At 42.0% G+C, this 576,716-nt stretch overlaps 16 protein-coding genes, 2 long non-coding RNA genes and 6 other non-coding genes across 63 annotated transcripts; 16 read left to right on the top strand and 8 right to left on the bottom strand.

The window, feature by feature from the left end:
* Positions 1-29,657: 29,657 nt before the first annotated feature.
* LOC114786312 (uncharacterized) lies at positions 29,658-33,641 on the bottom strand. Its single transcript, XR_003749192.1, has 2 exons — positions 33,470-33,641; positions 29,658-31,590 (listed from the first exon to the last, which is right to left on the bottom strand). It is a non-coding gene; the product is annotated as an uncharacterized LOC114786312 (long non-coding RNA).
* On the top strand, positions 31,905-108,458 carry fibcd1b (fibrinogen C domain containing 1b). Of its 5 annotated transcripts, none has more exons than XM_028973322.1 (9): positions 31,905-32,113; positions 32,221-32,667; positions 50,662-50,745; positions 54,968-55,447; positions 60,419-60,578; positions 61,306-61,442; positions 79,747-79,843; positions 98,124-98,303; positions 104,606-108,458. In XM_028973322.1, exons 2-9 carry the CDS (start codon positions 32,596-32,598, stop codon positions 104,866-104,868), a joined length of 1,473 nt encoding a protein of 490 aa, XP_028829155.1. In that variant the 5' UTR covers positions 31,905-32,113; positions 32,221-32,595; the 3' UTR covers positions 104,869-108,458. The 5 variants fall into 5 exon arrangements, with proteins under 5 accessions (XP_028829155.1, XP_028829154.1, XP_028829153.1 ...); XM_028973321.1 differs by having other exon boundaries at positions 31,905-32,132; XM_028973320.1 differs by having other exon boundaries at positions 31,905-32,667.
* Positions 108,459-159,290: 50,832 nt separating this feature from the next.
* On the top strand, positions 159,291-167,232 carry LOC114786408 (protein CutA homolog). Of its 2 annotated transcripts, XM_028973520.1 has the most exons (7): positions 159,307-159,435; positions 159,466-159,631; positions 160,200-160,348; positions 164,814-164,873; positions 165,173-165,218; positions 165,302-165,351; positions 165,555-167,232. In XM_028973520.1, exons 2-7 carry the CDS (start codon positions 159,527-159,529, stop codon positions 165,670-165,672), a joined length of 528 nt encoding a protein of 175 aa, XP_028829353.1. In that variant the 5' UTR covers positions 159,307-159,435; positions 159,466-159,526; the 3' UTR covers positions 165,673-167,232. The 2 variants fall into 2 exon arrangements, with proteins under 2 accessions (XP_028829352.1, XP_028829353.1); XM_028973519.1 differs by having other exon boundaries at positions 159,291-159,631.
* A 2,706-nt stretch (positions 167,233-169,938) lies between these two features.
* Positions 169,939-323,844, top strand: dab2ipb (DAB2 interacting protein b). 10 transcript variants are annotated; one of them, XM_028971470.1, is made up of 19 exons: positions 169,939-170,040; positions 188,684-188,805; positions 192,409-192,447; positions 195,138-195,264; positions 254,328-254,437; positions 258,757-258,875; positions 285,910-286,063; positions 286,216-286,314; positions 288,043-288,597; positions 299,806-299,950; positions 301,940-302,084; positions 302,289-302,525; positions 302,634-302,835; positions 304,624-304,802; positions 306,319-307,195; positions 313,357-313,485; positions 317,866-318,068; positions 318,964-319,051; positions 320,842-323,844. In XM_028971470.1, exons 1-19 carry the CDS (start codon positions 169,980-169,982, stop codon positions 321,007-321,009), a joined length of 3,759 nt encoding a protein of 1,252 aa, XP_028827303.1. In that variant the 5' UTR covers positions 169,939-169,979; the 3' UTR covers positions 321,010-323,844. The 10 variants fall into 10 exon arrangements, with proteins under 10 accessions (XP_028827303.1, XP_028827306.1, XP_028827304.1 ...); XM_028971471.1 differs by lacking the exon at positions 169,939-170,040 and adding an exon at positions 180,790-180,863 and having other exon boundaries at positions 320,842-321,009; XM_028971473.1 differs by lacking the exon at positions 313,357-313,485.
* Positions 248,189-248,261, bottom strand: trnav-aac (transfer RNA valine (anticodon AAC)). The gene has a single exon. It is a non-coding gene; the product is annotated as a tRNA-Val (tRNA).
* A 2,314-nt stretch (positions 323,845-326,158) lies between the features above and the next one.
* Positions 326,159-348,313, bottom strand: ttll11 (tubulin tyrosine ligase-like family, member 11). Of its 2 annotated transcripts, none has more exons than XM_028974825.1 (9): positions 347,267-348,313; positions 343,784-343,883; positions 341,670-341,803; positions 337,863-338,441; positions 337,568-337,663; positions 337,317-337,432; positions 330,809-331,021; positions 330,477-330,598; positions 326,159-327,292 (listed from the first exon to the last, which is right to left on the bottom strand). In XM_028974825.1, the coding sequence occupies exons 1-9, from the start codon at positions 347,807-347,809 to the stop codon at positions 326,991-326,993; spliced, it is 2,205 nt and encodes a 734-aa protein (XP_028830658.1). In that variant the 5' UTR covers positions 347,810-348,313; the 3' UTR covers positions 326,159-326,990. The 2 variants fall into 2 exon arrangements, with proteins under 2 accessions (XP_028830658.1, XP_028830659.1); XM_028974826.1 differs by having other exon boundaries at positions 330,492-330,598.
* Positions 348,314-351,826: 3,513 nt separating this feature from the next.
* LOC114786565 (carboxyl-terminal PDZ ligand of neuronal nitric oxide synthase protein) lies at positions 351,827-397,476 on the top strand. Of its 3 annotated transcripts, none has more exons than XM_028973774.1 (12): positions 351,827-352,553; positions 352,760-352,831; positions 374,174-374,266; positions 374,355-374,413; positions 375,487-375,595; positions 375,922-376,087; positions 376,899-377,041; positions 385,334-385,495; positions 386,713-386,878; positions 387,640-387,838; positions 391,982-391,987; positions 394,488-397,476. In XM_028973774.1, the coding sequence occupies exons 1-12, from the start codon at positions 352,449-352,451 to the stop codon at positions 395,017-395,019; spliced, it is 1,812 nt and encodes a 603-aa protein (XP_028829607.1). In that variant the 5' UTR covers positions 351,827-352,448; the 3' UTR covers positions 395,020-397,476. The 3 variants fall into 3 exon arrangements, with proteins under 3 accessions (XP_028829607.1, XP_028829605.1, XP_028829606.1); XM_028973772.1 differs by having other exon boundaries at positions 351,829-352,553; positions 387,544-387,838; XM_028973773.1 differs by lacking the exon at positions 391,982-391,987 and having other exon boundaries at positions 351,831-352,553; positions 387,544-387,838.
* Positions 397,477-423,363: 25,887 nt separating this feature from the next.
* garnl3 (GTPase activating Rap/RanGAP domain like 3) lies at positions 423,364-477,652 on the top strand. 6 transcript variants are annotated; one of them, XM_028972719.1, is made up of 31 exons: positions 423,365-423,909; positions 440,071-440,140; positions 453,109-453,183; positions 454,775-454,874; positions 457,088-457,206; positions 458,983-459,047; positions 459,558-459,621; positions 459,804-459,830; positions 459,920-459,995; positions 460,353-460,451; positions 460,866-460,969; positions 462,183-462,291; positions 462,388-462,433; positions 462,727-462,833; positions 463,295-463,410; positions 463,723-463,827; positions 464,406-464,480; positions 464,601-464,715; positions 464,938-464,964; positions 465,184-465,288; positions 466,063-466,179; positions 466,687-466,862; positions 467,076-467,234; positions 469,694-469,760; positions 469,833-469,940; positions 470,404-470,522; positions 470,639-470,774; positions 471,160-471,219; positions 473,621-473,839; positions 474,472-474,598; positions 474,811-477,652. In XM_028972719.1, exons 1-31 carry the CDS (start codon positions 423,809-423,811, stop codon positions 474,959-474,961), a joined length of 3,144 nt encoding a protein of 1,047 aa, XP_028828552.1. In that variant the 5' UTR covers positions 423,365-423,808; the 3' UTR covers positions 474,962-477,652. The 6 variants fall into 6 exon arrangements, with proteins under 6 accessions (XP_028828557.1, XP_028828554.1, XP_028828552.1 ...); XM_028972718.1 differs by having other exon boundaries at positions 423,366-423,909; positions 463,705-463,827; XM_028972720.1 differs by lacking the exon at positions 423,365-423,909 and adding an exon at positions 438,633-439,201 and having other exon boundaries at positions 463,705-463,827.
* Positions 477,653-484,220: 6,568 nt separating this feature from the next.
* ptges (prostaglandin E synthase) lies at positions 484,221-488,351 on the bottom strand. Its single transcript, XM_028973826.1, has 3 exons — positions 488,196-488,351; positions 487,714-487,796; positions 484,221-485,649 (listed from the first exon to the last, which is right to left on the bottom strand). Exons 1-3 carry the CDS (start codon positions 488,301-488,303, stop codon positions 485,400-485,402), a joined length of 441 nt encoding a protein of 146 aa, XP_028829659.1. The 5' UTR covers positions 488,304-488,351; the 3' UTR covers positions 484,221-485,399.
* A 1,168-nt stretch (positions 488,352-489,519) lies between these two features.
* Positions 489,520-492,401, bottom strand: LOC114786846 (uncharacterized). The gene is made up of 3 exons (XR_003749257.1): positions 492,165-492,401; positions 491,993-492,067; positions 489,520-491,175 (listed from the first exon to the last, which is right to left on the bottom strand). It is a non-coding gene; the product is annotated as an uncharacterized LOC114786846 (long non-coding RNA).
* A 1,619-nt stretch (positions 492,402-494,020) lies between these two features.
* usp20 (ubiquitin specific peptidase 20) lies at positions 494,021-508,626 on the bottom strand. Of its 4 annotated transcripts, none has more exons than XR_003749298.1 (26): positions 508,045-508,626; positions 507,621-507,723; positions 506,827-506,880; positions 506,439-506,501; positions 505,818-505,952; positions 505,627-505,726; positions 505,354-505,423; positions 504,545-504,658; positions 504,283-504,361; positions 503,703-504,168; positions 503,462-503,611; positions 503,083-503,195; positions 502,820-502,992; positions 502,627-502,721; positions 502,375-502,408; positions 502,230-502,275; positions 501,824-502,004; positions 499,821-499,947; positions 498,610-498,779; positions 498,216-498,297; positions 496,469-496,577; positions 495,876-495,978; positions 495,670-495,738; positions 495,370-495,526; positions 494,956-495,004; positions 494,021-494,415 (listed from the first exon to the last, which is right to left on the bottom strand). XR_003749298.1 is itself a non-coding variant. In XM_028974865.1 (26 exons), exons 2-25 carry the CDS (start codon positions 507,699-507,701, stop codon positions 495,372-495,374), a joined length of 2,685 nt encoding a protein of 894 aa, XP_028830698.1. In that variant the 5' UTR covers positions 507,702-507,723; positions 508,045-508,625; the 3' UTR covers positions 494,021-495,004; positions 495,370-495,371. The 4 variants fall into 4 exon arrangements, 3 of the variants coding, with proteins under 3 accessions (XP_028830698.1, XP_028830696.1, XP_028830697.1); XM_028974865.1 differs by having other exon boundaries at positions 494,021-495,004; positions 503,703-503,993; positions 504,078-504,168; positions 508,045-508,625; XM_028974863.1 differs by having other exon boundaries at positions 494,021-495,004.
* Positions 508,627-508,641: 15 nt separating this feature from the next.
* c3h9orf78 (chromosome 3 C9orf78 homolog) lies at positions 508,642-512,206 on the top strand. Its single transcript, XM_028974866.1, has 9 exons — positions 508,642-508,834; positions 509,984-510,043; positions 510,118-510,169; positions 510,378-510,448; positions 510,533-510,604; positions 510,722-510,919; positions 511,023-511,159; positions 511,268-511,366; positions 511,609-512,206. Exons 1-9 carry the CDS (start codon positions 508,752-508,754, stop codon positions 511,698-511,700), a joined length of 864 nt encoding a protein of 287 aa, XP_028830699.1. The 5' UTR covers positions 508,642-508,751; the 3' UTR covers positions 511,701-512,206.
* med22 (mediator complex subunit 22) lies at positions 512,207-516,149 on the bottom strand. Of its 5 annotated transcripts, XR_003749300.1 has the most exons (6): positions 516,074-516,149; positions 515,727-515,882; positions 515,561-515,641; positions 515,240-515,448; positions 514,219-514,317; positions 512,845-512,975 (listed from the first exon to the last, which is right to left on the bottom strand). XR_003749300.1 is itself a non-coding variant. In XM_028974867.1 (5 exons), exons 2-5 carry the CDS (start codon positions 515,847-515,849, stop codon positions 512,789-512,791), a joined length of 600 nt encoding a protein of 199 aa, XP_028830700.1. In that variant the 5' UTR covers positions 515,850-515,882; positions 516,074-516,149; the 3' UTR covers positions 512,207-512,788. The 5 variants fall into 5 exon arrangements, 3 of the variants coding, with proteins under 3 accessions (XP_028830700.1, XP_028830703.1, XP_028830701.1); XM_028974867.1 differs by lacking the exon at positions 514,219-514,317 and having other exon boundaries at positions 512,207-512,975; XR_003749299.1 differs by having other exon boundaries at positions 514,219-515,448.
* Positions 516,150-516,169: 20 nt separating this feature from the next.
* rpl7a (ribosomal protein L7a) lies at positions 516,170-518,927 on the top strand. Its single transcript, XM_028974862.1, has 8 exons — positions 516,170-516,207; positions 516,979-517,099; positions 517,339-517,488; positions 517,709-517,849; positions 517,934-518,013; positions 518,220-518,350; positions 518,449-518,518; positions 518,773-518,927. The coding sequence occupies exons 1-8, from the start codon at positions 516,205-516,207 to the stop codon at positions 518,875-518,877; spliced, it is 801 nt and encodes a 266-aa protein (XP_028830695.1). The 5' UTR covers positions 516,170-516,204; the 3' UTR covers positions 518,878-518,927.
* LOC114787232 (small nucleolar RNA SNORD36) lies at positions 516,825-516,899 on the top strand. Its single transcript, XR_003749363.1, has one exon. It is a non-coding gene; the product is annotated as a small nucleolar RNA SNORD36 (small nucleolar RNA).
* Positions 517,166-517,237, top strand: LOC114787235 (small nucleolar RNA SNORD24). Its single transcript, XR_003749365.1, has one exon. It is a non-coding gene; the product is annotated as a small nucleolar RNA SNORD24 (small nucleolar RNA).
* Positions 517,560-517,632, top strand: LOC114787233 (small nucleolar RNA SNORD24). Its single transcript, XR_003749364.1, has one exon. It is a non-coding gene; the product is annotated as a small nucleolar RNA SNORD24 (small nucleolar RNA).
* Positions 518,065-518,141, top strand: LOC114787231 (small nucleolar RNA SNORD36). The gene has a single exon (XR_003749362.1). It is a non-coding gene; the product is annotated as a small nucleolar RNA SNORD36 (small nucleolar RNA).
* Positions 518,624-518,700, top strand: LOC114787230 (small nucleolar RNA SNORD36). Its single transcript, XR_003749361.1, has one exon. It is a non-coding gene; the product is annotated as a small nucleolar RNA SNORD36 (small nucleolar RNA).
* Positions 518,928-519,525: 598 nt separating the features above from the next.
* On the bottom strand, positions 519,526-522,348 carry surf1 (SURF1 cytochrome c oxidase assembly factor). The gene is made up of 8 exons (XM_028974860.1): positions 522,119-522,348; positions 521,920-522,047; positions 520,661-520,743; positions 520,340-520,531; positions 520,185-520,257; positions 519,851-520,013; positions 519,685-519,766; positions 519,526-519,612 (listed from the first exon to the last, which is right to left on the bottom strand). Exons 1-8 carry the CDS (start codon positions 522,261-522,263, stop codon positions 519,546-519,548), a joined length of 933 nt encoding a protein of 310 aa, XP_028830693.1. The 5' UTR covers positions 522,264-522,348; the 3' UTR covers positions 519,526-519,545.
* Positions 522,329-524,264, top strand: surf6 (surfeit 6). The gene is made up of 4 exons (XM_028974859.1): positions 522,329-522,643; positions 522,964-523,155; positions 523,263-523,333; positions 523,464-524,264. The coding sequence occupies exons 1-4, from the start codon at positions 522,550-522,552 to the stop codon at positions 524,160-524,162; spliced, it is 1,056 nt and encodes a 351-aa protein (XP_028830692.1). The 5' UTR covers positions 522,329-522,549; the 3' UTR covers positions 524,163-524,264.
* Positions 524,265-524,428: 164 nt separating this feature from the next.
* Positions 524,429-527,825, top strand: kyat1 (kynurenine aminotransferase 1). 8 transcript variants are annotated; one of them, XM_028972891.1, is made up of 14 exons: positions 524,430-524,701; positions 524,808-524,880; positions 524,961-525,019; positions 525,111-525,258; positions 525,352-525,501; positions 525,582-525,668; positions 525,818-525,943; positions 526,046-526,166; positions 526,244-526,320; positions 526,394-526,483; positions 526,813-526,999; positions 527,119-527,195; positions 527,288-527,374; positions 527,472-527,825. In XM_028972891.1, the coding sequence occupies exons 2-14, from the start codon at positions 524,821-524,823 to the stop codon at positions 527,535-527,537; spliced, it is 1,335 nt and encodes a 444-aa protein (XP_028828724.1). In that variant the 5' UTR covers positions 524,430-524,701; positions 524,808-524,820; the 3' UTR covers positions 527,538-527,825. The 8 variants fall into 8 exon arrangements, with proteins under 8 accessions (XP_028828728.1, XP_028828726.1, XP_028828724.1 ...); XM_028972892.1 differs by having other exon boundaries at positions 524,549-524,597; XM_028972895.1 differs by lacking the exon at positions 524,808-524,880 and having other exon boundaries at positions 524,429-524,593.
* Positions 527,826-528,939: 1,114 nt separating this feature from the next.
* prkaa1 (protein kinase, AMP-activated, alpha 1 catalytic subunit) lies at positions 528,940-538,070 on the top strand. Its single transcript, XM_028974695.1, has 9 exons — positions 528,940-528,975; positions 531,678-531,771; positions 531,897-532,041; positions 532,874-532,961; positions 533,396-533,620; positions 533,703-533,852; positions 534,172-534,520; positions 535,885-536,011; positions 536,195-538,070. Exons 2-9 carry the CDS (start codon positions 531,712-531,714, stop codon positions 536,485-536,487), a joined length of 1,437 nt encoding a protein of 478 aa, XP_028830528.1. The 5' UTR covers positions 528,940-528,975; positions 531,678-531,711; the 3' UTR covers positions 536,488-538,070.
* Positions 538,071-541,417: 3,347 nt separating this feature from the next.
* Positions 541,418-575,002, top strand: mbd2 (methyl-CpG binding domain protein 2). Of its 4 annotated transcripts, none has more exons than XM_028973696.1 (8): positions 541,418-541,699; positions 541,811-541,984; positions 550,109-550,268; positions 558,359-558,496; positions 564,461-564,551; positions 564,916-565,093; positions 568,157-568,265; positions 568,656-568,784. In XM_028973696.1, the coding sequence occupies exons 2-7, from the start codon at positions 541,869-541,871 to the stop codon at positions 568,227-568,229; spliced, it is 756 nt and encodes a 251-aa protein (XP_028829529.1). In that variant the 5' UTR covers positions 541,418-541,699; positions 541,811-541,868; the 3' UTR covers positions 568,230-568,265; positions 568,656-568,784. The 4 variants fall into 4 exon arrangements, with proteins under 4 accessions (XP_028829529.1, XP_028829527.1, XP_028829528.1 ...); XM_028973694.1 differs by lacking the exon at positions 568,157-568,265 and adding an exon at positions 574,499-575,002 and having other exon boundaries at positions 541,419-541,699; XM_028973695.1 differs by lacking the exon at positions 568,157-568,265 and adding an exon at positions 574,499-575,002 and having other exon boundaries at positions 541,419-541,706.
* Positions 575,003-576,716: the final 1,714 nt, after the last annotated feature.

Here is a 576,716-nt window from a genome sequence, read left to right as displayed (position 1 = left end):
TACCCAGTCGCTCGACTAATTATTCCTGACAAAAGGACGTCCACTCATCTTTAACCGGGTGACCTTGGCTTTTTGCTTCCGCTCTCCCAAATTTCTATCACAACCCGCCCTGAAGACTTGTGTGCAAAAATAAAGTATCCATTTTAACTTCAAAGCATTAAGTTTTTTTTTTTTTCCTCTGGATACTTGACACCCAGCGTAGAAGGCGTATCCAGGGCGGGTAAAAATAAAGTTGTTTTTGTTGTTGTTCCCGGTGAAATTTGCTGCGCGCTGCTTTCTGTGCCCCTGCCAGTTTATTAGCTAGTTCGGGATCTCGGGGGTTTAGTGTCAGTCTGAAGCTTCCTCAAGAGAGCCATGCCACCAGAGTGATGGCTTCTGTCAAGATTCTTTATAGTGTGTGTGTGTGTGTGTGTGCGGGCGGGCCTCTGTGTTTGAATGGCCGAGTGTACTGTACACGTGCTCTCTGTAGAAAACACACTATGGTGGGTGTTACGGATTTTCTTTGGGATTAAAAAATGGATTACCCACCAGCCTTTCATCTCGTACCCAGTGCATTCTGGGCAAAGAGCAAGGTTGTGTGTTTGTGAAAGAGAGAGAGCACGCATGACTTTCAGATGTCAATTTCAAGATTTCCATTCCCGCTGTCATGCCATAACAGCGTCTCATTTTCCTCCTTGTTTGGTGTGCTTGTTCCCTCTTGTGCAGTAGCTGTGTTGATTTTGTACCGTTTGTACCGTCATCAAGGTGCATCCATGCATCTGTAGGGATCATCTTGACCTATGTGCTGCCTTGAACATATAATATCTGATCTTTGATCTTTTATCAGGATTGCCTGGTTTATTAAGGTTTTATTTTTTTGTGTATGCTCTCTCCATGACGAGAAGAAAAAAACAGCTTTTTATGCCACAGAAGAGATGTTTGACAGCACAGTGTGTTGCTGCCCTTGACTGTAGTGTGCACACAGGGATGTGCACCTAGCAGCCATAATTGTTAATCTGTTCATGTATCTGTTTGTAAATCCCAGTGTATGCTTCCAGATTACGCCACCTTAAATCAGAAAGGCAGTTGGATGGGGGCTGCACCTCAGAGGTCGAGCAGATTGGTTTTGCCACCTCCAGTAATGACCAGGACAGCTGCCCTGGCAAAGGGATGAGAGCAAGAGAGAGAGCAAGAGCAAGTGAGCAAGAGCAAGAAAACTAAGAAAACTCAGGCTCCATGCTGATTAAATGACAAACACCAGAGCAAATATGACCTTTATATGAACTATGCAATCTTTTGAGTAGAGGACATGGAGAAAAAAAGCTTAAATAAAAAAAAACCACATAGTTTTACCAGGATTTTAACACATTTGTAATTATTTTTAACATACAAAGCATATTTAACTACAGATTGGGCTCAGGCAGACACAACCCTAATTAGGATTAAGTGCTTATGGATAGTGAGTGTGAGTGAGATGTAAATTAAATATAATAAATTTAATTAGAAGCATTGAAGATAATTTTCCATAATCTTTTGACCCATATTAAATATATATGTAATGCTGGTTAGTATAAGAGAGCATGGTTTCTATTTTTCTCTCATTACTTTTTGCACATGTGACTCTCAGTTCATTGACTGCAGTGAGTTTTTGCTCTGATTCTATAGAAAAAAAATAATAATATATGTTTGACCTTATTTATTTGGTAGACAACCTGACTGACAGTGCTGACAGTGCTAGTGGTTGGATGGCAGCACATTAAATAATAACTGATGAAGGAGCACATTTCTGAATTCCTATGTGTGAGCAGAAAAGAACGTGTAATAGCTCATGTGAGCATCAGTTCACTTCCCCCCTTCACATGTCTGTTATCTTTTAATGAGATAGGCTTAGGGTTATGCACAATGTCTGCACAACAAATTGGACCAGATCAGCACTATAGACAATTCCATCTTCCTTTAAACAAAACATGCAATGATGTTTTCAACACAGCATGGAATACCACCAATTTAGCCTCTTTTTGAAAAGAAATGGTAGCATTCGAAAACCACTAGTTATTTACCAGGATCACAGTAGCTGGTGATTTCAACCAGTTTGCTTAATAATGTTTTATACTTACAAGCAGTAGACCAGGTTAAAAGTTATGAAACTGTTTTTTAAAAACAATGCTATGTATCGTTAAATCTCTCTCTCTCTCTCTCTCTCTCTCTCTCTCTCTCTCTCTCTCTCTCTCTCTCTCTGTATGTGAGAGAGTATCGTTGATATGTTGCCATTTTCCTTCATTCTGAACAACTTTCCCCGCATACATTTTTTCTTAGTTTCCAACTGTTAATCATACCCAGACTATGTGTGGGGCCGAACGATGAGATACTCATCTCTCAGCTCATCCTTGGACACTTGGTCTAATTACTCCACACTTTCTCCCTCTATTTCTCATCCCTCCCTCTCCCTTCTCTCAGGCCCTGAGGCCTTATTGGTGTTAACATTAGCAGCATCTGTTAGATTCTGTAATCCATCCAGATTTGAGTCCTGCAAGCATCTGCTACATTCTCCGGAGTGGATGCGGTATAGAGGAGAGAGAGAGGGAAAGGGAGAGAGAGGGATGAGGGTTGGGAAAAGAGAGAACGCTCTGGGGGGAAAGGCAAGCCCAAGGAGAGAAAAAGATATTATAACATGAGAGACTGTTGAAGACCACCAGAGTGAGAAAAACCGGCTACACCGATTAACTCAACTAATGGGGGGATACAACAGTTCTGTGGGTGAAACTGAGGTAGATTAGAGGTAGAGAACTCCACTTGCCCAACCACCCACCTCTTCTATCATTATGTTGTTCAGGTACAGCATGAACCATACATGAATGGTAACACAAGCTAGTATTGTGTTGTGTTTGCAGCCTGGAACAATGGGATGTCATTTGTGTGCGTCATCACAGAGCTCTGAGATCAGTCCGTGCTGAAAGGACACAACACCCGGAGTCACACGTTTGGGCATGCGGCAGAACCTGTGAGGCATTAGCTCCTTATTCATCCAGCTATTCAGCAAAGCGAAATATCAATCACTGAGACATCAACCAATCTGGACCGTCCATTGACAGAAATGGATACACCCACACCCCGGTTGCATTCAGAGCAGAGCTGAATAAGTGGCCCACTCTTTCTCTTACTTTGCAGGAGAAAATTGTATTCCTCACCAGCAGTGGAAATGACAGACACAGAAAGTGTTATACAGAATAAATTGGTGTCATAATTACATGCTGTTGTAAATCTGGCATTAGGGCGCAAATAGATAGTGACAGATTCTAATCATTTTTAAATGGTTTGTTTTGTTGTGCTGTGTGTCTGACATGGTCTGATTTATTCCCCAACACATACACACATTGCTGCGTGTGTATGTGTGTCTGTGTCTTTTCTATATACTGTTTGAGGGTCTAGGTGTGTCTGTTCACCCCATATGTTTATGTGTGTGTCTATGAGACCCCAGTATGGAACTCATGTCAACTTTTAGCTGCTCTTCTACTGCAACATTCTCAATAAAATAGATGGAAGGTATGTTTAAGTGTATGGCAATGGTTAGGTCCACTCTCATCACTGCAGGTTAGTGGAAACTCCAGACTTTTGGGGAATGGTTTATTCCCTCAGTCACATGACGCTTTTCTCCAAAGCGACTTACAGGAGGAAGACACCAGCAATTCTCGTTCGATTTCTATAGATTTTAAGTTTTAAAAACTAAGATCCCTGATAAGGCCTAATTTGTCAGTAAAGAGCATGCTCGGAGATTGTTGAGTGCTAGATGAAGAAAAAATTATAATATATATATGTTGTATTATTTTGTGCAGTGTGTACTCATGTGTGTGTAAGTGTTAGATTTGTCTGAAATACTTTTTGAATAGGAGGGTTTTCGCCTAGTCGAATGGAGGAGGGCAAGTTGTTCCACCAGCCAGGGACAACAACGGAGAACAGAGTTGATTGGAATCAGAGACCCCGTGAAGAAGGAATTTTCAGTCTAATTTCATTTGCCGATCTGAGAGAACATGCAGGAGTGTAGCTAGGTAGTATTGTATTGATATAGGAGGGTGCAGTTCCATTTACATCCCTGTAGGCAAGCATCAAGGATTTGAACTCAATGTGAGCAGCTACCGGGAGAGAGGTGAGAAGAGGTGTAACATGGGTGTATTTTGGCTGATTTAAGATGAGATGGGCTGCCATATTTTGGATCCTCTGGAGTGGTTTTATGGTGACTGCAGAGGCTCCAGCCAGGAGAGAGTTACAATAGTCGAGTTTCAAGACCATTGCCTGCACAAGGAGCTGCGTAGCCTGTTGTGAAAGAAAAGGCCTAATCTTGCGAATGACCTTCAGGATCTGGAGATTGCAGCAACTCAGTTTGTCGTCAATTTAAGACCTCAAATTGAGATCATTCAACCTCCAATAGAATTTGCAAGAAAATCAATGAATTCACCTGTTGTTGCATTAATAAACTGAATATCATCTAATCATATGTTGCATAGTTATTACTTTACAAAGTTTAAGTAACAAAGTTGTGTGTGTCAGACTCCGACCCAGTGGAGCAGCCTTGTGGACAGAATGAGGAGGTAGGGATTACATTTTTTTTTTTATAATGTTAGCTGGAGCAAGCGAGGATCTCCTCGGAGACCATACCTGATTAGTTCATTTGAGCATCTGTCCCCATGGCAACGTCAGGGATGCCGCCTCGGCTTTCTGACTCTCAGATCCGCATGGCGATAAACATCTATTATGCATGTGCGATACATTATACAGCTCCATGCGACTGTCCTGCCGGTGTCTGAGACTGAGAGCTTTACAGAGAAAACGTGTATAGATTTGTACTCTCTTAAATAGAATCCTTTGTAGTGGTCAGACAAATATTTCTGAGTAAACAAAATTCAATATAAATTTCCATGCCAGTAAACTGCTGGGCACCAGAACTACAAACTACATTGAGAACAGAATGTCTCCACCACTTCCTCTGAGCGGACAAGGACACAACCACGGATTGAAAGGGACATTACATAACTGTTTTGGTTTCATTCAGGCACACATATAAAAGGCACAGGTCCACTGGAAATGCCATGCCCAGGGACTCATGCTAGATGATTGCGAGAGAGGGCTCAACACAGGTGAATGAGCCCCATATCAGATATTTTATCTTACAAATGTAAAAAAAAACAAAACACAAGTAGACTGCAACGAATAGGACATTTTGTAATAAGAGTTTCATTTCAACTTAAAGGGATATTGGTCAGTGTCGTATATGCCCCTTTTTCATGACCTCTTCTGTCTGTTTACACCACACAGCGTTGCATCAAAAAGCCCGCAACTATGAAATTTATCAGCTTCACCCCTGCCTTCAGTCCTCTGATAGTGGGTCTTGTGTAATCTTTTTGGCTGTCGAAATGCACAGATGTTCTGTCTCCCATTCCTCTCTGTTCTGTTGTATTCTAATGGCTGTTTGTGTGTGTTCACCACCAGCACATACTATTTACTGCAGCACATAATTCCAACTCCACAACACACTGCAGGGTGCGTTATAGCGCCTGATGAAGACATTAATGTCAGAAAGAACCCAATATTTTTTACACGAGCACACGCTCACACACACACAGACTTGTTTAAGTTGTCTGAGAAACCTCTCCAGAGGTTTCCTTAGAAGCCGTGATGCAAAGAGTACACACTGTGTGTTAATGTGTGTTTTCCAGATCTTCTTTAAAAGGCTAATTAGATGCTTAACTGGTTAAATCAGGGCTGCTCACATGTAGAAAAGAGAATTTTATATCTCTGATCTCAAGCTTGTGAAGTGGGACTGTGATTACTTTAGGATCCCTATTCAACATGAGCAGTGTCATGAACTATCTGTCTGCATGAAAGTGTGTGTTTATGTGTGTTGGCATGAGAGAGGCATCTCTCCTCAGTTTCCAGGACTGTTTCTCTCTGTTTCTTTCTCTCTCCTTCCTTTTAATTCTGGACCTTTCCTTCCATTCTGCCGCTCAACATAATTATTGTTCACCTCTCACGTAAGTGGAAGAAACAGGAAATCAATATGTTTACTTCCTCTGTCCCCCGCTTCTACACCATAACCGAGAAACAGCAGTGAGTCAACATGGCAGCATAACCGCATGAAAAAAAAAAAAAACTAAAACTGTCCACCACCGCAAGAGCCAAAAACAGTGCATGAGAACCATGATGACCTCACCTCACCAGTTACAGCATAACAAAATCTGGTGTTCACCTCAGGGTGACCAGGGCTTCAACATTACTCCTGGTCTTATACAGTCTAGACCTCAATGGGTCATTTGTTGGTGTGGCAGGGATGAAAGCAAATGTTAGCAGGTAGTTTTAACGTTTTGGTGTCAGATGGGTGGTGGCTACAGCATTCTTTTGGGTCCTCAGGACTCTGTAGGTTTTGCAGTCTGGGTGTCATATTTCAGTGGTAAAGGAGGTGCAAGTATACAAGTGCACCCAGGAACCAGCATGATGCTTCAATGGCTAGAAGATTAATCACAGTGAAATTAATTCAAAACACGAGAAGGTGGCAAGTATGAAGGACAAATGGGCGTGGTCACATCCCTCATGTCACCCATTTTGATGCATTTCGAACTATTCATATGCATTTTAAGCATGCATAGCCTGGCAAAAAATTAATAAATAAACAACCTCATCAATGTTTTGAACCTAGTAGTCATGGCTACATGTAAATTATATACCCAGATTAAAAAAATGCACACATGAAACATGCATATAATATATGGCCGAGCCGGCGATACAAATCCGATTATGCCTTATACGATAGACTGTTTATTTGCGTCTGTGTTTATTACTGCCATACATCAAGACAAATGCAAAGCGCATGAGATTTATGAGACGGGAGAGGGTGGGCGCTAATTCCTCTCTGCCTAGAGGAAGCCAGAGAGCAGAGAGCGGGGAATTGGTCCATCCGAGCCTCAGGAAGATGATCTATACTGTAATTAAGATCAGAAATGCTGGGCTTTGGACTTTTTTTTGGTGTGAGAGGAAAAGGGCATAGAGCTAGAAGCAGGGATGCAAATAGAAGCAGACTGGAGATGAAGTATTGGTAGAGCACAGACTACAAGGGGAATTGGACAGTGATCTGATGAGGTGGGGATTGGTGTGGAGTTAATGGACATTCATACATGTGGTACAGATTGTGTCAATTACTTTTTTAAGGAGTGAAAAAAACAGGTTAATAGAGAGCTTAATTTATTGTCTCTTCCTCTAGTTATGCATCACCTTAAACAATTTTTTTCCAGGAACTATTTTTTACACCAGCACTCCACATTGTGCATATCACACATGATGGTGATGTTGTCACGTTTCCCTTGCATCTTCCTGGAAGACAGCATTCCCACCTATTTTTATTTCTTTAGTTAGTTTGTTTGTATGTTTTTTTAAATCTGGAGACATTGGTGTCTGCCAGGTGGTGTTCCCACCCTTTATTGTGGTGGATCTTTTTCTTGTTCCATCTTTAGCAATCATACTAAGGTGGTTCAGTTTACTTTACATCTACAGCTTTCCACAGCTTTTGCACACACAGATGTGCACATGTCAGCATGTTAGACTGGTGGGAACTACGGCACCCAGAGGTGTGATGATCCCTGACAGGATGCTGCCTTCCACAGCTAGTGTTCTGTGAATACTGCTCAGAACGACTCCCCATTGTCCCTTGCTTCACTTCCCTCTCATTTCCACCAGTCATGTCTCAGCCTTGTTAGTCTTGAGTCATTAAGGCCACTGGTATTATTTATTTTATTCCTTTCCTTTTTTGTCAAGAGTCAATCAAATCCAACAATCACCAAATCTTTATTTCCCTTTTTTATGTTTCTTACATTTCAAACCATGAACACACCCATATCAGGGAAAGGAAAGAATAAGAAAAAGCACAGATGAATGAAATAGATAAATAAAGCATTTGGGGCAAAGGGCAGATTATGAAATGAGATCGAGCCGAATTGGCAGATCCGGAGCAAAGCAGGGGTGCAGACAGGGCCCGGAATTAAGAGGATCAGCCGTATCTACAGCCCCCCCAGCAATAACCCACATTTCGTGGTATTTAGTTCACGTCTGATAAAAGATTTTTTTTTTTTCATATTGCTCACCATTTTACTTGTCATTGTCATCAAGTCTGGAAATGTCAGCTGTCCAATCAGACCTTCCTACAACCTTATATATGCATGGCCATATAGAACGTCTCTAAGCTCTAAGACCAGACAGAGATTAGCAGAAGCAGATAGAAAGGGGCTCATGCAAAATCTTGGAGAGGTTAGAGAATCCACCCACCCCACCCCCATCAGAATCATCAATCATTCACATAACATGAGTTGGGGGACTGTTTTATTGTTTATAATAATAAAATAATAAAATATTTCTGTGAAATATCCCAACACACAAAACAAAGCCAAGTAAAATATGACTAACCAATGCATATACATGACCCTTTTTGTCCATAGCTTCATCTAAACATTGAGGTTGAAGAGATAAATCCCTTGGCATCCTTAGGACTGATCTCTCTGTCCTTGTAATTTGTGTGTAAACAAAACGAGGTTACAAAATACAAAGAGGAACAGTTAGAGGTGAGGATTATTGATGATTTAAGGGTTTAACAGATCCATGATGTTCAATGGTTTTAAAAAGTCCTTAGCACTCATAAATCCAAATGTTCCTTGTAAACGAACATAAATAAAGCAGCTGTGGGTTAGCAGAATCGTGTTAAATAACAAAGCAGCAAATTATGGCAGACAGATGTTATATTTGCATAAAATCCTTGTGTGAGTCACTTACAAACAGGAGCACTTCAGTGGATTTATCATGCCTGTTTCATCTCGTCTGCACATCTAGCTGCTCTGTGAGCATACAAGGAAAAAAGACACAAGAAGGGAGGTTCAGCCACATATGTCTTCCTCATTCATCTAACATGGCCACTAAGAGCTGGATTTAGAGGGCTGTTGGTCAACAGCTCTGGAACGAAATCAAAGGCCGACACTAACAATGACAAAAGGGGAGCTGTTTCCCCCATTATCCACGCTTCTGCCCCTGAGTTGCTCTAATAATTTTATTATAAAATCAAGCTGTGTGTTCATGTGTGTATGTTTCTGTGTGTGTGTGTGTGTGTGTGTGTAAAGGATGTTAATGGTCACATACCTCAGTTTTTTTTCTCACTATCAGGCACCCACATCTCATTGACCAGTAACGACAGATGCAGTACCTTATAAATGAGACATAATAAGTTGTGATTGTGGCGGTGATGCATTACACCCTTGTGCTTAGTGCAACATGCCAGCCTTGTGTTTGTAAATGCTGCCATTAATTCACCAAGCCTAATTAATTCGTTGGTGATGTAACAGACTATGCCAGACTCGTGGATCTTAATCGGAGTGTAGTCTAAGGGGAGTGGCTGTGAACAGTTTCTGAGAGACGGTAGCCTTGATATTCAGTTAATGAGCACTATACATTACAGCACCGTAACTCAGCCCGTCCCACTGGGGAGGAATGATAAGCGTTTGGAGGCAGAGAGCGATTTGAAAATTCCAGACTGTAAGGCACGACACAAAATCACTCAGCTACAGTCTATCATGTGGTAAAGGCGAGAGTTCTTTCTGCCACTGGTGGTTGAAGTGCATGATGTCATTAAATTGCACCTCTTCATTTAGCATATGTTCTAATTAAGAGCGGCTTGATTATTGCAATAATTACAGTCAATTAGGACAGTACCCCACAGGAATAAGATAGAATGTTATGGATGCATTGAAAATGCTATGTCAAATGTTTTATATTCATCTAATGAATCTTCTAAAATGACCATGCGTTGGTCATTCTAAAAACAGATGTTTCTTTTTAATTGAATACTGTTATTTTAACAGATGTGAAATTTTGCACCAGTCTCCGTCTTTTTGTCCACATGCTGAACTCTTCTTTACAAATACAGCCCCTTGTGTCCGTCATTTGTTTTGTTTCCACACAGTATAGGTTAGATAGTGCGTATTGTATTACATTAATTTATTTATGTAAAATTTCCAGCTTTACACGTTTGAACTTTGGGGGTGAAACAGTATTTCAGTATGCTGTGGTTTGGTATAAGCTTGTATAAATTCCCAGGCTTGTCTTGAAATATGTGTTCACAGAACAAGGTGATGGATTGATGAACTTACAGAAACGTATCATGGTTGTCACATACAAAAATTACATAATTTCACATTTATAAGTGTGAAGATTATCAGAGAAGAAAAGGTGCACTGACTGTATGTGGTGTCCAGGTAAGCCATGGGGATTGATAAGAAGAACCGATCGAGAAAATGTGGTCTCCACTGAGAGAGCTGAGAGAACCTTCTGAGAACAGTGCATCTGGTACATCACTGAGTATTTTAAGAGGGAGCCTTTCTGATTTACCCAGATCTAAATTCTGTTCTGTGGTGCTCTTCCCTGCTCTTTCTACCAAAAGAGAGAGGCAGTAGGTGCATCTGAGCAGACACTGTTCTAATCTCTATTCATTTCCCGCTGAAGGTATTCCAGGAGAAGGAGTCCTAGCACCGTTGAAAAGAACTTCAGACTTTGGCCATACATCATAATCACGGACTCGTTGGCTATGACTAACACATGCAGATAAACTGTCTCCTCAATCAGCTATTCCAAAGGGATATGTATGTATGATGGGATACCATTGGTTATAGCTTCCCATAATCATTTGGCAGGGCCAGGCTCTCAACGCAAAATGTTTCTGAATCAGCAATGGTATGTTTATTTTGCACTCAGATGAAGAAGTGCATGCATTAGCATTTCATTATTGGGATTAGCGAGGAATTAAATTATGCCATTTAATGATCCAAACATGCTATCTATCCATCTCCATTACTACAAGTGAGCAGTGTGAGTGAGCCTGTGAGATGTGTGTGGTGTGCGCAAGTGTGCATGTACAGTGAGTGTCGGCCCATCTGCTGTCACGATGTGTGCGTGAGTGTTGTTTAGTCTTGAACATTTTTATGATTACAGTGTTTGCGTTTGCCCATCTGTCTTAATGTGTGGCTGTGTGTGTCTGTGTGCAGCCAAGAAAGCGAGCGAGAGAGAGAGAGATGCAGCGGTGCAGTGTGTGGCTCACACTGTCACATTACTCTTGAGGTTTGTCAGCCACCTGCCCACACCACTAGATTTGCGCTGACAGAAATCATACCCCAGGAGATGCCAGTAGGGCCTCCAGTTAAAATGCTTTATGTCCAATCATTTATTTCACAATGAAGTAATTATGCAGTCTGTCTTGGGGAGTGCTACCCTGGGGTGATCTGGAGGCTTCAGTGCAGAGCCAGTCTTCAGCGGGTGGGGAGATTTTGCTTAAGATTCATGTAGGTAAGGGACTAAGCCTAGGTAATGACAGGTTAGCTCTGACATTGGCTTTTTAAGATCTTGATAAAAATTAAACACAAAATCAATTCAGCACCATGGACAGCACTTTTGCACAATCTTCCACACCACAGAGAGCCCTTTAAACCCGATTTCAAATCATATTTAACCAATAATGCATGAATGGGACATTTATGCTGTTATATTGGCTCAATGATTACAGCTCCACTGTGGAAGCTGCTAAGGTGCCACTGAGTTCCCATTGAGCAAGGTTCCATCTCCACACACTACTCCCAGGCACCTTTCATGGCTGCACACTGCTGACTATGGGTGATGGGTTTAATGCAGGGTACAAATTTTGTTGTGTGTCAAAATGACAAAAACAATCACTGCATTTCAACCCCGACACACCAAGTTCACAAGGTCAGCTGCCAATAAGACAGTTAGATCAATCAAATCTCACCAAATGAGGAAATAGACTTTTTTTTTTTACAGTTGAACACTTTTATTGTTGTATGATTTAGTAGTGGGAATGACCTTGTTAAACTAGCTGTTTAGTATTAGTGTAATGTTATGTGTGTCACATTGTTAGCGATACTGGATTAAAACGTGTTTGTCACATGGAATGTCAATATAATATAATCCGCATTTACTTTGTGCAAAGTAACATTAAATTCTGTAAAAATACATACATGAGTAAAGAAGAGAATGTCACTGTGTTCTGTTAATATTTCCAGAGCTTTATATGTTATGTAAGGCAAAGCTGATTAATGTGTTCAAATTCAGTTCACATGTCTCTTTATAGTATCTGTGAGTGTGTTTTCTGCTCAGGGCACCCTCTTTTTTACCCTCCTACACCACTGTGGTTTGGTTCCTGCCTCCCTCCTGCCGAGAGCAGCCCTCCTGTCCGATCCATGTGTTCCAGACTCTTTTGCATTTAGCCATGGGCACGGCAGTGTCATTGCAGGAGAGCTTCCAGCACCCTCCTCTCCAACTTCCGTCCAATTACTGCGATGTACGGAGTGTTGAGCATGCGGCGTGGGACTCAAGGCCAGCGTGTGCTACATTCCAGACACTAGCAAAGGCAAACAAAGGTGCATTATTTAACAATGAGGCAGCCGGTGAGATGCAGTCCTTTGAAATGGTGCCAAGTCAGCAGCAGTTTGAGGTAAGGTAAAGTAAGCACTGTCTTGTGTTTCCAGAGGAACTGGGTTCCTCAATGGTTCACCATGTGTTTTCCTGTCTTCTGGAATAGCCCATAATAATCACTGAGATTGAAGCTTGTAGTTTGCTATCAGGTGCTTTACACGTGGCCGTCTCGTGGTTCAGGGCCCTGAATGATGTCTAACCTTGACCCAGATGCTTACTTTGACCATATTTAATGTAATTTTATCAACAGGCTGAAAATCATCCACAGGGAGCCACATCCATTCCACCTGAGATGCTTTAAATAAATGATCACAGTTACATAACCCTGGATAACCGTGTTTTAGAATAAACGAAAGGGATGACACCGTTTATGCATATGAAGCCTGGATCTGAAGCTTTAGATGCAGGACATTAGTACAAATCTCATGTTTAATCAATGTTTAATCAATCAATATTTTCTATGTTTTAATGTTTCATACATGTTACACTGACTATTGTCAATTGCATTAGGTTTCGGGGATTTTAACACTTCCTTGAATATCTTTACTCGCAGTGCAATAACATTGACCATGTTCCTGTATACCTGTCGCTGTGTGGTGTTTAATATTCGGATAGGTTCCCCAGATATTCCTTTCATTTAAATCCATTGCATTTGTAATGTATTAATATTGCAGGGCTTTCTGTCTAACTTACTGACGTTATCAGACTAGTAGCAGAATAATAAACACAACAAACTTGCTGAACTTCTATTCTGTCCATTGTACAATAGCAGTGTTTTTCTTGACCTTGAGTAGAGTCCAGTGCTGTGTTATGACCGATATTTCCCACTTGTTTGGGAGACAAGAATTCTCCTGTACTGGTATTGCCATGTTGTATACCATTTTTTCCATCACTTAAATCCAGTATCCAATTGTATTTGGACTTTAAGCATTGAGGTTATTTTAGAATAGAAAGCACTTTGGTACTCTCTGTTTTGCTTTGATTCTCTCTAACCCCCACTTCCCACCACATCTGCCTGGTAGAGCATTTATGTTTACGAGATTCCGTTATCCATAGTTCTTACAGTCTCTCTCTCTCTTTTTTTTTTTTGTCGCTTTCTTGTCATTTCTCTTCAAGGAATTGAATTCAGCTCGTCCACAGTTTCTACCATTTGACCTTTATCATTTTGCGAATTCCATGGTGACATTCTTTCAAGTGAAAAAAAGTGCTGCAATTGATTTACATATAACATGAGTCAGACAAGTGAGTTCAAGATGGAGGTCAACTGGTTCATTTGAAAGGACATAATGTCAAAACATGCAAATAATTGCTTATTTTAGGTCATTTTTGTGACCTGCAAGCATGGTGTTCCTGCTGGGTGTCTTCCATTCCCACACACATATTCAGCAGTACACACTAACATGCACTTCAAATTAGGACAATTTGTCATTCCTGCTTGAAAACCTGACTTCATCTGAACTTGTACTTCTGGGTCATCACAGCCATTGTGCTGGTCTGAAAGTGTAGTGAGGTGAGACAGTCCCATCCAGCTTCACACACCGCTTCACACTTACTCGGCTAAATCTGAACAGGCCAGAACCCTGCAGAAACTGTCACTGTTTCAATTCCATTATATTTAAGAGGCACCAAACAAGGGAACAAATGCTGTGAAGACTCCCTTTGCCAGTGGCTTCTGTGTTTAGTGATCACCCATTCCCATGTATTACACCTGCCCTTGTTTCATCTCTTTCATCATGAAACAGGTCTCTTGCTTCTCTCTCAGTAGACTCATGGTTTGGAACGTGATGTGCTTCCTGTGTGTGTTGACGACTGGACTGCCTGCATCTCTGTGCTCCTGTCCCCCAATAAAATGCCTTTGCCCTAGATTCCTGTTTGAGCATATATGCTTCTCACCTCCATTGTGAAACTTAACACTTCTAGACACGCACAGCATGTTCCACGTAGTTTAACAAAATGTACTTCCTGATTAATGAAAAGCTGCATCTAGGTACTGATTACTGTGGTGATTCATCTACAAATTGGAGACGGAACAATTTCTTAAGCAGCATATTTATTACAGTTAAAGAAAGGTTAGAAACTCATATACAAACCCAGCAAAAAAAAAAAAACATTCTGAATGTGCAGTGATTCTGATACACTGCAGCACAGCACATGGTGCACACAATGAAATGCGTTCTCTTCTTTTAGCATTATGTGGGGACGGTGCTTTTACTCAGTGGCACCTTGGCGGCTGGGGATTCAAACCCACAATCACTAAGTGCTTGTAATGTTGTAAAGAACATTTTAAATTGGTTTGGGAAGTAATTTCATCTGTCTTGGCAACATTTTTAATGCTATTATCTTTGACAACCAATGCAGGGACAATGCAAAATAATACAATACTCAACAAAAGTGCAACCCAGCAACTGTCTCACTCTCATAATGAATGTGTCCCATGCAATTGTATCATACATTTTAAATAATTAACAAATGCATAAACTGCAGGGAAAGGACAACTCTGTAGTCACCCAGTGCCACAGGCCGATGATTGATTAAATGTGAGGTCTGAGCTTCTCTAAAAGATTAAGGGGATTTTGTTTATTCAGATATTGAATAAATGATTCTTATTGCCCATAGGTAATTATGCAGTGCATTTTAACAACTTTCATTTTCTAAATGTAAAGTGTGTGTATGTATGTGTGTGCAGTCTACCCGCAATAGGATTCTGAGAATTATTGGCAGTAGCTCAAAGTTATCCTACAATTTTTAGCCTAGTTAAAATCCTAATACCAACAACACATTACCACACAGAGTCCCCCACACAGCATACAGTTAAGCAGAGCTGTCCCAACTTATGAGTGTACAGACACACTCACACAGTTCTTTTGCCAAACACTTAATCTCCCCTCACATTACCAGCCCGCGCTAAAGAGAGACATCAGACTGCTCTTATCAGAAAGACGCAGCTGAAGCATTTTCTACCCTCGCCAGATTCCAGGCTAATCGATTCTCCTCGTTCCACAGAGTCCTAATTCACTCCAGCTAACTGCTCTTGTTGCTGATATTTATTTAATTATTTGCACGTCACACTTCACTCCGCTGACAAGTTCTATGCCAGGAAAGGCTGTCCGTGTGTGGGCACCCCGGGTTCCAGCAATGCTCCTCTGCCCCTTTGCATGTGTGAGCACTCACACACACACACACACACACACACACACACAGAGAGACACTTACTCTGCCAGCCAACACCTCTCATACTAAGACCACGAATAGAAGTTGACATTCTTATTTTGTTCTACCATTAAACCTTTGTTCACACTTCAAAAACATTTGGAGAACAAGAACAACTTTCTAAGTGTTCATCACATTATGAATACCGTTGCCTTGAAGGACTGTTAAAATATAAGGAGCATGCAGATAGTGTGATTCGATGACATTAAGCCTTGGTTTGTTGTGTGGCTGTGTCGGGAAAACAGAGGCATGGTCTCATTTCACTGTCTATTTTAGCTGTCTGTGGCAAGTCTGCCTTGCATCTCCAGCATTCAGCATTTCTTTGGTCTCTTTTAGGTAGTCAGAAATTTGGGGTAAAAATGTCAAAAGCCGCTTCTTTTGTTGTTCATGTGTTGTATAGAGAAAAACTGAGAGGGACGTGCAAGAAGCACAATACTGTTATCACTAAACGTGCTATGAATAAAGTGCAAATTAACTTTTCACATTTCTGAGTAAATACAACTGAATTAACATTTTGTATTTAGTGATAAACCTATTAAAATATACTATTTGGGGCAGTGGTCCCATAGCTGGAATCAGAGCCGTTAATTGGAAGGTTGCTGGTTCGAATCCTGAGCTGCCAAGGTGCCACAGAGGTGCCACTGAGGATGCCACAGTCCCCACACTCTGCTCCGTGGGTGCTTAAAAAGGTGAAATAACTGAAAACATGTTTTATATCCTAGTTTCTTCAAAATAGCCGCCCCTTTGCTCTGATAACTTCTTTGCACACTATTGGCATTCTCTCGATGAGCTTCAAGAGGTCGTCACCTGAAATGGTTTTCCAACAGTCTTGGTGTTGGCCCCTTTGCCTTCACACTGCGGTCCAGCTCACCCCAAACCTTCTCGATTGGGTTCAGGTCTGGTGACTGTGTAGGCCAGGTCTCCACTTTTTGTTAGTTTTGATGCCTTCAGTGAGAATCTATATCTCATTTCCTATCAATCAAATTACAATAGAAATTTGACAAAACTATTTTAATTTAATTTGTGTTAACATTTAATTAAATTACAATCAAATTGTATTAACATTTAGAGTCTTAGTCATTCAGAAGCCCTATAGCCATCTTTCCAGTTTGCAACACTGCAAAATTTGGAGTTATTTGTAAAGGACCAATGATGAAGAAAATATCAATACAATGCTACATGTCAATGAAAATATCTCAATTGCAATATATCACTTAAACATATCTGATGCTATAGCTATGAACTCACTTTCTTTTTCAACCATGAACCACAACTGCCTGAACTTAGACAATGGAAACAAGACGGACAAAGAGGGAACAGTCAGATCCTGAGTTTGTGTAGCGTAGCTGAAAGGCTATGTGTGTGAGAATGAAAGCACATCCTTGGAATGAACTATGCTTTTTTTTAAATCAAGCTGAGCGACATAATTGTAGCTAAAACGCATTCACTCCTCAAGGCCCATTTGATCACTAGTACATACAGTGCTCTGTATACAGTGGTAGCACATTTAAAAAATATATGCTAAACGACCTTCAGGAACTAAAAGAGCTAAAAACAACTGATTTAGAGCAATAATTGGAGTGAACTTTTCCTTTAAACCTTTCATTTTCTTTATTGTTCTCTTCAAATGTTTTTTGATTCGAATTTTTCTCTCTTTCACCAGAGCATTGAGTTTCTCAAGTCCCAAATCCCCCGCACCACCAACACTCACACACAAAGGCAGACACAAACAGACTTAGGGTGATCCATATCCTGGGGAGGCAGAATTGATTTTCAGGCCACAGTCATGACTTGAATGAAATACACATTTACACAACGGGACACACTCACCTGATGTGCATTTGTGCATGCAAAGAATTTTGTACAATAATTCATAATCAATCTGTTCCGTGAACATAAAATTTTGAAGCATGTTATTTTTAAGAATCTGGTGCAAATGTACAATTTATGAAATCATGTGACATCAAAGAGAAGATGTTGAGGCCATAACCCGTTTTCAGGAATTCGTCATTCTTAAAATCCTTGTGAAACAAAATGTTTCAGAAACATTATAATATGGATTATGGCATTATTGGTTATTGTCCGAGCAAGTGCCAATTTATTTAACATTATATTTTTGTATTGTGTAATTATTAACCTAAAAAATATATATAATATGATTCTAACAAAACTGTGGAAAAAAATATGTGGAAAACCTAATAAAATCTTCTGAGATATCTGAAACATCGACAAATGACAATGCAATATTGTCAGCTGTATTAATGGCAGTTTTTTTACAGCAAAACAAGTTTTGTGTCACAACCATGATGGCATGATGAGGCAGGTGAACGGAGACGATAGGTGTCGAGGAGAATAGGTGTCGAGGAAGAAGGACGCATTTGCATGACGTCACGAAACCGGGTTTTAATGGGTGAAGGACAGGACAGGGGAGACATCCGGCAACAGGTGAACAGGTGACCGGAGTAACCCCTTTCAGACCGGATCATGACAGTTTGCACTGGAAGTAGTGGACAATCTGACAATCACAGTGTGTCTGTGTGTCTGTGTGTCTGTGATCTTCTGGTGCCACATGTCTTCTGACGTAACATAACTCACTCATCATCAAGGACCCCAGTGTGACTTCAGACGAGCTCAGAATGACTTCATTCAATATGTCAATAGGCTCCCACATGATGGAATCTTATAAAGCAAAGCAAACAAAATCATGTCCGACCAATCACTCTTCTAAAATGTTAAGGCGCTCAATCCAGATGGGTGTCTCCTAGGCAACAGAATTTCTGTCGCCCTCAACCACCAACTGTTCTACGTTTTCATCCTGCACTCGAGCTGCTTGTCCGAGTCATGCGTGATTAAACCCCTGAGTGTGGCACGAGCCTGGAGTAACTGAATTGGCCATCACAGCTCCAGAAAACCAGTGGCACCTCATCAGAGCAGCCACGCCGCCACATACATCCCCTGCTTTTAGACCGTGCAGAAGCAGGAAGGAGCTGGAGGCTGCTCGGTTAGATGTGTTGAATGGGAAATGATGGCGCTTTCAAGTTGTTAGGGCGGAGTGAATCAACTCTGCTGTTTAATGGACCCTTCAGAAAACATCCTGCAGCAATCAGCAGCTGCTGTTCTCAAGTGTTTTCAGCCGGACGCCAGCAAGAAGCATTAACATAAAATCAACTGTGTAAATGTGTGTGATTTGCCTGCGTTCAGGATTATGGTTAAAATATACTCATTTCCTATGTCTGTATATCTTTTCTAAGTGGCTATATGAGGATGGCATAGTCCAGGGTGGGCTCTACGTGTGCGACCCGTGACGTATACTTATAAAGACGCATATATGTATAGTTAAGCATCTCAGAACTTTCTAATGTATTATTAATGAGCTACGAAGTTGACCATAATATGTGTTTTGACATGATTAATTTCACTGAGCAGCATGGATTTTATAGTTGAGTGCAGCTTTTTTTTTATTGCACTCTCTTGGCTTTAATTATGAGAGTTTTTCCAGAAGCTTGTGCAGACAGGGTCTGATGAAGAGGCCGGGAGAGGCTTTGAGTGGGCTCCTTAGCTTTAATAATGCTGTATTCCCCCCCCACCCCGCCCTCTAACCCCAGTCTTGAAGTTTAGGGTTTAAGGAACGAAAGCAGCAGGATCGAATGATACACTTCTGAAGCAAGATCTGCGTGTAGGAAGGGGGACTTTTTAACATCTAAATGAATATCGCTCAGACCAGCCATGAGATTAGAAATAAGCTAAAACCCACAACACACGCATTTGTAAAAAAAAAATCAGGACCTATCCTTTTCTTTGTTGCATATCTGCATAGTCCCATTGAAGCTCATATGCATTATGGAAGCTGGTATGCATAATGATTATGATTATTATTGTTAGAATGAAGGTTAGCAGTAGTGTGAAAATTTGGCTGGATGAGCTAGAAACACCACAAATCTTACAACCAGGCTCTAGGGAAGCCTGCATGTAATTACAGACCATTCAGCAGATTCACCCAGTCAGTAAAACGCATCCAGCCACAGGGGCAAACACAATGCCTCAGTCATAAAACATAAAAGCATCCCGTCTGAAGGGAGACACAAAAGGCTGCTTGAACCACATGCTTTGCAGACCCAGGCCTTCACAAGAAAGTTCACCTCAATCAGGCGCCAGAGACACAGTGAATCACTTTGCTAACCTCTCAACAGAAAAGGCAAAAAGCACTTGAGTAAGAGAAGACGCAGGAGAGAAAGGACCATGCCTGAATCATCAGCCAGCTAGACAGAGAGATTGGCTTGCAAGAACCACAGAACATTACCAGGCAATCCATTTCAAAAGTAATGTCTGAGTGCTCAGTTTACTCATCTTTCTTTCATAGCAATGGAAAAAGAAGAAAAATTATTTTAAGAATGGAAGGAACCATGTGCTTTATTTCAATGCAGCTTTAACAAAGAAAGATTTAAGGAATCCTATGAGATGCACTTTTATCCTAAGAGGTCAGGTGGAAGTGCTTCTTGTTCAATGCTCAAGGTAGTTCATTGCTTGTTGACAGCTAGTCTCCAATGCCAACAATTAATCAGATAAAAGTATCGCCAGGGATACACCACGCCATGATTTGACACGTGCATAACTAGGAGTATCTATGCCACTAGTTCAGTGAAAGTGTCCTTTTTCAGCCAACTGTGCTGGTCTGTTGTAGTCTGATTTATTGCATGCCTTATAATTGGACCATTTTAAAGGCTGCCCATGTCAATCTGTATAAAAATTTTACCATCAGATAATGACTTTTTTTTCATGACCATCAGATAATGATTTTATCAACATTTCATCTCATCACTAAATTTATTTTTCATCCACAAACTGTGTCAAGTCGATTTTTGGTGGGCAATTGGTTCCTTAAAATTAGACTTTTCTGAAATTCCCAAGATATTTCTTTTATCCTCAGATCCTTTGAACAAACAGTACTGCCCTTGGTGGAGGCAACACATCCCAACTCATGGCAGCAACAGCAGACCTGACACAGCTGCTGTGTTTAACCCTGTTGAGGTCTGGCATGCAGGTGCTGCATTTAGCCCCCTTGGGCACATCTGGTTATGCCCTGGATCATAACATTACCCTCTGGCTTCCATTGGCCAGTGACTTTGTCAGGCCCATCTGCTGGAATGGGATGGCATCCCACAACCGATTCCAGGGCTCATTGGCTCTGGATGGCACAATAATGAAACAGAAGTTGTGGTCTGAAAAACAACAGTCATAAAATTTTACAGTTATTATTATGCTGGTGCTATTGGAATGAAAAGCTGGTCTCGTCCATCCATTTATGCTGTATTTCATTTTACCACGAGTGCACTTATTAATTGACTTAAAATGTTAACTTTGTATTTTTTTATCCTGCATAAGCATAAGTATAAGATGAAGATACTGATTGCTGTGTGATCTGTATGCTGGCCAGAGATTTGGGATTAGTGGATAAGGGTTGTTAAATCACCCCAGATCATTGAATGACTAGCCGGCAATCTAATTTAATGATACAGTATGACTTGGGGTGTTCCTTGTTCATTGTTCACTTGATTGGCCGCTCACAATGACAGAATCAACAGAATCAAAAATGACAAAATCCAAAGGGTCAAATAGATTTTCTTTTCACTGAATATCTGTTTATTTCATGGAAATGTCATAAATTTCATCAAACAAAATATGAAAACATTTAACAGGTTCTCTCATTCACCAAATAATAAGAGGTTGTTCATGTTATGTTCAAGGCAGACCTCTTCATCCTATTTAATTGTGTTGGCCACAGTCATCCTCCTCGACACTCTACATTTTCACTGTGATAATTATGGCAAGCCTTATCACCTTGGCGACAATTACTGGCATGGTTTCATTTTATCTATGGTCTCCTAATTACCTCAATTAGTGAATGTCACCTCGAAGCTCTCATGCCACCCTGTTTGCTGATAGATTCCAGCTGTAGCATTGGACCCCAGGGAGGCAGAAAGTAAAAGATGTTCAAAGATTCCACTCTAAGTTGTTAAAATCATCCGTTCTGGTTTTAGTTTTAGTTTTTGGCTTGTTTCCTCAAATCTTATGATGGGGGGTTACCCAAATTCATCAAATTGAAAACAAATTGGACTAATGATTACAGAGGCATTTGAACCAGTTGGCCAAGGGATTTATTCCTTTCTTAATGCCATCTGAATTAAATCCAAGTTGTAACCTAGCTAAGACAATATTCCAAACAAGAAAGCAAATTGTTTTCCTTAAAAGCTTTACCTTAATTACCACTAGATTATAAAATCAAGGGAATGAAGGGGGAGACTTGGGGTGTAGAGCACCGTGTCAGGAACAGACTGTGTTGGGAAAAGTGAAGATGTACAAAGGACAGCACAACAAGAGAGGGGGAAGGTGACACCGACAAGGAGGGGAAGGTGACACCGACAAGGAGGGGAAGTTGACAGACGGTCAACAGAAGTTTTTTTATCTGCTTAGATGTTAAAGTGATTGTCTTTCGTCATTGTGCTACACAGCACGTGGTGCAAGCGACGTAATGTGTCCTCTGCATTTAACCATTTACATTTACATTTACATTTACAGCATTTATCAGACGCCCTTATCCAGAGCGACTTACAATCAGTATTACAGGGACAGTCTCCCTGGAGCAATTTAGGGTTAAGTGTCTTGCTCAGGGACACAATGGTAGTAAGTGGGATTCGAACCTGGGTCTTCTGGTTCATAGGCGAGTGTGTTACCCACTAGGCTACTACCACCACATCTCACCACATAACCCATCTCTCTTATCATGAAAGGCACCCGGGTACCAGTGTGTGGGGACAGTGCCTTGCTCAAATCAGTGGCATAATATTCAGCAGCTTGAAAATGCTCAAAAAGTAAAGGGAACACTTAAACAACACAATGTAACTCCAAGTCAATCACACTTTTGTGAAATCAAACTCTGCACTTGGGAAGCAACAGTGATTGAAGATGAATTTCACATGCTGTTGGGCAAATGGAATAGACAACAGGTGGACATTACAGCCGATTATCAAGACGTCCCGAACAAAGGCGTGGTTCTGTAGGTGGTGACCACAGACCACTTCTCAGTTCCTATGGTTTCCGGCTGATGTTTTGGTCACTTTTGAATGCTGGAGGTGCTTTCACTCTAGTGGTAGCATGAGACGTGGCTCAGGTAGTGCAGCTCATCCAGGATGGACCATCAATGCGAGCTGTTGCAAATAGGCTTGCTGTGTCTATCACCGTAGTGTCCAGTGCATGGAGGCGCTACCAGGAGATACGCCAGTACATCAGGAGATGTGGAGGAGGCCGTAGCAGGGCAACAGAATTGCTACCTCTGCCTTTGTGCAAGGAGGAACAGGAGGAGACACCATGGAGAACGTTCTGCTGCCTGCAACATCCTCCAGAATGACCAGTTTGTAACAAAAATCACAAAATAATTACAAATAAATGCAACACCATTCACAAATGCATTTCTTGACTCTTGAATAATGTATGTAATGCACAAATCAGTGCAGTTACATTTATTTGTGGATTTTTGAAACTTCTCTGATGGCGCTTTTTTTTCCACAATTTAATTTTTTTTCTAAGCCAAATCAACTGTTTCCAAGGTTTACAGGCAAGCTCATCAGCTGGCGTCCGAGAGTTTGATTCACTGTGCTACTTTCAAGCTGTGCTACTTTCAAGCACCTTTGTTTCTTGGAAAGAATTGTGAAACACAAGTTTCATAAAATGAATAAGGACAAAATTCATAAAAATCCTCTAGTGTTTTGTTGTGGTAGTAACTGTGTTTCTCTTAATTTAAATGAAAGTTTCCCCACTCATTCGTGTCCAGACTGCCTGGTGTCTAGACATACATGTATACAAGAATACGATCTGAAATTCTCTGAACAGGTTAACAGCAAAATCCTTACAACCTAATGAAAAGTGCTGCCTTTTGCACCATTTTAGGAACATTGTTTAAGAAACAGTGTTAATAAAAAATGTTTCATTTTATTTGATCATCCAGCGCTTCATCTCTGACTTGGGAGTAATGTCTGATATACTTTGAGTATTTTCGTTTGTTTAGTTGAACATAGTCGTACGTTTGAAATGTTTGTCAGGACAATTATCATCCAGGTCCAGTGGTTACGGATTAACTGGTGACCTGCTCCTGCACGTGTTTGTGTTTCCTGCAGATGTGTCCAGATGTTCCTGACTGGGACAAAATGTCGGGGGAAATAAAAAAAAAAGTAACAAACAAGATTCCACTGGGGATTCGAGACATGGTCTAAAACGCAGCAGCACTCGGGAAGCTGCAACTTATCACGATGGGCCACAGTCGGCGTAATGTGGGTGATTCCTGCTGCACGTATACGCCTGCTGGTTGTGGTCTGTTGGGACACGACCATGTTAACTTGTGTTGGTTTACATTTAAATCTGGTCACCCTACAGATGCAAATATGCGCAATATAAAATGGTCTGGTGGTTGACAGCTGCACTTGAACTGTCTTTTCATTTTGCTGTTAACCTGTTCAGAGAATTTCTGCTCGTATTCTTGTATCCAGGGTGTGTCCACACACCAGGCTGTGTGTGGTGATGTGACCTACACATCTTGACATGCGCAAACAAGGTAACTTTTATTTAAACTCAGCAGAAACGCAGTTACTACCACAACAAAACACCAGAAGATTTGCATTACATTTATGACTTTTGTACCGAGTCATTTTATGAAACTTGTGTTTTCGCAATTCCTTCCAAGAGACCAGAACAATGCGCAAAAGTTAGTTCGTTCAAAGTGAAGTGATTGTCACATGTGATACACAGCAGCACAGCACACGGTGCACACAGTGAAATTTGTCCTCTGCATTTAACCCATCACCCTTAGTGAGCATTAAATTAAACTGTCAAACATACGTTTCTGTGATTGGCTACTGTCATGACCACGGGCTGACGGGGGAAGGGAAAATGGCACAAGGGCCATTAACGTAAACGTATCCACACTAAACAGGGCTCCAAACACGTATGCCTAATCAACCAAACACATCCATGACTGGAGACCTGCTGTCAAGCTGCACCCAGCCGTCACAGCTACCTTTTGAAAAAAACACATTTGTAAATCGAGTGGAAAAGTTAAAAAAATCCACAAATAAATGTAAGGGTGTTTGCATATACAAACGGTGGTTTGTAAATGCAGGTTTATCGGTTTGTGAATAAATGTAACTGCACTGACATTTGTATATCACGTACATTTTATTTATTTTTTTTTTAGTTTAGAAATGCATTTGTGAACAGTGTTAAATTTATTTGTAAGTCATAAATTATGTTTTGTGAGTCTTATTACATTTATGCTGAATCAAGAAATATTCATAACAAACTTAGTGGATGTCATTCATATGTTGTTTGTATCACTTTAGATATCTTTAGGATAGGGAAGCAATTGTATTGGAGCGATAGACACACCAATTTTTTTCCATGTAATGGTCTCATTGTGTACAGGTGTGCCTTATATTGGTGCCAAGAAACAACCTTTTTCAATGTGGCATCAATTTCAACACTCTGTGGGTATAAAAAGCTGGTTTTGTCAGTAAGTCATTCCAAATTCATCATTCAAACAGCCAAACACAACGTCACTTAACAGACCACCAGTGTCACCTAGCCGAGGCGTGTTTTCGGGTCGGTGGCAGGCAGTCAGATGCTTGTGAACTTGTTGTGTGTCAAAGTGTCATCAGCAGACTTGCATCAAGATACAGAACTACTGGCAGAGTTCATGACAGACCCTGGAATGGAGCCTCGCGAGTGACAGACCGCAATGATGACCAGTAGCTAAGGACATATGCACTCAGACATCATTATGCAACTGCCACACAGCTGCAGGCCTGTTTACGAGATGCGAGGGGTACTAGGGTTTCCAGACAAACCATTCGCAACCGACTCCACTGCTTTGGCTTGAATGCCAGACGGCCGTTGCAGGTGACTACTGACACCAAGACACCACCGTGAATGTTTGCAGTGGGCAAGACCATGTGACCTGGACAATGCAGCAGTTGTCTACCATCCTGTGATGAGTGTCTCACATTGCCTCAGAACAACATCATGAGGCTAGTGACGAGCATGAGACATTGCTGTCAAACTGTCATTGTGGCAAATGGTGGAAACACTCGCTACTGACATACTCAATTTTTATTATTTGGGGCTATACCTGTTATTTTTGGGGTAATAAATATTAAACTAATGAAAATGGTGTTTCTTCTCATACATTATTAGTAATAGCAAAGGGAACTTTTACTTATTTCATTAAAATTCAGAGCAAAGATGAAAAGCACTCATGTAAATAACAATATCCCTAACCTATTGTGAGAAGTGTATTTGTGAATGGTGTGATATTTATTTGTGAATTTTGAAACTAAATCTCGCTCCATGTTGCACCACAGACTGTCCAGGAGTTTACATTTACATTTGTTGGGTGAAAACAGTCACCGTGCAGCGCCAGAGCAAGAAGTAGACAGGAGAACCATGTGCCATTCTTTACTCGGCCGAGGAGAAATAAGGCCCCACCGAAGTGCTGACCGATTTCTGCCTAAGCCAAGCTTGCAGTCTTTATTTATACACAGAATTGTGACCCCGAACAGGTGAGTCACGGAAAAAACATAGGAATGCAGACAGAACAGAAATAAAACAACTCCATACATGGTTGGAGACTAAAGGGAGACTAAAGCCTAAAATAACACCTTCTACACCTTCTAACAACATTTACATTTACAGCATTTATCAGACGCCCTTATCCAGAGCGACTTACAATCAGTAGTTACAGGGACAGTCTCCCTGGAGCAACTTAGGGTTAAGTGTCTTGCTCAGGGACACAATGGTAGTAAGGGGGATTCGAACCCGGGTCTTCTGGTTCATAGGCAAGTGTGTTACCCACTAGGCTACTACCACCCATTGGTGGAGGCTTTAGTCCAGGTCTGGGAGAAGATCCCCCAGGAGATCCATCTGCCAGCTCATCAGGAGCAGGTCCAGGCGTTGTAGGGAGGTCATACAGGCACATGGAGGCCACACACACTACTGAGCTTCATTTTGACTTGTTTTAAGTCGGATCAGTCTGTAGTGTGTTTTTCCACTTTCATTTTGAGTGTGACTCCAAATCCAGACCTCCATGGGTTGATCAATTTCTCAAAATAGTTTTTTTCTGTCATTTTGTTGCAAAAAAATTCAACAATGTAAAGATTTTCATTTATTCAGCTCTAGGATGTCTTGTTTTTGTGTTCCATTTTATTTTTTGAGCAGTGTATGAAACAAAATGCACCTGATTGTTCTGCAACTCTTCAGTTCACTGATTCTAATTAGCAACCAAATTTCTGAAAGGGTTCAGTTTCCATGCATCTCATCTGCAGATATGTCATGTTCCTAAATCTAGGGGTCTAAGAAACGCGACAAGGGTGTGGAGAGGAGCACCTGTTACACACACAACCAAACAAAGCATACAAACAGTGCTTTTATTTACAGTGAGCTAACAGGTACAATAAAACAGCACAGCTAACCAACATCATTTCAGCCTAAAGGAAGGGATGGTCCAACGGGGATAACTCAAACACGCACAAAGGTTAACAAAAAGGGCACATAAAGCAGCCTAACACAATTGCGTTACTCTCAGACCCATGGTGCATACAAGTAACATTAAATACAAACAGTAACATTAAATACAACAATAACATTAAATACAAGGGTATAAAAATAGGCAAAATATATAAAAACACAAATATACAAATAAGGGCACGTGGTGGAGAGTGCAAACCACGTAAACAATGTGAACAATGTAGTGCAACAGAGCTTGTAAAGTGTAAAAAGCGTCAGAGCAGTCTTGAATCTGACTGAGTAGTGTGAGGTAGAAACGTTTGTGGGGCAGAAGAGGGGAGTGGGGGCAGAGCCAGGAGGGAGTTGAGTTTCCTGACAGCCTGATGGGTGAAGCTGTCCTTCAGTCTGCTGGTCCTGGCCTGGAGACTCCGCAGTCTCCTCCCTGATGGCAGCAGGCTGAAGAAGGTTTGCATTGGGTGGGTGGGATCGGCTGCTATGCAGAGGGCTTTTTTTGTGAGACGTGTGCTGTAGATGTCTTGGAGAGAGGGGAGAGGGACACCGATGATTCTCTCAGCTGCTCTGACTATACGTTGGAGATCCCCAACAGAACTATTTGCAGATCCCCGTGGACACTGGGGACCTCCCAAAAGAGTAAGGGCCTAGCAGACCCTGGGGACCCCCCGAACACCATCCGAAGTCTCTTTATATAGGTGGAGGTGACCAATAGGCAGATGGTAGGTGGAGTTGGTAGGCTTCAACTCCTGCCACGAAGTCAACCTGAAAGCGACAAGACACAAAAACACAGCCAGACACACAGAACACGTGGGAGCATACGTCCAGGAACGTAACAAAATGTCATGACTTTTCAGCAGACATTGGACTCTTCACACTGAGTGGTCACTGGCAACACCTTTCACTAGACTGAATCTAGCAGAAAATGCATCATTTGTTGTATGCAAGTACATGGGTCAAAATTGAAGTATAAGCCTTTCTAATTTTCTGATTATCGGATACAGACAAGCATGTCTCATCAGGGAGGTAGAGTGTGGGAATAACTTTCTGGAAAGTTGCAAAAAGTACTTACAATTAAGCAATAATATGTGCATAGCCATATCATTTTAGAAATGAGAAGAAATGGTGGAACTAGAGAGATGAAAAGTCGCACTAAAGAGGAGACAGGACTTAAACAAGTACCCTGGGACCTCGCAGCATTAGGTTTTCCTAATTAGCACAACATTTCAGCCACGATGTGGAACTAATTGTCAAAATCAACCTGGCTGTGTGCAGCCAGGCAGCAGAAGAACTTCTACTTCCTGGACAGTTACTATTCCCCTGTGCTGCTGTGAAATGATCAGCAATAGCTAATGGGCATATGAGTTACCACGGAAAGAACAACATCCCTATTGTCAGCCATATTCTCATGACTATGACTATGTACTGAATGTCCATTACAGAGTCATTTGAATCCTGGTTATGTTACGAAGCACCTCTAGGAAGTAGATTTATTTGACATTTGGAAAGCAAAGGGGACTCCCTGACGATGGTCCCCTTGGACACTTTCATAGAGATAAAGAACACAGTTGTAGGATATTGCGCCCCATAAGGGAAATAAATAACAAACACCTTGGCTGATTGTTAACACTCATAATAACGTGAAATTATTTTTATTGCTGCTATCATTTTGCGACCGGCAACGTGCATGCACCCGACACTATTGAACTCGAACTGCAGGCTGAGCTTCACACAGGACTGGGCTGAGAAAGCATGAGCGTCCTCCATTGATTTTGTCTCTCTTTCTCGGGCCATTTCCTCCTCAGCCATCCATCGTGGCTGTAACCTTGGGGAATATGCTCCCAGGGTGTCACCGCACGAAAGACCCATAGCAATCCAGTTCTCCTGCAGGCCCTTCTGTCACTCTTTTTCAAAAAATGGCTGCCTCTCACTCTCTGTCCACTTCTTGCCCTCCCTTTGAGTAGAGGGTGAGGAGAGATCATCATTATATATTAATAGCTGTGGACTCATCGCTGCAGCTTCTCTGTATCCCAGTGCCCTCTATTGATTTTTTGGCATCCATTGTTTGAGTAGTGGGGGCGCCAGATTTTTTGATTACGTTGTTGCTAGACGTCCATTTGCTCCCAGGACTCTCAAAGCCAAAGCTTTGTTTGCATACTAGGCAGTAAGTCAAGCCTGCCCACAGTTGGGGTCAGACTCCCATTCATTTACAGCATTTATCAGACGCCCTTATCCAGAGCGACTTACAATCAGTAGGTACAGGGACAGTCCCCCCTGGAGCAACTTAGGGTTAAGTGTCTTGCTCAGGGACACAATGGTAGTGAGTGGGATTTGAATCTGGGTCTTCTGGTTCATAGGCGAGTGTGATACCCACTAGGCTACTACCACCCTACCATTCTGTCTCATTTGGTTCATATTAATTCTTTCAGGTAAACGAGGACGTACGCTTCAGTCTCTTTTGCTCCGTGACCTGCACTACAGTGGTTTCTACATGATAGATGAACCCACGGGACCTGTCCCAGAGAAAGATGGCAAGTCCACTCCAGCTGCCTGGAGAGCAAGTGAAGTGGTGTAACTGTCTCAGGGTCTGGGCGCATGCACGTGGGGGGGGTATCGTGAGATTGAACTGCAGATAAGTGCAGTGGCTGTAGTAATGAAGCTGTTGCATCGAGTGGTGGTGCTGTTAAAGAGCAGCTGAGCTGTGGGGCAAAGCTTGTGAGCTCTGGCAAGTGACCAAAAGAAACACACTCACACACACACACATGGTTGTTGTGCCAGTGTCTGCTAACTGTAGATGCCATCAGCCAATAAAAGGGGTTGTTTCTAAAGATACAATGAACTATAAAGCGGCTCTTTTTTCTGTTATCTCTTCCTGAATACGCTTTTGACCTTACACTTTCGAACAAGCCCCTTGCTTAGGGCACTATTTTCAGATTGGCACTATGCACTATGTTCGTGGTGTTGTATTCTTATATGGGATATTAGGACCTGCTTTTAAATTGAAATCTGTGAAACTTGCCTTCTGCACCACCACTGCTTCTAGGTTCGAATGGGGTTGCTCTAAAAACTAATAACAGCACAGTGCAAAACAATGATGTCATTTAGCATATTTACTTAAAATATTGTCACACATCATTTTTTCTGCCCAGCAGTCAGGTTCATCAACAGATCACTGTTGCTTAGCGACCTGTCAGAATAAGCAACATAAAACACTAACTACAGAAACCTATCAGCCAAAGCTACATTAAACACTTAATACAGAATTCCAACGAAATCGATGGCAGTTGCATCCACTCTACCACCGCTGTGAACAATGCACAGCCTCTTACAATATTATAATATTATAATAATGACCACTAATTTGAACAATTAATGTCTTACTGTATGATACTCGTGCCCTGTTGTCGTTTCTCAGGGCCGGTTAATGTGCTTGCTGTCGTTTCCTCAAATACCATGTTTCTATATTGCTTTCCTCCCTCCCCTGCCTTCTCTCTCTCTTTTTTTTTTTAAACACACAATCGTTTTACAAATTGCAGCCCTGGCATTTGAGGAAGGGCACCGCAGTCAGGCCGGCTTTTCACAGATTTCTGCTTCTGTCCTGATGCTTGGCAGAGCGTGAAACCTCAAAACACCGCCAATGAAATGAAAAACACTCCACGCACACACACACACACACACACACATTTCCTGTGAAGGGATGAACTACTTTCCCTTCCAACAGGAGACTCTTCTCTTTCTCTTTTTTTCCCATATACCTCCCTCGCCTTCCCCTTTCAGCTGCAGCCGACTGTAATCCGGAACATTTTGACATCGGCAGTCTGACTGAAACGTAGTCTGTGAAGAGAATCCTCAGAAAAGCCCCCCTTCTCTGCTCTTTCTCAAGTCTCTCTTCCACATTATAGCGATTCTGTGGGTCGCTGTGTTTGTGCACACTGCATATTGTGTTTAAGTGTGTGTGTGTGTGTGTGTGTGTGTGTGCATTACGGAGTCACTCGGTACAGCTGCAGTGAGCAGCAGGTCCCGCTGTTCGCTTTCTCGGTGCGTTGCAGGTAGGAGATTCGAGGAGCCTTCACCCGCCCTGTCCTATTTTCTCTACACCACAGACAATAGGGAACCCCCTGACTGGGCCACGTCTGGCCTCCCTCGCCTGCTCTAGGCCCCCGGGGCAACAGGGAAGGGGAGACACCCCACTCACGGTGACACCCCAAACCGTTAGTTGCTTGCTTATGGATCGATTTGTTGATTGAATACTTACGTGGGATTTCAAGAAGCCCTCCGTGGTCAAGACAATTGCGTAAACCTGTTTCATTTTTTTTTTTCAGAGCAAAGATTCGTCTAGAAAGAAAAAAGAGGAACACAAGCATTTTTCTGCGATTATTGATGACAGAAGGGGAAAAACTCCAGAATGCTAAAGCCATGGCATTTATTAAAAAAATAAAAAATAAAAAAAAAACATTTAAAATATCGGCAAATTTATTATAAGCGATTATAAGCAGTGGGTCGATTTTGAATGAAATGCGCCCGAGAAGCCATTTCTGCACCTAGTCGAGAGAGGGAGGGGGAGAGAGAGAGAGAGAGAGAGAGAGAGAGAGAGAGTCCGGTTGGGAGCCCGGTGCCCCCCCCACTCCGGTATTAACCCTCCAACACCGACATCCGCGCCGGTAAACTGGGGCGGGAGACGGAGACCCAGAGACCGCGGAGAACTGCGGCGCTCCTCTCCTCCTCCTCCTCCTCCTCCTCCTCCTCCACTCCGCGACTCGGAGGAATTCGACACAACTTTTCTTTCTTTCTCTCTTTTAAAAGCAAAGACCGAGATTTTCTTCGGTCCGTGACGGATTCGACGTCCTCAAGGGCGAACGTGTGTTTTCTTGCCTCCGGTTGGATTACATTCGCTCTTATCATTATAATTTTTTTTTTTTTTAATCAGTCGACTGATGCTTTTTGTCCTTTTTCTTTTTATTCCAGTGCAATTTCGCTTGCGGTCGCAGTTTAGCGTTCGAGGCTCCGAGGACCCGCGCTTTAAAAACGGGGATCCCAGCGGGGGTCCCGGGGAGGGCTACACGTCCCTGAAGAAAAAGTTTCCATTTTCTCCCCTTTTCGCATATTTCCCCACTCGGGTGGCCGCGCGGTGCTTCTAGTTGAGCAGAGCCGCTGTGGTCCAGAAGAACCAGAATCCGCCTCCCTCCCTCCCTCCCTCCATCCCTCCATCCCTCGTTCGCGCCGGCGACCACCTTCCCGTTATCTGTGGAGTAACTCCGCGCGAAAACCAAATCGAATCAAACCCACGAAACGGGACACTTCTCCCCGCAGCGGCCGCCTGCTTTTGGTTCTTGCCGTGGGATGGTCGATGGCCGATGGGGAGCCATGAACAGCTCGTCGGAACTCGAGGATGGACCGCGCCACAAGAACCAGGTACGAGCCCCGCCGATCGGGTCGGTTTCGGAATGTATTCGACTTCTTGGCGGGATGCGAGTGTGTCGGGTTGCCAGTGACGCCGGTTTTTTTATTTTTTATCTTTAATAAATCACGTCGATCAGAACGACATGCTGCGAACGGTGGCGCGAATGCCACAAACGTGTCGCTTTGGCTTTGAATGAAACGCCGCGCAGCTTGGCGGCATTTTTGCGTTTCTGTCACGTACAAACCTCGGGTCATTTCTGTCGCGCTGCTCTCTGCGTTTTTTTTTTTTTTTTTTTTTACATTTCGAACCTTTTCGCCGTTCGCACCCACTGTCCCGGTGGCCAGGTCGCCTGACGGGAGGGCGAGGCGACAGAGTGGGACCGACCGTCCACAGAGGGCAGAGGGAGGTGTCAAGTAATAAAAAAAAAAAAAGAAGAATATTCTATAAATCAATTTGGGTATACAAATCAGAAGGTTGCCGGTTCGAACCCCGAGCCGCCAAGCTGCCACTGGTGTGCCTGCACACTGCTAGCTAAGGGTGATTGTGTGCACCGTGCGCTGTGCTGCAGTGTTTCACAATGAAAGTCACTTCACTTTCACTCACACACATATGCTGTTTACATCTATGGCTTAAAGATGTTTGTGACAAGAAAAAAACAAAAAACCAAAAAGCCCTTTTTGCCCCCCATGGGGGACCAGCAGAAGTTCCCCACTTTCTACCGCTGCTGTCGTTCGGCGGAGCACCGCTGGTTGCTGTCAGTCAGGTTTTGAACCGAGAGACGACGCACCCGTGGGAGCAACCCTTCATATTTACCTGCACACCGTAGCTGTTCTTCTCACATCTGTGTTGGACGCCGGAGCTACCTGCAGTTCCCCCGGCACCCTGGGGAGAGCATCGGGAACGCACGGTCAACGCCACAATTTAAATGTCCAATGACGTACAGCCGTGAGATGATGACACTGTTGTTAAGCGGGTAGATGGTTCTTATATTTGGAGCGGATCTCTGGTCGTTGGCACCGTTGGTGGCACCGTTCATGCGTCACATGACACAGACACACTCAGCAAGAGATTAAGAGAGACGTTTCTGTCCCAGCTAAGGACTGGCCTCCATTCTTAAGCAGCAGCAGCTGTTGAAACGCCCCTGCTTTTGTGTGTCTGTGTGTGTATGATGCGGTTGCGGGATTTACCCTTGGGAGCACGATGCTGGCTGAGTGTGTGTGTGTGTGTTTATATGTGAGTTGTGCTATGATCTGGTTGTGGCTTGAACCGTGGGTAACCTTGTCTAGTTAATGAACCTACAGCCTTCAGGAGCAGAGACTGCCTGCTTCATCAGACCTCTGATTTCCCCGATGGCCGCTCGTCTGGTGTCCACTCCCACTGCACACACACACACACACATATACACACGCTTACAGCTCCCTGTTTTTATTCCCATTCTCCTCCGTTTGTTAACAACGGCGTGAACGAGGAGAAGCACGGGGAGGGTTAATCGGCAGCCACAGGATATCAGAGCGTAGGGTCAGCAGTCTTGTGACCCTGTCACATTGCGAGATGTTGATTAATTGTTATCTGACACACACACACACACACACACACACACACACACACACACACACACACACACACACACACACACTATTTCTGCCCACCTTAACTTTAAAATGAATTTAGAATATTCCAATAATTCACTGCATTAAATTGTGATATCAGTCTTACAAAACTCACACCAGAAATTTGTTTGACTTTGCTGGCTGCTGCCATACGGGACCACCATGACAAGGGGCAGTGGTGACCTAGCGGTTAAGGAAGCGGCCCTGTAATCTGAATGGTTGCCGGTTCGAATCCCGGTCCGCCAAGGTGCCACTCAGGTGCCACTGAGCAAAAGCACCGTCCCCACACGCTGCTCCCTGGGCGCCTGTCATGGCTGCCCACTGCTCACCAAGGGTGATGGGTTAAATGCGGAGGACAAATTTCACTGTGTGCACCGTGTGCTGTGCTGCTGTGTATCACATATGACGAATCACGTCACTCACTTACAATAATGGGTAAGCTTGAACCGTTTAGCGGTGTTAATTACGCTGAAAGTGTGTCCTTGGTGGCAGGTGTGACTTCAGGTAATGATGCCAATTACATCAGAAGCTCAACGACCGCAAGGAGTTTTACTTTTACGCTGCACTTTACTGACTTTCAGGTGGCAAAAAAATGGTTGTTTCAGTAGACCAATGACTGGCTGCATGTGTAAAACCTTTCGGATGAGGCCTACGGGGGGGTGAGCGATTGTTTGCTGGGTCTCCTTAAATGTACTTTTAGCCGCCATTATCCCTTGGTGGTACTCCACATTTAGTCACCGTTTATTGAATTCTGCTGGCTGCTGAACACCAGCCTGTATTGGGTTAGCAGGTCTGGATAACCCAACTTTGCCAATAAGCGTGGCTTGATTTGCATCTACACAGAACATTTGTTGGATTTTCCGCTAAATGTTTTCGTGACGGTGCCCTTCTAAAAGAGGCCAGTTGCAAAGGAGCGTCTCTATTAATCAATTCCAATGTAATTACCCAGATAACACCTGGTATCTCCGTCTTAACCCGACGTGAAAAATGTACGCCGGTAATCCGATCAACTGTTCACGCCGGTTAATGGTTTTCGCATGGAGTCCCGTTGTAAGTCATTTCATTAACATGGAAGGGCTCGTGAGTTCCCGTCTCTTCGCATAGAAATGGAGTTTGACAGGTGGGGGACCATGTGTGTGGCTGGGAAGCACAGAGCTAATTATCGTTGCGAAACCTGGAAAGTGCTGATCCAGAGGCGGTAATTGGGTAAAAAATAAAGCACGAAATAAAGGCTGAGCAACAAGGGTTGAAACTGGCCTGCAAATGGATGAATTATTTATTTGATTCGGATGTGTTGTTATTGTTCAGAATGCATGAAAGCCTTTGGCTTTTTGTTTTTTTCTTCCATGCAGTCCAATATTCCAAATATGCATATTCCAACCAATAAGTGACCTGAACCATCGGCCTTGCAGATGGTGGAGCACTGGCATGTATGGGCATGACTGCTTGAGTGTTAGCACTTTTAGATTGCTTTTAAATACCTTTTTTTATTCCTTTAGATTTTTTGGATGAATTCAGTTTAATGCTCCATGAATCATCACCATCAGCTCTGCTATATTATTCATTCATTACATTTTATTAAAACTGAAACTACAGAGAATAAGTGAATGGGTTAAGGAGTTCAGTGGGGGTGGAGCCGTAGCTCTCGCAATGTTCTGCTTTTGACAGACTAATTTGGCTAATTGCCTTACAACTCCAGGTACTATCTGATCTCAGAATTCTCTTTAAGAGGGTTCATTGGTTTCCGCTTAGGCTTGAGCTGGGTTTTACTAATAGTCCCGTCCAGTAATGTAATCCATTAATTAAATGTTGCCTCAAAATATATATAGATTGTTCTAAATATACATAAAGAGTGACTGAGACCATTGGTTAGGCTACTCTTATTGTAAGGATAAGGATTCCACACAGCAGAGAGGGACATGACTGGCAACTGCCAGGTCAGATCTTTGCCACGCGCAGCTCACACATCTGAGCAGGCATTATAATCATCAATCAATCAATCAATAAATTTGTTATTTGTGTAGCACAATATAAATTGGCACAAAGCACCTTAAACTTAGAAAGACCCCCCTAGAGAGCAAGCCAAAGGTGACAGTGGCAAGGAAAATCTCCCTGAGAAAAATTTGGAAGAACCCTTGACAGGAACTAAGGCTCAGAAGGGGGAACCCATCTGTGATAAAGTGAAGTGATTGTCAATGTGAGACACTGCAGCACAGCACGTGGTGCACACAATGAAACGTGTCCTCTGCTTTTACCCCATTGCCCTTGGCGAGCACTGGGCAGCCATGACAGGCGCCCGGGGAGCAGTGTGTGGGGACAGTGCTTTGCTCAGTGGCACCTCAGTGGCACCTTGGCGGATTGGGATTCGAACCGGCAACCTTCGGATGACGGGGCCGCTTCCTTAACTGCTAGGCCACCACTGCCCCACTAAAGAGCAGTTGTCAGCACTGGCACCCTGGGTTGTTCATGTCAGACCACAGACAATCCAGGGATTGCAGGGAAGGTGTGTAAAAGTAAAATCTGTGTTAATGTGGTCACACTGTGTTGCATCGGTTACTATCAAAGATGCTTTTTCCTTCAACACCTGTAATTGGCTGATCACTTATGCTGGGGTAATTAGTACAGGGAGCTGGCCTTTAAAGATCCATCAGAGACCCTCTTACTCAACTCTAAACTGCGTTGAAGTGTGCATGTGGACAGGTTGTGTGTGTACAGACTAGTAAAAATGACAGTAAGAGTGGGATGTCATGGTGCTCTGTAATGCTGGATACTTTAGTCATTCATCAGACAGAAACAAGTCGAGGAACATTCGCACATTGCATCAGCACATCTATGTATTTTACCTTGGTGAAACAGGTACAAACGATATTGATTTGGCTACCCAATAGTTGGAAGGCGGGTACAAACCACACGTATTTTAGACAATGTAGACGAAATGGGCATATTAGAAATATTTTATTTTACGTTATATTACTCTTGTGTGTTTCGTGTCTCTCTGTCCTTGTGTGTCACGTCAGTCATTACATAAAGATATTCAGAGTCAAATGCAGACGGAGCAATCATTTTGGAGATGATTAGCACTGTGTGATGCATGGAACACTGCAGTTTGTTAGCATTACTAGAACAGAATTGCTAAATGACTCTTTCCAACTAAACATAATTGTCCTTGAATAGTTAAATATATAAATAAACATTTCCCCCCTTATTTTGGCCTTAGTTAATGAATCATTGCAAATGCACAGTATGTAATTAATTGTTGGAGTTCACACATTAACACAATCAGTGTGCTGCATGCAAAGCACAAGTGTGGTTCTCTGATAGTCACTTGATTGAGAACGACAGCAAACTGTTCTCACCATAGAGCTATTAATGAAAGAATTAATTAAAACTGCAAAATGAATGAATCAGTTATAAACAACGCACAGGTTTCATCTACCAGCAAGAGGACCAGAGACAGAGAGGGAGGAAAAGAGAGGGCGAGAGAGAGAGAGGGAGGGAGAGACCCTTTCCTCCTCCCTTCATTCGTGGTCTCTAGTACCATTTTCTGCTCAATTTTGCAAAAGGCAGCATTTGGAGATACATTTTTTCTTTCTTTATTGTAAAACAGAGGCACATCATTTGATATCATTTGAATTAAATGAACTGTCTGCATATAGATCAAATCTGGTATCTCACTCCCTCAAAAAAGGGAGCAGTTTTGCTACCACTTCATCCTATAATTTGCTTTAACATAGTAGATTAAATTTCCACTGTAAGAATTTGTAAGCGCTAGTAGGAGAGGTGATAAAAGATGGTTCGATGTAGGGCAGGCGCTTATACCATGTGCTCTCTTAAAACTTGTGGCATATATATATTAGCCACGATTTCCTGCAGATAAATAATTTACGTGGCATGAAAGGCCAATCTGGCCATGGAAGAAGGGGAGAATGATTCCTCAGCATCACACGGCTGAGAGGAGGAGGGGCGGAAGGGAGCTGGAGGGTGAGAGGCAGACCTGGAATGGAGATGGAAAGCAGGGGCGGGGGCTTTGACTGATTGAACAGTTTAAAGGGTTAGTTCACAATCTTGCCCTGAATCATGAAAATGTCAAATCAGACAAAAAAAGAAGAAAAGAAAAATAGATGCTAAATTGTCCCCCATCTGAATTGAGCTGCAGGAGGGGATAAACTGCCATACAAGAGAATGGATAGTTGGGGAAAGTAAATTAGTTGAGAGAAACAGTGTGTGTGTGTGTGTGCGTGTGTGTGTGTGTGTATAGAGAGCTATATAGGGTGCGGTTTGCACGGACATGATTTTGCAACCACATGTGTTTCAGGGGGGCCAACGTTAGCGGATATTTTAGGATGTGCTGGCGCTCTCCCGTGGGTTTGTGGAAGGCACCGTCTTTGTAAAATGGAACGGAGCCAGCGATTTGCCAACACGGACAATCAATCAGAGACGGGGAAAAATATACTGACTCGCCACAAAATGCATGAAAAAACGGGAGGACAGGAGACAGAACAGGGTTTTACCCTTGTCCCACGTTCCCAGGCCGCATTAGCAGCAGACCGACCAGAGTGGCTCGGAGTGTGTGTGGATACCATGCCGGGGCTATGTTTACATGGCCTGTGCCACGACTGACCTTGAGGTGACAGAGCGGTCACGGAGACAGCCGTCAAATGTCTGCCTGATGAAAAATGAATGTGCGATACAGCCTGTAGCGCACTGCATTTTTTCGTTTGCAGCTGCCATGTTCCGGTTTAGGGTCAGGGGCACGAACAAATAATGGTGAGGCATTGCCAGAAAAATACAAAGTGGAGAGGAGTACGGTTTCGTATGTACACGGCTGACTATTCAGTGGATGCCTTGTCTAGGTGCCAGCAAACAGGCTACTCAATGTGGTTCACGCAAGAAACGCGTATTAGGTCCGTGTCGTATTCTATACCAACCTTAAGATTGTGAGGGGCGGGGCCCACCTCTGTTATCCACACAGACCCAAGCCTGACATTATTGCCTGCCAACATGTTTCGCGCACGAGTCATTTATACATATTTAATGTAATTTTTCATGATCAAAAGTTTTTTTTTTTTTTTCTACACCTCAGACTTTGCTTTTGTCCATTTCACTGACCCTGCTTTGATTTAAGTGCCACTCAAAATGCATCAGCTGACCGCCGGAGTCCGAGCCGAGTAAAGTGATAGAAATTAAACGCTGGAAAAGCATCTATAAAACACATTACATGCAGTGATAAATGTTCTGGCCCAGTGTTCCCTCTCCCCGCTGCCTTTCAGCAACAGGCAGCAGCAAACAGCTCATCATGCCGAGATCACAATCAAGTTCAAGCCCTTATAGTACTTTTATTTTAAATTCTCTTTTCATTTCACTTCAAGCTTTCCTGAACAACTGTGCTTCGATTAAAGAACTTCCTGTTAACCAGATTGGTATTTAATCATCTACACATCAATATTGCGATTTAAAATGGAGGAAAAGTGAATCTGTAAAACGGCGCTATTAACTGTGGTGCCATCAAAAATTTGGTGCACCCAACTTTTATGCCAGTGTACGTAAGAGATCCCTATATATCAGAGAATCTCATTTCCCCAAGAACTTCCTCTAGCTCCAATTTACTGTCTTAACCCCTGTGAAGTCTTTCTGAGGTCTTTGTCATGGAAAGTGAGCCACACTTTTCCTGTGGTTGCTTGGTAAACATGTGAACGTCAGAATGAGGGGCCATAGGTCTGTCTTGCGTCCCAGCTTGCTCTTTGACCTCATAAACCCGCATGTCTGCTTGGTCTGTAGAACCGTGTTTGTTTCTCAAACTCACTGCTGACTATGAAAACCCTCTGAACCCGGAACCAGCACTTCAGGCCCATTCCTTTATCAACAAAAAAACAGCATGACTGCTCTAACGTGGAACAAAACCACACATTTCCCTGAGCCCCACTACACCTTCATGTCCTGCCAGCTTCACAAGGTGAGCCTGGCAACTTACAGCCCTCAAGTGTGCAAAAATTGAACTGGCAAATTACAGCCTCCTTTCCACTTTATATGAGAGCGTATCAAGGAAGGTTACATTGCCGTATCCAAGAAAATGCTTTTTCAATATTTGGCATTCTTAAGGAGGCAGTCAAAGGTTGCACCTTCTAGAACGTCATGTCCGCATGGCATCAGACCCAGCTTGTAAATTGGTATTCCACAGCAGCCCAACAAGATTCATTTGATCTTCTCATCCTAGTAACGTGAAGGATTTAGACTCCCTTTGTCTCAGTTGTCTCCCGGTTGGTTCGTTTTTCTGAGGGCATTGTGGAACTGTCCCGTTCAGCTCCTCGCAGTGCTTCTTCAAACACAAGTCTGGGTTTCAAAGTACTTGCTGAGAATCTCGTGTGTCTTGTTCCTCCTTTTATCAAGTCCAAGAACCAGACTACACAATGAAAAGTGAAGCAATTTGCTGGTCCCCCACAAGCTTATATTACATTTCATGGATTGTATATAGAGCTATTAGATTGTCCCATATAGTCCTTTAGGACCACCACGAGGCTTGTCTTTTATCTTTTATCTTCCATTTGCACTTGTAACCCCCCACCCCCCCGCATCCTTTGTTACAAAGATTTGTTCCTTGTTCCTACACAGAGAGTTAATCACTGTATTAATCGCACTGGATTCACTTACAATGCACACGGATTGTAAAGAATGTGACAAAACGTCCCCATAGATGCCTAATTCTCATTTGCTTTAGTTTTACATGCATGTGCCTCAAACAAACGACGATAAATCTGGCAAGAAAAGCTGCTTTCTCCTTACGTCTTAAATCAACATGACCCTTTTGCACATGACCTGCTGGGACCTGACGTCACCTCTGTGTTAATAGGGCTAAAGATGTTCAATTGCAATTCTATTACTATGGCGACCACTGACCTGTCTAACCCCTGGCATTTTCATCAGTGTCTGCTTTTTTTGTCTTAAAAAACATGGTATTGTGGTTTCAAACTGGTTCCAAACGTTTTTTCTTTTGCTTTAGTCCTAAAGACAGTATATTACATGGGAAGTATATTATAGCCATTTTTCCAGCTAATTCTCCAATTGCCTAGCTCTGCACAGTAAATGAAAAAGCCCTGCCAGGGTGCCATTGTTTAACTTAAAATAACTACATTCAGTCTCAGCAGGAAAAATTGGGTTTTGAGAAATATAATAATAAATCAATCATGCTGACAAGCTACACAGGAGGTCTAAAATTAGTTATAGCCGGACTCATTAGTATTAGTTCCGGATGAAATGTTAACAAAGTATTAACGAAATGTTATTTGTGTAGCGCAGAAACCTGGTGAAGGCAGACAGGGTGCCAAAACATTTTGAAACTTCATTGTGTTTCTGTCAGACTAAATATAATGTCCCCCACATAAGCGCAGTCGATGGTGGCCTAATTGGGACGTGGGGACCATTTCTTTTTCTTCCTGCAATTGTGAAATAATGCAAGGCTCGACCAGAGAAACGCACAGTCTTCTTGTAGCACCTCGAGTCATTATAAGTTTTATCTGACGTTCATCTTTAGACGTTCTGCTTAACTGAATTTCAGGAACACCCATGCACAAATCCATGCACAATGTCAAAAACTACATCTTATTTATTGTATGTGAGTGCAATCTTCATGTATGTGTTCAATATAGTTAATAGAGTGTAGTTGCTGAATATTAAAGAGGAGCTGTTTGTGGATTCCAGCGATGTTTCAGGGTTAAGGTGCGGGGTAGACAGTACATTGTTTCTGTACTGAATATGAGGAGGTAATTATCCGAATGCGTGAACTGCCTTCTGTGAAGGTACATTTACTGGTGGGCATTGAAAGCTTTTGCTGCAATGCCCATCAGGCTACTCTGTCTGTCCACTTAATAAGCCACCCATAGCTTGTAGTCCACAGAGTTCAGGGTTCTCGCTGCCCTGGTGCTGCCCTCACTCCAATGTTCATACCCTACCTTCTGTACGTCTCAAAAAAGGGTAAATGTCAGCAGATTAAACATCTTTGTGAAGTCAATGGAAATATGGAATGAACTATGTCCTTCGTCTATTTGGTTTATTTTCTTATTGCGTCTGGTTATGCTTTTTTGTTATTGATGAGGCTTTATGTTTCCCGATGGAGAGACACAATTATTAATATAATTGTTCCTAACAGGAGTGCTCGATGCAGCTGTGAGCGTGACTTCATACGAAGTGACACTCCCTGGTGCAGAGCTGTTGGGGAGGGCTTGTTGTGTACTTACCGCTGATCTGTTAATGTGAACGCAGTGGGTGGACACACGGGTAAAACAAGGCCTGTGGCTATTTAGTACAGCAGAGTAGAAGAGATGCTAATGATTATTTTGTTAAAAATAGTCTTCCTTTCATTGAAAGTTTGTTAAAATGAATAGAATAATTACCAAAGGAGGACATGTTGATCGTTCACCTTGAATTTTACTTGACCTAAAATGATAATGAATCAACACTGAAAACATGAAACTGAGAAGATTGTGTCATTAATAATACTCCAAATGAGTATTTGAATCACACGATTGACATCTTGTTATGAATTGCACCCAAAGGGCATTACGGCTTTCAGTCAGACTAAAGGCCACCATCTGAAGCCGATCTCAGTGAATAATCATCCTGCCACGCCGTCTGATTTCATACTGTTTTACAAGTCACAAAATAAAACAGGTAGACAGAAAGATAAAATATTTCTCTAACCCTAACAACCATGCAGGGATTTTTATGTTTCTGTGTTTGTGTGGCAGAGAGACCCCAAAAGACCAAAAGGCCTTTTATCTCGTCAAATGCCACTTCTCACCCACACTGCTCAGGAAAGCAGTGTCAAGAGATTTCACCCCATGGCCTGTCAGCGAAGGCAAGGAAAAAGCAGGAAAGGGTTTAGAACACTTTCACAAATTCTGAAAAATTAGATTCTGTAAAATGTAATTCTGAAAAAGCACTCACGTTGCATGAAAGCACAGAGGTTATACGTGGCGTTCACCTTGTTTGTGGATAGCCCTGGACAAGCCACTTAGTCGTCCCAAAGACCAATTAAATGACAGTGTCACCCGTCACCATGGAGAGACTTCATGGGCCCTCTGGTACTCTGGCTTAAATTAACATGTTCACCAAAACCTAATTATTACCTCTGAAGTCTTCATTTCCATCACTAATGACGAGTCTGCATCTCACTCTCGTATACGTCCTTTCTGTGTACATTTTGTGTTTCTAATCAGTGGCAAAGTAATTGAATCAGTTTGAATGGCGCACGTTTGTAGAAGGAAAGGGCGAGGGGATGAAGTGATTTTTTTTTTTAAATCTTGAGAATGTTTGAAGCATGGATGGCCTTCTTTATTTATTAACGTGGGCTCTGGGTGAGTGCATGTCTGCTCTCTCTGTCTCCCCCCATTTCAATGGAGGTATTGACAGCACTGACACGGGGACTGGTCATTCAAAGGATGTGTTCATCCTGTGGCCTTGGGTCGGAATTGCAAAGAGCCTGCCGAACGTGCCTTTGTAAAATTGTGTTCTCGCAGGCGGCTTTTTTGAACTAGAGCGAGTAGCTGGGTTAGTCACTGGTTACCTAACCTCATCAAAGCCCATCATGAAAGCTTGATGTAATATCATATTACAGACACCCACCATCCTCTGCTATTTGTAGATATTGCTGTCACTTTGTTCAAATCCGTTCTAAATTTCTTTTCCCTTTTTCTTTACATTGCAGACATGCACATTTACTTGTGCCATGTTAATAAGAGATATTTTCGTATTCATCTTTTTTTTTCATTTGAGTGTGTGTGTATGTGTGTGTGTGTGTATATAATCATATCATTCATATTTTCAAGGAGATTGAATGGAAAAAACTGAAATTTGGAAACACCTGAGATGGAAAATGCTGGTATGTAACAGAGCAAACATCTCTTTGCTCAGAAAAAAGCCTGTTAGTGCCTTCATTAGAGAGACCACTAACATATAACTCATACCTGATGAGCAGCAATCAAGAAATACATAGATAAAAGGAGAAGTGGGAGTAGGAGGAAAAGAGTCCCGATGAGAGAGCGGGTGTGGGTATGTTTTTCATGTTTTCCGTGCTGAATTAACGGAACGTGGTGGATGAGGATCAGTTTATGAGAAGTGGGTGATAATTCAGCCCTCCTGCGCGAGGGAAAATATTGTAGAATGAGAACGAGCACCTCTTCATTGCTGCCGTTTTTCTTTTCAGTGCTAATTACCGCGGTAAATGCTCGTTGAAGGCAGTGGAGGCATCATCACCAGGTGGGCCAGCTTTATTTAGCTACACTAATGCAACACGGCTCACGCAGCTTGCGAGCTCACACAAACAAAGGTTTCCACAGTTACCCATTCAGAGATATGCCATAATGAGCACTTCAAGCAGTCAGTTTTATTGTTTGAGGATAATCTGTTCCTGATTTTTGTGGATTTGCTTGCTAAATGCTTTTTTGTATAAGCACTACTTGTTGGTTAGCCATACCTTGAAGATAACTTTGAAACTTTGAGAAACTACATACCTACACATGCCCTCGTTGTCTCATGTGGAGTATTGACAGGAGTTGGTTTAAATTCTCTAGAATATGCAACTAGGGTTGGTGAATCATCACTACAGGTTACCATTTCCAATTTTAAACTTTTTTTATGTGTTTGTCTTCTAGGTGTCAAAAATAATGCCGCAAACACAAAATGTCTATGTAGTTTATTTCTCCAAGATACAGATAAATAGCAAATAGATGTTTTTATTTCTCTAAACACAAATGTGTGAATCCCCATACTGTGTTCAATATTTGGGAATGGGCTCCAGAAGCCATGACCTGCCTTAGGCATCTCTAGACTGTGGACATGACCAGGCCACTCTCAAAGATGATCAGTATATCCAAATGGGTAAACTGATGAATGTGACATTACTGAATATTATGACTTACCCATGCTTTTTTTCCATCTCTGAATCTTCCTGATCAGGGTTGCGGCCTCCAGACCCCATCCCATGACATTGGGTGCAGGGCAGGGAACCAACCCTGCCAAGGCACAAAAAAAACTACCCATTCGTATCTATGGCTAATTTAGTGTCATGCCTAGTCTGCATGCCTTTGAACAGCAGGAGGAAACAGGAGAACCTTGTGGAAACCCACATCAACTCAGGGAGATCATGCAAACTCCACACACACCAAGCCGAGACTAGGATTCAAACTGACAACCTTGAGGTCGAGCACTTATTTTACAGTGCTAAACGAGGTGTAATTAAGACAACACAATCTGGCCATAATTACGTCTAATTTTTGAATGCAAATGTTGCATTTCTCTTTAATTAAATTTAATTTAAAGTGCAGGAAGATGTGAGACATTGTTAAAGCCAGATGGCAACTTGGAACTGGTTTGAAGACAAGGATTTGCTGCTTAGTGATTCATGACAGATCTTTAGTTTAATTAATTGTTTTTTATAGAAAATGGCAGGATAGTGGTTATGCTTGATAGGCATGGGATTAATAGCTAACATGAAGGGCTCCATTTCCTCCAAACCTCTAAATCCTGTGTGTCCCGAACACTGACTCTGATCCCTGGTCGTGGATGCCACGGAGCTGTGAGGGCAGGGCAGGTCTTCTCTTCAGGAGCCTCTCTGGGCTCCCACTAACACTGGGCACTTAACACCCGATATCAGTGGCAATCTTAGCCTGTGTTAGCTCCAAAGAGGGAAAAGACAAACACAAAAAAAAATACAACCAGATGAATGCCTACTTGCTACAATACTTGCACTTACAGTACAGTGCCAAACAAAAAATATCAAATAAATCTCAAATGCAGCAGTCTTATTGTGTGTGTGTTTGTGTGTGTGTGTGTGGAGGGGGAAGTTTCAGGTTTAGGCTTGAAAAAGTCTTGTTACAAAGAGGTAGTTACTCATTTATACTGCATATTGGGGACACACATATGGGGCACGGGAACTTCAATGTAACCCCAAAACAGAAGCAACATGGCGTGGATGGCGGTGGCTTGGCTACATAATATAGTCTGTATGAATAAATACTGCTGGCTCTGCAACAATAAGTAGCACAAATGCAGCATGGTCAATGCAAACTGTGTGCATTAAATTGTGTTAAATGCATGTTTTACAAAGCAAAGAAGTGTAGAAAACTGGGCTAACCAGCATAGTATGGCCACCAAAACCAGATAGAAAGCTGGGTTGAGCATTAACACAAGTATTTCTCCAATTCCCGGGTTTATCCGCTACGTTTGCCTGTTCGATTGGGGGTAGTAGCCGGATGTAAGACTAACAAACACACCCATTTGCTACCAAAACTGCTAAAAAACAGGCTACGAACTGAGGTCTGCGTTTGGAGAGGAGGCCCTCTGGGGGCCTGTGAAATTGAACCACCTCCCAAAGGACCATATGTTGGTCAGTGTTGGTCCAGCGGATGGGGGAAGATCATTGACAAAATCCATGGAAACATGTTACCATGGCTAATGGGGAATCGGCAGGGGCAGGGACAGGCTTAAGGCACGCTTACCAGACCTTTGTAGATGATTGAAGGACACCTTCACTCCTACGGAAGGTGTTAAAGAAGTCTCCTCTCCACTGTACCATCTGCGCCAGGGCTCCTCGTCAGTCAGCAAATTCTCAGTGAATTTCTGGACCCTGGCTGCCAAGTCCCAATGGATCCCCACTCCCACCGGACCAAGGTCTGGCTCCTCGGATCTGCAGCGAGATGGTGAACCATGAAGCTTCAACACCCTGGTTCAACTCACGCTGCGGATCTACTGCCATTTGCAGTACGACACCACCAGTGCTCCACAACCCTCCAGGACCTGGAAGCCACACCACCACTGCTCCATGGCCCTCCAGGATGCTGCCTTCACCACTTCAATCCGTTGTCACGCATCCAGACTGGGCTGGATCGCCCTCACGGCTGATGATCACAGAATGTATACTGGATTCAGGTCGCCAGGGTCATGGAGTTCAGTACCTTGTCCACTGGGCCGGCTATGGGCCCGAGGAGCGGTCCTGGATTCCTAGCCGCTTCATCACAGTGTACCGTCAGCACACCGTCACCAGCACTCAATGCCACTCACGTGCTCCAGGAACATTGAAACTAGTGATCTGATCATATATGTAATTGGCTGCACACCTTTGGTCGGTGCTCTGTCATTGTTTGGAATTTACAGATCTGTAACCAGCCTCGACTCAGCTCCCCTAGAAATCCAGTAAGACTGATTCATACCTCGTTGTTTCTTTCTGTCCAACCCTGTTTCTTCCTCTCCTCTGTGTTTGTTAATGCCATCTGTGGCTGTGGCAGCTACATCTGACTCACGTTCACAGAACTGGGTTTTTCATTTCCTCCAACACTCGCTCTTCATCTCTGTTTCCTCATCTTGCATGTGTGTGACACAAAGTCATGCGGTTCAGCTCCAGGAAAGGAGTCTAAGGTGCAATCATATGGCGGGGCCAGCGTGGTGGCTTGGTCCTTGCTGAAGACCTTGGCCAGGTCACAGTACGCGAGGGAGAAATCAGGGCTGGTCAGAGCTGGTGGCTGAGAGTTCTATGGTGGCGCCTCTAACAGTGATGCTTTGGTAGTCTCTGGGACATTGAGATGGGTGTGAGAGTGGGGCCAGTGAGGATGCATGTGGCCTGTTCCAGGACCATGAGCTTCTCTGAAGCCACCTGTTGGCTGGAATCTGCATGAAACATGCATAGTATGGTAGGCGTGTTGAAATTAATGCATCGATTATACAAAGCAGTGCTTGGTACAGTGCCACTCTGGGTGATGAGTTTCATGCTGTGTGGAGCTGCACTCATCAGCCTTGTTCTCATACCATTCAACATTGAAATTTGTTGAACTTTGACCGCTGTGCACAGTGACGTATTTTCGCATGATCAATAGATTCAAAGCAGTCTAGTGTTCTTTCTGCCACTTCGAAACACACACACACACACACACACACACAAAGGAGGAAAAGCTGATCCTAACAGTCTCTGAGTGTCCAGAGATCAACAATGTGACATTATCTTACTGGGATTTTAGAAAATCCTGCATAGTTCTTGTTCTGAGCTTCACGGTGAGCGCAGTAGTCTGAAAGCATTTAGTCTCTAATGAGCAGACAAAACGGTCTGTGTTCAGTCCATGCTCACCTGACCATATGGACATTTGAACCAGGCATTTCTCTGGCATGGACTTGTAGGTGAGCACGGCCATTGTAGCAAATCAAATCGTCCACACAGGTGTACAAGACTTGTACAAAACTCTTGTATTTGAAAACATCACGTGACAATGTAGAAACACCTCTATTGTATGGCCACCCCTAACCCCAGAGGGGATCCTCCAGCAGTGCTGTTGCCCAATCCTGGGTTTGACCTGTCGTATGGTTTGTAATGAAAGCTACTAGAGGTTCCTCATCTGGGAAGTGGCTTGCCTGGAGGAGAAGAATCAGCTGGCATTGAGCCTGAGTGCAGGGGCAAATGTGAGCCTGTTCCTGATGGTAAGGTGATAAAGAGGACAGACAGAAAATATGGTCAAAGCAGTCAGGGTGCACCAGAGAGTCAGATAGAGCTGAAACGTCAGGCAGAGGGAGAAGACAAGCAGGCAGGGGTCAAACTGGGAATCAGCATCAGTTCAGTCCAGTGGTAATCCAAACAGCAGCAGACAAACAAGCAGGGGTCATATGGTGAACCAGTGTCAGTCCTGGGTTATCCAAAAAGCAGTTGTCAGGGGCAATCTGGGTCAATGATACAGTCATCCGTCAGAAGAAACACCAAGAGAACATAGGGGAAATGTAACTATAAATGAGCGAGTATCAAAAGTTGGCTATAGTGTTGGTCTTCTTTGATGGTGACTGGGGTACGGGGTTCCTTTGGGGGCATCGACACCCCCTCTGCTGGGGCGGAGGAGCAGTCGAGACCATGACACCACCACATTACTGCTGAGTGATTATTCAGTGTCCTTAATATTTAGTATTGAATTATGTACTAAAATGTTGTACTAGAATTTAGTATCGATACTTAAAATAAAGCTTTGTATCTGCCGGTTCATGGTCCTAACTTTTCAGGCCTGATTACATCTCTAATTACAAACACACACACACACACACACACACACACACACACACACACACACACACGTGTATATACATATATATGTTGTTTTTTCTTAAATATTATAAAAACATTCTTTATGTATTAAAAAATTATTACAAACTTGTGTTTGTTTTCTCTTCCTGTAGTACTGAAAATCTGTACAGAGTGTCATATCATCCTTAGTATCGGTATCGAGTTTGAAATTTCAGTATGTAGAGAATATACTGTTAAGAATGTGCCCCAATTCTTAATATATATTTTTAGTCTCTCTTTTCTACTACTCTATAATCCAGGAGAGTACTGCTCCCCAGGCGCCTTTTATGGCTGCCCACTGCTCACCAAGGGTGATGGGTTACATTGTGTGCACTGTGTGCTGTGCTGCAGTGGTTTACAATGACAATCACTTTACTTTCACAGACGGATAAACGCATTTTATTTGCCTTCAGTGAACACTGAACAGACATGTTTTAGCTTTTTTTGCTGAGCACATTTACAGTCTTCATGTTACTGGTCATGTGAAATCAGTGCAGAAAGTCCCATTCCTTAGTGACTGTGGTTGTTTGAATTAGAAACTAATCAAAGCGTGGAAAAATGCAGTGAGAGTTTCTGACTCTTAAGGCAATCAATTCCAATGGCAAAATCAGTCAATTAAGAGCTAATGCACAAACAGGCCAGTCTGCTGCGGCTCCACAGAAATTAGACTGGTGACCCCTGCTCTTACTCCAAATTAATCAACAACTCGAGGAGCCAAAGTCATTTTGATGTTTAGATCAAGCTGGAATCAAGTTCAGAGGACGTCTGATCTTGTGTGGTACAGACACACAGCACTGTACAGCTCCTTCCATGTCAGCTTGCAGCACATGTCCGCATTTTAAAGGATGTCGCTATTTAATGATCTTACATTAAAAAAAATGAATTCCTTGATTACAGCAGTCAGACATTATGGTAATTAGGATTAGACTGTCTCACATTCAACAAAAAAGTGGTATCTATCTATCTATTCAAGACGTGGTTACAACAGAATCTCAAATCATTTTCTCTGCCACTTTTGTTGATCCAATAGCAGAAGCGAGTGAAAAATTGTGTGACCCTCTTCCCCCCCAGAAGACTTGATGGCAAATCAGAAAAGTTGTGTAGCTTGAACCGAACAGCGATCTTTCCACTTTGAAAATCATCCAGTCTGAGCTTAGCCTTGGTCAGTATGTTACACAATTGTTTGACATTTTAAAATATTGATAGCATTTAGGTGGTGAAGTGACTGACATGAATGTTTGAATTGAGAGAGAGAGACAGAGAGAGAGAGAAAGCATTCTGAATGCAACGGTTTTTCTTTCTTGATGCAGACATTCTGTGAGTGTGTGCCCAGCTCTTCTCAGCTCAAACACCGATGGTCAGACTCAGACACAGTCAATCAGACCCCACCCAAGGTAAGGGTCCCTTTCATACACACACACACACACATGCACACAATCAATGTAGTCAATGAAGGAACTCTGCCTCCAAAGTAATAGACATGAATCCCACCGCTAGTTCTACATCTACTATTGAGTCCATGATCAACATGTTGATCTAGAGAGGCTGAACCTGAGTCGTATACATTGCATCAAAAAAATGTTTTCTCTTAATCTCTCATGTAAATGATTGTTCTCACCAATATTACAGAGCCTTATAAGAGGTTCATTCACTTGCCGTAAAGAAGTCTTCAGCAACATATCACATATCCATAATATACAATGCATTCATTTAAAGGATTTCTTGAAGGTCTGCAGCAAGTATTGGTTGTATGCGACTGTTACCTTAGAGCCTAGACAACTGTCTCCAGACAATGCTGATTGTAGAGACCCAGTATAATTAGTATAGTGCAGTATTATCTCTGTGGTTATGTGAAGTCTGTGTGGCTTTGTAGAGATGGCTTGGATTGAGAGTATATTCATTTTTATTAGGGATGCTTTGATTCCCTTTTTCTTATATTGAGTTTGTGTCTTGAGAACACACCATTAGCTTTAACAAATAGTTATAATAAAAGTGTTGATGGACAGTTTCTTGCATTTTGTTTCCACCTGCTTCTTGATTCACATTTTTTTCAATTGTTACATGACTACTTTGTATATTCTGTAACTCATTGTCTCTTGTGTTTCTGAATAACTTCTTGATAAGGGGGAATATTCAGAATTCCAATCTTTCATCATCAGCAATCTTGGATTCACATGAAATATACTGCACATATACTTTAGACCTGTGTTCCAGATGTAGATGAAATAATGTACCATTACAGTTCAACATGGTGACTTGTTTGAATGAACAAAGGTCTTAATTCAAACAGTTATATGTAATTTTGTATTTAATGTTGCATTTAATGTTATATCTATTTAACTTTTCGTCTTAATCACAACATTGCTTCTATCTAAATCAAATTAAACCCTTTGTGGGCCAAACCATCACTTCTTTTTCATGCTGAAAACAAAGGGCATTGGCTGTGTTTTTGGGCTCATTGTCCTACTGCAGTATAAATTATAGGCAATTAACTTTGCCTACCTGATGGTATTGCATGAATGAATAGTATCTGTCCGTATGTTCCAGCATTAAGGATACAATTATCCTGGCCAAATAACTATTTGTGGAATTGCAGCCCCAAATTCAGAAAGAACCTCCAGCCTGCTTCACTGTTGCTTGCACATGCTCATTATTGTACCGCTCTACAGGGCACCTGCTGCCATTTTTCTGCACATCATGCATAGTTGAGTCACTTGTCATGTTTCCTGCCACTTCTTGCCAGTCTTCTACAGAAAGTAGATGGGTCTACCTGTGTCCTACTGGTTTGTGCCAGGTTTGTGCACTGGACATCTTCTAATTTTGAAAGGAAACAAGCTTAGTGTGTTTTTTTTCCTTTGCTGACCACTGCATTTACAATCCTCAACCATACCCATTTCTTTGTGCTTCTTCAGAAGAGCTTGAACAGCACATCTTGACACCACAGTCTGCTTTGAAATCTTTGTCTGTGAAAGATCTTGCTGATGCAGTATAACTACCTTGTGTCATGAAGGCATCTTCCACAACTTCACTTTGGTAGCAGAGTTTGCTATTCCCCATCAAGCCTCACACAGCTGTTTCTATTTCAGTAAATTATTGATTATGATTAGAACCTGGTTAAATTGACTTATCATGCCCCTGAAAATAATCCTAACCCATCCATTAGGGACTCATGTGACCATGCGTTTCTTGTTCCTGGTCCCATGTCCCAAGTAAATGGGGAAGGTTGCGTCAGGAAGGACATCAGCCATACAATTTTTGCTTGCTGTAGCGACCCCTGACATAAATATTGAAATGTAGAAAATTTCTAAATGTAGGAATGATGCTGATTTTGAAGGTTTAAAAGAAATCATTTTTATTTTTGAAAGCATTTTTAGTTTACCACATGCATACCAAATTCACACCTTATTTTATCACATTGTTCCACACCTGCCTAAAATTTCCACAGTAGTGTATATTCTTCAAAATTAACCTCATGACATCTCATTTAAAGTAAAGTGAAACCTGTAATATCAAATAACTAGATAAAAAACGGTTCATGTTTTTGCCCCATCTATGGGTATCATGGGTTCACTTTCACCATTAATATTACGCGGTAGAGTTACATTTCTGTCTTTTCTGTATTCTATGATCCTGATTTTCTGTGTGTGCTACATATCATACATTAATTCACATTACTAATAACACTGCGAGGGTGACTCCCATCATCTCTATCAAATTGAAGAATCCGATATAAAAATAGATGTAAGGTTTCCGAGACACAGCTGGAGAGCAAGACAGAAACCGCAGAGCCACTGCAGGCAGTCATGCCTCCCCCATAAGCTTTCCGGATCTTTCTTCTGGAGCTGTGGTTCACACATGATGCCATTAGTCCTGCCGCTTGTCTCCAAGCGTGAAGTGGTTGTTTGGAGCACAACAGCCCATTGGGAACATTTATCTGTGACAATAACTATATATTTGTCTGTCTTTTACATCAAGCAGGAATGAATTTACTGCATGGTCATGTGAGAGGAACTGGGATGGTGTTTTTAATGCACACACACAATAACCACCTCCACATGAGCTTATGGCTTAAATGCTCTCATCTGCTTTCCCCATCTGTATGTGTACAAACACAGTAGATTTAAGTGCTTCCTGGAACCTGTCTGTCTTTTTCCAGAACCCACACCAATCGTAAAAGCCGCTCATAATCCAGGTCATTAACTGTCCAATAGTGTGGACCACTGTCCTGACAGATCCAGTTCCTGGATTTCTTTTTAATTTGCACACTCATTAATGGAGAGCAACATGTACCTGTCGTGTGCACTCAAGGGCTATTGAGGCACCATCCAAGAGCATGAAACTGCTACACAAACACACATACACAACCACACACAGATGAATAATTATCATTGCAATCCAGGATGTCTGTAACTATATAAATCCTGTCACACACTCACACACACACAAATAGAGACACACAGATGGATTATAATGCCTTGGTGCTGGGTCCATTAACTGAAATAGCTGGAATAAAGTGCAGTTTAATTGTGTATAACATGTAATGGAGTGAAGCAGTGTTGCACCTTTGGCAGTTCTTTTCTCAAACATCGCAGACAATAAACTGTCACCCCTCCCTTTTTTTTTCTCTGTAAAACAGCAATCCATCTTCATATACATGCTGAATATGCACACAGGGAAAAATCTTATTTTCAGATCTTGTAGAAATAATTGTGAAAGGGTTAGAATTTAGCGACATTGTCGCTGTATGTGTAACATAAGGCAGATTTTTGGCATCAGTGTATGGATAGATGACTATAACCTCTGATCAGGTTTTCTGATGTCTGCACCATGAGCAAGCAGTATTTCTCCAACACAAGCCCATTCTTTGACTGATTTGGTGCTTGAACAAATCAGATATCTGGCAACGTTGGTTGCACTTAACTGACATATTGACAGAACCAGGTTAAAAATGTCCAGATGAGGATCTGGAGTGCATGAGAGGTCTCAGTCATTCTTATTGGCATTAAAAACATCATTAAATTTTGTCTTCTGGGTGCTAGAAATAATTACACTGAAACACTGAAACAAAAATATTGATTTATTAAAGGTTTTCATATTTGTACATGCGTAGTTCAATACCACCCTCCACAAATTAATATGATAATAAAATTAATAATGTAATAGATTTGTATTGATGACTATCAGTTATTTATTCCGTCCCTCTATACTTTCCTCACTGTAATGAAAGTGTACTATTCTTACTGATGATGATGATATGTCAGTGTTCTGTATATGATGTATACTTTCCAGCTGTTGTCTAGGGTCTAATGTAGTGCCAGGTTGTACTCTGTGGAAGCCACCATGGAACATTAATTTCTCTTGGACTCATGCACAGACGCTGTTCAGTCCTTGGTCAGATCCTCCTGCACTCTATTCAAAGAACATTCTGTGCTGCTCAGTCTGAAAGAATAAAATGAGTTTGCAGCATGGTCACATTGTGCACTTTCTATGTGTCAATGTCTAATGCATTGCATGGAAATTTCATAGTTTACCCATCTTTCCCTTGCAAAGAGCAGAATCATTTCTTTATGTAATCTCTCTCTCCCTCTGTGTGTGTCTCTCTCTCTTTTTCTGTAGCGGATGAGCTGCAGCTACCTCCTCTGCACCATCCTCCTTTTTGTGGCTGTGCTTCTCGCTGTCACAGTAACTGGGACCATCCTCTTCATGAACCACTACCAGGCTCCACCTCTGTCCGATGGCCCACCTCACATCAGCACCAATCAAGATGAGGCCAATGCCTTAGTAACGGTCGAGAGGGGTGATGGCTCACGCATCAACATCTTCATTGATCCAAACTGCCCCGACTACAACAGCAATTTCTTGCGGCTTGAAGGCGTGCAAACTTCATTGCTGCACTCACTGACCGACCATGATTCCGACCTGAAATCTGTTAAGGGCCAGGATCGCGCATTGCTGGTCAACCTGGCCGAGGAAGTGGCCAAGCTGTCGGCCCATGCCGGGCAGTTGAAGATGGACTACGAATCTCTGAGGAGAGGACAGAACAACCTGGGGCAGGAACTGAACACCCTTCAGGGTGAGCAGGGCCGGCTGATACAGGTACATATCACTTCATTCTACACACACACGTTAATACTGTATATATGTAATTGCATATAAATTGCATATATTTTGAGTGACAGATACAATTACACTCAAGGTAAAATGGTGACTAGTTTCTTGTCTCCAAGATGCAGATAACATGTTATCAATTAGATATTATAGCATAATATATATTGGTAATAATAATATTATTATTTATGGTAATAATTACATCGTTTATAAAGTACATTTTGTGTACCTGAATGCTGCTCAAAGTGCAAATAACTAATATACAATAAATAAACAATGAAAAAAATAGTCACTACTTCTAATAAAAATAAAAAATAATAGAAATCCAAACAAATAAAGACGAACAGTAAGAGAAACGGATTAAAATTGGGAAATTAGCCAATAATACACATCTGGACAGGTGAACAAGATTAAGACAATGATCGAAACCGGCCGGATCTGCATCACAGTAATGACTAACAAACTTCCATCGTTTCAGTGCACACTGCTTGTCATTTCTGGATGAAACCACCCAGGGCATCATCATTCCCTGCACTCTTTTCACGGATGATTAGGGCTGCTGCATTAATAACGAGGAGCGGTCCGTGTTGCTGACTGCTGGAGTGCTGAGGAGTTAAAGAAACGCTCCGCATCCACAAAGCTCACACTTTGCCATGATGGTCAAAGGACTGAAGGCTTCCTTCCGATCAGACCCCCTCTCATTGTTATGCAGCGGACAGTTTACGCAGAAACATGGCCACGTTGATTTTTTTCTCCAGCGGCTCTGAACCTGTGAGTCACTCTGAGAATGTGGTGAAAATGGGTAGAATGGACTGCTTTGCAATTTTCGATAATGTCAGACTGCGCTCTCAGGTGATGTCACTCTGTTTGCCATTAATGGCTGATGAGTGATGTTCTCCTGCGTGTGCACGGTCTGTAATTAGGCTGTTAATGAGATGGAACTGGTTCTCCTCACTAAGTGAATTAAACCCAAATTAAAGGTGAATTAAGCTTTAAATAAATCTGAATTAAAAGTGATTGACACGAACATACACATTCAAAAGAGAGTTATTTATCATCTGGATACCTCTGAGCTGAAAATGAAGCAGAAATCCAAGCCATCCCAGGACAGTAATCCTGTGTTATTTTCCTCCTTTCATACATCATGTGCATGACCATTAATGTGTGTGAGGAATGTGTGAGCAGTAAACAGTTCCTCCTCGGTATATATAACCTGGGTCCCTTATAAAAAAAAAAATGTCTGTGTGTCTATATATGTGTGAGTGTGTGCCAGTGTACGTTTTTTCTTCAGCACTCACTTTAATTACACTACACGAGTTCCTGGTTAATGCTGGCCCTCTCAGCACCATGCACTCCATTAATGCTTCCTGATCTAAACAATCTCCACAGCTCCCATTGCTCAAGAACCGCAGCCATTCTGAGAGATTAAATCTCACCCAACTCAAAAAGCAGCAGGCCAATTCCCAACTGACTGCAATAGAAAGCGTGGTCAGGGGGCTGTCACTGTGGCCACAGCGTCGGGTGATGGGATGGAGCATGGGGCGCCTTGATAGATTTGCTGGTCGAGGGTAGCAGAGTTCAGGATATCTGCGCCCACTGTTTCCTTGCTGTGATTCACTGGGCTGTTGGTCGCCCCAGACCTGTGGATGTGATTTATTGTAGCCTGCCTTGGGGAAAGGGGGTGGGGGGTCAGTTAGTAATGGCCCTGCATGCTACAGTGGTCTTGGGGGAAGGTTCCGTCTTGTGACCTGGGAACACAGCTGAGTGGATGAATTAGAGCTTAAACTGTTCCGAATGGAAAATACGGTTATAGGATGTTTTAGGATAAAGGATCACACAGAACAGAAGCGGATCTGAAAAAAAAATATTTTCATCATTAATCTCTCCTCATCCTTTTGTGCCATGATGCTATGCTTTTTGTGTTAAGCTTCATGTTATTACAAATTTTACTCTTGCACCTTGTGCAAAAACAAAGTTCTGTAGATATATGCAATTGTCAATTGTTTTGCATTATTATCTCACTTGGTGACATACAAGAATTCAAAGATTATACAATATTTTACAAATTTTACATTATTTATGGGTTTTCAATGAACCGTTAACATTATTCTGTTGCTTCTCTGCATAGCTAATCTAAATGTAACATACATATTGGGCCAGTGGTGGCGGCCCCGTAATCAGGTTGCCAGTTCGAATCCCCATCTGCCAAGGTGCCACTGAGGTGCCACTGAGCAAAGCACCCCACACACTGCTCCCCGGGCACCTGTCATGGCTGCCCGCTGCTCACTCAGGGTGATGGGTTAAATGCAGAGGACACATTTCACTGTGTGCACCGTGTGCTGTGCTGCTGTGTATCACATGTGACAATCACTTCATTTTTTTTTTTTTTATTGTACAGCATTGTGACCCCTTTGGTCATCATTAGGTGCAGGTCTGGCACTTTGCTGTCTTGAGGCAGTGGAAAGTGATTTCAATACTAACTGAAAAAAAATTTCCTTAATTGTTTCATTACATTAAAGGGACCATTGTTATTGAGATTTCTTTATTTTTGGATGAGAATCTTTGCTTGGTCACCATACTATTATATTTACACAACTAATACTATGAAAGCAATATGCCAAGGTGCAAGCCCCCATGAATTTTTAAGCAAATGGAAGAGGGCAGTTCGGTTTTTAGCATGTCACTTTGAAAACACACCCATGATTACTGGAGAGATTAAGTGTGTTCGAGTTCAGGTCATAATGATCAGCCAACAGAGTGAAGGCAGAAGGGAAGGAAAGGAATTAGCCATGCACTATTGAAGGGTGAATGCACTCGTCATTGGCCTTGTTGCATTGACCTGAAGAGAATAAGGATTATGTGGCTAATTGCATTACAATCCTCTAAATTACACCTCAGATCTCACACCTTTTCATGTCCTCCGGGGTACGAAATCACTGCTTCATGCTTGGAAAACAATATTAGTTATACTGTGCAATTTAAAATAATAGAATTTTCAATGTCTTCTCGTGTCGTTTATAAGGGTTTTAATGATTTGTTTGGGAAAAGAAGCCAAGACAAGGGTAATGAACATGACTAGGGTATAAATAAACACAAATTGAAGCAATAATTAGCAAATACAACAATTTATCTTTAATTGTTGTATAATTATGCTCAATGCAGTTATATACCGCCGTGTTTATTGCACGTAAACAGGTTTTCACCCAGGTCCTTATTGCTGAATACGCTACTGGGAACAGTGATTTTTTTTTTACATTGTCTGTGTCTCTCTAGGCCAGATGAGTAACCCAACTGATAAGTTTGTAATGTGATCACTGTGGTGTGTTTACGAGTGTAAGGTGCTTGAATTTATGTCAGAAAAGCAGAGGGTGTGTCTTTTGAGGTAGGTGTGACCGTGAGTGATTGTGTGTGTGTGTGTGTGTGTGTATGTGTGTGTGTGTTTGCTGGATGGAGGATTACATGAGGATTTTTTTTTGGATGAGAGGGGAGAGGATGAATTGCCAGGGACAATAAGGGCTTCAGAAATGCTTTTGAGTAAGATGGATTGTCCCAAGACACGGATAAGTGATGGAGGGAGCTTGTGTCCATCAGGGGGCTGTAAATGTGAGAACCTGAAGAGTTCCTGTGAAAAGGTGCAACCTCAAGCTATGAAATGACTACATAAAAACGTTTTTTTTTTTTTTAAACGGTGGCAAGAGGGTATTCTGTGTTTTTGTAACAGTGAGTTCTTCTTACAACCTTATTTGAGACACAAAAACTACACACAAAATCAGTTTGCTAAATTATTTTCAATCCTCAATATTTCCAAAACATCAAATCTGGATAAAGTCATACATTTTAATTCATGAGAAGTAAATGAATGCATGCATTAAAGGTCCCCTGACATAAACTTTATTTTTTTGCTTTTATAGGTCTTATAGTGGTCACCTAATTTTGTATCTGAAGTCTCTTTCCAAAATGAGAATGCAGAATTACAGCCACTTTGAGCCAGTCACTTAAATTTTTTAATATTTATTAATTTTTTATTTATCAAATGCATGTGTTTTCTATATTAATTAAGTTCTACGGTTACATTTTTTTTACTCTGCACTCCACAAAAACAACATCACTGCTTTCTGAGAAGTTGCACGCTCCTGAACTGGATCCAGTCTCTTTGAGCTATGTGCCATCATTTCTCATACAGGCTCACAAGCCCATAAGTGGCAATATGTGCTTACCGCATAGCTCTCGATGGTTGCATCACACAGGCCATATTTACCCTCAGCAAATTATCACAACTGTGCACAGACAAGCTGTTCAACAGACATGTCACACCCAATTCCTAGAAGGCCACAGCTCATCAAGGCTTTTTTCCCATCTCTTCCCCATCACATTCAGCTCTATAGCTGTGTGATAATTAGCAGGTGAGTATAGCTGTGGCTCCACAGGACCAGAATTTGACACCCCTGCTGTAAATGGATTATACTTTACCGCAATGTGTCTAGAGTGGGTATAAATGCAGTAACATTTTCCCACATAAAATGCAAACTAGCAAGCTGCTGCGTTCCACTTCTTTGCGTGTCTGATGCAGTGGTTCTTATTTTATGCACATTTTTAGAATATATACCTAATGAAGGGATGCAGAAAACAGCAGTAATGGCTCTGCTGTGATTTGAGCAGTCCCCATTTGCATTTGCATTTATACTTCTGTTTTGTTGGGTTAAGGGGCTTGAGAAATTGGATGTGCATGGTGAAGTATGCCTTTATAGGTGCATTTTCACAGAGCTTCTTATGATATTAGTAGTCCCACCCATCCTACTCGTTGATAAATGTGGTTAACAGTTTACTTGTTAGCATGCAACTCCTCAGACTGATATGCATAAAGTGGTTGGTACAAAGCCCTTTTAGCTTGTTCACTCTTCTGTTTTCTCTTGTTTGTGTGCGGACAAGAGTCTAACTGGAATGTTTCCTGTTTCGCAGCTGCTGTCGGAAAGTCAGATCAACATGGTGAAGGTGGTGAACTCTGTGAGCGATGCACTGAACTCCATGCAGAAGGAGGGTGGTGGCCTGAAAGCCAGAGTGAAGGCTGACCTGCAAAGAGCCCCCATCCGAGGAGCTCGACTTAAAGGCTGTGCAAATGGTGAGAAACCACTGCAGGAGTAAAAATGTTCCCATTCAGACTGTGGGACTGCAGTTTTGAATGTGGTGACATTAAAATAAATGTTGACCTTTCTCTGCTGAAGGGAACAATTGTTCCTTTTTTATGTTAAACTTCTATTGATTCTGTAGCCTCACCCTGTCATCACTGTAAAGGATTATTGTTTTGGAAATGTTTGCCTTTAGATGTCTGAAGCTCAATAGGTTTCCCACTGCATACCAGACTGCGCTTTTGTGTGTGAAAAAAAGGGGGAGAGAGAGAATTGGAATTCAATCTTCATTAGCGCTACTTAAGCACATTATTAAACCAGACCAGATTACTGGATTTCATGGAAAACTGCATTTTACACCACATCCTAATTGCAACACCTTTCGCCATCTTTTCTCATCTTATTACCGAGCAAGAGCCAAGAGTATCAGATACTCAATGGAGCAGAAATTGTACTTTTTAGACGAGTGGAGTGAGAGCCTTTTTACAGACTGCCAGACTTCCACAAGGCCCAGCTGTGCTGTGTGTATATGTGTGTGTGCATAGATTTAAGTTTAGAGTTTTCAGAGATCTGGTTTGTCACAACGAGAAAGAGTGTAATTTTTTGTGTGAGTGTGTGTAAATGTGTGTTTGCAGCCTTTTCTTCTATATGGGTGTAATTTCAATTTTTTCCTTTACTGTGTGTCCATAATGTGTATGTGTGTGTATGTGTGTGGGACAGGGTCTCGGCCCCGTGACTGCAGTGATATTTACTCCAGTGGGCAGAGGGAGGATGGCATCTACTCTGTGTTTCCCACGCACTTCCCAGCAGGCTTCCAGGTCTACTGCGACATGACTACTGATGGAGGCGGCTGGACGGTGGGTCTCAAGCACACAAACAAACACACACCAAACACATATCTAGATGCATAAATAATAAGCTAATGTCAAATGTCTGAAAATGCTGCAAAGTGAGTTAAAGCCTCTCTGCTCCACACAGTTAAAGTTCTTCCTGGCTCATTACCTCTCATGCACTTCTTTGAAGAGGCTGCTGCTGGCGTCAAATCACACCTTTAATTCAGCTGCATACCTGGCAATCATTATGCCGCCTTCTTCACAGCCACTTTCAGAAGCACTGGAGCCCAGAGTCCACCGTCCTGTAATTCCACAGCGCAATCGGTAAACCAGGGTGTTTGTGGTGCTGGAGCCTGTCCTCTACACTACAATGAAACAATCTGTCTTATGCATATTATTGTCTTACTTAGTTATTATTTTGTCTAGAATAGCTAGATTTAATCATACAGAATTGGCATGTCTAAGACAATATGAGATTATGGATATGACAAGATTTATATCTATAATTGTTCTTAGACAATGTTCAAATAAGAAACTAAGCATATATGAAAGCAGAATAAATCTATATTTTTTTACATTTAAATTTACATCTATATTGTATAAATATATAAACACTTTAACAGAAAACCTGATCTTATGCTGTTGATCTTGGTGTGATCATGGGTTTCATTACTATATTACATTTACATCAGAATTACAATACACTACATTTGAGGTTGTGGATGCGTTGCTTTGATAACCATATGAATATTGATCCAAGGAATCTGGAATCATGGCGGAGCATTGACAATTTAACAGCTTAATCCCAAATCCGCCCAAAGTGAGCGTTTGGAACTGTTTTTATTCTTGCTTTGTGCTGAGGAAATGTTAATGCTGGGACATGGTTGATGCAGAATGGGCTGCTTTCAGTTTAATCAGTGCCAGGGTTTGGATGAGACGTGGAGTGGCGTCCATACACGTTTTCTTAGATCTGATTGGGGCGGCTGATTGGAAAAGCTGGCATTGTCCGCCCACCATCTGACAGGCTGTAGCTCTGTGCCTGGAAGAGTTCCTGAACACTGTCACATCCTAGTTGGTGATTTAAATGTACAACTCAATATGTCATTGTTGGAATTCAAATGTTGTTTGTGTTTTTTGGGTCAATGTGTAAGCAGTGTGTTTACAGTCTCGCAATCTTCTCCATTACTATCAAATTATTATGGATTTTTAGATTATCAGAGGTTTAAGTGTAAACCTGTGCTGCACTTTTTTTTCCATTTCATCTGGTGCAGCTGCCATGCAGTTTTGTGATTCAGCTTCCTACATTGGGGTGTGCATTTAAATCAGGGCCATCTTTATTTAATTTTCCTTTTATTCATTTATTTATATTTTGAGTTTGCACTGCATCATCTGATATCTTTAGAGCTGCCATGATCCAGAGTATAGAGCTCAGAGTTATGCTGATAAAAGGATAATAATTAATATAATGGTATTGTAGAGACAGTTCCTTTGAGCATGTGGAGTTGGAGTGTGTGCGTATGTCCTTCTGTGTCCTAACAAACATGGAAATTCATAATTGGTCATTACGCATGCACAGTCTGTGCACACACACATCCATAAACTGTCTCTGTCACTCACACACTGTATCCTGCTATGCATTTGGTGATTGGAAGTGCTCTGGATAAAGGGATGCTGCTGTTCATGTGGCTTTTTTTCACCACAATGTCACCTTAACCTGGACACAGGTCCTAGCAGGTTCTCTGGGACAGAATGGAGGCACTGAATAGAGGTTTGTTGGGGGAGATGATTTGAGTGGCTGAGCTGGAAACTAGATATTTTGGATAAGGCTGGTTCAGAGCATTTCCAGTAATCTTGTCAGCATCCAGCAGGCAGAAGCCGCTTCAATAGTAGTGGTCCAAGTGGAGATTGGTGATAGGCGGGTGGGTTTGATGGGACATGTAGTGCATATTGTGACATTTAGTGAAGGTCCTGAGAGGTGGTGCTTGGAGGTATACTGGTGCCAATAGTAACTGACTGAGAGGATGAAGGGAAAAGCTTTAGATTCGAGAACATCCGCCAAAGTGTGTTGCTAAAGAGGCTGGAAGTGAAAGAGAATGCAAGACCCACATGGGCTGGCCAGCATGAATACCACTAACAGGTTTAAAAATTGAAGCAAGTTAAAATAGTTAATTAATGGGAAAGTAGAATTAGATGTTGGTTTTAAGATATTTCACACTTGTACACTTTCCAACTGTCCTTTTCTTCAACTGTCTTTTCATTTTAGTGTTCTGACACCACGTCAAGGAATTTATTACAGTAGCCTATTTATTTGTACAAACCAGTTGATAATTCTTTTACTCTTCTTCAGCCATTTCACTCTTACAATATGGTTCAAATGACAGACCCGACAGGTCTGTCTGGCTTTCTGACACCCAGTATTAGATGAGCCTTTATCCTGTATCTTGTCAGATGCCATATTAAAGATGAGCCGTGTGGTATTGGCAATTGGACATTGTTCTTTTTTGAAGCAGGATTGTCTGCACACTTTTATTTGGAGTGTAAATGGAAAACTTGGTATTTGCTGTAATATATATGGCTTGGAACCACTAAAACAGCAGTTATTCTCCATTCTTTCTTGTCAAGCCCTCATCTTGTGCACAAAACCTATTTGTGTACACACATAGAGTACACATTCACATTAAAGAACTTTCAAATTCTGGCCATATTACTGGCCCAGTCTAAGGATAATGTATTCTCCAACTAACCTTAACAATGACAAGGACAATGGGGGGGGGGGGGGGGGGGGGGAACCTTCACCATGGTGGAAATACGGAATTGAAAAAACGAACATTTATACTGGCCATAATTCAACAGATATAACAAATATACATTTCTCTCTCTCTCTCTTTATTTCTCTCTCACTCACACACACAAACACACACACAAGGTACAGTTAGTTCCACAGTGCTCTGTGTACCTTTAGTGCCGTTATTTTATATTCTGCACTTATTCCTGGTCCAGACCTAGGGTAATGTATTCCATTATTATTATTTTATTTGCTAAAAGGAAGGGACTAAAAATGAAGACATTATTAATGATTTATGTTAGCAGAGATATGAGAGTGCTACGTGATCTTGCATTATCAAATGGTGCTTTTATCAAAAGTACTGCAATCTCTCTAAAATATTAAATAACTCTAAGAACTGAAATGTAAAAGTTTGAGATTGAAGTGCGATTGTGTGCATTGATGTTTTTTCTTCCTCTAAATGTAGAATGCATTTGGAGTATTTGGAGTCAAACTTTCATTTTGTCTTCAATATTTCATCTTGGCGTGACATGTTGTGCAGCACATGTTCCCAAATCTTTATCTGAGATCAGTGGAATCATGTTATTGAAGCAAGAGGTTTTATCCAGGCTCCATTTTTAGCATTTCATTTGCTAGTTAGATTATTTTTTTTGTTGTTGTTAAAATTGTAATGCAATAATAATTTCAGCAAAATATCTGAAAGTTGTGTTAAAAAAGTTGTGTTTTTAGAGTTGTGCTTCACATTCTGAATGATGAAACACACTGAGCTCAGTCATGCTGCTTCTTTTTATAGCTAAATAGGATGTGTGCTATTCATTCATAATGAACACTGCGTTTACTCTGTTCGACATACATTTTTTTGTGTGTCTTAAGAAAATGTGTAATGTACTGCTCTCTCTTCACTTGCTCTCAGACTGTTTATTAGATCTCTTCAGAGGTCAAACGATTTCAGAAGACCAGGGATTTAATACATCAGAAGGTACAAAGACGACACAAAGCAACAACACAGCACAAGTACATCGCAACATAGACGAGGATACATTCAATGGATGGGCAGTGACAGGGTGGAAACATGGTGCATTTATCCAGGGCACAGCAGGTGAACACACTTGGGGAATCAGGAGAAACACACTCACAATAAAAGGGCCGCCCCAGAGTCAGGACCCTGACATTTGTGTGAGTACAATTGTGTTTTTCTTCATGAAAATTTTTGGTAATTGACAACATATGTTCACCTTGCCATCCTTTCATATTCCTGAAAAGTCCTACAAGGAATTAGATATTAAAGATTATTAATGAAATTATTGATGTAATTTATGTCATAGGGTAAATTGAGACCAATATTTGTGGTTAATTTGTGAATTGCATGTGAAAGCATATGATTTTTATTAAACTATTAATAATTTCACCTGTTTGAAAACTCGTTTGCTGAGAAAGTCTTGTGGTAAATATACTGATACTGTGCGAATAATGAGGGCGTCCCCAAAATGATTCACGATTACTAATAAAAGATCTTAATAAAGAGCTGGCATGATTTATGAAGTGTAGTGACCTTATATTTTATAACAGGAAAACTACAACCAGAAGAAATATCTTTTTGGAGTTTTATTCAACAGACAACTCTTGATACAACAAATCGCATAAAACATAAATATAGAAATGCGTATAACACAGTTTGATTCATTCACACATTCACACCTAATCATGATACTTGTAGCTCACATTGAACTAGATATCCGGTTAGAGCTTTATACGAGCAGGATGGAGTTGCAGATAACTTTGCGTATCTTTGATGCAGTCCTGACAGGCTGACAGGAGAAATGCAACAAATATGGTAGTGAAACCCCAACTATCAGCACTGTGCCAGTGGCTTCATGCTGTGTGTGTGTTTGTGAGGAGGTTCCTATTCTCCGGCGGGTCTCTGAGGTGTTTCTGCTTCTGCTCGTGTCTTTTGCCATTGGTTGGTGATTAACACACCCCTTGGTTGGGCTGCGATAGGCTGTGAAGTCAGTCAGATAGCAAAGAGTGGAGCAGAGGCGCACTTCAGAGTTTTGTGTGGTAACTTGGGAAGTCTGAGCGGGGCTGGTCACAGAGATTGTTGCATGCACAGGTCATGGCGATCGGATCGGAAAGAAGGAAACATGAAGCTTCTGGGTGTGTCAGCACTATTATCTTCAGTATTGGTCCCCGCCTTTTAGCTGTCGTGGGCTAATGATCAGAAGTTTGGGGCAGGATTGGAATAATTTCGGGTGCAGCTCCCCCAGTCGCTAGGGTTAGGGTTATCCCCATGTGATTCTATCCAGTCCAAAATATATCATTTTCATTCAGACATATTCATCTACATTCTCTACACACAGTTCTGAGATGAAGGATACCAAACATGACCTACTTAGTGTCTCAACTTTGCATAAAATACCTTTTACACCAATGCACTTGATGAGTCCTGTGTGCATAGTTAATCACATTTTGACATCACATTCAGAGTCTGGTTCTCTGGCACCTCCGCAGTAATTTCTTGAACCGAGCAATGTGAGAAAGGATGGTCTGAATTGGGATGATGGTTCTCTTAACCATCTGTGCGACCCCTACAATGTACACAACTGAACTAAGGAAAAATAATAATTTCTTTCATCTGTGGAACAAAAAATCTGATTATCTTGCTCGCCGAATTTGTTGAGGCTGTTTCATTGTGACTGCCATGTTGGTCCTGTTTCAGTTGCAGCTCCTCCTCTTTGTAGAGGTGTCGCTATTGGATGTTCATCTTCACATTCGGTGGAGGCAAATTATGCCTCTTTGCTCATTCACTTCTCATTTTCACCCAGTGTGAGGCCCCAGAGAACAAAGGGCAAAGGAGTGAAAAAAAGAGAATGTGTGTGTGTGTGTGTGTGAGAGAGAGAGAGATAAAAGGGCAGCGAGAAAATGAGTGAAATGAAGGTGTTTCTTTAAACTGGAGCACGGTCTGTGCAAAGGGATTTAAGGATGCAACCCAATATTAATTTATTATGAGTGAGGGTGTGTGCGCATGTGCATATTTGATGCTCAGTTGAAAAGGTCAGCATGGACATTGAGGCTGACAATAAGCAAATAGATATCACTCAGATAAGCAATTGATGGAAGTGTGTGTGTTCGAAAAGGAAGGTTTTATAAGGTGTGACCTTTTAGATAATGGACACTATTGCTATGTGTTGGAACATTCTTGCTTCACAAAACAAAACAACATAAATTATTAAAAAATATTTTGCTCTATAAACCACTTTGGCAGTGTTTCTCAATCCTGCTTTAGAAATTTTATGAATCTTACTTTTTGAAGATTTTTCTTTCAAAGAATGGTCCATTATCAGGTCTTTAAGAATGGGGCTCAGGCTAGTGTGGTACTGGAGCAGGGTTTAGCAATAGTGCTGGAAATAATGAAACAACAGTCTGTAAACTACCAACAACATTGCATATGAACAGCAGCAGTCAGGCAATCAACTGACTATCAATAAAAAAGTGAAAAGCCAGTGCATATCCAATTATCATGCCCAACCTTACCTATCAGCTACTTGTACCATAACCCAGAGTTTAAATCAATCATAGCAGTGACCCTGACACCCTCTGCAATCAGTCAATAAGATGCCAATGAACTGTCACCTTCCTGTTGACTGTCATAACCCAGCCTATGGCTACACTTAAGCAGATTCAATAACATCTCTGGGCAGTGGTGGCCTATCGGTTAAGGAAGTGGCCCCATAATCAGAAGGTTGCTGGTTTGAAGACTGAGCTGCCAAGGTGCCACTGAGCAAAGCACACCCCCACACACTGCTCCTGGCTGCCCACTGCTCACTAAGGGTGGTTAGTGATGGTTAAAAGCAAAGGACACATTCCGTTGTTTCACCATGTATTGTGTTTCACAATGAACTTTCACTTCACTTTTCACATCTCCATTCCTTTGATTCTTCTGTAAACAAGTACTCTCTAATCACACTCATGCATTAACAGGGTTAACAAATTGTGGACCACATTCCAAGAATCTAGTCATCAGTATAGTAGACTCACCCCAAACTATAGTAGCTATCATCTTTCTATGCATGCAGCCATAGATACAGCCAGACTACTCAATGTACTTTTATCAAAAGTTTATTTAAAGAGCACCTTTAAACAACCAGTTGACCAAGGTACTTTACAAGGTACATAAAATTGACAGCTGAGAAGAAATACAAGTCATCATACAACATTTAGGACATAAAACAATACAACAACAAAAAGACGTAAAGCAATAAGCACTAAAACTACTAATATACATTGCTCTTTACCCAGTTATAATTATAAGCCACATAGAAAAGGTGAGTTTGTCTTACAGTGAGAAAAATGGCCTTTTAACATGTCTGTTGCAGATTCCTGCTCATACAAGTGCCTTGGTTATTATTAGATTTAAATGGTCTCTGTGTATGAGTGGACACATTATGGGTAATTTCATCCAGATGTCAGCATCCAAATAACCAAGCCAAACTCTGTATGTATCTGCAGTAATAACATCCAATAGCATCTCCTACATCTGCAGATTAAACATCAAACCGGCGTCTGCCTCATCCCATTGATCATTTCCTGCTAGCCTGGTAATTCCCTGTCCAGAAAAGGCAAAGAGCCAAAAGGAGTAAGGAGAGACGATCAACCTATGGCAGTGAGAAAAGAGAGGGAAAAAGAAAGACGGGTACAGGAAGGACAGAAGTTTGGGAGGTTGTATTTTTGACCTGTTTCTATCCTTGATTGCCACATTTCACCTTTGCTGGGTTGATATTACCATAAATATGTTTACTTTATCATCTATAGAACAACCGGTGTTACTTATCACCATCTTTGGTTTTAACCTTTTATAACCAGCACCATAGACAGCTCCCCTTTAAGTGAAATTGATTGTTTTGCCATTTATGACACACTGCAGCACAGTACATGGTGAACACAACCAAATGTGTCCTCTGTATTTAATCCATCATTTTATGAGCAGTGGGCAGCCATGAAAGGTGCCTGGGGGGCAGTGTGTGGGGACGGTACCTTGATCAAGGGGACCCTGGATTTTAACCTTTCAATTTCTAGTTCACTTTCTCAGCTGCTAGGCCACCACATGTTGTGGAGCAAACTCATTAAATGAAACAGAATTGAATCCTTTCATGCAATTTGTCATATCACTGGGGTACAAATATTGACAACTTTCATTATCTGTGATATTCAACCTAACAAATGTTCATGTGCAAATGTTCATTGGGTGTGGCCAGAACGCTGGTGTGTGGTGTTGACTCTATTCTGGAAATCTCTGTTTTTTCCATGTTTTCACCTGTCCTTGCATTTCTTTTGCAGATTTCTGGAGGTGAATTGTCAGAACACATGTCTTTAGCGTGCATTTTAACTGTTGTTGGACATAACACTGCAGCAGGTAGTGGAAGGGATTCTGCCAGGCTGCAGATACTTTTTTGTGCATGATTTTATTTTATCCCCTAATTTACATAGATACTGTATACAGTTCACTGTTGTAATTAGGAGGAAGACGGGGTGTTTACACATTTTCACTACTTGCATAAGCAAGCCCTTTTCTTTGGCTGAGTATCAATTTGGTTTGCCAGGCAAGCCATAAGCACAACATCCTAATAGCATAATTGCCCACATATCTTGCACCCCTGGCTATTAAGGGCGAAGCAAGTTGCCATTCCAATTCCCATTCCAATTGTTTTATTAGATGTTGCACCCAAATAACAGCTCTGAATAATTAAAAGAGTCAGCATAACTTTTGTTAGCTTTGTCCTATTTCCATTTTTTTGTCTGCCATCAAAAAAAAGCAAAATGCACTTTATGGCTTCCGCCTTTTCACCGAAATCGGCCTCTGTGGACCTGGGAGCTCCGCAGTCTGACCTGGATTGACTGGAGATGAAGGGAGGAGATAAGGAGGTGATGGATGCCATGTTTTCAGGGGAAGTGTCAGTCCCTAGTCTGATTTCCATCACTACCTCAGGCTAGCCTGTACTGTAATGTACTGTAACTGTAAAAAAAAAAAAGATTTAAGTAACAAAAGCATGACTCATGTGGCTCAGAAGGAGAGCAGCACTGTCTCCTGTGAACCGCTATTACAGAAGCATCAGCTGCCATAGAGAAACCACACTTTCCTCACAGCTGCTGCCCTGTTTTATTTAATGTCTGCATAATTTGAATTTGATGCACACTCACTCTCCCTGTCCTGCACCATCTCCCTTTCCCTCTCTCCCCGACTCTCAACAAATTTATTTTATGCGCAGTGTTAAGAGGGGATGATGAGGCTTGTTGTTGAAATCGTGTGGCATCTGCTGTGCCGTGGTGGCGCCTCCAAATCTGGAAGCCTCGCATGCCAAAGGCACCACGCCCCCGGCAGGTTAAACCCTGATTGGCCAATCACGTTGCCAGATTTTAATCTCTTCCAGTTGGCTTTTGGCGCATTAGGAATCAAAGTGAACACCCAATGTGTCTGTACAGGCTTGTGTGTGTGTGTGTGTGTTTATGTAAAGCGCTTACGGTTAGTGGTGAGGCGCTTTGTGCTGTAAACAGGATTACGCACATCTAATGCAGTAAAAACGGACGCTCAGTCTCTCAGGTGACAGAAAGAGGATGAGGAAGGAAGACTCCGATATTTCACACAGAACTCCTGAATTGATCATGGCAGTTGGTGGATACCAAGCTGGTGGTGTTTAATGGTGTATGGGCATTCAATAAACTGAGCTTTCAGTAGAAGAGGAGACATTGTTTTCTATCAGCTCACAACTGGCTTACAATCAGACGGTGAATGAAAGGGTGAGAAGCATGAAGGAGTAACTTCAGTACAACAGCAATGCGTTGCTTTAAATCTGCCAAATGCCTTAAATGTAAATGTAAATCCAGTGTTGCACCTTGGGAGAGGCTCTGTATCCAGTCAAGAGCCTCTTACAATTAATCACCTCTGAAAAGCAATAAGGCAGGAAGTGTTAGTAAGGCAACGGTTTAGGCAAATAAAAGCCTCTTTTAATTATGCAAAGTGCAGCACATTCTTGTAAAAGTCACTATTATCTTAATTAAGATGTGTTTAGTCTTGGGAATTGGTCATATATGTGGAACTGGGTAGAATATATTCCCCCACTGCCCTTCATTCAGGGTTTGAGAGAAGATTCAAAATCGCACTGAAATGCCAAGTAGCCAATTAGGGGCAAAATGGGAGCAGACATCGTCTGACGTCTCATTTTGGGATCGATTGTTATTACATCTGTGGAGTGGCATGACGGCCAGGATGCTTGTTGGTTTTCACATTGTTATGCTGCATTGTGTCATTAATTCACCCCTTTGATTGTTGGAGGAGCTAGAGAGTGGAGAGAATCTCCACAGGGCTCTTTAATGGATGCTTAACCACTCAATTTATTGAACAGCTCATATTTTGTTTGGGGAACAGTTTGCCTCTTCACCCGTCATTACTTGCACAGTCTAACCTGAATCATTTTTGTGCTGTACTTTTAGTATGGACAATATGTTTTTTTTACATAACTCAAAATTCCGTGTATATCTGGTAGTTAGTATATATTCTGTTTCTTATTGACCAGTTTGAGTGTTCTATATTATTCTGAGTAATTGTGACTATAAAAGTTCAGAAGTTTTGGATGACCAGTTTCTAGACACCATATTTTCTCAAAAAGGTTGGTGTCAGTTATCCTGAAGTTCTGTTGCTGTAGAGACCTTTTTTTAACTGAATGCAGAGTACATGAGCATGGGCTTTCAATTGTTGCTTTGTCTGAGAAATCACCAACATCAAAATACTATGACTCAGTACTGAATGGTTATGCTTTTTTTCTGTGAGTCTATGGCATACATAATAAGTTCTTAGGCAATTGCTACTAATACAGCGCCATAATTGTCCCAATTGCTGCCTACACCTTCACCGTTTTATAACAATCAGGCACAATTATTTTGTTGGGTGCAAAACTTATTCAATATATCCTGGAAAATTCTCTCCAAATTAGTGCCTATTGTTAGTTATGTACTCTAGTTTAGGATCATTTACAAATTTATTTTTTTCATGAAAATAAAAAATTTAATTGGTTTGAATAGAAACAAAACACAAAAAGAATAGTAAATAAACTTTGACAACATTTTGAAATGATGTAGTCTAAACCACATCTGCTGATGCTTTAGATATTATACTACTGTTTTCAGCTATGCTAAAATGACTGTGAACTTTAAAATGTGTGTAACTCTAAAAGCTTCATTAATTATTAGAAAACCCTTTTTCAAACACTGAAATCCATTCTAATGTACTGGATTTTAGTACAGATTAATTAAACATTAATCACAGGAATCAAGTGCCGTTTTTTGTGTTTGTACAGCAATTGAAGTGTATGCAGATATTCCATCATTTACAGTCATTTAAAACATGAACAATGTCTGGAGTTTTGAGATGTTCCAAAAAATGACATTTCTGAATGACCTTAAACCTTTAAACTGTACTCTATGTGAACATGTGATTTTATTGACTCAAACACTAGTCACAACAGATCAAAATGCATCATGTATTATATTATATCCACTGATGTCAATGCGGAAAAAGCACAAAATGCAATATTATGCAAGACATATTCAAAGATGAGTTCCTTCTTTTTCTGTTGAGTAGAGTCAGACACATACAGCTTTTTTAACCTTCACTGCTAGCTTGTCTTATCGCACATTCCTCAGGCTTTTCTTTTTTTTGTGTTTTTTTTTGTGTGTGTGTGTGTGGGTGTGTGTGTTTGTGTGTTGTTTTTTTTACTCTGACAGAGATCCTCTGCTCCTGTCAGTGTAGGCAGAGAGGTTGATCTCCCAGGAGCCTTTGGGGCATGCCTGGGTGACAGAGTCGTGGGAGAGGATTTGACCTCTTCCGTGAGTGACAGGTGTTCTCAGACAATGTGCCGCCAGACTCCCCACCCCTCCCCAAAAGAAGTCTTCCGTACTCTTTCTTACGCTTTCTTTGGGCTCATTTCCGTTGTAATCACAGTCTCCCTCTGTTGGTGTCTGAGGAAGGGTGCAGCCACTGTGGGGGCCACTGTGGGGGCTGGTGAGAGCTAATTGATGTGTCTGGGTTAAGATTCATATTGTTATCATAGTTAGCATATATTTACACACCATTTGTTTCATTTCTCTAAAGCAAGCCTCTAATATTTATGTGAAGTGTGTAGGATGTTCTTAACGAACTAAAGCATTTAAGATAGGTGGTATGGTGGTAGTAACCTAGTGGGTAACACACTCGGCTATGAACCAGAAGACCCAGGTTCAAATCCCACTTACTACCATTGTGTCCCTGAGCAAGACACTTAACCCCAAGTTGCTCCAGGGGGGGGCTGTCCCTGTAACTACTGATTGTAAGTCGCTCTGGATAAGGGCGTCTGGTAAATGCTGTAAATGTAAGATTTTTTTGTAGACTTGTATGTCAGACTCACTGAAATTTGTTTTAGAGTTAAACTAAAAGCGTTTTTGTATGACTTCTTTGACACACAGATTGACTTTAATGATGTTTTTATAAAGCTATAAATAGGAAGAACCCATACACCCTACTTCCTCATTCTGGACTATTTAAACATTACATCTCTGTCTGATAAATTTAACTGCAAGAACTGGTTTTCCCAATACCTATTCTTGAAAAGCTATTTTCCCCAAAATATCAAATTCGAAGCCACTCAGTCTGGAAACTCTGAGCATAAGGTCTTCTGTCATCTCCTCCTTCTCCAGTTCCATCTGTTTTCTTTCTCATCATACCACCATAAGAGGACATTACAGGACATCTTGGTACCATGTGCCCTACTAAAAAAAAACAGGCAGAGATATAATCAGCCATTTTACTCAATGCACTTTGACAACAGCATTAAAAACACAGACAAAATTAAATCGGCTTTATTCAACTCTAGACAATGTGCTGGATTTCCGGAAATATTAGTTAAACATTAATCACTGGAATCACTTACCATTTTTTTTGCATGTACAGCAATTGAATTAGTTCCATTAATAAGATCATTATAGAATTTTTGTGGTAGTAGTTGCAATGTGCATAACTCACTTGCCTATGAACCAGTTCAAACCTCACTTACTACCATTGTGTCCCTGACACATAACCCTGGCGTAAATGCGATAAATGTAAATGCTTAAGCAACTTTTTATCAGCTACTCCTATTGTTACGGGCATGGTGTCAGAATGCTGTATTGCTGTATTGAAATGGTGTCTGGGGTTTGTGACACTCCGTATAGAATAAATGGGATGGCAAAAGAATAAATAAAGAGATGGAGGCTGTCTGGTGGGCTTGTCCGGTAAGATGTCAAAACTGTCATTATGTCACCAGTAAATCAGAGCAACAGGACAGGCACGAACAGCAGAGCATTAGGGATGGTTTCTTTGTGGATTCGATGCAGAAGGGGGAGGGGAAGTGTCTGCTGCACACTCTTTGCACAGTCAGGTAGACTTCCTGCTGGGGTTATTAATTGCAAAAATGGCAGATTGTACTCGAGGCGTGATGCCAGGTTCCAGCTCTTTGAAAAAAAAATTGGCTTGTCAAAAAGTTTTTCTCCCCTCAGTATAAAGGTCTTTTCTTCAAGCATCCACTGACCCGCCTTTATCGGTCCGTTTAAATACAATTTCATGTCTTTAAATTAGATGTTGAAGCCTGAAGTATTCCTCCGTGGATAAATTAATTGTTATTGTTAATTTCGGTGAAAGGGGTGTGTTTTACATGGGTTTTTTTTTCACTAAAGTCATTACTGCTGCTTGAAGCCAGCTATTCATCAGCTCTGGGAGTGGACTTGTTAAAATGTGTTTGCTGTCTTGTTGTTGAATTAATTCTTCAGTGCCCTTTGTAAGAATTCATCATGAGTTTGTGTCGTAGGTACGTATCAATGTTCTCTAAACTGTCAGAAATAGGTGGCCTTGGTGTCATTGACATGTAGATTGTTTGGAACCATTCATGGAAAGTTTTTGAAGGTAGCTCTTTATAATTTTTTTGAAGAATGGATTCCACTGACCCACTGAAGCTCCTGTTTCTTTTCAGGGTAGCAGGCAATTTTATGTAACATCTTCAAATAGGTATACATGAAGATGCTTTGTCCTTGATTAATAATGAGATCCTACATGGTATTCATGATTAAAAGAGTCTTTATTAGATGAACCCTAATGTTGATATGTAAATAACTCTTTGTGTATTCTTCATGTAAGAATGTGGACCTTGGTCATTATTCATCATTAGAAACATTTAACTTTACATTTACAATTACGGTATTTATCGGACGCCCTTATCCAGAGCGCCTTACAGTCAGATTGCGCTTTTCTAAGAACGCACATGGTGGTAGTAGCATAGCTCCAGGGAGACTGTCCCTGTAACTTCTGATTGTAAGTTGCTCTGGATAAGGGTGTCTGATAAATGCTGTAAATGTAAACATCAGGATGGCCTCCATATCATGTCCACGCAGGAAGAACCTCTCCACGCAACAGGCTTTGGTCTTGCTTCAGGAAATGCAGACTCTGATGGAGGAGAGATTTCATTTGTCCAGCAGGCCACTGATACTTCCTCAGAAGAATCTGAAAAGGAGACGGAACAAGAACCCAACATGCCTCCACGGAAGATGCACCGTGGTCCTGGGAAGCCCTGTCTGAACCAGACAGCAAAGGACGGCACTGTGTGGGTAGAGGAGACCATTGGAGTGCCGTAGCAAACCACTCGTGCTTCACTGCGCAAGCTTTGGCATTGTCATTGTACATATGATATTTAAATAAACCCATTTTAGAGTGAGGTTCATGTGAATCTCCGAACAGAGCCGGACTGGAATTAGGCAATTCATGAACTGATGGCATTCGTTTCAATTCTGTTTGTAAGAGCAATCATGAGTCCCGTTGGTGCCATTGTGGATTGCTGATCAGAAAACTTTATGGTGCCAGTAATCAAATGACAATGTCCCGAGATTATGCAAGTCTTGCTCAGGGACACAATGGTAGTAAGTGGGGTTTGAACCTGTAAATTTGTCGTCTCATAGGTGAGCGTGTTTCCCACTAGGCTTCTACCTCCCTTTTATGTTTGTGACCAGTTATTTTGTTGTAGAAAATAATCTTTGCTGCTATGCACTCTCTTTTTTGCTCATATTGACATGTGACCCTGTTAAAGGCTACTTCTGGCATCGCTGCAGCTCCACCCAGCCGCACGCAATCAGTGTCACGCAATCAAGTATCAGGTCTTTCAGACAGCATTCATACCCGACACCCCAGCACACACAATACACCTGATTCAGTCCCGACACAGGTGAGGGTATAATCACGAATTTTGAGGACGCGGCTCGTTCTCAAAGCTTCCCGAGCGCAGGCTCTTCTAGGGCATGCTCTGATTACGGCACACCCACGAGCCGAGCCCCTGCTGGAGGAGGGCGCCGCAATCTCGGCGAGAGCAGAACAAGTCGGACCGCGGGTGAATGATTGCTGCTGCTGCTGCTGCAGAGGGGAACAGGGCGGGAACGAGGGAGGGTGGGAACACGATGGAGAGGTGAATGAGTGGGCTGTGGGTGCAGGAGTGTGTGTGTGTGTGTGTGTGTGTGTGTTTACACACAGTAAATGGGTGCTGTGTTGTTCACTCCATCTCTGAGCTATATTTTTCTGCCTCGCTTCTCTAAACCGCCGGCTTCACAACAAAAACAGCTTCATAACAAAAGCAGGGTGTCTTGTCTGCCCTTTCTCTTTGATGCAGCCTGTCTCACACAGACGCTGCACACACAGCAACAGCACACCGCAGTGACCAAAGGATGTGTGCGCACAACTTACCAATGATGTTGTTCTCTTGCATCTGGCTGAGAGGGGTAGGCTCAAGATTACAAGCTCCTTCGTATTACTGCTGTGTAACCATAGAATTAAACCTCGTGGCACTTTTCAAATCTAAGCTATGCGTTTGTCACTAAATAACTTTAAATAACCATATCAGAAAACTCATGTTGAGTTCACACAGGAGGCTACTTAACTTCAATATTACTTGTTATTGACTTCCATCCACTGTCAATTCTGCAATCAAACACACAGCAGATGAGGATGTAATATCTACACTGCTTTTAAACGCATTACAACTTACCACTACAGGGAGCCTGACTGCCGTTCTACATAAGGTTCCACATAATCCATTGATAGCTGTAAAGCTGTGAGCCTTTGATATTCTTTGAGGATAAATATGCCCATTTTCTTTACTCTCTGTAAATAATTTGGTGGTTTCACGTGAGAAGGTGAATCCTGGTCGCCCATGTAAAACTGTGGAGAATAGTACAAACACTCTCTCTACACACAAAAGCACTGTATTAAAACCCACTACAATTTGATGTTACCTGGCTGAAAGAGGCATGGCACAATAGAGGTTAAAAGAATGAACAGTTTCTAATTTATTAACCCCAGTAAATTATTGTTGCAGTTACATGTAAATATTGTGTATAAAAAAGATACCAATGTTACAGAGAAAATCAAAATGAAAGACAGGAGGAAAAGATAGAGAAAAGACAGAAAAGCCTGAACCAATCTTCAGAGACATCACCTGATCCAGGAGAAAAATGGGTAGAGAGAAAAGACTCAGGAGCTGGAAGGCCCAGTTCCCGATGGAAAAGATGAAAAAAGAGTCCAGCTACCACAAGTGAACATTCCTTTATTTATTTGACCCCCAGGAAGTTGTCACATACCAATCAGAATTTGTTGTTTCTGTCAACAAATTCTGACAAAGGCAGGGCGGGGTATCTCAGAAACCCGTGGCTGGCATTTCACACCTCTTGCCATTTGACAAAGATACGGAAAATGTAGGTGAACCTCTACGCAAATCAAATGTGCTGAAACGTCGTGGCCCTGCAACGTCCCATCTTCCACCCACATATCAGGTTCCCTTTAGAAGGTGAGAATGTTCTAATATGCAGCAACCCGTCACCTGAGGTAGCAGCTCTGTTTGCATCTCTTCCTAATTCTGGCCCTCCTCATGTTGGTAGCCCTCTAAGCTAATATTTATTGGGCTTTTAACAAGACATAGATTTCATTGCAAAAAACAACAGTGGGGGGTGGCTTAAAACATACAACAGACACAAGCAATTAATGAAGCCAACAGAAAGTGATAGGAGAGCGCTGCATAAAATTCGACCAGCTTCAATTACAGCAGTGATGGAGATGAGGAGGTCAGCGAATGCTGCCTACAGACTTATTTACTTATTAGCAGAGAGAGAAGAAACCGATAACCAACAGGTTGCGTTCAACTGAACTGAGAATAAAAGAAAGAATGCTGCTGCAGAAGATGGATATTTCATTAAGCATACTGTATTTTGGGATCCATTTACTTTAATGAAATGATTCATCTTTTAAGGTGGCTCTATCACCGCACTTTTAAACACTGGTTTGTCTTTTTATAGTTTGTCTGATATTCCATTGTGAGGGATTACAATGTAATGAGATTCGTCTGAGCTTTTAATTCAATATGCAGATACAGGAGGATTTTACTTAAAGTCTGGCAGATTTTAGAGATTTTGCCTCTTCACATAGAGTAACATTCAAGCAGAAGGAGGAGGAGGGAGAAAGAATGCTTGGCAGGAGAATTCATTTGGGGCCTAATGGGGTCCAGTTTGCAAATCGGAATTCGTGAATAAAACACCTGATAATTTATAATTTGGTAGTGTATGTGGTCCTGAGATGACTATGACAGAGTTTATGTGATGTCTGTTAATGGCATTCAGTGTTGTCACATGGGCTCCTCCAATTTGACAGTGTGTGTGTTAATGGTGTGTTAGCCCTGTGATGGGCTCGTGACCAAGATCTGGATTCAGCGGTTACACACAATTAAAATTTACATATATGTAAGTGTAATCAAATATGCAAACCACTAAGCAGATAGAGCTTTCAATGGATCACTGTTTAAAAATGGAAGATGATGACACTTGGACACTTCTCCGGTGTTATTGGTTGATTTTGTAAAAAGACAATCCGTTGAACCCAACTCAGTTACCTGGACATACAGAGTCATGGAACAATAGAGGTTACAGGAATTTACAGTTTCTAGTTTATTAACACAGGTAGATTACTCTTGCAGTTACATCGAAATATGGTATGAAAAAATTGTACAGAAAGACCAAACATTGGAGAACAGGAGAAAGCTAGAGAGAAAGAGCAAGTATCAAACTCAGGAGAGGAAGCCTGGACCTCAGAGAAGCAGGGGAAAAGCAGATGAGAAATACACAGAAGCTAGGGGTAGAAGAACCCCAGTAGCTGGGGGGGAACCCCCCAAAGAAGGTCTGAGCACTTCCTTAATGGACCTTTGGCTCCCACCAAGGTTGCCACAGACCATTCAGGAAGTCCTTAGATGTTTCTGACTTGTCCATACAGAACCCCTGATACAGGAATACAGTGGCCACATGGTGATTGTCTTGGTTTCTGAGGTGGATGCTGCAGCTTAAGTGGGGTTTTTCATTAGAACATAATAAATCATGGACCAGGAATGACCAATTTTGCAATTTCAGCTTTGTTGTCTGGTTACTGATTGGCCTGAATGGTCTCTCAATGTGTGTTTTCAGGTGATCCAGCGCAGGGAGGACGGCTCAGTGAACTTCTTCAGGGACTGGGACTCCTACAGAGAAGGCTTTGGCAAAATCACAGGCGAACACTGGCTAGGTAAGTATGTGTGTTGATGAAACTAAAGTAAAATGATAAAAAATGTCTTTTTGGTGGAGCTTGTATTAATGTCTCCAGTGAATGTCCTGTTAAAGTGTGTGCGTCCCTGTGCGCACATGCGGATGTCAACACTGAGTCAACCCATCACAGAAAGGTCGTCCACTTTCTCATTAGCAAGAAAATGTCGCCAGCCGTAGCGGCGGTAGGAAAAGTGGCTTGAGCAGACGTGTAAGGGGAGAGCGGTGCGCAGAGGCCATACCCGTCCCCGGGCAGGTGGACAGATGCTCTGTTACTGAGACGTGCTTCACTCTACAGCACACAGAGGCATGTACTGCACCATTGCAGTGTGTGTATGTGTGCTCATTTGTTTGCGCGCACATGTTTTATTCAGGCTGACTGTGTATGCATATTTCCGCAAGGTTACGATGGCATTTTGTTCGTTATTACACACCGCATGTAATTATTCCTCATCGCCATGAATGTGTGTTTCACGTCTTCTCTTCTTCTGTCACTCTGAATTGATCTCTCTCCAGCCAATTTACCCTGTCTTGTCTGAGAATCTTGACTCCCTTCATCCTGACATACAGACAACTCGGCACCTTCATTTCTGATTCATCCCCAGGGGAACCTTTTGCGTGCACACACACACACACACACACCTGCTCCTGCATACACAGAAAACAATGGCTGAATCACGCCCTACACTGCATCTCTCAAATGCAAACATATGTCACAGCTATTGTTCCGCCAGCAGGGGGCATGCGGCCACCCACTAGGACAGATACCCGGAAGCAGTTGCCGTCCAGTATAAAGACCGATCGGCCATCTTGGACAAGGCTCGTTACCCTGACTGAATCTGTCTCACGCTGACTGACCACTTTGCCACTTTTGTCTCACCCTCTGATGTTCCCGTTCTATCTGCAACTGACCCACGCCCCCTGACTCTTCTACAGCCCCTTACCTTTCGATACGCCTATGCCACGGTAACCCAAGTCTCCTCTCTTAATCCGCGCGCCATGTCTCCCACCGCAGATCCTACGCTCGGCCTGCATCGCTCCCACAACACCCCCCTCCCCGTCCACGCTCCTGCTCTCGCACTACCATCTACAGTTCAACTGTGGCTTCTTTCTTCCCTCTGGTGATGTCTGCTCATGCGCCATCAAGGCCCAACCATTACGCATAAAAATGGATTTGTTTCAGTAGGCCTCACCTAATCGAATCATAGAAAATTTGGTTACAAACAGGATGTAAAACAGACAAAAATCTATATAAATAAGAGGGACTGACCCACAAACGTAGGACTCATGACATTAACATATTGATAAACAGTCCAACAGAAGGTCACAATTGAAAGATTGTTAGCATCAGAGGAAGGCCACAATATTTCATTTTCTGAATGGAAATAGGACATAATACAATATGGCAACATTTATAACAAAACACCCATTGTTTAGAGCTCATTATTTCCTAAAATCAATTAGGTTCTTCTAATGCGGCATTCAGATGAACTCCAACAACTATACTTAATTACAAAAGGCTTGGATAAAGCTTTCTTACATTTCACATTTACAGCATTCGGCAGACACTCTTGTCCATAGAAACAAATAATTTTCTGTGATTGCTGACATAATTTAGAAATCTTTTAAATGCAAATTATTATTAATATATGATATGAGAAAGCACCACTAGATTGAGCTGTCCCTTTAGGCAATTGAGCCATATAAACTCTGCATTTGAGCCTCACCCATCGCTCTGTTTTCAGCTTTCATGCTACGATCACGTGTGAATTTAGAATTTTGATTTAACTCTATTTTAGATGCAGAGTTGAGTTGAGAGCAGAGTTATGCATTTGCAAATGTTTAAGCTGAACTGGGATGTAAAAACACAGCGACTCAGCAGCTTGCCTAGTCTCTTAATGACAGTGAATGCTGACGGGCCAAATTTGAATGTAACACCTGTAACTAGTGCTGCTTCTGGCAATGGCGCTTGGAGGTAACATGAGGTAGAAGGTCAGTGAGATGCAAGAGTTAGAGAACGAGAGGAAGGGGCAGTAAAGGGGCTTTTTTTTTTTTCATTGCTTTAACCTGATGGAGAGCACATTACCTTATTACTAGGGGAGTGAACAGTAGAGAACTGATTAACTCTGCATATCAATGTGTTTGTGTGTGTATGTGGGTGCATGTGTGGGTGTGTAAAAGAGAGTGACAGATGAATGTATGGAGAATGCAAAATGTGCCTGTAAGGCAGCTTTTAGACGACTTTTATAAAGGCTTTTAAGGACAACACTGTAGCATTTATCATCCAAGTTTTGATTACTAAAACATACAGACAGACACACATTATGTGGGTAGCATTGAGCTTCCTGACTACAGGGAAGGTCAGCGCTGCATTGTGTGTACTGTGGAGCTGTACTTTATCTCTCTGTTCACCCTGACAATCTCATCACACACAGCAAGGTTTTTCATGGTATAACATGGAATTAGAAATGTAGAACTCAGAAATTTAGTTAAATCTAGAAAGAAAACTTATTTTAATAATCTTTTTGTAGTGTACATTCAACGTCTAATTTGCTGGTTAATTTTCAAAGAAGAAGCATAACTTCATAACGTCACATATGACCACAAATCAGTGAAATTCCCTATACAAGTAGAATTTTTGTCAGTTCCATTGATGTTGCTAGGCAACTCTTAATGAACTGCACTGAACTGGTCATCACACAGACCCCCCATAGTGCAATCATAAAAGAAAAGAAAAAAAAAATATATATATATATATACACACACACACCACACACACACACACACATGCTAAGCTAAACTATAATAACTACAGCTAAAGCTTAAATACTGCATACTAACTAAAAAAATACTGTACAGGTTATACTCTACATGAGAAAAGTAGAACTTTTCTGTACAATGAACTGGTTGAACAGGACATAACTGGACAACATCATGTAGGAGTGCTTGTGAGTGGAAACAGACAGCTTTGGAAAATGTGCAGGAATATGCAAAATGTGCTGAGATGTGCAAAAATCAGGTGTATAAGGCTGGAGGTGTATTGATGTTGAGTTTATCAGTTTTTGGTGATGCAGTGCATTGAGAGCATTGAGAGCTCTGAATGCTTAGGGGAAGAAGCTCTTGCAGTGTCTGGCAGTTACAGTTCTGATGCTGTGGAACTGTCTGCCAGACAGTAGGAGGGAGAACAGGGCATGTGAGGGGTGGTGAGAATCCTTCATTATGTTCCGAGCTCGATGGATGAGGTGCTTCTCGTAGACCTGGGAGATGGGTGGAAGTGGAACCCTGATGATGCGCTCTGCTGTCTTCACTATCCGCTCAGTGACAGTTCCCGTACCAGACAGTGATGTGGCCACAGAGAACACTCTCAACTGTCCCATCTCTTTGGTCTTGGTGACACTGAGAGCAGGTTACTCCAGCACCAATGCACCAGATGTTTTATCTCCTCTCTGTAGGCAGACTCATCACTGTTGTGTCATCTGCGAACTTGATGATGTGGTTCAAACTGTACTGTGTACAGGGAGTGCAGAATTATTAGGCAAGTTGTATTTTTGAGGAATAATTTTATTATTGAACAACAACCATGTTCTCAATGAACCCAAAAAACTCATTAATATCAAAGGTGAATGTTTTTGGAAGTAGTTTTTAGTTTGTTTTTAGCTATTTTAGGGGGATATCTGTGTGTGCAGGTGACTATTACTGTGCATAATTATTAGGCAACTTAACAAAAAACAAATATATACCCATTTAAATTATTTCTTTTTACCAGTGAAACCAATATAATATCTCCACATTCACAAATATACATTCAAAAACAAAACAAAAACAAATCAGTGACCAATATAGCCACCTTTCTTTGCAAGGACACTCAAAAGCCTGCCATCCATGGATTCTGTCAGTGTTTTGATCTGTTCACCATCAACATTGCGTGCAGCAGCAACCACAGCCTCCCAGACACTGTTCAGAGAGGAGTACTGTTTTCCCTCCTTGTAAATCTCACATTTGATAATGGACCACAGGTTCTCAATGGGGTTCAGATCAGGTGAACAAGGAGGCCATGTCATTAGTTTTTCTTCTTTTATACACTTTCTTGCCAGCCACGCTGTGGAGTACTTGGACGCGTGTGATGGAGCATTGTCCTGCATGAAAATCATGTTTTTCTTGAAGGATGCAGACTTATTCCTTGAAGAAGGTGTCTTCCAGAAACTGGCAGTAGGACTGGAAGTTGAGCTTGACTCCATCCTCAACCCAAAAAGGCCCCACAAGCTCATCTTTGATGATACCAGCCCTTGCTGGCGTCTGAGTCGGACTGGAGCTCTCTGCCCTTTACCAATCCAGCCACGGGCCCATCCATCTGGCCCATCAAGACTCACTCTCATTTCATCAGTCCATAAAATCTTAGAAAAATCAGTCTTGAGATATTTCTTGGCCCAGTCTTGACATTTCAGGTTGTGTGTCTTGTTCAGTGGTGGTCGTCTTTCAGCGATTCTTACCTTGGCCATGTCTCTGAGTATTGCACACCTTGTGCTTTTGGGCACTCCAGTGATGTTGCAGCTTGGCAGCTGCACGCTTGACTTTTCTCAGTTCATGGGCGGTTATTTTGTGCCTTGGTTTTTCCACACGCTTCTTGCGACCCTGTTGACTATTTTGAATGAAACACTTGATTGTTCGATGATCACGCTTCAGAAGCTTGGCAATTTGAAGAGTGCTGCATCCCTCTGCAAGATATCTCACTATTTTTTTTGCCAAAGGAAAGGAAGTTGCCTAATAATTACGCACACCTGATATAGGGTGTTGATGTCATTAGACCACACCCCTTCTCGTTACAGAGCTGCACATCACCTGTCCTGCATGAAAATCATGTTTTTCTTGAAGGATGCAGACTTATTCCTTAATTGCTTAATTGGTAGTAGGCTTTCGAGCCTATACAGCTTGGAGTAAGACAACATGCATGAAGAGGATGATACTCATTTGCCTAATAATTCTGCACTCCCTGTACATGTACATTTTTAACAGTGGAATTGAAGCAGCACAGCTTAACATAGCTCACAGTATGCAAGTCAGCTACACCAATTTCCTCCAAAAATGTAAACCACACGGAAAGTGTCACAGACATCTAGACTATATCATGAGGCTATTGTTTTTCCAGGGTTAGCATTAACTAGGACTTCACCCAATAGCAATCATTTTTGCAACAGCTGGGACGTGTAAAATAAAGATGTGTGAGACACAGACCCAATAGTTAGCCAAATCAGGTTACCTGATTATTATTATCATTATTAACAGTTAAATAATTTTTTTATTGTGAAATTATACCCTGACAGTAAATTCAAGGGAAACAAATGCCCTAGAATTTGCTGTGCCTCTAAGTGTAATAAAGATGCATCTGCAGGCGAGTAATATGGCTTGATTTTCACTCTGATTGAATATGATCCCATACAACAGCCAGAAGCCCTGCAAGTGACAAAGAAGAATCAGACACAATTCAGAGCATCAATAATTCAGGGCTCACTTGGGTGTAGTAACAGGCATCTGCCAAAAAACGCTATCACTTCATGATGAATTATTTACGAGGGGAAAACACTCTCCATTATTCCCAATGCGCTTGGCTTGGGAAGGCAGATCTGTCCCGGGTAGGATGCAGAATTCCCAGCCAGTAGCTGTGATTGGTGCTGCACTGAGCAGATGCTCAATCACCGCCCTTCCCAGCTGAACATTTCCCATGGTTCTGCATAACATACCTTAAACATTCTTACAATGTAACCCCAATGTTTGCAGAGCCAGGATTAAAGTCTTTCTAAAAGACAAATGTAGAACGATCCTATTAGGATAGATTTAAAAAAAAGTATAGGACTAAAAAAAATATTTGCACATTCCATTATAACCATAGCCTGAAGGGTGAAATCTGTATTAAGTGTGTGTGTGTGTGTGTGTGTGTGTGTGTGTGTGTGTGTGTGTGTGTGTGTGTGTGTGTGTGTGTGTGTGTGTTAAAAATATTCGCAGTAACAAAAGGCCAATTTTGTTTGCAAAATACCTCTAGTTTTAACTAAAGAGCAGTGTTGGGGAGTAACATGTTAAATGTACTGATGTTAAGTAAATTATTTACTGAAAACTGTGTAATTAAATTACAATTACTTTTAGTTACACGTTAATATTGTATACTAAACCTTGCTGACATGTTTAATTATAGTGATGTAGCGGGGAGTTGTATTCGTATCAGCCAATCATTATTTGTGTCAGCTTCAGTGCCTATAAAAATCCCTGTTAAGCAGACATTGTTAGCTGAATTTGACGAGTTTCCAGTCTTGTCGTTGAACCTGTCTGTTGAAATGTTGGATCTGGACTGTCTGCACTATTGTTTCAGATCATCTTATCTTTCAATAAAGTTTCAATAAAGTTCAGTCGATTCAACTTTATATATGAAGCCACCTTTGCATTTACAATTCCTGGGATCAACTTTGCATTTTACGTCCCCATCTCCAGCTGTCCCTTGTACATCCCCTGAAAAAATATATAATATAAAAAAAAAAAAAACAAGTAGCACACACAATGGTAGTAAGTTGACTTCATGTCAGTTTTATTGAGAGAGGGTGACATGTAATTGTAACGAATTTCCAAAGTAATCCTCCCAACACAAGATGTAGATGTATAATACATATATTACATAGTTATTAGCATTATCATCAGACTAACTATTAAAATAATTTGTGTGTGTGTGAGAGAGAGAGAGAGAGAGAGAGAGATAGAGTGCATCATAATGAAAATGTAATGTGTACTGTGTGTAGAGTGTTTGTTGCAACCTGAACCAACTGATTTAGCAGTGAATGCTTGTTGCATGTTGTTATTTATTTATTCATTTATTCATTTTCTGAATTGTCTTTTATTCCAGGACTGAAAAATAATTTTCAACAGTATTCCATCTGGTCTGTGTGCAGTTAGGCAGGTGCATAGTAGAATGGCAGTACTGACAGCAGCTACTGTCTTCAGTGGTTGGTGAATATTTTCAAAGAATTTGCAGTGATTGGATCATGGAGGTACTGTAAAGAGGACTGCAAATGTGTGAAAAAGAGAGAGAGATTAATGTAACGTGACTGATTTTTTTTATTGCTATACACCCATCTGTTTCCTCCCATGTCCCCTCTCCTTCTCTGGTGGTCTCTCAGCACGAGACATTCTTCCCGTCATTAGCCTGAATGTGTCAAAAATAGAGATTTATTTATCGCTTCTGATCTGGTTAAAATCTCTCAATTTCATTTGTTTATCACTCTCAGACACTGCCATAAAAGATGGAGCAATGGCGGGAGGGATATATAACCAGAGCGAGGGATGAAAGAGGTGTGGCAGAGCTACTCTGGGAGCTCAGGTGCTGGTGGGAGAGCGAGTCAATTCAATTTAGAGCTCCACTGCAGGCATTCACTTCCACGGCCTCTGTTTCACATCAGCGTCCCTGAGCAATCAGTGTGTGTGTGTGTGTGTGTGTACCCGAGCTTGGTTGGATCAGATAAGTTCTGAGATCATTATCACTACACATTAATACACTCTCGTTCTTTTCGCCTTACTTTGTCAGGCCCATTGCACACTCCTTTCTGGTTTAGCTTAATTAAACTTCCCTTTTCTTTTTTTTTTACATTTCGGGAGCAGAACTGTGTGGCTCTCCCACTCTCTTTTTTATCTGCTCTGCGTCTCTTCAGGTTGTAATTTCTTTGGTTAAACCTGTGCAATTTATTTCCTTCCCAATGATCTCAATGTTGATCCATAGGGTGAAGTCTGGGCATAGAGGATGATGTGTGTGTGTCAGTGCGATGCTGCCTACATTTCCACAGCAGTATAAGACTGCCACACAGTTCATGGCGTAGCCCATGTTAAGTCAAATATGAAGTAAACGCCCTTATCCAGAGTGACTTACAATCAGTAGTTACAGGGACAGTCCCCCTTGGAGCAACTTAGGGCTAAGTGTCTTGCTCAGGGACACAATGGTAGTAAGTGGGATTTGAACCCGGGTCTTCTGGATCATAGGCGAGTGTGTTACCCACTAGGCTACTACCACCCATAACATTTACATTTACATTTATGGCATTTATCAGACGCCCTTATCCAGAGCGACTTACAATCAGTAGTTACAGGGGACAGTCCCCCTGGAGCAATTTAGGGTTAAGTGTCTTGCTCAGGGACACAATGGGAGTAAGCAGTATTCATGGGCGAGTGTCTAACCCACTAGGCTACTACCACCTTATACCAAATACACAGAGACAAGGTTTCATACATATTTTACATGTGTATGAGCGATCAGATGGATGGACACCCTTGCATGACTTGGAAAAAACAGGCTGTTAATACTTAAAACATGGTCACACAAGACTACCTGACAAGGACGTGAAACGATAGGCAAACATTTATACAACACCACAGCTGCAAACAACATTCCAACTCCAGACCAAACCGAGTGCAACCACCCCCACCACCACCACCCTCATGCATGTAAGCGAGTGGTTTTACTACTACACTTCAGATGCAAAGAAATCCAATCAGGTCAGTATTTGTGGTATTCAAAGCTCAAATTTGTAACCAGGATGTAACACAGTAACACGGATTCCCCAAAAATGCATTGAGCATTAAAAAAATCACCAGTGCTTCTAGGTCTAAACACTTCGGTGGCTCAGTGAAGAAATGCCTGTCTATAAACATACAGCCCACACTACGCCATTGATAGGTCCGACCTTATAAAGTCCCTGTACAGCCTGCTCACCCAGGATAGCACAAGATCGAATATCAATTAGCCCCTGTCCAGTGTCCTGAAAGAAACAAACCATCTGCCTGCAGCCAAAACCTCACTCACTGCGAAAATCCACTAAAAATTCTCCTGTTTCCGGTCGATAATCAGTACCTGAGAGCAAGCAATGAGCCTATTTATTTGTTTGTCAATCCATGAGACCCTGTCTATCTGGGATCTTGATAATGCTTTTGATTAAATTAATAATAAAAATAGACCATAACACAATTTTCATGACCATGCACCATGCACTTTTTTTTTTTTTTAGAAAAACACTAAATCAGAAATATGTCTGTCTGCTGGACTATCTGTCCGTTTCCCTTTCCCTAATAGCCCCATTAGATAGTGAATCATGTGTCTCATTTTGTCTCAGGCTTTGATGTTGCCTCACTCATTCTATCATGCTGACCCAGCCAGCGTGACCCCTGTGAGGTCACAACCATAGCCCCTCTCTGTGTCTCTCATTACCGATCTGTTGCCATGGTCACTAGTCACCAGGTCAGAGTGGCACAGACTAAAACAGGCCTACAGAGCAGCACATGTGGATGTTACTTATTTCAGCTGTTCCTTTTCTTAAGTTGGAGAACAGCATGTTTTTAAGTGGAAGAGTTTTATTTACACCACTACTGGAGATGCACTACTAAGTGTGCATTCCAACTGCGTTTATTTGGATCAGTTGTCAACCTACTGTAATAATGCACGAGGCAGATGGGAAGCATGGAAGGTTGGAATGCTAAGCTTGTTTTCCTAGTTGTTCCTTTTGGAACAGGACTGGAATTCCTGCTACAGAGGTACTCCAACTGGTAACTGGGACCAGTGGTGGCATAGCAGGTAAGGAAGCAGGCCCAGAAGGTTGCAGGTTCTGAGCAAAGTGGTAGTGGTAGTAGCCTAGTGGGTAACACACTCGCCTATGAACCAGAAGACCCGGGTTCAAATCCCACTTACTACCATTGTGTTGTGTCCCTGAGCAAGACACTTAACCGTAAATTGCTCCAGGGAGACTGTCCCTGTAACTACTGATTGTAAGTCGCTCTGGATAAGGGCGTCTGATAAATGCTGTAAATGTAAAAAAGCAAAGTACTGTCCCCAAACACCTGCTTCCCGGGTGTCTGTCATGGCTGCGCACTGCTCACTAAGGTGATGGGTTAAATGCAGACTACACATTTTGTTGCATGCACCGTGTGCTGTGTTGCAGTGCTTCACAATGTCAAACACTTCACTTTATAGAAAACTTGTTCTGGTTACATGCTTTTTGTGTGGAAAGTTCCCTACTCCAAGCATTGTCTTATACACTCACACACTGAGCTGACAAAAAAAAATCTAGCCAGCACGAATGTCTTTGGAGAGTGGGAGGAAATCAGAAATCAGAAACTCGTGCCAATACAGGGCTGACCAAGAGTTGAATTTTGGAATGTGATGAACCAGTTAATACACGTTTAAAAAAATTCACACAACACAGGCCCATGAAGACAGACTGAGACAATAAAAAGAGAAATAATTTATTGTCATAATAATGATGACAATAATAGGCCATTGTGTTTTGAGCCGAGAAAGAGCCCAGGGAAACAACTTAAAAGTTTGTGTAGAGTGTGTGGGTAAACACCCCAAGGAGCAGCCCCGCTTTAAAGCACATCAGAGGGTCTGTGTTTTGCACTGACTGAGCCACCACACACTTGAGAGGGACTGAATCCTTCGAGCCAAAGTGCTCTTAGCACTGGTTGGTGTCAAGCATGTCGTCACACAGGTTTTTTTTTTTTTCTGGCAAATAATTTTGTGTTGATGTTTTGCGATTGCCAAGTCAAATATGCATGGTAATTAACACCCAGTCCTGCTCCACAAAACACTGCAGCTGCCAACCCATTCACATTTGCAGTCACACACTGTCTCAGACACACACACACACACACTTTGCAAAGGTTTATGAGACCACACTGACAGATGCTGTAGGAATGAGAATGGCCCGAAGAGTCTGAGCAGAGGGAAGATGTCAGAAGTTCATCGTTTATTCTCTTCTTTTTTCCTTTTTCTATTTCGCTGCTGTGAACAGCCCTGAGCAAATTAGACTGACCCCGTCTGTGAGGATCTGTGTGTGAATGTAATACCTGCATGTGTCTGATTAATTCTAGATTGTATGCAATGATATCTCCTATCATGAACATAGCTGTGATCCTATTTCTTTGTGGTATGGATTTGCATAGAGATATACTGTATATCTGTTGTACATTTTTGACATGAGCAATAGGTGCCTGAAAAAAAATGTAATACCTACCTTCAGAATAACACGGAATTTGCACTCTTGATAAATAAAGTAATTAACATGTGCATTCTCCTGGACCAGTTTTGGTGATCCCTGCACCAAAGTCTCTGGAAATCCCTATCCTCTCTGTCGTTTGCCTCGAGTTGCTACGGAACAAGCGCATACAAAGTGCTGGAAAACCACCTTCTCTTCTTGCATCCCCCATGTTACAGTTCTGCCTCCACCCCTCTAGTTACAGTTACAGCTGCTCTAGAAGGCACCATCCATCCCTTCATTTGCGTGAGCTTTCTCTCCCTCTGATAGCACTCCTCTTCCCCAAAGCCACACAGAAAGAGAAAAGCATCATGAATATTTAAAGATTCAGAAATGTCACAGAACTGAAAAAGCGAGGTGTAATCATTCTACTGCTGGGTATAGAGAGCATGTTTTTTTTCTGTCTCGTTTTTTTTTTTAACCCCTCTTATGTTTTGTTTTTTCTTTCCCACCAACCTCTGGGCTAAAAGGAAGAAGAAAGAGAATGTTCGATCTTATGCCTTAAAAGCATTCAATATATTTACCCAGTACATATTTTTCAATTTTTATCCAGAGGGGAAAAAATCATATTTGAGCCTTTTAGCACCAATGTCACCAAGGAAACCAAGGTTGCAGCTTCTAGCTGAGCATTTCTTTTAAACTTTAATGGTGCCAGCGCTGACGCCATTCGCATTGGATGTTGAATCACTTCATGTAATGCACAAGTTAACAATATTGTAAAACCGTGCTTTTTTTTCAGTTGAGGCGCCTTACCAAACTCAAGCCAGTCCTTTCCAAACGAAATCTGGAAACAGTGTTTCACAGTTTCATTACATCCCGTCTTGACTTCTGCAATTCATTGCTTTTTGGGATCAGCCAGACATCTCTAGCTCACCTACAATTAGTACAAAATGCAACCGGACGATTTCTCACTGGTACGAACAGGCGAGATCACATAACCCAGATCTTAGCCTGACTACACTGGCTCCCTGTCTGTTTTAGAGTCCGGTTTAAAATTCTTTCATTTGTTTTTAAATCACTGATATGCTCGGCTCCAGCCTGCTTGTCAGACCTACTCCATTCTTACACTCCACCCCGTCCTCTCAGGTCTTCAGAGCAGAGACAATTGTCTGTTCCTCGGACATATTACAAGCACAGAGGCGACAGGGCCTTTGCAGTGGCCGCCCCACGTCTATGGAATGACCTACCAATCAGTGTCAGGCAGACGCCGTCAATCACTGCGTTTAAAATCTCACGTTTACACCCTGGCTTTTAACCCAATGTGACGTGTTTTATGTTGTTCCTTTCAGTCTTTTTTTTTTTTGTTTCAGTCTTTTCTTAGATCTATTAATATGTTGTCTTAAATATTCTCTGTTTTATTCAACTCCTTCTTTAATGTTTTATTTTATTGTTCTTAATTTTTAATAATGTCACGATGGCGAGCTGACGGGGGAAGGAAGCGCAGGGGCGGGACATAATATTACCAAGGATTTATTTTATACACAAACAAAACCAGCGCGATGGCTGAAAACAGGGGAATAAAGGGGAGAACTTATTCTGGCCCGCAGGCGTGTGCCGATTACACATATACGGTTTCCAGGTCAAGTTCACGAAAGAGTTCACCAAAATGCCGGAGCTCCAGAGGGGCGGAAATCACAGGCTTTTTAAAAGTAGTCCCGATTGCCTATAGCTGGCAACTTCAGCTGTGGCCAATCCTGACAAATAAACGATTTGTCCATGTCTGTCCTGTTCCTGGTAATTTATTTTTATTGTAATACAACACTTTGGTCAGCTCCTTTGTTGTGTTAAAGTGCTTTATAAATATGGTATGGTATGGTATAGTATGGTATGAATCACATGATTCATGTGAGGGCAGACCTTTTTTTTGTTCTTTTTTTTGATTCCTCAGATCCTTTCAACAACGTGGAACCTGGGAAAAGGGTTTTGGATTTTTCAAGAGGGTCACATCATTTACAGTGTAATTTTTTTGACAGAATGGATCAATGGCCTGGTCAGGGTTGAAAGATTATGTAGAATGTGTATCGGCAATCACTTATGTAGTTTGAACCCATATGACCCCATCAGATTTCGCAGATTTGTGTGTTGTGAACTATACAGTTATTCGACTTTGAAAGTCCTGTAGTCTGAACTTAGCCTAAGGTGCTGGGAACCAGAAACTGCCAGAATGTATATTTCAGTTTCCATTCAAGAGGATAAAGGACATGAGGCCATTCAGCCCATAGCGCTCACTTGGGGAGAGTAAAAGAAGCAGTTAAGAATTGTGAAGGACAAAGGCTAAATGTCATCATCTGCAATAACTTTTTATTGATCTGCTTTGATCCTTCCCTCTTAAAGGGACACATTGACCAAAAGCATGAGCACACAATGACTCTGTAAATTAGTTTTTACTCTTATTTATTCCTTTGTCACCCACCTATGGCTTGGTAAGGAAACCGAGCATGGATGAAGCTTAATATTGTGCTCATGTGTGGGTACGTGCTATAATTTTTTTTTTTTTGCTAGCAGCCACCATATGCACTCATATTTGGTAATTATATCTCATGAACTCAGTCATCGCCATAAAACACTGTTTGGGAGCGTGAGGACAGCCCCCGCTTGTGTAACAGACTCATTTACATGTGTTTGCTGTGGAGTTAATTGGAAGCGTGAGGTCTTTTATTAAAGTTCGTTTTGCTTTGCTTGTATTAAACGCCCACCTGTGTGATCCCACGGACGCGCTGTGCCACCGCTGGGTTCACAAAAACATTCCACTCCTGGGCAGTTTTTTATATATATATATATGTGTGTGTGTGTGTGTGTGTGTGTGTGTGTGTGTGTGTGTGTGTGTTAGTGTACCACATATTTTAAACCCCAACCAACTTTTCATCACCACACACAAAAACACAAGCTTATGAATGCAACAATGACTGACCCTTCCCGTTCTCACCCTAGAATAATACCAGTAAGTAATACCTTTAAGGTGTGTTAATACAGTGCGTCTTCATAAAATAAAGTTATATATAGGTCATGTGCATTACATTATAGTATTATTATGCAGTCAGAATCCAGTGTGTGTGTGTGTGTGTGTGTGTATGTGTTTTATGTTCTTATCGACTGCTATATTCAGTGCAGAGTGGTGCTTATTAAGGGAAATGCAAACTAAAATATGTACGTGTTTCTCCCTGTGTACGGGCACCTCAAGACCAATAAACAAGTTAATGTTTATTAAAATTAAAGAGCTCATAACCATATCTGAACTGCTGTGGAAATGTGTTGCCGGTATTTTAAGGCTCAGACAGAATCGATTATGGTTTCGGGTGAACAGCAGCAAAGGGCCATTAAAACGGCGCCGTTAAAAATCTTGACGCGAAAGCGGCATTTTAGCGGCGCGCCGTAAATCATCCCCTCTGCCTTCTCAAGTGATTAAAGCGATGGAAGTGTACTCGTGGCTATTTGCATGCACGGTGAGGCACATTCTCCAAAAAAAAAAAAAAGTTCAAATCCCTTCCTCCTGTCGCCACCGTCTTCTTCGCCTGACTTCGCACGTATCAGCGAAGAGGGAATCCTGTTGGCTCCTGATGGAGCAATCAGTATGATAATCACAGCAAAATGCCTGTAAATTCTGCCTTTTCTGGAGGAATCGCGGTCCTGCTTAATTAAAGCTGGGGCGCACCTGAGCGTCGCAGCCAATCAGGAGAGAGCGCGCCTCGCTGTTTAAGGAAAGAAGAAAAAGAAGTTTTAGCATTTAATTATTCCGAAATGAGCACGGGGAGAATCTCCAGGGCTTTAATTAAATCAGAATTAAAGTTATGGAAATGCGGATGGAAAGGAGTTTCTGTTTTTTTTTTTTTTTTTTTTGTTTCAACTGTTTAATAGTTGCAGTTTAATTTTCAGACTTTCCAAGGAAAGCACTCTTGCATGTGGCTTTTGATCTCGCTCCATAAATATGAAGAAAGCTGAAATGAATGCCGGAATGTGTGAGTGTATTACTTTCTGGGAGGGATGAAGGCCTTGTGTGCGTCATTATTATTAAACTGAATACCAGTGGAAGGTCATAAGGGACAACACCTGACTGCGAAGATATACGTATCTTACTTTATGTCAGTAAGGCTCTTGGCATGACTTGTAGTTTGTTGTTGGAATTGTAGTGTGTAAGGTGGGAGGACTCCTGGGTGATTTTGAGTGTTTGTGATCCTGATCCTAGTGTCCCAACTTACAGCCATAACTGATTGGATGGTGTGCTGCATTATGGCATAATATGTGTCGACAGTACTTTGCTCAGTGGCACCTCAGTGGCCACCTTTCCGGCTCGGGATTCGAACCAGCAACCTTATGATTACGGGGCCACTTCCTTAACCGCAAGACCACCGCTGCCCTGATGTTAAAGCTTACAGTACCTGGTATACCCAGGCAATCTCCCATCCAAGTACTAACCAGGCCCAACCCTCCTTAGTTTCCGAGATCAGAGATGAACTGACATTGACACAGTAAGATTGTGGAAGTTCCTCTCCTGGTCATCATTTTATTAAGGATGATGTTAGGAGTCCATCTGAAGCCCTGACAGACTGCTGTCCACCAGAATTTGATTGATTCAATAGCTGTGAGATCACTGAGCTGTATGGAGACAGGGGGTGTGACCAAATCAGCAGTTTTGTGCTGAGCACTAACCTTCAGGCCAACCGTTCAATCCCCTGTTGAGCCATCAAGGGCAGAAGATTCAGTCACAAAGACACAGAGCCTGCTGGAGTTTCAGTAGGAACAGTGACATGAAAGGCATCATTTTTATTTTTGAGAAGCAGAATAGGATATTCTTTTTTCTTATGCCTGTATGTGTGATTGTGAGGATGAAAAATGTACACAGCAAAGGGGCTGTGATTTGAGGGGCAATCAATTTATTACGTTTATTTTTATCTGACAATCCTGTGCATTTTTGTCCTTCACCAACATTCAGTGCTTGTGACCATGTGAACAATGAAAAACGACACAAAATGGCCCCAAAAAAGACAAACGACCGTTTCCTTAAAGGCGCTTATCTCACTTCCTGTCAGCGTCGCGCTCTGAGCAGAGGGGGGATCTGCAGGCAATGGAGACGTGAGCAGAATGTGGCCCCATGTTGCCATGCAAGTTTTATAGGCTTGAGTAATCTATAAATGTTTCAAAAGCACCAGTGTTTTGAATATTAAGAAGAAAAAAAGCTCTATCTCTATGGACTTTGAGTTTTAAACCTTGTGAAATATCAAACAATAGCAGATTTTATTTATTTTTTTGCCTCCTTGATAACTGGTGTACATAGTGTGATTCACACAAAACACACACACACACAAACAGACATGCATCCAGGGACATTGGGGTCCGGCGTAAAGCTGAACTCCACTTTGAGTAACAGCAAGTAATAGTGGGTAACTAGTGAGTTCAGTAACGTTCTCTTTGCTCTCTGCTTGTCAGCTAAACATCACAAAAACAGCCTTTAGTGTGGAGTAAGGTGAGAAAGGGTTTATGAACCACAATAATCCTTACTTATGGAAGATGATCCCCAACTCTCATCCCAGCAGTGCCAGTCAGATTATTATCTATAAACTTTCAATACACTTGTCATCATGTACCAAGACTGTAAAATATATCTTATCTATTTCAGACAGCAAATGGAATAAAGGCATTGCCATCAGACTTTTATTGTTATTATTATTATTATCATGTATTTATTTATTTATTTAACTTAACTTTTTTTTTTTTTTTCTGCGCAGTCAGTCTGGATTCATTCGGTGCTCACACGAAGCCCATTGCTTTCTCAGAGCATTGGAACGAGTGAATGGCATTTGAGCTCTCTGAGTAGACATGCTGATGAAGGTGACTCATAAATCCTGAGTGGTGTTGTATGACTTGACATGAAGTTCAGCCATCAGACAAAAGCCTCACTATAAAATGGAACTTTATATTCCAAAACTCAGAAGGACTTCCTGGAACCATTCATGCAGCTGGGACCAATAAGGTTGTGCTAAGAATTGTTTGGTGTGTGTGTGTGTTGCCTTGGACTCTTCGGGCAATTCAGTAAGACCTCAGGCCAACTCAGGAATTCTGTTGAATATCAGTTAAATTCAGGTCATTTCAATTCAAAGCAACTCTTTAATGAGATTTTTGTAACTGTTGATGGTAAGGTTAAAGTGTTTAAACCAAATAATTTCTATTCAAAGGGCCCTCTCTTATCTCGCTGATGAAATAATCACATTTCTCCAGGTTTCCCATTATATTTTCCACTTAGAGAAATGAAATCAATCTATGTTGAGTTAACAAGTTTTCCTTGTTCAGATGCATGCTTCTATTTATGTTTTTGGCCTATTTAGATCTGCACTTGCAAGTAGTAGGTAAAACATGAGCACACTGATATCAGTCAAAAGAACCACAGACTTAAACATTTCATACCATGATGCACCGTCAATCACACATATTTATATGTGTGAAGATTAAAACTTGCTGCTGCATCGCACATTAGGAAATATGCTAGTGCGCAACAGGGCACAACCAAAAAAAAACTGCAATAAGCCATACTCTACAAAGTGCAAAACATGAACATTGCAATGATGGCAGTCAGACTGGCACTCAATATCAAGTGTTTTGCCCTCACATAAAACTCAGGCAGGTTGAAATGTGTCTCAAGTTTGTTCGGCAGCATCTATTGTGGTATGAGTTGTGGTCTTCTCACCGAAGCCACACATCCATCACTCTGTTGGAATGAGAAGCTCACAGTATAGATTTCTCATGGTTTTTACAGAACAAGCTGCAGACAAATTATGATTTAGAATGTTACTTATAGTAACATCATCATATGTTATTTATAGAAACTGTGCAAAATGATTCCCTTTAATCAATACTTCAACTACAATTGAATTGTATTTTATTTTGTTTAACTAAAATGGTTTTTGAGTTTATTAAAGAAAGAATTTTTTTTACTTAACTTTCAGTCATAATAATTGGTGGTAGGTGCCTAGCTAGTAAAGCCACTTACTACCATTGTGCCATTGTGTATCTGAGCAAGAGTTTCTTTAGGAGGACTGTCCCTGTAACTATTGATTGTAAGTTGATCTGGATAATGGGGTCTGCTAAATGCCATAAATGCATCTGCTTCTCATTCTGTAAAAAAAAAAAATGTTAATCTTTTTCCCAGGTGCATTGGCTTTGCTGGGTTTTGTAGTAACAACAGTCAATTTGTCTCCGTCCGTGTCTCTCTAGGATTGAAACAGATCCACGCTCTGTCCATCCAGGGGAATTACGAGCTGCGGATTGACCTGGAGGACTTCGAGAACAGCACAGCATTCGCTCAGTATGGCACGTTTGCTGTGGGCCTGTTTTCTGTCAACCCCGATGATGATGCTTATCCCCTCACAATAGCGGACTACTCTGGCAATGCAGGTATGACCTCTGGCCTTTTTTTTAGGAAGTGGGGGTGCGTTGATTAACTCTGTGTTGAGTTGAGTCCTGGTTTGGTGTGTATTTCTTAATGGGTGTCCTTTTAGAGAATGAGTTGATCTCATGTATCTCAGCAAGGTCATCATGTCTTGATGGCAGTGATTAAAATTGTTATGGGAACAGACGGAAACTGTTAGATTACTGAGCACCACGTGCTGTCACAACACACATGCATGTCCACAAGATTAAATGGCTCTGCTATTAATTACTGGTGCTGACCTGGAGCGTAAACAAACACAGCCTTGACAAAGAACCAATTTAGATGAGCTTGTGGAGCAAAGACAGGCAATGCTGTATGGAAGGGTGGAAAAGTGGAAGGTGGCGATCCAGAGATTTAGTGACAGCAGCTGAAGCACTGGAGACTGGAGATTTAGACATAGAGATAAAGAAGAGTGGAGGAATTATGGGCACTGATCTTCAACAAATCCTTCAACGTAAGATAAGATCTTACTGCCTTGGCCTTAAAGCCATACAGTCGAAAGTGATTGATATGGCAAGTTATTTGCCAGACATAAAAGTGCTATCTTTTTATTATTTGTGAAAGCACCATTACAGTATATGAGAGGTCACGATTAGCAGAAAGGAGCATGAGATAACATAAAATAATCTGTAAAATAAAATAAGAGATGAGATAATCCTTTATTAATCCTACAAGTGGGAAATTTGTATTGGCGTGTCTGAAAGTGGACAGTAGAAGATAAGGATTTGAGAAGATAAATAGGATTAGAAACCAAAATTACAGAGGAAATTTTGATGGGCCTGTCTGGGCGTTGGTTGCAGGAGCAGGTGTTGGCCTCCAGAAATGGTGTCAACTGTAGGAGCAGGCATCATAATAAAGTGGCTGAAGGAGCAGGCAGTCTTAATAACGTGGCTGATTTGAGCAGGCGGTCTTAATAATGTGGATGGCTGAGCAGGTGGTCTAAATAATGTGGCTGGCTGAGCAGGCCGTCTTAATAATGTGGATGAAGGACCAGATGGTCTTAACAATGTGGCTGGCTGAGAAGGTGCTATTAACAATGTGGCTGAAGGAGCAAGCAGTCTTAATAATGGGAGCTGGCATCCTGATGAAGTGGCTGGTTTAAGATTACATTGAATTACAGTGGTGGCAATGATTCTATAGCAGTGCCCATTGTAGCACCTCTTTTTTAAAATGCTAACAATTCCACAATTAGAATTCAAGGCATTCTTATGGGGAATTGACCCTGTTTGAGCATTAATAGCTCGACCATGCCCACTTGGATCGCTTATAAAAGTATTAGCACATGTCACACAATAGGGTACTAATTTTTAATTTATAGCTTGCCGGTGTGTGTGCCTCAGTAAGACCCACATTAAGTGCCAAAAAAGTGACTGAAAAAGGTGGTCTTAATAAAGTGCCCAATTGAGCAGGCCGTCTTAATAAAATGGCTGATGGAGCAGGAAGTCCTAATAAAATGGCCAAAGAGCATGTATCCTAATAAAGTGACTGGTTTAAGATTGTGCTGAAGGACGGTGGTGGCAATGATTCTGTTGCAGTACCACTTGTAGCACCTCCTTTTTTTAAATACAAATAATGCTAAAATTTGCAGTCAATGCATTCCTATGGGGATTTGACCCTGTTTGGGCATTAATAGCTCAGCCACGGCCACTCCAATCACAAAAGTAATAGCACACCTCACACAATAGAGAGCTGTTTTTTTATATATATAGCTTGGCAGTGTGCGTTCTCCGGTAAGACCCGGAAGTGCCGAAAAAGTGACTGAAAAAATAAGAAAGAGAAAAAAAACTTTTTTCCAACGATTGACACTTTTTTTTGTTTTTTGAAAACAAGCCATATGTCAAAACGTCAGTCTTGGCAAGATCTACGAGACAACATTTCTGTGTATGTCCAACCATCTGGCCACAAAAAAAACAAAAAATTAAAATTTTGGACTAGAATAAGAAAAAAGTGTTCCCAAAAGTGTTTTTTGAGAATAGCGCGTGACCCGTAGATCCCACCAAGCCAAACCATATATCAAACCATACAAAACGAAAAACCCAACAATGTGACATGAAAGTAGAGTGTGTGCGTGGTTGAGTTTTTCTGGGTTTTCCTGACCCTGATTGACCCTACATCCGATATGTCGGATTGTAGGTCTCATCAAGACATAGAAAATCAAAATGATGTATGCATAAAATATATGTATATATACAGAGAGGATGTATACACATATTGTTGTCATGGCCGTTGACAAGACATGCATTGTCATGATCCATACCGGGAGTCGGACCGTAGTTTCGACTGGGCCAACAGAGGGCGTGCAAAGCAGCTGAAGCTGGGGTCCATGTCCAGTATCACATTTACATTTACATTTTATGGCATTTGGCAGACGCCCTTATCCAGAGCGACTTAAAATGTGATACAATGAAGTATAAAACAAGGCTATCTTGGACACTGTCCACTCAGTTTTTTTGCCTCATTGTAACCTTGCTTGTATCCTAACGCCTCTTCTTGAACACCCCCTAAACGTATTACTTGATCAAATGTTGCCAAACCTGGCAACAACCCCTGCTCTATCTCTTCTGCACATCCAACACCATGTCTGCCATATTCAAGTACGCCTCCGCCATGGTATCCCCAATCCCTTCTCCTCTGCTGTGTGCCCCACCTCCGGCTGAGCAGTTGAACAGTTTGTGTCCCAAAGTGCCCCAGCACGTGCTCTCTCCCATTCCCATTCTCCCTCACCTGCAGCACCCCTCCAGCGATTCAAGTGCCAGCGTCCCATTTCTCCCAGTCCTGCGGCCTCTTTTTCAAAATTCTTGGTGTCCTGTCCAGTCCTAGTTATGTCCGCGAGTATACCCCCAGACCCAAGCCGTGACATGCATATATTATTTTATATTCAGAAATATAAAATAAACTTTAAAAATAAATGCTTACATGGATATACAGTACAAAAAACTGTTGCCAGTGACATCAAGTAGGAGAGTTTAACAGTAAAAGATTTTACTGTGGTGTCTCCCACCATACAGACTGTGGAATAGAATCAGCAGGTGAATTCCCAGTTGAGGTCCGTGAGGTAGCATCTTCAGAGTATTTCAGTTTGTCTCTGGTGCACTAGGTTAATCCCAGTCTTGTGTGTGTGTTCCATTTTACTTTGTGCGGCTCTAATCCTGATGGCATTAATCGTTTTTCATTAAACACATAAAAATTATTTTTGAGAGTTAAACACTGCCTTTTTACAATAATTTTTTTTTTATAATCACTCGCCAGTACAGACATAAAACATGGATAGACTGATTGATGAAGATGCGCTTAAAATAATTCAAAACATCCTTGTATGTGTGCTGCACTTGTACAAAAATGTATGTATAAAAATAGAAAGGACTGATATAATCCTGACCTTAGTATTAGATTTTAATAGTATTAGTTTTAGATTGTACGTTGTTTGTAGTGGCAATGTTCTGGAGTTATTTGGCTTGTTAAAACATTTTTAGTTAATTGGTTCTATTAAAAGCCATTAATCATAAAAATCATTAACAAAGAGATTTTAGAAATTGTTAAAATCACCTAAAATCAGATGATTAAGTACACTTGAACACAAATACTTTTATTAAAGTTTCAGTTAAAGACTTACTTCTACTGGAATTCGATTTTACAATCGTCCCGCTACATTAACTCAGTGTACTTGGTTAGTGAATTGGTGACATTTCTAGAAAGGTTGTGATTATTGGACAAAATTGCCTATAGTGGCTTGTTGAATAGGCATGGTCATCTTGAAATCCTGGAGGGACTGCAATATGTTCACAATATAAATACAGCATGTATAATATACACGCACACACACACAAACACACGCACACTGTCTTTTAGAGGGACATAAGACCTTGGGCTGATATGTTTGCTGTGTTCTCCTCCCCGCTGGCTTTATCTGACTCTCCCCAGGCCGGGATTATGGCCGCTGTGATAATTCGCTCCGGCCGGCCTGTGGCCATTTGACAGACATCTTCTCGTCTGGATGGTACCAGCTGGGTTGTAACGGACCCGGAGAGCCACACGGGTAACAAGGTGACACAGCGTCTAAATGCCAGCTTGTGCCAAGCACATGCCATCACACACGGACACACACAAATGAACACACACACCGCCTTTCGCTGTCACACAGGTTCTCATATATTGGACATCTTACCACAGTCTGGAAATGTGTTTCCATGGTGATAACAAGGTGAAAAAGCAGTTGGATCAGGTTTTTATGAGGGATTGCGGTTGATTGTCAGCAACACCCTGAGGCTTTACGTGTTTCAGCTTCAGCTCTTGTCAAGCTCTGCCTCTCTCTTTCGACCTAGCTCTCTCACTCTCCTTTCTCTCACCTATTTCAGCGGCAGCCCTTTTGTTCCGTTGAGGAGAAACATGTGTAATTGGTTTCCAGTTATCTTCCTTCAGTAAAACGCCCTCTGACTGGCCCACTGCAGTGCAGTCTTAATAAACCCCAGTCTGGTGGAGTTGAGTCTCCATGGGCCCATTCCAGCTCTCTCCCATCCACTTTCACTGCCGCCAGCTTCAAAGGCCTCGTTAGGCTAAAGCTCCGTTAAGTGTCAAGCTTGTTAGGCAGAGGTCTGTGTTATCTTGTGCTGTCGCAGGCAAATGCATGCATGCATACACACGCATGCAGACGTACATACATGCCCAGATTTGCATGCATTTGCATGTTGGGATGACTAGAAAGGTGATATTAAGAAACTGGGGCCCTTTTGATAATTTCACAACAGAGCGCCTGGTCCCACTGCTTTGAGTAATGAGGAGTGATCGCCTCATAGAGATGGAGGAAAGGCAGCACAAGGAGGGAGGGAGCGAGGGATGCCTTCTCTACTCTCATCTCTGAATACCCATTTGCATTATTGATAAAGTGCTGTGAGCTGTAATCGGCTGGAAATGAGAGTTGCAGAAGCGCTGCCGGGCGGAGGTATGCAAGGCACGCACTCTTACGGCCCTGAGGTGTGTGTTGGTGTGTTTTTGTCTATTCTATTAGAACTTTCAAATGAAAATAGAAAAATGATAAAAAGTCCTTCTGTTTTTCCTGTATTTTAGTCCTTTAATCATCCATTCATCTTCTATGAATGTTAGCTTATTCATGCTCTTAACCATATTAAAGCATGTTAAAGAGTGTTGTGTGTGTGAGTATCCATGGCATTATATATGTGTATGCATTTTTATCAATTAATTTTGCATTAATGTATGTTGCATTACATATATAGGGGTCTTGGGACGACAGCTACTATCAAGCCATGTATGTGTGTTTTAGCAGTTTTTGGTTGCTTTCTATTGCGGAAACTTCTATGTGACTTTAATCAACGTGACATAAAGTCATATTTAGTCCTGAGATTTCTTTGCATATATTAATGTTAACATAGTGTTTCTATGCATATACACTACCATTCAGAAGATAAGGGTTATTTAGAATTTTCCTGCATTTCCATTTGAAAATTAGCTAGAACAGAACATATTACAAAATTAATAAGATATACCTTTCTTTTACTAATAGTTTTATTTGAAATTATAATTGTATAATTAAATTGTTTAATTGGTCAAGATTCCTATATTTCCAGCAATAACTGATTAAGGTCATTTGTCAAGGTACTTACATTAATCGTTGATAACTGCAAAAGCATTTTCTAATAATATTTAGTCTTTTAAAGTGACAGACTTGGATTTCTAAATACAGCATCAATACAGAACCCAAGACCAATTATTGCTAATAATGCAGATATTCCATTCATTAACAGTAATTTCCAGTTATCATTGTCATTTATTTTTTTTTATCAGACTGATGTTTTTTTAATGGACAAAAAGACACTACAGAATAGAATATGTGTTTGCTCTTTATCTTGTGCCTTATTGAAGACCAAATATATTATACATTAAAATGACCATTTCCCTCCACTGAATAATTTTGCATCTTGACTGCAGAACTATTGATTACTTTTCTATATCTCTTGTGACTTCCATTAGGATTTTATAGTATTTGAATTCTATTCTATTTTCAAATATATAGAATATATATTTGATTGATAAACCTTTTGCATTGTTATAGTATTTAGAATTTAGATTATTGCTGATACAGCAGTTACAATCTGTCCATCTTTATATATCTACATCTAGCCACCTTTTTGGTCTCCATTAAGTTTTAAAGTTGTCATTAACAAAAAAGCCAAAAGTTTGTGATTAGGGTTAGGTTTAGGTTTGGAAATGTGTATGTTTATGCTAATAAAAGCCTGTGTGTGTTCTGCAGGAGACTCTCTGCTTAAGCACAATGGTATGAAGTTCACCACGAAGGACAAGGACAACGACCACTCAGAGAACAACTGCGCCTCCTTCTACCACGGCGCCTGGTGGTACCGCAACTGCCACACCTCCAACCTCAACGGGCAGTACCTGCGCGGCCAGCACACCTCCTACGCAGACGGCATCGAGTGGTCGTCCTGGACCGGCTGGCAGTATTCACTCAAGTTCAGCGAGATGAAGATACGCCCCACCAGGGAGGACAGCAAATGAGCAAAGGAGCAAGGGGATAAAAGAAAAGCAAAAGTGAAGATTCTTTTTCTTTAACGATTGGGAAAATTTCAACACATTGACAAAATCACAGAGACGGGCTGATTGACTGTAGTTGTTGCACATTTGGCAGGGTGGATCATACCAGCCTTTCAGGCTATTGATCAGATTTTTTTGTTGTTGTTTATCTGGAACATTCTCTTCGTCTGTGTTTCTGTCCACTCCACTCTTTCAACTCGTTTTATTTCTAAAGATGCCATCACTGAAAGGAGATGTTTTCAATGCTCAGCTCCGATTGGCTGAATGAGCTTTTGTCGATTGCCCTTCGTTTAGTTTCTTATTGTATAATCACCCTCTGAAATCCTGACCCTTTGAATTGCCTCGTGTCTGTAGGGAGTTCAGTAGTGTAAATGAGAGAGCGGCCCACAGAGAACTGGAGGAACGAGAAGAGGAGTGAGAGGCCCACATGGAGGGAGATGTAGAGCAGGCTGAGAAGGAAAGGGGAAGAGTGGAGAAACGGTGTGAGTAAATCAAAGCGTGCCGAGCTCGCTCGTCTGACAGGGGCCATTAGTGAGCATATTGGCCACTTTGTCTGATCATTCTGCCAGCTGAGCAGCAGCCAAGCGCTGCAGCCCGCCGCAGATGGCGTGTGTGTCTGCGCGCATGGGTGTATGAGCTACATGTGTCATCAATGTGACCGACAAAGTGGGAAAAATTCACAGATACATGGATAGCACTACGCCACGTGTATTTCTGGGGCTCAGATTGATGAGTCCCTCTGATTTACTCAGCAGCTTACACAAATATACACACAGTGCCTGTCCTTTTACCCACACTATGTCTATGCCTTTACCACAGTATTTAGAATTTTTGATTTCTTACCAAAAGTACACCACACAGAGGACAAACGTGAGACAGGTAAAGTATGTAGACAGGTTAAACATGAATATGTAAAAATGATGCAAGCATTGAGCCACCTTATGTTGTCCATCTAAAATGAGGTGGAAAAGGGTGATTATGGTTATAGTCTCACAAAACTTCAACATACTAGGAAACATTATAAAAATTCCCCTTGCTTACAACAGAAAATAAGACTTAATCAGTAACAATTAAGTGAAAGTGAAGTGAAATAAAGTGATTGCCATTGTGAAACACCACACCTTAGTGAGCAGTGGGCAACCATGACCGTTAAATGTCCTCTGTATTTAACCCCTCACCCTTGGTGTGCAGCTATGACAGGCGCCCAGGCAGCAGTGTGTGGGGAACGTACTTTGCTAGGCCACCAACTGCCCCACGTGCTTAAACAGATACTATCACAGATTGCAAAGACAATCACCCCACACTACAGAAAATCTTAGTCACTTTGTACTGTCACCACCATGACAAAATTCTAATCAGGTCCTTCAAATAAAGCTTTTCGAACACATTCATGGCTAATGATCCCACAGAGTCCAGTCCCAAAAATCTTAGTCTTTACTTCAGACTAGCACACTTCTTTTCCCTCTTCTTTCCTCACTTCTGCTCTGATGGAATCAAACAGCTTATCTGTTTGGTTGTACAGAATCAAACTTCTTCTTTTATTGCACTTTAAAAAAGGTTGAAAACATTTCCTGCTCTCTAATCAGTGGATTAAGGCACTTTCTCTACCCTTCCACAAACCCCCTAATCTCTCACTATTTCCACCTCTTACACATTGCCTGCAATTTGTCTCTAACAGGGTTTTATTATTACACACTCACGTTTTCTTTTTGTTACTCTTGTTCCATTTGACATTGGTTTCCTCATCTTCCCCATATTTTCTGGGTTCTTTTTGGTGAGTGTTGCTTTTATTTTCTCTGTTGAAAGTGGTCCGCCATCAGCTGGTTGGCCCTGTGTGATGTTACTGGCCATGGGCCTAGCTTCACTTATATCTAAATAAAAGGGTGGAAATTCTATTGATACCATGAATGATGATGGGATTTAACAGAAAGAAAATATGTTTCTATATTTATATGGTGTTGTGGAAGAAGCACAAAAAAGAGAAACCTTGCTTATATGTGTGGATGAAATTGTGCAAATATATAAAAAAAAAAATTTAGTCCCTGTACCTATTGCATTTGGTTACTGGAGGACTTTCTGCAGTTGATTTTTCCATGTGCAGAGCTTTAACAGACCTGTAGATACTATGTACAGTGTGAATGTTTTAGAGACTTTTAGAGCATGTGAAATGGTTTTCATACTACACCGAAAGACAAACAAAGTGATGTAAGCACACTGACCTTTTCAGGCACAGACAACAACGGACAAAAAAATAACATGGAGGATGACATTCCTGGGAAAAAAAACATTAATATCGCTCTTTTATTATTGGACTATACTCTAGAGGCAAGTGTGGAATTACTCGAGGGGAACCTCATGGAGAGTCGAGTGGGACCTAAAGACATTTCAAGTAGCCCAGTGGGAAACCAATGGCCCTGGAGTATTGTAACTGGGGTGAGTGGGAGGAGCATCAGCCATCCCACCACTGGCAGAGTCAGAGACAATCAATAAGAATCTCCCTCTTTTTCATTCTTCAACCCCTGTTTCTCTTTCCATCAGTCGCTGCGTTACATCGAAGCCCAGATCTATCAGTCACTCATACTAAATGCGTTGCCATGGTGACTGGCTGCGATGACGTGCCAGGCCAACACAGATTAGGGAGCTGAACGGATGGCATGGAGTTTGAAGCCGGATAAAGTGAGAGAGCGTCACATGGGGCACATGCTGATTCACCACAAATCTGAGTCAATCGCTGTTTGTAATTATTTGTAATTAGCAATCTTACTGAGTGATTGCTTGCCGGCCAGTATGTGTGTGTGTGTGTGTGTGTGTGTGTGTGTGTGTGGGTGTGGTAGAAAAATCAAGGTCAAGTAAAGAGCAAAGCAAAACATATTCCTATTTCTGAGTGTACCAAGACTGCATGAATATTCTCAGAATGGGATGACATTAGAAAGACAATAGCCCGTTTGGTTCCCCCTTTTCAGCAGTCTGCACCAGACCTAGTAAATAACAACCAAGCTTATGTTAACTAAGCTCATGTTCTATGGACATGCTCCCTTTTTCATGGGGGGTAATCTTTATTACCAATCACCAATCATCTGATCACCAGACCTAACAACACCACATTAATTAACAGCAAGTAACTTCTAACAAACTAAATTATCAAGTTATTAGACATGAGTGTTGTGAATTGATGAAACACTCTTGCTTAAATCTGACATTTATGACAGTACGTGGCTTATGGGTGGAGCCTAAACAGTGCTGTATTTGGCCATGAGAGGACCTCAAAGACATGTTGGCTTTGCTTCTGAAACTTGTTCACATGTCAAGCTCTTCTCAATGGAGTGGAAAATAACAGAACCCCCAGAGATGAACTTGACTTCTCATTCTGTTATGTGTTTGTTTTTGGACCCACCCCAGGAATTAGCCTAACGCTTCGCCTCGAAGTGTACCTTGAGAGTGTTAAGATCCCATAATCCGCCCTGCCCTTCTTGTGTTGGTGCAGATTGCTTTGCCTAATCTTAAATGGTGTTTCAATGTTCTTGTCTACATTTAATAAATATTCACATTTTATACATCAGACTTCCTGTTGTCTGTATCTTATAAAACCCACTGGTCATGTTGGGGAGATATCACACAACCAAAAGAATCGAGCTGGATAAGACAAAAACCGATGCAAAAAAACGAGAATCTGAACATAAAAAAGTAAGATATACTATATTTAATATAATAATATTACATTCGGAGTCTAGTAGGGATAGATAATATTAATTGAAATGTCATATGAACCATCTGCTTCACCCCGGTTTCAATACTGTAAGTGAGTGATTATAATAAGTGTAGTTTTAATTATACCTATTTGCCATCTTCATCACTCCTGCCAATATTTAAGAGTAATGATGCATTCATTTAACATGGCATTTGTGAGGTGTCCTTCAGTAAACGAAGGAAGGGGATCTGCTGAGTAGTCAAGTCAGGTGAACCATGAGACCAATTCAAGATAGAGAAGTTCATTCTGAGCCAAGACCAAGTCAGTTAAAAAGTGGTCATGAGACTAGTTTGGTGATGACACTAGTTTGGTACATTACAGTAATGACATTACAAAGATTCAATACACATTACAATTTAATTACTTAATTGATTAATTCATCATTATTCAATAATCCATAACTACTCGGTAATCTTGGTCATTTTATTTAGCCACCTGTTATGTCATAATATCCTCATTTATTAAATATTGTGGAGACTGTAGGCTAAATATCAATATTGTGAAGAATGACATTTTAATTCGTATCACCTTTCATATTTGCAGCATCTCTCTGGCATTTTTTATGCTACAGAGTTTGAACCATGCCTTTGAACCATCCATTGTTTTCAGGATCCAGTTACTTTTTGAACCTGGTTTGAAATAATGTCTTATACATCTTGCATGCCCAGAGCAAACACATTTCCAGAAGACAGTACTATATCAAATAACAATAAATAAAACTTTGGAGAACTGGGCCAAAAGACCGTTTCAGATACAACAAAACCCTTCCTGATCCTGATTTCTGGTTCCTGAACCTGAAAAGGACAGCCTCCCTGCCCCACTAAACACACACGCACAGAGTGGGATGTGATAGAGACGTTGATGGAGCGTCTGACAGCCTGTTCTATGTGTTAAGACTGTCATCTCTGACAGCCTAACAGCGACGAGCGAAGAAGAGCTCTTTTGATGTTGGAATACTGCTGCACATGTGAGGAGTGGGTACCGCACTGTGCACTTGTGTGGCCCTCTGCCTCATAGGTCCTTTGTTCCCTTAACCTGTTTTGAAAAATATATGGAGGAGGCAGGGTCATTCGTTGACATTCATTACTTGTCATTTGTTGTCTTGTTATCTCAGATTTGTATATGGCAGTATGCTGAATGCACGCACACAAACACACACACACACACACACACACACACACACACACACACTCAGAAGCACTGACAGGACTTTCTCTCCATACCACCCACAGAGCACTTTGATCGGCTCTGAAACACTAGCAATTATCTTTGCTTGCTGTGTGTGTGTGTGTGTGTGTGTGTGTGTGTGTGTGTGTGTGTGAGTGTGTGTGCGCATGTATATTCATTAACGCTCTCATAACATCTCTCATTAACTTCGTACTGAAACTGCCTCTGCAGACGCTCATTAGCTCAGATCCACTTGGGTTTGCACCTGCCGTGTGAGGATTCTGCAGCAACTCTGCTTCATCTTGCTTCGTGGGAGGAGGTGCTTTTACCCGCAGCTCTCACCGTGGTAGTTTCGGGGCTAATACAGGAGTCGAAATGTCAGGGTGAAATCACAGCAGCTTTATCCTAGACACTCGTCTCCTGCGTTCCTGGCTAGGATGACACGCATTAGCATAACAGGTCCCAACCGGGAAAAAAAGGAAGGCGGAATGGAAAGAATATTGGAAAAAATTGTAATGTCAGGGAGCAGAGTGCTTTGTTCCTACTTTGCTTTATTTTTTTTTTAATAATGTGCCACTTAACTCCTGACAGTCTATCATCTTCTCCCAGGACTCTAGAGAAACAATCTGATCTGTGTACTTGCCAAGGGCCTGTAGTTTAGTGTGTGTTCGTGTGTGTGTGATTGGGAGGGTAAGAGAGATAGAGAAAGAGAGAGACCTTTTGTAAGATGACCTCTTTTTCGAAAAGATGTTGAGGAACATTCCGAGCTCTCACTGAGGTTATGGTGGTTAAGCATGAGGGTCCTTACATGATGATTATGTATTTACATTGTTTCACCTGCTTAAGAATGAGAAACGACGTCTTGATGTTGCATAGCAATTTTTCACTGAAGGGGCTAAATTTGCAGTTTCTCAGTTTCAATTTGTTATTATTGTTGCAACAGTCATTCCTAAATGTTCTCTGTTGTAGATACACTCAATACTACAATCAAGTAGGTGATGTACCATTTGGTAAAATAAAAAGGGTGCTGTTACAGTTCTTTATCTCATGATATTGGACAGCACATCACTCCCATGTGTACCATTGCGTTCTATTTTGTTTTATCTTGTATTCATGTGCCTAAGATCTTTAGCGCACGTTGAGCCTCCATTTTATGACTAAAACTAATATTAAGATCTTGAAAAATTTTAGGATTCAGTGTAGGTAAAAACACATTCGTATTTACAATTAGGCTTCACCCCTACACTGCATATTATTAATGTTCTCCGAGAGCCTCTCATATGTGAGCAGGTTGGCAGGCAGAGATCCAGCTGTAACTGTGTAAGAATCCACCGAGGCCTTTTCATTGAACTGATATACAACTATGTAAAACTACACTACAGGCCAAAAGTTTAGGCACACCTTCTCATTCAATGTGTTTTCTTTATTTTCATGACCATTTACATTGGTAGATTCTCACTGAAGGCATCAAAACTATGAAATAACACATGTGGAGTTATGTACTTAACAAAAAAGGTGAAATAACTGAAAACAAGTTTTATATTCTAGTTTCTTCAAAATAGCCGCCCTTTGCTCTGATTACTGCTTTGCACACTCTTGGCATTCTCTCGATGAGCTTCAAGAGGTCCTCACCTGAAATGGTTTTCCAACAGTCTTGAAGGAGTTCCCAGATGTGTTTAGCACTTGTTGACCCCTTTGCCTTCACTCTGCAGTCCAGCTCACCCCAAACCATATCGATTGGGTTCAGGTCCGGTGACTGTGGAGGTCAGGTCTCCACTTTTTGTTAAGTACATAACTCCACATGTGTTCATTCATAGTTTTGATGCCTTCAGTGAGAATCTACCAATGAAAATGGTCATGAAAATAAAGAAAACACATTGAATGAACTTTTGGCCTATACTGTATGTATTCAAGTCTAGAATATTTTAGAATAATACTATTTAGAGAGTAAATATTAAAGTAAGAACTGGACAAATGGTGACAAGAGACATCATTGCACAGCCGTAAATAAATAAATAAATAAAAATATCACTGCCTGAAATTAAGTGGCGGTGTCACGACTACGGACTTACGGGGGAAGGAAGCGCAGAGGTCTGACATGCTGGGAAAGGGGTTTTATTAATACACAATAAATAACTACAAATAAACAATGGCGCGGTGGCCAAGAATGGGAAATAAAGATAAATCAACTAAAACAAACCCGCAGGCATGTGGCGATTGCCAGAACTGAAAATACACAAATACACAACCGTGCACTAACGTTCACGAAAATGCCGTCCCTTCCGAAGGGGCGGAAATGACCGGCCTTTATGCGCCGTCAGGATTGGCCACCTGTGATAAGCCCAGCTGCAGTCAATCCTGACAGGCGGTTTCAGTCTAGTTATTTTATTTTGTGTTTCTTTGCTGAAATCAATGTTCAAAGTATATTAGGTTGTAAAGGTCTATTAGACTTTATACTTCTTTTTTATGATTTATTATTTTCATAGTCTAAATTGAAAATTTTCATCATTGCTCTTGAAGCACTGCCCATTTATTCATACTATACTAAGGAAACCAACAGTCTGTGTGTATGTCTGAATGGTTGTCTGAACTGTTTTCTGCAGTAACTGCATAGAAAGAGTGTGTGTCTGGATCTGCTAAATAGGTTAAACTAGTCTCATTGACTCCCTTTACACTTTTTCTATCTTTTTTACTATCATGAAGATCTCACAAATAATTTTTTTATTTTGTTCTAAAAGGAGACACCTTTTAGTTAATAGCAATGACCTCAATTTAAGCAGTGCTATCCATTTACTACCCTATCGCAGTGCTCCTGGCTGCCTGGCCTGCAAAGAAGGTGGTGTACACCTCGCACTGAGGTCATTCATGGCAAGACCAGGCTCATTTCCTGCAAGATTTAAACTTCCGAAAGAAAAAGAGAGGGCGTGTGAAACCATGCTGGGCTGTAGAGCCATAACAAAGCTCCCCCCAACCAAGCCCATGAAGCCGTATCGGCCTTCGCTTTCCCTCCACCCTTCCCTTCCCTCTTAAATGAAATGTCTACTACTCATTATCCGCCATTCACCCACTGCACTGAGGAACAATACTTCGGGCTCCAGCCTGGAGCGGAGTAACAAAGCCGGTGGAAGGTTAGTGTGGGGGTGTGCAGTGTTTATGCGGGTAAATAATGACGAGCTCATCTAATGAAGTGCAGGAACGCTCCCAGCATGGCGCCTGCAGCGCTGAGAAACGCCTGTTTACCGCGGTATCTCCACAACAAACACACCGCCTCACACACTGTTAATTACTAGTCATCCTCCTCTTCCTCCTTCCCTCCCCAGCCTCCCCCTCCCCTGCCCCCATGTGGTTTACAGGAGTGTATTTACACGCAGGTAGCATAATTAGACTTGTGGTAGGTTTAATTTAGCTGTAGCACAATTTTTGTGGTTTTGTCCTTGTTAGAGCACAAAGCCGTTTGATTCTGCTTTCACACCTCCGGGAAAAATTATAAAATATTCTCACAAATTAATAATTTAATTGCTTACATTCATTGTACTCAAACTGATTGTAATCACAAAGCTTTTTATTTTTTAAAGAGATGCTAAATAAAATAGGGCCGTTCTGGGTTTCCACGGTGCTTGTTCACTCAGTAGTTTTTCCGTTGTTCATTTCTTTTTTAGCTATTATTTTTCTTTGCCTTTCTAAGAGTGTTCCTTGCTGTGACAGAAAAGAGAAAGATAGTCCAGTCTTACAATTTAAGTTAATTCAATTCTCAGTTTTCACATAATTGAAAAATGAATTTGTTTTTCTCATAATTCTTTTTGGAAGATGGCTGCAGCCTTCATTTGCATTTAATGAAAAATGATTATTCTGAGACAGTTTTTTATATAAATTATCCCTACAGATGCTGACAGAGAGGGTAAATTCACTGAAGTCCTTTTCCTAATTGCTTTTAATATTACTTTAATTCAACCAATTTTCAGTATGTCATTAATATTGTAGGTACTCGTTCAGCTCATGAGCAGCGTTTGAAATTCATGTTCATAACTAATGGATTTATCAGCTTGTATTAAAGATTTAGCACTAAATGATTATTTCATGTGAAAAAATATAAGCATTTCTCTCAATGGCCAATAAAGCCATAAATAATTAATCTCTTCATGTTTTTGTGTGGTCTGTATGTTTATGTGTCCTTGGAGGGCATTATAGCTCCCATTTTGTTGTAAATTTGCTCTTGAATGACAACGCACCCTGCCAAATTGGCACGGGCGTATCAGCTCAGTGGAGGTGCCAACCAGCCGTACAGGGCCATGTAATATTGATGAGACCAAAAGAGCAGAAAGACACTTCTGTTGGCTCTCATTACAAACATGTTCATTTGAGGGCTGCTACAGCAGATAAACATGCATGCCCACACAAACACACACAGTCAGACTTTTAAATGTCAAGTGAGAATTGTTGGTGTAGATGTGTTTAAAGCTCACAGTGACATGTAGATCCACTCATTCTTTTCAATTTAAGCACTATATTGTTCCCTCTGCATGCACCTATCTACATTGGTGGACGTGGCATTTTAAACTGTGCCCAAGGTCTCTCTCTCTCCCTCTCTCCCTGCATTGTAAATTTCAGAACTACTCTCCGGTGACTTGCAAGGCTTTTTTATTGAATTACTGATATAAAGCAGTGATTCAATAGTCCCTTCATTCTGAGTGAACCTGCTTTACAGTGGGTATGCTGAGCTACAGTCAAAGGTTGTGAGTAGATTATAAATTGTAGTGCCAAACAGTATGTACCTGCCAGAGTACAGTGCACAAGTGTATGTGTGATTCATGTGAATGTAAGTGCAGCACTAATGAATAATGAATAATGTGTGTATTTTCTAGTTCCTATTCCTGACAAGCCTCAGATGTCCTGTTAAAAAGACTGTTTAATTGTGAACATTTTAAAATGACTTAGAGGAAAGTGCTTATTGCTAAAACACATGATTTAGCTACTGATGTTAAGTTTAAATGTGAGGTTTTCCAGGTTCTTGGTAGAGGTTGATAGACACATGCATTAGATTGTTGCCCTAAATTGTTATTGCCATGGTCCTTACAGGGTCCTCATAAATCTACATGTGTGTGCATGTGTGATTGTGTGCAAGTGCACAGATGTGGGCAGCTGAGAGTGCATGCATATGTGTGTGTTTGTACCTTTGCTCTTTAATAGATGACAGACGCCTGCTTTCTTGCTCTGAAGGACTGTAATTGTTCTTTTTCAACACAGATTGCATTGATGAGGGCGAGGTAAGCAGATAAACACTTTGGTCCCATTATCTGAAACTGCAGGGAATGCAACATGCAGCCAGTGACAGATTAATTGAAAAACTCGGAAGTCTAGACAGACTCATTTGTCAAGATATTTCGCTGAAATGGTTTCTGTCCACCTGTCTCCTTAGAGGTTCAGGGATCATTCTAGATCGATGCATGATGAGCATGATGGCTGCCATTAACAGGATACATTGTTGCTGAATCATTGACAAGTATAAGTACAATGTATACCACATGATAAGATCTTTAATCACTTCATCTCAAACCCACTGACCACCTACTGTATGTGAGATTTTGATGGCATATTTCCACCACCCTTTTAACTACAAGTGAAGCAGAGTAACAGACCAGCTACATGCTCAGGCACACTTTCTTTAGATACAAAAACACCAAGTGTTTACCCATGTAGGTAGGAGATTATATTTTCACTCGTTTTGATGTTGCAGGCTGTTCTATGAAATGCGGTGATTATCCGCTATCTTGTCCCTTCCCATTTTTATAATGTTTAATTGCCCTCCATTGTAACAGGCTTTGGCGTTAGCGGTACACATATATCTCCACATGAAAACCATAATACCTTCAAAGCTCGGCAGAGGTTTAAAATGAAATTCATTGACGCGTCTGACACTTGCCAGCATTTGATGTTCCCCTTCACACGAAGCGATGGCAGGCTTCAGTGTGGCTGTCGCTTCCTCTAACTCCCGTCTTCTTTAATGAGAGGAACGCATCAATCATAATTCATCTAGGCGCCACACCCCAGTCAGCCCCCACTCTCTCCTTCATCGCACCATTCCTTTTTGTGGGCATTGTGACATCAGCAGTGAACTGTGCTGCAAGTAAAAGATGAATGTAAAAAATGTACCATACTTTGCACTGTGCAAAAGTTTTAGGGACTTGTGAAAAAAGAGTAAGTTTATTTCCAGAATTATATAACAAGTAATTTTACAGTGTTTCCCAGACGCTTAACTACTTTTTCAAAACAATAACTACATCCTCTATTCAGCCAGTATGGCCTGCATAACACTAACAAGTTTTGCAAAAAGGAATACCGTTGTCGTATGTGGATGAGCCACAAACCAGGCACTCACTGTAGCTGTATGATGAAAAGGAATTTTGTCCGATTCAACAGCGTAATGCTGAGCTGTGACCGTAGCATCTTCTCTCCCTTCAGATTCCAGAATTGCTCTGTGAAGCTAGTCAAGAAATACAATGAGCTTTGCAGAGTTAAATGGCCCAACTGGTGGGATATATGCAACAGGAACTGTCTCTCGTATAGCTGCACACATTGTAATGTTTGCACCTCTGGTACCTGCACAATTGCTCTTTTCCCATCGATATTCCACCAACGTCTCCTGGTCTTGACAAGACTGAACCCAGCTTCATAGACATAAATGAATGCAGGAGGTTCTGCACTTGACTCCTGCTCCATTATGACAACAAGGACATACATGAAAGCATATGGAGAGTCAGTAAACATATATGCGTAACACATGGCTCATATATTGTTTTATGACCTGTACATACTGAGATCTCAGCTCCTTCACCCAGCACCTTCATGTTTAGGCAGTAATGTTTCCAGACCGCGTCAATAGTTGAAACACCGATACACTGACTGAATCTTGTTGAACGTTCAGCGGTCTGCTTTCACAGCAGCCTGTATTTCCAATAAACAAAGTGTATTGTTCCTTAGCACCAACAATTGCCACTTCCTGATCTTCTTGCCATGGCCACCTGCTGCAGGTCATCTTTCAATTCAATAAAGGCAATTATTGCATGTATTGTAGAATACTGCAGTAAATATTGATCGGACAACTGCATGAACTGTAAAGATTAGGATTACAGCAAGTGAATGTTACATGTCTACGTTCCCTTTGGAAAGTTGGAATAATTGACCCCACACATGACCATGAGACATTAGGTTACACCATCTTAAATAATGGCTGGATAAATGTAGTAAAGTGTTAGATAAATACTGTAAATCTGTAGTCAAATCAACAGTTGGACCACCCTTAGCTTTCAAAACCACTTTCCGCATGGATATGCTTCACTGTTTGTTTTTTTTCTACCTATGTCCTTTCACCGGATTTACATCCCAGAGCAGCATCAAGCAGTTTTTTGGTTCAGGCTGTTGTCGTGGTCACACAATTTATTACAGGACTTGTCAGGGGCACGTGGACACAAATGCACATCTCACAAACGCTGGGTTTAATAAAAAATAAATACGGTACATGGGCCTCACACAGACGAGCACAGTGAAACTAGATTAAAAGACAAATGGCCGAATGAGGACCGTTCATACACGTAACAGGTACACACGATCAGGAACACAATATGAAATCCAGGGAAATGTCCGGATCATGACAGGACTCATCGTTCCTTTTCACCATTGACAGACTACTGGCATGCTGAGTTTAGGCACTCAGGCTGCTGGTATTTCTGATTGAAGTCCCAAAACCCTTTGCAGCAATGCAGCCAGCTTAAAAATGTTGTAGTGTTCTGCAGCCCTTAGATGAGCAAACTGTATTCTTCTAGCGCAAAATGTTTCAAAATTTGCAATGATCTGTCCGGAGCACCATGTGTCGTTGATCTGCTTCCAGGTTCTTGTGATTTCATGCATGAGTCTCCTGTATTTGTTTGAGTAAGTCTGAGTGATATTTCTGGATGTCTTCCTTTGAGACCGCTCCTTACAAGACAAAATAACAGATTGGTTGACACTGACCTTTTGTCAGTGAGACAATAAATTATTTCAAATTTTTTTCCCACATTTACTGTGACCTATAACCTGTACAGAGCAACCAATATATTGATTGATAGATTGTTGAAGAAAGACAGACAGATAGATAGATTGGTGTGCCCATTGGTATAAATTGCCCTTTCAAGCCCAGGCTTTGGCTGGAGAATGAATGGCTTTCTAATCCAGTTCAACCTTACGTAAACATAGACGCATTCACACCGTTTATGCTTAACCAATGTCCCAGGAGTTGCACTTTCAGACTCTTACCAGGGGGGCGAGGTTTGCTTTATTTGTTTGTTGCTGCTGACCTTCTCACAGTGCCTCTGCATTTTGTCTGTGTGTGCTTGTGTGATGGTGTGTGGGTTTGTTCGCTTGCGTGTGTGAGTGTTTGGGCAAGTGTGTTTAATGTCCTCAGGGATTCATGCTGGGAGAGTTGTGGTTTAGTTGAGGTTTTTTTATTCTTGGTGGGGAATAAATTGAAAAGTTAAGTGACTCTCAGTAATATAAAGGAGACAGCAACAGCCACAGAATAGAATATGAATGACAATCAATTCAAAACAATGCACATGTGTGTGTGTCCACACGTGAGTGTGTTACAGAAAGAGCATGCGTGATGAATGTGTCCATGCACGTGTGTACATCTGTTCGTGTGTTATTAATAGCGTCATTATAGGAACACTCTCACTGATAAAAGACTGTGACACAGATTTAAACTTGCTCAGAAGGGCATACAGTCGACCACAACATTAAAACCTGTCTCAGGTTAGAGGATCCAGGTGCAAAGTGGGATACAAAACAGGTTTATATTGATAGGGGACAAACAAACATAAAGGTATCTGCTTTGGGAAAGTGGAAACAGGAAAAGGGAAGGTTCACACGCACAGCGGACAATCCACACACAACCACACCTGAAATACCAGCGCACCTGAGTTATACCGACACAGATATAAAACCAACAACCAAGAATCGAACCCATGGTGCAGGGGTGACAATCATTACAAAACCATAGCCAGCTATGACTCTATAAAAAGAGAGACCAGCCACTGGAGGACGCAGCTACAATGACGTGGACACCATGAACTTACTTCCTGTGTTTATTTCGAGTTCCCTTGTTTTGCCTGATTTTGGCCCTCATGCCATGTTCTTTTTGATCCTTATTAAAAAAAACCTTTATCGCTATGTCCCACTTCTATGCTTTCCTTTCCTTTCACCAGTCAATAACAATGATGTCTTTGTACAGTGGCACAGGTCAAGGGTTGGCACTGATTAGCAGCAAATGAACATGTTGGAATCAATAAAAAAATGATTGACATTAAAAGGGACAAATTATAAATGTACAGACATGGATCAAAACCTATAGCCAACAAAGCCACATCAGTTTTACAACTTAATAAAGCTGTAGCTTGTTGTTCTATATAGATTTAGATATTTATTGTTTTTATATATTTTTATTTTATATTGCCTTTTATATTTAAAAAAATAAAGTACATATACGTCCACTCTGTGTCTTATTTGTTTTTTGTTTTACTGTAGCTTGAGCCTCATCATCTTGACTTTCTATATACTGGAATAGCTGAGATGACAATTAAGTTTACTTAATTTGACCTAGACTTTTGTGGAGTTTTGACCATTCAGAGCTTTTGATAATACAAGGGTGGCCTGAACAAAATTAGGGTGGTTTTAATGGTATGTTTTTGTGGTGTAAAGATCTTGCATGTACTACTGGAAAAAAAACCGCCTCCTCAAAGATTTTTTTATGAAATGATATTATTTACAGGGTGTGTACCATCAACAACAAAAAGACTTTGGGTTACGAGCAGCATCTTCGAGTTTTAAGAGAGGTTTACTTTTATTACAAAAGTATACACAGTTTACTGTCTCTTGAAATGCTGTTTCACACAGACCCACCATAGTGCATGGTGCTAAGAAAAATTACACATAAATATGAATTTTAGGAAGATTACTCTGAAATGAAACAAAAATTAAATATCAACTAAAGGAATCTTTGTGCACTAAACAGGGACACCACCAGAGAAGACGCTTCAAAGTGGCTATGCATTGTGCACCGGTTCAAGTATATTCAGGAGACACAGACAAGACGAATAGGTGCAATGTGACAAACATGCAGGACGGGAAATGTCAAAAGTTGCATAAAGGTGAAAATGATCTCTGAGTGATTAAGGTTCCAGCATGTTTGAAAAGTAACTGAGAGTGTGTCTCTGTCATATTTTACAGAAAGAGATTTTTTTTAAGTCCTTATGATTTATTAACCAGATTACTATTGACGCAGCTGCTAGTTGTAATTTTGAGCCAAAATGATTTCTTGCCCTCTAAGGACGCTATAGACAGAAGTGCCTGATGCAGCCACATACAGTTTTTGTGCTCCCTTGTTCAATGTTAATGCTATTTGCTTGGAGCTGAGCTGCAGAAGACGCAGGAGGATTGGATTTATTGAAGTTGGCTTAAATCAACATACATGTTAGACGGAGAAACTGTGTGTGAGGAAAAGTCAATGTAAGCAAATATAAACTACAGCTGTGGTACCCTGGAAAACAGATTCATATGTTCTATTCAGTGGTGGCAAAAGTTATAGCTGTAGAGGTATGAAAAGCTAACCTTGGAGTTGTGAGGTCATTACACTAACTGCTGCAACTCACTGTATATTTGCCTTTACAGCATGAGTTGAAGAGAGATAGCTTTAGCATATCCCTTCTAAATGACATTAGCTGTAAAGTAATTTCTTCTGCAACATGCCGGTTATTTGGTATTTTATCTCTCCTGGATGCTAGGTCCAAATCATGGTGTCTATTTGTTAGTGTTATACAGTTCAAATTTCATAAGCTTTCTGTCTTCTGCTGACATTTCAGGTTTGACCTCAGATTCTCTCTTCCAGAAAGGTAAATTGGTTCTATTGACTGATCCAGAGTTCCTCTATATTGAGAATGAGCTTCTAAAGCAGCAGACTGCTGGATTATTGCTTTGCTATCATGAGCCTGTAACAGGTCAATTGCCTTCTCATCCCTAAAGTGTTCTTAATGCAAAGGCTCATCCTGTTAATTACCTCCCATGTAGTTTGGTGCCAATCAGTATCTCTACCTTGTCATCTATGACATGAGTTATGGTATCAAATTACATACCTGTGCAGCCAGGCTTGGCCACAAATAAAAACACAGTTTCTCTCTCTCTCCCAACCACCTCCAGACCACCCACATACACACCACACTTCTAAAGTGATAAACTGTTATTCCCGTCTTGCTGTGTGACCATAACCTCATTGTAGAGGTTATTGGATAGCTGGGACCTCATTTTCCCTTTAAGAGTACAGAGTCAGCTATTTATTCTCTCTCTCTCAGCTCTCTCTCTCACACTTTCCCTCACACACACACTTATATATTCAAATGTTAAAATGACACACACACACACACTTACACACAATGCTATCATAAAGTTTCGACTGCAGTGCAGCATAAAGGGAGTTTCAGAAGATCATATGTACAGGTATACTGCAGTGAAGATGACAGAAAGTTAAATCACACAATAAAACAGCGTCTTCGCCCTTATTCCCAGCCAGTACCATGCCGTTCAGTGTGTTATAATTATTTTGTGTAAGCAACATTTTTGGTCATCTGCAAAGCCCTGCAATACACTGCTAATGCAGATTGTGTGTATGAATATATATGTGTCTGGAATGCATTCAGATATAATTTCTGACCAGGTCAGGTCAGTCAGTGAGATCACACATTCTATCAGCTTTACAAGAGTATTGGGTATTAGGAAAGTGCAGAGCATTCACTATTTTATGTGTATTTTGTCGTGGTAGCAAATTATTTATATTTTTAGGACTGCAAATGTCTCTGTATTTGTATTCAAATGAATGCTGATAGGTGTAAAATTTACTCTCTTTTCACATCTAATTCTACCTTATAATCTTAGTTGCCATCTTGTCTTCCAGACGGCACTTATTTTTAAAGCATTATCTAAAATAATCTATGCTCAATAATAGGTACTGAACAACCCTGAACAATGGAGGAACTGAGGCTCTCCAATACCCCCAATGGTCAAGGCCTCGATGGCCCATCATCGCCACCAGAACCAGGAGCGCTTCTTTCTCCTCAGCATGACCATTGCTCCCAGGTAAAATTAAGCGCTTTACTGCCTCCAACTTCGACAAGACTTTTATAATCATCGGCGCCAGAGCAGCTAATGTGACAGAGAAAATGTACATTTCCTCAATGTTCCAGTGAATTGTAAGGACCCGTTTGGCCCAGCAGTGGAGGCAGTGCGTCAGAGGTGCGACCTCCGGAAGAAGGAAGCCTTCGAATTCTGTTTGCCTCGCAAGCCAGCGCCGCACCCCCAGTGATGTGAAGTTTTAGTCGTGCCAATGTTTCCAGCAGGACATGTTGGACAAGGGTGGTGCTTTTTCCACCGAATGAAAGTGAAAATGAAAGTGAAGTGACAGCAAAATATGTCCTCTGCTTTTAACCTATCACTTTTAGTGAACTGTGAGCAGTCATGACAGGCAGGGAGCAGTACCTTTACGGAAATTTTCTGACTACGAGCCCTACCAGCTAGGCCACCACTGCCCCACTGTCATGTGGGGTTTTACAGTGTGTGTGTTGGTAATCACCCTCTCGTGCTCTGCTTGGCATGTAAGCTTTCTCTCCTATCGTGGGAACATGGCCCTGGTACTGCAGATGCTCTCGGAGCCTCCCTTCAACGGAGTAGGTGAGTGTGAAACTCCTGTCTCTGAAGACAGCCTTGTTTCTCCCACTGTGCTCAGCAAAGAAAGTTAGTAAGAGTCATATGTTTTGTAAGAACAATCGCCTATGAACCAGAAGACCCAGGTTCAAACCCCACTTGCTACCATTGTGTCCCTGAGACACTTAACACTGAATGTCTCCAGAGGGACTGTTCCTGTAACTACTGTAAGTCGCTCTGGATAAGGGCGTCTGATAAATGCTGTAAATGTAAATGTTTTCTGTTCACCCTCCTTGCATGAACTTTGTCCTGGGAGATGCCAGGGTTGGGCTGTTAACTCTGTTAACTCCTGCTTATAATTGCAGCGCTGTGGAGCTGAGCACTTTTCACTTCCCTCCATTTGCTTCAGGAGAAGATCGGAGACTGCATTGTTTGTGTCCGGTACGTGCTTTGCAGAATTTACAACGAGAGGTTTCAGAAGGAAAGACCAGCTGTTTGTGTCCAGGGCTTCTCCATACAGAGGTAAACCTCTCAACCTCCAGCACTTATAACACTGGCTGGTGGAGACAATCGGCCTGGCCTACCGCATGGGGAGCTTCCTGCCCCCGCAGGGGCTTAGGGCTCATTCCACTAGGGTCACGGCTTACTCTTTTATTCAGGGGTGTTTCAGCTGTGTTTCGGTACATAATATTTGTCCTTTTGCATACATTTATTAGGTTTTACCAGCTTAACATCACAGCCCCGCTCTAGGGAACGCACAGTCAGGTTGGATGCCGCTTCACCAACCACCGATGTAGCCGCATTAAGTGCACTATGTCTGAAAGTTGTGTCATGGCAACTGGACTTAAGGTAGAGACGTTTCAGATCGACAAACTTCTGTGGATGCAGAATGAAACGTCTCTACCTTAAAGAAAGAAAGTCCAGTTACCATGACTCAACTTTCAGACAAATTCACCTGGATGACTCAGAATTTTCACAGACATTAAGTGCACTATCATCTTAAATGAGACCTTCCTGTTTCACATTCCTCGGTCTATGGCTCTGGAGCCCTAAAGACCTCCTGCACCCCAGAAGCAGAGGTCAGAATCAATATGGTTTATCTCTTTGACTTATTGACACAGGAATCATGACTATTCTCTGGTAGAGGAGTGAAACCCACAGAGACACCTCGGTCATCTTATCAAACATAAGACAAATCACCACGTGCCGTAATTCAAAGATCACCAGAATTAACCATCCACAGGCCCCCGTGATAACAATGGAAGGGCCAAAGGACCAGACACTGCAGCGCCATGCTGGGAGGGGGTTCCTCCTTCCCCTTCCTCCTGTTGGAATCTGCCTACAAGCAGAGCTCACCTATAGACCCAATACACACAGGACCCGAAAGGAGTCTAGAATGACCCAGACTCATACCACCCTAAATATCACTGATGCATCAGACATTATTAATTTAAGCATCATGTTCTATTGAACGGGATTAGTGTAAAAGATCATTTATGCTATGTTGAAACACTAAGTAGGTAATGTTTGGTATCATTCTCTTCAGAACTGTTAAAAATGGTGTGGTGGTACTAACGTAGTGGGTGGTACTAACACACTCGCTTATGAACCAGAAGACCCAGGTTCAAACCCCACTTGCTACCACTTAACCCTGAGTGTCTCCAGGGGGACTGTCCCTGTAACTACTGACTCTGTAACTATGTCTGATAAATGCTGTGAATGTAAATGTAAGAACTGGGTAATGTCCGCTAATTTTGGGGGGTAGTAGCCTAGTGGGCAACACACTCGCCTATGAACCAGAAGACCCAGGTTCAAATCCCACGTACTACCATTGCCATTTTGCCATTGGTATGTTGCTAATAGTAGGGTATTCGTGGCATCTCGCCTATCAGCTTAAACAAATTATCTGCAACACCATTCTGCTCAATCAAGTTTTAACCTGATATCTAGTTAAATGAGAGTCACCATCTTATCATTATACTAGTATCATGATTAGGCATGAAAGTGTGAATGAATGAAACCTTGTTATATGCATTTCTATTCTCCTATGTTTTATATAGTTTTATATAGGTGGTAGTAGCGTAGTGGTTAACACACTCGCCTCTGAACCAGAAGACCCGGGTTCACATCCCCCTTACTACCATTGTGTCCCTGAGCAAGACACTTAACCCTAAGTTGCTCCAGGGAGACTGTCCCTGTAACTACTGGTTGTAAGTCGCTCTGGATAAGGGCGTCTGATAAATGCTGTAAATGTAAATGTAAATAGTTTATTGTAGCATTAGATTTGCTTGTTCAATAAAACCCACAAAAGGACATTTCTGGAGGGTGTACTGAGCTTTCCTGTCTTCAAATTTAAGGTCACTACACCTTGAAAGTAAAGTGTCATTGTGATACACAGCACAGCACATGGCGCACACAATGAAACGTCTCCTCTGCTTTTAACGCATCACCCTTGGTGAGCAGTGGGCAGCCATGACAGGCGCCCGGAGTGCAGTGTGTGGAGATGGTGCTTTGCTCAGTGGCACCTCAGTGGCACCTTGGCGGATCGGGATTCGAAACAGCAACCTTCTGATTACGGGGCCGCTTCCTTAACCGCTAGGCCCCTTCTGTGATGTGATTGAGTATGGTGTGCTCTGATAGCTTGTACTTAGCAAGTTGCAGTACGTTTTTGCTCGTCTTTGCACCCCTTGCAGTTTGTTCGTGAACTGAAAGCTTCGCTTTCTTCAATCGCAAGTCTCTCCTCCCCACTTACCTCCCCTACTGGGTATATGCCCAAAAAATTCTAAATACAAGACAAGACAGTGGTACATCTGCTTTAGAAATTCAAACTGGCAACCTTCCAATTAACTTTGACAGTCCTCCATATAACAGCCACACAAATATTCACAACAGCATTATCTTATTTTGCTGTACTTAAGAGTGTCTGGTGGATGTGCCCCAACATTGTTCTAGGGTCAAATAACCATATGGGTGCCTGGGTCATAAATATATTTTGTGGAGGCAAGAACATGGAAGGGCTGGCACAATTTTACAACCATCACAAGCGATTACAAACCAGACCGCACTGCCTTTAGCATGAGATCAGACTTTTATTTATGGCTGCTGACAAACTGTCCCCTCAGAAATAACGCATCATTTCAGATACTAAATCTGCCAGCATGCTCCAGCTCCGGCTCCCGCTCTGGCTTGGGTTAGGTCCCAGAAGCAGATACTCCAGAAGTTCCACCATTGATGCTACACTGTGTCTATGCTTCTCTTTGAGCAATTTTGGATTTCTTAGAGCTACAGTTATTGGATAACAGCATCGTCAACTTTGAGCCACTGGCTATGTTTGTATGTGTGAGTGAGAGAGAGAGTGACACCTCCAGCAACATGATATCATCATACCCTCACAATTCTGAAGGGAGGTTTATATGACTTTGTTGTTTTTGTGTATCTGTGTGTGTGTGCCTGGAGGAAGACAGAGCAGTAACATAAGAAAAGAAATAACTTTATTAATCCCGAAGGACATTCTTTTGTCCTAAAAGCATGCTCAATGCAAGAGAACAGAGCAGTAGTAATAGTGCAGAAAAAAGAAATAAATAACTGTGACAGGTATCATAAAGTGACATTAATTAGATAAGTGATTTGAAAAAGTGACATATTGTTGTGCCATAAATAGAGAGTGAGGTAGCAGCATGTTGTGATGGATGAAAAACCAACATTCAGTAGCATACAAGAGGGAATAATTGCACAGGCCCATGAAAAAACAGACATAATACTCATCCTGAGAAGATCACCTACAGAATGGGGAAGAGTTGAACAGTCTTATTACCGAGGGTAAGAAGGACGTCCTGGTATGTAGGGTGGTAGTAGCCTAGTGGGTAACACACTCGCCTATGAACCAGAAGACCCGGGTTCGAATCCCACTTACTACCATTGTGTCCCTGAGCAAGACACTTAACCCTAAGTTGCTCCAGGGGGACTGTCCCCTGTAACTACTGATTGTAAGTCGCTCTGGATAAGGGCGTCTGATAAATGCTGTAAATGTAAATGTCCTGTGGACCTCAGTTCTACATTTAGAGGCTATGAGTCTTTGGCTGCTCTGATGGTCCATCAGTGAGGTGCGGATGGGGTGAGAGCTGTTCTCCATGATATTGAGAAGCTTTTTTATCATTCTCCTCTCAGACACCTTCGCCAGACTCTCCTGTTTGACACCCAGGACAGAACCAGCCTTTTTCAGCTTGTTCAGGCTGTTGGCATCAGCCATCTTCACCACACTGCCCCAGCATATGGCTGCAAAGAGCATCACACTCTCTGCAGTAGAATGGTAGAAGATGGTCAGTATTTTCCAACACACATTGAACAACCTGAGACACCTCGGTAGGAAAAGCCGACTCTGTGTTGGTATTCTTGCAAAGTCCAGTTTATTGTCTATGTGTACCCCCAGGTAACAGTAGTCCTCAACTACCTCCACATCAGCCCCTATGATGGTGACCAGGGTGGGAGGAGGTGCCTGCTTCCTGAAGTTTACAATCAGTTCCTTGTCTTTGTAATGTTTAGCTGTAGGTGTTTCAACTCACACCACTCAACAAAGCTTCCCACCACCCCCTGTATTCTTCGTCCTGTCCATCCCTAATACAGGCTTCAATGGCAGAGTCGTCTGAGGATTTATGCAGGTGACACCACTGAGGTCTGCACCTGACGTCTGACGTGTAGAGGGTGAAGAGGAAGAGTGATGGGACAGTCCCCTGTGGCGCCCCTGTGGCGCCCCTGTGGCTCTTCAGGCGGACATGCAGTGATGGTCTGATGGTGTTAAAAGCACTTGAGAAGTCAAAAAACATAACCCTCACAGTGTTTCCAGCAATGTCCAAATGATAATGAGCCTGGTCCCGCAGCTTGACGATGGCGTCCTCAAAGCCCATATGTGATCAATATAAACTGTAGGCGGTCCAGCCAAGGCGCCACTCACACATGCAGATGTTTCAGGATCAATCTCTCCAGCATCTTCATGATGTGTGAAGTCAGTGCCACTGGCCTGTAGTCACCGGGTGTCGACGGGTTGATCTTTTTAGGGACAGGAACCAAACAGGATGTTGACGGAACTCCCTGCATTTTCAGACTCATGTTGAAAATCCACTGTTGAACTCAAGACAACTGATCAGCACAGAACCTGACGGTCCTGGGACTGACAAAATCAGGGCCAGCAGCTTTACTGATTGTTGCTTTTTTTCTACAAATAAATCATTCAGTTTCACATGGTTTCAGTCAGCATCTATATCGAGGATGAAGGGGCATATTCATATATAGCCATGCCGTGTCAGGGAAGGGACCCAACAAAATGCAGAGTACACTGAGGTTAAGGACTGACGGGAGTGTGGCAAAACGACACCTTGAATTCTACTCCCAATAAGTCCCAGTCTAGTCAAAAAATATACTAATGTACATTCTAACTAATGCACATCAGTGTGTCATAATGACTCCATAAATCAGTGAAGAGGCAACACAAGTTTGGTATACTGTCTTGATGTACTAAGCAATGTGATGTACTAAAAAATGGCAAATAAAAAAATGAAAAAAGGTAAAAACTTTTCTAACCCTTAATATGGCCTATAATCTGTACAGTTCTTTGTTTACACTCCTTTTCTTTAATTTTGCTTGAAATAAAAAGTGTACACACCCCTGTTTTCTGATTGGTTGTGTGACCAACTGCCTACAGAAGTGTCATTTAGTTTATCTTCACTACATTAAGGTTTCAGAGAATCCAAAAAAGTCTTGACTAAGACCAGAATTACCTCCAATTCTGTCTTCAAATGTATATTTTTAGATGTTTCTGCTCTTTAGTATTACTGCACTTTTTGCTGTTTGTACTGTTTTTTTTTTTACCAGGCTGATGTTCAAGGTAGCGTATTGAAGGGGATAGCTTTTTATGAGTAAGCCCCCATTGCCAGGAGAGAAAAGAGTCAATAACAAGTGAAGGGACTGACAGCAAGATTGCACTTCTTACAACACACTCACACACAACACACAAACCTACACACAATATTAGCTATATCTATATATAGATCTTTAGGAGTACCAGAGTCCTACAACATGTGAAATTTATTGTTTTTGTCATTGTGATACACAGCAGGCACAGCACAGGGAGCACACATGGAAATGTGTCCTCTGCATTTAATCTATTTCCGCACACTGTTCCCTGGGAAGGCGCCCCGGGGAGCTGTGTGCGGGGACGGTACCTCGCTCAAGGGGACCTCAGTGGCACGTTTGCAGTTTGGGATTTGAACCCATAAACCCAGCTAGGCCATAACTGGCCCTATTGCTACCATGTTGAAGAACAATAAATGGAATAACAGAAACAAACATGCACACAGAAGCACCACCAAATATTCATAATAGTGCAGCTTTTTAGTCAGTGCTTCACACACATACAAAACACAAAACTAGAACACTGACAATGTAAAATATTGCAGCATTGTGGCTGTGTGTTTGTGTGTGACACACACTTATACACAGACACATTCTCTCTCTCAGCATATTTCAGCCTTACCTTCCCCAACTGGGGTCACCTTCGTAGAGGAAAATAACATTACAGGCGGAGTAAATTCAGCCAGATTGGGTTTGAATTGAGTAGACCAGAGCAGACGTTCTACTGAGATGGAGCGAGACGGAGAAGAGAGAACGCTGGAAACTGGCGTGTGGCTCACTGCAGAATTAGCTTTGTCCAAAGAAAAAACAATCACACTCAGAATATCCATTGCCACAGCCCAGACATCTGCTATCTGTGTATGTCTGTGTGTGTTCGTTTTGAATGACGCATCTCAAGAAATGTATTTCTAATGTGAAAATCCATACATCCCATGTTCTTCAGCAGCAGAGGAGTGTGTTACTGAAGCCCCAGTGTTAGTTAATATGAGTTCAACCCTCAGAATGAGCTCAAAAGCCTGTCACATGATTGATTGCACCACACGCAGATATTGGTTGGATGCCATTTGTCATGCACACTCTATGCATAATCATGTGACATGTTGACTTGCCTCAGATTTTAAATTCTTTGATTTGTAAACCTCAAGTTCAGAGTTTCAATACTTTGCCCTAAAGCGCTAAGATCCTACGAGTGAAAGGAGAATCCGTTGCTTCATTAAGTGCAGTTAGATGGAGTGGCTGTTCATTATTGAGGAGCTGTCTGTGGTGCTGAACCCAGAGGTTCAAGGTGCTAAATTGTCCTTCATCTCACAGGAGTGCACCTTACCAATGATAATGAGATGCTGGACTGCTGGTTTTCAGATGCATAGCAAATACAATAGCCTGGCACTTGATTTGCCTGATTTATGGGAGGACATGTGATTTTCGCTGAACATGCATGGATATGCAGATTTGAACATGCCTGTGAGAGTGTCAGCCAATGGGGATGCTGACATGCCATTGAAGGGGATGTGTTAAGAAGCATAGAATTTGTCAAAAATATACTGATAAATTTGGAATATCATGCAATTTAACAAGCAGCAGGAACAAACTTTAGGCTGAACAGCCATTTCTCAGAAACTCTCATGGAAGCAATATGCAATTTAGCAAAGATTGATGTGCTTTTTATATACCACCCCACTAACTTCCCATATTATAATTTCCTCAAATTACAGAACGTCTACATAAAGAGCACTTTGGCAGACTGAGAACTTTGCTTTTAGACATATGATTCTGAGTACCCAGGTAGACAAAGTATTTCATGTCTTGCAGGTCTTTTTTATTGCTGTACTTCAATAACTCAAATAATAACAGCATGGTAGTTTGTCTTTCTCACTTGTACACATCTCTTGGAGGTGTTCCTGACATGCATTTTTTAATTATCTTATATTTTTTTGTGATTAACTACTTGCTTTCTACTGTATCATCATCACTGAGAATTGAGTATTTAGGATGTATAAAAGAGTTCTGTAATTAGAAATAAGAAATTACAATAAAACATGATTAAGCTGTCATTTCTATTTTACTATTTTCTGTACCTTTATGAAGAGTGCAGGGACTGGGTACATGTAAGATAAATTTTTTAGACTTTGTGCTCAAATGTTGAATAGGATTATTCCCATTGATAGCATGATACAGAGAGAGATACATTTTACAGCTCAAAAATGCATGGAATCTTAAAACCCACACCCACATATGACTGTTACAGCTGGTTCAGAGTGATAACAAGAAAGGAGGAGGTCTATGTATCAAATAAAAAGGATTATTCCAGCAGCCACTGCGAATGTACGTAGCAATGTCAGTACCAAGCCTGTGTAAATGTGAAGGGTTTCGTCAGGAAGGGCACCCGGCATAAAACTTTTGCCATGTCCGGTTGATCCATGACATTATGTGATCATTTAAAAATCACATCCTTGGAAAGGTTAATAGTGCAAATATACACTACAACATTTTTAAAGCAATGACAGTTTGAGACAAGATCATCTGAATGGTTAAGAATTGCACAATCAAGTGCTATTTAATTTTTGGTTTCTGTCGCCACTCCCCTGTGCACGTCATGCAAGTAAAAGTTCAAAATGTGAAGTAAACCTGCCTCTGTTAATTATAAGTGGTGTACAAAGCTTTTTGACATTAATGGGCGAGAGGGCATCCTCAGCGCACATGCCTGTGTTAGTGCAATTGTGTATGCTTCCCTCTGCTCTTTTTGCAGTTTGCCTGATATCTGAAGGAAATTAAGGTCTTTATATTCACATCAGGCTCTCTACTCCGTCCTCGTAGACCTGGAGGCTGATGAGTCAAACACAACTCTTCCAAATTAATGAATTATTCAACCTTCACCCGCTTTCTAATGCAGACCTCAACCCAAACACAGCGTTAAAAAACCAAAGTGATTTAGATTGCTTTTACAGACAAGTGCCCCCCTCTGAAACAAAGGCAGCAATAAAACAGAGTGCCTCCAGACTGGCACCTGCTACCATCCATCGCTTGCTTGTCCGTGACAAAGGGCTCCGGCCAGCCATGACACATGGCAGGGTGCCTATAGACAACACTCCACTAGCGGCAAACAAGATAATGCACTGAAAGCCATTAGCCATTGTCTTTAATCTCCTCATTAGCTGCTCCAGATGGTGGCACATGTTCACACCCTCAAAATAGCAGCCCCCGGTTTAGTGATCCTATTTTCTGAACGTCACCAAAAAGTCCTGTTTAGTTTTGGGAGAGCGAGAAGAGTGACTCAATGTGTGCACCAGCAAAGAAAAGTTTCCGTTTGTTTAGTCAGTTTGTTCAAAAAGAGAGACTGGGAAAATAGCTTTTATTAAAATCATCACCCCCTCCACTAGTCTTTGTAGGCCTGTCTGCTGTGTGTACAGAAATTAATCAAAAGTTGTCAAAAAATTAATGTAAAATTATGTTCACACAAAACCAAGGAAGGGGACAACCTAGGCGCAGGTGGGATACAAAACGGTTTATTGTTTTATTGTGCCCAGGGACTGGTAATTGTGCCCAGCCAACGCTGGACGCCGGGGATGAGCATTGTTACGCTGGTTATTTTAAATCTGCACAGAAAGCCTGCATCTCTCTTTCCATCTTCCTTATTCTCACTTCCCTTCCCTCTGTTTGTCTGCCTTTAACTCTCTTTCTCTCCCTCGCTTTGTCTCTTGTGGGGTTGGGTCAGGGACAGCAGATAGCAGTGGTGTGTGAGATGGTGCCCGCGTGTGTTGACAATCTGGCCTCGCCGATTGGTTTTAATAAAGGCACACTGCTGTGAGCTCTCGCCGTGGGAATTTGGGAAAATGGGATTTGATTTTTGTCCAGTTTTCTTTGTGTCTCCTGTTTTGTTTTCGAATGCAGACATTCCTAAACTAAAACACTGCAAAGAATCCAACTTGTTCAAACAGCAACGTTAATCTCATCGTTAATCAACGTTAATCTCAACATTAATCTCAATGTTAATCAGCATTAGTCATAAGTATATCTGACTATGCGCATTACCTGTGATGTGAAAAGAAAAGCACTTAAAGGTACACTGCACCATTTACACTCGTTTGTCTGTTGTAGCTGCTCATGGAAACACAGGCTTGGGCTGTCAGATATGGGCCTGAACATACAGAAATACACACACTCACACTCATTGATTAATACACACACAGAGACCATGGGCGTTCTAGTGGAAAAGCCTGAATATATTTAAATTCACATACACATGCTCACAATCACACAGAAAACACCCTGGACACTGCTGCAAACATGCAGAAGGCCTGAGGAAAGCATGAAATCTAAAAAAAACCCCAAAAGTTCCTGTAAAGAAGCATTTTGATGACTAAGATGAAGATAAGAGAAAGAAGGGAGTCCGAGAGGTAGACAAAGCCAGTGATTGACAGAGGACAGTGGTCCATGATAACTGAGCCTGCGTTGTCCTGCGAGGAGCTGTGCAGTTGGTAAGTGAGCGAAGCTCTGAAGGATGAATAAAGATGAACAGAGACAGGGGCCTGAGAGGAAGGGCACTTCCTCTGGAGCAGCCACTTTGTGTGCTGAATAAAATCTCTGTCTCCTAATGCTGTGACAGGGGTGTGTGTGTGTCTGTGTTTATATCAATGTGCAGTTTCCTCCTCTCTGAATGAGTCCATTAGTGCAATCATTAGAAGTCATTAGAGCACTAATCAAATATTACAGATTGAGATTACTTTTGGTATCCATTATCTTTTCTTTCCTTTGTGGCCTTGGTACACAGTAAAGGACAGGCCGAGAGTTTTTTATGGGAAAAAAATATTGAGCCAATTAAGACATGCAGTGGAGACAGCTCATGGTTCTGCAGTTTGGTTCAGAGTTTGGATGTTGTAGTGTTCCTGATTGTCCTGATTGTTTGTATCCGTGTGTGATTTTATAAATGTCCTTTCATGTCCTCGTCAGGTCATGGATTGTTGTCTTGTCTGGTCATTCTTATATATTAAACCCCCGGTTTGTTCCAAGTCGTGCGAGTGTGTCCTTCCATTACACCATCGCCCCTGACATTTAGTGTTATTGTAAAGTGTATATTCTGCTTTGCATTTTTTCAATGAATTCTGATTATCTTCCATTTACCATACCAGTCATTGAAAAATCATTGTTTTTTATTTTTTGAGTTGGCCTGTTCGATCACATTGGCTCTGACGCTGTACACTATAGAAATCACTCCGTAAAATGAAAGTGAAAGTGATTATTTTTTTTATTCTGATACATAGCACAGCACATGGTGCACACAATATATAATGTTCCAATTATCATCTAAATATTTAAATTGTTGAACTGAATGTTAGAATAAGGGTGAATACCTAAACAAACTACCCACTAGTAAATAATATAATAACTATTTAACTCAACAGTCAAAACAGGATGAAACAGGAGGTTTAAGTCTACAGTAGTAGTCATCATCACACCTTTCCTTGTTTGTTGAGATTTGGTTGACCTGATCATCTTTTCAGCAGCTCAACAGAAGAATGGACCTGAAATGGCTGTCATTGAAATTGAAAGTGCATTTTGGTCTCTTATTTTTCCAGGGCTATATACAATGTATTGGTAAAAAATAAAATCATGCTGTCAGCTTGTGTATGGACTTTTTTGCAGCATGCATGAGGAGTCCTATGTGACATCAGTGTGAAAAGATCAATGTGTCACTAGTTTGCAGAAATTGCTTTTCATCCATTTCAAGTGCATGAAAAACCACAAAGATGTTAACAGCCACACAGTGACAAACTGCTGGATCAATATCTAGGAGAAGAATGACTAAGGGTTTTATTTATTTTCATTTCTAAAAGAAGGTAAATGCTCAGTTGTGTATTCAGCAAGGTCTAAGTAGAATGTACAGACCACTTTGGACTGGTGGTGAGTAGTGTCAAATCCAACAATAAATCTGCAATGGAGTACCTAAAATTGTCAGATTGACTATTAATTATCATTCAACTGTTATCTAGTCCCACCAAATGGCATATGAATATTATACCAAAGTCACTTTAGTCATTTGTTAATTTGTTCACGATCTTATTACTTCCTTTTAAGATGCTTTATGGGCTGACTGCCTTTAAGCTTTATGACTTTCTGTAATATCTTTCCACATTTGCACTTTTGACAAAAAGAAAACTAGTTCTAGATTCAAGCTCCCATCTCACAAGGCAGAAGGTCCTTCAACAAGATCTTGTTCACCTAATCCACCTGTTGCAGAGATACCCAGAGAACATGAAATATAGCTGAAATGAGCAAACACAACATGACCACCAACATTATTATCCCAGAGACCTAGAATCAGCAGCACTAGGTAGAGCAAACATTCTTCTAAGCAAACAAGCTGCAGCAGTTCATCTACTGTATATTTGCACATAGCATGGCTTATACGGTTTTATTTCATGTTATAGCTAAACCAATCAAGTTAGACGAGCCCATTCTTAGAGAACAAGACATCAGGTTCATAGGACTTCCTCAAGAAAAGTAAGTGGAATTCTGGATGAAAAGGAAATAAAAATCAATACAGCTTTACTCTCTTTGGCAGAAAAGGCTGTGGACACTATCCAGATTAGTGTCTAATGAGATTTTTCAATTAATTGATCTGTTTGTCAATGCTAAGTATGGAGGAGCCATATACCCAGTAAGTACATAATTTATATAAAAAGGTAAGATGTAAATTGTGAAAGAGTAAATATATAAGAGTAAATATAAAAAATATAAATAAATCACTTTTATTGTAAGGTCATATAACACCAATACAGTGGAACAGTGCATATGAGTGCATATGGTATGGTGCATATGAGTGAAATTGTCATGCGCAAAGCTTCTCACACAGTAGTGGTTGTTCATTTATATACATATATGTTTTTTGCTTTTTTTTATCTATATACATTAATTATCTATGCACAAACAACCGGACTGCCAGATATTTAGCTAAGTGTGTTTTATCAGTTTTTCAGTGTTTACATTTTTATGCCCACATAGTGTGTACAGATTCCTGTTTTCTGTTGGATCTTTGCTTGACTCTCCCTGAAGATTCTTTTGTCCTATCCACTTGAAAAACACTGTCAGAAACATCTTTGTAAATTTGACCTGTTTATTCAGAATCAAAACAACTCACAACATTAAAGGTTCATCCATATGCAAAATAAAAAATAAAACATGCAAATAAATAAATAAACATTCGCGAACTATCTTGTCAGGGGAGGTAAAGAAAACTGTCTCTTGACTCTGTTCCCTTCTCCAGCTGCCTTATCAAAAATATTTAACTCTCCATAAGTAAATCCATTGATTTCTATGATACTAATCATTTCGTATACATTTTTTTTATTTAGACTCCTACAGTGTATATTGTGTAAAACATACTAAATGTGATAAATGTGTATGTGAGCTGAAATCTTGCATTTGTTATTCAGTGACCCGATGGTGTTCCTGCGTGTGACTTTGTGTGTCAGGGGTGAACTCGTCACACCACACACCAACCTGCTATTTGTAGAGAAAAACAACCTTGTAACAAATAAAATTTTGTGCTGCGACAGAGAGTAATTTTTGACATTTACATTAAGCCCTGGGGTTGCTGGCCTCACACAGCCGGTGCTCATGCACCTTATTAATGGGTCCTGATCAATCCACACTGAGGTCGATTTAGCACGAATGATCAGGACTCCTTAAAAACAGTCGGGCAGAACCCTGTAGAGGCTGCCACATTAATGTGGAAAGACTGTACCTTTGTGTTTTCAGTTCCTGTCTTTAATGAAGTTTTTTTTTTTTTTTTTTTTGCAGGATATGATAAAAACAAAAAGGCAGAGTGACAGCAACAAGTATAGGCTGTGTTTGTACAATCTCACCTCGGCTTGCAGAAGCATTTCCTTTTACCCACCCCTCCAGACTCTCCTGCACCTTTTTGTTTTGTGAAAATGCACTTTGATGTTTGAGCTCAGTCTCAGCGAAATTTAAATAATTAGGTTTACCTTTCAAACTCAGATGTGCACTTCCTCTCACAATGCAGAAATGCAGCAGAAATTACAGCAAGCAGATGTAATCCTATGTGCATAGACGTACGTTTTGGCAATGGTCTGTCTAAATAATCAGTCTCAACCATGGAAGAGGTCATTTCTTTGAAATTGGTCAATGTCATTTACTTTATGCCCACATGTTCTGTACGTTTTTTTTTTTTATGGGAGTCTTGTTTTGACTAATGCACCAGTCACATCCGTTGCCTCAGTGCCCTTTGTTCTCCCTGTCTCTTTCCTATTGTTTTCCTTTTTCCTTTCCTCTCCCAAAAATGTAGGTGCTTTTCATTGTACACTCCCATCCTCTATAAAAAAGTATGTGTCTGTGTGTGTGAGAGAGGGTGGAGAGAGAAGAACAGAGTGAGAGAGTTGTATATCCCTAGATTGCAGGGTAAATGATGAGGAATGTGAGTGAGATGATGCTTTGATGGAGGTGATACATTTTCATGAAAGGGTTGCAATGGAACCATACAGGGAGGACTGATCAGGAGGGGCAGATGAAAGCAAATGGGAGGGAGGCGAGAAGAAAAGGGTTGAGAATTGGACACAAGATTGGAGGGCCGATGAGCAGAGATTTTGTCTATAGCAGAGGTTGTAACTGGTCTTGGGCGTTTCTGGTCCATGAATTTCATAATGTGTCCATGGATAACACTGAATGAAATAGGGACCTCAAAATATAAACTCCAGGGACTGGACTGGTAATGTCACTGGCTTGCATGGTTCTGGCCAGGTAAGCAGAGCTAGGGCTGTATCTGACACTTGTGCTGATGGAATAATACTGTTAAGAATCACTTTTGCATCCTCAATTGTCACCAGCTAGATTATGTAGCAGAAGGGAAGAGAGCGCTGACAAAATGTGTGACAAAGAAGGTTGTAGGTCAATGCACCCTAGATAGTCCAGTCTGTGCCTTACAATAAGAACACAAAGAGAGTTTGGAGGTCACATGAGCTATCTATCAAAAGTGGGAATGGCTGATGTGGGAATGGCTGTATGTATCTTTTTAACAAATTCTCAGCAGGTGGATGAGCTTTCTGCTCCCCTGCTTTGGAACAGCCCTCATGTTAATGTTCAGAAATCAGATACGGTGTCAATATTTAAGTCAAGGCTAAAGACATATCTTTTTAGCCAAGCATTCCATAACAGTTAAAACTCACAAATACTATGATGCTCATATCATCTAGGCTGTCCTAGATACTCCACTTGGATCATTGTTGCACTCAACATGTACACAGGCATCTACCACAACCACTCGGTCCCAGCCATCCAAGTCTAATCTGTCTCTCTCACAGTTACCCTAGATCCTGGTTCCTGGTAATGAGCTTCTGACAAGACAACACAGCGTGAAATTTACCAGAGGGTCACCACAGCCACTAACACCCTAACGACTACAGTTCCAGGGATCTTCATATGGACCAGTAGCATTCAAATGGACATTTCTCTTTCCTAGATAAATCATTACCAACCCTGCACTGACACCGATTGCAAGCTCACTCTACCCTGTAAGGTGGTTCCTATCGGCCTCACTCCTTTCCAAGGTTTCTTCCTTTCTTTTTTTCTCTTTTTTTCTTCTTTTTTTTCCCTTGTCTGCCACACCAACATGTGCCCCTTTTTGTCCATATATATTCATTTGCTGCAGACACAGAAGAACAACCTAAGTGAGCACTGCAATGAAGTAGCCAGGCAGTGTCATCATGATAGAGCCAATATTTATAATTAATACAAAAAAAAGCCAAAAAAATTGCGTGAACAAATTTTTTTTTCAAGGGTTTGCTTTCAGAGTTTCAGTTTTCACTCTTACACTCTTACATTATTTCACAAATAATATAATGAAAACACACACAAAAAAAGGCAGCATATGATTTATGGTTTATATGGACTTTAGTGTGTAGTTAAATGAGGCTCAATAGTGTGAATGGACATGCTTTATGGTCAAGCCTCTGTGAAACATATGGTATCAATATTAATCAGCCATGGCAGTGTGGCAATGTGGTTAGCACTGTTGCATGTGGAGTTTTCGGATTCTGTTTTTGTCTGATTTCGGTCTTTTCCTTCACATGTTTCAACGACACACAAATGTATATGAATGTGTGACACTCCAGAGAACATTTCCCTGCTGGTTCTTGTGTGCCTACTAGTGTGTGTTTTGCTTGCAGACCATTCCGAGATTCTCTCGACAACCTGTAGGGAGAGCTTAGATTTCCTTGTCAGTTGTACAGTTGTCCTTGTCAATTATATTTTGGGGCCCTGTCCCTATTTGTTTTTTTGTGTTTGCATCAAACATCTTGCCCCTGGGTCCTCTGTTCTCACTGTGACTTACAAAGGTTTCAAAATTGACAAATTGTTAAATTCTTACATATTATTGGCTGAGATTTGGGGGAAAAAAATCTTGTTCATTTTAACATATCCATAACAACTGTTAATTACCCAAATATGTGTAAACATATTGCCATCTTTGGTTACACATATTGTGTCAAAGAACTGAAAATCATTTCCATTTACGAAATTTATCAGACACCCATTTACAATCATTACTAACAGGGACAGTCCCCCAGGAGAGTGGTTAGGGACACAATGGTAATAAGTGGGGGGTTGAACCTGTGACTCTGTGGTCGTCTGGTTCATATGTGAGTTTGTTAGCCACTAGGCTACTACCACCCTACTGATGTACTGAACAGAACACATTTTTTTCACTGATCAAGCACTGATCTATAAAAGGAAGTTTGCCGGTTCAAATCTCGAACCACCAAGGTGCAATTATAAAAAGCCAGCACATCGGGCAAAATGGAATCCAGTTTGGCGGTGAAGGGTGGACATCAGAGATTGCATTTATCTTGTTAATTAATTACCAAGGTTATTATAGTTAACGAAAACTAACGATAAAACTAAAACTAGAATTGAAAAAGCATTTTCGTTAACTGAAATAAAGAGTTAAAAAAAATGAAAACTAACTGAAACTGTTTTGTGTGTATACAAAACGAACGTAAACGAACTAATATTATAGCAAAAACGTCCTTCGTTTTCGTCTTTGTAATAAGCCTTTTGGGTTGAATTAAAATCTATTTACTTCACGCTTCCAGTTTTAAGCCAGGTTTTTGACCATTATGGTAACACGTGGTCTGTGACGTCACGTGTCCATAGTCTGTCCGTGACGACGCCGGCTAGCGTGATGGCTGCAGCGAAAGTCGGAAGAAAGCGGAAGAAAGTACTATTTGGGATTTCTTTGATCATGACAGTGGCCTTGTTGTAGAAGCAGGTGATACAATATGTGGAATACTTCTCGAGGGGAAAAACCCCACGAATCTGAAAGTCCATTTGAAAAGCTCACACAAAAAGGCGAACCAAGAGTACCTGAACAAGCTAGCCTCTCGCCCGCCCTCCCCCGAAAGAGAAGCGGTAGCCAGGCCAGGTAACATGGGAAAGGAACGTGATACTACAGCATCCATAATGGACTGCTTCCACCACCGACCAAGTAGCTGCTGGCTAGTAAATACGCAGGAACACCACAAATGAGAAGAAGCATTGGTAAATATGTTTATTAAGACTGGAATGTCTACATGACTGTGTGACTCGATTACCTTCAAAAAGTTCACCACTTCACTCGAACCAAAATTAAAAACACCCGGAGCTGCAAGAGTCAATAACCTTATCGGAGCTAAGATGGATAAGGCTATTCTGGTGATTTTGATTCATGCACCTGACAAATATCCTAATTTACAAAAAAAAAAAAATACTAACTAAAAACTAACACTGTAACTAATAAAAACTAAACAAAAACTAAGCAATTTCAAAATATCAAAACTAATAAAAACTAGTAAATCTGCCTCTAAAAACTAATTAAAACTAACTGAATTTGAAAAAAAAAATCTAAACGAAAAATAAAAACTAAAACTAATGAAAAATCCAAATTTATAAATATTATAACTGTGTGAATTACTAGCAATGCCTTTACCTCTTCTGATGTTACCTGGACATACAGAGGCATAGCACAATAGAAGTTATTGGAATTAACACAGGTATATTACTATTGCAGTTACATGAATGTAAAATGTTACAAATTAGAGAAAATGAGAAAGCGATAGAGAGGAAAAGATGGAGATAGAGCAAGAGTCAAACTCCAGAGAGGGAGCCTGTGTCTCTGGGAAGGACAGTAGAGGAAAAGCTAGGTGAGAAGACCAATCAGATTGTTGGCTGGTAGTAGCCTAGTGGGTAACACACTCACATATGAACCAGAAGCACAGTTTCAGACCCCACTCACTACCATTGTGTCCATGAGAAAGACACTTGTGAAAGTGAAGTGATTGTCATTGTGACACACTGCAGGACAGCACACGGTGCACACAACAAAATGTGTCCTCTGCTTTTAACCCATCACCCTTGGTGAGCAGTGGGCGCTCGGTGAGCAGTGTGTGGGGATGGTGCTTTTGGTCAGTGGCACCTTGGCGGATCAGGATTCGAACCGGCAACCTTGTAATTCCTTAACCGCTAGGCCACCACTGCCCTGCTGGGCCACCACTGCCCTTCTGCCCTTCGGCAACACTTAACCCTGAGTCTCTCTCAAGGGGGACTGTCTCTGTAACTACTGATAAGGGCATTGGCTAAATGCCATAAATGTAAATATAAGACTGTTCCCTCCCTGCACCTCAGGCCATTTGTTGCCCTTTTGGCCATAAAGTGGGGCATGTCTGAATTAACCCATGACATGCTATGCTCATGCTGTGTACATTTTAAAACTGTGATCTGACTTTTCCCAGCACAATATCCTTAAACATTAACACAGAATGTGTAAACTAAAGGGCTAAACATGATACATGTTATGTTAGAAAAATGTGCTGTGCACACTAGTGACTGATGCATTTTCTGAATATATAGAGATATGAAGAATTCATGAGCTTTCTTTATTTATATGTAAAAATTAGGTGTTTTGAAGGACAATGGCATGCTGGAGGAGATTAAATGTTTGCTAAAATGCTTGTTTATTATATTTTTTCATTGGTTGATCTATCTCAAATTATGTTTTTTTCCAATTTCATAAAACCCTTTAGTGACCTCACCACATCATATGCAGCAAAACAAATCTTTTCTGTTTGACCTTGACTGTTAATAGATGTAAAACACAAAATCATTAAATGTTTTCATTCCTGTGCAATTTCAACCTAGAATTGTCAAGCATCAAAGCAAGTGAAAGGTGTTACAGATGAACACTTGATTTGTGGCTCATTGGGAGTCTACATAACTTCCAATCTATAGTACTGTCAAGAGGAAGGTTGAAGGAGGTTAATGCACTGTCGTGTGGCACAGATGTGCGATACAGCAGATTTTCCTTTTTCGATCTGACACCAAGTAAAATTCTGGTTGGTATCAGTGATACTGATCCGATACTGATACTTTACACAAAAATGAAATGTGTTTGGAAAGTCTAAAAAAAGTTGTATATCAGGTGTATGTCCCGCCCAGCTGTGGAATTTTCTGGTGGGCACACCCATGGCACCAGGCAGGTTGGGAACCATTGGCCTAAAAGCTGAGGAAGCAGACACATAATTATAAGGTTTTGAGTTCAAATCCTGAACTGCCAAGGTACTACTGACATTTACATTTACAGCATTTATCAGATGCCCTTATCCAGAGCGACTTGCAATCAGTAGTTACAGGGACAGTCACCCTGGAGCAACTAGGCTAGGCTACTACCACCCTTGGTCCCATTGACCAAGGTACTGTCTCCACACACTGTTCCATCTTTCAACTTTCAACTTCAGCTTCATTGCAAGGAAAGTGTGACTAAACAGGTATTAAACTGAAAGTCTGCAGTTTCATTTCAAGTTGTGGTTGTGTTTAGAGGCAAAAACATTAGAAATGTGTTGATGTCCCAATATTTATGGACCTGACTGTAAATGTCACTACATTCACTAGAAAAAAAAAGTTATAAAATAAACATCCTGTCACGCCCACTAGTCTGAAGAAGTTATATTTATGGTCTGAATGAAGTTATATTTATTGAAAGGAGATGAAGAAAGCCAGGATGGCCAAAAAGGAAACAGAAATAAACTCAAAAACAACCGTAAGGTTTGTGACCTGGTCATCAGGAAACAAACGCAACAAATACAACCCCAACTGGTTCCTGCCCGCATCCCTGAACAGGGTTCCGATCACTGATTGTGATCATGCAAAATTTGTTTTAGTCAGGTGTGCCACTAAAATGTACACTAGGTCTTGGGTGAGCTAGGCATTTCATTACACAAGGCCCTGAGATCTTCAAAAGATCTTTATCCAGACAGCATTAAACGTAAACTGAATTAGCCCAAAAGTATGAATGAAGTAATATTAAATATTCTGTAGGTTCATTCCTTTTAAATACCCATGGTGTGACAGTGATACACATATTGTATGAGATTTTAATATAAGACACTAAAACATAGATATGGTTAGAATGGAAAGATTTTGGTTGAAATGTTTTAAGTGACAGGGCTGAGTTAGGACCAGTGTCCAGCATGAGTGCGATTAACCAGAAAAGTCATCTGAGGGATTCTGGGCTGTAAACTGCACCACATTTATTACAGATCTCCCTTGAGCTCTTTATCTTTTTGCAGGAACCATAAAGTTGGCCTTTCTGTCAGAGGCAAATCCGAGCATAATTCATTTTTCCTTTCTCTGCAAATTCTGGGTGTTCATGTATAAGATAAAGGGATATTATGTCTTCTGGAAGTAATGAAAAACTTTAATTATTGACCATTTTTCTTATGTGTGGTGATTTGTAAGCATTGCGTCCATTAGTCTTGCTACTCTTAAGGACACAAAAATATCTAATATCAAATGTTCTATGAGTGTATATGAGAGGGAAGAACTGGCACTTATGTCTTCCTTTTCCTGACTTTCCTTTATTTTCCTGTCACATGCTGCGCAATTATTGCTGACGTAAGAAGAACCTGATAGGGGAGGCTAATTTTATCTCAACACCCCAACACAACATCTGGACATCTTACTAGAGTTTTAGCAGGACCTCTTGAAACAGCTATGTTTCAATGCACTAAACTTATTTAGATTTTTGTAGAGAAAGTGAAGAATCAGAATCAGATGAAGTGATGAATCAGAGTCGCATGTTCATACCTTCATGACTGCTCTGTTTGCTATTGTCATTATCAAAAGCCACTTCACTAGACACTCATTAACATGAGTGAATGAAAAGAGTTGTCATGGCCAGTGCCAGTCAGCATGACAACAGGGTTCTGATCACGGACCAGGACTAGGTTTCCAAGATTAGAGCTCTGTCACGGGTGTCATGATCCGGACCGGCAGGGGTGACTCCGGGTCCGGAGTTCGGCCCGGAGTTTCATGTTAGTCTTGTGTAATGTTCCCTGATCATGTTCACCTGTTGTATATTTATATAATTGTATAAAGCTATCCTGTTTGTGTCTGTTTGCCGTCGGGTCATTGCGTGTTGATGTTCCTCTGATGTTCTCGTGTTATGTATTGAACCCCTGTCATGTGAAGTCGTGCGTATGCGTCCTCCTTCATCGCCATGTCCAGCCCAACGTGACAGAAGTATCTGACCACATGTGGACGCAGCCGATTGATGCCCCGCTGAGATCCAGGGAGCCGTGGTTGGTTGGGAGGACATCTGCCCCATAGTTCCATGTCCAAGGTTCCATGTATGGACATTCCCAGACGCCGCCGTCTCGTCCGGATTCCTGCGACACAGCTCCGGTAATCGCCAGTTCCCTGCCCAAGATCCAGTCCATGTGACAGACTCTCGCCGGCCTACGAAAGCTACCGTGGGGTCGAGAGGATCTGTCATGCAGTCTATGTTCCCCCTGGCGATTCCAGCAACGCAGTTCCGGTGATTGCCAGGTCCCCGCCAAGATCCAGTCCATGTTTTTAAAGTTTCCCCAAGCGTGACAGACTCTCGGTGGCCTACGAAAACTACCGTGGGGTCCAGAGGATCTGGCACACTGTCCATGTTCCCCCTGGCGATTCCGGAGGCGGGGAGTACCGACGAATTTGTGCAACCGGACCTCGATGGCCTACAAAAGCTACCGTGGGGTCGAGGAGACCAGTCGTGCGTATGTGTCCTCCTTCCTCGCCTTGTCCAGCCCAATGTGACAGAGGGAGAATGCTGCATTAATGTGGACTAGACGTTTTAAGCCACATTCCTTCTGGTTCATTTAAGTTTATTTCAGTTTCCTTTTTGACCCTTGTGTCTGTTTATTTTGTGCTGAATAAAATCATTTTCCTTCTTCTGCGCCTCATTTGCCCTTGAACCCTGAGTCATGACAAGAGTACAGCGTAAGACCTCAGGACTGTTGGAAAATGATACCCCCTGTCTAACTTTAAGGTGGTCTAGAGAAGCCACGAGTGTAAAATGCTGCCATCACAGCAAAAACTCCCTGCTTTGAAACCTCAAATGTTTTTTATTACATGTAATAATTCATTTATTACATGTGTTATTTCATGGTCTTAAGTCTTTTTTATGTTAAAACTGGAAGACCTATAAGTATGGTGGAAGAGAAGTTCAAATGAAATTAAGATTTTATAAATTCTGATATACTTTTACCAACAACCATTACAAATTTACAAGCAGCTAATCATACAGAAAGGGTAGATACGATAGCCATGAAGGAATGTTAACATAATGTCAGAGTTTCACAGTACTTTTTGACAGTCAGTTTAATTCCTGACAGATTAATAAAATTCTCACAAGTATACATGACTAAAGCCATGTTAACACCCTAACACTCAGTTCAAGTATGACTTTCCATCAATTATCTATGGAGATCCTTGGACTTTAATGAAGTAAATCAGCAGACACTAGTCAAATGAAGACTGAACGACAGTTAACCTTAGATCAAAGAGTATAACATGATTAAATCTCTACTTAATCTATACCTCGATTGTAATCAGTAATTCAAGTCTTATTAAAAATTTCTTTATCTCTTTGATAGTATTAACACTAAGTACTAACAGTATTTCAACCACTATGCTGTATGATTAGAAAGATCATGTGTGTGAGCAATTCTTCTCTGAATATGCCAAATACCAAGAAACTGTAGGTTTGTTCTTTTATTTATCTATTTGTTCTATAAGTCCATATGTATATATAACATCAACCGTCAGTTATATACATAATGTGCACAAAGGTTTGTGTTGCCTATTATGTTGCTATACAGTGTTCTGCCTACACCTACACGGTTAAAATAAAGTGAGGAATTTCACATCACATCATTTGCTTGTTAGCAAGGGGTGTAGCACTATCTGTACGTATAGGGATGCACACCTGAGGGTCGTGCAGAGAATGAGAGTCTGAGAAACAGGCCTGTAAACCAGGACTGTGTACACACGCAGAGAAACATATACACACATGCGCGAAGAAAGTAACTAGCTGTGGGCCAAAATCTAGTTCATCTTCATTTACACAGCAAGCATCTGCAGAACGGTGGAGAAATTTCAGCTCCCTGCAAGCGTGGGAGAGAAAATAAGTCCACAGGGCAGCAGGCAGACAGCAGCTGAACGGCCCCCGTTGTCACTGAGGTCAGCAGCTTTTTTTTTTTTTTTTTTTTTTTTTACAAGGCTTAAATCTGAAGAGAAAAGAATAAACCCTTTAACCTTCTTTTACTTTTCCATCATTTACTTTTACATATATTACTCACAACATTACACCTGTTCACAAGAGAAGTAAATAACATGGTTCACATTAACATTTACATTACATTTACATTTACAGCATTTATCAGACGCCCTTATCCAGAGCGACTTACAATCAGTAGTTACAGGGACAGTCTCCCTGGAGCAACTCAGGGTTAAGTGTCTTGCTCAGGGACACAATGGTTGTAAGTGGGATTCGAACCCAGGTCTTCTGGTTCATAGGCGAGTGTGTTACCCACTAGGCTACTACCACCCTACTACCACCCTTAACGAAGGATTGTGTTACATTAAGCAGTGAAAAGTCAAAGTATTGCTGTGATGCGATGCACATATTAACACAGATTAAGGGCCAAATTGGAACAAAGATCATCCCCAGCATCCAGCATTAGCTGGGCATGCTTACCGGACGCAGGGCACTGAGTGCAAGCCATGCCACCACCAGATCCCCTACACTACCCTCTCCCCTCCTTTTTAAAGGTGAAAGAAGAAGTAGCATGTCTGTGGGGATCACAATTTTTGCTTGATTGTATGTGCTAAATATTCATTTTCTGCACCATTATACAAATGTAAAAATCATACAGTGTTATTTTCTTATTCATTTTACATTCTCTGTCACAGTTGAAGTCTATCTGTGAATTACAGACCTCTCTCATCTTCTTACATGGGACAACTTGCATGATCAGTAACTGCAAAATACTTTATTGCTCCAATGTATTATCTTGGCATGGAGTACATTTAACAGCTCAAAGAGATGTGTCATATGGGAACATTGGGACAGAACAGAAATCCCAGGACTATCAGTATTTGAATCCAGGCTAAAAACCTACTAAAACAGTCTTGCCCTCACCATTAGTAATGCTGCAGAAGTTAGTGCTGCTGGAAATGTCTAGTTCTCTGTTCATTTACTGTCATTTGTTGCTAACTCACTGACCCATTTTTCTATTTACTCTACACTACTCTATCTAGGGTGGTAGTACCGTAGTGGGTAACACACTCGCCTATGAACCAGAAGGCCCAGGTTCAAATTCCGCATACTACCATTGTGTCCCTGAGCAAGACACTTAACTCTGAGTGTCTCCAGGGGGGTTGCCCCTGTAACTACTGATTGTAAGTCGCTCTGGATAAATGCTGTAAATGTAAATGAGAGAGGTCATTTTCAGTCATGTCAGTCACAACCAGGAGTGCTCTCTCTTCATGTTACAAATCCCAATTCATGGAGATCCTACTGGTGCCATAGATCACATTTGCTCAGAAGAAAGTCCCATAAAATTGGGTTTAAGTTAAGTTGTGTAGAATAAAAGCCATTTAAGGGAAATAGTAGAGCAAAGATTGTCTTGGTGTTTCAGATGCATGCTGGAAAGATCACTGCGTAAAGCAGGTGTCTAAGACTCCCTCAGTATGCAGCAGATGGATGTAAGTCTTTGTCATGAGCTTTGTCTCTCTGACAGATAAGATGACATGAATTGTGATTTAGTGACAAAATAGGCATTGTTCACTGCTCACCCGCCCCGGTGGGATTCAGCCTTGGTGGGGCTTCCACTAAACCAGATACCTTCTGTCCTTTTGTGATAATTGTTCAAAATCCCTGTGCTGTTCTTCCAGGTGTCTCCAGTAATGTTGTCAGGTATGTTGCTCTAATTTCCATAATTTACTCTCAAATTGAAGGGATATTAAAATCTGAGACAAACTGGACACAACTGAAAGCCTGGCTAGAAGTTTACAGAATTGACAGTCAAAGATAACATGTTAAAATAGTTGATGCATTGACAGTCATAGTTTATTTGACCAATTATGATACCTGGATATAATTATGGATTAAAATGCCTTAGTACTAGCCACAGAACTGTATTAAGCCATAAGGGTACAACTGTAGTGGGCAAGTCCCCCCTCTGTGCCCATATAATCACAGATGGGCTCCGGTAGCCGAGACCCAGTCCTGGTTTCAGCAGTTTTGGAAAGTGAGACCATATTGGTACATAAGCCCTGCCACGGATTTGTACAGTGGGTTCCACTAAGAGCACTAAGAAATGCAAAAATCACAACAAGAAAATTTGTGCATTTAAAATGCAAAACATTTTTAATGTGTTCAGGCACAGAGTGACCCGTACATTTCTGATACCTGTTACTGGCAACTGGTTGGGTTTTTAGAATTGTTTGGGTTTTTGAGCTGCCTAAACATTTGTCACCTCATGGGCAGTCCACACACATATACACTTCTCCTGGCACCAAAGGGTCAGTTCCCCACCCAACCGGCTCCTGCTAAAGCATCCTCTTTTTCACAAGCTCAAATCTGGTCACCCTATTCATGCATTCACTTTGACAGTCCTGCTGTACAATAATTCCCAACATGCTGCATGCATTCCTCATACCAGTTGCACCAGTACAAGCAATGCCAGAATTGCTTGACCAGTTAAAGCTAAAGGTAGCACAACGTAAAAACCTTCGTTTTGTAATTTACTGTCCTCTTGTGGCCAAACTGGCTACCCTCTCTGAATGCTAGATTGAGTTTTTGTTCCACTGACAAAATCATTGTCAGTGGAACAAATGACATGCCTAATCATTGGTGCATGTCATTCTCAATGAATGGTAATCTTTTTGATTGTTACCTTACAATCCTGGTGGGATGGGGGGGGCACACTTCACATTTGTATTTAACACTTTCCAGGGTGCTAATAGACATACTTGACATACTGCATCCCGTGTGTGACAACAGGTTGACCAGTTTGAATCTATCCAATCCTGTAGCTGTTCGTCCTGTTGATCATTCACAGGATGGAAATGTGTGCTCTGCGTCCATATTGTTGGTTGGGAAAGGTTTATTGGTTTATTGATCAGCCAGTGGGGGTAACAGTTGAAATGTGTTGTTTGTCATCAAGGGAGATTCAGGGGAATTTATACACCACAGGTGAGGGTGTTGATCCAATTGTCAATAAACCACAAACAAGCAAGCACACACACACACACACACACACATTTGTACTCAGTTATGACCTAGGGACCTAATGTAAACCAGCATAACAGTTTTTTTTTTTTTTTTTGGCTAGCACCTATTTGCACATACTCATAATAAAACTTTAATTCCTTAAATTCTGATTTCGTCAACTCAAATCATAATAGCAGAAATCAATTGCAGAAGTCAAGAAATAAAAATACACACTTTTACTCATTTTTCAATCATTTCCAAAGCATTTCATAGCCGTCTCAAGAGTCAATGTCTTTCTATCTGAAAGCACTCAGACGGATGCAGGAATGTGCAGCTCCACTCCCCAAAGACTGAGAAAGACTCCCAGGAACAATAGGACTGAACTATTTGATCTCCATTGCTCCTTTTGTGTCTTCTCTCTCTATCCGTTTGTTTCATTCCGGTTTCTGAAGTGAAGGAAAGGACCGAAGAAAGCACACAGAGAAAAAGAGCCAAGTAAACAGGTCTGCAGAGGGTACAGCAGAAAACACTGTGGAAAATACACAGGGAAACACACAATACACGGAAACTGGAGGAGTCGGAGGAAAACCACATGGAAAGAACCACATTTCAATGCAAAATGACATTTTTTGCCATGGTATGTCCAAACATATGAGCGTGGCGACAAAAAAACAATATGAAATGTCTCAACCAAAGTGTTGGACACAAGCCGGGACAGCTTGAATGGACATTGGCACTGATTCCCCAGGGCTGTTATTCTGTTGAAGGGAACACCAGTCATCCATAATATATTGCACTAATGGGCATTTTGAAGGTGATTGAGAAGAAGTCCAAAAGGTTGCGATCCGATGGCTGAAGATGAGTGCACCCCCTGCAGGCCATGTAGAGGCCATCCATTGCACATAATCAGCTGTGCGCCCCTATGACTAGTGGGCGATGTTTATTCTGTCTATAGCTTAACATTGCCTTGTATCATGGCTTGGCCTGGATATGCTCATCTCACGTCTCACTGGATTTCAGAGATTTTCTTATTCACAATAAAGACAATGAATTACTACATTTTGCAATACAGACAGGGTCTATAAACACCAATATTTTTTCCCACAAGGAAAAAGGAGAAGAATTTGTAGGCCAGAACATGAGCCAGAGTTAAAAATGGGGTTAGGCTCCCAGTTTGAAGCGCTTTCGGAAGTAGTGATAACGAAACTCCAAACCAATACATCATCACATTATGAGCCTCTAGACAGGGGCCTCGGTCCCCTCTGGCCTTTTCCTCATTCGTTTGTGAGCTTGTACAGTACCTGCAACTCTTTTCAAGGTCTTTTGTTCTGACCCGTAGACCCATTTCACTCCCTTTTTTTAATATATCTACACTCTTTCGGTTTAATCTGTATCTCTGTGTTACGTTATATCTCTGGCCCCCGTGGAGCCTTGTGGCCTGGTAAAGGACTTAACGTTCTCCTGGGGCTTTTCTCTTATCACCTCCGCTGTACCGCAACAATTGCACTCATTAGCATCGATTTCCCTTTGAATAACCAAGGGGAAAACTGAGGTCCTGCAGCAATTGCTTCTCATTCATTTTCTTTTGCCCTCTCTTTCTCTCTCTCTCTCTCTTTCCCTTCTCCTGTTCTATCTCTCCATCACTCTCTTGCATATTCTCACATGCAAACTCAATGCACCATGATTCCTCTGCCTTCCTTAGCACTGGGGCGAGCACTGCTTAACCACAGGCTGATGTAAAGGTTATCAGTACGCTGACAGAACTCCTTTGAATAATAAATGGACAGTGGAAAGGCCACTCTGAGGGAAATTAAAGCGGTGCTTGTTTTTCTCCCTCTCTCGCCCTGTATGTTCAGGATGAAGAAAGCACAGAACAAGAGAACACGGCCTGTGAAGGGAATAGTTAGAGAAGCAGGGCGGAAGGTGCGCAGCTTGTAGATTACAGGCCACGGATGGTCACTGTGACCTTGGCACAAATGGCTAAATGTCCTACGCTGCCTTATTCACGCTGGATCAAGCCCTGCACACTCCAAGGAGCAGTCCGTGAGACCAGACATACACATGTATTTACTGTACTCAGTGCAGTTACAGCATTGGTTACAGCAAAAAGCACTAAATTTCTACTTTTTAAAGTTTCTAATATTGCAATTTTTTTTTTGGCACAATATTTCTGTTGTCAATGTTAAGTACTTAATTATATACAGAGCTGTTGACATGATATATATGTTTTTTAAATAGATGTGTGCATCTTTATAGAATGCATAGAACAGGTATGAGAAACTGCAATTCTCATGGTTGCTTAATAGGAAATTTGTGTCTGTGCCGGCTCAACCCCCCGTGGCACATCCTCATCCCCCGAGTGTTAGGGTCAGCGTGTGTCCACCAATCTCCCGATAAGTCCCAGTCCCGTAGTGTGCACACAGCGGTTGCGGGTCCCTTATCCCATCTCCTCACCCGGGCCCTTCTGCACAGATAGGAGTCCTCACGGTATAATGAGTGTGCAGGTACAGCTTCTCTTGTCTAATCAGCCCCTTATTTAAGCCTATGTGATCCGGCAGTGCCGTATGTGTGTTTCTGTGCCTGTATTGCAGGATCGTGTGTAGGCCACAGAGGTCAGCCAGTGAACTGGGACAATCTCACCAACCCAACCAAGGCATAGAACTTGGAGAGGGTGTCAAAGGGGCAGCAATGTTACCCAGTCCTGACTGAAGTGGGTGTGGATGAGTGCTGTTGTGAGTTCTGGACAGCAGGACCGTAACAGAAGAACCCTTTTCCAACTGGCTTCAGGTTCAGATGTTTTAATAATGATAAGCTTCTGATGAGTGCAAGCAATTCTGCCACTTTGCCGTTCATTTTGTTTACCCCCCTCTTACATTCCACTCTTGCGACACTTCTTTAAAAACCTTGTGCGAGCACACACACACACACACACCTTTCGTCAACTGAAAGGAATCAAAAAGCCCGCAGACTGAGAACCTCTTCAGCCATGGTCTGTCAGTGGTGATGGCTCATCCTTTCTTGCAGTAGACCAGGACATCCATGTGGTTGGACACAATATGGGTTTGGTCCAACTGCCAGGCAGAGGGCTGTAATGAACAGGTATGGATTTTCTGGAGGGTCTGTACCCGAGCGTGGTCATCCACGGTGTGTCCAGCCATACATATCAGACAGGCTCTCTGATACAAAGTGAAGGGTTACCATTTACACCCCCTGCCCCCCATTTTGGATAGCTCTATTTCATTCACTGCCGCTGCTCCTCTCTACTCTTATAAATACACCCCTTTTCCTTTAGCTTTTTGTATGTCGCTGTCTCTTTGATCTGTTCCCTTCTCTCCGGTGGGCCTCTCTGATGTTAAGGGCAACTTATAAATGGGGAGTGGGGGTGTTGAATGATGTGGTGTCTGAAAGTGTTGCCACTCTGGGGACTCGTGCATTTGGGCCGTGTGAAAAATTTGGAAGCAGGGGGTCAAGAGACGTTTCATGCGAGAGGTTAGAGGCGTAAGTGGGTATCAGTGAGGCATTTCAGACACCGGCGTCTGGGGTATTTTTGTGGGGGAATGATGTGGAGCAACCGGGGAGCTGTTGGGCTCGGCTCCTTGGGTGTCCTGACATTGGTGTGGAGGTCAGAGGGTGGTGGGAGGAGGGGTCTGAGTTTGAAGTTTGATATATTAGGGAAAGACAGGAGTGTCAGCTTCGTGTTTTGGTCTCACCGTTTCCAGGGCGGGCAGCATGGTCCCTAACAGCAGTGTTCAGGGAATACCGCACTCATCCAGGAATGAGATGATGGATTGCTAACTCTACTCCAAAAGAGCTTCCATCTGTTACAAGCTCTCTCCGCAGAATCATTGCCCAGAAGCAACATTACCTGTGTGTGTGTGTGTGTGTGTGTGGTGACTGCAGCAGTCATCACAAAGCACAGAGAGAGCAAAGACAGGAAAAACGAATACTGAATACTTCAGTCTTATCATCAAGATTCTCCTGTTCTCCTGTCCTGTGTTCGTTTCTCCTCCTTCCAGTTAGCACGTGCGAACGCATGCACACACTTCTTCTCACTCTCTTTCCTTCACTTATTTTTAGACGTGTGGCCTCGTTACTTAAAAGTTTGGAGTTATAAAAGAGGGAATGCAGGAAAAATAAGATGCAGCCGTTTGTTTGTTTGCCACTGTAAATTCCTAGGGACTCCAGTGGAACGCTGTTAAATTTGAAGGAGTCCCGGCCCCCTACCAGGCAACCCCACAAAACGAACAGATCAAAAAACCTCCCATCTGACTCTTTTTGTTTGTTTTCTTTCGTCCACCCTTCTATTTTGGCTGTCCTCTTTCATGGGGTGGACGTGCAGCTTAAGTTACTGAGTCCAGGCTTTGCAAGGGCTCCTCTGATGAGGCGTAAAATCTTTGGGCTGGAAAAATTGGTTAGTTCTGCAGCCTTGAGCCCCACTGTTCCCCCACCGCGAGATGGGGAGCAGGGGTGGCACAGTGCTGCATGAAAACCGGGAGGGTGGCCTGCAATAGTTCATTACCACAGTCCCTTTGGGTGAATCAAAAGACTTGGACGACTGAGTGGCAAGCTGTTTCTTCTCCCTGGTGGAGTGGCAATTTGTTGCTTTTTTTTTCTGGTTTATTTTCAGCTTATTGACAAGCGTTGTCCTCTAATAACCAAAGATGCATGCTGAGGGGTATGACTCACAACATGGAGGGAGCAAGACAGGAAGACAAAAGCCACACTACCATCTAGTGGCAGTTCTTAGGGACACTTTTAATAGGGCCATTCAGGGGTCTGTAGTGTTAGTCCAAATTTTGGTGTGTTAGATGATTAGTGTTTGATTTAAACAAAAGTTTGTTTTGATTAATGTCTATTGGGTTTATGGTGTGCAATATAGCTTTGACAGTCATGAGACAGTTTGTCTAAATACACAAACTGTCATACATTTTGCCCCCAGAACTCTTAGGGACCAATATTTAAAACGAGCATTTAGCTCATCCTGTGAAATTACGAGACATCAGTCTGCCAGCATAAGTGAAAATTATTTTGGAGTTTTGAATTTGAGTTTTGCCCTTCAGCTACCATTATAGCTATACCTTGTTGCTTTTCATAGCTTATCACTCCATACAATTCCTGCCATCCACTCTCTTATCAGTGTGGCATTTTACTGAGCAATACTGCTAACTGTCAGAGAAAAATTTGGCCCTGTGCTGCTACTCTGACATTTTTCTTTTTTATATAGGGTTTGAATGAGCAGCCTGTACCTCACCAACCCCAGCTACTCCTGAGTGGAGCAGTTCTGGAGAGCAGCAGAAGCAAAATACCTTGGGAAAATGGTAGATGCAGTATGTAATACATACAAAAGTATTGAAGCCATGTATTGAAAAACAGTAAAATGGAGTATTTAAAGAAAAAAAATATATAGGGAAATTGCAACATGGGCCAATAAATGCTTATTTCTCTCTATTAGGAATGGTCTGTAATTCAGACCAGATTTGTACACCGTTCTGCATGTCTTTTCGCTCACTGCTAGACCACAAAAATGTCCCTTTGTGTTGTGAAATATCAATTATAGTCCCCTAGTGAATTAATGATTGCTGTCTTGTGCCATAGTGTATGATCCACTAAGTTATTAAAGGCATTTAATAGCTTTGCCTTTGCACTGTTTCTCAAGTCCCCACTGACAGAACTTGAGCTTCAGCCCACACAACCTTGCGAATCTATTTTCAGTGTTTGGACAAGTAATTTCTTGGGTCTCTGGTTCTGTGTTTCTCAGAATGGAGTTTTGCGTTTGCATTCCATGACTAACTTGATTGTTTGTATCTGTTGTAATCAGTGAAAATGTATCCTTGCTGTGTCTTGTCCTTTGTTCTGTCATTTGTCATTTTTACCCATGTATCATGATCCCGTCCGGCAGGGGTTACTCCGGAGTTCAGACCGGAGTTTCATGTTAGTCTTGTGTAATGTTCCCTGATTGTTATCACATGTGCATGAATATAGAAAGCTACCCTGTTTGTGTCTGTTCACCGTCGGGTCATTTTCTGGTGATGTTCCCTTGTCGTGTCATCTATGTATTCAACCCCCATTTTGTGACGTTGTGCGTATGCATCCTTCTTCTTCGCCACATCCAGCCTTCGTGACAGAATGACCTGACCAAATTTGGACTCATTCGACGCCGCCCCACTGAGATCCAAAGAGCCATGGTTCGTCGGGAGGACGTTCCGTGTCTGGTGGGGTTCAAGGTTCCATGTACGGACTTCCCCCGATGCCGCTGTCTCATCTGGATCTGGTGTGACTCCTCCGGATTCCTCCGGTAATCGGCAGTTCCCTGCCAAGATCCATGCCATGTTTTTAGCGTTGCCCCAAGCGTGACAGACACTCCGTGGGGCCGAGAAGATCCATCACGCCCTCCATGTTTCCCCTGTCGATTCTGGAAGCGGGGAGTACCGGTAAATTCATGCGGCCAGACCTCGATGGCCTACAGAAGCTACCATGGGGTTGAGGAGACTGGTCACACAGTTCAGGTGCTCCCTGTGACAACCGAGACGAGGAGAGTGGCGGACTTCCCAGCGGGGCATGCAGGAGAATGACCGGAGTGACGGGAAGCTGCGGACAGCATTCTGGTCCCCCATGGATGAGCCATGCTTTGGCCCGGGCCTGAAGGGAGGACTTTCTCCTTCCCTTTCATGGACCGTTTTGGATGGCACGTCGGGAGTCGTGCCTAGGAGGAAGTGTACGGTCATGATCCGGTCCGGCACGGGTTACTCCGGTTTTTCTTTCCTTTTCTTTTTCTGTCATTTCTTTACTTTATGATGGTGGATGTTGACTAGCAATAGAAATACTCTCATCTGTCCCTTTACATTATAATGGCAGATGCTGAATTTAACCCCTTAGTGATTGCTCTCAGTTGCAGGATGCAAAAATATGCCCAATGATATGCACAAGCCTAGAGAGGATCTTTTCATGTGAGACAGGTTTCTTCTCTGTCTGTTTTTAAATCCTTTTTTAAAACCCCTTTTTCTTTGGTTTTCGACAACCTGTGAAATGTTGATTGTCACTTGTGATACACAGCAGCACAGCACACAGTGAAATTTGTCCTCTGCATTTAACCCCCTCACCCTGAGTGAGCAGTGGGCAGCCATGACAGGCGCCCGGGGAGCAGTGTGTGGGGACGTTGCTTTGCTCAGTGGCACCTCAGTGGCACCTTGGCGGATTGTGATTCGAACCGGCAACCTTCTGATTTCGGGGCCGCTTCCTTAACTGCTAGGCCACCTCTGCCCCTCAAAAATGGTGTTGGTGTTTAAAATAAAGTTAGAGTTCAAAAGGCAGCATTTGAGGTCAGTGTTTCTAATAATTTATTCATCATAGGACATTATTGCCAAAAATGTGAATCCCCCCCTCTCAAAGATGAGGCTGGCTGATTCTTTGCTAAAACAGAGTTTATTGCGAGAAATAAAGTTGTTCTTACAAGATCTGTCAACACACTTGTCACTAAGCACCACCAGCACACATACTAGGTGTTACACATACTTATACCTTTCTATCTACTGTGTGGGTCTGAAGGCCAAATGGCTAGAGCCAGCACATCTAGTGGACACATTGTTTATCAGAGTTTGGCCTTGCAAAAAAAAATATTCCATGAAAAACAAGGGACAGCGAATAACAAATAAGCAGAGAATGAAGTAAATTAACTTGTTGGCGCAGTGGTGGCCTAGCGGGTATGGAAGAGGACCCGTCTCTGTGGCGTGGTTAGCGCGTTCGGCTGTTAACCGAAAGGTTGGTGGTTCAAGCCCACCCAGGGACGTGAAGTGTCTTTGTTGGGGCAGTGGTGGCCTAGTGGTTAAGGAAGCGGCCTCGTAATCAGAAGGTTGCCGGTTCGAATCCCGACCCGCCAAGGTACCACTGAGGTGCCACTGAGCAAAGCACCGTCCCCACACACTGCTCCCCGGGCGCCTGTCATGGCTGCCCACTGCTCACTCAGGGTGATGGAATAAATGCAGAGGACAAATTTCACTGTGTGCACCGTGTGCTGTGCTGCTGTGTATCACATGTGACAATCACTTCACTTTAAACTTTAATAGAAGGTTGCCAGTTCGAGTCCTGAATCGTTGAGGTGCCACTGAGAAAAGTACCATACCCACACACTGCTCCCTGTCCCTGTCATGGCAAAAAAAAAAAAAATAATTATGATATGAAACATGAACATGATAAATCCCTGAAGGAGATCAGGTCACTAGAAATGATTTGCAGTATTATTGACTGTTTCCATTGCTTATACTATTCTAATTTCAACACTACAGTCATACTATAAGTGGTAAATAAAGCTGAAACGTTTCTCATTTTTGAGTAAAGGCAAGACCTCTTCACAAGCACAGCCTGTAAACAATGTTAAATAAGTATGAATTTCAATTCAAAAGGTGATTATGTTCTACATTCTAATTGTAATTGTCAAATATGTGAATGCGAGTGTAATAAAGTCTCAATTTGAAGAAACTTCAAACTGGCTGTTTTTTTGTTACTCAGCAGTGTAGTTTTTTAAGGGAGATGTTACTAACATTTCACCTTAAAGGTTTGCTCAGCGTCGGGAACAAGATCATCTCTTGCAGTGACTGGCGGGAATACACTTTCACTGCAGCACCTGGTATGGGCCCTCCCACCCTGCTGCAAGGCACAAGACTCACTATGCAGGATTCAGCGAAGCTTAGAAAAATGCAGGTGATTTTTTTTTGTTTTGTTTTCCAAATCTTCCTCTCATTTGCTTTCATTTGAGCAATTCATGTGTTTGTCATCTCCTGTTCAGTGTCACGTGCATGCTTGATAAGCTCCTTCATGGTAGTAGTGCTGTTAGTAGTGGCTTACAGAAGATTCAACATTTTCACAACCACTGGAGCCAAGCCATCCACAAAGCAGCTTTTAGTGGTCCATCAAAAGAATCCTCATATTCAGCATAATGACCTGTCTTCTTTCTCTTTTTGGTGACCTTGATCAATCTGTTTGAGTTGGACAGAATGTTTTGATTTGTTCAGGCTTGTACTGTAGGAACCTGAATCCTTGGCTGCCAGTATCTGCACAGCACTTTATTAGGTTATTATTATATTATATATATATATTATGTTATTATTACATTCTGCTATTTTATAACCTAAAATAGCAGAATTTGCACATTTATATTTTTCCTCTCTAAATACATTATTTCTAAAAAAATTGCACCTGAGTAATCTTATCACTACATACTTTTGTACTCTTAATTGGATGACTACTTTGTACATTTACTTTACTATTATTATTTTGGAGTAACGCTACTCATACTTGAGTGGGCATACTCTGCCCACGTCTGTTGACAAAGGCTATGCCAGGTTTTCTGAGCGGCCCATCTTTGGTTGAGGATCAGCTGTCAGGGTTGGCTGCAGTATGAATTACATGTTGTTTGTATTCAACAGCTGTATCTTTATTTTTCATGTACTTTCCTCTTTCAGTGGGGCAAGATGAATCGGTCTCTTTACCACTTGAGGCCTAGACCAGTTGCTGCCACTTTCACTTTCAGAAGAGTAGATTTGATTTTTCTTCTTTTTTTCATGGAGTGCGATGCCAAGTGATTCTCGTGGGCATTGTGAGTTGTGCAGGCTATAGGCATGGATGGTGTTTTACCTGTATTCCCTATTGGAGGGACCAAATGTCATCACTGCAGTGAGATTGACTCATGATGAAGAGGTCCCACTGCAGTTTCTTTTCTCCCTTCATTCTTAAATCCTTCATTCTTAAATATTATACATTTTCATTATAAATAGTGGCAACATTGGTTTTGTTATTTTTGGTAGCCTAAGTTGGCTAATTTATATTGCTTACTAAGACATTGCTAATATGCAAAAATAAACGGTGTCATGGTTTTTAACTTTTTAGCTATTTTAAAACATTTCTAAATAGATCATTTCTGTATAGTATGGTAAAATCCGAAGCACAGATAAAATGAATTCCACTCCAATAATAATAATAATAATTCTTATAATATAATAATTATTATTATTATTCTTTGTTTTTTTTAAGGACAGGACTGCAATGAAAGCTTTCACCTCATCCTCGTCACCATTTCATCTTACTCCGGGTGGATGCGGCGCTTATGGCTCGGCGTCCCCGAAAAGACAACACTAAAGTTTATTACATTCATAAGAGGCTTATGATTATCACTGGGACCGTCTGTTGGGAGGACGGCCCTGCTCGAATCCGATTGGACGGCGCGGAACCCGGAAACCGACGTCGTCCAATGGCGGCGAGGCCCGGCGCACGCTGTCGCGGTCCTGTCACGCAACTCGGCCGGATGGTACCTGTTACGGTCACCACGGGGACCAGGGGCGCTCCGCGGAGCTCCTGCCACCTGCGAGACGCAACTTGATACGGGCCGCCGCCAGCCGCGCCGCAGACGTGCGAAGAAGAAGAAGAAGAAGAAGAAGAAGAAGAAGAAGAAGAAGAAGAAGAAGAAGAGCGAGCTGCGCGTTGCTTGAAACAATCTCTGTAACATGGCGTTTATTCACACCGGCAAACTCGACTGGCTGTGTCACCGGTGGCAGAGAGACTCCGTGTTCCAAACTTTTTCCCGCTCCACGTGTGTCTTCGTTCTCGGGGTAGGTTACGTTTCAAGCCGTTAAAAAAAAAAACTTATCTGTGCGGTCTCGACCGGGAAAAGCGGCTAGATTGCGCTAATCGGGTCCTCGCGTCTTCTGCCTAATCGCGGCCAGCCTGCGTTTATTTACACGGACACAGCTCGGAGACCACGCGTGTCTGTCTGCGCACGCAAAAACATACAAAACTCGTCATTTATGGGCCGGCGTCTGACTTGGATCGAATTTCCGCGTGACTGTGCTGGAGCTCGTTGCCGTAGCTCGTTCGTTTTGTTGGATGCCATCCTCAGGCCCTTGGACAAACAGTTCCTGTGGTCAGCAATTTCAAATAATGATGCAATGCGGTCCTGCAAGCATTCCACGCACAATCTGGGAAGAATTGACCTCAGTCTGGGAAGAGTACGGTCCATTGTAAGGGTGTGCGAGGCATACGGTCAAGTGGAACAGATGCTTTTTGTTGTTTGTGTATTTATTTATTCATACATACTGGCTATTTCGTTGGTAATAGAGACATGGTTAAGTGTTGCAGTGATTTTACGTGATTAACTAGGTCTTCTTGTGGCCCGTGCAGACTGTACTCCTGACCCTTGCCCTATATCCCGTGTTGAGGACTCTGGGCGTCCAGCTCCACTCCGCCTTGACTGGCAGCTACGTGGCAGGTCATCACTCCATTATGCTCATCAACTGCCCCACAGAGCAGACCGCTAAGGACATTGGAAGGTACCCCCACTCAATATTTATGGATGGTGTTCTTCCCTGTAATTAGTTTTTTTTTTTTTTCAAAATAATATATTTATATGTTCAGTTATTTCGTTTCCTTGCATTTATTGTGGTCATCAGACTAATATATAGTACTGCTGTTGACCTAAATGACAGAACATGAGGCAGTCACGAATATTATGGATATTCAGCAAGTGAACATTTTGTCCTTAAAGTTGATGCGTCGGAAACAGAACAGATTTGCAAGAGCAAGGATTTGTGATGGCCAGAGAGCGGGGGTCATAGCATCTCCAAATTTAAGCTCTTAATTTTTTTTTATATTCCCAGCCTGCTGTTGTCAGGTACTCAATCCATTTGAGTGTCTGGATGCGCTTAAAAGCAAGTCAGACCCGTGGAGATCAGTACTTTAAATATCCCCTATTATGAAATTTGTTTTGCTTTTATATGGGTCTTAGTGGTCCCCTAATATTGTAATTAGAGGGTCGGTGGAGATCCATTTTTAGGGGTGGGGTGAGAAAAGTCTCTCCCTTTTTTATCTGTTTTATTTAATTTGTAAAATCAATTTAACATCTTTCGTTTGTTTAGTCATGTCAGCAATTTGTAATATTATGGCTAAGGCAAACTTGGAACAAATAAATGCAAAGCTGAAGCACGGTTCAGCTTCATATCCCCACTTATTTGACACACACCAGGACTTATTTTACCAACAGACCCATGCAGCAACTCGCATTGGCATGGCACAGATTGTCAAATGTCGACCATACCAACGTCACCGCACATATATTGATCCAGCCTCAAATACTGCTTGTTACTGGACAGAAGCCTCTTGTTCAACCACATTATGACCTCAGTGTTTTGTACACCAGGGTACTATTGCCTGTACTTATTAGATCTGCTGTCTTTATTAGTTGCAGAAAATATTCTGACCCACGTGACACCTTCTGTCGTATGGCATAAACCGAAATCCACTTTTAGGGTGTGTTTTCTTTATGTGTGTGTGTGTGTGTGAGCGAGTGATTGGCTACTCATTGTGTACATTGTGCCAAAAGATTGCTCAGATGAACTCCAGTTTACCCCACAACAGTGTAATGGAGCCCAGCACAGTGTAGTGTAGACTCCACACACATACCCAGTAAATAATTAGAACACAGGGAACTAAAAAAAAAAAAGTTATTGGATTAAGTAAATAAAATAACACGAGAAAGAAAGAATACAATTAACACATGATCTATCCTTAGTGTTGCACCTTTATGTGAATCTTATTAGGATTTATATAATCATATCAGTTTGCATTGTGCCCAGCTTTTTCAATTTAGATCATTCTTTAAACATTTGTATATATAACAATGTAATAAATGTTAAAATACATAGCTCAAAATAACTGAGCAGTTCTTAACTGATCAGTGTTTTTGGTCTTGTGGGTTGATGTGGGACATGGAAAGTGACCTGTTTTTTTTACTTTTTATCTTCTAATCTTTACATTTACCTGTGTTTTGGTTTAACTATTTCAATCTAGTTATCCAAATAAATACATCTCACGACCCAGAAACGTCCAGAAGGAACCCACATAGAGTGAAAGTGAAGTGATTGTCATTGTGATACACAGCACAACACACGGTGCACATAACGAAATGTGTCCTCTGCTTTTAATCATCATCCTTGGTGAGCAGATGGCCATGCATTAATTCAATCAAATACCTGACCCTTACTGGAATGCAGCAGTTGCTTTACTGGCTACACGAGCAGTGGACCCGTAGTCAGAAGATGGTGCCACTGAGGTGCCACTGAGCAAAGCACCGTCCCCACACACTGCTCCCCGTGTGCCTGTTATGGCTGCCCACTGCTCACTAAGGGTGATGGTTAAAAGGAGGGTAGACATTTTGTTGTGTGCATCATGTGCTGTGTATCACAATGGCAATCACTTCACTATTTGGACTTGAACTGTCAGTAAAAATAGTTAAGAGCTAATCATATACACTAATTGTCAAAACATCCCAATTGGTCCTTTTTTAATTTAATTGAAATTCATGTTTTCAGAATTCTGCATAAATTTATTTTTCAGGGAACAAGAAATAATATCATTGATGAGTTCACAGTTAGTATGTGTGTTGTACAGGGGCAGTGGTGGCCTAGCAGTTAATGAAGCCGCCCTGTAATCAGGAGGTTGCCGGTTCGAATCCTGGACCGCCAAGGTGCCACTAAGGTGCCACTTAGCAAAGGTCCTTCCCAACACACTGCACCCTGGGCGACTGACATGGCTGCCCACTGCTCACTAAAGGTGATGGTTAAAAACAGAGGACACATTTCGTTATGTGCACCGTGTGCTATGCTGTGTATCACAATGACAATCACTTCACTTTCACTCTATGTGGGTTCCTTCTGGACATTTCTGGGGTGGGAAATTTCCCATCTGGGGAGCTGCAATAAAGGAATTTGATAAAATAATTGAATTGATTATCCAAGTTTATTTTACAATGGCCATGGGGGGAACTCGCAAGAGGACTCCCACCATTAGTAAGTTCACAAGCTTATTTATACCACTGTAGGTAATGAAGGGTAGGAAGGCAGGATCACACCAGCTACGTCAATGACGCCTGGACAAGGACACTTGTTTGGAAAACATCTTAGCCTTGTACATCACCAAGGTTTAAAGTGAGATACAGTTGTTTTTCTGGCTGTTCCATGACTGAAGGTAAAACACGTGGGCCTACGGATTCTTTCTTCTACAAACTGGTTTGGGATTAACTGGAGTGAGGAAGAAAGGTTACCTAGTGCTGGAGATTTATGGGAGTTGTAGGATGAACTTTCTGCAGAACATTTGATATGTCAACAGTTAAGAAAACAGTTTTATAATCATTTTTTCTTCTAGCTGTTTACAATGGCAATGAAGAATAAAACTTATCACCGTCCTTTAGGCCATAGGCACAATATGACAGAAATAATAGTCTGAATCATTGGCCAAGGTAGGAAAGATTTTTTGAGGAGCTGTGCTTTTCTTGTGACTTCACAGCTGCATGCAAATGAGTGAGCTGTGAGCATGTAGAGAACAAAGTTGCTTTGAGTCGAGATCATCATATGCCAAAAACAGTCGGTTCCTTCCCATTCTCAGGAACCAGCGTGGAGAAGTGAAACTCAATATTTCTGCCGTGTTATATCCCCAAGTGTGCCAATTTTCTTTCTGTACAGAGTTACGGATTGTTTCCACTGCCCATGTTAGTACCATCCAACAGGCAGGCTATGTGAACACTGAACAGTTTGAAGCAGGTAACTCTAGTAAGGGAAACAAAATAACGTACTGGTCCGTGTCCAGGGCTATTTTGATACACCAACCGTTAAGGTCTTGTGGCCTGCAATGTGTGGGGAAGGTGGAAATATATTAGCTGACATTGTAGACAATGTCAATGTTTGTCTCCCCCTCAAACAACATTAATCTATTTTGCTGCAGGTAGCCTACCTTTAATTCTGCCGCTCTTACTTGGTCTCATCCTGGGGGAACATACTTAAAAAAAAAATTTAATCATTTGTTATACCCTATGAATTACGGCAGCCATTTCAGACAGCTTATGTCACATCCATCAAAAGTCTGTCGGCACACTCGCCTGTTTGTCCCATTCTAGTGATGTCACCCGCTGAATGTATCTACTCCAGATGCTTCATCTTCAGTGACATGTTAGTGATTGAAGCTTTTGGCCAGGAGAAGATGTAGTCTGGTGGTTCTCAGATGTCACTTTCCATTTTGACCCTTAACGCACAATCAGTTCAGTTCTGTCAGTGACAAGCATGACAACAAAGTAATGACATGCTAATAACAGAACATTGTGACTATGTTGCTTGTCACTACCTAATTACCAATGGCATCAATAAACAAATGTAATTATTACTGTTGCCCTTGTATTCCTTAGCAACAAAATGAACTGTTACTTCCTCTTAATGACATCATTAGCTAATTAAATTTATGTCGAAGTAATCCATCCATGATTGGGAGACATTAATATGTTTTTTTATTGATTGCAGAACTGTCCTTATAGTTCAGTAACACCTGCAAGAGGATCCTGTGGTGTCCACTGACACCGTACCCACATGTGTCAGTGGACACCAGTGTTTGCCCGAAAGTTCTGTTATAACTTTTGACTTCGTTTAACAGTAATATTACAAAAGCACATTGTAGTAAGCGTAGGAAACAAACATCAAAATATTTCTTAAAGATAACATTTTCCTGAGGTCCATTTATTTGGTAATTCAAATAAATCATCATCTCACCATACATTAGCATCTTCATTTCAGTTCATTTCAGAATAGCATGAACACATCAACAGATCACTTACAACAGCCTTTGCCTTGGAGATATATCAGACACACTCCTGTTTCTGAGTTGTACAACCTATAGAACTATAGGTAGTTGTCATGGGTTAATGTGTTACCTGATTAATGTGTTACCTGATCTCTGCTCTCTGCCTGTCTTCAGGGCTCTCATGGAGAAGCGGATGGTGGCTTGCGTGAACATTCTCCCACGTGCTGCCACCATGTAAGTTCTGTGCAAACTGTGTCCGTTACTCGCAGCTGTTGTTCTCAATAAAGAGAGGACCACATGTATCCACCTACATGTTACACTTATGTGTAAAAGTAGAGCTGGAGGCCACAGCCTAACCCAAATAATGAAACTCACCCCACTGCATTGGCCTAAAGAAATCTATCAGAAATCCATTTCACGCTAGATGAGTGATGCTGTTAATAGAAGCATGCACATATTCTGCTGGTAATTATGTTTTATAGTCTGAATATGGACGTTGCGGTTTATTTGTTATAGTGTGTTGTTCTCCTCAGGTATTACTGGAAAGGAGAGATCCAAGAGGCCACAGAGATCCTCCTTGTGAGTGGTCACGAGTTTACCACATGAAGCACGGAAAAGCTGTCCATATTTAGATTGTTGCTCATGACTTTGTTCTATTACAGTTGCTGAGAACAAGAAGCTCAAAAATACAGAAGCTTACAGAATATATCATGTGAGTAATTGATTTGTGTCGTGATAATAAAACAAATCATTTAGACTTGCTGGTACTGACTGCAGTCATGTACCATCCTGCAACAGTTTAAGGAAGGAGATAAGTCTTTTCTGTCCGTCTGTGCTCATTTGTTACACAGAATTTGGAACATATCTCGACTCTTATTATACACAAAAAGATCTTACAGATTTGTGTTTCTCTAGGTCAATTCACCCGTATGAAAATCCAGAAATCCTAAGCTTCCCTGTGGAAGATGGCAGTCTGGACTACATGAAATGGATAGATGATGCTGTCCCAATAAACACACCAGTCACCACATGATTGTCTGGCCATTTTGCTAATTTTTTTATTTGTTGCAATCAAGACTTGAACCAAAAGATTTACAAACTCAGAGCATTTAGGGCAGAGACGACCTACAAGCTTACAAGCAATAGTCTTTGACAAAAGTATGAGACATACACACACACACACACACACACACACATCTTTTTCTTTCCTTATTTGCAGATTGTAGTGTAGACACACCTACCCACAGGGAACAGTAGAACAGTTAACCACTGCAATGTGCTATCTGTTGATAAGTCATTCCAGTAATCCACCCAAACCTCAATACAAAACTAGAAGCTATAACTAAAAAGATGCTAACTTTAAAGAAGATATACTTGTAATGTTTGGTAATTACCACTCCTAATCAATTTCAGGTATCTTTCATTATTATTCAGTTTCGAGCTAAAGACCTTTCTTCAATACCTCTTTGAATTGATTACTTCAGTTGCTTATACATTTACATTTACATTTACATTTACAGCATTTATCAGACGCCCTTATCCAGAGCGACTTACAATCAGTATTACAGGGACAGTCTCCCTGGAGCAATTTTAGGGTTAAGTGTCTTGCTCAGGGACACAATGGTAGTAAGTGGGATTCGAACCCGGGTCTTCTGGTTCATAGGCGAGTGTGTTACCCACTAGGCTACTACCACCCTATACTTATTTTACTTCTTATGAAGTGAAGGGGATATGACATGTATGTATGTATTTATTTTCAGTCATATCATTCAGTGTGATTACGTTCACCTGCAGTTATTTAAACTTAAATTATTTAAATTATTTTTAATATTCGGTCCATTGCACTCATTTACTGCATGCTTTTTCCCCCCAAAGGTGTCTTTATGATCTGAAACAAGTTATACAAGTTGTCTTCTGGAATGTCATGAAAGTGGTGAAAATTTTGAAAGATCAGCACAATATCCCAACACAACAGCAATGCATACTAAGCAGAATTTTATTCTACAATCATTTGTGCATTTATTCTATAATATATTTGAATTATCTCTGAACAATATTGTGTGCATTTTGTTTTGTAAGAATTGACATGCCAATTTCATAGGTGTTTATTTCACTGAAGGAATGGGATTTCTAAAATAATCGAATTTAACTAATGTGTGTTATATTGGCCATTTGATGTCAAAATGTGAGAAAAGGAAACCTAAGTCCTGTTTGTAACTGCATTGCTTTGTTTTCAGTGATGGTGGTACTGTTTGTGATGTAAACTGCCTAGTTCCAGCCGTAAATCTTTAGAAACCCACATATTGTTGTACAGTAACATATGTTTTTTACTGATTTGCATTATGTTGTTTTTGACCGGCTTTGTATAGGCCCATATTGTGGTTTGGGTTAAAAAAGGTGTTAAGAGCAGAGCTTTGCTTGCATGTACATTTCATTTGCCCACAAGTTATGATTTGCTTTCAGTGTGATTAGAAATGTGTGTATGTGTGTACAATGTCAGGAAAAGGAAGACATTTAATAAAGGGCTTTGAGGAAGTCATGCTACATGGAGGAAGTTGAAATAAACTGATAGGCCTGTAGGCCTCTGCACCTGCGTCTGAGCAGATCTCAATTTGATGGAATAAGTATTTAGTCTACGCGCGGAGGACTGCTTTGGTGGAAGCTAACTCTGCTCTGCCGTACCAGGCTGTGTACATACTGCAGCCTGAAATGAGGTGACTCCTCTGAGCCAAGAGGAACACGTTCTATCTGATAATGAAGTCCATAAATGTAGATTTTCTCATCTCTGTCCGTCCCCCCTGAAATAAAAAAGAGAGGTGTACTTTTTTGGTTTCCCCTGGGCCTTTCTGTCATATCAAAGGCTCTGTCCCCTCCTGAGTAATTTGTTTAGGCATGCTGAATTTAAGCCATAGTCACTGCACTGGTAAATGGATTTCCGCTTCATTCAATTGAACTGCAGACTCGGTGAAAGAGACTTTTGTCCTGAGGGATTTGCTCAGTCCAGCTCAAAAGAGCTGTCAGTTGAAGCAATGGACCTTTGTAGTCAGTGTATCTGTCTGTGTGTCTGTTTAATTTATTGTAGTGAAAGATATAGGTCTTACTGAGAAGTTTACCCAAGTTTCAGGAGTTGTCGGCACATCTAGCGCCACTAGAGGGCAGAAGTGTACAGTTTATTGTGTTAAAGCGTTTCAGGTTGGTTTTATATGTAAATATTGCAGATGGATGAATATTGAAATGCTTAAGGTGAAGTCCAGAAATACACATAACACAATAGTACCCACTGTGAACATATAGGAAGGGATGTGTAATGAAATACAGTACAGGCCAAAAGTTTGGACACACCTTCTCATTCAATGTGTTTTCTTTATTTTCATGACCATTTACGTTGGTAGATTCTCACTGAAGGCATCAAAACTATGAATGAACACATGTGGAGTTATGTACTTAACAAAAAAAGGTGAAATAACTGAAAACATGTTTTATATTCTAGTTTCTTCAAAATAGCCGCCCTTTGCTCTGATTACTGCTTTGCACACTCTTGGCATTCTCTCGATGAGCTTCAAGAGGTCCTCACCTGAAATGGTTTTCCAACAGTCTTGAAGGAGTTCCCAGAGGTGTTCAGCACTTGTTGGCCCCTTTGCCTTCACTCTGTGGTCCAGCTCACCCCAAAACATCTCGATTGGGTTCAGGTCCGGTGACTGTGGAGGTCAGGTCTCCACTTTTTGTTAAGTACATAACTCCACATGTGTTCCTTCATAGTTTTGATGCCTTCAGTGAGACTCTACAAATGTAAATGGTCATGAAAATAAAGAAAACACGTTGAATGAGAAGGTGTCCAAACTTTTGGCCTGTACTGTATATATATAAGAAATAAAAATACAGAAACGTGAAATGTATGCAGTGTAGAGAAGTACACCTGTGTTTGCAGCTGTACCGTACCCCTTTGTACACTGTATAATATATTATTACATTTTGTGATGGAAGCTAGTGTAGAATTGACCTGAAATGTCATGTAAATGATTTTTGTACATCTTCCAATAATAAAAATGCTGAGGCGTGTTTTCCTTGATCTAGTAATTGCTACAAGGTGAGCATCTGCCTGGAACACACAGTGGCCCATGCCAAATGATCTGTGGGGAGTTTTAAGATTTGTAGCAGATTGATAAACCTTGCAGGATTTTGTATTGAAGATCCACAGGATCTTAAAGCAAATCGATAGCCAGCCCTTCTTTTGGATGACACTCATCATCATACTGTTGCAGGCTGGCCACTTCATTTCTGATTCTAAGCCATGAAAGATTTTGTGTGTGTGTGTGTGTGTGTGTGTGTGTGTGTGAGAGAGAGAGAGAGAGAGAGAGAGAGAGAGAGAAGGAGACCTGCATCACACCATATTGAACTCACAATGGGAGTGTGAACCTCAAGAGAACAATGTAATTAAGGGCACACACTCCCACCATGAGTCTTAATAAAATGGTTATTAAATGAACTGGGGCAGCTGAATGAAATTGATGACATGGGGAGGATCTCTGTCTTCCAAGAATTTATGGAAGACAGGGATACTAAAATCCCCCCCAAAAAACACACAGTTTCTTCGCTGCAATAACAGTCCACTTTAATTTGCCACGTGTCTTTCCTTAATTTGTGGCATGCTGGACAGTACAGTCTCATGTAAATATAGTGCAAGGGACAAACGCGTACCGAGTCATCAAGCCGAATATAGGCCTGCCGAAAGGAGACATCAGCCTGCCACTCAGTAGCACTGCCCGGAGCCCTGGGTTCTGTAGCCCCTGTGATTCGATTTAAGGCAGAGCCCTTGTTGCACACGGCCGGCATGCCGGGTGGTAAAGAAGACTAATGAACACACACACCATGCCTGGCTAAATTTAAACACTGCACAACAGGTGTGCCAGTGTGCACGTATTTCAAAAATCTGTTCCTTGAAGCGCACACCCACAGCAATGTGGCTTCCTAAAATATATAGCGTTAAAAAGGCGAATTGCTTCAAGAGTAGCTTGTTGTTACCTGTAAAAAAAACTTTTATAAATAAAGTAAGTCATTCACCTAACTCTTTGGTACACTAATTACAGCACCTTTTATAGGGAACCTGTTGAATAAGGAGGGTAGGGAGAGTATATTGAACAAATATTGAATTGTACGTTGAAGGCCGTGGAAATAACAGTGTCGAAAATCTGTCGTAGAGTTAAAAAAAAAAAAAAAAAAACCCCGACCGAGATGACTTCATGCCCGTGTGTGTGTGAAAGAGAGACGCGGAGCCGCGCGCGATGCAGCATGGGAGCTCTCCCGCTCCGAGACTCCCGCTCCGGGGTTCGCTCTCCCGACATGGACGCCGAGGTCTTCTACGCGCCCCAGAGCCGGCAGCAGGGCTGGATGCGGGTCTCAGGTGAGCGGCTGGCTGCGGGACGCTCTTATTTCACCCCCCCCTCCCTGCATTACGTCGTAAATCTACCCGACACGGACGACAGATAGACTAACAGCAACTTCGGGTGTGAAAAGGGAGCGTGTGGCTTTTTTTTTTTTGTTTGTTTTTTAAAGACCTGACCTGCACAAGGATGTAAAAAGTTTAGCATGGATATAAATATATTAATCAACTGGCCATCAACAGGCTGTGCCATGTGCATGAGTCCAGGTATGTCAAGTGCATGATGGAGGAATCATACAGTTACACCCACAACATATAGACACTTGGTGCCAAACACGGGGTGATAGTTGCCTAGTAGGTAACACGCACTGCCCCCGGACCAGAAGACCACAAAGTGACAGGTTTAAACCCCACTTACTACCATTGTGTCCCCGAGCGAGACACGTCATCCAGAGAGAGGGGGACTGTCCTCGTAACTACTGATTGTAAGTCGCTTTGGATGAGGGCGTAGCTAAAAAGCAAGTGTAATGATCTGATGAATCATGGTTTCATACATTTTTGCTGACCAAATAAACCCCGTTCATGGAAAAGGGATTCCGTGATGGCAGTGCCCTCGTTCATGTACCCGGATAATGTACCCGGCCACAGGAATGGTTTGCGGAAGTCCAGATATCTTAGTTCTCCTGGTGTAAATTCCATAAAGCATATGTGGGACGTGCTGGAAAAACAAGCGACTTGCAGGACATGCTTTTTAAAGTGAAAGTGATACGCGTGACACAGCACAGAGAAATGTGTCCTCTGCTTTTAACCATCACCCTTGGCGAGCAGTGGGCAGCCCTACAGGTTACCGGGGACGGTGTGGGGACGGTGCTTTTGCTCCGTGGCACCACTGCCCAAGATTGTTATCGGATTTTCTACTGCCGACTTGGTGCCGGATACCTTTAAACTAGACGGTCAAGAAAACAATCAAGAAAAAACAGAAAGAAAAGAATAAGGCACTGTTGAACACAGGCTAGCATATACCCCTGTTCTTTTTTATTTCTGATCCCTGTTCTTAGAATTGTTATAAATGTGTCTTTTGTGTGACTAACAGGCCTGGTCTACTTTTTTCGGTCACAATTCAGTGCATTTATCGCTCATTAACATGAGCCCATCATTATCTGTCATTGCTCTGTGCTTTGAAAGCGGTTTCTTGGAAATTGTCATTTATTGCGTATGTCCTAGTGGACCTGGCACAATGAGAAGAATGAGTTGTGCAGTTGTGACTGGCTTTCCTTTTGCCATGCTCCTGTGTGTGTTTGACAGAGAAAGACATTAGATTGTTGCATGATTATTAAGATGCTGATATTTATTAAGTTCATGATCAACCGCGACATTCCAATCTTTTGTAATTCTGGACAGTATACATTTAATTGAGGCATTAAACCTCCAAGATTAAGCACCATGGACAACTCATTTTATTATTTTATAAATATTTTTATTACCGTAGAACTTCATAGAATGAACACATGAAACAGTTGCTTAAAGGAAAGTGAAGTTATTGTCACATGTGATACACAGCAGCACAGCACACGGTGCACACAGTGAAATTTGTCCTCTGCATTTAACCCATCACCCTGAGCGAGCAGTGGGCAGCCATGACAGGCGCCCGGGGAGCAGTGTGTGGGGACGGTGCTTTGCTCAGTGGCACCTCAGCCGATCGGGATTCGAACCGGCAACCTTCTGATTACGGGGCCGCTTCCTTAACCGCTAGGCCACCACTGCCCCTAAAGGTCCCCTATAATGAATGTTTGCTTTTCTATAGGCCTTAGTGGTCCCTAATACTGTATCCCCATTGGTGCAGATTTACAGACACTTTTTGTCAGTCATGTGTGTAGTTTTAAATGCTAATGAGGAGGAGAGAGGCGGGATGATGAGGAGAGCGGCCTTTAGAACAGCGCGGGCATTCACGGAAATAATGTCATCACTTCCTGATTGTGGCAAACAGGAAGTCATGTAGTCGTTTTTTCCAGACATTTTTTTAATTAACCCACTGGTTTTTCGGAGTCTTGCGTGGCAGAACTAAAAAATACATTAGTGTTTGGGGATGGTACTTTGCTTAGTGGCATCTCAGTGGCTAACTTCCAATTACTGGGCCGCTTCCTTAACCGCAAGGCCACAACTGGCGCCCTTAGTGCTCATTTTTACATCCAATCACCGAGCAGCTGCAATGCTTTGCACATTTTCAACCATGATGGTGGCTGTTCCTTGGATGGTGGAGTTCCTTTTTTAGGGGAGGTGTGGGAAATTCTCTCGGCAGACACATCATGAGAAAGGGGAGGTAACCTTTCCATTTATGACGTCATAAGGGGAGACATTCCCGATCAGACTGTCTGAGCTGCCGCTCTCTGAATGGTGAAGCAGATGGGCAAAGCACACTTTATACAAATCACCATTACTAGCTAATTCAGGACCACTGACAGGCCAGGGGAGCTAGTATTAATGGTAAATAATCTCACAAAGCGAAATTTTCATAATAGGGGACCTTTAAGGTTGAGTGTTGTTTGTAAATGGCATGTGAGTTTTAGATGGAATTCAGTGATCAGGTTCAGACCCACTGGCGAATGTACACTACAAAGTAGAAATTTTTAATTGCATTTGTGTAAGGGCATGGGCTCCAAAAATCTTTCTGTGTTGTTGTATAGTTTTGGCAGTATCACAACCGCCAGTGCAGTTGTTGTAGTCTGGGAATGAGCTTTAATCCTCACCCTGGCAGAAGGGCAGACAGTTGATTTCTAGTGGTTGTCATTTATGAATTCCACGTGACATTCCATGTCTGTCAGCGTGCTTAAACAATTCAATCACTGAACATTTGGCCAGCTCAGAAAGTTAACATAAAGTTCACATTTTAGAAAGGTTCAGAATCACACTATTCTCTAGTTTCATGACCTCTGCACGTGGAACAGTACCACACTAGATAATAGTTATAGTTAGATAATACACATGCACATGTTAATACACATGTTAAAAAAGATTGAATCTGCAGCATTTACAGCTCAGGGACACAGTTACAGAAGAGTGCGCTTGATGCCGCTGCTAATTGCCGTGTCCTCTGCAGAATGTCAGCATGGCATAATGCTGCATTCAGCCCCTGCTGGGTGGTTTTGAGTGGCATCTCCAGCTCTCCAACTCTTCACACAAATGGCCCACGTGCCTGTGAATAACAAGGACTGTAAAAGTGTCCCTGCTCTAAAGTACCTTGGCACCAAGCTTTATTGAAACAGCATTTTAAAATTGTTAAAATAGGACAGTTGTCTGGTAAAACTGTGCTCAGCTTAAATACAGTCATTACGCAGTAGTTTTTGCACCTGATTTCAGATTTTATAAATTTATTAAATATTTGCTGAAAGGCCCTGTCCAATTGTCACCGATCTGCCACCCGAGTTGCCATTTCGATGGTCATTAGACATAGGATCTCACTCTTTCAAAACAGGGTGCCTTGATATCTGAGTGGTTCTTATTCTTCTCATTCAATAGTTCGGACTCAGAGCAGTTGCATCATGTTGACAGTAGAGTTAAAAAAAAAAAAAAGTTTGGATGTTGAATGTACTTCTGTGATGCCAAGGCAGCCCTGGGCTGTCCAGGTGCTGATGGTCGCTTAGCATGGAGGATTCGAACCCTTTATATGTTTGTTTTTCCCCCTCACTCCCTTGTCCTGCATTTTTGCCTTGTTCCGGCTTTTCTATTCTTTTGTGTTTCAGGCCATTGCGCTGTGTTTTCTTTTCTTTTATTAAAATCTATATTTTTCACATGTCTAGCGTTTGTGCCTCGTTTACACCCTGTGGCATGACAATTTCTGTTGAGATGTTGCAGTGTTTTCATGAAATGTTAAAGGAGTCCATGCTGCGTCTGTCTGTGCTGCAGAGCCATTAAAACCAGTCAGTGAAAAGACTGAGGCGGAGATCCGCTGACTTTGTGCATTGATTTGCAGTTCCCCAAATTGGCAATAATTATACGAGGACCCCCATGCCAAAATAACCGCGATGACTTAGTGTTAGAATGAAATTTTAATTGCCTGTTCCAACATCTATGCACAAACACACACACAGATATATGACTAAATGTATTTCGTAACACTTGACAGTAAGCAGCCCTTCATGTTGAGAACATGCACAGTTACGGATATACTGTGTTCTTGGCGCACCCAGATGGGCACTTCTCCCTCGTGTCCTTTCTCCTGGAACTGAAAAAAGGATGCTCGGTCCCCTCAAAGCTCTCAAAAATACTGACTTATAGGTTATGTCTTTGTTTCCATACATTGAGTACCAGAAATAAAAAAAGAAGGATAAGCATGGGGCAGTGGTGGCACCGTCCCCACACACTGCTCGCCGTGCGCCTGTCATGGCTGCCCACTACTCACCAAGGGTGATGGGTTAAATGCAGAGGACAAATTTCTAAGACAAATACTAAGATGGGGGCCATTTTGGAGAGTCTAATGCCAGAAACATTTAGTATTTTTTGTAGCATGAGAAGGTGCAGTAATTTGGATAAATAACGTCGCCTCTTTTTACCTTCATGGCTGGTTTGTTCACTATTGTCATCGTGAAAATCCACTTCATGAGATGCTCATAAACATGAATGAATGAAAAGAATGAAATGTGAGGTTATTACATAACTTCATATGTGTTATTTCATAGTCCTATGCCTTCAGTTTTTCTCTACCATTTAAAAAAATGCAATACCCATAAATGAGTAGGTGCACACTAACTTTTGACTGGCATGGTCATGTGTGAGGCAAACAACAGAAAATAATTATGAAGACATTATGTTTGTATTCATATTTTACCAGAGAATTTACTTAAACCCAATGATAAAGTAAGTTTGGGAATTTGGCCTCATTATAAATAAAAATTCTGCCTTTAATTAAGGTTGACAGGGGCTCACACACTTAATCTCTTAGTTTCATGTATCTGGATTTTATCCAAAGGATTTTCAGGCTTAAATGTTCAGATTTAGTGACTTTGGGTAAATCCTTGGAATTATGCAGGGGTGTGTAAAATTGGAATCATTTTCTTATTATAGGCAATAAAAAGACATTTGAGGATTACACTGAGACTACGACGGGTGTAATAAAGAGAGTGTGGCATTCTGAATCAGAACATCAAAATTTTTTTTGCCTTGTTGAACTAGTTTTTGACTAAGGATATTGGTGGAATAGCATGTGTGAGGTTGAGCAGACTGGTCTCCTGTAAAGAACGTAACTGTCATGATCCGGACCGGCAGGGGTTACCCCGGATCCGGAGTCCGGACCGGAGTTTCATGTTCGTCCTGTGTAATGTTCCCTGATCGTGTTCACCTGCTGTCTATTTATATAATTGTATAAAGCTATCCTGTTCGTGTCTGTTCGCCATCGTGTCATTGTGCATGTTAATGTTCCCTTGTCTCGTGAAGTTTGTATTAAACCCCTGTCCTGTGATCGTGCGAATGCGTCCTCCTTCATGCCATGTCCAGCCCACCCGTGACAGTAACATTAATCCAATAATGAATTTAGTTTATGAATTCATCCAGGCCTGAAAAATAGATGTACATTTTTGTATAGTTTGGCAAAACACAGTGCTGTGAAATCTGCAGTACATATATGCACATATACAGTACAGGCCAAAAGTTTGGACACACCTTCTCATTCAATGTGTTTTCTTTATTTTCATGACCATTTACATTGGTAGATTCTCATTGAAGGCATCAAAACTATGAATGAACACATGTGGAGTTATATACTTAACAAAAAAAGGTGAAATAACTGAAAACATGTTTTATATTCCAGTTTCTTCAAAATAGCCGCCCTTTGCTCTGATTACTACTTTGCACACTCTTGGCATTCTCTCGATGAGCTTCAAGAGGTCGTCACCTGAAATGGTTTTCCAACAGTCTTGAAGGAGTTCCCAGAGGTGTTTAGCACTTGTTGGCCCCTTTGCCTTCACTCTGCGGTCCAGCTCACCCCAAACCATCTTGTTTTGGTTCAGGTCCGGTGACTGTGGAGGCCAGGTCTCCACTTTTTGTTAAGTACATAACTCCACATGTGTTCATTCATAGTTTTGATGCCTTCAGTGAGAATCTACCAATGTAAATGATCATGAAAATAAAGAAAACACATTGAATGAGAAAGTGTGTCCAAACCTTTGGCCTGTACTGTATATCAAAAGGCTAACTTTTAGAGTTGTTATATAGTTTGTGTATAAAAGTGTGGGGGTATGCTGTATGTTTGATCCCAGCACTTCTGAAATAGTGGGGCGATGCCAAACAAACTTTATTTCCTTCAACATCACATTCACACCAACACACAGGAATCAGCTTAGGATAAATGAGTGAGGAACTGGGGAAAGGGAAGGTTCTTCTCACAGCGGGGATCACTCCGCTCACGCACACCACCTGAAAAGACAAACACAATGACCATTACACACACACAAGACCCTGGAGGCATACAACCTCCGGCCATGACCATTTCCTACCAAACACAGCTCAAAAAACTACCTGAGCACAGCCATGCTTCCCTTCACTCATGGGTTTGTGGTTCAATAACGGATCCCGGAGCTCTGATGCAGGCAAGCTGAAATAGGGGAAGACGTTTCCATGGATCACCTCTGTCCTCTATCAACAAAGCCCAAAAGGACTTCTCCCCCTGCGCCCTGGCTCTCTGATACATTATGCAGTAATCAAAGAGTACTTTGAGCAGCAGAGAGAAAATACAAGAAATCACAGCTTGACTCAGACCTATTGGATTACCAGAATCTTCTGTGCAAATTTTCCACTAACCTCACTTCTGCTAAAACTGCTTTTTACAAAGCAAAGCTGGAAGCCTCTGCCCACAACCCTCAAAAACTCCACAACATCTTCTTATCCCTACTCAACCCTCCTACTCCCCCTGCCCCAACTTCCCTAACAGCTGATGATTTTGCCAACTTCTTCACAGGGAAGATTGAAAATAAATGTGAGACATTCTCCACCACAAATCCTACTCTATCCTCTGAAAATTCCACAACTACTCTAAATCAATTTTCCAAGCTCACATCTGATGAAATCATTCATATAATATCTACAGGCAACCCAACCATCTGTCCATTAGATCCAATCCCTTCAGCAATGCTTCAAACCATCTCCCCCTGACCTAATCCCTTTCATTTCTTATATCATAAACAGCTCAATGTCATCTGGCCATGTACCATCTGCCTTTAAAACACCCAGGGTTCCAATCCTAAAGAAACCCACTGCTGATCCTACAGACATCAACAACTACAGCCCAGCTTCCCTCCTCTACTTTAACAAAATCGCTGTGTCTACAATCAGCTATCATGTCATCTGTCATGATTGGCAAAACTGTCATCGGTTCTTATTCTCCTCGACCTCTCTGCAGCATTTGACACAGTTAACCACAAGACTCTCTTGTCTATCCTGAAGAGGCTTGGAATTCGGCTCAGCATGGCAGTGGTTTGCTTCCTACCTTGATGAGTGATCTTACCAAGGAAAGGATCCACCTCTGCCTCACGTAGACTCTCCACTGGTGTCCCTCAAGGCTCGGTGCTAGGTCCTCTCCCTTTCTCCCTTTACATGAGATCACTTGGTGAGGTCATTTCCTCATATGGATTATCCTACCACTGCTATGCCGATGACGCACGACGACGCCTACAAAGCCAAACATGGAGTAGCACCATCTTATCTCAAAGCCCTTATTACACCTCGCACTGCACCTTGTATACTGAGACTGCCCTTTTGGCGGTTTGCGAGCAGCTACATGCAGCCAGATTGGCAAAACTGTCATCAGTTCTTATTCTCCTCGACCTATCTGCTGCATTTGACATTGTTAACCACAAGACTCTCTTGTCAATCCTGAAGAGGCTTGGAATTCGGGGCTCAGCATGGCAGTGGTTTGCTTCCTACCTTGATGAGCGATCTTACCAAGTAACTTGGAAAGGATCCACCTCTACCTCACGTAGACTCTCCACTGGTGTCCCTCAAGGCTTGGTGCTAGGTCCTCTCCTTTTCTCCCTCTACACGAGGTCATTTCCTCACATGGATTATCCTACCACTGCTATGCTGACGACACACAACTCCTCTTCTCCTTTCCTCCCTCTGAACTACATGCGTCTTCCAAAATCTCTGCATGTCTAACCGACATCTCGTCTTGGATTGCAGCCCATCACCTCCAACTCAATCCCACCAAAACTGAACTAATATTCATTCCAGCAGATTCTTCACCACATCAGGATCTTGCTATTTACCTAGACAACTCGCAGCTCTCTCCTTCTGCAACAGCCCGCAACCTTGGCGTAACAATAGACAACCAACTCTCCTTCTCGACTCACATCAGCAATCTTTCCCGCTCATGTAGATTCCTTCTCTACAATATCAGACGAATCCGCCCTTATCTGTCAACCCAGGCCACCCAACTACTGGTTCAGTCCTTAGTAATCTCACGACTGAACTACTGTAACTCCCTTCTAGCTGGTCTACCTCTAAGTACCATCAGACCTCTACAACTCATACAAAATGTAGCAGCACGACTAATCTTCAACCTTCCCAAATTCTCCCACACCACCCCTCTGGTACGTTCCCTCCACTGGCTCCCAGTAGCTGCACACATCAGGTTTAAAATACTGATGCTGGCCTACAAAGCCAAACATGGAGTAGCACCATCCTACCTCACAGCCCTTATTACACCTCGCACTGCACCTCGTATACTCCGAGCCTCCAGTACTGCTCGCCTGGTCCCTCCATCTCTGAAGGTAAAAGGAAGATGCTCATCTAGACTCTTCTCCGTCTTGGCCCCTCGGTGGTGGAATGAACTTCCCCTCGAGGTCAGAACAGCTCAGTCACTGAGCACCTTCAAACGACAGCTCAAGACCTTCCTCTTTAAAGAATATTTAGATTAACTTGTAACCTTCTTATTGTCTAACTTGTGTACAGAATCTACAACAAGAGTGAATAAAAGATTGTATTCATAGTTGGGGTCCTAATGAACTACAACTGATCACTTCATCAATGGTAACTTGAAAGCACGTTGTAAGTCACTCTTGATAAGGGGCATCTGCCAAATGCCGTAAATGTTATGTAAATGACCTTATGTTCAACTACCGGACTCTTTATGTACAGATGATTTGACGATCAACTTAAGGGTAAATGAGAGACATGTAGGTGCAAATTCTACCCTCAGGGAACCGTAGATGAGAAGAGCCTAGATATTCCATATAAAATTTCATCATTCTAAAACAAAATTAATCTATCCAAAACAATTTGGTCCACAACTATGATGAAATGAGAGACCCATAATAAATGAAGGCAAGATTAATCCATGCAGATGACCGGTCAGAAGACTGGTCAGGGGTATGGCCTGCGTGGTGTCTCCGTGGTCAAACGGTTATGTAAGTTCAGCCTCGACTTGCTAATCCAATGCTTATTACTCTAAACTACTCAGACATCAAAATCCTTCCCAGATTCAACCTCAAAACATCCTCTGTACCATCCAACATTAAAATGAGTGTGATTGATGTTTCATTGCTTAAAACTGCAGCTCTCTGTCATGGACACATCACAGAACGAGACAGATGGTGGGACTGAGGCTGTAAACTTATTTTTAATGCAATTCCTACATTTCTACATCACAATTTGTGTGCAATATAGATACTGGAATCAATTGACATAGTCTGTTCTTGAAGGCTGTGACACGCTGATGCTTTACTAACCCGAAACATATTGTGTCTTTTCTTAAATGCTTGTCCTTGTTCATCAGTATCAGATTCAGTTCAGTTTAGCTCAGTGGATAATAATGTTTGTGTGTGTGAATGTCTGTGCAGTCAGGGTTGTGTAAGGGTATACGTCTGTATCCACATCTTACAGCAGTGAAGAACATTATGCGTGGCGCCCTCTGGTGGCTGTAATAAGAAGCACATCTGCGATGGAAGCTGCTGTTTGTGTTTAGATGGATTCTAAATGAGACTTTTCCTCAGAAAAGAAGCTATGGCTAAACAATTCTGTACCAGAACGTAAAAGCACAGTGTTTTGTGTCAGAGGTAAATCTGGGTGCATTCTAAACACAGCCACTCTGATGAAAACAATTTTAGTGCATGCAGTATATGTGTTGAAAATCCACCGTAATCCATTCAATCAATGGTGTGGCACTAAAATAAAAGAAGACACTGCTGACATTGCTGTTCCAGGTAGACCTTCCGGAAAGCTGGGTCTTATAGGGAGATAGAAAAAGCCTATACATTTTTATGAATGCAATTTTAAACAAATAGTTTTTTCCACCTTTTATGCATTGTGTGTGTTTGTGTGTTTGTTAGGAAGCGACAGAGGCGGAGAGGGTTTATAATTCAGTCAGCACAGAGCGGTTACTCTGGAGGAGCTGGAGGAAGAGTAATAGCAATTGTGAACGTGCACTATAGGTGATTGCTCTCCTCCCACTTTGCTGCATCCCTCTCTCCACATCTCTCAGCCTTTCGTTTCCTTTTAAATGACCCCCCCCCTTCACTCTCCTCCCCTCGCCATCCGCTCATTTTCCAGTGGACATTTACACCGTGAATGCGCGTGTGTGTGTGTGTGTGTGTGTGTGCGTGCGCACATGTGCGTGTGTAACTCACATCATGTGCGCAGCATGCAGGGTGAGGTGACTATCACCACGGAAAACAGAAAGAGCGCGTCAGTCTCCCGCCAGCACTCGGCAGCAGCTCAGCACGTCATCTAAACACCCTCTCACAAGCAATCACTCAAGGCTGCACACACTCTTACACACAGACACAGGCGCTCACTCACGCGGACACCAGGAGAAGAGATGCACAGCCACGGCAGCCTGTCTTCTGAGTCCTTGGCAGGTAATGAACTTTGTTCTGTTTCTTTATGTATTATGCATACCCCGAAAATTGTAATAAAATGTGTAATTACACACCGTACGCATAGCAAAAGTTATCTAAAGATAAAAACTAACAACTTCTAGATCGGTTAGTGTGTTCAAGTCTGTGTGTGTGTGAGTGAGAGAGGGAGGGAGGGGGAGAGGGTTCTGTGTTCCGCTTGAGTTGAACACAGTACACTTAAGCACCAGAGATTTCTATGTAATATTATTATTTATGTTATAGAATTGTGCGGTGCGATTTCCTCAGTTTCTCTTTAAAATCTGTATTTCAACATCGTGTGAAATAGATACTGAAAGCAAATTAGACCACGTCCCCCTATGTTGTGACCTACTTAGCAGAGAAAGCATGTAATTAGAGGTTTCCTCACTGACGGCTTTTTTTTTTTTTTTTTTTTTTTTTTACAATAGTTTATTTCCAACGTATAATTGGTCTATCGTTTTCCAACCGAGCTTCGTTGATCTCAGATTCTTGAATTCAGAGATTTCAGAATCTCTGCAGCTACAGTTTTCAATTGAGGTGGCTCAGCAGGCGACTGTGTTTCAAAATCTGCTGTTCCGGTTTTTAAAAGTAGATGTGATCATTTCTCAGGGTTAATGAAACATTGGTTCCGTGTGAGCATAGGTGATGTGTTTCTGAGGAGCGAAATATTTTCCCCACGTTACACTTCAGTTGCAAATGGGGTAATTTAGTGGGGAAATGGGATTAAAAGAAACCGGATCAATTTTGTGTATGTGGTGGCTAAGCCACTACTTCTCTGATGTGCTGATACGCTGCTTTACTATGCATTATTTCATGTGCTTCCTTATGCTGCATCAGCCTAGAGCGGAACAAAGTATCGGCATATTTTAAACCCGATCAATTAGCATTGGTAATTTGTATGAGTTTGGCACAGTGCTGCAGCACGTGCGTAAATTGTTCAGTCTCACTAATATTTTATTAATTACACCACCTCTCAGATAATGCTGGCTTCAGCCAGGGGCCTGAATGCTGTACGAGTTTTTAAAAGTGTGTTTTACACAAGTCCTTCAGACGCCCTGCTGATGTCAAAAGTGATGAGAAGCATTTCTCAGGGCTGTCTGAGGATGTGTCAGTCTTCAGAACGGTGCATAAACTGTGTCGTGGTGAAATCTGAGGTAAGCTGACAGTTAAATAAATGTGAAGAAAGAAGGCAGGAATCTTTAGAATACAGATGGAATTGCAGTAAAAAAAAAAAAACTATGGAACCCTCATTCTAAATTGAGAAAGTGAAGTGATTGTCACATGTGATACACAGCAGCACAGCACACGGTGCACACCGTGAAATTTGTCCTCTGCATTTAACCCATAACCCTGAGTGAGCACTGGGTGGCCATGACAGGCGCCCGGGGAGCAGTGTGTGCTCAGTGGCACCTCAGTGGCACCTTGGCGGATCGGGATTCAAACCTGCAACCTTCTGATTATGGGGCCGCTTCCTTAACTGCTAGGCCACCACTGCCCCACTATTGGGTCTCACCTTTGTGTGACCAAATAGTGATTTAGACTTTTTTTTTTTAGAAAATCTTAAACTGTAAGATTACGATACATTTAGTTCTGCTGACTTCCATATGTGTTCCAAACATTTAGCATGCAATAATAAATGACACCAGTGCTTACAAAGCTTGATTGGGAATGACATTAATTCCCTGTCTAGTGTCAAGAGCGCTGCTGTTAATCATTACATCTGGTTTAGCAAATGTATGCTTGCAATCCCAATTTCCCGTGCGCTCTCCTCTCACGAGAATTTACTCCACTCGTACACAAATGCACCAGTGTTTGCAGTCAAACACGCTGCTCACGTTTACAATCGCTGCTTCTCTTGTGTGGGACGTCGGGCGCACAGCTAACTTAATTTTATTTGCGCCTTCGCACTTCTAACTCTCTTGATTGGTTGATCAAATGGCATCCTGCTCTCAGATTTAATGTGGGTGCAGTGATTCTGTTTTTTACTCAGTTTCCTCTATTAGGACACATTATTCTGCAGAAAAGATTAGTCTAAATTGTTGGGATTCTTTTTTTTTTCAGGTTAATTGTATTTTATGTAACTACAAATTCTTACCTTTGACTTTTTCTGCCTTGGATAGCGCTGAGCCCATGCGCAATACGTGTCTAATACGTGTCTGTTGCTTGAACCACAGGGAGAATTTCAGAGTTACAGAGACTTTTTTTTGTGTTACTGTTGACAGATCGGACTTGATTATGCAGCGCAAATAAGAACCATATCCTCCAATTCTCCAAGTCAGTAGAATCATATTTTCTCCCAAGTTTTGTTAATCCAGGCTTTTTTTAAATGAAGTACTGTATATCTCAGCAGTTTTCTACCGTTCAGATTTGGACTGTAGACAGATGGTAGGTATAGGAGGTGCACTAAATTCAGGCAGTGTGTGCGCAAGAAAATAATTTGTTCAGTATTCATTCATTTAGCATATTATTCATGACCCTTTGAAGCCTTACAAACTTTATTTTCATCTTGTACCAGCCTTGATATGAAACAAAATGAAATGCTTGTCTGCACAGGAAACTGCTCACTTTAATCCTGAGCACTGTTTGAATTAATTCGGGAATGCTGTGTGTGTTCTGTGTGTTCTTCTGGGTGTTAAACATTTCCATGTTTTATGTAATTATTTGTCTTTGTACCCTGAGATCAGTCAAAATAATTGAAATGACGGAAATGTGTGTATGTTTGCTTCCCAGTTATATTCTGTGTTTTCATACCAGTCTCAACTGAATTCTGTTGTGGGTATCAAATGCAATGTCCTTCATTTCTAGTTTTAGTAATTAAATACATATCAATGGGGATGATTTGCTGAATATGTATCTAGACTGCATGTCTCTCATACAAGGTAGGTTTTTTTAGTTGTCAGATTAGCACTCTCAGATGCGGAAGTTGAATTGATCAACTACTTCTCAGCTATCCGAGTGTGTATGACTGCGAAAGTTTCCAAAGACCACGTTGTGCCGAATCTGTTGTCTGAGGGAAAACTATTGGGACAGTCTGTCTGCTCAGCTAGGGACAGGTGCTGGTTGCACAGATTGAAATATCAGATTGTTAGATGTTTAATATTCCATATTAATGTTACAAATTCATGACTCAGTTTATATCTGTGTGTGTGTGTGTGTGTGTGTGTGTGTGTGTGTGTGTGTGTGTGTGTGTGTGTGTGTGTGTGTGAGAGAGAAAGAGGGGGGGTTGGGTGAAGGGAGGAGGTAATAAAATAAGCAGTCCTACCTTATGAAATATAAATCTAAAGCCATGTGCCTAGGCACTGCTCAGCTGGCCATGAAAAGCAGGTCACCTGTGACATTTTGCGTTGTACAGTGTGTCATGATCGCACAGTGAAAGAAGTGGCCCCTCTTTCTCTCTCTCTCTCTCTCTCTCTCTCTCTCTCCCTCCCTCTGTCTCTCTCTCTTTCTTCCATATGGTCGAATGCTGATAAGGAGCCTGTTTTTGGCCATGGCTCTGTTGTAGGCAGGTTGGGAATGGAATAACAAGATTAAACAGGGGGTAAAAAAAAGAAATGATTTAATTCTTTAACAAAACCTGCTATCAGTTAAGTAATTACACTGCCTCCTGCTTTATTTATCGGGAGCAAGGTTATTGCCAATAAATGTCATTGGTGACATGTTGGATTTTCCCTGCCTTTAATTGGGCTTATCTGGATTGCTGCATCGGCGGTGAGGCAGCGGTGCAGATGTGTTTTTTTCTCATTATTTAATTGGATTGTTAAGAGTCAGGTGGCTGTGCTGGTGTAATTGACTGATAAGCAGAAGCAGAGCCTTGACATTTGTTGACATAGTTTGTTGTGTGTATTTACCTAATGAGAAACTGTTGCAGGTAAAGGAGATCAAGATCTCGTGAAGATCAAGTGTTTTTTAAAATGAGCACAGTATTACATAATGGCTATATAATAGCACTGTATAATATAACATTTGATTCATATTGTACTGTATTATAATAATATTCCAGTGTTTTCTGCACTTTTTGAGAAAGGAAATGAAATGAGGCCTTGGCCATAAATCATTGTGTTGTTTGCATTTTGCTTTATGGCAGATACTGATTATCAGTGATATTGATATTGATCTTGGGCAAGAGAGCACAATGTCTTTGGCAGAGACTGTGCAGCGGCCGGTTCCTAATGCTGCTAAATGAACGTAAATCTGCTTGTACGCTGAATCGATATGGGGATGCAGCAGCTCTTGCTCCCTGATAGGATGTGCTTAATCCTATTGCAGGACACACACACACATGCACACACACACACACACACACACACACACACACACACACACACACACACACACACACCGTCCTATTATGTGCACACCCTTGTTCAAGAAGCACTCAGACGCAGGCAGCACAAAGGAAATTAAAGGGCCGGGCTCAATGACGCGCACAATTGGCCAGTAAAGGAGGTGCTCACATCTGTACTTGCTGTGAAGCCTGAACAGGCCATTTTTACATAAACCCTCAGGCTCTAGAGGTTATTAAGAAAACCTTCATTGAATAATGCAATCAGTTTCACAACATAGGTCTTTTAACTTTAAGTCTTCTCGTGGTTGACAGTAGAGCTATATCTTCAGCAGATGAGTTTGAAGTGTAAATGCCAGCTGCCATCGCAAGAAATTTTCTTGATGCTCCATTGCATTTAGTTCTCATTTTTGTCTGATTCATCTCATAACGTGTCATCCAGTAGGCTGTCGGTATCAGACTCTGGTTCCTGAAGCGAGCGCTGAGGCTTGTTGATGATTTAACGTGCTGTTAAACTGCCCCACGCTTTATGACTGTTGTGCCTTGGCTCTTGAGGCAGTGATTTGTGAACAGTATTATTTCTCCCCTCTGCATGCTGTAATGGATTCTGGGAGGCCTGAAGGTCACGTGACTTGGTGGACTGATGGACAGCTTTCCAAAAGAAAACTTTGTGCTTGGGTCATAGGGTGGTACAGAAGTTCCAAGTACATCAGCCGGGGCAGTGGTGGCCTAGCGGTTAAGGAAGCGGCCCTGTAATCAGAAGGTTGCCGGTTCGAATCCCGACCTGCCAAGGTACCACTGAGGTGCCACTGAGCAAAGCACCGTCCCCACACACTGCTCCCCGGGCGCCGGTCATGGCTGCCCACTGCTCACTCAGGGTGATGGGATAAATGCAGAGGACAAATTTCACTGTGTGCACCGTGTACTGTGCTGCTGTGTATCACATGTGACAATCACTTCACTTTCACTTTAAATAAAATACACACTCATGCTGTTCTTTTGACCTTGTAAGAATGGACATCACGGGAGCCTGCTTTTGCCTTGCATAACAGATGTCTGCAGGGGGAGGTGTGACATTCCTGTGTCGACGGTTGTGGGTGAAGATTCGACACCCCGGTTTTTACATGCCTTTTGTCCGACGGCAACGTGTGAAGTATCAGCCGTCAGGACCGCCCACCCTCTTTGTCTTCCCCAAATGGGAGGCACCGGGGGCGTGACATCAGAAACAACAGGTTCTGATTGGTCAGTGACAACTTCCTGTAGGCCAGTGACAACTTCCTGTAGGCCAGGGGTATAAAAGTATGCTCACATGTGGAAAAAGGGAGCTCTGAGCTTCTTGCTCAGGGGGTTTTCCCTCGGAAGCCGGAAGGCTTCTGAGCCTTTATCTCCCCCTCTCTTTCTCTTCTCCCTCTTTACTCTTTCTTCTCATTTTTATTTTCTCTGTAACCTTGGTACCTTTTTACATTCAATATTCACATGTAACTACAATAATTATTTACCGGTGTTAATAAATTAGAAACTGTTCATTTTTAACCTCTACTGTGCCATGCCTCTTTCTGCCAGGTAACATCAAATTGGAGTGGTTGAATACAGTGCTTTGTGTGGAGGGAGAAAGAGTTTTTTCTACACACTCTATTCTCTTCTCCTACACGACATGGTCTTCATGGTTTTTACAACCTGAATCCATGTATAACATTTGATTCAACACTCTAATTAAAATAACTGACTGTTGGCCTGCTGTATTTCAATTTCATGGATGGCCTTTCAGGCAAACATATAGCAATAAAAGCAGGTCAGAGACGTGTTGTTGCTCCATAGAATGCTCGAACTGCTGCGTAACAGCAACAAGGAATGTGGAATTTTCCTGCATTACATGCTTTAAACAGCAAATTCAAATTAAAACATTAATGCATACATGTAGAAAGGACAACTCTTAATTTAGAGGCCAAAAGGCTAATTTATATATAACCTGGTGTGTGTGTGTGTGTGTGTGTGTGTGTATCTGTCTATATATATAAAACACGTTTTTTTCACCAGATTATTTAGTCCTTTGTTGTTGTTTTTTTCTTTCAGATTTCTGTTCAACTTTTTATGCTTACTCTAGTTGTCACGGAAACATACCAGAAATAGCCCATTCGCGTTGGTATAGCAACAAAAGCAATAGTGTTGCTTTTCGATCAACCTATACTTCCCTGCATGGTAGACTGCACAGGGTATTCGGCAATACAAGAATCCAAACCATACGGAGGGAAACCCTCAGTTCTAAGGGAATTATGAAATGTGCAGGGAATAAAGGTTCGTCACGTTTCCTGAAGCTGATGAGCAAATTTATGGATCAGTCATAATTCCTTGCTAATCACAAAAAAGAACTTGCAGTTGATATTACATATTTTCGTATGATTGTACATTTTTCACAATATTACATTATGGGATTAAGTGTAGTTTTTGTGAGCCTCATATGTTTACCTTACTGAATCCCAAGAGTCCAGTCTATAAATGTTCTGCCTATGTTTATATATGCAAATGTTTTTATCTTCAGTATCTTCAGCATACCTGTATTTTTGTGGCAGGGAAAATGTGTTTGTGTCCTAGAAAAATGTAAATGGTAAAATAAAATGCAAGGTAAAACAGATGCATGTGTATACTTTTTGGTGCATATGCAAGTTAGTTCGATGTTTTGTGTGCTTGTGTGTGTGTGTGTTGTGTAGGGTGTGCTGTTTGTTACACTGTCTGATCTACTTTCTTGCCCCATGCTGGCAATGCTCTCACTCATACTAATATCACCAGAGATGAAGTCGTGACTCCCTGACCTACTTTAACAACCCACTGTAACGAAGAGTGTGATAAAAAATATTATACTGACACAAGAAATGTTGTGTTGATGGATGAATGTCAGTGATGATGCCTAATGATGTTTTTTGTCAACACCTAATTTCATCATTGGAACAGCTCCTGTACAGGAATAATATGTACATGAGTGGAAGGAAGCACATTGGCTTGCAACAAAGATACCAATGATAGCAATTTTACAATGAAACTGGTAAGGAATTGGTCAAACATTCATCCGAATGAAATCTACTCTTATAAAGGAAATGCACAGATATTGCTTAAAGTTGCTTAACTTTGTTCTTACCAAGGTTCAGGCATTTCAAATACCCTGTTCTACACATTTACGATTAGGCTGGATGTGTGTAAAATAAAAATGAAAAGGCCAATGTGGACACCTTTTCATTCAAGCAGCTCTTCAAACACTGGCAAATTAAGCAATAGGCATAATGCTTTTCTTCTGCAGAGTTGTTTTTTTTCTCTTTGTATTCAGAATGTGGACATGGCTCATTTCCATATAAATGTGTTTCGACAGGGAAATTGAATACAAAGCTGGTGTCTGCCTGTGGTCCTGAATCAGTTTGTTTGGCAGATCCCTCTGCTGCAAACCTCAGCAGGGTAAACTCAACTGGATCGCTCATGCAGGCTTGTGTATCCTGTGTTAATATTGTCTCCTTTCCCCTTTTTGTCTCAGATATGGCAGGTGCTCCGAGTCAATGGATGTCCTGTGGTCACCCATCATCAAATCAACCTGTGTGGAACCAAAAGTTTTGTGTGGTCACAGACTGCAAAATGCTTCTACTGGACAAGGAGGAGGTACATAGTGAGGCTTTTTAATATATATTGAATTCCTGTGGTCTGTACTTCACACACTTGAATGCTCCTAGACAGAGATTAATGTGGGAAAGTTGCTTAAATTGGGAGTGATGGGCATTGTGATTGAGGGATTTTCAATAAAGTTTCAATAAAACTTCCTGCAGACAGCAAATAAAATGGAAATATAATTTAGTGCAAATGTATGGTTTTCAGTTCAGCCAGGCAGCTTTTAATTTGTATAATTTCCACTTAAAGGTCCCCTATTATGAAATTTTCACTTTGCGAGATTATTTAACATTATTACTAGTTCCCCTAGCCTGTCTGTGGACCTGCAGTGGCTAGAAATGGTGATATGTGTAAAGCGTGGCCATTCTGCTTCGCTGTTCAGGCGAAATGTTCTTATCTGGCTTGCCTGATTTCGACTGTCTGCATGCCTGAAAAAAAGAAACATCCAGACACATGCACATTGTGGACACTCCAGTTGCTGTCATGTTTGAGCACAGCAGCCTTCTGAAAATAATGTAAGTTTACTCCTTTACTCCATCTTTATGCAGGGATTGTCTCTGACTTGGAGGAATCCATATCATACTTTACTTTACTTTACTTTACTTTATTTGGCAGACGCTTTTATCCAAAGCGACTTACAATGGGAAGACACCAGCAATTCTCGTTCGATTTCTATAGAATATCAAGTATACAAACTAAGAGCCCTGATAAGGCTTAGACTTGTCATTGGGTATTACCCTACACAGGACGTGTTCATTTATTTTAATGTAAAGTGCATTAAGTGATTCATTTGTTAATTTTGACAACCCTAATTAAAATTCAATATTTTAATATTAATTTTGAAACAAATGTGGATAATATGTTTTAATAGAATAAAAAAATTTGCACAGTTGAGCAAAGTACCGTCTAGGCGGATCGGGATTCGAACCGGCAACATTCTGATTATGGGACAGCCACTGCCCCATTTGGTTACAATCGCATCCAATAAATTTTGTTTATGCTCTTTTTCAGTCCTGTATAAAAATATGTAGTGCATTTGTTAATGTAGTTTATATAGTTTAAGAAAACAATAATCCTGATTCTGCGTGGTTAGATTTTTAAACTTTCAGCAGGTAACAATTTTTGTTTTTCATTTAGAAGAAATCATCTCTGACCTTTCACTAACATTCATAGTACTTAAATTACATGTACACCTTGTAATATTTCATGGTCAAAAATCATATTTTCTGCAGATAAATACAATTTTCCATTGTGCATTGTGCTTTTTTCCAGTGTCATGTAACACTGACACATCTCTCATTCTCTATATACTAGCTTTTCTTGATGCAACATTTTCAGGGGTAACATAGAGATGCATGTTTTTCAAGAGAGGGTGAAGAGAGGTGACAGAAGAGCCAGAGTTGTGGGGAGGAGGAAAGGAGAGAGGGAAAATGCAGAATGCAATGCCAGCTCCATACTTTGTCATGGTGACATTTTTGAGCATGGCTGGAGGCGCCTTTGCTCTGCTGAGCTAATGAATAGTGCAGGTGGCTAATGCGCTGCAGCTAGCTGGGTATTTGCTTCATACTGCGGTCAATATAAGGGAAATGCTTCATACCGCAGTCAATACGGGATGAGCTTGCCACTGCAGCACAGAGACGAGAAATGGTTTGGCTGAACCCAGAGGTACCATATATTTTTCACCAAATCTTTTTTGTTCAAAAATCCATTCCCACTGTGTTTGATCTATAACATGAGCTGTGCCAAAGCTATCGAGTACCTTTTGAAATAAGGCTGTCTACATATCTGTCGATTGTCAAAACCACATGGTGGGGAGGTTTGCCTTGGCAATACGGCAAGTGCTGCTCATCCATCCCAACAACATCCTGCAGCACCTCTGGGATCTCAAAGGTGGGGTGAACAATCCCCACCCCTAAAGCTTTAACCTCGGATCTGTGCCACACTGAATAATGTTAAAATATTTTTATTATACTTATACAGGATAAGAATGTTTTAAAAGATGCTGATCACAGCGTGGTATTTTTCTAGGTGGCTAAATGTGATTGAACATTACACAATAGCAAAAGTATTTCCTGGGCAACTTTTGACTATGAACTTTTCAAACCTGATCAGTTTCATAATATGGGGTGGTAGTAGCCTAGTGGGTAACACACTCGCCTATGAACCAGAAGACCCAGGTTCAAATCCCACTTACTACCATTGTGTCCCTGAGCAAGACACTTAACCCTAAGTTGCTCCAGGGAGACTGTCCCCTGAAACTACTGATTGTAAGTCGCTCTGGATAAGGGCGTCTGATAAATGCTGTAAATGTAAATGTAAATAATATGCATTGTCGTAAGTTTTTCTCAATGTCTTCACTGTGTCCATGTGAAGGAACAATGCTTATGCTCTCCACACACAATCAAGGAGATCCCATTCTGACCACTTTGTGCTTGTGATGTCAGTGTAAGTGGGAGGTTTTACTGTGCTGTTCAGCTTCCACAATACTAGTAGCATAAAATACCAGGAGTACATATTTGTCACCATTGTACCTGTCCAGAGGTGAGACTGTTATTTCCTTTTTCCCTTCAGTCATGAATAAGCCCTGTAACGTCTTCCTCTAGGGTTTAGAAAGCTGGTTATAATCAGTGCAACTGTTTTAGGCTATACTGAACTTCTTGAAAAGGGTTTTAATGAATGACACACTTGGCTTAACTTATACAGCATTCCACTGGAACACAGAATTTCCACTACTAGAGTCATTCACAACAAAACAGTGTCTGGACCAGTTTGATGTCGTTTTTATGGACCAAACTATTGTTTCCTATCCAAAAAAGGACATTTCTAAATTATCCTAAACTTTTGAGGCATAGTATAGGTATTGGAGGCAAAACTGATTATAGTTTACAGTTTTATTTGTTGTAAGTAAGTTACAGCCAGGACAACATTACAATGAAATTTGCATGATGAGAAAAAAACACATTTCATTGTAATGTTGTCCCAGCGGTAGGTTACATATGACAAATCCCTTTACTTATCTCAGGTGCAGCATTGCTCTCTCAAAGGTCAGCTGCTTTAATGCTCAGCGATTGGATTTTGTGTGGGAAATAAAAAGTGGAACAAGCAGCTAATCCTTGGAAAAAGAATTAGTGTGGCCCCTTCTTGTATGCACCGGCATGAAGCTGTTTGTGACTCTGCAACTCATAGACAATCGACAGAGAGGGAGTGAGTGTTTTTGTCTGTAAGTCAATGAGTGTGTGTGCCCCCAGAAATACTTTTTGTTTCCATCCCATTCCAGAATTTTAGCATATTAAATATTAGAATTTTAATGTTTTAATGGTGGGCTCATGGCTGGAGGTGTGTTGGAGGCTACTATACAGGGAATGTGAAACTGTGTTTGATAGCATGTGTTTGTAATGATGTCTGTCTGTGTATTTTGTATATTTCTTAATGAGGAAAAACAACATATTTTAAAGCTAAAATTAATATTCTGTTCAAAGTCACTACCATCAGGCTTCAGATTAGTGGTGATTTTGTGTGCTATGCATGTGATGGATGAATCTTCAGCACCAAAGTTCCTGCTTCTAACTGACATGTTGATTTTCTTTTACACTACAGGAAGGTACAAGCCCCTGGACTGAAGCACCCATGACACAGGTACATTTTTTGTCTTTAAAGGTCCCCCATCAGGACAAATGTACTTTTTGAGAATATTTAACATTAATACTAGTTCCCCTAGTCTGTCTGTGCTCCTGTAGTGGCTAGAAAGGGCAATATGTATAAAGAGTGCATTGGCCATTCTACTTTACTGTTCAGAGAGCAGCAGCTCAGGCAGTTGGATCTGGAATTCGTCCCCTTATGTTGTCATAAGTGGAAAGGTTACCTCCCGTTTGAAATTCTCCCAGAGAATTTCCCACACCTCCCCTAAAACAGTAAGTCCACTGACCTCCAAATGTGGGAAGGATTGCAGTTACTTGGTGATTGAATCTAGAAATTAGCACAAATGTATTTTTTTTTAGGTCTGTCACACAAGACATGGAAGAAAAAGTGGATTTTTTTTTTTTTTGGAAACCACATTGTGGTTGGTGAATGGTGTTGATGACCTCATTTCTCCGAATGCCCCCTCAACTTCTATAGGCCGCTCTCCTCCTCATCCCCGCCTCTCTCCTTCTAATTAGCATTTAAATCCACAAACACAGAAATTGTGCGTCCTGGTAAAATCTCATTGTGGGACTGACTAAAAGTGGCTGTAATTCTGCACCACGGCTGAATTTCAGAAAGCGACTTCAGTATTTGGGGACCACTGAGACAAATATAAAAGCAAAAAAAAAAAAATGCCAGGGGACCTTTAACTCAGTTTTACTTTACTTTACTTTACTTTACTTTACTTTACTTTACTTTACTTTACTTTACTTTACTTTATTTAGCAGACGCTTTTATCCAAAGCGACTTACAAGAGGAAGACTCCAGCAATTCTCGTTCAATTCCTATAGAATATTGAGTTTACAAACTAAGAGCCCTGATAAGGCTCAAACTTGTCAGTGAAGAGCATGCTCAGAGATTGTTAGGTGCTAGACGAAGAAAAATTATAATGTATTTATACATTTTTGTATTGTTTGTGCAATGTGTACGCAACCGAACTCCATTCATATAATTACACATTCTGAGAACAGGTCACCTTATAAAAAGTACCCTCATGTGGTACAGGCTACGGCATGCTCAGACATTTTCGTAGAAATCAAACACACTCTCGGAGGCCAGAAGCAAAACAAAAATTGATCGAGAAAAATAAAATCTTCCCATTCAGACAGTACTGGCCTGTACTTGTTGCATTCATCGCACTTTCTCCCTCTTTTCGTCCCTCTATTACTACAAAGGGCAATGCATCCCAGTCTTACTCGAATGATCCCAACTTTGGTCACCCAGCAATGCCCTTAGTCCAGGTATCATCCTATCCCATTTAGAGTCTTAGACATCATAAGAAGAACTGAAAAACAAGAAGCACTTCCTGTTGAGTCGGACAAGTGACATACACACCGATTCTCTGGCCCATGCATGTTTTCAAGATAAATGTAGATGAAGAATCCAAAGAAGAAGGCCTGCTTTCTAAATGCACTTTGTCACCTGCACCCCATTTTATAAAATAGAAAAAGTGGCAAAGTGGCACAATTCAACAGAGCAGGGATTCTGGGAATTGTGGGGACTTATCGACTTACCTAGTTTTTTCCTCTGCCAACGCGTCTCTTGAGGGACGGATCTTCAGAGTGTTCGATTTTCCCTCTCCTCACCTTTACTGCACCCTCTTTTTTTCCACCGTCTTTTGCTCCACTAATGGAGGAGAGGTGTGAGTGCTTGTCCTCGGCTGTCTGCCTCTGTCCTCCAGAAACCCTTCACTGTAGTTTAAAATGAATGCTCATATAATGCTGGACTCTTCCTTGATCAGCAGGGTGTAAAAAGTCAATCAGACTAAAAATGCTAATACAGGCAGAACTACAGATCCCTGAATAACTGAAAAACACCTTACTTATGGAGCAATTTTAAGTCAGAATTGTTTGATGTTCCAGTTTTGTAAACCTGAAATTTGAGGCAAAGCAAAATGCACAAGGCACAAATGATATTTATGGCCATATCCAAGTCAATTTAGCTTTTCCAGTGTAAAAAAGGGTTATCCTAAGGCCCTCTCGACACAGATGTTCAAAATTAACAGTTTTTGCTGCGCTTTGTAGCCGCGTTTAAGCAGAAAAAAGACGTCCATGTGAACAAGGTCGTACTCTCTCAATGATTCCAAGGTGGGTAATAAAGGCTCATCACCTTCCTTTAGGTCTATCTATAGACAATTTCTATTTGTCTTTGATGGTCTGTTTTAAATTCATGTTCACAATAAAGTGTATAAACAAAAAAGGACCCAGGTAGCAGAATCCCTTCAACCACTGAAAGCTTATGTCCAACACAACTGATGTGCATTTGCCCTTTTTGAAAATCTCACCACTTATATAAGGTTTAATATTGCAGCACTGACTTTACCTGTGGTTTTTGTTGGTCAAAAGCACGTCATTAAAATAGTGCCAACAGTGTGCCTGATCACATCATAACAGTAGGAAATGCTCAAAAGCAAGTTAATTTGGAGACGTGGCATGGCAGCACTCCTTCAGGAATCTGCTAAACACTGGCAACCAGTACAAAACAACTGGAAAATGTGCCTTATATTACTGAAATAGGGCACAAAAGCTTTTTGGTGTTTTAGCACTAGTTCCTCTACATTTCTGAATCACTCAAAGGTCCGAACTAACAGTGTCATCACATTCTCAGTGGTTTTAGCATACAGTACTCTGCTCTCTTTCTTTCAGATACACCCTCTTCTCCTACAGCACAGGATGGCAGAGTCCTGCAAAGTCCGCCTGCTGCGCCGCACCATTAGCGTTCCTGTGGAAACACAGTTTTCTGAGTTCCACAGTCAAATGTCTGTAGCGAGTGGTGAGTCTGTCACATCCTTTCCCACCTACCCTTGCAAATTCACTAGTCACCTTTCTCTGAGCTGGGTTCTCAGACCAATAAAATGTTGTTATTGTGTTAACCAGCAGGGGGCACTCTGGTATTTCATTTACTACTTATGTGTCTGAAAATGGAACAGTTATTTTTTGTTTCACCTCAAAACAATTCCAAACTGTGTCCCTCTGTCAGTAATGTGAAATGATAATGGTTCACAGATTGTGTGATCCATGTTCTATATATAATTAGATATATACACACACACACACACACATATATATATGTACTTTTTAAGCTGCACAGCTGTCAACAAGCTCATTTGTTTAATTTTAATGTGGTTTTCTCCTTAATTGAAAGGCATGCAAGGTAACTGGATTTCTGAACCTAAATCAGCTCCAGTTGAGTGTATATGAGTCTGCACTGCAGTAGACTGTCCAGCTGTTGTTTCTTGCACCTGCTGCAACTGACTTTAGCAATACATTACCTTAGCAATAAATTAATATATACAGTCCCTAACAAATGTCTTGTGTACAAATTGACCTCAAGTGCCGCTGAAATATATTTCTAATCAAGATTTATTTTACAAGAAATGGCTTTATTCCCAAAAACTTTTGTAAACTGTAACTGTAAACTAAAATTCAAAGCTTGGTAAAGCCCATTGAGTCACTTTTTGCAAACACATAAGTTTTGTCGCCTTGTCATATGAGTTTCACCTGTGACTAATAATGGATCAATTAGGTCTCAGGTGCATATAAAAAGAAGCCCAGTACACTAGACCTTCACATCAACTGCAACTAGACCTCTGCAAACATGCCTCAGAGTCATCCTGAGACCAAAATGTTGATTATCAAGGGGCTGAAGACCAGATCCACTGCTGATGTTGCAGACACCTTCAATGTGTCTCAGCATTAAGTTTAGAGGATAAAATTTTTTTTGAAGAGACTGGAGATGTTTTTGACAAGCCCAGGTCAGGCAGACCCCGCAAGACAACTACTTGAGAGAACCGTTTGTTGGCTGGAAAATCCAAGGCCAGCCCATTCTCCACTGCAGCAGAGCTCCACGAGACCTGGTCACCTGAAGTCCCTGTGTCAACCAGAACAGTTCGAAATGACCTCCATGATCGAATCATTGCCAAGAATCCAGCACTAAACTAAAGACAATTGGAAAAACGGTGTGGCATTTGCCAAGGCCCACAGCCTGCTAAAAGGATGGATGCTGGAAAAGTGTCAGAAGGTGGATTTTTCAGATGAATCTTCTGGTGAATTACACCACAGTCGCCACAAATATTGCAGAGACCTGCTGGAGCCCGCATGGATCCGAGATTCACTCAGAAAACAGTGAAATTTGGTGGCAGAAAAATCATGGTCTGGGGTTACATCCAGTATGGGGGTGTGCGAGAGAAGGGTGGAAAGCAAAGGCAACATCAATAGACAGAGGGCAACATCAATAGTCTGAAATACCAAGAAATCTTTGCTACCTTTTATATTCCCAACCATAAAAGAGGCCAAATTCTGCAGCAGGATGGTGCTCAATCACATACTTCCATCTCCACATCAAAGTTCCTCAAGGCGAAGAAGATCAAGATGATCCAGGATTGGCCAGCCCAGTCACCTGACATGAACATCATTGAGCATGTGTGGGGTAGGATGAAAGAGGAAGCATGGAAAGAATATCGATGAACTCTGGGAGGCAAGCAAGACTGCTTTCTTTTTTATTCCTGATTACTTCATCAATAAAATGTATGAATCCTTGCCAAAGCGCATGGATGCGGTCTTTCAAACTCATGGAAGTCATACAAGATACTAAATTTGGATCTCACAGCACCACTACCTAATTTGCTGACATATTTGCAGTAAATTTGTTCAATTTCTGTATAGGCGACAAAACTTTTGTCTTGCCAAAATTTGACCTTTCTGTCTTGATTAAATTATAAATCTTTTTTCAGTAAAACCTAGTCATTTCAATGCTTTAAACATCATTTGGTAGGGGTTTAGCTTTTCATATGAGCTATTTCTAACACCAATTGATTAATTAAAATTCAGGTTAATAGCAGGTGTTTCTACACACATATATATGTGTGTATATGTGTGTGTATATATATATATTCATTACATTCATTTATTCTAGTCCAGTGTTGCATATTGCTAAAGTCAGTTGCAGCAGGTGCAAGAAACAATTAATTTGTATTTGTATATAATTTTTTTTACCGATTCACAAGTCCATGCATGCAGGGCTCCAGACTACAACCAAAAGAGAGATTCTGCACCTGCTTGACAAGCCCAGGATAATGACCAAAAATGGCAAAAGAAAAAAAACGATTAACTGCAGATAGTCACCATATTTAAATTATGAATCTCCTTTGAATGTCCAGTTAATATATTTTAATTGGTGACCCCTACCCTACCCTTGTGGAGTAATAATTTATCTTAATCAAGAATCAGACACTCTATAACCACACATTGAAAACTATGCTTGCCATGTAACAGTTTCATTTTTATGTAATTGTAGGTTTGGATGCTTCATAAGCATGTGTTCTTAGGTACCCCTTGATATTGTGAAGGTGAATAATGTTAACTCTTTGTTTACTGCTCATTAGCTTGCTTTGAGAAATAAAACAACTGTCCAATGTAACCCATTCATTAGTTCATGAAAAATCACACTGAGGTCAGAACAAAATTTACGGAGGCCCTTTTCCTGCCGTAACATAGTGTCATCCACACGCTTTTTAGCATGAAATGAACGTTCCGAGGATCTACTCACTCAGCAGTTTGTTAAATGCTGAAGAGGCTGAAGGTAGACAGTGGTTTGTCTATTCTTGGCTGCCTACTGAAGCACCATGTTTTGGGTGGAATTGTGGGATTTTGTAGTATCACAGATTGCTTATTTTCAATTTGTCACTTTGATCTGTTTTTGGGATAGTTTCTTTGATAATCTGTGTAATCTGCTGCGTGCCTTCTAACTGCTCTGGATCTATTTTTAGGATCTCACAGGTGTCATTCATAGCAGTGTGATAGGAGATGCAGTTCTCACCTAACTGATGTAATGTAAGTCTTTGTGTTCTTGAGCAAGTAAGAGGGACTACAATGCATTACATTATAAGTATTAGTGTTGCATTACATTTACAGCATTTATCAGATGTCCTAATCCAGAGCGATTTACAATCAGTAGTTACAGGGACAGTCCCCCTGGAGCAATTTAAGGTTAAGTGTCTTGCTCAGGGACACAATGGTAGTAAGTGGGATTTGAACCTGGGTCTTCTGGTTCATAGGCGAGTGTCTTACCCACTAGGCTACTACCCACTAGGCTACAATGTTTTCACAATGCTTTTTGTATAAAGTCTTTTTACACTGAAGACTAGTTCTAATGCGTGACTGACTTGGATGGATATTTCATATGGATAGATAGATTTTGGGAGTCTGAGTATATATTTCACTTCGAAAAGTACTCCTTCCAGAGAATCGATGAAGCTCTCTCAAAGATGAGCCTGACAGGTCACAGGTCAGATTATAAGATAGCAGGTATTGGATTTCTGGCGCAGTGTTAGGCAGCTCTGTCAGAGGTTTCTGTAATTACATGTCAAGAGGCTTCAGCTCGACACGCCACTGCTTTGTTTGGATGGGTCAGAATGAGACTGTGAGTCTGAATTACTCTTCCATCTCCGGTAGTTCAGCTACTAATCACAGGTTCACCTAATAGGTGAATGTTTAGTATACATATTATATGCAGTTGGTGTGTCTGTGTGTAGGTGTGTGTTCATCTTTACTTGCAGATGTTTCTTCTTTAACTTGATGGCTTGAACCAATGAAGCTCAAATATGCAATATGGTTGCTCATGGCAACCCAGCAGCTCGTCCCGGAGCAACGATAATGTGAAACAGTTGATGTGGCACATTGAGTGAGTTACGTTCATATAGCTTCTCAAGTGCACCTCTCCTTTTCTGTCTTTCTGTGCTTTGACCCTAACTGTCCAGACTCTTTGCTCAACCTCCATTGTTATCTTGACAGGTTCTGATTGATAAACTCAGTAAATGTTGACCGATCATTTGCTGTCAGAAAGTGGTGGTTTTCTGCTTTTCTATAAACATTTTAATCTACTATTTTCACACAGTGTGGGTGATTAATTAGGCTTTTGACGTGATGAAATGTAAAATATGAAAAAATAAAGAGACTGTTTGTTTACAGGGTGTGCTCAAAGTTATCTCAAACCAAACTGACAGATGGTAATGAGCGAGAATTAGAGAAATAAGGTTGAAGTCTGAAACTTTCATCACTTAGCATGGCTCTGGTGTTATGCATCTTTCAGAATTAATTATAGCTAACAGGCTGTAACAGAGTGTAACAAACTATGCACATACCACTAGAAGTTATTCAACCTTGGAGCATTTTCGTCGTATATTATGTTACCTTTTTATTCTGCACAATCCACATATTCCTGTGCTGCATTCTTTACATATGCTCCCACGGTGTCATGGTACAACGCAGAATATACAAGCTTCCCAGCAGTCCAGTGACAAGGTCCTTGAAGAATAGCAGTCTGAAGGTTATGAAAGCCTGTGAATGACATTCAATTCCATTGTCTTGATGATGGAACAATTGTGAATCTGCGAATCCAGGCCAAAATAATGGGACAGAACCACCAGGTCTTCCCTGTGAGAGAAACAAGAACAACTTACTAATGGAACTTATCCGGAGGAGTGGCAAGAACATCATCTTTTCTCTCATATAATAGAATTCTGGGGTATCTTGATTTTCTTACTCTAGGCCATGAATTTTTGTTCAATACTCCAAAACTCAGAAATAGAAGATTAAAATATGTCAAATTGCAGTATAATATAAGCTAGTTTATCACTGTGTGATAGGACTGAGAACTGTCTGAAGGCCCTCTATCCTTTGAGGAGGATATCAGAAGATTTCAAAGGGTTCATTATTCCAACTCACACTTAACCGAATAAATATAACAGCTTTGTCTTTATGAATGTCTGGACCATCTCCACATTGTCCTCCTATATCCATCGGCTGTCCTCTCTGACGTGTTACATGATATCACCATTTAATTTCACACCTTGTGTGTTCAACTAAAAAAGAAACATTATTGTTAGTATACCCTCTCTTAGTATAGTTTTTTTTAAGACTTGTCTGCATCATTTATTTATTGGTATTTCTCCTCAAACACACACACAAAGCAAGGTGGAAAGAAAGCAGAACTAAATCTGAGAGTTTATGCCCCATCTGCCTGTCTCTTCCACACCTCCGCTCTCCCACTATCTTATTTGTGCCCCTCCAAATCTAAAAAGAAGACCCTACACATTTTTTTGCTCTTTGAAGTCTCAGGCCTGAGAGATGAAGACTACTCTTACTTGTCTTCATGAACACCATTTCAGAATAGCTCTCTTTATGGATTGCTTTATAAGGCCCCATCACCCATCAGAGTGTGGGTGCACATTTACAGCTTCTCCAATTGCATTGATCCTACATTATAGAGTATTAAGAGAAGGCTTATTTTGTGTAATTTCTTTGGATAAGGACGTTCATATTTTTTGATGAAGGCTGGCTTAACAATGACTGAAACATAGCAGTGCAGTATTTTGTTGAAACCATTATCCTGTAGGTTTCTGCAAAAAGGTTCTTGTAACCCATGACAGTGAAGTCATTGTCATTGTGAAACACACTACAACACATGGTGCACACAAGGAAATGTGTCTTCTGTTTTTAAACCAGTAGTGGGCAGACATGACAGGTGCCCGAGGAACAGTGTGTGGGGTGATGGGGCTTTGCTCAGTGGAACCTCAATGGCACCTTGGCAGTTCGGAGATTTGGCAATCTTCTGATTATGGGTCTGCTTCCTTAGATACTAGGTCTCCACTGCCCATAGTGTGAGTATGTTTGCTGTACAGAGTTGGAATGCAGTTGGAAAAAAACAGAACAAATGGGAGTATGGGCTAGAACAGGCAGAATTACAAAATAAAGCAGAGCCCTCGGGCAGGAAGTGAGGGCAAAGCAACACCCAGACAGAGAACAGAACTCAGATATAATGGGAAAGGCTGGAAATGCTCCACAGATGATGTTACTGAGGAGAACCAAGAACCATAACAAACAAAAGGATGAACAACTACACCAACAAAAAAGTCCCATGTTCACTTGGTGGCCACTTTGGCAGGAGGCTGCTAGGGCCAGGATATGATAATGCCACATTGTGTTGATACACAAAACAGTAATACTTGGCTAGAAAGGCAAATATCAGGTAGGATTAATACGTTTTCCAAATTGTAGTCATTCATACTGGATGGCAGAAGTCTGCACAACTAACTCTTAACAACTAACTAAACTGAAGAGGTTGTGCACCAATACAGCTTTTAAATGAAAATAGAGTAAACCTAATTACTTTTTCAAGAAGGCTACAATTTGTTTGTACTGTGACTAAAGAAAGATGTAAAATATTCAGATGTCCTCTCCAATTGTTACATGTATAATTGTGTTTTCCTATTCTGCAGACTGTGATAGTGTAAGTAAGTGGTTGTTTAGGTTCTATTGTATGTAACTTTACAACGTTTTGCACTTTTGATATTTGCTATTGGACTGCACATCTGCATTGAGTCAGGCTGAGTGTGCTGTAGTTGGATGTGGGCTTAATAACTAGGAAAGAGAATAAATTGTGCTCAGAACACTTGCCTCTCCTCACCTCATTAGCTCTCTCTTCTTACATTTTTTGTTATTACATTGCCCATAAGCATCTTTGCCCATGTGCCTCCAATTTCTGTCTGTGTTTGAGTGACTTGACACGTACAGTACAGGCCAAAAGTTTGGACAACTTCTCATCCAATGTGTTTTCTTTATTTCCATGACCTTTTACATTGGTAGATTCTCACTGAAGGCAACAAATGAATGAATGAACACATGTGGAGTTATGTACTTAACAAAAATTGGAGACCTGACCTCCACAGTCACCGGACTGATGGTTTGAGGTGAGCTGGGCCGCAGAGTGAAGGCAAAGGAGCCAACAGGTTCTAAACACCTTCAAGACTGGAAAACCATTGGAAAAACATTTCAGGTGACGACCTCTTGAAGCTCATCGAGAGAATGCCAAGAGAGTGCAAAGCAGTAATCGGAGTAAAGGGCGGCTATTTTGAAGAAACTAGAATATAAAACATGTTTTCAGTTATTTCACCTGTTTATTTTCATAACACCACATGTGTTCATTCATAGTTTTGATGCCTTCAGTGAGAATCTACCATGGTAATTAAAATTAACTTTCAAAAATTCATTACAGAACCTCAAAATTAGGTCCTGGTATAATTTGTTAGCACTTTTGCAGGTTGAGTAGACAGAGAAGAACATTAGTGGTGTGTCCTATGTGATATGTGCTGGAAAGGTTTCCAGCTTTGCTGCAAGCCTGTTGAAAATAAGCCGGTTCAGAAGATGTGCGGATTGACCTTGACACCGAGTTATAGGTCTGTGTGCATCACTGTACGTAACAAGTACCTAGTTAGCATGGGTGGCTTGATGTGTGTGTGTGTGTGTGTGTGTGTGTTTGTGTGTAGAGTCAGCATTCTGTTCCTGCAGTGGATTGTATATGTGATTCAAGATTCTTCCTGCTGGTGTGCTGTAGAAAAACGAGTAGAGGATGGGTAGGCAGAAGGAGGAGTAAGGAATCTCTGATCAGACCGTAGAGCTCTGTGCAACCAGGTTAATGAAAAATACACACAGTCAGACTCTCAAGCTTCCATTAGAGCTGTGCAAAAATAAAGTGTTTTTTTTTTTTATTGAGTGATGAAACGTGGTAATTCTTTTCATATTGCCCCATGTATTTTAGAATGTAAATATTATCTGTAAATGAGAACATCTCCAATGTGTCCATTGCAGTTTGGCAAAATAGGCATTTTATAATCACCTGAAATAGCACCTCATGCAATCAATGTTTCCATTTGGGGTATTCAGTATTGGTAGTTTTAGGGTCTCTGCCTCTCTGTCCAAACGTGTTGTATCTGCCGTATCATACTTTCTCACACATACATCGCTTTCTTTCTCACACACTTTACCACACAAACTGTCATGTACTGTTTCTCTCTCTCTCACACACACACACACTCTGACAATTTTCTTACAATTTCTCACACATCATTTTTTCTTAGGTTTTCTGTTCTTCTATCCAGTCATCTGCCATTTCTCTCATTTTGAGCTTCATCGGTGTCACTCATATACACACTCACACACACACACACACACTTTTAGTAAAAGAACTTTCAGCACCTACAAACACTTGCGCTGGGGAGATGGTGAGAGAAGTGATTAAAAATGGAACCGCTGTGTCTTTAAGGAGTGAGCAAGTAATTGATAGAGAGAGAGGCTGGAAATGGCACTTCTCTCTCTCTTTTCTTTTCTCCTCCTCCTCTCTCCCTCAGTAAAGCTACTCAAATGTAAAACAGCAGGTGGAACTCAGAGCGCTGCCTCCTCTCCTTCCCTGCTTCCCTCTGTCTTTCTGCATCTCTCCATCGTCTGTGTGAGGTGATGGAGCCTGAGGCCGATGCTGACACAGACGAACAGTCTGGTGAGTTGTTTTTTACTCTCTCTCACCAGTTCCAGCTGGAACAGGAACAAATTTCAGTGTGCAACTTTTAACGTAAGATCCTGGCCCGGTTGCAGCATTAGAGCATTTTTACACACACACTTTCTCTTTTGTTATTTGAAGTTCGGAGGCAGAAGGAGTCTGTGGTGGAATATTGGCTGTGTCCTGGATTTGCTCTGCTGAAAGAGTCCTGCAGCGATTGCATGTTGACGCGAGTCCACATGATTGAGTGTGGGTGGGTGTGGTGGTGGGGTCATGATAACAGGCAGCAAGTGTCAAATAAATCTAAAGTTTTTTCTTGCCCTCTCTCAGTTTCTTGCCTTCTTTTGAAGACACAGCAAGACGCTGTGTAGACTTGTAAAGAGGGGTTGCTTGTGGTGATTTTTTCGGGGGGATTTCTGAGACGGGAGTGTGCCTGGCATGATGCTGTGTGCCTGTGGTGAGGACTGGACTCTCCTTGGGAAGGCAGCGGTGAACAGAGTGAGTCAACAGCTGAAATATGAACAGAGGGTCCAGCGCTTCCCGGGCTGACCTCCAAATCATATCCTGGGCCTTATTCAACCTGAGGGGGAGAGAGATAGAGAGAGAGAGACAGAGAATAGTGCTGTACAGAAAAGATGAAGGAGTAGACTGAGTAAGAATTAGGGACCAAGAGGGAGTTTGGCAGAGGTTAGAGGAGTGCTGGGACATGTGTGCCAGACCCAAAATAACAACCTTTCATTAGGCTGTCAGTCATGGTGCTTGTGCACTCGCTCACCATACCGCATTGTAACAAGCACAGCCAATTCTACACAACAGTCCTGGCCTGTTTCTCACTATGGAGTACATCTTGGCAACTTCAGACTCTTAAGTTCTGATTCTCAGGATGGGAGGATGCATTGGACTCAAATATTCCCTGGATTTTTACTGTTATCTTAATGGTTTTCAGATTTAGTGCATCAAATGCAAAGGAATGGAGGAAATTGACTTTACTGCATTGAGGATATTTAAAAACTACAGTGCATGTAAACGTGCAGCAGTATACAACTTTCAACAATAATTAACAATATTATTAATTACAGTACAGGCCAAAAGTTTGGACACATTCTCATTCAATGTGTTTTCTTTATTTTCATGACTACTTACATTAGTAGATTCTCACTGACGGCATCACAACTATGAATGAACACATGTGGAGTTATGTACTTAACAAAAAGTGGAGACCTGGCATCCACAGTCACCGGACCTGAACCCAATCTAGATGGTTTGGGGTGAGCTGGACCGCAGAGTGAAGGAAAAGGAAAACTGCTAAACACCTCTGGGAACTACCTCTTGAAGCTCATCGAGAGAATGCCAAAAGTGTGCAAAGCAATAATAAGAGCAAAGGGTAGCTATTTAGAATATAAAACTTGTTTTCAGTTATTTCACCTTTTTTGTTAAGTACATAACTCCTCATGTGTTCATTCATAGTTTTGATGCCTTCAGCGGGAACCACAGTTTGATAACCACAGTAGTAAACTCTCCAAGCAGCACTGTTCAAACAATTCTACAGTCTTTATGCAGTTCTAACCACCTCCAGCATATACTTTAAAATGCATATTTTATTTTATTTATTCAAATTTAGTACAGGTCTACACTGACTGATTCTTGAGAACTCATTCAGGTATTTTACCTGTACTTGTACTTGGTGTGTGACTGTGTCATGACCAAGGGGGAATTGGAAACAATGATCAACGAGGGTTGGGAAAAGAGTTTATTGGGACAAAATCATAAGAATGGGCTAAACCAAGCATCGCGCTGACGTCTGTGCCCTCTGGTACTGTGGTGTGAGTTTCTGTACAGTTGTGGCCAAAAGTTTTGAGAACTATACCAGTGCTGGTTTTCACAAAGTTTGCCAATTTGCATATACTCCAGAATGTTGTGCAGAGTGATCAGATGAATTGCAAAGTTCTTCTTTGCCACTGCAACCCTGCCACAATAGGACCTGCTGAGATAATTTCAGTGATCCTTTTGTTAACACAGGTGAGAGTGTTAACAAGCACAAAGCTGGAGATCATTCTGTCATGCTGATTGAGTTAGATTGGCAGACTGGGTGCTTTAAAAGGATGGTTATGCTTGAAATCTTCTTTTTTTTGTTAACCATAGTTACCTGCAAGGAAACACGTGCGGTCATCATTGCGTTGCATAAAAGTGCTTCACAGGCAAGGAGATGCTTCACAGCTGCTACTGAGATTGCTCTGGTTCGGGAGATGTTGCAGCTTGACAAAGATACAGACGGGGGACCTTCATGAAAGACAAAAGCACAAAATGCCTTGGGATATCCCATCTTACTGAGGCGAAGTCTGAGGGAGTCTGAGGACATGACTGTAGGGCTGCCCTCTTGTGAAATCCCACAAGTCCTTTGCCTGGAAAGGTTTGATCCACTTGTCCCCGATCATGGGCAGATTCCTTGTGACTCCGGAAAGTCCTTGTGACTCTGCTAGTTTCTGTTTGGCACAAACACAGACACTCGTAATACAAAGCGCGAAGCAGTCAGAGGGAGACATGGGTAACGGGGGACCCTCGGGCTGCATGTTGGAGAGTTGCTCGGCCTTCCGCGGCACAGCCTGGTTATATCGGGCCCCAATCACACCGGTGTTATCAGGGGCTTGCTTCTCAGGTGCGTCAGGGGAAGCCGAGCATCACAGATTGATGATGTAATACAAGATCCATGTTCAAAGTTTTTTTTTCCACACCTCAGACTTTGCTTTCCATGCCAGTGCAACCTGAATGTAATTGCCAGATGGTAGCGTCCATTTCACAGATTCAGCTCGCATTTTTGCGCTTATCAAAATGCTCACCTGACTGATTATTTACTGACCGATTCCCGTGTAAAATGATTTTACACCGAAAAAGCATAATGCATCTATAAAATGCAATATAAATGTACTGGCCTACCTAATTTCTGTGCTTGTGCATCTTATAAAGGCAACCAGTGCAAAAAGTTTATCTAAAGCCCTGAGATCCATGGTCAGTGGCAACTGCAAAGTAGGACAATGTGATTCACTAAAGGTGAAAGGAAAGTCGGATGTTCCCCAGTTTGCCTAGAGTAGTTCCCCTGAGCTGTACCTGCTCAATGGAAAAGTAACTTCTGAGTCTTCTGAATTGCTGAAACAAAATGGCATTGTCATCTCAAAGTGACATCTGAATATCCACCGTTGCTCCTCTAATTCTAGATCACTGTGGCAGCTGGAGAGTAAGGCATGTGTGAGAAAGAAAAGAGAGGATGTGTGATAATTAGTAATTAGTAAATGTCCACAGATGTGTGTACATGAAGATTTCTTCTATTATTTTTTTTTTTTTGCAATGTGCCGATAGCTTCTCTTCTCTCACATTTTTCTTTTAATGTGAGATCTCAAATCTTCTTCTCTTTGATGGCATCTCTCATGTAGATACCAGAGAGAGGAGACAACAGCATATGAGATGAGAGGGGACTAAAGGGTAAAATCTCATTTCTAGGTCCTCATTCACATGTAAATGGGTCTCTGTGGTTGTTGTCCTACTTGAGTCTGAGTTGGATGAGAGAGGGAACACTTGGATGGAAGGAAAGTTTGAAATAATGATATTACCCCCTGAAGACACTTTCAGTGGCATGAATGTGAAATGTTACCATTTTTTCCCCATTCCCTCATGTCTCAAGGAGTTTATGAATCTTTGATTGGGATATTATACTGGTCCTCAGTATGCAAAAAAAAAAGCCAAAATAATGGTTTAATTTAAAGATGCAAAGATTTAGGGATAAGGATAGATTAGAAAATTCTTATTATGAAGAGGTACTGACGTGTATTATACATGCATAACTTAAACTTTCTGGTTTGTGCTTATGCTTTGGTGCAGAAGTCACTGCAGAAGTCACATGCAAGCATCACGCTTCTGCTCCTCTTGATTTCAGCAGCAGACCCCGTGGGAAAACTAAATTGTGTGTCTGTCTGTCTGTGTGTCTGTCTGTCTCTCTCTCTCTATATATGTATGTATGTATGTATGTATGCGTGTGTGTGTGTGTGTGTGTGTGTGGATCTTAGCTTTCCATGATGCCATAATAACAGCTATGAGGCAACGGTCAGCTAGACAAGAAAAGGGCAGGGCGTTAGCGCTTTCACTCTGGATCCACAGATATCATTTTGTCCAACAAAAATATACATCTTCCCTATCTAATCTCATTCTGGGCACCCTTCCATTTATGCAAATGTGATTTCTGCTGGAGAAGGAATATAAAAGCATTAAAGCGTGAGCTGACAGTTGCGCTTTTTATTCCGGCACAAAAATAGACAGTGATTTGAAATCAGCCAATGTGATTTACGGCAGCACTGCCATCAGTTACAGGGGCTTGTGATTTAATTGTCGTGTGGACTGCGCCTGGCATGCACATGCAGCCAGTTTGCTGGGGGCAAGATGAAGCTTTAGTGGGTTTCTGGCTTATGCCAGGGTGGTGTTCATATTTCAGATTCTCTTTCATGTGTATTTATCTCCAAAACCAGTTCAGGAAAACAACAGAGCCTGAAATAAGATTAAATGAGTTGTGCGGTTGGTGTCATTTTGGGACACACTGATATGGGGCACCGATGTTGAATTGTATTAAAATGTATTATACACACACATAGTAATAAAGCACTGTTAGATCATAAATATCTGACTCATCGTCCTAATAGAAAATTACACTGACAAACTGGAAACTGTTATGAAACTGTGCTGTTTAATAAACCCACATGGCATTAAATGTGTACACAGAGACAGCATACCTGCACACTGTCTAAATTGTTCATGGATAACATAGACACACATAAGTCAGCATGTTTTGGTGGTATATTTAGTAGAGAAATTGTGAAAATGGTACTGTGTTGGCAGCAGCAGTGCCTGGATGCCATGTGGCTGTTGGCAGCATCAGCAGTGCACTGTTGTGTGGTGATGGGAAGATTGCCTTATTAGTCTGCTGCTGTAATTGAACCCTTAACCTGATATGCAGACAGCCCAGCAGGAGAGCATTTAGACTCATTTGTTAGAAGCTGGAAGTCTGCTGCTGTGGTTGTGTATGCTCTATCCTTGTTTCTTTTGGCTGTTTTTCAGTACTTTCTGAAATTCAGCTATTGGTACTTGTGACTTGTGTAGCAGTGTTTTGAATTTTTTTGTGAAGGTTGTATAATTATTTAAATAGGGCAGAACATGACTTGCAGGTTGATCCCATGTTAACGGATGCTTTATTCCATTTAATTGTCACTATTCAATTCTAAACATTAGGGATGTAATGGTACACAAAAGCAGCCAAGCTTTGGACACTATCCCTTTATTTAGGAATTACATGACTTTAGTGCTAAAAGAATCTGTGATCCTAATTATGCAACAGTAGATATATAGATGCCTTTATTGTCACTATACAGGTACAGCAAAATAATGTTTGAAGCACAGCAGCAGATGCTAATTCAACAAAGATAAATAAAATCTAAGTAAAAATTAAAATAAAAGTTACAAGACTAGAATATTTACAATTTAAAGTAAGCAGTGGGTTAAAGTGCAAGTAAGATGATGAGGTGTGATAAAGGGCTGAAACGATTACTCAAGTAACTCAAATGCTTTTTCAAAGATTATGGCCAGATGTAAGTAAAAGGCACATGGCAGCCCACCTGGAGTGCCAAAGGGCACCTGAAGGACTCACAGACCATGAGAAACTAAATTCTCTGGTATTTAGTGTGTATGCCAGGCATCACATTCACCGCTCATCACCAGGCCAATACCATGCCTACAGTGAAGCATGGTGCTGGCAGCATCATGCTGTGTGGATGTTTCTGAGCTGCACGAACTGGAAGACTGGTCAGGATAGAGGGAAAGATGACTGCAGCAATGTACAGAGACATGCTGGAACATAACCTACTCCAGAGTGCACTTGAACTCAGACTGAGGGGACAATGTATATTGCAGCAGGACAACCACCATAAGCACACAGCCAAGATATTAGAGGAGTGGCTTCAGGACAACTCTGTGAATGTCCTTGAGTGGCCCAGCCAGAGCCCAGACTAGCTCAATCTCAACAAACTCTGATTTGTGATTGTGTGTGTGGTTTTGTGCAGTACATGCAATAAAGTGCCTCAGTAAGGTGGTAAAAGGACTCAAAACTTTACTTGAAAAAGACTTGAAAAACTTGAAAAAAAAATGTTAAAATTCAATATTAAGAACATTACAAGAAATAAACAGTGCAGTGAAGCAAATAAGCAGATGATAGCATTTTATATTTATTTAATAACAAAGAATATAGAGAAATAGCAACAAAATTGTGTAGTAATTAAAATAAAAACTAATACAGACTAATTTTCCACTAAGAAACAGGCACTAAAACAAAGTAGTGGGCCTTTTATAACCTATAGCCTTTTATAAGCCTAGTTCCCCGATGTGCTGCATTAGATTCCATCTGACACACAAAAGATGTCTCCCCATACCAAACTGAAGATTTGAGCATTGCATTTTTATTTATTTTTTCATTTAGAGACTGCAGCAACATTTTTTCATTTGTTCCTTAATTGATGGGTTAAATGCAGAGGACAAATTTCACTGTGTGTGCTGTGCTGCTGTGTATCACTTCACTTTACAGTGCTGTATGATCGGACCCCGTATTAAAGCTGTATAACTACTATAATTTACCTTTGAAATTATGGCCACATTTGGTCACATTTCCTCGATCACATATTCATTATCCCAGACTATCCCAAAGATTAAACTTAATATGAAACTAAATCAATGCCTTAAAGAGTTATGGCATTGATTTATTTTCAGATTAAGTTTAAGCTTTGTCCCTATAATAGGGATGTAATTTAGTGTAAACAAAAACAGTGAGCAGGGTGACTGAATTAATGGGGCCATCTCAAAGCGATAATGGCTGGACAATGCTTTGTGACGGTTAAATACGGATTATTGATATTGTGATAATTGGCAGGTCTTTGATGCTGTGCACATTGATTCAGTTGATTGGCGAATGACAAGCCTGAGCTGGCCTTGTTTCTTTACTTTACTTTCTGCAGTGAAATGTTGCTTAAAGTCAGATAATGTTAATGTGAGTACAAGCAGCACAATACCCTGCTTTCTATAATAATTTTTTGGAATGTCATACTTCTGTCATATTGAAACTGTTCTTCTTACCCCGTTCATTGAAAATGGTTTGGTTTTTGACATGAAGACGATGGTAGTATAGGGGTTTTCTGGAAGATGCAGTTGCCCTTTGACTGGTCTTTTTTAGGCATGCAGATCTCTGACCCCTGCAAGACTCATATAGGGGGCTTTGTCTGCTGCATGGCAGCTGCTTGCATTCCTCAACTACTCAAGCTGATCCTGCCAGCCCATAGTCTTTATCCTCCAATGTCTCTCACAAGATTTATCCCACTGTATCGTCACCATTACAGCACAGACACACCAACCTTGCTGTGCCATTTATAGATGTGAATTATTTGTTTACCCATAACCCATCAAATAACTACAATTAGCAATGTGTAGTGAAGACATTACAGTTTCGTTGCGATATAAAATATGGATATGTCTATTTGTTGTGTTGGATGTACACCATCGAGCAGTTGTTTGAAGTTAAATCAAATGTGAAAACTGGCTGTGCAAAAATTAGGGTGCCCTTGCATATTGCTAATCTGAATGAATGCAACTGCTCAATATTCTGATTACTTGCAACACAAAATTGGCTGGATCAGCTTGTTAAGCCTTGAACTTCGGGTATGTCCAATCATGAGAAAAGGTATTTAAGATTTGCCAATTGCAAGTTGTGCGTCTCTTCACCTCTTCTCTGAAAAGCAAAAGCATCCACAAAGCAACTCTGAAAGATCAGAAAACAAAGATTGTTCAATATCAGGGTTTAGGGAAGGCTGAAAAAGCTACCTCAGATGCCTAAACTGTCATTTTCAGTTGAAATGGAAGCCCACGGGCATAGTCTGGCAGACCAAGAAAAATACAGAAGCAGAAAATGTGGAGGGTTGTATGAATGGTTACAGACAACCCACAGATCACCTTCCAAAAACTGAAAGAACCTCTTGTTGCAAATGGTGTATCTGGACATTGTTCTGCAATTCAGCACAATTTGCACAACCAGCATCTGTATGGTATGATGATGAGAAAGAAGTCCTTTCTGCACACATGCCACAAATAGTCACTTGTTGTAGGAAGAAGCTCACATTCATTTTGGAACAAAGTGTTTTGGGCAGATAAGACAAAATGTAGTCGCATGGCGACGAACACTACATTCCAAGAAGAACACCTGCTACCTACTGGTGTGGGGCAGTGTGTCTAGTTTAAATTCGAGTGTCGGATGAATTTTTAAAAGTGAAGAGAAAAAAAACTCTCTCTACACACAAAAGCTCTGTATTAAAAACCACTTCAACCTGAGGTTACCTGGCAGAGAGAGGAATGGCACAATAGGGGTTAAAAGAATTAACAGTTTCTAATTTATTAACACCAGTAAATTATTGTTGCAGTTACATGTAAATATTGTGTGTAAAAAAGGTACCAATGTTACAAAGAAAACCAAAATGAAAGACAGGAGAAAAGCCTGAACCAATCTTCAGAGAAAAATAGGTAGAGAGAAAAGACTCAGGAGCTGGAAGGCCCAGTTCCTGATGGAAAAGAAGATGGAAGTGTCACGACCACAAGTCAACATTTGTTTATACATTTGACTCACAGGAAGTTGTCACAGACCAATCAGAATTTGTTGTTTCTGTCTTGTCACTCCCCCGGTGTCTCCCGTCTGTGGCAGACTAAGGCATTTCACACCTCTTACTCTGGGAAGGCCATTTGACAAAGATATGGAAAACGTAGGTGATGAACCTCCATGCAAAACAAAGGTGCAGAAACGTCATGGCCCTGCGTCGTCCCATCTTACAAATTCAACTCAATATCAACAAACTCTCAGGATAATGTTCAAACATCAGTCACAAATTTCAAGTTGGATATTCCAACTAGACAATGACCAAAAACTCAGTTGGAACTCTTCCAAGGCATTCTCGCAGTGGGAGAAGTACAATGTTCTGGAATGGCCGTTACAGTCCCTTGATTTGAATATCATCAAAAATCTATGGGATGATTTGACGCAGACTGTCTGTGCTTGGCAGCCACCATTTGTATGGAAGAATGGTCAAAAATACCTCCGACCAGTATCCGGACAATGTTTCATAGGTGAGTGTGTTACCCACTAGGCTACTACCACCCTACGCATAAGTCATAAACCAATGATAAATTATAAACAAAAAATATCATAAATGATATAAAAAGGTTCCCAAACCTTTTCATATGACTGTATTCATAAACTCTCCATCTACAAACAGCCTAAAGTTCCATAATGTTGGCTTGGGCATGTGTGCGTTTCCAGTTTTATCACTTTGGATATTTATTCATGGATTACGAAAAGCTCTTTTATTGCTTGTTGGTTTATAAAGAAATAGAACATTGATGTAGAACAGAAAGGGAGTTGATGTATAAAGTGTCTGTGTGTGAGAGCATTAGCCAGCTGATCCACACGTTGATAAACAACATCATTAAGATTTTTAATGAGTGTTTTTAATGAAACCCTTTAATTAGGTTATTACTCAAGCGCCTTAACTGGATATAGGACCCATGGTGGACAGAGCTTTAATGTTCTTTATCAGGCCGACTCACACAAACTCATCAGCACTGAATCTATCAGACAACTCAGGTTCCGTCTCAAGATTATGTTATATTTTGTTGCTTGGAAAAGTATCTTAACTGTTTTAATGATTGGCTCTTGGCCTCTGTTTTTGGACATACCCAAAATTAAACAGAAATAAAATTTACAACTGCATGGTCTATTAGTGTGTGTGTGTTATACACACACACACACACACACACACTCAGTGGCCTAGCGGTCACAGGTGGCCTGGTGGCAGTGGTTGCTTAGTGGTTAAGGAAGTGACCCTGTAATCAGAAGGTTGCCGTGTGTGTGTGTGTGTGTATATAAATAGTATATATCTATCTATATCTATATCTATCTATCTATCTTTATTTATTTATTTATTTATTTCATAAAATCAGAGCAGAAGTGTTAGAATCCACATATATGTCAAGGTAGCTGGAGATGTGCTGGAAGGAAAAGAGAGAAAATGAAGGGGGAGCTTGGTGTGTGTGAGGGAGGAAGAAACAAGGGAGATGAAGTGCTGATGACAGCTTGGAAACACCCACTCTGATCTAGAGATTTTTCTCCACAGAACTTAGACAAGCATGTGCAAACACACAGACACACACACACATACAAATGTATAGAAGATTCTCCAGCCCTTTCACTCTTACCAGCTCTATCTTCTGTGTGTGTTTATATGTGCATGTGTGTTTCTTGTCTGTCTGCACAGTGTGAGTGATTAACCCAGAGGTCAGTGACATTCTGTTGCCTTGTGACACTTTTATGACTATTCTTGGCTTATACACACACATACAGCCAGAAAGTCATTTATCATGGAAGCTGATACACACACACACTGTGTAACAATGAAGAAAAAGAAGGGTGTTTTAACTCATGACATAAGATGTTTTGAATCTCCTCTGTAACTCTACCTGTGTACCTGCACCCTCAAATCTCGCAGAAGGGAGGTAACAGGAACTGGCCTGTCATCCTCGTGGACAAACGGCTGTTTCCTGGTATGGTGAGAAACAGGAGAGAATCCCACAGACAGGACATACCTTTGTGTGTGTGTGTTTGTATACACAGGGGAGGGGGGTTAACCATGTTTTAGCACCCAGTGTAAATGCATGAAATGTATGAAATTAAATTCTAAAGATTTCGACGTTGAAAAGAGCAGATGTGACTAAACTTTTCAAAGACATTATTGGATATTTCCCAAAGAGTGTTGTCCAGGAAGGTTAAAAAAAGTCTTAAAGGAGCGGCAGGAATTTATTGCAGCCGTCAGACACTCCCTGCATGTTACAGCCTTTTTGTGTATTGTGGGGTTGGGTGGAGACAAAAAAAGCCATTTCTCAACAACAAAGAACATGCAGGTCTGTTTAGGCCAAACACTTTCAGTCTTCAAAATCCATGTGGAGAATGCTATGACCTGATGAGACTTTTTGAGCTTAATTCTGATGGTACAAATGTGGGAAGAAATTCCAAACACAGATCTATCAAACAAAGTTCTTCTCTAATCACAGCAAAAGCTGCTCCAACAGAGTGTTTGTGGCAAGCTGTCACTATTGTTACATGCACTGCTGGTCTGTTGAATTTGACTACTTTCTGTTTATTTCATGTTATTATTCTACATATTTCATATTTTCATTTCTTCATGAAAACAGAAGTTTCAGTTCTCGCCTCTCAGAAGGCTCAGTTTTGGCACTGTAAAAAAAAAAGTTGGGAAAAAGAAAAGGCAGTCCTCTGCGAAGCGTCTTTAATTTCTCTGAACTTCATGTCCATGTAGTTGTGGCATAGGCATGATGCTGAGAGAACAGTGTGTGAGTGTATGTAGCTGTTTAGATGTGTACAGTCAGTGCGTGTGTGTGTTTTAAAGGGTGTCCACTGTTTTCGTGAAGCTCTGTGTATTCTCTGTCTTGTAGTGGCGTGTGTGTCTGCAGCTCTCTGCTGAAAGAGCCAGAGAATCTCGGCCTGATGGCTTTGCCTGGTCGACCGCAGCTCAGCCTCCTATTGGTTGATTCTGAGCCTGGAATTCTACTTTGCACTCAAGTTCCCTCCTAGCCCTTTTAGACTGGGGGCATCAGAGAACAACGGCATTCCCACACAGAGCGGGAGAGAGTGTGTGTGTTTGTGTGTGTTAGAGGAGGGTGTGTGTTATTGGGAGAGCAGAATGCAGGGCTGAAAACGATTCTGAATTCCAAGTAAACTGATTGTTCCTGCTTTGGAAAAGTTCATGCCAGTAGACCCAGACATAGAACTAGAGAAACATGTTCTTGAATGTCCAGTAGAAAAGTGCCCCGACACCCCCTCCTCTGTCCTTCTGTCTTCCAGTTGGTGTTTGCAGTGTGAGAGCCTGCGAAGGGGAGGATCTGCTCTTGGCTGAGTGAATGCCCCCACAGGAATCAGCTTCACACACACACACACTCACACGCTCACACGCGGACTACTGCTGCTGCTTCTGGGCAAAGAGAGAGAGAGAGAGAGAGAGAGAGACAGAGTGGGACGGACAGAGCCGGTGAGGGGGGGGGAGAAAGACAAAACACAGGCAGAGAGAAGAAGAAACTAAGTTTCTGTGGCGCAGTGGGCGAGACAAGACAGAAGTGTGTGCGAGTGCATGCCTCTGTGTGTGTGTGTGTGTGTGGGGTGAGTCGCTGTGTGGCGGGGCGCTACTTGTTGCTAGCAGCCGTTTTTGTGGGATCAGAGGAGGAGGATGTTCCCCGCGTCTCGCAGGGTGGAGCTGCTGTTCCTGGGTCAGTTCTGAGGTAAGCGCTGCCCTGCTCTTCTGGTACCACCGGCTTTGGAGAAGTGTGTATTGTTTGTATGTGTGAGAGCTTTTGATGTTTTTTTTTTTTTTTGTCTTTTAGGAGGGAGGGAGTTTCTTTTGTGTGCAGGGTGTGGGAATTGCAGGACAATAAACTTTACCTTCAAAACCAAAATCTCACTCTCTCACATACAAGCCAGCATGTGGGAGAAATAGAAGCATGTTTCTAAAGGGAAAAACATTTGGCATTCAGAGCAGAAGGATAGTCTTTAGGTAGTTTTAGTGTGGGAACTGTATGAAGTTTGTGGCACAGAATGCTTTTTGAATTTGCTTTGGTGTCTGAAAGACAAACTTTTCATAGCAATGTAAAAGTACAGAAGTCAGCCAACATAATTTCAGAAAAATGTTGAAATCTCTTTGGATTGCTAGCGAATTTCTATAGTGCATAAAATGGCATTCATTCACTGTGAATTTCCAAAGTATCCAGCTGAAGATGAAAAAACCCATCTGAAGAGCATGCCGTTGAATGAAAGATCTGTGACACGATTGTTATAGAATACTGCAGAGTCGCTTCTCTTTGCCTTCATGAGTGCTTGAAACACTATTGTCACCATCATAAGCAGATGGTAAGTAATGTATTTAACACATAACATAAGTATGCAGAATGCTGTCATCACAGCAAATGCTTGCTGATTGAAGAGCCTAAAATATTACATGTATTTTTTTTATTTTTTTTTGCATGATCTCATGTGTGTTGTCTTCAGATTTGTTTTACAATGCAAACAAGAACCATTACTTTCATCATACACATTCATGCTACTGTAGTTCTTGTGTCCACTCACATCTTCCAGTACACTGAGGTAGATGAATCGTTTACTGCAGTAAGGCCCCTTGCCTGTCTTTTCTCCAGTGATCCGTGATTGCAGCATGTCCAGATGATGACCTGGCCGTGTCCCCGCGGGGGATTAGTACGGTTCCCTCCGGCGGGACCGCCACTGCTGCCGCACGTGGGTCTGTGTGTGTGTGTTCGGCCGCGGGTCTTCTCTCTCTTTTTTTGAACTCCACACGTGTTCTGTGACTGTTCAATTTTCATACGAGAGACAGATATCCTCAATTCATCAGCCATAATGTTTACTTATCTTTCAGACACTTCCACACTGGGCTGTGTTCACACATTATTCTTCTGAATTTATCATGCAGAGCTACATTTTATTTAGACTAAAATCATAAGACTATTGTGTTTTATTGTCAGACGTTTATACTGTAAAGGGGAGCGGCTTTTATAAAGAATGTTTTTTCTCCTTCATATTGCCTGGTGTTCCATGGTCATTGTTGTCCTATTAATAGCTCCCGGGCTTGGAGAGTGAGCCGGCAGCGGGGGAAGGAAGTGGCCATGGCGGAGCAGGAGCTCAGGGATTACTGGGATTGCAGAAAACAGAATTATAGAATCCCAGGAATTCTCTGGAATTCCAGCTCTTGGGAATCATGGAATCTTGCTGTAGATATACTAGAGTCATATAGTATGTGTTCAAGAGCAGACAAATATCTGTGTAACCTGAACCTGTGGGAACTGGAGGGTCCCTGGTTTGAATCTGGGCATTGAGCTACTGAGGACGTTGAACCATTCACCAAAAGGCTGTGAGTCCTACTGTTGCCCACTACCTTGGTGTCTTTGGACCATGTCTTAAAGTCTGTCTTAGATTACATGGTTCAGTAAGGACATTGGACATTGAGGTGAGGGGCCACAATGGTCATATCAGGAGAATGGAACTGGACATGGAAATCTAAAAGGTGCATAAATAATTTTTTTCAATAGTTTTCTCTGGCAACGGTTTAATATTAAAATTCTCTGGCTGATTCAGGGCCGATTTACATGCCCAAAAAAGTAAAAATGTTTTACAGTCACTATCTCTCCATCTTACATCATCTTAGATTCACTGCCATTCTGTTTTACATTAACTATCATTTTATCTTACATTCACCATTTCACTGTTATGTACAGTGGTATGTTGTATATGCAGTGGTACAGTGGCGGCCTAGTGTGTAATGGAGTGGACTCGTAATTGGAAGGTTGTAGGTTCAAATCCCACCACTGAGATGCCTCAGTGTCACCCTGCTAGTTGGTATGTTTGAACCTGCACAAGTCTGGTAGGCGGCCACTGCTATCTTGACATCAATCTATAAATCAAAGTAAAAGAAATGATAGAAATCTATTACATTATTTACATAAGGTTAATTTCACAGCCTCCATGCCCCTCCGTTTATGGCACTTTTAGTGACTGTTTTCTTCAGATGAGGATCTGTGTAAGTACCTGTTTCTGCAGACATGTAATTCTCTCCCCACACATCTGGTTTAGTGAGCACAATCCATGTAACCAAACCTTATATGCTGTTTTCACTTAATGTAAGCACAGACGCACACACACACATGCATTTGACTTAACAACTGTCCCGCAAACAGCAGAGCCGGGCTCCTGTCAGTTTGTTGAGGCTTGCCCTGGGAGCTGCAGACAGCCCCTAAACAGTGTCAAGTGGAAAGGCTAACAAAAAATAGGAACCCTTTTCTTGCCATATTAGATTTCTCGTAGTCTGCTGTCTTGAGCGTACGTGTCTGGGAGATTCTGTGGGGAGATAAAGAGGGATGTAAATTCCTGTCTGCATATGGAGCTGATTTGAAACATTGCTCAGCTTGATGCCGAGGTAAATCTGCGAGAATAATTGGACATACCCTGTGGCCGTGTAAAACTAGCAGGTTTATAGAGTCTCCGCCAGGTCTTGTTTATCTGACCATCTCTGGGCCGGTAAGGCTGCCAGCGATTTTTAGAGCCCATCCTCCTGCTGATATTAATCATGAGGACTTTATGAAGTCCACACCAAAAGTTCCCCACAGATGACCTCCTAGGTTCATTTTGATTAGTTCAGATTATGGTAGTTTGAGAGTGAAATGAACTAGTCTTTTAGTAATTTAGGAGGTGTGAGCTGTGTCATTTTTCTTTTTTGCTTAATACACTGTACTCTATGTATGATACATATTTGCATGTTGTTGTTTTTTTTTTGCCAGACGTTCATATAAAGATGCTGTAGTGAAATGAGTTAGTTGGTTATACACAATCTTACTAACACATAACTCGTATAAGAAGGCTATATTTTGGCCCAGTTTGCCTGTGTGAAACAGGGTAGACATATGGATGTATCCCCATGTTGGTGTGGGTTCTTCGGGTTTCCTTCTGCCACCAAACAAGCCTACACACTTGCCAAATTTGCACATGGTGTGAGTGGTGTGTGTGTGTCCTGCAGTGAGCTGGCCTCCCCTGCCCTGGGTAAGTCCACACCCCGCTCACATTGTCCCAGGATTGGCTCTGCAAACTGACCCAAATCTAGATTTAGTGGTTAGTGGTGAGCGATCAGCAGCATTTCAGACAACACCATTTTTTGGTGTCCAAAATCCCTGCAACATGCATGTAGTTGGTCACAAACGTCATGAGAAGTTGTCCTAGAGCACTTTTTCTAATCATTTGACATACTGTAAAGTTGTGATTGTTGGCAGTATGCAGGCTCTTTTTAGCCTCATTACCATGGTAACAGAACATAGTTGGATCTTAGATGACTTGGATATATCAATGCATTCAGTGTTAAATTCAGCTCTCTCACAAAAACAATAATGTTAACCAGTAATATGATTCGACTATTGAACCTGTTTATGACATACAATAACCTGAAAGAATTGAAAGTGATATGTGTGCAAGTGTTTTGTGCTTGTTACGTTGCTTGTTCTCCCCTGCTCATTAAAATGAACACAGTAGCCATTATCATGCTGCCACGCCTCATTAGCGGGAGCCTCTGAATGAACTCCAGTCAGCATTGACAGCTGTTGCTTTGTGCTTCACTCTTCAGACAGATCTCTCCACCCTGTGACCTATTTCATAAAACACATCCTCTGCTAAAGTGTCTGTAATTGACTGCAGGAACTACATTTACTGCGTGTGTCTGTGTGTGTGTGTGTTTTAGTCACTCTGAGAAGTGAGAGACAAGGAGGCTTGAGAAATTGTCGTTTTTGTGCTGCTTGTTGTGGTGATGCTGTGGTTGAGCTGAGGTGTACATGTAGCTCTAGGCTAGGTGACAATCTGAGACAAACAAACTTGGTGTCTGTGTGTTTGTGTGTGTGGCACATATCTACACATAGCAGCACTTGAAAACATTCCAACATTGTGCCTCCTTTGCCACCAGTGAATGTGCTAAATGAAAAACAGGAAGAGGTGTACAGATGCTCCCTAACACATAAGCACTGGTGGGAGGGGACTTGTCACACAAACCGACACACCCACACACACACACACGTCATACTGAATGTTTCAATCAGTGTAGGAATTTGGAATAACCATTTATGGCCTAGTGGGGAACAAAAGATCTTACAAAAAAGGGAGTTGCCAATCCACCTTGCGTCCAGAATCAAACTCATGAAGGTGTGAGCTAGATGGGCCAGACCTTAATAATTATGCTAATGCTTGTTCTTCATTGTGTGATTGTGTCTAGGTTGTTTTTCCTGGTTTGGAATTTTGGAGATGTAAAAGTGTGTCTGTACAGGGAGTGCAGAATTATTAGGCAAATGAGTATTTTGTCCACATCATCCTCTTCATGCATGTTGTCTTACTCCAAGCTGTATCAATTAAGCATATTAGGTGATGTGCATCTCTGTAATGAGAAGGGGTGTGGTCTAATGACATCAACACCCTATATCAGGTGTGAACTGAGAAAAGTCAAGCGTGCAGCTGCCAAGATGCCACTTGCCACCAGTTTGGCCATATTTCAGAGCTGCAACATCACTGGAGTGCCCAAAAGCACATGGCCAAGGTAAGAAAGGCTGAAAGACGACCACCACTGAACAAGACACACAAGCTGAAACGTCAAGACTGGGCCAAGAAATATCTCAAGACTGATTTTTCTAAGGTTTTATGGACTGATGAAATGAGAGTGAGTCTTGATGGGCCAGATGGATGGGCCCGTGGCTGGATTGGTAAAGGGCAGAGAGCTCCAGTCCGACTCAGACGCCAGCAAGGTGGAGGTGGAGTACTGGTTTGGGCTGGTATTATCAAAGATGAGCTTGTGGGGCCTTTTCGGGTTGAGGATGGAGTCAAGCTCAACTCCCAGTCCTACTGCCAGTTTCTGGAAGACACCTTCTTCAAGCAGTGGTACAGGAAGAAGTCTGCATCCTTCAAGAAAAACATGATTTTCATGCAGGACAATGCTCCATCACACGCGTCCAAGTACTCCACAGCATGGCTGGCAAGAAAGGGTATAAAAGAAGAAAAACTAATGACATGGCCTCCTTGTTCACCTGATCTGAACCCCATTGAGAACCTGTGGTCCATCATCAAATGTGAGATTTACAAGGACTGAAAACAGTACACCTCTCTGAACAGTGTCTGGGAGGCTGTGGTTGCTGCTGCACGCAATGTTGATGGTGAACAGATCAAAACACTGACAGAATCCATGGATGGCAGGCTTTTGAGTGTTCTTGCAAAGAAAGGTGGCTATATTGGTCGCTGATTTGTTTTTGTTTTGTTTTTGAATGTCAGAAATGTATATTTGTGAATGTGGAGATGTTATATTGGTTTCACTGGTAAAAATAAATAATTGAAATGGGTATATATTTGTTTTTTGTTAAGTTGCCTAATAATTATGCACAGTAATAGTCACCTGCACACACAGATATCCCTCTAAAATAGCTAAAAGAAAAAAACAAACTAAAAACTACTTCCAAAAACATTCAGCTTTGATATTAATGAGTTTTTTGGGTTCATTGAGAACATGGTTGTTGTTCAATAGTAAAATTATTCCTCAAAAATACAACTTGCCTAATAATTCTGCACTCCCTGTATATGTGCTTTTGACCATTACTTTGCGATGCTGTTGCAGTTTTGTCATCTCATGGCTTATGATGTCTGCTGACTTGAGTTGGGGACGTTTGACACCGTAATGGAGCGAAGCTGAACTCGGTCCTCCATCTCGACGCTTCTGTGTTCTTCCTCTTGGTGTGAAATATTCATATGCAAGGAACCCTCCTGCTTTTCTTTAATAATTCATGGCTTAGACAGTCTTTGAATGTGCTAGCAGGTGCAAACTATTTTATTATAATGTCATCCTCTTCTCTCTGCTGCCTGAGACCTAAGTGTGCGCACTCACGTACACACACTCTCTCCCATCGCTTGATTTGTATGTAAATGTATGTATCTTTGTGTATTCAAATGAATTAATATTCCTAAAGAAAAACAATAAGGGTCAATTCAATTTGTAAAACACATTTTTAGAAACACTTTATTACAAATACTATTATCAAGATAACCCTCACTCAGTCATTATCCATTACTACTTAGTCCTTAGTCAGGTTAGCGGCCCATGAGTGGCAGCCAGGGTGGGGCACCAGCCCACTGCAGGGCAAACACACCTATGTCTCTGGACAGTTTAGGGTCACCAATTCACCAAGTGTACATTCCTTTGGGTGACAGGAGGAAACTGGAGAACCCGGAAGGAACCAGCATTGGTTAAACTCCACACACACAGAGAGGCCAGACTCAATCTCACAAACTTGAAGGTGTGAGGCTACAACACTAACCAATGTAGCAACACGTGACCCCATCAAGATAACATTATTTTGCGAAATTTGGAGTTTCCTAGTGTTAATTTGTGTGTGCATCTGCCCTGGTGTTCAGTACAAATAGACGTGTAGGATTGTGTTTCTGCCCTTCAGGCTGACAATCCCTTATACCTGTGTGAGCAGATGCTGTCAGTTGTTCTGAAAGGGATCATACATGGCCTGTCCTGCTGAAAGGGAGTCCTCATCTCGCATTCCAGTTAACTTTGTATTTGAAGGACAAAAAGAAATCATTTCTTTTCTTGACTGGAGATACTCTCACAACTCATGTGCATTACAGATCCAATCATATATGTGCGAAGACTCTACACATGTAATGAACACTGGCACTAGCAATAGTGTTTTTGTGATCTGATATAAGCCTGCTGAAGTGTGTGTGTGTGTGTGTGTGTGTGTGTGTGTGTGTGTGTGTGTGTGTGTGTGTGTGTGATTCTGTATTATGAAGGGGATTTCGAGCATCACTTCAGCATTTATGAAACCACTGTGTCCTCTACTTATGTTTATCTTATTTCCTCTGTCCTTTCCTCTCTTGTCTGCACTCTACTGTACCCGCTCATCTTCCCAGAAGAGGAACACTACGGGTCTTGTTTTGGGTGACAACACAGTCAGTCAGTAGTCAGCGTTTCCAGGGTGACTTCAAACAATGCTTTTTGTGGGCGTCAGTCATAAGACATCAGCACATGTGCTGTGAGTAAGATTGGATGACGTCTCACCCATGAGACACTGAGACTATTATCAGAAGTGTTATAGGCTCTCGCAGCTATTAATTCACATCAGCACAATTGCTGCGACACATTAGGCATGTCATCTGTGGGGTTTGTTGCTTGTCACTGAGGACCTAGAGACAAAATACATGAAAGGGAACCCTGAATTAATGAGTTTTGCTGCATGTTGTTATTGAGAGTGATGACCTTTATCAAATAATAATACATTTCTGTCTTGCTTCGAGTTCTCTATGGATGATGCAATGTGAGTACATGTATATATTCTTTTGTTGTTCCCTTACAGCTTCCTCAAACATTAGGAGCCGCATTTCATCGTTTGTAGGTTATGAAACGTTCAGTAGTCAACCCACTGAAAATTTGTAACCAGAATAGAAAGGGATGAGATGGGGTGCTGGTCATGTGACATATTGACAGGAGTGGGCCTAAAACCAACCAGAACACAAATAAGTGTGTTTGAGTGCTGTCAGTCATCACTTTTTTGATACTTCATAAAGTAAAAACATCCTTAATGTTTGTCTTCTGGGTTTTGGAAAGTTGACCGTTTACGGCAATTGAGTCCTGTTTTATTTGTGTCTGTTAATCCAGAGAAGATACTTGATGTGTCAACTTCATTTAATTTGTCAAATGACTGCTCTATTTGGCAATGGAAGGCTTTGATCCTTCATCTAAATATTTTTATGTGTTGAGGGCAGGAGGTACAGGCGATGACTAGATGGAAAATGCATAGCTCTTCATTTGTCTGACATGCTTCCAGAGCATATTTTTCTACTGTCATATTTTTGTATGACTATTTCTTTGTTTTTTTTATTCTGCTCATGATTTACTTGCTGGGTAAATGGAGTGCGCTGATTGGTCCACCAGGTCTCTGGTGTCTCTTAGTATATTTAAGAAAACCTTTTGGAGCTGTCAGTGAATGTCCAGTATCAACACTACAGACTATCTTTTCATCAGAGGAAATTTTTGGAAGTATCCTGCCCTTGTCAAATTCATGTTTCATGCAATAGATTTAACAGCCACCACCTTTCCCCACGCATCATCACTAGTACTAACACATCATTCTGCCATTGGTTGCTATGCAATTTGAAATAATTCAATATTCACTTATATGGAAGAAGTACAGCTTACATTAATAAGGTTAAATAATTGTGTTGTATTTTATAATTTCATATACTTGTATTTTATAATTATATTGCTACAAAAGACTAGCATTTTCTATATATGTCTTTATGCCTACAAGCCTAGCAATAGATGACATTTTCATTTGGCACATTTACAAACAACCTTATCCTTACAATCAGTAGATACAGAAACAGTCCCCCCAGGAGCAACACAGGGTTAGGAGTCTTGCTCAGGGTTAATAGGCTACAACCACATCGCCAGAATTCGCCATTATTACATTTACATTTATGGCATTTATCAGACACCCTTATCCAGAGTGACTTACAATCAGTAGTTATCAGTTACCCCTTCTTAAATGGGATACCCCTATTGGGATAATAAACGTATCTATAAATGTCTCATAATATCAGAGACAGAGTTGGGACAATTTTAAAAAACAACTCGTATTAAGTAGTTCGGTGGTCAGATAAGAAACTAGACTAGTTATGTCACCACATAAAAACTAATTTTGAAATGTAGTGGAGTTACTGTAAAATAGAGATACAAGAAGCAGCTGATCAAGTACAATAGAATTACAGAATGACATTTACGTTGTTACTGCCAACTTCTGTGTGTAAGGCAGACGGCCTTATCCAGAGCGATTTACAACTTGCTTTCAAGTTACCATCCATGAAGTGATCAGTTGTAGTTCATTAGGACCCCCAACTATGAATACAATCTTTTTATTCACTCTTGTTGTAGATTCTGTACATAAGTTAGACAATAAGAACGTTACAAGTTCATCTAAATATTCTTGAAAGAGGAAGGTCTTGAGCTGCCGTTTGAAAATACTCAGTGACTGGGTAGTTCATTCCACCACCACCAAGACTGAGAAGAGTCTAGATGAGTGTCTTCCTTTTACCTTTAGCAATGGAGGGACCAGGCGAGCAGTACTGGATCCTCGGAGTATACGAGGTGCAGCGCGAGGTGTAATAAGGTAGGATGGTGCTACTTCATGTTTGGCTTTGTAGGCCAGCATCAGTATTTTGAACCTGATACGTGCAGCTACTGGGAGCCAGTGGAGGGAACGTAGCAGAGGGGTGGTGTGGGAGAATTTGGGAAGGTTGAAGATTAGTCGTGCTGCTGCATTTTGTATGAGTTGTAGAGGTCTGATGGTACTTAGAGGTAGTCCAGCTAGAAGGGAGTAGTCCAGTCGTGAGATTACTAAGGACTGAACCAGTAGTTGGGTGGCCTGTGTTGACAGATAAGGATGGATTTGTCTGATATTGTAGAGAAGGAATCTACATAAGCGGGAAAGACTGCTGATGTGAGTCGAGAAGGAGAGTTGGTTGTCTATTGTTACTCCAAGGTTGCGGGCTGTTGTAGAAGTAGAGAACTGTGAGTTGTCCAGTTAAATAGCAAGATCCTGATGTGGTGAAGAATCTGATGGAATGAATATTAGTTCAGTTTTGGTGGGATTGAGTTTGAGGTGATGGGCTGCCATCCAAGATGAGATGTCGGTTAGAGATTTTGGAAGTAGCATGTAGATCAGAGGGAGGAAAAGAGAAGATGAGTTGGCATAGCAGTGGTAGGATAATCCATGTGAGGATATGACCTCACCAAGTGATCTTGTGTAGAGGGAGAAAAGGAGAGGACCTAGCACTGAGCCTTGAGGGACACCAGTGGAGAGTCTACGTGAGGCAGAGGTGGATCCTTTCCAAGTCACTTGGTAAGATCGGTCATCAAGGTAGGAAGCAAACCACTGCCATGCTGAGCTCCGAATTCCAAGCCTCGTCAGGATTGACAAGAGAGTCTTGTGGTTAACGGTGTCAAATGCTGCAGAGAGGTCGCGGAGAATAAGAACATCACAGAGCCAGGCCAAAATAATCCAGTGCATCATGAAATCTCACATTTTGTGAAGTTTCAAGCAGACTCAGCAGGACCAATGTCATTCTGAAGTGTTTGCTGAGTATTTGATGGCACACACTTCTCTTCTTTATCCGATTAAATAAAAAAAAAACACGGCAAGAAGCATTATATCTAATTTGAGTGGAGCATGCTTCATAAGATCACAAGAGCAATACAGTCTAAAAAAGACCATACAAGTTAAATATTTGAAATGTCAGATACTTGGTTAAGAACTGCTTGTTTAATGATCCTAGGTCCTATGAAATAATCCCAAGGCAATGCTGTAATACAACATTTCTAACCCCTCTTCCATGTGATTTGCCCTCATTATTATGTAAAGGAGTAATGGGGCAGCATGGTCCTTATCAATGTCTGTATGCATACAGTGTGTGAAGATGATCACTTATGCTCATTGTGGGAAATGATCTTTTTTTTCTGACAGTCCATGGCCGTTATTGAGACATTCAAGAGGGACTGCGTTAAATATCAGGATTTTATTCATGCCTTTTCATATTTGTTATCAAATATTTTTTGTCTCTCTTACACTCCCTTACACTGTCCATGAGTCTTTGCACAACGTGCATTTTGACATGCATTCTACTTGCACTATACTGTACTTCAAATGGCAAAAATCAAGGATTTTTATTTTAATTATTTTAATTAAGGCATCATGTCATTCGAGCGTATTTTCACCTTTGCTTTAATTCATGATTCATGTCAACTAATTGACTACAGACCACTGAATATCGGTTATGGCCCCTGTGAGTGCATGTGAGATATGCTGAGGGTCTTATCCGAGAAGAGAATGGAAAAGAGGACCAAGACATAGAAAGAAAGAAAGAAAAATGGTCGTTCTTCATAAGTAAAGATTGGAATGGGGAGTAGAGTATAAAAGCAATCAGAGCAATTCCATTTAGGTAATACTTACTACATCATCATTTTATATGACATCTCTTTTTTTGAAGCTACACATCAAGTCTCCATCACATCCTTGCAAGGCCAGTTAACTGCAGTTCCACTATTGCTGCACGACTCAACAGACTTTCATGGTGCTGCTCACAGCAGTATGATAGACCATTAACATCCAATTTAATCAGCGTCCGATTAACCCAAATGCCACCATGATGTCTTTGTTTTGCTCTTGTGGCCTTTCCCAAGTGTTGCAGAAACGTGGCAATGCTTCTGTGTGCTGATTAGTGAAACTGGGTCATGCCTAACTGTCTGTGTCACAGGATTTGGATTCTGGTTCTGCCTGGTTCTGCACCATGGATGCAGCCCACGTCTATCTCACTCTATTCCCATTTCTCTCTCCATTGCACACACTACCATTCTCAGGTAGTCTTTCCCTAGGGGGTGTTTGCTGGTAAAGGGATTTGGACATGTTTAGGTTAGACCAGAGGGGTGAACAAGCCAGCAAACCAAACAATGGAGTGCACAATTTTCTCTAGAACACTTTGTTCACATGCATGTTGCCCATTATCCCTCCATCAACCTTTAAATCTCTCTCAACAAAGCAGATTTTCCAGCACAGCCGATTTAAATCAAACAGCACAGGAAGAAGCTTACAACAGAAATGTCATGAGACGATTTTTTCCAGGAGTCCCGCTGTGTACTTGCATGTGTGTGTGTGTGTGTGTGTGTGTGATTGTATGTTGTATTTATTGATTGAGCACAAAATGTTCCCACAGATGGAACAAAAGAAACTAAAAGAAAAACATTTAATTGAAAAGGAGCTTTTAAGTTTAGGTTGGGTTTCAGGTTGGGGTTGTATGGTGTGTGTGTTTTTTTTTTGGTATTGTTTTATTGGTTAAAATGTTTTGCATTTTAAGATATGCACATTTCAAACATGTTTCAACATATTTATTCTAATTTAGTACATATTACCAGATTTTTAATTTTGGTCTGCATGATGAATAGGGTGAAGGAGTGAAACTTTTAACTTTTTACATATACATATAAAGCACATATTATCCTTTTTGCTTTAATAAAATTCAATTGGGGATGTTGCTTTGCTCAGTGGCACCTTGGCACGGGTCAGATGTATGTGTCATTTTGTAGTCTTCTGAGCATCTTTGGATTGTTTGAGATCCATGTGAACGTGTGTGTGCCCCATGCGGAAATGTAAACAGTAGGAAATATAGGCCATGAATGCACTAATCACTGCACACCACCTTTGATGTAGTCACCCTCCTCATACCTCTTCACTTTTCTCTGCTTCCAAAAAGCTCTTACTTTTTTTTCTCATCAGGGATTTCGTTCCCTAACAATTTTTTGGACTCCTCAGTTCTCCTAGGTTCCAGTTATTTTCCCTTTGCCTACTTTCATGCCCATTTTTCTCTCTCTCTCAACATCTATTTCTGTTCCTGTTGTAAATTAATTAGCAACTTCGACAGAGATGAGAAGCATGAGGGAAAGTGAAAGCTTAAATTTGAACAGAAGCTTCTTCGTGCTGGTTGGTTGATTGCTGTTGAAATTGTAAATATGTATAAGTATGTAATAATATTATTCTCTTATTATTTGCTGATAGGTGGTGGATTGTGGTGGACTGTTCCATTCAAAGCAAATGCATTACTTACAACAATACTTACACACCAAACAGTAAAGTGTGCAAACAATCTGTAGTGAACAATCATAGATTAACGGTGAAACTGTTTTAATACCTATATAATCGACGTACAATGTATAATGTACATGTACATGTACAATTAAATTAGGTGCAGTAGATGTCTTTTATTGTTCGCTGATTTCGGCAATAAAATTCTGAAGTAATCATCTTCCTGAACGTTCATCATTGATCATCATCTTGAACACTGAAGAAGTTGTTTGAGGAACTGTCCCTCTAGTTTGGATACTTATCTAGAACCATAAAGTTGCTTTGTTTACATAGATAGATAAAAACTTGTTGTAGTATGATAACTCTGTGTGATCTAGAGATACACAGCTTGACACCTTTCTACCATGGCAAGGCGTGAGGTTTGGATCTTCTGTGGAGTTTGAATGGTGTACCAATAATACAAAACAAATGTATACTTACAAACAATATTTAAACAGCAAAAAGTCAACTGTGCAAACAGTCTGTGGTTGGTTTGCCTTCAAGCATAAAAAACCATTAAACTGTCTGCATTCCAGTTTTTTTTATATGTGTGTGTGTGCGTGTGTGTGTATATATATATATATGGAGGATATATATATATATATATATATATATATATATATATACATACACACACACACACACACACACACACACACACACACACATATATATATATATGGAGGATATATATATATATATACATACATACATACATATATATATATATACACACACACACACACACACACACACACACACACACACACACACACACACATATATATATATATATATATATATATATATATATATATATATATATAGTGATATAAAATATGATAAGACAGAAATTAATTTAAAAGGTATAAGACTAACAGCAATCACACGAACACACTGAGTAACAAAACAGCGGTGGGAAAAAGTAATAATGAAATAAATATTTTTTGCACGGATTAACTAATTATTGCACATTATCTGAATAATGGCTACCAGTCTGTCAGTCGCTTACATAATGTTCTCTGCTGAGCTGGACCTCGTTTTGCTTCTTTTTATCTTTTTTATTTAATTCATTTTATATTTAGGCTTCGTCTGATGTTTCACTGCTGCTTGAATTGATTAGTTGTTCTGGGTTAGGTCCCACAGTGCTGGTGTCAGCGTGTACATCATGTAACGGCTGTTAACAACAGTGGTGGTTTGTAGTACCCTGACCAGAGCTTGTTCTGTAACATTCATTTAGCTGACACCCTTTTCCAAAACCAATTATTTTCAGTAATTACAGATTCAGTCCAGATAGAGAGAGACAAATAATAAACAGAATTAGCATCACTGCTGTATCACTGTCCATATTTTGTCAAAGTATTTGTGTGTGTGCGTGTGTGTGTCAGCACACTGGTGCAAGATTATGCTCTGTAGTTGTGGGAAGATGCATATGTTGTGTGTGTGTGTGTCCATGTGTGGCTTGTGTGTATAAGACCTGATTAGCATTTTTTGTCTTGATCTCTTCTCCTCCATAAATCCTACTTGACAGCATAATGGAGACTGTTGCCAAGAGTGGATGGACACTGTGTAAGTTTTTTCGTGCTAGAGTTTGACTGCCGGATTAGTGTTTTTATGATGTGTGATGTGTTTGGGTTTATGTGTCATTTGTAAGGTATGTGTTGTGCGGGTGTTGTGTGTATGAGCTTTTTGAGCATTTGTCTCCTGTCTTCTGTCATTCCAAATTGAATTATTCATTCATCTTTCTTTCTCTCTCTCTTTCTCTCTGATGAAATCTGTGACTGCCTCTGTTCTGTTGGTCTCTGGCCAACACAACAGAGACAGTCACAGATTTCGTCATTATCAGCAGCATGATCCAGCTATACAGGAGCTCTAGAAAATATGCAAATCTTAAAAACACTTAATATTATTTAGTTTGATCATGAATTAATTGACAAGTTAATCAGTGATATCTCTGACCAAGGCGGAGTGACTGGTAAGTCACGTCTGATGTGAAGCTCTGGACCAAGTATAGGAGAGACTGTGCTATGGGATTCTCCATGTGCACAGCAGGACCCTGCTGACGCTAGCCACCAGTGCAATAAACATTTGAGCGCAATAAACATCTTCTACATGCAATCGGGAGAATTAAATCTGCTGTGTAATGACTCCCTAGTAGCATGATCTCACTCTCAGCTTGACCTGTTTAATAAGCAGGCTACTTGTCATACACGACTTATTAAATTGCTACGATAAATGATAATCCTTAAAAAAACAAGGCTCAAAATGTTAAATCAAACGTGAATATGATGCTGAAGTACTACGTTGCTCATAGCTGTGGGCTATGGGAAAGTCAAGGACCTTCTGAATATGGCCAGGGGAGGAAAGTGGTTTGGGAAATCACACGGGGCGCTCATGTCCTTCTCCGGCTCCTTTCATGTCTGAAGCAGCCCACTGGGGCTCCCTGGTGATTTCAGATCCGCCCGGCTTGTGATAAAGAGCGAAGGAGAGAGGAAGGGTTGCAGAGGGAGCTGTGAATATGGCTCTTCCTTTATTTTCTAAGGTCCCAATTCCCCACGGTCTCATTATTTACAGCTGACACTTGTGAATAGATGGCCGCTCCCGCTCTTCCCTGACTGAGAGCTGTTTGTCCTTCTGGGGGCAGATTTCCATCATGAAAAAATATCATGCACCTTCTCATTTTCTCATGGTCATGATCCTGTCTCCATACTGAATGCATTAGCCTGATGAAGATGACATTATGCTCCACTACTGGCTGATTACATGACGCAGAGAAATGTGTGCAATGAAAATATATATATTATATTTCCAATTGTGTAACATGGAACACAGAGGTCAAGGTAAAATTAGAGGTCGTTATCTAATGACCTCAGTTTGTCCAGTAATTCTTAATTGTTGCCAATTAAACAGGAAATGTTTAGTTTAATCTTTAATCTAATAATCTTATGCTTATTCCATACAAGTGTGTGCACGACCAAGTCTGAATAATCTATGTGATGATTTCATTTCACCACATTGTTTCTTTTGGCCTGCCTTAGTTTCAAATAGCATAATTTAAATGTGTCAGTGTCCCTGATCAAAACTAAATAGGGATGTATGAGGGTACATGTACAGATGGGCAACAATACATGAATATAAACCATAAAGTGAATAAAAAATAAACTGCTACATGTAGTAACAATGTTTTGATTTAAAGTGAACTTCAAATATACATTTATTCATTTATCTATTTGGGATCAGCAAAGCTGAGAATGCAGTATTGTGCTGAATATTAAATAATAATTATAATTATAATAATAGCTATTTAAAAACAGTGGGTGTCGATCCAAGTTTGCCTTATCTTTCCCCTGGTTATACAAAGACTGCATCTGGCTTATATTATTAGCTGCTGCTCACTGTCTACTTTATTTAACAGTGAATAACATCACACATCACTGGGGTAAAAGCTGGATGTAAATAAAAAAAATGTTTTTTTGGCTGGCTGTGTGTGAGAGTACAATAGAGTGAGTTGATGTCATTTATTGCCACTAGAATATGCAGTTCCACTGTTGTCCACTGGAGGGCAGTGCTCACACATAATTCTATTTCGCATGTTTGTAAGTCTCATATGTTCTCTATGTGCACACATTCCTGCAAAGTAGCAGACTTTGTTCTTAAATACATATCCTTTTATTCTGCCTAATAGTATATTACATAGTATATACTATATACTATTATTGTCCAGTCCCTTTGCATAAGGCCATTGGAAAAATGCCATAAATTAATATATTAATATAACTTGGTATAGCATAATTTAGCATGCCACAAAGAGTAATCAAACTTCTTTAATCTACAATAGTTCTGTAATTTATTTTCCATTCCTGGGTCATACTTTATATCTTGTCTGACAAGACTGGAAAAAGGGTTACTGCTTTTGAGCTGATCAGTAATATTGTGGCGTCATTCAAGTTTTTAAAAATCTGTTTAGCATATAATAAATAATTTTTAGCTGTTGAAAATATTCAGTATGAGTGCGGTTATTCAAACTGTTCTATTCAAAATTAAAATGATTTCAAACGTAATCTTATTGGTTTCTTTGACACTTGAATTTTTCTGTGAGCTTGTAAAGGTCAGAGATATGACTGTTGATCTTACTTACTGTCGGAGTTATAGAATTAAAGTGTGTTACCATGGCAGCCCTGAAAATGAATATTAAGATGCAACCTAACCTTTCGTACCCTGTATCTGTCTGGGAGCGAGCGAGCGAGATTTTGCCACAAGCAAAATGAATTGTACAGAGCAAATGTTTAAACCGACTCAGTTTGAATGAGCTTTGGAGCTGAATCCCTTCAGAGAATAGAGCAGAAACAAGTTTTTAAAAGTTTTAAGTTGATAAAATCTTTTTTTTTTATGAAAGTCATTTAGTTTAATAGTTATAACAAGCAGTAATGGCATGATCAGTTAAGCACCTATGATTCTGGGATGACAGTATTGGTTCCTAGACAGCAGCCACATTTTATTTAGTCATTTTGTTTGATAATAGTTCTAAAGGATTGGTTCTTTATTTCTTTCTTCCATTAGCACAGCACTCAGAGGCCACAGCTCTTTGCCTTGGCTTCTAATTAAAAGCTGCTTTCAGTAGTGGGAATTTCTCAGCACAAACCCTCCTGGTGATCTCACTGGAATTCCACAGCCATGGGTTGTCCAGCAGGCCCTCATTGGCCACAGCCCTGCCACACATGTCCCACTTTAGTGCAGAAACACACGGTGAGCGCTGAGACGACCGGGATCTTCAGGTGTCCCTGGAGCTATCCAGGTGGCTATCCTGGATTTCTGTGTTTGTATGCAGCAAAATAATGTGTTTGTTGGCTGATTTGAACTTTTACAACTTCAGCTTCTTAAGCCCTTTTAACATGATACTTCTGTGAAGCGAGCTGCCTCCTGTGTGTAATTAGTGGTTTGCTGTGTGCCTTTCTGTCAGCTGGTGTCCCACTCGTTTTATGGAACGTCACATCAATGAAGAGACAAATGAGTGCAGCCAAGATTGATCTTCTCTTTCTATCTCTCTGTGTCACACAAACACATAATAAAGGCATTTTAAAGTTTCTTTTAACATACAGGGCTGTTAAAAATTAGCAAGAAGTGTTGTTGCACTACACATAGGGAAACATTTTATGTTTTGTGAGGACTATGGTAATACATGCGTAACTCCCTCTCTATAATAAAAATTTTATAACCCTACCCCTAAATGTAGAGTTTTTGTTTAACTTAATCCTTTCTTATATATATGTATGCACTAGAACAGCCTCACACACATTGTACTCTTTTATGTCTACAGAGAACTCTAATGTCTGTCAGCTTTTCCTTTCCTGGGCTTGTTTGGGAATCTGGAGAGTTTGCAGAGTAGATAACATTGTGTGCATTATGCTCTGGTATGTGACTTACATGTGTGTGTCCCAGTGCTGTATTGATTTTTTAAATAACATTTTGGTCAGATCAAAAGAATACATTGTCTATTCAAACATGTGTACACAGCTACTTCTCAATTCACAGTCTTCAAATTGTCCGTCCACTGATACCCCAATAAAAGAAGCTTACTAATGTTGATGAGAGAGGCCTGTAATTTTCATCATAGGTATACCTCAACTATGAGAGACAAAATGAGAAAAAAAATCCAGAAAATCACATCCTCTGGTTTTTTAAGAATTTATTTGCAAATTATAGTGGGAAATAAGTATTTGGTCACTGACAAAAATTCATCTCAATACTTTGTTATATACCCTTTGTTGGCAATGACAGAGGTCAAATGTTTTCTGTAAGTCTTCACAAGGTTTTCACACACTGTTGCTGGTATTTTAGCCCATTCTTCCATGCAGATCTCCTCTACAGCAGTAGTGTTTTTGGGCTGTTGCTGGGTAACATGAACTTTCAACTCCCTCCAAAGATTTTCTATGGGTTTGAGATCTGGAGACTGGCTAGTCCACTCCAGAACTTTGAAATGCTTCTTATGAAACCACTCCTTCGTTGCCCGGGCAGTGTGTTTGGGATCATTGTCATGCTGAAAGACCCAGCCACATTTCATCTTCAATGTCCTTGCTGATGAAAGGAGGTTTTCACTCAAAATCTCATGATACATGGCCCCATTCATTCTTTCATTTACACGGATCAGTCGTCTGGGTCCCTTTGCAGAAAAACACCCCCAAAGCATGATGTTTCCACCCCCATATTTCACTGTAGGTATGGTGTTCTTTGGATGCAACTTAGCATTCTTTCTCCTCCAAACACGACAAGTAGAGTTTTTACCAAAAAGTTCCATTTTGGTTTCATCGGACCATATGACATTCTCTCAATCCTCTTCTGGATCATCCAGATACTCTCTAGCAAACTTTAGACGGGCCCGGACATGTACTGGCTTAAGCAGGGGAACACGTCTGGCACTGCAGGATTTAAGTCCCTGGCGGCGTAGTGTGTTACTGATGGTAGCCTTTGTTACTTTGGTCCCAGCTCTCTGCAGGTCATTCACTAGGTCCCCCCGTGTGGTTCTGGGATTTTTGATCACCATTCTTGTAATCATTTTGACCCCACGGGGTGAGATATTGTGTGGAGCCCCAGATCAAGGGAGACTAACAGTGGTCTTGTATGTCTTCCATTTTCTAATAATTGCTCCCACAGTTGATTTCTTCACACCAAGCTGCTTACCTATTGCAGATTCAGTCTTCCCAGCCTTGTGCAGGTCTACAATTTTGTTTCTGGTGTCCTTACACAGCTCTTTGGTCTTGGCCATAGTGGAGTTTGGAGTGTGACTGTTTGAGGTTGTGGAAAGGTGTCTTTTATACTGATAATGAGTTCAAACGAGTGCCATTAATACAGGTAATGACTGCAGGACAGAGGAGCCTTTTACAGAAGAAGTTATAGGTCTGTTTTAACAGGAGTTTACATTCTTGTCCATTAGACTCCATGTAAAGCCTTGGTCATTATGGCTGTAATGAGGTTTCATCTTAACTGGCTTCCTTGTAATGAATCATATACCTCTGACTCTTTTTGGCGTATTTCTGACTTTTCTCTTTTTTTTATTTGCATGTTTCTGCCATCCAACATGTCCTTCTGCAGGTAAGAGTATGTTTATTTTAGAATTTATCACTTTCCTGACTCACACATATATTACACACCTTCTACCTGTCTCAAGCATTTACACAGAGAAAAGGCCTTGCTTCACTCCCTTGAACGCTGCTGAGAACACAGATCGAGCTTGAGAACAGGAAGTGACCTGGTTTTAGATTGACCCTGACCCTGACCCTAAACAAACAGCTTCCTGCTGTCTATCCAGCCTTTCCAGCTTCAGATCACACACACATTCACAGATCTTATGTTCACCATTCACATATGGACACATTAGTGATTTTAACCCGCAAAACCTTCAGTACTTAGCCACTAGGCTACCACTTCCCAGCAAACGAACAGCAACAACACCTAGATGCTCCTCTACCAGCTACAGGATGGAAGCAAGCTAGCACATTTATATAAGGTTGTTAAAAAAATTAACTGGCTCTACTCTTTGTGTTGGTCTTAGTGTGGTTAAATTACAGCCATGGTAAAAGTCTGCAGCCTGCGTTTCTACAGTCCTAGATCTCAGTGTGCAATCTGTCCACACAGTTATAGAGGGACATGCGGGGGAGTTGCTGAACATGAGCGAGCTTGTACGCTTGTAAGCACATTTGAGTCCGGACCTCCCAGAGGAAGTGGAGCGGCCCCTCTGGGATAAATGGCTATTTAATAATCTCAGAAAGGGCACTTACTGACTGAATGAGTGGTTCTTCTGTGTGACCGGTTTAAAGCCATTCCGGAGTGGCCGATGCAGCCGGTACCTGGGGAATAGACACTGCGTGGAGCACTTTGGTGTGTGAAATTCTACGCCGTACAGCGTTGTATTGTTTTGTACCTACTTTGATGTAGTCTATTGTGCAAATAGGTCCCTTGTTGAACAATGTCTGATTTGTTTCTGGTGGAGAGGTGCATGGACAGACATGGGCTCTATTGTATATGAGAGAAGGGTGTGTTCTCATGTCAATGTTTGGGTCTGTGTGTGACTTTGGAAGCTTTTGTGTCCATCTGCTCTTTGCATCCAGCTGCTAGACCCACACCTCCAGAACTGACTCCTTATTGGCCAGTCAGAACCGTGGCTGATATGCTGAACATGGGCCCCATAAGAAACATGCACTAAAATCTGGACTGGATTAATGTTAGGACTGGAGTCAGATCTATGTTGTATGTTGTCTATATTTCTAATGTCTAAATAAAGTGTATGTATGTATGTATGAATGTATGTGCATATGTATATTCTGGACTGGTTGCACTGGTGAACCATTTTTCTTTTTCAAAAGTTAGATACACTAAAATTTCGACAGCATCACAATTAACAATGCAGTTTTACAGGTTCACTTTTTTATTTTTTTAAATCACTGTCCATATAGGAAATATTGACTTCTAAATGATTAACAGCAATCTGGTTAGCATAAAGTTTTTTTATTTGAAGCAGAATCCTACAAGAAAGGTAACTTACTGAAAATGTGTTTGTGCTTAAAGTGCTTAAATAAAAGAAAATCTAAATGAAAAGTGAATCAGTTTTAAGGGCTTGAACGGCCTGAACTGTTTGCTGCTGCCTGTTGCTATGCATTTATTTTTATTTTTTTTATTTTAGTAAGGTGAGCATTCCGATTAGAGCAAAGATCTAATTAGAGCTCAGGTGGTGAAATGGACACTTACGTCTGGCGATTACATTCTGGTTGCACTGGCAACAAAAGCGAAGTCTGAGGTATGGAAAAAAACATTTGATCCTAAAAAATTATATGATAAAATATTATTAGAGAAACGTGCAAAGCATGTTGGTACAGTCAAGTTGGCCAGCATCCACCATTGAGAAACCCCACTTACAACCATTGTGACCCTAAGAAAGACCCTTAACCCTGAGAATCTGTGGACGAAGGTGTCTGGCAACTGCCATAAATTTGATAAAAATGAAAATTATGATGGCCAGTAAAATCCCTAATTTTGGCATTATGCTGATACAAAACATTTGTAATGATGAAATGTTTTGTGTGTGTGTGTGTGTGTTTGTGTGTTGTTGGGGGATGTCTCCGAACACTACATGCCCCATTAAGAGTCTCTTACACCAAGCAGCAGATGTTTTCTTGACTGCAGGGAGAATGGGTAGAGCGCAACCACACAAGCAGCCTGCTAATGAAAGAGAGAGAGGGATGGAGGTCAGACAGGGAAAATCAGAGAGAGCGGAGGAAAGGGGAATGCTGTTCAGCCATGTCATTTAATCACCGCTTTTATCTTTCCCCTTGAAATTTGCCTTTGATAAGACAAACACACACTACTACACCATGCCTTTTCTCGTCCAAAATACGGCTGTGGTTGCATAAAGAGTTTTTTTTTTTCACCAAAATAAATTTATTCTGATTGAAGATTCTGATTGATCAGTTCACTTGGACAAATGTCTTTCACCATTCTGATAGTGTTTCCATGGACATGTGCTCTCATTAAAAGGGCATCATGTTTCTCATACACAGATACCTGCCATGCACATTCTAATGTGATTGCCTACGTATTACTCACATTTACATTTACAACATTTAGCAGAGGCCCTTTTCCATAGTGACTTACATAGTGAATCCACATTTACAGGGACAGTCCCTCTGGAGACTGCTCAGGGTCACAATGGTAGTAAGTGGGATTTGAACTTGTAACTTTGATTTCAGTTACATATTATTATTGTTGTAATCAGAGATTTATCATTCTACTGGTGAAGAGACATATGGTGTCTCTTTCTTTCTTTATTCATGTGTTACTTTCATTCTGTTGTGTGCCACTGTCACTTTGTCTCTAAATTGAAGTCCTACTCCTCTTCCAAAATCCGTGCCAGGTTTTCTCCGGAGCTAAAACTTTCCCCCTTGTTCTGCCTCCTGTGTGTGTCTTTTGTCCCTGCCTCCTTCCCTTTGGCCCCAGCTGCGCTCTGCTGTCCTCAGGAGTGTGTGAGTACATGTGGTTTCCAGAGGGAGAGGAGAACGACGTGCTCCTGTGGCGGGATTTCAGCAGTCTGACATCACTCCCCGGGAGCTGTAACACCGATCCTGGACATTCGCTGTGGGAATTTAGAGTTTGGCACCCAGTTAAGTTACTGAAGACGAGTTTATCTTCACTGGAATATTAACTGGTTTCAGGTGTGCATACGCCAGAACATGTCAGGGATGATGAGGAAAGGCTCTGGGAGGCCAGGCTACTACTACAGGCTTTTGGGTCGAACCCGTCTGCAGAGGCAACGCAGCCGATCCCGGAGCAGAAGCAGACCTGCCACTAACCGGGGTAACAAATCTCACGTCGCTGCAACTTTCCTCAAACGTAACTCTAACGTTGCGTTAAGTCTTCAGCTGACATCATGAAGCACTGCAGGTAGAGCAGGGCGTCAGCTGCTGTCACTCTTGTCATTTCAGCTGCTGCTTCTGCGCTGTGTTTGTTTGCTGTAGGTGGGTTTAGCTATAAAACGTCATAAAACATTTCCCCGTATTCTCTCACTCTCTCTCTGAATCTGCTGACCCAGGCGTCTGGCTTCACGTCAGCTGTCAAGCATTCTTTAACCTCCCATCTGACTCTCCCACCGATAGCCACTTTGTGTGCTGGTCCTCATCTCAGTAAATCTCAAGCTGTCTGCAGGTTGCCAGACTACTGTTCCTGCGCAGTGGCATGATATTTGCTGTATAAGTGTCTCCGAGCCGGTGCTGAGAGCACTAAAGTGGTTTTAACAAGCTCTCCTCATCGGCCGAGACATTTTAATGGAGACGGCCCTGCCGCTTTCACGGCAAAAACACAGGCTGTCCACTGTGTCTTGATCCTGAACTTGTTTTATGGGGCAGATTACACTTTTACTGAGGTGTTTGTAGATGGGCTTATGAACGCTGGCAATGCTGTAGATAGATGGCAGCAGGGTAAATTACTGGTGATGAATTACTGTATGCAGAGGTAATTGTAGTTAATGTGTAGAGCTGTTTGTTGCAAAGATGCCACTCAATTACCAAATGTCACCACTTAAGTATGACATTTATAGATGTTTAAAAGCCTTGTTCCCACCAGGCATGCACACTTGTGAGAACCCTGTTGATTGGTGTATTAATGACACTTGTGTTCTTGTGCGTGAGCCACAAAGTTATAAAAATATGAAAGTATGCAAATGTGGAGACTTTTGCTAGTCCCCGCTAGGGATAAGAAATGACAAAGACATTTAAAGATGGCCTTGCCTTGCATAAAGGGTTTGCTTGTTACACCAGGTCTTCACCAAGACATAAAAATGCAAGTGGGTTTTCATCTTTGAAACCAGTTTCGCTCATTAGCAAGCGGGTTTGTTTATGAGCAACATCAGTGAAAGCAATGAAGGGCAAAAGAAGAAAGTTCCAGCGAGGAGGACAAGTCACTGTTGAGGTAGAGGCTGATAATTATCCCTCTCTGATAGAGTGGAACAGAAAGGAACAAGTGTGTGTGTGTGTGTGTGTGTGTGTGTGTGTGAGAGAGAGAGAGAGAGAGAGAGTGAGTGTGAGTCTCCTTTTCGTTAGTGTTTGTTGTTGTTGGCATGGTGCCGCCAAAGCGTCTGTTGGAATGCTGCAGATAACAACTCTAAAGGAGGGAAAGCTGTCCAGCCGACCAGAGATGAGCTCATTCTTGCCAGCTGTCACTGTGAACTGTGTGTGTGTGTGTGTGTGTGTTTTGTGCACCATTGTTGGTATGTTCTATTACAAGTACATGAATGTGTGTTAACATTGTAACAACGTTGTTTAAATTCGACACTGCTTGAATTTCTTGTTCTGTGTGTGTGTGTGTGTGTGTGTGTGTGTGTGTGTGTGTAGATTACGCACTTTACCCGCTTTTCTTGTTCTGGTTGTGTGTTCGCTCTCATTAGTCATCATCATATCACAGGCAAAATAGTGAGAGTTGGCAGCGAGGATTTCAATATTCAAATCAATGAAGAGTGAGTCGGATACGGTTTCATAAACTCACAACTGAGACACTCACTCACTTACACACACACACACACAATAAAAGCTTAGAGCTGACGAACGTTTGCGTTTCATCTTTCACTTTAACGGTCACTTTGCCTGGGTTTTGTGTGTCTGAGGGCATCTCTCCACCAGCCTGTAAAAGCAGGAATGAGCCTCTCTAATTACATCACTGTGACACTCTCACACACAGCTGTCATTTCAGGATATATGGCACGAGTCCCAGGGCTTTCCCACAATAATGATGCATTCTGGGACACTTTGTCTGTCTGTCCTTCATTTGGGTTTAAACGTGTGTCTGCTTGGTCTGTTATGCTTTGACCAGCTGTTGCTAATACACAATTTTCCAATTAGGCAGTCAGACAAATCAGAATTAACACAGAACACCCAGCAATACAGCCTCTGTCTGACTCCTTCCACACACACAAACATGGACACAGTAGTGTTGCATAATTTGTGAACCAGAAGGGGATGTGTATATCGAATTGAAGATCTTAATGAGCGTGACAGTACTCTGGTTCACAGACATGGTCACTTTTTCCAAAAAGCATCGGTGTCGTTCTGCGAATTGGTGTACAAAACGGTAGAGATAAATCAAGTGCTCCGGAGAACCAGCAATGATTAACACTATATAACCATATGATAATTCACAGGTTTGAAAAATAAGCAATGGAACATTGTCACTTATGTCCCTCTATTTTTTTACCCCTAGATACATGCACACTCACACACACTTCATTCATTAAGAATAACAGAGTTGAACAGTGTCGGGCTTGTTCTGTGACTCTGTCGGGGTCCTGCCTCGCTCTCCTTCTTGTTTCCTGAACTTCTCAGCTGGGACTGGAACCACCGGGCCTCTGTCCAGTGAATTATTTCCCACTGGCGTTGGACTGAACCTCATCAGCCACTGTTATATTCAGAATCCCACAGGCACTTCCAGACACAAAAAGAAACAGTGGAGCCCTAATAGTTACCTAAAAAGGTCAAAGTTAATTTATTCATTTTGCAAGTAATGTACACACGAACACTGACATATTATTGTGCTGAACAGCATTGAATAAGCTTTGTTAGTTAGTCATATGGTCACTTTAATAGGCCGCATATTATTTTTAACTGTCCAACCCTGATATTTTGAAGCCTTTTTAACTCCCACACACCACGTTTGGATAGTTGAATCTTAAATGCCACGAGTTTCTCTAGCCTGCGGATTGTTATGCCCTGTGACCCATTAATTTAAATAATCTCTAGATATTGGTGGACAAACATGAACTCCAACAGTGCGGCACTGCTAATGACAGAACATGAGATGGTCTGTAATGAAATATAATGAGCAACATAACAATGTCATACTGTCATTGTTTAGTATAGTAAGCGATAACAACGCAGCACAATTATGACACGTGCCATATGCTCACAGGGACACACACACTTTTTGTTACATCAGTAAACCTCTGTGCTCTCTGTGTATGTGTATGTAGCGTGGCTGGACAGACTATCGGTAAAGGAGGAAATGAAGCAGCTCTGTATGGGAGGCATGAGGGGAGGATCTGAACAATGACTCAGTTTCAAGAATTCTGTCACGTTCTGCCCTTAAACACAGGAAGCCAGAGCTCCGTCTGCCCTCTGTGTCCTGCACTGTGCCGAAGGGTCACCCAGGAAGTCCTGACAGTGCTGTTTTCAGCCAGAATGTCTCAGTGATTGTGTTTGATGTCTGACCTCAGTGAACATGGGGTTGTGTAAAGGTTAGAACTGTACACAACTACCAGACTCCTGTACAGGTTTGTACCTGGTAAACAGTCAGGCAATATTTACTACAGGATGGAGATGTAGTAAAATAGAGAGATTTGGGGAGATTTGTTGAAAATGTGTGTCATTTAAGATCATGAAGAATATCCCCTCGGGCACACGGGTCCTCACTTTAAACCCATTCAGACTAAACCAACTGGCCCAGAGGAAAAGAAATAGAGTGAGGCGAAGGCGATGGGGAAGAGAGTGGAGGTAATGACTGGGACGTGAAGTGATAGCGAAATAGATGGAGGGAGAGAAGGTGGTGTGGGTGGGAGAAAAATACTCAACCTTAAAACCCAAAAGAATATCAGGGGTCTAGCTCAGGGGACATTTCAAAATGAAAAGAGGAGATGGAATGAATGAAAGCAGGAGGTGGTTTAGGGGAGAAGAGGAGAGACAGAAACACAGAGGAATGGAAAGAGAGCAAAAAAATAGACATTTACATTACTGTTACTTACAACCACACATAAACAATCCACAAGTCTACATCATTAAATAAATCACACCATAAACCTACAAAATTACCCCAAATTAACACAACTTTAGAATATCTGTCATTGTCCTGATGAATTTGTGAAAGTGAAGTGATCATCATTGTTGAACACAGCACAGCTGTGTCCTCTGCTTTTAACCCATCACTCTTGGTGAGTGACAGGCGCCCGGGTAGCAGTGTGTGGGGATGGTGCTTTGCTCAGTGGCTCCTCGAGGGACTCGAACCGGCAACCTTCCATTTCCTTTACCCACTAGGCCATCACTGCCCCACTACCATGTTTCCAGGTAGCACACTTTTAAACAGTTTGTTGACATTGTGAGAAATCTGAGAGAGATCATTAATCTCTCTATTCTATTCTTTACACACAATAAATATATTTGTGTCAAATGATTAAGTAAAACACGAATGCTTCAATAACAGTGTAGAACAGAGTGTGATTTTTTCACTGTGTAATGTGATGTTAAAGCAACACAAAGTGAAGCCTGCTATGCCATTTCCTCCAAGTGGGTCAGTGAGTTCAAGATCTCAGCCCTCATTTGAACAGGAATGTCGGGGTTTGTGTTGTTCTCTACGAAAACAACCACTTCCTTCACAAACACACACTCACACAATAACATTAGGAGATCCAGAGTAGAAAAGAGTAGATCAGCTGAAGAATCATAGCCGTTTCAGTCTTCATGGTGAACTTTATGAAGAACGTGCAGGACCCGGATGTACCCTGTGGAATATGAACACCTGTGCACCACATGGCGCAGGGAAAAAGTTGAACCATCACACACCACACACACAAACATATAGAGACACCAAGTGTATAGTGTATACAGTATATGCCTGCAGATGATTACTGAATACTCAAAACACTGTCATGAAGTTATATACAAAAGGCATCTATTCAGAATACTTTTAAGTATTCTACTCTTTTAATTGTAACTACATGCTTTTTACATACATACATACTGTAATATACATTTAACATAAAAATTGAATGCTTTGATTTTGTATTCTAAATTGCTGTTACAAGCATTCTATAACAGCCCAAATCTGTGTGAGTTTATGTCTATGCAAGTTTAGCCTAATGAATGTAACCAAATGCTTTCATGGAAATGTACAACTTTGCTAGTGCAATCAGCAAACATTGGAACCAGGCTATTGATTTTTTGAGTCAAATGAGATATTTATGAGATATTTGAACCTGGGAACCTTTTCCACTATACTATTTAGATCATATATTTGGTGTAGGTGGATATATGGACATTCTTTGTTTGGCTGTGGATGGATTTTCAGGTGAGGTTGTTGGAGGTAGGTGGTGCTTGTGATTCTTCCACTAGCACAAGCCAGTTGCTAGTAGTACACACACAGCGTCTCCCTTCACTCAATGGTTCAGGGTTCAATACCAGAACCCGGAGCACTGACGCAAGCGCACTTATATGTATACAATAGGAAGGATGTCAGGTGCAAGGCATAAAGGGGGCGTGGCCGGCAATCAGCACTCCGGGCACAATCGTCAGGTTTGGGACCCACCTTGACAATTGTATTATTGCCTTTTTCTCTTTACCTATTGTTCTGTCTATAATCCACTATGCAGTCCTTGAAGAGGGCAGCTAAGCAATCATGTAATATCGTGTAAGATTGTGTACGTGACACACACGTGTCACAACACGCATGCATAGTTATGTACCCTCTGTAGCAGAAAACAATTTCCTTTTCTCTGATGGGCGTTTCATGCAGCATTACCCCAAGCGAAAACGACTGTTTGTGTGGCACCTTGTGATGAAGCTGTCACCGAGAAACACGCATTGCTCACAGCTTGAATATGTCTGTTCACAAAGCCCAGCGTTCAGCACAGTTAGAGGTAATCTGTGTTTACCCAACAAGCCAAAATAAAAGCATGTGAAGTAGTTATGAGGAGACCTATAAATAAAGGGCCTCAGAGTGCGCCGTGACTGACACTGCGCTCCATCCCAGCTCCGTAGGAAGGGCTTCTGAAGTGGCGGCGCAACAAATACGCGGATTTTTAGTCTAAACAAGAAGACAAAAGGAGAAAAGAGCGTGGCAAGGACCCCCCCCCAAAAAAAAAAAAAAAGCTGAGACAAGAGAGTAAGCAGCCCCCCCCTCAAGCTGCCTGACAGCCTATGATTTTAGCCATCCTTTTTGCTGCCTGCTCTTGCGTTATGCTTTTTTCTTCTCTTATTGCTGACAACTTGACAGCACTGTGGAGCTTCTTGCCTCGTGTGTATATGGGTATATTTTTTATTTCTTTTGTTTCCAAGGTCATGGTGATGGGGAATATGGGCAAATGCCTCTTTGGTTGCATTGCACTTGAGTCCAGGAGCAGATGTCAGAGATTTAGAGGGTGGAGTAAAGCCCATGGAGACTTGTGGAAGTGCGATCTTCTTAGTTAAGGCGTTTGAATTTTTTTGTATTTATTTGTCTACAGTGGCAACAACCTCTGGTACTTCCTTTGCAGATTCACGTGATGCATCTGAGTACTATCTGAACTTTGTTTTGCAGTCAGTTAATGCAAATACAAAGCAGAACTGGAGTGGTGAGTGGAGAAAAAACATGTTTTGAGGCAGCTGTGCAGCAGTCCTTTGATGGTTCATTGTCTCTAGATGGTTCGTGGTCTTTCTCATCAGAGTCAGATGAGAATTTGTCTTTATTTCAGGTGTATGCTTCAGTGTACAGCTGTTCTGCATGTGCTAGAAACAGGAAGCTGCCTGTTAACAACACCTCCAAACATGACTACAGTAATACTTTATGGTGTTCAGCTGGAACTGAAATACTTTTTTCAGAAATGGTCTACTAGACCATGGGGGTCATTTACTTACCAATAGGCTATGACTTTGCTTTCTGAATTATTACAATAAATTGTGTATAATGTATATTTTAATCTGTCTGTTTGATAGGCCGGCGACTGTCATTGCTGTCATGCAGGTTCATGCTGTTGCATGTATGCATGTCACACTAGGACAACACTTGACCTTGTGTGTGTTTACAAGCCTTCCCATCCCTATTTGCCATATTATTGAATGTGTTTACCTAAATCTATAAAAAGTAGAACTAATAGCGATACAGGAATATCATGTTGTGGCATGGGATCCGCATCATTTTCATGGTTGATTTAGCTCTTGTATCAGGTCTAGAAATCTGTAATCCACATCCCCAGTTGCTGTTGACCAGTATGTCAGACCCTCTATAATGGCGGCATTTAGGTTTGTGGGCTGACCTCTGCCTACGCCGGCCGGGTCGGGTTGGCTTTTATGGTTTGAGCTATGCTAATTAGCCCAATTCTGATAACTTAGCAGCTCGAGCTTCAGGCTCCCCTCACATCACACCGACTCCCAAATTAGCCGCTATCGGCCCATCGTGGCTCAATATCTGAGAGTCTGGCTCCAGCGTGGTGCATATTATGCAAAGCAGCTATAATTCGGCTGGTTTTATCTCTGCACTTCACACCAAGGCAGGTTATTAGCTGGCGCCCAAGCATACAGCCTGGAGGAATTCTTCCTCGTGGGGCCAAGCATGGTAGAACTGAACATATTTGACTGCTGTAAGGAACGAGGAAATGGTTGAAATGGCTATACCCCTGTGATACATAACAGGATTACTCACACACAAACACACACACACACACACACACACACACACAATATGCAACTTACTTTCATTTTTATTGGCCTGATTTGTTTGATAATCCTGTTTTATTAAAGGTCGAATGCATACACAAGCAAACACACAAATACATTTTTAGACCCAGGCCTTTCACCTTCTTTATCTTTGATAAAAATCTCTATTAATTAATTATATGTTAGAGTTACCTCTAAACAAACACACAGCTCTCTCACTGAAACACTTTGACACATGCACCATCTTTCCATTCTCTAAATCCAAGGCTGGAACGCCAGGCTCGGAGAGCAGGAAGTGCTGCGCTGAGTTTCGGATGAGTGCAGAGGAAGTGTGCTGCCCGACCCTGCTCTCATGTTCCACAGCAGGGCACATACTGTTAAAGCTCATAGCAGGGCGGTATGGGAAGCTCTTCTTGTGAATATGTGTGTGTGTGTTGTGAATATGTGTGTGTGTGTGTGTGTGTGTGTGTGTGTGTGTGTTTTAAAGGTCACAAATCATGTCGTCACAAGGGGAAAGGTTACCTCCCCTTTCTCATTCTTGAGAATTTCCCACCCCTCCCCTAAAACATGATCTCCATCGACAGCCATGTCTTCCAAACATACGAATCATTGCTGTTGCTCGGTGTTTGGATGAAAATTTGAGCACAAATATATTTTTTAGCATTAACAATGGGTTGATTTTAAAAATTTCTGGAAAAAAACGTCAACACGACTGTTGTTTGTGAATGGTGTTAATGCTGTCATTTCTGCGAATGCCCTATAGAAACTTCCTCTCTCTTCCTCATTAGCATTTAAAGCTACAGACACTGAAACAAAGTGAAGTGATTGTCACACACACACACAGTGCACACAGTGAAATTTGTGCTCTGCATTTAACCCATCACCCTGAGTGAGCAGTGGGCAGCCATGACAGGCGCCCGGGGAGCAGTGTGTGGGGACGGGGCTTTGCTCAGTGGCACCTCAGTGGCACCTTGGTGGATCGGGATTCGAACAGTCAAACTGGGCCGCTTCCTTAACCGCTAGGCCACCACTGCCCCAACAAGGTCTGTTTCTGCTCGGTATCGAACCGAGGACCTTTTGCGTGTTAGGCGAATGTGATTACCACTACACCACAGAAACTTACACACAGACACTGAAACGGTGCTTCCTGGGGAAATTTAACTGTGTGACTGGCTAAAAGTGGCTGTAATTCTGCACCACGGCTGAGACTTCAGGTATAGTATTAGGGGACCACTGAGACCTATATAAAGCAAAAAAATGTTAATGTCAGGGGACCTTTAATATGATAAAAAGAAGTGCATAGGTGGAAACGAGTTATTTTCTGTGTCTGTGGGGATGTCTCAATTCTGGGGAGATGACGGTCTATGAAGATCTGGCCTTTGTCAAGGCTGTAGCTTCTGTCCTTTGTCAAATTCACAAGAGGAAGAGCTTTCTCATACAGCCCTGCTATGAGCTTTGACAGAATACAACGGACAATAATAGCATCTACAATATTAATTTGTCAATTTGAATCGTCTTTCTGGAAAAAGAAGGTTACATTTGAAGGACGCCACTTACTTGTCCCTGATGGGCCTCTCTCATTATTGACAGCAACAGTAAGGAGCTGTTATCCCTGATGTATGTCACTGGGACATGGTTGCCAGGTATAACACTCAGGCTGTTTACACGTGTGTCACCTTACTGACTTTGTGAGCTGAATACGTTTCCTTTATTGTCATTAACCACACCTAAAATATTTCTGTAGCTGCTAAACAGATTTTGAGGTCTTTCAGAATCAACATGCATCAGATTACATCAAGGACTCAAAATGAAAATCTGAAACATGTAATATTTGTTAGAATTGCTGTCCTTTCAGCCACTGTGGTCATTTTCAGTCTTCAAAGTAGACCAAGTTTGGACTGTGGAAAGTACCCAGCTGGGAAAGAGCTAGTTTGACAGCCTCTTTACTGTCATAAGATTCATTATTGTTATCGTTGACTGTGATAAACAGTCATATTGTAAACAAACTACCTGTTGACAGTTTTTTTAACCAGTGTAGACAAGTTTGGGGTCATTTTCTATGAAAAAGAGAATTTTTGTGGATGTCCTCAATTTGCAGTATTCACATCCTGGCAAACCCTGATGTCAATTTGTTGAGTTAATTCTAATAATTAGTGAAACTTAAATTGGCTTTAGTGAACACAACATTTCATTAGAACAAATGCATGTTATGTTACTCTCTACATTTACTCAGATATTCCATTCTTTTACATCCATTTCCAGCTACCATAGTCATTTACAAGATTAATCATGTTTGGACAGGAATTTTTTAAAAACAAGGACATTTCTAAATGACCTTAAACTTTTGAACATTAGATCACATTGGCAATATCAAACATTTAGGCATTTACTTATGGTGAACATTTTCCAAAAGCTACGTACTATAAAGTAGTGATTTTTCAGGATGAAAAAAACCAGCTTTTCATTAACCAGAAGTTGAGAAGTTATTTAGTTTGGATCCTGAGAAATCTCAAATGGCACATATGATGTCCAAAACATCACCAACATGCCCAAATGGATAGGTTGGAAATTCCTGTACTTGTGCTCGCTGTTCTCTTGCTATTGCAGCTTTATTATTAGGATTTAGTACTATGGATAACTTGAGGAATATTGCTTCTACAGCCTGTCTCAGATGGCCAAATCATTGTAAACGTTTACTAATAGACCTTGCAGTTGCAGATATATTCTCTGTTTTGGGTATGTCCATTTAAGAAGGGCCCAGGGCTGAACAGGTTACGCTTTATTTGTGAACATTCTTTAACAAGTGCCTTCAGATCCTTAGCTGTCACCCTGGGGTTGAATGTCACTTTTTGGGGATTCTACAACATGCCTTTGAACTGTTCATTATTCTCCTTCTAGTGAGAGTTGAAAGGGCGCTACATTTATTGCCTTACTTTGTGACTTACTGCAGACCCCCAGAGACTTTCAGAAATCTTTTTTTCAATCTTATGATCTTCAGCAACCATTCTTTTGAGCTCCTGTGATATTTCTTTGGGCAAACTTGTGTTAGCCGCTAGGATCACTTATTCCATTAGTTCACATGCACTGTCCAGCCAAACAAGAGGGACTATTTCACATATGTTTATTCACCTGTGCATTTAGTTTAAAAAAGCACACAGGAGCAGAAGGGTTCAATTCTGTCGAGATGCACCCATCATGCAAATCTGTGGAGGCAATATTGTCTGAGTATACTTGGTCAGGTCTGGGTTCAGCAACATGCCTACCTGAATGACCATGATTTTCCATCAGTGGATTTTTTTCCAATAACTGAAGACGTAGTTCAAGACAATAATGCCAGTCCTCATCAGGCTCTAATTTTAAAAGGACGTCTCAGGGAGTATGAGACATGGCTACTACAGAGTCCCAATCTAAAACCGATTGAGAAACTCTTCCATTCTCAAAACAAAATGTTGGTGAAAAACAAATACCAACAAATGTATATTGAAACAATACAATAGAAGATGCATTAAAGCTATACACAGTCCAGACAAATAGTATTCACTTCAAGAAGTAAGCTGCCAGGTTGCTTCCTTGTCCTCAGTAAAGCACTCGAGCTCACCAAACTACCAGCCATGTCTTTGTCTTCTGCCTGTTCTCCCATGTTTCCTGCTTTCATCATATGCTGCTATTTTGTGTCTGTGCTTTGTTGTTGTGCCCATTTGTTCTTGTGTCCATACTGGTGTGTTCTTAAAATTAATTGATCAAATCAGGAGTGGATAAATTCATTGACTTGTTTGCCCCTCGTCCATTGTCCTCTGATTGATCTGTTATAATTTCCTAATGAGGAATAGTTGAAAAGCAATAGAAAAAGCAGTTCCGCTGATACTTTGTCGACCGTTGAGAATCGATCTGCGCTCTCTGTAAAGAGGTGACCTCTGTGTGCAGTCCTACACTCTGCATTTTCACAAACGATTCTGCATTCAAGTGATACTGTATCACATTTCAAAGTATTTTCACCTAAAAGTCACACAAGAATGTGTGTGTGTGTATGAGAGAGACAGAGAGAAAAAGAGTCCGTTTCATCCTGCGTGGCCTTGATTCTCTGAGAGGAAGAGGAGACTTTACCATTCTCTTTGGCTGGCTAGCCTAGTTGCTATGGGAACAGTGGAGCGCAGATTGTCCTTGGCTTGCCGATGGGAAGGTAGCTGCCATTCAGAGCGACACTGGCAACAATGGGGGTCTGATGAAGACACATGTTAGAGTAAGAGGGCGCGCGCGCGAGAGAGGGAGCTGAATTGTGTCTGTCCACAGTCATATATCAAACGTGAGATGAATACACAAGGCAAGCGCTCGCTGATGTTCTTCTGGAGTGCAGTGCGCTCTGCACATTACCGGGGATAATCTCTGCCACTCTCCCCCTACAATCACCTGCTTCCTGCACACACAGTCACAAGTGTCACGTGCTTCCTGATTCCCATGCTTCTCATGTTCGGAGGAGCTCTTTGCGCAGTTTTCGAGCCTAGAGCTCTTATCTGACCTGCTCAGACTGGAGGCTTTGGCTGCAGCTCGAGACTCTTAAGAGCCATTGAGAGCTGTAAAGAGCACGGGCAGCCAGAAGCGACACCATGCCGACTCAGACTTGTGCTGCTAAACGTCTGGGCTGAAAGATCCATCAGTGGCCAGTGTGTACGCAACTTTTTGGGAGAACCTTTAGGTCAGTCGCTGATTAAACCTGGGTGATAGGTTCACCCCATCAGGCTGCTAAACACCAAATGCAGCCAGAAACATTATCACATATACACATTTGGTGGAGGCATTTCTCTTGCCTCTCTCTACACGGTGTCTCTATAGGAGATAGAATGCTCAACTGAGATATAGTTGCACCGCACATGTGTTAAAACATTTGAAGTGCCTATTCAGAACAGTTCATCTGCCCACAGCTGCTTTTTTGGATCTGTCACTGGGCAGATTCTCTCTGAAGAACATTTGCTGCATTTGCCAAACCAATATCGCATTTTAAAATGACCGCTTAAGGCTTTTCCTATGTGGAGACAAGTTGACAGTTTTATTCTGTTGTTTTATTTTCCTGTGTGTTGCAGCAAGTGAACACCATCCTGAAAAATGAAATTGTTTTACGAATGATAAGGCTTGTGTTAAATTTACATTTACAGCATTTATCAGACGCCCTTATCCAGAGCGACTTACAATCAGTAGATACAGGGACAGTCCACAGCCCCTTAGGGTTAAGTGTCTTGCTCAGGGACACAATGGTGTTACCCACCAGGCTACTACCACCCTAAATTCACCCTGAAAGCAACATTGGTCAAATCCTTCCCATGTAGATTATATAATATTTCCTGTGTATGAAAATATGGTGTGTGAGTGTGAGAATATGAGTGCACGTATTGAATTAATGCAATGAACTGACCTGTCTAGCACTCTTCAGACTGCAGATGCAGAATAGGCAGTCTGTCTCACTCCCATCTGGTCTGCTGTCATCTGTACGGTCAGAGAGAGAGATAGGCAGACAGACTGGATTAGTTTTATTGAAAACTGCTCGGAGGAGGAAATTAAGAGATTGTGAGAGAATGCAGTTGTTTTTTTGTTTTTTTTGTCTGTCATCCATCCATTCAGATAAATTCAGTCTTTCCCTATATTTCACTCCTTTCTGTCAGGATTTCACATTTCAGTCTATTAGTATCTGTATTTATTCTATTTATATATTCTGTCTTGACGTCAAACTCCCCCATCCAATTATCCATGATGTTTGTGGTGCTAATTTCAGTAGCCGTATGAATCATAATGTACTTTCACTATATTGTTAAGTATTACTAGTAGTAATCAGCGCGGTATAAAGTAAAGGAGCAAAGATGATGGAATGGAGGGGCCAAGAGATGTGTAGTGGTTAACAGATGTAAGTGAGCATAATGCTGTCAGCATGGTTTGCATGTATTAATTGGTTAAGTAATGCCTGACGTCTGATGGGATATGCTTCTATCCAGATTCTGTTTTTAAACACATTTTGAGTTCCTTTCAGCCTGCGTACTGATGAGCGATCGCAGCATATGTTCATAAGCACTGAACAGGGGCCCTCTCTATTTCTGTCTTAATTAGTTTGCTTGTGCTGTCACTGAGAAGATGCCTTGTACCGCGAATAAACAGGATGTGAGCCCTATCGACAGAAATGGAGCCTGGACATTTTTTCTAAGGTTGAACTTGCTTAGAAGTCAGCGCAGCAGCTCACTTGCGAGTGGAGAAGGAGAGGCGGCCCGTCAGATTGCTGTCGGGTTTCAGCAGCGCTGCTGTCCTCGTTAGTGCTGCATTTTTTAATTAAATGCAGTCGGGCAGGACAGCATGTCAGCCTGCTACAGCTTTGTGTGTGTTGGGATTCTTGAATTAATATATTTATTGTTGCAAAAGTTTGGCTTTTTCTTTTCTAAAGGTAAATACTTAATATTGACAATAAACTAGGTTAATTTTAAAATCTGTGTGTGTGTAGACAGACTCATATGCTAAAGTGTGGACAGTATAGTTCGCCTTAGCGTTGCTCAGAATGCATGCTGGGATTCCGACAGCACAGGAGCTCAAGAAGCTCAGCTAGATCGGGTTTTTGATTCGGAAGTTAAATGAAATCCCACAAGGTCCCATTGAGAGAGCAGTAGAGAACGCTGCACCATGCAGAGCTGCACAGCTGGACCACCCATAGCAGCTCCAACAATCCCAGGGCCTTCACGCTGACTGGTGTAGGTTGTTCCTTGCTAACGTGTGTGTGTGTGTTATATCCAGATGGAAGAAGGCAAGAAACACATTTCGTTTCTTCGTTTCTTTTTTTGCAGAAGTGAAGTGTTTGATAAATCTGTTTTTTCAGAGTCGACTCTTCATTTACCTTCATGACTTCTTTGATCACTATTGGAAAACCATCCTCGTTGTCTAACTGAAATTGGTGGAGAGAAGAAAATCTTGAAATCATGTTCAAAAAGCCAGGCTGTCTCAGTTATGGGGTCTTATGACAATATATTTTTCTAAAATTTAGAATGTGAATATTGAATGACTGTATAATAATTCTGTAATTATCCACCTTTAATGTCTTTAAAGTCACTAAACAGCTTGAGAAGTCTGCTTTCATTTTACATGTATTTGTGCAGGGCGTACTTGGTATGTAACATGAATGATACTGTGTGTAAAACTCAGCATCTCTCTCCGTAGATTCACCTCCTGATCACACAGGTCGGCGGAGAAGCATGCCAGGTTCCGGCCCTGACAAAGTACTGCCCAACATGGAGACTGCTGCTGCTGCCACACCCTTCAGAGTCACGGTGAGCACACACCTTTCTTTGTAGGTCAATATTTGTGTGTGTGTGTGTGTGTGTGTGTGTGTGTGGTCCTCCTCAGTCTGCTAATGATTTCTCGTTGGAATAGCATAGAAAAAAAAACACTTTCATTACAATCCCCAGAATAAAAGCTAAACCAACTAATATGCCTTATTGGATGTCATAAAACACTCTCTGGACCTGAACTCTGTGCTATACCAGATGCAGCTGTGGGCCTGATGCTCTAAAACATGTCTGGACTGCAGATGGCACTTCACCACTCCAACACTGTGGATGAAAATGTCTCATTTCAGAGCAACACTATGTTTTATTATCGAGCCTGCTAATCAAAGCCAATCCGGTATAATGAAAGCTGGACAAAAGGGCTCTGCACTGTTATGTCATTTTGCTACTCTACCGTTGGCTCACTCTGAGCAGGGTTGCTAGTTGCTGAAATGCCATATGTGCCGGATAGCAAATGTACATATATAATTGTTCCATGAACAGGCAATTAATAATATACAAGGCAGCGATCAGTCTCCATTGGATTCTAATTAGCAATTTACCGAGCAAATCCTATTAATAAAGAGAGCAAATTGTGCATTACCAATCCACAGACTGGCTGTAAACATTATATCACATTGTCAGTCCTCATTAGTGACTTTGTTAGTTTCATAATCACAGCTGTCAGTCTGTGGCCAGGCATTCTATCTAACACGTAAAGAACATTTGATTGGCTTTAAATTGTGGATCGTAATGTAACAGTTTCATAAAGTCTGATTCAGAAATGTGATTGTTTGAGCCATCCCACATTTCTGTTGCTCTCTTTTACTTTCTGTGTGGATATATTAAAGGGAGAGCTGTTTCCTCTGTGTTGTGCTACTTTAACTATAACTGTAACCATTACATTTTTGTGTGTGCAGCAGCTGTATAAAAACATCCTTGTGTTACCAAGATGAACCCATGGACCTCCCAAAGATCAGGGGATTGAGTTAATAGCCTTTTATGGAGCTCTGGATTCTTTTAATGAACACAAGGTCTTTAATAAAAAAATACATACCATGTGACACTCAAGGCTGTCATCTTTGAAGGATCTTAATAGAAGATAGTTAACTATTAAACATCAAAAGATACTGTGGATATTAAACAGGAAATGTGAGTTTTAGGGGTTCTTTATATTGGACTTTAGTGTGTATTACAAAGTCAGCTTTGAACAAATTGAAATGGTAAATATATATGGCCTGTGTGAAATCATGGGGCAGAGGTGGCCTAGTGGTTAAGGAAGCGGCCCCATAATCAGAAGGTTGCCGGTTCGAATCCCGGTCCGCCAAGGTGCCATTGAGGTGCCACTGAGGTGCCACCGAGCAAAGCACCGTCCCTCCACACTGCTCCCCGGGTCAGGGCGATGGGTTAAATGCAGAGGACACTGTGTGCACTGTGTGCTGTGCTTCTGTGTATCACAAGTGACAATCACTTCACTTCACTTCAAATCAGTCATTGTTCAGTGATAAACCTGGTGGATATACTGGCCTCTACTGACCTAGACTAGTACTACATCTGAACGCAGCCAAAAGGCCAAAGCAGGCCTTATCATGTTGATGAAAAGATGGTGTTATGTTTTTACAGATCCTTTTGTAATTGACTTATGTACTAAATATTTTTTGGGATGTTTTCATTATATGTTTGGTCCTGCTTATAATTTCTGACATGCATGTGAGTCAGGGGAATTGGAAACCATGTCTGTGTTGTTGGAACAGACTGCAGCTAACCCCATAGCCTGACCGGAAGAAGCAGGTTTAGAAAATGAATGAATAGATTGACTTTTTGGTTTGTGTGACATGCATGCACATATGTAGGTTTAATCTACCTCACTAGCTGTGCTACTGCAACCTGCTCCTGCATTTAATTCTTGCTTTTACCATGTCCTCGCCTTTGGTTTTGTGAAGTAAGCTCTGTTTGCTGTGCTTGTTGGTGTAAGGATTGAGATGTGGATGTGGTGTGGTAGGCTGGGCGGGTTTGGGGCTGCTCTCTGTTGACTGTGGGATTCAACTCAAAGGACCCACTGCCAGCTGGCCCTTGAGGGCGGCTTTGCTGAGTGGACAGATAGCAGAGGCCTTGACCTCTTGCCAACCATTCAGAGTGTCACTGTGAATTTGATGTACGCTAGAAGAGAGTGGCATGTTTTAGGAAACAAACATAAAAGTAATAGTAATTATTATTGTTTCTGGTGGGTTTCATGCTTTGGGAGTGCAGCACCATCCTCTGTCAGGCTCGGCGCAGGGTTCCCCAGAACGTCCTGGCTCTCCTTTGGACTACATTAACACTGCACTCTAATTCAATTAAAAGGCCAATCTGAGCGTCTGTCTGGAGTTGCTCTCTCCCAGATGGAGGGATAGTGGGAGGGAGGGTCTGCAGTCTGCCTCTATATGAGGCTGATGTAACGCAGACTTTGTATGTATCCCACTGTTCCCTGGGACAGAACAAAACCCTTTAATTGGACACACACACACACATACACACACATTAAACATACTATATTATATAGATCTTGCATTAACAAAAATAAACCAAGATAAGACACACATGCGTAAAGAAATATAGTCTGTTGAATGGGAAATGCTTTATCTGACAGCTTGGAAGATACGCACACATACTTTGAATTGAATTGATTTAGACTTAAGCCTGCTTGTCTGCTCTCATTAAAGTACAGCGGAATGCAGCGGAATTGGATTTCCTGGTGCAGGTTCCTTTCTTTCTCATTTCATTAGAGTTCACGTACAAGGTGACACTGATGTAGCACTGAAATGTGTGTACGTATATCTGATGTGTCTGTTCATTTATCTATTTATCTGTCTGTCGATCAATTCATCCATCCATTTGGATAGCTCTATGTTGACAGTGTACTGTTGATTCTGCACTGTATATATAAAAATGGTTTTACTGATCATCTGCTGGGATTTACATCCTTTTGTGGATTAGTAGTAACAGTGCATGACTCTTAATACCTACTGCTTTGCACGGACTCAGTGATTGGTTACGCTGGATTTTTTTCCTTGACTTTCCAAAAATGAATCCATCAGTATGTGTCTCTGTGTCTTGTTGAGAGTTTTTCATTTTGTGGGCATGTGTGTACAAGGTCATTTGAAGGATTTTTTTGATGTGTCCTTTTCCTCCCTCATCTTCTCAATTGCTCCCAAGACAAATGAAGATGGAGAGAGCACTCTCTCTCCCTTCAGACCTGTGATTGGATATAATACTGTGTGTGTGTGTGTTCATAAGTGTGTCTTTAATCACCACAGGGGTGTAATTATGCAGATTATGCAGATGTGTTAATTGTGAAGAGGGTGGCCTGTTTGTAGTTTGTTGTCATTATTCTGCCAAAGATTCTTTTCTTTTCTTTTTTCTCTTCTTTATATTCAGTCTGCTGAATTTGAACGACCACTCAGCTGTATTAAACAGACAGTCAAATGTTGCATGCACAACTCATTTTACATTATAGGACAGAACTGAAGACACAGGAGTACAAAATAATGTGAGGTTATGTAAGAAAAAACAGAAGTTGAATATTTGAGTGTCCAAAGCAGGGAGCTTTTGCTGTGATGGCATCATTTCACTCTTGGCTTCTCTCCACCACTTTAAGTTAGACAACAGGGATGGTTTTCCAACAGTCCCGAAGGTTTATGCTGAACACTTTCTTATCCTTAATTCATGTTAATGAGCATCTCATGAAATGCCTTTTGATGATGACACGAGTGAACAAAGCAGCCATGAAGGTAAAAAGAGGCGACTTCCGACAGATTAAGGGCTTTTATTACTGATAGAAGATTTAGGAAGTTCTGCTGTCCAGGATACGATGCTGGGCTGGTTAATGCCCCACTCTTTAGGCTCATTTCCTCATCAATCATATCTTAGAGTTTCTGTGTTTGAACCATTCTTTTCTTTCTTTCCTTTTTTAAAAAATTGTAATAACTGAAACATTTCACATGTCACAGGAAACTCAATTCACTCAATTCAGCTCTCATTTGCTGTGTCTTTCTCATTGCCTCTCAGTTCTGTCTTCTTATGCCAGCTATTGGTCTCCATAGAAACAGGTGTTTTGGGAATGTTGGCTTTCGAGCTGCAGATACAGCTCTGTGGTGCTAAGAAGAAGCCAGGATGAGAGCGATGGGAAATGAATGTAGTTTATCAAATAAATGAATGAACATTATTGAATAAATTCAAGAATATAATAAAATATGAATACATGAATAAACGTTATTTATTGCTAATTATACATGACGAGATTAACTTTTTCTTTGTTTGCTTTCTATCTCTGTGCCTCTCAGGGTTTCCTGAGTCGCAGACTGAAGGGATCTATAAAGCGCACTAAGAGTCAGCCCAAACTGGACCGCAACAGCAGCTTCAGACACATCCTGCCAGGCTTCAGAAACGCAGAAACTGACAGGTACAGATCCTTCATTGTTGCTTGGGGTTCTGGGAATATAGGTTGCGACTATAGGTGTGTGTGTGTGTGTTTATGTGTGTGTACTGTTTGCTTGTTTCTGTAGAGCTTCTTTGTGGTACTGTAACTGATGGCTGGTTTTCAGGGTCAGTGTTGACAGAGAAGAGTATTAGAGCCTTACATTCCAATCTGTCATCCTTCTCCCCCTCTCCTTCTCTCCCTCTCTTCCTGTCTGTCACTGTCTTGCTTATGCATTAAATCTCTCTGGCTGGTCAGCTCTCTGCTGATGGTTTGATTCCCATATTCCTTGATGATATCATCATAGGCTCATTACTTTACCCTATGTTTGGACTATATACTAATCAAAAGATATCCAAAAGGTAAAAATCCATCTTAAGTAGTTGCTACACCATTCAGGTTCAGATTCTACACAATTCCTCCAAATGGAATCATGGCTCCCGTTCAGATACCAATATTTCATCATAGTATGAAGATAATCACTTGAGACTTGTAAAATCCCAGGCATAGCTGCAGCAGAAGGCTATGAAAATCAGTATTAGCCTTAGACAATCACACAAATACACAGAATTCCACAGTGGTGCTCTGTCTCACATCAGCAGCAGACATCTGATGAGAAATTGGTTTGACATTTGTGTGGTACAGATCCAAGTTCTTCATGGCGACCTGCAGAATTTATTTGTTGTTTTATGATCTGCATTACTACTGCACGAATGGTAGGATGAAATTTTGTGTGTGTGTGTGTGTGTGTGTGTGTGTGTGTGTGTGTGTGTGTGTGTGTGCATGAGATACACCATGATTTGCTGAATGCTAAATTTGTTGTTTTGTATTTAGGTTTGTCCCTGTGTGTGTATGGGTTTGTGAGATAAGAGACAACCCTGGCTCTTTCCATTTCCTCTTCCATATTTACCTACTGCAACAAACGCTTTATCGGAGCAAAACAAGGAATGGTGGATCAGACAGTGAAGGGGGAGCAGAAGCAGATTAAGGGGAAGACAGAGCGTGAAAACGAGGGAATCGGAGAGAGAAGGATAAACATTTGGAAGAGATTAGGAATAAGACAATGGTGGGAAAATATAGCATGCAAATATAGACTAAGAAACCAGAAAATAATAAAGGACATGATTCAAACCAAGATGACGGGACTCTTCAGTTAATCAGCACAAACCTGCATACATACCTCTCTGGATAAGGTTGACAAAGTTCTGCTATAATGTGTAAAATTATTGTATACGACAATCATTTTTGCTGTTTTACAGTTCTGTTTCTTTGTTAACCCACGATTGGCATTTTGATCTACAATAGAGATATGAGAGCAATTATTTTCAGCATCTGCAATGGAAATAACTAATTGACCAAGATAAAATTTGTCTCCCCATCTGAAGAGTGATGAGTTATTACAAAAAAATCATGCTTTGCATCATCTACTGATTCAGATTGTTCAGACTGTACTATAATATAATGTTATGTTATGCTTTTTACACATTGTGCTAAATTACCAGCAAAACCGCTGCAGGATAACACAGAAAAATGTTATATGCAGAACAATACAATGATTACAGTGTACATAAAGTTGAACATGTTGTAATGTGGTAATTGGTATTGTAACAGTCTGACAGTTGAGCTGTTCCTGTGCCGGCTGGTCCTGGGCTGAAGGCTTCTATATCATCTGCCAAAGGGCAGCAAGAAAAAATGTGATGACCTTCCCTGCTCTTTTCCTGGTTCTTGAGAGGAACAGGTCGTGGATTGAGGGCAGGGGGGCACCAACAATCCTTTCTGCTGGCCGTGCAGTACAATGCAGTCTGTTCCTGTCCTGTTTAGTCACTGCACCATACCATACTACCAAGGAGCACAGGACAGACTCACCGATCACCATCTATGTGGAAGACTGTACTTCTTCAGTTGCCTCAGGAAGAACATCCTCTGCTGGTGTTTTTGGGGCTCTGCAAAATGTTTCTGGTCCCTAGTGTTACCTAATTTTTACAAACATGAGTCAAAAATTATACTTAATTAATATTGTCAACAGTAAAAACAGTGCGCGCACACATATAAAATGGTAATAAACACACTGGCACACTGGTGGCTTTTGAATGCGTGGCTTTAGGCTGAATCTGTGAAGTGGATGTTTGAAGCGTGATCTCTAGATGATATAGTAATAAGACGTAATCAGCTTTGAAGTCATGTACATGCATACACACACACACACACACACATACATCTGAATATTAATGTGTAACTTTGGTTATCTTTTACCTTAACTGTAATTGAGACAGACATATTGTGTTTAATTTATCTACAGTATTGTGTATTTGTGTTACATTGGCAGATTCCTTTGTTTTGTCATTAGATTTTGATCGCTCATTTTTTTTGTGTTGGCACTGAGAGAAGACAAGAAAGAGTGCATGTCTGTATGTGTGCGTTTGTTTGTGTGTGTGCTTGTGCATGCGTGTGTGTGTTGGAAGAGGATGATGGATGAATTAATACTGTGATTAATAGACACCCAGAACACATTACTGCAGTTTTGGCCCAGTGCTTCAGATTTCGCAAACCATAATGAGCCATCCATAATCATCTTGCTCTTGGTTTCTGCCTTTACTCTCTAGTTTAAATGCCACAAACCTCATACCAGCCCCGTTCTCACCATAAAATGACTTATGATTATATTCTCCCCTCAGCAGTGTCCTACATTTGCGTTGGCTCCAGTTTATCTCTGGATCAGTCTGCCTTTTTTGTTTATTGCACATTTTATTGCATTAGCCATTAGCCCCACTCTCCTAAATCCCAGTAGAGGGCCATGCTGCGCCTCCTCTCCCCGTCTAAGGTTTTACCATTAGCCATGAGCCTGTGCCCCCCACCCGGCAGTGAACTTAACCCCCCTCTCCTCATCCATCTTTCTCTCCAAATGAGATTATTTACTGTGTGGACGTCCATAATCCCAGACCATCTCGTTTGATTGGATTAAAAACACTAATTGTCTACATTGCCAGAGGGAGGGGGGAAGTGGAAACGGCAGCATTGATCTGTGCACTGTGGCCTATGAGAGATGAGTGTGTCTGAGCTCTGCGGGGGAAAATGGATTTATACTGGACTTGTGCATCCTGTACCGAGACTCATGTGAGTATTTATCAATATACATATTAAAAGGTTTGTATGTGTGTGTTTTAAAAAATAGGAAATTAAGGAGGAAATTAACAAGGAAAAAATGCATAAATGAAATTTCCATGACATGAGTTTGGGCATAGGTTAATAATGTCAAAAGTAGGTGTAAATAGAAATGAAATATAAGCTATTTGATATACGAATGTATTTACACATTTACAACATATATCTATATATGTATTAACTCCACTCCTCAAGAACAGAAAAGTATGTGGATTTATATATTTTTTTTTCAACCATTCAAACATAACATTGCGTCTGCAGATCAGGGACTACTGCATTATTCAGAAGTTTCAATTCAGTAAAATAACCAAGAGCAGAGAATATAATTCCAATCCAGATGACTGCCCCCCACCCAATCCATAAATCTCTTTTGACACTCTTTGTTATTACATACAAACAAAGACTGTTTGCTTTGAGCACTGTTTTCAGAAGTGAAACGTCCTCTTCATCACGCCCCACCATGCTCCATCACGTTTTGTCAGATACGTGGAGCAGCTCAGTATCTTCAGTGAGCATCAGGTGCTGGACGTGGATGGATATGAACCATTAATGTCCATTTCTTCGTTTGTGTGTGTGTGTGTTCCATACACAGTCATTAATCCAATAAGCTGATGACATTTAGCATCATTACATGCAGTAAATATTCACCAGGTGGTCTTCTCAAATATCAAGGTTTTGTAATGTTCCCTTTGCCGCCCTCTCTCGCTCTCTCTCTTTTTCTCCTCCTATTTTCCCCTTTTTTCTCTTTCTGTCCCTTCCTCTCTCCCATACTCATCTATAATTCAGAGCCTTGGTTAGATTTAGCTGAAGTCGGTAGTCAGACGAGCAGATGGCTCTTTGGTTTTTAGGTAAGGTGATATCATCAGTACATTAGACTTTTACTGCTGGCCTAAGCAGGGAGAGGGAGAGAACTACATTTATGAAATGGTGGAGGTGGAGACACTGTAAGTGTGACAATCACTGAGAACGTCAAATTGGAAAGAGGTGGACTGAATACACAACTACTTCCCCTCTGTCTCCCTCTCTCTCTCTCTCTCTCTCTCTCACACACACACAAAGTCACACAGTAATAGAGACACACCCAGAAACTTTTGCACAGCATAGAAAGACATACAAATACAAAGTCTCAATCGAGACTTTAGTCTAAGTCTTTTAGTTTGTTTCAGGATAGATAGTTAGATAGATGGATGGATGAATGGATGGATAACATTCTTCCATGAAACACACAAGACCACCAAAGGTGGCCATTGACCTCCCAGGTGTGGGCTGAGGTTTCTGTCTTCCACAACTGATCATCTGTTGCATTCTGCTTTGAACAGCCATTGGTGAGTCACTGTGCCCTGTGGATAACCTTCTTTGCCAAGCAACCAATGTTAACATTATTTTATTTTAGTTCATGCTCAATTAAAATTTGCAGTGAAGTACATTTTATTATTTTATTGGCTAACACTGGTATGTGGATTTGGCCCAGTGGTGGATGTCATCCTGCAGACAGCCTGTATACGTATATTTCATAACAAGTAAAATGACCGTTGGATTGGCTACATATAGTTGCCCCACTCAGACCATCCAACCTTCCATCTCCAAGCACTTGACCAGGACTTTACCTCAAGGACTCTCTGATCAGTTTTTAAGACTATTCATAGCCTTAGATTACCTGGTCTTCTACGTTTCCACTTGTTCTTTTTCTTCCCGAGTTGTCATGGAAACTGTGACATTTAAATAGATTGTATCTAGGCTTTATTGCCTTATACATTATATTCAAATTGAGGAGACAGTCTAATGGAATAAATCATATCCCTTTCATATGTATTATATCTTTTTATTCAATAAGTAAATTTACATTCAAGCATGTTATGTTCAGTGAGATTTTGCCTGCAATAGAGGTACTAATATAATCTCTCTCTCTCTCTCTCTCTCTCTCTCTCTCTCTCCCTCCCTCTCTCCTGGAAATAAAGAAGGCTTTACAAGTGATCTGACATTGAATTCCTGGGAATCTGGTTACACATGTGAGGTGTAGCTGGAGGTAGAGTTCATTAGCATGCCACCTCCATGTAGTGTATTTCTATACGCATCGAGATGTGGAGGTGTGTCTGTGTTCTATAGATGGGCTGCGGTATCTGCATGGCAGTTCGATGGTGACTCAGCACTATTACCCAGGAAGTCAGTGGATGAACCTGGTCATTTGACCCAAAACCCACACGCACAGAGACTCTTAGACATGATATGATTGAGGCTGATTGTGTAGTGCTGGAGTGACTGTTGTGGTAGATGGTGCTCTAATGAATGAAAATGAAATGCAGGCATTAGAGCAGCTCTGTTCCACAGCCTGAGACTCAAAGTGAATTCACCCAGCCAGCCGTGGCTGCCTGTCACAATACCTCGGGACAAAAGACGAAGTCTCAATTGCCATGCACTTACTCTGTGTCAATTTTTTACAAGTTTGTGTGTCTTCTTGTATGAGCGTGCGTGTGTTACCATCTCACTGCACTGGAGTGTGGAAAGCAGTCTAAAAGGCATTTTTATTGCAGTAGACTATTTTTAGTAGACTTATTCCTGGGGATTATGTGGAGATATTTGTTGTCATGCTTGCTATATTGTTAATATGGGTGTAATAGTATGCATTAGTATGTGTAATAGTATGTGTATCAGATTTTTAGGTTTAATGCTGATGTGTATTTTGTTGGTGAACTCTCATCTATCAAATCAATACATGGGGAATTCTCAAAAAATATCTTTAAAATGGGCGAATCTCATCTCCAACAGACAGACATAAAGACAAACACATACACACAGAAACAAACACCCTTTTCTCTCTTGCCGTCTTTGTAGCATGACAGGCAGCTGTTACCTTCAAACGGCTGCAGCTGAATGGCTCAGACCACGGGGCAGGTGTTTAGGAGAGCAGTGCTGGGCCTGTGAGGCTGAAGATTTTCATTTTGTGGGTCTGTGCATGGAAGTCTGCCTATATACAAGACAGTGGGGTTTCCAAAGGCAAAGTCTGACCTAGATTCAGCCCTTTTGCACAAGGTGAGGTGTCTAAGATCTGTCTCCTTTATTCAGATGCCATTTTATATGCATGCATGTACAACATGGGTTTTCCAGCCAACTGTCTACTGATGGCATATTAAGTTGCAAGGCAGTTCATTGGGGCTTTTCTTTCTTTTCCTAACTGCTAGCACTTCATCACTCATATGCATCTTCAACAACATGAGACATTGGTCCCATTTGTGAGGCACCATTAAAATTCATCGATATAGTTTAATATAATGTGTGATCGCCGTCCCACCACCGGGCCCACAGGGAGTGCACATACAACCAAGGGGGAGCAGGAGAAGTTGGAGGTTAACATTTTTTGACACCGATTTTTGAACGCCCCTTCTAGACTTTGAGACCGACTCCTTCTTCTGCCCCCGACAATCCAAAAGCCTCAGTCCCTGACACACCAGATGCCGTGTACGACCCTTGCCTCTTAAAGTGTGTAGTGAATGTCACATGTGATAAACAGCAGCACAGCACACGGTGCACACAGTGAAATTTGTCCTCTGCATTTAACCCATCACCCTGAGTGAGCAGGCGCCCGGGGAGCAGTGTGTGGGGACGGTGCTTTGCTCAGTGGCGTTCTTCAGCTGGTATGGCCGTAAGCCTCTGGACACCCTGCCATCTTTGTGTACTCCCCAGCCATTGCAAAGTCTCCCTCCCGTCTCCCTCAGCCCCCCATGTCCCAGCCACCGCTGCTGAACTGAACTTTCCGTCTCTGCATGTTCCATGTCCCACTCCCGTTTCCCCTCACCTGCGGTCCTTCTCCAGCCACTTAAGCAGCTTTGCTCCATGTCCCCTCATCCTGCGGTTTCCTCGTTTCACACATTGGTGTGTACACCATCGGACTCCGGCTCGGACAATGATGTTTGGACTTCGCATAAAGGAACATCTGGACCAGCCGTTTTTCTGGAGTTCGTGGTGTCAGGTGGACTGAACGCTGACCTTTTTCTGCTCACTGGAGCAAGTCAGAGCATCAAATAAACCTTCAGCTGGCTGCACGTTCAGGTGGATCAAATCAACGCTGTATGCAACATTCTCTTCGCATCAATTTCTGACAAATTCCAGCTGAATGTTACCCAGCAACAAGCGTTAAACAGCGTCACGCAAATGCCGGTGAAACTCCAATCGAATGCAGCTACAAAATTCATAAAAAATCAAAGGTCTATGTGGACAAGTCCTAAAGGTCATGCTTCTTGCTGTTCTAGATTAGCAACAGAGGTGTGACAATTCAAGTTTTGTCTCTGTCTCTCCATCACTCTCTCCATTTCACACAGTTGTTTTCGCTTAGCCTTGGTCGGAGTGAATAGTAGGGTTTTCAGTCATTGTCACAGAATGTGGTCACACTGCTCAAGTGCGTTAGCAGCCTTTCAGAGGCTGGATCGCTGAAGGCGTCGTGGCATTCAGAGCTCCAACAATGGATTTTAGGAGAGAAGACGCATACACACACACCAACGTTCACACTCCAAGCCTATACAAGGGTCTATAAGCTCGCACAGATGGCTTTCTGTGCTTTTTCTTATGAAAAATGGCAAACACTTGGACTTCTTCAGCTTCTAATCTCTATGAGTTGAGCTGCGTCCTTCCATGCAGCCAGTAAATGTTGATGGAGTCTTTGTCAAATGATGTATGGAAGGCATTTATGGCAGTGCTTTGTAGCAACTGAAAGCAGTGACTCATGGGAGTAGGGCTCACCGGCACTGTTTCTGAGGTTAATGCCTCAGAGCCGCCCGGATCACGAGGCTCACGGTTTCTATATTAGCTCTGGGTGTTTCACCTGGGCGTCCGTATCGAGCCCATGGCTAAAGATGTGATCACACGATATCTGTGCTGATTACGGAGGAAGCTGAGGGTGCCGGTGGTATGACTCAGCTTTCAGCCTCAGACTGTCGTTAACTCTAGTGGCACTTCAGCAAAAAAAAAAGAAAAAGTGCCTGCTGCTCTGTCTGCCTGCTAGGAACCTTGCCAGTTTGCGATGGGCGATCCTTATTACTGTCCCCGTCCCGTCTGTCCTGTCATTGTCTGCGCTCCATAATGTGTGAGTGAGAGGTGTGAGGCTGACATTGTTGTTAATGGCGCTAATTACAGTAATTACTGTAATCTGCATTTTTCTGCTTGTCTCACATCAGAATGCATCTTTGTGTGTGTGTGTGTGCGTGTGTGTGTTTTACATGACCCTCAGTAATCCTGAATAATGTTTTGACCTTCAGCTCCTGCTTCAGTAACCAGCCAAAGCATCAGTGACCAGCATGAGCACAGCTTCAGTACTGACTGATTTGCATAATCAGCCTAATCATGCAGCAAGATAAAGGAAATTCTGGAAATGCATCAACATTTTGGGGCATAGTCAGGTCTTAACAATCCCTAATAGCATCGGTCCATAGGTTCTGTAGTCACTTGTGAACATATTTGGAAAAATGCATAAACGCTTCCATTTTTATACATTAATATGACGATATGTGGTCACAGGGATGTGGTTTCCAAGTATTTTATGAACACAGCTCAACCATAAATATCCTTTTCCAGTGGCGGTTTCCAATTAGCGCTAATGTTAGCACTCACAACCTCAGTGCCAATCTGCACATTGTGAGCGAGTGGCAGCGGCAGCATTAGTGAGGTTTGTGGCTGTCGCAGTGTGAATAAAAGCATCAGTAATGGCAGGAAAGTCCTGATGGTGGGGTGTCATGAATCAGGACAAAGACCACACAGCCTCACTGACACACACCAAAAGAAAGAGAGAGATAGACACACATTTTACACACAGCAGTCACACACATACACACATGTACATCTCTCAACACAGTCCGGAGTCAGAGAGCAGCAACGCTGAGTCCTGTTATAGAGAGGGCACAGGAAGTAGGCCAGCAAGAGGGATAAAAAAACTGCAGTGAGAGAGGGAAAGAGAGAGCGAGAGAGAACGCTTGGAGGGGAGTCGCCCCCTCCCTCTCCTGTTCCTCAGAAAAGCAGCGGCAGCTCAGGCAGAGTGACAGAAGGAGAGAACGAGCCGAGAAGGAGAGGACTACCCGCGCATACACACACACACACATATACACACGCGCCAAAAAATGGAAGAATAAGAAAGCCTCATTCTCCATCGCACTCGCCTTCTTTTTTGTCCCCTCCTCCACCGTAGCTGTGTTTTATCGACCCACTCTCTGTGTTCACTGGCGTTCAGTCGTTCCGTGGGATCCGGCGATGCTCGGTGAGTGCTCTGCTGCCTTTCGCATGTGATTCGGCACACGCGCAAGTGTGCGCAATGTGCAGTGGGTTGGTGTTTGCAAATATGCCTGCATAGGGGCAGATGGAGCAAGTGAACAAGTGGTTGAACTGAATAACATTGACTGCTTTACGGAACATTTTCAGCATAGATGAAATCGTCAGTAATGGATTAGTATTTTATGGGCTGACATTGCTTGACATTTTCTTCGCTGTTTATGTATATCTGTGTATCTATATTAAGGTATAGTGATGAAGATATACTTGCATATGTGTGCAGTTTGTGCGCGATTCAACCTCCGGCCAGGGAACTCGCACCCTGGATCGGAGCGGGGTGCGTGTCACTTAGTTAGTTGATTCCTGGTGCTGCGGCAACTCTCTTCCCTGTCACTGTCTATGCATTTATTGGAGGAAATCACATTTTGGTTTCTAAATCACATGGGTTCCTTGGCAGACAGTACAGAGTCGGTGAGTGGTGCCCGCATCTGTATGAGGCTTTGACGAATGCCAAAATCCTAGGGCTATTATTACCTGAGATGATCTGGGGTTGCATCGTTTGCATCAGTTAATTTATTGCAGGAGAGCCTTGACTGTTTATTCCCCTGTTTGGTGATGAACCTACGCAGAATACTTACAAAACTCTGATTCTGCATATACATTTTCCATTCTCAGTCGCTGTTGAAAATGAGATGCAGTTACTCCCACTGCTGAAATGATCAGAATGTCATGTATTGTTTTTTAGGCAGAGAGATTTTTGGCAGGTTTATTGACATGTCTGCCTTGTTCAGATATATAAAACCACTTTAATGACCCATAAATCATTTTGATTGTTTAAAACTGTTATGTCATTGCAGCCTGTACAATAATGATAAAAACAACAATCTGATTTTGCTCACTCTCTGTGGATTTATGGCTTAGAAAATCCAAGTAAAGGACCAATCACAGGCTTTCATTATGGAATCAAAAATTAATTCTCATAAATCTATGTAGGGTTTAAGTAAAACATTGCCTGAGGTCTCTTTTGGGTACCTTGCTGCAGTACTATATAAAATTATATATATGAAAGAAATCATATAGACTGAATAATTCCTGAATCATATACTGAGCATTTTCTGTCAACGTTAAGACGATTATTGGATGCTCTGTGTTTTGTTTGTGTGTCTTTTTTTTTTCTACACAAGGTCTGTTTCTTAATTCTGACTAGTGGTTGGGCAGTGGTGCTGGTCTGAGCACGTTGAGAATTTGGGTGTGTTTATAGAGCTGGTGAAACTCCTGGCCTGTGGTTGTAACCATTTCAGGGTGGAGGATTGAACACAACATTCTCATGAAATCAACAACATCACTATATATATATATATGTGTGTGTGTGTGTGTGTGTGTGTGTGTGTGTGTGTGTGTGTGTGTGTGTGAGAGTGATTGGCTTTTGTTTTGAACACTGAGGATAAAAGGATACTTCCTACATGTAATCACCCAACATCTGAAATACCTCTGTTATTCTGTAGGGCCCAATTTGTCTCCACTTTGGTAAATTGGGGTAATACGGCCTTGGTTTTAAATGTCAGCCAGGCCATTTGGAGCTCAGGGGCTTTTTTTTCTCCTTCAGACTTTTTTTTTTCTCTGTGTGTATAAGAATCATTTGAAAGGCAGATTCTGTGGCTTAAAAAGGGAAGGTCAGATTTGGCCAGGAAATATATACAGAATCAACAGCCACATGAATGGATCCTGTCCTTGGAACATCTATTGCTATCAAAACCCGAGAAAATCACAGACACCTTCTGATCCCGATAGTCAACTGTACAGTGAAGAGGAAAAAATATGGCTGAACAGCACATCATTTTCTCTGCTGCCTGGGAGAGAGATGGAGATAGGGGCCCGAGGTGTGAATGAGCTATTGAAGGGAAGGCATGAATGAATGGGATAAAAATGCGAAGAAGAGAGGAGAAATTTCAGGTGAGAGAGACAGGAAAGGGGATATCAGGAATCCGTAAGTAAAAAAGTCTTTCTATGTATCAATACTTACAATAATAGGTAGTAAAATCACTTGGTCCTCAATACATGTGTGTATGCGTTTGTGTGTAGACCTCTCCTTGGTTTCTCTGTGTAATTGTACTGCTGTGGTCCAGTTCCTTCTTGACCATTGATTTACCCAGAGCTCATGAAGCGGGACTTATTCTAAATCTTCGGGGCACTCGGAACTCAGAGATCCTTCTCCAATCTGAGGCAACCTGCCCTGGGCTTGAGGCAACCTGCCCTGGGCATTGTCCTGAAGCCAGTAGGGTGAGAATTAAGAGAGACAGGAAGAATAAGCATGGAACGACATGTAATCCATCAGTAATTCCTTTATTTATTTATGTATTTATTTAACCACCTTTGGAGCACAATTGTAATTCATTCAGGGTGATCTAATTCTAAGCACCATAAGCTCTGTATGTGCATCAACAACCAACAACAAATGCCCAGCCAACTGGCACTATGATGAAAGACTGAGAGAGATGCAGAGTGAGGTGGTGAAACCGAAATATAGCTGCGAGGGAGAAGAAGAGATGCAGTGTGCTGTCTGAATGCGCTCCAACGTGTGTCCTGAAACGGGTCCAGGCTTTGTGTTTCCTACTTGATCAGCAGCTGCGCGGTTGAAGCAGTAATTAAAGCCCGTGTTATTCTCAACACCTATCGCGAAGGAGAGAGCAGAAATCAGACATCAGCCTTTATACAGATCCAACCCAATACCGAAGAAGCCTCGAATACACCCATTCCATGCATTTGTACCATGTACTCATTGCACGAGTAAAGCGTAGCTATAGAATTATATGGGGAAGGGGGGGGCGCACTGCGGTTAGCACTGTTGCGTCATGCCTCCAAGGTCATAAGTACGAATCCTGGCTCTGGGTTTGTGGAGCTTGCATGCTCTCCCCTTGTTAACAGGTCGATAAGGGTCCGTACGTGTGAGAGTCCCCCCGTGTCTCAGGATGGGCTTCGGCAGCCGAAACCCTGATTAGGAACAAGCGGTTATGGATAATGAGTGAGAAAGAGAATAATTTGGGGAGACTGTGTTATTGGTTCCTGAGGTTTTCATCGGTTTATTCATCCATCCAGCTGTCCCTTTCCTATAACTGCTTATCCGGGTGGTGAGGGAAGCTGGGGATTATCCCAGCGATGAAAAACAAAACCTGTAACAGAAGAGTGTCCTGCCCGAGTCTTGAACCCATGGCTCCTTCAGGGCTCCTTTTTTTTCTCCTGTCACCACCAGCATGAGCTCAGTATTAGTCATGTACTCAGTGAAAAGCAATCTGCTGCACCAATGGATTTCTCTATTCTGATTGGGCTGTGGGCAACATATCTATGTCAACCTATAATTGTTTTATATTTTCATTCAAGATGAATTAAGATGAAACTTTTGGTTTTTAAATGAGGAGCAGTATTCTCCAGATGTTGAAACCACGCGCAAGTGTTAATTACATTGACAACCTAATGAACAACCTGATGAATGGTTAGTGCATTTAGGAACTTGATGGAAATATGGACACTGAGCTGTTCTGTACATTTGTGGGAAGATGCACTTGCAGGATAGACATGTTATAATCACGTCATATGCATAGATGTATTGTGTATTATAGAGGCTAAGTACACATGCTTTGTGCATGTGTGCATGTGCATGTGTGTGGTCTGTGTGTGGTGTTGACGCTTGACTGGGTTAAGCTCCTTTCAGAACCATGAGATGAAGGGATGGTTACAGGGATGAGCTGAACGGATGGATGGTTACATGGCACCGTTAATGGACTAAACTGTTACGTAATTCTCAACTCCCCTGTCAGACAGTCAGCTCAGCTCTTTCCAGTGATGAAGCTGAGGTCACCCTGGTGTCACACAGCCAGTGGTCGCTCTGGCATCCTGGTGAAGCCCAGCTCTGAGATGAACAGTAAATGATGAGCGGGATCATCTCACTGCTCCTGGACAGTTCCAATGTCTCAACCGGTGCGCTGTGGATTTCATCGGGTGCTTGGGTGTGTCCTGTAAACCACATCAGTGTGCGGCCAGAAGCAATCCTGCAGCAATTTTCTCAACTTCTGAGAGCAGAAATCTGTTTAGTTTTGCTTTTGTTCTTTTTTTGAGGATGTGACCTTTCGTTTGTGAAGTGTTCAACAATTTTTCTCTGCGAAAAGAACGTTTTTCATTTCTCTCCTCTCTCCCTCTCTCTGGGTTATTTTGGTTGGAGGCATGAGATGGCTTGTCAGGAATGTCTCTTGTCTGTGGTGAAGCTCCTCCCGCTCTCTCTCTCTCTCTCCTTCTCCATTAGTGACTGTATAAACTGGGATGTGGTGGACAGTGTCCACAGACATGTCACTCTGATGCACTGTCTATTATAGGCTGACTGTTTTTTGTGGAGATGTTGAAAGCAGTTTTCAGAATATGGACTATAGTTGGCAGTATAAAATGAATACACATAGCATTTTAAAAGGTATCTACAGTTTGCTCATGATAAGATGTGTATATTTGTATGTATATATGTGTGACTGTGTGTGTATATGTGTATTTCAAATACAGACAGTCATTTTATGCAAGGCAGGAGCCTGGAGATTTAGTCACAAGGCCCATGACACGACAGCAACGTTGTTCACTGCCAACCTCCATTTTGTCTCCAGGCGTGCTCTCTGATGTCATCTGGGTCACTTTCAGTCTGATCTGAGATAAAGGAATAAAGGTAAAGATGTTTAGATGAATGGCGGATTGTGACAGAAGGACATCAAAAGCCAGACTTCAGGGAAAGATGCGTAGTCGAGGTAAACAATGTCTCGTCTTTCTTAGCGCCCCACCCTGTGGTCACCCCCACGGTCATATGGTCCATATTCACACCTGACACATACCTCAGCAGAGCACATTCGCAGAGGTCGCAGCCAATCAGTATCATGTGAGGGCCTTTTACTCTGTGATTTTGGGGATTTTTTCTGTGAAGCCCGTTCGCTCGCGTGTCCGTAAAAAATGCGGTATGAACGAGTCCACCGATTGTTAGTCTTCATATCTTTTTTGCGTGAGCATGTTTCTATTTCACCGCCGGGCAGCTACAGGCCTGTGAGGTAAGTCATATAACTGCTTGGCCCTGGCTAAGAGGAGCAAGGGCTTGTGAATAAGAGGCTTTTATTTGAAGTGCTGGGCCAATTTACACCCAATTACCTCTCAGGAGAGGCTGGCCGGCGTTGGCTCCTCGCCGCTTGGAAAGCATCGGCATCTTCGGGAAGGGGTCAAAGCATGTAACTGAGCGGCCTAATGGCCCACTTCTGTTTATTTATTTCTTTTACTTTATTTCTAAAAATATGGTGTCATTCATTGTTTGCTAAACAGAGTATTGTCCGCATGTCCCTGAACGCGTCACGGTTGGGCCGGGCCTGTGGAAGGAGTGCAGGAATGCAACAGCTAGTGTGTCATTTTCAACTCTTGGCTCTGCTGGAACCTCTGCTCCCCTCTTCCTGGCCTCTTATTATGCCCATCTAAGGTTCACACACACACATACACACACAAGCTCACTCACTGCACCATTGTCTAGCACCCAGACGTGCTCCCAGTGAGCCAGTTTCCTGTTGCCCACGGCCAGTGTGGGAATGGGTCTGGGGTGAGGGCGGGCCGAGGAAGTCTGGTGAGAGTGAAGGAGGCTCGTGTTTAAAGGGGCTGTGACTGCCTGGCTGACGGGTCTCAGATGCAGGAGATGTGAAGAAATCCAGAAATAACAGATGGAGGGATTGTGGGTAGCCGCGGAGCAGGAACTGACCAAAGTGGGACGCCGCAGCAGTGCATGTTCTAGATCAGAAACGTCACATGTAGCATGGCTGGACGTTTGTGTAGGTGTCCTGAGCCTCCCAGCGTTTTCAGAAATTACCTACGGTTTTGTCTCAAAACTTTGTCTCAGCCATCTGGGTGCGCCACAGTCAATAGTATAGATTTAGGTTTGTATTTGTACTATTAATAGGCTATTATAATAACACCTAGCGCTGAATTAGCTCAGTTTAGCCCCAGTATAGATTTAGGTTTGTATTTGTACTATTAATAGGCTATTATAATAACACCTAGCACTGAACTAGCCCAGTCTAGCCCCAGTATAGATTTAGGTTTGTATTTGTACTATTAATAGGCTATTATAATAGCACCTAGCGCTGAACTAGCCCAGTCTAGCCCCAGTATGGATTTAGGTTTGTATTTGTACTATTAATAGGCTATTATAATAACACCTAGCGCTGAAGTAGCTCAGTTTAGCCCCAGTATAGATTTAGGTTTGTATTTGTACTATTAATAGGCTATTATAATAACACCTAGCCCTGAAGTAGCTCAGTTTAGCCCCAGTATAGATTTAGGTTTGTATTTGTACTATTAATAGGCTATTATAATAGCACCTAGCGCTGAACTAGCCCAGTCTAGCCTAAAGCCTGTGTTTACATTACACTGCACTTGTCACTTGTGCAGATTTACATCTCCGATCTTACAATTCTGGTTGCTGTTTTGTGTATCTGTAGATTCAGTAGATATTTACATATTTACATTACCTTTTGATGCTGTGTATTCTCAGACCCGTGTTTAACCTAGCTGCTTATACGGTTTTAATCTTAATTTAAGATTAGTGAAGCTGTGTATATCTTCTTCTCATGCCCACTACAAGGGCATGAGACAGTGGCACCGTACATGTTAACCCTGGAGTCAGACCCTGCCGGTAAACACCGTTTTCCAAATCTGCAGAAAGCACAGATTTGCACGCCCCACCCCCCCCCACCCCAACACACACACACACTCACACTCACACAACTGAAACTTCTGCCTTATTAGTTCAGTTGTTCTTTGGGGATTATAAAATAATCTGAAGATCTCAAATTCACTTGTAAATTAGATAGATTTACAAAATCTTGTCTCCTTCTCCATCTCACAACTAGGTCCAACAGATGGTTTAATCAAATGTCAACTTTCACATATGCTTACAACAAATTTGGAACCTTGGTTTAATGGACCATGTTCAGATTTGACAGACAGAAATGAATGCAGATGTAATGTTTTTGGACGACATAAGCAGGCCGGGAAACGAGGCGGATTATGAGCTCTATCTTTTTAAAAGCTGGGCGGAGGGGCGTGTTCGCGTTCCGCTCTTATCCCGCGGGAGACGGCGCTTCCGTCAGCGCGGGAGCCCAGGCGAGAGAGGCTCGACCGGGCAGGGTCGACTCCGAGTTCGTTCCAGCGCAGGAATGTCGTGCGCGTTGCTCTCCACGGCGCGATGTTGCGCCGCCTCGGTAAAGCGTGAGTTTCCTCCACCGCGTCCGCGAAACGCGTCTGTGTGCATGCGTAACGCGCGAACTGTCCGAGGTTTTAATGGGACGTTCAGAGGGGCGGAACAGCCATGGTCCAAAAACCATCACCACCACTTCCCTCACTACTACGAGCAGATAATAAGACTGATACGGGGCGTGTTAGAACTCAGCTTGCCGTGTCATCTCGATTGCTGGCGTTCTGCGTTTTACGACTTGAACCTTAACCCAGGCCACTGCGTTTTTTATGCGTTGGGAACTTCCCTCAATCTGGCAGCAGGAAAACATGGCTGCATAGCTCACTGCCAGGGAATGGAATAGAAGTGTGTGTGTGTGTGTGTGTGTGTGTGGCTGAACTGAAGTATAATTAGTAAGTTCTGGTACGTTTTGATGGTTCCTGTTGTAATTGGTGTTGGCTTGAGACCGCTTAGAGTCGTGTACTATCTGTCGGCAAGTAGTCTATACTTAGAACAAAAAGCCTAAATGAGTCGGGATTATGTCATATCTCTCTGTCAGAGTGTGTGGGTGTTTTTATTGATCACTGACATTGACTGTTCAATCATTTTTGATACGGTGTCGTTTCCGCTCGGAGCGCTTGTGAAGAGCGCGGACTGCCATTGACTGGTCATCGAGTGAGATGTTTCTGACCGCGCATCTCAGAGCTGGCTGATGTCACCCCAGCCCCGTGGTCATGTGTCACTTCCTCTGTACTTCCACGCATGCCCTGCTTCCCATCCTCCAGTTCAAGTCAAGTCAGGAAAAAAATCTCTTTGTTTTTAAATCATTGTCTTGTAAACGCATCTAAACGACTTTCTTTCCTGCCGTTAGGTCGCTCATCTGTTTGTCCTTCTGTGACCATATGACCTTGTTCCCATTCAGATGTCGCTGACGAGCCTCCGTGCGCCCCCGTAACCTCTGACCTCTTTCCTATGTGTCCTTTCCCTCCCCTCCTGGATTTAATTTTCTTTGTGCCCTCCACTCGTGAGCTGATTACTGTTCCGGTTTCTCACTGTGGCAGCTCAAGGTCTCTGAGTCAGGGCTGCCCTGCTGGGGGTTTTATCACCCCTGCTGGGCTTGTCTGTCCCATATGGACTATTACTCTGCCGTTCATCCGCCCATACCCTCATACCAGCACTGGCCTAGTGCACAGCAAAAACAAGTTGACCTAAAATAAAGAAATGTGTCTGTATAGTATACAAGGAGGAATATATTATAACCACATGCATTTAGGGAGGGCTGTGGACTTAATTGTATTTTTTATTGTAATCGCAGTTTGGTGGTAAAAGGCTGTCATTATCATAACAGAATGTTTGCATTACACTTGTTGGTTGGTCTGAATTGTTTCATGTAGCGCTTGCAGCCCTACTTCTAAGTATAAATTGATTAGTACTATTAAAGGCTAATATGTGATGAGGACCAATAAGGGTTTAATTTGAGTGTGTAGTTCATTACGTAACATAAAATATACATTTCAAATTCGTTCCAACGTTAATTGATTCAACATCAAAATAATCCCGCTCACTATAATTGTGTAACCGTTATGAGTTGGATTAGTGGGAAGTGTTTTACTATGGTAATGTAGCAGGCTCTGGATTAACAAAACCTGGGCATTATTGGCCCGTGGTGCTTCTTTGGGCTGCAGCCATTGTGAACACCCTTTGGTTGAACATTGTGGGGCAAGAGCCGACAGGTCTTGTCACTCCGTTGCCATGGAGATGCACCTTTTGCATTTAAAAGCTATTCGTGGGTAGTTTTGTCGTGTGAGGTCTGAACTCGCTTTCTTCGCTTGTCGCCCTCTCCCGCCCACGCGGCATGTGAGTTGTGTTTGTGGCGGAACATTTTAATGAATGTTTGCACATCCATTCATTTACTTCGTACAAAAGCTGCACGAGTGATAATGACCCAGTGACCACAGCACACCAGCCGCTGCACATGGCCTCTTTCAGACAGCATACATTTCCCAGTATACAAAGGTTGGTTGGAAAAGTCATGAACCCTCATACCATCACCAATAGGGTGAAAAATAATTTTGCAATATTTGACAAAATTTGTGGGGTGGTAGTAGCCTAGTGGGTGACACATTCGCCTATGAACCAGAAGACCCGGGTTCAAATCCCACTTACTACCATTGTGTCCCTGAGCAAGACACTTAACTGTCCCTGTAACTACTGATTGTAAGTCGATCTGGATAAGGGCGTCAGATAAATGCTGTTATGACAGCATTTGTTAATGACAGTTATTATGATAATCTCTATAGTTCAGAAATCAGAAATGGACTGTAAGATATAAACAACTTTTATATTTCAGTGTACCCTTCTGAGCATTTGTTCCCCAGAACAATTTTTGACTGTGATGATTGTAACTACAGTTACTGATTAAGATATGCATGTTCTTACCTCTCCTTATTCTTTGCTCTTACTGTTTGTGTTTGGGATTTGTGTTTTAAAAGCTTCAGTTGGACTCTCCTGACGCAGAGTAGCTGTGGGTCTCATTTTTAATCTCATCATCCCTCTTTTTGTCCTCTGTCGGCATTATCTGAGGAGTCTCAGTGCTCTTACCTGAGGACACTAATGGAAGATGAGTTTGCCTTCAAGTTGTCTGTCCATGACCCATCTGATATCTGGGCTTTCAGCTGTCAAGTGAACCAGTAAATTCACCAGTGCAATCATCACATCGCTTTCTTTATCAAACTATCAAACTAAGGAGAAATATCTTGATACATCATCGTCTCTGTCTGCTCAAAACAACAGAAAGTTGATGATAATTAAGGATATTTATCCAGGAATGTAGAACATAAATTCACATCTTCTGTTTAACCACAAAGCACCGTCCCCACACACTGCTCCCCAAGCGCCTGTCATGGCTGCCCACTGCTCACCAAGGGTGATGGGTTAAAAGCATGAACCATATTGTGAAATATGGAAAAACTCATGTGTTCATGAATGCGTTCTGAATAAGTTGTAAATAATGAATAACATATTGATTCCAAAGGAACTAACCATACTATTGTTCAAATTTGAGGAAAGATATTCGGTTCTCAGCTACAATTATCCAGCAGCCTGTAGAACCAAGCTTACAGAGTAAACTAAATAAATTATAAAAATTCTAAATGGTGAAATGGTTCAGTTTGTTTACGTGCCCCAAGGCCAAGAAAAATGGAGATAAACCCACACTTTCACACATCTGTGCACAATGAAGGCTTTAGACAAATGCACACGCATGAGACAAATTTATAGTTCAAACGAGCAGTCAATCTTATCCGTGCTTGGGGTCAAATTACGCATTTTTAAGTAGCTGTTTGGTTGTTGAGCATTTGCATTGTTTGTGTGCGTATTACATATAGTAACTCATGTTTGACTGCAGTTTCTCAGCTAAGCCCTCAGTGCTACTGTTACATAAGCAGAGAAGCCCTGCAGTGCTTCGTCCTCACACCGTGCAATGCAGAAGAGCAGTGGTCAGATATGTGACACAGGAGTGAGGTTAGATAATCAGTCCAGGCTGCCCATGTACAGAAGAGGGGCGTATTGACATGGCAACATTACACGCATTATGAGGTCAGCATTGATCAGCGAGGACTTCTGACATGCAAACACACGCAGAACCTTGCAGACACATCTTATTGCCACCAGTGCGTGTGCGTGTCTTTCTTCAAAATCATTATATTGAATATGTAAATACATGGAACAAATGGCCATGCTTTTAAATAGGGTTAACTTCACATGGTTTAGCATAAATGCTAATAAAGAATGCCATATTTAAAAAAAAAAAAATTATTCTTAGAAAAAAAGCACATATTTAGCCATTTCTAACACTGCTTAAATACAGAGAAGTTGATTCATACAGTCAGAATATTTAAATATTTAGGTAGCATTTGTTAACGTCACGACAATTGTATGGAACGTTCCCACGTCGTGCTGGGATAAGTTTTGCAAAACATTAACAATGAATTCTGCTTGAATGTATGTGCTTTTTTGGCCTGGTCAGAGCAATTCATGTGTAGTATGTATTATACTTCAGGGAAAAAAGAACCACGTGTCCCGTGTTGCCTTTTACCTGCTGTAAACATCTGGAGCTCATTTGGATCTTGTACTGTGTGCACCGTGGCATGTTGACTGTGATTGCCGTTAGTGTAGATTTGAGCGATGTTGAACAGTTGGAAGGCTCCTTTAATGGCGGCTAATATATCGTGCCTAATCACCGATGTGTTAGCGACCATGTTCGCCTGGGGGCGGGGCCTATTTAGCAACTTTTCTACTATCGTGAAGGTCACCTCTGTCACAGTTGAATTCGTTCAGAAATGGCCAGTGATATTTAAGCTTCTGTTTTGCCTAAGGGTTCTTCTTGTCATCAAGCTCGATGCTACAGTGATTCGCAGAACAGAACTTAACAGCTCATCGGCAGTCACCATCCAGATTTCGAAAATGCATATATAATAAGACCAAAAAAAAAAAAAAAAAAACAACCCCTTGGAGAATTGTTAGTCATATTTTTTAATTAAAAACGGTGTCTTGGCGGCAGAGACGCTCTTGGATACGGATTCACAGGAAGTGCAAAGAAGGGATGGTACGGGGGATTTTTGGAGAGCTCCTTTATGCTCCATTACTCTACAGCCTCTTATTAGCCTTATTGCTTAAAGGGTTTGCCATCGATCCGGAGCTGCTGCAGCCAGATAACTTCATTGGGCTCGTCTGGCAGCACGATCTGACGAGCGGTGCGTCTCTGCGCCCGAGAACCAGATCTTTCTAAATGAATCATGGGCGCTTGCTGAAGGAGTGGTCTTTTACGGGGTCGTTGGGAATCGGGGCAACAGGCCGTCAGAGACGGGTCACTGTAGAAGTTTGCAGAGCGAAATCTCTCACACAAACACACACACACACAAACACACACACACAGACTACTTCTGTGTACATAAATTCAGATTTTTTTTTAATCTGAATATCAGCCGTGTGCACAGTTCTGTTTACTTTTTACCTGTCTGCAGAAAACATGTTGGAGTTCGTGAGTTGAGATGACTGCTCACAGAGGGGATAGTTTCCTGGAAAAAAATTATTGTTCTATTCTTGCACAGCATCTGAAATATTTAGAGAGGGAGAACAGAACCCAGAGGGCTAAAGATGTTCCCTAGATCAGCGGAGGGAGGGAGTGAGGGAAATAAGGATCAGTCTGAGAAAGAGCATCCCTCCACTAAAGTGTGCACATGCATGCACGTGTGTGTTTGTGCTTGTAGGTGAGTGCAGTTGTGCTGATTTATCTTGAAACACACACAATGATAGTGAAATGCAGTTTGTAAATTCAAGCAGACCTGTAGTACGATGCCTGAGGGAACTGAGGCTGCAGACTTTACCGGGAAGTAGGATGGGATGATAAATAAATACATTTTTTAAAGTGAAAATATTTTTAATAGCATTGTGTACCATTTCCGGACATTTCCTGCCACTCCGGGCCTGCGTCTCCCTGACCGGTGTCACGTTCATGCCACATTGTTAAAATAGTGTTTTTTTTTTTTAACTGGGATGGGAAAAGGGGGAACATTTTGATTTGTGTGATTCGATTATGAAGCCGTGGTTAGAATCAGTTTCTGTTTAATTGTATGGAAATGTCACGTGACTCTCTGCACCGCCATCACGCGATGGGACCGGGAACACGGTGACAGGTGATTCCCATTTTATGTAATCGGTGCCGACCTGGAATCCTCGTGTCAGCTGCTGATAAGGAAAGGAACAGGCAGCAGCGCAGAGAGAATGGACATAATTCTGTATTGTAATTTATAAAATAACTAATACAACTAATACAAAATGCAGCAGCACGACTGATCTTCAACCTTCCCACATTCTCCCACACCACCCCTCTGCTACGTTCCCTCCACTGGCTCCCAGTAGCTGCACGTATCAGATTCAAAATACTGATGCTGGCCTACAAAGCCAAACATGGAGCAGCACCATCCTACCTCACAGCCCTTATTACACCTCGCACTGCACCTCGTTTACTCCGAGCCTCCAGTACTGCTCGCCTGGTCCCTCCATCTCTGAAGGTAAAAGGAAGATGCTCATCTAGACTCTTCTCCGTCTTGGACCCTCGGTGGTGGAATGAACTTCCCCTCGAGGTCAGAACAGCTCAGTCACTGAGCACCTTCAAACGACAGCTCAAGACCTTCCTCTTTAAAGAATATTTAGATTAAATTGTAATTTTCTTGTTGTCGAACTTTGTGTACAGAATCTACAACAGAGTGAATAAAATAGATGTATTCATAGTTGGGGTCCTAGTGAACCGGAATTGATCTCTTCATCGATGGTAACTTGAAAGCACGTTGTAAGTTGCTCTGGATAAGGGCGTCTGCCAAGTGCCGTAAATGTAAATGTAAATGTAAATAATATGGAGGTTTTGTGAAACCCACTGTGGAGGCCAAAAATTCCTCTGTGGAGTAAAAAAGACGCATGCGGCTGTTCATACCCTCACCTCCATATTTGCGAACCTATTTGACTGCTCGCCGACCTTTAAAAACATACTTCAGGGTCTGTCAGAACACGTGCAGGTATCGGGCCATTAGCCACGCTGGGCTCATCTGACGGAACATGTTGAATGGCCCCCTTTATGTCCTTTAACACACTCAACCTCCGCTACTCATCGCGATGCCGCGCACATGTTTTGCGTCGCTCATTAACATGCCGGCCCCGTCCACACATGGAGCATGCCGGAACCCCGTGGGGGAGGGGCACGTGCGCGGCACGCCTGTAAATGCATCGTGGTGTGTGCGTGTATTCCCACCCATATCTGGCAGGTTTTTGTACTCGTGTACCAGTGGTGACAAACCACCTCTAGTGGACCTTTCAGAAAAAGTTGCACTTGTTATGCTTTGAGAAAGATCCATTAGAGCGAGCAAAGAAGGAATGGAAAGGTAAACAGGACAGAGGTATGAACACATTCCTCCCTGTGTGCACACACCTTACACACACACACACACACACCATGTTTGAGCACGTTCTCTCCCCTCAGCATACCCACCTGCAGCCCCTTAGAGAGCCCCAGGCGGCTCCTGCGCTCTGATTGGCCGACTGCATTATACTCCTCTTCTCTCTAACAAGCTCTGATAGGCTGCAAAGAGCATTTGCTTGTTATGATTGGATTTGACCAGAGACTCAGTTTGCTTGGAGACTGTCAAGGACGTCACCTGGAATGTGAGCAGTCACTGGGTGATAATTTTTAAAAGAATAAAAAATGATTTGGGGGGAGGAGGAGTCCATTTTCCACCTCTTTCCTCTTTAGCATGATGTCACCTGCACATCTGCCTCCCTTCCTAACCGATGACATCACCTCCACTGTTCCGAAGTCACGTATCGTATGCCTCAGACAATGACACCCACACCCTCGTCTCGATGTAGAAAAATGCAGACTGGGGTTTGGGATAGGATGTCATTCAGCACACTGGCTTCAACTTTGAGTTAAATATCAGGTTAAATATTCAGAATTTCATATATACAAACGGTATACACAAATGTACACACAGATGATTTTTGTGTGAGGGTCATGATACAATTTAGGGTGATAGCTCATGAAGATTAGAAGATTCAGTATCCCAAATTATTAGAATACTACTTACAATCAGTAAAAAAATTATGCAGTCGGTTCTTGGTTTAAAAAAATGTATACAGGAAACCAAAATGTGCTTGACGAGTCAGTCTTCACAGTCTCATCTCTTTACCTTCGTGACTGCTCTGCACCCTGCCGGCAGCATCCCAAGCAGCTCCATTAGATGCTAGTGAATGAAAAGCAGCCAGCATAGGAACTCTATCGGGATTGTTGGGAAACCATCCCCACATGTACGGTCGATTGGCGAAGCCATGAGTGTGAAAACACCCAGTCAAGCACAGACATTGTTAAATTCACCTTAGTTAGGCTGTCCAAGTTAGGGTATCGGGCCACTGGACACGTAACGTACACCATGACACTGGACTAAAAGTCCTAAACGTCCTATGCACTGTCCAGTACCTCCAAACATGGACAGATGCTCTATACTACACTTTGGACTTTTCCGCCTCTATAACTGTAGGACTTTTTCTCTTATTGGACAAATCATCACAAACCTTGCATCTCTGTATCACTCCTTCCCAAGGTTTCTTCCTTTCTTTTTTTCCTCTCTCCTAGAGTTTTCTTTTGTTTGGAGTTTTTCCTTGTGCGCAGAAGGGTCAAGTGTGGGGGGGGGTGTCAACTGTAGGGTCTGTCAAAGCCCATCGAGACATACAGTATGTGATTTTGAGCTATATAAGATATAAACGTTGTTCTTGTTGTTGTTGTTGAAATGGTGTCACCTCCCGCCTACTAAACTTCGTTATCACTTTGTCCTTCTTGCCACTTCTACTCATTATGCTTTCTGGTTTTTCGTTACTAGTGTAAGGAGAGAGTGAGGAATGGATTGAAATAAAATACTCACACACATCCACTTTCTGTCAGGGAGTAACTACATGGAAATAAAGAAGGGAATCATTCAATTGTCCTCCTGAACCTCCATTGAATTGGGCTTTACTGGAAAAATCCCACTTCCTTTCTCGGGCTGTGGCCACAGACACAAGGGGACTGGCTGTTTTTATGAGATTTTAAATTAGGTGTTTTGGTGTGATAGGGCACAATATTAAAGCTGTATTTATTCATTTTTTTTAATCGATGTAACGTTTAAGGTACTTACTTGCAGTGGCCCTGCTTGACAGTGATGGAGAACAGTATTCACACCTGAGGTGCTGTTTCTTCTCGGGGGGAGGAGCGGATTTAATTTCCTTCTGGCAGTGAATGATGAGAAATGGACAGGCGCTTGTGATCATTTTTTTATGACCCGGTTTCGCCTGTATTTTTCTACCCAAAATCCCAGCAGGCTTTGCAAACCCACAATCTCTGCCCTCAGTCTTCTGCCTGGATTCCCGGGAACCAATTAGAATGAAGGGGACAGATACTAACAGATGCACGTGCGGTTTGCTATGTGAAGCACCAGTGGGTTAGACTGTGTTGTCTCCCCAGAGGGAGCTGAGGAGAGGGAGATTGAGAAAGAGGGAGGAATATGGGAGCAGGGTAAGCGAGAGGAAACGTCTTTGATCATGAACATTCGAAGACAGCATGTTTCTCCACTCACTCCATTGTCCACTTCTGCCCCGGCTCTCCGGATTGGAGGACTAAAGCTGGCCATTTTTAAACAGAGGCTGCTGGATTCTGACATAAGCTGTTGTTGATTTTTTGCCTGGTGCTGCCGGTGTGGGGTTTAACACTGCTGGATTAAAAGTCAAATTTTCATAGAACGAGCCATTAGAAGATTAATGCATCTCATTATTATGCTTATTGACTTGGTATCAATGTCTTCAGACCTGTTACAATGCATAGAGACAGGTTCCATTTCTAAATGTGTGTGTGTGTCTGCTCATGTCTAATGCACAATTTGATGTCTGAAGCGGCCTTGTGCAAGGTTAATCATAATGGAATATGAGTGTGTGTAGCTCGGAGTTGATGTTCTTATACCTGGAAATCGCCTTATGGATATTGAACCTACCTTGTGGAGACAGAGATAATTTTCCTGCCAGGTCACTGAAACATGGTTTGAACAGCTTTGCATGTTTTGGGGTTGTTGCTTGAACCTGGTTTTCAGGGCCAGCACTCCATCTAATATGAAAATATTGTATATCCGTATGCATCTGTATTCAGACATTATATTATGATGTACAATCGCTACTATTCTGTTCTTTTTTTTAATTCTGTTGTTTCCTTCTGTTTGTGCAGTTGTACTTGCGACAGTTTATGATGTAGTCAAACAATTATGATGTTATTTTGGGCATTATTACCCTGTCTGGTATGTGTGTGTCTGTGTGTATGTGTGTGTGTTGTGAACTTGTGCATTTCTAGCAGCTCCTATAAGAGTGAATCTAGGACAGTATCAAACAGATCCACTGAACACGTACTTTATCAGCCTTCTATACAACAGAAATGTGTGAAAGTGCTGCATGTGGTGTGTGTGTGTGTGTGTGTGTGTGTGTGTTGGCTTGGCTGAATTCACACGGTATCTGTCTGTCCAAGTGTGTTTGAAGTTTTATTTCTCTGTGGAGATGGCGGGTAATGTGCACCCTCAGTTTTTTTTGGAGTTTTGTGCCAGTGTGTGTGTGTGTGTGTGTGTGTGTGTGTGTGTGTGAATGATGGTCTGCTGTGTGTATTTTTATTGTAAGTGAGAGGGGAGGATTTGTATTCTGACTGAAGACAGACACAGCAACTTATGTTTGTTTCTCCCTCTCTCTCTCTTCCACTTCCTACTTCCTCCCACTCTTCACTCCCCCCCAACCTCCTCTCTCTCCCAGATCTCATCTGATGCCGAGGTTGAAGGAGTCTCGTTCCCACGAGTCTTTGCTCAGTCCCAGCAGTGCAGTTGAAGCGTTGGACCTCAGCATGGAGGAGGAGGTGCTGATTAAACCTGTACACAGCAGCATCCTGGGCCAGGACTTCTGCTTTGAGGTATGTGTTCAGACACACACACACACACACACACTTACAGACAATCCCAACACACAAATATATTTTTAAAAAAGCACACTCATACACACACACACACACTCCTGCTGGTGTAAAATCCCCTGTGTGTGTGTGCATGTGTTTCTCACCCCCAGGTGACCACGTCCACTGGCAGCAAGTGTTTCTCTTGTCGCTCGGCAGCAGAGAGGGACAAATGGATGGAGAACCTGAGACGGGCCGTTCACCCAAACAAGGTGAGTCAACTTTCACCCTGCGCAGTGATCATAAACAAGGAACTAATGTGAGAGAGAGAGAGAGAGAGAGAGAGAGAGGGATAGAGAGAGAGCGTTTCAAGGAGAAAGGATTGGTAAATGCCCAGGAGGGGAGAAATAAAGTAGGTGAGGGTGGGAACGAGTGTAAGGGAAGAAAAATTGTTCAGCACTCTTATTTAATTAAAACACAGCCCAGAAAGGGAGCGAGAACCTGAAAGCATATGGCTGCTCGAATCAGGCCAAAAATGCTAATACAACAGCTCTCCCCGCCCCCATCTTTCATTATTTAACAAATTAACCACTAATTAGGCTGAGAAAAGTTCAGCCCCATCTTTCAAGCTTTTTTTAAAGATGAATTAGTGTTCATCATTTTTAATTACTTGATTCTTTCGTGGGGTCAGCTGCTACAGGAGTTTCAAGAAGTTTTAACACCTCATATATTCTGCAGCATTCACACTGATAGAACTGATCTCAGTCCAGAGGTCTTTATAGGCAATAAACTGAACAGGGGCTACAAACAAATTGCAAGTAAAATTCTTGTTTTTTTTTTTCCATCAATTTTTCATGCCAATGGCTTTGCTGTTCCACTTCATCCTTTGACTATTTCTAGAATAATCAACATACAATGAATCAGACATGCATTCTTTCATCCTGACCATCCCAGATTCTGTAAATTGAGGCATTCCTCCTAGTACAACAGACATTAACATTTTTAAATACATTTTAAAATACCAATAAATGAACAGACGACATGCCACATGATCACAAACAGAAACCAGCGTTGAAATGCAAGTACTGAGCCATAGTTGGGGTTTTAAGTACATAAATGAAACATTTACTGCGTCCATCTGCTTCATTAGAACATTATAATGCAGAAAAAGTGGGTCTTTTTTCCAGATAGCATACCACCGGCAGTAGTTCACAATTTATTTAAAATCTAACATTTATTAACTGTTTAGTAGTGTTGTTCCTTATCAGAGGCTGCTGCTTTGCTTTGGTATCTCAGTTGGTGGCTCAGTGTGGGTGACGTAAAACAGGCTCCTGGCCTGTCAGCTATTAGTCTGAGGCCAACTCCAGCCCAGGAAACGAGGGAAGATGATCCTAATTTCCTTATGTCACTTTCAGCGTGCTGATGTGAAGTTGGTAATGGCCACTCACTGTCACCTGAGCCGCTGATGAATATTCAGCGTGTTTCCTGTCATAAACCAAGATTCAGAGCTCCTGACATTGGCCAGCTCTGTAAATGACTGAGAAACTCTATTAACAATGATCTAATTCTCTTTCACGGTGGTTCGAGTCTGAATAAGGTGCAGTTACATGGGTTTGGTGCATGGCACTGAACTGGAGTGAATGCAGCATAAAGGAGTACTTAATTCTGGTCAAATTTGACTGAATAAAGCAGTACAATTACACAAGAAGCTGAAAAAGAGGTCGTTTAATGTTCATTTATCCACCTGTATGTGCAAATATTGAAGTGGGTTAGGGTCTTTGGGCCCAGTGTCTGAGGTCTTGAACAATGATGAAAGTGAAATGAGCTCAGATCTATGTACTATTCAGTGTTAATACTGCAGACTCAGCACTGTTCTTGTTGCTGTTCGGTGATGCTGAGAGCCCCCTGAAAACGTCACGAACTATTAATTCTTTCTATTATTTTCATAACGGGTAAATGGCTTTATAGTGCAGTGACCTCATCTATCGCTGTGATTCCAGGACAACAGTCGGCGTGTGGAGAACATGCTGAAGCTGTGGATCATCGAAGCCAAGGATCTACCAGCGAAGAAGAAGTACTTCTGCGAGCTCTGTCTGGACGATGCTTTGTACGCGCGCACCACATGCAAGCTCAAAACCGACAACGTCTTCTGGGGCGAGCACTTTGAGTTCAACAACCTGCCCTCTGTCAAAAGCATAACGGCGCACCTCTACAAGGACAGCGACAAGAAGAAGAAGAAAGACAAGAATAACTACGTTGGCCTGGTCAACATCCCCATCAACGCTGTGACCGGCCGGCAGTTTGTGGAGAAGTGGTACCCGGTCAGCATGCCCAACCCCAACAAGGGAAAGTCTCCAGCGCCCATGATCCGCATCAAAGCGCGCTACCAGAGCATGAGCATCCTTCCCATGGAGCTCTACAAAGAGTTTGCAGAATACATCACTAACAACTACATGCTGCTGTGTTCGGTGTTGGAGCCAGCCATCAGTGTGAAAAACAAAGAGGAGATGGCCTGTGCCCTGGTGCACATTTTACAGAGCACCGGTAAGGCCAAGGTAAGAGTACACTTCCCGGCTTTCCCTTAGAACTCAAGACATGGCAAGTTGAAGGTACAGTGTGCCAGCCCTATATTAGGGACACATCGTAGCATTAAATATATATATTTTATTAACTGAGAGAATATTTAAAAAGGAAAACATGTGGCAAGTGACTATGGTATAAGAAGGATAATCCAGCTCACGCTGTTCATTAAAATCCTTTTAACTCAATCCCTGCAGTGGATTATCTGGTATTTACTAAGCAAGTACTATGTATTTAATATTATTTCTAAAACAATAAATAAATGATTAATTAAGAAGGAAATTACATGCATCTCATGATCTGAAACTATACTGAACAACACTGAAATTGGTGACAATTTATATTGTGATAGTTTTTTTATTAAAAACAATTGTATATGCTTCTGTATGGCGTTGAGAGTTGTAGTTCAGGTTTTGTTCTGTTGCTGGGCTGTTGTTTTCTGCGGTGGTGTCGAAGGTTAAGATGTTTGAGGTGTAGGCATGTTTTTTTTTCCCCGTCTGTCTGTACTCTTCCTCCTGACCTTTGATTCCTCTGTGTTCTCCGTGGTGCCTCAAGGCCATGGGTTATTTTCTCCCGGACTCCAAGAAAGGCTCTTTAATTTCAGACAGGCAGTAATCCCCAAAAAGCGCGCAATCAAAAAGCGAGGCTCGGTGAAGAGAAGAGGAGATGAGGGATACCCGGCGCGCTGCACTGGGACCAGCCAGTGCTTTTAGCTTCTCACACCGGGGAGGGTTTTGGGATGATTATCAGCGGCCTCAGCGGCAGCCTCACACCGCACCCTGCATGGGTGAGGTTAACACATTCTTCCTGTTTTCGTCTGTGGGCGGAGCAGGACAGAGCCGCGTCGGGCCCTTTTATTGGCTGCCGGGAGAAAACGTTGACAATTTGTTGCCAGGGTGCTGCTCTCCCTGTAATGTCTGTCGCGTTCTGTGGTTGTTAGATTCGTCTTGGGAAACATGTAAACATGAAAGAGCATGACCAAACATGGTGGGGTAGAGGACCTGGTGTACGTAGAAGGGATTCCTCATGAACGTGTTTAGACAGACCTTGTCTGTCCTCTGTTTTGAAGAACGACCAGGCTGGAATGTGGCTTGTGAATATGGTGTTTATTTTTTAATCAGATAAATGTATGATTACTTACTTTTTAAGATTGTTGAGGGACCTTTCTACGTGCAAATCAGTTACGGCGATGCACTGCCCCATGAGCCAGCAGAACTGGTTCAGTGTCAGCCTGCCGTCGAGATGGACATCAGCGCTTCTGCTTGATATGACGAATCAGTGCGATGTATGAATGCATTTGCCTCATAAAATGTCACTTAGACTGAATACAGATACTCATTTTTGTATTTGAAATTGGTATTGCTATTACATACGGTATATTTCGTAAGTCCTGTTTACTGTAGCTTTGAAGACGGTCTTTGATTGTTTTGATCACCTTTGCTCATGAACAGTACTTAGTTTTTGTTTCCATCATTTGGTATTTTGGTAGCATACTGAGCTATTCAGGTGTCTGTAGATGTTAAGTCCATTCTGTACTCTGCAGATGGAGAAAATGCACAGGATTATCACCATTATATGCCAAGTGGGAACAGACCATGACATAATTTCTTTTCAAGCAGTTTTTTTCCCCTTTAATTCCCTGACATCTTCTCAAACAGACCTAGATCCCGTCATTTTCCAACTGGGCCTAATCTGTTCAGTTAACCATGAAACAAGTTTTTCTGAGAGCGGATCTGCTGAATCACAGCTCTGTATGCATGTGTGTGTGGCCTCATAGTTAACAATCCTAAAGTTTGCCTTTAGCTTCCTTATCAGCTGTCCAGCCCATACCCTCCGCTGGCTTATCAAACTCGACCTTAAGTGCAGCAACAGCCATGTGACTCATTGTCGGACGCCGCACTTACTGTCAGAGAAGGCCGACATTATTAGCAGGCCATTAGCGCTTTGCATTCTGTGATGTGACCCACGTCAACGCCTCCTTTATTATGGGCAGAGAGGGGGAAAGGACAACCCTGTCATTTAGACCCCACACCCCACCTTCAGCGCGTCCCCAGAGAAACACCGTCAGCCCTTCCACTGTTAATTAGTCCTGGTGAATTACAGTGGCCCTGAAGCAGCCCCACGGGAGACGGCCAAATCAAATTTTTAATGGCAAGCAGCAGAACGTCCCTGACTTAACGTCACTTTTCACAAGGAGGCTTGTAAAAAGGCAACTTTTTTGCATTAGAACATCCCGTTCCCACTAGGGGCAGAAGTGGCCTAGCGGTTAAGGAAGCGGCCATGTAATCAGTAGGTTGCTGGTTCGAATCCCGATCCGCCTCTGTGGTGCCACTGTGTTGCCACTGAGCAAAGCACCGTCCCCACACACTGCTCCCCTGGCGCCTGCTGCCCACTGCTCACTCAGGGTGATGGGTTGAATGCAGAGGACAAATTTCACTGTGTGCACCATGTGCTGTGTATCACAAGTGACAATTACTTCACTTCGTGCGCGGGGCTGGGCGGTATTGATTGGGTCAATTAGAGTGTATGCTTCTCTAAACATCAGCGTGGGACTGGCCACCGCTGCTCACCTCTTGTCAGCTGCTAATGAGGGGACTGACTGCTAAAACAGCGCACATTGTTCCTGCCGCCAATCTCTGGAACTACCGCAGGAGAGGAGACTGAAATATCAGAGTAAACTAGAGAGTTTTTTTAAAGATAAGAACAGAAAAGCTGGGGCTCGTGGTGCCAAGGAAGCCACAAGCTCCATAACTGAAATGAAAAGGAGGGCAGCAAGGTTCTGGCGGGGTGTACATTTCTTGTTTCTTTGCCTTTCCTGCTTTTGGACGGTCTGCCCGAGGGCCACGTTCAGCAGCACAGAGAGAAACAAGTTTCCTGCTGCATCGCCACGGAACATCTTCCAGGAATGTGACATTTCAGAGAATCTCGATATGATCCTCCTCTGGGACTGAAGTGTTGTTGTTTTAGCTTGTGGAGAAAATTCCAGTTCCTTAAATTGCTGTGGCTGGTTTTATCATGGTTGGTCCAGTACACAAATTGGGTCTTCTTCAGAATTTACTTCTCGTTGTTGTCCGTTTTGGGCTTTCCATAAAAATGTAACAAGTTAGAAAATTGATTAAAAGATCTTTTATTACATCTGAATGTGCAAGATGTGGAAATGTTCTCATTATTTTAGCAGATACTTTTCTTTTCTTGTTTAAAAGGTACTGGAATTCAGCAAAAATATCTGCCTGTATTCAGCTGTTTTTGTTGACAATCTATATGAAATTAGATTATTAGTCTTACACATACACACACACACATCTAGTCAAGTGCTTTTAATATTTTATTCTCTTTAATATTTAATTCTCTTTAAATATGCCTTTCATACACTGAAAACAACTGAAAGTGTAAATGTGAGTGCTGACTTGTGTGAATCCTGCAATCTGTGGGATCAGTCTTAGTCCTGGAAAAAAATAATGTTTACACAAAAAAATGTATGAAAAATGACTCAAACCTTTGGCATAACATGAAAACCTAAGCTCTGACATTTATTTTATTTTATATAAAAGGTTATTCCTATGTTCCCCAAATAATTAAAATATAAGCCTTCATTGTGCTGGCATGGAATTGGTGAAAATGGGTTTGTGATGAACCTTTGAAATTTTAGAATATTCCTGTCATCTTGCACCATTATGCAAATAAGTGAATGGCATCAATAATGAGACGACATTGCAGGTCTCAACATTGTGTGTTGTGTGTGTGTGTGAGAGAGAGAGTGTGGGAGAGAAGTCTGCTATAATCACTCTTCAGGAGAGGGACATGTTAATTGTAGAGAGCTTTGGTTGCTACTCACCTCAGGTGCAGGAGCACATTAATATTCTACAGCGCTGTTCTCCTTTACTTTATTACCTTGCCGGTATAATTAAATTGCACAGTCTCTCTCCCTCTCTCTCCCCTTCCCACCTCCATCTTTCACCCCCTGCCACCACTTCATCTTTCCCTTCTCACGCTGCACCGCCCTGTGAGGGAAGTCGTCTCTGAGAGGAAGTCATTGCTGTTCCAGTGGAAAGTCTCGACCTGACAGTTCTTACACACGTCAGGCGTTGCTGTAGAGATGACATCCACTTCAGCGCTGCCTCCGAAATACCATGGCAACAGACACACACACAAGCATATACACACATTCATCGGCCTATTCCCCCAAATCTAGAAATGTTTGTGTTATCCCTGGAGGCAGAATGATGCAGCATGGATGCTACTCTGCACTTACACATACCCAGAAACACATTCCCGCTGCGTGTAACCTGAGCCAAGGGCAACCCCATTAATCCTATAAGAATCATGATCTCTTTTCATGTCTCATTTCAGCCTGAATCAATAACATTGGAGATTCCGAGGCATTACAAGGACATAACGCTGAGCACAGTGTTGCCCCTCTTACACACTCATTTACACATTACAAGTCTATGGAAGGAAAAGGTGTCACAACCATGGTGGCATGACGAGGCGGGTGAACGGAGACGATGAGAAGACATGACAAGGAAGAAGGACGCACTCGCACGACGTCACGAAACCAGGGTTTAATTTGTTCAGGACCGAGGAGACATCTGGCAACAGGTGAACGCGTAACACAACAAAGAACATGGCAGTTTATCCATTAGACACAGGTGAAAACGAGTAGGGAACATTACACAGGACTAACATGACACTGAGTAACCCCCTCCGGACCGGATCATGACAAAAGGATCACGAGACTCTGGACCAGACTTTATTTTGTAGATATTTTAGGGTCTTACAGGCATACATGACAGACAAGCAAGAAGGGAGTTTCTTGCCTGTAAACGTCACAACCCAGTTCACCTAGTACCATCTCAGCAGTAGGTAAAAGTAAACCCTGATCACTAATTCGATCAAATCTACCGCTCGTATGCGTATTCTTTTGGGTTTACTTATTCCAAACGCGAATAAGCATATGTACCTTAAACAGGGAATTGTGGGGCTGTTCTTCATCCCACCTGATCATGGTTTTCATGCAGAGTTTATTTCTGTATTATTGTAGTGAGACGCTGGCCTGCTGGTTGGTGGCGTCTCGCGACATGATATCGATCAGCCCGTCAACCCACGGGGGCACAGCGCTTTGTCTGGTCAAATCCTGTTACGCTCTGTAGGGGGAATGGGGGGAGGGGGTGTTATATTGGTAGCAGGGGGTGTGTTGTCACATTGCCTCTCTGTCCTCGTCCCTCCCACCGTAATCTAATGCCAGCGGTTAGCACTCACTCACTTGGTTCACAAGAGACAGCGTGGCCCTGCGGAGGTCTAATTTAATTACACCCGATGCCAAGACCACATTAAACCACGCGGTGGACTTCATTAGACCTCGGCCCTCAACAGCGGGTTTGTCACTGTTGAGCTTTAGACCATTCTCCCTGATAGGTCACGTTGTGTGTCTGTGGTATAGTGTGGTAGGGGTGCAGAGGGGTAACAAATTTATCTATGAGCCACACCTCTGAATCTTAACCCGGTGTTGCTGCAGGGATGTTATTAATGAAAGTGTGTGTGCGTTTTTTTATGCATGTGTCTGTTTATACCCATCAGTGAACATCAGTATTGTTGGTGGCATGTTGTCACAGCAGCCTGCCAGTCAACACTTCCCTTAGATTCAGAGGCAACTGCGACATTTCCCTCATTCTCGAGGATGCATCCTTATGACCCACTTTTGTCAGCGTTCACTCGTCATCCTGTCACAGTAAATGTGCCGGGAGACTCACCATCCACATCGCATTTGTGATATTGTTCAAGCAGGATATGAATGCGACACAAAAATGTAATGTGCTGCTCGCCACGAGGTGAATGGTTGCTGCAAGTGATGCTGCACTTTTATTCTCAGCCGGCCTGCAGAACATACAGCATTATTTATGTGTGTGTGTGCAGAGTGAGACTTTGATGGGACATTTTCCGGCAGCTCTGTTCAGAATGGTCTTGATGACTAAAAGGATAAAAGATCTGGACTAGGGACGGACCAATTCGGCTTTCTCAGTTCAGATACCAATACCAATGCCTGCAGTTTAGATATCGGCTGATCCCGAGTACCGATCCGACACCAGTATTTAATGGATAAACTCTCTTATTATTCTCTTACACGTTTACGGAAACATGAGGCATAAATATTCACTTAAATACTGTGTTCTGTACTTCAAAGACAATATAACAATTACACAAACATATGTATATACTTATTAAATACACAATATTAAAATAACACATTTTTGTGCACTATGGTTTTTGTCCAAAATTAACAGGACTTTCCAATAATACAAAAATGTTCAACAAATATCACAAATAAAAATGTAAATTCTAAAAATAACAACATAAATTAGAGCAAACAAACATCAATTGATATCCAATACATGTATCGCTTTATTTGATGGATGCAAAATTTGAACATTAAAACGGAGACAAACAGTGAGGGATTTTCCAGGCTGATTTGGCAGTTTTACATCATTTTTAAATGGAGACATATGGCTGCCAAGGCATGGGAACAAAGCCCTTGCAGTGTGTCTGTGATATGCCTGCATCTGGATGCCACCCTTCGAGGATATTGAATGAAATGAATATTATATTGAAATGAAATAATATATTTCTTACTGATACTTGCAGACCATGTATGGTCTTGCAAAAAAAATAACAAACTGGAAATTGGAATTAGGTTCTTTTTGCATGAAAACTAGTGTTTTACAAGGTGTTTACAGCATTTGCATTACTGACGTTTGGTTGTTTATGTAACACAAACATTCCTCCAATCAATAAATTGTATTATATTGTGTATCAATATTCATCCCAAGGTTCATCAATAAATTAGTGTGATAAAGTGTTGATTGAGAGATTGTGGGAGCGCGAGACAGAGATAGAACACTGGGTTTAAAACTGAGTGAGTTGGGCATCACTCAGTAGATTCGGGGTATGAGGCAGGCAAGTCGGGTTTATTGATTAGGGTCCTCGCTGCTGTAATCTCTTATTTTTCATTTCTTTTCCCTGCTGACTGCCTTTGTGTGCAGCTCAGCAAAGAGCGAGAGAGAGAGATACAGTATATACACACACTCTCTCCCTTTCCCTGCCTTTGGGACAGTAGTGCTTTATTTTACATTTGTCACAGCAAAGAATGAAGTAATTCTTTTTTTTTTTTTGCAGTCCTCTGGACTAATAGGTTTCCCATGCACACACAAACACCCGGACAGGCTTATTTATGGAATATTAATGACTGCAATAAACCTAATTTTTCATTCACTGTAGACGAGTGTAATTTGGTTCAATCCTTTGAGACAGCATGACCAGTATTAAGGATTTGAAAATAAAAGCACAAAAATACCCTCCCATATGTCTCGCCTTCTTGCATCTCTCTCTCTCTCTTTCGCTCCCTTTTTCTCTCAGTCAGATGGCCAGTCCTTTATGAGTTTTTTTTTTTTTTTTTTTTCTGCCAGGCTCCAGAGCCTCAGGGGAGGCCATTTCTTCGAGAGGATTTTATCTTTCCTTTAATCCCCCCAAACCCGCTTCATTATCTGCTCAGTGTGCTGGTGTTTGTTTTTGGTCACCTTTTTCCATTTTTTCTCGCCATGCCATTGTATTATTCAGGCCAGTCTGCTGCCTGACACTTATTTTCTACCTCTGCTTATTATTTTTTTTACATGGACGGTGGGATGATGTTTGTGTGTGTGTGCGTGCATGCATGTGTAACAGTTTATGCAAAATTAAATGGGTTGACATTTATTAAGAAGGTTTAATGTGAATAGTAAATTATACTTTATTAAGGTCTTCAGTGTTTTAGGAGTTATGCTTTATTTGTACATCTTGTGAGCCAGTGAGTGCCTGGCTACCAGTTGCATGGGGTGGCCAAGATTTTGTCCTGTAGTTCCACAGATCAGGATGCTGTCTGACTCTCCCTACTGGGTTTCATTAGATCATTTATAGTCGTCACATGTTTTGCCACGTCACTCGTTCCACCTCTAATTCAATAGAGCAGGAAAACCTCTTGGTATGTGTGTCTCCATGACTTAACATGCCCAGATCTGTTCTACAGGCAGCTTTCTAAGCGAGACTGCTTGTAGTTAGACTCCATTTATGGCAACAATCCTCCCCACGCCTGGACATGAGCAGTGTTTACCCCAGTTGGGTTTGAAAATACTTCCAACTAGCTTTAAGACCACATGCAAGTGTGTGCTAATCTTCTACAGGTATATATAGACCTATAATATATTGGAAGCTTTACATTGCTCATTAGTTTAAATAGGCTTTGTAGGGTTGCTTCTTTTCCTTGCATGTATACTGATTGTAAAAACACAATTTTTTTTATTTGCCACTTTCATTAACCTAACTGAACCTTTCGCCATCACTCTCGTCTCAGTCTCGTTTGCGTATGCATAAGCAGCCCATATAAGGAAACCAAAGTGCCAGCTTCACAGAAACAGGCCTCACATTACTGTAGAGTTGCTGAGTTTATGGAAGCGATGGCAAAGAAGGCTGATGGTGAACAAAAAGTTCAGGTTCCACTGTCAGCAGCAAGCGCTTACACTGCTAAATGGCGGAATGAAGAGTGCAGTGGATGATTGAGGGTGTTGCTGAGGAATGGTGCTTCTTAAATTGGTGAGAATACAAAACTCTGTTACAGATGATGCTGAAAATGATGAGTCCATTAGGATCACTTTCGCACCACTATGGGCTAAAGGCTGAATGCCTGTCCTTCCTGGCCGATAATGGCCTGACTGCTGGAGTTATTTTAACCAGCGGTATTGTAGCTAACCCTGGCCGCCGCAGTGACGCCATGCTTGCTCCCAGCCTAGATAAGGACAGAGGTGGAGAGGGGCAGAAGGAGAAATAAAGCTACAGTTAGCTATTAGTGGAGTGACTCTGGGTATTTTTGTTGTTCTCTTTCGTGCAGACTGGCATGTGTACCCAGATCAGGTCTGGATTCTGACACATAGGAAGGCTCTGAAGGAGGGCGATAATGATAGATGGTGTAATTGCATTTCTGATCCTCTCATCAAAAAGTAGGAACAGAACAAAGTGTGGCTCATCACTTCACAGTTATATTTGGTCACTCACCCAAATTGGAACGTGTTTCTGCATTCCAGACTGCTTAAATAGAAGGCACAATAGACAGATTTTAACATCATAATATGATGTTCAAATACATATATAAGCATGACTTAATACGCTAACATTCAGTGAATTGTTAAATTGAGTAACATTGAGCAACAGCAGCAGATTTCATAAATTATTTTAAGTAATGTACTTAGAGTTAACTGGTTGTGTAGCACTAGTGTAGATAGGGATATGGTCAAATGTATTAACTAATCATGTGATAGTTATTCAGACATCCAGTCCATTGGACTCATCCCAGCTCAAACTGTGCTCTTCTTGTTCTGACTGTATCTGAGGAAAAACTATACAGTTCATGATCAAATGAGTAAGGAGAAAACATTGTATCGTGAGATAGACTCACTTCAGAATTTCTCCTGCACCCAAGGAGACCAATGCCCCTGGAGTTAAAAGCTGCAGTGCAAAGCTGCATCTCAGCCTACACATCTGAAAAATGTTCTGACATTATTTTATTCCTATTCAATGTTCTTTGTAAGTACCCTGAAACAAGCCAGCCTTTGTAGACAGCCCTAGGAGTTCCTAGGAGGTCAAGTGCGGAGAGATTCCAGAAATGTGCATAAATTGGCAGCCCCCATGAACTTCATGAGGCGTGTTGAAAGGCCGTCCAAAATCTTTTAAAAATGAGGCAAAAGGAGCATGGATAAAAGCTAAATGATGCCAAGTCGACTTGACGTCCACGTCTATGCTTATACTTTGCTTTTTTAAGAATATACAGTAGCTTATGTTTGCAGCTTCAGGCTGTTTACTTGCTTGTAGTCAAAGGTCAGAGGTGAGTGTACTCTCCAGGGTAATCCTCCTCCTCCCAAACCATGAAGTAGCTTCACTCTCTACTGAAATGCCTGAATATGACTACATTTCATTGTGTCTGTAATAAATGCTGTTAAAAAGCCATTATGAAGAGGGTCAGGGCCACACCCATATGTGGTGTGGCAAACTGTCTAAATAGTTCCTCTTATATGTGTAATGTCAGTAGTGTTCGGTGTTGCCAGATGCTACACTATACAATAAATATCACAGTACAGCAGTCGCAATTTTTTTAAAATTATGATTAATTGATAGCGATATCAATATATTGAACACAGTGTCACATTCTGTATAATTGAATTGATTCCATTGGCATCCATGGGCAATTAATGTTTCAGATACTTTCATATTGAATATAGTTTACCTGTCTGTTGTCGGCCAAATATTTCTGTATCCATATCAACTCGGAAAATGGATAAAATTGTGCAGAATACAGTATATCAGAATTAACTCTTAGTTCCTTTGGCTTCCGGGAGTGGAAAAGGCAGTCAAGGGGATGCTGGAAGAGAACCTGTGCAGGGTCTGTGGAGGTACCAAAGACACACCGGAGTAGGTTAAAAATAATATGATGTGCAAGCCTAGTGCAATGGTACAGTATATGTCATGACATACAAAATGAGCAGTTCCAGGAGCTTGTTAATGTCTCTCAGACTGAGTGTAACATTTTCTGAGGAGCTTTTTAGGCTGCATTTGCTTGTGTAATTCCATAATGTCAGGGTGTTTATATTGAATGGTGCACAGGGATCACAAATTTTATGTATTTAGGGAACCAGAGGGGAATTATTTGTACGGTCTGAAGGTACTATCTGTTATTGGGAGTAATTGACATAATTTGCTGGTTTAGGTTCATTAATATATCCATTTTATATAAAAGGTAACATGCTGAACACTAAACTCCTGTCACTTTGTCCCTCTGTTTCTGCCCTGTCTGGTTCCATTAACAGATATTTAATAGTCCTTATATGCAAAATGTCTGGATGTGTGTTTGCATTTGTATGTGCACAGTGTATGCTCCCTGCACTACTGGGAAAGTCTTTTGTTGACTGTAGCCATGTTATTTGAATTCAATGTGTGTTCATTTGTTTGTGCGTTAATGTCTGTGTGGTCTCACAGCGTGTTTAGTGCAAAACAGTCAATTATCATGTTGCGTTTCTATTGTACAGAAGTATTTGACATCATTATTGGAACAATAGCAGTCAGGTGGTCTGGAGGTCTCACTGTTTTTCTGTCCCCCTTTGCCTCAGGACTTCCTGACCGATCTCATGATGTCTGAGGTGGACCGCTGTGGGGAGAACGAACACCTCATCTTCAGGGAGAACACACTGGGCACCAAAGCCATAGAAGAGTACCTCAAGCTGGTGGGACAGAAGTACCTGCAAGATGCACTGGGTAAGGCACTTGTTGAGCGTGTGGATAGATGTTGAATCCAGAATCGATGGACTGGTCTTCTGGTGCCGTTTGATTTATTAAAAACGGGCATAGGCCAGGGTTAGTATATATCTGGTGCATATTGACATGTTAACACAGCAGTAAAACTCTGCACACGGGCAAGACTAGCAGAAAATAATAATTTCAGGGACTTTAATGATAAATGATAATGATTACTGTCAAAGAATCACTGAGGATGATGCCCTAAAGCTGCTTTGGGCCCATCCATGACAAGTGACTTTCTCCTTTTTATTTTTTATCTCCACTAGTTACAATCATTTGCACATTTTGTAACCAGAGCTTGTTAAAATGTGACCAGTACAAGATAACGTGTCCATGTGCCCATGGAACATAAACAGGAAGCAAATGCGCAGTGGAGGTCGTTGTCATGACACTAAAATACCTTGTTCACAGACAGCAGACATCACACAGGCGATCTCGAGATCACGTCCAGCACCTAACCAAACATGCCGATTACCAGCCCTTTAATCCAAGTAAACATTTCCAAGTCTGACACTTGTCAACACTCCCAGCACATTACGGCTTACATAGTGCCTCAAAAATATTTGCATTTGTATTTGGTTCCAGTATTCACAGCATGTGTTGTAGGCCTGTATGTAATAATGTATTCAGATGATGGTTATGGTGTAATTGGGAAATTTGGCCAATGATACACTACATTTTTGTGATCTTTAATGATCTTATTCCATCGTGCAGTACCCACTCGGTGTCTTGCAACCGACTGCCTGTCTGGGTTTTGAACAGTGTTGATAGGGCTTGGTTTATGTTGCTGCATTTAAAGTGCCGAGACCGATTTAAAAATGCACATAACAGCACTTTTATCTGCGGATGGAAATAGCCTCTATGAATTTCATTTTCTTCAAATTCTCATATTATCTAGCAGTTTTGCTGTGTAACATTTGTGTGTGTGTGAGTGAGAGTGACAGAGAGAGAAAGAGAGAGAGAAGGAGCTGATCTTTCTCTGCATGATGATGTTAAGAATATATTCTGGAGGTGTGAATAATTCATTGCTGTTTTTCTTAGATTAATGTCATTTGAAGCAACTGTGCATTATTTAGTGTGTCACTCCTGTAGATTGACTGGCTCTCCACGAGTGACACTTTGTGTGTGAGTGTGTGTATCATGGCCAGATGTGAGAGTAGTTTGTCATTTGGTTTGTGTGTTGAATAAATTATTTGAGTTATCAATTGCAAAAATGCATTGCCACATTTATGATCATCATTGCTATAGCCAGCAGTCATGTAGACAGCTTCTGTAGGTTTATCTAGTATTCAAACACAGTTCATAATGCTACACAGGTTTTTTTAAGTGGTTTGCCATTGCAATTCATATAAAATGCATATTAAAATGTCAAAGACATCTCTGCAATTTCCAAGGGGCTTTAGGACTATGCCTCCGATGATCTAAAATGAAATGTTTGCCATCCATGTATAAATATGTGACCTGTCAGTACTATGCAAGAACCATGCTAGAGTGATACACTGATATTAATAATTAGAATTTTTGTTATTTAAAAAAATTGGTTTGGATTGTAGATATAACAAGTTGGTAATACAATATGGACAAAATATCTTCATTCTACATTACTTTGGACTAAAATTTCTCAGTTATGATGGCATGATTATTCATTCAAAGATGAATAATTTATATCAATATATTATTAAGAATTACTTTAATAGACAAAGTCACATCAGAACTGTTTTTGTTCTGGGGTGAGAGCGATGGCCCTGTAGCAGTAAGATGTTAATCTCTCAGTGGTCTCTAGTAACCCATGTTAGTTGGGGTATGTAGGTCTCTTCCTGCTGGCCATGCAGGGTAACTGCAGCCTGTATTTCCATTTTTCACTGCTAGTGAACTTGAGATGCTGGATGAGTTTTGTTTTTTTTCATCTCCCCTTACACTCACTCTTTTTTTTTTTGCATTCTCCAGGTGAGTTTATTAAAGCTCTGTACGAGTCAGATGAAAACTGTGAGGTGGACCCCTCCAAATGTTCCTCCAGTGATCTGGCGGAGCACCAGAGCAATCTAAAGATGTGCTGTGAGCTGGCCTTCTGCAAGATCATCAACTCCTACTGGTAACTATGGCAACACTGGCACTCACCTCAGCTTTTGGACACACAGCACTGTTAGGACTTGCAGGTATATTGGTCACTATAGAAACAGAAACACATTTGTCTGTGAACTTTATTTGAAATATCAAGAAAGCTCAATTAGCGGTGGCAAAAATAATCAAAATCATCAATTCTTATAATCATTGGCATTTAATGTTCTCCACTCAGTGTCTTTCCACGGGAACTCAAGGAAGTGTTTGCGTCGTGGCGACAGGAGTGTGGGAACCGTGGTCGCCCGGACATCAGCGAGCGTCTGATCAGTGCGTCACTCTTTCTGCGCTTCTTGTGTCCTGCCATCATGTCGCCGTCTCTCTTCAACCTGACGCAGGAGTACCCCGACGACCGCACGGCGCGTACACTAACACTCATCGCCAAGGTCACGCAGAATCTCGCCAACTTCACAAAGTGAGTGTGTGTGTGCGTGTTCAGATGAAGGGTAAATGTTGTAATTACTGGTTTATTCTGTCAAGCAGATATGACATTGTTCTCAAATAATTGTTCTATCTTTCTCAGATTTGGCAACAAGGAGGAGTATATGTCTTTCATGAACCAGTTTCTGGAGCATGAGTGGACTAACATGCAGCGCTTCCTGTTGGAGATCTCCAACCCTGAGACCCTCTCCAACACAGCCGGCTTTGAGGGTTACATTGACTTGGGCCGGGAGCTGTCCACGCTGCACTCTCTGCTGGCTGAAGTGGTCTCTCAGATGGACCAGGTTAGACCCAACAGGGAGTATTTTGGTGACGTGAATGGATGTGGGGAGTACTGAGCACTCATGCCATACATACCTAGTGAACCTGTAGCAAAATATATTCACTGGTATAAAAAAAAACGTGCATTTAGAAACAGTAGTCATTCTTCAGTTTCAGTTCCCTCACTGTGCTTGCATGGTGTTTTGTGGTTGCTTTTGCACCCAAAGATTCCTAAGATATTCATGGATGGATGGATGGGATGTGACAATTAAGCATAAGTTCTGAACAGTAAAGCAAAACTAAACAAAGAGGAATGATTTGTTTCTCTCAGCAAATCACACTGTAAGACTGGGGTTAATTATAGTGTAATTGTTATTTTTTCGTTTAACAAAAGCCAAATGTGCTCACTATATTATGTTTTGGAATGTTTAGACACAGATAACGTAATGGATTTGACAAATGTATGTACATTTTTATCTCTGCTTAAGAAACTCAAATTTATGTTTATGCATGAGGTTGCATTCCATACAGTGGCAATTCATTTTATGTAATAAAAAAGTCCATTTTCCACAATTTTTTAAATAATAAAGTAATTTATATGGTTACCAGCAATTCTGCACAAGGATACTGGCGGCTGATGCACACCCGAAGTTCAGTCAGCAATCAAGGAATTATTCATCACAAGAGCTGGAAATATTCACTTTTCTCACCATAGCAGTAGTGAATAATGCAATAGGTGTTTACATAATACACAAGTTGCTCTTATACACAGGAAATCCATTGACTCCCACAGCTATTACTGATTACACAAGCAGGGAGAGGAGAGATTATATTTAGACTCATATATAACCCATAGACTGGTAGCACAGTGTGAGGCTGCCTGCCCAGGGTGTGCATGTGTGTTTTTGTGTGTATCTGTGTTTGTCTGTGAATCTCTCTCTGAGATCCTATTGTTAATAACCAATGAGAACGTAATACACAGGCATTATTGGGAATGAAGTGAAATCGACCCTTGTATGTGGGTTTGGGTTTCATTGACTTGTAATGAGTTGCGTGGAGCGGTCCCGCTCTAACATCTGGGTCCCTCACACTCACCTGAATTATTAAATATTAAAATCAGCCAAACATTAAATCAGTCAGGGCCCAGCTGCTCCATAATTTACAGTGCACAATGACTATCAGAGCAGTGCACTGCAGTGGTGCTGGTGGGCGGGAGGGTATAAATATATAAGTAAACACTGTCTGTCTTTCACTGTGCAAACTTTGCCTCCCCTCTGCTACAAGAGGCATGCCTTACTTTAATTGGTTTTCCGTGTAGGACAGCTTTAAACACACTCATTTGCATTATTTTAATTAGATTGTGTCAATAAGCAAGCCTCTTGCAGAAGGTATGGACTCTATACAGCTCTCTGCACCATGTCAATATATAGATCACATTGACTGTGCAGCATTATGGACCATTATGGAACGTAAACCTGGGCAGCACTGAGGTCATTAGCACAGCCGAATGGGTGACAGAACCGCAGTGCGTTTGACTGATGCTTGGCTACACGGGTCCACTAAAAATAAAGAGTTGTCTGAATTATTTACACCACGTAGGGAAGGAATGAGTCAGTGTCGGTGCAGGCAGAGCAACTGATGAACAGAATTAGATGGATGGGAGCAGAACATTATGTTAAATCAGTCCAGTCACAAGCTACATTCATGAACCAGGATGGGACATGATGTCATGAAGGTCTTTGCCGTTCTTGTACACTGTAACAGAATGAAACATGGGGTTTCATGCATTTCCTTCAACCTTCTGTTCTCAGAGTTCAGCCTCAAAGCTTGGGCCCCTACCCAGAATCCTTAGGGATGTGCACGCGGCATTGAGCAACCCCACAAATGTCCAGATGATGGCTCCACCAGAGCGCATGCCCTCCCCTCCGGCCCCAGGCTGCAGCATCTCCACTGGCCTGCAGAAAATGGTCATCGACAATGAGCTATCAGGGTAAGATACCATTTCATAACAGCCAATCAGAGAGAAGCATAGCCATCAACTGACTGCACAATGAATCCACTGAAGTGCAATTTTTTTCATGTATCAGCATTCCAGTTTCTTGTACAGCTCTGGAAAAAATGAGAGAGCACATTCTATTTCTATTCTATTTCATGTGCAATGTCGACACACTTTCTTCAACATGATGAGCACAACAAAATCTCACCAAACAGGGAATAATTTATGCTCTCATTTTAGTTCATCCTGATTTGAAAGTTGAACCTTCTTAGGTTAAAATATTATTGACAGTGTTTAGCATTAAACAACAATATTCAATCACAGAACCACTGTCCAAGTATTCATTGGGGTCATCTAGGGCTGCGTGGTATAGACGGTATGCAATATAAATTTGGGAGCGATTTTGATCATGCCGGCCTACCGCAGAAACCTCCGCTCCCCGCATCACCTGCACAAAATTTCGCCTACTTGCAGCATGAGGCATTCGTTTTTGCAGGGAAGGGTGTGAAAAAAAAAAGGCCTTAAATATAATTTCAAATGACTAGTAATCCTTAAATTTACAGTTTAAATGTCCCAAAAAATACCCCAAAACCAGTAAATAAAATAAAACAAGCCTTTAATATGTCAGTAATCTGCACACCTTTGGGTTTACTAAGTGCAGTGCATGTGTCAGCCCCCAATCCGTACCATGCAATATATACTGTTTATCATTTATGGTTAAATTGATATCGCAATATGAATTTTATGCCATATCGCACAGCTCTGGGTTCATCTCAGAACTGTACTTTGGTTCTTATCACACTGGTTATAATCCCTGGCTAACTGTTCTGCCCTTATCAGTCAGCTCCAAACGTAAACCCATAGACCTACTTCCTTATCAGTTTTGTATAACGTTAATCATAGATTAATGGGGGCGGAGCATGGTGAATGAGCCCTTCTTTATTGCAACTCTCACAAATACGACAAGTGTGAAGGAGAGAGACCGCAGTGTGGTGGTGATGGGGTGGGGAAGTGGGGGTGCTAATGTCCCTTTAGAGATTAAGACGAAATATATTAGCACTGTCTGGGTTATTATAGATAGACAATGGTGTCTGTCTGGCAGATGATGAGGGGGGCAGAGGCCAGGGAAAGAAGGATAAGGTGAGCTTGAAATGTGGAAGAGGGCAGATGATTAGACGGAGTCTGGAGGAGAGAGGGATGACGAGGCTATAATAGTCTTGAGGTTATGACTGCAGTGGGATCTGAGCTCTCGCCATGCCGGGCGCCTGCTGCTTCGTCTGCCCGACGTCTCAGATGTTTTAGCTCATCTACAGGCGTGTGAGTGTAGTAATCCTCTGTAATGTGAGCTTGAAAAATCACCGTTTACTGACCTTCATTAACAACTTAGCAACTGTTTTAGCATCCAGGTTCTGCTATACCACAAGCCCAAAGGTTTCAGTTCTTTTTGTGTCTCTGCTTTTTATGTCATCACCATGTTTCAACTCTGCATGTGTACATCTCTCCCTCTCAGCTTGGTGGACTTCACTCGTCTCCCCTCCCCCACCCCGGAAAATAAAGATCTGTTTTTTGTCACACGGAGCTCGGGCATCCAGCCCTCCCCAGCGCGCAGCTCGAGTTACTCTGAAGCCAATGAGCCCGAGCTGGGCATGAGCAATGGTAGCAAGAGCCTGTCCATGGTTGACCTCCAAGAGACGGCCCGGAGTCTGGACACCCCCCCTGCTCCCTCGGACACGCTCGGTGAGGGCCCTTCCGTGCCCTGGTTGGTACGGATGCCCCAGGGCAACTTGGTTGGGGGTCCCACCTTGCGGAGGGCAGGCCAGACCCCCACCACGCCCGGAGCGGGAGAGGGGGTCCCGGGAGCTCCGGGGCGGCCAGCTCAGCTCCTGGCCCCCCTGTCCTTCCAGAACCCCGTCTACCAGATGGCGGCCGGACTTCCTGTGTCGCCCCGTGGAGCAGTGGGGGACTCTGGGTCGGAGTCTCACAGCTCTGTCAGTTCCCATAGCAACAATGACGACAGGCCAGAGCTAAAACACCCTTTTTTGAACCATGGGGGTGGGGCCAGCAGTGGGGAGGAGTTTGGGGCGCGGCGTTCAGGAGAGTTCACTCGGAGGCAGATGTCCCTTACAGAGTCCCAACATCAAACGGGTGTCCCTCGGCAGAACAGTGCCGGACCCCAGCGTCGCATTGACCAACCACCACCGCAGAGCACTGCGCGAGGCCGCACCCCTCCCAGCATGCTCAACTCTGCCCCTTACCCACGCCCTTCCAGCAGCAGCGTGATGTCATCCTCACCTGATTGGCCGAGCAGTGGGGCACGATTACGGCAACAGAGCTCCTCCTCCAAAGGGGACAGTCCAGAGACCAAACAGCGCGCTCAGCACAAACAGGTATACACACACACACACACTTCCTCACAGCCAAAATGACACCAGAAAGGCAGTGGACAGTATATGTGTGTGGATGGACGTATGCTCTCTTTCTTTTTGTTACCTTGTTTCTGGTTTACTGGAGTCCATTTTGGCTCTTATAGTGAAGATGCATGTTGGGATGCAGTACAATGAAAACACTTGCTGAGGAAACTGCCATCATGAAGTTACTCTCATTCCTCTGATGTACCACTGCCATTGCCAGCATGAATTCTGGACAAGTTTGAAAAAAATTAACACTAAAAAAACTTTCAAATCACATGAGACAATATTTTATTCACAACAGATAACACACCAACTGAGACATTTTACAATATTATGCACAAAACTAGCATTTGAAATGTTATATCTGCTACAGGTCTAAAAATAATTGGGACAGGGGCAGGTTTATCATGGTGTAGAATTTCCAAAACAGTTTTAAGATGTTTGGGCATTGAGGTTATGAGTTTGGAATTTGGTCCTATTTTTGAAATAAATTTCCAGCTGCTGAAGAGTTTGTTTTTCATTTAGTGATGCACTTTAGAGGTTTTGTTAGAAGGCTTTAGATTTACATTTAACACTAGAATTACTAACTTTTTTATTTTCTGGTGTAAGGCCCAAGGTGTTATTCACCCCTGCTGAGATTTTCACAGGTCTTCAGCTTGATTCTCCTCAATCTTTTGTTGTGCAAACCACCCATTACCTGTGATGGCACATTTGCATTTGCCCTCTGATTGCACTTTTCTAAGAATGCACATCAGGATGGCCTCCGTATCACGGCCACATAGGAAGAACCTCTCCACGCAACAGGCTTTGGTCTTGCTTCAGGAAATGGACGAAGCAGACTCTGATGGAGGAGAGATTTCATTTGTCCAGCAGGCCACTGATACTTCCTCAGAAGAATCTGAAAAGGAGACGGAACAAGAACCCAACATGCCTCCATGGAAGATGCACCTTGGTCCTGGGAAGCCCTGTCTGAACCAGATAGCAAAGGACGGCACTGTGTGGGTAGAGGAGACCATTGGAGTGCCGTAGCAAACCACTCGTGCTTCACTGCGCAAGCTTTGGCATTGTCATTGTACATATGATATTTAAATAAACCCATTTGAGTGAGGTTCATATGAATCTCAGAACAGAGCCGGACTGGAATTAGGCAATTCATGAACTGATGGCATTCGTTTCAATTCTGTTTGTAAGAGCAATCATGAGTCCCGTTGGTGCCATTGTGGATTGCTGGTCAGAAAACTTTATGGTGCCAGTAATCAAAGAGACAATGTCCCGAGATTATGCAACACCTTCGATTTGATGACAAGGACACATGGGCAGAACGGGTAAAAACAGACAAATTTGCTGTGCAGAGAGTTTCACTCCAGGAGAAAACATGACCATAGATGAATAGCTGTTCCCTACCAAGGTTCGTCGTCCATTCACACAGTATATCGCAACCAAGCCAGACAAGTTTGGGATCAAGTTCTGGATTGCCACGGATTTGGAGACCAAGTATGTCTGCAATGCATCTCCTTACTTGGGACAGGATCCCAGTCGTCATAAGGCAGAGAGACTGGCAGATAACGTGGTCATGAATCTGATGGAGCCATTTTTGGATGTGGAGAAATGTCACGACGGACAGTTTTTTTACTTCACTGTCGCACAGACTGCTGCAGCACAAAACAACGCTATTGGGCACGGCGAATAAAGTCCGGCGTGAACTTCCTCAACTTGCAAAAAGACACTGAACAGCGAGAGGTATTTTCTACTTCAGTGCTTAGAAGTGGCAGTTTACTTACTCTCCTTTACTTCGGCCTGCCTTGGTTTTAAGATAACAAATGCAAATGTGCCAGGCCTCACAGGTAAATAGGTGTGTTTTCAGAACAAAAGGAAGAGAAAATGGAGCTCAGCAGGATACCAGGAGGTGTGTGGTCCAGGGAATTTATGCAAATTTGCGCAGCCTTAGTAAATCTAGTGTTAAGGCATTTGGCAGAGCGACTTACAACATAGTACCTTTAGATGGTATCTGCAGATAGTATGGCGGATGGTGTCAGTGGTATCTGGAAGTGTCATGGAAATGTGGTGCAAGAATGGATGCATTCACACGACTATAGGAAAAAGGGCGTTTAATACACAGAACACAATGTAAAACTAGTGGCCCCATTTAGTAATGTCATTGACTTAATCATGCTGACGATTGATGCAGTGTCTTCCGAGGGCCCGAAGACCATAGGTGTCTAATAAAGATCTCTCCAGTTCTCCAGAATCTTTTGATGATAAGATTTGTGATTTTTTACAGTTTGACATTGAGGAATAATGGTATTATTAATAATAAGTATTAAAGTATAAAGTTAAGTATGAGCTTGGTTTTAATTTTACATGAGCTCATTTAGTGAATAAAGGTGTACAATATCACAGTTTGAACATTTGTTATCTATGTTCTGTTGTGAATAAAATGATCTGAAAGTCTTTTAGTTTCATTTTATTCAAATGTAAGGCACATGACAACTTTTCTGAATTTATATTGTATGTCTGCAGACTTCATTACTATGGAAACAGTAAAGCACTTTATTGTTAAGCTAAGAGAAAGCAATATTTTGGAAGTATTGTTACTTAGTGTAAGTCTGCATACTGTACTTAGAATGGCATGTACACCTCTAATACAAGAAAGGCAGATCTGAACAACCTCAGGAAAAATATCTAAAAGCTTCTCCTGCCTTGTCTTTTGTGTACACACATACTCTGTGGCAGTTATGGGGACCATTTTGGAAAACCATCTCTGTTGTCTAACTTAACGTTAAACGTTTGGCTGGTATTGTATATTTAAAAACATTTGGCTGGTAGTGTATATTTAAAAACGTTTGGCTGGTAGTGTATATTTAAAAACGTTTGGCTGGTAGTGTATATTTAAAAACTTTTGGCTGGTAGTGTATATTTAAAAACGTTTGGCTGGTAGTGTATATTTAAAAACTTTTGGCTGGTAGTGTATATTTAAAAACTTTTGGTTGGCAGTGTATATTTAAAAAAAGTTTTGGCTGGTAGTGTATATTTAAAAACGTTTGGTTGGCAGTGTATATTTCAATTTTTTGGGCTGGTAGTGTATATTTAAAAACTTTTGGCTGGTAGTGTATATTTAAATACTTTTGGTTGGCAGTGTATATTTAAAAATGCTAAGCTGCTTTTTTCAATCATTGATTACAAGAAAACATTTGAAACACATCTATAGTTTATTATACTTCTGAGTCTGTAGAAATATATTGTCTTTAATACATTATATCCTTGTAAAGGTTGATGGATAGGATACTGTGAATATGTGCTGCTGTGAAAAAGGAAAGGGGTGTGAATTTTGTTGAAATTTTCACATCCATTAAAATACAATAATAGTTTATATTACACTACATTAAACTTCAAAAGCAGTCAGTTATATTTAGTTTTAAGTGTTTCTAATGTTTTCTAAAAGTAGGGTTTATTTTATTTTTATGAAATCTGAGAACAGGCCCATGTTTATGGTCTATAGTCAGTACTCGAGTTGAGGGTTATGAGGAAGGATGTCAAAATTATCCCCCTTCTAAAATGAACATCCCTTTGCAATTTTATCAATGAATGCATTGGTCTATTGAGTAAAATACCGTGAGTGAGAGGGCACATGCTCGTTCCACCTTTTAAATTTTTTTTAACCTCAATAAGCGGCATAGCAGGCGATGGCCATTGCCGGACCGTGGCATAGGCAATTGCTAAGGATGCCACAGACAAAGGATGGGAGAAAAAAGCGTTTCTTAAAACTAGTTTGTATTGATGTGTCTTAATATGAAAAGAACACATGAATTTAGCTGCCTAGCAAAGCCTATTAAGTAGTAGTAGAAATAATAATAACTATACGTATCTTTCCTATGAAGCCACAATGGCGTGACACCCCCCTTCCTTCCTTTCCCATACACTACAACAGGGCAATAATTTAACCTACAATAAGAGTGTAGTGTAAATAATCTGATCATCAAATATTTTTTCCTTTTATATTTTGACATGACATGTGTTATGCCACCAGGTATATGAAAGCACTTAAGTATCTACCCCAACACTACATATTTGTTCCAAGTAATTCAGAAATATGAAATTAGTTGTCCTGGACAGTTTTCTGATACTGACAGATGCACTGGATAACCAGACCCTGAGGACAGTGTGTACATTTATATGCCAAACTGATTTATTTGACAAATTGGTGAATTTGTGATTTTAGTCTAATTATATTTAACTAGAAATTATTCTCAACATAAGGCCATTAGACCCATTCAACTTCATCTTAGTTGGGTTGTTTATATTAGTGTCCTGGTCAAACCATTTGGGACCACTGGTCCAACTTTAGTTTAGGCTTATGAAACTGACCAAAGTATGCACCTCTTAAATTGCAGCAGTCTGATTATCAATCTGATTTGGATTGAGAAGAGAGATCTGCTGTATTACAATGATAAATCATTATTCTGCCAGTCTATAAAGGGACTGTTGGCCCTATATGGCATGTTCTTCTTGTTGAATTACGGTGATTGGACTCTAATAACCGTGATTACTTGTCTCAGCTCTGAATGTGGTTAATTCTGAAGTTTTATAGGCTGTGGTAAGACAATAATTCCGATGATAAAAAAACACGCAGATGCAGCCCACACTGTTTCGGGTTCATGGTTAATTGTCTCTCTTCCTCTCTTACTTTTTCAAAGTAAGAGAGGAAGTTTTCATTAAGCAGAGATTTAAATTAACCTTTGACCCCAGCTCTCCCAGTGACATTGACAGAGTGTGTCAGGAATTCTGAGTAACACATTCAAAGCATACAGCAGGTCATGAGAGTTGGCCATGCCGTTGGCAACCAGCAGAGTTTAACAGCGATCATTAACCTCAGTGAGGTTGTGGCACAGGGCACGGAAGGACATTTCAACTCTAATCATCTCCTTCAGACCTTGTGGACACTGATCAATTGTTCATGGATGGGCAGCTCAGGGCATGTTTGCAGTCATAGAAACTACACAACACACAAACAAAAAATCAATTTTAATTTTATGTGAATGAGCCCTTCATGCAATGGGGATGGTCAGTCTCAACGAATGTTCAGTGCTGGAACACTGAAGCAATCTTTGTCCCACAGTCTGTACCCACAGCTACCCTGCTTACCCTCTTTCATGCTATGTGTGCTGCCAAACAACACACCCTGCTGCTTCTAGTTCAGCTTCTGCCCTGTGTGCGTGTTGCTTCCTCATCACCCAGGCCTACAGTGAATCTGGAAAGGAAACACAGTTACAGTCATGTTACAGCCTTATTTCAAAATAGATTAAAATATTTTTTTCCTCTGAGAATTCTTCCCACAACAATGAAACCATGGGAAAACGGAAAAATGAACCTTTGCCCCAGTCTGAAGCAGGTTTTCATTCAGTATGAAACATCCTCACAGCATGATACTGCCACCTCCATGCTTCACTGTAGAGATGGTATTGGCCTGGTGATGAGTGGTGGCTGGTTTCCTCCAAACGTGATGCCTGGCAATCACCAAATAGACGGGAGAATTTTGCTTCTTATGATATGAGAGACCTTCAGGTGCCTTTTGGCAAACTCCAGGTGGGCTTCCATGTGCCTTTTACTAAGGAGTAGTGTCCATCTGGACACTTACCATACAGACCTGATTGGTGGATTCCTGCAAAGATTGATGTCCTTCTAGAAGGTTCTCCTCTGTCCACAGAGAACCTTTGGAGTTCTGACAGAGTGACCCATCGCTCAGTTTAGGTGGCCAGCTAGCTCTAGGAAGGGTCCTGGTGGTTTCGAACTTCTTCAACCTACATACTATTGAGGCTACTGGTCTTATTGGGACCCTCAAGGCAGCAGAAATGTTTGTGCCTTGTCAGATTGCCAAAACCTTTAGAGTAAACCTTTTTCACATTGTCATTATAGGGTGTTGTGTGTAGACTTCTGAGGAAAATAAGGCTGTAACATACCAAAATGTGGAAAAAGTGATGCGCTGTGAATACTTTCCGGATCCACTGTAGTATAGGTGTGTGCTTGTAGCTTTAGACTGCTTGGCTGTATGTGAGCCTGTGTGTGTTTTAAGCTCCACTCTGCTCATGCTTGTGTGTGTATGTGTGTGTGTGTGTGTGTGTTGTGTGTTGTTCCACTAGGCCCCTTCCCCAGTCAACCCCAGTGCGTTGGATCGCACGGCTGCCTGGCTGCTGAATATGAATGTGCCGTATTTAGAGCAGGACTCAGAGACAGACCCACACGCCAGAGAGGAGTACACACATGAAAAGGTAACTCATGGACATATGCTCACAAACATCCATACATGTACACCCTGACCCTTACACATGCACACACACATATAAACCATCCAGCCTTGTCCATACACAGAGTTAACCTTACCATACACTGGACTTTTGACTGCACTTTTGAGACCCCTTTACCAAGACATTTTGTTAAATCTAAATGATTGCTATAATAACTGAAAATGTGTTTGCTTCTTCCATGGACCTTAACAATCGTAATGCTTCAGGAACAATTTATTGTTTCAAATTAATACAGTTCATTACAACTCAATCATCTGAAAGCGCCTTTTTAGTACATACGTTTGAGCCATTGATTAATTATTGTGTATGAGTGTGTGTGTAGGATGTAATATTTGGCTAAGATGGTGTTGCTGTCTCACTTGCCTCTCATTAAGCAGATGTCCCATGCTTTTGCCCACTGTCATGCTTCCAGTCATACAGCCTTTCATTCATGAACTGTGATCACATAAAATGTGATCTCAGACTGGAGTGTGCAGGTGTGGCATTGGTTACATGTGAATGTGCACAAGAAATGCACATAGAATTAATATTAACAATCACAGTTACTAGTAATGCCTGTACCCAAACCTCCAAGGTACAACTGAGGTGATAAATATAAATATCATTTTGTGATATAATTTATTGGTCATGTGTACCAGCCACATGATGACATATGTCCTTTTTAGTCATTTCTGCAACAAGGGAGTTTTGCGTTGCCAACTGGGCAGCATGTCAGTGAAACGCTGTAGATAAGGAGAAATGAAATGTGCATTGCAGCGCTGCTCTCTAATTATCACCCTGGCTGCGATCCTTTTGGCTATTTGCCTGATACTCCCTGGTGAGAGGGAAGGAAGCAGGAATTGGGAAAAGAAAAGCGAGGTGAAAAAAGACAAAAACGTGAACCTATGGGACTACAAAATTGCTGCATTAACAGAAGAATTCATTAACAGATAATTGGAGAATTAAAACAATTGAGTAGAGTTCTGTGTTATTTGTTCATGCACGAATCTGTATATTGAAATCTTACTCTATGCTTAGGAGGAATCCATCCAACTTATTATAGCCTTTGTGCTAAAGATTCTGCCAAATGAATAAACAAACTAATCCATTTAATTGGTCATGTAATTACTTAAATGGATAATTAATTATTCATGGATACTTAAAACAGCCATCTGCAGCCAACCCCATGTGAGAATTCATGTCTAATTATGCATATACTAAACTTAAACTACATCACTTTGTACTAAATTGCTCCTCAGTTGATATTATAGTCAAATAATTACAACGTATTGTTTTAAAGCATTCTTCAATTTATATTAAATATGTATATGGTGGTAGTAGGGTGGTAGTAGCCTAGTGGGTAACGCACTCGCCTATGAACCAGAAGACCCAGGTTCAAATCCCACTTACTACCTGAGCAAGACACTTAACCCTAAGTTGCTCCTGTAACTACTGATTGTAAGTCGCTCTGGGTAAGGGCGTCTGATAAATGCTGTAAATGTAAATGTACATTAAACATACTTGAAGCATTGTACATAATGACATAATCATATTAAGTTGCTGCCTATTCTACCTTCTTCCAGAACAAAGTCTACCAGCCAGGAATTTGCTTTATGTTCCACTGCTTTTCACTGCAATGCCAGATGTAATTTAAGAAACATCAAACATCAAATTGGGAACATACAGTATATTCACAGAATTTTTCACACACTGTGAAGAGCCATGAGAATAAAAGAAATCTTTATTCATTATGTTCTTTAGCATCTTTAGGCATGTTTAGTCATTATGTTACTTAATGAGCATGAAATAATTGTGCAATACATTCAATTTCGTCTCTAAAAGTAACAGTGGCAAAAAACTATACCTGTGCACTGGTCATCTTTGTTGTAATTGAACACTGGCTGTTGGCATCCAGTTTAGGATGGACCTCAGGAGAGCTATAGTTTCCTGTGGCTCTAAATTGCCAACGTAAAAAGTTAGAGCCTAGTCAGGCTACAGGCCAACATTGTTGTTTAATAACCTCCATGGGTGCTGTTACCTTACTTGTGTAACTCAGGGCAGTTTGGTGTTCAGCAAGCGTGAACTCTTAACTCACAGCCACCGTTCTCTAGTGAGGTGAAAAATGCCACATGCGTGGACTGTAAATCTGGTCCACAGGGTCATACAAACACACACACACACACACACACACAGTGTAACCATTATGACGGCAGATATACAGCACTATAGGGTTGTAAACCTCTGGGATATATAGTGCGATTTTGTCAGTGTTTGTAGGTGGTTATAAGAATTATGTTGTGGGTTGCTAGCGCAAAGATGCATTAAAAAACTTTTTACGACGAGCAGTGATTTTCTCACAGCTCTTGTTTGGATGTGTAGTGTATTCAGTTTTTCACATGAGTTTCTTCCTGGTGATCCCATGCCCTCCCACAGGCCAAGCACTGGTTTGGTGAATTGCTGCATCAAATGGACTGACAATCTGTCTCTCTCTCTGGCCTCAGCTGAGCCTGTGAACATGGCCTCAGAGAAAGAATCTTGTCATAGTTGTAATACCAGGAACTATGAGCCACTGTAGCCTTTCACATCTATATATGCAATAGATTGTTCCATTTTAGGCCACATTATTTTTAAAATCACATTCTGAGTTTTATATAGTGGCACATTCAAAAGTGAAAGGTTTTTTTTTTTTATATCTGCAAACTCACAGCTACTGCTGCTTTAAGGTGACTACGCTTTTCCGGCTCCTCTCTGGTATATACTGTGCATCTGGAAAGTATTCACAAAGCATTTTTTGTGTTCTAGATTAAATAGATTACATGATTTTTTTTACCTTAACAAAATGTGTAAAAAGTGATGCGTTGTGAATACTTTCCGGATGCACTGCTGAGCACTACCCAGCTGAGCACTAAAACTGCTTAGTCTGAAGGGCAGCCAAGATTGTTTCGTTATACCCAGGAGAATATCTCAGCAGAGAGCAACCAGGTCGACCCAAGGCTTTGCATCGGGTGAGAACAGAAGGTGGAAGGCAGGTGAAGTGAATAACATTGATTATCTTGTTTCAGTGGCACCTGGCAGTGTGTGCGATTATATTAGGCAGCAAGTGACCATTTTGTCCTTGTAGTCCTCATGTGTTGGAAGCAGAAAAGGGCCAAGCGTTATGATGTGAGCATCTTTGATGAGGGCCAAATGATGACGGCTAGATGGCTATGTCATAGCATCTCCAAATCTGCAGCGCTGGTGGGATGTTCCTGGTCAGCATTGGTCAGGACCTACCAGAAACGGTTTACGGAAGGAAAACTGAAAATTTGCTGACAGGGTCAAGGACTCAATGGTGCACATGCTGAGATTTAGCTGCACCGTGTAATCCAATAGTTCTACTGTTGCTGCAATTGAAAAAAAAAACATATGCTGACCGTCTAGGTGCTCATCCTGACTAATGTATTTCCTCCTGCGCATAATCATCAGATCAGGATCATCATGGAGCGGTGGAAGAATGTGGCCTAGCCTGACGCATCATGTGAAGTGATCGTCATTGTGAAACACAGCAGCACAGCACACGGTGCACACAATGAAAAATGTCCTCTGTGTTTAACCCATCACCCTTGGTGGGCCGTGGGCAGCCAGTGGAAGATCTTTTTACCAGGTTCAATTTTTCAGTAGTGCACCCTGCACACAGCACAAATGTGAAAAATGGTTGTAGGGCCACAATAACAAAAGTTGACTTGGTGCCATGTTTTCCATCTTTTAATCCAAACAAACTAACCTGTTATACGTGCTTATATTTACCTTACACCTAACACGACTCAAAGGACTAGCACTGAGTGGAGTTCATGCCTCACAGAGACAAAGTTCTTATTATGGCAAAAGGGGGGGAAAGGGGACCTACTCATAATGTTATGGCTGATAGAAAAAAAATGGGGTCCACGGGTCCTGTGATGCAGTAAGTCAGCATGGGTGAGACAACAAAGAAATGAAGAAAACCCATATATTAGTTTGTGGTCGGGCTGTTGGCAAAAGTCTGCGTTGATGCCACGTTTTCCTACGGGGCTTTCATTTGTCAGTGCCGGGGCTTATGCGTGAAATATGGTGGCTTATTAGAGCCGTGCCTGATTAGAGGCGGGGTCCCTCGGCTACATGTTCGGGCCACACTGTCCCAAACAGCCTTGCTGAATGTTGTTGTTGGGCTTTCATTGGTGCTGCGTCATCTTGGTGATGGTGGTGATGATGTCGAGTGCTGATGAAATGAATTTATCAATTGCTGATAAAAGGGCTGAATTGCATATAGATCATCTATTGTCAGCCTCCCCATTCATTTCAGATTGATGTGTGTATATAATGTGAATAAATGTGGATGCTTGTGTGCAGTACCAGGCGGAGATCGCGCTGCTGCAGGATAAGCTGCGCGTGTCGGTGCAGAAGCTGGAGGAGTATGAGCTCCGGCTGAAGGACCAGGATGATCAGGCTCAGAAGATGCTGATGGAGTACCAGGCGCGGCTGGAGGAGTCAGAAGAGCGGCTGCGCCGACAGCAGGATGACAAGGACTTGCAGATGAAGAGCATCATCAGCAGGTGTGCTCATGGACACATGTAAAATAACAGGCAGCATAATTCCAACTCGGTACACAACCACATATACATACAAATACGGTACGAACTGTTATAAACACCGTACTCTTTTATTTGCTATGTTTTGTAAAAGGTTCAGGGAGTGTGTGTGTGTGTGTCTGTGTCATTATCAGAAAATTCATTCAAAAATAAAAAACATACATTTATGGATTAATGTCATATATGCATAAAAAAGTAAAACATCTGTATTAGAATAAGTGCAAAGAATGACATCAACTGATCACTTGTTTAGGTTGTTCATCACATTGTTGGTGCTGACGCCCAATTTGTGTTTTGCTTTCATTTTTCAAAACACTTTCTAAAACACGTTTCACACACAAAAAAATGCTTCTTTAAAAACGTAATTAAAGTGTCCACGCCTGTAATGGACTACTTCTTCTCCTACATTTTTAAACTCCATGAGTAATGATATAGCTGTGAACTTCACTACAGCCCACGCATCTTGTATGTTTCATAACTCATGTTTATATTTTGCATTTGTAGGCTTATTAGTGGTCCATGTTTATTTCACACTGTCATAAATGTCATGGTAGGAGGACAACAAACTTGAGGACTATATTACCAGCATATATAGAGAGGGACATCAGTGGAACCATTCATAGGCAGATCATTTTGACGTATGTCATGTACTGTACTGATACAGAAATGTGTGCCCTCAAGTGCATGAGTTACATATATAAACAGATAAGAAACATTCACGGTATAGTGCTGGGTATAGTGCAGCAGTGAGAGACTATACAGACTGGGGTCCCCTTGAGTATGGTACCGTCCCCACACACTGCTCCCTTCAAAATGATTCTAACGTGTGTGTGTGCGTGGCATTTTCTTGCCTTTGTAGGTTGATGTCTGTTGAAGAGGAACTGAAGAAGGACCACTCAGACATGCAGGCTGTTGTCGACTCCAAACAGAAAATTATTGATGCACAGGTGAGTGTGTGTGTGTAACATCAAAAATCATCTGATAAATTCAGTTGTGTGTGCAGTGCACTGGGCTTCTGAGTCTGCCACACGTTCGTGTTGGTTCTGACAGCTCAGAATGAAATATTCACTCGTCTACTCCCTCCTGAAGTCTGACAACCCAACGAACTTGCTCTGTAGCTACCGATGAGAAGATAAACACACAGGAAGAGAAGACCAGATTCAGTATTCTAGCCTCATATTTAAAGCACGCTCTTCCCTACTCTGACTGTGCTGTATTCTATCAGATGAGACTTTTGTGGCAGTTTAAGGATCTTTTAACACACATTAACCAGTAAGTGGTTACTGTCGACCTGTGTGGAAAACACACATACACACTTGAAAATAGCTGTCAGAGCACAGCATACATAGTCTCTCGTTTTGTTGATCACCCTCTGCACTGTTCTCTTGTTTTTGCTAACAAGCTATACACGATGCATTATTCATGTGACTTTTCTAACAAAATGCAATCTCATCACACTTCCATCCGGTTCAAAACCGTGTCGGTTCTACAGCGTAGTACATGCCCGGGAGGTGAGCAAGGATGGGAAGTGCTATGTATGCAACACATTTTTTAACACATGGGCCCAGATATAGAAACAGCCTGTGTATATCCCTGATCATCCTTATTGTCCAGAGGGGTCCATGGGTGTGCTAAATTTTTTTAAAATAGCCTCTTACATTTTGTGGAAATAAACAGACAATATTCAGACATGAGATGAACAATCCCAGTATAAGCCTAAATTTATAGTAGCATCTTAGTGCTCTTTAGACCCTGTTAATCTATCCATGTAATCCATTCCTGCTTTATTGAGATACTACAGCCATACCAAGAAGTACCATGATAAAATTTTATTTTAAATATTTAAAATTAAATAAATAATAGAATGTAAACACAAAATAGACAAAAAATAAACTCAAATAATAATAATTAAAATATAAAAAAGACCATTCAGTTGCATTAACAGTAATAGTAGTTTAAATTGATGTGAGATCATTCAAGATCTGAAAAAAGAGAAATGAATATAAATAAGCAACTTGATGAGGGTTGATGAGTGAATAAGGATCATCATAAAGGGTAAAATAACTGCCGTGGCTGTGGCACCTCGCAACATCAAGTTTTATATGTGACTTATAAGAATTTATTCTTCAAAATAGGTCTTTAAATGTTATGAAATGTTATCATACATTCAAGGTCTAGACAATTTTTTTATTATGACAATGAGCTAGCTATCAGTGTTACCAAATTGGTATACACAAATTTTGTACATACCTTATCAGCTTAACCCAGAGAGCATGCAAACCCTGCACACACCAAGCCTGGACCCAGAATCCAACCCAAAGGCTATATTGCTACCCACTGCACTAAAAACAAAAACAAAATAAATGTTTTCTCAAAAATGTGTGATCTAATATTTAGACTAATACAGTATTTATGCGTGTTCCTGATGATGAATTCTGCACAGGCAAAGGATCTAGCGGTGTGTGTCACTGTTGGAATCTATCCCAGAAACCCATCAAACTGGCTTGTCTGTTTCCCTCTCAATCCAGTTAGAGTAAATAAACACGTCATTAGATGAGATTCATTCACACAGGACACAGAGAAAAGCTGTTTAATAATTCAGCATCAGTTTAGCACACTCTGTACCCTGATGCAGGGAACACTGCGGGCCCCGTCGGAACGTTCCTGTTTCACTCTGAGGATCTGCATGTTGTGGATTGTTCACCTCGTTTTCTGTGTCTTGTCTCTCCTTGTGCAGGAGAAGCGGATAGCATCTCTGGACGCGGCCAACGCTCGGCTTATGAGCGCACTGACGCAGCTAAAGGAGCGCTACAGCATGCAGACGCGCAACGGCATCTCCCCCACAAACCCCACCAAGCTGCAGATCACTGAGAACGGGGAGTTCCGCAACAGCTCCAACTGTTAGTGCCTGTCCGGGCGGACCCGGCCTGGCCTCGGTGGACACTTTATTCAGAGAATGAGGAGAGGTGCTGTGAGCAATGAAGGCAGCTGCTAATGGAGCCCGTGTAGATACCTGTAAACGGTCAGTCAGCCCATCTGCAGGCCCCTGACCCTGAATGGATTGTTTTTTGATGGTCCAGTGGGAAGGTCATCTGAACATCATAGACATTCAGTATTTGGACGTCAGACTTTCAGCTACAAGCCTCTGTCAGCAAAAATGTCCTCAACATTTCATTCTTTAAGCAGAATCTGTGAAATTCCCACTGAGACAAAAGAACGTCCCAGTCTACTTTATTTGAAATCTTTTACCGGCCTCTCCCAATGCCCCCAAATTGGTCATACCAAATGCTCAGAAACTTTCCTCTGTCCTGTTCTTGGGTTCATTTCCCAAAGTGCCCCAACAAACCTTCTTAGTGCACTTTGTTGGTTTCCTTCATGGCTTTCAGCCCCTTTTGACTGAATGTTCTTTGTGAAAACTCTTTAATCTGAGAAGCCTTATCAATCAGTTCTGCAATCAGCAAAAAACAGACAATAAATATATATTATGAAAAAAACATAATTTATTGTGAACACTACATTGGACACTCTACATAGTGTTCAATGTAGTGTTATATACCCTAGTGTTATATATACATACACACAGGAAATAAATATATAATTATGAAAAAATATATTTTAATCAAAAGTGTGTGTGTGTGTGTGTGTGTGTGTGTGAGAATATATCATTATAAAATGATATTGGATGTGAAATATATCTGGGTTTTTTCATTTAGGAACAGTCACATGTTCTTAGTCTTAGTTTATTAAAAATAAAAAAATGAAACACTAGACTCAGACATGATCAGTTTGCTACCTTGTGGTTAGCTCAGTCATTCAAAAAAAGTCATTATACATGACTGCCATTGCCTGACTACCATTATACAGTTGAACATACAGCTACTAGCCAATAGAGTATTCAGCTAGAACACGGTGTGACAGGAACAAATCAGTAATGTTTGATATGAGCAATACAAAGATAAAGTGGATTAAAAGCTGTAGACCTAACCAATCAGCAGGTAAAGGCCAGAAGATTTCATTGCAGTTCGTTTCCTCACATATATTGAAAAAAACAGCCTTGGGCTGATGACTCCCAAAAGAAAAAAAAATCCAAAAAGCAAACAAATCTTACATCCTTCTCAGATTATATTCTCCGACAATGCTTTGTGTACAGCACTCAGCTTTCTTTTTCCTTCCTCAACATTTCAGCATTTACATTTACATTTTTTTTTGTATATTTTTGTATTCATGTCCTCGGCCAGTAGAAATCTGCATGCCTTTTGCTGCACACTGTTGCTATTGATTTGTTTGTTCTTTTCTTGTCTTGCCACTGAGGAATATATATTTCTCTAAATGGCCTAGTGCAGAGGCAAGTATGTACAAAATAAAATATTTGAGGCTACTCATCCTTGGATTGTGTAAATAAATATATATGTATGCCTATTTTTTAACCTGGTGTAATATGAGAGGCCTCTTATATCCTGTGTTGAACTCTACTGTAGCCGGATTAGCAGGATTATTGTAAATAGCTCAAGTCGCATCTCAGTCATGAGTTCTGCTGGTTGTGGGAGGACAACTCCGCATTGCCGTTGTTTGTGAGACGTGCCAGTCGTTTTACTTTTTAGAACAAAGTGGTCAGCAGTGTGAGTTCCTTTACAGTAAATATCTTTTATTCTGCCCGGAATTTTCCGTGCTGTTGAGTTTCAGACCGAATAAAAAAAAAAAAAGAATTTGACAATTCACAGGCAGCCCTGGTTCTGCTTTCAATCGACTACACAGGCAACAATGTGCAGATTCAGTGGACGACAGTCATACAAAAAGAATTCTTGCGCCTATCATGAGGTGTTTCCAAGGATTCATTTCCCAGAATGCATTATGGGTTTTTTTGGAGTGGAACTAGGTGGATGCTGTTCCCTGAACTGGACTGCAGACCTTTGCCTGGTTTCTCCCCTTCTTCAGCAGGTTTGGGATGAGCGGTGTGGATTCACAACACGTTACTGGTCAGATTTGATGCTGTCTGTGTAGAATCTGTGCAGCACAATATAAAAGATATTACTGATTTCTACAGAGGGGTTGCAGGGTTTCTGGGCTTTTTCCGCTCTGTGTCACTGTGGTAATACCATACTACTAATAATCTCATGCTGTATTAATGTAAATGCAATTGTAGGCTTATGGCCAAATGGTGCAGCAAGACGTTTCTTGTGTTATTGTCTAATTACATGGACTTAAATGTGATATGCTTAATGTTATATAAAGAATAGAACTTTTATTGGGAGTTTAATATGGGAACAGTCACAGCTGCATCATTCTAGAAAATATTGGACAATCTTGATGTGTGAAACCCTGCTTTGAAAATCACCCCCCTCCATCAGTATAACAGCATTGATGCTTTTGCCAGATTTTTTATTCATGCATTCATTTATGTAAGTCACAAACACTGCAACTGAAGTGAAAATATGTCTCCATGGTTACGCTCTTTTTGCTATCCACTTCTCTGCAGCTCATGTGTAAAGTTAGATTTGTCAAAAAGATCTGACTCTATAAATAAGTAAAGATGTTGTATGTTTTATAATCCTTGTAGAAAATACTTTTGTAAGTATGTTCAAAGTAAAGTATTTGCTGGTCTCTGCTTCATTGAACGGCAATGATGAATACAATAATGTACAGAAGAGAGTTTGTGTTGAAATGAACACAAGAAAAACGTGGCTGTGCAATTTATGTACATTTGCAACTAGAATGATTAAAGTTTTATTTAGCTATTTTACATTTCTGTGTTTTTGTGAGTGAATCAAAGTACTTAAATGTGGCTATGGAAGAACATATTACAGAATGGTCAGTATATGTAATGACAGCATGAATCATTGCATCATGTTGCATCACTTACTCAGTTACCGTAATAACCCTGTATTCGCTGTCAGGGACCATTTATGCTTCAAACTAATGGCCAGGAATAAGGCAATAACCCCAAAACATATCAAATGCATAAAAGCATGTAGTTGATATAGTGCCTGGCCAGGTACCCACAATATGACACGGGTGTCAGAAAACATAGTACGGAGTGTAAACTAAAAATTAGTAGCTTTGGGATTACCCTTAATCTATAGCAACCAAAAGGCTCTTATCATCACATTATCACTTCTGGAAGACAAGGAGCTCTCAGTGAGCAGTAATGCATGCAAACATACACAAAGATCTCAAAATTCCTTTAAAGCGCTTGAGTAGCTCTGTAGCATTGTGCACGTGTTGCTGCGAGGTGTCTCCTACAATGACCTCTCTGAATCAAAACATTGATTCAGGCTTTGAATAAATTAATTGATTAATTGATTAATTAATTTAAGATGTTTGCGGTCAATGTGCAGATATTACCAACTTCTAATATCCTACATTTAGAATTCATATTCTGAAATGAAATTCACATTCTTCCGACTGAGAAGAGGTTGCATTGCTTCTGATATGTTTAAACATCATTTTTAATGTGATCATAATTGAACACATTTTTAAAACCACACAACTTGCTTCTGAAATAAGTGTTTATTCAGAATAAATATAATAAGCATGAACTCCTGCAACAATGCAGTGACTGTGGAGACAGAGATTAACACACTGATGCCAAAATGTCTGTGTTCCCTGTAATACACTACAAATAAAAAACTAATCTGAAACACACTCCGTTGAAAAAAAAAATTACTAAACTGTTTTTGGTTAAAAAACTGCAAAAGATCAAATGGTCCCATTCTTGATCGGTTAGAAGACAGTTAGTGAAGTTCCATTCACATGACAACATGATCCTCACACTCATGCAGCACTTGATTATTTGGATCTTTTGAAGCTGAAGTTAGTTTTTTTTCCCTCGCTAATAGCATTGTGCCGCACCAACCTTGATGGCAACGGCTCCACTCAAAACTGTAGAGAACACAGGCTGCTCCATTACATGGCACACGGGTTCAAATAAGCTTGAGCAGAAAAGGTTCCCGAATCTGCTCCATGAACAGAACAGGTTCGTGAAGACTGCAGTGCAGACTAGATTTTGGTGAAGACTAGAAGTGTATGAGTGGTGTGTTCAGTTAAAAGAGACTTCCCTGAAGGCAGAGGAATATGTGTGAGAATTTAAAATGGAAAAAAAAATCTTTAACCTTAATTTAGGATTACTTGCAGTAGAACTCCCAGCCAACTCTGCAGTCTTTATTGCATCAAATGAGCACAACTGGTTGCACTGAGGCCTTGACCACCCCTCATTTAAGAAAAGTTCAGGGAATCTAGATTTATGCATACACACATTTAGGCAATAAACTCACTGTATACGCTCCCTCTATCTCTTCTTTTATTATATATCTGAGATGAATATATAATATATAACAATATACAGTGCATTTTTCCATATACATCACTTTTTCCATATTTTTATATTACAGCCTTATTCCAAAATGAATTAAATTCATTTTCTGCTGCTTTGAAGGTCCTAATAAGCACAGTGGCCTCAATCATCTGTAAGTGGAAGAAGTTCAAAACCACCAGTACAAGCTGGCTGGCCACCTAAACTGAGAGATTGGGAGGAGAAGGGCATTAGTCAGGGAGGTGACCACTCTGTCAGAGCCTCAGAGGTCCTCTGTGGACAGCGGAGAACTTTCTAGAAGGACAACATCTCTGCAGTAATCCACCAATCTGGCCTGTATGGTAGATTGGCCAGATAGAAGCCTCTCCTTAGTAAACGACACATAGCAGTCCACTTGGAACTATGGTCTGAATGCCAGGCATCAGGTTTATAGGAAACCAGGCACCACTCATCACCAGGCCAATACCATCTCTACAGTGAAGCATGGTGGTGGTAGCAGATTTGTGCCAAAACCTCAAAATCTGTCTGTAGAATACTGAGAAAATCTTCTTTAATCTATTTTGGAATAAGTGGGGCAGCGGTGGCCTAGCGGTTAAGGAAGCGGCCCCATAATCAGAAGGTTGCCGGTTCGAATCCCGGTCCGCCAGGGTGCCACTGAGCAAAGCACCGTCCCCACACACTGCTCCCCGGGCGCCTGTCATTAAGGCCACTGCTCACTAAGGGTGATGGTTAAAAGCAGAGGACACATTCTGTTGTGTGCACCGTGTGCTGTGCTGCAGGGTTTGACAATGACAATCACTTCACTTTCACAAGGCTGTGACATTAGGAAATGTGGAAAAAGTGATATACTGCGAATACTTTCCAGATGCAGTGTATCAGAACATTCAGGAGATCCGGGGATACAACTAATGAACAGCTCTTGCAACAGGGTAGCTATGGTTCCTACTTACGTTTTGGGAGAGGTGCAAGCAGACACTGAAGGCAATATTTTTAAGCACAGCACTTCAAACTAAGCGTGGGCCGTGATCACTAGTGTGAGGTCAAAGTTGTCCTCAGGATTTACATAAATAGATAGAACAAGAACAAACCGCTTGGCAGTTATTAGTATCATGAAGAATAGAAACTGTCCACCTTTTCTGTTTTCTGTCTAATTATTTCTGTCAGCCAAGCCACAAACGTTCATCGTGGTTTTATAAAATGGGAGGATCCCAATGATCGACAGCTTTCACGCATGCCACTTCCTCATTCCAGATGATGCAGCTGCCACCAGTAAATACACCACATGCACCAACAGGTTGATCTATTAAAATCCTGAGAAGGCCTGAGACCATCCAACAAACAAGTCCCATGCGTAGCACTGCAGAAAGAAAGACGCTCTGCATCTGCATTGTAGGTTACACACACACACCTACGTATAAGCGGCACATCAGCACGTGGCGAGACAACCTGCAAGTGAACCCATACTGTAAAAGGCAGTGCTGCGGCATTAAGGTCACGTCTCTCATTATGTACTCTTCATTAGGACAAGAAATCCCCCCCCCCTCCTGCATTTGTCAGCTCATCGTCTGCGGTGTTTTTCATTGTCCGTTTAGTCCCATGTTCCCCTTTGCTGATGGCCGTAACGTCTGGTGTAGCCGATAATCCTGAGGGCGGCGCGCGATGGCCGGGGAGTTGAGGAGCTGCGTGGAGATGGGCGGAGCCGAAGCGGGACTCGGGGTGGGGTTAAGTCTATGTAGCCGTTTCTCTTCGTGGCCCTGTCCTTCCAGCGCAGACTCGCAGACCTCCAGCAGGGATAGCACCTGTTCCCTTAAGGGCACCCCTCTATACCTGCGGCCCGCCAGGTAGAAAAATGCCTCTACGAATGCCTGCAAACACATCCCTGTAGAGAGAGTAGAAACCGTGAGGATTCCTGGTTGTTGCTGCTATTAAAAATGAGATTAATTACAAAACCTCCCCAGTATTATGATTCATTCATCAGTTTGCTTCAGTGTATTATTCATTAAACGGAGGGCAGTTTTAAATCCCACACTGACTGAAGGCACATTTTCATGCATTTTTTTAATGAAAAGCATCTATAAACCGCAGACAACAGCTGGGCTGGGCAGCAAGGGGCAAAATATCTGTAAAGAGTTGCGCTTCTCAAAGTTTTTACTGCCACCTGGGTTCAATAGGCACGAGCTGGGAGTTCTGAACACGTTCTTACGGCTGCGCAAGCAGCTCCGCCTTCAGAAGTCGTCAGACTGGCTGTCTGTGTGGAGACGGCAGCATGGCATCGCTCGGCACAAAGGCGCGCTTTACAGCGCAAGTGCTGATCCTGTCATCAGCGCGACACTTCAGACAGCGCCGTCACACTTCTGAAACCGCCTAGAGTGCAATCCCATCAGACCCAGATGGCACTGACAAAGCTGGAGCTGTGACTGAGGAAGTCACTGCCACTTTGGGACTGGGTTGTTTAACCAGTGTGTGTGTGTGTGTGTGTGTGTGTGTGTTCATGTAAATGTGTTTATGTATGATCAACAAAGTAACTGGCAGAGCCCTATTATCAAAGTACAGTTATAGACACATGGGGCATGTTCCTTAAGGTCAAATCAAGTATATCTTAATTTATGGCTTTTGCTACTGAGCAAAGCACAGTCCCCACACACTGCTCCCCGGGTGCATGTCATGGCTGCCCACTGCTCACCAAGGGTGATGGCTAAAAGCAGAGGACATTTCGTCGTTTCACAATGACAATCACTTAACTTTCTGATTCTATTAGTCTCCAAAAGTATGCAGAAACACACAATGGTCTGCTAAGAACTTAACTGCCACAACTAATGTGGCCTACATAAATTAGAATTTGGATCCTCAATATCTCAATTCTTATCAAACCATTTCTCCCAAATATCAAATTGAAATCCTCCCAATCTGGTAACACTGAGCAAAAGATCCTGCAGGTGAACAGTGGACAGTGATTAATTGATTGATGGATGGTGGATGGATTGATAAATGGATGGATTAGATGATCAGGTACAAGAAACAGAAGATTTCTATTTGTGGAAGTATGTGTGCATAATTGAGAATCTGGGTAAATATGAGAAACTGGGATATCAGAACTGGGCAAATTTGTGGAAATTTTATATTAAAAAATAAGCTTAAGTGCCAAAATGCAGCAGAGAAAATGGACCATCTGTCCCAGCCGGGGGTGAAATTCTGCATTAATTAGTAGGGTGCCATGTGTCTGTGGGTGTGAGGACAGGGTGGGTGTGTGGGCCTCTACCAAGTCTGTTAGTTTGTTTGTGGATGTGCATATGTGTTTTTGCAGGAGCATCATTAGGGTGTGAACAATGCTTACAATTAGTTTCTGCGCCAGGTCATATTTCACTATTACAAATTACTCCCAGACACACTAAATGCATGAACACACAAAGGGGTTAAATGTCCCATGACATGCTGATTTTGTAAGCTTTTATATAGGTCTTAGTGGTCCCCTCATACTACAGCCCCTGACAAAAGTCTTGTCGCTTATCTATTTTGTAGAAACACCTGCTATTAACCTGATTTTTAATCAATTGGTATTAGAAATAGCTCATATGAAAAGCTAAAACCAAACCAAATGATGTTCAATGCATTGAAATGAATTAGTTTCACTGAAAAAAGATCGATCGTTTAATCAAGACAGAAAGGTCAATTTTTTAGCAAGACAAAAGTTTTTATACAGAAATTGAACAAATTTACTGCAAATACAAAAATATGTCAGCAAATTAGGTAGTGGTGCTGTGAGATCCAAATTGAATATCTTGTATCTTGACTTCCATGAGCTTGAAGGACCACATCCATGCGGTTTGGCAAGGATTCATACAATTTATTGATGAAGCCATCAGGAATAAAAAAGAAAGCAGTCTCAAAGAGTTCATCAGAATTCTTTGATTTCGTCTTCCATGCTTCCTCTTTCATCCTACCCCACACATGCTCAATGATGTTCATGTCTGGTGACTGGGATGTCCTTGAGCATCTTGATCTTCTTCACCTTGAGAAACTTTTATGTGGAGATGGAAGTATGTGATGGAGCACCATCCTGCTGCAGAATTTGGCCTCTTTTATGGTTGGGAATATAAAAGGTAGCAAAGATTTCTTGGTATTTCAGACTATTGATGTTGCCTTCCACCCCGCAGATCTCTCACACACCCCCATACTGGATGTAACCCCCGACCATGATTTTTCCGACACCAAACTTCACTGTTTTCTGGGTGAATCTCGGATCCATGCGGGCTCCAGTAGGTCTCTTCACCTTGAGGAACTTTGATGTGGAGATGGAAGTATGTGATTGAGCACCATCCTGCTGCAGAATTTGGCCTCTTTTATGGTTGCATATCTCTCCAGTCTCTTCAAATCTTTTTTTTTATCCTCTGTACTTGACACTGAGACACATTGAAGGTGTCTGCAACATCAGCAGTTGATCTGGTCTTCAGCCTCTTGATAATCAACACTTTGGTCTCAGGATGAATCTTAGGCATGTTTGCAGAGGTCTAGTTGCAGTTGATGTGAAGGTCTAGTGTACTGGGGTTCTTTTTATACTCATATGACAAGGCATGACAAAAAAATTAACTCAATGGGTTTTACCAAGCTTTGAATATTAGTATACTTTTTGACAGTTTTGTTTTGCACTGAAACATTATTACAAAAGCTGTTGGGAATAAAATGAGCCATTTCTTGTAAAAAAAAATCTTGATTAGAAATCTATTTCATCGGCACTTGAGGTCAATTTGTACACAAGCGACAAAACTTTTGTCAGGGACTGTATATCTATAATACTATATCTAGTCTAAAGTTCAGAAATTCATGTAAAAAATGCATAGAAAAATATACTCAAGTACCAAATGATCTTTTTATTGTACTCAGCAAACAAGGTTCTTACCAACTAGTGTCAAGTTCTATATCCATTCATGACTAGTGCAGAACGTTAAAATTGCACTCCCGGTGTAAACTAGTATAAGCATTATTTAAATGCTTATAATATAAAAACACATTGTAACTCAAATCCTACCAAAATGAACACAGGTTGGAGGAACTGGTCACATGACCGGTAGAACAGCTACCTGCTTCTTTGGAGTCCGGCAGCGTGCCAGTCCAGCGGCGGGTGATGTCAATGTAAAGGATGTCCACAGACGCCATGGTGAAGCTACTGCTGGTCAGTTTACAGTTCCTGTAAGAGGAGAGTTTTTTTAACCTGTGTGAGTGTGTCTTATGGGTAAGGTTACTTTTTTTGGCTTGATAAAGAAAAGTACCTGTTTGTATTAGAACATTTAGTAAATATTGATAAGAATGGTCTTTACAGGTTTGTGTGTTTGTGTAAAAATAATAGATATTATACGGAGATTTGGAGGAGAAAAATATTTTTCAAAACTGATGTTACCTGATGAAGGTACGAAAGGCAGTAGGCCCCATCCTCATAGTGCCCTTGACTCCTAGGAAGCGCAAGAAGAGGGTGGCGATGTGCTCCACAAGGCGCAGGTAGTTGAATTGTTTGGTGTATTTGGGAAAGACCTGCTTCAGGCAAAGAGAGGGCAGGGCATTTTCCTCCAATGATCCGGCCTCAGGAAGGATTTCTTCCGGATCTGGATGAGGCCTACAGCAATCGAAACAGAAAAGAGAAAAATGGCTTTAGGATCACAGCACTGTCCATTACATGGTGTATTCTACTATTTTGTTTTAGGATTCGCATGCTCTATTCAGAAAATGCTAAATTTGAGTAAAACAATACAAATTTGATATTAATATGGAAAGTGTATATAGCTGATAGTAGACAAGATACCTAAAAAAAATCATTTTACACTTCACTCATAGAATGAGATAATTTGGCTTCCATTTATTAATAATAAATAGATAAAGATTCAATAAATAAAAAATGAAAGGGGGATATTACACATGGGTTAGTTTAAATGTTAAGCCCATAAAAGCGAATATTACACATGGAATGCTGGAACTGATGATCTAATGTTAAGTGTCAAACAAAAATTAAACTGAATAATACAGGCGAGGAAAGATATTCCTGTCAATGTCACTGTTGCTATGCTGCATTCACAGACACAAGGTGTTACTGAAATCATTGGCATTGTTGCTAAGCAACCTCTGGAACGAAGCAAATATTGACTTTACAAAGTGATCTGTTGTACAAGTTAGAAGTGATTCTTAAATATATATCTGACAACATAATAAGTTGATGTGTGTGCTGGTCATTTTAGGTGTGGGTGACAATCGGCCAGAAAAACAACAATGTTGGGTATGGGGAGAAAAAAAATCTTTCGGCCATTATCACATTCTATTCACCAGATTATGGCAAATCATCAAATCGGATTCTAGACACGTAAAAGCGAATAATACAGTGTCTTCAGGAGATGCCTTCTATTCAATTCTGAATCTTCTCAACTCAAGTTGCACATTGAAATGGAAACATGAAGATCCCTTCTGGACACAGCACTAGCACAGGCTCAAAAAGAAGATCAGCACCCTGGACAGAGTCCTTCTGTTTTTCCTTCAGTACCAAGAATTCTACAATCACTGGTGGCAGGGCCTGCAGGCTAGAAGATGTAACAGGTCAGCACATCTGCGGGCCATGTAATCTCACACCAACTGTGTTAAAAGCGCACACTCCTGGAGTTCAGGGTCAGCTGCTGATCTTGTCAATCATACTACAGGTTTCCCACTGCCTTCATCCTCCTTCACCCGGAATCTGAGACCTTCCTGCACTTTCAGACTTTCCAAAACTTACCTCAGCTGAAAGTAAATCAAGGCAATATCAAAAAGAATGTGACTAAGATGATCAACCCTGGATTTTTCACATGAACATACACTGCACTCTTTTGCACTACATAAAAACAATATATAAACATTTTCATATATTCTACTAAATTGTATAATATTCTACTAAATGTATAATAAATGTATAACACTCTGAAAGCCAGTATCTGATTTAAGCCAAGAATTTAATATCTGAGCTCAAATACCATCTTACAACAACATTTCTCAGACTACAGAGGAAATTCCTTCTGCAGATCCATTCACTTAATCCTATAAGGTCTCCAGCACTCTCCATCACTTTGTGTCTCCAGCACTCTCCATCTCCTGTGTAGAGCAATGGAATGAAAGAGGATCTTAAGGATCTTTTGTTCTTACAAAGATCATATGTGCTTGGATATGATTGGCCAAATCCTATTCAGCATTGTAATGGCATAGCAAGGCAGATTGAGATGGATTCCTTAAACCAGCTTGAGTAATGGTGTCTGTGAAAATGGGCTACAAAAACTTGCCTGTCGGACTAAATTATTAAAATCAGCATATGTCTCTTCAGAAGAAGAAAATTATCTCCCTATAGCTGAATCTTAAAGGTCACAAAATCCAAATGAGTGCCCAGTTATTTTCCAATTCATTCATTTCTGAATAAGTGAAGATTGCAAATTGCCAACAAGAATGTGCATTAGGTCAGGAATGAATAGTGAATGTCAGACTGATGAAGTCTGCATTTAACCCATCCGCCTTAGTGAGCAGTAGGCATCCATGAAAGACGCCGGAAAAGCAGTGTGTGAAGAGCAGACAGCTGAGAGAGGAACATCCAGCTACAGATTGAGGATAAACTGCATGCCACACACTGGGTGAAATAAATAAAAATACATTTTAATTAGAAAGTTAAACATTTACAAATTAAAGATATTTTACAGCATTTAACCCTGCAAATTGTAATGTTACATATTGTTTGTAGGAGATAAAAAAATGAATTGTGCAACTGTACTTCACAGTTCCCGAGGTAGGTTCTATCATGGTTTACCTTGGGGAATCTGCATCTCTCTCTCTCACACACACACACACACACACGCACACACACACACACACACACACACACACACGCACACACACACACTTCCTGCAGTGACCTACCCTGTGCCATGGAGACAGAGGCAGATGGTGAAAAAGGTCAGGGGGCACAGAGAACAGTCACACACACACACCGAATCCAGTAGTTAGCACTAGATTGTGACTATCGTAGAATAAACTGTACCCCACAAAAATAAATGATAATAAAAAAAAAACAACATATATATATATATATACACACACACACACACACACACACACACACACACACACACACAGACATGTATCTCTATGGGAAGACCCTGCAAAAGACCCTAGTTCACTCAGTCTCTCTATCAGACACATTTGTATCAGGTAACACAGACACAGGCCATCAGCAACCCACCCACCATCCCCTGCAGCAGAACTGATTCAAGAAAAACCAGTGTTACACCTGCTGTCTGTGAGAATCAACAATAGGCCACAACTCCAATCATGCCACAAATTAAATAGAGCAAAAATGGGGAGCACTATTAAAATATACACAAATGAAATACACAATACACAAATATAATATGCTACACATGTATATATTTACATTTACAGCATTTATCAGACGCCCTTATCCAGAGCGACTTACAATCAGTAGTTACAGGGACAGTCTCCCCTGGAGCAATTTTAGGGTTAAGTGTCTTGCTCAGGGACACAATGGTAGTAAGTGGGATTTGGACCTGGGTCTTCTGGTTCATAGGCAAGTGTCTTACCCACTAGGCTACTACCACCCTATATATATATATATATGTGTGTATGTGTTTATTTACACACTTACAGGTGCTGCTCTGCTGACTTGTGTCCAGTACATGCTCCAATTCCCTTGTGATTTTGTGTGTGTGTGTGTGTGTGTGTGTGTGTGTATGTCTGTGTGTATAGTATGTATAGGGTGATCTGACCAAAAACTGTAAAAATATGAGCTCAATTTCATTTGTTGCAGTATCCACATCATGATAAAGATATAAGGAAATAGAAGTAGAAAAACGCTCATTTCGGTGTACAGAGTAAGTGGCGCATTCATGAAGTTGTGGAAAAAATTCATCTATTTTTTAATTGTTCAAAATATTTTGCTACAGCTGTCAAAATGAATGCATTATTAAGGAATATAAAATATTAAATGTGTTAAAATGCATTAACGTCATTAACACATCAGCATACTGTTTAACTGTGGGTTGTTTCAGTTACAGCAATTGACAACACTCATTTATATCATGTCACGATCCTCACAACTGTTTTGTTGGTGACTGCAGATGACATCGCCTGTTTTGAAATTGCTGTTGAGTTTGTTAACTATAAAGTCGTTGTTATGCTTTGTCTTTAAATGGCACAGAATTATTCCAGAATGCTGTCTCATTGCCCTTCTGTAATGATGTGCAAAATGAAAGCAAATGAAGCACAGAAATAGGCAGTAGATGGAGGAAACATGGGCCTGTCTTCCCTCACCAAATAATGGGCTGGGCGTCCACGCGTCACTGCTTTCACAGGTTTGCTTGTGTTTGTGCATTGTGGGTGTGGATGAGAGAAGGCTTTTGATATAGTGTATTCTGATGCACCCTACCTGCACACCTACTCATTTGCATTGTAGAACAAAACTAAAGACAAATGACTATGAACGAACACATGGGAGGTTTTGTATCACAAAAAAATAGTAAACAAGGCAAAAAGTTGAACATTTGAGGTTCCAAATCAAGGAACTTTAGCTGTGATGGCAGCATTTTACACTCTTGGCTTTCTCTTCACCACCAAGTTTGCCAACAGTCCTGAAGGTTTATGCTGAACACTCTCTTTTCACTCATGAAGTGTCTTTTAATGACTATAGTGAATAAAGTACTTGGAAAAAAAACATATTTATCAAACATACTTCACAAAGACCCAGAAGACGTGGGTTCAAACCCCACTTACTAATACTGGGTCCGTGAGCAAGACACTTAACCCTGAGTGTCTCCAGGGTGACTGTCCCTGTAACTGCTGATTTCAAGATCACCAGATTTTTGCGCATATTTTTTTCCAGGACCAGAAAATGTAAAAGATGCTGTTTAACATGCTCTCTGTCACATTTTGATTGCTGGCAGTACATGTTTTTTCAGCGCTGGGCCAAATCTAATAGCAAAATAAATTAACATTCAACGCAGACACATACAAGCACAAATTTCTTATTGACAGTCTCTCACACATTCACACCATATGAATTAATTCCGTCTCAGACTCTCCCCATCGCTCTGTCTCTGGGACACACACGCAGTTCACATTCGAACAGAAGGCTCAGTTACACTCTGTCTGTTGCTCTGACACAATTTTCCTCTCAGGAAAAAAGCACAGACACAAACTCGACAGTTTTATTTCCCTCCAGACCCCAAACTGAGCTTGGGCTAAGAGTGTGATGGGTGTGAGCGTTTGTGTGAAAACGCTTGTGTGTAATATCCGTAAGCGGCGTCTTGCCGCATTACTCTAATTTGTTATGTCATTTTAAACCAATGAGGTGTTAGCCGAGCTCCCATGCTGTTTTGATTTGGATTATGGACCTGATTTGGATAATTACCTTGGGCCTGGGGAAGAGGCTGCAGGATCACAAGTTGGCACGGAGCACGGGTTTCCTATCAGCGATACAGGAGGATAGGGTACTCCTAAAATCCCATCATCACAGTCTAAACCATAGAGAATCACAGTTCTGAGTGGCATATTTTAATGCCACTTGTACAAAAGCATGCATACTAGATGGATCCACTATCCAAATCTGGATTCAGTAGTTATGGAGAGTGAGTGTGAGGGAAATTGGATGTAAAATGTCTTTAATTGTCAAAAGAGTTGTATGTCGAGGTCAGAAAAATGTTTGTCCGCAGCTTTAACTTCAACTGACTCATTCTCAGAAATCAAGAATGCAGTGGAGGCTTATGGCATAATCTGAAGTGGACAGTGCATGACTGAAGAAGAAAAAACATGATGAAACCCTAAAATCTATTGCAGGTAAAATTGTGGTACTGAATATGTCAATATGCTCAAGAACCTTTCATAAGAGATGAAGAGGAATGGTGTGTGTGTTTGTGTGTGTGTGTATGTGTGTGTGTGTATGTGTATAATAGATGAAGAGGGGAAAAAGTGAGGACAAAGGAAGTGGTGTAGGTGAGTGGTGATGTGCAAGGTCAACAAAGGAAAGAAGAATGTGTGGGAGCAAGACAGAGCAGAAAGAAAGGGAATGCAAAAGGGAATGATGAGGCCACACAGTGTAAAATTTCATCACTGGATTTCTGAGATGTCATTTTCGTTTAACAGGCTTTCGGCGGGTGGCCCGGCCATGCATGATTAAAAAACTGATGAAAGATGCACCACACACAGGCAGACACACAAGTGTGGGTTTTCAGTGTGCAAGCTGTGATTGGCTGACAAGGCCACTAGGAGGCTTTCCTCGTCATAACATTTAGAATAACATTTCCCATGGTGAAAAGTCTGAGAACCACCAATCTAGTAATTCAGTGGGTCATTTAGTGGTGTTTTCCCCTATGTGTTGATTTATTCATCAGACTCTCGTGGGTTTTTCTCATTTGATCTTGTTTACAATAGTTCACTATGATGACAATTATCATCTATTATTGATTTTTGAAGGGATGTTTATTCTATCTGCATTATGTCTTTCATCGGTGGTTGAATTTTTACTCAAGACAAATCAGTCATGTTTATATGGTTAAAAATGACCAAATATGCCTGTAATGAAAGTGAAGTGATTGTCATTGTGAAACACTGCAGCCGAGCACACGGTGACACAACAAAATGTGTCCTCTGCTTTTAACCATCACCCTTGGTGAGCAGTGGGCAGCCATGACAGGCGCCCGGGGAGCAGTGTGTGGGGACGGTACTTTGCTCAGTGGCACCTCAGTGGCACCTTGGCGGATCGGAATTCGAATTGGCAACCTAGAGATTACGGGGCCTTAACTGCTAGGCCACCACTGCCCCTGTACATAATTCCCTCTGGGTTCAGTTATTACTTAAGTGATGCCTTTTATAATGTTGCTGGGAAAATTACTCACACTGTGTGTTGCTTTCTCTGCGCAGGGTCAATAAGTCGCAGAGTGTCTCTGATGACACCCACTTTCACCTCTTCATCTACAGGACTGGGCACGTACTCAAACACACCAGGAGACACCTGACAAATTGCAGTATAAACCCCGTTAATGCACAACAGCAGGATTTTGTGTGGAAATGTTGCTGTGGTTTTGATTATTGATTCCTAGCACGATCAATGGAATGGAATATAAATAGAAGTGACAGCAGAGCTCACCTCTTGTTCATGTTCAATCCTCATGCTGGGGTTGGAGTTGACCTCCAGAAGAACCGGCTTCAGGTTCTTCATCAGGAGAATGTCAAAGCCCAAGATCTAATAAATTAAGTCTCAGTTACATCCCCACTGCTCCAGCTTCAGTAGTACGTAAGAGAGTAATTATCACTTATGATAATGTACTGGTAATTAGCATAATCTTCTATAAGATGGTATGAAAGTAAGTACAACACATCCTTGCAGACATCTCAAAAAATCTCTCATTATCCTTATTAAATGAAATCACCACAATACTCACCTGGAAGCAAGTTGGACCCGGTTTCCCAGGAGGAATGTCAGCCTGGTAGTAAACTTTGAGTTCAGGCACCAGGGCGATGACCGTCTTGATGACCAGAGCGATGATGTCAGACCACACCTTTTTGATGTCCACACCCCTGCTGGCCAGGCGGTAGAGGATGCTGGAGAAGGTGCGCTTGCTGCCCGTGTTGCAGCTGTCAGAGTGCACAAAGTTTCCAGAGTGCACATTGAGTGAGTAGTTGGTAAGGTGCATGAAGACATGTGTGAGGTTCTTCTGGCTGGGCTCCTGATATGGCTCAGTGCAGAAGCGAGACAGACCCTCCTTGGCGATGTAGATCTCCAGGGGGTTGAGGGAGCGCACCAGCACATAAAGCCGAACATCAAACTTGAGCTTGTCGACCAGCAGCGGCTTGTGGATGTACTCCTGCACCACAGCCTGCTTCAGCTGCTGGGAACCCGAAAGCAGGCGCAGGTCCCCGGGGTCCCGGATCAGGTAAATGCCATCACCCTGGGAGCCGCTGTCCGGCTTTACAATGAAGGTAGGTTTTGGGGAAGAGTCGCTGTCCTTTCCCAAATGAATCTGGTGAGAGCAAAAAGGAGGATAGAAAAAAAAAAGAGAAAGATGGGGAGAGTGAAAGTGATTTTTAATCATGACTAATTTACATTTATGGCATTTGGCAGTTAGTCTAAGTATTATTTAAAGAAGAAGGTCTCAAGCTGCTGTTTGAAAATACTCAGTGACTGTGCTGTTCTCGAGGGGAAGTTCATTTCAAGGGGCCAAGACAGAGAAGAGTCTAGATGAGTCTCTACCTCGTACCTTCAGCATTGGAGGGACCAGGCGAGCAGTACTGGAGGCTCGGAGTATACGAGATGCAGTGCGAGGTGTAATAAGGGCTGTGAGGTAGGATGGGGCTACTCCATGTTTGGCTTTGTAGGCCAGCATCAGTATTTTTAATCCAATGCGATCAGCTGCAGGGAGGAGTGGGGTGGTGTGAGAGAATTGCAGTCGTGCTGCTACATTCTGTATTAGTTGTAGAGGCCGAATGGCATGCAGAGGTAGACCTGCTAGAAGGGAGTTAAAGTAATCCAGTCGTGAGATTACTTCGGACTGAACCAAGTATCTGGGTGGCCAGATCAGGGCGGATTCGTCTGATATTATAGAGAAGGAATGTTCATGAGCGGCAAAGATTGGTAATGTGAGTTGAGAAGGAGAGTTGCTTGTCCATGCTCAGAAATAATTAGAAATTTGTTCTTCAAATTGACGCTGAATGAGTCTGAAGAGCACCAGCAGCACCCCATGGGGGTGCTCAGGAAGTATGGGGTAGATGGCCTTCAGTCCTTGTACCAGAGGAGTGTGAGTTTGGTTTGCATAGCCGGCAGTAAGTCGGACCTGTTCCCGGTGAGGGTTGGATGAGGATCAGCACCTCCAAATCTGAGACCATGGTTCTCAACCGGAAAAGGGTGGCTTTCCAACTCCGGGTCGGGAGAGAGGTCCTGCCTCAAGTGGAGGAGTTTAAGTATCTCGGGGTCTTGTTCATGAGTGAGGGAAGAAGGGAGCAGGAGATCGACAGGCGGATTGGAGCAACGTCTTCAGTGATGCGGACGCTGAACCGAACTGTCGTGGTGAAAAGGTAGCTGAGCCAGAAAGCAAAGCTCTCGATTTACCGGTCGATCTACGTCCCAATCCTCACCTATGCTCATGAGCTTTGGGTAATGACCGAAACAACGAGATCGCGGGTACAAGCGGCCGAAATGAGTTTCCTCCGTAGGGTGGCAGGGCGCAGCCTTAGGAATAGGGTAAGGAGCTCGGACATTTGGGAGGGAATCGCTGCTCCTCCACATCGAGAGGTTCGGGCATCCGGTCAGGATGCCTCCTGGTCGCCTCCCTGGGGAGGTGTTTCGGGCATGTCCTGCTGGCAGGAGGTCTCCAGGTCGACCCGGGACACGCTGGAGAAATTATATCTCCAGTCTGGTCTAGGAACGCCCTGGGGTCCTGCCGGAGGAGCTGGTGGAGGTGGCTGTCTGGGATTCCCTACTTGGGATGTTGGGATGTTGGGATGCCCCTGCGACCCGGACCCGGATAAGCGGAGGAAGAGTCTGAAGAGAGTAACTGTACAATCAGGAGTCAATCAAAAAAAATTAACATGCTGATTTGCTTCATTTTCCTCTGCCTCTTATATTAATAATAACACACTGAGTTTCAAAAACTACATTCATTTAAAAGTCCTGTTGTTTATTTGAATAATTATAATGCTTAGAGCGAAAGCAGAGAGAGTCATCAAGGCAACGAGTTCACGGGACGTAATGGCAGGCTAATCAAAAGCCTTCACTCAGACAGAGCTCACGGTGGGAACACTCACATACATAAAAGTTAAATCAGATTATCACAACGATATTACAATATTAAATGTCAATCTGGCACAACAAAAAAGTAGGGTGGTACCAGTCGACCAACACAACTGTTAATCAGCGGGTTCAAATTTAACAGGTTTGAGGTTTCCAGTTTTCATACTGAGCCCATGTGATGAATTTTGCACATAGTGATCAACAAGCAAAATAAAAAATATATGCCATTTACTAACCACAGTCCTCACTAAAGACGATTTGTGTCGATAAATGACAGCACAAGGCTTAAAAAAAGTTTTTATCTAAAAAGATAAAAATTTGTGCAAGCACATGAATATGTGTGAGTAGGCAGATCGTACTGACCAAATGATCTGTCTCATGCTCTGTGTCTCGAACACTTCTACCCACATCACAGTGCTGGAGGCATCAACTGTTCACAGAAACCACAAACAACATACTACTGCCCTCTAGAGCTTGGCTGAAGGACTGAGCACACATGAACCCCGAAACGATTCAGTTCCCAACACAAGTTTGGGGGATTTCAGCTACATCGTTGGGCTGCATTAAATTCTTACTGTTATAAATAAACCATCTCAGGCTGGCTGCAGTCTTACACACAGACTGCACGGCTGCATTTACCCCAACACTAGCATAGAGGAGTGCCGAGGAAATCCTGCCAGTTACCGGATCTGCCATCACGCATGTCTTTCACAATTAGCCAATGCTGGCCCAGCATAAACTGCTTAGCCCGGTTTCCACAAGAGCCTCTCTGTCCCTGCCAATTACTACCAGTGCAGCTAGAGCAGCCAGGGCACCAAACCAGTGAGTGTTTCTCCGTATGTGCGTAGGTTTGTGTTGATCTCCACATCAGTTTTTTTTTTTTTATCGTTGCAGTGTAGTTCTCTACCTTGTAGCTCATACTTTATTATCTTTGAAAATGTTGCTGTTGCGTATTTAATTTGAACCTGAGACTCCTGCCACAGACAGGAATAGTGGGGTGAATGGCAGAATGGTCCTCTGTGATAAAGCATTCTACACACATTAGCACCTTAGACAGGAACAGTGTTCAGCAGCAATTGATTTGCCCTTTAGATTTGTGAACCACAACTACAGTGTCAGGGTGGTGAATAACAATTGGGCTTTAGAGCTTCAAATGCAATAAAAAAGTACATCTATTATTGAACCAACATTCAATGCAACCTTATAAAACCAAGATGTTGAATGATTGTGGAAATAATGTTTTTATATTGCTTACTGAATACATTTAGATACTATGAATACCGGCATCACTGTCTTAACCATCTGCAATAATGGCTTTGAAAAAAACGTTCCATTCCAAGTAAACAGCCCATATATCACTTTTCAAACTGTAATAAAGGCCTTGCCTTCAATCAACTTTGGCCCAATCACCCTTGGATAAGGCCGTTAAAGTGCTTGATGTGTCTATGGACCTGGCTCATACCTGGGTGACAAAGAGCTGAAATTCTTCCGGAAGGATCCAGGAGCGCGGATAAAAGTTGTACTCCTCTGGGAATAGCTCCTGCATCGTTCTGACCGCACGACTCAAGTTGATCTTCCGCAACATCTCAACCATTCCTACAGAGAAGTAAAGAAAAGATCTGCTAAGGAACACTGAGACCGTGTGTACTGTTTTCAGCCCATGACATCAGATATTTTCCCCCGAAACACTGGGCTCTGTCCAAATGCCCTCTGACTATAATAAATACAATGCTGCCTGCCCAGCCTCACGGAGGCAGAAGGCTTTAGTGTAGGGCCAATTTCAGCTAACCGCTCTAGCATGAAAGGGTTGAAGGAGGCTAATCACACTTCAGTGAAACGGCTCTAGTTTAAAGGTATCTATCATTAGTCCAACTACACTCAGTAATGGATACTCCGGTGATAAGGGCAGCGATGGGATCGGGGCCACAACACTGCAATTTGATCTAATCAATATTTCAACCGAGAGGAACAAGCGGCCCATTGTGCCAAACACAAAAGTGGCTGTGCACAAGAGTTGTAGTTCAAGAACGGCCATGACCCATATTTCCTGCTCACCACCATTCAAATAAATTCCAGCACTAAGAACCAGGTTGCCAAATCAACTTATCACAGGCAAGGTAGGGCTGGTCATTTCTTTAAATTCTCAGCAACGGCTTGTGCTTTTCAGGGCTACTTCATACAGTCGACGCCCCTTGTTTACTCTTCACACAGTTGCAAAATAGAGACTCCATCCCACTACATACTTTACACCACGACATGCAATTCTGGAATGCTGCTCAGTTCATATGAAATTAAGTTAATCATCTTAAACTTTAAGATGCAGGGGGGAATATATCTACACAGATATATTCAAAATAAACATGCAAATGTGTCTGATGTGAGCTAGTTTGCTCAGACAATGCCATAATATGCTTATTATGTCCACCACTTATATGGGTTACTTAGAACTTAGACAAAAAGAAAAATACATTATTGCCAATTAAATGCCTAAAGAATTTCACTGGAATTTTATCTGAATTTTATCTGAATTTTTAAAACAGAGGGTGCATCGTATGCTTGTGTGTTGTAGCCAATCTGTAACTGGAATTGAATAACCATTTGAATAATGTAGCGGGTTTCTCTTTCTTTTAGCCACACAAACGTTGTATTTGTCTCGTTTTCACCTGCGAGATCTAGGTCCTCAACACAAGATCACGCTACACCACAAATGCCAAGTTACCTTAAAATGGTCGGGTAAGATTGCTTAGAGCCAGCAGCTAAGTCAGTTAGAAAGGCCTTAACCTCAAGCCTAATTCAACCTCCAATTATTTCAGCACCTGAAAGCCGGCGCAGTTATCTTCATTTAACCTTGCTCTCTACAGGTCGGCGTCGTTCACACGCAACATGCAGAACTCAGAAGCGTGCCTCTGCTTTTGGCCATGGAAGAACCCTGCATGAGAAAGGCGTGCTCATGCACTTGAACCACTCTGTATGCTTGTGCATGTACAGCGACATCCAAGAGGGAGCAAGCAAGTCACTGGTAATAACCGACGTAGGGCCCTCAATTTCTTTCTCCTATGGCTGTATATGTAAAAATGTGCAAAGAAATGATTCCGAAACTGACACATTGAATGCAATGGTTCATTATACCTCGGAGGTTTGCCCAGTGTTTTGTAAAAAGGGAGTGAAAGATTATTCCATATAGTGGCTATGCTACTTTGACCATTGCCATTTTGCCACGGAGTCATCACAGATTCACACCCAGGCTGCTGAGATAAGGCATGAACATAATACCTTACAGCCAGTCTCGGGGCAAATCATGGCACCTAAATATGCTGACCTCGGCTGCACGGGAGCTTTCAAATTTCTCCTCCTCTGCCAGTGTCTCCGGATGCAGTGCTAGTCATACTAAATCGGATCTGTTAACCTTCCACTAACATTCGCTGAGAAACAATAGCGATAAATAATTAGCAACACTGTTATCAGAAGGTTTCGTCATACCTGCCCCTCCTGTGTTTTGTACAGGTATAAAGCAGAATGCTGAAAACATCACATCATTACCTGATGTGGCCATGGGTCCAGGGAATGTTCACATACCTGGGAACTTGTTGACCTGTCCAGACACAATGTTCTCGTTGTCATGGAAAGAGACGCCATGCCAGTAAATGTCACAGGCAACACGGCGACCCAGCGGGAACTGCGCAAGGAAGAAGAAATGGAATATGTATAGTATAGGAACATGAAAGGCTGCAATTGTGGTTCACCACACAACATTTAGACACGTGGCTGGCTGACAGACCAATGAAGAACTGCTAGAGATTGATGAAAGACTGAATTCAATGGAGGGACGGCACTTTACAAAAACAATTCTAAGACATGAAATGTACATTTTCAGGTCTTAATCAATTTTTCCCCAAATGTAAGGAAGCAGTCAAGACTGTTTTCAATCCCATCTTATTAACTTTACCTGGCCCCATACATCATTAGGTTGTTAACATGCATCTGATCCCATTTCACCAGGGGCTGCTTCAGCAATTGGGCTCCAGGACTGAAATATTTGAAGATTTCTGAGGACACTAGAGAGCCCATTTCAGAGCTGACATTAACCTACACAATCCCAGAAAAGGAAGCAAATGACTGCAAAAGCTGGAACTTGCAACTTGCTGTATGGTGTTGTCATGGGTCATGCCATGATGTTAGATAACTGGTGTTTTCTGTAATGCATTCAGCGTTTCTCATGCCTGATTTGCTTGTGTTATACAGAATGAATTCAAATGAATGAAACTGTAGAATGCTCATTACTTTACTGATTACCAGGCTAATGCTGCTGTGGCACTCCAATAAACAGGACCAACAATACTGGGCACATCTGTTTTCACTGCTTGACGTCCATATTCAGAATTCTCCCGGAAGCAGATTAAGGCATGGGCAGTCATTCATGGTGGCAAGGGCACCAAATCGGGTTGTAGATGGCATGAGTGCAAGCGACCTCATTTAAATGTTAGTTTTTTTTAAAACGCTAAATATATAGACATGTATGTCTACCAATAGGGGTGAGGCGTGGTCACCAAAACAGAGGTTTGCCCAGGGGTACCAAACAGGCCAGAACAACTGCTGTGTCCACCACAATTTCAGTCTGTTTAGTTTGAGCTATTTGTAATTTAAGTTCATTATTTAAACAAAGACATGATTTAAAATAAATACAACAGCTTAATGTAAACTTATTGTAATACCTATTAAAGTAAATGGATAATAGACAGTATAATTGTTGCTTCAAATTTGCACTGTTTAAGTTACTGCACCTAATCCTTCTGTAATTAGGTAATCATTGAACTGGGTCAGAAACTGGACAGGGATTAATGTTCTTCTCTGTAACACCACGGACACATTTAGAATCATAAATAAATTCTAAATGAAACTGGCCAAACTCAGGTCTTTTCATGGGTTGGTGTTCAATCACAATTTTTCATCCAATAGATTGTTTATATCTGCATGAAATAATCTTGTTATAATATGTAAAGGTGCATACAGGGCAATTGTTCCATTATTCTGATTGGACAATATTTCACAAATGTGTGAAGACCATCCAGTTTAGTGCCATTGGTTGAGGCTGTCTACGCACCAAAGATCTATACACTGATATTAACGTTTGGGAGGTATACATGGGTTAAAATTCATGAATTATAAGAACATTGTATATGATTCACACTGACACGGCATGACAAGCCATATTATTTATAAAGTTACAGAAGTAAAGTGCCTTTGAGGTGGGCCTGAATAGGATAAATTATGCATGGAACAGCAGCTTCCCTTTTCACCGTGGGGGAGAGAGACTGAGACAGACAGGTAGGGCGAAAGTAATCTGATGCTCATATGAAAAGTGCACATACACCGAACACTACCAGAACCTTAATCCCAATCCAGCGCCTTGACTGTGAGAGGGGACTAAAGGGCTATTGGATTATCCTAGATTAGGGGTAATCATTTCCCACTGTGAAGGTAAAGCCATATGCTGAAAGTCAGCTGTGTTCACCGCGTTAAAAAATGCTGTGCCAGCGACCAGCAAAGTAAGTCCTTACAGAAGCCAGACGTTATCCCTGGCAATTTAGGCAAGTGGTCTTCAGCACATAAGAAAAGTCAATCTTTTTTATTCTAATGGAAGCAAAAAATAAATAATGATAACAGTGATAACATTTGACAAAAAAAAGAAGACCACCGATATGTTTTTTCATTGGAACGGAAGGAAATTTGTACGTCTTCACACAGAGTGTCCAAATGGCAAGTGTAATTGTACACCACTGGCCTGGGCTGACTGTACATCACCTATCTGGATATTTAGGGGTATTCTTTCATAGTGCCGTGCAGCAGGCAAATCTGGCTTCTCGATGGAAGCAAACGCAAACAGAAGGAAGTTCGTTCTCATGCCTTCTGGTTCAAAATCTGGTCCAAATCTGTCTTAATCTCCCTGCCGTTGCCTAATACACCTTTAAAAGTGCAGTTTGCTGGTAACACTTTCTACTCAAGAGGAAAGACTGGGCTGCATATATTGATATGACATTGACATTGCTGCCACAGTATTATTACCACTCTGGGTGGTAGTAGCCTAGTGGGTAACACACTCGCCTATGAACCAGAAGACCCAGGTTCAAATCCCACTTACTACCATTGTGTCCCTGAGCAAGACACTTAACCCTAAGTTGCTCTAGGGGGGGACTGTCCCTGTAACTACTGATTGTATTTATTGATAAATGCTTTAAATGTAAATACAAATGTACTATTATCACATTCCATTTCATTTTCCAGGTCTCAATTATTTTTTAAATTTGAGATTTTCTCAAATGTATACAGTTTTAAAGAAAGGAGCACATTTATTTCAACATCTTCAGTGTTATTAGACTAAACATTTACCTGGAATGAGACCAGTAAATATCATTAATGGCATATGTAACAAAAGAAAAGTGTACATTTCAATCTTTGCAACTACAATCAAACATGCCACATTAGCAAATGGACCAGTTTCTGCCATGACTGCTGCATGACCAAAAACAGAAGATCAGACAGAGGTCTACATTTTGGATCTTCATCTCCTTGGCGTGTGCTACAACGCATGAGGAGCACGAGGAATAGCTTCATTTGACTTTACCAACACGCATAATTAAATGTTACTTTGAACAGCAGTGCTGGAGGATGTACACCAATGATCCGGATATTTAGGGCTATGCCTTCAGAGTGCCATGCAGCGGGCACAATTGCCAAGTTTGAATTAATTCAATAAATCAAGCCAGAGGTGCATAACATGATACGTGGCCGTCAATTAACCATGACATTTACATTTACAGCATTTATCAGACGCCCTTATCCAGAGCGACTTACAATCAGTAGTTACAGGGACAGTCCCTCCCTGGAGCAACATAGGGTTAAGTGTCTTGCTCAGGGACACGATGGTAGCAAGTGGGATTTGAACCTGGGTCTTCTGGTTCATAGGCGAGTGTCCTACCCACTAGGCTACTAACACCCTCATGAGGTTGCACACGCCTTAATAATAGAACAAAAGGCCTGTAGATAAAGGTGAGCCCTTACCTCTTTCCATTTCAGCTGCCTTATGCTTAGTTTTAGTGCCTCCAAAGACGTTTTGGCTTTAGACGAGTCCACGGTGACTGGCCTCCTTTTCTTGGCAGGTTTGTTGGCTTCCTCTTTGGACAGCGGACTCATAAGTTCATTCTCTTGGTGGCCGGGCGCCGCATTCCCATTCGCCTCAGTCTTTCCCACCAAAACCTTCCCAGTCCCTTTAATCTGCAGGGCCTGGTCGCTGTACAGGCGCCGCAGTAATTTCCCTGCGTTCGAATCTGACGCCGCCAGTGAATTCTGATCTGAGCCCGGCTTAATGTTAGTGTTCCTGCCATAGCTGCCCGGCTTACCGCGACTTTTGCTCCTGTTCCTGGTGGCGACACCAGTCCTGGAGGTGTCCCTTCGGACACTCGGCGGCGTCGACGCTGGACACAGGAACGCAGGGGGGTTTATAGGCCGCACCCGTTCCTCCTGGGCCGTGTCTGGAGCCCCGACTTCACTGGCAGATTTCATTTCCTCTAGTTCGATCTTCACTTTCACATAATGATCGCTCATTATGCCGACGAAGAACAAAAAGTGCTTTGGAGCGTGTGCGTGAACCCACGACGTGAGCGAGATCTACGGAGCCCAGCGGGTGTGAGGATTTAAGTGCACATAAGAGGATAGTGCATAGCAATAAAGCCTGACCAGAAAGCTGATGGATGCCGGGACTTGGTGAGAGTGGCAGGAAATGAATAACGATACCGGGCGGAAAAACACATATTGTCCCGGCCAGCGATGACATATATATATATATATAAATAAATGTATTTTATTTTATTTTATTTCATTTAAGTGTCCCCATCGCATGACCTCTGAACTCGCCACAACACTTCGAAATATCCCATCCCCGATTACCTAACGCTTCAGAAAAGAAGGGCTACTGCGGCGTCCCGAGTGTCGGACCTGCGGCGAGTCTCCGTCATGCAGTGCGGCAGCAGACGCGCCTCGGCCCGGCCGCCGCTCCCGGAACGCTCCGCCGTGTGCGCTGCGCCGCCGCCGCCGCTGGTGTTTGGTCCGGTTGGCAGACCAACCGACGGAAGCCTTCGAGGCACAAGGCGGCGAACATACTGCACCAGACACAGCGCGTTACATCGGAAAACGCGTTTTTTTTTTTTTTTTTAAACCGGCAAGACACACAACTGGAGTTATGTTATTCTCTCTGAATATTAATTACAAATGTTACTCTAATTCTGAAATGTGTGAATACGTAGTTAAATGCATGTAACCTGTGAATTATTTTGTAGAAGAATATTTATATTGCCAGATAAAAAATGTAAATTTATTTTTTCTGGATAAAACCCCTTAAAATGCTCAGCACCATAGACAGCTCCTAAGCAACTATGTAATGATGACACGTGTTACGTCGTCGTGGTTTTTAGCCACAGTATGGCAGCATGACTCCAAGGCAAAAATTATTTATTTTCATGGCAAGATTCAATTCATTTGAATTTGCGTTGAAGATGCCGAAAAAAAAGGAAAACCCCCAAAGCTAGAACTGTTAATATGTTTTAATGGAGCAATTCAACTAATCTTTAAACGTTTTTGTAGAATATATTGAATTTTATATCGAATTTTATATTGTTTATATACAACATTTTAGAAAAAGTCGTAGCCCAGCAGCTGAGCACATACCTAGACAGCCTCAACAGCGTTTGACACTATTGATCATGCTATTCTCCTTGACAGGTTAAAAAATGTTGTTGAGATTAAGGGAATAGACCTTGTATGGTTCATATCATATCTGACCGATTGGTATTAGTTTGTGGACATCAATGGTGATTCGACTTCACATAGTAAAGTACAGTTTGGTGTTCCACAAGGTTCTGTCCTAGGTCCTTTGCTATTTTCCTTATACATGTTACCTTTAGGCCATGTCATGGAATTAGCTTTCATTGCTATGCTGACAGCAATGCCAGATAAGAGGCAGCAGCTGAACAGAATAGAGAATTGTCTGAAGGATATTGCTCATCAACTTTCTTCTGTTATACCCTGCTAAGACAGAAGCTCTTGTACTTGAGTCTCAAGCCACCAGACATAAGCTGACTGACTACATCATAACTCTGGATAGCCTTTCTATCTCACCAAGTACAGAAGTAAAGGATCTAGGTGTCCTCATTGATGCAGGTCTCTCATTTGATTTGCATGTAGATAATATCACTAGGATAGAATTCTTTCACCTTAGAAATATTGCAAAGATAAGAAACATCATCTCCATGCATGATGCAGAAAAGTTGGTCGATTCCTTTATCACATCAAGGTTAGATTACTGCAATGCATTACTGTCACGTGCATGAGTCTCGCTCCACCTTACCTAAGAGAACTCTTAGTTATTTACGACCCGCCACGCCCCCTGCGATCAACGGGTGCAGGGTCACTACTGGTATGCAAAATACAGAAGGTCACTGCTGGGAGCAGATCCTTCTCCACTAGACCTCCGCAGTTGTGGAACGGCTTGCCGGTCAGTGTTCGGGACTCAGACAGTCTCAGTGTTTAAATCTAAACTGAAAACACATCTGTTTTCTCTGGCCTTCTGTTAAAATCCCAGACACAGTGTCAATTATTAAGTCACCCTGTTAAGCACAGACAGTGTTAAATTCACCTTAGTTAGGCTGTCCTAGTTAGGGTATCAGGCCACTGTTGCACAAATATACCATCAGTGATACAATGGCACCGTCTGCTGCTGCTTCTGTTTGTTCCCACGAAACACAGAATCAAGCGCAGAGACTACTCCAGTGAAGAGACCAGCAGATAAATCCTGGTTCCTGAAAACTGCTAAACGACAACTTAACATGAAATGAACCAGAAGGTCACCACAGCCCCTACCACCATAACAACTAAAGCTTCAGGGATCTTCAAATGGACCAGTAGCATCATAATGGACACGTAATGTACACCATGACACTGGACTACACTGTGGACTTCTCCACCTGAACTATAGGACCTTTCCTCTTATTGAACAAATCATCACCAACCCTGCACTGACACCACTTGCAGGCTCACTCTACCCTGGAAGGGTAGAGTTTTTCCTTGTCAAGTGTGGGGGGTGTCAACTGTAGTGCCTGTCAAAGCCCATTGAGACTTACTGTATGTAATTATGAGCTATATAAGAAATAAACGTTGTTCTTGTTGAATAACAAAACTATTTTATATATAAACTGTAAAACTGTGGAGAATAGTATACAAAAACTCTCTCTACTCACAAAAGCACTGTATTAAAACCACTACAACTTGATGTTACCTAGCAGAAAGAGGCATGGCCCAATAGAGGTTAAAAGGATGAACAGTTTCTAATTTATCAACACCAGTAAATTATTGTATGTAAAAAGGTACCAATGTTACAGAGAAAAAAAACAAAATTAAAAGGAAGGAGAAAAGATAGAGAAAGAGAGAGAAAAGCCAGTAGAAAAATAAGTAAATAGAAAAGACTCAGGGACTGATGGGAAGATTCCCCTAAGCTCCCAATGGAAAAGAAAATGGAATTCCAGAGACCACAAGTGAACATTCTTTTATACATTTGAATCACAGGAAGTTGTCACAGACCAATTAGAACTTGTCACACCCCCGGTGTCTCCCGTCTGAGGCAGACAAAGAGAGCGGGTGATCTCCAAACACATGACTGGCGCTTCACACCTTTTGTTCGGGGGAAGGCTGCTAAATGCTCTAATGCCGTTTGACCAAGATATGGAGAACAAAGAGGTGATGGCCTCTCTACAAGACAAAAGCTGCAGAAGCAGAATGTCCCATCTTACAAAACTATGACTTGTTTAATTACACAATGAATTTATCTAAATGTAAGTATGAGGATGAAAAAACTTTGAAAATGAAAGCTCTTGATCAGTTCTTTCTGTTGGGATATATGTGTATACATACAATTTTTATTGAAAAATTATTATGGAGATATTAAACAAAGATTACTGATAAGTTGTGTGAGTTGGTGCCAAGATGTACTTGTGACTATGTTACAATAGAACATAAAAAAATAATAAAATATTAAATATTATCCACTGTTATTCAAGTGTTTAAATATGTGTTAAACAATAAAACGAACACACAAAGTTAGTTTAAAATGGGTCATTTTCTTTATTTTGCTTTTGCTATGTCCCTTACGGCCTTGCTGGGGTTCTCGGCCCTCGATGTAGTCATTGTCCCACTTCTCGCTGAAGACATTGGCGCAATATACATTTTTTTCTGACCAGCAGGTGGCGCACTTGGCTAACGGCACAACGTCAAGGACGATTTTTGACGCCAAATCAAATCATGCTGCTAAACTGCATAACACAATATTCAAAACATTTACATTTACAGCATTTTATCAGACGCCCTTATCCAGAGCGATTTACAATCAATCACTAGACCAAAACACTAGACCGTGGTGTTCTGTCCAAGTATTAAACAACAAGAAAAATACATAAATACATACACACACACACACACACACATATATATATATACATATGTGTGTGAACCTTTTTTTTTATATAAAAATAAAGGATAAGCAGGCCAGTCTTCGGTTGCCAAGTGTTTACATAAGATTAAAGATTAACCGTGATGTCGTCTCCGACCGGCTGACCCAGACGGACCGCAGAACGGAACTTCTGCTTTAGCTCGTTTGCTGATCCTGCTTTAAACAAAAAATAATAATTTAAAAAAGCGCGACCTGTGTGAACACTCGACTGAGAGGCAGAGGAGGAGGAGGAGGAGAAGAAAAGGAAGAGCGGCAAAGACGCGTCACGTGACACAACTTTTTGCTCCAATCGGGAGCGCGCCCAGGGGGACACATTTCAAACAGCGACGTGACCGCGCGCGGCCCCGCGAGGACGTTTCTTTCGGGACAGTAAGTTGTCGGGCGAGGCTCCAACGCGGGGACGAACGGAGACGGTCGGCCGGGAACGACGTGACCAAAAAAAAAAAAAAAAAAAAGGAAAACTGGCGCCTAAATCAGACGTTTGAACCCGGACGCTGCCTGCGCGGGACCGTCACCACGACAATGGGCCGTGTCGCTGTCGCTGTCGCACCGGGGCCCGTGGGCCGTTCGTGGCGGGCGAGGCGGAGAAGCGCACGGAATTAGACCCGCGTCTCCGGATCCCGCCGCGTCACGACGTGCGTGCGTGTGTGTGCGTGTGTGTTTGTTGTGTTTTTTTCTGAGGGGAAAATGCACGGACGGAACAGGTACAACCTGGTGGACGACGTGGCGGACTCGCGGGTCCCCCTGCACAACGAGGAGGCGTACCAGCACGGGATTCATTTCCAGGCGAAGGTGAAGCAGCTTAGGCGTTCAGAGCGTTTCTGGAGCGTGCAAAGGGCAGTGAAGTGACGTGGACAGGTGCTGGGTGTTCTCCAGGTGTCGCTCCAGCTCCGTGGAACCAGCATGTGCTCCGTGTCCTAACCAGCTGCTCTTGCTGATAGTTTGGTGGTGTCCTTCGCTCCACGTCCAGTTTTGTAACTTCACCTTCTCCTCTGCAGTACGTGGGCAGTCTGGATGTCCCAAGACCTAACAGCCGCATGGAGATCGTGGCGGCCATGAGGAGGATCAGGGTAGGCTTCGGATAAACCTCCTTTGATGTTGAAAAAGTCTTCGCTTGACGGTTAAAATGTTCGCATTTTTGCGCACAGGACGCACTACACAGGTGACCAAAATGTACGCTGCTCGGTAGAAGATGTGACCTTTTTACCAGGGGACAATGAACCCGTCATAGTGTAAGAGGACGCGAGTTGTGAAAAGAGAAAGGCAGGCGATTGTTATGGGGGCATTGTGTGCGTGGGACCTCGTCTGGGGGACCGTAACAAACCTCCATGGAGCATGTTTCTTCACTTACGCCCAGGTAAACAGACCAGAGAAAGAAAGGCTTGACTCCCACAGACCACTTCTATCTGTATATAGACTCAAACACACACGCCGCACACACACACACACACACACACACTCCTTTTGAACATGCTTGCATGCTGCTCGGTTGCTAGTTTTACAGCGAAAGATGAAAAGCTCTTTCTCCATCCTTAAAAGTCAGCGCCGTCATCTCCACTCGGTTAGTCTTCCCTTTCTCTCCACCTCCCTCTCCTCACCGCAGGTTTTCCCCGTCCGATGTGCTGTAGCAACACATATATCGTACCATATTTCAATAGCTTCCAACTTTTCTCCTTGGTGCCGTGACGCACCTGCATACCAGTAATAAATATGCAGTTTTGTCCAACTTTTGTTATAGTGCTGCATGCATGTAACTACAGTGTTACATACTGTGTAACTAATGCAATCCCATGAACCCAAACCGTGAGCACACGTGCATGTACCACAACAGGTATGTGGCATTGTGTTAGATTACACTGTACTTACTGTTTATGTGTTGTAGTTGTAGTGTAGGTGTAGCATTGTTGCAGTGTGTATAAAAATATGTGTATGAGGTAATCCGTGTAAAGTTCACCTGATGCCACAGTAATATTCTGTAATCCATCTTTTGCATGCTGAGACTTCTTGGTTTTTGCTCATGTGAATACATAAAAATGATTTAGATTTACATTGATCTAGTGTTGTGGTTGTTCAGATGTTGCTTCTGTGATTTTTCACTCTTTATGTCTCGGATTGGTGTGTGTGTGTGTGTGTGTATTATATATAATGCAAGCCTAGGTTAATGTGAGTTTCAGTTAGGCAGAGATTGTTAGAAGCAGGAATTTTGCATTTGTTTATCTGCGTATTCGCGGGCAAACGAGGCCCCAGGAGGGCCCTGCGAAACGCTGGAGGTATTTAAAACCCCGGCATCAGCATCAGTGAAATGTGGCTCCGTAGAACACCTTGACTCTTCCAGTGTTTGTGACTGAGTCTGTGTATATGTGGGTCTGTGTACACATTTTGCTAAAAATTGCTATGGTCTGAATGTTAGGGATTGAAGTGTGTGTATGTGTGTGTGCGCATAATAAAATATTGTTTTTCTTTATAGTTTACGTAAATCATTGACCTTATAATAGCAAACAAGTCCCACACTTAGCAACAGTTTGTACCTGGAAAAAAGTTCTCCTTTCATTTTATTAAGTATCACCAGCATTATTGGCAAGTGAACAGAGACAAATATTTTAGAACCTCAGTGCTTCAGGAAACCAGGTTGGTTCGAATGTCGTTTTTTTTTCAAGCAGGTTATTCTGAAAGACTGTGTGAAGGGGGGGTGAAGATTTATTTAGTGGATTATGCAGAAATAAACCGACTCCTTGGCAAGTTTACACTGTCTTTTTTTAGCATGAACCGGTCAGTGTTCCCCAGGCGTCCCCGATGTGGGAGGTGAGAATTGGAGCCAGACACATGAAGGAAAAGCTCTAATGCAGCACAGTCTGTGGGGATGTGACAGCGTCCAGGCACAATTTTCACGTCACTTCACTGGAGCTGAACTAAACAGACAGCGGTCCTTCCCAGTACGACACTCACTCTCACATATATTTCTCAAAAGCAGAGCGAGGCTGGCTTTTTACCACTGCAAATGGTTCAGGGTTGGTGATGATTTGTCCAATAAGTGAAAAGGTCCTACAGTTATAGAGGTGGAAAAGTCCAAAGTGTAGTATAGAGCATCCGTCCATGTTTGGAGGTACTGGACAGTGCAGAGTAGGTTTTAATCCAGTGTCATGGTGTACATTACATGTCCATTATAATGCTACTGGTCCATTTGAAGATCCCTGAAGCTTTAGTTGTTACGGTGGTGCACCATGCTTATAGTGTAGCAGTACACTTGGAGCCAGTTCAAAAATAGTGCCCTATATGAAGAGATATTTTGAACTTTGAGAACTGATAGAGTTCCCATCGTCCCAGAAATGTAGGCTGCTGTCTGCTCTTTACTACATCAATGTTAGTAGTAAAAATATTAATTGGAATGCCAATATGCAGTTCTTCTCTCCCCAGATCTCCAAAAACACTCACATGCACACACACACCTTTCATGTCTTATGTCTCCACTACGTGTTTGATGGGTATGAAGAGTTTGGCTTTATTCTTCCATTTTGCACATGAATTTTATTCTGAATTAAGCAATATTGAGTAATTGTGACCCTGGCTGCAGTTAATCATGAGAAACCCAAATGTCTTCTTCGCTTGAGGTCTGTCCTCCTTTGTAATTTTTACAAATTCATCCACAACCTTTCCCTCGGAGGAACAGAGAAAGGACTTGTTTATAAGCTTGATTTTAGCACTGATAAGCCACTGATTTCTTCAGGGAGAGATCACACTGAGAAATAATTAAGACTGAGAAATAAGCTTGAGTTGTATGTGCGTTTTTATATGAGGCTATTGAGAGGCAGTATTCTTAAAAGAGCTGAAGAGTGAAGACCTAGAGTATGAATGTTTAAGGAACCTATTTTTGTCAGGCAGTCACAACGATCACTGCATGCGCTGCTGGGAATATCGTCCTTCATATAAGCATTGTGTGCGAAAGGGTTGGATAAAGTGGGGCACAAATAGATGCGATGGCATAGAGGATTTTTCCCGGCCAGTCATTTACGTTTACATTTCTGGCATTTATGACGTGCCCTTATCCAGGGTGACTTACAATCAGTATTTACACCCCAATCATTATTACTCCAGACCTTTCACTGATCAACACATCCACCGAATGCCTCATCATAGAGTTACAACAATAAGAGTGCTTAAACGTGAGACTGAAAGGCTCATACTCAAACTGCAGCCTTCTGTCTCCATGTTCCCTAATAATCAGGGTTCTTATGGTCACTTAAAAACCTAAAAGTCATGGAATTTGAAAAAATAATGTTCCAGGTCTTGAAAAGTTTTGTAATATGAAATAAACATATAAAGTTGCAAGAAATATTTATGTTTAAAACTAGAAAGGTCTGTAGTATTTTCATGAAATATGTAACTGGGGCTGTGTATGAGTCTCACATCATGATTGGCCACTTTTTTCAATGCAAATTGGTTAAATACATAATTTTTGGCAGCATAAAAATTATGTCAAGACCCTGAATAGAAAATATTTTGAGAAACTTTAGTCTTCAATTTGAGGCAAATTACTTACTGGAAACAACTAATATATACCTACTAACATTTTATTCAGAGACATTACATTAAATTAACAGAATATTAAAAATGCATTGTTTCTGTTGTGAGATATGCACTGCACTTCTTTCTCAATTGATGTGGATATGAAGGATATTAGGATATAATATACACTGCTCAAAGTAATAAAGGGGACACAAAAATAAGACATCCTAGATCTGAATGAATGAAATATTCGTATTAAATACTTTGTTCTTTACTTAATGTCCTGCAAACAGAATCACACAAAAAGTATTGAAGGAAATCAAATGTATCAACCCATGGAGGTTTGAAATTTATATTTACATTTATGGCATTTATCAGATGCCCTTATCCAGAGCGACTTACAATCAGTAGTTACAGGGGACAGTACCCCTGGGGCAATTTAGGGTTAAGTGTCTTGCTCAGGGACACAATGGTAGTAAGCGGGATTTGAACCTGGGTCTTCTGGTTCACGGACGAGTGTGTTACCCACTAGGCTACTACCACCCTTGAGTCACTCTCAAAATTAAAGTGGAACAACACACTCCTGGCTGATCCAACTTTGATGTAATGTCCTTAAAACAAATCAAATGAAGCTCAGTAGTGTGTGTGGCCTCCACATGCTTGTATGACCTCCCTACAACGCCTGGACATGCTCCTAATGAGGTGGCGGATGGTCTCCTTAGGGATCTCCTCCCAGACCTGGACTAAAGCTTCTGCCAACAGTCTGTGGTGCAACATGGGGTTGGTGAATGGAGCGAGACATGATGTCCCAGATGTGCTCATTTGGATTCAGGTGTGGGGAACGAGCGCGTCAGTCCATAGCATCAACAACTTCGTCTTGCAGGAACTGCTGATGCACTCCAGCCACATGAGGACTAGCATTGTCTTGCATTAGGAGGAACCCAGGGCCAACCGCACCAGCATATGGTCTCACAATGGGTCTGAGGATCTCATCTCGGTACCTAATTGCAGTCAGGCTAACTCTGACGAGCATATGGAGGGCTGTGCAGCCCCCCAAAGAAATGGCACCCCACACCATTACTGACCCACTGTCAAACCGGTCATGCTGGAAGATGTTGCAGGTTGCAGAATGTTCTCCACGGCGTTGCCATACTCTGTCATGTCTGTTATGTTAGGGTTTGAACAGTGTGAAACTTATGCTGACAGACACAGCAAGCCGTCTTGCCACAGCTTGCACTGATGTGCCATCCTGGATGAGCTGCACTACCTGAGCCACTTGTGTGGGTTGTAGACTCAGTCTCGTGCTACCACTAGAGTGAAAGCACCTCCAGCATTAAGAAGTGACCAAAACATCAACCTGAAAGCATAGGAACTGAGAAATGGTCTGTGGTCGCCACATTAGGAACCGCGCATTTGTTGGGGACGTCTTGCTACTTACCTGTATTTCCACCTGTTGTCTATTCCATTTTTACTACAGCACGTGAAATTGATCGTCAATCAGTGTTTTGATTTCACAGAAGTGTGATTGATTGGAGTTATATTGTGTTGTTTACGTGTTCCCTTTCCTTTTTTGACCCCAATTTCCAGGGATATTGCCTGGAAATTGGGGATTTGCTGGGATAACTGAACATCCATAGGGAAGAGGTTAGACTGCTCCTGTGCTGTATCCCCATGGCTAAATCAATGCAGACTTCCTGCCTGATCAAAAGTAATTAATTTCCCCCTGAATAAGCATCGATTGTTCCAATTTTTTTTATGTCAGTTTGATGTGAGCCATTAGTGCTGTTTTATGCCTTCATGCCAGCGTCATATCTGTGGCCACGGGCATTATTTTCTAGTCTTGTTTTGTTGGTCAGAGGTCAAGGTCACTGATGGTTGCCTACAGGAAGTATATTGCATGTACACTGAAGATGAACTTGTTGGAGGAGGCATACAACCACAGGGCTGTAATTCTCTTAGTCTCACAACGCCTCTTCCGTTCTGTCTTCATTGCTCCTGTTCTCTTGCTCTTTTCCCTTCAGTGATTGCTGTGATGTGATTAAAGAATGTTAGTGTAGTGATGCACTAAGAGCCTAATCTGATTTTATTCCCACTGGGATTAAAACAGTACAGTTCAGGTGATGGCCAAACTCCATAAATCTGAGTCTATAAAACAAACTGCAGCTTTTAGGGCTATGTCCCCTTTGCCTGTTTGGATTTTCATCTGTATCACTATATCCTTCAGGCTGCACTGCCTTTCATATTGATTTGTCTCAGCCTCTCCTCTTTCCGGAAAATGTCTATATATTTAGACTAAATGCATTGGGCCGGCTCCCTGGTGGACGCTCATGTCTGCCTTGTTAATGTGTCTCGGGGGGGGCAAACTACGGCCTGTGGGCCACATCCGGTCTGTCTGTCTTTTTTTAATCTGTCTTGCCGTAGATTGGTACTGAACTGCTAAAATAATTGCCCATAATAATAACTGCATTCGTTTTCCTGTAATGCCTCCCATTACACCAGTTGGCGCATTAGGTTCAGATAGAGCTGAAGATCTTCTCCCGAACCTGACGGGTTTTTACAGTGACCTGCGCGGTAAATAGTCTAGGCCCAAAAATCTCCAGGTTCATGACGCCTTTTTATAGGTTGCAACAGAATGGTGTAAAAGTCGCCGGTTTTAAACCACTTAATAATAAAACACCGCCCGTGGGAAAGTACCGTTCTGAACACACGTTCTGAACGCTTTTTACGACGTCACGCATAAAAACACAGTTTTCTTCTATTCTAATGATCACAGTCCTGTGCGCTTCACAACAAATAGTTGAACTGTCAGCACCCAATCAGTAATGCAGAAAGTCAGACCACACCAGTCAAGGACAGGTCTCCTACGCTGCCAATGACTGCACCCAACTGCTAGAATTCTCCTGTTTTTAAGTGGTTGCCTGAACAAAGGGAGTCACTTGTTTTATTCTACTTAACAATACAGCAATTAGTCAATATCATGAAAAATTACCGGCTTATCATTTTAGCGCTTAAAACCTTTGTCGACGTTCACTAGATGGCCCATACTTATTATGAGATGGAAAGAGGCTATATTTCATACATGCATTTTCACTCCTTTGTACTACTACATACAGGCCAAAAGTTTGGACACACCTTCTCATTCAACGGGTTTTCTTTATTTTACATGACCATTTACATTGGTAGATTCTCACTGAAGGCATCAAAACTATGAATGAACACATGTGGAGTTATGTACTTAACAAAAAGTGGAGACCTGGCCTCCACAGTCACCGGACCTGAACCCAATCTAGATGGTTTGGGGTGAGCTGGACCGCAGAGTGAAGGCAAAGGGGCCAACAAGTGCTAAACACCTCTGGGAACTCCTTCAAGACTGTTGGAAAACCATTTCAGGTGACGACCTCTTGAAGCTCATCGAGAGAATGCCAAGAGTGTGCAAAGCAGTAATCAGAGCTAAGGGCGGCTATTTTGAAGAAACTAGAATATAAAACATGTTTTCAGTTATTTCACCTTTTTTTGAATGAACACTCCACATGTGTTCATTCTAGGGCTGCAACTAACGATTATTTTAATAATCGATTAATCTGTCAATTCTTTTTTTTTTTTTATTTTTTATTAATCGTAGAATCGGATAAAAAAAAAAAAAACAGAAAAGCATTCATTTCCAACCCTTTATTCAAAAACAGAACCAAAATCTTTAGAAAGTGCACAAACATGTTGCTTCTTGAGCTGTTATAATAATAATAAAATAAAATAAAAATGGACTAACACAAAAAACATACACATGCTTTACATCTGCCAAATATACTTTTTTTGAAAAAAAAAAAAAATAAAGTGCCACCTGAGCTGCCAGAACGATAAATCGTTTATAAAAAAAATTAAGAACAATACAAATCAGAACATTTAACAGGATATGTTTGAATGTCAGAACTTGTTCTCTACACTACACTGCAGGTGCATACTCGCAGACGCACATTTACAGCATTTATCAGACGCCCTTTTCCAGAGCGACTTACAATCAGTAGTTACAGGGACAGTCTCCCTGGAGCAACTTAGGGTTAAGTGTCTTGCTCAGGGACACAATGGTAGTAAGTGGGATTCGAACCCGGGTCTTCTGGTTCCTAGGCAAGTGTGTTACCCACTGGGCTACTACCACAGTCACCCTCACAAGTGTATGTTACCCACACACATACACACACAGACACACACACTCTATTTCAAGCTCACTTGAAGCTTATTCATTAAATTATTACCATCAATGTAGTAAGTGCAAGGTTCACCACATTTAAACACATCTTAAGATGACCAAGTGCTATAAAATAACTTTAAAATTAAATTAAAAAGTACAACGCACACAAATATATTTAGTCAATAATAACCTATATGGGACAAAGCACAGAAAATACACTGCAAAAAATGCTTTTCTAAACTTCTAATGTTTTCAGCCCAAATATCTAAAAAAATCTTAAATCAAGATACATTCACTAGACACATGAAATAGCATAAGAAATTGTCTTGTTTTCTGAAAAAACATCTCAAAATTAAGTGATTGCTTAAAACAAGCAAAATTATCTGCCATTGGGGAAAGAAAACTAATCTTAATGAGATATAATCAAACAGAAGTTTTAAGCATCACTTAATTTTCTCATGGACTTTTTCTTGTCTAGCAATCTTGATTTAAGATTTTTTAGATATTTGGACTGGAAACGAGACAAAACTACTAGTTAAGAAAAGCTTTTTTTGCAGTGTAGCTATACATGACAACAGATTGAAAAATGAATGGTCCAAAAAAGGCTAGTGAATAAAAACACGTCTTTAGTCTTTTAATGCAAAGTAACTATAGCACCCCTGCTTTACTACTGTTATTAACACGCTAACGCTAACTTGTCATGCTTGTCAAGCTGGATGACGAGTAAACACCAACACCAGGGACATTACGTTCCTCACTTCACAGCGTAACAAAAGTAGGATTCCCCTGCTGCTGAACTCCATTCCTCCTCATCAAACACGCGTTTCAGGTGCTGGATCATTGCCGTGGTGCTCCCGTGCCGTGCCATGTCGCTTTTGCATATTTTCCCGCAGGTTTCTCTGCCTCCGCCATGTATCTGTCCTCTACCTCCGCTTGTTTTTTTTTTTTTTTTTGCTCCACGCTGTCTATGAGGCGCCAAGCTCTGCTTGCATCGAGAGAGAGAGACCGAGTGTGCGAGAGAGACCGAGTGTGTTCACTCCGCTCCACGCTCAAATAAAGTTTTTTTTTTTTTAATAATCAAATGTCTCCGCGTCGCGCGACACAACGAAGCGATTAGGAAATTCGTTGCCAACTCTTTTAGTAATCGATTTTATCGATTCAATGGATTCGTTGTTGCAGCCCTAGTTCATTCATAGTTTTGATGCCTTCAGTGAGAATCTACCGATGTAAATGGTCATGAAAATAAAGAAAACACATTGAATGAGAAGGTGTCCAAACTTTTGGCCTGTACTGTATAAAGAAACAGATTAAATCATTAAACATGCACACTTCAAATACACAAAATGCACATAACATTTTATTCTAGTATGTACTTTCTAGTACAAAAGGATGATTTGACTTGACTTTGACTTTCTGTGTAATTGATTGGGTAAATATTAACACTGTGATGTCTTTTTATGTTTATGTCTGATATGTATGCATATGGTGCTGGCCTGACCGGTCTGTCAAATAGTAAAAGTCAACGTGGCCCCTAAGCTAAAAAGTTTGCCCAAAAGTTAGCTGATCTAGCTACTGTGTAAAATTTAACCTTGGAATGTTCTGAATTAGTTTTTTTAGTTTTGTTCATTTCATTTTAAATGTAACCCATAAGCATCTTCAGATTTAATGTTTGTTGGATTAGAGCCCTGGCTCTGTCTGTATCTGAATGCCCTCTATGGTCAGCATGTGGGATTATGATGAGATAAGGCATGCATCCAGTAGACGTCTGTTGGCTGTGGGTGTACATGCGTGCTTGAGTAACATAGAAAGCCTGTGTAGTGACACAGAGGTGGTTCTAAGTGTTTCTTTTTTCCTTTTGAGAAACCATGAGCATTTTTTTTTTTATAAAAAAAGTGTGTGTGTGTGTTGTACATACATCTGATGACCAATATCTTCACACATGAAATATCATTGAAGGTGAGAATAGTCACTGTTTGGAAAAAGAAAAAGAAAAAAAAAACTGACATATTTATATTGTTATACTATACAAATAGTTTAATATAACCGAAAGCCAAACCCGGTATTTGTACGCCACTCTAAGATGATGGGCAGATTGGCCTACAGTTCATTACTCATTTACACATTACCACCCTAGTTCACAAGAACTCTTCAGTGTTGCTAGTGCCTTGATAACATCTGCACATCTTGAGACTGTTGCAAACAGCAGCTGAGGACATTCTCTGACTGCAAATGTGTTGCAAATGTTCAGCTTTCTAGGCCAATATAGCAAGTTTGTGGTACACTTCATATAAACTGTAGAAATCATATAGAGTCAAGTTCACTGATTATAATATATTTCAACAACTTGGCTGTGAGTGATATATATTATTGACAATATCTTTGAAACACAGCACAGAACACGGAGCACACAACGAAATGTATCCCCTGCTTTTTACCCATCATCCTTGGCGAGCAGTGGGCAGCCATGAAAGGCCCCCGGGGAACAGTGTGTGGGGATGGTGCTTTGCTCAGTGGCACCTTTGCAGTGCAGGATGCAAACTGGCAACCTTCTGATTACGGGTCCATTTCCTTAACCACTGCAAATTTGACTGCTGGCCAAATTGTGATAACTAAAAATAATTATATTTCTATTATTCTAGGATAGGTAGTGGACTCCTAAATGCATAAGCAAGAGCGGCTGGGTGACGGGAAACAACAACTAGATGTTGGGGTTGTAGCAGCCTAGTGGGTAACACATTTGCCTAAGAAACAGAGGCCTACAAAGTCACAGGTTCGGGTTATAAGATTACAAATTTAAGAACCTGTTCTTATGTGCTGACATAGCAGCATATGAGAAGGTGCAGTACATTGTATTTTGCATTTAAGGTAAATGTGATTACATCAGACAAATGATTGATGGGATGATTGGATTAGGACTGATGTTAATGGTGCAGGCTGCTGTACCTGAATATGTCACTTGCATGCCAAGCAGCGAGTATCTGAATAAAGAGATTCTTCTGCTTCAAGATATCCAAAAATTCACAACAGGGTTCAAACCTCATTTACTACATTTACAGCATTAATCAGACGCCCTTATCCAGAGCGACTTACAATCAGTAGTTACAGGGACAGTCCCCCCTGGAGCAATTTGGGGTTAAGTGTCTTGCTCCGGGACATAATGGTAGTAAGTGGGATTTGAACCTGGGTCTCCTGGTTCATAGGCGAGTGTGTTACCCACTAGGCTACTACCACCCATTTACTACCCTTGTGTCTCTGAGCAAGACACTTAACCCTCAGTGTCTCAGGGGGAGACCCTCAGTAGTTCCCTGTTACTACTGGTTGTAATTCACTCTAGATAAGGGCATCTGCTAAATGTAAATATAAGTGTGGAGAGCTGGGTCATAGCGTCACCAAAGTTGCAGCTCTTGTGGCATGTTCTTAGTCTGCAATGGTCATCTAAAGTTGTTAATGGAACGAAAACTGGTGAACCAGTGTCCAGGCCTACCAGCGCAAAATGCTGTTTCTGATAGAAAGTCTTCAGAGCCCCAGAGTTTGGTGCCCATGCTGACCCACGTCTGCTTCCATGTGAGCATCAGAACTGGGCAGTAGAAGAAAGTGGACAGTCCGGAATGTGTGCGGGTGTCCGGGTTTGCTATTGCTTTCTTCTCAAAAACAACTAAATTACTAACTCATCTGTGTTTGATGGTTAAAATAACACTGTTACCAAATTGCCCAGTTTTCACATCAAAACAGTGCTGTTGCTTTAAGGCAAGTGAAAGTGAAGTATTGTGAAACACTGCAGCACAGCACACTTCTTTTAACCCATCACCTTAGTTAGCAGTGGGCAGCCATGAAAGGCACCTGGGGAGCAGTGTGCGGGGACAGTATCTTGCTTAATGGCAGCTGAGTATGGGGATTTGAACCGGCAACCTTCTGGGACCGCTTCCTTACCCGTTAGGCCACCACTGTTTTTTTTAGGCCACCACTGTTTTACACTTCTAGTCTACTCAGTCTTTTACATCGTATGTGTTGTTGTCAGTTGTCGTAGTTTTGTGCTACTTTGCGTTGCATCATGGTCCTGGAAGAAAAGCGTCTCCTCTCAATTTGTACTGTAGATGGTTGAAATATTATGCTTGATTCCTGTTTACATAATAATGTTATAATCAGTCTTAATACTCCTGATTCAGTGCAGTTTCAGCACACTCTTACAGCAGTGTTTTATTGTAAGACATCTCACAGCAGTCAATTATCGGTCTCGGTGTCTCACGACCACGTGTTTGGGGGATGGTGGCAGCCACTCCACTGTGTGGGTGGAGACGAAAGGGTTAAACGCAGAGATAAAGGCCTCATTGTGTATTGGAGCTCACAGGGCAGCCGCCCCACAGCATAGTGGCCTGCATGTTCCCCTGAGCAAAGCCTGTCCACTCACGCTCCACTTAGCCACACAGATGCCCCTCAGCGGATTTAACTACACCCCTCATTCATCCACATCCATTACGTCTTCGCTCCTCCTTTAATGGAGTATAAGCACAACAGGGTCAGGATGTCCCCTTCTACCTCTGCCTGCATTTTTTGTTTCCTGACTTCTTTCTTGTGTGTGACACAGTGTCACATTTGTCTTCGATTTATAGATTTCTTTACATTTCTCATTAACGCTTTTTCTCATTACTTTAATGATTTTGTTTAGATATGTGAGTGCAGTGTTGACAAGTGGCACATTCAGCCACAGCGCGCAGCCAGGGCTGCTGAAATGTGCCCCAATCTGAGTGACACTTGGGATGCTAAACTCTCACAATCATTGGATTGTTCCTCTCCATCCACCCGAAGTGGTGCACCCCTCTCTCTATCTCTATCTATCTTTTTTTACCCCATACAGTTACTGAACAATAGTTGAAGCTTTTACTCTGAATGTGTGTTTTGCACTTGCACAATTGCATAAAATTTGGTTTAAAATTGTAATTCTGACCTTTGCATTGTGTTAAACATTTTTTTAAAAGTTGAATTTAGGTTTATGATGAAGCTGAAAGTTGACATGGGTCTGATACATAATGCAAACATAATGCGAATAAAGGACACTTTAAATTGGAACTATTGAGGTGTTCCTTTTTGAGTGACACACATAGTTGAAAGTGTAAATTTTACATGATTTCTATTGTAAATGTCCGGCGTTATGACACTGCAGGCACTTGTAACTCCACCTAAAAGGGAGTAGGATGTGGAAGAAGAAGAGGTGAGGACGGACACTTTTTTTTTGTGTCAGACACAGAGATTTGCAGAGTGGTCAACACCTCATCTGCATTGGGATGATTTTTTTCACCTATTAGCCCAGAAAAAATCACATTATCATTGGATAGTTTTAATACTAATACCAGCATTGTATTTCATCACAGTACATTCATATCACAAAAAAACATATGGCGGTATGTCATATCTGCAGTCATTTCCAGTCGTTGTTGGATTTTTGTTGTTTACATGCACAGTTGTGCATGGTCGTGATCCTTATATAAGCCCTTAATGAAGATGTAAATGCTCTATAGCCTCTAAAAGATTATTTGAGTAAATATGTGTCATCTACAATTCTGTGTGTTTGTGTAATAGCCCTAAATGATTAAATTCTTGAGGAGGATCATATATGTGTGCATGTGGAATGAAATTTTCATTTGAGAGGAGTTGCTGGTATCATGCTGGGGACTCGGACAATGAGAGTGGTGGCCTGGCCCCCCCATGTTCTCTCATTCTCTACCCACATTTCTTTTGGGGGGGTTCTTTTCAAGCCCATCCAGTCAGAGCTGAGTTAAAAAGTAACATGAGGCCTTCCCTTTACATCTCCATAGCAACCAGCCCTTCTTCCAGAACACTTCCTTTCTAGTCAACCTTTTCCCTCCCTTTTCTTTTTGCACTACTGCATCATGAGCATGTGTATGTGTGCATGCATGAGCACGCTCATTGCCACCCAGGAATAAACTTTTATTCAGGATATATGCGGCATAATGCTGTATTATTTTTGGATGTGATTGACATTGCTGTCCAAACTATGTGTTGTACTTTGGTATCTAACTGTGCGTGCGTGTTATAAGCAGAGGGTCGTAGTGAGATACCAGGGGACTGCTTCCTGATAAGGATGAACATCAGAGTGACTTCCACAGCAGAAGACTAGTGGAAGGATTAGTGTTCATGAACACACAAACACACACATAGAAACACAAACACAGATTTATTGTGATAAATCTTGATATTGTGAGAGTACAAGTGATGCTATTTTTAGGACAGCATGAATCATACAATATCCTGTGTTTATGCATGTTTAAAATCATTTGGTGTGTGTGAGAGTGTGTTTAAGAAACTGTGCTCTGTCTACTCTTGCTGTAAAGAAGAATAGTTTGGTGTTTTTGCCATGTCAGCTATTTTTTAGAACGCAGTAGTATAAACAGCTTTATATCTGAATTCCCTCTGCCGCTCTAGTCTCTCTTCTGCAGAGATTTTAGTTCCTTGCCTGCTTCAGTACGAGACGCCGGTGGTCTGTCTTTGTCTGGATACCCTTTGTGGGACTTGGGTAGAGTAATCAAGTCCCAAATTTTACCAGTGTCCGAGCAGCACCCCTCTCTCAGAGAGGAGCTATACTGACATACACAATGCACACATAGTCTGTGCTGAGCCTAAAATGGTTGCATGCAACAACTGCAATTTTTTTAAGCACAGGCAAGCATCTACAAAAGTGTCTGAAGCAAAAAATTAAACAGTGATGACCGCCTACTCGCCAGTTACAGAGGGACAGAGAGGCTCTTGCATTTTTTAAATTATAGAACAAAGCTGAAGAACCAACATATTTGAGGATAAGGCAAAAAGTTGAACTGACCCTCTCCAAAGCAGGGAGCTTTTGCTGTGATTGCAGCACTTCACACCACTTTAAGATAGACAAGGGGGATGGTTTTCAAACAGTCCTGAAGGTTTATGCTGAACACTTGATGAGGGTGATGAGGATTGAGCTATTTCAATGACTTTCAGTGACTGTCTTTTATTTGATATTTTCCAGCCCTACATACATACACACACAAACACACACCATATTAGCAAGATCTGTCTGTATCTGTATCACGATGTATAGCAGACCTGCAAAAATGTCCCACTAAAGCAGGTGTTTGTCTCATTTCTAACCTAGTAACCACAAATACACATACACCCACTGAGGGCAGATGGTGGCCTCGATCTTCCAACCTGCTTTAGGTCTGCTAGACACTCTTGTGATTTATTCACTAATTACACACACACTCACTGACAAACAGTGACTGCCCTACGTGTGGCTGTGAACTGGCCTGTAATCCTAACGAATTCATACGGCTCTAATCCTATTACTCTCCCAGCCATCTGACGGCAAGTGACATGGCACTCCAGTCGTCCTCTGCTCTCAGCTTTACTCTTAGTTCTGCGTTTTATGGGTATGTGTGTCTTTGTGTGTGATATGGTGGTCATTTTTTGAGCCCACTGATTCATAGATGTGACATATTTTATTTCAGAAGCTTCTCAAGCATTGTCTGTAGGATCCACTGCCAGGTTGGGGCGACGTATCTGATTTTGGCCTCAGAGGAAATGTGTTCACACACATAGCTTTACCGCATGCACACTCACACTCCATTGCTATAAGTGTCAAGGTGAGTGACCGTCATCCTGAAACCTCTCATCCACTAGGTAGACTCATCGCCCAGTCACTGAAGCGGGAACGAGGCCACATTCTCAATGTGACCCAAGTAAAACACCCACAGATGTGTGCTGATGCAGACAGACATGTAGCTTCTGCTCTTTCTTTTTTAGCCCAACTGTTGGCAGTCCTCTACTTGAATCATGAGCTCAAGAAAACCAAGGTCATGATGCAAATATGACTACAGATAGAACTTTTTTTCCCCTTCATTTTCTTCATGCTTCAATGGCACTGTTGTGGGCACATTTTGGTTTGGAGAAGGTCAGAGGCAAAATAACTTGTAGGATACGCTCTTTTGATTTTGTGGAAGAAAGGTGTCGGTCAAAATGACAAATGACACTATGACAAATCCTGTGAATTCATTCTGGCAAATGTCTACTGCTGAAGGTCTCAGCCGAACGGGTAAATATTACCAGGCAGGACCCAAGAATGTCCTGTGGATTGATAGCCGCTCTCTGGACTCTCCAGCTATTTGCTGATATCATGTCAAGACCTAACTCAGCAAGACCAGAACGCACACGTTTAACATGCTGAATTTATCTGGTATTGACGCATACATCGAGTGACATGTATGGTGGTTATTTCCACATTTATATTCCACTATATTCTTTTCTTAAGCAATGCCATCAGGACTGTACTGTTTAGCAGTAGTGATGCTTGTGTAGATATAAAGGGGGTGTTAGAACTGGGGGAACTACAAAGGGATTTCAAGACAAAAGGGTTTCCGTTTTTTTTTATCTTTCTGAAAGGAGCGGCTCAGTTTATGAGCTCATGTAGATGAAAGGCAAAAATGATTCAAATCGCTCACTTTTAGGAATGCTATACATATAGTTGCCATGGTGCGCTGTATAGAATCCATTCAGACTGTCTATAAACACTGACCTGTGCCCTGAGCTTTCTCCTGCTTTTCAGCCATGCAGAAGAATTGCAGAATTGGTACCTATTGAATTGACATTTAATCATTCAGTCGAGGAATGCCTGACTCCACCTCCCTGAGTATCTGAAGTCTTTCACTATAAAGAAGAAACAGCTCTTAATCATAGTGTTTCGTGCATCTTTTGGTGGGAGACATCATGCAGACTTTTACAGGGTAATGAAAATCTTTTTAATGAGTTTATTTTGAGATGGCAGGGTTTCGCACCATTTTTTTTAAAGATGTTGAAGCTAATCACAGGACTATTTTCTTTGATTCAACATCCTGCTGAAGGAAGGAGCGCTGAACTGTGTTTGTTCTGCACCAATAAATACACTGCTCAACACATACACAACACACCAGTCTGTACGCTTCTCTGTATTGGCCTCGTCTGAGGAAATGAGTTTTGAAGAAGACAACGGAGCATGGCCAAACATTCATTATTAGAACTGGGGTGCAGGTTGTGCAGATACATAATCTGAGATTTGGGATTTGGGGTTCAGAAAGTACACATGTCTAAATCTGGCCATAGGGAACACAGTCAAGATTTTTTTTTTTTCAGAATTGTATAATCGTCTAGGGCTGGATAACATAGACAAATGTTCTGAAACATTTCACAACGTGGCAGAATACTCAAAATTCTGTTTTTGCAACATCAAAACATACATGAGTTATTTAAAAAAATGCAAGAAAACCTTATCTTACATCTGCATCTTTGGTTAGACTTTAAACCACAATGTCAGTAGCGGGTGTTTCCACCATTTGCCGAAATGACAGCTTGACAGTGACGTCTCATGCTCCTCACTAGCCTCGTGATGTGGTTCTGAGGCAATGCATTCCACTCTTCCACAAGAAGGGGCAGTGGTGGCCTAGCAGTTAAGGAAGTAGCGGTGGTAGTAGCCTAGCGGGTAACACACTCGCATATGAATCAGAAGACCAAGGTTCAAATCCCACTTACTACCATTGTGTCCCTGAGCAAGACACTTAACCCTAAATTGCTCCAGGGGGACTGTCCCTGTAACTACTGATTGTAAGTCGCTCTGGATAAGGGCGTCTGATAAATGCTGTAAATGTAAATGTAAATGAAGCGGCCCCGTAATCAGAAGGTTGCTGGTTCAAATCCCCATCCGCCAAGGTGCCACTGAGGTGCCACTGAGCAAAGCACTGTCCCCTGTCATGGCTGCCCACTGCTCACTAAGTTGATGGGTTAAATGCAGAGGACAAATTTCACTGTGTGCACCGTGTGCTGTGCTGCTGTGTATCACAATGACAATCACTTCACTTCCAAGTGGTCATACTTGGAAGTCGAGCTGTGACAATTCTGCCACGATGTGGTGGATAATGATGCAGTTGCCTTATGATGTCTGAGTGCATAGGTCCTTAGTGCATTCTGTCACTCGTGTGACTCCACTCCTGGGTCTGTCATGAACTCTGCCAGTAGTTCTGTGTTGCTCTTGATGCAAGTCTGCTGATGACACTTTGAGAAACAAGTTCACAAGCAACATCTGACTGCCTGCCACCGGGACAAAGGTGCACCATGGCCAAGTGACACTGCTCGTCTGTTAAGTGACGTTGTGTGTTCATGGCTATTTGAATGATGAACTTGGAATGACTTACTGACAATACCAGCTTTTTATACCCACAGAGTGTTGAAATTGATGCCACATTGAGAAAGGTTGTTTCTTGGTATTGGCCCCAATATAAGGCACACCTGTACACAATGAGACTATTACATGGAAAACTCAAAATGAGGTGTGTCTCTCGCCCCAATACAATTGCCTCCCTACCCCAAAAATGTCTGAGGAGAAACAAACACCGTATGTATGACATCCGCTAAGCCTCTCACAATATCCCTAACTTATTGTGAGTAGTGCATGTACTCACGAATGTCACTGACTGGTTGATGAGTTACAAACTGATGTAAAGTATAAAACTAACCCCAATCAAGATGACCCCAAGTAGGACATTTTTGTCTTTTATTAAAATATCTATCATCAGTGCTACAAATGTGCTACAGTGCTACAGTGCTACAAATTTATTATTTTATTCCAATATATCAAATAGGATTAGAAAACCATTAAACTTGATTCTTGAATGTAATATTTGAATATAGATGTGTCTGTATTGTTCCAAGACCAACATGCCTTGAGATTTGCAGTCATTTTAAGTCCGTAGTGACTTTGTTTACTGAGATGTTTATGAAGCAGGGCTGAGAATGCCACGAGTGCATTAAACTCTGAATATTTCAAGACACTTTGCACTTAAGCAAAATGAAAATAAATGTTTTATGCCTAAAATAAAGTTAGAAAACCTTCACAGAATGAATTTGCACGCCTTTTCAAGCTTGTCTGTTCTGGGTAATTTTACAAACATAAAAAGCTAGCGAAAAGCACATTTGTGTTTCTGTGTGATGTGTTTTATTAATCAAATGTGCTTTTGTGATGGGGGTGGTGGTTTTGACATCTGTAGATTTGCTACTTTGCAAAACCGCTGCTCTTTCAGCTCTGGGCTCAAAGTGCTTTTCAGCAAGCATGCACATGCACACACACGCGTGCACACACACACAGTGTGCCGCCATGCAGCTACTCTGGGACACTCAGATACAGTTAGTTCGTGATGGTCAAGTGAACATGATTCTCACCAGCCACACACAGGCTGTGGCACCGCTTTGGTCTCCTGTCAGAGCACATTAATATTTACTGTGACAGGCCTTTGCATGCTGAGTCAATGCCTGCAATTACCCAGCAGCAGCCTGGGTATTGTGTAATTCAATTGGACAGAGATATTGAGACAGGATCTAGGAGAAAGAGAGAGGTTAAAAGCTTTCCTCACCTGAACATGCAGGCACAGGGTAATGGGAGGGGAATGTTTTCACATGTGATGTGAACGAGTAAAATGAAAAAAAAAAACAGAAACACAGTGGGTGTCAATATGATAGTGACCACAGCAGATGGAGTTTGGGCACTGGCCAGTTTTTCAGACTTTATTAGACAAACGAAACTTAAATCCTTGATTTGCAAACTTTGCATTGCTAGTGACTGATCATCCACATAATATAAAAGTTAAATTTCAGTCATTAGACCAGGCCACATTCTACTATTGTGTCCTCTGCAGACATGTTTTATGGTAGTCAGGGGTCAGCATGAGCATTATAACTGGTTTGGGAAAAAAAAGTCAGTGTGTTCTGACTTTTTTCAGTCATGGTCTAAATGACCGGATTACATCATGAGAGGCATGATCCTCACGTCAGTTCACTGCTCTTTCATCAGACCACTGTTGGCAGGTACCACTGGCACCAAGCACAACTGTTTTGGAGATGCTTTGACCCACACATCCTGACAATGTGATCTTTGTCAGAGTTGCTCTAATTCTTACACTTGAACATTTTTCCTGCTGCCAGCTGCATCAAGAATGGACTGGTTACTTGAACTGGTTTGTCATTGCAAACAGATGATCTATCTAAAACTGTCAGTTGTTCAATGATTATATGCTGAATGTTCACTCTTGCATTTATTTGTGATTTTCTCCTACTTGCCTGCTGTGCCTGATTGTGTTGAAAAGCCCCAGATGAGAGCACTCGCCTCTCCTCATCAGGTTGAGATTATGCACAGTTTGAGCTCCTGTTGACCACGCACCTTTCTTCAGTTTGGTTGGGGCCTGTGGCTTTAATAATAGACATGATTCATAAGCACAGTAACACTCGGAGGTCCACGAACTTTGGCCGGTGACAGACTCATCCCTCATCAGACAAGCGAGCACATGCAGAGAGGGAGACTGTACAGTTTGAGCCATCACTCTTCATCAGTGTTTTCCAGAAGAAGGCAGAAAGTACACCTAAGAAAATCAAAGGAATAAATTATACATATCAGTTTATTAATGTATCAATATTACATTTTGCTGATCATCTTTCAGCATCAACCCTGTTTCTAACACTAAGACAGATTGATACACTAAGCATGATAAAACAATCACAAAATATCCCACTATTATATCACTCAGTAGCTTATCTCCATATAAGGAATATAGGGCATATTGCATTGTGTGGCTTGTTTGCTAGTGTAAGGTAAGGCATCATCAGTATTGACATACATACATACATAAAACAAAGAAAGTTCTCTTTGTTGTATAATATATATATATATATATACACACACACACACACACACACACAAAGAAACACAATCTTTAATGTTTTGTGCATGTTGTGTTATATACAGATCATCCAGAATAACGAAACAGTGTGGGTGAGAGCTGTCAGTAATCAGGGTTCTGTAATTTTAAACCTTTTATAAAAAAGATTGCACTTCAGGCACAGTTGCTGCATTCGGTCTGTAACTGCCTTGGGCATTTTCCTTTCTGTCAACTTGTGCAGTACTTCCACCTTCCAGTAGAGTTAAACAATACACAGACATCGCAAAAATGTAAATACACATTTCAGGGAGTTTACTGCCCACACACACTGAAATCTGTGATGTAAAAGCTGCTAGATAAATAGGAGCCATTTTATAATTATGCAATCTATAATCCAACTAGTCTGACTAATCGAAAAAATGCAACGACTAGTCTACTATCATTAATTGCATCCCTACTGTGAACAATAGATCAATGGGACGTGCTCTGATTTGTATGGATGTGGAGCATCCTTGTGATTCTGTCCCTCGCATTATGATATTTGCTGTGATATGTGTTGATATATTTTGCATGAGAGCAATAATTTTATCCTTACAAATGTATCTGCTGCAGACTGCTTCATTTTATGCGTCTGAAGAAAGAGTGAGAATGAGAGAGAAGTGATATAAAAAGTAAAGTGGCATCTGGAGCGCTAAGCTGTATAATAAAATCCATTTTTAATGCCGACTCCCAGGATGGCTACATCAGCAGTCAGAGTAATGAGAGTTCTCTTCCACCTGCCCTCTGTGGCTGACTTGTCTCTCGGGTTAAGAGAAAGAGCTAATCTGAGATGTGGTCTCTCCTTTCACTGTTATGAGTTAAAAGGGGCCAGTAATCTGAGATCAGTGCTCTTCATGTTCTGCGGGAAAATAGAAGAAATGTTGGGTGTGTTTGAATGTTAGGTGCATTGAATGAGTTGCATGACACGTTTTAAATACTTAAAATGCTCTTATTCCTTCTTCCAGTATGAATTTAAAGCTAAGAACATCAAGAAGAAGAAAGTGAATATTGTCGTCTCAGTGGACGGGGTGAAAATTGTGCTGCGCAAGAAGCAGAAGGTAAAGTCTTCGCCAGCCTGCTGTCGACATGACTGATGTGTTGTGAAGGCAGAGTCTGCCAGTGCATTACTCTGCATTTCTTCCACAGAGGAAAGAGTGGACCTGGGATGAGAGCAAGATGCTGGTCATGCACGATCCCATATACCGGTGAGTCTGGATAAACCCTGGTAAACAAGTAGATGACCACAATCAGCAGTGTCAGTAATCGCAGAGTATTGTCCACTGTGTACGTTTCATACAGAATCCCATAATTATATATTAGAGCACTTGGGTATTACAAACTGTATAGTATAGTATAAAATACACATTTCAGACATTTATCGCTATTTTTGTACAGTTTAATATCATTATTATACAACATTATTTATAACGTTAAAAATAGTACCTTCACTATCAGCAGTTTCTATATTCATCCTAAAATCCGAGCTTTCTTAGAACTCATTTCTTATTAAGACTCTAGCCTGAAGAACCCCCCCCCATCCCACAGCCACACACTCCCACTCAGTTCATTAGCATTCCTAATGCACACTGCACTAATGGAGCTGTATGAATGTGGTGAGCTTGTGTGCGGCTGGTTTTGAATTATACATGCCATGTGCGTGACTGTGTCCATGTTCTCATATCGTCTTTTTCTGTTTGGCATTTAAACTGTCAGTGGAGTTCAACACACAGTCCGCCCAACTAGTTACCGAATGTGAGTTGGTGCAATGACAGTTGGTTTGGTGATGAAAGTTTCTTGTATATGTATACATGCACAGGAAGCAGATTGACTGATTTTTCCATCCTCACTGTCATGCCACGGCAGGTAGTGAAGGGGAGAGGCACGAACACTCAAAATATTCGGATAAATGGTGTCTAATCAATGGAAAGAAAAAGGCACAATTTCCACAACAGACACAGTTTAAATAGAAAACAACATTAATGCAGGACATGGGGGTGTGGGAGATAGTAACATATAAAGAGCACTAATCACCTCTGCCTAAAAGGCATCACCTTTCGGTGACATCTCACTTAGAAGTAATATTATGCTCCCTGTTCTGTGTTTGGATTGGGATAAGCAGCACAGGACCTCTCCTTAATGTTTATTGTGTGTTTGAGAGGAATAGTTATCCTTCAATTACTTTGACAAAAGTAACAACAATCAGCAAGTTAATAAGTGGCAATAAAGATGTGGTGAAATAAAGATGCTTATGTTGCCTCATATTTTCATTTTGCCTCAGGATATTCTACGTGTCCCATGATTCTCAGGACCTGAAAATCTTCAGCTACATTGCCCGAGATGGCTCTAGCAACTCCTTCAGGTGCAACGTCTTCAAATCCAAGAAAAAGGTGAATACTCCTTTTGTCACATTCACGTTTGGGGCAGTGGTGGCCTAGCGGTTAAGGAAGCGGCCCTGTAATCACAAAGTTGCCAGTTCGAATCCCGATCCGCCAAGGTGCCACTGAGCAAAGCACCGTCCCCACACACTACTGTCATGGCCGCCCACTGCTCACTCAGGGTGATGGGTTAAATGCAGAGGACAAATTTCACTGTGTGCACCGTGTGCTGTGCTGCTGTGTATCACAAGTGACAATCACTTCACTTTCACTTCACATTGCTGTCCAGCAAGGATTGTTGCCCTCTGTCACAGATTTGTTGTAAATTCCTTCCTCAGACCCAGGCCATGCGTATCGTACGGACAGTGGGCCAGGCCTTTGAAGTGTGCCACAAACTCAGTCTGCAGTATGCCGAGCAGAACGCAGATGGACAGCTGGACTGCTCCCCCGACGGCCCCGCTGATGGAGAGAGTGAGAATTCAGCAGAGGAGCCCACCAGTGAGGGTGAGGCAAACAGACGATTGACATTAGCGTTGCCTTTCATTACTCTGTGCACAATGATGTAAACAGGCTGGGAGATTAAAAGTGAAATGCATGAATAGAAGAGCGATAGAAGCGGACTGTGCGGCCATTACCATTTAATGACACAGATAAAACACAAGAGAGAACCCGGCAACCTCAACCAACAAAGCCTCCGGCTTTATCATCCCCTCATGTAAACACTGCACAGCCAGAGAAGCAGAGGGAGAACTTGGCCTGAATTCAAAACAGCAAAAGCAGACATGCAAAAATAATTGAAATATATAAAGATAGCACAGACAAGTAAGGAACACACAGGAACTATGGCCATAACCATTGTCCAAATTGCTGTTATTTGAAATACCTAGTTCAAAGCTGAACACAAAACTATGGACAAAATGTGGTATATGAATGAACTCTAAAGCAGTATATCTTTCTGAAGCTGGATATTGTGCTAGTGACTGTAAAAGTGGTATCTGTCACCTACTCAACTTCTCCTTTTTACATCTTCGATGGTCTTTCATTCAAAGTCATTAACAACCAAAATTTACTGAATGTAATCTGGAAAATTCAGGAATATACCAGTAAACAAGGAGACAGCCATCAAAATAATTGATGTTTCTAATCCAGTTTGTACACAGAGATAATGAGCTCTTACTCTAATGGATGCACAATTTTAATATGAGACATGTCTAATTATAAAAATAATACTAATTATTATTATATAATCTCCATAATTATAAATGGTTATATCTCCAGCCTACTTTGTTCCATAACACCCCGCTGCTTTTCCCAGGTCATCAGCTGACAGGAGCAGAGTGTAAAGAAGAGGTCGTGGGTGGGAGTCCGCCATTACGGTCCATTTGTGAACAGGCTGTTAATGAAGTCCTGCAGAGCCTATCAGAGCTCAATGTGGTCAAACCCGGGAAAACCATGCAGGTGAGACCACACCCAGAAGCCAAGCAAATTTTTGTGTTGCATTTACGGCATTCATCAGACACCCTTATTCAGAGCAACTTACAATCAGTAGTTACAGGAACAGTCCCCCTGGAGACACTCAGGGTTAAGTGTCTTGCTCAGGGACACAATGGTAGTAGTTGTTCTTCTGGTTCAGGGGAGTGTGTTACCCTCTAGGCTACTACCCATATCAACTTGATCACCACTCGTCATCAGTCTGACACAGAAGTTACTAAAGCACATCTGCACTAAATCCTCCATTAGTCTGTGCATTAATAATGTAGTGATGTGAGAACCGATAATGGCAAACTGAAGTAGGCTGGAGGCTGACACTCTCTGTCCAGGAATGGTGTTGTGTTGAGAAGACGACCTGCTGGGTGGGCTGAGCCTCACCTCAGACAGCACTAAAGCTTAATGTCTTGGTTAGCACCAAAGAGAAACAGACCAATTTATCTCTCTTTGCTCTTTCTTTCTAACTCTTTCTCTCACCCTGTATGTGTGTGTGTGTGTGTGTGTGTGTGTGTGTGTGTGTGTGTGTCAGTATGTGATTGTAAATCCTAATACCTTATTCAGGCTGGGAGGCAGTGGTGCTAGCAGACACTGAGATATTGAAGGGAACTGTTTTTATCAAATTTTCTTTAAGAGGGCTCTCTTTCTCTGGCATACAAACACACACGCATTTGAGAGCAGGGGCTCTAGAATGGTGTTATGCAGCCTTAGGGCAGCCAAACGGGCTGGTTTCCTCCAGTGGCGTGGTGTTCTGTGTGGAAAGTGCATGCATGAATTCAGCCATTTAAGCGCATCTTCAGCTTCAGCGGCCCTGCCAGTTTCACTGTGCAACACCCAGAACACCAGTGCTCCACACCCACGCCGCAACACAGCGAGCCCTACTGCATGCATTGCCATGACTCCTCCCTGGAAATCAGATTCTAAATTTTCTCATCTGTGTACGTACTCTGTAGATACACTTTGTAGAAGTACAATTAGATTCAGTGGTCAGAATTTGTGATGGACCACTTTCTACCTTTCAGCCTATAAACATACATAGTTAAAGTGTAGTTAGTGTAGCAGACTATAAGAAAGTTAGTCTAAGTATTCTCTGAAGAGGAAGGTCTTAAGCTGACACTTGAAAAATACTCAGTGACTGAGCTGTTCTGACCTCAAGGGGAAGTTCATTCCACCACCGATGGGCCAAGACAGTGAAGAGTCCAAATGAGTGATTTCCTTGTCCAATCAGTGGTGGAGGGACCAGGCGAGCAGTACTGGAGGCTCGGAGTGTACAAGGTGCAGTACTAGGTATAATAAGGGCTATGAGGTAGGATGGTGGTACCTCATGTTTGGCTTTGTAGGCCAGCATCAGTATTTTGAATCTGATGTGGGCGACTGTAGGGAGCCAGTGGAGGGAATGTAGCAGAGAGGTGGTGTGGGAGAATTTGGGAAGTTTGAAGACCAGTCGTGCTGCTGCATTTTGTATTAGTTGTAGAGGCCGAATGGCATTCAGAGGTAGACCTGCTAGCAGGGAGTTACAGTAATCCAGTCGTGAGATTACTTCGGACTGAAGCCCATTGAGACATACTGTATGTGATTTTGGGCTGTTGAACAAGTATCTGGGTGGCCTGTGTTGAAAGATCAGGCCGGATCCGTCTGATATTGTAGAGAAGGAATGTACATGAGCAGGAAAGATTGGTGATGTGAGTCGAGAGGCAGAGTCAGGTTCGAGAGAGAGGGAGTCGAGAGAAAAGCTACTTGCTTGTCCTCGTCCAAAATAACAAGTGTTTGCTCCTTATCGTTGCTCCTTATCGGGGTCAAAGCCAAACCAGTTCCATATCATGGATGTAAAGGTTTTTTATGGACCAATTTAACCGTTATGTTTTCACTTTCAGCCATTACTTCCCAAAACACTCTGAACCAAACTGTGCAGGGGGACTAAGAACTGTACGCCAGTGGCAAAGTTTACTTTGGTTGGTTGGTACTGTTTCTATAAGGTGAGCATTAAGCGGACTAACAAATGGTGCCATTTAGCTGAGAAAAAAAAACTATTAGAAAGAGCATAGAAACGCAATAGATAGAATGTAGTCTGTATAGATGATACTACGATCTCTCTCCTTTGGCAGATTGTCAACGCACAGATTGTGTTCACAATCTCATATCGTCATATCGCCCACCCCTATGTGTGCTCATTCTACACCCATTACCTGTCTATTGTAATGTTTTGCTGAACACAATTGAAATACTGTTGTCACAGGCTTCACATAATAAAGGCTACCGCCTGCCTCCTCCTCAGTATAATCATCTGCTTTATTTTTGTCCGTTCCCTAAAATGCAGCGCCAGGGTGCCGTCACAGTCGCATTCCTGGAGCGGGCAGATCAGAGAGGTGCAGGGAAATCGAGAATGTCCTCTTTAGTTTTGGAGGGAATCCACATAATCCCAAACCCACAAAATGTTGTGTGTGCTTGTGGAGAGAAGATGTCTAATCCCATTCGGTGGCTGTGAGAGCCTGCTCCACGGAGATAACCAGGGGGAAGGATAGAGAGGAAAAGAGTAATATGAGAGTTTAAAAAAATATGTATTTACAGAGATGTGAAGGGAAAAGCAAAGGTATATCTGTTTATAGAATATGAAAAAGCAGATAATGATATAATAAGCGGGGGAGTGGGAGAGGGGGGATGGATGGAGATGTTGAAGGAGACAGCCAGAGAAATTGGAGTGCATGAAGGGTGGAAGGGAAGGACAGCATCCTCAGCAAACTCGCTGTCTGTCATGGGGCCATGTGTGTGACATTGACAGTGATGCAGTTGTAGTGAAGGTACTGCAGCGAATTTGCAGCTGAGGAACATGCACGCTAATGCTACTGAGGCCACTGGGGCATCACTAGATTTAGTTATCTGTCGTGGGTCGATGCCGCTGTTGGCAAGCACTTAGAAGGAGCGAGAGATAAAAAGAGAGAGAAGTGAATCTGGGGGTAACTTGAGTTCACCTCCTTTAACTGCATAGGAACGTTAAGGAATTTTTTCGAAGGAACATTTCAGATAGCATTTGCTTAAAATTAAGAGATAGAAAGTGACTAAATATTTAGTCTATTGTGTTTCAACAAACAGCTTGGACGTGTGTCTTCAATTGAAGTGCAGAGAGTGATTGCCCTCTAGTGGATAAAAAGAATACAAGAATCAACCCCTCAGTCTAATTTCTTCCACCATCGATGAGATTTTTAAAATTAAAGGAAAAATGTGGGAAATGAAATCTTGAACCATTGGTTGGCTGTGTTTGTTTACAGATTGTAACAGTTTGTAAACTCTGAATTCACCATAATAATTATGTGGAGATCATTTAAAGATTTGCAAACTAAAAAAAAACATTTCCACTGCTACAAGAAAACCAGGTTTGCAAACAAACATAGTCTCAGCATGAACATTGTCATTTTTATCCCACGGATTCTGATTCCTGGGCGTAGGTGAGCTGGGTCCAGAATCTAATGAACCTGTGTTAAAAACTACTTGTTAGAGTATGGTTTCTCAGAGCAAGTTTTTCTTCCACTTTTGTTTTCATGGCTCCAAGCTTTCTGAATTTATGGTCATTCCTCTGTATCCCACACGCAAGTATAGTTATGAATTTACAATTCTGATTATTTAACACCATAGGCTGAGCAGTGGCAATCATTCTTGGAAGGACCTCCCCTGAAAAAGTCAGCAGAGATTTTTTTAAAAAGAACTGAAAGTCACATGATGTTTTGTTTTGTATTTTTTTGTCTTTTTTTTAACTCAGCTAAAAAATGTTAATAAATATTTTTTTATTTCCTCCAAAGTGAACACCCTGTTTTTCTCATGTACCATGGTAAACCAGCTGCAGCAACGTCGGACACTTGCTGTGTTTAACCAAAAATGATCCATAAGTTGCCTTTAATGTGAAACACATTTGAGTTGCTCCACAGCAATATGCCACCTATGGAATGCAGGCAATTCTATTATGATGGCAAATTTTAGCCCCGTGGTGTGTATAGCAGCTAGGCAAATGTTCTATCAAAGTATCAGATTGCTTTGTAGAGAGTTTCTGGGAACCACACCCTCTCCACTGTCCATGTTAATAACAGGATGGTGGATATTCATAGTGTCAGTTTCAGACTGGAAGTGTTCAGTCTATTTTTACAGTTAAAAATGGGCATGTAGTGTGCATGGTCACAATACCAAAGGAATGTGGAGGTTGGACTTGGGACATCACTCATCTAATTAAAAACTAAAAGCACTGGGCACAAACTTGATTATTGCCTACAATCTATACAGAGAAGTTGTTTTTGCAGTACGATACAGTGAACATGTCACGCATGCCTAATGCAAAAATGCACAAGATAGTGATAAGAACTAAATATAAACAGAAAACATACATGGGGGGCAATAACTAAAGTAAAGTAACTTAAGTCAGCTGTGTCTCTAATGGCACAAATATATTTAGCATAACAACTAATTTAGACAATACTGTTGTTTCACTACTGACATGAATGTGGACTTGGAGAGTTCTGCTAAATGCCAGTATCCACTTTGTGGGTCGCACAGACCTAAGCAAGAGCTCATGATGATGGGAAACTGCAGTTTAACATGCGTGCCTCAAGGCAAGGAGTTCCCAGATGAAGAAAGGCTGGTGGGCTACCAGAAAAACTCAGTTGAGCACCACAGGCGCCTTTGGAGAGTCAGTGAGTAAAAGCAATGGTTTGTTTTTGGTTTGGAGAGGTTTTCAGTCACATATTCCGCATTACTGCATGCCAGTTGTCATCCATCCAGGGCCTGGGCTGCCTGTGGCAACTTGTGTCAACAATGCACTGACTTTTTCACAGTTTTATTAACTGCTTAATAAACTGTAGCTTTCATGCCACATACATTCCGACCTGTAATTGATCTGCACAAAATAGTCGGTAAAGTGAAATTTTCATTTTTAAAAAATGTATGTTGCCACGTGCATTCACCACCCTTACCCATTACCTTCTGGTGCAACCCACTACCTTCAAAAGGAATTAATTCCACCAGTGTGGATCTAAGTGATGTTATATGTCATAAATAACAGTTCTGGATTGTGCTCAATACAGGGATATTCTTGAGCAAATCCTGTATCACTTTGTTATGTGAGACTGGGATGGAGTGGTTTAAAGGGAAACATATAATTGTTTTAGAATGAGAATCTGTGGTCAGACTTGAAGATTGCTGTTTGCAAGTGAAAACCATCATGTAGGTTCTGTTTGTTTTTGCTTCACATTAAAGAAAGAAATGACATCTTTAAAGTTGTAGGCTTGTTCTGTAAATTAAATGGTGGAAGCTCTCAAACAATCAGTTTTAATTCCGAGTTGTGAGGCAAAAAAACATGAAAAATTCCAGAGGGGTGAAAGATTTTTGAATCAGGCAGAGATGAGGACGAGTTAACACAATGGGGGAACTCAGATGTAAACATTAATTAAAATGTTTAATTGTAATTAATTACAATTAATCAAATACAAGAATATTGAATATGGAAATTGCTGAAACACCAGAAATCAGTAGTAAATGTAGATGTTATCATTCATTACATATAAATGCATCTACATTTTAAGCATTTTAACATAAAACTAATCATAATCAACATGCTTAACTCACATAAATACAAGTACAATTTTGCTGATTGAAATTTTCCCAAGTCTAGGCAGCCCATTTCAAGTCTCCAATTGGAAGCACTTAAAATCAGTTTCCTTTCAGCATGATGTGTGGCTTTTGATGAGAGTCCCTGGCCTCGGTGATGCGTGTGGAAAAATAACATGTGAGGATGTCCTTCAGGCTTCAGAGAGCCATGAAAAACAACACAGCCTTCAGCTTCTGCAGAGTGGTATTGCACAAAATGTGTGTCTTTTGTAAGCTTGTAAGCCAACTGCAGTATTATTAATATAATGAAAAAAAACTGCTAAATGCAATGTACAAATATGGACATCTCCTTGTGTGAGACTGCCAAATGCGTGTTGTTTTATTTGAAGTTAGGAGTCTTGTCAGCAGTTGCCAACTGCTGGGAAAAGAGCTGTTGCTCGGTTTGTCGACCATTACAAACTGTAGTTGAGCTATCAGTAGCAGTACTCATAGGTGGGCATATTTTTGATTCATTTCAGAATTTGAATCAGAATGGTATCTGCGCTGAGGTTACCAAAATTATATTAGTAAACGTTAAATGTATAAACATTAACACACCCAAAAGGATTATCAAAACTCTGTATAACCCTGTATGCTATATAGACTACAGCTGTAAATCTTGGCTTAAATCTTTTTTCTCATTTTCATTTCCTGCTCGTATCGCATGCAAAGAAGGCCAGGTCAAGTTGGGTTGGCCCTAACTTTTTAGAGACAAAAATAGCTCTAACATATACTCTATATACCCTGCAGTATAAAACCAGGCGAATAAGGACTAAAATTTACAATTTTTCAAAAATTTGCAATTTTTTTTTTTTTTTACAAATAAAATAAATAAAGTTTGTAATTAATCATTTTATTCGTTTAATGTGAATATGTTGAAATTAATTGGGGTTGGGGAGTCTAGGCTTGTCTTGGACACAGGCAGGGGGGCCTTCAGGGCAAAAAGGTTGGGAACCACTGAACCAGAAGACCTCAGAGTAACAGGTTTAAACCCCACTTGCTACCATTGTGTCCCTGGGCACCCTGAGTGTCTCTAGGGGGACTGTCCCTGTAACTACTGATTGAAGGTTGCTCTGGATAATAAATGCCGTAAAACATCTTGGTCAGTATGATCCATAACAATGGGTTGTAAAATTCACATTCACAAGTTCACATTCAGCAGCTCAGTAATCTGCATAAATGTCTTATTGCCCCAAACTGCTTAATCCTAATGACCAGGAGTTTGTGTTAATACACACCATACATATCAACACTAGACATACAGTGGGTATGGAAAGTATTCAGACCTCCTTAAATTTTTCACTCTTTGTTATATTGCAGCCATTTGCTAAAATCATTTAAGTTCATTTTCCCTCATTAATGTACACACAGCACCCCTTATTGAAAGAAAAACAAAGAATTGTGGAGATCTCTGCATATTTAACAAAAGAAAAACTGAAATATCACATGGTCTAGTATTCAGAATCTAGTATTCAGAATCTTTGCTCAGTATTTAGTAGAGGCGCCCTTTTGATCTAATACAGCCATGAGTCTTTTTGGGAAAGATGCAAGTTTTTCACACCTGGATTTGGGGATCCTATGCCATTCCTCCTAGCAGATCCTCTCCAGTTCTGGCAGGTTAGATGATAAATGTTGGTGGACAGCCATTTTTAGGTCTTTCCAGAGATGCTCAATTGGGTTTAAGTCAGGGCTCTGGCTGGTCTATTCAAGAACACTCACAGAGTTGTTGTGAAGCCACTCCTTCCTTATTTTAGCTATGTGCTTAGGGTCATTGTCTTATTGGATGGTAAAATAAATTTAAGGGGGTCTGAATACTTTCCGTACCCACTGTATGTCTGCCAGTGTTATCATATTATCTTGGATTTTGCCATTTGATTATTATACAATTTTATTTTATTATGTAAGTTGTAAGTATGATGTTAGAAGTTAGCTGTTGAGCATCATATTATGAAACAAGGTCTATTCCACATGAAATTTGTAATTAAATTAATTATGTACAGATTTATTAACTTTTAACAACACTATCATGCCAGGTGAGCCTAGGAGAGGGTGAAGTGGGATTATTTACAATGGGAATGAACAGACAGCAAGCAGAAGGAAGAGGCTGGAAAGCACATAAACATCAGATTGTGTTGTGTGTACACAGCTGCACAGAGGGCCACGCTCTGACCTTTTAAATCCTGGTGACTTCACTCCAGAATATCTCCAGCAAGATCAGACATCAGACGCACACCAGATCAGATCAGACATCACACACACACCCGCGATGGCTCTAAATAACAATGAAAACATATTAATTCTATGTACCAGATATAATATGTACCAGACAGTTTTAAAATGTATGTATTTGTTGGCTTTGTGGTCTGTTTGATCCAAGTGGTTGTTTAGGGAGGCTTTTCGGGAATGAAAATTAGCACAGGACTCACTAGACTGTTCGCGATTATGATATAATGAATTTAACAGTCAAAAGGTTTAGTTACTTGGGTACATTTAAGCCCCTGAGATTTTGGTTATTAATTTATAATACATTTGCTTTGTATTCAGTATCATAGGGCCTTTACAGAGCTATAACACCAGTGTGTGTATGTGTGTGTGTCTGCGCATATGTGACCTGATGATCTATGTGTCTCTTCTCAGAACTTGGAGGGCCTCTCGGTCTACACCGTGTCTCCCACTGCGCTCTCTCCCAGCAGCCCCTGCTCACCTACTCTCACACCATTGACTGCCCAGCACTACCTTCAGTTGCTACAGCAAAAGTTATTACAGCAGCAACAGCAAACACAGGTGGCCGTGGCGCAGGTGAGTCTCGAATATGCTACACCACCAGGTTCTGTATTCATACACATTCAAACTCTGTACAGGGTTTCATAGAGTATGCAATTGCTGTGTTCATTCTGTTCCCAAGAACTGCATTATTTTTATATTTAGACTCTGTCTCTGTCACATTTACACGCCCAACCCACTGGACCACAGATGTCTTTGCTGGGCACTTAATTTGAGTCCATATGTCACCTACGTCATAGTTGGCACCACATGTTTTTCTTTCCCAGGGAACAGTTGCATGCTCAGTGTTCCAGTCCCCTTGTCCTAAACAGATGGTTTCTGGAAAAATAAGTCCACATAGACACAGCACATTTTAAAAAGTCAAGACAATGCAAACTTTTTTAGAGTCATTTCTTATCATACCAGTAGAGGCTGCTGTGTACACATCCAGCATAAAAATGCACAGTGAAGTGACCAAATCAGACACTAACACTTGGTCATATACAAGTGATTTCCCTCTCTCTCTGTCACACACACACACACACACACACACACACACACATTTTTGCTTTTCCATCAAGAGGACCTGAAATCAATAGTCTGTTTGAATTGAGTTAGATAGCAATAAAATAGATTACACGTTCAGGGACACTCTAGTTTTCAATATGTTAAAGCAGCAGTTCCTTGAGTCAAGTTGTTCATCACTGTATAAGGCACACCACCTTTTCTGTTTGGGTCAGACCGTGATGAAAATAAAAGCAACTGTCTTAACCCGCAGTGAGGCAGTGGTGGCCCAGCAGGTGTCGACACACTGCTGGTGTGGTGGCCCAGCAGGTGTTGATGACTGTCATGGCTCCCACTGCTCACTAAGGGTGATTGGTTACATACAGAGGAAACATTTGGTTGTGTGCACCGTGTGCTGTGCTGTGCTGTGCTGACAAAAAACCAACCACTTTCACCATATAGTAAAGATGTTTGTACTAGAAACTGCTTTTATGTTGAGAAGACTAAAAGACACCTAAAACACCCCGTTCTGTGAGGCAGAAGTAGCTAGACTGTGGTCATCCTGTATTCACAGACACATCGCTATTTGGAAACTTGAACTATTACATGGGCTATTTCAGTCAATCACAAAGACGTACACAGTTACTCGCACACACACCGACACTAGATATGTCTTTGAGGCTTCCCTGCACAGCACACTGTAGACCCAGACCTGACCCCCGTCTTGTCTGGCAATGTCCCGTCCTCAGGTGCAGCTCCTGAAGGATCAGATGTCAGCGGAGAGCGCGGCGCGGATGGAGGCGCAGGCCTGCGTGCATCAGCTGCTGCTGCAGAACAAAGAGCTTCTGCAGCACATCAGCCTGCTGGTCAAACAGATCAGCGAACTGGAGACCAGGGTCAGGGGAGCACCTCATGGTACGACACACATGTTCACACAACACACATACTGCAGATGAACACTCACTTTCACACATGCACACCCACACACACTGCCCACCAGTTATACTATACATAATGCAAAAAGCCTGTACACACAAGCACATGCACCAATTTGCAGGATACTGTAACATATGGACATATACATAAAAACAACAAATCCACACTGAGTCACTCATACATAGATATGCAGATTAAAGCGCATATAAATAAACCTTAAGTGATCACATACACACCACACATACACACATGTGCGTGTTTTTTTGTATGGGTATGGGTGCCCTATAGAGGGAAGGTACAGCGAGAAATGGTTCAGGAACGCAATGAACTATAATCAGTCCTGTTGCCAAAACTATAATTTAAATCCACAAAGAACAAGGCTGAGTCATCGCTAAAAGTGTGTGTGTGTTTGTGTGTGTGTGTTTGTAAGAGAGAGTGTGTGTGTACTTGTGTGCATGTGTCATATTTCAGGCTAGCAGTTGATTGTGTTATTTTCTCTGTTAGTGAATGCTAATCTTTTACACAGTCCACTGTATCACTGGAGCCACCCTGGGCTCCAGGCCAGACTCTCCCAATCATGCAAACACCGCTCTTTGTGTGTGTGTGTGTGTGTGTGTGTGTGTGTGTGTGTGTGTGTTTGGTAGGAGAAGACACTTCTTGGAGATCTGTATCGACCTGCTCTCTCTCTTTAAACCTGAAGAATCACTACAGCACAGACCCCATTACCTCCACTCCTGCAGGGGCATTCGTCATCACCCCCACCCTCACCGCCCAGGTGGACTGTGCCGAGTCCTACCTTAACCTGCTCAGTCTGGGCAGGGCTAACACCACCACAGCCAATGGGATGCCTGTGAAACCAGGGAGCGCAGAGGACTCGGATGTGTCCCGAAATGACTTGACTATAGCAGAGAACAGGAACTCCTTATCACTCAATGAACGGTGAGGTTCTCTTCCATCTAGTACAATGGCCTGGCTTACTCTTACAGTTACATTTACATTTAAGGCATTTGGCAGACTCTTACTGACTCTTACAGACTCCTTACTCTTCTCTCAACTCTCACTCTTACAAGTTAATCAGAGCATTCGATCAAAATATATTCTGTCAGGTTGTAATAAATGTCCTCATACAACTTGGACTATAACATCAGCCACTACTGCACTTATTACACTAAATTAAAAAAAGGAGCAAGTTGATAAGATTTTAACACCTTACACCCAAAGGTAATTTCAACCAACCGCATTGCTGCCTCCTCCTCCTCTTTCTCTCTAATCAAAAGATGATAATGAAGAGAAGTGTGGGCTGGGGAGAGAAGAGAAAAAGAGGGAAGTAAAAGTAAAAATAGCTGAGACGTGTCGGTCTGTATTGAGTGAGGCACTGCTGTGTGTCCAGCGTTTCATTTCATCTACCTTCCCACTGTTGGGTATTCATCAGTTGTTTGCATACGCATTTTATATGCGAGTGTCAGACACGTAAGCCTCCATGTCCACATGTTTACCACTTCCTCAACATTTCCGCGTAACCGGAAACCTGACTCTTCACATCTGGGCAAAATTAAAGTTCTTTCACAAAAAAAGGAAAAGGAGGCATGGAAACTGGAGAAGTGGTATCCCGTTTTCCACTCTGTCATTTTTCAGCTCTGCATTACTACCATCTGGACCTGCTGATTAGATAATGTCCAGGCCAACATTTCATTTTAACATATTATTTTTAAATCTAAATAATCTAAAATCCTTTATGCCTTCTTTTCGTTTTATGCCTTTGTCTACAACCCTGCATCGTCCTTGATCTCTCGCTCCTCCCCTATGCACGGCACTGTAATGTAAAGGTGATACTGCTTGCCAGGACTCTACTGGTTTCTATGCAAACAGAACTAATGAAAGCAATGAAACACCCAGGCTACCAGTCCCACAGTGTTAGCCAGTCTTGCCGGTATAGTTTGTGTGTGTGTGCCTATGATGGAGAAGAGAAGAATCCCATGATTAATCGTATTCTGCTGTACTGTGCATCACTGAAGACAGCAAACTCAGCTCTGGACTTCTCTGATTGAGTTTCTTTTGAATTAATTATTTTGAACTAAATACCTTACAGAGCGAGAAAGTAGAGGGTGGGGGTGACTGAGGATGTAGGTGGGGGAAGTTAGAGTGGTATGGCAGGGAAAATGGAAAATCCTGACCTTTCTCTGTCATGTGTATTCATTAGTCAGAGAGTGTGTATGTATTTTTGGGACACCTGCTCCTGGACAAACATCATGCATATATTTGTGTGTGTGTTTCTTATTGAGGAACAAGAGAGTAGATCCTTTCTAACTAGATGTGTTACAAACCATACATAACATCAAAATACCTTTAATTAATTAGTAAACTAATCAATTAATTAGTTAATCAATTGTTTATTTATTTTGACAGCTTCATTTATTTTGTTTATTTTGATCATATTTTTATGAGTCAAGCATCCTTCCTCTTGGAACCCAGCAAAATGTTATTTAAGTGAAGTGATTGTCACACACAGTGTGCACACGGTGAAATTTGTCCCCTGCATTTAACCCATCAACCTGAGTGAGCAGTCGGCAGCCATGACAGGCGCCCGGGGAGCATTGTGTGGGGACTGTACTTTGCTCAGTGGCACCTTGGCGGATCGGGTGGCACCCAATGCCACCACTACCCGCTAGGCCACTCTTTGACCTAGCAAAGGTTCAAATCCCAAACCACCAAGGTGCCACTGAGGTCTCCTTTAGGTACCGTCCCCTCACTCTGCTCCCTGGGCGCTTTTCATGGCAGGACACGGCTGCACAATGACAAAAAGAATCGTATTCACTTTAAAGAGTTCTGCTTTGTGTTAGAGTCACTGTTACAGGTATCCTGAACCTGGATGAAATTGGTAGGGTGAAATCAAGGTGTCCGTGCGTAATTCTCACTGCATATGTTTTTAGTCTTAAATCAGTCTCTTTTGTAGATGATTTTTGCAGTCATCTGCTCTTGCTTTGCAGTGCTGTTGAACACAAATGTAGTTGATAATGTTGCGGCTGCCAGGTAATTTACCCCTTCAGCATAATTGTTGAGCTGAGTGGAAGTTTACAGAAGCATTCTCCGTCTGAGAATGAATCTTGAGTCCATATACTGTATTTTCATGACATTTTAGATGCTTGGTATTTTGAGCAGCTCCCGGCTGTGCTGTGGTTTTGGAGGAGAGTTGTTGTTGCTTTACTGGCCTGGTGGCTTTATGAGGTTGTACTTTATGCTCTGTCATGCTCCAATCATCCTTCCTGTACACTATACACAGTCACTTTCTCTCTGCTGGCTTTCCCTGTCTCTGCTTTACACTGAACTGACAGCACATAAGAAAAGGACATATTATGAAAGATTAGCAATGATTTTCATGTATAAGACTGTTAGACATTTGGTATAAATAGTATCATATTCCCCAACTAACAACAGTCATATTGTAAATTCACTCAAATAACTGACTGTACAGTATAGTGTTTGGTAACACCATATTCACTTCTGGCCAGTTTCTGATTGAGGTTGGCGGACACAACAGTGACACTGACTTGGTAGTGGGGTGCCAGTGATGTGTTGGCAGGAGGTTGGCAGGATTTTTATAGTCATTGTCAGTGTCCCTGCTGGGTACAGAGAATGCTTCACTGCCTAGAAATTCGCAGCCAGCCGCTGTCCTGTGGTCAGGAAGTACTAAAGCACCATGGACACAAACTGGGACACAGTCCATTGGCTAGGGTGACTAGGAAGAGTGAATTGATAATACATATATATTCAAATATATGCAAAATATTCCTGCTTATTAGAAGCTTGCTCTGAGTGGTTGCTCTCTCCATCTCCACCATCTGGACACCATCATGGTCATTATGTCACTTTCCCCTTTTCCTCCCCCTCTTTCAGCTTCAACCCCCGCATGTCGACAGGCTTTCTGTCATTCCTTCTGTGTGTGTGTGTGTGTGTGTGTTACTGGTTCCCCTCTAATGCTTCCCTCTATTTTCCCTTCACTCCCCTATCTTTGACTCTTTCTGTTGATTCCGTCTTTCATCTCCAGCCTTGTGACAGACTTCTGCACCACAGTGACCCCACAGGATGCCCGTTTCCCATAGCGACTGCTCTCTATCCTTCACACCCAGGTCATCTCGGCCCCAGGCCATCTATGTTTTCACAAAAAAAAAAAAACGTCTTACTCAACTGTGTCACTTCATGTGTCTGGCATGACAGAATAGACCCTTCACCAGTGTTTGATTATAAGTAGGCATTCTTGAACCTGTCCTGTAGTCGATTAGGCTAAAGCCTGTCTGTATTGACAGTGCATTTCAGCAACTTCTCATCTGATCTCTCTCTCTCTCTCTCTCTCGTTAAAACACACACTTGTTTTGCCTACACTGTGAGGACCTAAGGTCCCAAATATGTTTTCTATGATTCATTAGCTTTAATCTAATTTAAATGTAAATATTAAAGTTAATTTATTTTTTCATTAATTATTTTTATTGAGGTACAATGTAGAGAATTGATAGAAACAGCCCTGTGTGTGTGTCGTGTGTGTTTGTTGACTCTTGATTCTTGTTTCTCTCTGCTCTAATGCAGGTGTGAGGAGCCTCCTCTCCTGCTCATCCTCTTCCTCATCTAACCTTCATCCATGCATCAGTTCTATTCTCCTAGTCCATTGTTTCTCAAATGTATTTGTGCTGGGGACCAATCATGTCAAGCTTTGGTGCTGCAGGACCACTGCCAACCACTGTAACCCAGTGGTCAAGTAAATGGGCGATGCCTTTTTGCCTCCGGCATCATCTGAACATTCTAGAATGCTAAAACAAGGTGGGAGGGGACATGGCACGGAGGGGCATGCAGTGAAAGCAGCGCTTAGATCAGACCTGATCTGACTGAATTTTGGTTGTTGCAGAAGAGAGGCTCCACAGACTGGTGCTGGTCCACGGCCCATTGTATGAGAAACGCTATCCGAGTCCAACTTTTTATAATAAAACAATTTCTTTCTCTACCATTCCACTTTACCCTTCCCTCCTCATGAACATTACTTTTACACACATCTTCCTGCTTTTTTCCCGTTCCTTTCCTCCTATCTGCCAGTCTTCTGTGAGTATAACCCAGCATGAGGAATGTTTGGCTTGCCCACTAAGCATGTGTGTGTGTGTGTGTGTGTGTGTGTGTGTGTGTTGCATAGTTCACCAGTGCTGTCTTGAATACTGTGAATGCACATATCCACAGCGATGGATTGTTGCAGTGTGTGTGGGTGCCTCTGTTGTGAGTGACGTGTTGTGTGCCACCGAGTATACGTACGTGTGTGGGTGTGCATTTCAAGAAAGTTGACAATGACAGGGAAGAAGAGGGAACATCAGGAACCAAACATTCAGTAGTGCCTACTGCTGATCTAGAGGTTGACATGATGTACAGGGATTTTCAGTATTTCCTCTAACAGACACAAGTCCTTGCTCTTTCGCCCTCATCCCTGGTTGCTGCACCATTTACACCATTTCTTCCCTCGTTTTCTCTCTCTTGCTCCATTGATCCCTGAGGGAGGTCCACTTGCCTAACGCAGTGAAAGTGGCCTTACTACAGTAACAGCTGTTAGCACCTCATTTATAACAGCAGAGATGAAACAAAGGTCCCAGCAGAGGAAAACTGTATTGCACGTTATTATACTCTACTGCACCCTGCTGACCCTTACTGTACTTAACCACGTTCAACAACATCCTACCGTACGTTACCCTGTTGCTGGCTACTCCACTCTAATTACACTGTGTGCACTGTGCAGTACTCTGCTGTACTTTACTGAACTGTATGTTCACAATACATTATACAATTTCTTTCTCTACCATTCCACTTTACCCTTCCCTCCTCATGAACATTACTTTTACACACATCTTCCTGCTTTTTTCCCGTTCCTTTCCTCCTATCTGCCACTGGTATCCAGTATCATCGTGTCAAAGTTCAAGACTTTAATCACTGTATGAGAAACTGCAGAAATACTACAGGATTAATCAGACAGAAGTGATGGTAAATCACACACTGTACAGTTTTCCCTATTGTTTATAAAGAGCTGTGAATATCTGCTATTTACATTTTGAAATTGTATTTTGAGGGATATTTTATCTTCAGTTACATAGATATAAAAAGTGGACACTCCCTTGCTAAACATAAAAATGACAGAATTAGGAGATCATTGGCATCATGATTATCTGCTGGTCCCACCTCTATCATACAGGTGAGACATGGTAAAATTAACAGTATTTTATCATGGTCCAGTTTTGGAAGAATTTATTATTTAAACCTGCTCCATATCTATTAATATAACAATACTGTTTGTCATATTCAGACAAAAGCTATTTTCCACACACCGATGTCAATATAAAACATAATGCCGACAATAATAAATCTTTTTGCGTGTGTGAAAATCTGGCAATATTGTACAGCGGTCATGCGTATTTCAGGCTACTGGACTGTGCTACCCACCTTATTGCATTGTACCACCGTCTGACCACCGTCTGGCCTACTCTGCTGCGGCCTGCTCCCCCTCTAATGCACTCTCTCACAATCAACTTCAGCCCGCTGCACGCCACAGCATTCTACCATCTGTTAATGCTCGACTGAGCCCCGCCGCACTCTACGGCACACCTGCATGCACAGTGCGCTCTGCCGCCACTAATAAAAAAAAAAAAAAGAAGGTAGCTGTAGGGCTGCTACAATGAGAAGGATGGGCGAAAAAAGAGAAGGAGCAGGAGAGATGGCTGAACTGCTGACTCAGGTCACATGCTAATGAAAGGGAGAGTAAACCGCAACGGAACGTATACCTCCACTCAACCCCCAGCAGGAGGTTCCTCTCTGAGTGCCGCGAGTGCGCTTTGTTGCGGGTTTATTTGCTTGTGTGTGCGCAATTGCACGTGTGTTTATGTGTGTGAGCAACTTGGGAACGTTTGCTGGTCGGCGATAAAACAAAATGCATGTTAACAAAATATAACGATTAAAAAAAATCCTAAGCTAGGAGTCGCCTTTGATAAGTAAGGTTAGGTTTTGCAATAGCCATTGACTTTTAGAATATCTTTTTCATATTCAAACATAACCGTGTGCGTGCACACTGTGGGTTCTCCTTGCTGACTGACTGCAGTGCAGTTATTTTTAGCATCAGCTCTGGGCGCTGTTGATGGGCGAGGGGGAAGCCTAAAAGCCCACCGCCCCCCCCCCCCCCCCCCCCCCCCCACCTCCTGCTCTCTTCCTCTCCTTTCTTTCCCTTCTCTCTGCCTTTTTATTTCCCCCCCCTCCCCTCCTGCTCGGGTACTGTGGTACAGAGATAAGTGCGTTTGCACACAAACACACCGCCCGACAGTACACAACACACCGCGGGGCTTAAAAATGGCAAGTAGCGGCACAGAGGAGGAGACGGGAAAAAGAGAGGCGTTTGTATTGGTGAATATAGCAGAGGAAACAGCAGCAGGCAGGTATTGATCACTATCCAGAACCGCCCCGTCAGCTGCGCCCGTATTGGTTATTTATGGGCGGTATTTGGTGATCTCATCTCGTGGGACTTACTTGTTTCGCATTAATTATTCATGTGAATTTCTTGCATTTTTGTTCACAGCTTTAAGGAAATTGTTCCCAAGCTGGACCCTCCCCCCCCACCTGCCAATCGCAAGCGACCCGTCAGGATCCTGTCAACAGGGTCAGACGCGGGGCCCAAGGCAGCAGCCACATCCTCGGCCACGGCTACCTCTACAGCCACGCCTGTGGACGTGAACGGATTTCCAAATTCCCCCCCCTTCCCAGATGTCACCCCGTGTTCTGTGTCTCCTGGTGATTTTTACTCCTTCAGCAACGGCGAGATCACGTCAGGCTCGCCCAGCGAGGATTCTGGGGTCCGCTCGGAGGAGAAGTCTCTGATCTCACCCCAGCCGGGAGAGGACCCGTTTGAGGACCACGGGTCCACCTTCCTCTCGGCCTCCAGCACATGTAGCAGCCTTCTAGAGGACCGGCCAGTAGAGGGGTTGGTCACCCCACCACGCCCGGCCACGCCTCACAGCTACAGCCGCACCCTGCCGTTCTCCTCCCCGATGAACGACACCTGCCTCCACATCAGTCTGAGTGAAGACGAGCTGCTGGAGACCACCGCCTGACACCCATCCAGACCCCTACAGACCCTGCTGGCCTTCCAGGCACAGCTCTTATCAAAATGGCCCGAGTGCTGCTGCGGACCAGATTTCATGGCCCGGACACAATTAGAGAAGGATTCATTCCGGATGAATGAGAAGTCACCGTTTAAATTATCACTGACAGATGGATAGATCTGGATTTATTTTTATAGTTTTGAAGATAATTAGCCATTTGTAGCTGTTAAGAGTGTAGAGTACACTGCCTGTGTTTCACTGTGAGTAACCATAGTCAGAACCAGAGAGAGCCAGTCTTATTTTTTTATAAAAGTCGAGACACACTGTAATAGATTTTTTTTAGGCACAGTCGAGACTGACAAAGAGCTGTCTGTTTTGGCTTTTAAATGTGGTTTAATTTTTTTTTTATGTGTTTGGATGTGCTGCTTATTGAAGATAAGTGAGAAGAGGACTGATGGGAAAAGAAGGGAACAGGAAAGTCATTTGGGAAATGAAAAGGGAAGGTGGGAGAAGATGGTGTAAAACGCAGTCTGAGGCCTGAGTAAATAATAAAGAGCAATGCATTCTGGAATTAAAAAGCGCAAAGCTTTTAAAGCAGAATGCATACACGCACACCCCGCAATTTAAAAACAATTATGGTGTAATTCTGAAGCTGGAAACTGCACAGAGAAGCAACCCGGTGGAGATTTTCACTCGTTTGACACGTAACAGGAGACGCAGGGACATTTGCATTTCTCAGTTTGTTCCGTAATGGCAAGTTTGTCTCTAATCTGTCCTTGCACTTGGCGTCATGGTGAATTAATGTAAGATCGTCATCACCTCTTTTTGGGGGAGGAGGGAAGGCTGCGGTGGTTTTTACGGGGGGCAGAGTGAAAAGCGGGTTCACGTTACATCACAACAAGCGATGTGCTGTGAACGGCACGCATCTCCCGAGGTGATGCATGGGAGACAAGTCGCTGGAAAGAAACACACAGGGCTCAGCGCAGAGGAATAATAAATGTGGATGATGGGAATAAAGCAGGGCTCAGGATGGAGGGATCTGAAGGGGAGGGTTAATGTAGCGAAGAGAAGGATGACAGTGAGCAGGTGGGGTGCGCCGATACTGTCCGACGTGTCCCCACGCAAGCTCGCAGCAATAATGCCGCAATAAAGCCGAGGACCTGCTAAACACCACAGGGGTCATGGCTCGTCATTTCACCCCTCACCCTGAAACGTTCCTCTGCGGAGGTAACATGTGGAGTTCGTGAAAGCAATCGATCACAATGCTCTGTCTAATTCAAGTAATTAGTTGTAGACTAGTTAGCGTTTGTGGGAGGGTGAGGGTTTACCTTTCTACACAAAAGAAAACTGACTGCAGGGTCGTTTCACACTGCTCGATGCTTTATTTTGTAATGTCCTAGGAGTGTCTTCTGAAAACCCGTTACTTCGTGTAGATGATGCCTGTGTCTCCACTGGACATCCCACTTTACTACTGGACCCGACTCGCTAGAATTCATTCTAATATGCAGCAAAGCCAAGAGGCTGTGGGCATTTGCATATTTTGTAGCTTACTTTCTGGCAGTTATCTGTGTATTATATCATAGAAGTATACACACACACACACACACACACACACACTCGCGTATACTTGTGTGTATGTGTGTGCTGTAACCTTCAACCTGCAGAAATTGCATCCAGTCATTACATTTTTAATATTTAAATTAGTCAATATATTTTATGAATCGCAATTATCTTGCTACATTTTTATAATCATGCATGTGTTTGAATGATCTCAACGTGATCAATAACCTTGAGCTTGTGTAGCCGTGAGGCCAGCTGTCTGCTGCTGGGGCTTTCTAAGGGTCTGCTCGATACCGACACCCTCAAGAGGCCATCGATTCACCTCACATTGGACACACACTAAGCGTCGGCGAGGCCAAAGCTGTGACAGAAAAGGGATTTCTTTTCCGACAAGGAAAGGAACAACGTTCATTCTTTACATGTGTGCGATTAAACTGTTTCCGCCTGGAAATGTGCACTATACTGTGATGTATTTGGGACATATAACTGTCACATCAGGAACGATATTTAAAGAGTTGCGTGAGAGTTTCCCAGAAATACCATGTTGGAATGAACTGTTCAGTACTATTTAATAAGAAATAGATCCATTATGCTGGCAGCCAGACATTATAAAAAGATCCTGATTGCATAAACGGTTGTGAGGAAAGTCAATTTACATGCATAAAAACGGCAGGGGACTGAAAATGCTTCCCTGTGTCACCATTACCATGTACGAGAGCTGCTTTATCATATAAAAACCAGAAATGAACCAGGACTGTTCTAATGGAGACTGAGGCTGTCAATTAACTAAATGTATTATCATTTTTAAATTAATCAAGCATTTTGCAATTAGTAAATCACCGTATTCGTAACTACGACAGAGAAAAGACACTCACACCCAAAGACACCATTCAGACAGTAATTTAAATGCACGTAAAAAAAGACAAAATTATTTTGGTTTTGGTTAGTTAAGCTGGGTACCTTTTAATTTTGTAAATTTCTGTGTAAGGACAGATTCAAATGCTGTAAACCATGTGCTTGAATATTGTCATTTTGTCGCTCTGGTTTGCACTCTGCATGTCTGATAAAAAGATTCGTCCAGACTCAGGCGTGTTGCGGACGCTCCGCAAAGGAAATTGAGTCGTTTCAGGACTTCAAATGCCTTTTGACATCAGAAAAGCATGTAGGCTCGAGAAGAGGTGAATGCATCCCTCCAGCTTGTTCTGGTTATTAATGAGACCACCTCTGACAGGCTAGTAGACCATGAAAAGCTGCGTGATTCTGGCCAAAAGCCATTTTTGAGCTGCTGTTGGTCCTGCTATCTCCAAACACTCAAGAGTTCGGCCCCTTTTGAAGGACGGACAAGCCCTCAGAGGGAAACTGATCGATCTCCCGTTTCTCACACTGCAGCGCAGCCCTCTCTCAGCCAGTCAATCATTGCCACCTCTCAATCAAAGGCTCGCACAACTACACACGGCAAACAAAATGTCTGGAAATAGATGCTCACGCTGGACTCGGTAAAAGCGGCCGCAGCTCTGGTGGCACTTCGTAAATCTAAAGCCATAAAACACAGTGCTCCACCCGGCTAAATGGGAAGCCCTAATTTAGGCAGATTTAAGGCTTGTTATTTCTGCTTTCGTGAGCTGGGAAACACGGAGTGAGCAGCGCGGCGCTAAATTCATTTCTGTGGCTGTGAAATTCCCATTAGGAAAAGTGAGAAGGTTGCGCGAGGCTCCATTAACATCAATCAGCACCAGTTTTCCTTTTTACTTTTGGCCAAAGAAGAAAAATACGTTTCAAAAAACCGATACTGCAGAACAACTACATTTTCCACTGCACATGTGAACATGCATGTTGTTTCTGTTAAAGGGAAAGAATCCCAGATGTACCCTCTGAATGGAATAATTCATGGTTTGGTGTAGGAAATTTAAAAGATCAAATTACAGCATAATATTTGCACTGGCAGCTGGAGACAAAAGCGCACTGTGGTTTCTTTAAGTATGCGCCACATCCCGAGAGCTTTTACCACAGTCCAGCACAAGGTTCACTACCGCTTCTCAGTATGGCTGCAGCAAAACCGTTTTTCACGTTGGTGCACCAAGAGCGCGTAGTCTTGTGCTGGTCAACGGTGGCACTTACTATTCTCAAACTGGCTCCAAGCACAGAATTGGACTTGTCTGCTTGTGTAAGGTTAGGTGTCTTGTGGCTTTACATAAATAGAAAGAACTTCTCTGTATCTTGATTAAGAGAAAGTAATTAGCTTTTATTTGTTGCCTAGAACATGATCTTTGCTTATGTTTTTAGAAAGAGTTTTAAACGGGATCATTTACAGTTGTCACTCACACTTTTTTGAACCCCCGCCCATCAGTACGTCACATGCACAAACATTAAAAATCGTTTCCGTCTTCACTCGCTTTCCGTAACTCACTTTTTCACACTCACAACTATGGACAATTCAGGGTGACCAAGCCACCTAGTGTTCATGCCTTTGACCCGGAGTAAACCTGCGCCAGCATAGGGAGAACATGCTAACTGGGTAGTAGTAGCCTAGTGGGTTACATATTCACCGCAAAGTCACAGGTTCAAACCCTGCTTACTGCCATTGCGTCTGTCTCCATGGGGACTGTCCCTGTAACTACTGATTGCAAGTTGCTCTGGATAAGGGCAATTGCTAAATGCCATAAATGTAAATATCTGAGCTGGGAATCAAACTCACAACCTTGGAGGTGCGAGGCCATGCTGCTAACCGCCACAGCCCAGTTCGACCCTCTTTCTGTTTTTTTGTTTTGTTATTATTTAATAATTAATTTATTTCAATCATCAGGACATTCACTAGCAGATAAGCCCTAATGTTGCAGACATATGTCGGCAAACCTAACTTAGCTCTCCATGAAGTAGGAGACGTTCATAACAGAGTTCTGATGGCCTTTCTCAGATGGGTGTGTGTGCAATGTGAGTGGAAGGCTGCCATGTTTTGTTAAGTGTGTGTGAGCATCTGTCCCAGCAGCAGACACAAACACGACTCAAGTGTTTACCAGATGAACCAGAAATAGCCTGAAACACCAGCCACACTTGGTTTTTGTTGATAGCGTATGCTATGCATGGTCATAGTTCACCAAACACAGATGTGCATACAATAAAGCAGCCAGGCAGAAAATGGGACTTGCATAGAGGAGGCGAACATCTACAAATGTACTGTGGTGCGACAAACAGAGCTCGCTGGCGAACGTCAGGTGGGTATTAGGGGAAGTACAAAATGTATGCAATACCACTTCAAATTAACACAACTCTGTTTAGTCCTCCGTGCTCTGGAGGTTTCTGTTGACCAGATTTACATTAAGACAACATCTGTGTTGGTGAAGCCCTCTACACCTTTTCTGATCGGTTTAATAAGAAATGTCTACCCTGAACAGATTCTGACTTGTAAGAGCTGAAGGGATTTTTAGATCCCCACCTTTTGGGGATGTTACGTAGGTCTCTGTGCTGTCAGGTGTCTTCCTGAACGCTCAAATCTCAGTTGTTTTCATTTGCAACTTCGCATTGAGCCAATTTTTTTTTTGCATGAAAAATGCAAGTATTCTAATAAAACATTTGGCATCATGTATTTTGTGAACTTAGAAAGAAGTAACACTTTGACAGTATTTTCATTTGACGTTATTCTAATTTTCAAATATACCCAATCTGAGACTACACAGAAGTCTCTGCTTGGACAATGGTTATATTTTCTACAGTTGTGCTTGGATTCTTTTGAATAATACAGTAGATGCAGATTCCCAGTTATACGAACACAAGCCGGTGTGTAAGTATCTGATTAATGATTAAGTCCTCATTCACAGGCTGAGGGTTATGGAAACACACAGAGGTAATCTAAACCTGCGACGAGTGGGGCTATTGCTCAAACACCACCATCACGTTTGATTTCAGAGAAACACTCCCTCTTACCAGCAACACTCACTGGTACAGAGGTCATCCGTCTCTGTAGGTTCGCAAAAGTACAAAATACATTTTTCCCCCTCGACACATATCTACATCAGTTAAATTATGAAAACCTCCCTTACTGACTTGCACACACTTATACATTTCTTTTAAGGACATATGGAAGTTACTATGTAAAAAAGGCATTGAAACTAGGTAACACAGTATAGAAAATGAGGGTTGAACCTGTGACTTTATGGTCATCTTGTTCGTAGACAAGTGTTTTACCCATTAGGGAACTACCACACACAATGCATTCTCTCTCTCACACACATACACACATATATACAGCCATCGCTCTTCATTTGCACAGAGGCATCCATGCCCTGAATCAATCCAGATGTCTCTTGACTTATAGACCTGCTGCTTTGTGATCAATGACATTGTTGATTAATGCCTTGCAGGATCATAGAGCCCTCTCTCTCTCTCTCTCACCCACACACACAGACTACAGAGAGGGCAAACTTTCCTATTGACTGCATTACAATTAAGTGTGTGTAATTCATCCTGGCTGAAAGAAGCAAAGAGCTTTCCCGTGCTCCCTTCATTAGCAGAGTGAGCCTGAACCCATACCCCAGACCACACAGAAACCCCCCCTCTGCCCACGTTACACACAGTATACGCTGAGGGGAAGAGTGAAGAAAAGATTCCTTAACTGGATTCTTGTGTCACAATCATCAATTCAGATGCCCACCAGAGAGTATCAATGAAAAAGACGGGTCGCTTCTCTACTGCACCAAGTTTTCACCCTGACACCAGCTGATGCAAAGGCCATCCTTACAATGCCGTCGGTTCTCATGTTCTCGCTTGAGAACACTGTCCCTTCTCCCCACGTTACAAAAGACTGCAATTACAAACACTGTCAAGGTGTACTGCAGAGGCTGTTTCTGAGGAGTGTGTGTCGGTGGGTGACAAAGAAAACGCTCTTCACGCTGTAATCTGAGTCGAAAACCTCCATATTAAAGGGATGATTGGTCTGAGCTCACATGCTACCTGGCTTTTTTATTGCTGTTAGCAAACATAATTTTTTTTAGACTTTCGAGAAGGTTCCAGAACAACATTGGGTTTCATCCAAGTAATTGAGTAGTGGGTTTAATCATGGATTCATAGTTCAAATGGCTGTTTTTCTCTGAAATTGCGATCTCTGCCTTCGAGTGTAGGAAGCCATGCAAAAAAGAGATCTGTTTACAGACCCTTCATTGGCAATAAATGGCATATATATTTTTGTAAAAGAACAAAGAGTTCCTGGGGTGTGTGACTCCGTGGATGGTTAGTTGCCCAATGTACACACATGCAGAAGATAAGAACATTTCTGGACACATTTGTGGAGGTTATCTTATCGTTTATGCCAGAACATGCAGCAGTGTATACACCGTGGGGAGGAGCTTAGGAGGTGGTGTAGCTCTCGAGAAGGAGTCTTTCAATCAGACATTCAGCTCTGAATAAATGACTTTACCATTCCTTCGTTAATAAAAATGTTATTGACAAAAATGTTCAATTCATCAAGCATTAAACTTTGTAAACATATTGGCCTGGTTTTCATGGTGATGTAGCAGACATGGGGAGTGTTCACTAATGTCACCACAAGAGAACTAAGTACCCCACCAGCATGGTTGCACATTCCGAGGGGGCGGAGGAGACATTGGGTTGTTCCCCCAAAATATGTTTTTTATGTTTATTCATACCTATATGTATATTAATGTTGAACTCGAGAAGATTCCAGAACAACATTGTGTTTCATCCAATTAACTGAGTAGTGGGTTTAATCATGGATTCATAGTTCAAATGGCTGTTTTCAGAAGGTTGCCAGTTCGAATCCCGATCCACCAAGGTGCCACAGAGCAAAAGCACCATCCCCACACACTGGTCCCCGGACTGCCCTCTGCTGACTCAGGGTGATGGGTTAAATGCAGAGGACAAATTTCACTGTGTGCACCATGTGCTGTCCTGCTGTGTATCACAAGTGACAATCACTTTACTTCACTTGAACTCCAGTAAGTAGGAAATTTTATTCACTTTAAATAAAGTGATTCTCTTTAATGTAGTTGATGCAGACTCATTCATAATTTAGTTGCGGTAAAAATGCTGATTGCAAATGTAATTTTCCATAAATCTGCTATATAAGCAATTACAATATTACTTATCTAGTTAACGTTAGCTTGTTGCATTGTTAAATATAATACGTTTATATTCTATTCTTAAATGTCTTAATTTGTTATGATTGATAAAGTACTTTGAATTACCAGTGTGCATGAAATGTGCTACAGTATAAATAAACTTGCCTTGCCTTGCAGTGTCATAGATTAAAATGACAGAGAAGAGAAAATTTTTCAGTGCACCTAAACTCCAAGTACAAACCGTCAAAAAAGTAAAAATAAGGAAATTTGACTTTACTAATGAGTGCTTATGAAAATACTAATGTCACAATATCAATCACAGGCAATGGAGACAAAAATTACTGATGGACAGGTAGAGCAGGGTCAATCGGATGTATAGTGTCAGGTCAGAGTGCTGCGCTTTTATTGACAGGATAATGACAGAATATTTTCAGGTGAACAATTTCTTTGTTTTCTGAGTTGATGAGCAGATAAACATCACAGGCTCACCAATTTACAGTATGATCTGTGAATTTAACAAGTGTAATGTAAGTAATTTAGTTATTATGAGTATGGAAAAATTTCCTGCATTTGTTCTGCTTCAGGAGTCAGTCTGTTCTGAGACAGTGAGAGTAGAGGAAGGGGAAGATTCAGAACCAGGGAGAGAGCTGGAGACAGCAGAACAAAGATATGACATTGCCAGCACCAGAACATGGGGCACAGTCTTTAGTTTAGACCTCAGTGTCTACACAAAGCCATACCAAACACCTCCCCAGTGTATCGAAAAGCAAATGCTTTCAAATAAGACATTTGACATTTCTGTCAAATGACTTTGATACCATTTCTATGTTCCAGTCCATCAGTGAAAGGGGTCTCATGCTTTTACTGCAGCAAAGGTGTTTCAAACCAGTCCTCTTTAGGTCATAGGCATGTTCATTATTACTGGCTCTAGAAATTGGAAGAAAACCACTGAAAAATGTACGGCACACCAGACCACTTAAGCCCACCAACATTATGTGACTGTCACTGCATGTCAGCCAAATCCAATCAGCACCCAGTTATCTAGTGCATGGCATAAACAGCAGGAGGTGGCAAGACATTGCTTGAGGAAAATTGTTAGCTCTGTGTTGCATGGGGTAAGGCAAGGACAATCTGAAGAAAGTCTGAATCTGTATCAGCTCATAAAACTGAAGGAATGTTTTATGAGCTGTGAAAACAAACATTGCAGCACAGCACACGGCGACACAACTAAATGTGTCCTCTGCTTTTAACCATCACCCTTGGTGAGCAGTGTGATATTGAGCAGAAAAGCGTCTGTCTGTGCTATGTGGACCATGATCTTATGCCACACGAGGAATTTATTGGGTTGTAGAATTTATTAGAGACAACAGGCCAAGGCATTGCCAAAATTACTGATGTGTTGTTGACGCTTAATCTGCCAATATCTGCTTTACTTGGGCAAAGTTACAATAGTGCCTCCAACATGTCAGGAAAATACAGTGGTGCACAGGCAGTAGCGAGGGAGCAGCAGCCATTAGAATTCTATGTGCATTGTGGGGCACATTGTGTTAATTTAATCACACAGGCTGGCTGCTCAGTCTCCCCAATGATCTGGAACTGCATGTCTTGGGTCTATCAGTTAGGCGTCCTTTTCAACCAGTCAGGAAAATTAAGGAGAATGTTTGCATGTTAAATACCTCTGAAAATGAACACATCACCACACTTAAACCTCTATGTCCAACATTTAAGTTTTGTGGAGGTTCGGTTTGGTGAGCGTTTCAACCAAGACAGTCCATAGTCTCTGCAAAGCTTAGGGAAAGTCCTTTTGACTGGTTTGCTAAATGGTTCGGTAGATAAGTACCCTGAGTTGCACAGAGGTACCCTTGCAGTACAGTTGCCTATTTTTCACCAGAAATTCTCCTGTAGCAGCAGAGGTCCTAAGGGGAATACCTGTGGAGGTGTGTGGGTTGTTTGACCAAGTTGATGATTGTCAGAATTTTGTTTCTGGTTCCAGTGTCCTCATGTGAAGCTGAGAGGAGCTTCAGTGTATTGCAGAGACTAAAGACGTGGCTAAGGGCTACTATGGCCCAAGACAGACTTAACAGTCTGTTAGTCTGCAATGTGCACAAAGACAAGCTCAACAACCTTAACAAAAAGTGTTTACTTTTGTTAAGTGTCCATTCATTGATGTAAGTTTGCTTTAAATTGCAGTAATAGAGCAATTACTCTAAATTGATTATTTAATAATCGATTTTGTTACAAAACACTACTTATTTTATATATCTTGTTCACAATAACAGTATTTTTTTAATTTTATTGTATGTTGATACAATAAAATAGTTTTGAAGAAAATTGTCATTGAACCTATTACAATAAAGATAGAAGCAGAAGTTTTTCACTGTGGGGACATCTCTGTTCAATTTGACTGTATTGTTTGTGTCCACTTCAAAAATTGCTCATGAGAAATTTTATATTTATTTAATTAAATTTTATGCCCATGCAAACCAGTCCTGTTAACAGTGTCCTTATTTCTAACACAAAGACAACAAAGTTTAAAATGAGTAAAGCCAATCGGCATGATTGACAGATCTCACACACCCTACTTCCTGACTGACTGGACTGTTTAAACTCACTCCCACCAATATGGCACATGGACAAAGTGAAGAACCCTCCCTCCTTCCTCCCTTTCAATAAGTTCTCTTCCCACCTAATACCTCTTGTATATGGCAGTGTTTACAGGCATCACTACAACAGTCAGTTAAAATCATCTCAGAGTGTGTCTTTTCATCCAACAATCCCTATGCACCGCAAACAATATGACATTGCAAAAATATCCCTAGGTGTGTTCTGAGCCACTGTGTGTTTAATTACAGGGCATGCAGTGTGAATTACCTTCACAAGAATGTCAGAAAAACATGTGTAACAGCTTCCTTTTATTAATCATCTACTTCTGTTCTGATAGAACACAAAACACACACTTACACATGAGCTTATCTACCATCAGAAGTGTAAACGTGTGTTTTTGATAAGGCCTCACAGTGAATGCCTTGGCCCAGCAGCAGTCAGCAGTGCACGTGGCTTATTCGGATTACTGACATGGCAGGGAGATATATTCACAGTATGGCCGGATGGGTTTTGAGAAAAGGGCACACACGGCATTTTCCCTGGAGGCGCTGCGCTCAAATGTAATTTCTGTCACCCGACTTGTCTCTCAAGTCCGATTTACATTTTGTCATTTACCTTCCATTTACAATTTGTATCGCCTTATCTTCACCAACTAGCAATTCAGTGACATTTGCTTCAAAAAGAGTGCACATATTCTCCGACACACGTGATTTATCAGCAGTTGTACCAGGAAAGCTCAGATAATGGAGCACAATGAGCGTTTAACACTCATAGGTCCTGGTATCCTTCAATCAGGTCACTAAACTCCTGTTAGGTCATAAGACAATTCACCTTGCATCTTCCAAATAAATGTCACTAAAAGCTCCTCATGTGTCAGGAGGATGTGGGTAACCATGATTCTGTCCTTTTTAAGTAAAAAAATCAGAATGCGGTCCAATAAATAAAGTATACTAAAGCCATTGCTTTGTGTATCTTCACAGATCAGAGGCTAAACCTGTTTATTTTCATTTAACCACTCATCACATCACCTGCGGTCAAACCGAAGAGGGGTAAAGACACTCACTGTCATACACTAACACTCACTCAGTCACAGGCTCAACTGTGTGTGTTAACCCTAAATGATATGAGAAAATTCTGCCTTCAGACATGTCAAGTAGCAGCTTAAAATGTGATTTTCTCTTAAAGGGCACATTTTTCAGATTCAAATGTACAAACATAGTGGAATCAGTCTATGACAAATCTTGAAACCCATTTCCATTCCAGGACCTCAACATAGTGTTACAGTCAAGACCACCTAAGACCAAGACAATGCCGAGACTGGAGGGTACAAAGACCAAGACCGAGACCAACAACAAGACACACTAAGGTGAGACCAAGACCAAGGCTGAAATCAGACTAGGGCTAGAATTGACATCACGAGTTAAATCAAATTCATGTTATCTTTTCAATTATATTGCCCATATGTCTCTCGTTTAAAATCTCCCAGATTTGACATAGTCACGAGGCCTGATGGAAAATAATATTCTCAGCAATCTTTTTCGATAGCCATTCATCAGACCTCATGTCACGGCCGAGGGGGGAAAGGAAACAATGGAACACTGTATTGTAGTAGTCCCAGACATACACACACTCCTGTATTTTACATAAACACAGGCAGATTGAGACACAGGTACGGGGGAACCCTCGGGATGCACGTTGGAGATCTGCTCTGCCCCATTCATGGCACCACCTGGTGATATGGAGCTCCAACCATGCCGAAGGTATCTGGAGTCAGCTGGGCTTGGGAGTGTCATACAATGGAGTACTTGTACATAGACATGGTATTCTAATCAGCCAGACTTTTTTGAAAGATAACAGGCTCAGCTGATGGAAGAACTACACAAATTTCAATCGTGTTATTCAAAAAAGAACTTAGAATCATATTAGCCAAGTCTGAGCAGTCAGCATACAGGAGATAGTAGTTCTCAAAGAGACCTAATTATATTTGCCACAATGATTCATATGACAAGTTAAAACCTTTTGCCCTGTGTATTAATGGGTGTAACAATGACTTCTTATGAAAATAATTTGTCTGAATTCCTACAAAACTATCAGTGACCCAAGAGTTATTGGGAGCTGTTTTATAGAATCTTTAGAAATATTACGTAGCTGTACTAAACTTAAGCCCACAGACCAGGGTACAGAATAACTTACAATAACATGGACAATAACATGTGCGCACACTAATTACGTTCTTGTAATGAGTTCTCTTTTTCACAGTGCTTTCTCTCCAGATGCCTGGTGAATGTAGATGTTGTCCCAGCTGTCTTCATCAAGGTGGCTCGACAACCCCAACAGGGTTGCTCTCTCTCTCAAATATGTAGAGAGAAATGTGATATTTTAATATGATTAAAAATATGATTGTTGATTTGCTGTAAATACAAGCTTGACGTTTATGTACTTGTGTGATCAGCCCACAATAGGATGAAAAAAATATATGTGTTTCATTTCCATCTACCAACATACATCCAGGAAGTCCAGGACTCTCATTATCATGAAACACACATTGGTTGTGGTCTCTGTAAACATAATTTCATAAAGACAGCAAATTGTTGGTATTTACAGCATTTCAAACATGCTCCTTTGTACTTGTTTGATGAATGGTGATCAAAACCAACCAGCAGCGATAATAAATGCAATCGTGTGGTCCATAGGAGATTGAGATGACTGAAAAGGTATTGTATCTGCTTCTGGAAATGCTAATATGGACACTGACTGATAAAGCACCTGATGCAGACTGAACTTGCTACAGCAGGAGGCAGGGTTAATCATGGTTCTGGAGGGTTGTAAAACCCTCTCACAAATTTTTACTAATTAGCCAACAGCTTCCATAAATGCAGGTGCCGGTTCTCTGAAGACTGCTATTTTGATCCTATTTTAGTGATCTGACACACACACACAAAAAGTGTAAAGTACAAAAAACTTTATGGCTGTGTGCCAGGTCTGGTGCAGATATTTTTTGAAACGTGTGTGCAAAATCATTTGTTGTTTTGAGAACAAAGGTGCGTGTCTAAAAAAAATTGGAAGACACTGGAGAGTGAGGTGGAAAATACAGCTAGTTGAGCACTTTGTTTTTCTCTTCGACACATCCTCTTATTTTTCTTCTCGGCTATTCACGCACATTGCCCTCATTACTAAGTGACTTGGCCTGTAGGTTTGTCTAAGTGTACAAACGCCCCCCTTACTCTGAACGTGTGTGTGGGCTTGGTCTGGTTCATAACCTTTTCTCAGACTTGTGCTCTGAACGTGAGCAGCTTCAGATGGCCTCCATCTCAACTGAATCTGTCCCTTCATACAGTACAGGCCAAACGTTTAGATACACCTTCTCATCCAATGTGTTTTCTTTATTTTCATGACCATTTACATTGGTAGATTCTCACTGAGGACTTGTTTGAACACATGAACACATGTAGAGTTATGTACTTAACAAAAAAAGGTGAAATAACTGAAAACATGTTTAATATTCTATTTTTTTCTAAATAGCCACCCTTTGCTCTGATTACTTCTTTGCACACTCTTGGCATTCTCTCGATGAGCTTCAAGTTAGCCCCTTTGCCTTCACTCTGCAGTCCAGCTCACCCCAAACCGTCTGGTGACTGTGGATGCCAGGTCTCCACTTTTTGTTAAGTACATAACTCCACATGTGTTCATTCATAGTTTTACATTTACATTTACATTTACAGCATTTATCAGACGCCCTTATCCAGAGCGCCTTACAATCAGTAGTTACAGGGACAGTCCCCCTGGAGCAACTCAGGGTTAAGTGTCTTGCTCAGGGACACAATCGTAGTAAGTGGGATTCGAACCCGGGTCTTCTGGTTCATAGGCGAGTGTGTTACCCACTAGGCTACTACCACCTAGTGGGTAGTAGCCTAGTTTTGATGCCTTCAGTGAGAATCTACCAATGTAAATGGTCATGAAAATAAAGAAAACACATTGAATGAGAAGGTGTGTCCAAACATTTGGCCTGTAATGTATATATGAGAGACAGTGTGTGTGTATATATGTGTGGGGGGGACATCTTTTTAGCCGAGCATCCCTAAACCGTTAAAACACACTTACTATGACACTCATTTCACCTAGGCTGTCCTAGGTAGTCCACCGTGGCAATTGTTGCGCATCCACTGTAGTCCCAGCCACCCGAGTCTAATCTGTCTCTCTCTTTGTTGCTCTAGATCCTGGTTCCTGGCATTGAGCTGGCATTGATAAGATATACCAGCATGAAATGTACCATATGGTCATCACAGCCACCAACACCATAACTGTTATGTTACGGCATAATAGCTGAAGCTTCAGGGATCTTCAAATGGACCAGTATCATCATAATAGACATGCTCTCTAGACCATGACACTGAACTAAAACATACTCTGCACTGTCCAGTTCCTCCAAACATGAACAGATCCTTGTCAATGCACATTTTTGTCCTTTTTTCCCCCCAACCTTGTTATTATACCTGTTGGACTGTTTCTCTTGGATAAATCATTACCAACCCTGCATTGACACCTAGTGCACACTCACTCTACCCTGGAAGGGGGGCTATCTCTGACTCACTCCTTCACAAGGGTTCTCAATTTTTTTTCTGATGGCTTTCATTAATCAACATGAAACTATAACTTTGTATGATATGACCTGACATTTAGATTTGAATCCTGGGAATGGCATTATCTCATAATAATTCAAATATCATTCTAGAGTACAGACAGCCGCCTTCCAGTACCACTACGCAGAGGTCGGTGTAATGCTTCCTGTCGCGACTACTCACTCCCTTCCTGCCACAGAGAGAGGTCAGAGCTCCAACCCCGCACCTGAGAACAGCCGCGACCATTCCAGTTGACTGGAACTACTCCTTTCACACTGCGTTATTAAAACCATTCTCACTTCATCTTTCTAAAATGCTTCAATCAGGCTTCAATCAGCCATTACTGGTTCATAGCAATTACAGTTCATTATTTCATACAGCCATTGTCTGAAAGCCAATCTGAAGACACAGGAATCTTCTACATGCTCATACTAGTACCAATATATAAATGGTGTTTTCTGAGTAAACACAAAAGCAGTTGAAAATAATGGTTTACAATAGCATAATAGACACGATGACATCATGCAGAAGTATTTATAATTGAATTATTCCAAAAGCGGTTCTGTAAAGATGTGGGTACTATTTTCAAAGACTGTAAAGACGTGGGTACTATTTTCAACATGGCTTTACTGTAGTACTTTGTGCTAAACTTGGGAGTTTATTGAACCTAAAACATTCTCACACTGGGTGCCCCAGTTTGAATGGAAATCTGCACTCATACATGTGGAGTACAAATGTGGGGCAGTGGTGGCCTAGCGGTTAAGGAAGCGGCCCCGTAATCAGAAGGTTGCCGGTTCGAATCCCGATCCGCCAAGGTGCCACTGAGGTGCCACTGAACAAAGCACCGTCCCCACACACTGCTCCCCGGGCGCCTGTCATGGCTGCCCACTGTTCACTCAGGGTGATGGGTTAAATGCAGAGGACAAATTTCACTGTGTGCACTGTGTGCTGTGCTACTGTGTATCACATGTGACAATCACTTCACTTTCAAAGGGAACACTGCAAAGCAGTCATAACAGATTCATAAAATCGGATTCTGGTGGAGGAGACGGTGGTCATATGATGCTCTGTCTGAACATGTTCTCATGAATGTTAATGCATGCTAACATGAACGTGCACTGATTTTCTGTCACCTCAATCACTTGTCTCCAAGGACAACATAACAAAAATGTTGGATAGTGAATATGTCAGTGTGGGGGGGCACATGTCCAGCTGACAGGAGTGGAAGGCTAGGGATAATCTGCAGAGAGAGTGCAATACAAAGCTGTGGAGAAGCAGACAGAGACGGACAGCAGAGAAGTGAAGAACACTACAGCCAATAATCGGGTCCCATTGTCATGGATACCGGCCATCTATCGTCTAAAAAGCTTCTCAAAGATGCAGTGTGTTTGCAAAGGAAAAAGTCTTATCTGCTGTGATTACACTCACAGAGAACTGACAGGCAGGTTAAAGTAGCAGCTTCTGACACACTGAAGGTTCATTTTGTGTATTTGTGTGTGTGTGTGCGTGTGTGGTCATGTGTTTGTCAAATGTGTGTGCCAGCATAGATTATGTTGTCCTGTTACTGTCTTTCAGTGTGATGACATTCAGTCTAATGTCAGATGTCACTTCTGAATACAAATGGAGCCATCCTGCCCCAGATACTGAGAACGTTGGACCTTCTCAGCATGGAAAAGCTGTAATCCAGCTTGATCACACACTTCTGTTTTAGCCACTCAGAAGTAAAAAAGACCCTACATGTTTTTCTCCAGGACTGTGTTACGCCTCTCAGATGCAGTAGTGGACGTGAATCCATAATTTTACACAATCCAGACCCACAATGCATTAAGGTTGTTTAAACGGTTGTCTGAAACTGTATTTAAATGATGCCTCTGCTTAGTTTTACTAAATAACTCATTTGTGAAGCTTTAAAATATTATTTTAAATGGATTTGTGCAGATTCTCAGTCATCCGTTCTTCAGTTTAAAGCAGTATTAAAAATGTCTGTGTTTTTTCTTAACTCACGGGATAACACTGGAGTCCATCTGTCCAATTGTCAGTGTTGTCCTCCAACGTTTAGACAACCTCTCAGACGTGGGCCCATCAGCAGGTAGTTAATTGTTGGGGCTGTGTGTTCTCAAGGCCCTTAACATCTTGAGGTGATTGGCCCAATTTTCCACAGAGACATGCACAGTGTTCTGACTCATAAAGGAAGGCAGCCAATGAAACTTTTACGGCCATCTCTATTGATGTGGAAGTGATCCAATCAGAATGACTCTCAAAATTAAGGCGTGGTGACAAGATGGGAATACCCAGGTCCATGGCATTTTGTGCTTGTGTCTTTCGTGAAGGTCCCCTGCCTGGTATCATCCCCCAAACAAGAGGTGTCAAAAGCCAGAAAATGGCTTGAGGTGTCATGACGAGAATGATGAGGCAGAGACATCAAAGGACAAATCCTGATTGGTCTCGATGAACTTTTTGGGAGTCAAATGTATAAAATAAATTTCTCTTGTTGGCCGCAACTCTTCACTTCCTGCTCCATCGGGAGCTGGGGTTTTGTTCAGTTGCTTTCACTCTCTGTTTCTCGATGGCCAAGCTGCCTCTCTGCGTCTTGGTTCCTGGCTTTTTTCTCCTTTCTTTGATTTGTTTTTTTCTGTAAGATTGGTATCATTTTACATACAGTATTTACATGTGACTGCAATAGTAATCTACTGGTTTTAATAAATTTGAAACTGTTCATTCTAGTAACCTCTATTGCCATGCCTCTTTATATCCAGGTAACATCAGATGAATGTTTAATATAATGTGGTCATCTTCTTTTTATTTATCCAACCTAAATGCCGTATTGATGCAAAATGCAGGGTTGGCAACAGTGTGAAGCAGGACACTGCGACAGAATGATGAGGTGGGGGCTGGGGAAGGGTGACACTGGTGGGACAATTGTGAAGGTTTGGTGCAGAGGGCACAATGTCAGCATCTTATTCACTGCTGTGTGGCAGAGGGCCCGGCCAAGTCTGACTGCAGAAGAGACTTAAAGAACACTGATGCAATAATAAAGGGAGACAAAACACTAACTTTTTTTAATTGGTGGATGTTAAGAATCATGCCAGCAGCACTGCAGCCATCCAATCTAACTCGTCCGGAGCCAGCACCCAGGATAACTACTGCAGATACTGGATTTGATATTACAACGAGAAACCACCTTCCTGTTGCCGTTCATTTCCATGGTTACGTAGATAGCTAATTGGTCTAATCTGATAACACTATGAGCAGGGCGATGTTGATGAATGAGAAAGTGTTCACACGGTGCATCTGTCCTCGCAACAGCAACAGTCTTAAATTCTCATTAAGTCAAATGAAGGGATATTAGTGAAGATATTGGCTTTCATTTCTTAATATGCAGTTATATTTTCCGAAGACAGACATCCAATCACTGTATATATATGCAATAACATGGACACGCACTCCAACAAATTCAAATCAAATGTGTGTTTCTGTGTGTGTGTGTTTCTGTCTGCCTGCCTGTCTGTTGCCCAAGTGATGGTTTGTTTGTTAGTCTGTCAGTCTTAATACAAGGCCAATATAAATCCCAGAGAATATAATAGTATAATTAAAACCTCCACATGCTAAAATGAACTGCATTCACATTGTCTCTCTGTGTGTATGTGTGGGTTTGTGTGTGTAGATCTATGACTATCAAATCACAAACCTGTTTCATAAATGCTAAAACTGGAACAAATTAAAACTCAGTGATCATCATTAGGAATTAAGAGAATGCTTATTTATGATTTTCACAAATAGCTGTTACTACAATTGCATCATGCTGCATTATGAGATGGCTTTTAGCTTCACCAAGACCATCAACAGTAGGGATGGAAAGGATTTGCTTGAATGAAATGTTTTGTTTTGTTTGCATTTATAGGTGTTTACTGCATACATTTATGAGTTTTGACTCTTTGTTTTTTTTTCATTAATAGAGAGAATAAAAGAATAAAAGAACCAAAAATGCCATTTTAGATGGGTGGCACATAAACAACGTATTAGGCTGGAACAATATTTGAAAGGCTTTCCCAAGGGACATATACTGAGGGACACTGTCACTCTCAGGACTTATGCCAGTTAATCCAACTTCTCTTCCAATCAGACGTCGAGTGTCACCATGGCCAACATCCTCCATTTATTTCCTGTCATGTCCTCTTTCCTCCTGTTTCATCATCCCTTCATCCTGTCATTGCCAGTGTTCTGTTGGCCTGCTGGCTGGTCTGATTGGTGACGGCAGCTTCACTGTATGTCGTGATCCTCTCTGAGCCAGCTTCACCCACAGAACACACCATTCGGTCATTGTGCACAGCATGAATAATTAATAGGAAAACCAAGACAATGGAGCATGTGAGCTTATAAAGAACCCATTTTCTATTTCAGCATAACACCACATAACTCAATAATTAGGAAACCTCCCTTGATGGAGTCTCAGGTAATGCAAATAACAGAAGGACTTATGAATGCACACTGCGGTATAAGAGGGTGAGTGGACAAAGGGAACCATTTATGCATTGAAGTGATTTTTTTTCAGAATAACCCCTTCCAGACTGGATCATATCAGCACTGCTGGAAATAATAGTTTCTCATGATGAAGATCAGAGCATTATGTAACAATGAATATTTACATTTACAACATTTATCAGATGCCCTTAGCCAGAGCGACTTACAATCAGTAGTTACAGGGACAGTCCCCATGGAGACACTTAGAGTTAAGTGTCTTGCTCAGGGACACAATGGTAGTAAGTGGGATTTGAACCTGGGTCTTCTGGTTCATAGGTGAGTGTTTTACCCACTGTGCTACTACCACCCATATACCTTGTCATGAATAGTGATGAATGGATGGAGGAATAGATGGATGGACTCCTCAGTAGTGAACTGCATGTACCTGGTTTTCCCATTTGAATTCATCTTGTACATAGCCAGAAAACAGAAACCACCTCCTAAAAGCATTTTAAAGTTTAGTGTGTTTTTTCATCTTTAGTTCTCTGTGGCATGAAAAATCAATTTGCCTTTTTTTTTTTTTACATGAGTCACACAGTCAGCCTAGACCACACTCAATCATGAATACATCAGAATCAAAAGCTGGAGGGCTAGAAAAAAGGAATGTGAAAATTGTTGTATTAAAAAAATAAAACTGTCTTATGTTGCTGAATTTTACATACTTTGTGCACAAACTCACAATTTTAGGCACCCAAAACAGGGTGCACAGTGTAAATGCATGCAAGATCAAATTCAAGTGTTCTTTATGTGTACATTGTAGATTCATTCTTTTCTGTTTTTTTTCTATACTGGTTTTAACAAGAAGTAGTACAGAAAAAAAGACACACTCCTGTTCCTCTGTGAAAAACACAGTAATAACTATGTAACTCATGCATTATAAATGTGTAACTACTTCAATTACCAGGTCACTCCCACTCCATGAACTTTTGACCCTAACCCTTTCTTCTCTTTTTTCAGTCATAATTATATAATTTTATGTTCATTTTATTATTATAATTTGACCTAATCTGGCCTTGTTTTCATGTATGTAAGGCTGCATCATGTGCCATTTTTCTGTCTCTATAAGTGACAGTCGCGTGGGTGTTTTATGTTAATTTGCCTATATGTGTCAGATACTGTCCTTCATACTCAGTACATGTACTATCTTTCAACATTTTATTTTGTGTATGGGCTTTACATGCTACACCACTTCCTGAGATGCTCATAAGATGTGAGATGCTACTTGCATCTGAAATGCCTGATACCTGTTTTTTTATTTATATATTTTTTAAGTTAAAGCTGCCTTGCTTGCTGTGTGCTATTGTCTGTGGTTGGTATATCATGGTATATTTAAAATACATTGCTTGCACATTCTCATATTTCATAAGAAAATGTATGCTTTCATACTAAGATCCTTGACATGCTAAAAATCTTGCATACGGTGCTAACATACGGTGATAATATCATATCAGTCTGGAATTTCAGATGCATTTTTGGCTAGTTTTGGTTTTGTATTGAACCTCATGAATTATTCATATTTGATTAACATTTATAAATAGACAATATTTGTGAAGAAATTGCGCCTGCTGCATCTCCCTCTCACTTGCGACCATGACACCCACATAACAACACGGCCACAAACATCTCTGTTACAGTACAGTTATGTAGAGCGTAAGCATCTTTCTGAAAAAAATTAGGTACTTCATGGACCAGATGAGAAACACAAGATGCCAGCCAAGAAACAAGATGGGATTACAAAAAAAACTCCTTATCCAATCAGATCCAATCAAGCGTTGCTGGAATAAGAAATATGGAATGGTAGAAGGCAATAATCCAATTATGCTTTCTGACACTGAAGATGCAAGATGGAAAGGTTTTCCAGGTACAGCGTAATAGCAGCAATGCAATTCACCGTCTGATGTGCGTCCCTGTTTCTGCAGTGTTTTGTCAGCCCCTGTCTGCTGGGGAAAAAATCTCTTATGCTATCAGCTTATACCGAGTGTAGATCAAGGATGTGTGCGCACAGTCTCACATTTATTTTCTGCGGTCTATATTGGGTCACAGCGCTCTTCCTTCTAAATGACTTTAAACAGGGTGAGCATGAATCATCACCCCCCACCCTGTCTGCCCCAGAGACAACGGCGGTAGTTTAGCACCAGGCGCTCTGTCAAGGAGCGATATATATATTGCTGTGGCCCCTTCCACCTCCTCCTCGACACAGAGCGAGAACCCCCACTCCTACACCATCTCAAGGCTCCTTGATGAGCCTGGTTCACAAGTGGTTCCAGCCAGGGATGCGTTGTGCTGCCTGCTAGAGCGTGGCTCCCCCCACCACCCCCCCAACATCTATTAATCATCGCACAGCGGGACCCTCCCTCAGCACCAGCAGTCTGCACACACAGTGAGAGAGAGGAGCGTTAGGATTCCCTCTGTTCTCCGACACCTTGAATGCACCGGCGGTCTTCCCTTACCCAAAACCGCACATGCACCCATACCCACACGCAAATGTGTGCCCAAGGAAGCCCGAAAGAAAGCTGCATGCACATTACCACCATTTGCACAACCTAGAAAAGAACAGACAACCGTAGAAGGTGAGGCCGGAGCCCAGAATTTAGCATGACTCATATTTAAACTCCACAGAAATCAAGCTGCTTTATGTGGTGCGTAATACAGGGCACTGCCAGCGCCGCTCTTTCAAAGGTAATGTTGCCAGGTCTGCAGAGCCAGCGTTGAAGCAGCAGCAGACACAGCATCACATGAAACCAGTTGTTTGCTATGAAAAGGGGATAATTGCAATTGTGTGCATTATACACTGGCGTGTCTGCATCATGTATACAGAATATATACAGATTATACTTCATATATGATGCACAAACTGGCCACTAGAATCATCTTCTGTTTATTTTAACACATGACCAGAGGAACAAAGGAAGAAGAACAATGGAACAAGGAATTAGAACAAAGAATTATTGGTGTAGTGGTCTAGAGTATTACACCATGTCATTTCAGGGGTATATTTTCAGGAGGAAAGTTCAGGATTCAGGAAAGTCAGGGTCTTGTCTAAGGACAGAATCCTGAGTACGTAGGATTATCGCTCAGTGTTGCCACATTGTCCAGTATTGTGTGTGATATTTTTGGAAGAATTCTTGTTTCTGAAGCATCCAGTTATTTTTTGCGGATATTTAGTAGCTGCGGCCATTAAATACTTTTGGTTGTGTGTGTGCATGTGTATACAACCGCAAACAAGCCCCACATGCAACGTCTGTTATAACGCTTTGAAAATATGACTCTGTCTTTGGTTGCCAACTGACCTTTTGTCAATTTGGTTGCCAAGTGGACATGTTGACACAGCCTGTGCAGCAAAATGTCCCCAGGTCCCCTCCTCTCATCATCTTCATCTGTTCAGAATTTACATTAATGTGTGTAAAGTAATTTTAATGTGGAATAAACTAAATGAAAGTAGCAGCAATAATAAGTTTTCTGGTGACAGACCTTTTTCATCTTCGGGAAAGGAACCTTTGAAAGTTGTCATGGAAACTTTAATAACAGGAGCAGGCCCTGAATACCAGACAAGACTGTCCGCTCTGTAAATGAGGTAATTAAGGGCTCTTCTGTATCCAGCTATATCTACCACTCACTTGACCCATGACTTTAAAAGTTGCACAAAATGCAGATACGGATTCCTCACCCATGTCAATGATTTGCTGAAAAAAACATTTTGAACCTTAGCTGCTTTAAACAGCGGCTTGGCAGTTCTTCTCCACGGATTTCTCTTCCTGCAGAGTGATCTCTACTGCTGCCCAAATCGAGTGCATCACATTTTACCAATTAGACCTTTTCCCATAGGGGTGTTATGGACTGAATGGCTCTGTGTGCCTCACATGTCTCCAGTGGGAGTCTTGGCCACTTCAGCTCTGCGTCGTTCGAATCTAATTTCCAGTGGTGACTAATGGCGTCTGATCAAACGGCCTGGGTAATACAACAAGCTACAGGAAACTTGCAGGTGGGTGCAGCATGCCAGGCATCTCAGGTGCCATTTGAAATCCAGTTGGACATTTTAAAGCATTATAACTGCCGCCCGCCAGGCATCCATCCTCTGCACGTTGCAGATGGCCTGTCCAAAAGCCACTTCATGCATTTTGGCAGGACTGCTTTCTTTACCACGAAGGTACGATGACTTCAATGTCAATTACTCCTCATGAGATTTATTTGGCTGCCCTGGGGATGTAGTTCTTCCTTTGGAAGTTTTCCGTGAGGAGATCCGTGTAAAACCGGAATCAGTATGCTGCAGAAGAACGTAATTGAGAGTGAGGAGTTTCTTTTGAACAACGCTTCGTTTGAAGTCTACAAAAGCCACTGCCCAGCAGCTAACAGCTGGGGAGAGGTAAATGAAGGGCTTGAATCCCCTATTGATCTTTTTTTTTCCTCCTCTCATTTAATGTAAAACAAAGTATGTCAATACCCAAGCTCAGTATTGTAATAACTGTTAATTGTTTTCTTAATTATTCAAAATATCTATTACACAATATTTTGAGAGTTTGGCCATTCATTTTGGGTATTCATTCATTCATTGGGGATTCATTTGCTCAAATGGGTCTCAGTTGTCTGACAGTAAATCAGGCCCATCATAATGATAAAATGGTCGATTCACGTCATGAGGCTTCATGGTTCTGACTGGATGCATGTACATAACTGCACATTGGAGTGTGTTGCTGAGCCATGCTGAATGACAAGAATATTTTTTAGATTGACCTATTGCCATGTCCTTGTTGGTAATGTTGCCCAATGGATTCCTGTGAAACACACTGATGGCATGAAAAATACAGCACCCCTTCTATTGATGAGCAAACTTTCTCATTAAAGAAAAATACTTTTTTAGAGGAAGGGGGATATTTTCAGGGTTCTATGTAAGACATAGTACATTGTTGTTCATCATCCTTGATTCAATAAGTTGCAAATCAGAATTCCCAGGCTGAAGTGTTGGGGTCCCGATGTGACTTTGATGAAGATTATATAAACATTGTGTTCTCCACACATTCTATTGCAGTGCCAACTATGTCATGAATGTTGTTCCCATGGACTCATTAAGAAAAAAAAATGCAAAAATGTGAAATAGGGAAATCAATTACTGTTTGTCATACTGTAATTGTTCTATAACATAATACATTAACAACAGATGTACATATCTGCCTCGCTTTTTTCCTTTTTGTATGTCCTTTTTTTCTACAGTTTTCTCTCTCCCTGTCTGTTTCTACAGTTATTCTAGTACATCTCATTTACGAGTAAGGTGCTGTTAACATCTTCTGGCAGACACTTTGTTCAAAGCGACTAACAAGTGAGAAACACCACTCTTAGCTTCTAAACAATCAGGGAAATAAGAGTGAGCAGAGTGCAAGGTGGAAAGAAGGAAGTGCGTTCGAAGTGAAAATTAGTGTGTAACAGGGTCTTCATCGCAAAGAGATTCGTTACAAAGAGAATAATAAACCACTGATGAGAAGAGCTCGGAAGGAGATTGCCTTGAACAGACCCTGTAATGGAAATACTAGACGACGTAGCCATACAGGCATACACACTACAAACAGCCCAGAGTATCCCGCTGGAGCAGATCTGCTGTATAAGCAGTTGACTTGCTATGTCCCAGTCCCAGCATGGTGTCACTGCCCTCGTTACCAGTACCATTCAGGGTTTGTTGAAATGCTAGAGCAAATTAAAAGTTCCACTTTACCGACGTGTGATAATAAGAGCCTAGTTTCCTAGTAATTGGTTTTGAAGTCTGGTTGTGAATCTGAATGCATGTAGTCCTTCCACGAGCAGCCATTATCATTATACCCGCCCACTTTCCATTCCAAACATCCCTTTAAGAAGAAACCAAGCAGCTTCTAATCACTCGTGGAAATCTGATGAAGGGGGGGAAATGAATAGAGGGGAGTGTGCAGCAGATGAGAGAAAGTGTCAGACGCATTACACCCCGCGTGTCTGAAGAGTGAGTGAGTGTGTGTGTGTGGGGGGGGGGTTCTGAGATGGTTCTGAGAACGAGTCAGAAAAACAGAGCGAGTCACCCTAGAACTGTTTTTTTTTTCAAGTGTCAGCCAGAAGGCCGACGGGAAATGTTCACGGTCGCACAGCATCATCTGGATGTGAGCCACCGTAGAAACATTGCTCCTGACATACTGAGCGTAGGTGATGATAAACACAGCCAATAGTGGCACAGCATTTTTAATTATTTACGAATACTGGACCAGACACTTGGTTTCTCCTCTCTGAACAGAATATTTTTCATGTTAGCTCTTCATCTCAGAATGAAGCGAGACGATGGGGTCGTGGCCAAAATATAGCTTGTAGGACAGAGGTCATAAAGTTCGTCTTATACTGGCCTTCAGGCCAGTGAATCTTCCTCTTGATCCTTCTTCCTCCTTTCAGGGAGAGCTTTTGTCTACTCATCAACATGTCATAAAGCTCAGGCTTTTGGTTCTGTGGAGATGCAGAGAACTATCTCTCTTCTAGATGTTCCTCCTGAAATTACTGGAGAAACATCTCTTTCCAGGCCCCCTTCAGTAGACTCTGAGATTATTGTTAATATTCTCAATGGAATACAGTTATTACCTTCACTTGCTGTGACTACTGACATCGTATGACAGTCAAATTAAAAATAACATTCATATTAGAAATGATATTGCATGCGGCATACACCAATTAAATAAGCCCACTACTGATGATTGTTTTGGAACGTTTGGAAAAGTTTGAGTATCATCAGTCTGTGTTCTTTCAGCAGATGGTCTCCAGAAACTTCACACTAAAGGCTGCTGCAGGAGAATCAGCCATTCTTTAACTACAACGGCTCATAGCAAGTGCTCATTATGTTGCCCCCAGGATCCACATCCACATCCACATCACCTCAACCACATCTGAAGGCCTAAACCATCTACAGACGATTTTTCTCCCTCCCAAACTGCACATTACAAACTGAACACCAGTATTACACCCTGCACTTTAATCTTTAATCTCTTTCTACCTCACACTATGCTGCTATGTTATGGTCATCATATAATTTCATATCACTACCATTATTGTCATAGCATATCATATACCATTCATACACTCATTGCTGCTACTTGTCTGCTTAGTTCATCTAGTTTGTCTCGACCTGCACAATGTCCCTTGTCTTTTTGCACACTGTAAATCTCCTCAGCTACACAATCTCGTCTCTCTGTGTACCTGTATATTGTGAGCTGACAATAAAGTGGACTTTGACTTTTAAACTGAATGCTAAGTCCTACAAGCCACAGGATTTAAAATTTCTTATTAGGTCTTTATAGGATCTAATAGATAAGGCACTGGCCTCCTGAGCCAGGGAATGTGGGTTCAAGTCCCATCTAGGGTGGTGAGGAGCAGAGTGGCCCAGCGGAAGCGCGCTGGGCCCATAACCCCCGAGGTTGATGGATCGGAAGCATCCTCTGCTAATGTCCTCTTCAGAAGCCAGTGGTGGCCTAGCGGTTAAGGAATCCCGATCTGCCAAGGTGCCACTGAGGTTTCTTGAGTCTTACAGTTTGGTGAGACTGGTAACCAAACAACTGATGTGTGAGAGACAAACCAAGAGAGAGAGAAGGAAAGAAAGAGGGACGTTAACTGTCTGTCCTGAGGGGCCGCGGATGCGGTTGTCCGGACCCCTGATATTAGATCAGGCTCCATCAGTGTTTGCATTGTGAGGAAATTGGGGTGAATAGCAGTGGCACGGATTTATCTCTGCGCGAATACGAGGTCTCCATAAGTGTGAATACACACACTGTAATGAAAACGATTTGTCAGCCACTGATGGCAGAGTAGCACCAACAACAGCTCGGAATGTTTAATTGTCTTGTGTACACATAGACTAAAACAGTCCAGGTTGTTCTTACTACAGCGAGACGGAACAGTGGTCATTGCTGAACTGTTGGTTTTGTTGGCGAAATAGATACAGCACAACAATGTGTGTTTGTTATACCACATAACAGCAGCGCTGTTGAAACGTCCTCTATGTGGCAAATGCTCACATTTTGGAATCCGTATTATAGCCTTGAAGAGGTTAGGGGAACACCTGGCAGGAAGCTGCCAGTTTTCAGCTCCATAATATTCGACAGAATAAGCTGGCAGAATTTAGAAACCAGTTGTAATACGTATGATTGGTGTTATTCATTTTCACCTGGATTTGATCGTATTGTTGATTGGTGTGAAATGCCATTGTTTGTAATTTTAATGATTAATAAATTGTTTCAAACTATCTACCTGTTCATTACTTATCATTATCATCATTGAGGTAGTAGTATGTAACACACTTGCCAATAAACCAGAAGACCACAAAGTCACAGGTCCAAACCCCATTTACTGCCATTATGTCCCTGAGCAAGACACTTAACCCTGAGTGTCTCCAGGCGGACCTTCCCTGTAAGTCTCTCTGGATAAAGGGCATCAAAATACACTGTTATTTTAGAACTGTATACACATTCATACAAGGACTAACCCTGAAATGTGGATACGCAGTCTACTGTAATTACATTCCGTATAATAACTATTTCCTAGTATACATCCTACACGCCCTTCTATCAAGCTGAATTGCAGATTTATTAAAAAAAATCCATTGAATAATATGAAGCCGGCGGGCGAGTGAGACACGAGACACTCTTTCCCTGTTTGACTCTTTCTGCCTCTCTCCCTGTCTCTTGCTCTCCCTCCCCCTCTCTCTCCCTATGTCTCTCTCCTTTTCTCCCTGTCTCTCCCTCCCTCCTGCTCTCTCTGTGCTTCTCTCTCTCTCTCCCTCCCCCCCTCTCTCTCTCTCTCTCTCTCCTTCTCTCCCTCCCTCTTGCTCTCTCTCGCCCTCTCTCCCTCTCTCTCTCCTTCTCTCCCTCCCTCTTGCTCTCTCTCTCCCTCTCTCCCTTTCTCCCTCCCTCTTGCTCTCTCTCTCCCTCTCTCCCTTTCTCCCTCTCTCTCTCCTTCTCTCCCTCCCTCTTGCTCTCTCTCTCTCTCTGTCCCTCCTTCTCTCTCTCTCTCTCTGTCCCTCCTTCTCTCTCTCTCTCTCTCCGGTAGACATTAGGACCGCGCAGTCTCGTCCAGGCACCACTATTCTCCCCACGAGTGCGGTATTCCGCTCACGGTGAACGGGACTCCGGACCGTTTCCCCCTCACCTCTCTCTCTCTCTCTCTCTCTCTCTCTCTCCCTCTCTCTCTCCCTCTCTCTCTCTCCGCCGCCGTTGAACCCCGGTCTCCAGACGCAGGGTCCCACAAAGCATGGTGCACACGCGCGCGGTTTAGTGCTGTTTTTTCCCGGGAAAAGTCTGCCGCTCACTTTCCTTTTCCAGCCCTCTCTCTCTCTCTCTCTCTCTCTCTCTCCCCCCGTCTCTCCTCTTTCTCGGGTTGTGTTTGCGGTGAGAGAGGGGGGGACCCCGTCTTCCCCGTCGACACAGCTCGGGCATGAGTTCGGATGTAAATATGTACGCGGGCCGGGAGAAAGCGGGGATCATGAGGAAGCGGGCTCTGCTGCTGAGGAAAGGCTGCAGCTTCGAGATTACGAGGTGGGTCGTCTCCTTCCCGTTCCGTCCTCATTCCAAGTTCGCGGATCATTTCTCGCCATTAATATGGTTTACCGGTTTTTGTTGGTGTTGTGTTGATCCGGTGTGTACAGTGTTATATAAAACGTGGTGTTTGCGCATCTTTGCAGGGGTTTTATTTTTCTTCTTCTACACAAATCTCCATAGGGATCCCCCTTTCCCACTAGAGTGGGTCAGACACGCGTGGAAACGGCGTATTCGTGGTTTGCGCGCGACTTTGGACAATCTGCTGCATTTCTCTCTCTTTTGGGGGTTTTTGGGGTGCAGGCTGCGCTCCTCACTTGGCTACCGCTGTGTGATCGGATGAGGGGTCGTATAATTATCAGCCCATTAGCTCAGGCCCGGGTGGACCGGTGCCAGGGGACCGCCATCCAGACCAGAAACTGGGCGTGGGCGGCTCTCCACGTCTGCTCCGTGGGCAGCGTGGGGTGTCCATCAAAATCACTTGGGGGGTGCGTCCCGCTCGGTGCGCCTCCAGATCTCAGGGCAGATAGATGTTGGTGGACGTTCATTACACAGTTAATACAAATTCAACATGTCAGAAATGAACAAAGATCTTCCCGCTTCCATGCTTACAAAGTCTGCACTGTCCCCACCCACATCAACTTGGACAGGGTCGTGTCCCCACATCAACTCGGACAGGGTTGTGTCCCTGTAGATAGATAGATAGATAGATAGATAGCTAGATAGATAGATAGATAGAGAAATAATGTGCACATGTTGCTCTGCTCATCCAAGAAGTGTGTTCCGGCATTCGTGTGTGGTGCACCAAGCCACCGAGTTGTAACAGAACAGGAGCATTCTGTCCTCCTCTCTTGAAAAGTTCTCGTCATCTCTTCAAACCGCCTCCTTTTCTAATCCCCCCCCCGCAGCGTCGAATAGATTCTGGATGAATGGATTTGGCACTCGGTGGTAGTGGCCTAGTGGCCAAGTCACTCACCTGTAAACCAGAAGACCACGAAGTCACTGTGAAAGTAACCCCATTTACTACCATTGGGTCCGTGAGCAAGACACTTGGCCCTGAGTGTCTCCAGGGGGGGACTGTCCCTGTAACTACTGATTGTAAGTCACTCTGGATAAGGGCGTCTCATAAATGGTGTACGTGTACAAGACCTCCCATTGACTGTTGCTGTTCCCCAATGCAAGTAGTTTTGGATAAGAAATAAATGACAGAGAGAAATGACTGTCATTTATGGGGTGGTAGTAGCCTAGTGGGTAACACACTCGCCTATGAACCAGAAGACCCAGGTTCAAATCCCGCTTACTACCATTGTGTCCCTGAGCAAGACACTTAACCCTAAGTTGCTCCAGGTGGGGACTGTCCCTGTAACTACTGATTGTAAGTCACTCTGGATAAGGGCGTCTGATAAATGCTGTAAATGTAAATGACTCAGACCAACAAGTGATGTTCTTCACATGTTGTCACAGTCACAGTGGGATGCGGACAAAAACTGCCAACGGATTTGCTTTCCTGTCCACCAGGGGGAAGTGAGTTTTAGGACAATATGGAATCCTCCAAAAATGGGCGGCGACCTCGTGTGCACCTCTGGTTAAAGTCCTGCGGAGGTGTCGACACACGAACGAATAAACAACATCAAGTGGGTTTTCCGGATGTACTGCACACTGCATTATATCATCATTTCTGCTACGGTTGTGTTAGATTGCATCTGACTTGTGACGGCTGTGGGCCATTAGCCGATCGATGCACATCAGAAGATACATGGGATGGGATGAAGGCACAAGGATGAGGATGAGGATGAGTTCAGCTCCACCTTTCTCATATTGCAGTATGTGCATAGTAGCTGTGGAACAAATGGCCGGCGTGAATCGGAAATCAGTTTTAATTGAAAAGATGCGAGCGCATCGATACACGAACACCTAGATCGATGTAAATGCACCATAAACTGAAGGTTATGAATCGGTTTAATGTAGCAGCTATGCTGCTCAGTGTGTGCAGCACACACACACACCCCCTTCTTATAATACTTTTGTCAAAGGAACAGTTTTAAGATTATGATTTTTTTTTTTTGCAATGGACCACCAAATCTGAAAAGACAGTTGTATAAGACAAATGGACCGATGCCACAGGGCTCTGACCCAGCGTGTGCGGAGTTTGCATGCTCCAGGTTCTCCAGGATTTCCTCCCGCCATCCACAGGCATGCACACTAGGTGAATTGGCGAATGAATTGTCCATAGGTGTGAGTGAGTGATGTGTTTGTGTGTGTGTGTGTGTGTGTGTGTGTGTGCCCTGTGGAGGGCCCATATTGGCTCGTCTGGTGTTAGAGGGACGGATCGACTCGACACGATCACTGAGATGTTCTTGGTACACAAGAGCGGAATTGTGTGGCCTCGGTGGAAACGGAATGAAGTGGCAGCACAAAGACATTCATGACATTCTTCTTCAACAACCTAGAGCCCCACAAATGTATTCATCTCTCGCTGACCACATCTAAACACACACACACACACACACACACACACACTCTCGTACCGACAGAGAGCGTTTCCATATGTGAGCGTGGCAGTTGAGGAGGATGTATTCACCTTCTTTTTTTTTACCGTGCAAGCATCTGCTCCGGCCATTTCAAGGGTGAACTCGGTCTCACCTGAAGAGGACATATTTCTCAGTCTCTCTGAAATGGGATTTTTTTTTTTAGTCAGGAGGAGAGTTCCAGTTGTCTGCACTGAAAAAATGGCTATTAATTAGACCTTTGGCTTGGGGGGGGCGATTTCCAACATATTACAAGGTCTCCTGTAGGTTTTCGGAAACGGGGAAAAGATGCAAAATAAGTGCTGCTGGGTAGGTATTTGCTGAAGTGTGAGCTGTAATTATATTCCACCATGAGAAATAGCAGTGGTCTGTGCATGTTGTGCGTGATGCGCTTTATACTGTGAGCTCTGATCCACTTCCAGACCTCCACACCGAACCGACCGATACTCACCTGTGTTCAGGCAGTGCAGCGGGGTCAGCCTGTGAGGCCTTATCAGTACCAGGTACGATCCCTGGTACGTTGCCATGGTTATGTACTGCCCTTAGCAACCAACTTGGGATCGTTTCGACCTGCCCAAAATCGCTTGGTACACCCTGGGGAGGTTTCAGTGTCTTTCATGATAGGAACTGCATACCTTTCCTTAAATGACCACCACAGCTCACAGAGGAATTCTGGGCTGTGTACAGCAGAGATTAAGGAACGTAAACACGGAACCCGGATGCCCCATCCCTTTAAAAACCCTCCTGTTTAGTATGGCTATCCAGATATGCTGGACATTGTGCTGGACATGTGGAATCGGGGTCCAGTAGTGGGCAGTAGGTTTGCCTTGGCACAGGGCCTCTTTACTCCACTTTTACCCCACAGTGTGACTCCATCGAAATGAAGACCATGAATGGGTTGGGCAGAGCAAACCAAAATAGCTTTGCCTGTTGGGTCCTGCCACTACCTGGCACACTGACGTCTTCAGTCGCTGTCTGCTCATGCAGTCTCACAGAAGAGGGGGGGGGTTAACAGGTTGCACTACTTCATGTTTGTGTATGTGTGTGTCTGCTTAAAAAGCACAGGACAAGTAATTAATTGCTGAGGTGTCGATCATTCAAAGCAATTCCTGCTAAAAAAAAAGGACATTTTATTTTATATATTGTGACACAGTTGTGTGGCAACAGATGTATATGTGCTCTGACTTGTAACAGCTGCTGGTCTGGCACCCTGGTACCCTGGAACTTTATGGTAGGAGGTATGACTGATCTGAGTGAATTGCTAACATTAACTGTGGCCCATGCGTTAGAACAGCCAATCACCAATGTCACCAGCCAACCATTCCTATGATCCTCAAATTAATTTGTGTCATTTGGAGCTTTTGTATTTTGTGATTCTTGTGTGTATATGCTTCCTCTAGCAAACTTGGCTATAAATTATAATTACAACAGGAACGATAATAATAGTATTTTGTATCAAGGGGGCTCTGCTGCTCTTATGCATATTTGTGTGGGTGAGTAGGTTGTGGGATGTTGAGAGTGTTTGTGTGCATGTGTGTGTGTTTTGTGCATGAGGCTTTCTGGCCTGTTTATCATGCACCTCAGCCTCCACAACCTCAATGCTGACCTGAAAAACAGCAGTCTAATCACTCACACATGTCCACCATGTACAATACGAGCCTCTCGGCCCACAGACACAGGCGAAAATACTCCATATAGGGTGGAAATAAAAGAAACGCTCGCTTGATTACAGTCCTGTGTAAACTTTTACTCCCTCCCACATCTGGTTCTGATTAGGCCTTGAAGACGCATGGCTACATACGAGAAATTGCACTTTGGGAAGCTCTGTTTGGGAAGAAAAAGTAAAAAAGGAAAGATTTCCAGTTATAGTGTGCTGGAAGGAAGGGGTTGTTGTAGCTGTACCGACTGTTGGTGTCATACCACAGACACAAAGGGCTGGGATCCGTGCACACCGAATTTAAATTTAAAGTGAAGTGATTGTCACATGTGATACACAGCAGCACAGCACACGGTGCACGCAGTGAAATTTGTCCTCTGCATTTAACCCATCACCCTGAGTGAGCAGTGGGCAGCCATGACAGGCACCCGGGGAGCAGTGTGTGGGGACGGTGCTTTGCTCAGTGGCACCTCAGTGGCACCTTGGCAGCCCTGGATTCCGGGATTCCGGCAACCTTCTGATTATGGGGCGCTTCCTTAACCACTGCACCACTGTCCCACCACTGTCCACAGACCATGGGGTCCCTCACTTTTTTATGATGTCAAAGAAGAAGTTGGTGTTAAAATAAAAACATGGATTTCTGACATCTGTTGATAGTTTTTATGTTGTGGAACATTTTATAGATTAATTGCTGAATGCATTGGAACATCAGCCTGCAAACTCCACTAAAATATCCACGCATAATGTGTTTTTGATCAGACTGAAATCCATTCATGTCAGTCCGACTCTTATTTTATGAGAGCCTGGGCTTGTAGTGCTGCTTGTTCACCAATCCCTGACAAGCCAAACAGAATTACAAGTATCCATGTTTGGCTTTACTCAGCAAACCCTTCTTCCAAGATGAACAATTCCTGCTTATTACATTGAATAGGTGAGGGACGTTATTCTTTGTGCATTCATGATGATAATAATTCTTCACCTTGCTTTGAATCTTGGTGCCCTAAAGGGTAAGCAAAGACCCGTAATCAGAAGGTTGCCGGTTCGAGTCCCGAACCACCAAGGGACCACTGAGGTGCCACTGAGCAAAGCATCGTCTCCACACACTGTTCCCAAGGCACCTGTCATGGCCACCCAGTGCTCACTAAGGTAATGGGTTAAATGCAGAGGACACATTTCACTGTGTGCACTTGGTGCTGTTCCATGGTGTCAACTAATCACTTTAATGCCACTGTATGCCAAGGGTCTTATTTTTTCACAGACCTGGGAACAACACATTACTTTAGACCACTCACCACTGTAGGCCACTTCTCATAAACCACTCCTGGATTAAAGTATTCCGTTGCTATGGCATATTTCTGTCAACTGAGTGCGCTAAAGTCCTCCACAGACCTACACTGCGGTCAAAGTTGAATATTAAAGTGAAGTGAAAGTGAAGTGATTGTCATTGTGACATGGTGCACATGATGAAATGTGTCTTCTGCTTTTAACCATCATCCTTGGTGAGCAGTGAGCAGACATGACAGGCGCCCGAGGAGCAGTGTGTGGGGATGGGGATTCGAACCGGCAACCTTCTGATTACGGGGCTGCTTCCTTAACCGCTATTAAGCATTTTTATCTATTGTTGAATATTTTGATGCTGTAATGCACAACCAAAAGATGGAGGAGAGGTTGATTATATGAAGGAGAGGAGATTTCATTAAACCGTATCATCATCATGAGGAAGAAGTAAAATGTTGGATGCCGTAGGTCGGCCAGGTGTGTTGACAGTAAACGTTGCTTGTTGCTGGCAGTGTTTAAATAGCAAGTTTTAACAAAGTTTATAATAACTCATTCAAAGGGGTTTTTCTTGCCCTAATCCATGATTTAATCTATTTCTGTCACAGTCATAATTTAGAAGTATTTTGGATGCATGTGCTGGTTTCAGTTTTCTGGTTTCAATGTTGTCTGCTGCTATACGAAATTGCATTGACCTGCTGGTGTATTTAAGTTGCTCTCTTGTGTCTAGTCCTCGCCGCGTCATTGTATGTCTTATTGTATGTATGTAGACGTGCCTGCTTGTTGCCTTGTATATCGTGATTCTGTTCAAAGTAAAAGTAAAGTAAAATTTGTCCTGCTTCCTTGCCACTCAGACCGCCGATCGCCGCCCTGACAGTTTCCCTCAAAGCATTGCACAGCTGACATCTACACATATCTCTCAAGCCAAGCCATTTAACACAGGGACAGAGAGGACCTGATTTTTACCAGGGCCACCCCAAATAGCCCAATATCAACATACTCATATGTAATTACATGATTATTATTATTATCAGGATTACCACAGCATGTTCATTTTTAACTATCTGATTCGTTTTGCATTCATGTCATATGTTGCTGACTTCTCATGCAATGGTAAAATTATACTGTCATTTGAATGTTGCCAGAGATTGTCTGTTTATCAGCCTGTCCACGCTGCACACCTTCATTTTCCCAAAACCAATATACATGCATTTATGCGATGAGCTATGAAGTGTTTTCTTCATGTTTTTCTGGTTTGTTTAATTTAACTTGCAGTGCAGATTCTTTTTATTTTGACACTGTCTTGGAATAGCCTTATAGAGAAGGGAGGCCTTAAGTGGCCAGGTTGCAAAAGCTAGCAGTGGCAAATGGAAGAGACTCTAAGAAAAGTAAGCGGACATGGAGCATTTTTTAAAAGTTTGGTATAGGGGTGCTTCATTTTCATACTGAGAAGGTACTGTGGGCGGGAGGAGAAGTAACATTTCAACAGACTTGATACACAAAATGTAAACTGCTGGTGGACTGAACGATTGTGATGAACAAAGACACCCACTAGGGGGCAGGATGTTGCTGTGAATGAGAAGCTCTTCTTTGATTTTTTTTTCTTGTTATGTGCCTGCAGTAGAAACAATTACTGAATTACTAAACTCATGCTCTATTGGCTCTTTTGAAAAATGAAGAGTGCTTGATTCTTATGTGAATAATCTACTTTTGTTCTTAAGTTGCACCATACAATGACACAGGTAGTAAATGCAGTTATGTACAGATATACAAAAGAGTGTGCAAAATAGCAAAAACTATACAATATATTTATATAATATATTGTGTGTATATATTGTATAATATAAAAAAGGTATGACCACTTATTATGTGTTTATACAGGTATGGTAATATGTGCAAATAAAATGTAAATAAGTGTGTGTTAAATAAATAATCTCTAAGAGAGCTAAGCACTGCGGCTGCCATACACGGCGCCATCTTGGTTAAGATTGGTCCAGATTTATGATTTTTGAGAGATTATTTTTTTGCATCTGTGCACTCATCACCTCTCCCTTGTCTTCCTGTCTTCCCCGCTTTATTCCGCTGTTCTCATTCTGTCCCAGAGGTCATATGGATGCAACCCTTTGAGTCACGCCCTGCTGCAGTCTAAATGCCAGAGTCTCAGTTAATGCCACTACTGCATGTGCAGAGACACACAGTAAGGCACACACACACAAACCAGGTAGACACCCATGAGATTGGGCCCTGATTGGACCCTGAAGGAAAGAAGTGTTGGGTAGTATGTAACACTTCCAGGTTTTTTCTAAATTCTAGATAAAAAATGTACAAGTGGGGATGATAAGAGGTTATTTGTTACATTATGTGTTTGCTTGTAGACCTCTGTTGCACATGACACTGTAATTATTTAAAGGTAATCTCCCTTGAGATGCTCTTTAAGATAATGTCAGGTGACGACAGGTTCTGATCTGTCCATGAGCAAGAGGTCTGGTCTGTCAGACAGCATGTTGCATCACACTATTATACACAATTGCATATAAACAATGCAACTATGTGGGAACTCCTGAAATTGTCTATACAAATGCATGCTAATCAGTCACTAAGGCAGTTGTGCTGTTCTGCCAGTGTGGTGACTGATCGAGACGGCCTTGTGGTAGTAGCCTACTGGGTGACACACTCACCTCTGAACCAAAAGACCACAAAGTCACAGGTTCAAACCCCACTTACTACCATTGTGTCCCTGTGGATGACACTTAACCCTGAGTGTCTCCAGGGGGGACTGTCCCTGTAACTACCGACTGTAAGTCATTCTGGACATCGATGTCTGTTAAATGCTGTAAATGTAAAGCCAGCAGCTTTTTGCACTTGTGTCAAGCACAACATTATATAGTTTTTTTAGCCAAAGGGACAAGACTGGAATTTTTGTTTCAGACAAAGTGTGATTGGATTCATTACTGCAATGAATTTTTTGTGAAAACAAATTCCTGGTCTAGATTTTCTGATTCCTATCACAGACTCAGGACACTTAACCAAGAGTTCTCCCAGTGGGCTGGAGCTGGAAAACGTATCTGAACGTCACTCTTAATGAAAAAATAAAAAATGTAAATAAAGCACAGGCCCAGAGCAGCACCCTGCCATTTCCCACTGTGAACTGCGCAGATTTAGGGGCATTAAAGTTAAAAGCCCAATATGACTCATACACAGAATAACAGACTGCAGGGTTTTTTATGACTGAAAATAATAATTTTCACTTTTTTAGCTCAAATGAGAGTTAAAAAAAAGAGTCAAGGAAAGGAACAAGTAACTTACATTTTCTGGAGCTGAGCTAAGAGTAGTAAGATTGATTGAAACATAGTAAAGTGTTACACACTTTTACTGTAATTGATGAAAACAGCAAGATGTCACAATGATGTATTTACTAATGACTAAACTCTGACTCATGTGAACCCTGCACCTCAGGACACCAAGAATTAAATGGATGAAGTGAGCCCATTGGCTACTCCTGTACCAGTAGTGAGTTCCTTGCAGAATATGGTCCACCCGGATGCTGGCGAGGAAGACCATCTCTCTATAAACATCCCATCTTCTTCCTGCTTCCCCACCCACTTGTCAGTAGTGAACTCATTCCTCTGCCCTCAATGTTTCCGAAATCTTGCCTGTTTCCTGTTGCGATCTCTGCCTGCCCCTCGTCTAACTCAAATCCTGCTGTTTCCAAAATCGTACCGATGACTATTCTAATGCCAGCCCACCTCCTGTTCACTCCAACGACGCTGCCTTTTCCCCCAACATATATTCCTATCCCTGCTGGGTGACTACCTGAACCCTCACCTGTCTCTCCCCCACTGTCCTTGTTCCCTCACAAGGCCCAAGTGTCACCACCAGCATAAACCAGTGGTAACCACCACAAGAACTATGTCCTCGAATTCACCCCCTGGGCACCTATAAACAAGCTAAATTTGTGGCCCTCACAGACCTGTTACTTCTTCTTTAAGAAGCTCTTCTATCGTTCACTCGTTACCTGTATTCATTTCACCTTTTGACCTGGTTATCTGTAAAAGAAAAAACAGACACCTCTCCACAGCTTCAAACAGTCAGACTTCAACCTCAACCATGTGTAAAAAACCCAGAGACAAGATTGTACACCTTCACAAGACTTGGATGAGCCAATCTACAATAGGCAAGCAGCTTCAGAAGAAGAGAGCAGATAACTATTACAAAATAACATAAATACAAGATCACTGACAATCTCTCTCAACCTGGGGCTACATGCAAGATCTCACCTTGTGGGGTACAAATGATCTTGACTACATGGAACCACCTACATGGAGAACTACATAGAGGGAACTGATCAATGACCTGAAGAAGAGACCACAGTAACAAAGGTGACTAACATGTCATCATGGATCAAAATCCTGTAATCCTGTTAAGGCAGCACATGTCCAGGTCCGTCTAAAGTTTGACAGATACAATCTGAACGATCCAGTGGAGGCTTGGAAGTATAGTTGTTTTTGGCAGTCTGTCGTAATTGTAGTTTTAGTCAAGTCTTTGCATCAAGCTGTGATTTTAGTCTTTACTAGTTTTAGTCATGTCCAGATTTTAGTCTAGTCAAGTTTCAGTCAACTAAACGTCTGAACTTTTTAGTCAGACATATCCATTAATATTTTAGTCTAGTTTTAGTCAACAAAAAATGATGATATTTTTGTCTAATTATTGATTTTTAGCATCAGAAGTATCCTGAAATATAATTAATGCTGTTGTCATTGCAGAAGTGACATCATCTGGGTGACTGGATGGGAGATACAGGAAACAAAAATATATTAATCATAAATTTAAATAAAAAACAACACTTTTTTTTTGGAGAATGTCATGGGAAGTGTACCTATGATGAAAATTACAGAGCTCTCTCCTCTAAGTGGAACAATTTACCCAATCAGTGGCTGCCAAATACTATTTTGCCCCACTGTATGTTGGTATACAAACTGACGTATAAGTTAAATTAAAAGTGTGTGTTGAACAAGTAGATAAAAAACTTTTTAAAAATCATAATAGTGCTGGGGTTTACGTCCTTTAGGCTATATCATGATACACAATATCTTGATGTCTTTAAATTTCCTGTAAAATACTGTTTAAAGGTCCCCGGACATGAAAATTTCACTCTGTGAGATTATTTAACATTAATTAAAGTGTGTCTAGGGTGTCTATGGTGCTTTGGGTATTGTGGCTGGTGAATGGTGTTGATTACATCATTTCTGGTAATACCTGCCTCTTTCCTCCTCATAAGATTTAAAGACACCAGGTTAAGGAAGTGGCCCCGTAATCAGAAGGTTGCCGTTTCGAATCCTGATCTGCCAAGGTGCCACTGAGGTGCCACTGAGCAATGCACCGTCTCCACACCATGCTACCTTGGTGCCTGTCATGGCTGCTCACTGCTCAAGGGTAAAAGCAGAGGACACATTTCGTTGTGTCACCGTGTGCTGTGCTGCAGTGTTTCACAATGACAATCACTTCACTTTCACTTCAAAACCGCGCATCCTGGGGAAAACTCATTTCAGGCATGGCTTAAAGTGGCTGTCATTCTGCACCAAGGCTGAATTTCGGAAAAGAAATTCAGGGGACCTTTAAATGTTAAATTCAGTCCTTCATTGCATAAAATGAAAACAATATAATGAATGTTAACAAAGTTTAATGTCATAAATGCTTTTATTGTAAATTAAAGTATAATATACATTTAGTTGACAGGTTCTGCTGCACCACAGCACTTCATCAGCTGCGAACAGGTAGTTGATACTCTGGGTGACGTGTCCTTATGTAGGTGACCAGACATCCGGCCGGGGTTCTTGAGTTGATTCAACATTCATCAGGAACCGAGCACAGAGCCTGAAGAAGACACCGTCGCATGGGGCCATGAGCGGCGCCGACCCCGCGGCCAGTATTCAGTGATGAAATGCAGAACTGGCTGAGCTTTGTTTGTCACTGCTGAACTCTCCTCGCAGGCACTCAGACAGTCCGGGCACAGACTCGGGTGCTGATGCTTGGGATGTTGAAACAAGTTATAGAAGTATTTCCCCTTTCGATTTTACAGGCTTCTTGCACTCCTTGCATGTTACTGTGGTGTGTTCTGTATCTGCTTGTTCCACACCACTGAAGCAGCTACTTTTTTACCGCTTCTTGTAGCCTGCCTATTGTAGCCTTCACCATTGCAACTTTCATAACTCCGCCGCCTAATGGTGTGACGTCTTTTTTGTCCTGGGCAAAATAAATGACTTAAATTATATGACATGGCCCACCTCTAAATAATAACATTTGCAAAATGAGGATGAACCAGTTTCAACATACAGTATTCTATACTTCCTCATTATGAGGAAGCGTTGTATAATAAAACTGAGCGGCACTGTGATAACTAACATTGTTTGTCTTAATTGTCTGTGCCTCGGGCTCCTACAGCAGGATTAACGTAGTGGCGTGGCGTAGACAAAATAATCCCTCGATTGCATTTTGTAGTGTAGCGCATTTTGCCCTGAACTGTATGTATGATGCATATGATGCCATATCCTCTGTGTGTTGGCTTTTACAACAGAAACCATCTGCACAGCTTCTGTCACACTGACACACTCTCCAAACCCATTCATGCTAAACGCTGTATTGCTGCAGCACTTGACATGGAAAATTTGCATAATCTGATGGAAACCCATAATATATGATGAGATGTTTGTGGAGCAGCTGCTTGGTGAAAAATCTTCCTGTTCCATTCATAAGACATAACTGGACATAACATCATATAAGCACGTGAAATATCATTTGTGCATTTGTGATTGGTCAAAATATCCTGTATCAAGGGAGTAGACCCGCCGCTGTCTCTGTCCCCGACTCAAGGCCAGATCCACCTAATGTAATCTGCACCAAGGGGACTCAATGTGAACCCAGTCTGATCAGTCTGAAGGGATGGGACAGTCATTTATGGGCAGTCGTTTCCCCTCATCTTCCTCCCGCTGGATTTATGGCTGATGTCACATCCCTCTAATGGCACGGTGGTGTCGTTATTATTTTATTGTCGATTATACGTATGTGTCGCGTGTGTGTGTGCTTGCACTAGCGGATAATTCCTGGATTCATTAGCTTCTCCGTGTCATCGATTAAGGCTGCCTAGGGTGGGCCTTTGTTGCCATGGCAACCCGTGATGGCGTCTGGCGGATCTGACCTCTCGTTCTGAGTCACCTTATCAGGCGCGATATACACAAACACGGGGCGTCTGTCTGCAGCGAAAGGTCTCGTAATGCGGCGCACCCGGCAAGTTCCTCCGAGCCTCACGGCTCTGTGCACCACTGAGTGCTCCGAGCACATTAGCGGCGGGGAGAGGAGCACTCAAGCCAGGCTGACCCAGAGGCTGCCATCTTCCACACTTTTATGGCCCCCGAAGCGCTGGATCGGAGCTTCGCCGTGAACGCTCTCCCGGCATTCGCATGGCAGGCACAGGAAGCACAAATTCACGCCGGAAGGCGTCTGAACATAAACAGAGAGGAAGGGGGCATTTTCCACGATGCCCCCTGGAACGCTTTTTTTTTTTTTTCATTTCGGCTTTGAAATATTCATGACACCCGAGCAGTTGCCTGCATCATATTACATGTGGCCTCGCGCAGAGCGAGTGTGCAGCACAGCGTTCCTGCACACTTCTTCCCTTCTTGGGAAGTTTGGGGTCCGTGTGTATATTTACGTGTGTTCTGTTGTCAGCATTACCCCGTATCTGATCGTCCACGTTCAACTCCGTTGGATAATGTGCGTGGAGCGAGTGAACCTGACGGGGGTAATAAAGCAGAAGACATGATGAAGTGATGGGAGGTGTGAGGGAGAGAAAGAGGGGCGGAGAGATGTTGAGAGACGGAGAGAGAATACACTAAAAAAGATGGCGAAAGATGAGGAGCGTCTCTGGCGAATGAGCGACCTCGTTGTCTTGTGTCTTGAGCAAGACTGGGGGCTTGTGGGTAGAGTTCCAGTTCCAACGGGGGGAAAAAAAGAGGTATGAGATCAGAACTGGACAAGAACATACACCCCCACACGCGCACACGTATCATATGTACACTTACAACACCCTCTCCCACATTACCTACACAACCACAGAGCACAGCACCTCGGGGCGTCCCCATGATCAAATAAACACACGTATCGCCCACAATATAGAACCTTTTCCGGATTCTATTGCATTTTTCTTGCTGCTGGGATGATGTGATATCCCAGTGCTGGTCTTCCTGCTGGAATAAGGTCAGTATTTCTGGGGAAATAGGAGTGACATTATTCCAGGATGAAGTGCCACACAAGTGAGGTTGCGCATGTAAATCATGTAAATAAGTGACACACAAAAAAAAAGGAAAGCACATTTACAGTATACACATATAAACACTGATGTTCCAGCGCGGTATGGGGTCTCGGTTACAGCCGTGAGGAGTCCTGCTCAGGCAATTCAATCAAGCTGCTGTTAAGCACCAGGGACGGTCCCTCTTTGGGATTGCATGACTAAATTATATTCGTTGAGTATCTACATGGAACAAAGTTGTTAAAAATGTGTAAAGTAAAAGAGTAAAAAGTTTCCGATGCTCTCATCAGTTGTTACCAGTCCCAGCAGGAGCAGCATTTGGAAGTGGCCTGCTTTGTGCAGCCTGACTCTGAACCCATGGCAGATGACAAATAAAATGGCTGATAATTATTATTATTATGGTGCATCTCCTTCACCATATGTGCAGCAGCAGAGTAGCATCAGCAATCCGGTACAGAATCTTATGTCCTGATTGGAAAAAAGAGACGTCGGGCTTGTACAGCAGTGCACGCGCACGTGTGTGTGTGTGTGTGTTTGTGTGTGTGTGTTGACATTTACATTTAAGGCATTTGGCAGACGCCCTTATCCAGAGCGACTTACAACGTGCTTCCATGTTACAATCAATGAAGTGATCAATTCTGGTTCACAAGGACCCCCAACTAAGAAGCCAATCTTTTTATTCATTATGTTGTAATTTCTATACATAGGTCAGACAATAAGAAGGTTACAATATAATCTAAATATTCTCTGAAGAGGAAGGTCTTGAGCTGCTGTTTGAAGGTGCTCCATGATTGTGCGCTTCTGACTTCAAGGGGAAGTTCATTCCACCACCGAGGGGCCAAGACAGAGAAGAATCTAGATGAATGCCTTCCTTTTACCTTCAGAGATGGAGGGACCAGGCGAGCAGTACTGGAGGCTCGGAGTATACGAGGTGCAGTGTGAGGTGTAATAAGGGCTGTGAGGTAGGATGTTTGGCTTTGTAGGCCAGCATCAGTATTTTGAACCTGATGCGTGCAGCTACTGGGAGCCAGTGGAGGGAGCGTGGCAGAGGGGTGGTGTGGTGTTTCTGTTTGAACCCTACTCCTGTTATTCAATGGCCAAGATATGATTATACGGGCTCCTGATACAGCTCGCTCAGAGACAGGCAATGTAATTTCACGCATTGGGTTAGTAAATTACCGTCTTCCTCTGTGTGTGTGTGCGTGTGTGTGTGTGTGTGTGTGTGTGTGTGTGATCGAGCCCCGCCCACCCCGCTCCCGCAGGTTTATTAGTCGCGCGCACCGTATTTAAGTCGCCGGTCGCCAGCAGCGCAGCCTGGACGCTAATTAAAATAAGGACTAAGATCAAATAAAACCGAATAAAAAAAAAAAAACAAAACGGGGCGAGACGGGGGAGGACGATGCTGGAGCCCTGAGCAGGAACCGCGGCGGAACCGAACCGAGCACGGAGCCTGAAGAAGACACCGTCGCATGGGGCCATGAGCGGCGCCGACCCCGCGGCCAGCAAACTGTTGACTTTCACCCAGCGGTAACTTTACTTCATTCTCTCACTCCGAACACGTCCACACCGGAGCCGGTGGTGTAAGAAGTACCAAGCCGGGCGCGCCGCACCGTTACTTCGCGTCGCGGTGCGTCATCCTGCGTCGTATTGGAGCAAGAGAACGCTCCACTTTTTCTGCCTTACTATTATTATTATTATTATTATTATTAGGAGGGGTGGAGGTGGTGGTGTTGGGTTTGAATACGAAATGAACTTTTGAGATCTTTGGAGTATCCGTCTACTTTTTCTTTTCTCTCTCTCTCTATCTCTCTCTCTCTCTCTTTCGCGGCTCTGGGAAACACGGAAAAAGCATCAATTATTCACGCCAACGGCTCGCGCTGGAACGGAGTCGCGTGCGACGCGCGCAACCGGCCGCCCTCGGGTGCGCGTGCGTGCGTGCGCGCGCGCGCGCGCGGACTCCGTATCGGCTCGCGGGCGGGTGGAATTTATACTTTTCCCTTCGCGAGAATTGGTGTATAGGTGCGTCTTCTGCGGAGAAAAATCCCCGTGAGAGACCGAACGTCCTCACTTTCACTATTCCGCAGAGCAAATGCTTATTTGTAAAAACGACATTGTAGGAATGTTGTTAGAAGGTCCAGATTCCTTGTCGCTGGGTTGGACTAATCAGATCGGAGTCACGGTATTGCTGACGCAGGCTTCTTCCTTGTAAAATATGTTTCACCAAATTATGATTACATCATATGAAGATCATGTGTTCAGAAGGTAAACACATGATCTTCATATTGGTGTGACTGGCTCTCTCTCTCTCTCACACACACACACACACACACACACACACACAGGAACGCTGAAGGCACAGAACATGCATGTTAACGTTTGGATTTGTGCTGTTGCAGCTCCGCCTCAGAGGATCTGGGCTGCAGGCGAGGAGAGTTCAGTCGCAAGCACTACGGGTCAGTGGAACTGGTGAGTGTCCGAGCGCCCCTTCCGCCGCCGTCGCCGCCACCATTGCGTTCATGAGTCACTGGTGTCCGGTGTGTGACTGGTCCGTCTTTTACCCCGTGGACCGCGTCCGGGCCGTCCAGCAGGAGAAGACATGGTAGGGGGAATCTTTGCCAGATTGTAGGCTGTCATGAGGTCTAATCTAAAAAGCTTAAATAAAGTGAAGTGATTGTCAGCACAACACACGGTGCACACAGTGAAATTTGTCCTCTGCATTTAACCCATCACCCTGAGTGAGCAGTGGGCGGCCATGACAGGCGCCCGGGGAGCAGTGTGTGGGGACGGCGCTTTGCTCAGTGGCACCTCAGTGGCACCTTGGCGGATCGGGATTCGAACCGGCAACCTTCTGATTACGGGGCCGCTGGACCACCACTGGTGCAATGCGAAAGGTGCACTGCTCTTTCCTCGAGGGGTTCGATTGTAGGTGTGGATTGTACTCATTCAGGAAATAAATGAGCGAGAGTAGCCTCATGAACAAAACCATAATAAATAAATACCTAGAGCTTTCAGTGTACCCGCTATTGAACTGTCTGAGTAGACTAGTGATAGAAAAGTGAAAGTGGAGTGATTTTGCTGCACAGCACACGGTGACACAATGAAGTGTGTCCTCTGCTTTTGACCCATCACCCTGGGTGAGCAGTGGGCAGCCACGACAGTCGCCCGTGGAGCAGTGCGTGGGCGCGCTGCTTTGGTCAGTGGCACCTCAGTGGCACCTTCTGATTACCAGTCTGTTTCCTTATGCGCTAGGCCACCACTGATCTTTTCACTGTGAAATCAGTGAAAAAAAATAATAAAAAAGGAGCCTTTTCAACATCCCCCGCTTAAAAAAAAAAAAGACTAACAGTCCGTAATGGATTGGCGTCTTATTTATGAGGGTGAACTGCTGCCATCCAAGCAAGGTGGCGTTTATAAAGCCCCCCACTTTATATTGCGCTAAAGAAAACCAGCTTTCCTTTTAAGAACATTGAATGCATGGACTGTTGCTGGGCTCACATTGCCGCTGTGACCTCCGATGTCTCGTGCCAGCGGCGCATTCCTTGAGCTGAACCCCACCGAGGGAGCTGTCACTGTACCCGAATGCATTACCTAATTGTGCATTCACAAACGACAGCGCTCACGGTCACGTTTAATTACGGAAGGTAAAGCCTTTGCTGCATGGTGAACAAAAGAAGCCCCTGGTTAGATAATGTCAACATTTGCATACAGTAAGCGCTGCCGCTGTAGAATAGGATTGTTCGTGTGCGTGAGGCAATCGAGGCAGCTAATTACTGGGGTAGACACACGAACATCAACATCGGCATAAAAAAAAAAAATAATAATTTTTTTATGTTGTTCGTCAGGTCCTCCCCAACAAGGCTTTCGGTTTCGACCAGTCGTCAGTGTCTTGTGGCTTTTTGCTAATTGTGTGACATGGTTATATTTACCCAGCTTGTGGTTATGTGTATGGGTGTGTGTGAGAGCGAGAGAGTCGCAGCCTGCAGTGTGTCTGCCTCCCTTCGATAACCTCGGCGTGGAGGAAGTCCCTGTGTGTGTCGTGCTTCCTCTCGCACCGTCTGAGGGGCTGTGTGGGCTTGTGGCGTGGCGAGAGAGGGGGAGAGTGTGTCAGATTAGAGTTGAGTCATAAGACCCATGCTAAGTATCAGCCACAACAGATGGATGCAGCATACAACTATGTGTGTGTGCATCTGAGAGAGAGAGAGAGAGAGACTGTAGCCACTTTAAGATCCCATCATTTTTTTCCCATTTAGGAGACCCCCTCATTACGTCGGCTTTGGTTGACTACATCAACGTGTGGTTTTTTTTTTTAGATGGCATGCTGGCATTCTGGTACCAGACGCGTGAAGTGCCAGCGTTGCTTTAACCGAGCTGGCAATAAATGTGGCTGTTTCTACATTAAAACACCGCACTTTTTATATAATGACAGTGAAAGAGGAACTGAGTTGTTCTTTATATTTTTTACGAAGCTACGCTCTGCCCTGAATTCACATACTAACTCTCCGTAGGTTCTCTGTAGGTTCTCAACCCAGTTGTTAAAAGCAATGGTGCAGGTTGGATCTGGAAATTGCCGGGGATATGGAGATTTCTTTCTATTTTATATTTTACATGTTATGGCATATGCACTAAATAGATAAATAGTGTGGACAGTTGGTGAGGACAAATACAGTCCCTGACAAAAGTCTTGTCGCTTGTGTACAAATTGACCTCAAGTGCCACTGAAATATATTTCTAATCAAGATTTTTTTTACAAGAAATGGCTCATTTATTATTTCCAACAGCTTTTGTAATAATGTTTCAGAGCAAAATGAAACTGTCAAAAAGTATTCTAATATTCAAAGCTTGGTAAAGCCCACTAAGTAAATTTTTGCAAAGACGTAAGTGTTGTCGCCTTGTCATATGAACTTCATCCGTTACTAATAATCAATTAGGTCTCAGGTGCGTTTAAAAAGAACCCCAGTACACTAGACCTTCACATCAACTGCAACTAGACCTCTGCAAACATGCCTCAGATTCATTCTGATTAACAAGAGGCTGAAGACCAGATCCACTGCTGATGTTGCAGACAACTTCAATGTGTCTCAGCGTCAAGTACAGAGGATAAAAAAAAGATTTGAAGAGACTGGAGACATTTTTTTCACACAAGCCCAGGTCAGGCAGATCCTGCAAGACAATCATTTGTTAGCTCGAAAATCCAAGGCCAGCCCATTTTCCACTGCAGCAGAGCTCCACGAGACCTGGTCACCTGAAGTCCCTGTGTCAACCAGAACAGTTCTGTCTCGAAATGGCCTCCATGGTTGAATCAGTGCCCAGAATCCAGCACTAAACTAAAGACAATTGAAAAAACGGTGTGGCATTTGCCAAGATCCACATCCTGCTAAAAGGATGGACGCTGGAAAAGTGTCAGAAGGTGGATTTTTCAGATGAATCTTCTGGTGAATTACACCACAGTCGCCACAAATATTGCAGAGACCTGCTGGAGCCCGCATGGATCCGAGATTCACCCAGAAAACTGAAGTTTGGTGGTGGAAAAATCATGGTCTGGGTTACATTTACATTTATGGCATTTGGCAGACACCCTTATCCAGAGCGACTTACAATGTGCTTCCATGTTACCATCGATGAAGAGATCAGTTCCGGTTCACTAGGACCCCCAACTATGAATACAATCTTTTTATTCACTCTGTTGTAGATTCTGAACAGAAGTTTGACAATAAGAAGGTTACAAGTTAATCTGAATATTAATATATATATATAAGAGGAAGGTCTTGAGCTGTCGTTTGAAGGTGCTCAGTGACTGAGCTGTTCTGACCTCGAGGGGAAGTTCATTCCACCACCGAGGGGCCAAGACGGAGAAGAGTCTAGATGAATGTTTTCCTCGTACCTTCAGAGATGGAGGGACCAGGCGAGCAGTACTGGAGGCTCGGAGTATACGAGGTGCAGTGCGAGGTGTAATAAGGGCTGTGAGGTAGGATGGGGCTACTCCATGTTTGGCTTTGTAGGCCAGCATCAGTATTTTGAACCTGATGCGTGCAGCTACTGGGAGCCAGTGGAGGGAACGTAGCAGAGGGGCGGTATGGGAGAATTTGGGAAGGTTGAAGATTAGTCGTGCTGCTGCATTTTGTATGAGTTGTAGAGGTCGGATGGTACATAGAGGTAGACCAGCTAGAAGGGAGTTACAGTAGTCCAGTCTTGAGATTAATAAGGACTGAACCAGTAGTTGCATCCAGTATGGGGGTGTGTGAGAGATCTGCAGGGTGTAAGGCAACATCAATAGTCTGAAATACCAAGAAATCTTTGCTACCTTTTATATTCCCAACCATAAAAGAGGCCAAATTCTGCAGCAGGATGGTGCTCAATCACATACTTCCATCTCCACATCAAAGTTCCTCAAGGCGAAGAAGATCAAGATGCTCCAGGACTGGCCAGCCCAGTCACCAGACATGAACATCATTGAGCATGTGTGGGGTAGGATGAAAGAGGAAGCATGGAAGACGAAACCAAAGAATATTGATGAACTCTGGGAAGCATGCAAGACTGCTTTCTTTTTATTCCTGATTACTTCATCAATAAATTGTATGAATCCTTGCCAAACTGTATGGATACGGTCCTTCAAGCTCATGGAAGTCATACAAGATACTCAATTTGGATCTCACAGCCCCACTACCTAATTTGCTGACATATTTTTGTATTTGCAGTAAATTTGATCAATTTCTGTATAGGCGACAAAACTTTTGTCTTGCTAAAAAGTCGACCTTTCTGTCTTGATTAAACGATCGATTTTTTTTTCAATTAAACTAATTCATTTCAATGCATTAAACATCATTTGATTGGGTTTAGCTTTTCATATGAGCTATTTCTAACACCAATTGATTAATTAAAAGTCAGGTTAATAGCAGGTTTTTCTACAAAACAGATAAGACTTTTGTCAGGGACTTTATGTGCCCTACCTTGCCTACCATGAATTAGGCTTATGCTTGGAACTTCCTGGTCGGTGCACATCTGTGCTATGTGTTGCGCTGAAACACAACAGAATATTGGTCTTGCGGACGGGTTCTGATTAATTGGGTTGTGGTTTTGTGCCATGCAAAAAAAGTTGAGAACCTCTAAGGTAGAGGATATATAAATGCCATGGCTAATATTCTGTCTCTTTTTCACTGTGTGTTAAGCATCTGTTTATAGAGCCTTTCCTGCTGGGGAGTTTGGCAGTTCTTGCCTGCCGTATCTAAGCACCCACGGACATGGCGAAAAATGTGAGCGAGAAAGGCGAGTATACAGTGACAGAGGGGGTGGAACTGTTCAAAAGAAAGAAAAGAAAGAGGCAAAGAAGCTGATATGTCATGCATAAAAATATTCTTATCTGTCTTGCTATATTTCCATTGGTGTGGTGGAGGTGTGGAGTACAATGGTGACTCATGGTGTAAAATGATGTATTTGGCCTTTAATGTATTTTTGGGAGGGGGGGTTGTGTAGTGTGTGTGTGTGTGTGTATTTTTTTTCTTTCCTTGTTTTATTGGTTTACTCTTTATTGAGGTCTAGACGGGGGGATTATTTGAGTTATTTTAGTAACTTTTTGAGAATATTGTTATGGCTCATGCTTTAATCCCAATAAACACATTTATAAATAAAAATAATGCTGCTCTAGGTTTTGGGTTTTTTGTTTCTGACTTTTGCAATTTTTTGTGGCAACAATGTTTAATGTTGAGCAGTTTGATGTCTGTGAACCCGGGTTTCAAAACCCCACAATGGGACATCTTCTCAAGGCAAAGGTCATGATGATGATGAGGATGAGGATAATGCAAACCTGTCACCGTACCCCGGTCACAGCACACATAGTTAACTTTACAAGTGTTATAAAATTGATACAGCATTAATAAAACATAGTGATAGAGACGAGCTCCCTATAATTGTAATGTAGTGGTTCATTTTCTGTGGTATTGGTTCCTCTGTACCACCAGTCTAGTCCTTTTCTCAGCTGATACCATGTTTATTAGCTCATCCCTTCTCTTACAATATATTCCATATTTGTTACAGAGATTTTGTTTTCTAGTAACTGCATGTCTCACAGCAGACAGAGTGTGTGTCCCTAAACTGATTGTGTAATACATCTCTGTTGTGAATGTTTTGGGGATTTCTAAGCTCCGTAATGCCCTGTATGTCTAATTGGTGTTTGTAGAGAGACTAATTAAAATACAACCCGCTGCTACTGTTATGGCCAGGGATGAGGTTGTCTCTCTCTCTCTCCAAAACAAAGCAGGTTTAATGAAGGCTTAATGAATTCTATTAATTAGTCGATGGCCTCTGTTTGATTTTTTTGTTGTTTTTTAATTGAATTTGAATGTGTGACTGTGTCGTAATATGGTAATGGGTTAATGTTAGACCTCTGAATCATATTTGACAATTATTTGACTAATAAAGGGGGGGTTATGGTGACAGAGTGTTTTTGCAATGTATACATGTGTGTGAGTGTGTGTTTAAGTCTTAGCAAGTGTGAACATGTCTCTGGTCCTTGCTGTTCTGTGCCAGAATGCATATGAAGCACATTTAGTCACTCTCATTCTCTAGTGCTTTTTAACTTCATCAACCCAGGCAGTCTGATCTCATTAGGTTTGAACACCACTTACACACTTTTAACAACTTCATGATTGTAACACTTCATAGTACATTTCATGCTTTTGTGTGTAATCAGGTACAACCCACTTTAAGGTGTTCAAACTGACTGTAGATGTGTTCAAAGTAACAAATCCACTTGTTACCATTTTCAAACCAAATGCACTACATAGTCATATCTACACAGTCATAATCAGCAGACCGGCCGTCATTTTTCTCTCTTCAGTCAGTACTTAGCTGTGTCTTTGCTCAGGTTTTACTGAGGCTGCTGAACCTCGTCACAAGGGCATTTATCTCTTTATGGAAACACGCCAACATGCCTTGTCTGTGCCAAACATGTGTTGGTGAATGGTGACGATGACGTCATTTCCGCGAATGCCCCCTAAACTTCTATAGGCCGCTCTCGTCTTCATCCCGCCTCTTTCCTCCTCATTTGCATTTAAAGCTACAAACACCAAAACAGCGAGTCCTGGGGAAATCTCATTGTGTGACTGGCTCAAAGTGGCTGTAATTCTGCACCACGGCTGAATTTCGGAAAGAGACTTCAGATACAGTATTAGGGGACCACTAAGAGCATAAAAATATTGTGTCAGGGGACCTTTAAGGAACATTTAGACAATGCACGGGGCAGTTACTTAATTTTGAATGCATTACTTTTAATGATAAAATAAATAAAACATATAGATTGACCATATTGTCTAATGAATTCCCTTTGGCTTTGTCTCTATCTCTCCATCTTCCTTTTGTTCTTTTTTTTCTTCCATTTTATCAAACTTGAGTCCAACAAGATGAAAATCAATCCCCCATTAAATATTAACCTCCAGGCTCTCCCCTGGACATGCCTGGAGCTCCAGCACACGATGCACACCGGCCATGCTCAGCCGAACCTTCCCAGCGGACTCGCTGCTGACAGCATGCGCTCTGATACCAGCAGTTTATTTTCTAACAAACTCATTGCATGTGTCATGTTTGATGCGGCGCAAGTGCTCAGGTTGATTGTACCATTCATGGCATTAAAATTATTATTCGGACAGATGTACCCCACCTATGAGGTCATGTCGGGAAATAGTTTAATCTGCAGACATGAAGTGGTTGTATAATTTTTTTAACTAAAAATTGAGGTGAACCTTTAACCCATTAAAACATCCACAATCAGCAACAGATCACTTTTATTTTAACACAGTAGCTACATGAAACAAAAATGATTTCATATTTGTGTGTGAACCATGAATGAATATGTGCTGTACATTTTTAACATTTAGAAATTTGACTTCTGTGGACCTGGGTGTTGCACAGTTGTTTGTATCACCCCAAACCATGACCACAAGACTACCTTCAAACATGTGTTCCCACAATGGGACATCTTCTCACGACAAAGGTGATGATGATGATGATCCCCATCCACCAAGGTGCCACTGAGCAAAGCACCGTCCGCACACACTGCTCCCCTGGCGCCTGTCATGGCTGCACTCTGCTCACCAAGGGTGATGGTTAAAAGCAGAGGACGCATTACATTGTGTGTCCTGTGCTGCAGTGTATCACAATCACTTCACTTTCATTATGAATTATGCACATTATATGATTGTAGTTTTGAAAAACATGATGAATACATATAGTCATTGTTGGATGGGATGGGATGGGAAGGGATGTTGAGATGGGAGATTGGTCACAATCTATAGGACATTTGCCATTTAGTCTGTCTTAGGTCTTTCTAGCTTCCGTGTCTATTACCACAGTCTACCCATCCTTCAGATTGTCCATGCTAAATTAATTTGTCATACCTAACTAAATTAAGGTTCATTTAGAAATTCCCTTGTCTTTAGATTAAAAACATGAAAACAATTTGAAGAGAACAATTGCAAAACTAAAATGAAAAAAAAAAAAAACAATAATCATTGACAAAATTTGAAACACCAAGATAATGGTAAAGGATTTTCTAATAATGAACAAAGCTTTTAAAGTGACAGATTTTCACTTCTGTGAGTGTAACTCACTTCTGGCTGCTTTGCATCTAAGTTTCCAACGGCAGCTCAAGAACTTCCTCTTTAGAGAATATTTAGATTAACTTGTAAGCTTCTATTTGTCTGACTTATAGAAACTACCACATAGTGAATAAAAAAGATTGGATTCATAGTTGGGGGTCCTAGTGAACCAGAATTGATCACTTCATTGATTGTAACATGGAAGAACGTTGTAAGTTGCTCTGGATAAGGGCGTCTGCCAAATGCCTTAAATGTAAATGTACACGCCCAGCGGCAAGTGTTCCCACAATGCATGTGTGTGAGCGTACAGTAACACATTAACTGTGTGTACGTCTGTCAGCATGTAATCAGTGATCAGTCACTGATGTGACTATAACTGAAATGCTATGAAGTAAATATAATATCTCTCATCGTGGCTTTGCCGCTGCTTTTATGCTTTGTGACTGTGGGGGAGTTGGCTTGATTTGATTCAGAACCCAGAGTAATTAGAATAATTAGCACAGATGAGAAATCTGTTGCTGTCTCGCTGACAGCGTGGTAGCGTTTTACACAAAAAACGTGAATATTGCCATATCCAGAGAACAAAAATATTTTCCTTCCAGAGAGAGCTTTATATGATAATTAGAGTCCCGGAGACGGAGATGGAATCTCAGGTTATTAAAAGTAAGATGAAAGTGCATTCCTCGGTCCTGGCACCGTGCCCGCACATGACACCACGGTGCATGTTACGGTGCCATGATTCACTTTGGCCTGAACGCAGAAGCAATGTATTTTTAAGCATCTGCCGCGTGAGGTGTGTGCTCTAATCGCATGGGCTGGAGGCTATAAGTCGAGTTTATGTCAGCCACGAACATAGCAGCTCAACAGGATTAGCTTGTGTGATGAGTTAGAGTGTTTGATGAATTCATAATTGTTTTGTGTGTGTGTGTGTGTGTGAGAGAGAGAGAGAGAGAGAGAGAGAGAGAGGGAAGAAAATGTAAAGCAGGTACCTGGGTTGAAGTGCTGTGTGTGTTCATATGCTGGCATCACCGTTCGGTGCAACTTCTCTGAATGTGATGCAGTGTTGCTAATAACATAGAAACAATTTGATAAATAATCATGGAAACATTCATAGTGGATACACAAGGGACGTTTTATGGTATGTGTGTTTGCTCAAATATTCAACCCCCTGACCCCATGCTGCTTCTGAAAAGGTCATTGTTGTGGCCCCATCAACCCTTCAACCCCACCTTCCCCGCACGACCTTTCAGGACGACTCATGCTCCCCACAAAAGTGCAACGCCGTTTGCCATTTCTGCATCTTCTTTATGCGATGCTTGCTCTGGCAGTAATGTGCCCGTCAATAGGCAGGTTGTCATGGTTACTCAGCCTCTCTTTGGAGTTTTCAGCACCCGTCAGCCCCACCTGTGCCTGTTACTCAGCACCGTCTTCCCCCATGGCAGTGTTCTTATTTATGCTCCCCCACTCTTCCTTTCTGCTTCTCGTCTCCTCCCATTGCTCTCTGTTTCTCTGTTTGTCCCCCTTCCCAACAGGGATCTGGGACTGGGCTCCAGCAGGCTCTTCCATGTCTGTCCCCTGTTCTCAAGTTTCTCTCTGCAGTTCCTCAGATGACTGTGGTTGTTTGAAAGTGGGTTTGGGGGTTTCCAGTGTCATGTATTCTATTGGCTTTATTGTCCAAGACAGCGACCTGACATGGTCACACTCATTACGCTGGCCTTAGATTCAATAGAGGTGATGATGGCACCCCTTATCCTGCCTGCCTTTCCTTTTTTTGTTCTTTCTTTAATTGTGTGTGTGTGGTTGTCCTCCACACTCTTTGTTCGATTTTTCCATTTCTTTTGTCGAGGTTATATTGAGACTTCTGCATTGCCTCTGTGGGTGAACACCAAGTCCGTCCTGCCTGCAGTGAGTCAGTGTTCGTCTGGGCTTTGTCTGAGAGATGGTAATCGGTAGGATCATAATGTCTCATTGAGAACTGCTGACACGGACCAGGTCTGACAGTGGTTATCTGCCAGACCCAGGTGCTGTTGTCACTCTGGCCACTAAGTGACAGCAGCAGCGCCGCCGTGCCGGCGTTCCACTTCCATGCCTTAATGAGTTAAAGCAGTGGACCGTTTGGTCTGCACCACCAACCCACTAATTGTGGAGTTTAGGACCTGAACAAGAGACTGAGGCCTGCCTCACAAAGCTCTTTTCATGTTATGAATGTTCATGTTCATGTTCATGTCATGTTAAAGTATACAAGTATACTTAGTATACTGTTCTTTTCTTAGACTGGTTCCTTATTAAAAACAGTTATTTTTACATCTTTGTTCTGGTGCAGTTTAGAATTTTTTTTTGTTCTGTCATATAGTCAAGAGAGAAGATTTCCATTTCTGCTTTCTATCAGCAAAAACATCTGTCAGTCTTGCCATTATATTGTGTGGCAATACTCATTCATTTATAAATTTTATGGAATCGCCCTTTTCATTCATCAATAATGATAAATGTATATCATTATAAAAATATTTTATCATTAAAAATATATTATTAAATAAATATCACTAGATTTTATAATGCTTCTTTGTGGTCCACCAAAGCTTACTTTAGTAGAACATGCATATTATGTGTTATTTAAATATCAACTAATATTTATGTAGATGCATACAAAAATATGGCTAAAATTACAAATTCATATAGCAATATTTTATAACATCCTTATTCCATGTATGTTAATGTATACTGGTTGTTTTAGTTTGAGAACTGCAGTCTCCTGAGATGTAGATCCCTCTGATCCCATCCCGACACTTAACATGAGACTGAAAGCAGGAAGATGTGTGTGTGTGTGTGTGTGTGTGTGTGTGTTTCCTGAATCCATTAGTGTGCCTTGGTCCTTCTCTTAGACTCCGAAATGTACAGTGAGTGAAAATGTTCCAGTTAACCAGAGCTCTTGCTGAGGGAAACCCTCATTATCTCATACTTTTACTAGCATGTTTTATATAATGAAAGGCTTTTAACTTATACAAGCTCATTCACGCTTTTTAAATCTTTAGTTTTTCTCTTAATGGACATTGAAGGACAAAGATCATTCCCTTGTGCACCTGCTGAGTTTGTCTCTTGCACCCATCATCATCATCATCATCATCATCTAAATTCAATTTCAACACACAAGGCCATTCTGGTTACTTAATATGGAGCCCACTTTGCCTGATTGTGTTTCTGTCAATGTGTGCATGTTTGAAGTGAAGTGAAGTGAAGTGAATGTCACTTGTGATACACAGCAGCACAGCACACGGTGCACACAGTGAAATTTGTCCTCTGAGTGAGCAGTGGGCAGCCATGACAGGCGCCCGGGGAGCAGTGTGTGGGGACGGTGCTTTGCTCAGTGGCACTTTGGCGGATCAGGATTCGAACCGGCAACCTTCTGATTACGGGGCCGCTTCCTTAACTGCTAGGCCACCACTGCCCCTGAAAACAGTAATGGTTTGCCCGGGTTTGCCCAGGATAAAGCATACAAAACTCTCCAAAAACTCTCATTGAAGCGTCTGCTAGAAGTCAAACGGCGACATGCCAGGAGAAATTCCTCTCTGCGCTGTGTGTTTAAGTTGTTTGTTTCAGCATCCTCCGCTCTCTGGACAGGTTCAGGTTTGGGGGTTCCCCTGTCCATCTCCGTCTCCTCTCTCAGTATACAGATGCCGCAGAGTTCAGCAGCTGAATGAAGTGCCTGGCACTGGCACCATTAGCGTTGTCAACATGGGCACACTTTATAGGACACACACAGACACACAGACACCTAGGTAGCCACAACCTCTATCGCTCAATTTCTCTTTTTACTCCTTCACCCACCCACACAGATACACACAATCAGCATAGTTTGTATTCAGGTGTAGTGAGGGGAGCCATTAACTTAAATTTTCTCCAGGGGTGGTGAGCTCTGCTGCTGCTGCTGACTCAGACTGCAATCACACACACACACACACACACACACACACACACACACACTACAGGGAAGTGATTGCAGCTTTAGAGAGCGAGAAAGCATGAGAGAGGGTCTACATGCATGCGTGTTCATAACTCTGCACAGTCTGCATCTAACAAACACTATGATCATTATTTATATCTATACAAACACACACTCACACACACACACACACACACACACACAGGCACAACTCTAATTCATGTTTCTGCTTCCTGGTGATTTCCCACCAGCTCTCCTTCTGACCAGTCCATCTGCTGTAGTAACAATCTCACACACACACACACACACACACACACGCAAATACATGCAAATTTATTATACCGTATTGTGTGTAGTCATGGTCATGTGCTGTACAGTGAACACAAACAGTTTTTTAAGACACTTAGACGGTTATCCCTCAGCATCGCACAGACATAAACACACACATAAACACACTCACTGCAGTGCAGAGGGATTTGGGCGTGCCGATGTTTTGATGACATTTTGGCCAAGCAAAGAAAGAGAGAGGAGAGGTTCTGTGTTGGGTTGCCAGGCAACGAGCATTGTTCAGTCTGAGGGGGGCAGAATGTCACACATTTGCGTCCAGAAGAGATTACATCCTGCCTCAGACAGGTCACTGCCTGCACAGGCACACACACACACACACACACAATTAGTTCAACTGTATTTCATCCTCCAATTTCTTTTTAAACCTTTCCACTGTTTTTACATTTTTCTCTTGCAGCCTTTTTGTGTTTGTGAATTATCCATGTCCGTGATACAAACATCACAGTAATGTAAAGCAGAAATCTCTGTCTTCATTTCGGTGTGTCTGCCTGCTGCAGTCTCCTCCTCCTCTGCCTCCTCCAGGGACTCTGATGTTCTGATGTTGTGTGTCTCTGCAGCTGATCTCCAGTGATGCCGACGGAGCCATACAGAGAGCAGGGCGCTTCCGGGTGGAGAACGGCTCATCAGATGAGGTCAGAACATAAAACACTCATGTATGCACTAAATGTGCTTGCCAGATTTTGACATTACAACATTTCTACAGAATTGTTCTGGCTTGTCTCTTGAAATGCCCTTCTATGACACACACACACACACACATATAAACAGTTCACACAAAAACACCCACCAGAAACATGCTAGTGGATGCAAGTCCAGGCCCACTTTATCTCTTGTACATTCCCGAACTCATCCCTGTCCAGCTCCCACTCTTGACCATCCCACAGCAAGCACGTCAACTGTGGAATAAGCGCCTGCTACATCTAATTGAACATTGTCAATCTGTCACTAAGTGCCCATATTGTGACAAGGAGGTGCCATCATCTGCATAATGATTGCATAATAATCAGCACCCATTATGCTGTGATGCAACATAGTACAAATGAGACAGACAAAGCCATAACAATGAGTCAAAGTGTGCATACATAAACAGGTCCTATATATAAAGTTTCTTTATGTGATTGGGCTTTGTGCTTGTCTTCACTGAGATATAGCATACTTTACTTTATGATAGTGGGACATTTTTAAAATGAAGGTCTCGGTTGTTGGCCACAAAAGCACTGCCAGCAAAGCAGAAGCAGATTGATGGATATTGTTGGAGCCATTACAGGTCATAAGTGTTGATTTACCTCATACACTCAGGGAACTTTTCATCAAACTTGCGCTAAGCGCAGCTTTCTACGCTAAGCATGGAGCTTGTTTGCTACTGTATGGTCAAAGGTGCCCTCAACAGAATATATTTGACCATACTCACAACATAGAGCTGCACATAGCACCAGTTTAAAAAGTAACATTTACCCTTACTGACATTTGTGTTATGTGTATGAGGGCATCATTCATCCTCACTTTCATCACACATCATTGTATTAATCTTCAGTGACACTAACAGCCTACACATGACCCTAGTTTCTCTAAATGTTTATATTTTTCCCTTTTAATTTGAAATACATCTGTAGTTGAGCAGATTTGAGCAGGGTCTTTTTAGGCTTCTTACAGGTAAAAATCAAACAGTGAAGACTTAGCTGATGGTCTGAGAAAGGACCAGTGGGTGGTGCAGAGGTGTAAAGAGCTTTGCAGGAATAAGCCCATTATAAGCTGGATCAGGCAGTATTGAGCTGACAGTGATGCTGTCGATGTGGCTGTAGAAATACTGAGGCTTATGGCAGCATTGAGTGGGCTATGTGTGTATCAACACATAACATGCTTCAAGTGTGTCCAGAGGAAACTTCATGTCTCAATTCTATTACATCAAGGGTCATTTCCTGCAGTCTTAGCAAATGCTACACAAACACACACATACATATGTATATGTATGTATGTGTGCATATATATATGTGTGTGTGTGTGTGTGTGTGTGTGTTTATAGTTGTGTGATTTTTAGATAAAATTGTCATAAATGTGAACAATATACCTGTAACTAATAGAAGTCAGACATGGGTAGCACTCCTGTGAGCTTGTGTATTTTAATGGTTGGAAAGGATTAAATAACTGTAGAAAATTTTATCTGGCAACCAGATATGTATTTGTTAGGTAATCGTGATTTTTTCCTCTGACGGAATCCTGTAGACCACCACCTACACCCCAGGAACCTGGAGAAGAACGGATGTCCATCTGGAGAACCCGGAGTACCACACCAGATGGTTCTTCAAGTACTTCCTGGGAAAAGGTCTGATTTATTGTGCTTCTGTCTGGAACACATGCAAACACACCCGTGGTGCACCCAAAGCGGCCATGTGCCCGTATGTCCCCACACACTTCAGCCAACAGAAAACCTGCATGTTAAAATAAGCAGTCGCATACTTGAGAAAAAATACTGAAAAGCATCTTAGCATTATTAATGTCCACACAAATGATATGTTAATATGTGGCCTCACATCTCCATTGTTGTGAGTGTGAAACTTGGCTCTGGCTTTGTGTGCTCTGGATTCATCCTGCATGTTACATGAACTGACTACTCTAAATTGTCCATAGGTATGGGTGTGTGAATGAATGGTGTTTGTGTGTTCCCTGCGGTGGCCTGGTGCCAAGCCCTGTCCCTGCCTTGAGTGAATGAGTGAGTGTAAAGTGTTGAGCTTTGGTATAAAAATCACCGGATTTCACGATAATTTTTACTGGTTTACTAGAAACATGCATTGACAACCAGTAGTATAATTTCCTTCTTTGGTGATTCCCACTGCAAAAGAATGAGAGGATATGTTGGCAGAACACTGCACGCTGGGCTAAATTTAGCTCAACATCTCAACAATACCCTGAACATGGACCCATTCACATATACAGCAGCATCAGGCCCGTCCAATGAAATTCAATATCTACCCGTAGCCATGAATACAGATGAACCACCAGAGTCAGCATCTGAGACTTAGCAGACAAGGTTAGGGGGATAACATGATTAGACACAAACACACACACACAGACCCTGAGCTCAGGGTTAGTCATCGTCTCTGCTCAGGAAGCCAGTGCCACAATGTTCACTTTAATTGATTTAGACCCAGGATGAATGCCTTTAATTCTGAGAGGGAAGTATGTGTGTGTGTGTATGTGTGTGTCTGTGTGTGGCTGAGTGAGGGGAGGTAGGGGATGAGAGAATACAACACAGGTTTTAATTGGATTCTGTTCTGTTCTGTTCTATTCTGTCTCAACATAAGCTGAACCAAACAGCAGCATAATGCAGCAGAATACTGTTCTATCCCATCATCCCATAATTCTTGTCCATACAAGAATAGATTTACTCAAGATTTACCCAAAGTGTAATTTGAGTCAAGTAACATAGACACAGACAACATTTTTTTTTTCAATTTGCATCATAGCTTCTATGGTTCTGTCAATAAATACATAGTACATACATAATGCATACACACTGTACAAATGTACTAATATGTGAACACAGTGCTGGTTTAACCCAGTTCCTGGAGATATGAAAGTGAAGTGATTGTCATTGTGATACACAGCAGGCACACAGTGCACACAACAAAGTGTGTCCCCTGCTTTTAACCATCACCCTTGATGAGCAGTGGACAGCCATGACAGCAGTGTGTAGGGACGGTGCTTTGCTCAGTGGCACCTTGGTGGCTGGGGATTCGAACCAGCTTCCTTAACCACTAGGCCACCACTGCCCCAATGAGATATACAATCATACGATGATCAAATTGTATGGTATCATAATAATAGGTTACTGAAAACACATTTTTTCAGCATTTTGTGTGCATTAAAAAAGAGGTTTGGCAGGTGAGTGATTCTTGGCAAGCTTTTTGTAATGTGTAATCAAATTACAAGGCTAGGAGTCATGAGCCAATAATTGTCAGCAACAGACACTGGCAAAGTCTATCTAAATGGGGAATCTATCTTATCTTTCAACCTGCACATATCCTTTTTGGTGGTGCCAATGTGCAACTGTAGTGCCACTGAGCAAGGTACCATCTCCACACAGAAGACACATTTCATTGTGTGCACTGTGTGTTGTGCTGCACTGTGTGTTGTCACAATGACAATCACTTCACTTTCACTTTTACTCTTCACAATGAAATTTGACAAGTATTATTGTATAAATATAAACTACATAATACAGACAAAAACATTCTGTTAACAGTACTAGAACTTGTTCAACTGTATGTTGTGCGTGTAGTTGCTGAATAATAATGTGATGTTTATAGTTCCTGATTCATACAGTGCAAAGGTGTTAAAAAGCCATTGTGCTAACAGCTGTTATTAGTGGATTTTGCAAGATTATAACATCATGTAACACTACATGATGGGATATTTGCCAAGTATATTTGCCATCTTATTTTAATACTGTGTGCTTTCCACATGATCTGATTTATAATAAAACCCGTTTGCTTGATACACAAGTTTCTGATGTTCTGCTCTTGTTCATGTGCACAGTTCACCAGAACTACGTCGGGGTGGACGCAGAAAAGAACCCCTTCTACCTGTCCGTGGTTCTGTCTGACCAGAACAACCAGCGCATCCCTCAGTATAGAGCAATCCTGTGGCGTAAGATGGTAAGCCAGCCAACCCCTCTGTCGAATAAGGCTAAATGGGTGGAAGTGACCACAGAGAGTGTGTGTTATATGTGTGTAGTCATCAAGTGCGTTTGAGTTGATTGCATTGAGCATGAAAGGGCTCAGCAGTTCAGTAGCCCTACTTACAATCACACAACTGTGTATGTGCTTACCACTACGCCGTGCCCTGTCCAGACTGTGATAGAACCGCTGGGTAAGGGGCAGACCTGGAAGAAGAAACAATGGTGTGGTGTGTGATAGGAACACACACTCTTTCACAGCCTGTGTTCGTTTGTTACATGATATTATGTGAGTGTGTGGCACCTCGAGATAACACCTCCCCCCACACACATGCAAGACCCCACACACAGGCTGGGAGAAATGCTACGACAGAGTCAATTCAGCAACAGCAGCGGTCGATGGCTCTTTTTCCTGTTGCGTCTCATTCTTGCTCTTTTGTACTGAACCCAGTATATATCTAAGAATCAATCTCCTCAGAATACTCCTGATGGCTTCATTGAGAGCTTGGGGGAGATGGTATTGACGAGGCTGTGGTGCAGCTGGCGTATGTGGGAATTCTGCACTGCTGAGGAAAGTCAAATGAATATAGATTGTGTATCTGAAAATGAAAGCTGCCTATTTACTGACATGTATATCTAATTACCCGCACATTGTACCTACACAGGTTTCGGGGACTTATGCAGCCTAACATGCCTGATTTTATGGCAAAATTCAAATACTTGTTTTTATAATATTTTTTTTATTGCAGCAAAGTGGCAATTGTAGCCAAATTAGCCTATGTCTCTCTTTTTTATATAGTACTTGTAGAAGACACATTTAGAGAATAAATGACAAAAGTGAGAATAAAACAGCAATAACAATTCAGCAATTCTATGATTGGATTTGGTGTGACTGGATACATTTTTTAAGTTGTGCGAAATCCACAGGGGGGGAATCTGAATGAATTGTTCACAGCATGGTGAAATCCTGCAGGGACTTCATATATACCTGCAGTTTGTTCAACTGTAGCAAAATGTCATTGCTCATGGCCAGTGTTGGTGGAGTTCCAGAATACATGTACCAATGTTCAGATTACAAATGTATTGTGATAGATACAAATGACAGTTTAGGGCATGTTTTCTGCTTTGTGAATGTTGCCAGCAGTGTAATTGAGTATTTGGGGCACTATTTGCTCAGCAGTGCATTCACTTTGGTAGTCATTTCATGCTGAAATCATCTTAACTCTATGCCTGACCAACTCTATGAATCCGGCCTCATAGCCCCTTCCTGTCTCCATCCCTCATTACAGTTTGCCTGTTATGGAAGATGTAATTTTTAGATCCTCAGTTGAGCAGTGATAACTGCATCAATATTCAAATCCAGTTCATTCAAAATGGGCAAATTCACAATCTGTCTGCAGATACAATCTTGGCAGATACATGTAATTTAATATGTATTAAGATAGATGTGTAGACCTTAATTACCCTGGACACTATGGGAGAATGTCATTTTTAAGTATATTACTAAAGAACCAGGTTCTATAAAGCTCTGACACATCTTGACACATAATTAACTGAATTATCTATGATTTTTTTATAATCCTTGTTTATAATATCACAATGCAGTGAAATTTACACAAAACCCATTCTCATGATAAAGCTGAGTTCTGATCAATAAAAAGTGTCCACTTCATTCATTCATTATCTCTTTTTTATTTTACACTTCACATTGATTTTTGATCAATGTCATTTTAAACTGTCTTTATGTCTTTTTTAGGGTACAGTGAAGATCAGCCTTCCCTACAGTCCCACAAAAACACTATCAGTCAAATCCATCTTAAGGTAAGCAGGCTTGGGGTAGTAAGCCAATCTGGAGCAATGTGAATTATAAATCCACATTTCGTATAATTTTGTTCGCTAATGCAATGTTTATACTGAACTGCAGAATGTAGAACATACCTGCCATTGTATAAAGGACATACTGGAATTTCACTATTGCAAAACTTTACACATTAATTATTAATAGATTATCCATCTGAAAAAAATGTAAAATGATAGATCACATCTATCATTTGCAACTTAGTGCATTTACTAACCAAACATTAATTTGCATTCATGCTATCACAATTAGAACAGAATATGAGAATAGAATAGAAGAATTAGAATATGCCCCAGTCCTAAGAGAGTTATTGATTTGGGAGGCACTACCAGAAATGAACTGGGCTGCAGTGTTTGTATTAGTAAATGACAATGGATTATACAGTATCTGACACTGTCTGCATTGATTGATTGATTGCTTAGTTTTCATGTTAAGAATTCAGATATCATGGATTTTTCCCTCTCCTTTTGCAGTGCCATGAATCTAGACCGGTTTGAAAAAGGCCCCAGGGAAATCTTAAGCCCAGAAATCCAAAAGGTGAGCATTCACACCGTCTAACATAGTATCACCAGTCACCATAAAATATCATAAAGACATATCTACACCTTGAGGCTATTTACACCAATTTCAAATAGAAAGCATGCAAAACACAGTCAGCTGAGCACGAGAATTCGGCACAAAGCAATAATCAGCAAACCCTCTCTTCGTTTTCCTTCTAGGACCTTCTAGTGTTAGAGGAGCAAGAGGTAAAAGAACAGGAATGAATTCACAAGGAACTCCCTCAGCCACTCTGCTCAACTAAATTCTCACCTCTCTGTCCTGTGTGTGATTCCAGGGTTCAGTAAATTTTAAATTTGGTGTGCTCTATGCCAAAGATGGACAACTGACTGATGATGAAATGTTTAGTAATGGTGAGTAACTTCTTTAAAGTGATGCACTGAACCTTATTATAAAATCATTTTGCAATTCTCAATACGTATTTGACCTGTGCTATTCATTACATTATTATATTCTGTACACAAGTTCGACAATAAGAAAGTTAATCTTAATCTATATATTTACTAATCTATTCTTCATATATTATGCATGTTATGATTTATGAGACCATTGAAATATAATCACAAATCCGGTGTTTCTGACAATGATAAGAATGTTTTGCGTTTAATTTAATTTTTTCTGGCATGGTAAAGAAATCAGGAGAAAGCCGCCATCATCTCTTTTCCATTGTGATTTTATTTAATTTCATTTAATTGCTTGTTGTCCTCCAGAGACAGGAAGTGACAACTTTATTAAGTTCTTGAATCTTCTTGGAGACACAATCTGCCTGCAAGGGTGGGCAGGATACAGAGGAGGACTGGACACAAAGAGTAAGTGACTTGGCATAAACGACAAGAATTTGATTTGTTTGACCCAATTTTATTTCATTATTTGTTACTACAATGATGAGCTCTGAAATAATGAATAACACACAAGCCAATGAATGAAATATGATTTTTCTTATTTTGGCTTATGTGATTAATCATTATTTTGATGGTTGTTTAGGTAGGACTGAAATTATGTGAAGCCCATGTTAATTTATAATCACATTTAATATTTATTTTTGATATATACATTTATTATATATATTTTTTTCTTTAGTGAGTCGCTGACACAAAACATGGATAATTGATTCATTTTATCCCCTGATTATTGAATTAATCAATGCAGTTACAGAACGATGAGATAACTGTACCTTGTGGCTCGTGGTTGGCCATCTCTCATTGACCTTTTGTTCTGCTCAGATGACACTACTGGAATTAACTCCATCTACACAGTGTACCAGGGCCATGAGCTCATGTTCCATGTGTCCACAATGCTACCTTACTCGAAGGAGAACAAGCAACAGGTGAGGGCTACTCCTCATCCCTCGCTCTGTCTGGCCCTGATGTCTCTCTTTCTCTCTTTGAACATTACGCCTGTTCACTGTTATTCAGAGCAGTAGGGAGGCACGATGATTGAAGGACAGAGAAAGAGCGAGAAGAAGAAAAAAAGTTTGGCGAGGCAGAAGGTATCCAGTCGGGGTGTCAGTAGGGGGTCGAAAGCTCACGCTAAATATATCCGCCTCAGGTCATGGCCGCAGCCAGTCTTTTATCTTTCCTCATCTCTTTTTCTTTTTTTGTCTCCTCCCTGGTCAGCGCAGCGGGCTGGCTTTTCATTGGGCTGCTCGCTCTGTCCTGCAGTTTCCCCCTCCTGTCTATCAGATCCCTGGTTGTAAAATGCCAGCACTCTTGATCTGTGGTTATTGTGAAGGTTGATAGAAATGCATTGGGCCTGTCACACTTTGAAACTGCTGGACCACTTGAACCTATGGCTGCCGCTCGTGTGCCGCTTGTCCAGACGTGATAAAGGATCCTCTCTCTTCAGGCTCAGCTCCTTGTCTCTGCCCCTGTGCTACTTCCGCAGTGACATGTTTAACAATGGCGCTAAAATAATGAGGTGATTGTCGCTTTTAGGTGTGATTGAGATCGTGCGGTGGCGTGAGAGGGTCAGGGACAGGCGAGAACGGGATATTGGGGCTTTGGGCTCATAATTGGATTTTTTTCTGAAATAGAATGTGTAGCAGTTAATGAATACAAACGTATTCTCCTCAGTCTTGCTGCCTGGGCTGTGTGTGTGTGTGTGTGTGTGTGTGTGTGTGTCATGTTAAATGTAAAGTTATCTTTTCACATTGCAGTGGCTGGTGGTGTAATTAGATGGTGTTTAACATTTGAGCTCACAGTCCCTCAGGCTAAGCCATGTTTTTAAAGGAAAGATGAGAAAGGGAGGCATGTCTGTGTGTGTGTGTGTGTGTGTGTGAGAGAGAGAGAGAGAGATCTCTTTTTCTCTCTCTCTCTCTCCCAAAGGAAAATCTGAAATTTGTGTGAAAAGTGGAGACTGATTTTCTATTTAGGAATATAAAAGAAAATGTGAAGGTTACTTTAAAAGTTAGTTATTTTGTTTGTAATTGAGTTTGTGCAAATGGCTAACATCAAAGCAAATGGCTAACGTTTGAAAGGGGGAACCAATGCCACACTCAACAAACTCCCTTTTCAGCTCCGATTCTGTTTCTATGCATGCAGGTGGAGAGGAAACGGCACATCGGGAATGACATCGTTACTATAGTTTTCCAGGAGGGAGACGATGCCTCACCATCATTTAAACCTTCCATGATCCGATCCCACTTCACACGTATCCTTTCTCAAAGTGGAAAAATTCTTCTTATTAATGGGCATTAGTGTGAATGTAGTTAACCTATTGCAGTGAACTCCTTAACCTTGCTGACAGATATATTTGCCTTAGTCCGTTACAACAGTCAGAATGACAGTTACAGGTATGATCAATCATGTTGGTATTCATATGTTACATGCAAATCCTGACATTTCACTAAAGTTGCGGTTATTTTGCTAGTGCCCTCAAAGAAACACGTGTTTACAAGGAAAATATAAATTAAAAAATAACGATGTAATATTAGATATAATTAGACATAAATAGGTAATTGAACCTGTATAATGCACAATATGCATGCATAACATAGTTATTACTACAGCTTCTCAAACAACGTAAAATAATGTCTTTTTTATTGTGATGTGTCCTGCAAAACTCCCAACAAATGTTTAACACCAGGTTGAAGATTTTTTCGGAAGAGAGTGTCCCGCTGTTCGGCCCCCCACTCCCCTCCCCTCCAGTGTTTACAGACCATCAGGAATTCAGGGACTTTTTGTTAGTCAAATGTGAGTAAACCATGTTCATTTACTTATAGGTCTAATCCCCTTCATAGATCAAGTTATTTTGAGGTGCTGTTTTGTTAGTTCATCATGTACATATCCTTTAGTTTTGGGAGCTGACACCAGATTATAACCACTAGAATCATAATCAATTGATGAAATGACTTCATCCTTTTTTGAGTGAAACTTTAAGCATTTTTCAACATGTAAAATATTAATTATTCTTAAAAGCATTGCATACACATTATAATAATTATATTTTACTTATTTTAATTTTATCATTCCTATGCTCTTTCAATCTGCCATATTCTTTTACATAGTGAACTCATCCATGGTGCCATTTATGCTACTGAAACAAGCTTCTTCACATGTCTAACATATTTCCATCTGATTGGCTCTTCTGATTTCAACTGGCCTATGGATTGCTCCTACATTTGGATGCATGTCTATGTTATGTGTCTCTGCAGTAATAAATGGAGAAAAGGCCACTCTGGAGACGCCTACGTTTTCTCAGAAGCGCCAGCGCACTCTGGACATGCTAATCCGCTCACTTTACCAAGACCTCATGCCAGACCTTCATAAGGTATTTACACACAATACAATATTTCTTTCTCTCTAACCCAAACTCAGTACACACACAGTACACACACACACAATCTTCACATAGATGATTTCTGCACGTTTTTCCCTCTAGCCTGCCGTGTTTCACTGCTGTTGTTTTGTCTTTAACAAGCAGGGGGAACCTTGCTTCTTTTCATCCTCTCTGCTCTGTGTAATGCTGCAGTTCCTGGCTCAGTTGTGCAGTGTCTCTCTGCTGTTTCTTCCTGCTGCTCCTGGGTCAGTCTCTGAGGCCCAGCTGTCTCTACTGTTCCTGTAGGTTCCCTTCTCTCCTCAGAACATGCTGAACCGCCGCTCCTTCAGTGATGTGTTGCCCGAGTCGCCCAAATCCGCTCGCAAGAAGGAAGAAGCCCGCCAGGCTGAGTTTGTCAGGGTTGGCCAGGTGAGGGGAATATTGACAGCTACAAAGTTCTCATCTGGGTAGTTGTACATGTGTGCCATCACAGCAACTACCATAGTAAACACATTATCAGTGTTCACCTCACCTGTATAAGATGGAAACATCAGAAATATTTATTTCAAATAGGAATAAAGTATGTGTAAATGTGTAAATAAATAGGCAGACCTTAACCCTCAGCTGCGTTCAGTGTCATATAGGGGTGCACCTCTGATGGAAGTGAGCAAGGTAATATAGCACAAAAATTCTATTTTATTACCCCTTTGAGGTCTCCAAGAGGTCTCCAGACAACTCCAGACACTAAAACTGGATCATTTGTATTTTGCATAATTTTTATTTATGTCTCATGTGTTGTGTCAGACCATAATCAATAAATGGCATTCCTAAAATAAATATAATGGCACATACATACAGGCTGAAAGAAAACAAAGAATGTGTGTTTGTGTGAAAGTGTGAAAAGACCAGTTGTAGCCAGGGGGCATAGAAAAAATACAAACCGGTCTTGCACTTTTTTTTCTTCACATCGTCTCCCTTCTCTTTCCCTTCTCTCCTTCTCTCTCCAGGCTCTGAAGCTGAAGACTATAGTCAGAGGTGATGCCCCCACTAGTCTAGTGACTACAGGACTCTGTAGGAAAGAGGTGACCCTATACTCTAGACATCACATCCGCAGAGAATACTTTAACAAACTGTACTTCACTGTGTCATATGGAAAATGAAATTTGTTTGTGTATCTGTGTATGTTTGTGTGTGTTCCATAGCCTTGGGAGTCACAGTCATTTTGCGGTAATTTTCCCTACGAGATTGTCTGTGGCGACTCATGGGGTCAGTCGCTCATGGTTGCCACTGATACTGCAGGGGTTATGTTGCTGGAAGGTGAGTTTATCATTGTTGTTACTGTCATTGCCATATTTTTGTTAATATTTGACACTTCAATTACACAACCTCTACAACTGGTTGCTTATAAATAGGCCAAGACCTGGTGTACAAGAGAGGTTTATTGTCAATACAGCAGTATACTCAGTATACAGTGTCTTAAAATGCTGTTTCACACAGACCCTTAGTGCATTTATAAAAATATTTTTGCTTTTATTGTAGCATCTGATCCACTTCAGTCCAGTACTGGTATGTACTGTACCCTCCTATAACACAACCTATTGTCTTCTGTCATAACACACTAACAAATGCGACACGTTATAATTACATGCAGTTATGCAGATACACATCAGATAACACTAGGAAACATCTGTTTGGATGCTGGAGTCTTTGTTGAATTGTTAACAAAATATCAAAGTATTGGTTCCTTACAGGGAGAACATGATCTTGTTTTACACTGTGCCTTAGATTCACCAACACACCCTCCTGTCCAAGTGTTTGATAAAAGCATGGCAGTGAAACAGATGCATGTTCTCGAACCTCAGGACCTTCTTATAACAAGAGCGGATAAAGGTAAGGTGGTCTTACCTTTGTTTTTGTCTGTGTCCATTAGATTACATATATGGCTTTATTATGCTGACACAAGGAATCAGCTACCACCTGAATAAGAATGTGGGCAAAAGCAACCAACCTCTGTTTAGCCTGGAACACTCCAAGATGTAATTTTTTTCATGTTGATTATAACAATGAGAAATAATGAGATTGAAAAACACAAGGCGGTAACAGCAGGTACACACGGGGAGGGGGAGGTAGGTGTGCTGATCCATCTGAGCTTTTTTAAGGGGCAAAGGATTGGTGCACCAGTGCAGACAAACACACAGACATGCTGAAGCACCAGGAGCTGCCCACGCAAAGCACACAGCACACAGTAATGAATGGGAGCCGGGTTCTTCGCTGCTTTAATGAGATCCGGGTCCCATGGCTATTGGCTATTGGCTGAACACATTCACAAAATGCACGCAGATGAACACAAGTGTATGTTCAGGAGCACATACACTTGATTCTGCTGCTTCATCATATAGGTCTATGTGTCAGTGTGCGTAATTGAAATTAAATTGTATGGCAACCTTAACTCAAATGTTCTCATATATTCACACATTTGACTCCCATTCCCATAACTATACAGTATTTCTATAGTTATCTATATTTCTAAAGCCTTGATTATTTAAAATAGATTATTACCAACTTCTGTTCCAAATAGTGTTTTATTAGATTTCTTAGACACATAAAGCCTTTGCCAGACAAGAGAATAAGGGTCTTCTCAGCCAGGCTTTTTTTACCTGACAGGGAAAGATGCCCGTCTTTATGTATTCCGGTTGAGTTTGCTCAGAAGGGGACTTGAGGAGAGGCAGCTCGTCCGTGGGAAGTGTGATTGCAGAGAGAACAAGTTGGAAAAAACAAAAGGTATATATGTATTTAAATATGAAATGCACAAATAAAAGCAAAGGCCAATTTATCATTATTCTGCATGCAGTCCAACACATATGCATAGTAATATTAAAATTTCAGGCCATGTTTCTGATAATCTGATAAAATCATTTTGGACCTATAACTGAATCTTGTGGGACACCAAAAATTGCTAGGCAGATACCATTCAAAAGTACAGTGGACCTGTTTTGTGGCACACAGCAGCACAGTTTCTCCATAACCATCGTGCAATATCCAAAAAAAATATTTAATCATCTGAGTTTGGTCATGTTGAATTTAATTGTGACCAGAAAACCCATCCACAACAATTGTTTGTTATGCAAATATTACATTTACATTCTAATGTTTTTTTTGTTTGTTTTAAATGTAGTAAAAATTACTATAAATATTTCTACATCTGAAAACAGCCTGTGGCACAATAGATCACAAACTGATCTATTTGACTACCCTTTGTTTTTTGTCTCTACATTCACACAATCTCAGGCTGCCATCTTTATTCTATAAACACACACCATGGGGTGGAGCTAAGGATCATTGCAGCAATTAGGAACAAACTCCTCCTAATCACCAGGAAGCAGCCACGCCTTGACTGCCTCAGCAGCTTTGCAGCCGGGACAGCATTGCCTGAGTCACCTGTGGAGGAGTTTCAGTACATCAGGGTAAAACCTGTCAGGCATATGTCTCCCTTTGATTTTCTTAGGATCATTCAATTAGCTTGTTGAAAACAATGTTTGAAACAATATGTATACATCAGGGACACTATTACGTTGTGATTGTAATCATGTGAACCTTCTACTTTCCTGAGCTTGCATAACATTCTCCCCTAAAATGTTAACTAGAAATCCTGCTCCATCCCCCTGCTTGTTTCCTAGGAGATCTGCTTATGTGACTCCCCCGTTGTCATGGCGCTAGTTGATGGGCCAACAGGGGAAAATGACAATATGATCTGTGTGGCATACAAGCACCAGTTTGACCTGATCAATGAGAGTACGGGAGATGCCTACAGATTACACCATGTGGATGCAAATCGGGTGAGGGGTGCAGATACACAGATCAACACAATCTCATATTAGTCCCTTAATAGTGTGGTTTTATACATGGAATGTGCTTGTTAAAATGTTACAGTTGAAATAATGTATATAACATTACATACATTTTACTAACAAAGCTACATTTTGAACTCAGGTCCGTCACATTTGCATGTGAAATATCCTCAATTAGTGTCACTGCATGCAGTGGTGGACACAAATTTGAGAGAATGTTAATGAAACAAAACACAAAAGAAGGGAAAAGTAGACAAATATAGAGACAGTCTTGGCACAGGTCAACCAGAAATTATTAATGAAACAGATCTGGAAATTTAAAATAATATAAAGGAGATTAAATCAGAAAAATAATCATGTACAAAAAAAATCTAAACTGAGAAACTGTATGAAACATGAATGAAAAAAAAAAAAAACAAGGCATGAACTAGTCCAAAGTGATGACCATTTCAGCCAAGATGTTTTGGAATAAGCTGTATGAATATCACTGTACAACAGGGGAAGTAAATTAGCAAATTATATGTGGTGTCCTCAGGCCTCCAGATAGTGTTGTTTTTATCAACGAAATTTATGACAAAATATCTTCATCAACGAACCTTTTTGACATGATGAGACGGGACGAGACGTAAATGCTGGTCATGTAATGATAACTTTAACGAAATAAATCACATAATGTTTTGACAAATAACAAGATTAAATATGATGTCCAAAATCAAAACTACACTAAAATGTCTCTTCATTTTTGTTGACAGGATGAGACATTGTTCCGTCTCATTTAATCACCTTATTATATCACGATTTCTGTTTCCTGTATCTCCCATCCGGAGGCACAGTGTGAAACTAATAGTGTGATTACTAATACTCTTGAACATCACCAACAGCCAAGTCAACAACCAATCAGAAAATAGCAGTATTGTATCTGGGTAAAATGCATCACAACCACCATTGAAAAGGCATCCTGGAATTCATCGTGTTATTCTGCTACTTGTAACCAAGTCTTTGGAAAATTTTGCTGACCCCCTTCTGTAGGCACTCTGAGCATCACTTCAAGCACTGAGCAAGTCATCTTCTGTTTTAATGTTACAACTAATTCACAACTTGTTTGACACAAATGATGACAATTGCCCAGATAATTAGCAAACGGTGTCTGTAGCCTAAAGTTTTAAAGCCTGTTCACTGACCTGTTCAGAAACAAGTAGTCTTGGTCATATTTCGTGATCACAGGATAACTGACATATTCTCAAATTATAATCTCTCCAAACAGCCTTAATCATTTTATTGAATTGTCTATACCATGGATCAAATCCTTTCTTCCATAAGTCTGAGGAATTAATAACAACAACAATAACACTAATAATAGGTGGTGGTGGTGTTCAGTGGGATGTCACTTTTACCTGTCTTCAAAATTTGAGAGCCCTTCGTCTAATTAGCCTTTACCTGCTATTGGTTGGGATGATCATTGTTTGATGTGTCAGCATTTATCAGATGCCCTTATCCAGAGCGACTTACAATCAGTAGTAGTTACAGGGACAGTCTCCCTGGAGCAAGATCTGCAATTGGTCTATTTAAATAAAATAAAAGAGAAATCTATTCAGTTTCTTGTGAGTATATCTACACTAGCAGTGGAATTTACTGTGATGCAAGGCGGTGCCACCTAACTGCCGCCTAGGGCTCCCGTAATAATAAGATAACCTTGTTTTAATTATGAAATGGGTTTGACTTAAAGAAAATGTTCTATTATTCTAGGTGTGTGTACTATATTAAATAGAGAAATTTATTTACATTTATTAAAATACAATTTTCATTGACTGAAATTTGACTAAAGACTAGTCAAAAACTAAAATTAAAATAGGCCGACAAAAACAACTATATCTCTACATCTTTCATGCTGCACTTTCTTTCTTTTATTGGCCATTCCTTCAGATTAGATCACAAGAATAGAGGGGAATTTCTGTCATAAGCAAATAATCACACTTAAGTGATATTCATATGAAAATTAGCTAGCATGTTTGGAAAAACTCACAAAATAGGAATGGCAGAAATCACAAAGGTTTTTTTCCCATCTGTTCCTCTATCTAATGGAACAATGTCACCCACACAGCTCCGCTTGCTCCAGCAGACCCCTCACACATTCAGACTCCAGGGCCCACTAAAAGTGTAAGACTAATTTGCTTGCTGATGGACATTCAACCTAAAAAGCAGTGATTCTGCTGTCAGCATTTTGCCATGACAGCATGCCTAAAGTGACATCAGTGATATCCCCAACCACCTGGTCTACATGCAGACCCGCCAGAGGAAGTGCAGCCAGTGGCCCTTGATGTTCTTGTATGACTTGATTGACGTCACGACACCGCAGAGTTCTTGAGGAAGCTGGCACACATCATCTGAATGCACAGCATGAGTACATTTTCATTTGACTGGGAAACTTCACTGGCTTGTGTGTGCAGGTGAACTTTGTGGCAGCCATTGATGTGTACGAGGATGGCGAGGCTGGGCTTCTGCTCTGTTACAACAGTGAGTGTCACTGTCACTTATCACTGTTTCTGTGGATTCTGTGACATTTTCTTGTCAATCTCACCCATTCAGATATCTGCTCCTATAAGAAGGTGTGTCCGTTTAATGGGGCCACACCTATGATCCAGCCAAGCTCCTCTGACTTCACATTCAGCTGGAATCAAATGCCCAATGCAATTGGTATGTTACCTTTGCAACACTGTAAAATAATGATCACCACTGTCCACCCCACATCATCACAAAGCATACAACAGCACAAAACATAGCTTGTAAAAAAAATGGAAGAAAGATTAGTTAAAATAATGATTTCTCCTAGTTTCACTCTTACAACCATCTGTAGTGACACCTCTACTGGTATTTATATCTGAATAATAGTCCCATTAAAAATGCATCACATTAATACATTATTTACATGGTATGTCTATTAACATTACTAATGCATTTCCTCTGACAGCCTTGTAGAGATGTAGCAAGCCATACACCTACCAAAAAAAATAGGAACTGTGTTAATCATGGAATCATGAAACAGAAAAATAGTGGTGTTGATATGAATTGCATTAACATGTTATTAACTTTGACAGCCTTAAACATACCCCTGCTAAAAACAGCACAGTAAGCCATGACTGCCTGTGTTGCATTGTAGTGTGTGCGTTCCCCTACATTCTGGCGTTTACCACTGACTCCATTGAGATCCGATTAGTCGTCAACGGCAACTTGGTGTACACAGCTGTGGTGCCGGAACTGCAGCTAACTGCGTCTAGGGTGGGTCTACAGATGAGCCCCACACTTTTACCAGAGTAGAACAATTACTGGAAATGTGAACGGAGCCGTTTTGAACTAATGCTTATCCCATTTGTTTCCTACCTTTGATCCCACAGTCTGATATCTACTTCATCTCATCAGCACCAGTAAACTCAGCATCTAACTGCAGCTCCCGGGACACAAGTTCCCACAGTTCCCCTCAGACGCCCACTGGATATGAGATGCCCATCTTCCCATCACCACTTGGAGATGGTATGGCCCACACATCTGGCCTTGTTTTTACCCCTGGGGTTTATTTATTCTGAAAGGAACCTATGGCTCTCATAATGTGTGGTCCAGGGTTATTTTCACCTTGTGTATATTTTGTGTGCATGTTCCATGTGTCACAGGGTGCCGTCAGTGAAGTCTGCTCCACTTTAAAAGTGTATTTTCTAATTTTTAGATATTTTATGTATGTCAGCATTTATGTTTAGGTGCATCTTTGTTATTGTTGAATTACTTAAATGTATGACTAAGCGTTTCTTTTGAGTGAAAGTTGCTGCGTTTGAGTGTCTTTTTAGAGAAATAAATGCAGTTACTGTGTCTGAGTGTGTGTGTCTGTCCTGTCCTGTAATGCTCTTCTCCATCCCTGGCTCAGATTGTATTCGGATCCCCTACGGCACCAAGCTTTCCCTCTACATGTCTAAGGACTCAGAAGGTACTGCAGGAGTAAAAAAGACTACATGCCTTCCTGTACCTGGCATACATTTCCCATCATGCCTCACTAACCTGCACGTTGCCAGGGAAACTCACCCTGTTTTTATTTACAGCAGCATGCTGACTGAACGTTGTGTGAATGTTAAGTGAATGTGGGTGCTCCCCTTCCCCCAACAGTCTCTGTTTGTGGATAAAAGGGGTGAGGGAGGGAGAGACTGAGGCTTGAGCAGAGACAGATTTGTTCATTTCCACTGTTGTGGAATTACTCCATCGCATAAGGTTTTTACATGCCGGAGTTAATTGCATCTTAATTGAATTAGCTAATGTGTCGCATTCTGTTTTAGCAGAGCAGTGTTGCCAATTAAGTGTTATTCAATCGAATTTTGTGTGTGGGTGGATGGGTGAAAGACAGACAGGGAAAAACAGGGAGCTGGGTGGAGAGACAGAGCGGGAGAGGGAGGGTGGGCGCGACAGAGCGAGTGAGACATTGGGGAAGGGAGACTTTTGCCGCAGCATGAGTTCCAGATCGTTCTGTCACCATGGATACTTTTGTCAAAGCCCCTCTTCAGTCCAGAGTGGTGCTGTCCAAACAGACAGGCCACAGCCTGGGGGGTCTGACAAACATCCTACCCCTTTAAAAAACAATCAGCCCCGACATCTATTTCTGCACCAAGGGAGGGTCCTTTTCAAATAATTTCCTCACAAATGACCACTTACTTAATGTCACATGATAACCAAACAGTGGAGGTATTTAGGGACACTATGGATAAAATTCCATGGCTTGCAACATTTTGAAGATATTTCTTGTTTAAATGTCCCCTGGTGCATAAATATGTGTTGGATATGTTTACATATATTCCATATGAATGCATGCCAAATGAATTTGTTTCTTAAACAAATGATTTGTTCTGTATTTCATTTCAGATGAAGGAGAACATTTTTATTTGGATCAATTTTATTAGGCCAGTAGCTGTCTTAACCTTTGACCCTTTAGAATTCTTTATATGCTTTGCGCAATGCAGACTCAATCACTCTGAGAGTGGATCAGTATTCTGTCCCATTTGTAGTCGAGGAATTGTCAGGATTGGCGCAGCTCTGCCACCTGCTGGCCAGCCATACAACGTGCAGAATCACACCAATTGTGCTTACTTGAGACATCTTACTGGACATCTGGTACACTTCAGAGATAAGTGTTATACCTCGAGTAAAGCATTGATCTAACTTACTATCTAACCAGTTGTATCTAAACATCAATGTGCTGAACTAGAGGGATGTTGGTGAAGACCTTGGAATAATATGTATGTGGTACCTGACCTGAACATCTGTTGGGACCAGTGATTAGAACTGGAGGACTGGATCTAGTGTCCTGGTTAAGCACTTGGATTCTAAATGACAAATCCTGTGATGCTGATATTAATGGGATGTTTGAACATGCAACAGTTAACAGTTAACAGTTTGGTAATTGTAAAAAAAAAAAAATATATATATATATATATATATATATATATATATATTTTTTTTTTTTTTTTTTTATTATTATTATATTATTGCTTCTGTTGTTAACATTTTGTCTGTGCTGTTTAGAATTATTTTCTTTGCCTCAGTGAAAATACACTCACAACTAATTAAATAAAGTCTATTACCATTATCGCTTAATATTGCTAGAAATCAGAAGGAGCATTATGTAATGGTCTGGCATGTGGGAATCATGTAGGAGACAAGTCCTTCGGCTGAGTCAAATCAGAACAAATCCATCGCACATTTACAGCCATGCACTTGTTCTCAGTGTGAAAACAGTTTGAATTATTCATCGGATAATTCAAGAAACGCTAATGAAGCGCTTGCAAACACATTTGCTGGATGTCATTAGCAGATGTCATTTTAATGATCGCCCCCAGTTTTGCATGTGTTGGTGATGCACCCCTGAGGATAAGCGTGTGCTGCTGCTTGTGTAAGATGTTACATCTGTGATGCGTATTCCATTGGATTCGAGATTCTGGGTTCATGGAAGTCTCTAAGGTTACATATATATATATATATATTTTCATACCTGAATATGTGGGGGAGAATAAAAGTTTTGAGTTCTATGATATCATGTGACTGTCATAGCACAAAGGCCTTTAACCCGTTAACACTCCAGAGACCAACACTACATACAGCTCAACTTTCCATACCTGCATTTTGTTAAATCAATAACTATATGGAATAAACATGCAAAATGAGGGTTACAGGGTTAAACAGCCTTTTTGTTCACTCCAGCTTTATGCTTTCACCTGCTTCCTGTGTCTGTTTCCTCTCCTCTTATTTTGTTCCCCTCAAAACCTTTTATTCATATCTGTCTCTCTTTTTTCCCTACACTTTCCTTTACATTCTGGTGTTTTCCCACTCCTCTGTTCTCTCAGGTGAAGCTCCCTCCAAACACATCTATAAGATCCCGCTGAGCAACCTGGTTGGGCGGAGCATAGAAAGGCCTCTCAAGTCTCCGCTGGTCAATAAAGTGCTGACAGCAGCAGCCCCTAGCATGATAGCCCCTGCCCACGTCATCCCGACCACGCCCTCACTGTCTCTGTCCCGCATGGAGATCAAAGAGATTGCCAGCCGCACCCGCAAGGAACTGCTAGGTATGTGGGGCATTCTGGAAAAACTCTGACCAAGCCCACTTCTATGTACTTTATTATTGGAACATTTTTCTGAAAATTGTTTGGCTGAGCAAGGTGAAATGGCTGCAAGCTTTGTACCACAAATATGAATTATATGATAATACTCCATGTAGGTGATCATCTTAAGAACATTTTAATCATCTCCTGCATTATTGCTTTTGTATTAATATTGAGTGCTTAATGCGGATCAATACATTTTTTACAATCAATAATGCTGCAGATGTTCACTCACATAACGTAGCAGAGCCAACAATAGAGTGATCTCTCAAAACACTCTGCACACTGTGAGTGGGTAATGACAGATGTCACAGAGCCACAGGACATATCCTCACAGCATGAGCTGTAAGCTCAAGCTGTCAGACATGTGAACAGGGTGCACATCACACCCTGATACAGACTCTCTCACACACACACAAACATGCCTAAGGCTCTAGGGTAATAATTAGGTATTGTGTATGTTTTTTTGTATAAATATAACCACTTTTTTATAACCTTAACTATAGGTCAATCCAAACCACACTACAGCACTTTCTTTCTTTGTGAGAACATTATATTTTTATATAAAAAAACAGTCATGTGCATGTTTGTGGTAGGTTTGACAGAGGAACCAAGTAGCAAGTCCGATAGCAGTTCAGTAAAGCAGAGGAAGATGAATAAAAAACCCACTGGATCAAGTGAAGAGAACAAAGCCCACAAAGCAGCTGGTCCCGTCACTGAGCGGTCAGTCTGGCAGACACACGCTTCTATTTGCCTTCAACTTAAAATCTCAGATGTTTGTCATATTATGCAGATGCACATACCTTGAATAACAGAGTGGTGCGTGTGTTTCTGCATATATTTTCTCTGTTTGTGTGAATGTGTTCATGTATGCATGGGTGTACTGGTATATGGTGTGTGTGTGTGTGTATGTGTGTGTGTGTGTGTTGTTTCAGACTGGCGCTAGAGATGGTGGATGGTGAATCAGACCTCCAACTTCACTGCCCCTCCAGCTCAGAACCTGAGCCCCGACAGGAGAGCCCCTCCCTGGTCAGCCCATTAACCATCTCCACCTCCTATGAGGATGACATCCTTGACCTAAAGTGACGACAATCCCAGAATGCACCTCACCCCTTGCATCCATCCTCTGTTAGTCTCTTAGTTTGTTTTTATTTTGGTCTTAACATTTATTCTGTTTCATCAGTCTGTCTAGATAGTGCAGCTGAATTTGCTGTGATACCCTGAGCAGTATTTTTTGGTTGGTGCACAAAGCAGCCCGGTCTGAGTTTAGATTCACTTCCACTGCAGGGAATAAGGCTGTGACCGATGACAGCATGGTTTCTTGGACACCAGAAAAACGAAAATCCTGAATGTATATGATGTATGCAACCATGGCACGATTAACCATCTTACTCCAAAAATCCTGTTTTTTTTTTTTTTATCTGTTTTATATTATGTCATTCCTTCCAGAGCAACTGAGAATAGAGTATAATATATGCATATGGTTGTGTGTGCACCTAAAAAAATAGATGTGCACATGTGGACATGCATATATAACTTTACAGGTCTTTGTTTATAGAAGATATTGTTACACTTATTAACGTAAAAACACAGTGTATCTGAACATGTTTTTAGGCTTGTTGTGTCCATCACTATGTCCCCTCTCTCACATTAAGAAGGCAGTTTTCCTCAAGTGCCATTTTCCCTATTGTAACCTCCAGTCTTCACTTGATTCAAATTCTACCACCATTAATTCCGACATTTAATTGTGACTGAATGACAAAATGCTTCTCTTTAACCATCATTTTGCCTTATTTAGTGGTGAGCAGAGTTGCTGCCCAACTGACTGAATGACCTGTTTTCACTGCAGAAATTCAAGGTGCAATATGTAAGAATTTTAGAGGTTAATTTTACAAAAATAAAAATGTCAAAAGGTAAAGGTATCTATGTCTTGTGTTGTCAGAATGGTCAACAATTAAATGGAACGGCAAACACCACATTGTCTATACATCTCCTTTCCACTCCATGTTTAACAATGACTGAAAGAAAATTGCTCCCAATTACAAACCAGACAGACCTGCATGGATAATACTTGTGCCAACACAGATAAATGAATACCTGCCAGATTTAACAGTAATACAGCAGATTTATTTTCAATTTGATCAGAAAGTGTGGAGGTGTGTGTCAATGATTAAAAATGTATAAATATGTAATGTTTACATATTTATGGGTATAAACTGCTGCCTATTTGATATCGTAAAAACTCTTACACATTGCACCTTTTAAATTTAAAGTGTTTTAAATTATTGTTTTCTTTTCATCCGTACATATGAATTGTTCCTTTGTGGAACAATTCATCCATGTACACTAATCCATGGTACTCTCTCTTTCACCTTTATTGCTGATATTGAACCTTTTAGCGCTCCTCCCGTCTGTATTATTGTTTGATTAGAGACATAAACTTTACAGTATTGTCTTCAACTGCCTATTCTTGAACTCCCATTAAATAGTGTTCACTTCATTCTGATTAGAAGGAGTCAGCCTTGAATACAATAGATGAGATGTCTTATTACTGCACTTATGCTGCAACAGCACTGGCACACTCACCTGTGTTCTACCTGCACACACACTAAACCTATGAAGCCACATGCGTGTAACGTGGAACCTCGAAATGCTGCCCAATGGGAAAAGGGCTTTGAGATCACCTGCATGCCTCCACTGAAGGGACTCGGGGCTCTCTTCAGCAACTCCACTGGTTTGTGTACTCTCCAAAATTGGCACTAGACTCTCCCATTCGGGCAGGAAGACTTGCGAGGGGCCTTTGTTGGGGAAACTGGGTTGAAAAGAATGGAGCTCATGGCCCACTGCACTGCAAAAAGATTTTGGGATACAGCCAGTCAGTAAGAATGAAGGACTGATTTTTTCCCCAATGTGGGTTATTTGAAGGGCAGACAATGCTGTACATTATGAAGTAGCCATGATTTTTATAATATATACATATATACATACACACACACACACACACACGTGTGTGTGTCTCTGTGTGTGTGTATTTAAAGAAAACTAGGACAAAGAACTCTCCCATGAGCCATCATGCCAATGTGTAAGAAAAGCGGTAAATTGGCAGAGGGGGTGGAAATCATTGTTGCATTTGGCCTTGAACCCACTAGGTGGCAGTATTACAAAACAACTTCCTGTGAAGTGCACCCCACCTCTTTCCTGCCCTCCTTCTCACTTTATCACCTCATGCCCATGCTGGTGTCTATTTGTCTTTTTGTATACTCTCTTGAAACACTTGTAGCACCCTGGAGGGGAAAAATGAGGGAATATTTTTGCAGATGAAATTTAATTGTTATTTATTATTGTTGTTCATTGTGTGAGTGGGTGAGCTGGAGACTGCTGGTAACAGTTGGCAATTCTGTTTTTTTTTTCCAGATTAATGTTTTCCCCCGTTTCCCTACCTCTGTTTCCCCCTTACTTCTCTTGACGTTTTAGCAGTGGTTTTGTATCTAAATCAATATTTACTGTTTAGACTGTTGCTGAAAATCTGTGATATCAAAACAAAAGAAAATAAATAAAAAAAAACACCAAGTGTCTTAAAATATTGTATTGCCATTGTTTTTAATGCCAAGTACGACTTGTAAATGTTTGTGTTTCAAATGTGGCCTCAAACTAAACAGAATGATGATGATGATGATGATGATGATGATGATGATTAGTGCTGTAGACCACTGCTGTCAAAATAGACAATTTTGTTTCTTGATATTAAATAAATATTTATGAAATTTGGAAATTCAATTTGTCAGTTTGTAAAAGTGTTGTAAATTAACGTTTGGTGGAGGAGTCTTTTACCAGGGGCCTGGGACACCCTGAGATTATTTTATCAATAAATGTTTTTGATGCACTAATGTACATTTACAGCATTTAGACTTGCAATTACAGTTGGCCATATTTTAGGCCATGTTTTAGTCATTTTTAGTTTTTTAGTCAGTTTTATTTCAGCCATACACATCCATAAACATTTTGGTCTTGTTTTAGTCAATGAAAATTGTATTTGTCTCTTTTTTAGTAATGCAATTCTATTTAACTCAGTCAATATTGTACATGTATCTAGTAGACCAGACAAAAACAAAACATTTTTAGTCAAACCCATTTTATAATTAAATTATATTATTGTTACCTAATAGACTACAATATCCGCTGCATCTATTTCAGAAATGGAAGACGCTCTTGATTTTTTCCATAATTTTCGACCACACGTTTTGTTTTCCACTTCATTGTAAAGAAAGTGCATCCAAAGATCACTTATACTTATTGGAAGCCCAATAAGTATAGTAAACTCCCCACGGGTTCAAAATGCCACCACAAGTATTCTAAATAGACCAAGAAAATTTGAAGACATCGCACCGGTTCTGTCCGCACTGCATTGGTTACCTGTGAAAATCTGTGTAGACTTAACATTATTTTGTTACCATACAAAGCTCAACTTTTCCCTGATTACCTGAGTGACGTGTTAACAGATTACAGCCCTTCATGTGAACTACACTCACAAGACTCTGGGCTCTTGGGGCAGTGGTGGCCTAGTGGTTAAGGCAGCTGCCCCGTAATCAGAAGGTTGCCGGTTCGAATCCCGATCCGCCAATGTACCACTGAGGTGCCACTGAGCAAAGCACCGTCCCCACACACACTGCTCCCCGGGTGCCGGTCATGGCTGCCCACTGCATGTGATGTGATAAACGCAGAGGACAAATTTCACTGTGTGCACCGTGTGCTGTGCTGCTGTGTATCACATGTGACAATCACTTCACTTCTCACTTCTTATCACTTCTTACTGATACCAAGAATGAACAAACAAAAAGCTTTCTGCTACAGAGCTTCCCTGCTTGGCAACAGCCTTTGTGTTAATGTTCGGAACACAGATACAGTGTCCAGGCTAAAGACACATCTTTTTAGCCAAGTATTCCATAACAGTTAAAATAAACAAGAACTATGATGCTCATTTCAGCTAGGCTGTCCTAAATAGTCCCCTGTAGTCACTGTTGCACTCAACATGAACACAGGCATCTACCATAACCACTCAGTCCCAGCCACCCAAGTCTAAACTGTCTCTCTGTGAGTAGCTCAAGATCCTGATTCCTGGCAATTCAGCTGCTGTACCAGCATTAAACCAGCATGAAATGTTCCACAGGGTCAACCCAGCCACTAACACCATAACAGCTGGAGCTTCAGGGATCTTCAAATGGACCAGTATCATCATAATGTAATTAAAACAAGGTTATTTTATTATTATATAATTGATATGAACCAGAAGACCCAGGTTCCATTGTGCCCCTCAGCACTTAACCTGTAACTACTGTCGCTCTGGATAAGGGCATCTGATAAATGCCGTAAATGTAAATGTAAATGGCTAAGGCAGAACACATGTGTGTGAATTAACAGGGAGGACAGTGGGATGACCACGTTACTGGTAGTGGAGCTGGTGAAGGAGCAGGAGTTCAGATACTTTGGTTCATCAGTCCAGAGTAATGGGTGTGAGGTAAAGAGAGGTGAAGAGGGGAGGAATGATTGTGCACTTAAAGTCAAAAGTTTTTGTAGTTGTGATACACAGCATTAGGTGCACACAAGAAAATGTTTCCTCTGTATTTAACCCATCCCCCTTTTAGTGAGCAGGGAGTTTTTGAACCTGTAACCCTTTTTATTACAAGTCCACTTCCTTACCCACTAGGGCCACCAAAGGTTATCAGCAAGAGTAAAATGGAAGGTTTACAAGACAGTAGTGAGAGTGTTACATGTTTTGGAGATGAACCACACTTGCCTATGAACCAGAAGACCCAGGTTCAAATCCCACTTACTATCATTGTGTCCCTGAGCAAGACACTTAAGACACTTTGCTCCAGGGGGACTGTCCATGTCACTACTGATTGTAAGTCGCTTTGGATAAGGGCGTCTGATAAATGCTGTAAATGTAATTCTGAGATTTGCATTAGAACTAATGCATTATACAAAGTTTGGGTTGTGTGAGGCAAGATTGTGTTAGTTTGCTCACATATGGAGAGACACTGAGTATGTTAAGAGAAAAATGCTGAGGCAAAACAAAAAGAGGTTTATGGATGTGGTGAAAGAGGATATGCAGGTGGCTGGTGTGGATGAGGAAGATACTGAGGAGAGTGGGAAATGGAAACGAGTGATCTTCTGTGGCGACAGCCAAAAGTAGCTGAATATTATAGTCGAACTAAATGACTGAGAGATGGATCATGCAAGTGCACATGTCTGATGAGTCAACCTCCATGATGAATGGATGGTTGGGATCTGGGTGATGGTGGATGGGAGCTGAGGTGAAGTGATGGCAGAAAGTTATGAAGACGTGGGTGGCTGCTGGTGTAATGGTTGGTTGGCCGGTTTGATGAGAGCGATTGTGCTGTGTCACCTGTAAAAAATGCAGAATCCAAGAAACTGTAGGTAGGGGAAATGATGCAACTGATTCCAGCTTCTTGGGATCCATTGCCACACCCCTGGAGCACATGGTAAAACCCAGGTGGAGCCCTGGTGGAATGTGCACTATTCCAACTTGCAGTACAATAGATGGGCAACAAACCTCATCAGTACGGCCCAACATATTGGTGAGTAGATTAAGATGTCATCCAAGTACACATACACCCACCATCCCAGAATGTCCTGAGGGACATTGTTTACAAACAACTGAAAGAAGGCGTGTGCATTGCATAGGACAATCAGAATCATTAGGCTCTCAGGAGATGACAGGAGATGATTCAGTCTGAAGGGCTGGCGGTAACGGGTGTAGGCAGGTTTGCTGGAAATGCCGCCTTGTTACACAGAATTTCTTTGTAACTTCGCTCCCATTCCACAGGTCGCAGAGCGTTATGTATAAATAAAACTGATACGAAAGAACCCTGCATCTTTCTCTATATCCACCATGTAGTTCTTGGCCTGAGGTAGTTTCAAGGACCCTTTAGAATTTTTAAATGCTTTTGTTCTACTGGCCAATTATAAGGAGGTTGGTTGATTCTGGAGGCAAACTATGAAGATATCGCTCTCTTTAAATATTCCCTTTATCTGTTTATTATCTCACTGGCTGATTAATAGCCCCCCTGAACACCCCTACTCACCAGAAAGAGCAGATGGATACCATATCTGTTTTTGCGCAGAATGGCCCAATCACTTCCAGAGGAACACATATGTTATATGAAAGCACACAGAGAGCAATAATGTGATCTCCCCACTGTCTTGCTTCATCACTGTCTAGGATACACATGACATCAGTCCAAATGAACACTATTGTAATTCAAATGATCATCTTTTCTCAGGTGGTGAGTATTTTCTTACATCATTAATGACTGCAGGACATTTCCTAATAGCCAGGTTGCTAAATGCATGGATGTATCTGCAGACTGGGCTTTACTTTCTAATGTTAAGGTGACTCACTGCAATGCCGGAAAACCACCAGAAAGGCTGCTGCTTTATGGCTCATGGGGCCATTCTGTGCTGTGTTTTGTAAAGGAAATACCTCTCTTTATTTTCCACCCTCTCTCTTTCACACACACACACACACACACACAAGCATGCACGCTCGCCCACTGCCTCCCTCTCTTGTGTTTTAGTGTTTACTTCTCCTCTTTTGACAGGACGTGTTTTGCATTAGATAACACAGATGTTAATGGATTCTTTGGCATATGTTTTATAAATCAAAACCACTGGCTGGGGAGTTTACCTCTTAGTCCTGTCCATACCAGGACAGCTTCATAACCCACCTGGCAGATTGGCAGACATACAGCCTGTGTGGGAAAACATTGGAATTTTTTTGGAACATTTTCTTTTTAAAAGCATTAAACAAATCTGGACTGTTTTATTACATTAATCCCACAGAAGGGTTTATCATAAGAACATATTACTTAGTACAGATTTTGTACTACCCTCCTGTGGGATGTAATTGTTTCAGACTAAATTAAATTCAACTGGATATGCTTGAAATCGTACACTTGGGGTCTGATTTATATGCATCTTAACAATTGTTGCCATGTTCACCCATAATCCATACATCCTTTCTAGCTTCCATAGAAATTTGTGAATTTGTGTAGCCAGCCACTGGGGATGGATGTTACCAAATGGATGGATGTGTTTCCAAATGAGCCAAGCCCAGGTAAATGGGGAGGGTTGATTCAGGAGGGTTGATTCATCCGGGGTGAAACTTTGGGCTTTTTGGGGTTGTAGCAAATTGAGCAACAGTAGCTCTTCTACGAACACATCCCACATGCATCAGTGAATCTTAGGTGCACATAGCCCAGTACAGCTCAGCTCTTAACTCCTTGCTTTGCCATTTTTTCACTCATAGGTATAAAAAGTTATTAAAATGCTCTGACTGATCATGACCACTTTTTAAGAGATATTCCCCTTTTGTGCCATATTTTCCAGAAGGTAACAACTGTGTATTTTATTGCTATGGACTGTTATATTACTTGTCTGTAATATAATGCAGATTAAAGTTTGTGCAGAAGAGGATAGACTAGAGGAATACTTTCCCTGAATGCTCTTAGTCATCTCTGTTTGGTGTAATCTAAGATTAGGAAATCAAACGTTCTGATAAAACTGGTTAGCTACATAATTGTAGGGCAAGTGCAAGATGAGTGTTTACAGTATCTGCATGTCAAGGCTCTTGCTGTGAGTGTCATGTCTGGTGCATGCATGCAACCACTGTTTCTCAATTGGTCCATTGTCACATTTAATGAAACTGATTTAATAAGTATATAAAGTATATAAAGCAAAAATGTATGAATTATATAAATACATAAAACAGAGCTAGTGTATTGCACAAAGTAAAAGAGACAGAGATACCAAAGATTGCAGATGCCACTAAAGTGTCATAAAACGTCTTTCACAGTTGAGCATGTAGTGGTGTTTTCATAATTATTCATATTAGAAAAGTTAAAGTGAAGTGATTGTCACATGTGATACACAGCAGCACAGCACACGGTGCACACAGTGAAATTTGTCCTCTGCATTTAACCCATCACCCTGAGTGAGCAGTGGGCAGCCATGACAGGTGCCCGGGGAGCAGTGTGTGGGGACGGTGCTTTGCTCAGTGGCACCTCAGTGGTACCTTGGTGGACAGGGATTCGAACCAGCAACCTTCTGATTACGGGGCCACTTCCTTAACTGCTAGGCCACCACTGCCCCAGAAGTAGGTGCAGTAGGAGCCAACAACTTTGGCTTTCACATTCTTCTTATGCAGGCCATCTGAATTGCGTGTCAAATCCAGCATGTCACATTATTTATGTTGTCTGCCTGATTTCCTGATAGTATGTGTATTTAAATAAGCTCACTGTGTCATTTCCTTGTCTGGTCATTGGTCATTTTTCCTGTAATCTGTTTTTTGATGGTCTTTGTGTGTCTGCCCATAATGCCTTGTTTTTGTTAATAAATGCCCTTTTGTTAGTTGTGTGATTGTGTCCACTTTTTCTCTGCCTTTCCTTTCCATCGTGACAAAATGTTGACCTTCACTAAAACCTCTTGCAGCCTGCTGATTTGACACGGTGCCTGGTCCAGGCTACAGGGCTGCATGCCAGGGCTCTACGCTCCGACTGATTTGGTCTCTGTGCCCTTGTTTGGTTTGGATTGTGTGCCTGGGCTCCAATGAAAGATTCATTAGTTTAATTACATAAGCTGTTTCTGCTACCTGGTGCCCAATGATCCCAGCTATGTCTACATCAGCTAACCTCTAATTACAGCACATTTTTGCTGCTGTGTCTTTGTGACCCTCCCTCTGTTTCCAGCCGTCGTTTACTCTCTCATTGGCTTTGAATCTTGTGCACACACGCAGAGACAAGTGAATCTACACATGCAGGCATAAAAGGAAAGCTTAGCTTCCATAGACAATCCATAGAGCACATGCATGCATGTGCACACACAAACACACACAGACACACCTAGAAGCCTAGAAGGTCCAGGCCCAAACATGTTCAGGGAAATTTAATTGATTGTGTGTGAGCATTTGCCCTAAATCTGATCTGATTCATCTCCCAACTTCTCTAAAACTTGCTAAGAAAACACCCATAGGCCTCTGTTCTCCCCAGTTCTCCCTGGCCTCACACAACTGACAGGGGAATGTTGGAATGCTGATATGTGCTCACTGCCATAATGATTTGGGCCAAACAGCAGACGCAGACGTTTTAGCTCCAGCTAGGCGAAGGGCAGGGTTCTCAACCTCAGAAGGATTTTTCTGTTTTCTGCACACACTGAGCGTCCAATCTAATGTAAACAGAGAAATCCATGCAAAATTCCTCAAGGATGTGTAAATGCAAATAATGTGGATCATTCCCCTAAAAGTGAACAGTGACAGAAACCAGGTTGCTCTCATGTATTGCAACACATGCCTTTTATTAAAAAAAAATCAACAGTACTAATCCTCACATCCAACACAACAAAATATAACAGGATGATCAAACTTTACAAAATAATTTAAGCTCTGTTGGATACATTTGTGCAAACAATACATAAACTGAATAAATATTTTACCTTAATAAAATACTGTCTTTATTATAATAGGTTGTATTTCATGGTCTTACACTTGAAGTTCAGACTGGTAAAATGGCCAGACTTGAGATCCACCATCTCCTGCTACTGAAATGATATAAAGACTATAAAAATAATCATAAGGCACCAGTGCATGAAAACCTTTTCCTTAATCTTTGCCTTTGAGCCTCAGAGCGCCTCATTCACTTCAGAGTTCTAAATTCCAGTGATTAAATCCCATAATTTACGCCGCTCCAAGACAGAGGGTAGTGTTGCAGTAATAATGCTCCACTAACTCTGAACAGAACAGGTCTCATATGATTGTTCAAACAGGGAGAAGGGAAAAGGATGCAGAGTGGAATTGAAATCGTAATCGACAAACAGTCCCATCAAGCATTGTGAAGTATGTGATCGACTAGGGATGTGTATTAACAAGGATCTCATGATACGTGTCACAATACGATTATATCAGAGTATTTTGTGACACTGTACAAATTGCAATATTCTACAATTGACTAAAAATGTAAAAACAGAGCGGATATACAAGATGCTGTGTACGATCTGGGTGGATCACATTACATGAATAATTCAGCCATAACTCAGAACTGAATATTGGACTAAAATTGTATACAAAAATATCAATATTTAATGTCCCTGTATTGATACAACATCATCATGAAAAAATAAAAATAAAAAATCCAGTTGGGGGTGCATGGTAGCATTTTGTGAACAGCTGATGACCGAACCCAGGGAATTCTCTCTACACTGTACCCCAAAAGGGCAGATCACTCGAGAAAAATTTACAGTTTTGTAACTTTAAGCTCCAGAAAATAGAAATGTCCAATGACGTGAAATAACCTTCATTTTTGCTGAAATGATCGACCCAAAAGACAGTTTGCTGTCACACATAATAAAATACTGTAACTATTTGATCAAGATTATTGCTTAGCTCCATCAGCCGGTCCAGCAGTACTCATCACCTCATCAGCTCAAGCCACGATGAAGGGAAAGGACAACATCATGCATATGAGGCAACTGCAACAATAATCTGAACCAACATTGAAAAACAGGGAATCTGGGCAATGATGTAAGACAGCGAGCGCGTTGGCGCCTTCAGCGCAAACAAGTATGCTACTGTGTGCATCACGCGGCCCAGGAAGAAGACTAGGAAGTGCCATCTGGCCACTGTCAGTGAAGGCTCAATCAGACAGTAGGCAGCCCCTAGGAAGAGAAACGGGTAGATGTTCTCCATGTCGTTCCTGTGAGCTCTGTGAAAAGAGAGAAGGCACAGAGATATTAGGAATCAACCGTGCCCACCATAACTCTACCTTTTTTGCAAATAATGAACCAGTATGGAATATTTTAAACTCACAGATGCAGATACTATTTGAACACATTAGTCGTGCAGGTATGTGTAAGATAATCAATATGTCGTTGTGACAGGTCACCAGATTGTTAGAGAAAGAAGAAAACAGCAGACACCATCTACAGCTTGGAAAACATCATGGAATGTAGAAATAAGTGTGTTTGAAATAGGAAATGGGTATAAAAGATAATTCTCTCAACTGAGGCCGGCAGCACAATGTGTCCACAACTGAAACAATAAGGATAGCTTATTATAATTTTATGATGTGAGAATTCTTATTTCTAATGATCGAGGACATTTTCCACATCCATAGCAAGAAAGATTGTTACGTTCCTAGTCCTAAGGGAGGAGTGGTTTGTCTTGTATGTTCTCTGCTGTGTGTCTGTTTCTTTTTTAGGTAATTAAAGGGACAGGCCTTGTGATTGGAGACTCCGCCCATGCCATCGTGTGATGTTCACAGCCATCACAAAGATGGCTGCCTAGTGCTCATGGAGAGAAGGAGATTATTGGATTGTTGTGGAGAGTTTTGGTGTTCTGTTCTGTGAAACTGCGTTTCATCAATCCCATAACCCCCAAACCCTGAACTTCCAGACATGCAAATCTATCTACACCAAAGGACCCCAGGCATCCCAGCAAAGGCCTTTTCTTCCTGTTCAGGTCAGGGAAGCCCTTTTGTTCCCTTAAGGCCAAGAAGGAGAAAGTGAGGACAAGCTTCTTCCCAGGAAAATTCCACCCACCCCCACCCCCCCACCCCCCAGTCACATATTCACACATTATAATGACCCAATTTCATGTAGAACTGTGGAAAAAAAACAATAAGATTGTATTCATATCAAATTCATATCACAATAAGAGTTGAAACGTGAGTCATAACTTGAGTAACAGGACACATAAGTTATAGCCACAAGCAATAGCATCAGATTTATATCAGTAGTGGACCTCTGAGGTCTCTGGCTTAGTTTTCTGGCCACATGCAATCACATTTCAGATCCCACAGAGGCACATTTCAATCCTTTGGGTTGTTTTTTTATGCATTTTTATGCACCAGTTCAAGCTCAAGAAAAGCACAATTTACAAACCCTTTCCATCAAGTCTGCTGCCCCCTGCTTCCATAAGACTCAGCATTCCTGGAAATCACGGCTCGGCAGTTATGACCATATGTTGACCTTTGCTTTAAACCGTCCAACAAACCCTCACAGATGGAAACATTCTTACTTTCTAAATCTTGTTCTAAATTATGAATAGAGTGCTTCCAATATATACAAGGCAACAGGGACAACATGGGAGTCTGGAAATCCTTCCGGATCCCAGATAAAAACGCTGTGCGTGCAAATTCATTAGCCCAAGGGCACACATTCTTTAAGATAATGGTGACACCAGTTTGGTCACAGAAGCACCATGCCGGGGGTGTTTGCCAGGACGCGTTGTCAGTAATCGACAGCATCTAACAGAGCAACGCGGCATATCCGGTTTCAGTCGCAGACGTGCACATACCTACAGAGGCAGAAATACCATTTCAAAATGGCCCGAGAGAGAAAAACACACAGACTGAACTAATATTATTTCAGGGATCCAGCACAGACATACACACACACACACACACACACACACACACACACACACCAGGGGAAACAAAAGTACTGATATAAAATTCAGAGACATAATGGGCCGGAAAGCTTTCCCAACTGAGAGTGGAGAGAATAAAGAGATAGACTGAAGATTTCTGAAGGCGAGGAAGAGGGGGAGGAAGAGAGAGAAAGCGAGAGTTTCCACACCAGGGTCTCTCAAATTCCTGCAGCATGCTGAAACACAACCGAGTAAACGTACCTCTTGGGCTTTGCATGACAAAGAATTTTGGGTTCATTATGGAAAACTTTAGGCGCAACTAATAAAATAAAAAAAAAGAAAAGTCACCTCTGGTTGGCTTAAGTAATTTTAAGTTTTACGCAGTTGTGCTGGTGCTCACCTCAGGCAACGTTCCACGTACGGATCTTCTCTGTGATACTGTAGTCCTCCATGCCTTAATGCATCCTCTGGGTTTGCAAAAGCCTGTCCAATATCAAGAAGAATTATGTTTTTTTAATCCTTTTTAAATCTGACTAACGTACCTAAACCAGTTATTAAGATGTTCCAGCGTTTTCTAAAGAAAGTGATCTCGAGCCTTTTCTCGACTTCCTTCCCCTGCACTTTTCTAACGTTGTGGATTTACTGTACAGGATTAAAAAAAATGAAATCTGGTCCCTCTCTACGTGTCAGATTAGCATCTCGCACCTTCATCCAACCTTCGGAAAAAAAAACACACCTCCCCGTACTGAAGATCGAATGTCTCCTTTCTTTCGATTTGTTCGCTACAAAGTCGCATTTAGGATTTATCACACAATTTCCATCATAGTCCAGGACCTCGCCGATTCAAACTCAAGATTAGTTGGCAACGGATTTGTTTGTTACCTTCTTCCTCAGCCTCACTTGGCCAGTGACGATCGCCAGCGCGTACATCTTCACCACCAGCAGCGCGCCGTAGAAAACGAGGCAGCCGAACGGCCCGCTCGCCAGCATCGCGCCGCACCGGATAACGGGGACGCGCGGCGCGCGCGCCCGCTTATGTAGGCGCGCTCCCGGCATCCGGTTGGGTCACGCGCAACGTGGCCCCACGTTGTGAAATCCGTGTGGATGAGCATCAGAATAACTACAGTGCTGAAGCTAACGGAATGCTACTAATACTACTACTAATACTACTATTACTACTACTACTACTAATAATAATAAAACAATAATATAATAATAATAACAATAATAATAAAAACACCATTACTACTACTAATAATAAAACAATAATATAATAATAATTAAAACACTACTACTAATAATAATAATAATAACAATATTTAGCTGGCAGCAAACAAAACTGAATCATAATGGTTGCCTTCAGACATTGTGCCATACGGATGGTATCCAATTATCTATATAATCATTGATCTTTGAGTCATCCTTGTTTTTATGATCGTCCAGTACAGAGTTTTGCATTTCACGCTGCAGTACTTGCACGACAGCGGCACAAACAACGTGGTAACAGTTCATATTTAAGGTACCGTTCAGTACATTTTTACCTATCGCATTTGAATATATTTATACGAACATAGGACAACTGTAACCCATTTTTTACCCTAACAGTGGATTTGTCGGAGTGCTGCTGTTGAGTGTTGTGTTCTATGTTGCACCTATTGTCTCTGATGGGATGGGACGACAATACAGATTTACCTACTTAGCTAGATTAAGGGTACGTGTTTATGTCACCGTCCTTTTGATACGTCAATGTCAATTAATGTAAAAGATCATTATTTTTTCTCAGAAGAAGATTTCGCCATTTGTTTAAGGATTATTCAGTTTACCGGGAAGTCTCAGCATGAGGAGCATCCCCCATACTCATAATGCAGGAAGTGAGTGGAAGCAGCTGTAGTGATACTCACTCACACTTACATGTCTCAAGAGAAAATCATCATAATCATCATCATGCACACCACACTGAGCATGGACCAGAGACTATAAGGCTGGATAAGGGCATCTGACAAATGCAGAAAATGGTATAGGATCCCTCAATGTGAATGGGAGGAGAAAATCAGCCAAAGGACCTATGTTGTCGGGTTTTTTCACCTTCACTTCAGTTGTCATGTGGGTTTGCAGGCTGTGAAGCCATTTTGGAGATATTGACATTTGCACTTTTTTAAATCAAGTATTTCATTGTCATTGATGATAATTAAGTATCAACACCTGATTATGATTGTTTTCTTTATTTTATCATGTTCACACAGGAGTTGGAAGAAGTAAAAATATATCTTTCGTTGAACAGTTTGTCTTCAAAAATGTAATTATACTAACTCCAGATAACACCTTCAAAATGGCCAATTCTCCCATCACCCCATGTGTAAGACCTATTAGGCCAATAGGGGCAGTGGTGAAACTGACCCATGATTTGAAGGTTGCCGGTTCAAATCCCGAGCCGCCAAGTTGCCACTGAGGTGCCGTTGAGCAAAGCAATGTCCCCACTTCCATACAGGACAATAGCAGGACAATACCTGTTATGGCTGCCATCTGCTCATCAAGGGTGATGGGTTAAATGCAGAGGACACATTTTGTGGTGTGCACCGTGTGCTGCGCTTGCTGGGTATCACAATGACACTTTCAATTGACAAATTACAAGACAGTGTGGGTCCCTGCTAGCTGGTTAGCATGCTAAATTCAGGAAGTACCTGTGCAGTACAATACAAAAATATGTCCAATGAACATCGTTTTAACCTGAATGTTTAGCAAAACGTACCATATAGCAAGGAAGAGCATAAATTATTTTAATTGGCGGCATTCCATACAGAAGAGCTGTAAGACTTTGGTTCTTGGTAGGGAGGAAGTGCCTGTCCAGATGCCACACTAATCTTCAGCGGCCTGGCATTCAGCATGGTATTCTGATGACGACGAGGAGCTGGTGGAGGTCAAATCGTCGCAGCAGTCCTCAGCATCAGAAAAGGATGAGGTGTAGTGAAGGCCAGACAACCTGTGGTACTCCTGCTGAGGAACGCTGGGAAACACAGACCTGCTCACCCTGGACATGGACGCGTCCAACGTGTCAATGAGCTGCGTGCAAAAAGCACAGCCCATGGTGCTCACACGTCAAAAAACACGGACTTCTTAAAGATGCAAACTCCTTCAGCACCTTCCCATGGGTCTGGTATAGTCGCCTCCACCAGCAGATAAGGTTTCAGACATGTGATCTCAGATGCAACCTGGCACACGGACACAGACATCTGATCTTGTGTAAACACAGGCAGATACAGTGTCTACTACCAGACAATGTCCCAACAAGCAGATGTCTGTTCGGGAAAGTTTCCGTCAGGCCAGAAAATGTAAAACGCTCATGGTTAGACTAGATGACCCAGGAGAAGACTGGGTTTGACTTCCTCATTCATGGTGGGTCTCTGAGGGATGTGTTGGTGTAGCACCCATCGCTGTTTCGTTCTGTGGATGAGCAGGGCGTAAATATTTACTCTCGAGCACTGCGGCGGCGTGGGTCTCCAGATGAAACCTGCTGCCGTCTGGGTGCCAATGTTTAAATACCAGGGCTTCCACACATCTGGCCTGATGTCCACTGAGTGTAGCTCATGTCAATTGGCTACACAACGTCTATTCTCTAATCGCAGCTGAAGACATAGTTTAGTGGATTCCTCAGAGACATGTTGATGGCAGCAGAATTAGTCAATTCTAGAGTTTGATTATTTTGAATATTTTGCTAGTTGAGAAGTTGTTTAACCCCTTCAACCCCTTGAAGAATCTCCTCCCGTCCTCCAAGGATTTCCGAAGTGCAGTCCAGATGTGTTTGTGTTGTGTTTGATGTGTTCAGGTTGGAACGATCGGGATTGCTGTTTCCCTGTCTGCAGACCTGTGTTACAAAAGAAATAAAAGTCACAGAAATAGCCACCAAAATGGCAGCCTGCCTGCACATCACAGAACTGACATACAACATTCTGAATGTACAACTGACATTCTGAGAAAAAAAAAACAAAAAAAAAAACAGTAACTAAAACACACATATAATGGTCATTAAAAAGTGAAAGTTTCAATAATTCAATAAAAGGACTAGGAATTGCAATGCCTTCAATTGATTTGAGAAAAACTGTTGTAACTTTGTAAAAAAAATAAAAAATTAAATTTAAATTTACTTGGCCACACCTTTTGCACAAATCTTGCCATATTACTCAAGAGTACCTATTTTTTGAGATCTAAACATTAGTTTTAAAAAAATCAGCATTGCAAAGCTCATCAGCACTGTGAAAGACTGAGACTTTATTCTTAGCCCCACCCTGAAAATGGTTATATGTGGCAAAATCATATATTTCCAATATAATTGTTCATAATGAAAACAATATTATGAATAAAATAATACAATGAAACAAAATATTATATTCAAGTTGCATGCTGTAAACAGAATCATGCAGAAAACCAAAAAGTTCTAATGTTGGCTAACTATCAAATTATTTTACCTAAAGCCATTTATGCATGTGATCTAAACATATAGTCCAACAGAAATTTGTATGATACAGGGAATAATTTACTTGCCCATCCTATATTTGGATTGTGCACTAAATTATTAAAAATACAGTTTTCTCACTCAGTGCCCATCTTAACGGCAAAATCTGCATTTCATGTAAAAACATGTTTAAAACGCTAATTAGATATATTTTTTAATCTTGGCACACCTGTCTTTTAGGTCCAGCTGCATTCAGCCAAGCATCTACTGCAATCTGCTAGCAGTACACATGCTAATGCTTTGGCTGCACAAACAGAAGCGAGAGGTCTGTTTTCTTTGAGGCCAGGCTGGCATGCAGAAAGATCCAACATGGTTCTAAAGAAGGAAGATAAGAGACCCACCTCTGTCGTGGATGCTCCTCTACTGCAGAGCCCCTCACCCCACACCTCTCCCACCTCCCACTCCTCTCTCCGTCTGGACCACTATCTGCGTACCCGACTGCTGAGGGACTCTAAAATCTCCAGGTCAACCAAATTAGCGATTTCTTTCTGCCCCCTCTCTTCCTCCCTCTCTCTCTCTTTCCCCTTCGCTGGCGGTCTAAAAGAGTACAGCCAGACAGTGGCGGTGGGACGTGAATGATAATAGCGGGGAGGTTGTCAGACTGAACAGGGAGGGGCAGGGGCAGCCAAAGATAGATGCTTCAAAGAGGAGAGGCTCAGCTGCCTTCCAGCCTGTGGCTGGCTGAGAACAATGAGAAGCCCTCCAGGTCTTTGTTTGACATGGTTCACGCAGGCATGTCGAATCCGGCGTTCGTGTGACAAAGTAATGGCCTTTGAAGTGAGAGCTGTAATTATTATTACCGTAAATGCTCTGTTGTAAAGACTTGAGCAGCTTTAGGATCTTCAGGTATTCCTTGATTAAAGGGCTGATGTGTTTTTCTTTCAGACAAATGCAATTGTGCATGATTTGGTCCTTGTCTGGCTAGCCAGATCTCAGAAGTAGAACACAGACAGCACAGATGGCTACGGAGACTGACAATTGTGTCGCAGATCAGCACCAAATTCAGTTAAAAAAAATTATGAACTGTTGATTTGTCTTGATTTGATAAGTGGAAAAGTCTGTCCTTTAAATTGATGGGATATGGAAGTGTAAGAATCTGAGCAAACATTGCAAGGATCCAAGGTCAGAGCCTCTGTTTTGTAGGTTACCAAGTGTTCAAAAGGATGACCAGTGAACCTCAGATATGAGGGGTATACCTGGAGAACAGTCCAAAACATCTACACTGGAGCAACGGAAGGCTTCCTTTCAGTTGGGTGTGGGTTTACTGCTTACTAGGCAGCAAGCTATACAATGAAAGGTAAGGTAAGAGCTACAAGGAAAATCCAAAACAAAACCAAAAAAAGCGCAGAATATACAAGCTTTATTAACAGTAAATTCTGTAACATTGTTCAGAGACAAAAATGGATTTTCAAATATGTTTGGTCAACCTTCTGAAAAAAGCATCTCCAACCTGCATAGCTGCCAGATGCTGATGCTTGACCCTATTCTGCTGGTGACCAAAGATGGCTCTACAAATGCCAGATCGCTGACATGGTGCAATTATGTAATTAATGATATTCAACTGTTCACCTAGATACCAAATATCCAACATGACATCACCGACATGAGCATGTGTGCACTGTTGATCAGCCATCTTGGCCACCATTAACCTATCACTATTATTCTTGTGGCGGTGAGCATGATAAATGTAGGATATTGGTACTAGGCCCACCAGTAAAACTGAGGATACAATAGCCATTCTAGTCATCAGCAAAAAGCAGCAATGCAGGTCAATTTCTTTTCAGAAGGGTCAGCATTATTTTGCATTTCCATTTATTAAATTAAGTATTAATCAATATTAATCAATTAATTACACAAATCCATATTTTGAGTCTCATATTTGAACATTCAGTGTTTTAGTGTTCAGCAGTCTATGCGTACACATTTCACTCTTGTCACCAACACGCAGACACAGACTGACAAACACTGAATTCAGCCGTGAGTCACATTTTTTGTTCACTTTATGATTTAACCTCCACCTCAAGGACACCGGAAATTAATCATTGCACATGCCCAGGCAGAAAATAAATAAAACAATAATCATAATAACCACCAGGTATGCTTTATGACAAATAATCAGGTTATCAGAAGCCACCCTCGCTTGTATGTAACATCAGAGTAGCAAGTAAATCTGCTCACTTGCAAGGTCAAAGAGCCATTTGAAAATTTAGTTTTTCATTTAATATTTTTCAATGTTGATTGGCTTAAATTCAGCTTCATTCATAAATTTGCCAAAGGAGGTAGTAAGTGAACACGCACAATGACACTTCATCCTGATGAAACTTGTCCATGTCTACAATGACGGAACACTTCAATAATTTTTTTTTCCATGCCATAAAAGAAAAGCCAAAAAAAAGTGAGTCATTCAAATTGGGGAAGACATTCAGAAAACCGGATCTACTAAGGCAGCCCACTAGTGTGAGCCATGTATGAGACATAAGTGAGAAAGTGAATCTGACATCCTGTCTGGTCAACAGGCATTACAAAATCAAACAATGGCGTAGTCGTAAATCCTGTGGCATGTTCCATGTTCTTCATCCAGATCCTGAATATCTAAAAGCAGGAAACCACAGAGAGCTGTGATGGGGCCATTTTTTTTTTCCGTCCATCTCAAACAAATCCAGTTCCTGCACTGCAACCCGCATCATATCAAAAGAAACATCCATGTTAGGTGCTCTACTCCGCTGCCAAGCGGTTCCAGAAGACACATGTATGTACAAGTTTTCAGTAACAACTACATCACCTCTGGAACATGACTCGAAAACACGTCATGGCAAGAGTAACATCTGTTGTTTAAGAGGAAATGTATGTTTGAGCGTGTGTGTGAATTTGTACTTTCCTCTGTACCAGTAAGAGTACGTTTATTTCTGCAAACCTTCTTTTAGCGACTTTCAGTCACTTGGACTATAACAGTGAGCCATTCTATGTTACATTTATTAAATAACGCCTTCCTCTACTCTAGGACATTGTTTTATTACTATTGCAAATGGTCTTGTACACATAATAATAACATATTATTACATGTTATTAATAACAATAATAACAACAATGTGCAGAAACATCTGAAAAAGTGCTCAGGAGCTAAGGATTCACCACAGTGCATATGTTGCTGCATCAGAGAGACAGAGCCACAGGATTCAAGCTGCAAAAAAATAAAAAATAAAAAGTTATTACAATAATTTAAACATAGAAACTAAGTCTCCTTTTCATGGTTATGGCTCATAGTTATTAGTAGTTATTAGTTAGTTTTCTAACTAAAATAAAATAGTTTGTTTCTTTTGAAAACAGGAATTCTGTCTCGTGACAACCAGCAAAAAGGTCTCACTTCAACTTATCTTGATGATAAAAATACATGTGCCTGCATGTACACACACATAAACTTTTTTTTATGTCACATCTACCAGTGTTCTTGGAAATAGCGAAGGATCACTGAACTGTGAGTGTGTGTGTGTGTGTATGTGTGTGTATGTGTGTGTGAGTGTGAGTGAGTGAGAGAAAGAGACTCACTCTCAGAGAGCTCTGGTCTCTGCCTCTATCTTTCTCTCGCCATGGTTGTCAATGTCTGGCAGGGTGATTGTCTGTCTCACAGCAATCTCTGGCCCTCCACCGTAAATGCTGAGGAGGTACTGCCACGTCTCCTCTGAGATCTGCCCATAATCAGCACCTAAATAAATCACACAACAGAATGCAGTGCAAATAAACCATGCACAATCCGCTCAAATAATCTCCAGATCCCGATTGATATGGAGACACCAAAACCACTCATAGATTTATAAAAATTGTGTCTTATAACACCAGGTGTCATACCTTGCTTGAGCTGCACATGTCCTCCTTTCAATACTGCAATCTTGCTATTATCAATTGGACCTGGGGGTTCTGGAGAAACCAAAAGGGAGAGAAAAAGAGAGAGTATATTTCAGAAAATACATTAAGACCATATTTATATACAATAAATGATAAAATCACAGCCATCTAAGGTAGTGTCTCGTGAAGTTATGAAAGATATTCAATACCATTATCTTTGCCTTTGACAAAACTTTCCCACTCTCTGAACCACTGCATACTGATGCACAGAATAACAGTAGGTGCCTCCTCTGCCTGAAATTCTTTATTTAACTGGGGAGAGGGAGAGCGAGTCAGTTATTCACAGATTCACATTGGAATACAAAGGACAGAAGTGCACAGTGCAAAAATATTAAATGAAAATATTGAACCATTTGAATAAATTAATGGTAGGATACATGTAGAATACATGTAGAAACAATAAAAAGCATTGAGGTATAGGTTTATAAATGACAGCAAATGGTGTGAATTTCACTTGTTTTTCAAATGTAGTTATGCTTTTTGAAATGAATACTTTTTGATCTGTCTTCTTGCCTGCTTTCAGTAAAGTACACCTGAAAATTATTGTAAAAATGATATATTTGATGGCCTCTCAGGTGTCTTGCAGCAAAAGGAAAATTTGAACACTGATCTCAGTGTGTGACATGTAGGCTGTGTGCTGTGAATGGAAAAAAAATCTCACACCACCTAATTAAAGTCAGTGCTTCTCACACTTGCTTCCGTCCCACCGCTAGACACACAAAATTCTGTCGCTGCCACTTACCTTGATGAAAGTGTCAATCTCCATTTTTCTCCGCTTCGCCAGAGCCTCAATCTCTACCTGGCAGATTCCACAAACATACACGTGGTTCACTGCAGGCCCACCACCAAACCTGAAATGGTGAAGAAACATAATTATGTTCACAACTGGTGCAGTAATGAGAGATTAAGTCATGATTGTCATGAACAGGTCTCAGGCGTCCTGGGAGAAAGTTCAAGAGCTCCCTCAGTTCTTGTCCTACAGTTGAAATCAAAAATTTACATACGCTGTATAAAAAGACATACAACCTTTTTTTCTTACTGTCTGATATAAAATTTTACAAAACCGTTTCAGTTTTAGGCAAGTTGGGATTCCCAAAGTAATTTCTATTTGCTAAATTTCAAAATAATGTGAGAGAGAATTTTTTACTACTTTCTTCAAAGTCAAAAGTTTCCATACTATGCCTTTATCCTATTTGGGAAAGCCCAGATGAGGATGTCATGGCTTTGGAAGTGTCTGATAGGTTAACTGACACCACTTGAGTTGACCTGTGGATGTATTTAAAGGCACACCTCAACACACTGCTTCCTTTTGTTACACCGTGGGAAAGTCTAAAGAAGTCAGCCAAGACATCAGGAAGAGAATTGTGGACCTCCACAAGACTGGTTCAACCTTTGTGAGCAATTTCAAGATGCCTCATGTTCATCTGTTCAAACAATTACACGCAAGTAAAGAAAGAAAGTGAAGCGATTGTCACAGCAGCACAGCACACGGTGAAATTTGTCCTCTGCATTAAACCCATCACCCTGAGTGAGCAGTGGGCAGCCATGTCAGGCGCCCGGGGAGCAGTGTGTGGGGACGGTGCTTTGTCCAGTGGCACCTCAGTGGCACCTTGGCGGATCGGGATTGGAACAGTCAACCTTCTAATTACAGGGCCGCTTCCTTAACCGCCAGGCCACCACTGCCCCGCAGACAATCAGCCAGGACGTTAAAGCTTGGGCAAGTATAAACAACATGGGAATGTCCAGCCATCATACTGCTCAGGAAGGAGACGGCTCCTGAGTTAAAGAGATGAACATGTTCCGGTGTGGAATGTGCGTACTTCACAAAATACATGGCATCATGAAGAATGAACAGTATGCTGAAATATTGAAGCAGCATCTCAAGACATCAGCCAGGACATTAAAGCTTGGGCGCAAAGGGGTCTTCCAAATGGACAATGACCCTAAGCATACTGCGAAATTGGTTACGAAGTGTCTTAAAGGCAACAAAGTAAATGTTTTGGAGTGGCCATCACAAAGCCCTGATCTCAATCCCAAAGAAAATTTGTGGTCAGAGCTGAAAAGGCGTGTGCGAGCAAGACGGCCTACAAACCTCACTCAATTACACCAGTTCTGTCAGGAGGAATGGGCCAAAATTCCATTAAACTGTTGTGAGCTTGTGGAAGGATACCCAAAGCGTTTGCGTCAAATCATTCAGTTTAAAGGCAATTCTACCAAATACTAAGAAAATGACTTTGACTTTTTGACTTTGAAGAAAGTAATAAAAAAATCTAAATCCAAACAGGCCTAAAACTGAAAGGGTTTTGTATGGTTTAATATAAGACAGGAAAAAAAAAGTTATGTCTTTTTATATAGTGTATGTAAACTTGGTTTCAACTGTGTATTGTTAAGGGTAATACTACTACTACTACCACCACAACTAATTAATACTATTAATAATAATAATGATAATAGAAGTCAAAGAAGAAGGAAACTGGTTATCTGCCTACCTGTTGTACAGATACTCCCACACATTCTGTGGCAGGATCACCACAAGGTCATCTATGTAGTGGTACTTATTAGGAGGTATTCCTGAACAGAAAAACAACCTCAGTATGCAAGCTAAACATTGTGCTAACCATACTAACCATGACAAGCCACAGATATGGTGTGGAGGATGCAACGTGTGTGGCAGAGTGTGTGGTCAAAAGTCTGAACTTTTCCTATGTGAGCATGTCTGCAAACTCATTTTTACAGCAAAAGAATTATTTGCGATTTCGCATTTGTAATTCATTTTGAGTCATGTTTAAAACGTTTTCAGAAGCACAATGCACGAGAAGCTGAAATAAGTTGCATAAGTTGGTGCTGTGGGAATGTGTGTGAGTGAGAGAGATACACACTGACCTCCGTGCTGACACAGAAATGTGTGGTTGCTGATCGGTCCCGGCTCAGTAAAGGTGTTGAACTTGTTCAGCCATTCTCTGGAGACGTAGAATTGCAGAAGGCTTGGTTCTTTCATGTTAGCCAGAGCCACCACCTTCTGTCGCTCCCTCACAGACTCCTCACTGCTCTTCCTGACGAGACCGAGAGGGGCGAGAAACAGAAATGTAGAAAATGAAGAGAGAAGAAGGGAGATTATTAAATGATCACAAACTGTTTAAAAATTGATCACAGCTTGCAAGTATGCCTGACTTGATATGCAGTGCAGCTTGCAGTGATTTCAACAGCAAACCCTTCAGCAAATCCATGAGAATGTTTAATGACAGGAGTGGGCTGTCACAGTCACTGCTACAGGCTCCTCCTATTTAAACTTAGTTTGTAAAAAAACATCATTAAAAGTCTTATGGGTGACGGAAATAATTGTTTCTATTCTCCAATTCACAAGCAATCAGTTCTGGCCTCCATCTGTTTATCTATGTAAATCATGGAGGCATTCTAATGTACTTATTATCAAACATATCCCATGTGCTTTTATACTCACTCAATCATTATCCTTAACCTCATGGTTCTGTTAATCAGTGCCACTTCTTTTACATTTACATTTATTAAACGCCCTTATCCAGAGCGACAATCAGTAGTTACAGGGGACAGTCCCCCTGGAGCAACTTAGGGTTAAGTGTCTTGCTCAGGGACACAATGGTAGTAAGTGGGATTTGAACCTGGGTCTTCTGGTTCATAGGCGAGTGTGTTACCCACTAGGCTACTACCACCATATAAACACTTCTGCTGGAGCCAATTCCGCAAAACTGGGCAGAGTGGGGACTCATCCAGGGCGGGGCGCCAGCCCACCACAGGGCAAACACACACACACACCATTCACTCACACACTTACGCCTACATTCAATTTAGAGCCACCAAACCACCTAGTGTACATGCCCTGAGATGGCAGGAGAAAACAGGAGAATCCAGAAGAAACCAATGCCAATATTAGGAGAGCATGCAAACCCCACACATGCACGGTCCGATCAGGGATACGAACTCACAACCCTCTAAAGTGTGAGGCCATGTCGCTAACCGCCACACCACAGTCTTAGTGCAATGAAAATTGGGAGCTACAGGTGGAAAATCAGTTCTGTCTAAAACCGCCATAAGAGGAATTGTGTATCAGGACATACCTATAAAAAAGCACATAAGCTTCAGCATTCTGCACCACTGTCTCGTGGACCTCTGTGACATACTGGTCATCAAACTCATACCACTGGCCGTTTATGACGTTCTGACAGTAGGCCATGTAGTGACCACCTGAAAACAGAGGCAAGAAATGAAATAGCATGAAAATTTCTATTTACTCTTGTGAAGGTGAATATTGAATCACACACAACAAAACGTGTCCTCTGCATGTAACCCATCACCCATTGTAAGCAGCGGGCAGCCATGAGTGCCATGAGCAGCCATGAGTCCACTTCCTTAGGTCACCACTGCCCCAATAAGAGGCATGATATTGAGAAAGCCGATGTGGTCATTTAAAAAAAATAAATAAATCATGTACTACAGCATGACAGATGGCAGAATGCGGGGCAGCTGTGGAGTGAAAAAAGACGGACACGGAAGCAGAGTTGCTTAAGTTAGTACATAACCCAATAAAATAACACACATGTTCTTGCCACTTTCTTTTCCCTGCTGGTGAATTTGCCTTGTCGGAGCAGTTCTGATCATGCATGCGCTCACGCTGTTGCAAAATACTGTATTCTTGTCTTGGGTTAGGGCTGAGGTACTGGGAGTAGATCCTGAGCTGGGATCCTTCTCCTATAGAGCTCCGCAGTTGTGGAACGGCCTGCCTGTCAGTGTCCGGGACTCACACACAGTCTCTGTTTTCTCTGGCTTTTTGTTAACGTCCTAGACACAAATTTCACTTCACTTTGACACAGTGTCAATTATAAAGTCCCGTTTATCACAGAGTCCCCCTGTTAGACACAGACAGTGTCCTTGTTAGGGTACTGGGCTACTGGAGCACCAATATACCACTATTACCACATATTTCAGTATCGTCATACAGTGCCACCGTCTGCCGCTGCTTCTGTTTGTTCTCTCTGAGACACGGAATCAAGCACACAGACCACCGGACGACCTCCAGTGAAGAGACCAGCAGATAAATCCTGGTTCCTGACAACTGCTAAATGATGACCCAGCATGAAACGAACCAGAGGGTCACCACAGCCACCACCACCGAAACAATTACAGATTCAGGGATCTTCAAATGGACCAGTAACACCATAATGGACATGTAATTTAGACCATGACACTGGACTACATTCTGGACTTCTCAAACCCTACAATTGTAGGACTTATTATTATTTTTTCGTTCTTTCTTTCCTATTGTACAAATCACCAACCCTGCACTGACTGCATTTGCAGGCTCACTCTACCCTGGAAGGGGGTCCCTCTCTTTATCACTCCTTCCCAAAGTTTCTTCATTTCTTTTTTTCTCTCTCCTAGAGTTTTTTGTGTGGAGTTTTTCCTTGTGTGCAGAAGGGTCAAGTGTGGGGGGTGTCAACTGTAGGGCTTGTCAAAGCCCATTGAGACATACTGTATGTGATTTTGGGCTATATAAGAAATAAATGTTGTTGTTGTACATTTTACTTAACGCCTCCCACATACAAAAAGTCACCGCCGGCCATCGAGTGTCATCACCGCACGTGCCTGCATGTGGAGAACGTAGCCCAGCAGCCTAAACCTAATCTGGATCATCAAAATTCAATCAGTGCAACCAAATGCAGAATTCAATTGAACTCATATAAGGTGATCCTGAAGTATCACATTTATAAAAATTCCGTCTGATAGACAACAACTAAACATGATAATTTAAGATGTAGATGTAGCATATAGCATAAGACATAGCATTTACACTGCAGACATGTCCACTGAAGTAATATTCACTGATCAGATTGCTTGAATTAGAGTGCTGATTGATTTACAGTTTGGCCCATGGTCCCAAGATGCCTAAAGCACAGATTGCATTTGTGATATCCCCTGGCACACCCCGTCGAGGACAAGGCGTATGCAGAGAGCAAGGAGTAAAGCAGTGCAGAGAGCAGAGGGAAACAGACAAGGAAAGGAGACGATAGAATGCAATACACCATCATTTATTATACAGTTGTGTAAATTAAACTTCACTTACTCCCTGCGGTGCCATGGTGACAGATGACTGACAGGAGGTCATAGGTTGTGATTTGTGTTGGGCTTTCTTTGGCCAGGAATGGTCGAAGGTCAAGACCCTCCAGGGGAAATAACACGTGGCTGTTTATCTTGAACGAGTACATGACCTCGTGTCTAAAGCGCTTCAGGTGAATGCACAAAATCTACAGAATGAGAAACAGACATACACAAAAATTTGGGCTCCTTTGTGTAGTGAAACACTGAATTATTTGACAGACACATTAATCCAGAATGTCTTAGTACACATTCAACGTGATTTAAATTGAGCATTTATTCTTCCTAGCTGGTGAGAAATAAAAAATAATGTGTATGTTTAAAGAAACGTAATATCTCTTAAAATAAAATGGCATAACATACAAGTGACATACCTCAGGTAGCCTGAGAACCTTACAGTATTTAACGCCATTTCTCAACCTGAAAGAGCAAGTGATGAAGACAGTCACTGCATATTCTCCATCAGCCGTCAAGTAATGATTGAATCAAAGAAATGAGTGTGTGGCCATTGCTACTTACTTTTTACATTTTTCACAGCTGTACATGTTGTCCCCTGCAGATGATGGATATTGAAACAGACTGTTACTGACTGTTGCAACCAATCAAGCTGCAGGACCAAATATAGGTATATGGAAAATGGAGATAACACAGTACTGTGATATACTGAGGTATCTGAAAACTGAGGACTGGGGTTGTAAGAGCCTTAATCTACATTAAACCCTTTCCTTCCCATTTCTTCTTAGACATTTTTTCCTGTTGCATACATCTCACCTTTCAGTTCATCAGCAGCGAAGAAGGCAGCGAGACAGTCCTCCAGTGTGATAACAGGGCCCCAAAACCAGCTGGGAATGCAGGACACAACAAACCTGCAAGGACGGAACACACAAACCAGGACGTAAAGCTAGGCTCCATAGGTGAACTTCCACAAACATTTATGTGCTTAAGACAGATTTAGCCTTTCAACCTGCGAATTGACTCCATGATGTAAGAAATCCAACCCTGGGAGGCATAGGTGTCAGAGCAAACACCAGTTTTAACGGGAACGTTCTGGTGGATGGATGAGTGCAGTTTGGCCAAGTCCTCTTTTCCTGGGATTGGCAAGGATAAGTCCTGAAATGTCTCAACTGTGGTAGAAACCTGATGGATGAAAGGGGTAGCAAAGAAGTTGGGCAATAACAGCAGATAGACAGACTGCTGTTTGAAAAAATGAAGTACACTTGAACTCACCCTGTCACAGGTCAGGCACTGGACCAGACTCAGAATGGACCCATCAAAAATGTCAGAAATGATGCTTCGGTAGCGTGACTGCTTCTTCTTCTTGGCACCCAAAAGGACTTGAGCTGTGGGTTGGGAGAAGATAGATAATATTGCAGTCTGAACACACACTCTGGTACGCTGGGGATGATTTAGTATCCGTAATTCAGCTAAACTGAAAGTGTGGGACGACAATGGAATACAATGTAGTCACACTCATGATAGGGGACCTTTAAGCAGAAGCAACCAGTAACACAACTTGTACAACCTGGAGGTTTTCTAGTATCATTTCACACAGGAAAACTTTATATCATAAGTACTCTCAAAATGGTCTGTACGTAAAATGTAATACCTTTCTTGAAGGAGTAGGTGGGACCAGCTGACCTCAGTGGGCTGGACCTGGGTGGGCTACTTGACAGTTTAGAGTGGAGCTCCTGGACTGTATGTGCAGGGCTGCATGGACGTGACTGGGGCCGGTGCATTGAAGCTTCGTTATCAGGTTCTAGAGACAAGAGGAAATAGCAGAAATAGCAGAAACAAACCTCCATGTGAGTGTCTGTAATGTCATGGTTGTTTTTCTGCCTGTTTCAAACCTATTATGTTTGTCTGGGTCTGGCTGTTGGTTGTAGACACTCCTGTTTCTTCAGAGTCCCTTTCAGCAGCCACATCCTGGGCTGCTGTATCCACATCTGCATCCTCATCCATCTCCTGAGAGCCCCCACGATGGGGTGAGCCAGGGGTCCTCCTGTCTTTCAGCTTCTCCTTTTCTGAGATGCCTCCTCCTGCTGCTGCCCGACCCATGTCACATTCGTCCTGGATGAGCAGCTCTGCCTCCCCAGTCCCCCCACGGCCCTCATTTCCTTCCCCCCGGTCACTGCTGGAGCCTGAATCACATGATAAAAAGTCATCCTCCGAGGGGCTCCGGTCACCATCTCGGCCCCCACTCCCGGTGCTGTCTGCGCCCTCACCCACACCATCCCCTGAAGTGCACTCAGCCAGCAGCTCCTTCAGCTCCTCATGCAGCTGGTCCATCAGACAGCGCAGGAACTCCTGAGTGTCCTGAGAGGAACGCAAATGTTGTGTTTGGGTTATTATTTGCACATACAAATTTATTTAGATGAATACGGTACAGATATTCTGAATAAATTACAGATATACCTGTAATACCCTTACCTGTTGGGCATAGCCCCGAAACATGGGATTAACAAGCTTTATGCCATGAAATAGACTGGTGGGGATGACATAACTAGGCCTGGGGGGAAAAAAAGCAATGAGAAGAATCTAAATCTCACCTGCATCCATATCGCTGCACCACATCATTACCAAACTGACATCTGATTCTGACGTAAAAGGGTGAGCTAAGCAGTGACTTATGTGAAGAGATGCTAAAATGTAGCCATGCTTTGTCTTGTGCAGTTGGGGTTGAGGTAGGTACCGTTTCTTGTGCCACAGCTCTGAGATGAGTTTCTGGTAGCTCTTACACAGTGCTGGCTTCTTATCTGTTCGTACCAAACCGCTGCAGTCCAGAAAGAACTGAGTCAAAGGAGGACTAAAAAAAAGAATGAATAAAAAGAGATCAATAGAAACATTTACGTACATATGAAATCACAGTGCACCCCCCACCCCATTGCACAGACCTCCCTCCAATACAGTTCTACAACATGCTGCCTCGGAATTTGATTTTTATTAACTTTCTAAATCCCTGAAGCAAAAAAAAGAGCTACTACAGCATAGTACAATAATGCAGTGCAAGTCAACAAAGCCCTTATGGTAGCAGGTATTTATATCCATCCAATACTATGCAAGACGCACATTTGACACCAGTGTCAAATGTGTCATCTCTAATCCAAAAAATCAAAACTGTTATTCCAGCACCTAAATCCATGACATTTCTGCCAATGTGATCCCTGTCTAACAAGTTCCATCTTAGTACAAAAAAGCAGCCCCTTCTAGTTTCTGAAGTGCCACAGACATGCTTGATGTGACATTAGCAAACAAATTTTCAATGTGCTAGTTGCACCTTTAAAATACAATGCGAACTGGTACAGGTGGGGAAGAGAGGTGATTCCCTTTTAAATAATATGCAAGTCATCAGAGCCTTAATCATGTGTGCCATAATGATGAATGGTGAGTATGTTATTTTGCAAGTATTCTAACATTCAATTACCACCAATATGGTGTCGTTATATTAAATAATACCATGAAATGATAGTATATTATAAATTACAATTTAGCGGTACTCACCAGTTGGAGAGGGCTTGCAAGGCGGCATTCATGTAGCAGGAGTTCCCAATGTTCTTCATCCCGGTGAGACCTTCAGAGTGTAGGGCAGTTAGGCGGTATCCCAGTTCTCATAGCAAAGTTTTTTTCTTTTTTTAGAGCAAGAGTGGTCCTTTTGAATGAAGCCATGCTGTACATTTACATGCATTTCAGAGAACACTGCTAGCACTGTATAATGTATGACTTGGACAGTCATTGATGCACACTGTAGTAATATAATAACGTAAAAGAATTTACCCCTTGGTTTGACCTCATCTTCCTCTGATTCAGACTCTTCATCAGCCACTGCAATCGGTACGGCTTTTAAGGGATGACTTCCTGCCTGAGAAACACTGTCCTGGAGCAAATGAAATAAACTGCTGACTACACACATTCTTCACTAATGGAGCTGGGACACAGATTAACAGCCTTCCAAAGGGCAGGCGTACCTGCTCCAAAGGTTTGCAGTGGTGGGCAGTGGACACGGGTACAACTGGCCTCTGCTCTAAAAACACCTCCCTCTCACACACATAACACCAGATCCGAAATGTGGTGAGATTCACAGTCAGGTTGTGCTTTTTGGCCTGAAGACAGAGACACACCGGAAATGCTGGCAGCTTCATACACCAAACCATTGTGTAGAATGAATTATCAGAATTAACAATCTTTACAAATCAACATTAATAGATCAGGCAAAACATCAGAGAACATATTTCAATTCCACTCAGAATTCCATCACATATTCCATCAGTATTTTATGCTGCGTAATGGATGGCAGTGGGGAGTAAACCTCTGTGAAGCCAGATTCACCTGGACACGAGTTTATATTGTAATGAGGTGGGATTCAGCTTGTTAGTTAGCAGATCGGCCCATCATCGGCCCAGTTGCACAGTGTCTCTGTTGAGAGACACAGGCATCACACTGAGATAAAACGGGCAATGATTCTCCGCGGCCCCGCTGGGCTGGGGCGTGACTCGAAGCCTGAAATGAAGCCAGGATTGAGAGGAAGGAGCTCTTGATTAGAAGAGATGAGAGGGTCAGAGAAAATGATAGAAGTAGAAAGACGATACCTGAGCATGGATGGTGCTGTGGTCTGAGTACGACTCCCCACATCCCACATATGGGCAGTCACTCTGCAAAAAGAAAAGCCATGGGCTTTAATCAAGGATCTCACCAATAACTCTGTCTTATTCTAAACACCTTGACTTCAATTCTATTATTATTATTTCATATTACAGGGTGGTAGATGCCTAATAGGTAACTCACTTGCCTTCAAACCAGGAGACAACAAAGTCGCAGTTTTAAACCCCATTTACAACCATTGTGTCCCTGAGCAAGACTCTTAACCCTGAGTGTCTCCAGGGGGACAGTAAGTAAGTCTGCTAAATGGCGTAAATGTACTTATCAGCTGACAACTGCACGGCAAAAATGGAAAGAACAAAAATGTCACCCTCTTACCTGGAGGCACGCCCAAAGATTGGGACCACCCACGCCGCATGACTGGCACGTGCCCTACAGCAAGATACAAGAGTGAGCGATTGAGCTGGATCTGGGCAACGGCAACGGCATCACCGTCAGTCAAAATGTCTGCTTATTCTGTACAGAGCTGCCGTTCGAAACCACTGTGCTGAGCACAGATAAGCACCGGGACAACCATATACAGGGTAAATTCAATTTAGTCGTTTTTTTGGAATATTTTTTTATTTTCAAACATGGTTAAACTACTTAATGAAAATGGCAACAGTGAAAAAAAAAGCTGTGCACAAATAAAGAAGCGCAGGTATGAACTGAAATATATGAGGGGTGTGTATTAGCAGGGATCTCGTGATGCAATACACATCACACTTCACATATGATTATAAAGTAAAGTGATGCGATTGTCACTGGTGATACACAGCCGCACAGCACACGGTTGACACAGTGAAATGTGTCCTCTGCATTTAACCATCACCCTGCAGTGGGCAGCCATGACAGGCGATGGTGCTTTGCTCAGTGGCACCTTGGCGGATTTGAACCGGCAACCTTCTGATTACGGGTCCGCTTCCTTAACCGCTAGGCCACCACTGCCCCTATATCGTGATATACTGCGATATTCTACAGTTCACTGAAAATGTAAACACAGAGCTGATATACAAGATCCGGGGCAGTGATGGCCTAGATGGTGCTGTGCTGCTGTGCATCACAATGACAATCACTTCACTTTAGATGCTGTCTACGATCTGGGTGCATCATATTACATCCTGTGTCCTCACCTTTGACTTCTGAATGAGCTCCTCTTTAGTGACCTCCGCTATGCAGTCCAGGTGAGGACACGCGTCCCCGTGATCAGCCATCTTCTTCACTCAACGGGAACCGCTAAACCGCCAGACAAAACACAACGTTACGTGCGGACAAAAGCGACCTGCACCGCGACCGGAACGCAGGCTGGGGCCAAAACTGCCGTTTCACGCTCGGCGCGACGCTGCGTCCCGCGTCGCTCTCGTTGTCGCGTCTCTTACGCGCTTTACTTCCAGTCAGGCGACAGCGACTCAAAACTCCGCAGCGGGGCACTGACGTTAAACCGAGTTTAGAGACGCTGTTCTCTAAACTCCTCCCGCCGCGAGGCGGAAGGCCCGAGTTCTCGCCGCGACGCCGTCGGTCCCGGGGGCGCAGCGAACACACGGACGCCGCCCTTACCTGGCCGAGGCGACGCCTGGCTGCGGGCTCGGCGTGAGCGCAGCTAGCCGGGGCCCGGCGGCGACAGAGCCCGCCTCCCTGCGCCACGCTTTTACGTCAGCCTTGTTGTCATGCCTCGGATGAGCGGCGACGCCGCGTCCATCTTCCGTCCGTCCGTTTCTTTCTTTATTTTGCGGCCAGTGGAAAGGGGGAACTCGGTTTAACCGGCAGCCGTACTTTCCCACGCGAGATTTAAAGGAATTCGCGCGCGTGTGTGTGTGTATGTGAGGTGTTATAGAGCAGAAATAGTAAATATTCGCCGTCCGTGCGGCGTGATCGAGCCACAAACGTCATACAACGAAGCAAATAAAAGTCTCTGTGGTCACATCGCCTATGAACCAGAAGACCCGGGTTCAAATCCCACTTACTACCATTGTGTCCCTGAGCAAGACACTTAACCCTGAGTGTCTCCAGGGGGACTGTCCCTGTAACTACTGATTGTAAGTCGCTCTGGATAAGGGGCGTCTGATAAATGCTGTAAATGTAAAGAAAAGTCAACGTGGACAGCGTGCCCCTCCGCTGGTGACGTAGAAACGCGGGACGCGGCGACGCCTCTCGTTCCCGGATGATTACGTCATATTCACGCGTCGCCTCGAACGCGGTTCTTGCCTCTTGGTCCGGGAAAGCGCCTTTCAGGTTGTTTTAAAGTTCCGGAGAAGTGAAAGAACATGCCGCCTGGGAAAAATTTCCGGAAAAGAAAGGATGAATCCTCAGACGAGGAGGAGGACGAGGAGACTACGTGCGAAGTTCGGTATGGACAGAGGTCATGAACATTAATGTCGACAGTGTATCAGTTATATAACAGCGGGACTCCCCACAGCACAGCGTTCCTCATTTTTATGAACTTAAGATAATATTTATACTTTTGTGACGTCATGTTGAACATTTATTCTGGCGCCAAGTAGGGGTGTGTATTGGCAAGGATCTCACGACACGATACGCATCACGATATATTGTGATATTCTACAGTTAACTGAAAATGTAAAAACAGCTGATATACACGACCTGGGTGCATTATATTACATCATATGCCATACAGGCCAAAAGTTTGGACACACCATCTCATTCAATTGGTTTTCTTTATTTTCATGACCATTTACATTGGTAGATTCTCACTGAAGGCATCAAAACTATGAATGAACACATGTGGAGTTATGTACTTTACAAAAAGTGGAGACCTGGCCTCCACAGTCACCGGACCTGAACCTAATCCAGATGGTTTGGGGTGAGCTGGACCGCAGAGTGAAGGCAAAGGGGCCAACAACAAAACAGTTCACCTTTTTTTGTTAAGTACATAACTCCACATGTGTTCATTCATAGTTTTGATGCCTTCAGTGAGAATCTACTAATGTCAATGGTCATGAAAAAACAAAAAAAAACACATTGAATGAGAAGGTGTGTCCAAACCTTTGGCCTGTACTGTATATTAACTCAGAACTGAATTTGAACTGTTATCTTTGCATTTTAACACACTGATGTATTATCTAAGGCCAGCACCATAGTTTGTATTAAAAATGTCCCTGTGTCAATACAATATCACCATGTAAAATACCGCTATATATTGCTGTATTGATATTTTCTAACACCCATAAATGCCAAGCTTAGTTAGTGTAACTACCCCATAATTGGTTGCATTTGTCTTAACTAATATGGTGTGATTTCTTTTGAAATCCCAGTTACAGAAATGTCCACTAAAATGCATGTCCACTTCAGACTGCTTGCCGGTATAACGGATCATGTGTTTTAAGACCTGTGTTTCATACTTTGTGGTGTTCGGTACCGACTCCTACTCCTTCTGCACTGTTTGGGTCACAGGCTTGCTCTCATGTTATTGAGAGTTTGAGCCAGTTGTAATAGAGTACTGCCCTAACGAACATATCTGCTTGCTGTTTTTGTGTAGCTCTAAATTGGATGAGGTGAAAGAAATTCAGAGTCTACGGAAAAGGCAAACTGGTGTCAGGTGAGTTTTGTCAGTATTTTAGGCCGTTTACACTGCTATTTAATAAAAAATGACAATTTCGTTATTTCCAATAGCATTGCAGCCTTGCTTGTTGGCGAAAAACTCCCATTGGAGGCAGAGATTGAGGTATGTTTTCTATAAACAGAAGCAGATGCATGAAAATATGTCCTACAATGGTCTGAAAGGAGAATACTCTTAATTTTCACGTTTCCAGTAAATGTGTTTTATGTTTGGCAAGACAGATTACATACATCATCATATGATGTATGTTATTACCGGCTTTGCCTGTTTGCACAGCTAATGGTTCTCTGGTTACATTCTCCTGGTGTTTTAGGATGACCCGTTTAAATTGAAGACCGGAGGTGTTGTTGACATGAAGAAGGTGAAAGACAGGAACAGAGATTTGTGAGTATTAATAAATGTTTAATTCTCACATTGTAAACTCTGTGTCTGTGTGTGACACGTAACATGATTTTTCACACTTTCCAGAGCTGATGATGACCTCAATCTCGGGACGTCCTTCTCTGCAGAGACCAACAGACGAGATGAAGATGCGGACATGTATGTAGATATGGGGTCTAGATGGGGCACCATCTAAATTGTCTTTTTTTCAACATTTTGCAGTATTACATTGATACCTCCATTTTAATCCATTTTTTGTCCATTTGTTATTCCCAGGATGAAATATATTGAGACAGAGCTGAAAAAGAAGAAAGGACAGGTGGAAGCAGAGGAGCAAAAGGTGAAGGTGAAGAATGCTGAGGATCTGCTGTACGAGTTGCCTGAAAACATCCGGGTGAACTCCGCTAAAAAGACAGAGGAGATGTTGTCCAATCAGATGCTCAGTGGCATTCCAGAAGTGGACCTTGGGATTGAGTATGTTTCTGAAGAATTCCTTAAGTGAATGAGGAATGTATTATGCATTAAAAGCCAGTATTCTACATATGTTGAGTATTAATAGGAATATTTTTTTCCCCAGTGCGAAAATTAAGAATATAATCTTCACAGAAGAGGCCAAAGCCAAGCTCTTAGCAGAACAGAGGAATAAAAAGAAGGACAGCGGGACATCCTTTGTTCCTACAAACATTGCTGTGAACTACGTTCAGCACAACCGATGTGAGTACAACCATAGCTGCATATTTTACAATTATTTATGATCAAATGATGCAAGTTGTTGCAAGCTTTTGCACAGAAATCAGCGAGTGCTGTATTACTGGTTTTTAGTTTACCACGAAGACCATAACGCTCCTCAGAGACGCCACAGAGAGGAACCCAAAGCCAGACCGCTACGTGTAGGGGACACAGAGAAACCAGGACCTGAGAGTAAGTTGGATGCACCCTAATACAACATCAGTGATTTGTTAAATGCCACTAGAGAGTATTTGCATTTTTCAGGTATCCCTAGTGAACAATTTGCAAATGTAGAATATATGGATGTTCTGGTTATATTTAATAACATAAAGCATTCCATAAACTACATTGGGAAAGAAGGATTACTCATTTATAGATCTTATTCATCTCTAGAATATATGTAATTTTGAAAAAAAAAAATTCTTCTCCACTAGTGTCGCCACCACAGCGCAAAAGGCCGAACAATGAGAAAGCAACAGACGACTACCACTATGAGAAATTTAAGAAGATGAATCGGCGATATTGATATTTCTGTATCCATGGCAAGTAATAGTTGTACATAATGTTTTATGGTTTCAATGTTATTCATGGTGGCTTGTCTTTTTTTTTTTTCCCCTCCACACTTTTAAAATGATTAGTTTTTCATTTCACTGCTTTGTCCTCTCAAATAAATCTTGCTAAAGAATGTACAATATCCTACTTAAAATGAAAGTCATTGATGCACACGGTGTACACAACAAAATGCGTCCTGTACTTTTAACCCATCACCCTTGGTGAGCAGTGGGCAGCCATGAACTTCTGAATATGGGGCGGCTTGCTTAACCGCTAGGCCACCACTGCCCCAAATATCTGAAATTCTTAAAGTTCTATTTCTAAATGTAACAAGGGAATTATAGGAATTTATTTGAAAAATGTATATTGGAAAAATCTGTAACATCAAACTATCCTTGAGTCATGTCTACATAATAGTACTTGTATGTTATGCACCTGCCTTGTTAAAAGTGAAGTATTAAAGAAGTTATCACAACTAAATTAGAACAGGTTAACATTGTTTTATTATACAGAATTGTTTGTTACATCAGGATCAGAAACCTGAGACATGTAATGTTTTAAAATGAATTATTGAAATGTGTCCCTAAATACAGTGATATGATGACCTGCTACAGGTACAGAAAACATTACTGTATTTGTCATTTTTATGCTGCTTCATTCACATCAGATGAAATCTGGATCTCATGGAGCCTTGCTTAACTTACCACTTCAAAGCAGTCATGTCTAAGATTTTCATTTATAAAGACATCTATTCGTAGTTTTTAAAGAATTGGGATTAGGTGAAGAATATGGTAAAGAGAAGGTGCTGAATGTTTTTAACATTAAACAAATACTGATGTTAATTTCTGGCTCCTGTCTTAGCCTGTTGTAATGGTACCAGTGGCATTGACTGCTTGCATGATTTCTATAATGCTGTTAGTGCCTTTTGATTTAAATCCGGTTTAATTAATTCTTCTGTAGGCATGGTTTTGTTCCTGGTCCTTTATTTTAATTCCTGCATTCATGGAAAGCATTTTTGCTGGTCCTCTGCTAAAAAAAATATACAAATTGTGCAATCAGCCATCATTGGTCGCCGCCAGTGGTTCCATGGCCATTGAGGTGTCTGGGGATGACTTCCTGGGTGACAGGCCTGTCTGAGTCCTCGGTGCCACTGTGTCCAGGCTCGGATGCAGTATCGGAAAATCCCCAGCTGTCGCGACGGCGAAATGCTTCACACAGGGGCAGCTCTACACCATCCCACTGCCCGCAGCTTCACCAGAGCAAAAACACACAGTGCATACACATTACACACCTCTCTGTCTGGCTTAAATCAAGAGGGCCAGAAACAGGGATACAGCATACCAACCGACTCCTTCCCCAGCTTTGCCAACATCCACCCCCTTTATAAAAATGTAAAAGTCATTCACAGCACTAAAATAATTCCAGTAAATTACGTCACTGCCATAAGACAAAATCACAATCACATAGGGTTAAGCAGACTACACCCGAGAATTACACACAAAGCATGGAATCAGACAGAGGGAAGAAAAGGAGAGCTGAAAGTAGCCCATGAAACTCATTCTTGAGTCACTGCTCAAGAATGAGGTAAGCACAGAGTCTTAAGAAAAATTTTTATGTATATTTTTTTAAATCAGCGGTAGGTGATTGACTAAAGGACCAATTTGGAAGATTGAATGGATGCAAGTCTTATATGTGCAGTGCTTCAGATGCACAGGTTTTCTGACCTGATGCAGGTATAGAGAAGCAAAGGCAAGGTAGCATAAAGCCTAGCAAGGGTTAAAGAGAGAAAAAAGCTTGTTTAGCATGAAATAACCAAATGACACTAATATTGTATTTATTCTCTCTCTCTTTTATTATTATATATATATATTTTTTAACATAAAATCCCATGAGGGTTTGTTGTTTAAATTGACAAACATTTTTTTACAATAGCGATTACAATTATGACTGTCCACTGCCTGTGCTTATTTGGCATTTCAGCTGTGAATGAACATAAAATCTCTCAGACATCTCTCATAGATTTGTAACGTATTGTTAACCTACATATCATAGTAGCAACAATTTGCTATCAAGTGCATAATGATGAGTACATTTAGTGCAGCTGTTTTGAGCAGCTTTTCATACTATTATTAGACAAGGTTAAAGCAAAAATACAGTTGCATTCGGCATGGTTCTAATCAGTAATGAAAACATGAGGGTGCTGTGTTCTTTTGAATTTGGATATGAATCTGGCAAATGTGGTGTTAAATTTAACAGGTTAATAAATGAATGCACATGGTGTTCCTTTCGTATTTCCACAACATCTTCCTAGATTTATCCACAAACAAAATCGCTCCTTTCATAGAACGGCTGGACTTCTATGCATCCCGGACGTCTCAGTGCATCCCGTATACACCAATTAGCCACAACACAACCTCTCTATGGTTCAGTTCCAGCATTCACACGTCCACTGTAGGCACTTAATCGTTCACCATACAGAAACAAGTACTGACCTCTTAGTACTGGGAACAAGGCAAGCCATCTGAAGAGGCTCTGACCCAGCCATCAGATCCACAATTTGGTCCATGACTAGATCACTCAACTACACGCCACTGTAACCAGATAATCCACATTATTAACATTACCTGCCTTTGGCCATGTTATGGCTGATCGGTGTATACATAAGGCCCGTAATGAGACCTAATGATGGGAGCAACACAAACCGCATGGCCTTACATTGCACAGGTAACTGAATTTCAGATACTTTCTTCTGAAGACCCATATAACATTAAAAAAACACAATCAAAGGACTGATTATCATGTTTATATTTTAAGACATTAAAATGTTTAAAACAAATAATAAAACCTGAAAATGTTCTGGGTCAAAATAATAAGTTATAAAGACTAGTTTTAAATATGGTTAGAATATATGCTACTGGACCACGGTCAGGCTAAACAATTAACTTAAGTGTGTACTTAAGTGTGTAGATCTTCATAGTAAAGAGAGTGACTGATTAAACAGAATTAATGATACTATCATTCATTTAGTTTGAAGTCCCCTAAATTTAGTCAAAATTGCATTGTCTTTGATACAGCTTTTGTCTTTGAAACCAATGAATTGATGGCTTAAAAGAATCACTATCCAAATTCTAACTGCAAAGAAGTAATATAAAGAAAACGGCCATCTCACATTTAAAATGGGTGATGTGAATTTACAATTTCTAACGAATGCTGCATAAGTGACTATTCCACTCCAACAAAGGCAAAGTTCTCGTTCTGTCCTCAGATTAGCTCTTAATTAATGTTATGTCAGGCCACAGCAATAGAAGACCACTCATCATTACCAAGGCACTTGGTGTTTTGGTCGTCACGTCTCATTTGGTGTAACTAATTCATTTTACTACATCATAGAATCATTTTTAACTGTTTAACAAGCTAGGCACATTGCCTCCAATATGTTGTCTTTTAAGGCATAATGGTGTGTGTGCTTATATTTGGGCTACAGAGCAGGGACGTCTGGAGGCCTATTTGTACCTGGAGGAGTAATACTCTTCCTCGAGCTCGTACAGATCAATGGCAATCTCATCTCGCAGTGAGATGAGCTTCTTGTCGCACTCCTCCTGAAGAGATCGTAGCTGTTGGTTGTGCAAGCTAATGGCCTCGTTCACTGATGGGAAGTCATTCAAAATCAGGAACTGCTTTAGATCGGACACAAGCTTCATCAAGGACTCGCCCGCTCGGACCCACAAACACAAAGAAGAGAGGAAATCTTTTGAAAACATGCCACTGAATAATTCCATGCAATTTCAGGCCGCAGATCAATTTTATAGCAGAAAAGATGGGGTTGATTCTTACAATGTTTGCTGCTCTGACTTGCATCTCATAATGATCCTGCTCTCCCTGCGTAGCTCTGGAAACCTGAGTCTCGTCCTCTATCTGTAGACTCAAATCGGATATTGCTCTTTACATGCACTATCAGCAACACCCAGAGGTGCTTGCACTCATTCGATCAACTACGAACCTTGGCAGTTTTGATGATCTCGGTAAAGTTATCCAAAATGGATTTTATATCGTCTTTCAGCCTCTTGTTGTAGTTCTGGAGAAGTGTCTCTTTGCTCTGTGGGAGCACTCTCTGTGTAGCCATGGTCCTCTATGAGCATCCAAACCTCCCCGAAATCTAGACATCAAGTAGAAAGAAAAATGTGTTTAATTGACACGGTGATATAACGTTTTCACGCATGGGTTTATGTGCAAACACATGGCTGTCGTAGCGGATCAGCTAACAGCCAGAGGCACGATTCCGTAGTAACGAGTACACAAAACCCGGACGAAAACAATTTGCAAAAAGAAAAGTCGCGAAATACCCACATTCGCAAGCACGACGAGAAATCAGCCGCGCGTTGTTCCAAAACAGCGGTCGCGTGTAAAACACGTCATCCGCGCGTCGCGGTACTTAAATTACCCAGAATCCCCTTCCCTTCCTTTCCCTCCGAACCGACATGGTGAGTGTGCGTTCGTTTCGCGGAGACGCGGCCGGCCGCGTTTACATCGCCGAACATCTTCCGAGCGGCGCCCCTTTATTTAACATCCTTCTTTCTTCTGTTCAATGCGCGGCTCGACGCGTCCTTTCCGGCGTTTATTCCCCCGCTGAGTGTGCGTTTAGCAGGTTTTTTTTTAGTAGAACGCTCGTCGTGGGCTTTGGACGTGTTAGTATTTCCGGGACGTTTAAAGCCTCCGTGGACGCGCTCTGCTTGTGTACGCAGTCGGGCTCAGTCGTCCGGTGTGACCGATAGTTGTTTCGTCGTGACCGGTACTGTTTTAAGCCATTTGCTTAAGCTTCTGTAGCGAAGTGGCTTTTTCCCTGGCGGCCTAAGACGGTTCCGAGTCGCCTGATTCGCCACTTCTGTTTAAGCGCGTCGCCGCTCGTTAGGTGATCGTCTGATGTTTTTTTTTTTGTTGAGCTATCGTTTCGTGACTTGTTTTAATTCACTTCTTCTGCGTCGTCTTGTCAGGTTAGCCCGGCCGCGTTAGCTCCGGCCACGGTACATGCTAACGCGGCTATCGTGCCGGCTCCATGTGCCGGGCGAATCCGTCTCGGGGATCGCGTGTGCGGCGGCTTCTGCAGTGATGTGTTGAATTTCTTCACCTGAATCTTCTGTGTGGAGTAAATACGAGCTTTTTAACCCTGAGCATGAGCCGCTTGCAGACCGCTTAATTCACCAGAGGGCTTCTGACTCTGTGAACCTCTCTTTATTTTTGCCTTCCTTTGTCAGCCTAAAGGAAAGAAGGCTAAGGGGAAGAAGGTGGCACCTGCCCCTTCGGTGGCCCGGAAGCATGAGGCCAAAAAAGTGGTGAACCCCCTTTTTGAGAAGAGGCCCAAGAACTTTGGCATTGGTGAGTAGTTTTCTGGGGTTCTGTTGAAGTAGATTTTAGGAGGAGCCGTTTTTTCTGGGATTGTGGTGCAGATGATGTAAAGAATATTTGCTATCCTAACAACGATGCCGACAGCCAACCACCAAGATCGCTGATGCACTTAACCGTTCAAAGAAATTGTTTGTTGTAGTATAGTTTTATGGTAACGTGTGTGTGCTTTTTTTTTTTATGTATTTTTTTTTTTTGTCCCTGCTAACTAGGTCAGGATATCCAGCCCAAGCGGGACCTTACTCGCTTTGTGAAATGGCCACGTTACATCCGCCTGCAGCGCCAGCGCTCCATCTTGTACAAGAGGCTGAAGGTTCCCCCCGCAATTAACCAGTTCACACAGGCTCTGGACCGCCAAACAGGTGAGGAGTTGCCAGTGCGTCTGGACGTCTTAAGTAATCTGTAATGTATTGCTCTGAAGGCAGTCAGATTGTGCATATGATGTGAAAGAATATTTGCTATCAGAACAGTATATGGTGACATTTCCCACCAAGATCACTGATGCACACTGTGCATAGATTGGCTTCATCTGAGCAAAGTGTGTTTTTATTTATTTAACTTTTTATTCTTATTGTCAAACAGCCACCCAGCTGTTCAAGCTGGCCCACAAGTACAGACCTGAGACCAAACAGGAAAAGAAACAGAGGCTGCTTGCCCGTGCTGAACAGAAGGCTGCTGGGAAGGGTGATGTGCCTACCAAGAGGCCACCAGTTCTGCGCGCAGGTAAGGCATTGCTCTTACCGTGGGTTTAATCTATACGCACAGAAATCGAGATGTATAATTTCCACCCCAATCACTTCTGTCAAGGTGTGAACACAGTGACCACCTTGGTGGAGAGCAAGAAGGCTCAGCTGGTGGTTATTGCCCATGATGTGGACCCCATCGAGGTAATGCGACTTAGCTGGACATTCTATAGGGTTGAACTTGGCAGTGGTTGAATGCTATGATGTTTTGAATTTCTTCACCTGAATCTTGTATGTGGATCAAAAACACGAGCTTTTTAACCCTGAGCAACAACCAGTCATGTATTTAATTTCCGAGGGCAGTTTTCTGGGAAGTGTATTCATTGTGACTGGTTCATCTTCTGTCTCAGCTGGTGGTCTTCCTGCCTGCTTTGTGCCGTAAGATGGGCGTGCCATACTGCATTGTGAAGGGCAAGGCCAGACTGGGCAGGCTAGTGCACAGGAAGACGTGCACCAGTGTAGCCTTTACACAGACCAACCCGTAAGTGTTTTTATCTTTTTCGAAACCAAGAATGGGAGGTTTTCAGAGTTTTGTAGCCAGGATTGGTGTTTAGTTTTGTTTTTTTCCTGTTTAATCAGTGAAGACAAAGGAGCCCTTGCTAAACTGGTCGAAGCCATCAAGGTCAACTACAATGACCGATATGAAGAGGTGAGTGCCCTGAGATTCACTGACATAACCATGCACTGGTACCAATCAATAAATCATTGATTCCTAAACAAGCATGGAGCCCAAAAAGTGTGGACATATGGTTGTGTGCAATGATGTTTTGAATTTCTTCACCTGAATCTTCTATGTGGATCAAAAATACGAGCTTTTTAACCCTGAGCAACAGCCACTTATTTTGCAAGAACTTGACTCTTACTGTGTACTTGGTAACTGAAATGCACATTCACGATTTACAGATCCGTCGTCACTGGGGAGGAAACATCTTGGGACCCAAGTCCACAGCCCGTATTGCTAAGCTGGAAAAGGCTAAAGCAAAAGAACTGGCCACCAAGTTGGGTTGATCTCCCTGTATCCCATTTTGCGTTAATATTAAAACAATTGAACTCCATAAGGAAACTAGTGTTGTGCATTCATTTATGATTAATATTGATCTGTGAGCTAACCCTTGTTTTTCTGCTATTTAAAACTCATCTACACCAAGAACATTATGGACAAGTCTTTTGTAATATGAAATTGAATTGATGGTGAGAAACAGCAGACCTTGAACTGGCAACCTTCCTTGCCCCTAGGCCACTGCCCATATTGGCACTACTATAATTTCACTCATTGCTAAGTCTGTGCTTAATCTCAATGATAATGCCTTATTGATTATAGAACATAGCATCTAGGTAACTGGGGAAGAGGAAAAATTAGGTTCATTTGTTATTTGGATTTTTTTTTTTTTCTTCCTTTGGCTTAGGGCTCACAGCAGATCAACCAGTCTGGTTGTCAGTAGTAACTGTATTGGTAAAAGTTTTATTCAGGATTCCTGATTTGAGTCCACGTTCATGTGGGCTTGGCACCAAGAAATGCACTGTCACATGCATACCCAGTGGCTGAGTTTTTAGCGTACATAGAATATAACTTTATGTAATTCTTCGTAACTTTTTTTTTTTTTTTTTTTTCTTATCAGCTTCACGTTAAATTGAAACTAATAGATAAGAGTAGGACCACATGAACCACTTCACGTTTAATGAATCACACGTTTAACGAACTTCATGTACCACATGTAGGAGGTGGCTGCGCACAGGCTGTACCTGTCCATTTAAAAAAAAAAAAAAATTTACAAATAGTTCTCAAGGGAGCTGAAGAGAAGTGATTCGACTCACCATGTAATAATGTACTGCATGTGTTCATTTCTCAGAGTAACTCTTGTTTGACCACCCACTGGCCCTCCAGGTACAGTGCTCCCTTAAGGTTAAAGTTCATTATAAGCCGAAACCTATATTCAAGTGCAGTATAAAAAGAAAAATACTGAGAGACGTCATATTTTACCAAAGTCCGCATCAATGAAGATTGGATCTGCTCCTGTGACCTTCGCCATGACCTCAAGGTCCCGGTAGTGCCAGCGATTTAATTCCACGTTGTTATGTGGGACAAATGGCTTCCTATGTTCACTCAGCCGTACCACTCCAACCACATCCACTTCATCAGCAACCTGCCAAAAGTGCAAGAAAGCCCACTCATGGTTTTCTATAATTAAAGGTAAAGATACATTATATAAGAGCAAAATGTCTTAAAAAAAAAAAAAAAGTCACACATGGATGACTTCAGAATTAACAACGAAATTTGTTAGCTTTGGGGACTGAAGAAAAACAGTGCATGTTACCTGTCCCTTCGTTCTGGTCTCAGGTCTGATCTTGTCTTTAGGAACATAACCTCTGTTTACCAATATCGTGATTCTGCATGAAAACAGTTATGTTATTTTCATAGATTTAACAGAAAACACGCAATTAATGTATACCTGACCAACAAAAACTGTACCCCAGGTCTGTACAGTAGAATGGAGTAATGACATTGGCTCCAGTCTCGGTACTGGAGGACAGTCTGCCTGCCTCTCGAGCTTCTCTCTCTGGGTCAACAGGTGAGCGAGGCAGGATGTAGAGCTCCTTTGAATGGTCATATTGTCCTCTCACTCTCACACGTCTGTATTCCAGACTGCTCAGCTCCATCAAGCTATCGGGCAAACATATCGACACACATTTCCATTAAACCATGTAGCCACAGCCTTGAAAACATGGAGGATGAGTTTGGTCTTAACTCTTTTTTTCTCGGGTGATGGTGAAATTTTGTTAATGTATTTACTCATTTGGCAAGGGGACAGGCTCCGCTGTGGTCAGGTTCTTCAGTTCCTCAATTAACTTTAATTTCCACTCCCTGCGCCTCACCTGCAGGTCAATCAAATTTACAAAGCTACATTCACTGTCATACACTACCATACTGCCATACAAGTCATTTTAAAAAAGAAAAAAATATGAAATGGTTCAAAACTCTAGACATAAATAATAGATGGAAATGACTCTTAAAGGATGGAATATCTGCATACATGAATACAGAAATGAAATGCTAAAGTGACACAACCACATTAGAGCACCAGCTCTAGAATCGTTACATTGCCTTTAAAAATTGGAATTGACTTTAATGGAATTGATTTTTAAAACGTATTCATGGCCTTGCCCCACAGTATCTGTCTGATCTGCTTCAGTCGTACACTACTTCGCGTGCTCTCAGGTCAGCAGATCATTTGTTGTTAGTCATCCCTAAGACAAGGAGGAAACTTAGGGGTGACCAAGCTTTTTCAGTCGCTTTCCTGCTTTTAAGAGCTCCCTTAAAAACACATATTTTCTCCTTGTGGTTGTTATTATCATATGGTTTTATTTGCTGTCTCGCTCTTCCCCTTTGTCTGTGTACAGCACTTTGGTCAACTGCATTGTTTAAAAGTACGTTAGAAATCAATTTGAACTTGAACAGATGTGATTACATTTACGGCATTTGGCAGAAGGCCTTATCCAGAGCGACTTACAACATGTCTTCATCAACAGTACCATTGATGAAGTGATCAGTTCAGATTCATTCTTGTTGTAGATTCTGTACACAACTTCAACAATAAGAAAGTTACAAGTTAATCTAAATATTATTTAAAGAGGAAGGTCTTGAGCTGCCGTTTGAAAATACTCAGTGAATGAGCTGTTCTGACCTCGAGTGGAAGTTCATTCCACCACTGAGGGGCCAGGACAGAGAAGAGTCTAGATGAGTATTTTGAACCTGATGCATGCAGCTACTGGGAGCCAGTGGAGGGAACGTAGCAGAGGGGTGGTGTGGGAGAATTTGGGAATAATAATGATTACATTATTATTTCACTGTTTATTATTATTTGTAATATTTTTTCTACTCAAACCCATTTCAGTGTTTTGTTCATATAAAACAAGGTCATTTCTAAGTAACCCTAAACTTTTGAACAGCATTGTACATCATAAAGATCTCAGAATAATCTGCACAAGCAATTGCAATTTATAAACAGTTATATTTGACCCATCCAGAGATGCTCGGGGGGCGTCGCATACCTGCCAGGTGCCCAGGCCAAAGGTTGTGACAGGAATCAGCAGCAGCAGCCATTTGAGGAAATAATCTTCTCCTTTCTCTGCCTGTGCTGCGGTGGACGTGGAACGTCTCACCCCGTTTATTAAAACTCCTTTTAAAAACAAAGCCATTACAGTCTCAATAAACACAAGACACTTGGCACTAAGACACCATGTAACATACCGGACCCGGGATTGGGCCAGAGCCGCCTGGGCGCGAACAGCGTCCTCCAGGAGGGACAGACGCGTGTCTGTGCCAAGAATAACTTTCTTTGGATTGTCCTTAGAGAACCGCTAGAAAACGCGAGCATGGACTTCACGCTGCTCATGGCTGCAGACGTTTCGTTCTAGGCCGACTGCATAACGTCCAGAGGGGGGAACCGTTTCGATGTAACCATTTCCGGCGCCGACTGCGCATGCGCGGATCTCACACGCGTTTTCACCAACTCGTTTATTTCTGATACAGGACGCGCTGATGCAGCCTCCGTGGGCACAGGGGTGCTGGACTTTATACTGACCAACGTTTTAATCCGGACCGGTAACAGGTAAATACGAAGGGACACGGTCTATTTTACTTTGTTTTATGAAGCTGCTGAAGACCTGTAGCCTTGCAAGATGACCAGTCTGGCCGAGAAGTGCGACTACCTGGAGAAATTTACCCACCGAGCGCGGCCATTCCAGAACCGAGACGCCAGGAAACGGCCGTTTGGTAAATATTCTTTCTGTTCGGTGTCGTCTTGGTCCCTTTGTAGGGAGGCTGATTACTGAACTTTGTGATCTTGTTGATTATCGGTCTGATTCTTGATCACGTGGGTGGTAGTAGCCTAGTGGGTAACACACTCGCCTGTGAACCAGAAGACCCGGGTTCAAATCCCACTTACTACCTTTGTGTCCCTGAGCAAGACACTTAACCCTGAGTGTCTCCAGGGGGAGACTGTCCCTGTAACTACTGATTGTAAGTCGCTCTGGATAAGGGCGTCTGATAAATGCTGTAAATGTAAATGGTACTCCCCTGTGCGTCGCACACAGTTCCGTTCAGAGGGGCTGGCAACGAAGCTGCACCTTCAAAGAAGAAGAAGAAGGAACAAAAAAAAGCAAAAGGAAAATGTGGCCAGCAACCTGCCATCCCAACCAACCCCAGGACACCCGGCCTGAAAAAGAGCTACGAGGAGACGACAAACGTTACGCTTACCAATGGACCTAGCAAGCTGAAGTCGGAAGGTAAAATAAGCTGCCTTACAAGTTTGTTACTGGATAAATCAGTTGGTGTTCCAACTTGCATGAAATATAAAGACACTGATCATCTTTTATTTTTCTCATGTGTGCAGCCACAGACTTCTCTGTACGAGATATACTGAAACAGAGACTTCACCAGAAGATTGAGGAGTCCCGCGGCCAGGTATATAAGCCATATGCTTTGTGGGTGGGAGGGACATGGAGACGTCACAATTTTGTTTTGGTCCCTGTGTTACTTACAGTATTGTCCAGTAGAGATTTAAGATCTATGGCTCGTTTCCTTTTTCACCCAGGGTCCTCCCAAGGATCCCTCCTCAGGGGAAGTTCAAAAAAAGCGAGAGAAGCGGAAGCAAGAGAGAGAACGTAAGAAGAGGAAGAAGAAAGAGTTGCGACTGAAGAAGCTGGCGGAAAAAAGCAGCAATGGGGTTGTGGACAAAATAGAAGATGCACCTGCACCTCAGCCTGCTCCCACAGTAAAACCAGAAAGGGACACTGCAACCATTATTTTCAACAAAATGGAGACTGGGGAGAATTACACGGACAAACCCACACAAAAGAAGGAGAAAAAGAAGAGAGTGAAGGGCTGCCTCACACCTCTCACTGGGAGAAACTACAAGCAGCTTTTGACTCGAGTGGAACAGAGGAAGGCTCGGCTTGAAGAGCTCAGAGAAAAAGACGAGGAGAAGGCCAAGAAAGAAGAGGACAAAATGAGGTGGACCAACAGCCTCTACAAGGCTGAGGGCATGAAGATCAAAGATAACGAGGACCTCCTTCGTGCCTCGCTGAAGAAGAAGGAGAAGAGGGAAGAGCAGAGGAAAAAGAAATGGAACCAAAGAAGCCAACAGGTGCTGGACAAGATGCAGCGTCGCCAGGACAAGAGGCGAAAAAACATCCAGAAACGAAAGCAAGACAAGCAAGAGAATCGCAAGCAAAAGGCCAGGAAGAAGGGCCGTGTTCTTCCCGAAGATCTCAAGAAGGTTGCGCTGCAGTGATGAAGAACATGTATATGGAGCTTGCTTGGTGCACTTCCCACCATGAAATCAGTGTAGAGGTGTCCTGTACTCTTGTATATAAATATTTCCCTTAATTTCTCATGTTTCGTTGTCTTTTGTGAATCTCACATGCGTTTGGAACGTCTCAAAATTAGGACTTGAGCAGTAGGCAGCCATGACAGCCATTTTTTTTTTTTTGCTCAGTGGCACCTTGGCGGGTCGGGATTCAAACCGGCAACCTGCTGATTACTGAGCCGATTTTAAAAATGAACTTTATGACACACAACCATTCTGCTTTGACACACGTTAGCATTAGCAGTTCCGGAAGTGCCTGTAAGGTTCCCGGATGTTCGGGGGGCGGGGCGTGACGCGACAATTCCCGGCGGCAGGAATTCAGGTGGAAGCGACGTGAGAGGAGCGTCCCTGCTGGAGTAGGTACGGCGGCTGGGAAGTCCTGCTGCTCGCCTGCGAGGTTAAAGAGCGAGCGACCGAGATGACCGAGAGGGAGTTGGAAGCTAACGGCACTGTCGCGCTTCGAAGTGAAGTGACGCGGAGAGCAAGCCGCGATAAAACATTAACCGGGTTTAAATGTGACTGAGCGCGTCACGCGTCGCATGTTAACGGGTATGTGCATGTCTCCTCAAGGTGCACTCTGGTAATGTTGAGAACGGCGGCCGTTTGCGGGAGATTTCTAACACCGTCCGCGTTTCGTACCAAGGTGGGCGTTTCACGGGCCGCTGTTCCCGTTCGGCCAAACGCAGTTCACCCTGGAGCGTCTCCTGTTTCACTCTCTTTCAGGTCACGATGTCTCGCCAACTGCACGCCCGGCGGCTCGAGGGCATCGACAAAAATATATGGTAATGTGACGATTCCTCCCGCACCTCTTCATCTTTAACTGGCATGTCGATGGCATGTGCCTGTGCTTCCTCCGTGCTTCTGTCCCTGCAGGGTGGAGTTCACCCAGCTGGCTGCAGACTACAAGGCTGTGAACCTTGGCCAAGGCTTTCCGGACTTCTCCCCTCCCGCCTTTATCCAGGAGGCTTTCTGCAAAGCAGTGGGTGGCGGTTGCACCATGCACCAGTATACCCGCGCCTTTGTAAGGCCGATGTCACCGTGATGCGCCATTTACAGCTCATGGAAAGCACTGCCGTGTGTGTATGTAAAAAAAAATATTCCGGTTTATCTGCAGGGTCATCCACCTCTTGTGAAAATCCTGGCAAAATTCTTCGGAAGGGTTTTGGGCAGGGACATAGACCCCTGGGAGGACATCTTGGTGACGGTGGGGGCCTACGAGGCACTATTCTGCTCATTTCAGGCACTGATTGATGAGGGAGATGAGGTAATTCTGACTACATGGATTATACGTCCGATTATACAGAGTAATTGATGTTTGTAAAGTTTGCTGCTTTTTCTTGTCAGGTGATTATTATTGAGCCCTTCTTTGACTGCTACCAGCCAATGGTGAAAATGGCAGGAGGCACGGCTGTCTATGTGCCCCTAAGACCTGTGAGTAAATCAGAAGCTGCTTTAAATCTGTGCCAAAGCCCTACTGTTTCCTCTGTGTAATTGAGAAGCGGAAGCATACAACAGCAAGCTTATGTGACTGTATAGCCATGTCTGTCCTCTAATCCCTGTTTTGTGTGTGTTGGCCTCAGCGATCAGGCAGCGGCATGGCGCTGTCCAGTGCTGATTGGATATTATCGCCAGAAGAGCTTGAGGGTAAATTCACTCCTCGCACCAAAGCCATAGTGATCAACACCCCAAACAACCCACTGGGGAAGGTGAGAATGTGTGCAGAAAGTTGCCTGAAGTGTGCATGTAGATAAATATGCTCATGCTTAGTATGTTAACATGCTTTTGATTCCAACCCTCACCTGGTCCAGGTGTTCCAGAAGGAGGAACTGCAGGTGATTGCAGACCTGTGTGTGAAGCATGACGTGGTTTGTATCAGTGATGAAGTTTATGAGTGGCTGACTTATGATGGAGCCAAACATGTGAAGATAGGTGAGAACTGTTGTTGTTGGCGAATCTTCCTGAATAAAATGTAAAATCATCATTGAAGTCCATGTTTTCTTTTGTAGCCAGCCTTCCTGGAATGTGGGAGAGAACAGTGACCATTGGGAGTGCAGGGAAGACCTTCAGTGCCACTGGATGGAAGGTTAGTTGCATCAGTTGTGTGTTCAGTGGTTCAAATGTTGAATTCATAGCAATGAATTTTGTCTGCAACACAGGTGGGCTGGGCAGTGGGACCAAGGAGAGTCATGACACACCTGAAGACAGTTCATCAGAACTCTATTTATCACTCTGCCACTGCAGCACAGGTAAGGAGCTTCTGCTGAGATGAAAGATAGATTGCCTAGGAATGGATATACTTGTCTTAAATTAATTTGTGAGTGTGTACATACAGTTTGTTGTCAACAGGAAGACTAATCGTCACCACTAGGGGGCAGGTCAAGCTCACCTCCTTGTGTCTTTCATGGTGCACTCATTTTCCTAACCAATATATACATGTTGAAAATGCAAGGCGGCCGAGTTGCACCAATGTTTACATAGATTAATGCATGTATATCCATATATCAGGCTGCATGTTTGGTCTCGAAAAATATATTTCATCCTTCTGTTTCTTAGTAACTATATCGTTACTGTTTAGGAGGCTGTTGCAGTTGGATTTCAGAGGGAGTATGATTGCTTTGGCACTAAGGAAAGTTACCTTAAGCAGCTGCCTGAGATGCTGCATCATAAACGTCTTAGACTGGCTCAGTGTCTGCAAAGCGTAGGTCTGCAGCCGATACTGCCGCAGGGAGGATATTTTATGATTGCAGATATATCCAGCCTCAGTGAGTACATATAGGGAACTGTTGAAACCCTAGTCCTGATCTAAATAACAAGAACTTTACATTTATAATAAGATACGCTGTTCTATGTTTAAAATGTTTTTTCTATATGTGCTTTTTAGAGGTAGACTTCAATGATCCAAGTGCTCAAGATGAACCATATGACTACAGATTTGTTAAGTGGCTTATAAAAGAGAAGGTAATCACCATTAGAATGTCTGTAACAGTGACAAAAAGAACAATATGCTATGTCTATCTGAATTTCATTATCTACATTTACATTTTTTTAAGGGTTTGGCAACTATCCCTGTGTCAGCGTTTTACAGCCCAGAACACCAAAAAGACTTCCAAAACTACATCAGGTTCTGCTTTGTCAAGGTAACCTGATTTAAAAAAATTACTGTCAATTGTAACTTTATGTTTTCAGAAAGTTCAGTGTGCATACCAATGCATTCTAATTTTTTTGTTTAATTAGGAGAATGCAACGCTAAATGCAGCCGAAGAAATCCTTAAACAGTGGAACATCAGGGAATTAAAATGAAAGAGCAAAGGAACTTACAATTCAAATTTTGCAATACGATACACATCCTGCACTCCTGAATGTGTAAAATCATGTGGTATTTCTGTAAATGTGTATGTTGCTGAATAATGTAATGATTACAATACAAATGATGGATATTAATGATATTAATGTACCAGTCATTGTTCTGTAGTATCACAATCTCTTAAAATATAAAACTGGTACTTGACCTGTAAATTCTAAATGTCTATTTTGAAACCTAATAGTTTTTTAATGAACATTTAAATACAATAAAGTTAACAAAATTCATGTCATTTGTATATATTAATCTGTCTCAAAATTCTAACCACTTATTTAAAAAGTATGTAAAAAGCTATGAATTTCAATTCACAACAGTGTTGCCAAACAATGGTAGAGAAGAGGGATCTGAATGTTGAGCAGATCCTTGGTAAAAGTACAGTTGGGAATAGGGAGTATACAGCACTCTGCTGCAATACAAGCCAGTGAAAACAAAACTAATTTTATATCCAGGTAGCCAGCATTTTTGTTAACATAACAAAAACTGCCGAAAATTCATTTAATCAATGGCATTATGTGTACAGAGAAAGAGACACATCTCTAGACCTCAACAGTGAAAGTGATTGTGAAACAAGCACAGCACATGGTGCACACAACAAAATGTGTCCTCTACCTTTAACCATCACCCATAGTGAGAAGTGAAGTGATTGTCACATATGATACACAGAAGGACAGCACACGGTGCACAAAGTGAAATTTGTCTTCTGCATTTAACCCATCACCCTGAGTGAACAGTGGGCAGCCATGACAGGCGCCCAGGGAGCAGTGTGTGTGCGGACAGTGCTTTGCTCACTGGCACCTTGGCGGATTGGGATTCGAACCGGCAACCTTCTGATTACGGGGCCGTTTCCTCAACCGCTAGGCTTGGGACAACACCGCAAATATTGAGTCTTTGCATAAACTTCATTATTTGCCATATTATTATTTAAATTGCCAATATTATTATTTATAATTATATCTCAATAGACCACAGAAACAACTCACAAAACGATCTAAAAACATGAAAGCATGCAAATTTTGTGAAAACCAGAAATGCTGTCGCTCTCAAAACTCTTGGCCAGGACCGTATGTCTGATACAGCTGAGAAAAGCAACCCATGGCTGCGTTTGACTTTTCAGCGGGTGCTTTTGTCACGCAGACCGACCAAACGTTCACTGTGGGCGGGCTTTTATTTTGACGTCGACCGGAAGCTGCCTCGGCGTAGCCGGTTCCTCGCTTCACCCGGACTGGTTCGCGTCTGTCTCCGTCAGCCTGCCGCTCCTGCAGGTAGGGCCTGTGGCGAAGATGGCGACGGACAAGCAGAAGCACGAAGGCCGGGTGAAGATTGGACATTACATCCTCGGGGACACGCTCGGGGTGGGGACGTTTGGAAAAGTCAAGGGTACGTCGGAACGTTTGTTCCCCCCCGACGCTGCAGAGCGAATGTCGGGGAGTGCCGTCGTGAGATAGCAGCCGGGCTAACGCTAGCCACCTCCCGACGGGCTCTGCACTTAATCCTCACCAGCACTTGTTGGCCGGTCGGCCCGTCCGGAGAGCAGTTTTACTTGACAAGACAGCCGTCGCGACCCGGCTGAAACGACGCGCCCGGGACATTTACTGTATGTCCGGCTGTTTTAGTTTATTATTTTTTTTTTGCTCTTTGCGTGTTTTTTTTTTTGTTGCTGCTGTTCTCCCGCTCCTGCAGATGTCCTTCTCACAGTTTACAGCTCACCTAAACGTTTAAATCGAGTGTCCATTTAAACGTAACTTTGTTGAACGTGACGTAATTTGGCACCAGGGTTTCGTCAGATGTCGTCACAGTTCACAAACATGGGCGACGTTCTTTGCGTGACGTCACGGTGGAGTTCTCGCCTGAATAGAAACGCGTGGTTTTATTTAAGAACTGTACCTTTTTATTTTAGAGTGTGGATGGGATTCTCCTCTCTGTTTTTCTGCTTCGCATGCACTAATAATTTCGATGTGAATACCAGTTTAAGTTTCTTCTCTTGTCTATATCCAACAGCCGGAATCCAGTGAGCACACTGTATTTACTTTAGCTCAGTGTTTTTATCGATCCTGGTCCTGAAGGGCTTTTTCCAGGTTTTTTTTTCTCCAACCTAGATTGCTTACTTATTATTCAGCCATTGGGACACCTGACCTTCACTCTGGCCTACAGGACCAGGAATCGCTGCACTGCGGTAGCTTCATACATAACCATACCTCGGTATTTTCGATCACTTTATTCAGATGCTAAGTTAATGCAACTTCATTACACTTTAAGCGGGCAGACAGTGACCTTAGCAACTAAGACCTACCTGTGGTCCTCTGCACTTTTGCTTATTTGACAAAAAAAAATTATCATCATGAGTGTGTTTTGAATGCTAATTATCAGATCTTATGATGTGTGAAGAGTTGTTAGAGTAACAAGCTGGTTGTGTGCAGAGATTATCCATCAACTGTTTCACTTGTTTCAGGATGAGCATCTTAACTTCCTTGATGTTTGATCTTTTAATAGACTTTATCATGCTATTTGATCCTGTCATTTACATTGCAGAATTTACTTTATATCTTACTCACCTTAACATAAAGTTATGGGTGCATATTTGGAAATGACTCCTTGTGTTTTGATCACTGATGCACTTGGTCAGGGTATTGATTTTGCTGGTGTTGATCAGGTATCATCCGGCCAACCAAATCCATTGTGATTGTGTGGAATGAGCATTTTAGCCAGTTACATTTACGTTCATGGCTACTGCTAGTTTTCTCATTATGGCATTTGTTTTAGTGGCAAAAAGGTTTTATGGGACTGGTTGCACCTTTTAGTATTTCACTAATGGGATGCATGGATTATTGTGCTCAGAGCTGCAGGTTTTGATTTTTATTTTATTTTTTGCAAATTTCATCTGCCGTTTCTTTTCTGCCAGTCTTTTCCTTTGTCGCGCTGCTTATGTGCATTGATTTGCATTTGCTCCGCAGTCCCCCAGTGTCTGTCCACCAGCCAAGTCTGTGTCAGTGAGAAGGTGTTGTTGCCGCCTCTTGGCTTTAACGCTTGCTTTGGCATCCGCAGTGGGGCAGCATGAGCTCACCAAGCACCAAGTGGCAGTGAAGATCCTCAACAGGCAGAAGATCCGCAGCCTGGATGTAGTGGGGAAGATCCGCAGGGAGATTCAGAACCTCAAGCTCTTCCGACATCCTCACATCATTAAACTGTAAGAAATGGGGGTGGCTGACGGGGATTGGTGATGGCTACTCCATGCCTTTCTTGTGTGACCATTCTGTTGTGTGTGTGTGTGTGTGTAAATTGTACTTTTCTGATGCAGAGGTGTGGCAATATTCTCTTGCACATTGTATGTTGAAATGCCTTTCATCTCCTGCTCACCCTGCTCATGATCATGTTTATCTAGGATTTGTCTCCAAAATGATATTTTTTTAATCCACACTATGTAAAGACTGGACTTTTCCCCTTTTGACATCACTGTTGTGGTTTTTAATGTTTCATGTGACCACAGAGGGTTCCTTCTGATGGGAGTTTCCGGGGTTTCGTCCCCAGTGACCTTGACCAGTGCTTTTGCTCATGTTTTCTTTGAAATGTTCCAGAGCTTTAGGGAAAAGGAAGTGCAAGAAATTAAGAGTAATTGGGGGGCTGGACAAATAAGGACCTATGCAAGCAATTTCCTCAACCTTTATTCTGTTAGTAATGATTCTGATTTGTGACTTAATTGACTTATGTATAGTTTGATTCAACAGAATCAGAACCTTTGAATCTGAACCAAAACAATTATCATCCCACAATTTGACTTTTTGCAAAGGTAAACAGACCTTGTTTAATCTCTAGATCAGCATTATTCAGATCCAGTCCCCAGATCAAAATTTTTTTTGGTCAGACCCACAGTCCCGAACGTCCTTATTCATGACTTACTGATAATGGTGCTCTGACAGTCTTTTTGTTAACACAATGATAAGCCTAGCCCTGCTTGAGGTGATGGACGTACTTTGGTTCCTGTCATTTACTTACTTACTTGGTCTTTCCACTTTTTATATAAATGATTTACTGACAAGATGGATTATGTTATTAGAATATTTAATAATTAATTTCTCTACCAGATATCAGGTGATCAGCACGCCCACGGACATCTTCATGGTGATGGAGTATGTGTCTGGTGGGGAACTCTTTGATTACATCTGTAAAAATGGAAAGGTATGGAATGTTTATCGCATTTTTTGTCAGAAATACCCACAGCTGTACTGTTGCACAATATATTCTAAACGTGTCTGCACTTTAAATCCAGTATGATAATCAGGTCTGCTTGTTTTTCTCTGTAGCTGGATGAGAAGGAGAGCAGAAGGTTGTTCCAGCAGATCATTTCTGCAGTGGACTACTGCCATCGGCACATGGTGGTGCACAGAGACCTCAAGCCAGAGAATGTCCTTTTGGATGCTCACATGAATGCCAAAATAGCTGATTTTGGTAAGGATTAGGTCACCCTGGGCCTGTGTAGAGATGAAAGTAACAAAATCATTTCATTTTCCATTGGACTAGACACAAAAGCATGAATTAGTCCAAGATTAGCTTTAAAGTGGGGGTCACTGTAAAAGTAGAAATCATATAAATCAAGGTTTCATTCAACTTTACGCTGTTTTCTGTGCAGATCAGTTGGTTGGCATGTTACCTTAAAAATGAATTAGTTAAAGTTACTTTCAAAAAGTAACTGAGTTACTAACTCAAACAAAAGTAACTTAAAATATTCAAATATGTCAAAATGTGGATGCTCCATCTCCTCCTTCTTTACCGAGGTTTATGATCCCATCAACTTTTACATTGTTGGCCACTAGTTTTGATGAAGCTCCTTTCATCATCTCAAGCTTCATCAGATTTTAATTGTTATAATAAAGGGCATAATGTGCATTCAACATGTACATTCTTACCTTTAATGTCATCAAGGAAATAGTCATTTCTGTATTTTCACTGTAAAACACTACGTTTCAACTCCTGTAAACACACGCACCCACTTCTGCCTCTGGTTTGCCTACCATGAAGTTTAACTCAATCTTAGCCAATTATCATTACTTTGGCAGTTGTCTTGCCCCACACCAAAGAAAATAAACACTTTCCTTCTCCTGTGGATTTTTTTTTTGTGGTAACACTGTTATTCCTATCACTGGTGCAGACTAATGTTTAGTTCACTTCTGTGGTCTGTATTGTCCGTGTCCATGCATTATGGTGATTTGCATTCTAATGAACCACAGTTGCATTTTCTTTGATATGATTAACCTGTTTTTTTTTGTTGTTTTTTTTGAAGGTTTGTCAAATATGATGTCAGATGGGGAATTTCTTCGAACAAGTTGTGGTTCTCCAAATTATGCAGCTCCTGAGGTCATCTCTGGAAGGTATGACATTGCTGTAAAACTACTAATACTATAATAAAACAAAAATGCTTGTGGATAGTAGGGGTGTTCGAAAATATCAATACAGCAATATATTTAGATATTTTACATGGATATATTAGTACAGGGAGATCAAATATTGATTTTGTTGTATACAAATTGTCCTTTTCTGAGTTATGTTTTGGCTTAATTATCAATGTAATGTGATTAACACTTCATACACAGCATCTTGTATATCAGCTCTGTTTTTACATTTTCAATGAACTATAGTATATCACAATATATACAGTATCAAATATGTATCATAATTATGACATAATCGTATCGTGACCCATGCATTGTGATGCGTATCGTATTGAGAGATCCTTGCCAATACACACTCCTAGTGGCTAGTGATGTTTCTGATTATTTTAGTGAGGTCTTTTTTTCCTCTGAAGGTTATACGCTGGACCTGAGGTGGACATCTGGAGCAGCGGTGTGATTCTATATGCCTTGCTGTGCGGGACGCTGCCATTCGATGACGATCACGTGCCAACACTGTTCAAGAAGATTTGCGACGGCATCTTCTTCACGCCACAGTACCTGAACCCTTCAGTCATCAGCCTCCTCAAGCACATGCTGCTGGTGGACCCAATGAAGAGGGCCACCATCAAAGAGATTCGGTCAGCCTGTGTTGTTGTTATAAGAATCTAGTATTTTGCTAAGAAATCTTATGATCATGACTCACCCTGACTGCTCCTGCAGGGAGGATGAGTGGTTTAAGCAGGACCTGCCCAAGTATCTCTTCCCAGAGGATGCCTCCTACAGCAGCAACATGATCGATGAAGAGGCATTGAAGGAAGTGTGTGAGAAGTTCGAGTGCACTGAGGAGGAAGTGCTCAATTGCCTTTACAGGTGCAGTCAAAATTCACCTCGTTCACACAAACCTTCCTTTTTCCTTTGTAATAAACAGTTGTTTATCATTCACTAGTTTTTGCAACTTAACTCTAAAATTTTGGAGGGTTTCTTCACAAGTGGAAAACATTAGTCTTTGTCTCTGGGTATGTGGGTAGACAGAGTGATTTACTATGATAACCAGCATAGTAAGAACGCTTTAGTCTTGCCTGAAACATGTGAATAAGTTAGCCTTAAACAAAATGGTTTTGTTAGACCTTTATTTCTTAAATGCAGATTTTTTATCTTCTTTCCATATGGTTTTCCTTAACATTCCTAGCCGGAACCACCAGGACCCCCTGGCTGTAGCATATCACCTCATCATTGATAATCGGCGCATCATGAGCGAAGCAAAAGACTTCTACCTGGCCTCCAGCCCACCAGACTCTTTCTTGGATGATCTCCCCGCCCACCATGCAGCAAAGCCCCACCCAGAGCGTGTGCCATTCTTAATTGCTGAGACCCAGCCCCGCCCACGACACACCTTAGACGAACTAAACCCCCAAAAGTCCAAGCACATGGGCGTCAGACGTGCCAAGTGGCATCTTGGCATCCGCAGCCAGAGCAGGCCCAATGATATCATGAGCGAAGTGTGTCGGGCTATGAAGCAATTGGATTATGAGTGGAAGGTAAGTGAGGGATGAGGAGGTGTTTAGAGCGAGAAAAAGGACAGAAAAACATGGAATAGCCTTTTGTCTGAATGTTTGAGGGACTGTGAGGAGATATAGAAATGCGACTGGTTCAGACAGCTGTTGTAGGCCTTTAAACCAAGGGCTTGTAAGTCTGGAGCATTTTTAAAGGTCCCATTACATGAAAATTTCACTCTTTGAGATTATTTAACATTAAAATGAGTTAGCCTGTCTCTGTTGTTTTTTGTTTTTTTTTGGGAGACATTGCGGTTGGTGAATGGTGTTGATGACATCATTTCCGCAAAATGCCTGCTCACTTCTATTTGCCGCTCTCCTCCTCATTTGCATTTAAAGCTACAAACACACAGAAACTGTGCATCCTTTGGAATTCTCATTGCGGGACTGGATAAAAGTGACTGTAACTGCACCAAGGCTGAATTTCAGAACGAAACTTCAGATACTGTATTAGTGGACCACTAAGACCTATATAAAAGCAAAAACAATTTCATGTCATGGGACCTTTTAAAGTTACCTTTGGTTAAACAGGTTCTTGTACAATTCAAATGTAATGACACAGTGGTGAGTACTTTGCAAATCAAAATCAGGCCTTTGCCCAGCACAGTTTAATTTTTGTGTGTGAAGAGTTCATGTCTAATCTAAGTATATAATTAGCCTTTTGTGAGAAATTAGTGAAAGCTGGCCACAACCTGTTCCTGTTTAATATTAACAGGATGGTTCATCTCTCTCCCTTGCATGGGTACCTGCTCACTATGACCATCCACAGGGCAAGTTCCATCAAATGGTTACAGCTCATCTTCATTTGAGTACAAAACACTCGAACCTGCATGCAGCAAGCTTTACTGTGAACAGCCAATTGTTTAAGTTCATAATGGAAGCCCTGCTGATTAGATTTCATATCAACTCTAGTCATGGGAGCTATTGAGTCTCTCCTTTACTAAAAGAGCCCAGCAGCTAGTAAGACTGTTCTGTTGCATGCAGGATGGTGTTTGTTTAGCTTGACTGGAAAAAATGAATCTGCTTTTTTTCTGAGGAAATGAGTGGTTTCCTCTTCCTGACAGGGGGGTCACTTTCTTTTTTGTTTATTCTCTTCTGCTGTCTACCAAGCCGTTTGAAGGACTGTGAAATCCTGCCAGATCAGTCTCAATGTCACAGCCTGTATGCAACTCTAATAACCAAAGCACATTTTTCTTTTGTGTCAACCTTTATCTTTAGATAAATGAAATTGCAGGCTGTTATGAGAAAAGCATTGATCTGGATTACATTTTAACTGTAATGTATATTTACTGTATTAGCGTGTTATGAGTTTGCACCAGGAGCTCACACGTTTACCCCTGACTCTGCAGGTAGTGAATCCGTATTACCTGCGCGTGCGCAGGAAGAATCCGGTCACAGGAACACAGTCCAAGATGAGCCTGCAGCTTTACCAGGTGGACAGTAGGACCTATCTTCTGGACTTCAGGAGCATAGATGGTAATTTGTGGCAGCAGTATCCATACACCATTTATTATTGGATCGTAATAGCACATGATCTCCTTAATAAAAGCAGAATGAATTGTTCTCTGAGGTCAGATTAAAACTTTTGTCCATTTTATTGTCGTTCATATGTTTGCATCCTTACATTTGCAACCCTTCTCGCTCTGTTTGGGCCCACAGATGATATGATTGAAGCTAAGTCTGGGACTGCTACACCTCACCGCTCTGGCTCAGTAGGAAACTACAGAATGGCTCTGAAGAACGATAAGAACGAGAGAAATGAGTGTGACGGGGAAACCTCTGCCCCTTCCACCCCACCAGTGGGTCTAGGGAAGGCTTCTGAGGGCTCTCTGGCCTCCTCTCTCACCTCGTCTGTGGACTCCACTGGGGGCGAGTCTTACCCCCGGGCTGGCAGCCACACCATTGAGTTCTTTGAGATGTGCGCAAACCTCATAAAGCTGCTTGCACGATAACTCGCAGTCATAACGCCTTCTCTGACTCTCTCTCTTTCTCTCTGTTCTTCAGTATCTTTCTCTCCCAGTGTCTTTTATAGCAATAAGCATGCGGGCAGGCATTCATGGCTCCATTTATCCCACTTTCATGGTTGAGCTCTGATTGGGTCATGGTGTCACCACCGCAACGGCTTAGCCCTCTGATAGGGGAATGAGGAAGCAGTAGAGAGAGGAATCACCAGACAGGGCTGCAGTAAAAAGACGTATCTCTAAGAGGTGATTGCTAAGCCACTTTATAGTCACAGTTGAATACTATTTTACAGATGGTTTTACAGTTCTTCACGAAGATTTTTGTGTCCCTGGTGTGCACAGTGAGTAAGTAGTCCACTGGTGCACCTGAGGAGAGATACACTGAGCTTGATGTACTGTATTCAGAGGGGTTTGCATTCCTTTTGGACTAAGGTAACCTCTTTTTTTCCCTCCCTTTCCGAGTGATGTCTGTTATGCCCAATTGATGGATGGCATTAAAGGAAGCAAGAAGCACTTTTGCACAGTTTTCTTTAGTACCTGCTGCTCACCGACGGTAGTTTGAATACCCCTGGATAGAGCTTTTTTTTTCTCCCCATCATGATTATTTGTCTTGTCACAGTTTGAATGAATTTCTTCCCACATGCAGTACATTTCTATTTGTGTGTGTGTGTGTGTGTGTGTGTGTGTGTATATATACACACACACACACACACACAAAATTGCATTTCAATCTACTATATTTATCAATGCTTTAAGTAAGGGTAGTTCATTATAATGGGAATTATGGACTTGTAATGATTATTATTTTTTAAATATCCTTTATTGCTGGATGATATTTTATTCCATGTAATGCTCTTAACTTTTTTCTATTATTATTTAGATTATAGTTTGATACCATTGGATAGACCTCAAATATGGACAAATTATATTCAAGTAGAAATCAATCTGAAATTAGATATGCGGTGAAGCACTTCATAACTGTAGTGAAACACTGTATTTTTTTCTTTCTGGTGAAGGCGCACAAAACGTGCATGCACTGACTATTTTGGTGGACAAAGTGCAGCATTCTTAATTGAAAGTGGTGTCTTATTTATGATCTTGAATTATGAATACAAATATATTGCTGCACCACAAAATATCTGTGTCTATCCTTAAAGACAAATTAGCCTCTGTCAGTCTTTCTGCTGCCTTATCTTAATAATTACTGTTGAGTGCTTGTATTTGTTGAGCAAGGTGCATCACATGACCCTCATGTATCTGTGGGCTTTTCCATTACAGGTGATGGAATGTCTGGTGTGAAGCATTATTTTATTGCCTGTGACCCTTTAGGAGTATTTGCCTCTGGACAAAAAAGAAAAATAAGTAGAGTACTTGGTGTAATACCAGGTATGTGATTGTGTGCAAGCAACAAATAACAGATGTCGGGAGGGAAAGCATATATTGCTGACTTTGTCTTAACTGCTTTAAAAAATCCTTACTTTATTTTTCTTGGTATACGGAAAGGGACCCAACTATGAGGTTTGACCAGTGTAAAATTCTTGATTGTGTAAATATATATACAAAAAAAAAAAAAAGATTTGTACACACAACTGCCTAAATAAACATTTACAATGCACTACTGTTTTTTCTTATTTCTTTCAGTGCTTTGCAAGTGACTATAAATTAGTGTAGTGTGGGAGTCTTTATATATTATATTCTGAGGGAATATTTTCTTCACTGTCCAGGTCAGGGTCTGAGGAACTTTCTGCACACTCCCTGGACAGGCACATTTTTAATCGCGTAACAACTCTGGTCTGGTAAATTAAAACTAAAGGCCAACATTTTTTTTTTATTGTCAGCATGTTGACGATCTTCAGTTGTGTGATCGATCACACAGCTGTTTAGCTACCAGTTTGAGTGTGTCTGCGTGCTAAGGAAGCATTTCCGAACGAGAGCCCAGTTTCATAAGTTCATATGTGTTGTAGTCTGTTTCTGTGCAATTTCTTTCCACCAGTAGATGTCATGCTTTAACAACATAACTGTCATTCTTATTGTTAATACGATTTAAAGCCTATAATTTAAAAATCTATCTAAAATATCTTAAATATCTTAAAATATCTTAAATAAAGTGACTTCTCACACATAAGAACAAACCTGTTCCTGGGATAACCATACAATACACATAACGCCTGCACTGAATATTGGCTGCTGGCTCCCTCTAGTGTTTCATTTTCCAATGTCAAAATGAATACTTAATCTAGGTTGTGGGTGACTGCTCCCATCAAGGCACGTTGAGCGAGGGGTGCCAACCCAGTACAAAAAGACAGGAAAAAATCACACGACAAACACACGCCACACAGAGCAAAGCCATGTAAACACCGGAGCCTGAGCCAGGTAGACACCAAGGTGTCCAGAAGGCAAGTCAGCAGTGCTGAGCAATGTGCCAGCACCGTGCCTAGCACCCTGTCAAATTAGACCGAATGGAGGGGGCATGTTCTCCCTGTTTTGTTCCTGTGTTGTTCCTCCTGATTTCCCTTACAAGAAAGGACCGGAACTGGACGTGCGAGTACGGAAAATGAATGGATGATAACCAAATTGCTTTCAGACTATGAAGTGACTTTTAAGGTTTTTCCATTGTGCGTGACCTATTAATAAATGAGGTTTATTTTAGCAACATAAAAGACCTGCCTTTACTGACCATGTTGCACATTGCGATTTTCTCACAGATTTGTTACATGCAAAAAAATGCACAACAGAACACATTCACTGAAAGGAGACCAGTATGGACCTCAGTCTGCCATTTCACTCTGATTCTGGACTCATGCTGTTGCCCGCAGCATCTCCAGGACCGACCCAGGCAGAACAATGAGAGGCGTGGGCTCCCTGTGGCCTGTTAGGCTGAACTCATTGTCACATCCTGTGATGTGCGTGGAGAGAGTCATGGTCATTTGGGATTCCCTGAACTGAGGAAGCATTGGGCTGGAGCATGGGCTGGGGGTGGAAGGCAGCAGTGTTAGCTGTGATTGGCTGTAGCTTAGTGATAGCCCTTTGACTAGAACTGACAGGATTGTCACTGCCTGTAGCTCGTTTCTTGAGTCATAATGCTCAATGTAGAAGGATTAGCGGCAAGCATGTTAATAAGTGTTATTTAAAGCCACTCTGGGGCAGTGGTGGCCTTGGCGGATAGGGAAGCAGATCCATAATCAGGCCAAGTTGCCACTGAGGTGCGTGCACCCTGTGCTGTGTTTCACAATGACAATCACTTCACTTTCTTCAGTTATCTGAATTGTTCACATGCCATGCACTTCACGTCTCTGCCATGTTGAATTAGAAAATATTTCACCATATTTCCCCCCTGCACATTCTTTGCAGCTTTCACCAAATTATACTTGTATGAGACCAATACAATGCCTGATAAAATCCCCCAATAACACACTAATGGAGTCGGTGGTGAAGATAACATTCAAGAAGTGAGGCCACATCTTGGAAACACATCTCTGACTGATCCTAGAGAGCCAATTCACAATCGACTGGCCATAATGCGTTACTTTTCCAGAGTGGCACTTTAGATGTCAATATTTGATAGCCAATTTAGCCAAAAGGTGGCTTTTGTGAGATAAACTATCTCAGTTAGATGCTCATAGCTGATACCACTTGTATTTCACTGCCCCATTTCCTTTGCATCATCCTCATTCCTTTGTGCTTGCATTCTACTATTTGTCTCAGGGTGTTACAACAATATTGGCATCTTGTGGATAGAGCTGATTGGTTGCATGACACTTTCAAGGTGAGTTTGATTAACTTGCTGGCGTCCAGCGAAACCTGTGACCAAGACCCAGGTTCAAATCCCACTTACTCCCTGAGCAAGACACTTAACCCTAAGTGTCTCCAGGGGGGGACTGTCCCTGTAACTACTGATTGTAAGTCGCTCTGGATAAGGGCGTCTGATAAATGCCGTAAGTGTAAACGTAAGTCAAGTCAACTTTATTTCAGAAGCACTTTAAAAGCAGTTCCACCACTGCCCCAGTACATACAAATATACACAAGAAGTAAAATGTAAAATACACGGAGAGTGAATACATAATCGGGGCACAGCATTTGTGAAGGCCATTATGTACATTTACATTTACGGCATTTATCAGACGCCCTAATCCAGAGCGACTTACAATCAATAGTTACAGGTCCCCCTGGAGCAACTTAGGGTTAAGTGTCTTGCTCAGGGACACAATGGTAGTAAGCGGGACTTGAACCCGGGTCTTGTGGTTCATAGGCGAGTGTGTTACCCCTTGGCTACTACCATCCCCTATTATGTCTCAAGGATCCTGTCCATTTAGAGCCTCAAAAGCCACCAACAAATTGGTTGGTGGTAAACTGAATTCTAAAATGAAGCGGCAACCAGTGGAGTGAAGTAAGAACTTGATGCTCTGGACTAACTGAGTAAAATACAGAGCATTGCAGTACTCAAGCCATGGTGTAATAAAGCATGTGAGATCTCAAAATCATTCAAATGTAAAAAGGGCTTAAATTGATACAAACATGATTACAGACCCTATGCATGTCCATTTTAAAATTTCAATCCATGATTACACCCAGGTTCCTGTCAATTCTAGGGAACCAAGGTGCAATTTAGGGCAATTAGTAGTGGGCATAAAAATGAAAACCTCTGTTTTGCTTTTGTAGAAATGGAAAAAGTTCAAAGCCATCAATTCCTTGTGGTCATACAGCAAACACAATTTATTGCTGCGTTATAAAGCGTCGCTGGAAACCACTGTTTTCAGGTTCCGGAGCCAGTGACGCAAGGACACGTCACACGCGCGCAGCAGCGGCCCCAGCTGTAGTTCTGGCGTCAGCCGGCGCGACCCGGCGGCGTTGCGTAACGCCGCTGACGTAGGCGCCGCGGGGCGGGGCCGCCGATAAGTGACGGGAGGGGGGTGTCGGAGGGAGGCTCCAGCCCGGCAGAGGCGGGGCGGTGCCCGCTCCAGTGCGGTCGCGACGCTGCTGGGTCAGTGTGTGTGTGTGTGTGTGTGTGTGAGTGTGTGTGTGAGTGTGTCTGTGTGTGAGCGAGCGTGCGTGCGTGCGTGCGTGCGCGCGCGTGCGTGTGTGGGGGGGAAAACGCTGAAATTTCAGCGCGCCGCACTCCTGCTCCGCTCCATCCCGACTTATTTACGAATGAGGGAGCCGCGGAAAAGCCCGTGAAGACCCGGCGCACCGGCCGCCGCTGGAGGTTGAGGGCAGCTTTTATTATTTTCCTCTCTCTATCTCTCTCTCTCTCTCTTTCTCTTGTTGTGGAGTCGGAGGTGTTATTTTAACTTCGAGATCCCCTCTCAACGTTTAGCCGAGTGGCGTTGGACTGTTCGGGTGGCCGGGCTGGCCGTTAAACCCCAGATCCCTAAATGATCATGGAGAGGAAGAGGATGGACTGCCCGGCTCTGCCCCCGGGTTGGAAAAAAGAAGAAGTGATCCGGAAGTCTGGGCTCAGCGCTGGCAAAAGCGATGTATACTATTACAGGTAATTAAAAAAAATAATATATATAAAAAAAATTATATATAAAAATCTGGCCGTTATTCGTAGCGCTGAAAACAATGAGGAAGAAGTACTTGTCCCCGAGGCCACCACCCCCCTGCGCACTTTGTCGCGGCGCGGGGGCTGGACAGCGCTAGCTCCGCTTTAGCCTAGCCGCCGTCCCCGCCGCCGCCGCCGCCGCAGCTCCTGTCTGCTCTGTACCCGCGGCGGGAGGTCAGCGACCGGGTCACACCGGATTACGTTTCCACCCCCAGCAACACGGCGAAGTATCGCTGTCGGCCTCTGCTTATTTATTTATATGCGCGCTTCCATTATACATCATATAAGTCAGACGGCTGCTCGAAACGCTTAAAGTCCAGGAAAAGCGCCCTTTTAAAAGCCCGCAGGGTGTTCGGGACAGTAGCGCACCTTTACTCACGTGTCTAAATAGAAATAGCGGATACTACGGGAAGAAATACATTCAAGATGTGAGATGGTCTCTCTCTCTCTCTCTCTCTCTCTCTCTCTCTCTCTCTCTCACACACACACACACACATGTCAAAGGTCAAAGTGAACTTGATCGTCATTTAAACTGTACAACAAGGCATGCGTGGCTGAGCGGATGGCACACGCACATAGCAGATTTGAACAGGGACAGAAATACTTGCGCTTTGTATGTAGGGGGGACTCATTGTTGCGCTGTGCACGCCTACCTCACAAGTGTAGGGCAAACGGAGTGAAGCCAGGTTCATGATGTGGGTTATTTGTCATTCATTTTTTTTGCTTTTGGTCTGATGGTGTCGTTATTGGTGTGGCAAAAAAAAAGCCTGCGTTCCCTCGGGAGGATTTTAACAGGTGACAGGTGGGATGGAAGTGATGGACATCTGTCTACGCCTTGAAGGAGGGTTTTTTTTTTTTTTTTTTTTGGTATTAATTGCCTAGTTAGCACTCCGCATGTCTCCGGAGAAATCAGCTAGGATGCGAGGACCGCCCCCTTCCACCAAATCTCTATAAGGTTGACAGATGCCCTTCTTTTGAGTTCTTTCTGAACTACAAATGTGTAGTTTACTGTATTTATCTGAAGATCCTCTGTGAAGATCCTCTTCAGAACAACGTGTGTTCAGGTCAAGTCATCCTGGAAGTAAGTGGGACTTGAACCTGTGACGTTTGGGTTGGTCACGTTTGATTGGTAATGAAGGGTACCATTTCAGCGTAGCATGAAAAAGGCAGTCGCCACAGAAGCCACATATACAAGGCCGAAAAAGTTCAACCTGACTGTTCAGGGCCTTCTGTTCTCCTGGGTTCAGGATCAATCATTTCTGTGTCACGTCCCTCAAATTCCTGTAGCATAAAATTTTATTGCTCGTGCCCATCTCCTGCTTAACCGGCATGCCTTCGCCACTAAACGAGAGTCTTGCCCCTCCCCTTATTTCTCCGCTCCTTCCTCCTCGGCATTCTCTGTCCGAACCCCCTGGGGCCGCGGGTGTTTGCGGGGCTCTACAGTTTGAGTGTCCGAGGACAAGAGGTCGCATTCTCTGCCCAGTCATGAAATGCGGCTCTCATTCTTATTCAAATGGGCGCGTCGGCGGCCATGTGTGAGGGAAGTGCTGCGTACGTGTGTGCTGGGGGCTCGCGTTCTCGTCTTGTTTTGTTATTTCGATTTTTTAAAAATCATTTCCCCGCCTTCTCGCTTGGTCTCTGCCACGTCCCGAGCTGCTGGGCCTGTTTGCGCTCCACCCTGCGCTCCACGCATCCCCACGCGGCTTCCGCAGCAGGCCCGGCACCACCCGCCCCGCCAGTTTCTCGCCACGGAACAGCAAAACGCCGCGTTCCCCCTCGGTAATTATTGACACATTTTTACGTTCCGAGCGGCGCTCTTCTTCGAGCAGCTGGAGCAACATGCTGAATAAAATCCCCACACACACACACTTCTTCGCCCCTCCCTCTGTTCATTATGATGTGTGGTGTGGGGGGATGGGTGTTTGGTTTGGTTCGTTTAAGGTGCCGTGGTGGCAGGGAAGGCTTGTAAAACGATCCCTGGGCGCTAAGCGTGTGCCGGTGCCTTTTTCCCCACCACTCCAGCCGTGACCATTGTAAATAATGAGGAGCCCCCAGCCCCCTGCCATCGCTGGCGTTTTCCACACGCCATGGATCAAATTAAGGGGGTCGGACCGACCCACTTCCTGTTCTTGTTTTTCACGTTGTCCTCTGAAGGTGATCCCTGGCCTGTGGTTACGTCGCGAGCCCTCGCTCCCGCCGTTCGCGTGCTAGTTGAGATGGCGTAGGCGTCAGGGTGACTTATGCTAATGGCGGCATTCTAGGCACGGCGAGACGCGCGGGCTGATTTCTCGCGGGGACCGTCTGGCCCGCTGACGAGCGCCTCAGCGATTCCCGCTGATCTTGGTTACGCACAAATACCTCGGCAACGTCAGTGTTACTTCCTGTTGTCAGCGCGTAAGGAAGTCACGGAAGGCTTCGCCTGCCCTGACGGTCCTACTGAGACGGCCGCGAACGCGAGTAATTAAACGTGGCTCCGAAAGCTTGCGCTGGTCTGTCCACAGTCGCATTCTCCGCATTCTCCAACGCACCGTCAAGTGTGTGATTATGGCATTAAACTGGATATTGTGTGGCCTCTTCATCATCACCCTCTCGCTTTCCTGTCGCCGTGATGTCTGCGATCCTTCCCTCTTCATTGTTCTCTCTGCACCTTTGTGTCTCCGCCATCTGTTTTGTACACTTTGTGCGTCCGCGTGACAAAAAGCGCATGCTGAGTACGGGGCGGCTCGCGACGCCGGTTTGGCTTTACGTATCTGTGTAAGGGTTTAAATCCGTTCACCGTTCACAGCACTCATCAGACCCGCTTCACTCTGCGCGTCGCTACTTCCACCAGAGCTGCGGGAATATGAAGGGGGGTTCCCGAGAAGGTCGTTGGGAGAGTGGAATGGAAGGGCAGAGGGAGCGTGACGTTCTTGTAGAGTACCTTTCGTAAGCTTCCTTCCTGGACCTCCTTCGGGCATGTTGGGATTGAGTCACCCGGCCCATTCCTGTCTCGGTGGGGGTCGTATTTTCGCTTCTCGTAATTGGCATATCCCCCAGCACCCCCCCAGCCGCCGCCAACGCAGACACGCACACGTACAGCCGTGCCTGGCTCACGCACAATGACCTGCAGCCCGCAGTTCCCTTGCAAAGGAGGGGACCGCGGCGGTCAAGCATCCCTTCCCTGTCTTTGATGTGGAAGGTCATTATGTGTACAGAGGTCAAATGTTGCAGTAGCCTTGCTGCTTTATGAGAAGCTTAGTGGATTAGCCTACCCCTTGCTTGCTCTCTCTCACACACACACCCACACACACACGTGTGCAGAGCGCCTTTTCTCTTCCTTTTCCCCCATACGTGTCCCAAAGCCGAGGGACGTCCCATCTGCCAGCGTATAGCTGCGCCAAAACGGCGGCAGGTGATTTTCGGGTATTGGCGCAGTCGTATTTATAGCATGAAGCCGTTTGTCCTCGGGTTTCACTCTGCCGCCGATCATGCATGCAGAATGTGGCATTTGCGCCTGTGAGCTCCTCTGGTGAGACGGGCCTCCACCCCCCCTCCCCCCTCCCTCCCCCATTCTTTTTAAATGGTGCTGCCTTCCGCTGTGCCACTGACACAGTGTCTGTGGCCTGTCACAGTTGAACGCAGGATGCCCGTTAAATTCTGTTCCTGTGCGATGGGGGCCGCCCGCGTGAAATTAATCAGACCATTCCTCAAAACCAGTTGGCCTTCACCTCTGCGGCGTTGCGGCATGACTCACTCCTGAATGGGGTCCCCCCCCCCCCCCGTCTGGCGGTCGTGGGTTGGAGGGCTTGCGTACCAGTGCCCCAGCGCGGAATTCAGGAGCCAAACGTAGCTACCGCTTCCTGTTTTTATGGTGTGATGTTCCGTGAATCAGACGCAGGTTCTTGTTCTCCGTGTAAAGTGGCCGTGGATGGACCATCTCTGCGCGAAGCGTTCGCGACCATCATTCTGCCCATCGTCTACGTGTGTGCGCGCATGTGGACATGCATGCGTATGCGCTTGCGTTGCATGCCTGAGGGGGTTAACTGTTTTGCGCTGAGGCAGTCAATGGGGGAGGAGAGAGAGAGAGAGAGAGAGGGAAAGCTACGTGTGCTCCCCAGCCTCCCCCAACCCAACGTAACCACAGCCCTCCGCCGATCCACGCCCTTTTGTCTGGCTGACAGCATGCCTCTTTTTGGGCCCCTGAGGGCCACATGCAGCGGGAATCTCTGTGAGGGCCTTTCCAGGCACCCAGAGGCGGCCCAGCCTGCTTTTTGGAGAGTTGTGGATTTAAAATCAGTGTGGGTTGGTGGGAGTTCATGCTCAGCCAGTATTGGATGTTCCTGATCATATACCCTTCCCCTTTTTGGTTAATGTTCTTAATAATTTTGAGCTGTTTCCTGATCTTGAACCAGTGCATGACATTTTGCCAGCCAAATAGGCCAGGGAAGAGGAGTGTCCCAAACACTGAGTTAGAACCCGGAACTACTAGCATCAGGAGCTGGGAGGGGAATTTGCATAAATCTAACCTAGCATCTCGTCTGCCTTGGAAATGAAGACTGTAGACCAGCGCTTCAGTATGAGCACCAGCAGTTCCTCTTTACTGCTCTTTACTATGACAGAGTCTCTGTCCCTGCAAGTAAATGCTGGATGTGAATGTGTTATCAAATTGCTGCAAACTGTTCCAGATACTGGCACCTGTTCAATGAAAAGGGGTCTGAGAGGCAGTTAGATTCAGGTATGTTGAAGTAGGGTATTGTCAGATCTCTTTTCTGGTGTCTAGGTTAGCTTTGCCCCCCCCCCTGCCACTAGAAGTAGGTCACAGATTGATGAAAATGCCCACCTTCTGTTTAAGACTAGTACAACACTTGTTCTGTGTCCTGTTGAGACATCTTTTTTAATATTGTTTTATGTCAAAGCCTCTGCAGGGCTTTAGGCCAGATCATAGGCCTAAAGCCCTGCTGAGTTAAAGACATCACTACAAGCAGGAGCGTATGAGCATGGTACACTTGGAGCCCCCTCACACTGTAACACCTGGCATAAGTTGTGATGAGAGGTTAGTGGAGGCAGTGGTGGCCTAGTTGTTAAGGAAGCGGTCCCGTAATCAGAAGGTTGACTGTTCGAATCCCGATCCACCATGGTGCCACTGAGCAAAGCACCGTCCCCACACACTGCTCCCCGGGCGCCTGTCATGGCTGCTCACTGCTCACTAAGGGTGATGGTTAAATGCAGAGGACACATTTAGTTGTCAACGTGTGCTGTGCTGCAATGTTTCATGATGACAATCACTTCACTTTGACTTTTAAAAGTGTCACCAATCTTGGTGGATTGTGGTTTAGCCTGGTTCCTGCATGTGCTGGGAAGTTTCTTTTAGTATGTTTCAGTTCCAACAGTAACAAAGTTCTATGACTTTGAGCATTGGAAATATGCCCCAATTGACTCTATGCACCAACAGCATGAGTTGTAGGAGATCAGCCCACCTAACTGACCCTCCTCACTGCTCTGGTAACCTTATCTAATGCGATCACGTAGGGGAAAAAAAAGAGAAGTCAGTGTTGTCCTTTTTAGCTCAGCATGTTTTCTTGCCTAAAGCAGTGATCCAGTTCCTCCACCCCCCCACCACAGCAGCCCACACCGCCTCCAGTCCAGAGACTGACCCAGGAAAACACCATGTCCGGCGTGTCCATTGGTTTAATGAAAAGCTTGTACCATGGTTTTCATTACTCGTCCAGAATGATCCCCAGAGCAAGAGTCTACTAATCCACCGGCACGAGAAGACATTAGGTTACATGTAGCCCAGGGTCAAGGGTAAATTATCCAGCATCTATGGGAATGAACTAGTGCTAGGGCTCTGCCTGAAAGCAATCATGGACCCCAAAGCACGTACAGCCAACATGTGAAACAACTATTTCAGGAGGAGTGTTGAAATTACACTTATATCGATGCAGACGTGGACAGTTGTGAAAAGATAGTGAAGTGATTGTCATTGAAACGCTGCAGCACGTCACATGGAGACTCTGCTTTTGACCATCACCCTTAGTAAGCAGTGGGCAGCCATGACAGGCTCTCAGGGAGCAGTGTGTGGGGACAGTGCCTTGCTCAGTGGCACCTTGGTTGTTCGGGATTTGAACCGGCAACCTTGTGATTACGTGTCCACTTCCTTACCAATGATGCAGTGGAGAACATCATCGATCATATCACAATGACATTTCTTGGTGATTTTCTGGCACTGGCTTAAAAAGCGGTTAAAAAGTAGTGGCTGAAAAGTATTACACTGCAAACTTGGGGATCAAAATTAGTTGAACTTTGACCGCCGCACGCCGGGACTCATTTTCTCATGACCAATGGTATCGAAGTGTTCTAGTGCCGGAGTGGAGGAAAAGCTGATCTTATCAGTCTTATGGGTGTCCGGAGATCTACAACACAGCAGTATCATCATACCAGGAGTTTCGAGAACCACGCCTAGTTTTTAAAGAAGAAGCGCAAACATCGCATGCCGTGTTCATTCTGAAAGCAGCTTTAGATGTTCTCCAGCGAGCAGATAAACTGTCAGCGTTCTGTCGCCGCTAACTGACACCGCGGACGTCTGAACCAGCCGTTTTTCTGCCGTTTGTGATCAGTTGTGTCAGTTTATCCTGATCATTGTAGCAAAGTGTCCACACGGGTGAACAGACCTTAACTCTTGTTAAGGTCTGTGCATTTTGTGAAGTAATGTAGGAAATTTGGTTGGCCAGGTGTGTACAACATCTACACCCCTTCATGGTAATAGTATTCCCTATTGGCAGTGGCATCGGTCGACCACAAAAAGGGTTTGAGAAGCTGTTTGAGACTCCAGTGTAGATTAGTGAAGGTTCACACCTCTACTTTTCAGGGCATCCGTGGTTCATGTTTTGTAGATGGTGGCGATTGAGAGAGAGAGAGAGAGAAGGAAAATGATATTCTGTATTAGCACAAGTATTTACTTTGCTAATTCAGATAATCTGTTTACTAGTCCACGTCAAAGCATTACATGGCGGTGTGTTGCAAGTGCTCAGCACGGTCTTTCATCTTTACCACAGACCTGAAATTAGCTGCTCGGTGTATAGGAGGTGAATTTCAGCATAAGCTTCTCAGACAGCAGGTCATTTTGGTCCATTCACTTGCACACACAAAGCCCATGGCTCGAAAGCTACTGACGTTTTGGACTCCAGTGTCTGGAGTAGGTTGTCGTGAGGAATTAAGACGGAACACATAGCCTGTTTGCACTATGGGACAGCAAGTTCTGCTCATAAGCTTCTGAGGAAATTCTCTTCTCTTCTGAGGAAGTGTTAAGCCCCCATTAGCTGCAGCTCGCACTTTGCACTCTGGCTTGAAGTGCTTTCTGAGAGAGGTCCGCAGCCAAATGCTCACGCTTTCTTAGCCCGTCAAGTGCACTTTATCAGTGCTCTTTAAGTGTATCCCTTGTTTCGGTCTTCCCTTGGCCTTTTCACTTTCATGCAGTTGTACTTTTCAGCTCACTGCTTGACTGCTGTTGCTTGATGTGGTTGTTGAGCTGCATGGCCGTGTTTTTTTTTTTTTTTTAAACCAGGGTTGTCAAGGTGATCAACCACGTTCACACTGAACTCATGTCGCAGGAACAGCTCTCCGCAGGACTTGTTCTATGATATCTGGAGTGATGTGAGCATGTGACTTGGTGCCTTCATTGGAACTGGCTTGATTTTCTAGCACATCCTAGTCTAACAGTTCTTCAAACACTTTTTGTGATCGATCGAGGCCGTTGCAGTTACGGCATACTATAACTACGAAGGGGTGTAACTGTTGTACACGCCTGACCAAGCACACGTGCTTTACCAGATGAGGTCACTTCCTTCCATTGCCTTGAACTAAGTAATAAATCATTTACAGGACATGCACATCTATCTGAAATGCAATCTCATGATTAACAGTATACCTCTGGAATGTATGATGGTTTATATATTATTATTTATCTGAGGAGATTTCTTTTTTGTTTTATAATGCTGACTGTAAATGTACTCAGTGATACTGGCAAATTAGAAATGGGGAAGAATAATTTACATGTCTGACTGCGTGCCGTTCTGACCTCGCTCTCCTTAGTCCCACAGGAAAGAAGTTCCGGAGCAAACCCCAGCTTGCCCGGTACCTTGGAAACACGGTTGATTTAGCATGCTTTGACTTCCGCACGGGCAAGATGATGCCCAGCAAGCTTCAGAAGAACAAGCAGAGACTACGCAATGACAACTTCAGTCTGTCCAAGGTATGGTATATAACAGAAGGCCATTTAAATTCTGATACATACACTGATAAATGGGAATGTAGCAGCTCATTTCTTTTATAGTTTGTAGTTTTCACTGTATGCTTTTGATGTTTTTTTTATGGTACAGTGGGTGATGCAATGTACTATTTAACTATAAATATAGAAATTTCCACCAGGTGTTCACAATCGTTCAGTATCTGAGGAAGCATAATTTTAAAGAGCACAGCTTGATCACAGCCGCAGGAAGCATCTCCGCGATGAGCAGCCTGTGATCTCCACAGTCTACCCACAAGCCACTGCTCCTACGCATTTCCTCTAAAAGCGTCTGATCCCTCACAGGCCCTCAGCCAGCCTTTGGGCTTTGACTTGCCAGTGACTGACAGAATCCCTTCTGTGTGTATTTTGGTCATTGGTGTTCGTCACAGTTAAATGGGCCACTGAGTGTGAGGAAATTATATATTGGGCTGCAGAGATGTATGCTGCTGACTCTGATAGAATTCTATATAACACAGTAATGCTTTTTGAATTTCAATCTCTATTTCAACATTTTTGCCTAACAAAAAATAATTCACACTCAAAACTGCCCAATCTGGCAACACTATGATGTGAATTTTAATACAATGTTTTGTATATAGACAAACATTAAGTATGGTAATATAAAACAAGCCAAAAATAATAAAAGTACAATTGTCACATAGTTATTTTTCTCAGAGTAGGAATGCAAGTAGTTGTGCTGCTTGTAAAAACAAATAGTTTGTTCTCTGCACGTCCCCGTATTCAATGGCAATAAGAACGTAGAATTATTGTAGTATTTTATAATTTTTTTTTTCTTGGTGCTTCGCAGGCACAGGATTAGATGCCGACTGTTTGTAGGTAATAAAACAATCTGTTCAGTACCAGTAGGCTTCACACACCTCAGGGGTCCGAAGGGAAATGATGTGATTGAGGCTATTTGTGTGCATAAGGTTCTCCCGGGAAAGGTTCCTTCCATGGCAACAACCGCGTGAACTGCTGCATGCTGTACTCATGTCCCTGATAGGAAGCAAGTGATTTTTTTTTTTTTCTTCAGTTACAGAATTCTAAGAAAGCCTTTTTATCATGAGTATAATCTCCCTGCAGTGGAACCTCAGTGTGCATCAAGCGCGCAGGTTTTCGGGCTGCACCTTACATCTGACAATACAAATACAGACTCAGGAAGGGACGTAAACAGAATAAAGAGCAATGTTGGCAATAAAGTGCTTTGAATTTCCTTTGGTTTCATGTGGCTGACATCTGAGGCAGAGGTTACCTGTGACTCAGTAGATATTTCCTCCTGTCTAATTGTCTCATTGCATAGCTTAGAAAGAGACTCCACTTCAGCCTTTCAGTAAACTGCAGATCTCACCTTTGTCGGTATGACCTAATGCAAAGGAAAATTGCTCCTATAAATTTATGACCTTTTCCCAAAGCATTTTTAATTTTGTGAAGATGCCTTCAGAAGAGTGAAGGTGGAAAGCGGCACTCTAGATAGGTGTCAGTTCAGGACATGGAGGGAGGAGCAACATGCACAGCCAGTTTATCTCCTTGTGCTGGCTATGCAATGCCACGTCTTATTAATTGTTCAAGGGACTTCTAGGTCTACCCAAACAAAATGTGGTACTTAATAGAGGGCACGTTGTCTGCCATTTCCACTGTGGTTTGGTAAACAAATACAATAAACCCAGTGAAGAGAAAAAATTGAAGACATTATGTTTTTTTTCTAATATGTAGAATTTCACAATGTAGTGATTAGTTTCAAATTGCTGCTGTGGTCCTGCTAGCACATGCTTTCTCTGATATCAGTAGAATTTAAGCATAGTGCTTGGCATGGCACGTGACATATTGAGCGCAACAAATGCATCCATGGCAATCGTAGAACATGGTATTCTGGTCAAGTGCTTACATCATCTCTGCTTGTCCAAAACCTGTTTAGGAGAGATGTAGTATAGCATTGATACCCACATACCATGTTTCTAAATCCAATCTAATGAAAAGTAATCCTTCTGAAATGATCACCAATCTGCATAACTTTGCATGGCAAATAATTTTGTAATATGCATGGCATGTAGGCAGACAGGCAGACAGATCCTGTAGACAGCTTGTGCATTCTCAAGATAATTGTGCCAGGTTTGTGTTTGTGTGACTCTGGTACAGTGGCTTAGCACTGTGTAACGGCTATTGTGTGTTTGTGTGTGCATTCACATGATGGAGGCTAATCATTGTGTTGGAGAACACCCTGGATTCACAGATAACAACAGCACTCACTGGTACCACCCTGAGCCAGCCAGTCAGCAGGCCAGGTTGGATCAACGCAGCTTTCCAGAGGTTTCTGTAAGCATGTAGCCTGAAAGGCCTCTGTGTCTGTCTGTCTGTCTACATTTACGGCAATGATCAGACGCCCTTAGAGTGCGTCTTGCTCAGGGACACCATGGTAATAAGTGGGTTTTGATCATGGGTCTTGTGGTTCATAGGCGAGTGTGTTACCCACTAGGCTACTAGGCCCTAGCTGGTATGTTCTGTAAGTTTGCTCTTGCACTGTACACAGGATTCACTTTTCTTTTTATCTAAGTAATATGCATATTTTCAAACCTCACTTATTAGCAACAAAGTACAGTATGGTAATACCTAATGGTAAAAATACATCAGTGTGTGTCTGCTGACCTTAAAATGCTAGAACTTGCATGTATGAAACACCAGTATGAATCAGCAACACAGGAGTGAACAATGCCATTTTTTGCATTTTGACTCTTTACTACATTAGACTTGAATCACTGTGGCACTAATCAAACTGTATTGCTACTGTATTAGCCAAATTATTATAAAAATATATAACACTTATAACCAATGAAGTAATACTGGTTAATATGTTCATCTTTCGTTAACCCTATTTGGACATGACGCACTTATAACAAATGAAGTAATACTGGTTAATATGTTCATCTTTCGTTAACCCTATTTGGACTGTCCAGTTTTTATTGGGACGTGTGCTTGTGCTCACCGTGCTGCCTCACACAGCCTATTTAAAATGCAGGGCTCATGTTCTGCTGAGCTCAGACCAAAGTCCTGCTGGGTGTAGTGGTGTGAGTGTGGCCAGCTGTTGTAATGTAATGATTAAAGCGACTTGTCCATGTTCCAGCCTGCTTCCCTCCTGGACTTCGGTTAGGCTGCCCTAGGCCTTCGCCCTGGCTCCATGCCTGGATCTGCCGCTCCCTCATCTCCTTGCGTGGATGCCAGGCTAGCTTTATACGACTCTCAGCTTGAGGTGTGTGTGTGTGTGTGTGTGTGTGTGTGTCTGTCATGGCAGGGTTCGGCCCTCAGCGCTCACTGCTCAGATAACATCTGAAGAATGCAGGGCCAGGTTCCTCACTCTTTAAAGACAAGCCTGCTCACATGCAGTCCTCGCACACGAGTGTGTGTGTGTGTGCTTGTGTGTGTCAGGACACTGCCTTCTGCCCACACTGAAATGATTGTGCACGCAGAAGCCCTCACGCTTACCCGTACCAACATGATTGCGTGTGAGAAGGGCTGGGTCAATTGAGGATTTTCATTTTGGGTGAGTGCTTCATGTAATGTCTCATTTATTGGTCTCACCATGTTAGAATGGGCCATGCTGAAGCCCGTGCATTGAAATTCGTTCTTAATACTCATTTCTTTACACATGCTGTAAATATTATGGGGACAATGTGTATTAAAAAAAATACACATTTCTGCTGTTTTGGTTTACAGTACTTTAGAAATTAAAATAAAACTTTACATGCCACCATGGACACAAACACAGAACTGCACCCAAAAAGAAGGGACTTATAAAAAGAAAAGAGAAATTGAAGTGATTGTCATTGTGAAACAGCCCACAGCACCCAAGGAAATGTGTCCTCTGCTTTTAACCATCACCCTTTTTGAGCAGTGGACAGCCATGACAGGCACCCGGGCAGCAGTGTGTGGGGATGGTGCTTTGCTCAGTGGCACCTTGGTGGCTTGGGATTTGAACCCGAAACCTTCTGATTATGGGGCCACTTCCTTACCCGCTAGGCCACCACTGCCCCTATAGTGAAGACTGTTCTGTCGCGTCTTTATTCTGTTGATCCAAACCTCCACAACTGAGATTAATCACACTACTCCCCCTGACTGCCCTCTCACCAAGCAAGCACATCTCCATGCTGCATATTGTTCTACACAAATCCTTCCCACTGCGCAGGTCACATGACCCCCAGAGCCTAAAATAAATCGGAATAAACAAGAGTCTTCTCTAGAATGTTTGCTCTGTGTTCGGAAATGCCCATGACTCCCTTCTTAACATGTTTTAAATCCAACTATTCTCAGGGTGGAAGGAGATGGACTGGTGGTGGTCTTTCTTTTTCTATGTATGTATGTAGTTTATTTTTATTTATTGCTAACACACGTCAGATTTTACTCCGCGGGTGCACAGCGGCTCCGTCTGACGTTCTTTAATGCTCAAGTAGACAAGCAGTTCAGTTAAGCGGGCGTAACCACATAGCCTTTTTACCCATAAGCCACAAGTGCATTCTTCGCAATTTGTGTCATCAAGCGAGACACGTTTGCACTCATTGTGGGCTCTCCTTAAAGAGGGTTTATGAATTCACAAGTGGTGTGTTGAACAGGCGATTGCTTACTTTTTTTTTTTTTTTTACGATACTTATTCAGAACGAAAGAACGGTTTAATCTTTGTGAAGCCTTTGTGTTTTGTTTCCCTGAATTTTTCTTGGTCACTAGCTCTTATCAGAAAACCATGCCACAAAGATAACTAAATCAAACAAGGAGCTGATCATGTCCCGCATCAGAAAAGCTTGTGGTTGAGTAACAGAAAGGTCACAATTTGCAAGTATTTTTTTGTCACAGTTTGTCTCTTTATTTTGTGGGTCGATGACCACACATGCTTAAAATTTTTTTAAATCTTTTTTTTTTTTATGTATAAATAGTCTGATTACTGGCTCACTGTGTCCTCAGCAGATCAGGACAACGCCCTTCCAGTGGTCCTTTAGGCCCAGTCATGCAGCTCCCCTGCTCTGTCTGACATGGAGCTCCTCTATGGGACTGTTCTGATCCTAAGCTCTTTTTATGGATCCCATGTAGACAGATATCTGCTGAACAGGCCATGCATAAGACTGAGAGACCGAAGGAAAGATAACAGGAGCAGTGGAGGGAGGGAGAAAGAAAGAGGCCATGAAAATAATTCCTCTCTGGTCTGCTGGCTTACAGACGCGGCACCTTCCTCCCTTGGCGTTGCTGTCGGGGCGGGCAGGGCGTCTCTTTCCTCGGCCTCGCTTTGCTGCTCCCTGCGTGTCATCACCCCACTCGCCCCCGCCCATTCTACCACCCCCACCCTGCTGCTCCTGCCAAGCCACAGGCAGGGCTTTAACCCCTGACATACCAAACTGCTCTACGCGCTACAAATATTCTTCACTTTGCCGTTTCAAGCGCAGAGCTTCTTGAAAATGCTTTTTTTTTTTTTTTTTTTTTTTTTGCCACACCCTGCTGGATGTTTGTAGACTATTGAGAGGGCGTTATTGGTCTCTTATGGAGTGACGAATACTTCTCGTAGGTCTGTTGTACGACAGTTGGAGCACTTATGGGCTTTACACTGACGCACACAGCGGCATTTTTCATCTTATTTATTGTGGCTGTCATTTTGGGCAGATATGGGATAGCTCCTGCCCTCCAGGAGAACATGACTCAGCATGGGAGGAAAGATCATATAGAAAAATCAAGTGTATCTCAAATCAAACCGTGCCTTGTCACAAATTCTGGAAATCTGCAGATTCCCTGATCAAAAAGAAAATGCAGCACCCATATAATTCAGTCCATTTATTATTGGTGGGCCTTAAATCTTAAGCATGAAGACCACCACCACTCCTCAGAGCATTTAAATGATTTGGTTGGCTCTCTAGCACAGGCTCTCTCCTGTAGCCTGTCTATGGTCCTGCAGTGGCTGTAAAGGTTGGTGTAAAGAGAGCTTTGGTCATTCTGCTTTGCCATTCAGAGAAGCAGCAGCACAGACGGCCCTGATTAAAACACATGTTTTCATCCGCATTTCATTCCTCTTGATTTCTGAAGCTGGCTTTATCTTATGTATTTCTATTATTATTAGTTTATTTTATTGATTTATGTCTTGTGGTTTATTGTAATGATACATGGTTTATATTAAGTATATATGCTGTGTAGTACCTGCTGAATTGTTTGAAATGTGCTTCATAAATAAATTTGATTGAATGCTACATACACAGAAACGGAGCATCCTGAGGAAATCTCATTGTGGGACTGGCTGAAAGTGGCTGAATTTCGGAAAAAGACTTCAGATAGAGTATTAGGGGGGCCGCTAATACCTATACAAAAGCAAAAAAAAATAAAAATCATTGTCGGGACCTTTTAATGTATAGTATTGTTTCAGTTACCATGACATTCATTCCTGTTCTCTCTCCCTGCATGCCTCTTCATCCACTCTACAGTTGTTGCCAAAAGTTTTGAGAGCGACACAAATACTGTTTTTCAAAGTTTGTTGCTTCAGCGTTTTTAGATCTTTTTGTGAGTTGTTTGTGGTGTATTGAAATATAATTACCAGCATTTTATAAGTTTCAAATGCCTTTATTGGCAGTTACATCAGGTTTATGCAAAGAGTCAATATTTGTAGTGTTGTCCCTAATTTAAGACTTCTGTAATTTGCCTTGACATGCTGTCAATCAAACTTCTGGGCCAAATCCTGACTGATGGAGACTCATTCCTTCATAATCAGTGCTTGGGGTTTGTCAGAATTTGTGGGTTTTGGATTGTCCACTTGCCTCTTGAAGACTGACCACAAGTTCTCGATTGGATTAAGATCCAGGGAGTTCCTGGCCATGGACGCAAAATGTCAATGTTTTGTTCCCCGAGCCACTTAGTTATCACTTTGGCCTTATGGCACGATGCTACATCATGCTGGAATAGGCATTGTTCACCAAACTGTTCTTGGATGGCTGTGAGAAGTTGCTGTCGGAGGATGTTTTGGTACCATTCTTTATTCATGGCTGTGTTCTTAGGCAAAATTGTGAGTGATCCCACTCTCTTGGATGAGAAGCAGCCTCACACATGAATGGTCTCAGGATGCTTCACTCTTGGCACGAGACAGGACTGATTGTAGTGCTCACCTTTTCTTCTCCAGACAATAATTTTCCAGATGCTCCAAACATTCAGAAAGGGGCTTAATCAGAGAAAATGACTCAGCAGTCCAGTCGCTGTACTTTTTGCAGAATATTAGTCGGTCCTTTTTTTTTTTTTTTCTTGTAGAGAAGTGGCTTCTTTGCTGCCATTCGTGACACCAAGCCAGCCTCCAAAAGTGCCAGGTTTATCTTTGAGTGATGAGAATTAAAGGCCTCAGATTGCCCATATTCGGTTACGCAGGTTTATTGCTCTGTGATTGTAAAAAGCAAAGCATTCAAGTACTTTTGAAGAGCACCTCCAGTTGTATTGAGTTTACAATGACTGCTTCTTGGATTGTGTGTGTGCGTGTGCATGCGCCAATGTCCATTTTATGACATGTGGAACGAGACACTGTTACTGTGTGAGTTTAATATCCTTTCACATTCATTTGCTCTGTATTCCATTCTGTACTTACAGGTTCGAGCCTGAGTGAGTTTTTATGTCCTCATAAAAAAATCATAAAAATGTTTTGCTTCAGATCAATAAAAAAAAAAAAAAATTAATGTGCCCCATTTTTTTGTCCTCTTGTCAGTGGTTTTGTTTTGACTTGGACAGCCAGACAGGTATGGTAATTTCTGTAGTTATTACTAAGACCTCTGATGTGTAACAACATGGTGTGTGTGAGTGTCATGCTATCATGTTTTTTTTTTTATTTAAATGTATAACTGAACATGCTTTGCAGAGAAGCAAACAGTTCTGTCTGTGCTTTCCAGTTCTTGTTCACTGGGTCATAGTAATGCATTGCTATGACATGCAGTTACATCCTTTCAGCTGGCTGATAAAATTCAGCTCTGAGCCAACATAAAATGTTTTCGTGCTGGCAGTCAAATATGAAAAGTGTAAATAAAGTAAAATAACTTTCTCTCTCTGTCCCCCTGCAGGGAAAACCAGACCTGAATACTGCTCTCCCCATCAGACAGACAGCGTCAATCTTCAAGCAGCCAGTAACCAAAGTGGTCAACCATCCCAGCAACAAAGTGAAAACAGACCCACAACGAGCCACAGAGCAGCCCAGACAGGTGAGATGGGAAATTGCTTATCCTCCTCATCCAATCTGTTATACCAGGTTTCTATCGGTTACCTGAGTGGGTTCGGGGTATATTTACTACTAATAAAATATCCTTCACTTCTCTCAAAGTGCTTCCTGTTGATCTCGAAGATGTAAAGCTGTGTGCAGAAAGTGAGATCAAGAGGGCTGGGGTGTAGAAATATTTTTTCTAAAATGGATTTATTAAAGGAAATTTTGACCACTGGTGTTTGTCCTGATCAGGGCTTCCCTACATCACAATAAAATTATGGCCTCAACGTGTGACCGATAACTCAGCCAACCTTGTTGTACTGGGTGAAAGGACGTGTCTGTTGCTGCTGGGCAGTTTTACTTTCACTCTGTCTTGCTCTGACATTCACTGCTGCTTCTCCAATTCCTGGAAAATGACTAATCTCGGTATGGTAAAGAGAGGCTGTTTGGCGATTTCCTCCCTCTTTGAATGTTCTGATCTTAGTCACACACACACACACCAGTGTGTCCTGTGCAGTGCAGCAGCGATGCAGCAACACGTAGGCCACAGCCGCGTACACGTCAGCAACCACCGGAGGCAGACAGGCGATTATCCCAGTTATGTAAGCTGTGCCGAACTGAGCTGAGCGATTGTGCCTCAGATCTGCCACATGAGGGCGTCAGAGGCACATGCGGTTCCAGACAGCAGAGCAACGTGTTGTGGGGAAATCGAAAGGTCACTTGTATAACTGGACTGAGTGGATTTTTGTGCTGCTGGAACAAGGATTTCTTATAGCGCCATTGTGTTCATGTATGTACACACTCACACATTTTTACATCATTTAGCAGATGCTTTTATCTAGAGCAACTTTCAACAATAGTTACAGGGACCGTCCCCCTCGAGACACTCAGGGTGTCTTGCTCAAAGAAACAATGGCAGTAAGTGGGGCTTGTGTTTTACCTACTAGGCCACTATCAAGTAGTAGCGGTGCTCGTGTTGCAATGAGAGTGTGGTTTAAACAAACCATGAAGGAGACAAGACCAGAGAGACAAAGACGTCTATTAAGAAACCATGGGGAACGAAGGTGAGGAACAAAATTGAAATGAGTACAGTCATAACAGTTCAGTTTTTTGTCAAGTGATTGTCATTGTGAAACACTGCAGCACAGCACACTTTGCACACAACGAAATGTGTCCTCTGCTTCCATGACCTTAGTGAGAAGTCGGCAGCCGTGAAAGGCGCAGGGGGAGCAGTGTGTGGGGACGGTGCTGTGCTCAGTGGCACCTCCGAGGTACCTTGGCAGTTTGGGATTCCTTACCCACTAGGCCACCACTGCCCCATCTAAAGCCAAATCTATAGAGAGTTCTAGACTTTGCTACACTTTCTGTGTTTCTGTGCTTCTGCGCTTCTGCAACGGTTATCATGGTTGTTCTTCATGGACCTCTGTGTAGGTCAATTTTTCAGTTGCTCAAATGTGAAATTGATTTCATTATCATGATCATATGGTAATACATGCACAACTATATTAGTTAATTGGTGAGGAAAATATGTTGTTCAGCCGAGTTTCTTGTTGTTGTTGTGCAATGACATCAATCAGCAGTGACATCTAGTGGGACCTGGCAGAAATGCCACTGGTGCTGCTGAAAGTGAATTGTTAAACACAGCACAGTGCACACAATGAAATTGTGATTTAAAATGTGGAACTCTTCATTTATAGGGGATATTAAAATGCTATTTGAATACTTATGTGATTATAGGAATAGAAAAGTGTTTTTTCAAATGACTGTCACCACTTGATCCCCCACTGTGTTAATGAAAGACAGAAAGGTTAGCAGCCACACCTGCTGCTCTGCTGGCCGCCTTGATTAGTGGAAGTGCTGAGTGGGAGCACTGGAATGTGTGGAGATCTTTCCCTTATACCCTGGTTCAAACTAGGAGCTGGCGTGGTGTTTGTCCCAAAAAGGGAATATCTGGTAAAACCTGTGAACGTCATGTTGATGCCTGAGGGTACATTTTCTCTTGATGCTTTGAGGCAGAATCCTTCATGAGGTGGCATGACGCAGTCACCTCACGTGCAAAGTACTGCATCAGTGCAGCAGACAGTGGACCAGGCCGGCTGCAGGGAAAAACACACCACTGACAGGCCAGGTCAAAGCTGCACACACACCATATATCTTGACCCTCAAGGGCAGTCATGATTAAAGGGGTGGATCTAGCAAGAAGCTCATTATGGAGAGAACAGAAAAGCAACAATGCCATATTTTTTACTTGTCTGTGAAGGAGAGTGAGGTTTAGTCGTTACTCTGGTATAAATCTGTAATCTGATGGTTCAGGTCTGCATTTGGCAGACAATGACTTGAAACACACGCATGCACACACATCCTCACACACCTCTGGTCCACCCCTCCCCTTTAACCCTTTGTAAAATAGCTGCAGCAAATTACCTATGAAGACATTATCTCAGGTAATCAAGGCTGGGCTGTAATACACCGTCCTTCAGGGGCGAGAGGGCTGGGAACGGGCCAGCACTGAGATCTGCGTGTTTGACACGGAAAACTCTGTAGCTGAATTGGCCTTGGAGCTTCATGTGGCCTGGCAGTGCACCAAAAAAACTCTGAAAATCTAGGGTATGCTGGAACAGCTAAGAGTATTGGTTTGGTTTTTTTCATTGCTTTTTCTACTCTGTCAAAAGGTTTGGCTTTCTTTTCATTTACAATAAACCAAAAAGACTTTTATTTTATTAAATAACCCAACATCCTTTTTTTCCTAATATCCTAACTCTCTAAAAACAACGACTTTTAACCTTCTCCGTTTATGTAGCTTTAAATGGGAATGAGGAGGGACAAGGAGGAAAGCAGCCTATAGAAGTAAGCGGGCATTCAAGGAAATTTTGTCATCAACACTTCTTGTTTGGTGCAAACAGGAAGTCGTGTCTTTGTTTTTCGAGATGAAAAAATTTAATTAACCCACTGGTTCTTCAGAGTCTCGTGTGATGGAACTGAAAAATTCATTAGTGCTCACTTTTACATCCAATCACTGAGGAACAGCATCTGTGAAAAAGACACCTGTCCACACCTTCAGACAGTCAGACTCCAACCTCCACCATGGCCAAGACCAGAGAGCTGTCAAAGGACACCAGCGACAAGATTGACTCATCTCAGTCTTGTGCAGGTGTACAATCTACTATAGGCAAGCAGCTGGGTGGGAAGAGATCAACTGTTGCAGCAAATTGGAAAGGGTGTCTGATGCATATTAAGGAAAGGATGAATGGGGCCATGTATCTTTCCAGTGAGATAATTGAAGATGAATTGTGATTGGATCTACCAGCATGACAATTATCCCAAACACACTGCCCAGGCAATGAATTAGTGGCTACATAAAAAGCATTACAAGGTTCTGGAGTGGCCTAGCCAGTCTCCAGACCTCAATCCAATAGAATCTGTGTCCAGCGACAGGCCCAAAACATCAGAGATCTTGAGAAGATTTGCATGGAAGAATGGGCCAAAATATCAGTGTGTGCAAACTTGGTGAAGACCTTACAGGAAACGTTTGATCTCTGTCATTGCCAACCATGGTTTGAGGTGAACTTTTGCTATTGGTCAAATACTTATTTACTCAAGTACTCTGCACAATTTTGCAAATAAATTCTCTAAGAACAGTAAAAAGCGATTTGTTGGATTTTTTTTTTTTCATTCTGTCTCTCACAGATGAAGTGTACGTATGATGTAAATTACAGACCTATCTTACCTTTTTAAGTGGGACAACATGAATTGGTGGCTGCCAATTTTTTTGCCCCTCTGTATCTCACACAGATGTGCTTTAGGGTATCCATGGCATCACTTTATACTAGGCTACTTTTCACTTAAGAAGTGCAAAATATTGATTTGTGATTGATTTAACCTTAACTCCCTTTGAGGAGTGTCATATTGTTTATGATATGTATTTGAACGGCAACATAGTTGGACAGCCAGTGAATGTCTCTCTGTAAAGCAGGATGGGAGAATTGGAAGGGTCACTTTTTGCATCTCAATAGCAAAATGGGCTCCGATGGCTGAAGAGGATTGGCTGTTCAAGGAGACCTTGTTTCACAGGAGACATGAGTCCACAGCTCTCTCGGTTGAGTGACATTTGATGCGAACAAACTCACTCTCTTCTTTCAGATTAGACCCTAAGGTTTTACCACACATTATTTGTGCCTGTGCATGTATTTTTAACTCCATCTATGGCACTCACTTGTAAGGACCATGAAATATGGAAATCCAGCGTTTTGTGTCTTTGCTCACCACAGGATAGGCCGGGGTATCTCTAGGTGTGCCTTGCCCTGTTTGAGCTCACTGTAATATCATTAAAAGACTCATTAGAATTATGCTATTACAGTACATCTTTTTTTACATTGGCCCTACCTCTGAGAGGAACAAATTAATTTCAAAATTGGGAAAGCCAGATCGATGCATCACTAGTTTGAACATATGTAGGTGGAAAGAATGAGAGTTGGTGTATTCACAAGAAGTTTGAATAAAGTGCTTGTCCTCTTAAAAAAAATTGCTTGTCCTCTTAAAAAATTGCTTGCAATATGTTCCTTAATACAATAGGCATTTATGTACACATAGACACATGTACATGTTCTCTCTGGCTCTCCTTGTTTTGCCCTCGCCTCGGGCGTTAGGCCAGGACCAACTGCTCTCTGCGAATGGAGTCTAATTGGGTCCTAACTGTTCACAGCATCTGGACAAAAGCAGAGTGAATTAGCATTGAACCGAAGAAGCCGCTGCCATTTGCCTCTTGAGGATTACTTTCTGAATACCAAGAAAACTGGGAAGCTTAAGTGGCTGCCATGCTGTTTTGGGGGATTTTTGTGAACAGATTTGAGGAGTAAATGTATGGTCCAGTTCGACAACATTATCCAATGGAAACAGAGCAGGTTAGAAAGCAGACCCATAAACGGAAGGTTGTGTGTGTGTGTGTAGCTTCTGAACCACCAAGGTGCCACTACTGCTCCCCGGGCGCCTATCATGGCTGCCCACTGCTCCCTCAGGGGATGGGTTAAATGCAGAGACCACATTTCACTGTATGCACTGCTGTGCTGTGGTGTTACGTGTGACCATTAATCACTTTTTCACTTTCTACCAACTTTCATCCAGACGTTGGTGTGTGTGTGTGTGGGGGTTTTCACTTGACTCCTAGTTAGGTGATCCCACATAACCTTCATACATATTAACAGCCTGATTGTTTACTTCCCCTATGGGATCCAGATAGACTGCTATCTGTTTTTTTTTTTTTTGTTTCATATTTATTCTTGCTGATATATTCCCATCTGATGCGGCTTGATTCAGTTCAGTGTCGATCCCATAATTCCCCCACATGGTCCTGCCCCCGCCTTGGTTGCGAATGAAGAGCAAGAGTTTATTTTGCTCAATTTGCATTGCTCCAGTGGACACGTAGCATTGCTGTTCGAAATTCTGCTGCTGATTGGGGAGGATAAGGGATGTTTGCTTCCCCTTAAGGCTTTTCTCTGCTGTTGAATTAAATGCTGTTTTCACTGAACGCCAAGCGACCGGCAGGCTTTTCCGGGTCAAGCTGGCCTGAACTGGGATAAACTGGTCTGTGTTGGAGAAAGTACGCTGTTCCATCATGCCAAGTCATGGTGTAGAGTCATGCTGTTTAGTTTAGTGGTAAATTACAGGCTTGTCTCGGCCATTATCTCTAATAGGCCGCTCTGCACCAGAAGGCAGCACACACCGTTCTGGTGATCGCAGGACCCACACACTCCTCGCTTCGCTTTTGTTTATCAGAAATGTCATCTTGGCACAATGGAAAAGTGTGGGGATTATAGAGATTTGCAGCTGGCGGCGCTGCCCCGCAGTTTTCCGATACTACGTTTTCTATGTTTTGACAAACGGTGTCTTTTGCTTTTCAGTTACCTGCAGGTTTTCTGACTCTTTCTGTGTCTCTTACTCACTCACACTTTCTTTATGTCCTCTGCAGCTCTTCTGGGAGAAGAGGTTGAAAGGCCTCAGGTCGTCAGACGTGACAGAAGAAGTGTTGAAGACAATGGAGCTTCCCAAAGGTTTACAAAGTAAGGGTCCAGCCTGAAGATGGGTGTAAGGGGGGCCATCTGGCTGGATTGTAATGTTTCTGATTAAATGTATCACACTTTTGGGATTCTAGTTTCAGAGCTGTCAATCGAAATGCTACTCCACACAAAGGCTCTTTAAAAAAACTAATCTTCATAGAAAAGGCCAAAACCAGACTAGACCAGAAAAGGAAATTCAGAAGATGAACATATGGCTGTTTGTAAACTGTAAACATGCAATTTAATTAAAAGCCTTGTTGTAAAATGTGGTCATTGGTAATTCACCTTTTGCATATTCTGTAAATATTCTATTCCTTATGCAGCCATTCTAAATCTGTGTGATTCTCTCTGTGGGGTTGTCCACCAGGTGTAGGGCCTGACATGTCAGATGAGACCCTGCTGTCGGCCATTGCAAGCGCATTGCACATGAGCTCCGCCCCCATCACAGGTCAGACATCCACAGCGGCAGAGAAGAACCCGGCCATCTGGCTCAACACCTCGCAGCCGCTCTGCAAAGCCTTCATCGTGACTGACGAGGACATCCGGTGTGTATCTGTTCTCATGTGGTTATGATCTAAAGCGGATCTCTCCAGAACGGTTACATTATTTCACAGCCCTATAGGTCTCTCTAGAGGCTTTGGCTTCTATAGCTGCACCAGCGGTTTTGTAGATTCATGTCTGTATGGTGTTTCTTTTTCAGGCCTATCTTCCGTCAAGGCCACTCTCCACATTCACAGCCAGTAATGCAAAAATGAATTTTTATTGTGTCCTCAGAAGGACTCTGGTGACCTCATTTAACCCATGTGACTTCACACACATACTTATACACACACATACACACACACACACATTCCCTGACAGTTTTATTTTAAATGTGGCTTAGTGTCTGGATGCTTCTTTTTTCATGGGCTGGAGAGAACGCTGAGGGCTCTCTCAGGGCCTCGCTGGTGACACTGTTAGTGAAAAGCTGTTATCTGGCGCTGGATGTGTTTCCTGACGGATGGCCATTTTTGCCTCTCTGTAACTGCTCTCAGCATCATTAAAGCTCAGTTTAGCTGGGCACTGGCAGTTTCACAACACAAAACACTTTATAATGGTATTAAAAAACAATAGACAAAAATATTCTCCTAGTTTGCCTTTGGCCTTGTGCACTTCTGTTCTGCTGGTGGAGTTTGAGGAGCTGCTGAATGAAATGATGTGGTGAGAGTGTTCGGCTCTGTCTGCAGGGAATCTGAAGGCACTGGTATGAATCTCAAGCAAATGTAGATTAGTTCTGCATCTGGCAGTTGTATTTCAAAATTACTCATTTATTAAATTACTTTGCAATGTTTTTTGAGGGGTAGACTGTATTAGTGGTATAAAGCACTCAGCACTCTTTCCAGTTTGTCAGTCTTTTTTATATAGCAGAATATATTATCATGCATATAGTGTATTTGTTTCTAACTCTTTCTTTTTCTACCATGAAATCAATACTGTTTTTGAGCAGCAATTTAACTGATACCGTGATGGTATAGGCATTGAGTCTTGTGCTCCATTTATAACTATTATAGAAGAGTAAGTTGCGTGGATTGAACGTAACATTTAAATCACCACTAGATGGCAGTGTATGCACAGTGGTTAGTCCGCAACGTTGGGGTCAGCAAGAAAACTCATTTCACTGAGAAGGGAGAGGGCCTGTAGGTGTGAATGTGTGTGAGTACGAGAGAGACTGTGTTCTCTCGCTCTCTCTCCTGTCTCTGCCTGTGCATTCAGGCTTATCAATTGGAAAATGCATTAAAGCCCAGCTGCACAGCTATGGGTTATTAGCAAAGACAAGTGAAATGGATCGCTGCCGTCCTTTCTCCTCCTCATTCCATGAAATAGAAGGATACCACAAACATGAGACATGAATGCATCAAATACACTGCTTATCCGTAATAGTGCCTTTGGGGCGACAATGACTGTATCTACATCCTGGCTTTAATACACAGAGGCAACACAATTTCATTTAAATCCGTGAACTGACTGCATATTGTTTCTCAATGTTTCTCATTCTCATCAGATAATGGGGGACCTAGAGGACCCGTAATCAGAAGGTTGCCAGTTCAAATCCTGAAATGCCCAGGTGCCACTGAGCAAAGCACCGCGCCACACACTGCTCCCCGGGCGCCTGTCATGGCTGCGCACTGCTCTCCAAGGGTGATGGTTAAAAGGAGAGGACACATTTCATTGTGTCAGCGTGTGCTGTGCTTGCTGTATATCACAATGACAATCACTTCACTTACATAATGTTATTGTGCTTTTTTTTTTTGTACTTTATCAATACTTTGCATATAAATTCAGCCTCAGCATTTTGTACAGCATTGAATTTAGTAATTACAGTGCTGTTGTTTGAAAACCATGGAAGCTCTAAAAACATTTTACAATTTTCAATACATTGTTACTGCACCTTATAGCCCTCATTCCATGCTACTTGCGCCAATGCATCCATTATGTTTTGTGTGTACATAGTTCCGCAGCATTTTTCATTCATTTAAAATTGAGGAATCGTATCATGGGGGCCCCAGCTTTCTCCAGCCTAAATCTAAAGTAACCAACCCAATTGGAAAAGTGGGTGAACAATTAGATCGATTGATTTGGATAATGGTAAAAAAAAAAAAAAAAGTATTGGCATGAATATAAAACTATCCAAAATATCGGAACACCTCTCACGCATTAAACATAACTATCATATTTGGTGCCAGCTAATTTTTTTTTGTTTTATTTTTTAAATGAGTTTGAGAGACCACTTTTTTGGATACATTTTGAGAACGAAAAGAAAGAGAAAAAAGCAAAATGACATACTTTTCCCAGTGTGGTATATTGTTATTTTTATCATGAGAAATCACCATTATGTAATCACTTTGACTCTTCATTAAATGTGGTGGCTGAGTTAAATATTAGTAAAATGCATGGGCATATTTAGGGCTTCTGCTGAAAATGTACGTAAGACATCCTTTTAATCTTGGTTCATGAGTACTAATTAAAGCCTGATTAATATATTACAGTTCATTATGCTGTTATTCAGAAGGTGTAACCCTGCTGTTGCTGTAAGCATTCATCTCTGTGATACTTTAACTCAAATTTCATTACATTTCACAACCTATCTATATTGAAAGAGGTCATTTGACTACATGTGAAATATGAGCTCACTTCACAGTCCATTTGTTTGACTCTGTTTGGACTAACAATGTTTGTGTTGACCAGAGGTTACCTTGAGGTCCCTCTGGAACATGTACAGGACCAGGTGATCCTCCAATGACAAGTTACACCACACTGTGGGAGTGGATAGTCAGTGTTCAATCCCCAAAGCCTCTTTGTTTTAGTTTCTTTGCCTTCGTTAACCTTTAATTAAAGAGCTCCACTGGCAAAGCTGAATCAGTGCAATAGGAGGAGTCTGCTCTGTTGGGGTTTATAGGCTTATTGATGGAACTAATATGTTCCCAGTCTAGATATGTTCAGTTAGAATACTTTTGGGCACTTTCCCTCTTATAGTGTTTGAAGGTTTTCATTTTGGTTTCATTGTAGATAAGGGGTCACATCAAAAGTGCACCTTCATCTTCTTAGTCTTCCTCTATGTCCATCCTCAGGAGATGCAGTCGACATGTGATGGGAGCTAAGAGCTGTGGACAGGCTGTTGTAGACAGGGATGAAAGGGACTGAAGAGAAAAGAGCACAGCTGTGGCCCCAGAGATTGAGGTTTTATTACGTTTAATAGAATACTACAGGGACAACTGTCACATCTGTATATTTTTGAAAACTGTTTTCATTATAAATTATGGTATTAAAAGAAGCATTATATCTATTCATAGCTATCTATTGATCTCTTCTTTTTATGATATTTTAGTTTTTAAGAAGCCTTAGTAACCACTGATGCACTTTATAGCCACCACAATTTGGTAATTTTGACTTGAATGACAAAATGTGCCTCACTTGTGCCTCCCTAGTGCAAAAATCACCTGTTATAATGTTATCAGGGATATACTGGCCATCACTGGTTCCAGTTACCTTCTCCTAGTTTGGTGCTAACTCCATGATCCTTCATGCTTTATTGTCAAGCTGAATAAATGTAAATTTATATGTCCACAGGGAACAGGAGCTGAAAGTGCATCAGGCCAGGAGGAGTTTGGAAGAGGCGCTAATGGCTGATGGTTTGGCGCGGGCCGCCGAAACCACCAGGGACATTGATGGCAAGGTGGCATAGGAAATCCCCAGCAGGTGAGGCCTGGTCTTAAGCCTGAGCAGACGGCACTGATGTTGGTAAGAGTTGGGAGCCTGTGGGTTTAGTCAAACATGGCATCCTTGCCTAGAGTCCCAACCTTTTGGTTGGGTGTGTAAACGAAGGCTCCATCGTGCCTCGAGCTATTCGTCTCATTAGCTCTGGCAGGGAGCCTGTTTTCTGCCATGAGGCTCCACAGTGCAGGCCTGGAGCTTAAGGTGAGGAGATCTGCTGTTTAGCCTCTGTTCTTCTTAAGCTGAGAAAGTGTAGCGGTGTCCACTTTTAACAGCTGACAGTCCTTCCCAGTCCACTAAAGCACAGCGGTAGAAGCAACCACTGCTCTTTTGACTTGCATCCAGTGTCTGAACAGGGGCTTTCTCCATGTTTTTTCCAGGTTTGCTCCTCAGCACTGACACACTGATCTAAGTTCTGATCTAGTTGGTGTACATCTGTGTTCTCAAGAATAGATTGCTGCGTGTTTTTTGCGTGTTGAGTTCATGTTTCATTCTCTCTCTTGCTCTCTTTCCTTTTTTTTTTGGCAGTGGGCTTTCTGTCATACTGTACTGTACTGGCATGCACATTCCTTGCTGGCTTAAATGTGACTGCTAAATCAGTTCAATGATGTGTAATATGGTCATTGACATTCACACACATTTGACAAATGGAATAAAAGTTCTGTAGAAGCCTGGATCCAGAAACAGTACGGTTAGAAGTTGATTAGTGTGAATGGATAGACAGAATTTTCTTTCTTTCTTTTTTTCTTTTCATTCCTTCTCTATTCTTTCACTCTAAGGAGTTATTACAGTCCAGGCTCATCTCTTCCTCTGATGACCGGATGGTTAATGACAGCCATCATGAAATATTCAGGCCGCTCGTTCCTCGTACCGCTGGCCCGGTTCAGCCATTGCTGCTTCAGATTGGCCTCACTGCCTCGGAGTGCAGCCCTCGTCTCCCTTTTATCTCCTGCTAATAAATGTTAAAAGCTAATTAATACTTTATATCACCCCACCACCTTTGCAGAAGCCTGGCCATCTCCTTCCACAAAGCTCATCTGTCTGCGCGGAGGCATATCTTTACATGGCTGAGTGCTCCTCCATTTTGGGGATTGGTGGGGGAATGCATTATCCTCTCCATGCTAAAGGTTCTGTACTCTTGTGGCTGTGCCGTTCTCCGCTGCTCTGTTTGTGTCTGGCTTTGACCCGTTTTGATTGAAAACCACCGGTGCAGATGGGGACAGTGCGAACTGAACCATCCGGTGTTGAATAATCAATTCCGGGTTTGTTTTGTTTTGTTTGTGACCTGTTCTTCGGTTCCGATGTCCCACCGTACTCAGACGTCCGATCGTTAACTACAAACGGCATTCGTCGCTGGCATTATCTGTTAATTGGATTTCATGTGTTTATGATGGTGAGGTCCAGGGCAAGTGCACCCCCATACTTTAAATGCAGCGAATAGCTCCATACACAAAGCACAATTTAAATAGAAATTACCAAGTGTCTGCAAAGGGAATAGCATTTGCATTAATAGTACTGACCGGTCAGAGCTAGTTTCTAAGATAAATGTGTGTGTCCAGTACCCCAGCAGGATGTATCCTTTCATTTAAATTCTTCTTTTTTTTTTTTTTTTTTTAATTCCCACCCCCATCTTCTCCTCCCTGTTGCAAAGTGAATTTTATTCATGTAGATTAATATGAATCTTTGGCATGAAACTCATGTCAGAACTACATTAAAGGGTCGCCTGGCCATGATTCTTTCCTGTACATTCACCCCCACTGCAGCTGTGGAGCTCCTTCCCCCTAAATAATCCCCATGGCTGCTGCTGTTGGAGTGCGGGACCCCAGCTGAATTTATGGAAGCCAGACGGCCATAGTTCAAACCAGGCCAGGCCCAGGGAGGCTGATCTGGCTCTGAAGTGGCCGTGCTACAGTCAGCCCTGGGTTTTGATAAATACCCCCCCCTGCCACTGCAATCCCTCATAAAGTATCGAAGCTAGACTTGAAATAACAGTCCTGCCTCGTCTGACAAATGACACTTTTTGGTTTTAAGATACCAACTAAATAAATACAAGAAAAAAAAGGAAGTGAAGAAAGCTAAGCACAGGGCAGTGCACTACTGCAAGTGGAAAGCATTTTCAGGACTTAATAAATAGATAAAAACAAGAAGGAACTGCATGGTAGTTATCTGTACCTTGAAGAGGTACCTTGTTTTACCCTCTTCTCCTTTTTGTTAGTTTAATTATTTCTGTCACCCAGATCACGATCTTATAATGAGTTTTTATATTGAGATTTCATTCTGTATGATTTAAACCTTCGCTGGTCAGTATCATCACCCCTGCCTCTAGGCTATTCAAACGGTGAGTCTACCGTTAATTAATGGGTTATTATGGATACTAATGAAGCACTAATATTTAAATAATCGCAAACACCATTAAAGATGTTACACCGGGATATATCAAAGTCTGATTTTCACGTGTTTGGGAATGTAACAGGTCATAAAAAAAATGACCTCAGGAAAAAAAAAAAAAAGTTACAAAACCATCTCTGTACAGAGTCTGGACTCCAGCAATCCCCAGACAGATACAAATGGATGAGATTCAAGGCTACGGTCACCCTTACTCGAAGAGCAATGCTTTTATGGTTTACAGAATCAGTTTTAGGAATTGGGGAATTTGTCGCAGCACGAGTAACAGGCTTGATACTGGTATTAAAAATTGGCCCACCTTGTATTTGGAGTCCCATATCATATCAGGGTAAGATGGATGGAGGCAGAGGCAGACAGGCTGTTTTATAGCTTCGCTGTTGGGCGGACACGGGCCATCTTGCCACAGCTGTTACCGACCAGCCCCCTGCCTTCTTCCTCCGTTAGTGTAGTAGTCTTAAATGTGGCCAAATGAAGTATGTGGAGTGCAGCATGCAAAAAAAAAAAAAAAAAAAAAAAATAGACTGAAACTGGTAACTGTCCACCCACCCACACTCACGTGTAGCTGCCGGCGTTCTGTGAAGACCTCTTTCATGGATTGGAGGGTAAAAGTGATTATTACTCGCTGATTATGTTTTCATGTTTCTATTAGTCAGCAGCGAGGACACTGAGATGCGCTACTTCTCTTTTAGACACAGGGGAGCTGAACGTGATGAGAATGAGTGTGAGGCACTGTGTGTGTGTGCACGCATCTCTATGCTTCACCCTTGCCTCTAGGCTACTCAAACAGGAGCCTACCATTAATTAATGGGTTATTATGGATACTAATGTAGCACTAATAATTTAAAAGCAATTAACACTGTTTTTGGCATGTTTTAAATATGGTTCCCAGTTGCACGGTGATAATGGTTTTCTGGATGGAGGCTTGATCATAATTCTCATCCACACTCTTGTCTTCCTTCCTTCTCTGTCTGCAGACTGGTTTTATTCCATTTAAATGTCTTATAGAATCTGGTCACACAGAGATATAAATGGTTTGTGTGTGTGTGTAAAAACGTGGCTTTTGTCACGCCTGCGATTAGTTTGGCAGGTCTCTCCGCGAGCGTTATATTGGTGGGTGGAGGAGACAGACTGTATCTGTCACCCGGTCGCAGTTTTCCTTGGTTAGCTTGCAGCGCTTTAGTAATTATTCCATCTTGGCAGAAAAGCTTAGCTTATTTAACAACTTACTCCAAACAGACCATCAAAGCATACAAAGCGAGCGTGCACCTGTTCCCGTCTCCTCCCTGAATTTACACACACTGGCTTCATCACGCCGCTGCTGGACTTTATTCTACTTTTATTCGCCTCATCCCTGCGGCAGTTAATTTCTGGAACAGACCTAGCTTTGGAAACAAAGCAAAGTTTTCAAATGCACATTTATTTTATTTTTTTGAGAAACCCATCATATGCACTGGTCAGACTATATATATATATATATTAGTCCCAGATAAAAGTTAATTAAATATGTTTTAATTATTTTACTGTACTTAAATAGCTTGTTTTGAGTACATTATTAAAATGTCACATAATCGTCGCCATTTCACTATGCTCAAACCTCACTATGTTGGGTGCATGAACTGATTTTCTTAACAAACAGAGGATACTGGGGTCAAATTGATATTTGTTTAAGCGGCTGTAGTCGCAGCTCTTGTTATAGCTGTTTTCCACACATGCATTTGTATGCATGTTTATATGGATACAATCTACGATGGTAATGTGTCTATAAATCCACAAAGGTGCATTAAGACATTTTTTTAGACTCTGCTATTTTGCCATAAAGAATTTAAATATAGAAGCACATTTCTTGAATATTTGATTCCTGAAGTAATTCCTTTTTCCCCCCTAAGTGTTTATAATTAATGTTCATTCTGTGGGCAAACTCCTCAACTGTGGGGCAGTTTGTCCTAATTATTATTTTTTTTTTTATAACTGGGCTTAAGTGAAAAGCTTCCATTGCAAATGGAGATGCAAATTACCCAAGTGAAGCTTTTAGATTAATTATGACCCCTCTGCGGGTTTACTTGTGAATTTATTTTTCCATCGTCCCACTGGAAGGCCTTGAAAGGCACTTAATAGGATTGAACCTTATGTGTTGCAATGTCTCTAGTTTGTGTTTTTTCCCACCATTTTTTATTTTTAATAGCATTTTAACTATGGGGTAATTTATACTGAAATGGCATTTATTATAACAGACAGGTAATTGATGCTCGCTGTGCTTCATGCAAGAGTTCGCATTTGCTTGTTTTTTTATGGCTTTCTGGTGTAGAAAAGACAGTGTGTATTACCGCTGAAGCGTAGCTGCTGTAAATGAATAAATCCCACGTGCTGCATTTATTTCTCTACACACTGCAACATGTCATGCCATATTCTTCACTCAGCCATATTCTTCACTGCCTATTTTCACGTACATGCACTGACTGTATATGTAAACTCCCAACGAGACGAAAAGTGTGAGTGTGGGTTTGTGGTTTGTAATGAGGGGTGGGTAGCTACACACATTGACTGCCTCCACTCTTTCTCACAGAGCTCCCCTCTCTCTCCGACAGGTCTCTGTTCTCCTGCTCAGAGCTCAAAGGCAAAACCCCCCTACTGTTCTCTCTCTCTCTCTCACACACTCCATCTGTGTTCATAAACGCTCTTCAGAGACTCCCTCTCCCAGTGAAGCTCCTCTCTCACACACACAGGGACCGGATCACAGAGATCAAGTTCGGCCATCATCCCCGCTCTCCCTTCCTGCCGCCCTCAATATCACATGTTCATCTGAGCCTTCTGTTAACCTTTTATTGATTTCTGACGGCCTTATTTTCCCTCCTCCTTTCTCCATCCCTTTGTCATTTTCTTTGTGCTCGTCTGAGAGATGCTTCAGACCAACCCACTCCCCCCCCACCTCCAGTCAGCGCCCAACATCTGAAGCTCTTTCTCTGCATGACCTGTCTTTGGAGAATATCCTGTTGTTCGCCACTACAGGGAGGAAGGGTCTCATCATCACCCCCTGCCTAATGTAGCTGCTCTTGGGCATTTGCCCCCAGCCCCTCCTGTAGTCTTCGCTTATTCTGCTCAATGGGGTGAAAACAAAGAGCTACAGTAGCCTTCCACCAGCGAGGGTCACCTGCCTTCAATGGGAACTGGTGCTTGCGTCTCAGATTGGAAAAGTCATGGTGTATGGTGTAAATGACGTGATGTGTGGAGTTCATGACAACTGATGTCTCTTGTTGTAAGACCTCTAACGTCTTTCTCTCTTCCCCTGCTTCTAGAGACTCCCTGAATGCTGAGGATGACACAGAGACCCGGTCACCAGCACGACTTCCAAAGCAGAAAGGACCCACTCACCGTTTCATACCCCTCTATCCAATAGCTTCCACCAAGGCCTTTCTTTTCCACTAGAATATTTTTTTGATGTACATATCTATATATAATTTCAGAACAATGCTTATTTTGTGTCAAATCCAGAATTTAAATATTCTTTTATATATAGGCGAATATTAAGCAATACTCTATAAACGTCTCTGAATTAAGCACATCAGGTTGCAATCCGCTGGATTGGTATTGCTATCTACTTTTTACCTTTTTTGTTTTTGTTCTTGTTTTGAAGTTGGTTGTAAGGGATTTCTTTTCAGGTTTTGTAATGGACAAGTAATGCATTTACATAAATATGAATTGAAACTGCTTATTTAAGAAAACAAAATTTTATACCTTGAGAGGAGATACTTGTAAATTTCTTGCATCACTTTAGAGAAAATAAATGATTATATTCACAAGAGTGCAATTTTTATTTTCCTCTGAAACAAAAGCCCAAGTGTTATGTGTTTATCATAAGCAGACATGAAGGGTGTTGGGCCTGATTCTGGTGTCTGGCTCTGTGGTCCTAATGACTGGCTGTTCAGATTCTGTGCATCTTCCTCAACCCCCTGAAGGATCTAAGGTATGATTTGTACACAGATCAAAGGGGGCTTACGGAATACAAACCTATTTTATTGTAATGCAGGAGAAGAAAGGTTTTCATCTTACAAAGTATTGTTGTACCATGGATCAAAGAATTCTGCACAACCTATTAGATTTTGTGTGTGTTGATGTAAGGCTAAAACCAAGACACAGTAGTAGGGGCTTTTTTCATCTTGCCAACAAGCAAAACATTACATTAATGTGAAACACAATAATTGAAAAGACAAACAAATGAACAGACATACTACTATGTTTTCAGGTAAGTACTCAGTCAGGTTTACCGACTGGAGGTGGTCATTTTGGGGTCATTTGGGATTTGCAACCCTGTTTAGGTTAAAGTGGTAATGGGAATCGATGGACTGAAATGTATCCACTTGTTCCTGATTTTACAGTCCCTAAACCTTAATAAAAATTAAACATATTGATACATTTCGAAACTGCCAGTAGTAGATCAAACTTTGTTTGCATAATAACGTGATGTAATATTAAGTATGGTGCACTTAAAATATTAAATTACACAAAAATAAGTCATCCTAGATCTGAATTAATGAAATATTCTTATTAAACACTTTGTTATTTACATAGTTGAATGTGCTGATAAAATCAAACAAAATCTTTTGATTGAAATCAAATGTATTAATCCATTGAGGTCTGGATTTGGAATCACACTCAAATTTAAAGTTGAAAAACACTACAGGCTGATCCAACTCTCATGTATGGTCTCACAAAGGGTCTGAGGATCTCATCTCGGTACCTAAAAGCAGGTGTAAGACCACGATACTTCTGCAACTTTGCCTTGTGGAGAGGCAAACACCTCTTTGTTCTCGTGGCCATTTGGTGGTGATGGTCCGTGGGTGTCCCTCTCCTGTTCTTTGTTCTTGCAACCATTTGGTGAATAATTGGTGTGAAGCGCCAGCCATGTTTTTTGAGATCGCCTGCTCTCTTTGTCTGCCCCAGACAGGAGACTGAGGGCGTGACGACAGAAACAACAAATTCTGATTGGTCTGTAGCAACTCCCTGAGAGTCAAATGTATAAAGAATGTTCACTTGTGCTTCCATTTTCTTTTCCATCGGGAGCTATGGGGAATTTTCCCATCAGTACCTGAGTCTTTCCTATTTTACCTATTTTTCTCATGGCTTTTCTTTCTCTTTCTCTCCCTTTTCATTTTGGTTTTCTCTGTAACATTGGTACCTTTTTACATACAACATTTACATCTAACTGCAATAATAATCTACTGGTGTTAATACTTTAGAAACTGTTCATCCTTTTAACCTTTATTGTGCCATGCTTCTTTCTGCCAGGTAACATCAAGTTGGAGTGGTTTTAATACAGTGATTCTGTATACTATTCTCCACAGTTTTACACAGGCAACCTCTGGTGAGCACATGGAGGGCTAGAGGAGTTTGAGCAGACACATGCACATTTGTGTCCTGCTGGAGGTCATTTTGCAGGTCTCTGGCAGAACATCAGCCAGAAAGCATTTGCACTGAGAAGTGGCCTGTGGTCACCACCTGCAGAACCACGCCTTT

This window comes from Denticeps clupeoides, chromosome 3, assembly GCF_900700375.1.
Source record: "Denticeps clupeoides chromosome 3, fDenClu1.1, whole genome shotgun sequence".
Lineage (NCBI taxonomy): Eukaryota > Metazoa > Chordata > Actinopteri > Clupeiformes > Denticipitidae > Denticeps > Denticeps clupeoides.
This window is presented reverse-complemented; position numbering and strand designations above follow the sequence as displayed.

Excerpts from the sequence above, each read along its gene's own strand:
- fibcd1b (XM_028973322.1), top strand. The coding sequence starts at position 32,596 with ATGGTCGATGGCCGATGGGGAGCCATGAACAGCTCGTCGGAACTCGAG. Across the intron at positions 55,448-60,418 it reads AGCAGGGCCGGCTGATACAG|CTGCTGTCGGAAAGTCAGAT; the intron begins GTACATATCACT and ends CCTGTTTCGCAG. Across the intron at positions 60,579-61,305 it reads ACTTAAAGGCTGTGCAAATG|GGTCTCGGCCCCGTGACTGC; the intron begins GTGAGAAACCAC and ends TGTGTGGGACAG.
- LOC114786408 (XM_028973519.1), top strand. The coding sequence starts at position 159,527 with ATGGCGTTTATTCACACCGGCAAACTCGACTGGCTGTGTCACCGGTGG. Across the intron at positions 159,632-160,199 it reads CGTGTGTCTTCGTTCTCGGG|ACTGTACTCCTGACCCTTGC; the intron begins GTAGGTTACGTT and ends TGGCCCGTGCAG. Across the intron at positions 165,352-165,554 it reads AAGCTTACAGAATATATCAT|GTCAATTCACCCGTATGAAA; the intron begins GTGAGTAATTGA and ends GTGTTTCTCTAG.
- dab2ipb (XM_028971470.1), top strand. The coding sequence starts at position 169,980 with ATGGACGCCGAGGTCTTCTACGCGCCCCAGAGCCGGCAGCAGGGCTGG. Across the intron at positions 286,064-286,215 it reads GCCAGGACTTCTGCTTTGAG|GTGACCACGTCCACTGGCAG; the intron begins GTATGTGTTCAG and ends TCTCACCCCCAG. Across the intron at positions 319,052-320,841 it reads AGAAAATTATTGATGCACAG|GAGAAGCGGATAGCATCTCT; the intron begins GTGAGTGTGTGT and ends CTCCTTGTGCAG.
- ttll11 (XM_028974825.1), bottom strand. The coding sequence starts at position 347,809 with ATGAGCGATCATTATGTGAAAGTGAAGATCGAACTAGAGGAAATGAAA. Across the intron at positions 337,433-337,567 it reads GGATTGAACATGAACAAGAG|GTGTCTCCTGGTGTGTTTGA; the intron begins GTGAGCTCTGCT and ends GCAATTTGTCAG. Across the intron at positions 330,599-330,808 it reads GCCTTTCGTACCTTCATCAG|GAACTGTAAACTGACCAGCA; the intron begins GTAACATCAGTT and ends CTCCTCTTACAG.
- LOC114786565 (XM_028973772.1), top strand. The coding sequence starts at position 352,449 with ATGCACGGACGGAACAGGTACAACCTGGTGGACGACGTGGCGGACTCG. Across the intron at positions 374,414-375,486 it reads ATGCACGATCCCATATACCG|GATATTCTACGTGTCCCATG; the intron begins GTGAGTCTGGAT and ends ATTTTGCCTCAG. Across the intron at positions 377,042-385,333 it reads AACCCGGGAAAACCATGCAG|AACTTGGAGGGCCTCTCGGT; the intron begins GTGAGACCACAC and ends GTCTCTTCTCAG.
- garnl3 (XM_028972718.1), top strand. The coding sequence starts at position 423,809 with ATGAGTTCGGATGTAAATATGTACGCGGGCCGGGAGAAAGCGGGGATC. Across the intron at positions 459,831-459,919 it reads TAGTGTTAGAGGAGCAAGAG|GGTTCAGTAAATTTTAAATT; the intron begins GTAAAAGAACAG and ends GTGTGATTCCAG. Across the intron at positions 470,775-471,159 it reads CCCATCACCACTTGGAGATG|ATTGTATTCGGATCCCCTAC; the intron begins GTATGGCCCACA and ends TCCCTGGCTCAG.
- ptges (XM_028973826.1), bottom strand. The coding sequence starts at position 488,303 with ATGCTGGCGAGCGGGCCGTTCGGCTGCCTCGTTTTCTACGGCGCGCTG. Across the intron at positions 487,797-488,195 it reads AAGTGAGGCTGAGGAAGAAG|GCTTTTGCAAACCCAGAGGA; the intron begins GTAACAAACAAA and ends GATATTGGACAG. Across the intron at positions 485,650-487,713 it reads TACGTGGAACGTTGCCTGAG|AGCTCACAGGAACGACATGG; the intron begins GTGAGCACCAGC and ends CTCTTTTCACAG.
- usp20 (XM_028974863.1), bottom strand. The coding sequence starts at position 507,701 with ATGGCTGATCACGGGGACGCGTGTCCTCACCTGGACTGCATAGCGGAG. Across the intron at positions 498,780-499,820 it reads GCTTATGTGCTTTTTTATAG|GAAGAGCAGTGAGGAGTCTG; the intron begins GTATGTCCTGAT and ends CGGTCTCGTCAG. Across the intron at positions 495,739-495,875 it reads TGTCAAAGGCAAAGATAATG|AACCCCCAGGTCCAATTGAT; the intron begins GTATTGAATATC and ends TGGTTTCTCCAG.
- c3h9orf78 (XM_028974866.1), top strand. The coding sequence starts at position 508,752 with ATGCCGCCTGGGAAAAATTTCCGGAAAAGAAAGGATGAATCCTCAGAC. Across the intron at positions 510,044-510,117 it reads AAAAGGCAAACTGGTGTCAG|CATTGCAGCCTTGCTTGTTG; the intron begins GTGAGTTTTGTC and ends TATTTCCAATAG. Across the intron at positions 511,160-511,267 it reads CTACGTTCAGCACAACCGAT|TTTACCACGAAGACCATAAC; the intron begins GTGAGTACAACC and ends ACTGGTTTTTAG.
- med22 (XM_028974867.1), bottom strand. The coding sequence starts at position 515,849 with ATGGCTACACAGAGAGTGCTCCCACAGAGCAAAGAGACACTTCTCCAG. Across the intron at positions 515,642-515,726 it reads AGATCATCAAAACTGCCAAG|ATAGAGGACGAGACTCAGGT; the intron begins GTTCGTAGTTGA and ends TTGAGTCTACAG. Across the intron at positions 512,976-515,239 it reads GAAGAGTATTACTCCTCCAG|CTGCGGGCAGTGGGATGGTG; the intron begins GTACAAATAGGC and ends GCTCTGGTGAAG.
- rpl7a (XM_028974862.1), top strand. Across the intron at positions 517,489-517,708 it reads GGCTCTGGACCGCCAAACAG|CCACCCAGCTGTTCAAGCTG; the intron begins GTGAGGAGTTGC and ends ATTGTCAAACAG. Across the intron at positions 518,014-518,219 it reads ATGATGTGGACCCCATCGAG|CTGGTGGTCTTCCTGCCTGC; the intron begins GTAATGCGACTT and ends CTTCTGTCTCAG.
- surf1 (XM_028974860.1), bottom strand. The coding sequence starts at position 522,263 with ATGAGCAGCGTGAAGTCCATGCTCGCGTTTTCTAGCGGTTCTCTAAGG. Across the intron at positions 520,744-521,919 it reads TTGGCCTGGGCACCTGGCAG|GTGAGGCGCAGGGAGTGGAA; the intron begins GTATGCGACGCC and ends ATTGACCTGCAG. Across the intron at positions 520,532-520,660 it reads CCTGTCCCCTTGCCAAATGA|CTTGATGGAGCTGAGCAGTC; the intron begins GTAAATACATTA and ends TTTGCCCGATAG.
- surf6 (XM_028974859.1), top strand. The coding sequence starts at position 522,550 with ATGACCAGTCTGGCCGAGAAGTGCGACTACCTGGAGAAATTTACCCAC. Across the intron at positions 523,156-523,262 it reads TAGCAAGCTGAAGTCGGAAG|CCACAGACTTCTCTGTACGA; the intron begins GTAAAATAAGCT and ends TCATGTGTGCAG. Across the intron at positions 523,334-523,463 it reads TTGAGGAGTCCCGCGGCCAG|GGTCCTCCCAAGGATCCCTC; the intron begins GTATATAAGCCA and ends TTTTTCACCCAG.
- kyat1 (XM_028972889.1), top strand. Across the intron at positions 525,020-525,110 it reads GGCATCGACAAAAATATATG|GGTGGAGTTCACCCAGCTGG; the intron begins GTAATGTGACGA and ends CTGTCCCTGCAG. Across the intron at positions 525,502-525,581 it reads TGATTGATGAGGGAGATGAG|GTGATTATTATTGAGCCCTT; the intron begins GTAATTCTGACT and ends TTTTCTTGTCAG.
- prkaa1 (XM_028974695.1), top strand. The coding sequence starts at position 531,712 with ATGGTGATGGAGTATGTGTCTGGTGGGGAACTCTTTGATTACATCTGT. Across the intron at positions 533,621-533,702 it reads GCCACCATCAAAGAGATTCG|GGAGGATGAGTGGTTTAAGC; the intron begins GTCAGCCTGTGT and ends CTGCTCCTGCAG. Across the intron at positions 534,521-535,884 it reads AATTGGATTATGAGTGGAAG|GTAGTGAATCCGTATTACCT; the intron begins GTAAGTGAGGGA and ends CTGACTCTGCAG.
- mbd2 (XM_028973694.1), top strand. The coding sequence starts at position 541,869 with ATGATCATGGAGAGGAAGAGGATGGACTGCCCGGCTCTGCCCCCGGGT. Across the intron at positions 541,985-550,108 it reads AGCGATGTATACTATTACAG|TCCCACAGGAAAGAAGTTCC; the intron begins GTAATTAAAAAA and ends CGCTCTCCTTAG. Across the intron at positions 565,094-568,655 it reads GTGACTGACGAGGACATCCG|GGAACAGGAGCTGAAAGTGC; the intron begins GTGTGTATCTGT and ends ATATGTCCACAG.